Source organism: Pinus tabuliformis, chromosome 6 (assembly GCF_031772625.1).
Source record: "Pinus tabuliformis cultivar Carrire ecotype Pingquan chromosome 6, CPIR1, whole genome shotgun sequence".
Lineage (NCBI taxonomy): Eukaryota > Viridiplantae > Streptophyta > Pinopsida > Pinales > Pinaceae > Pinus > Pinus tabuliformis.
In genome coordinates, this window is record NC_142292.1 from 245767245 (window position 1) to 246343960 (window position 576716).

The 576716-nt window shown below is 39.2% G+C and overlaps 1 protein-coding gene across 1 annotated transcript; it reads right to left on the minus strand.

Moving 5' to 3' along the window:
• Positions 1 to 70442: 70442 nt before the first annotated feature.
• On the minus strand, positions 70443 to 395429 carry LOC149258308 (putative cytosolic oligopeptidase A). Its single transcript, XM_089415126.1, has 17 exons — positions 394974 to 395429; positions 382147 to 382314; positions 365797 to 365920; positions 338319 to 338395; positions 309104 to 309247; positions 308519 to 308749; positions 308347 to 308437; positions 265592 to 265713; positions 259647 to 259754; positions 259281 to 259526; positions 221178 to 221323; positions 199275 to 199392; positions 113782 to 113941; positions 113628 to 113659; positions 110867 to 110932; positions 88719 to 88790; positions 70443 to 70871 (listed from the first exon to the last, which is right to left on the minus strand). The coding sequence occupies exons 1-17, from the start codon at positions 395337 to 395339 to the stop codon at positions 70785 to 70787; spliced, it is 2358 nt and encodes a 785-aa protein (XP_089271252.1). The 5' UTR covers positions 395340 to 395429; the 3' UTR covers positions 70443 to 70784.
• Positions 395430 to 576716: the final 181287 nt, after the last annotated feature.

Here is a 576716-nt window from a genome sequence, read left to right on the forward strand (position 1 = left end):
AGCAATCGACTAGATTGCACACAAAAAACACATTTGGGTGGATTCAAGAAAATATTGTAGTGATGACATCTGATAAATATAGCTCTCAAATGTGTTGGATGGTCTTCCCATCTCAGTGAATGAGATGGAAAGTCATTTAAATAAGGTTGCATAATATGCTTGATATCGTGAAATGTGTAAGAGATAGACCGTTGGAAATTTGCACCGAAACTATTCAAACCGAATGGGAGTTTTTAATAGGCAAAATTCCCCCATTGGTAGATGAACGCAGTTTTGTGTTGATCAGCTGAGAGTATGTTGATTTGGTTGTAGCCAGAAACTCTGTCTATAAATGAAAACATTTCATTTCTGGCACATTCGTCAATAATTTGATCGATATAGGGAGTAGGATAGTTGTCCTTTGGACAAACCTTATTGATATCCCTGTAATCAACACATACTCTAATGGTTCCCTACTTCTTGTTAACAGGTACAATATTGGACACTCAATCAGTCAAGGGAACTAGGTAGATGAAACCTGTTTTGAGCAATTTCTCAATGTCCGCTTTAATCGCAACATCTTTTCGCAGATGCACCAGATGTAATCGTTGTCTGATAGATTTTGCATTCGGGTAAATATTAATCTTATTCACAATGATGCTTGGGTCAATTCTGACATTTCCTCATAGGACCAAGCAAAAATGTCACGAAATTCTTGAAATAGGGCTTTATAAGTTTGAATTTCTTTGAATGAGCATGGAGCGCCTATGTGAATATTTTCAATAATTCTTGTTTTGAATAAGACGTTAATGCTAATTGTTATACATATGTTTCCCAAGTTCCTTTCATACATAGCTTGAAAAACTAAAATGGGCCATTCTAGACTATCTACAATCTCAGGTGAAAACATAGTTGAAAAATCATTCTCGATTTTATCAAGGTTAGGTAGAAAAGATGAACGATGATGGTAATCATTCCATGGAATTTCATCTAAAGTCATGACCTCCATAATACTTTTTTCAATTGGAAACGTATGGTTGAAAGGATCAAGAAGTAAAATTGGTTCTAACCAAGGTAAAGAACAATAATCATTATTGATCACATTCACTCGATCAATATCAGAAGATGATGGATCGGAAAGCGATTGAACTGCTTGATAAGCCAATCCAAATAGGCTCAAAGGCATCTCATTTCCATAGGAGGTTAATTCAGACTCTAAAGGCACTATCCAAGGATTAGAAGATTCCATAGTGCTTGATGTAATCATGTCAACCTCGGAAAAATTAGAAGGAAATTTCAATGGAGGAAGCGAAAAGGTTCCCATCTGTGATGATTCTTTGAGTAAACTGACACCAATATCCTCATAAAGAGTGTTCATTTTTTCTGAAAAAAGGTATGCTACCCGTAGAGCTAGGGTTTGAAGTGTGGTAAGACAACTGGTCTACTTTACAATTTTCCCTTTGTGAGGAAACTGTATCATTCGAAAAAGTGATGAGACCACTACTGATATAGCGTAGGTCCAACTTCAACCAAGAAAAAGGTTGTACGAGCTGAGCATCAATAAATTCAACTTCAATCATGACTTTTTTAACCTCTAGATCTATGGGTAGATCATTTAGGATTCCATAAGGACGAAAACCTTTTCCATCAAAGGCTTTTAGAGTGGTAGGCGACTAATTGATAGTTGGAGAACCTAAATATTTCCAATAAGAAATCGAAATAATTCACATCGAATCTCCTTCGTCAACAACTATGCGAAACACTCGTCTAGTTTTGACAAAAACTAGAATTTGGAATGCCAATTGATGAAGGAGTCTAAGTTTATGACTCTTAAGATCAAAGATAATTAGATTAGAATATTGCATATCAATATCTCCAATGGCTGGAAACAATAGCTTTCGTTGTGTCGGACATGTTTGCAACACCTCAAGAGATGACATTGTGGAAGGAGACATAGCCAGGTCTTCAACAATGATGTAATTTTGTGCAGCTCTAGCGTGTTGATTGAAAGTGGATTTTCAAAGCACACCTTTGGGAGGTGGTCAAATCATCATGTCAGGTTTTGGTTTCTCAATCTGTAATGGTTCAAAAAGAGGATGAGGAATTGAACTGGAAGGTTGACTAGATGAACTAGTCTTTTTTCCATTGTCCACAAACCATTATATCTGTAAATTTTTAATCTCATAGCTAACATAACTTATTGTGAAGACATCATCATGATATATTGCGATGCAGAAGAGGAATATGTGTTATGAGAAACCATTTTTCTATCTTGATAAGGAAATGGATCCTTCAAAACAGTAGGAGTCGGAGAACCTTTAATGAATTTGGAAATGTCTGCCTGATGTGGGCATTCCTTCGTATAATGATCCTCATTGCAAATAATGTAAGGATAGCGAGGTTTTCATTTCTTTTCAGTAGGTTCAGTTTTAGCAGGTTTCTCTTTTGAAGAATTATTTTTTTTGATTTACCTTTCCATTTATTTTTACCTCCGAACGATTGACTCTTATTGGTATATGATTCTATGACATTAATTTTGGAAATAGATTCCGGAGAAAGGCTTTCAGCAAGTGAATCTTGTATGGCCAAAGTCTGAGTACTTTTAAAAAAATTCTTTTTCCCCTCAAACTGTTGGCTAAGAAAACCTATTATACCATCAGAGGCATTAGATCCTATAGGAGTTGTAACTATTGGATCATTTGAAATTGTCAGGCGTGGTAAATTTGTGATTTTCTCGTACAAGGTGTTAGATTGGGTATAGACTAGGTCTAGATATTGGGTAGGAGAAATTCTTTCGTGATGACACCTCCCATAGAAACATCCTCGGTAATAATGGGAAGTAATGATTTCGTTAACCATTCAACTAAAATATAATCTGGAATAAAACTTTAACTAACTGATGTCTATGTCTCCATTCATGTATATGATCAGAAATTTGAGTCAATTTTTATTATTTTAAGGAATTCAATAATTCGGTACCAGTATCATAACAAATAAGTAGTTGGAAATGGGTTAAAAATTTTGTTTCTAGAGAGCTAAAGTTATGGAAAGATGTTCGAGGTAGCTCAATGTACCATTTGGCTGCCGAACTAGTTAAAATTCATTGGAAAAGGCAAAGTTAGATAGAATCATCCATTAAAGAATTTGATGCACACCAAAGAAGATAAGTCATCACATCGTTGGATGGGTCTTCTCCCGATTTGCCTTTAAATTTTGATATGTCACTTGATAACTTGGTGGGAATCGTCAGCCAAAAAGGATAATATTAAATAGGATCGCTTGTTAACCAGAATAAATCAGGGAATCTAGGGTTTCAATAAATGGTAACTTTCAGTTAGGATCTTGTTGTAAAGTTTGATAACCTTACGAGTTAAGACAAACCCATAGAGGAGGATACCCAGTATATCCTGGAATGGCCTATGCAGTTGGAATTGGAATTCCACCAGGGTAACCATGGTGAACCATACTAGGTTGAGGTTGAACAGGGACTTGATAAGTATGACCAAGGTATGGTTGACTCTGGAAAGGTTTAGCTTGACCTATTTGACCTAGGTAATATTGCCCCTATACAGGTTGAGCTTGTAAAGGTTGAACTTGAACAAATTGACTTTGAACAGGCTCACTTTGGATAAATTGACCTGGAAAAGGTTGGTTTTGGAAAGTTTGACCTTGGAAAGGTGGAATTTGAAAAACTTGTCCTTGAAAAGGTGGAACCTGATAAGCTTGACCTTGAAAAGGTGTTTGCATTGTTCCTATAGTAGGTTGTCTAATAGGAATATGTGGTGTAGATTAGACCATAGGACTAGTTTGATAAGCACAAGCCTGAGGGATTGCCTGAGTAGTTTTAGGAACAGGTATTTGAGGGGTAACTAGAATGGTTGTTTGCAATGCTCTTGAGATAAGTGTCTGAGGTTTACTTGGGACCAACTACGAGATAGGTTTCTGAACAGGTGTTTGAAGTGAAATCTGGACAAGTTGTTGAACAGATTGCTGAACAGGTCGTTGAATTGGTTGTTGAATAGGTGTTTGAGGAATTCCTTGGATAGTTGTTTGTATAATTCCTCGAACAGGCTACTAGACAGGTATAATAATAATTGAAATAAGTATTTGAGGAATATCTTGTCCAGTAGGCTGATCAAGTTGATAAACTTAAACTTGTGGAGTAACTGGAGAAAATTGTTGAGAAAAAGAAGGGTTCCAAATAGTGTTTGTCCCGGGGTAAGGAGTACCAAGAAAAGGTTGGCTACAACAGGTTAACTCGGACCGGGCTGAGGTATCTGACCATAAATTCTAATAAAAGGTTGGCCTCCAACCATAGGATAAGATCCGATAATATGTTTTCCTCCAGGTGGAGGATAAGGTGGTTCCCCCTATGCAGGTAATAAACACCAGTTGGGGTTGTTCGAGGGTTACCTAGGATACCAAATACCATGTGAATTTGTTGGTATGATGTCATATATTCTTCAGGCATGGATGTCATGCCTTGAACAATAGATGTAGATAAACCATATGACCAAGTACAAGGTCGAGGAGAAGAATCAACTCCTAAAAATGTCCCAGTAAGTGACTGGTATCTAGGAGGAACTAATAGACCACTATAAAAAAATGATTAAGGGGAGTTGGTAAACATAGATAAATCAGTAGGTTGGCTCCTAATAGTAATTTCTGACATGGTTCTTTTCGGTGAATAAAAAGGAATGCGTTGAGATGGAAAACTATGACCTAAAAGGTCCATAGAGGTAGAATACTGAGAATCAAGTCAGAAATGATCGAAGTAATTCTTAGAAAAACTCTTGGGTTAAAATATTCACCGGTGGTAAATGGAGAATGAATTTTTTCTACCTCTTCGTTTCCAGTAATATCTTCGATGCTAGTTAAACTAGAAGGTAATCCAGTCGTAATTATCATCTTCCTTCGAGGTGAAGGTGGCTCAAGAGTAGGATCCATAACAACCAAAGGTGATTCAGGTTGAGAAATATCAAACTCAGGTTCTTCTACTTCTAGTTTAGTTAGTTCAGTGTCTAAAACTTCACCAGCATTAGATTTAGTTTGAACTACTTCCGTAATCTTTGGGTCAAAATGAACTAAGCCTGATTCTACTTCTTGCATCAGATTCACTTTAGTTTCTACTGTCTTAGATTGTAAAAATATAGATGTTTTAGGTTTTTTGAGGCTCTAGATCATGTTGATTTTGACCTTTCAGTTTTTATCTTTTCCAATTGACTAGGTGTAAACTCAGAGGGTTTACCTTGCATTCTACGTGACTTCCTTGGTGATTAAGCCAGGATGGAATTTTATCACAAAATCAAACAATAATCACAATCCAATCTTAAGGTATCTAAAAGGTAAAAAAAAAAATTAGCACACGCTAAAAAATCTAAGGATTCAAACCATGCAAACAAGCTTTTCACAGTGAAATCACTAATTGGTGATGACAGCCAATGTCGCAGAGATCAAAGTAAAATGTCGCTATATATATAGAAAGTGTAACTAGTTACGCTGACAACCTGCTTAATGTACACGATTCGGTGCAAGTAAAATTTGTTTATGCCATCTCGAACGAAGAATACCCTCCAGAAATTTCCAAGTGAGTCTAGTCAACGTATGTTCTAGGTATAGCAAAGACTTCCCCTTCATCATCATCTTGGGTAAAAGCCCTAAGAATATGGTCTCTAAGGTTACCATGTAAAACAATTTAACCTAGGGGGGCAGTCGCAGATTGGACGTACATGCAAGGGTAGAGTAACAAAGCTAAACCCCCGTGAAAGTTCCTCAACATGGTTAATCTGAGGTTTACTTCCAAGTGACTCCCAAGTACCTTTTGGCACCATTTTTAGTATGTGTAAATCACTCTATCATAGCCAATGAAGTGGGCTCAATCACTTCACTGGGTCTAATGTGATCTTGTGCTTGACTCATTTGTAAGGGGAGCTTCCCAGAGAAAAAATGCAGTAAATGGATTTTTCTCCTTATCACAAGATGTTATTGTTTGTCTGTAGCTTTCGAATGTTAACTCACTTTCCTATTCCAAAGCCCTACAACCTAATCTATTGTAGGTGGAAAAGATCCCCAAAAATAAAATATTTCTAGAATGATTTTATTAGTGTTGATTTTAAGAGTTGTTATATGCTGAAAGGTAACGGAGGTGAAACTGATGAAATTATGACTTGACATAAATCCTAAAGCAATAAAAAATGAAATTGTTATCTTTTCGTTTTGATGAATTTATATCTGAAGTATGGAAAGAGTCTTTCAATTTTTTTCAATGGAATGTACACAAAAACTCCAAATCCCACTATATCCCTTTTCCTAAAATGCAGATATCCAATTTCGAAGTACCCAAATATCAAAAATAACTTCAAAATTTCACTTTGCCAAATAACATAAGAAATCAAGAAAATTCTCTTTAAATATAGAATCACTCGGAAATTCACAAAATACAACAAGAAACCAATAATCACTAAAATGAATTTTCCCTAATTGAATTCTATGAATTCACTTGCAGTAAAAAGTATAGTTCATGAACTCTTCAGCAATGGTAGGAAAAAATAAATTTTCATTTCAAAACTAGCATAAGAAGTATTTTTCACAAACAATACCCAATATTGTAAATCATTGCTTTACACACAAAACAATCTTTCACAAAAGAGAAAACTAAACTCAAGACCTGATCTGACCGAAAGAAGAAAGATAGACAGTCAACAAGGCAAGACCAACTGATCTGATAGATCAACCATTCACTAGATGATACTTTACCCTAATTTGCAAAAACAAGAAAATCACAAGCAAATATTTTAACAACACTCAACCAGACGGACAAACACTCAAAGAAGGTACAAACAAGTGTAACTAAATAGGAAAAACCAAAAACCTAGACTTGATAAGGATAAAAATAGAATTTTCAAAAATTCCAGGTATATGCATAGGTCATAGAGCAAACCAGTACGCATACACTCCGTTGCAAAAAGGAAAGTGCGCAGAAGTGTGCTCTGCACATGAAGCTAAAGTGCGCACAACGGGGAAATTTGAAAAAAATAAAAAAAACTAGTCACACAAAACTAAAAATCCAGACTCTTTAAGATTTCCACACACTCAAAGAGGGATTCTATAGAAGGTTCAAAAGGTCAAACAAGAAAAATAATGGAGAGTGAGACGAATCACCAGTGGAGTCGCCAATTTTTTATGTGAACATATTCCTCTTGCAAACAAGAGCGATCTCCCTAGACACCAGAGAAATCTAGTAACAAACAACCAGGAATGGCTACCTTTCTTTAGACTATGATTGATTGAAACAAATATTATGATATAGGCCACTTACCATTTAATCGAAATGATTGATGAAGTCCACTTCAAACCTTTCAATCATCTGCTCCAGATAGATGCTTTAGAGATATTCCCATCGCTTCCCACAACTTCTCCATGTTGTCCTAACGAAGATCTACATAAACAAAAACATACATGATATCAAATCATCCAATGTCTAGCATAAGAGATAAATGAACTAATTAATCCAATCATGTATCATAAACTGGTCAATATGAAATCACAAACTATGTAGGTGATCAAGGAATCCTACAAATTGTATCAACAAAGTTGTAATTGAGAAAGAACAATTGCCTTTATATTAATAAAACGAAGAATAGTATTACAACCATGAAGCCTTGATGTTGCAAGTCCCTTCCCACAATTTCCAACCCTATCCTTGAATGAATAGTATTTCAACCTTATTCCTACAACATAAGCTTACTTCCCATAGTCCTCTTCAATCCTCAGGCCTGGGTTAGCTTTATAGACCAAGGAGGGGAAGTTTGGGATCCATTTTCCAAGGGATGAGATCCACTAATGGTGGGATAGGGATTCCACAAAGAGAGGGAGTAGCTCCATGATGGGAGGGATCAAGGTTGAATAGGGAACCATTCGAACTTGTTAGTTGGAATATATATGACTAAAAATGCTTCAAGACTTTACTTTTTATTTTTATGACATGCGTTAAGTCATGCTCGCAGGTCACAATGTAAGACAATGTGTACTTATGTGTAGTTCCTAATGGACTCTTCTGCGTATGTGCATATATTGACTACGGAACTGTACAGGAAGCCAAAAATAGGGTTTTGAACCATGGGATCCATGAAATCCACTTTCTTCGGGATAATTTGGATTCTAACTTTGCAAAGGAATGCATTGGGACACTTTTTATGGAGAGTGAAAGATCCAAACCAATGGTCATTTCCCTAATGCGACAAAATGACGTGTAACAATATGCCTTTTCTGCCATACGAAGTGATAGAGTCGGTCTTGTCGCCCTCCATCAGCGATCAAAGCTCTTTGCATTTGCATTATTAGGTGTCTCATCAGTGTCAATTTTTGCATCCTATTAGGCATGCCATAACCCTGATGGAGGAGCTGGTGTCTTTGTCCCCCTCTTGGCATTGCTGGATCAAGTCATTTCAGTCCTTAGTCACTTTCAAGCTTGTCTTGTCTTGTCTTGAGGTCAAATTCCTAGGTCTAGGGTTTTGGTCAAAATGGTTTACAAGGTCATGTCTCTGAAGGTCAATAAGTGCTCAGCAAGCCAAAGGGATGATTTTAAAGGTGTTTCTTCGCAAATTTCAATTTTGTACAGTTAATGTTCAGGTCATTTTTCAAATTTTTGTAAAAAGTGATGAAATTTCAAAAAGCTTCCAAGGACAGTATGAAACCCTGGCTCCCTTGCCAAGATCCCTCAGATGCTGTCCCTGCAAAAATTATCAAAGAAAAGCATCAAATCAACCAATTTCAGGATAAAAGGAAACCATGTGGGTTGTGACATGAAATTAATTCAAACAAGGCTATAAAAGCCCTAATCTCCCTCTATCAAGCCTCATTATGCATCCAAGTGATAGAGCAACTGATTGCAAGACAGTTTGAGTGAAATTTGTGAGCTTGACAGGCGCGCGACCCGTCAGACCAGGCGCGCGACCCGTCAGAGGCGTGCGACCCGTCAGGCACCCTCCGCCAGTGCAAAATTGTAACGGGCGCGACCCGTCAAGCGCGCGCGACCCGTTGGGTGAGGCGCGCGACCCGTCAGCGCCCTCTTTGTAAAACTGCCTACAAATTCACCAAGGAGCCATAAATCGCCAAAATTCGTAAGGTAGGCCCTCAATCTTAAACAATTCTTGCTTGCCATGGTTAAAGGAAATCATGATTGCATTCTCAAAGGCCTTCATTTGCAAATGAAAAGCTCCACTTTGCTTTGGTTTAAAGTTGTCCAAATGGCAGTCCATGTCATCATTCAGCTGAGTGTATCATGATTCAGAGGGTTGTCATCATCATATTAGGTTCCATTGGGTCATGTTACACCTTGTTCATGCTTCAGTTGTGCCTAGGCAAGGTCATTTCCCTCTCCTAGGGTTTTGAAGCCAATTTCTCTTGGACGGTCAAATCATCGGCAAAACTTGTATCCTGATGTTCATACACCTTCCCCTATCCTTAAAGTACCTTATCAAACACTTCCCATCCCTTAGATCCGCCAAATTCCTCATTTTTGCACAAACCCTAGTTTCTAGCTACAACCTGGCAATTTTCTAGGTTGGGCCTGTGTTTTGCCCTTTTGGACCCCTTCCCCTCACTCAATCTCTGAGATTCCACTTTCCCCTACTTCCTAACATACCTCCCTACTTCTGAAAATTTCCCCAAGAATTTAGAAGCCCCTATCCCCTTCCTTTCGCTCCATTTCGACAAAATTCCTTGTTTCACACATCGGGACAAGTCGCACTCAAAAGCTGTTTCAGAGCAATCAAGGAAGAATTTTGGAAAACTGAGAGAGGTTTTTGTCCAAAACGTGACAAAGAAGAAAAACCTCCTTCACTTTTTGCACAGGTGTCATGGTTTTAGAGAAATGTCAAAAGTACAATCGCCGGATCAAAGGCGGTTGACCAAGGCACTAAAACGAAGAAAGAGGCCCGATCCCCTCCACATATTGGCCGAGGCTTCACTCAAGGATCAAGGCACTAAATAGCCTTGCCACAGCACAAATCCCAAGAAATTTTGAGAATTTTGGGTGAATTTTGGCATTTTCAGGCAATTTGCAGGTTTTTCCCATTAACAGGTCTCACCCCCCGCGCGACCCTACATCAGGGAAACTCCTTTTGACCAAAACTCAGCATTTCCAGATTTTTCATGCAAATTTACATATGCTCATGGATGGACTTGAGATTTGGTGAAGTTTTAGGCCTCCAGAAAGTCAAAAAACTAGCAAAAAATGACTTTCTGCCACTTTTTTGAATTGCAGAAAGCAGTCTTGGGAGATTTGATTTTTGACAGGGCAAATGAACTCCAAATTCAAAAATTCCAGTTGGGTTGGAAAGTATACTCACAGACCTTTCCAAAAAGCCTACTCTTGCCCAATTTGGACACCTGCAAGTTCCCCAAACATGGCTCCAAAGGCGCGCAACCCGTCAGGCTGGGGCGCGCGACCCGTAAGGCAGATTTTGCCAAAATGCACTGTACAGCTCAGAAAACGCAGATTTGACCCAGTTTGACTTTTTGGGGTGAATTATGATTCTCTTTGATGTAATTATTGTACTTTTATGACACTTTTACTCTTATGTAACTCTTCTAGAAGATTCATTCATGAAAAGGGTGAAAATTAAATGAATGAATTGGTTTCCTAGCTTATAGAGGCAAGTTGTTTTGACTGCCTAGTTTGTAGTGCTTAGTTTAGAAGTGGTTGAAACAGCTCCTAGGATAGTGAGCTCGACCCATGGAGGCAGGGAAAGAGGTTAGATCATCTATATTATGTACTTTCTTGCTCATTTTCATGGTTGGACTTTTGAGGGAGAAGCTATCATTGTATTATTCACTGTATCTCTACAATTTTTGGCTAAGGAAGACCAGGGTTTTGCAGTCCTCTTTGGGATTCTTGTGGACTCATGTATTGATGGAGTGCTTCTTAATGTTCTTGTAAGTGTGTTATGTGATTCATCTCCTTTCTTTCCTTCTACATATTAAACAAATGAAGTGTTAAAGTAAGAATTCATGCTTGCCATGCTCTGCTTTTAAATTTGTTTAATTTCTATGTTTTCTACTGTTTAAGGAGAATTCAAAGTATTATTTGCTCTCCTTAGCTCCTCACCGGTCTTTTCCATCCACTCACCTCAATCAAAGGCATCAATACGGTCTCCTACCTCGCCCCAAAGAACCCCTTGCAAAAACTGTGTCAAATCCCCGCACCCAAAATTGCAATTCCTCAATTTGCCACCAAAAACCCAAAAAACCCCAAATCAACCTTTTAAATCAATTTACTAGCCTAATATCAGTGTTACCTTATTGGTCATCTCATCTATTGAAGATTTCACGAGATAGACCGGAGAGAGCCTTCTCCTGCCCCGTAGGGCTAGCTACGAGGCTAAATGGTTTGATGTTGCCTTGAGGTTTACCTTTCTCAGCCTGAGGTGAAATTTCAAGCGCTAACATATTGGCGACCATACTGGGGAGAAAAAATTGTTCGTGGGTTGATTTCATTTGTTTTATAAGCTACAGACGGAGCCTGAAGTTATGCCAGGTAGCCTTCGAAACGCTTTTGCTTTGCATTAGCGGAAGTAGATAAACGCTGCTTCAGTCAATCTCCGGTCTAGCTTGTAATCGTGACATCTAACTTGTTAATTACCCCAGTACATGTATCAAGTTCAGATCTGATTGTTGATGGTGAACAACGATCAGACACTTGAAAGGCTGAAATCATTCACTGGCGACTCCTTTCACTGACGAATCCAGCAACCTATGCTCATGGTGACTTCACTGCAGGAAGATCAATAGCTTTGCGATTTTCAAAGATGGATCGGATTGCCAGAAGATATGCTCCCTTGAGCCGAGATCACATCCCTGGTTTTCCAAATAAAATTCCGAAGGTAGATTGGTCAAGGAATTTGCCTACATTTAATGATGATGGTAAGAAGGATGCTGCTTTACATCTAGTTAGATTTCATATGCATATTCGCAAGTTGAAGGTGCTTTTTCCTGAAGATTGCTTGATGAAGATATTCCTGGCCACTTTGGAAGGTGAAGCCCAATCATGGTATGAAAGTTTGCCGCCTGCTTGTATATACTGTTTAAAGGATTTTCATGCTATGTTCATTGAACAATATAAGGACTCTTATCCATCATTAAATTTAGTTCAAGATTGTTGCAAGCATGCTTATAATTTTATTGAAAGCCTTGAGACATATTATGAAGATGATAATTTTATGGATGTTGAGATCATGGAGGCTTTGTATGAGAATCCATTTCAGCAACATGATGAGAACCTAGTGGATACCCATCAAAATGATCAGGATATTTTGCAGCAGAATCAAGATCAGCAGGTTGAAGATGGTCATATGGCTGTAATTGATGAAAGAGAAGAGCTTGTTTCAGATCTGCCCACAGAACAAAACCAGGTTGCAGAATGTGATAATGTTAGGACAGCTATTTCAGTTCTAGATTCAGATTGTGATGACCAAGCATACCTTGTGCCGAATCCTGAAAAGGAGAGTTTTGTTGTTGAGATCATAGACAAAGTTCTTGATCCAAATGTCCTTATGCCATCAGAACAGAGCCTGCATGAGGAGGTAATTCAGCCAGCTCATGAACAGCAAGATGAGATCTTTGTTCAAGTAAGTGAAAACTCTTCTTTCAATCATAATTTGGATAGTTTGATTGCCATGTCATATGAAGATGATCAACAATGTTTCCAAGTTTCAGAAGATCAGGATTGTCATTCAGATTTTTCATGTTTTGAAATGTTATTTCAAGAAGACAAGACTTGTTTGAGCAAAGGGAAACAGAAAGTCTTATCTCCTTTGTCTGAAGAGGAGATAGATCAGCTTTTGAAAGGTCATGCTACAACCCAAGCTAAAGAAAATCGGCAGTGTGCACATGGTCACGAAAGTGTTGGTGAAACTTCTTCCTCTTTTGAAAATGATGACAGTCTTGTAATTAGTTTTATAGATCAGCAAACAGATAATATTTTCTTTCATGAAGATGATGAGGCTGTCATGTTTGATGATCTTGAGGATTGTTTTCTATTTAAGAATGACCTAGACCATGAAATTGAGGAATATAAGCTTGAGAGAGACAATATGTCAAAATTTCTCACGGTCAAGGAATTTACAGCCAACACTCATATGGCAGAAGCTTATACTTCTCTATGCTTTCCTATCAATCAGCAACCCACTGTTCTTTCAGATCAGAATGAAGCGAGTACTTATATTTTTGCAGCTGGATCTCCAAACAAGGTAGTGCTTCAGGATTATCAAGATCCCTTTGGCATTCTTCTGCAAGCATTAGAAAAGATAAATGTTGCCTGGTTCATTATCATAAGCTTTGGTTTCAGTGGTTATTTTGAGTTACCTACAGGTTCATCGTTTCGCCTGCTCGAGATAAGCGAGAGCAGAAATTTGGTATGTAGCCATCTGCTGGATTGGTTACATTGGAAAGCTCATTATACATGATTGTACATATTTCATTAGTATGCAGGTGGTTGTCATCATGATTTCAAATCTTGATGGACTGCTGCCCTTCAATAAGCTTTGTAAGTTTTTGTTTTAGTTAAGTCAGTCATGAGTCATTTATGTTTGGTCTGTTGAGTGAGTTTTTTCAAGTTATTTCAGTTTGCCATTGAGTTAGTTTGTGTCAAAGTTAGTTCAAAGTCCAATCAATTGTCAAAGTCAATAAATGAGTCAAAGTCTTGTGTCATTTGCCGAAATAATGACTCCATTGCCCAATGGATGAAAGCACTGGTCTGCTCTCCCAATGGTCTGAGGTTCTTGGTACCTCCAAGGAGCTCCCATCCCCATTGGAGCCAATGTTAGAGTCGGTCTTGTCGCCCTCCATCAGTGATCAAAGGTCTTTGCATTTGCATTAGTAGGTGTCTCATCAGTGTCAATTTTTGCATCCTATTAGGCATGCCATAACCCTGATGCAGGAGCTGGTGTCTTTGTCCCCCTCTTGGCATTGCTGGATCAAGTCATTTCAGTCCTTAGTCACTTTCAAGCTTGTCTTGTCTTGTCTTGAGGTCAAATTCCTAGGTCTAGGGTTTTGGTCAAAATGGTTTACAAGGTCATGTCTCTGAAGGTCAATAAGTGCTCAGCCAGCCAAAGGGATGATTTTAAAGGTGTTTCTTCGCAAATTTCAATTTTGTACAGTTAATGTTCATGTCATTTTTCAAATTTTTGTAAAAAGTGATGAAATTTCAAAAAGCTTCCAAGGACAGTATGAAACCCTGGCTCCCTTGCCAAGATCCCTCAGATGCTGTCCCTGCAAAAATTATCAAAGAAAAGCATCAAATCAACCAATTTCAGGATAAAAGGAAACCATGTGGGTTGTGACATGAAATTAATTCAAACAATGCTATAAAAGCCCTAATCTCCCTCTATCAAGCCTCATTATGCATCCAAGTGATAGAGCAACTGATTGCAAGACAGTTTGAGTGAAATTTGTGAGCTTGAAAGGCGCGCGACCCGTCAAACCAGGCGCGCGACCCGTCAGAGGCGCGCGACCCGTCAGGCACCCTCCGCCAGTGCAAAATTGTAACGGGCGCGACCCGTCAAGCGCGCGCGACCCGTTGGGTGAGGCGCGCGACCCGTCAACGCCCTCTTTGTAAAACTGCTTGCAAATTCACCAAGGAGCCATAAATCACCAAAATTCGTAAGGTAGGCCCTCAATATTAAACAATTCTTGCTTGCCATGGTTAAAGGAAATCATGATTGCATTCTCAAAGGCCTTCATTTACAAATGAAAAGCTCCACTTTGCTTTGGTTTAAAGTTGTCCAAATGGCAGTCCATGTCATCATTCAGCTGAGTGTATCATGATTCAGAGGGTTATCATCATCATATTAGGTTCCATTGGGTCATGTTACACCTTGTTCATGCTTCAGTTGTGCCTAGGCAAGGTCATTTCCCTCTCCTAGGGTTTTGAAGCCAATTTCTCTTGGACGATCAAATCATCGGCAAAACTTGTATCCTGATGTTCATACACCTTCCCCTATCCTTAAAGTACCTTATCAAACACTTCCCATCCCTTAGATCCGCCAAATTCCTCATTTTTGCACAAACCCTAGTTTCTAGCTACAACTTGGCAATTTTCTAGGTTGGGCCTGTGTTTTGCCCTTTTGGACCCCTTCCCCTCACTCAATCTCTGAGATTCCACTTTCCCCTGCTTCCTAACATCCCTCCCTACTTCCAAAAATTTCCCCAAGAATTTAGAAGCCCCTATCCCCTTCATTTCGCTTCATTTCGACAAAATTCCTTGTTTCACACATCGGGACAAGTCGCACTCAAAAGCTGTTTCAGAGCAATCAAGGAATAATTTTAGAAAACTGAAAGAGGTTTTTGTCCAAAACATTCCAAACAAGAAAAACCTCCTTCACTTTTTGCACAGGTGTCATGGTTTTAGAGAAATGTCAAAAGTACAATCGCTGGATCAAAGGCGGTTGACCAAGGCACTAAAACGAAGAAAGAGGCCCGATCCCCTCCACATCTTGGCCGAGGCTTCACTCAAGGATCAAGGCACTAAATAGCCTTGCCACAGCACAAATCCCAAGAAATTTTGAGAATTTTGGGTGAATTTTGGCATTTTCAGGCAATTTGCAGGTTTTTCCCATTAACGGGTCTCACCCCCCGCGCGACCCTACATCAGGGAAACTCCTTTTGACCAAAACTCAGCATTTCCAGATTTTTCATGCAAAGTTACATATGCTCATGGATGGACTTGAGATTTGGTGAAGTTTTAGGCCTCCAGAAAGTCAAAAAACTAGCAAAAAATGACTTTCTGCCACTTTTTTGAATTGCAGAAAGCAGTCTTGGGAGATTTGATTTTCTGACAGGGAAAATGAACTCTAAATTCAAAAATTCTAGTTGGGTTGGAAAGTAGACTCACAGACCTTTCCAACAAGCCTACTCTTGCCCAATTTGGACACCTGAAAGTGCCCCAAACATGGCTCCAAAGGCGCGCGAACCGTAAGGCAGATTTTGCCAAAATGCACTGTACAGCTCAGAAAACGCAGATTTGACCCAGTTTGACTTTTTGGGGTGAATTATGATTCTCTTTGATGTAATTATTGTACTTTTATGACACTTTTACTCTTATGTAACTCTTCTAGAAGATTCATTCATGAAAAGGGTGAAAATTAAATGAATGAATTGGTTTCCTAGCTTATAGAGGCAAGTTGTTTTGACTGCCTAGTTTGTAGTGCTTCGTTTAGAAGTGGTTGAAACAGCTCCTAGGATAGTGAGCTCGACCCATGGAGGCAGGGAAAGAGGTTAGATCATCTATATTATGTACTTTCTTGCTCATTTTCATGGTTGGACTTTTGAGGGAGAAGATATCATTGTATTATTCACTGTATCTCTGCAATTTTTGGCTAAGGAAGACCAGGGTTTTGCAGTCCTCTTTGGGATTCTTGTGGACTCATGTATTGATGGAGTGCTTCTTAATGTTCTTGTAAGTGTGTTATGTGATTCATCTCCTTTCTTTCCTTCTGCATGTTAAACAAATGAAGTGTTAAAGTAAGAATTCATGCTTGCCATGCTCTGCTTTTAAATTTGTTTAATTTCTATGTTTTCTACTGTTTAAGGAGAATTCAAAGTATTATTTGCTCTCCTTAGCTCCTCACCGGTCTTTTCCATCCACTCACCTCAATCAAAGGCATCAATACGGTCTCCTACCTCGCCCCAAAGAACCCCCTGCAAAAACTGTGTCAAATCCCCGCACCCAAAATTGTAATTCCTCAATTTGCCACCAAAAACCCAAAAAACCCCAAATCAACCTTTTAAATCAGTTTACTAGCCTAATATCAGTGTTACCTTATTGGCCATCTCATCTATTGAAGATTTCACGAGATAGACCGGAGAGAGCCTTCTCCTGCCCCGTAGGGCTAGCTACGAGGCTAAATGGTTTGATGTTGCCTTGAGGTTTACCTTTCTCAGCCTGAGGTGAAATTTCAAGCGCTAACACGAAGATCATCAAAGAATAATTTGAGGGCTTAAACAAGTGATTTCCCTATTGTTGTGGTATGTACAAATCCGAGTTCTAAAATTCATCTGAAGTTTGTCCTAAAGCACATCAACAATTATTGAAGAATCAATGTCTTAAGATCATCTGAAGATCCTAAATGTATATCTGAAGTTTGCTAAAGAAATTTGAATTATGTTATTAAAAGTTAGAGTTATATGGAAGTCCAAATTTCTGAATTTTGTGAAGTTTGTTCAACTTCAATGATCCTAAGGAAAGGACTGAAGTCTACTATGTGGTTCTGTGGAAGTCTAAAAGTATGCATTTTGTGAAAAGGTCTAAAGCATGTGATCCTATCCTTAATATGGAACATATATGAAATTATTGAGGTATTCTTAGTTGGAATATCATAGGGATTTGAGCTTTGTCGTAAGATAATTTACAAAGAATTTAGAAGAATAGATACTTTGTGAAAAAGGAACAAAAACTTTGTAAAGAGGAGATGATATCTTAGAACTTGTTGATGGCCAATTTGAATTTGATTTCTTTTGTTGATTTGAAGAATTTTTCTAAGAATAAGGTTGTTGAATTTTTCCCTCTTGAGGGTTTTCCCATGATAAATTTGTGTCTCTCATTTCTTGTGGACTATGATCTTGCTTCATTTATTATATAATTGCTTGATGAAGAAAAAGTGAAGATAGTAAAAGAACTTAATATTCACAAGTAATTATCAAGATAAGGTATTCCTCATTAATTTGGAATTTCTAACATATGAGAGCTTTGGTGAAGGAAGGGACTGAAGAAGATCATTTTTTGAGATTGAGACTCTGTTGAAAAGAGACATACTCTAATTTGATCTATATCTATGCAATCCACAACAAAATCCGAGAATAAGTTACAAGGAGCTTTAAATTTTAGAGGTTGGAAGACAAGGATTGATCTTATCCTTGCAAGAAATGTTGGGTATGTGTTATATTCTTTCCACGACGGTGGGTGGACCTACCCATGGTTTTGTTCATGGGTTTTTCACATGGTTTTGGGAATGATGGTTTTATTCCCATGGCATTTTATAGATCTGGTCAAGGGAACTACAGTGATGTTCTAATTCAGGGTTAATGGATTGGGGCTTATGAATGTTTCATCATGTGTGTGTGTATCTATATATATATATATATATATATATACACAGAGATTTTCCCCTGGATCCCAAAACTGAGACTACCAGATTAATTTTTCATTATTTTCCTTTAAATGTTACAATATATATTGTAACATTGAAAGGAAAATAATGAAAAATTAATCTGGTAGTCTCAGTTTTGGGATCCAGGGGAAAATCTCTGTGTATATTTGTTTTCTTTTCTCACCACTATTTATTTTTCTATTTGAATAATTTGTTTTCAGGTAATTTTTGTACAATGGTTTGTGGTAAACCCTATTCAATGGGAGATCTGTAGGATCGATTCTTGCGATGAAAGAAGATGGAACATAGCGGAAAGATAAATATCAAGAAATTCAATGGACAAAGTTTTGAGTTTTGGAAGCTCAAGATAGAGGATCTGTTGGTGGATAAAGATCAGTGGATCATTGTAGATCCGGGTACTAAACCAATAGAAATGTCAGCATAAGACTGGGCAAAGTTGGATTAGAAGGCAAAGAGCACAATACGGTTGTGTATCTCAGATTCATTATTGTTGAATGTATCAGGGGAAGATATGATGAGGGTTTTGTGGGACAAGTTAGGGACTTTGTACCAATCCAAGTCTCTAGTGAACAAACTATTCCTATGGAAAAAGATGTATAGCCTGAGGATGTAGGATGAAGACTCAGTAATAGAGCGTTTGAACGACTTTAATACTATTATAAGCTAGTTTTATCTATTGATATAAAAAAATAGGTGAAGATAAGTGCATTAGTTTGCTATGTTCTCTACAAGATTCGTGGGATATTCTAGTTGTTGTTATAGATAGTAATACAACTACCTTGAAGTTTAATGAAATAGTATCATCCTTGTTGTCGAAGGATATGAGATGGAAAAATATGGAGAGTCAGAATGGAGATGACTTGTCTATAAGAGGATGGTCTCAGAACAAAAAAAAAAGGTCCTCGAGTGGGATATTTAAATCTAGAGGGAGATCTAAATCTCCAGAAAAACATGTAAAGGTACACTGGAAATGTGGAAAATAAGGGCACTACAAAAAGGATTGAAAATCTAAAACTCATGAGAAATTAAAGGGATCTGATGATGCTCCTTCTGAAGAGGCAAAAACAACCTCAGATGAAGGTGGGGATGTGTACTTAGCTTCTTCTTCGAGTACACATGTAGATCATGAGGCATGGTTGATTGACTCAAGTGCATCCTTTCATTCACTCCCCATAGGGAGTGTTTCTACGAGTATGAGAAATATGATGGTGATGATGTCTTCTTAGGGGATGATAGGAAGGCAAAAATCATCGGACATGGAAAATTCAAGCTAAAGTTGCAAGGTGGAAGGATTAGAGCACTTCTTGGTTTCTACATATTCCTGCATTGGCCAAAAATCTAATTTCTATAAGCAAGATGGATGATATAGGTGTAAAAATAGTGTTAGATAAAGATACATACAAATGGTTTGGGGAGCACTGGTATTGACATGGGGAGTTTGGATTGGAATTTTGTACAAGCTTCTGGGTAGCACTGTTATTGAGGGTAAAACAATTTTTTGGCTCCTGAAAGTGGAGCTGAAAATCTAGTGGTCTCTAGAGAAAAGACCATGCTATGGCATCAAAGGATTGGACATATTATTGATCAATGGTTGTCATTGATGTCAACCCAAGCAACACCAGGGGCTACCCTGATCTTGTAAAGGCATTTTGACTTGAAAATTTACTCTATTTTGAGTCAAGGATATTCTATATGGATTCTAATCGTCAAGATGTTTCTGTTGATATATGGCACACCAAGTAATTTTTCATGGTTTGATAGATATTCATGTTTGAAGTTAGTAACCCCAGCTAGTGGGCTAAAACCCTATGGGGTTGTGGCATGGCACTCAAAATTGGTTGTGGTAATTGAATAGTCAATAATTAATAAATCTTTTTTGCTCCTAAAATCCCTCCAACTTTCACTTGTTGAGTACACTCTCAACTCAATACATTCATATAAACAATGACCCTCATATCCTCCTCTAGTAGGGATTTTATGGCCTCAAACAAGTCATCGTGGAAGTTTCAATATAGCTTTTTTTTTCTTTTTTCTTTTTTTCTGAAAAGCTTCAAAATCTTAAATTAAAACCCATTTGAGATGAAATCTTGATGAACCTCATGACCAAATTTCAGATCTTGGTTCGCTATATTTTCAGAGATATGATATAATAAAGTTAGGGTTTTTGTAGGATAATGAATTCCATGTGTCAAACAGGTGATGTTGGAAAAATCGTCATAACTTTCTCTCTGAGAATTGGATTAAAATTTCATAAATAGTCACAGAAATAAGACGAACTGTAGTTTTTTGAGTAGCGTTTTTAGGGCCGAGGTTGCAATAGTGACACGTGGCACTTCGTACAAGTTCTCTATATTGAATGTCTATAATCAGGTCATCATGGGAGATTGGGAATAAAACTTTCATGAATAATCCAATCTTGATAAGACTTGTGGGGTTGGAAAGAGGACTCAGAGGGCTACCACATGACACAATTTCAAACCTTGGAGATCTGAAATTACATAGATGCAATAGATTCAATATCAAGCTCCTAGAAGGCAAAAAAAAGCATTCATTCAAGGATCACTGCAGTAAGGACCACACATCAACAATCAAGGGTAAGTCTCTTACAACAAGGTATATATGATTAGTGTTTACATTTTAAATATGAGTATCATCTCTGACATATGTTTTTGTAGGACAATGTAAGTACATACAGGGTCTCAGTTATATCTTTATGTCTCTATATGTCACAGTTAGTTTTGATACCACATTTAGGATGTCTTATTCTTGATACTACACATTTGATGCTACATATTCTTGATGCTACACCAAGTCTACTAAATTTATATGATGTTGTAAGTTCATGTTACTTATCTTGTCATAGTTGATAGAATGATCTTTGTTTTTGTACTTACAACTTGGTCCATCACAAGTCTAGGCTTTTTCGTCAGTTTTTATTATATATATCTTTAGTTCAGTTTTGGATATAGTATTGCATAGAGTCTAGGCCTATATCAAGAGTGGGAGTCTTTTTCTAATACTGCAACAAGTCAACAACAAAAGTGACAAGCACACTTCCGGTACGCATTGTAATTTTAATTTGTATTTATTAATTATTATTCACTTACATGTGTTTTGCAAGCAGAGGTAAGTTGAAGGGTATTTTGTTTTGTTTTGGGATTGGTTTCACCGGGCAAATTTTGCATGCAGGGAGAAGAATATTCAAGTACAACATCAAGTAATAATTCAAGAGCAGAAGAATCAAATCAAAGGAAGCATTGCAGCAGGACATCCTTGAAGACCTAACAACCATTCAGATATCGTGAAGTATTGTTAAGGCCAAGAGTCATTATTGTAAAGTTGTAAAAGAGTCATGATTGTAAAATTGTAAAAGAGTCATCATTGTCAAGATTGTAAAAGATCCATTTGTGAAAGAGCCATTCTGCCTAGAATCGAAGAGGCAGTGTTGGGAGGTATAGGAGTCACCGTTAAGATGATGTCATGGTTGGGTTGTAGGTCATAGAGTGATTGGTTATTTGGTCAAGTACACGAAAAGCATTCTACATCTTATTGTATTGTGGATTCTTGTCTTTGGTTTCAGAATCCAGAGTCTTGTCTTATTTCAGTCGTTATATGGTGGTAGGGAGGTGCTAGGTAGGTGTATGAAGTCGCCTACAGGTTGGGGCATGTGAACACTTCAGGGTGGTAGGGTGGTGCTAGGGGGAGTTGTGGCTCACTAGGGTGTTGGGCCGTCGATTCAGTGGATTACTAAAGAAACCAGGGCATTGGGGTGTCCTTCCAGTGGGAGCTAGAGAAGAATTTTTTTCTAGAATTCCAGGAAGTTGTTGCTTTCATTTCAGTTGGGGCTGAAGATTAAAGAATTTATTAGAAAAGCGTTCGGTAGTTTTTGAGTTGAAGGGGGTTTCCCACCTAAAATTCATGTGTCAATTGTGTTCTTTTATTTACTATTATTACTACATAAACATTAATAATAATTGAAGATTAACTAATGCTCTAAAAATATTTAAAAGTGCTAATTACTAAGGAATATTGATTCACCCCCCCGCTCAGTATTTCCAACAAAAACAACCTCAGATGAAGGTGGGGATGTGTACTTGGCTTCTTCTCTGAACACACATGTAGATCATGAGGCATAATGGATTGGTTCAGGTGCATCCTTTCACTTGACTCTCCATAGTGAGTGGTTCTACGAGTATGAGAAATATGATGGTGGTGATGTCTTTTTAGGGGATGATAGGAAGGAAAAAATCATCGGACATGGAAAATTCAAGTTGAAGTTGCAAGGTGGAAGGATTAGAGCACTTCTTGGTTTCTGCATATTCTTGCATTGGCTAGAAATCTGATTTATGTAAGGAAGATGGATGATGTAGGTGTAAAAATAGTGTACGAGAAAGATACCTACAAGATGGTTTGGGGATCACTGGTATTGAGGTATGGAGTTTGGATTGGAAATCTGTACAAGCTTTTGGGTAGCACTATTATTGAGGGTACAACAATTTTGTGGCTCCTGAAAGTGGAGCAGAAAATCTAGTGGTCTCTAGAGAAAATACCATGCTATGGCATCAAAGGATTGGAATTATTGGAGAGAAGGGCCTTCGAATACTACATGGTAATGTTATGGTAGAAGATGTCTAATTTCTCTATAGATTTCGATTTCTATGAACATTTTGTATATGGGAAGTAGAATTAGGTGAGTTTCCCTTTGGTGCTAAGAGGGTGAAAGGGATATTAGAGCTTGTGCAAAGTGATGTCTTTGGACCTATGTCAGTTCCATCACTGGATAAGTTTGTGTACTATGTCTCATTCATAGACAACTTCTCAAGGAATACATAGATATATTTCCTCTGGAAGAGATTTGAATTCTTTGACAGGTTTAAATAATTTAAGGCTCTAGTGGAAAATCAGACAAAGAAGAAGATCAAGGTGTTGAGAACAGATAATGGTGGAGAGTTTACAAGAAGGAATTTGAAGAGTTCTGTAACAAGTGTGGTATAGCATGGTAGGAGACTACTCCATACACACCTCAACAAAATGGAGTTTTAGAAATAATTAACAGGATTTTGATGGAAAAGGAAAGAAGCATGCTCAGTGGCACTAGATTAGGGCAGGAATTTTGGGCAGAGGTAGTGGATATTTCATGTTACCTGGTTAAAAAATCACATTCATCAACGTTGGAGGATAAGACTCCACATAAGGTATGGACTGGTAAGAAACCCTATCCTTCACATCTGAGGGTATTTGGATGTGATGCATATGTACATGTTCCAAAGGATAAAAGAACCAATTTGGATAGTGAATATGAAAGGTGCATCTTTATTGGGTATAAGGATGGTTTAAAAGGTTATAAGCTTTGGAACCCAGAAACAAGGAAGGTTGTGTATATTCGAGATCTGGTGTTTAAAGAGGTGAAAGATGTTATTAAACATGAAGTACTAACAAATGAACCTAAGAAGATAGAGTTTGAGCTAATGGAGGAAGAATCAAACTCTACAACAGAGCATGAATCAGAAAAGGAAGAGCAACAAACTCCAATTTTGAGAAGATCAGTTTGAGAAAGAAGGCAGCCAGAGAGGTATAGTCCATCTATTTTTTGTTCAATTTTTTCTTTATCTATCACTAATGATGATCCCAGAACTGTCAGGGAGGCAGTGGATTTACAGGATGGAAAACTTTGGAAAGAGGCCATGGTTGATGAAATGGCATCTTTGAACAAAAATGAGGCTTGGGATCTGGTGGAGTTATTGGCTAGAAGGAAACCCATTGGCAGTAAATGGGTGTTTAAGAAGAAGATGAATGCAAAAATAAAGGTGGATAAATATAAAGCTCGGTTGGTAGCAAAAGGTTATTCCTAGGTGTTGGGATTGATTTTGGTGATATTTTTTCTCCTATTTCCAAGTTAGCCTCTATTATATTACTTTTATCTATTTTTGTTGCTTTTGATTTTTAGGTAGAACAAATGGATGTGAAGACTTCATTTCTTCATGGGGATCTAGAAGAAGGGATCTACATGAAGTAACCAGAAGGCTTTGTCGTGGAGGGTAAGAAAGAACTGGTATTCAAGTTAAAAAAGTCTTTGTATGGGTTAAAACAGTCACCAAGGATGTGGTATCAGAAATTTGATACATATATATAGGGACTCAGCTTCACAAGAAGCAAAGGGGATCACTATGTATATTTTAAATTAATTGGTGACCGTGTTATTTATGTGGTATTGTATGTGGATGATATGTTGTTCATTGGAAATGACAAAGAATTTATCGGGGATTTGAAGACCCAATTGTCCTCCAAATTCAACGTGAAGGATCTTGGTGTTGTAAACTATATTTTGGGCATGGAAATTAAATGAGATCGGGCTAAGAGGAAGATCTGGTTAAACCAAAGGAATTATGTCAAGACAATATTGCAGAGGTTTAATATACATGATAGTAAATCAGTGAAGGTTCCTATTCCTGTAGGTGTAAATTTATCTGTTGAACAGTGTCCCAAGGCATAAGAAGAGGAAGAGGACATGTCTCGTGTTCCATATGTGAGTGCAATTGGTAGCCTAATGTGTGCAATGGTATGTACTAGACTAAACATTTCACATGCAGTGGGAGTATTGAGCAGGTTTATGTCAAAACCGAAGAAGGTGCATTGGACAACAGTGAAGTGGGTTTTCAGGTATTTGTGTGGCACTAGTGATTATGGTATGTGCTATCAAGGAAGACCATGATTGAACAAAGTTTTGGGCATCCATGGATTTGTTGATGCAGAATGGGCTGGAGATCTAGATCAGAGAAGATCTACAAGTGGGTATGTGTTTAACCTATTTGGAGGAACAATCAGTTGGATGAGCAAAAGACAGTATATAGTGGCTCTTCCAACTACAAAGGTTGAATACATGGCAGCCACTCATGCGAGCAATGAAGCAGTTTGGTTTCATATATTGCGTTCAAGTATGGGGTTGGTACAATGAGCTATAAGGATAGACTATGACATCCAATGTGCAATTTTCTTGGCAAAGAACCCTTCTTGTCATTCAAAGACAAGGCACATTGATTTTTTGTATCACTTTGTGAGGGATATGGTTGAGGAAAAAAAGTGCCATTGGTAAAGGTGGACACTTTGAATAATGTTGTAGATGCATTGATGAAGTCTATAAGCATTGAGAAGTTTTCTTGGTGTAGAGAAACAATGGACATAACAGGGATGGACCAATGAATTAGCCTTCCTATGACCCTTTGTTTGGAAAGAAAACAACAAGTGGTAGAATGTTGGGTGTGTGTTATATTCCTTCCATGACTAGCTTCATGTGTTGTACATTGCGTCGGTCATAATGGGGGGCATCACGGGGGGGTGGCAGCACCCCCTGTCGGGGGGTTTACAGGGGGGAGGTCGCTCCCCTGTACAGGGTCTGGGGTATCACCTTGGGAATTATTTTTTATGCAGACCCAAGGATGGGGGGTGAACCCAAAGATAGGGGGCAGACCTATCCATGGTTTTGTTCATGGGTTTTGGGCATGATGGTTTTCTACCCATGGTATTTTATAGATCCAATCAAGGGAACTACGGTTATGTTCTAATCAAGGGTTAATGGATTGGGTTTTAAGAATGCTTCAACATGTATATATATGTATTGTAACATTAAAAGGAAAATAATGAAAAATCAATCTAGTAGTCCCAATTTTGGGATCCAAGGGAAAATCTCTGTGTATATTTGTTTTTCGTTCTCACCATTGTTTATTTTTCTGTTTGAAGAATTGTTTGTTGGTAATTTCAGTATAGAGTTAAAACCTACAAGAAACAATTTTTTGGATATTGTGAAAGGGAAAATCAAAGAACCATCAGATGATAAAGGGAAAGAAAAGTTCAAGGAGAATGACATGATTGTCATGATCCTCATTGTGGATTCAGTCAAAGAGAATCTAATTCCTTATATTTCCAACCTAGATACCGTAAAGAAGATGTATGATTCTCTCTATAATCTATTTAGAATAAAAAAATATTGGTCAAGTAGCAAGCTTGATGAACAAAATGTCAAAATGACAAAATATGACATTGTGTCTTCATTTTTCGTAAGGATATCTCATCTAAGAGATGAAATTAAAGAAATTGATGTAATCATCCCTCATAAAGAACTTGAAATTTCAACACTTTTAGGGTTACCTAGATCCTGGAATGCTTTCGTAGTCAATATAAATAACAGGAAAGAGGATCCACCCTTTGACTTGTGCACAACTTTCTCTCAAGAAGAAACTAGACTTACACTAATGGAAGGAAACCAGGAAGAAGAAATTTCTATCTATAATTTTTATGCAGCTTGCTTCAAGAAGAAATGAGAAAATAAGAAATTTGGTTTTCAAAACAAAGGCTCAAGCAAACATCCTTCTCAAAAAAGGAAGAAATACTTGTCAAAAGTTCAATCTTTCCATTGTCACAGATTTGGTCATTATAGAAGCCAATGTCCTGAGAAACTAAATGACAGTAAGAGAGAGAAAGCGATGAGGTTGTTATTGCAAATGAATAATCAAAGAAGGAAAAAGCAGAAGGTTATGATGTTAGAGATTTATACTACTAAACAAGAGAAGGTTTAGGGCTTTTAGGGGTTTTTGAAAAAACACTAGTGTAATATATCCCATGTGTAAAAATATATTTTAGGATTTTGACTTTAGGGTTTCTAAGAAAAATTGGCTTATTCATAATTGACTTTATTTTTTTTTGGAAAAAAACAATAGATTAAGTTCTTTTATGTGCAACAAGGGTTTTGGTTTCTATGGTTTGCAATCTTAGAAAGGATTGATAAGAGAATACCTAGGGTTTTGGACAAAACCCTAGCATGAGTTGTTGAAACAACTAAAAACCCTAATGATGTCTAGATTGATGACATTGAGGAGTACCAAATCAAAAGGGAGTTGTTACTGTTCATAAAAGAAAAATTCTCTATATTCTCTCTTTTTTTACTCTTATTGATCTCTTCAGTAAAAGTAGTATCCCACTTTATTTTCATTACTTGATTGTAACTATTCTTTTGTGATCTCCCTAGAGAGGATTGAAGGTACATATTAAAGATTGTCTAGGCTAGAAGAAGTTATAATATCAATACAAAGTTTGTGCTAGATTTAGAGGGAGCTTCAGAGGGAGTTTTGAATCTTGAAAGGGTTGTTCATTCAAAGGGATATTTGGATCTAAAAATAACAATGAGTTTAAAAGAAACTTTGGATGCAAAGGGAGCAGTTTATTTCTCAAGATTTGAGGTGTGTCTTTAAGTATTATCTTCAAATTATATTTAATGGAAAGGATATGATAGGCCTTTGAAAATGCTTTTCCTAGATGAAGAACATAAAATTTAGGGACAAGATTAGACTTATTAAGGTAAGCTCTCTCAATAAGAGGGAGGATTATTGAGATAACAATATGGGAAGACATTCTCTAGAAGAATGGTCCCTAAGGCTTAGTTACTCAAAAGAGTAGGTGCCTTTTTGTGTTGGCCATGTCACTCTAGAAGATTGGGTGCCTTTCTCAGGCTCAGTTACTTGTTGAGTGAGCCTTTTGGCCAAGAGTGAGGCATGTGATGTTAGGGTTTGACTAGGATAACGACAACCCTATGATGTAAGGATCCTTTAGGGTTTCACCTTGTGGTTTGAAGATTTGAATGTCCTCTAGGGTTTGGCCAACCCTATGTAGTTGGAAAATTGTTAAAATTGGAAACTAGGGCCAAACTCCATGAGGATCACCTTATTCATGGCTGAAAATATTTTATCTAGATTCCTATCATCAAGAGGTGTAGGATTGATCTAAATATCATCCGATTCCGATAAGTATTTATGGAGATATGAATTTATTTTGATTATGGACTAATTGTCAAAGTCGTCTAGCAACTTATGTAGGCTCAGAAGCCCAACAGACACATCTATTCATCATCAACGTTTGCATATAAATACAGGATGTCTCCTCCTCATTTGGACACACACTTCTCATCTATCTCTCTCTCTCTTCTGCGTAGAAAAGAGTCTCTCTCTCTCTCTCTTGCGCAAATAGGTCTCTCTCACATGTGGGAAGGAAGGACGCAGTTTTCTAAGGGTTTACAAACTGCAGATCAGAACTTTGACCAGCGTTGACCAACATTCTCTCTCTCTTGACTTCAAGTAGGTGAAGCTGACTCTCCTTCGAAAGCCGCAATTTTTGGCACATGAATCGAGGTGATATGACCTCCGGTTTGGAAGCTATTGACTGCCCCAGTTTAGGTCTGATGCCACTGATCTAGGTTTGCTACTGCTAATATAAATCATATTTTTGTACTATTTCTCTCTGCTGAATTATTGAAGATAAAAGAATATTTGATCAAAGGGTTTGCCCATATTGGAGTTTGTCCCTGGCTAGCCGCCACATAGTGTGTCTCTTGTATAGTTGGCTTGTTTTCTGTTGATCATTTAATTTTCTATCTGCACTTTACTTATGTACATGTGATTGCTAATCTATGGATAATAATAAGAAAGAGAAGTAAATTGCTCTAAGCATAAAACATACCTAATCTTAACATGGTATCAGAGCTGAGGTGAAGACAAAGCCCAAGCAAGAGCAAGAACAATCACCGAAGAGAAGGTTGGCAAGGCTATCTAAAAGGAACTATGGGGTCCTCAACACACTTCCCTACTGAAGACAAACTCTGTGAGAAGTATGAATACCACGGATGGAAGATGTCTCTCGATCTAACATTAGAAGAACAGGAAGTGTTGGACCATGTGAGAGGTGGAGTTGTTGAGCCTCCATCAAATGCATCCGTTGCTGTCAGGAACAAATGGACCAAGGGGGGAGTAAAAGCTAAGAAGATCATTCGGGACACTATCGACAAACATTTGGTGGCCTACATCTCTGACCTAAACACCTCCAAGGAAATCTACGATAGACTGGTGAGTTTATTTAAAGTTCATGATGCAAATCAAGTTTTGTTTCTTAGAAATAAGCTGAAGGAAATTAAGAAGGGCAAAGATGAGAGTATGCAAGCATATTTCTTAAGGATCACCAAGATCAAGAACAATCTCCTATCTATTGGGGAAATAATTCCTGATAGGGAAATGGCACTCACAACTCTTGGAGGATTACCATCTGAATGGTACGTGTTCAGGGCTACTCTTCTCAACAATAACGTAATTCCTGGATTCAGGGAATTAATGGAAAGTTGCATTCAAGAAGAAGCAAGGATGGAAGAATAGGAAATGCCCACACTTAAAGGTCATCCCGCTGCCTTTTCTTCTCATGCTAAAAGAAGAAACAATTCTGAGGCTAAATCCAAAGGAAAGGCTGGACCAAAGGATGGAAGAAAAGGACGATGTTACCATTGCAATAAACCAGGTCATTATGTAAGGGAGTGTCCTGATAAAAGGAATTCACACGGGGATGATGATCAAAATCCCTCTCAAGGCAATCAAAGAAATGGCAGGTCAAATGGCCGAGGTAAAAGGAGTGATGGAAATCAAGGAAGAGGACAACCATTCAAGAAGGCAAGAAATTCTAGGTATGAATCTAACACCTTTAACAATAAGCAAGATGAATATTATCTACCAACTTCTCTTTCTACCACTGCTCCCCTAGACTCGCTGGGAAATTGGATTATTGATAGTGGTGCCTCAAGGCACTTCACTGGTTACAAAGAAGCTCTCTATAATCCGGTAGAGAAAGAAACCAACCTAGAAATTGTTCTTGGAGACAATTCAAAATATCCCATGAAAGGCGTAGGAAATGTCACTCTTCAATTGAATCAGGGCAATACCATCCACTTACAAGATGTATTATATGTACCTGATCTCAAAAAGAACCTGGTGTCCATTTCGGCAATGGAAGATAAAGGCTACAAGGTGGCTTTCAGCGATGACAAGGTACGTGTATGGAAAAAGAACTTTAAAGATGCTTTTACTCTTGGGTTTCGAGTTGATTCATTATATTAGGTCAGAGGAAGTCCGTTGGGTGCCATGTCTTGTGACACATCTCTTCAGTCTGAACTATGGCATCGGAGGTTTGCTCACCTTCATTATAAAGCTCTACCTGATGTAATAAAAATGGTAATCGGGATGCCCAAGTTTAGATTAGATCGAGAAGGTGTATGTCCAGGATGTGCTGAAGGAAAGCTCAAAAGGGGACCATTTCCCTCAAGCCAAAGAAAGACCCCCGATATAGCACAATTGGTTCATTAAAACATATCTGGTATGATGCATGTGAACTCCTTGGGAGGATATTTATATTACCTCACCTTTACAGATGATTATTCTCGCAAGACTTCGATATATTTCTTGAAAAAGAAGGATGAAGTGTTCTCTTGGTTTCAACACTTCAAAGCCTTGATCGAGAATCAAACCAAAAAGAAGATTAAGATCTTAAGGACTAATAATGGGACTGAATATGAATCTAATGAGTTTCATGATTTTTGTAAAGAGGCTAGGATTAAGAGGGAGACTACTACAACTTATACTCCTAAGTAGAATGGTGTGGTGGAAAGGAAGAATCATACGATCGTGGAAGCTGTTCATGCTATGCTTCATGACCAAAGACTTCTGAAGTTTCTATGGGCTGAAGCTGCAAACACTATCGTATATGTACAAAACCGATGCCCTCATCAAGCATTGGGTTCCAAGACTCCTGAAGAAATGTTCACCGATAAGAAACCTGACGTCTCTCATTTTAGAATTTTTGGAAGCCCTGTATATTTTCATGTGCCGAAAGAGAAAAGGAATAAATTGGGTGCACCTGGAAAGAAAGGAATCTTCGTGGGTTATAATGAAAATACTAAGGGCTATAGAATCTATGTAGTCGGTCAAAGGGAAGTCGTGATCAGTCATGATGTCACCTTTGACGAAGATATGGCCCTTAGCAAGGTGGACATCTTCCTACTTTGAGGAGCTCTCCAGATGCTGACACCAGGGAACCGAAAGAAAAAAGAAGATGAGACAATGCCCAATGTGGAAGAACCCATGGATCCCATTGATCCTCCTCCGCCTGAGCCTTCCTCTTCTAGGAAGAGGCCTTCATGGCTTCGGGGGACACTTGATGATCCTGAAGGACACACCGCACCCTGAGGAACCTTCCATGAAAGTAAGAAGCCGAATAGATGTCAGGGATACCTGACCATCATGAGCACGATCATCCAAAATGAGCCTTCATCATTCACAGATGCCGTCAAGCATAAAGTATGGAAGGATGCTATGACCGAAGAATATGAGTCTATAATGAACAACAATGTCTGGGATGTGGTCCCGAGACCCCAGGACAACACAATTGTCACTTCTAAATGGCTTTACAACATAAAGCATGCAGCTGATGGAAGTACGGAAAAGTATAAGGCTTGTTTTGTCGCTTGTGGCTTCTCCCAGAAGGAAGGTATAGACTATGATGATATATTTTCACCTGTTGCCTGATATACCACCATCTTCTCAATCATAGCCCTTGCTGCTACACAAGGATGGAACCTACATCAGATGGATGTTAAGACCGCATTCTTGCATGGTTCAATTAAAGAGGAGGTCTATGTGGAGCAACCCGAAGGATTTGAAATTTATGATCGAGAATCTCATGTGTGCAGGTTGAAAAAGGCCCTCTATGGGCTAAAGCAAGCACCCCAAGCATGGTATGAGAGAATCGATAGTTATTTGATGAAGTTGCGATTCACTAGAAGTGAAGCTGACCCTAACCTTTACTTTAAGGTTATAGATGACAAGCCTCTCATACTGGTGCTTTATGTTGACGACTTCTTTATAACAGGTGCAGACCCTCTCATTCACAAATGTAAGAGGGAGTTGGCTTCTTTGTTTGAAATGAAGGACCTAGGACTAATGCACTATTTCCTAGGACTTGAAGTATGGCAGAAGCCAGGGGAGATTTTCCTATCTCAAGGAAAATATGTGGTGAAGATATTGGAAAGATTTGGTATGGTGGACTGCAAGCCCGTAACTACCCCAATGGAGCTTGACTTCAAAAAGTTAAGCGGTAGTGCTGCTGGACCTGTCTTATGAAATGCCACCAAGTATCGTCAACTCATCGGAGCATTGATGCTCTTAGTGAACTCCCATCCAGATATATGCTTTGCAATCAACACGTTAAGTTAACATATGGTTGAACCTCACCACATAAATTGGATTGGTGCCAAGAATCTGTTGAGATACCTTCGTGGTACAATCACTCATGGGTTAAGATACATTGTCGGAGATGTGAGACTACTTGGATATACTGATGTTGATTGGTAGGCAGTGTGGTGGACCATAAGAGCACTTCCGGGTGTTGTTTCTCCTTGGGATATGCTTCAATATCATAGATGAGCAGGAAGCAGAAGTCAGTGGCTTTGAGCACCACCGAGGCAGAGTACATTGCTGCTAGCATGGCCACCTGTGAGGCAGTCTGGTTACGAAAGCTCTTCAGTGAGCTGTTTGGATTTAAATTGGATACCACCGTGATCTTGTGTGACAACCAGAGCAAGATCTATTTATCAAAAAATCTCGTATTTCATGATCGCTCCAAGCATATTGATATCAAGTACCACTATATTCGAGATATGGTGCAATGAGGAGCAATAAGGCTCCAACATATTGGTACAGATGAACAGGTCACCAACATTCTAACAAAGCCCCTAGGAAAGGTCAAATTCCTGACTTTCCGAGAACGACTTGGTGTCGTTCAAAGACCCTCTGATGAGGGTCAAGTATGATGTACTGAGCTCTGGGAGCTCCAGGGGGGCGTGGGGTACTTCTTAGAGCGACACATGACCACAGGGTGACTCACCATCCCCTTTTGGTGCACTTTGTACAGGGTAAAAGGTTCAAACTTCCCCTATGACACCCCGTGGCAACTATGGAACAGGATGATTAGTTCTCCTGTGGGCCAAGATGATTCGTTCTCCATGGCGATTATGGAATATGATGATTCGTTCTCTTGTAGACCAAGATGATTAGTTCTCCATGGCATCCACTGGATAGGATGATTCATTCTCTTGTGGATAGGATGATTAGTTCTCCTGTCGAGGCATCCTACCCATGCAGTCTGGGACTCATGGGAAGTACCTCTCATCTGATCAATGAGCAGGGAAATGAGGATAGGGACCATAGTAGTTCTATCGATGGACGCATCGTTGTATCTATCGTACTCCCTATGCTAGGATGACCTGCATTGATCTGGGATCAATGATACTGGTCTGGGACCAGTGACAGTGGTACACACTCTGAGACTGACTTCGGGTCAGTGGAGGATGGTATGATACATCCTCAATCATTTCTTCTTCTTCATAATTCAAGAAAAGTAGAGTAGAGCAAAGCAGAGTAGAACATAGCAAAGCATAGCAAGGCAGAGTAGAGCAGAGCAAAGCAGGGGTCAAGCTATATAGGGCAGTGCATTTGATGGATGAATAGTAGTGATGGTCAGACGAATTGCAGATGGAGTTCTCCCTAGTTGAGAGGGAGTGTTAAAATTGGAAACTAGGGCCAAACTCCATGAGGATCACTTTATTCATGGCTAATAATATTTTATCCAGATTCCTCTCATCGAGAGGTGTAGGATTGATCTAAAGATCATCCAATTCCGATAAGTATTTATGGAGATATGAATTTATTTTGATTATGGACTAATTGTCAAAGTCAGCCAGCAACTTATGTAGGCTCAAAAGCCCAACAGACACATCTATTCATCATCAACATTTCAATATAAATACAGGATGTCTCCTCCTCATTTGGACACACACTTCTCATCCATCTCTCTCTCTCTTCTGCGCAGAAAAGAGTCTCTCTCTCTCTCCTACGCAGATAGGTCTCTCTCACTCATGGGAAGGAAGGATGCAGTTTTCTAAGGGTTTACAAACTGCAAATTGGAACTTTGACCAACGTTGACCAGCATTCTGTCTCTCTTGACTGAATAGTAGGTGAAGCTAACTCTCCTTGGAAAGCCGCAATTTTTGGCACAGGAATCGAGGTGATCTGACCTCTGGTTTGGAAGATATTGACTGCCCTAGTTTAGGTCTGATGCCCCTGATCTAGGGTTTGCTACTATTGATATAAATAAAATTTTTGTACTATTTCTCTCTGTTGAATTATTGAAGATAAAAGAATATTTTGTCAAAGGGTTTGCCCATATTGGGGTTTGTCCCTGGCTAGCCGCCCCATCTTGTGTCTCTTGTCTTAGTTGGCTTGTTTTCTGTTGATCGTTTAATGTTCTATCTGCATTTTACTTATGTACATGTGATTGCTAATCTGTGGATAATAACAAGAAAGATAAGTAAACTGCTCTAAGCATAGAACATACCTAATCTTAACAAAAATGGATGTTTCTAGAGGTTGGACCTTGGTGATGGAAAATTTGTACTAGTTTGTATACCATGAGGTTGAGGCATCGATCGAATCATGGTGACTAGTTGTTGTAGCTTAGGCTAGGAAGCATGTATGATGGTACATAGAGTTGTGGTACCTTAGGCTGAATATGTTGATTTATGGTAGCATCAGATGTACTCTAAGTCTCAATTTTAACGGAGGCTTGGACATGTGTATTCCACAATACCCAGAAATCATTTTGGGAAATTCCACCCAGAGACAATTTTATTAAAATAATTAATTATTTTTAATGGGACTCTAAGTCTAAACTTAATAAATTAAAATAATTAAAGGGTATTAATCTAACTGTGGGTGAAACTCTTAGAAGAAGATGAAGATCGAGTCCAAATGATCTGAGCCATTTATTAGAATCTAATATGGGTCATTGGTTCTCAACTGAAGGATTATAAGAAGGACTTCGATGGCCATTTGGAAAACATGCCCAAGAAGATACTCAGTTACCCGAGTAAAATCTATTTTCTCATTGGTCGAAGTTCAGCAAAAGGAAATTGATTCAAAGGGAGAGTTGCAAGTGAGGAGGAAAGAGAGGGTAGCAACATCAGCTGGGAGTGCAAGAGAAGAAGACGCAAAGAAGAGAAGGGAAAACGCAGAGGTTATGACGCAGAAAGACAACGTAGAGGCTGACGTTGGGACTATTCATTCCTCACGCAGAAGCTGATGTAGTGAGACGCAGAGAGGACAACAAGTCCTCTCCGAGATCAGAATATTTACGAGAAGTGTGAGAGAAATTTCAGTAAATTCGTCACATAGATTCCTCTTCTATTATGTTGGTTGTATCTTGTGTATGAGATTTTTGCTGAAGATTAATAAAGAAACCCCCATCTGTTGGACCAGTTTTCTTGCATTGGGTTTTTCCGAGGACAATTATCCAAAAATAATCGTGTTATTGTGATTATACTTGTGCTAGTATTTTTCCTTGCATTTGTTTTCCACAATGTTTTAATTGTGAAGGCTGCAGTGGAATTTATTTTGATATTTGTCGTAAAAACACTGTGAATAACTTATTTCTGAATTAATAAGTAGAAGAAATAATATCAGTCACTGCAGTTGGATTTATATCTAGAAATTTTCACATGGTATCAGAGAAAATATCATAAGCAGAAGATCTCAAAAGCAGAGAGGAAAAGGATTTTGAAATTACTGCAGAGGTAGCAATTTGAAACCCCAAAGGCAATGCAGTTCGAAGGCCAAGGAGGAAGAATTTTTTAGGAGAAACCAATTTCTATGAGTGAGTCGACATAGAAATTAGATCTTCATATCGGAGCTTACTAGAGGTAGAAGGGAGCAACGTATTTTTTCTTGCAGATCAAATCTTCAGATGGAACACAGATATTTTGCAGTAGTTGCTGGGGTAGAAAATCATAAAAAATTGATAGGAAAATAACACAAAGAAGGATGGAAAATAAAGATGTCTCTCGATTATCTTTTAGATTAGAAGATGATCCAGGTGGATGTTGGTGGCCACCCACCTATCCCATTTGGACCCCCACAACTGTCTCTTTCAGTTTTTCAGTTTCCTTAATTATAGCACAGTTTACTATTTTTAGCAGTTTTTCGGGTCCTAAACTTCCGGAGCCGTTTTGAGGCCCTAAATGACGTTTTTTGGGAAATCCACCGCCAGTAATTTTTTTGATTGATAAAAAATCGTCTTTTCCGTCGTAGTCCTCGGAGAGATCTTTCCAACGGGCTATCATGCACGTCAAACAGAGATAATACGACCAATTCGCGACCCCGGGAAGTTGGCTGTCCAACTCACCCCAAAACGGGGCCCACAATTTGGCGTTTCATCTTCTAGGGTTAGGTTTTGGAATGTGAAGGGTTTTCCATTGTTTCTCAATAATAAATAGGCCTTCGAGCCTCATTGTAAAGATAGTTCGAAACAGTTCAGAGGCATGTAGCCAACACATCTCTTCTCATAGATAAGCTACCATCGCCCTAGCTAGGTTATTTCTATTTGTAAGCATATTTCAGTATTCTCCATTAATGAAATGAAGTATTATTTCCGCTGCATCTCTATTTTTATGGTTATCGCATCTCTGTATTTATGGTTATCTCTGTAATCTATTGCGTTCCTGCTTAAATTCGGATCAGTGGTATCAGAGCGGTCTGCTTTTTCTCTGTTTTTCTTTGCATGTCCCCAACGAGGTCGGGATATAAGGAGTTAGGGCTTGAATTGGTCGAACCTTTGCAAGACCAGCCTCGCAAATATCGACGACCTCCCATGGCGGATGAGAAGAAAGATGAGGGGGCAGGAGATCCTATCAGAATCTTGCTCGAAGAAGCCCTCGAGTGGCAAAGGAACGCGATGATGGATAGCTTTGCGCAGATCCTTCAGCGTCTACCCAGAGGTGACGCATCGGCTTCCAACAGCTACTCTGGAAACGCCACACCGTTTAAGGTACAAGTTAATTTTGAAATCCCCATCTTCGAGGGTCAAATAGACGCAGATGCCGTAGATAAATGGTTAAATCTGCTAGATGGGTATTTTTCTGTTCATGAATTTTCAAGTCGGGAAAAGATTGTTTTCGCTCTTCTCAAAGCAGCCCCCCACGTCAAGGACTGGTGGGAAACATACTGCGAGCAGAAGGATGAAAGTACAGGCTCACTGTTTTTAGCCGCCCCCACTTGGAATGACTTCCGGGATGCCATCAAGGAGCAGTACTACCCTGTCAAAAGCTATGAGGACAAATACATCAAATGGACCACATTGCGGCAGGGACGAGACCAAGATGTACCAGAGTTCACAAATATTTTTCATACCCTTCGCACACAGTTGGGTATCAAAGATTCTGAGCTGCATCTGGTACTCAAATACCGCGGCTGCCTACACAGATACATCCAGGAAGATATGGAGTTCTTGAACATCTCCTCACTCGGCACAGCATACCGATACGCTGTCAAAATCGAGCAAAAGTTCAAATAGAAGAAGCGAGACTTTGGATCTGCAAATCCGAAGCCCAAAGGACAAAGCCAAGGCAGGGTGACCCAAGACAACCCCTCTAAGCTGCAAGAAAAGAACAACACCACGAAGCCGAAGAAGGACACAGGAAAGTGGTGTGAGTTCCACAAGAGTCCCACTCATAACACAAGTGAGTGTCGGACCAAGCAGTCGCTGGTGGCCGAGTTGAAGGCTTCCGAATCAGATGCATGTTCTGACTCTGAGTCAGAACCCGACAAGGGGAATGACAAAGGGAAGCAGATCATTGATGCGGATCCCAGTGCCACTGTTGCTACTGCCAAGATCCAGAAAAATGAGCTCGAAGATCCAGAGGAGGGGGAACGTCTTTTCCACTCACAGATGTGGGTGAAGGGTTCGCCGCTGCAATTAATTGTCGACAGTGGCAGCCAAAAGAACCTCATTTTAGAAGAGGTCGTGAAGCGGTTGGGCCTACCAACTACACCACACCCACAGCCGTACAGTATCAGTTGGCTTCACGAAGGACGAGATCTCAAAGTTTGCCAGCAGTGCCGCCTTCCCTACAGCATCAAGCCCTTCACAGACGAGGTATTGTGTGATGTTACACCTCTGGATGTTTGTGATGTACTATTAGGCCAGCCATACTTGTGGAGGCGACATGTTGTGTATGAGTCAAGGCCTCGCACTGTCATCATTTCTTTGGATAATTCATTATACAGGATACCAGAGGTAGCCCCACCTACCGCCACCTCTTTGATCACTGCTAAGAGAGGCAGCAAGCTCATCTCACAGACTAGGAAATTTATTTTCTGTCTGGTTCGCTCCCAAAGTAAGGGGAAGATCGTTGCTACATCCATGACCCCCGCGAAGGGTTCCTCCACACAGCAGCAGCAACAGAGGGATACAGTCGTGACAGAACATAGGAACAACTTCTCCTTACCCGGAGGGGTACCACACAATTTTCAGATGGGCGAAAAAGTTTGGTTACATCTGCAGAGAGAATGCCTTACCAGAACCCATCAGAAACTCAGACTGCTTCGACATGGTCCTTACACCAGTAACAAGGCTGTGGGCAACAATGCTTTGAAGCACAACATTCCTCAATTCCTTCGCTTGCACCGATTGTTCAATGTGGACCATCGCCGACCATGCTTCCCACCATTTCTGGACACATCAGAGATTGCAGAACAGCTCACTAGAGACCCAGCTCAGCAGAAGCTTCCTCATCTCAGGGAGGAACTCAACGCAATGGGGACCATTGCTTCCTAAGGGGGAGGAATGATCCAGGTGGATGTTGGTGGCCACCCACCTATCCCATTTGGACCCCCACAACTGTCTCTTTCAGTTTTTCAGTTTCCTTAATTATAGCACAGTTTACTATTTTTAGCAGTTTTTCGGGTCCTAAACTTCCGGAGCCGTTTTGAGGCCCTAAACAACGTTTTTTGGGAAATCCACCGCCAGCAATTTTTCTGATTGATAAAAATCATCTTTTCCGTCGTAGTCCTCGGAGAGATCTTTCCAACGGGCTATCATGCACGTCAAACAGAGATAATACGACCAATTCGCGACCCCGGGAAGTTGGCTGTCCAACTCACCCCAAAACGGGGCCCACAATTTGGCGTTTCATCTTCTAGGGTTAGGTTTTGGAATGTGAAGGGTTTTCCATTGTTTCTCAATAATAAATAGGCCTTCGAGCCTCATTGTAAAGACAGTTCGAAACAGTTCAGAGGCATGTAGCCGACACATCTCTTCTCAGAGATAAGCTACCATCGCCCTAGCTGAGTTATTTCTATTTGTAAGCATATTTCAGTATTCTCCATTAATGAAATGAAGTATTATTTCCGCTGCATCTCTGTTTTTATGGTTATCGCATCTCTGTATTTATGGTTATCTCTGTAATCTATTGCGTTCCTGCTTAAATTCGGATCAGAAGAAGAATTCGCATGCTTGGCAAGTTTAGCATCAACAAATGTTTGGTACATTGATAGTGAGGCTTCAGCCCATATGACTAGAGTATGAGAATATTTCTCAAGCTATCAAGAAGAGAAAATGGACTTCCACATTACTATGGGAAATAGAATGAAGTGTACTCTAGTAGGGAGAGGCACCATAGCATTTCAGATGGAAGCGGGAACCAGCATCTTAGCCACTAATGTTTTGCATGTGCCTGGGTTAGGAATGTATCTAATTTCAGTGTCCGAGTTACAGGACAAAGGATACGATGTATACTTCATTGGAAATAAATTATATGTCAAACATCCAAGCTGGAAGAAGAAGAGACAAATTGGAGCTCGAAGAAACAGACTGTATAGGTTGCAGCTTGAGTCTCTAATGACACTAATAGGTAGCAATATTAATGGTGAAAAGGCACTGAATGAGCTATGGAACAGGTGAATGGGACACTTACACCATGGGCACTGAGAATGCTCAGAAATACTGTTACAGGAGTTCCAGTTCTTACTATTGAGCATGATGATATATGCAGAGGATGCATACTAGGGAAGTACGCTAAAGCATCTTTTTCCGAGAAAAAAAAAAGAGCAAAGGGTGTATTGGGATTGATACACTCAAATATCTGTGGTCCAATGTCTAAAGGAGCTCTTAGTGGTGGCGAATACTTCGTCACCTTTATTGATGATCACTCTAAAAAAACCTGGATCTATTTCTTAAAGACCAAGGATGAGGTCTTTGATCGGTTCATAGAGTTTAAGGCTCTTGCTGAACATGACAGGGAAAAAGATAAAGGTATTGCATTCAGATAATGGTGGAGAATATACGAACAAACACTTCACATATTTCTGTGCAAAAGAGGGCATCAAAAGATAATGGAAAACTCCATATAATCGGAAGCAGAATGGAGTAGCAGAGCATAAGAATAGAACTATTGTTGGGGTGGAAAAGGCTATGTTGTATGATCAGGATTTTCCTATATTCTTATAGGCAGAAGCTTGCAACACAATGATGTATATCCAGAAGAGAACTCCTCACAGAACTTTAGGGAAGAAAATGACCGAAGGTGTCTTCATAGGGAAGAAGTCGGAAGTCAGTCATCTCATAATATTCGGAAGTGTGGCATATTGTCACATTCCAGACGAGAAGCATAGTAAGCTGGATCACAGTGCAAAAAAGTGGTACCTAATAGGATATAGTGAGACCTCGAAGGCATACATAATCCACATTCCTAGCAACAAGAAGATTGTAGTGAGACGGGATGTGAAGTTCATGGAGATAGAGATTTCAAAAAATCCCGAGAGATGCCAGCAGAAGATCAATCAGTAGATATTCCTTTAGTCTAGTAGCAGTAGGGGCAACAAGGAGGACAAGCAGGAGGACAGACACCTAGAACTAGCACAATGACTAGCACTAGTATTTCCTCAGAAGAAGGAAATCCAAGTAGTTCTCAGCATGTGGAACGACAAGAACAAGAGGGGGATTTGATCGAGCCTCCCACTACTAGTGGAAGAACCAGTGGAGAAGTACGACATACATTGAGGGACACATACGAATTTGTCGGAGATCCTAGAACTGAGAAGAGGCAGCATTAACAGCCTGACAGGTACCAAGCCTTGTTAGCATAGGTTGAAAAACCATCTAGCTTTCAGGAAGTTGTACAACACTAAGTATGGGTGGATGCCATGGTAGAAGAGTATAGTTATATCATGAAGAATGATGTCTAGGAAGTGGTACCTAGGCCAGAGGATAGATCAGTCAAGATGGATCTACAAGATCAAGTATGTTGCAGATGGTAGTATAGAGAAGTACAAGGCTAGGTTCGTAGAAAAGGGGTACGCACAAAAAGAAGGAATAGACTATGAAGAGACCTTCACCCCAGTAGCCAGATATACCTCTATCAGATATGTTATATCCCTAACAGCTCAAATGGGATGGGAGATTCACCAAATGGATGTTAAGACAACATTCTTGAATGTGGTGATAAAAGAAGAGGTGTATGTATAACATCCTTAAGGCTTTGAAACTCATGAGAAGAGAATTCATGTATGTAGGTTAAAGAAAGCTCTATATGGGCTCAAGCAGGCACCCAAAGCATGGTATGGTTGGATTGATAGTTACTTGCAGCAGCTGGGATTCGTCAAGAGTGTATTTGATCCCAATCTCTATTATCTAATGGTGGAGAATGAGCCACTTATTTTGGTATTATATGTGGATGACTTGTATCTAACAGGGTCATATAGGCTCATAAAGGACTGCAAGAAGAATCTTGAATTTGAATTCGACATGAAGGATATGGGGTTGATGCATTATTTTCTAGGGTTGGAAGTGTGGCAGAAGGATGGGGACATCTTCCTTGGACAAGGAAGATATGCTACAGATATTCTGAAGAGATTCAAAATGCAGGATGTCAGCCCATGGCTACGCCCATGATCACCAATTGGAAGAAAATAGATCCATCAGGAGACAAGGAGGTGGACCCCACCTTGTACAAACAACTCATTGGGTCGCTCATGTATCTGGTCAACGCTAGGCCAGACATTTGTTTTGTTGTCAACACCCTTAGTCAGTTCATGGTGGAACCTAAAAGGGTGCATTGGGTAGCAAATAGGCACATTCTTAGATATGTGCATGGAACATTCGCATATGGGTTGAAATACACCCAAGAAGATGATGTCAAATTGAATGGATTCACAAATGCAGATTGGGTGGGTAGTTCAATAGACTGGAAAAGTACCTCCAGGTATTGCTTCAGTGTTGGATCAGGAATGATTTCTTGGTGCAGCAGGAAGCAAAAGTTGACAGCTCTAAGCTCAACAGAAGTAGAATATATGGCAGCCAGCACAACTACGTGCGAAGTTATATGGCTTAGAAAATTTCTTGTGAGTTTGTTTAGGAAAATGATGAAGGTGACCAATAATTTTTGTGATAATCAGAGTTGTATTAAACTCTCTGAGAATCCCGTGTTTCATGATCAGTCGAAACACATTGATATCAAATGTCACTTTATCAAAGACTGTGTTCAGCATGGGGTAGTACAATTGCAGTATGTCTCCATAAGAAATCAGGTAGCAGGCATACTCACAAAAGCTCTAGGAAGAGATAAGTTCATCCAATTTAGGGAGAAGATAGGTGTGGTAGAGAATTTATTTCTGTAGCAGAAACAAATGGTTCCTCAGTTGCAGCGGTAGAAAGTTGCAGTACAGATGCAGTGTTGGTAGTGGCAGGGTCAACAACAATACGGATGCAGCATTTGCACAATAGTTGGTGGGTAGTGATGTCAGACATCAGCAGTGCAGAGGGAGATGTTACAGTGTAGGGTGATGCTTCAGCAGGGTGCATTGCTATAGCACATTCCTCACTAAGAGGGAGTGTTGATTTATGGTAGCATCGGATGTGCTCTAAATCTCAAACTTTGCAAGGAGGGTATTCCACAATACCCAAAATTGTTTCGGGAAATTACACCTAGAGACAGTTTTATTAAAATAATTAATTATTTTTAATGGGACCCTAAGTCTAAACTTGGGAAATTAAAATAATTAAAGGGTATTATTCTCACTGTGGGTGAAACTTCTAGAAGAAGACAAAGATCGAGTCCAAATTATTTGAGCCATTGATTAGAATATAATCTGGGTCGTTGGTTCTCAACTGAAAGATTATAAGAAGGACTTCGATGGGAATTTGGAAAAAACACCCAGGCAGATACTCAATTACCCGAGTAAAATCAATTTTCTCACTAGTCGAAGTTCAACAAGAGGAAATCAGTTCAGAGGGAGAGTTGCAAGTGACAAGGAGAGAGAGGGTAGTTGCATCAGTCAGGAGTGCAAGAGCAAAGAAGGGACATCGCAGAGGCTATAACACATAGGGATAGCATAGAGGTTGACGTTGGGACTATGCAATCCTCACGCAGAAGCTAACATAGTGAGATGCAGAGGGGGCAGAAGGTCCTCTCCTGGATCAAAATCTCATAGGGTAGTGTAAGAGAACTGTTAGTAAAATTCTCACATAGATTCCTCTTCTATTTTGTTGGTTGTATCTTGTACATGAGATTTTTGCTGAAGATTAATAAAGAAATGATCATCTGTTGCACCTGTTTTCCCACATTGGGTTTTTTGGGGGACAATTATCCAAAAATAACTATGTTATTGTGATTATGCTTGTGCTAGTATTTTTCCTTACATTTAGTTTCCACAGTATTTTAATTGTGAAGGCCACGATAGAATTTATTTCAATATTTGCCATAGAAACACCGTGAATAACTTATTTCTAAATTAATAAGTAGAAGAAATAATATCAGTCACTGTAATTGGATTTCTATGTAGAATTTTGCACAGAATAGCCTATATGATGGTATGTAGGGTTGGTACCCTGGAAGTAACCTAGATGGTACCTATATCCCTGTAAGATGTTGGGTTGATACCTTGGCAGTAGCCTAGATGGTATCTAGATCCTTGGAACACTATTTAATTGGGTTGATACCTTAGCAGTAACCTAAATGGTATCTAGATCCCTGGAATAGTATTTAATTGGGTTAATATCTTGACAATAGCTTAGATGGTACCTAGATCCTTAGAAAAGCATGTCTTTTGGGTTAGCACCTTCATTATAGGAAAAGAGCTATTATCATTGTGACCTCGGTTGAAGGATAGTTCTAGAGGCATTGAAAATGAACAGGTTCCCCCAACATCTTACTTAGATCTCTTTCGAGTGATTTTGTTTGGTATCAAGCCTAGGATGAGGCCTTTAGAGTTTCACCTAGACTATGTATGGAGACAAGTTGTTTGTTGGTGAACCATGATCATGTTATAGTATCATAGGATAATGGTACTATGAAACATAACCTTATTCTTAAAGAAATATGTCAACAAAGAATATCTAGATAGTCATGAATACCTCCCGAGCTAAGAGGGAGTGTTAGAAAATGAAGTTATGTTTGGTATTCATAATTTTTACTTTTTTATGTATTTTGTAGCATGATTCCTAATGCTTGTTTTGGTCAAAATATATTTTATAAGTCATGTTCTTCATGACATAAGATGACTATTTTATTTGTAATTAAAGTAGTCTCCATAGTGCTAAGTCGGCCTCCAAAGTGTTCAGGTTGGCTTGCCCTTATGTGACACTAGTTCGAACCCCCAGATGACTATAAAAGGAGCTCCTTTCATTCTCCTTGTTGAAAAATGTAACTAGGTTTAGTCTTCATAATTGTCATTGTACTTATGTCACTGTATATTTATCGTAAAAATGAAAAAGAAGAAAAATAATATTATTTTTCAAGCATGTGTTTCACACTCAATTTGATTTTTCGACTAGGTCAAGCATGTTCTTAATGCTCCTATGGTTTATTGAGTGAGGAGAGTCTTTTTCATATGTAAAATACCCATTTGGGAAATTTGTATCAAGAAAGAAAAAAAAATTGAATCTAGAAAGTCAAGTTTGACTCCCAAGACCAAGTTAGTCCTGCTAGAGGAAGTCAACCTAGGAGAGGACTCTTCGACCCCTTGAGAAGGGTGTAAATTGGAAGAGACTTTGACCTATTTGGTACTCACTCATCTCTCATTTTATCTATGCCAAGAGAAAAATAAAAAGATAGTCAAGGTCAAGGAAGAAGAAACTAATCAAGAAGAAGAACCAAATTTAAATTTTCTACCCATTCATGCTCACACTGTTGAAAATAGCAACAAGAAATGATAAAAATAGAACTGCTATAAATAGCAGTTTGGGTACCAGTGTTGAACATAGCAACAAGGAATTAAAATGGAAGTGCTAAAAATAGCATTGCTATAAATAGCATTTCGAGATGGATTCCAATTTTAGTTAGTCCCTGAACTAAAATTGAGAAGTAAAATTCGAATTTGATCTTAACAGTTGTTTGTAAAATAATTAATTAATTCATCTTGAGTTAATTAGTTGTAGAAAATCAAACATGAAGTCTATGTGGGGACATGCAACAGTTTCTCCATTGATTGAGGAATTTATCCATAAGTTAAAGAAATAAGGATGAGTTGTAATATTGAGTTGTAATCAGTTGGCTTAGTTAACTGAGTCAAGTTCAGTTAGATTAATTCAAACAATTTGTTGAATTAATTGTGAGTTCAATCAGTTAATGCATGCATGCATGCAACTAGTGTTCTCCAGATAACTAAATATTCTCTCATAAATAACTCATGCATGTCAGTTCAGAGAAAGACCCAGTTGAGATTAAAGGAAGGGATAATGTACTATCAATTGGAGGAATTTTCCTATAAAGGAAACTCATCCATGCAGAAGGAATTATCTCCTTCATGATTGCACAATTAGATCAGAGGTTAGTGAGTGTGTGAAGAGGCCAATTCACATAGGTGGCAGCACTGGACCCCAAGGAAAACTACGCAAGGAAATATGAGGCTTGGAGGGTAGAGGAGAAGGTTTCTGAGAAGCCTTTGACTGTCTATGAGCAGCAGAGGCATTGTATTGAGAGCTGGATAGCTTCCGAGCTAAGGATTTGTGTAATCCGGACATATTTCCACTTGTATGATAATACAGAGATTAGGGTTTTAGGCTGAAGCTTTCCCCAGGTTATTCTTTTGTGTTCATGTGTATGATTCTTCTTCTCTATTATATGTGTTCTGATTGATCTAGCTCATATTCGATTAAGCTTCCGCAAAGTTTGTTGCAAAAGTAGATCTTGTATTTTTCTTTAGTATATTGCATAATCTGTTGATCTACAGTGGGAATTTCTACATGGTATCAGAGCTGGATCTATAGAAAATTCTACATGGTATCAGAGCAAAGGTGAACAAAATAGTGAACAGTATATGAAGAAGAGAATTCGAAGTATAAAAAAAAAAATTAAAAAAAAAAAAAATGGGCCAAGAGTTTTCAGAGCAGATATGAAATTTTTTGTGCAAAAAGACCCAAATTCAAAAAAAAAAATCGGATGAATCGGAGTTCGAATGAGGGAGATATCGTTAATTTAAAATCAACTCTTTTTCCAAAAAAATTTGTGATGGCGGGAAAGACGAAATAGATTGGTGTGCTAGCCAAGAACTTGTATGCACTTGAGGTACAAGATGCATGCAACACCTTGAGGAGCAAAGCAAAGGTTAGATACTTGGTGGTTGAGAGGGAGAGTACATTACCTCTCAACATGCAGGGCTAGAAGAAGTCTTAGACAATTGTGGAGGAGCCACAATTGGTGAAGCAACTTCAGGAGGTTGTGGAGCAGCCACAACTGGAGAAGCCGAGAGGAGATCGAGTGGAGACATCCACTCATGCAAAGACCTCTAGTAGGGGGAAATTTCAAGCCAAGTGGTTAGAGGGAGAACATGCATCCATACCTCTAGGTAGGAGGTGGGGCGATGTGGAGTGACAGTCCCAAGAAGGCTGCAATAGGGCTAGGATCATTGAGGTACCCAACCTCTTTGATTAGACCTTGCTACAGGTAACAGGAGCCCCGACGAGGAGTAGCAGGACTAGCTGAGTGGGTAGAGGCAAATGAAGATGGAGTAGCAGAGAGAGCTACAGTGCAAGAATCCCAAGACAGTGCAGAGCTAGCAGGCTACAACAATGCGAGAGGCATAGGAGTGTTGCACCAGTGCAGGATGGCACAGAGAGGTGTGCAATGTTGCGATATGCATGGAGTGTTGCATCATCTCAGAGGTCACAAAGGGATCACTTGTCAGCGACAAAGGAAGCTTTAGCATCAGAGGATGTTTCTAGCCCAACAAGGAGGTTAGTTGGGAGTTTTTTTGTTTCTAGAGTTGTTGGAGCAACAACACTTGGGAGAAGTGTTTCATGCAGAACATTCCAAAGGTTCAGGATCAGGTTCGAGTTGAGTGCCTTTCTTGTTGAGAGGGAGTGTTGAAAATAGCAAGAAATGCTAAAAATAGAAGTGCTAAAAATAGCACAACTGTAAATCGCAGTTCGGGTACCAGTGTTGAACATAGCAACAAGGAATGAAAAATGGAAGTGTTATAAATAGCATTTCAGGATGGATTCCAATTTTAGTTAGTCCCTAAACTAAAATTGAGAAGTAAAATTCGAATTTGATCTTAGCGGTTATTTGTAAAATAATTAATTAATTCATCTTGAGTTAATTAGTTGTAGAAAATCAAACATGAAGTCTATGTGGGGACATGCAACGGTTTCTCCATTGATTGAGGACGTTATCCATCAGTTAAAGAGATAAGGATGAGTTGTAATTAGTTGGCTCAGTTAACTGAGTCAAGTCTAGCTAGATTAACAAACAGTGTGTTCAATTAATTATGAGTTCAGTCAGTTAATGCATGCAACTAGTGTTCTCCAGATAACTGAATATTCTCTCATAAATAACTCATGCATGTCAGTTCAGAGAAAGACCCAGTTGAGATTAAAGAGAGGGATAGTGTACTATTAGTTGGAGGAATTTTCCTATAAAGGAAACTCATCCATGCAGAAGGAATTATCTCCTTCAGGATTGCATAGTTAGATCAGAGGTTAGTGAGTGTGTGAAGAGGTCAATTCACACAGGTGGCAACACTGGACCCCAAGGAAAAATGCGCAAGGAAATAGGAGGCTTGGAGGGTAGAGGAGAAGGTTTGTGAGAAGCCTTTGACTGTCTATGAGTAGCAGAGGGATTGTATTGAGAGTTGGTGTTGACACCTAATCCTTGTAATTGGGTGAATTTATGTAAATAGATAAATTAGAAATATGAACAGTCATTGGGAGATGAACTGAACAGTCTCTCCCTCATGTATATAATGAAGACCTACCTGATGGAATGAAACACACGAATCATTTTTGCCTTACGGAGTTACTGCCTGGCTTGACATGGTATCAGAGCCAGCTCCTTTTTCAGCTTTTATGCCCTTTGTAACTCCCTATTCTGCTCCTCTACTCTCCATTCAAAATAGCCTTCCATACAAAACGTTGTCTCTACATTCAAAAATGTTGCCTGTTCATAAATGTTGGTAGCTTGCTCCACGCAGTCACCTGAACGCTGCTGCCACAGTCACCTGAATGTTGTTGCCACCGTCACCAGAACGTTGCTCCAGAATGTTGCGTTGAACTGTTGATTTGTCCACTGCTCCTATTGAAAAACGCTGGTATTATAAATTTGTACGTTGCTCCTATTTTGTGAGAAACGCTGGTCTGAAGTTTTTTTTTGGCATATAACCATGCGTTGAGTTGTTATGCTGCTCAAACTTTACTATCTATTGGAATACACCTCGGCCTTCAGAACCTTATCAAAATTTTCAGATGCTTCATACAATTTAGCAAGTCCCTTGCCAAGCTCGCAGGGCTGATGGGTTGAGATCAACAGCACGGCGATACGCAGTTTGAGCGTGATCGTATTGGTTCCAGCGGCATGCCATCCATTGCCTCAGCTCTTCATCTTTTATATATACTCTCACCATCAACTCGTCTAATCCACTACCTTCCCTCGCTCACAATACGCATTTGTGTCGCCCCCATTTCATAGTTTTTCTCATCTTCACATAATTTTTTGTGACATTCATTTGTAAATCATAAAATGGCCACTGAGATTTCCACCAATGTCGCAAAGGATGTAGCAAAGGATATCGCATACAGCGTTGTGCTTTATGTAGATTTATGAGTTTGACATATAAACGAATAGGGCGAGTATGAGTTTTTGCATATGCGTTATTCCCTCTATTCATATGATCTGTTCCTTCGTGGGTTGTCATCTTATTCCATCGATGAGCCTTTCATTTAGTTCTCGCATAAACAATGAGGTGAGGGAAATATATTGCATAAAGGTGTAGTGTGTTACCTGCTGTCCAAGAATACTGTTGTTCTGGTGCATTAACTTGATGACCATGCTTGGTATATGAATATTGTGGGATATGTTATAAGGAATACAATATATATTGCATGATATATGAATATTGAGAGCTTGCAGTTGATTCCATTTTGTAAAGACATAGCAAATTACTATTAGTGTTTTGCTACGAATATTGTAATTATTTTTGGGATCTGTTCAATTTTTATGATGGAGAAGTTTGTTGAAAAAGTGAAGGATTTGGAAAAGAAGACAACTCTTCTTGCACACAGAAAGAATAATCTTGCTCAAGATTCTTCCAGAGGAAGAGGTGGTCGAAAAGGAAGAGGAAGAAATTTCAGAGGCAGGGGGGGCAGCCACTCTCAAGGAGAAAAGGCAGATTTGCACTGCATACGCTGCAAAAGAAATGGATCACATGATGCCTCTACATTCAAGCTACCATGGGACAAAATTGAGCAGAAAAGAAACCAATAGAAAGGTAAAATTGATGATACAAACAAAGGTAAAGCACCTGAATCTGCTCACTATGTTGTGGCACAATGTAACATTGGAGTAAATGAAGATTTGTTTAATGCTTCACTTGCTTCTTGGAAAAATGATTGGTTGCTTGATTTAGGAGCAACTTGCCACATGACTCATAGAAAATATTTTTTTGAAGACTTCACTGACAATGTTGATGTAGCAATATACTTTGCAGACCAATCAAAAATCAAGCCATCAGGGCTTGGTACAATCAGGCTTAAACAACCTAGTCTTCCAGACTTTCTTTTGTATCATGTTCTATATCTCCCACAACTCAAGAGAAACTTGTTGTCCTTGGTCCACTTCCGCCAGCAAGGTCACTCCATTCATATGTTCGATGGAAAGCTTGAGGTAAGAAAAGCATCTCACCACTCACTTGTCATGAGGGGAATAGAAGAAGAAAGGCTTCTCAAGCTGCAAGGAACCTCTGCTCATGCACAACATTTCTCATACAATTCTTATCATGAAGAAGGTACACTTCTGTCAAGTTTATTATGGCATGCTAGATTTGGACATTTGAACTATGACAGTCTCCACTTGTTGAAGAAAAATGGTGTTGTTGGTTTGCCTACAATTCCTAGGAAACTTAAGCAATGTGATGCTTGCATTCTAGGAAAGCATAGCAGACAATCTTTTCATGATTCACATTCAAGAGCACATAGAAAACTTGAACTCATTCATTCAGATTTATGTGGTCCAACCAATGCCTGTTCCTTCTGAAAATGGAAATAAATATATCATGACATTTATTGATGACTACACCAGAATGTGTTGGGTTTGTTTATTGAAGAAAAAATCTGATGCTTTTCAAACATTCAAGAATTTTCATAAATGGATTGAAAATGATGCACAATCTCATATTGGCTCTATTCAAACTGATAATGGAAAAGAATACACATCAAATGAATTTGAAAATTATCTTCGCCAACATGGGATCAAACATCAAACAACTATGCCTTATAATCCCCAACAGAATGGTGTAGCTGAAAGAATGAATAGGACAATCTTAAATATGGTACGATCCATGCTCTTCTTAAAAAATGTAAAGATAATGTTTTGGGCTGATGCTGTTTTATGTGCTGCATATATAAAGAATAGATGTCCATATAATGCTATAAGAAACAAGACTCCATATGAAGTGTGGTATGGACATGTTCCTTCGGTAAAGCATCTCAGGGTCTTTGGTTCCACCTGTTATGACTTGATACAAAAGGTACATAGAAACAAACTTGGTGCTAGAAGTCATAAGTGTATCTTTCTGGGGTATTCAAACACCTCCAAAGCATACCGCCTCTATGATGAAGTAAATAAGAAGTTTGTTGTATCTAGAGATGTAATTTTTCTTGAATCATCCAAAACTGACAATGTTGTTGAGCGGCAACTTGATCGCTTGGATAGATTCGCAAAAGCAAAATCATTTCAAGAATTTGATAATCAGATTCCACATCTTGAAGAGGGGATTCCTATGCTAGATCAACATGTGGAATCTTCTTTTGAGGAACATTCTCCCCCACATGAAACTCCAACAACAGATGATGCTTTAAGTGATGTGATTGATAGAATTGGGAGACTCAATCTTGATTCAGTTCCAACTCAATCAACAGAGCAGCCTGGACCATCTGAGAAAGGTCCCCCAAAGTGGCTGACAAAGACACTTGAAAGTGCTCATCCTGATGAAGTTGGAAAGACAGGAACCAGAAATTCAAACCGGCAAAATGGAGGTGATGTAGATGACTCTAATTCACCTGTTGATATGGATGTTTCTTATGATTGTGAATTGAACTTGTCTACAAATTTTGAACCAACTTCCTTCAAAGAAGCTGCTTCTCATGATGAATGGAAAGAAGCGATGCAAAGGAGTATGATGTCCTCATAAAGAATGGCACTTGGAAGCTGGTTGATCCTCCATTAAGAACCAAACCAATTGGCTACAAGTGGGTCCACAAGAACAAGTATAAATTTGATGGCTCACTTGACAAGCACAAAGCTAGGCTTGTGGCAAAAGGTTTTGCACAGAAAGAAGGGGTCGATTATGAGGAGACTTTTGCCCCCACAACAAAATGGGCTACCATTCGGACACTCTTTGCACTAGCAGTTCAGAACGGTTGGAAAGTCCATCAAATGGATGTAAAAACTGCTTTCTTGAATGGAGATATAAAAGAGAATGTTTTTATGTCCCAGCCTGAAGGATTTGTTGTGAAAGGACATGAACATAAAGTATGCAAACTTGTGAAGTCCTTATATGGCCTCAAACAAGCACCAGGAGCCTGGTATGAAAAACTAACTGAGCATCTTCTGAAACTCAACTTCAAACATTTTGATCTTGATGATGCAACTTTATTTGTCAAGGAAGTTGGAAAAACAGTTGTATATCTTTTGGTATATGTAGATGATCTTTTGATGACAGGGAACAATGAAAGCTACATTGCATCCATAAAGAAGGAATTGGGGGAAAGTTTTGAAATGACTGATTTGGGCTATGTTCATTACTATCTTGGCATTGAAGTAACCCAACATCCAAAGTCCATATTTATTTCTCAAAAGAAATACATTGGAGATTTGTTGAACATGTTTGGCATGACAGAGTGCAATCCTCTTACTACTCCAATGGAACAAAACTTAAAGCTCACATCTATTGAAGGAAAAGAATTTGAGGATGCAACAAAGTATAGACAGCTTGTAGGAAGTCTCAACTACCTAACTACTACCAGACTAGACATTTCGTTTGTTGTTGGAATCCTCTCTAGGTTTATGCAAAAGCCTTGTGAGGGACATTGGTCTGCTGCAAAAAGAATTCTAAGGTACTTGAAGGGAACTCAAAACTTTGGAATCAAGTATACACAAGTGGACGACTTCAGCTTGATTGGATACTCTTATTCAGACTTCGATGGAGACAAAGAAACTGGGGTATCAACTTCAGGATATGCTATGAGTCTTGGATCAGGAGCTGTCTCCTAGAGATCACGCAAACAATCAGTTCCAACAGATTCCACAACAGAAGCAAAATACGTGGCAGCAGCTGAAGCAACAAAAGGAATTGTGTGGCTCAGGAAAATTCTTGAAGATTTGCAGGGAAAACAAGTACAATCAACTCGACTCATGATTGATAATACCTCTACAATAAAGTTGGCCAAGAACCCAAAATTCCATGATCGAATGAAGCACATCAATACTAAATATCATCTGATTCTACATCATGTTGAGGCCAAAACAATCCATCTCTGTCATTGTTCCACAAATGAGCAAATTGCAGACATCTTCACCAAAGCGCTTGGAAGAGAAAAGCTTGAATGATTCAGAATGATGCTTGGACTCACCAGCATCCCTTCAGATTAACGGGGGGGGGATGTTGACACCTAATCCTTGTGATTGGGTGAATTTATCTAAATAGATAAATTAGAAATATGAACAGTCATCGGGAGATGAACTGAACAGTCTCTCCCTCATGTATATAATGAAGACCTACCTGATGGAATGAAACACACAAATCATTTTTGCGTTATGGAGTTACTGCCTAGCCTGACAGCTAGATAGCTTCCAAGCTAAGGCTTTTTGTAATGCAAACATATTTCTACTTGTATGATAATACAGAGATTGGGGTTTTAGGTTGAGGCTTTCCTCGGGTTATTCTTCTGTGTTTCATGTGTATGATTTCTTCTTCTCTGTTATATGTTTTCTAATTGATCTAGCTCATATTCAATTAAGCTTTCGCAAAGTTTGTTGTAGAAGTAGATCTTGTATTTTGCTTTAGTATATTGCATAATTTGTTGATCTACAGTGGGAACTTCTACACACACCTGTGAGAAAATCTAGGGCTTTTGCAGTTTTTGGGGGCGAAAATTATAGGTTCGAATTTCAAACCTAAATTAGAGGGCTAAAAATTTTTCTGGAGTAGAATTTTCATAGTTTGACCTTTGTTGAATTTGGTAGACTTTGGCTTGTTTGGAAGAGATCTTTTCGAATGACTGACTTGGTGCTTGAGGAAGTCTTTGATCTTGGTCTTTAGCTCTTGGATAACCTACTTTTATATGATTCTATAAGAATAGAAAAAATTCACTAGGTTTTCCCCTTGGAAGGGGTTTTTCCCTAACTTGGAGCATATATCTTGCGTTCTTGTGATCTTCATGCATTCTATGTTTTGATAATTTCTTGATGCAAGAAGACGTAACAAAGTAATAAAAGGCCAACAATCTCTCACAAGTTTTGTTTTTGCACGATCCTAGCATCTAGGATAGAATCTTAGATCATTGATGCTACCAACCCAAGAACCACAACGAAACTACTTTGCATAGCGGAAAATAAACAACAGTCAATCTACTTGTGCAAAAAATATACTCAACGTTTTACACAATTTTGTATAATAACTCAACTTCATAATGTTAATCAACCTGAATAATACAACAGTCTAGGGATCTTGTACCAAGGATAATGGCCCTCAAATATCCACTAGTGCAATAATAGAAAACTAGGGCTTGGTGTCAATCCATTGACAACCAATCTACCCTCAACAATATACCCTGACCATCTGGATGATGTAGCATGCTCTCTCAGATCCTCGCAGTCATACCTTGTACTTGCCCAGTTCTTCAGCTCCTGATCTACGACAATGCCTCTGTCAATGATACAAGCCCATCTGGCCACTAAACCTCGACTATCCGATCTGCTCACTAATTGTGCCTTATTCCATCAAGCGCACAACACATTGAAACTCTTGTCAATTTTTTCACAACTCCTTTTTTGAACAACTCAAAACTGCCCACTATTGATCCTTAGCTACATGGGGACTGCTTCCCACTATAGTCTTCCTACATTTCTCCAATGAAGACTAACATAGGGCAGGAGGGGTGCCACCTATCACCAGCAAATGTTTCTTCTCCAATGATGAACACGGGTTGCAACAAACTGCTCCTTTGGTTGAGCAGACCTATGAGCTCCAAAAAATGCCTCTCCTAGTAGCCCTTAGTCCGTTCAGGCACTGCACATAGGGCTCCACACTGTCCATGAAGATCATCATCATGGGAAGACCTCCAAGCCAGTGCAACACACTAACATACCATCATAATCATGAGAAGGCCTCCAAGCTAGTGCAACATACCAACATCCAACCAAGGACCATCTCTAACCTAGTCCAAGTTAGTAGACATGCCAGGGACTATCTACATCTCAACCATACACAAACCACCTCAATCATCAAACACCTCAACCATCTGCAGCCCAAGCAACCAAGTTGACATTAATGACAATCAACCACATATATGCAACACCGTAACACACATCAATTCCAACAACACACACACACACACAAATATAACATTGTTATTTTTGGATAAATGTCCCTGAAAAAAGCCAACTTAGGAAAATCGGTGCAATGGCTGAGGGTTGTTATTATTAATTAGTAGGGAAATAATCTGAGTACAATCTGGATTCCAAAAACTGGCAATCCACAACAAGAAAATTTGAACAAAATTATCTTAGGAAATTTCCCCTCCTCCACAAGCAACCCCAACACAACCAAGATTATCTGAGGCACTGAGATTGTCATCAAATGATTCAGCAAAAGAGAGTACAATGATCCATATCTTATTTTATGCAAGTAACCAACAAAACAACTACAACATCAATGAAATGAGCCCCATAGTGATTATACTCAAAACTCTGATTATGAATATTATAATGCATTGTCGTTGTCTATTGTCAACTGTCGAACACTTCAGTCACTGAGCAAAATCTTTGGAAGAATGAGATTTTATATTTTAGCTCCTAGTCACATGGAGAAGGATATATGCGAGAGGTTATAGCTTTCCCATTCGCTCCCTTAAGCTTGGAATGCAAGCGATTAGGGTCAATTTGGACTATGGAAACCCTAAACCCTTAGTCGCATGGATGGGGAGTCGTCCATGCGACTGGAACGCTCCAGTCGCACAGATGAGCTTCTGTGCAAGCGACTACAGTTGTATCCTTCCTATACTGAGCCTATCACTGAGGCCCAAAACCCTAAATTAGATATGCAAGCTTCAGACCCTACAATTTCAGCTAAGAGTAAACTTGAGCCTCCGCAGACAAACCTTAGACCTGTGTGAGCCAAAAATAAGATAGAAGAGTGTCTCGTTGTTGTGCCTAAATGAGGTAAAGGGAAATTGTAATTATAGCCTTTCAAGGTGGTCCACTTTGCTTTAGGGCCGACCTTGTCAAATATGCACATGTGGGCTTTTCTTCATAAGTACACTTTCCATTATCCGATTTGAGTGATCTTTAGGTCAATTTTGATCTCTCGAAAGGAGGAATTCAATGCAATCATTATCTCCATCAAGGGAGCTATTCAAAGTGGAATTTGACAGCAGTTGCATATTTTTAACAAAAGAGGGTCAAAATTCAATTCAAATTACCGATCCTTTGATTATAGAGATAATTCTAACCACAAAGATACCATTAGATTCTGATCTACCACGAGGATTCGATCTTTTCCCTACAGGAATCATTATATAGACTTGGCTTCAATTACAAAGGTAGAGCCATCTTCCTTTTTTACTTGATTTATGTCTTGTTCTTCAAAAGTAATGGAGACTTTGGTTATGCCATAGAGTCGAACCATACCACAAACTTTGTTCATATGAATCACAGTGATGCAATTTAGATTGCTTTAACAGGTTGATGACTTGATCATAGAGGCTCAGATCTTTTTCCACAGGAAAATTCTAACTATGCCATAGAATTATAATCAAGTACTCAGATTTGATCATTCTTCTTAAGGAAGGCATAGTCATCTTACTGTCCCACAGAGGTTCAAATTCATCACAATTTCTTAGAGGTCTAACATGGTTCCATTATAGATTACAGCTCCTCAGACATTCGACTATGCTACAAATATAAGCCACAGAGAGTTTGGATGCTCTTCAACCTTTTGGTTATCCTTTTAGTTTATGGATCTTAGTTTTCTTCAAAAAGTGATCTCAATATTTCATATGTTCTGCAAAAGCCCTTTCAACCATAAGCTCTAATACCATGTTGAAATTTGAGTTCAAACTAGAATTTTTTATCATGATAATTACTTGACTGATATATATGTTTTATTTTTAGCATTCACTTCATTTAGTGATATCATCAAGAAATTATAAATTCAATTATGCAAGTATAAAGAAAATAGAGATCAAAATGCACAAAGAAACACCAAAATTTTATGTCAATGACCAAGGAAAAACCCATAAAGGGAAAAACAAAGCAACCCTTTCCTTAATGAATGATTGTCAACAACAGAAATCCAAGTCACATCTAACTTGACCTGTAGACCAATTAACCAAGTGCCAAGTCATCCCTCCACCAAACAACAATTGTCCACATGAAGTCTATCATGAGCCTGTCCACAAGATGCCATATGTTTGTCCATAAGTTTACTTACTAGATTCAATCCACAACACTGCTCATAAAATCCCACTTGTTTATCCATAATCCAGCCTTAGTTGACAGGTGTGAAGTGCCTTAGCTCACTTATCATAGAGGTGTAGTGCCAAAAATAGCTTGCATACCATAGAGAAGTAGTGCCACAGATAGCTTTCATACCACAGAGAAGTAGTGCCACGAATACCACACATACCACAGGGAAGTAGTGCCACAAATGGAAAACATAACCACAAAAATTGTGCCTCAAGAAGCCCGTATAACCACAAAATAATGTGCCTCAAACATCCAAATTTTTCCTCTACAAATGAAGTGAGAATTGGTTTCCAAATGGTAGAGTAATGTTGCCAATATATTATTGTTTCCTCATTCTTAAAAGGGTGCATTTAATTCCAATATATAAGCCACAAAGATTTTGAATGCTCTTCAACCCTTTTCTTATCCTTCTAGTTTGTGGATCTTAGTTTTCTTCAAAAAGTGATATCAGTATTTCATATGCTCTGCAAAAGCTCTTTCAACCATAAGCTCTAATACCATGTTGAAATTTGAGTGCAAACTAGAATTTTTTATCTTGATAATTACTTGACTGATATATATGTTTTATTTTTAGCATTCACTTCATTCAATGATATCATCAAGAAATTATACATTCAATCATGCAAGTATAAAGAAAATAAAGATCAAAATGCACAGAGAGACACCAAAATTTTAGGTCAATGACCAAGGCAAAACGCACAAAGGGAAAAACCCAACAACCATTCCTTATTGAATGATTGTCAACAAGACAAATCCAAGTCACATCTAACTTGACCTGTAGACCAATTAACTAAGTGCCAAGTCATCCCTCCACCAAACAACAATTGTCCACATGAAGTCTATCATGAGTCTGTGCACAAGATACCATATGTTTGTCCATAAGTTTACTTACTAGATTCTGTCCACAACACTACTCATAAAATCCCACTTGTTTAGCCACAATCCAGCCTTAGTTGACAGGAATGAAGTGCCTTAGCTCACTTATCATAGAGATGTAGTGCCAAAAATAGCTCGCATACCAGAGAGAAGTAGTGCCACAGATAGCTTGCATACCACAGAGAAGTAGTACCACAGATACCTCACATACCACGGGGAAGTAGTGCCACAAATGGAAACATAACCACAAAAATTGTGCCTCAAGAAGCCCGTATAACCACAAAATAATGTGCCTTAGACATCCAAATTTTTCCTTTACAAATGAAGTGTGAATTGGTTTCCAAATGGTAGAGTAGTGTTGCCAATATATTATTGTTTCCTCATTCGAAAAAGGTGCATTTAATGCCAATATATAAGCCACAAAGAGTTTGAATGCTCTTCAACCTTTTTCTTATCCTTTCGATTTGTGGATCTTAGTTTTCTTCAAAAAGTGATCTCAATATTTCATATGTTCTGCAAAATCTCTTTCAACCATAAGCTCTGATACCATGTTGAAATTTGAGTGCAAACTAGATTTTTTTATCATGATAATTACTTGACTGATATATATGTTTTATTTTCAGCATTCACTTCATTTAGTGATATCATCAAGAAATTATATATTCAGTTATTCAAGTATAAAGAAAATAGAGATCAAAATGCACAAAGAGACACCAAAATTTTAGGTCAATGGCCAAGGCAAAACCCACAAAGGGAAAAACCCAGCATCCCTTTCCTTATTGAATGATTGTCAACAAGAGAAATCCAAATCACATCTAACTTGACCTGTAGACCAATTAACCAAGTTCCAAGCCATCCCTCCACCAAACAACAATTGTCCACATGAATTATATCATGAGTTTGTCGACAAGATGCCATACATTTGTCCATAAGTTTACTTACTAGATTTTGTCCACAACACTACTCATAAAATCCCACTTGTTTATCCCCAATCCAGCCTTAGTCCACAACAGTGAAGTGCCTTAGCTCACTTATCATAGAGATGTAGTGCCAAAAATAGCTCACATACAACAGAGAAGTAGTGCTACAGATAGCTTGCATACCACCACACCCATGGGGGCTTCACTCAATGAACCTATGACATATCACCTGCATACATGGCATATTAAACAATACCCTTAATTTGAGTACATATTGGAAAATTCCTCTAAAAATCACGTTATTTAACCCCCAACCAATACACCTTCCCAATTTAAAAGCCCTTACTTTCACTAGATATTTTAGGTATCCAATTTTTCATTAACATTTTTTATACCCCTTTATATTTTTTCATTAACTTTGGGCTCCATTTATTACACCTGCCAATATAAAAACCCTCTACCCCCTATATATCGCCCAATATATTATGTCATTTTTTCCTAAATAAATATCCCCCAATATGAACCCATGTGGTATGGTATTGCTCCCCCAGTGAAGCCCCTGTGCATACCACATAGAAGTAGTGCCATAGATACCTCACATACCACAAGGAAGTAATGCCACAAAAAGGCAAACATAACCACAAAAATTGTGATTCGATAAGCCCATATAACCACAAAAGAATGTGCCTTAGACATCCAAATTTTTCCTCTACAAATTAAGTGTGAATTGGTTTCCAAATGGTAGAGTAATGTTGCCAATATATTATTGTTTCCTCATTCCAAAAAGTTGCGTTTAATGCCAATATATAAGCCACTGAGAGTTTGAATTCTCTTCAAATCTTTGCTTATCCATTCAGTTTATGGATCTTAGTTTTCTTCAAAAGTGATCTCAATATTTCATATGTTCTGCAAAAGCTCTTTCAACCATAAGCTACGATACCATTTTGAAATTTGAGTGCAAACTAGAATTTTTTATCATGATAATTACTTGACTCATATATATGTTTTATTTTCAGCATTCACTTCCTTCAGTGATATCATCAAGAAATTATGCATTCAATTATGAAAGTATAAAGAAAATAGAGATCAAAATGCAAAAAGAGACACCAAAATTTTAGGTCAATAAACAAGGCAAAACCCACAAAGGGAAAAATCTAGCAATCCTTTCCTTATTGAATTATTGTCAACAAGAGAAATCCAAGTCACATCTAACCTGACCTGTAGACCAATTAACCAAGTGCCAAGTCAACCCTCCACCAAACAACAATTGTCCATATGAAGTCTATCATGAGTTTGTCCACAAGATGCCATATGTTTGTCCATAAGTTTACTTACTAGATTCTGTCCACAACACTGCGCATAAAATCCCATTTATTTTTCCCAAATCCAGTCTTAGTCCACAGGAGTGAAGTGCCTTAGCTCACTTACCATAGAGATGTAGTGCCAAAGATAGCTTGCATACCACAGAGAAGCAGTGCCACAAATAGCTTGCATACCAGAGAGAAGTAGTGCCATAGATACCTCACATACCACAGGGAAGTAGTGCCACAAATAGCAAACATAACCACAAAAATTGTGCCTCAAGAAGCCCATATAACCACAAAAGAATGTGCCTTAGACATCCAAATTTTTCCTCTACAAATGAAGTGTGAATTGGTTGCCAAATGGTAGAGTAATGATGCAAATATATAGTTGTTTCCTTGTTCGAAAAAGGTGCATTTAATGGCTTAGCCGACTTGACTTCTAGAGGGCCGACATGTTCAAATTGGAGACACAAAAACATACTTTTAAAAAGTCAAATTTTCTTTCTTTTAAATGAACAAATGGGACATGATAAGATAATTTTCTTTTGACTCAAATAAATCCCTTTTGACTCTTTCCAAAATCATAATGATAAAATATACATTTTGAAGACCGGACCTAGTCACAATTTCAACACCTTTGAGATACTGGAAAGTGTTGGAGATAATACCCTTAGAATCAACCTAACCCCATACATGCACATTTACTCAATGGTCAATGTAGAAAATTTGCAACTCTATGAGAGTCCCGTGCGAGATCAAGAGGAGGAACAAGTTATGCCTTATGTATAGGATTTGTCACCAAATGCTTAGGTCAAGTTGACAAAGGATACAACTTTGCAAAATAGGTAAATAACTACAAGACAAGGGCATCATGAACTTTGGTACATAGGGGTAAGAGGATACCTTCCATGCAAGACTAATTGGTACTCCCGAGAGAAGGTAGAAGAAAAAGTCCCTCACCTCATTCAGTGAAAGCTCTTAGGGACCAAATACCTCACAAAATGGAGAGCTATGGTCTAGATTGGATCAATATATCCATCTTGATGCTTTTAGAGTGGAAATTTGAAGGAATCAACTTGTAAGGTCATGTTTACCAGTAGTCTCAATTTAGAAAATTTCAAGTGAAAGACTTCAAGAACCATTTTGAGGCTCTAAATGCTGACTTTTTATGGTCTTGACCTTTATGTGGACCTTGATTCCATAATCAACACACCGATACCTTTCCAATGTCACATAAATCACCTCAATCAAAGCTTGTACGAGAAATATCTCTTGAAAGATGAACTATTGAAATTGACCACCATAATTTGAGAGTATGCCATGTCAACCCCATTACTTAATGGACAAGGGTCTAGCCAATGGGAACTATGAATAAGACTCTAGAAGGGTTGATTTGCAACTCATATTGAAGATTGAATGGGTTAAAGTTAACACCTAGTTGGCTATCGAAATATGTTATAACTGGGCCACTAGTAAGAGAAGGGGTTTCCTTTCTATTTGAATGCATTTTGTTTCATGGATGAGCATAACAATTAGGAGTGGATATAGAAACAATGAACAAAGAGGGATTGTGCATTGTAGCAATTCATAGGTCTCACTGCTTTGTACTTGCATCAATTTCCATTCAGAGAAAGATAGAGTATAGTGTGACCTTCCAACTAAGTTTTCTAATGCAAGGGTTTTCCAAATAATATCTTATGTTCATTGCAGTTTGTGAGTTTATTTTTCTATTCTCTATTTTCTCTATTTTATGTATTCCATGCATAACATAACACAATAATAAACGAATAAAAAATCTAATGAGAAATTGAACCTCTATGTGTTGATTTGTGTAGCTCGGGAGGTACTTCGAGCCCCAGGGTTCAAGTTTGAGGGCAAAGTGCCACAAGCGCAGCCTGTGGGCTTGAACCCAAGTATGGGGTTTTGGCACCCAACATGTTTTGGGGAAAAAACCTAATGGATTCATGGCATGTGATGGATGAGGATGATAGTGCTTGGAAAGATGATTCCAATGCATCAAAAATCGTCTGAATCCGAGTTGTCGTTAGAGAGATATGAATTTTTGAAGTTGACAGATTAATTTGGTTGTCAAGTAGGCCGACTTGATATGTCACTTGAAGTGAGACGTTGAGCCATTATATGTGTATAAATACAAGGTGTATTGAGGTCATTTAAGAATCCAATCTTGTGTAGCACATACCTTAGAAAGGGAACTCGTTGGAGAGAAGAATTATGTGCCCTAGTCGCAGCGAAAGAGGATCTGAAACATCATGGGTTAAGGTTTGTTCAGGGGTCCGCTTTTTAGGACAGAACTACTGGTGGGAGGATCGAAGCCTTGTTCTTATAGGCCACAGTGAAGGTAGGGACAACAAGTTAGTTTGGAGGTTGTTTGGTGGGTGGAAAATCCTCATAAGAGGCTGCCACAGGTCTATCTATACACCTATAGGATGACATTGTTTTTTAGGAGGGTAACTCTGTGTTTATGGGCTTGAATCTACCCTAAAAGAGCAGCATGGAGGGGCAACCTCCCATTGAAGGACAACTGCATTTCATAAGGACAATTCTGGGCCAGATTTGAGGATGGTTGTGTGCCCTAACCAGTACTAGAAATTGCAGTAGTGCAAGAGTCACAAACAACAATGTTTTGGTATGTGTTGCATCAAAGGAGTTGCCCAGTTTTGGATCAGTTTATCGAGCAACCTGTTGGTGCCATGTGGATGACATTTTGAGGTGGTGAAGTGTCATCCTAGGAGCAGAATTGACAGTGACAAGATTGGGTGTCATAGAGATGATTGGAGGGCAGCGAGTTGGCTACCCAAAGTAGCCCCAGAGCAGAAGACAAGAAGGACATTATTGGTGCGTGTTTGGGTGAATGATTGCATCCTTATGTGCAATACTTTGAAGGACGAAAATGACTGCTAGATAGGCATATTGAAGCTCAGGAATTAGGCCTACCCAAAGAGTAGTTGATGAGCCCGTGTTCATTGTAGCAGACATGACTTGCAGCAGTGATAGGAGGCAGCGCTCTTGGAGTCTTGAAGTGTAGATGACTTGATGGACTAAGGCACTACTAGTGAGCAGTACAAAAGCAAAGGACCCACAAGATAGATACGACATAGAATTGTTGCAGCCAAGTTTGTCATTGTATGTTGTAACCATAGATTGTTGTATTTATCAGATTTGGATTAATATAACGAAGATTGGTAATTGTACATTATTATACAATTTTGTTTAAAACTGTGTATATTGTGCATATATGATTTACTGCTTTAGATTCCCGCTGCGCAAAGTAGTTTATGGTTGAGATTCTTGGTTTACTAGCGTCAACGATTTTAAGACTCTAACCTACACCCAAGGTCGTGGAACTTCAACATGGTACCAGAGTGTGTCTAAGCTACTTTGAAAGTAAGTAAATCAGAGTTGTGCACAACAAAGTACAATGTGAGAGGGAGTTGGTCACATTGTGAGTGAGGGGTTCACTACAATGTCGAAGTTGCAGGCAGGTATCTGATATGAGGACAGGTTGGAGGGATTGTCCAACTATAGTCCATTGAAGGAAAGGCTCAAATTGATCTTGCAGGGCAACAAGATCTAGGATTTTGCCAAGAAAGAGATCAAGTCAACTAACCCTAAGGAGCTGGAAATATGGGAATATTTAGATGCGCAGGTGAGACCGATCATCCTAGATGGTGTGAGTGATGCCCTAATACCTCATTTGTCTTAGAAAAACACTGCACATGAGATGTGGGTGTCTCTTTAGAATTTGTTCCAGAATAAGATCGAGCATCGGGTATTGGAATTAGAGGATAAGTTGAAGTCCACCAAGATGTTAAAGGGTGAAAGCATGACCTCTTATCTGACAAGATTATCTCAGGTCAAAGATGAGCTTGCTGCCATAGGTGTGACTGTCTCAGATGGAGATATGGTAAGGATTGCCTTGAAAGGGTTCACCGAGGAATGGACGCCCTTCATTAAAGGAATCGTCGCCACAGAGAAGTTGCCAGACTGAGATAGGTTGTGGGATGACTTCATTCAGAAAGAGTTGTGAGACGAGGATATTTAGCCAAAGCAGAAAGCTTCAGATGATGACATGGCATTTGCATCACGAATGAAGGGCAAGCAAAAGAAGGACATGAGTAAAGTCAAGTGTTTCAACTGTGGTGAGATGGGTCATTTTTTGTCGAGATGTTCAATGAAGAAGAAGGGAAATGATGAGAAGAAGAAAGGAAAGCAAGCCTTTGGTGTCGCTGCTTCAGCATAGATGGGCGATCTCTCAAGAGATTGGATGAGGAGGACTTTGTTATGATTTCTCATTTCTCGCAGAGTACTATCACATAGGATGGATGGTACGTGGACAATGGTGCAACAAAGCATATGACAGGGTCACATGATATTTTTGAGACTCTCACTAGATGGGACTCGAAGTTGCACATGGTGTTGGGCGACAAGAGTTAGTGGGAAATCTGAGGATCAGGTGTTGTGTCATTCAGGATGGAGACAGGACATCTTATGAGGGTCCAAGATGTATTGTTTGTACTAGGACTCAGATATAATGTGCTCTCTGTTTCAATGATGGAGAAGAAGGGGTTTGAGGTCTTGTTCCAAGATGGAAAGGCAAGACTCAAGGTCAGAGGCTCTAAGTCTGATGGGATTGTACTCAGAGTTAGAGAGGATGGTCCCTACAAGCTGACGAGCAAGCCTGTGGATCATGGAAAGAAGCATGTACAGGTTCCAAAGAAGCAAGAGCAGCTGCAGGCTTCAGAGGAGAAGGTACAGGTTCCCGAGAAGAAGGTACACTTTCCCGAGAAGGTCCAGGTTCCAGAGACTTAGAGGGAGTCTAGTTCAAGAGGGAGCTTGCAGACTCAAAGGGAGACTCTACAACCCAAGAAGAGAGCGTGGTCAGTGGTGAGCAAGGGTTCTCCTACAACTGCTAAGAAGGAATCATGGAAAGAGTGGTCAGTGGTGAGCAAGGGTTCTCCTACAATTGCTAAGAAGGAATCATGAAAAGAGTGGAAGACATTACAGGATAAGAAGAAGAAGCGGGTTTCTTCGAGCAGTCACAATGACACTTCGAGTAGTGACAATGACACTTCCGAGAAGGGTGTAGTTCACCGTATAGGGATTGCTGCGATTGTGAGTGCCAAGAGTTGGGAAAGTGTTGCGAGCAATGATGATGATGATGAGATACTTCCTAGTCTTGGAAGTACCTCCCTCGCTAAGAGGGAGTGTTGATTTGTGTAACTTGGGAGGTACTCCAAGCCCCAGGGTTCAGGGTTTGGAGGGCAAAGTGCCACAAGGGCACTTTGTGGGCTTGGAACCCAAGTATGGGGTTTTGGCATCCATCGAGTTTTGGGGAAAAACCATGATGGATTCACAGCATGTGATGAATGAGGATGATAGTGCTTGGAAAGATGATTCCAATGCATCGAAAATCGTTTGAATCCAAGTTGTCGTTAGAGAGATATGAATTTTTGAAGTTGACAAATTAATTTGGTTGTCAAGTAGGCCAACTTGATATGTATCACTTGAAGTGAGATGTTGAGCCATTGTATGTGAATAAATACAAGGCATCTGAGGTCATTTAAGCATCCAATCTTGTGCACACATACCTTAGAAAGAGAACTCGTTGGAGAGAAGAATTTTGTGCCCTAGCCGCAGCAAAAGAGGATCTGAAACAGAGTGGGTTAAGGTTTGTTCAAGGGTCCATTTTTTAGGACAGAACTGCTGGTGGGAGGGTCGAAGCCCTATTCATGTAGGCCACAGCCAAGGCAAGGATAGCGAGTTAGTTTGGAGGTTGTTTGGTGGGTGGACAGTCCTCATAAGAGGTTACCACAAGTTTGTCTATACACCTGTAGGATGCCATTTTTTTAGGAGGATAAGTTTGTGTTTAAGGGCTTGAATCTACCATAAAAGAGCAACATGGAGGAGCAGCCTCCCATTTAAGGACAATTGCATTTCATAAGGGCAATTATGGGCCAAATTTGAGGACAGTTAGGGACTGTGTTGTGTGCCATAACCAATCTTAGAAATTGCAGCAGAGTAGGAGTCACAAACAATAGTGTTTTTGTATGTGTTGGGTCAAAGGAGTTGACCAACTTTGGATCAATTTATCGAGCAGCTTGTTGGTGCCATGTGGATGACATTCCGAGGTGGTGAAGTGTCATCCTAGGAGTAGAATTGATAGTGACGAGATTGGGTCTCATGGAGTTGATTGGAGGGCAACAAGTTGGCTACCCAAAGTAGCCCTAAAGCAACGAACAAGAAGGACGTTGTTGGTGCGTGTTTGGGTGAAGGATTGCAACCTTATGTGTAGCACTTTGATGGACGAAAGTGACTTGATAGATAAGAAGATTGGAGCTCAGGAATTAGGCCTACCTAAAGAGCAGTTAATGACCCCATGTTCATTGTAGCAAACGTGACTTGCAGCGGTGACACAGAGAGCCCTCTTGGAATCTCTAAGTGTAGATGCCTTGATGGACTAAGGCACTACTAGTGAGTAGTACAGAAGCAAAGGACCCACAAGACAGATACAACATAGAAGTGTTGCAACCAAGTTTGTCATTGTACCTTGTAAACATAGACTGTTGTATTTACCAGATTGGCTTAATATAACGAAGACTAGTGATTGTACATTATTGTACAATTTTGTTTAAAACTATGTATATTGTGCATATGTGATTTACTACTTTATATTTCCACTGTGCAAAGTAGTTTATGGTTGAAATTCTTGGTTTGATAGCGTTAGTGATTTTAAGACTCTAACCTAGACCTAAGGTCGTGGAAATTTAACACTGTGTAGATTTTCGATTTTCAAATATATTTTAATAGATTTGTTGTGACAATATGTCTAGTGGAATATCCACAACAATTTACAAGCCATTAATGTTAACATGCAATAATCCAAAATACAAGAGTATATAGAAGCGAGTGTATCATCACTAGTTAACTTTGGCCATTTTCTAGTTTCAAGCATTAGCTTTGTACCAAAAAAATTCCTTAGTAGCCAATTGTGTTCTACTATATGCCAAGAATTGTTATGTTCCAATTTTTTAGCAATATATATAATCCACATTGTTTCACTAGTGGTTTCATATGATAGATTACAAACCTCTCATTCAATGGGAAACAATGATAGATTACATAAATTTCTAAAACTAGTTTTTCATACCACAAATTTTCCTTCGTAGTCAATTGTGTTCTACTATATGCCAAGAATTGTCATATTCCAAATTTTTAGTAAGATACATAATCCACATTGTTTCACTAGTGGTTTCATATGATGGATTACAAGTCTCTCAATGAGATGATAATGAGTTTTGGACCTTCTTTAAAAACAAAACTTTCTAAAACTAAGTTTCAAATATATGCCAAAGATGAAAGCTTTCAGTTTAGTGTTATTTATTTTCTTGCTTTGGCATTTATATAACACACCCATGATGACCCTTAAAAAACTCCCCTTCCATAATTTGAATTACCTTTGGGGCATTAACAAGTTTATATTTAATACATCATAAAAGCTGTGTATAATTGTTGGCACTTCTTTATGTGACCTCATTATGTTTTTCAATAATGAACATACTCGTATCAAATTGATTACATTTTCATATAACTCTTCAACAACAATTTTCTGTTGCCTGTTGCTAGCCCATGTGAAGGTATACCAAGACTACAAAATCTAAAACACTGCAAAACAACATGCAATTTGTTTACACCCAAATGTTATCTCAAAATACTTAAAAATTGAGTAAAAGCGTGTTGGTAAATTAAATAAAATTAACAAATTTAACAAAGCATAATTGTAAATTTCATAAGAATCGTTAAATTTAATAAAAACATCTTTGTAAATAAAATAAAAACCACTTACTGTTATGAAACACATCACTTATAATACCCACCTTGGCAAAAATTAAAACATTGGCTTCTTACTTGAAAGAACATAAGGGAAATATCGTCATCACTTGTGTCTTGTCATATCTACTAGCCAAGGATCCCCTCATAAGGATTAGGATTGCACTATTTCTATATTATTAAATAAATGTTTGACAAAAGTGGGATAAGAAAATATCTACTAGCCTAGGATCCCCTCATAAGGATTAGGATTGCACTATTTCTATATTATTATATAAATATTTGACAAAAGTGGGATAAGAAAAATATGTTGATATTTAGAAGAAAGGGATCGAAGCTGAAGTATCAATTTATTTTGTAAAAATGAACTACATAACAATATTAACATTGAAAAGCACAATGGAAGAACATGACATGGTGTGGGAGTTGGTTGTTCACAAATTTTGATGTAGAAAGGGAAAGAATATGCCAATACATAGCTAACTAGCTAATAAGCTGTATATTTAATAACAAAACAAACAAACAAACAAACAAAAAAACAGAGTATTAATTAAAAAAGCAGATGAAAAGTGCCAATCTGCGCTGATTTACAAATAAGGTAAACAAAGCATTAAGCAATCCATGATTTAATTCTCAAAAAGGTTTACCCCATCCAGATGACACAAGTTTCTAAAGATATTACCCCATATGAGATCCTGTTTTATCCTTAATCAACGAATTCGATGAAATGAATTTATAAATTTGTCAATTTGTTTGATTGAGCCAAATTGTTGATTAAATTTGATTCGTCTTGTGCTCTTCTCATTCTTCATCTTTCTTTTCCTGTAAGGTCCACACAACACACCAGTGTCTAAGTGTGCACGCCCACTTATCATCAACAGTGAAATAAAATAAAAGGGTGTTGGAAAGGTGAATCTGAAATAACATATATGAGTGAACATTGCATTCAACGAACAAGGGACAGGTGACTTGAATGCTAAAGGTTATCTCGCCTAAGAAGGGCCAGCCTCGTAAGCCTGAGATCCAAGGAGCTCAGTCATGATTTGAATAAGATCGAAGGGAGAGCCAACCCCTTAACCATGAGATCCAAGAAAGTCAGGATTTGAATAAATATAGGGCCAGGACCTTTGGCTGAATTGTATCAAATACGATATGCCTATAATAAAACATTTGCGAAAGATGATGGCGTTGCATTGTGGCAGTGACAGGGGAAGTTCTATATCTGGTCTCCAATCAAATGACGAATTACTACTGAACTGCAAAGAAAATGTTTTAGGAATTCTTTTGTTTTTGGAGATTGCTTATATTGAATGTTTATGAATGAAAGCAAAATATAATATGTTTTTGAGTAATGGTAAATATTGGTAAATTTGTCTTAAAGTAATGGTAATGAATTTTTGATGAATTTTTCCGAACCGAAAAAATTTCATTTAAATTTTTTCTTTATCATATCGAATTCAAATTTGAACTTAGTAACTGTGACCATCTTGATATCCAGGATTGATATATGTAATTCTCCTTAAAAAATCTTAGGCAAATAGTATTTGAAAAAATTGAACTTGTTTTGTAAAACTAGTAAAACATGGTAGAAGTTTCCAGGATGATACAAGTTAAGTTGGATATGGTCTCAGAGATGACAATTTTTCAGAAAAAGATAGGATAAATCTCTGACACACGTGAGCGACGAAGAAACGAGAGGACAAAAATCTCAGATACCATTTATGAATTTCAAATTTGAAAATAAAGCAAAAAGCAAAGTTCTCCTTGAAAGTTCACCAAATCATCCATTTATAACTTGGTTCATAAGAAATGTGTTAGAATTTCTTTAAATGGTAAATGGTCGATACACCAACTAAAATGGCCGACACACTGGCCTAAATGGCCCATACAGCATTTCAAAAACCTGAAACGCGTTTTGTACATTCTGAAATACCGAAACGTGTTTCCAGTGACTAGGGATGGAGTTTCCAGTAACATACGATTCAAGCAACTATATTATACAGTTAATGTGCATAAACTTACAAGATAGTTGGAAATTATACGATCATAAATGAAATGCCTTTCACATTCTAATGCAACCTGTCATTTTATCCATTTATTTCTCTTCTCCTTGTAGTCCTTACCTAACAATCTCTAAAAATTATGCAAAATCCTACTCGAAAATTCAACAAAGTTGGAAGAATATGTGGAAACCTAAGGAAAATTAATTGCGAGTTACCATTTGTGCCAAAATCTGGACAACTATGCAGAGCTTTTGGCAAAGAAAACGCCATGAATTAATGGAATTATGATAATCATGTTTGTATTAGAATGAAACACCTGCCAGCCTGTCACTGAAAGAGGGATTACTATTTGACTGCCAGTTTGCGAGGAAATGCAGTGGAATTAGATTCAAATCACTGAAACTATAAAATGACCTATCCCCTTAAATACAAATAGCATTGTTTTTCGTTAGTTTCTCGTAAAGTTTACAACAATCTACATTGTATCTCTTATATGTCTAGTTTCATGCTTTATCCTCAATCCTGTTTTACAGCTTATACTTAATTGTCAGTGAAGTTTTTATCATTTTCTTTATATAAAGAGACAGCCAACTTATTCGCAAAAGAACATGTACTTTGTTTCTCCAAGACACCACTGCAGCGTTTTGTAAGACGAACTACATAACAAATGTAACAAGGACGTGCAAATGACAGTCGTAAATGGCAATGCTGCATATACAGAAAGGATACCATTCTAGTTTCATTTTTCATTCACAGATTCCTCTTTAAGCTGCTGCAGCTGTTGGCAGCAAGCCATTATGCCTGAGGAGTGGATCCGTAGATGGCTCTCTACCCCGGAAATCTATGAAAACCTGCCGTAAACACAAAGTATAAATGATGTGATTGAAGAATTGTATGCCGTATAGAACATTTAACATTTAAAAAAGTCATACAAAATTAGTGTATATGCATCTTAGTTAGAACTGTAATTATTTCCTTTACAATACCACATCTGTAGAAATGTTTGCCTGCCAAAAAAAATGGTTTGAGAAAAAGTTTTGAATAAGATAAACTGACATGAACATTGAGTGAGGCTCAGAATACTATTATTATTATCACACAACCAGCCAAGCGACTAGACCACAGAGTTTGTCTGCTTGAAATTCAAAACACTCAACCACTCAAGCTAGCCCATCTTGCTAATTCAATACTTGATCCATCTTGCTAAAACAATGCTATATATATATATATATATATATATATATATATATTAAGAAAAATATTTAAAAAATAGTTAAAATAATAAAATAAAACTTGTGAATTTTCAAAGATAAAGGGAAAAAACTACATTTTTAATTGTAATTTCAACTCATCTCCTTGTAGATTTATTCAAATTTTGAAGTGTGAGTACTTGTTGGATCCAAAATGTAATTATATAAAAATATGATTTTTAACTTATCTAACTTTCGATATATCAAAAGTATGCATAGCAGGTACTCCTTAGATGCTGAATTTACATCAAGATTATTTAAAATGCTGATGTCAACCATAAGGATAATAGTTTTGGAGGGAAAGAAAGAAAAATACTTCTTTAAATCATATTTTTGACTCATCTCCTTGTAAGTTCACTCAAATTTCAAATGTGGGTGACTCTTTCGATGCGAAATTTGATTTCACAACCAAGAAGTGCCTATCTAAATCACCCTACAAAATGACACCTGACAAAAAGGACAAGGAAATATACATATTTGACACGAGAAACGATGACCTTGGAGAACAGGAAATTATATATATTGAATTACACATACAAAAAAGAAATATAGACAGATTCAATTTTTTTTAGAATATAGAAATTAAAACTAAAACATTTACAACTTTACATGATAATGATAAAAATTCAAACATACAACTAGTACTACATCAATGATGAAAGAATAATAAAGACAATAAATTAGAACCATAAACTGCAATTTTTTCATTAAGTCATCAAAATCAAAATGTATTAGATCGATATTCAGTAACTGCTACTATATGTGGGCATGCCAATGGAAAATACAAAATAGGGTAGACACTAGAACCACAGATGGAACAATCTCATAGCTCATGACTGTCAATAGTCCTCCTTGTCATCATCATCAAAATCAGTATCTCCTTTATCCTTCTCTATATCCAATCCAATCTCTGCATCTTACTGAAGTGGAGGATGACCCTCTCCCACTAACCATCATTTACTATTGTATCCTTGACCTTTTTGGAAGAAGTTTGATCTATGTTTCTCCAAAAAGACCAGAACTCTGAAATAACCATGGACCCAAGAGTCATAGTGACCTCCTCAACCTCTTAAACATGACAAATGAGGAGGAAAACTATGTATCTCCAATTTTCAACAACGCTGGATGTTTGTACTCTTTGTAGATGGCCAGGACATTGGTATGTTTTTGTAGAAAATTGCAGATATGTGCATCTTCAACAAGACATCTGATGCATGTCAAATCAGAAGAAATAGATTGAAATGCTAAATTCAAAGAATGAACAACACAAAGTGTCAGGTTTGAGTAACTCCATGAAATTGTATTTTGCGTCAAAGGAAATCATGAATATATACAAGGAGAGGGAGACTATTGGAATTTGTATTCCAATGTCTCTTCATCTTCTCTATTTTTCTATTTACAATGTTTACAAAAGTTTCCTAATCCCAAAGATTGCGTGTCAACATTCCACCCCTTAATCTAAAGGGATGTTTGTGAGTCCAAACATCATTTTGAATCTTTCAAACTTTCTCTTCCAAACGCTTTGGTGAAGATGTTTGCAATCTGCTGATTTGTGGAACAATGGCATAGATGAATAGTCTTGTCCTCATCATGATGTCGAATCGGATGATATTTTTTATATTAATATGCTTGGTTTGATCATGGAACTTTGGGTTCTTGGCCAACATTATCGCAAAAGTGTTGCAAATCAAAAGAGTAGTAGAATGCACTTGTTTATCCTGCACTTCCAAAATTTTCCTAAGCCACACAATTGGAATTGATTGTTGGCGTGACCTCTAGGAGACAACTCATAATCTAGGACTCATGGCATAACCTGAAGTAGATACTTTTCTTTATCTCCATCAAAATCTGAATCAAAGTATTCGATCAAGCTGAAGTCATCCACCTGTGTATACTTGAGTCCCCCTTCAAGTACTTTAGAACTCTTTTTGAAGCAAACCAATGACCCTCACAAGGTTTTTGCATAAACCTAGAGAGGATTCCAATAACAAATGAAATGTTTGGTCGGGTAGTAGTCAGGTAGTTGAGACTTCCTATGAGTTGTTTGTACTTTGTTGCATCCTCAAATCTATTTCCTTTTGTGGATGTGAGCTTTAAATTTTGTTCCATTGGAGTGGCCAAAGGATTGCACTTAGCTATCTCAAATTTGTCCAATAGATCTCCAATGTACTTCTTTTGAGAGAGGAAATATAAATTTTGGATGTTGGGTTACTTCAATACCAAGATAGTAATGAGCATATCTCAAATCTGTCATTTCAAAACCTTTCCTCAGCTCTTTCTTTATGGATGCAATGTAGTTTTCATTGTTACCTGTCATAAAAAAATCACTTACATACACCACAAGATATATACACTTGTTTGCCAACCTTCTTGACAAACAAAGTTGCATCATTAAGATCATAATGTTTGAAATTTAGTTTCACAAGATGCTTAATCAATTTCTCATAGCAGGGTTGCAGTGCTTGTTTGAGGCCATACAAAGATTTGACAAGCTTACATATTGTAAAATAAGAATTTGGATTATCCATAGTGGTTTTCAAATTTTCTCGACGTTTCGAATCCCAAAGTGGATCCATCATCAAGACTATGCTTGAGGAAAGAAAAGCAAAAGTGCAGGGAAGATGAATAAATAAATACTGAAATCAAACACAAAAATTAAATGAAAATAAAAACAAAAATGGTCGCCTAAAAACCCAAAATACTAATCTTATTTCATTCAAGAAAGCAGTTTTTACATCCATTTGATGGACTTTCCAGTAGTTCTAAGTTGCCAAGACAAACAAAGCCTGAATGGTAGCCCATTTTGCTGTGGGGGTGAAAGTCTCCTCATAATCGACCCTTCCTTTTGTGCAAAACCTTTTGCCACGAGTCTAGATTTATGCTTTTCAAGTGAGCCATCTTCTTTATACTTGTTCTTGAAGACTTGCAACTTATCGGTTTGGTTCCCAATGGAGGATCAACCAGCGTCCAGGTTCCATTCTTTATCAGAGCATCATACTCTTTTTGCATTGCTTCTTTCCATTCATCATGAGAAGCAGCTTCTTTGAAGGAAGTTGGTTCGAAATTTGTAGACAAATTTAATTCACAATCATAAGAAACATCCACATCAACATGTGAATCAAATCGTTTACATCACCTCCACTCTATCTAGCAAGGCTTCTTGTTCCTGTCTTTCCAACCTCATTAGGAAGAACACTTTCAAGTGTCTTGGAGAGCCACTTTGAAGGACCTTTCTAAGATGGCCCACGTTGCTCAGTTTACTAAGATGCGGTCGAATCAAGATTTAACCTTCCAATTCTTTAAGTCACATCACTTAAAGTGTCTTCTTGATCAATGGTTGGAGCTTCATGAGGGGGAGAGAGTGCTTCAGAAGAAGATTCCACAAATTGATCCAGCATAGGGATCCCCCCTTCAAGATGTGGGATTTCATGATCAAATTCTTAGAAATACTTTGCATGCTCGAATTTGTCCAAGCGATCAAACTGTTGCTCAACACCAATATCAGTTTTGGAAGATTCAAGAAAGATCACATCTCTAGATATTATAAACTTCATATTTACTTCATCATGGAGACAGTATGCTTTGGAGGTATCCGAGTATCCCAAGAAGATACATTTTTTACTCTTTGCACCAAGTTTCCTTCTTTGTTACTTAGGGAATCAAGGCATAACAAGTGGAAACAAAAACCCTCAGATGTCTCACTGAAGGAATGTGGTCATACCACATTTCATAGGGAATTTTTTTTATGAGAGCATGAGATGGACACCTTTTCTTAATATACATTGCACATAGAACTGCATCAGCGCAAAACATCAACTTTACATTTTTGAAAAACATCATTGAATGTATCATATTTAAGATTGTCTTGTTCATTCTTTCAGCTACACTGTTTTGTTGGGGATTATAAGGCACTGTTGTTTGATGTTCGATCCCGTGCTGGCGAAGATAGTTTTCCAATTCATTTGAAGTATATTATTCTCCATTATCAATACAAATAGAACCAACATGAGATTGTGTATCATTTTCAATCCATGCATGAAAGTTTCAAAAGCTTCAGATTTGTTCTTCAATAGATATACCCAACACATTTTGGTGTAGTCATCAATAAAAGTCATCCTGTATTTATTACCATTTGCAGAAGGAACAAGCATAGGGCCACACAAGTCAAAATGATGAGTTCAAGTTATTTTTGCTCTAAAATGAGAATCATGAAAACACTATTTGTTGTGCTTTCCTAGGATACAAGCATCACATTGCCTAAGTTTCCTAGGAATGGTTGGCAAAACAATAACACCATTTCTCTTCAATAAACGCAAACTGTCATAGCTCAGATGTCGAAATCTAGCATGCCATAAGAGACTGGATGATAGTGTACCTTCATCAAATTGAAACTATATGCAAAAAATTTTGCACAAGCAAAGGTTCCTTGTAGCTTTAGGTGTCTTTCTTCTCTTATCACAGTCATGACAAGTGAGTTGTTTGATGCTTTTCTGACCTCGACCTTGCCATCAAACATATGGACAGAGTGTCCTTGCTAACGGATGTGAACCAAAGACAGCGAGTTTCTTCGCAACTCCGGGAGGTAGATTGCATCATGTAGAAGAAAGTTTGAGAGACCAAGCAATTTGAACCTGATGGTGCCAAGCCCTGATGGCTTGAGTTTTGACTTGTTTGCAAAGTAGACTACTCCATCAACCTTATCAATGAATTCTTCAAGGAAATCTCTTCAAAAATTCATGTGGCAAGTTGCTCCTAAATAAAGCAACCATGCATCTTGAAGCAAGTGAAGCATTAAACAAGTCTTCAATTACTCCAATATTGCAATGTGCCACAACATAATGAGAATTTTGATGTGATTATTGCCAAAAACCTTCTCAATAAATAATGAGAAGATTTGGGTGCTTTACCTTTCCCTTGATCTGATGATTTTCCTTTCTCTGCATCCCTTTCCTGTCTAATTTTGTCCCAAGAGAGCTTATATGTGGAATTATCATGTCCATTTCTATCGCATCGTATACAATGAAGATCAGGTCTTCGTCCTTGGTAATGTTAGCCCCCCTACCTCTATTATTCTTCCTTCCATGTCTTATTCGACCACCTCTTCCTCTAGAATAATCTTGTGCCTCATTCTTCTCCTTTTGTGAAAGGCATGACTTCTTCAGGAGCCTGAGCAGTTGTCTTCTTCTTCCCAAAGGCTTTTTCTCTTTCAACAATCTTCTCCACAAGAGAGTCAAAGGAAATCTCCTTAAGTTTGCCACTAGCTTGTAATGACTCAATATAATGAGAATAAGTGGGATACAGTGCCTTGACAAAAGTTGTGAGAGGAACATCCATTTTAACACCAATGACTTCTATATCATGCATAATGACTCTTATTTCAGAGGCTAATGCAAGGGGATCATCGTCTTTCAAGTCTAAATTAAAACGTTTGTTCATAAGTTGGACTACTCCAAGCTCAGAGTGTGAGTCATATAAATCTTTCAACTTCTGTAAGACTTAAAAAGCATTTGTAAATGGCATAATACAACGACTCACCTCTTCATTAACTAAAGTTGCAATCGGGGCATAGGCCTTGCTTTTCTTGTTCTCCCATATGGCAAGCTTGTCTAAAGTGGAATTTTTAGGAGGATTGTCAGCTTCTCCTTCCATGTTTTATCTTTTTGGACCATTCATGGTAGTTCTTTTTGCCAGAGAGAACTACTCCAACAATGGAGATGAGTGAATGTATCTAAATGGGATCTAAATGGTCACAATACTTGCAACAAAAAAATCTGATGTCTTTGCAATTGTTTTCAAAATGATGTTGGAATATGACTATCTCGAACAACAACATTTAAATATCCATGTATATGTGATCCACCTCATACTATATAAATGGTTTAAATATATATAAATGGTTCAAAAAAAGTTGTTTTATACATCACACCAAGCAACACCATATATATGAACCAAAATATAGATATATGAACTAATCATTATCACCAAATCATACGTGGCTTCCCAACATATATTGGCCCTCAAAATAAGTTAACGCAAAATACAATTCAAAGCAATTCAACACAACAACCATAATATATATCATAACATATAATACGACCATAAAAAAAAAAGCTTCAATGCATACCATTACACAGTCTCCAAAAAGGAGCTCCATGCACCATACTATCCATACCATTAACTTCACATCTTCAATTGTACCAAATGCACTAAAACGCACAACACCAATGCAAGATATTCGCAACATTCAATTTACCAATATCAAAGACAGCCCTTCAAAGACTTGTCAACGCACATTATTTAGGCTTAATGCCTTTGAACACGGCCATCTCAATGCAACATACCATACCAACAACATTTGAACACGACCATCACAAATAACTCAATGCAGCATACTGCACGAGCAACATTTGAAGACGGCCATCGCAAATAACTCAACGCAAATATTATTCAACAAAGAACGTTATGTCCAAATGCACAAAAAATAGGCACAAAGGATGTAATTAATGAAAGGACCAGAAGGTCAGAAATATGGCAGGGAATATTCCGACACATAGGAAATAGTTAAGTACAACTTGGTCTAGTATAGAGTTAGGTAAAGTGTGTTTCTTTACCACGTACATTTTGTAACTTACAATCTGACGGTCACGATATGTAATGATCCGACGGTTCATTCTCTCTTCGGTATTATCGACACTTGATCCGTGGCTTAACAATCGATTGGTCCATGATCTCTATTTAAAGAGCATGGAGGGCCATTTGTAGGTTAAACCATTCATCAGAGAAGCTTATGTAAATTTTCATTCTTTTATTAATAAATTGCTTGAAGTGGATTGTTTCCCTCTTTGAGGGTTTTAACCACGTCAAAAGTACTAGTGTATTGATCTGCGATCTATTTGTGAGCAGTGTCCTTTGGTGTTCTTTCTGAGGAACTTACCCTGTAAATTCCTACATGGTATCAGAGCTATTTGAGGGCCGCGTCCGTTGGTGATCCAAATCTGAAGCCGGTAGAACTGCATCCGACTACCATTTCCTAGATCTACTGTTTCTGACTGCTTTCGGGCCGAGAGGACTGCTCTGTTGTGTTGGGAGCATCTGTTCCAGTGAAGAACCCCTTTCGTTTCACGCGAAAAGGTTTCTGGTAGCCCTAGCTGCGTCTTTTTTAAGATCTGGAGGTATACAGTGTTTATTTGCAGTTTACAGTTATTTTCTCTCTGTTTATTTTGGTTTCGGTTTATTTAGCTTTTTTTATTACCGGATCTATACCTTTCATTTCTGCGTATGCTCTTTGCCCCGCGACTCTGTGCGATCTGGGAAAATCAGAAACAGAAAGGAAGGATTTTTCTCATGCGTATGCTCTTTTCCGCTGCAACTTAGTGTGATCTCGGAAAATCAGAAACATTGAGAAAAATATTTAGTTTCCGGCTAAAGCTAACTTCGAGCCGCAAGGTTCTTTTTTTTGTATTTCCGTGTTGGGTTTTGTGTTTTTTGTTTTGTAGGGAAAAAGAGCTTTCTCAAAGCAAGCACGCAACCCAAAGCTTCAACCCCCCCCCCCCTCTCTCTCTCTCAAACTTTTTGTATAGCTCACTTGGTCCAAAGCTAATTTATGAGAGTAGAGGTCTTGGGTTCAAGTCTCCCTTTTGTGGGGGCGGATTTTTTCATTTCCACACATTCCCGCACTTCTTCGGCGACTTCATCAAATTTTTTTCAAAAAGCCATAACTTCTTCATCCGGAAATCGTTTTCAGAACCGTTTTTTTTTAAACAGCCTAATTTTTCGAGATCTTTCCATTGAAACACTTAGTTTCAGCATCTATAGCTTCAGTTTTTTTAACATGGAAAGTCCATGCCAAGTCATTCTTGACAGCACCAACTACTTCCAATGGTGATCCTACATTGTGGATTTACTTAGAAGTAAAGGTCTTTACAGAATAGCCACAGGCCAAGGGACCAAACCGAAAGATGAAGACAAGGCAGCTAAATGGGAAAATAGGCAAGACCAAGCACGTGGGTTGATAGGGATGTCTATTTCTCCAGATCTTAGATTCCATATTGCAGAACTTGATACTCCTGATGAAGCAATGAAACAGATTACTAAAGTCTTTGCAATTAAAAATGAAAATAAAGCCCATCAACTTGAAAATGAATTGCTTACATTGAACCCCAATAATTTTTCTTGCATTGAAGATTTTTTGTCCAAGTTCAAGACCCTTAGACTTCTCTTGGAAGGTGTTAAGGTTAAGAAAGAAGATAGTAGCCTTATCTACTCCATTCTTACTAAGTTGGGACGAGCCTATTCTGTGTTTGTTTCCACCTTCCATTCTACAAGAGAAGCCTTCATTTCTCAAGGACAAGCCTACAAGTCCCCTTCCTTTGATTCCTTTTGTGATTCTTTAATAAGAGAACAAGAAAAACTCTTACACCTTGGTCTTCTTCATCTTGGAAACTCTTCTAAGAAAGCGTTAGCCGCCCAGCAGCAACCAAATTCAAAGAATCCTAAGAAGTCGTATCCTAAAAGGAATGTTCCTAAACCAAACAAGGGTCCTAAGCAATTTCCGCCTCAAAATGAAAAATCATTTCAACAAAATGATAAGACAAATAAAAACAAATGGAAGAAGACTGATAGACATTGCAACTTTTGTAATCAAGATGGCCACTTAGAATCCAAATGCTTTAAGAAGATGGAAGCCTTGGAAGCAGCAATGAAGAAGCATAACATCCATTTGGAGAAATCTTCAACTTCAACTTCATCTTCAGGAATGGCACTTTCTGCATGTGGTTGTCAAGCATCTCGGTCTGGCTATGCACTAAATGTATCTTCTTCTTCTCATTCTCATGAGTGGCTCATTGATTATGGAGCTTCTTATCACATGGCCAAAAACAAAGCCATGTTTTCTTCTTTAAATGATTGTAACACCAAAAATATATATGTTGGTGATGATAGATCTCTTAGTGTTGTAGGAACTGGAACTATTCATATAAACAATGGTAAGTTTAATGATGTATTATGTGTTCCAACCTTATCCTGCAACCTTCTATCTGTATATCAGATAACCCATTCAGGTGAAGGTAAAATCGTTGAATTTTCACCTCACGATGTTGTAATTAAGGACCTAAGAGATCCTAGACAGATTTTAGCTACTGGCATTGCTGATGATTCTACAAGGTTGTATAAGTTTCACAACTTTGGGTCATCAAATCTTCTCTCAGTATTTGTTGCTCATAATGATGAAGTGAGCAAACTTTGGCATGAGCGATTTGGTCACTTAAACTAATGCTCTCTTCAGAGTCTATGTAAGGAAAATATGGTGACAGGTCTTCCAATGGTATCTTGCAGAGATGGTGTTTGTTCCGGATGTGTACTCGGAAAACATCATCGGGACAATTTTGAAAAACGTGCCTCTTGGCACGCCTCAGCCCCTTTACAGCTCGTGCATAGTGATTTATGTGGTCCACTTCCACTTGCTTCATTCTCTGGCTACAAGTATTTCTTAACTTTCATTGATGATTTCTCAAGACACACTTGGGTATACTTCTTAAAACTCAAGATGAAGTATTTAACATGTTCTTGGCCTTTAAGGCCTTTGTTGAAAAACAATCTGGACATCAAATTCTTAAGCTAAGATCTGATAATGGCGGAGAATATGTTAAAAACACATTCATCAACTTTTGCACTGAGAATGGAATTCAAATGCAACATACTGTTCCATATACTCCACAACAAAATGGTGTCGCTGAAAGGAAGAATCGCACCTTAAAGGAAATGGCTAATTGTATGCTTCAATCTAAAGGACTTAGTCTTAATTATTGGGCAGAAGCAATTAACTGTGCAAATTACATAATAAATCCCACTCCTACTAAGGCTTTAAAGAATATCACTCCAGAAGAAGCATGGAGCTCAATCAAACCAGATGTAAGTCACTTTCGTGTTTTTGGAAGTGAAGCATGGGCCCATATTCTAGATGAGAAACATAAAGCTTTAGAACCTAAGAGTGAAAAATGTATTTTTGTTGGATATTCTGAAGATGTCAAAGGATATAGACTTATTCCACTTAAGTCCAAAAATGTTATCATTAGAAGAGATGTAAAGTTTGCTGAAAATATATCGGCCTGCGAGCCTAGTTCGGTGGATGTGCCACCTCCCCCTATCTCTTATACTTTTGAAAATATTTCTTCTTCAGATGATGAAAGCGAGGATGAAAATCCTCCCCCACCTTCTCAAGATCCTCCTTCAGCTCCTCAGCTTCCAAAATGGGTTCGTGCTACTCGGGATGCAGCAGGTGATCTTGCCGGTGATCCTACAGATCAGCGACGTACACGTTCTCAGTTCGAGACAGCCTCTTCTTTACTGGCTCAAGCTTCAGTGAATTATGATCCTGACACCTTTGCAGAAGCTTCAGGCCATCCAGATTGGGAAGCAGCTATGAATGAAGAATATCATTCATTATTGGCAAATGATACATGGGATCTTGTTCCTCTACCAAAGGGTTTGCCTCCAAATACTTCGAATTGTTGTAGATTATTTCCAGCACTTGTAAAAAAAAATTTCTAAGTTAAGTTAATCTATTAATATGTAGCAAAAAATGTACAATGAGGCTCAGGCCTCAGCAGTGCTAAACATAGTTTATCAGAGAATATCTTGACTGCCCCAACATTGGGGAAACCAATCCGCAGAGGCAAAAATACCTAGATATGGGATATCAGTCTTTAAGACCAGGCAAAACAAAACGAGAGAAATTTCACCGGGACAAAAATAAATCCAAACAAATTCCAGTAGATCAAACATATCAAAACAAGACCAGTAAGTAAAGGAGACCTCAGCTAGCGACACCTGACAGCCACGCATCATCATTTGAACTCGTCTGGGATGGGTATCTCTTCAACCAGACACGCATACTGCTCCCAGTCATCCTCCTCCTCCGACGCGCCGCCGTGTGGCCCACACACAGGTTGGATGCCACCATAGCTGCCAGCCGCCGCCTGCGGAGCTAACCCTTCAGTCCCTCTTCCACCTGGGGAGCGCGTGGCGCCAGAACTACCACCCTCAGCATGCTGACCACCACCCATGGTCTAGCCATGCAGAGCATCCTTTTCCTCGTCCAGCAAATTCTTTCCAATGTCACGGCCATTCCTGCGTCTGTGAGCCTCCTCTTGCCACATTTCAAAACTTCCCGCCTGGGTAGCTTGCAGCTCATTATCTTCAGTGAAAAGGATGGTGATTGTAGCAGTAATCACCGGTCTGTTCAGGTTGCTGCGAAATCTGAATTGGGTCGAGTGGGGAGCAGGGTGAGGGGGCAAAGGGAAATTGGCAGTGTGAACCGTGAAATCTCTGCGACCATCACCTGGAGACAGAGCACGACCCCAGCCACTGCGAGTATTGGGATACCTTCCCAAAACAGAGCTATGGGGGTGAGGAAGTTCAGGGGAAGGAGAGGAGGCGGTGGGCTCAGGATTCGGCATCATCTGAGGGCGGGCACTACCTCCCCGAGTCCCCCCTTTGCGGCTCCTCATGCGATGACGAACCATGACGGAATGCCTAGCCAAATGTTCAGTGGGAGCGATGGCAGAGGAATTGAGCAGAGGAACAAGGACCGGCTAGGCGGAGATTAACTGGCAGAACCTGGAATGGGAATGGTGATGCCCATTGCCGAAATCAACACAGCTTGCTAACCAGCAGCGACGCCCAGTGACTGTGCGAGAGCTGGGTTCAATAGCTTGGGGCGGGCAATTGTAGTGGAGCAGGGGAGAAGGAGACACAATAAGACGAGGGGAGTCCATGTCTGGGCAAATGATAGCCATTTCTTGACCCAAGCATTCATTAAATGCTACTTGCAGTCTATCATGAATTCGGCTCAAACTGGTGTGGGGTGAAGCGTCGACGACCAAGTGGCCCGTCCTCTCGCTGCCTTCCAATATGTTCTTCATTAATTGCATTGAATGTCACCCGCATCCGGGTCCAGCACCTGTAATTAGCCTCAAAACACTTGGACATATGATTGGAACAACAATATAATACAAATGGAAGGAGATTGTTTAGCTTAAGGCTTAGGGCTCCCTTAACACACAAGTTTTGTGGTGATTTTATCAAAGACGTTCCCAAAAAATGCACTATAAACCACAATTGGGTGAAGAAATTCATTATTAGCATATTTTTTATTTTTATATAATATACTTTTTGAAACTTTTGAAATAAAAATTTTAAGGCTTTTATATTTAGGGTTAATTACAAATTTACAAAACATACAAGAAAAATTGAGATAAAATTTTGTGAATAAGGCGGTTGCAAATTGTTGGAATAAGGAATTGAATCATTGATCCTTCTTCCACAAGAGACAGGGACAGGGAATTATATCCTCTCTTAACTTGGTATCTCAAGGCTCAACATTTTGGAATGCTAGGTGGAACACCAAGGATACAAACCTAGGAATAAAACAGGGCAAATACTGAAACCAAAATTCTACTAGGAGGGCCTTCAAATAAAAGAAACCTCCATCCAAGCAACTAACAATTATTGTAGATAAGGTTATTTACTTCTAAAGGGGAGAGCGAATCATGTCCCAATAGAGAACAATAGTAACTTGATGAATTAGGAAAATATTTGAGATGAACCCTAGACCTCCTCCTCCAAGATTCCTTGGATTAATAAGCTTAGCCTTGTAGTAACTTTGTGTTGCTCCAAAATTGCCTTCGAAAAATCTTCGATCAGCCAAACAAAAGAAGAGAATTCACATGTACACCATTTTGTCTCATGAAAAGAATTCACATGTACACCATTTTGTCTTATAAATACCGAGTGCTAGGTTCGCAGGAAATCTAACATGGTATCAGAGTTGAAACTCTGAAAAAAATTATCTCAGAATCGCAGAAGCCAAGTTCATATAGGATTGTTGGGGCCATGTTTGGACGCAATTGTATAAGGTAGAACTTTAGAAAAAAAAGGGGCACCAAGTGGATGAAGAGAAATTTTTTATTTTTTTCGGTAAGCAGTACCCGACTTTTTTAATTGATTTGAGAAAAAGGCGACAAAAGATGTTGGCAACTCAATGAGCCGAAAAGGGCCCAGCCACTATGGTAGCCGACAGCCTCATGGTTGTTAGACCCAGTCACCACAAACTTTGGCTGACGAGAGAGATCGCAAGCCGATAAGGCTAAAGTGAAACAAAATTGACGGGCAATCCACAAGGCGCGAAGAACAATCAGCGTACGAAAATAACAAGGGTATTGACAGAAAGAAACAAGCAGTGGGTGTAGGTCAAGGCAATTGAGTAGACGAGGAGCTACAAGGGAGACCACAACCAACAATTTAGCTTGATGGTTGTAGCCGTGGCAGAGGGGTCTACAAGCATAGTCATGGCAAAGGTGGCCGACAGGGTGGCAGGATGACGCAGTCGACTGGCAGAGGAAACAAAAGCGACTAGACTTAGTCACCAAATAGTGACGAGGACACTAGCGAGGGTAATTGGTCAACAGTTCGTAAGAGGTAAATGTGTTGAGCCACAACCATAAGTCAAATGCATAGGTGCATGGAGAATCAGCTAAGTGTGGACAACGGTCAGTAAAGCAAGGAATGGGCCATGGTAGGAACTAAGGAGATTCTCCATGCATAGGTGCATGGAGAATCGACTAAGTGTGGACAGGGGTCGGTGCAACAAGGAATGGGCCATGGTAGGAACTAAGGAGATGGGTTGGTGCAGCATGTGGAGATTTGCAACGTTGGGACATAGTCGTTGAGAAATGAGTAGAACAATCCTAGGAAAAGCCAGAGCCACAAGTCGTGTTGCAGCAAGGTCAGGGTGCCAAGGGTGCCAAGACAAGTCGTCAAAGTAAGGTCGAGACAAGTAACCTGGACATACAGCATGTGCACAAGAACCAGGGCCAAGTAATGCAAGTGTGAGGGTGGCAAGTCATGCACATAGGAGGTGGGCACGGGTAGCTAGACCTAGAGAACAATTTGCTTCTTCATCAAGTAAAATTGTTTTTGGCAGAGTTTGATCAGTTGGATGGAGATGGCTAGTGGTCTCAAGTTCCAAATCACTTGGATGGGTTGACTAACTATAACATATTGAAGGAGAGAATTGTGTTGGTGTTAGAGGAGAACAACATCTAAGAGTTTGTAGCAAAAACCCATATTCCTCCTATCGATACAATATCTAAGAGTTTGTAGCAAAAACTCATATTCCTTCTGTTGTCGCACAGAATGTCTAGGCACCGCGACAACGGCTCAGATCGGGGGTTGTCACCCTGATCCCCAATCTCTCAGTTTAAGCTGTCTCCCTACAGCAGGCTAAGGGGGGTAGACCTTATGGAAAAATGGAATGAAGAAGAACTAGTTGGGAACCAACCAGTTCAGGAGACACAGTGAAGGGATCAAGTACTTAATTAAGATTCAGCAAGACTTATAGGATTTGATTAGATTTTAAACAATTGATACCAGTGCCTTATGGAGTCAACGATCTTGCTAAAGAAATTAAGACCAAGTAATCGATTAGAAACTGCTACTTAGATGAATGACTTATCTAATATGAAATGTAATTCCTAAAACTAATGTGAGATGAAAGAATCTTGGTTAATTTTAGTTAAATGCCTATTTAAATGTGAATCCTTCAATCCTTTTTGTGTTGAGCCTGATTTCGTAGTAATTGGAAAAGAGAAGATAAGGAGAAGCACACTAAGGTGTGATTAACGATACCTCTCCTGAAATTCTAACATATTCGGTGCCTCTAGTGCTATAGAGAGTTGTGGCTCTGACGACTGCAAGGTCATCATTTTAAGTACTATTAAAACAGGTTTTTCAAGCAAAAAATTGATGGATACCTATCTTTTTATCGACCAAGCTTACGCTTGGAAGTACATTTTATTTATGCAAATGCACCAAATGATGAGAAGATGAGATGAAGCTAGATTCAAGGATGAAAAGATGCTTATGTCGCAAAAACTTCCAATACCCAAATGAAATGGTTGCTTTACTAAATGAAGACTCAAAATTAAACCCCTGAAGATATTACAATTAGAACACAAGCTTATTTCAAATCCTTCTGATACAGTTATAGCTCAAAGAGACCAAAAACTTCTTTGCTTCGACATTGTTTGGGATCTACAATGGTAAGTCAGCTAACGGTCACATCCTACACAATGTATTGTTTTTATACCACTCATTGCAACTGATATGGTCTTATTGGATTCTACGATTTTTGAAGCAAGTGGTAGTCAACCTTAGTAAAACAAAGGTCATGCTCCCTACAATCTTGAAGAAATACCCTAAGAATTTTCACATCATTTTTACAAGGGGCAAGTCATATTAATCTCCACTTTTCCACCTATCATTGTCTATCCTAATTGCATTCAACACCATTGGATACAAGACCTCAAGGTTCTTGATCAATATAAAGTTCCATGACCTGCAAACTGAAATGAACCCTTACATCAAACAGTCAAAGATGGCTTGGTAGTTGTGCCATGTCCATGACAGTTCCATTGAAGAGCAATTTATTTTCATATATGCCATATACTATGAGATACAAATGAGTTTCCACTACATGCTTTAAGAACTTGAGGGTTACTTAGTGATTTTCTTTTACTTTCTAGTCTCATTAAACTTTTTCCTTGGTCATTTTTGGACCTCAATATAATTATCTTATCTTATTTCCCACACTTCTCCATTATGTAGAACATTGCATCTTTGGTATCTTCCTTGTAACTTGAGAGTCTATCTCACAGTTTAATTCTATAGCTGTGGAAGGTCTTCTGGCTTAGTCTCTTTAGGAGCTATAACCAGGAATATCTTGTTTTGTCTCTTTAGGAGCTTACATGTGACATGCAAGGCATGCATAAGGGTTGCAATGCAACATGCAAGCCATGCATCAAGGTTGCATGAGACATGAGAAATGCATGATATGCAAGCTATTTGTAACTCCTTTATTATGTTTAGGAAACAGAAGGCCTAACAAAAGTAAGTTACATAAATGACTTATCATTAGTAACTCGACAATTTAATCTTAGTTGTCAATCTAGACCTTAATGATGTTATAAATTGAACCCAAGGAATGAGGCTAAGATACACAATCATTGTTGAGCGCTTGAGCAAGTGATTTGCCAAGTGAGAAGGCTCAACTTGACCAAGGATATTTGGAAGGATGCTAAGGAGTTTTCGAGAGAAAATCCCAAGGATAAATTTCTCACGCAGCAAGAAGTTTCTAAAGCCGAATTTCTTAGTAAGAGGCTGAGTTTCAGGTCTTCTTATCAGCTATTATTTCCTATCTATTTCTCTGTGGGTCCGATCCATATTTTCTGAGTTAATAAAATTTTCAGAAGGATTTTCTAGGTGAATTTTTCCATCGTACCAGTTATTGATTTCTCAATTATTTCTGCTGCAAATTTACCTGTTAATTATCAGCATATTTATTTTTCAACAATCCTGAAATTTATTTGATAAAATGTTTTTCTGGGTATTGTTAATTTGTTGAGTGAAATTAAATCAGGGCTGATAAGAGTTTACATTAACACACTCAACTTTGTATTTGTTCCCACTTGTTATGCATAGAAACAAACCAACATTTTCCAAAGGAGTATTATATCTATGTTTGTAAGGACATTGGTTAGAGGCCCCTTCATTTTCAAATACACTATGTACTATAAGATCCAACAACATTTTCAATCTTCGTTTAGAGACTCCCACAAATCCATGTGGACTGTTTTATAGTACAAGGACTATAGATCTCTAGCATTCTTCATTTTCTGCTTCTGATAGACTGCTCTACGTCGCAAGTCTTCTCAAATTGCTGTCTCCAAACTTGTTCCTTCATCCTTTCAATCTTTGGATAATTCCAGCCACAAGAAGCATCAACCCAAATCTCCTCTTGAGGTGAGTATGTAGCGTAGAGTTCCTAGCCTCCAACCAATGGGCTATCTCTATATAGCCTTTTTTCTTCTCTTTATAGCGCCCTTCCAACTTATTTTTTGCAGTTGCTTTGGCAACCTTGGTATGTTCAATATTTCTTTTGGAGATGCTTTAGCACTCCCTGTGCTCAGCTACCTTATATTTGTACCTTTTGCAGTCACATTGGCCAAGTTTCACCACTGGTGGACATTAATAACTAAATTAAATTAGATTCACATTATATCAAATTAAAAGGGTAATAGTTAGTCTATCAACAGAATGAACTGTTGAAGGGCATTCATCCAAAACTTTATATAAAACATTATATTGTTTGCCTGACATTTCTGCCAAAAGATCAAGGAAAAGAAATATCTCTGCAATCGAAATCTTGTAATCATCAGTATATTTCTTCACATTCTCGTCGTACAACTTCAGCATCATCAAGATTGAAGCCAAATCTCACATTGCAAGTGCTCTTCTTAGAAAATCAATAAGATGTGTTATTGCACATTTAAAAATTTACTTCATAAAAGGAAACCAACATATATAAATATATTTTCATAATTACTGAATTACCTTCAATGGGGGGCGGCCACCACCCAGAGCAAGAACAGTATCCTTAAATCTTTTTCCTGTCTCCTTGACAGCCTGACACAGCAAATCATAGTTGTAAGAATTCTACAACAAGTGGTACTAAAAAAAGAAGCAAAAGTAGAAGGGTATGAAAAATAGCTTGAAATTATTAGTGAACAAGCTCAATTAGAATAAGTTTTATTGGACTAATTCTACTATCCACCTAGACATCCATCCATTTATACATATATCAGGCATAAGAATAATTGAGCATTTATTTGGGCAGCAACTAAACTACTACTTCACCATCCCTCCGTCATCATACTCTAATTATAGATTCTGCCATCATCACGATTATGATGAGGTGTTATTACAATGTTAAGAGAATAAAATTCTGACAAGGATTCATTCAATATACCTATTTATAGCCACTCAATTCTTAAGTATTTTCGAGCATTTACTTGGGCAGTAACTTAAATTACACTTCAACATCCTTCTTCTTGGCTTTTTTTAGTCTAACATACTTCAATGATATAGGTTTTGCAATCATGACGGTTATTGCCTGAGGAAGTGTTTTGCAATTTTTGCTCCTACAAATTAGTGACATGTAATGGGAGCCCAACAGCCAGCATAAAAAGACATTTTGAGGCAAGTAAGCTAATATACTGTTGCAACATATATTAGAAAGATGGCTTGGACTAGAGGACTATTGTGGGGTAGTCTGGACACTGAACAGATTCATCCATCCCCCCTTTTTATGAGATTGGAAATTCTCTGGTCTATCTCTTGTTCATCAGTGAAAAAGTTCAAATTTCTGGCCCATTTTCAAATTTTTTCCCTTACGAGATGATGCCAAGAGGTATGACGAATGTAATATGGCTTTGTTTAGCAGATCCATTATGATCCACATGCAGTTGTTAATTGTTATTGCATGCAAACTTCTTCAACAGGGGCCAAGAAAAATTCTCTACAGTGATGCATTCACTTCAACAATTTGGCATAATGGGGTCATGCTGACATGGCCACCTAGCTGATAAAGTAGTACACCAATGCATATTTGTTTTTATTAATTACCACTGCCATAACTAGTCTAGTGCGTAGGTCTGCTTTATGACTTATCACTATTATTAAAATCCATACATAAGAGAGAAAGATACAATGGACCCACCACCAATCCCTAATGTTCAAATTCCAATGCAAGAGAGAATTTCTAGACATGATAATTACTAGTGACTATTTGCTTATATGTTTTTCTTTTATTCATTATTTCATTCATTAGGTCATCAAGCAATCATACAAATGCAATGCACAAAAGACAAGACACCAGAGATTCGGCCAAAGGCCAGGGAAAAACCCACAAGGGGAAAACCCATCAATTGTTTCCTAGTAGAGTCTTTGCCAACAAGAGAAATCCAAGTCAAACTATCCAATAATGATCTAATTGCCAAGACAGCCCTCCAAACTACTCCTTTTTGTAGATTGAATCATCTTAAATAGTAGTCTTCCTATAGTTCGCATCACCCAAAGATAATATGCCTCTTGTAACTTGCATTCACAGAGATGATATAGTTCTTGTAACTCGCATTCACAGAGCCTCCTGTAACTGACATTCACAAAGATGATATACCTCCTGTAACTCACATTCACAGAGATGATATACCTCCTGTAACTCACATTCAGAGAACCTCTTGTAACTCACATTCATAGAGATGATATACTTCCTGTAACTCGTATTCACAAAGCTTCTTGTAACTCGCATGATACATAGATATTTGCCTTCATGTAGCTCGTCTTCTCACAGAAACATAGTGTCTTATCAAGCCCGTGTACCACACAAAGATATGCCTCAAATATCCAAATTTTTCTTCCACAAATGTGCACCAAATTGCTTTCCAAATGGAGGAGACTAGGTGCCAAGATATAGTTGTTCATTATGCGAAGGGACATGTCTTTTGGGCAAGTCAACTTGTCTTTCTTGGAGGGCCGACTTGGCAACTTGGTGAGACAAATGACTTTGACAAATTTCGAATTTTATTTCTTTTGCAAGGGTCATGAAGAACATGCCCTTATAAATTTTCTTTTCACCAATATAAAGCATGAAGAACATGCTTTAGTAATAAAAATAATAATAACGATTTTTCTTCTTTTTATTTTTACATAAAATATATATTGATACAATGACATTTATGAAGAACAAATCTAGTTACAATTCCAACACTCCCTCTTAACTAGGGAGGTATTCATTATGACTTATCATGATATTCTCAAGTTGAGAACTTATATAACAAAGGATCTGAATTCATAAGCATCAATGATAATAACATCATCATAACTAGCATTGTCAAAATATGAAGGCCTTGACAAGTACGTTCAATCTCTCCACTAGATCAGAGCACAATGTTGGGAGGCATTCAATTGGACACCACCTCCTCTCAAAGCACATACCCCACCTAGGTGTTCACTAAGGTATGTCCTCACAGGACCATTTCCAAATCCCAAGGAAAAGTTTGTCCACCGAACCATTCTTTACCAAGTCCATGTACTTGACTCTTACAACTATTACTCTTGGTCACAATACATGACTCAAGAATGTTCGTCCCTCATTCTTATCCAATCTACCATTCCCCATGCCTGTGTTCATGCACTAGACTTACGACGGATAGTCCTGACCATAGTACATGACACATAGAGAACACGGTGTCTATCCTCACTCCCTCTCAATCCTGGGAGGAGATAACTACAAGCCTAAGCTTGTGTCTGAAGTAATCATATGTCACTTACATCACCTACATGTTCATCCATGGAGACCTTGTTTGTAGCTTCTCGACTCTTATCTACACCATACTCTTGAATCATCAAGCACTTTCATCTTTTATGAAAAGCTAGGTTCTTGATAATCTTTGAAGAGAATCACGATTGAATCCAGCACATCATCAAATAGTCCATCAAAGATTTCACAGAGCCAAACTACTCCACAGCTAATTGTACCAACTGCCACATTTTCTACCTCTGCAGTGCAATAGAATTTTGCTTCATACTCTTCTAGGAAACCATATTAGATCCCAACCATCAGTAATATCTCTACTCATCAATAGCACTACCAACCCAAATGATGTATCCTTAAGCGCCAAGTTGTAGTGTAAAATCCTTCATGTAAATTTCTACTTCCAGCTCCCTCTGAAGTCAATACTTCTTTCTTTGGCTCATGAATCCTTCTTTCCCAAAGTACGAGGTCTTCTTTAATCATGCGGCTTCTTTAAAATATGGGGTAACTCTTCTAACTGAGGAAATTTACTTAACATGATCTTCCCCCTCTTATTGGGAGAATATTCATGCTTCCATGCTTGTCATTTGATTTTGACTACTTTAATGCATACTTCAAAGTTCAAACTGCTCTCTTCTTTTTTCATTCACGTTCTCTACTATTCAAGAAAGTCCTTGTGCTTTGCTATGCTCTTCCAAATTTGTTATCAACTCTTATCATTGACCCGCAAGCTTTATTAGGCAGCTATGGAAGAATAAATATAAATAAGCCAAGTGTAAAGGATTATCCAATGATAATAACATCAATAGTAATGAAAGAAAGGAGATGTATAGTTCTTATCTTTTGAGAAGTGAATCAACTCCCTCTTAATCTAGTACTTCTTGTAATCATCCTAGACCTTATGTCAGCATTTTTCCATTCTCAAGAGCTAGGGCTTCTTTCAGCAGAAACAATTGGTCCTAGGGTTTTTGTTCCTAGGATTTTCAAACAAACCCTAGATGCTTCAAAAAATTTCAAGACCTATCAACTTCCAAATTACAAGATCTACATGTATACTAATGTGTTAGTTGCAAACACTAGAAATGTCATTGACACACCTTCTATACATGAGATGGAGTGCATTGACGTTTTGTTCATTGATTATCTAACCTCAATCACAAAACTTAATCTTCAAGGAAAGGATTTGAACGCTTATGAGAGCATCACATAACATATCGGTTATGTCTTTATCCTCAAGAGAGAATACAACTTCCTATACAATATGTTACCTTACATTTCATGTTAGTTCCTAAATATGATATCTTCATAACCTAAAAGACTTAGTTTTTCATGCAATATAATTGACCTAGATCATTGGTGCAAGAAAACTTTGAAATGGTCTTACAATCTATAAGAACAAAAGATTATAAGTACCTCTTGAATTTTAACCTTACTTGAGCTTCAGAGCAAACAAAATTTCTTCGAATTGCTTCAAAGAGGTATTAGGTCGAACCCTTGTAATGTCTTTTGCCTTTAATTGATCACTTTAGGATGCTCTAAAGATTTCCAAATACTTTTGTTGTAGTTGTTACTACAAACTTTGGTTTGGACTATTTCTTCCATAATTCGAACTTTGTATCCACAACTCGACCCTTATTCATCATCAAGGAGCTTGGATAAAGATTTTGGATCATAGAATTGTCTCGAACTGTCACCTAGTCACTCTTCCATAAACTCAGATTATCACATGACGTAGCTCATATTTTTCTCCTTACTATATATAGAGATAATGAACTTATTGTTTCCAACAGTAATATAGCTTGAATTCTTGGATCTAGATCCATAGAAAGCATTCCAAATGTATGGACTATACCAAAATTCTCATATTATTATGCACTAATCAATACCATGGAGTCATAGCTCGAATTACTGGTCCATTGATTGCAGAGATAATTTTAACCACAGATATACCATTGGAATTTTGGTCTTCTATAGGGATTCGACCCTTTCCACACAGGAATCATTATTTAGACATGGCTTTGATTACTAAGACAAGTCCATATTTCTTGACTTAAGTCTTCATCTTCTTCAAAAATGACAGAGACTCGAATAGACTCAGATCATGCCATGAACTTTGCTAAGAAAGGTAATTCAGAAGTTTCACATAGGTATGACATATATCTATTATGGATGCTCATTGCCTATTTACTTGCTTCCAATACTATTCCAAAAATCTGAGTTTGCCTCTTTATGTCTCCATTTTCTGTTTGTTATTTGATGAACAATTTGCCTGGATATAAATATGGAAAATATGTCAAATTGATCTGTGATGCTTATTTGCCACCACTTGGATCATCCTTCATTATTGCTTCTACATGCTGCAAAATCCAGTTTATGAGTAGCCATACCTGTTACCGCTCAAACTAGTAGGGGTCCTAGGAGGGGATCCTATAGAGCAACTACTAGGTCAAGGGCAACAATGGAGCGATAGCCCACTATCACCTCAGCTAAGGCTCCCTGCTCTTTATGAACTTTCACCGATGGGAGGAGACCCGGTATAAGAGGAATCACAAGGAAGGATGAATCTATGAAAGGATAAGAAGTGATTCCCAAGGCCTATTCACAAGAGAGGCTCAATTAGATAGCTTGCTTGCTTCAAAAGCAAGGTGGTGGGCTCTCTAGGAAGGGCTAAAGGGATTCTCGAGGCTAGGGTTTGGGAATATATTTTGTCAAGATGATTCCTAGACTGGAGAATCCTTGTGGAGAATTGGCCTTTATGTGATCTTTGTGAAATTAGAGTTATAAAGTTGCGAGACCACAAAGGACCAAGTGGACCAAAAATTAGGTCAAGGGTATGGAATTGATCAACCGAGGAGGTGCTTGACCTAATTATGGAAGATAAAATTATCAAAGGCAAAATTTTCTTTGAGGATTTGAAATGCAATGATCCAAATGAGGACGCTAACCCAAATCAGCCTAGGAAGAGAAATGATCCTCAAGCTAGGGCTTGCAATATCTCGAGATTCCATTGTTGGATTGTGCTCAAATTTGGAGGACCCCTTAAGAAGACCCCAGTATAATTCTAAACCAATTTTCAAGGTGTTTGGATAGCTATAAAAGATTCTGGTTAATGCCCTAGGTGACCCTCTAGGGTTAGGCCTAGAATTTGGAAAAATGAAAAAAAGAGAGTTAAATTTAACCACCACAAGGATACGAGGATCAATGCCTTATTGCTTGGGCTTAATGGAGTCACGATACACATGGATCGATAATTCTCCTGAGCTAAGGAGCCCTAATTGATATTTGCTAGCATCTCCAAGGGACACAACTAAGTCAATAGGGATTTATATTTCAAGTTTGCCAAAGAGATGAAGTTTCGACGCTTGAAACCTATTATGTGCCTCTAGAAACATTCACCCACCCTCTTCAAGTACAATGCATGCATTAAATAACTTATTCAAGGTTCCCAGAAGAATTTCGCATTTACTTTAAACCAAACAAGAATAATGATAACCATACCATGTAGTAAACTAGTAAAATAACAAGAATAACATCAAAATATGACTTACATGAGAGCAAGAGAGTATATTCATTCATCAACTTCGCATTAGAAAGAACCTCCAAATACAATAGTGAAAATCCAAACGTCAGAGTGCATCAAGAAAGCTCCAAAAGGTTTACCCAGTAAAAAGTGTGAAAATATCTTAAGAGATACCAATCCAATCCAAGTGATGATGAGAGAAATGAATCACCTCTCATCTATTTATACAACTCAAAAGGGGATTCGATTTGCCTAATTAGCCTAATTTAGCCCCAAATAATAAAATAATACATAAAAATGACATGACTTGGTGACAAGCCCACCAAGATAGCTCAATAATACAAAGAATAGCCTCTCAAGAGGGCAAAATAATGAATATGATGAGTCGTTGGGCCATTGAGAAGGCCTAATGAAGTCCAAAGTGTGCCATGGTGAGGGAATGGACTCCAAACATAATGGAAAGGGGTTGGCCCCTTGTTTTCCAAGCAAGTCAATTTGGTGCTCCCAAGTGGGTGTGGGGGCACTAGGACATCCTCATGGGTCTCCAAGTGGATCGATAATGCTTGTAAACCATCTGTAAGGGCTAGGATGATGACATAAGCCCTCCCTTTGTCTCCTGTAGTGAGATACATCCTCATCTGGACCTTGGAACCTCTGCCAAGTGTGTGGTACAAGTGTGGAGTTGGCTGGGCATGGTGGTCCAGGTGCATCATCTTCATCCAAAAAGGTGGAACACGAGCAACCACTAAATGGTGTTGGGGATCCATGAAGTAATATTTGCTATGGTGGAGGCGCATGGCTCTCAATGCTCACCCTACAAGTGCCAATGTGGCTCTCTAGAGGGCTTGGACCCCATATAGGGAGACCAAACGCCAAATAGAGACCCACCTACAATCCTGCATAAGATCCAATGCGTCCCCTTGCCCTCCAATACAAAAAATCATTAGAATAATCAAGTAAAAGAACTTACAAATCATGGAATCAATGGGGCACTTCATGGTGGCATGCCCTTCCATAGTGGGCTTTGGCATGTACAAGTGTCTCCAAGCTTAATAAGGGGGTTAACCAAGGACCCTATTAGGTGGTTTCAACCTTTAAAGGGGGTGACATGTCCATGGTACATCCATCAAGTGGTAGGTGGCAAGTGATGTAGTCATGGAATAGAGTGGGGATCAGGGGAATGCTCCAGGCCACATGTCATGGTACAAGGGTAACTATGATGAGGGAAGCCCACACTTGGGTATATGAGTGTAGGAGGGAGCAAATCATGGTACATGAGTTACCTCGGCCTTTGTTTTTCCACCCTTCTTCATATGCCTTTTGCCTTTGATTGATTTTTCTTCATAACTGCTCGAGGCTCCAAGGGATGAGAGCATGATGTGTAGGATATAGCAGTAGGTACCCCCTTTTAAGGTGGGGCATTTCATTGCCCACTAGGGGTTGGGACAATCATGGGTTCCTTAATGTGGAGGGGGCTCATCTAGGGCCCATAGGAACCAGGGTGATGGCCATAAATAAGGGGTAAAGCTCATGTTTAGCTCTTGCCCACATGCTAAATTTGTATGTCTCAACCATCTTTTGCATTGTGTACATTTCCTATTAAGAGTGGCTAAATTATGCTTTTTCTTTTCCTTCTAGCTACATCAACCTCCCAAGCATCATTACAGGCCTGACCCAAGGTGTAGACAAGGGGAGGGGGAGGCCAACCCTATGTGGACCCGGATGGGAAAAATGATGAATGGAGCTAGAATGAGTGGAAGGGAGTGATATATATGGTGTCAGGAAGTGGGACCACGCAACCAAAATCAAGATTTCCCTTGTAGTGCTAACCCTAACGCAAATGGCCAGTATAGGAGATCCCATTGAACTAGGGTATCCGCCAAATTGAGTGTAGGCGACAAGAGTACATACCTAGACCACTCTTTCCATTGAATTCCCCCACCAATCCATGCCCAAAAGTGTCCATGATAAGTAAGGAAAATTACTCAACTATTCCAATGAAAAGTCATACCTTCAGGGTCGGCCCTCGAGAGGTCCACCTTCAAACATACAATCATAACATATGGGCGAGGGTCCACATGGTTAGTTCAAGTAGCAGAGATAATGGTACATCGAGTTATCTGGTGGCTACAAGGGGCCGCTGGCTGTCGGCTGAGGACCATCTAGTAGAAAAAAATTCTCCTATGCATACTACCTAGAGGTGGTGGGTAACAATACCTAGATCAACCCCTATTCTTAGTCATAGTATTCTCTCTAGCCTTATAGTAAATCCATTGCTTTGTTATCTTCTTCAGAGACCATACAATAAATGTATTTTAAGGAGACCAACAATAGGAAAAAGCCTGACTTGCTCAGAAGTGATGATATATGCAGAGCTTTCATGTTCATCATAAGGCTTCTTGTGACTTCAACTAGGGAAAGTATTTGACTTCCCTATAGCCTAGCTCTGATACCATATTGAAATTCTAATGCAAGAGAGAATTTCTAGATATGATAATTACTTGTGACTATTTGTTATTTTGTTTTCTAGTTATGCATTATTTCATTCATTAGGTCACAAGCAATCATACAAATGCAATGCATAAAAGACAAGAGACCCCAGAGATTAGGCCAGAGGCCAGGGAAAAACACACAAGGGGCAAACCCATCAACCCTTTCCTTGTAGATTATTCATCAACAAGAGAAATCCAAGTCAAGCTAACTAGTAATCCAATCGCCAATTCAACCCTCCAAACTTTGCCTTCTTGTAGCCCACATCAGTTGAAATAGTAGACTTCCTGTAGTTCGCATCACCCAAAGATAATATGCCTCTTATAACTCGCATTCATAGATCCTTTGTAACTTGCATTCACAAAGATGATATAATTCTTGTAACTCGTATTCACAGAGATGATATATTTCCTATAACTCGCATTCATAGAGCCTCCAGCAACTCGCATTCACAGAGATGATATACTTCCTGCGACTCACATTCTCAGAGCCTCTTGTAACTCGCATTTACAAAGATGATATACTTCCTATAACTCGCATTCAAAGAGCCCCTTGTAACTCACATGATACACAAATATTTGCCTTCCTGTAGCTTGTCTTCTCACGAGAACATAATGTCTTATCAAGCCCGTGTACCACAGAAAGGTATGCCTCAAATATCTGACTTTTTCTTCCATAGATGTGCACCAAATTGCTTGTCAAATGGAGGAGACTAGGTGTCAATATATAGTTGTTCATTCATGTGAAGGGCTCATCTTTTGGGCAGGTTGACTTGTCTTTCTTGGAGGGCCAACTTGGCAACTTGGTGAGACAAATGACTTTGACAAATTTCAAATCTTATTTCTTTTGCAAGGGTCATGAAGAACATGCCCTTCTAAATTTTCTTTTGACAAATATAAAGCATGAAGAACATGCTTTGATAATAAAAATAATAATAATGAATTTTCTTCTTTTCATTTTTACATAAAATACATATTGCTACAATGACATTTATGAAGACCAGGCCTAATTACAATTCCAACACCTAAAACCTCCATAAGTGGAACAAATAACAGCACAAGGGCAGCGCACTCCTCAAAGTGAAGAGATGTCCTATCACAGGCGTGGTAGAGAGAGAAACCTGCAATAATAACCCCAAAACAGCAGTGCTACTGCTGAATAAAGTGTACTACAAAGACAACCACCCGACAAAAGAGAGAAATTAACCTATTACCACGCAAAATAGCAACATTTTCCAAAGTCCTTGCAAACTGCTGAGGTAGCCTATGCAAGACAAGCGCCCATTGTCGCCTCAGCAAGTGTCCCCACTCTTTAAGCCCAACGCTTTCTATAATGGCTATGGGAGGACTCCTTATGTGAGACAACTTCACCCAACAAAAGATTGACTAGTGCCTTGTATGGGGTCTTGGGTGAAGAGAGGACTTAATTATTGATGCTTTACTATTCTATAAATATAAATTATGTAGAAAATAAATGCATATAAGCAAAATGATTCATTCAAATTTGAAGATAATCAATCTATAAATAGCCCAAATTAGTGAAATTTCAATATATTTACCAAAACAATATATTATTCTTGAATTGAACTTTGGTGAAGGGGGTATCTACGTAAATTTGTTGTTCTCCTATGTCTACAGATCTAAAAATCTGTAGAAAAGCGCAGAAAACAGCAGTAAAAATGCCTTTTCAGGTCCACCAAATAGTGCCTAAGAACTTAAAATTGATAATCTAGGGGTGGGAAAGCTAGGAAAGAAAATATCATTCAATTTAGACCCTTCCTAAACTTCCAACCTACAACAAAAATGAATTTCTGGCAAGCTGGAAACTCTGTTACGGAGGTCTTGGGATTAAATCCCACTAGGTAGAAACCCACAAAATTATTCCAGCCAACAAATATGACTTTTATTTGCTGGAATATGTTTATTCTACCTCCAAACTAATTATATTAAATAAAAAAACAAATCTGGGAACTAATTGCAATGCTTATATGAAAGAAATTTACTTGGACAGGTCAATGTACCTTGAACTTTTGCAAAATCTGAATATGTATGGTTGTCGCTTACTGCGGATCTGTAAAAGTCAACTCAATACCCAGGAAACATGTGTTTGAAACTCAAAATAAATGTATATTGACCCATTCGACTATAAATAATTTTAAGCTCAAAAACTCCAAGGGTTACTAGCTAAACATTGTTAGTTTTTGTAGCAACGGACAGGTGTTGTAGTCTTGACCTTGGTCAGAGAAGCTAAGAAACACAAGATCTCCAAAACCCAAAAGTTATTTCAGGAGGAAACACTTAGAGATGGCTCAATTAAGTTAATCAATCAATAATTAAATATTTCCTATGTCTAACTTAGAAAAAGTGATTAATTAACAGAAATTAACTGAGAAAGGTGAGAATTTTATAAAACCTCACGCTGATTGAACTTGAGATGTTCTTAGTCGTTGATAGGGATCTAATCATGGCCACTGGTTCACCAACAGAGATTATAAAAGAAAATCAATGGGTAGATGGAGAACACACTGGAGAGGTTGGGTTCCTTGGCAGATTGAGCTATCTAGCTGCAAAAGTTGAGCAAGGAAGAAGAGTTCGAGCTAGAAAGGATACAGAGACACACAGGAAGCAAAGACAGTGATTTCGGAGGAGTTTCCACTTCCGGCGAAGCAGCAACAAAGAGGCCGAGTTATTCCACTAGAGGTTGTGCAAGGACTACGCAGGCAGCTACAGTGAGGCAATTCGATTTGGCTGAGAGGGAGGTCGATTCAGTCACCAGAGGTTGGGAAAATTTTCCAGAGGGCCAAAGGATCACTTCCAGTGGCAACAACAAGCAAAACGACTTGATCAGAGGCAGATTCAGGTTGTGCATGTGAGGATTTGCGCAGGGGCCTGTGCAAGGGTTCTTGAGGGCCAGTTTTTTTAGGCACGTTGTGTCAGGATTGCTCGTGGAGAGAGAGAAAATTCTCTCTAATAATTTTGGCCAGATTATTTGCTAAGGATTGCTAGTTTGGCATCCAGATTATACTCAAAAATTTCATTATTGTATAATAATAATAAAACCGTCATCTGGTGCATCAATTTTCCCACATTGGGTTTTCCAAGGACATTTGTCCAAAAATAACTGTGTCAATTTATTGTGTTTGTGTTATCGTTTTCTCAATTCCAGTATTTTATTTTCCACAGTGTGTTTATGTTGAAAATTGCAATTGTGATTTTATTCATTATTTATTGTAGCAAATAAATTACGCTTAATATTAATCAGTGAGGAGAATAATTTCCAGTTGTTGCAATAGGTTGAAAATTTCACATGGTATCAGAGTTGTTTTGAAGACAAATCACGAACTCAGAAGCGATGAGAAATTTTGTAGCTTCAGAGGGAATCTTTGTACAAAACTTTTGGGTTTGTGCAGAGGTCTAGCCAGGCAATGTAAATTGTTGGGCAGGGGTTCGATTTACAATTGCATGGGAAAGAAAAGTTCGAACAAGCTCAGTAGCAATTCCAACAAGCAGCGGTAATTCCGGGAAGCAGTTCTGATGAGTAGATCAATGATTTCGTGGAGTAGATCTGGGCACAATTGATTTGCAGCAGTATTTGCAGTGGCAGATCAGCATCGGTTGGAAGAGCAAAGCACACAGAGGGATTTTTCCCAGAGGATTTTCAAATTCTGTTTTCTAGAGGAAATCTGTAATTTCCAATTGCAAGTGGCAGTAGCAGCTAGAAAAACTGCACAATCCAGGAGGGAGTGCGAGTAGCAAAGCAAGTAACCAAGCAAGAAAGGGAGGAGATTCTTGTTTATTTCCGAATGGTGAGCTTTCTAGAATATGGGCTAGGTAGGACTTCAAGATCAGGATAGGCTGGATGGAGCCTCAAATTATTATATCTCGAAAGCCAAAATGTCTTTCCTACTAGACGAGCATGGTTTGAAGACATATGCAGAGAGAGTTGTAACCATGCCTACAGACCCACAGCAACTAGCGTACTACAATAAGGAGATGGCCAAGGCAAAGCGGTTGATCCTTGATGGCGTTTAGGATCATATAGTATCACACTTAGCGGCCAAGAAGACAATCAAAGAAATGTGGTATTCAGTTGCCACGCTTTTCCAAAATCCTTTCAAAAACCGGAAGATGTTCTTGTAGGAGAAATTGAGGACCACCAAGATGCATAAGGGTGGAAGGTTCACTCCTTATCTCACCAGAATTTAGAGTGTCCAAGATGAGCTTTTTGCAGTTGGAGAACTGTTGAAAAGTGTAACTAGGTTCGGTCTTCATAATGACATATGTAATCATGATTTTATGTATTTGATGTAAAGAAGAAATAAATTTATTATTGTCATTCTTGAGGCATGGGTTTCATGCTCATGGCTTTTTGATTTACAGGTCAAGCACCCATTGAGTGCTCCTACGACTTGTCATTGAGTCAACAAGTCAAATGAGTCATTGTCATGTATGGAAGACCCTCTTGGGCATCATGTATCAATTCAAAGAATTGTATTTTAAAGTCAAAGTGTCAAAAGACCTCCTCCAAGACAAGTCAACCTTCAAGGAAAGATATTGGCCTACAAGAAGGATAAGTTGGCTTCCAAAGAGGGTTATTTGACCACCTAAAGAAGACTGTAAATAATAAGTACTCGGCCTCACTTGAAGACACTAACTCAAGCAATCAAGTTCGATTAAGAGACAAGATAAGAAGACCTAAGAAGGGAACAAAAAACAAAGAGAAGAAAGAATATTGAAATCTGAAGTTTTTGGGCTATAATTCCTTCCTCAAGGGTCATTGGTCTTGGAATTCGTCATTTCAAGTTCTATAAGAAGAGAAGAGTTCTTGTGGGTTTTCCTCTCAAGAGGAGAGGTTTTGGCCTTGGCTGATAGCTTATATTTTGTGACCTCTTCTCTCATTGTTCTTTATTGTTTGGTAGTTGTTTGATGATAAGAACACTAATTATAATCAAGTGAAAGCAGAAGCTAATCAAGTTAAGTAAAATGCATCACAAGGAATTATCAAAGTAAGAGAAATCATTAGATTTCTCAACAAGAAGCACTTCAAGAGAGAGAGATGGAATAGCTCTCAATGGTCACCCCAAAATGGGCTAGCTTCATCCAAGGTATCACTGGAAAAGATAATCTACCGAGTTGGGATCGGTTGTGAGCAGATTTTACGTAGGAGGAGATGAGGTTTTCTCTAATTGAGAACAACATCAGTCACAATAGTAGCAAAGGACCGAAGGGTGTGAAGGAAGAGGAGGATGTAGCCCTCGCATCAAAGGGGAAGGCAAAGAAAGGTCCCAATGAGGGGAAAAGCTCATAGGGAGGAGAAAAGAAGAAGAAGGATCTGTTGAAGATTAAGTGCTTCAGATGTGGTGAATTTGGTCACTATAGTACCTAGTGTCCCAAGAGAAAGAAGGACAAGAAGGAGAAGCAGGAGCAAGCAACAACTTCAGCAGAGATCAACAATTTGTCCTCCAGATTGGAGGATGAATTTGCTTTAAATGCAGCTATACCTTCAGGAGAGAAGTGGGGTGACATTGAACTTTAGTCACCAGAGTTGCAGAGATTTGGGCAGGGTCCATAGAGGAGCAACAACAGTTGCAGTTTACTCCTCATATGGATCATTACCTTTGCTACAAGGGGCACAGTATTCAGTAGCAATTGGATCAGTGCCAGCCTGGAGCAGTCGGTTCTTGAGGGACAGTTGCAATACTAGTTGTCGTGAACTGTTGAGTAGCGCAGAGCGATTGCAGTGTAGACAGTTACAAAGTGGACAGCGTAGAGACTAGTAGCAGTCAGAGACATAGGAGACGGCTGCAGAGCCATCAGAGACACACTATGGATTCAGAGTTCTACGTTACATTAGTTGTAACTATAAACAGCATCTTTAGATCAGTTGCGGAGCCATTGGAGAGACATTATGGATTGGGAGTTCTATATTACAGTAGTTGCAGCTACAACAGCAACATGAGATCAGTTGCAATGCAAAGCAGAGTTGGCAGCAATACATGGTGTACAGTGCAATGCCAGCAACAGTGAAAATGTAGGGTCGTTTAGCTCAGAGTTGCATAGTGACTTGGTGGGCAGTGCCAAATTGTCACAGTTGTCAAAGATCAGCAGTGTGTATCAGAGGATTTTATGAGACAAATAGTAAACTTTCCTCGCTAAGAGGGAGTGTTAGTTTTTGTAGCATCGAACAAGTGTTCTAGTCTCGACTTTCGTCAAAGAGGCTAAGAAACACAAGATATACAAAACCCAAAAATTGTTTCAGGAGAAAACAACGTGAGATGGCTCAATTAAGTCAATTGATCAATAACTAAATATTTCCCAAGTCTAAGAAAAGTGATTAATTAGCAACAATTAATTGAGAAAGGTGAGAATACTCTAGAAAGTCACACAGATCGAGTTTGAGATGATCTTAGTCGTTGATGGGGATCTAATCATGGTGGTTAGTTCACCAATGAGAGATGATAAGAGCAACTCGATAGGTAGATGGAGAACATAATGGAGACATTGAGTTCCTAGGCAGATCGAGTTATCTTGCTACAAAGGTCGAGCATGGAAGAAGAGTTGAAGCCAAATGGGATGTAGAGACAGAGAAGGAGTAGGGATAGTGATTCCGAAAGAGTTTCCAATTCTAGAGAGGTAACAACAAAGAGGCCGAGTTATTCCACTAGAAGATGCGCAGGGACTGTGCGGGCAACTTCAGTGAAGCAATTCAATTTGGCTAAGCAGGAGGTCGATTCAGTTGCTAGAGGCCGGGAAAATTTTCCAGAGGGCTAGAGGATCACCTCTAGTAGCAGCAGCAGGCAAAACAACTTGATCAGAGGAAAATTCAAGCTGTGCGTCTGAGGGTCTGCGCAAGGGTTCTTGAGGGCCAATTTTCTGAGGCAAGTTGTGTCGAGATTGCTCGTGGAGAGAGAAAATTCTCTCCAATAAATTTGGCTAGATTATTTGTTGAGGATAGCCATTTTGGCGTCCAGATTGTACTCAAAAATTTCACTGTTGCATACTAATAATAAAACCCTCATTTGTTGCACCGATTTTCCCACATTGAGTTTTTCCGACGACACTTGTCCAAATATAACTATGTCAATTTTATTGTGTGCGCTATAGTTTTCTCAGTTTTAGTATTTTATTTTCCATAGTGTGTTTATGGTGAGAATTGCAGTTGTGATTTTATTTGTTATCTGTCGTAGCAAATAAACTGCACTTAATATTAATCAGTTAGGAGAATAATTTCCAGTTACTACAATAGGTTGAAAATTTGACAAACATATGATAAAAATTCACTAGCTAGAAAATGTTTAGCTCAAATAGAAAACTAAAAATTTTTTTTATTCTTAAATAACAGTGGTTGTTGAGAATGGCTTACCTTGGCCACAATTTTCCATCTTAGATGTCAGATTGTGAATCACATTTATCCTTAAGTTAGTCATGCACTTTGGGTGATGAAGTGGGTTTGGAATCAAGAAGATTCTATTTCCCCCACCCATGTCTATATCTTCCACAATGCTTTGAATCCAACTAGGAGCAGCCTCTAGCAAAACACCTCAAATCTTTGGGTTAAGTATGTAGCAAGAGAAACTTTCCCTTCATTGAAACTACCCCCAAGAAGGGTTTTTCCAACCTCCAGTTCCAATTGCTCTAGCACGCAACAAAAGTGATAGAGAATATTGGTGCCTTGTGTACTCCCTCCACATGGCTATGTCGCCCCTCAATGGATCATCCCTCCAACCTTTTTGTAATCCTTACTAATTGTGTTATCATCTTATTAAATTCCTTTTACGACATTAACCAAAAATATAGAAAATAGAAAAATCCAACCCACAATTTTGAGACAAAAGAGTTCTATTATGGCATGGGGTGATGTCATAGTTCAACAACTTGAAAAGGAGGTGAAGCTAGCCTTTTATAATTTAAATTGTAATTGCTAGATAACAGCAAGTTCAAGCTCTCTCTCCAAAATAATCTTTTACTTGTCATTCACATGTCGAACACTAAGAAAATTATAAAATAATATATTTTTAATACAATGATTTTTTCAATAAGGGAGTTTGAGCTACTAGCTCAAATGACCCTTGGAAGTCAAATGTTCCACTTGCATTGACCCTGAAAAGGCAAAAAGTAGAAAATCGTAGTTAGAAGATGTTCAATGTTCCACTTGGATGACCCAATGACCAGCTTACTTGGCTCGACTCACTTGCTTTGAGTGACTTCAATCCATGAAAAGCTTGACTTGGTCTTTGGAGACTTCGATTTGGTTGAGTTTGTGCATTTGGCCAGATCTTCAATGCCCTTGAAAATTTGGGAATTCTTTCCCCTCCAGTTTGTCCAGTCGATTTTGTAGACCACTTTTGACATATTGCATGTCTCATTCCATCAAAATTTGCCTTGGTTATGTTAGTTGCAAACCCCATAAATCAAACCACCTTTGACTACCATTTTCTTGATGATGTCTTCATATTTTGGAAAATTTTCAACGTGGAATGTCATATACATTTTTTGTATTTTTTCTTGAGCATTTTGAGACTAAATTGACATTTTGCCTTCCACGATCATATGCACTAGGAGATGTGTAATACCTCAAGCAGTGTGAACATGCTGAAAATTTTTGACACTCCCATGTTGAGAACTACCTAATGAATACACCATGACCAGAGAATGCTTTTAGATTCAATGACACAACCATGTGGGAATGACAAGTGCACCTGACATGGGCTGGACTAACCCATACATTCGAGATCACCCCTACAGTCTAATGGTTCCTCTAAACCATGAGTCCCAACGAGATCTATCCCATCACCCCAATCTTATACAAGAAAAAAGGACTAGGGACTTTAACCCAAAGGGATTGGCAATGGCGAACCATAATAGGCATAGGATACCATAATACAGGGCCTTCACATGTGTTACAGGTCTTTTGACTTGTGTTCTTCGTGCTTATAATTGTGCTACCAAAAATAAGTGCATATGCTGCTGAACTAAGGGGTAACAATTGGTTACAATTATGGGGGACACGTGCTCCACTCAAGAGGATGTGACAGCTCGAAAATCTTCCACCTATAAAATGAAACAATCTCACAAAATAGATGTAAATTATTAGGAGGGAGTACAACATGAAGTCTTGTTCTTTCCTAGAGATGGAAGCAAATCGAAATGAAAAGCATCTAAGTAACATAGAAATGTATATCGATCTAGTGAATGCAAATATCATCACATAAATGAAATGATATCACACAAGCAAAATTTGAAACAAATAACTAAGGACATTACGATAAATGAATAGAAGCTAAACTAATCTAATGTGCACGCTAAAGCGTTTACTCATCCCACCTACTCTAATCAAAGGAAATGAAGTATGTTGGGTAAAATCATATAGTCAATGCAACAAGTATATAAATTTATCATTACCTAGGGTTTTACCTTTGTGCTTGGTTACTAAGTGAAACAATGAAACATCAACCCTCTGATAAGTATACCTCAGAACTTCTCTCAAGGCTTGGACAAGCAAAACGGTGAGATGATCATCTTGAAAAAGAAGAGCTATGGAATACCACAATTCCCCTATTTATAGCATGCTTCCTCAATCCATATAATGATCCTTCTCATGTGGGCATAAACCACTCATCACCATTGTTTCTTAAATTGGTAGGCAAAGAAGGTTGTGATGGCAAATCCAACTAGAACCTACACAAAGATTGTTTGAACAGCAAGTATTTATCTTCTTACAACCATATATAATAGGTATAACAGCTCCATTTTGTCTTCTATTGTGGTAAGAAGCTATCATACTCAAATTTGTGGTGATTCAAGCTCATTTTCTTAGCATATTGAATACTTTTCCATCGCTGGTCTGCAATATTAATTTGGCATTACATCATAAATCAGATCAGAATTTGGTTATTTAACTAACTCCTACCTCTTCCATATACTTCATCTAGGCACTCATATATCATTTCATTGCTTGAGTTGTTGTGTGTAGGGATACCACCCAAGGACTTTAGCAAAAGTTGGCCTAAAGCGAGAGGAATATGTTGCGCTGACATTGGGCGTACTCCTAATAGTGCTTACTATGTACCAGTCTCAGTTAAACCTTGCCAACACTGCTAATTTGAGCAGGAACTATACCCATATGATTAATGTACTCAGAAACCATCAATATCAAATGGTGAACTCTATGACATTGAATTCAGACTCATAATTTTCATGAACCACTTATATTGAACGGTGGACTTTTGTAATTTTGAACTCACCCCATATATTATCCACGAACATATGTTGGCACTTAACATCCAATTTTGTATACGTAAATCTGGTGTTAATATTTATAATGAAGCAAGACCTCGATTTTGAATATATGTCAAGCGATACTGTATGTGAAAATTCCAATCCTCAAGGAACCCCTACTGCAGTAAAAACTTAATTTACTTCTCCTACTTGATTTTAATATACATTATCAAGTCATCTTCTGAAAAATACTAAAGTAAATTACTTATGCAGCCTACACCAATTTAATTTGATTACATGAAACAAGAAACTGAGCAAAGAACAAGATACATAGGACAGTTATTTTTGGACAAAATAGTCCCCGAAAAAACCCAATGTGACAAAATCGGTGCAGCATATCTGAGGGTTTTATATTATTAAGCAGTAGTTCTGAATAAATTGTTGGATGCCCTCTCGGCAATCCAATAACAGAGAAAAAATATAATGGCATAAAACTGAGTGAGATTACCTCACTTCACTCAGCAGTTTTCGGTTGATCCGTCAACAACTGGTTAACCTCGACTATCTTTGCGCTGGCCTTGCGTAGGCCCTGCGTCAACCTTACGGGCTCTACGTCATCTCTGCGTTGTCTCTTCTGCCTCCAAGTCTGCGTCAACCTTTCCCGGTTGTTCTGGCAGCTCCCCGGCTGAATTCTGAATTTTTGCATGAGGGCAGCCTCACTTTTGCACTGGCCATTCTAGCTCTGTGCCAAGCCTGCATGGGCCCAGACTGGCCCAGCGCCAATCCTTCTAGATGTTGCGTTGCCTCCACTAGTGGATCTCCGCCTCTCTTTCCAATATTCCCGAACTATCCCTGCCTCTCTGCTGCAGAATGATCACTCAGTTCGAATTTCTCAGCTTCCTAGCCCCAGAAATCGAACTCTAGATCAATTCGTTCTCTCCATGTGTGTTTCTAAATGAACCCCAAGCCTCCTTCTTATACTTTTTTTGTTGAGACTTCAATAGCTGAGATTAAGTCTCTAATCAACAGCTAAGATTAAAACTTGAGTTGATTCACTTTCTAGAACATTCTCACCCATATTTTGATTAATACCCATTACGGTTTCTGGGTTCTTTAGAACTCATGTGTCTTAGCCTCTCCACCAATTTTCATGGCTAGAGCACATTCGATGCTACAAAAAAATTACAGCGTAGGCACCTTTTGTTGAAAAATCATTACATGTAGATATTAGGGTTTGATTCCTCTTTTCTTGATAATTATTTGTGATTTATGTTGGCTTATTTTACTTCTTTATTATGCTATATTTCATGAAGCAATTCCCAAGTTAAATGTATGAAGATCACAAGAACAAGGAACACAGGATATAGGCACTCAACCAGGGCAAAACCCCTATCTAGGGGAAAACCCAGTCTAACTCTTCCATTAGTAGATTCAAATCAAGATGAGACAATCCAAGACCCTTTAGACCTAGAGAAAGACCCCCTCCAAGCACCAAGTTAACCCTTCCTTCAAGTAGATATATTCTGCAAAGTCTACAAGTGTCAGCTCCCTAGCTATAGCTTCAATTCAGAATTTTGGCCCCCCAACTACCGAATTTCAGACCTGCAATTACTTCAGAATTTTGGCCCCCAACAAACCATCTAGAAACCCTAGAAGACTTCGCACATGTGAGAGATAGATGCCCAAAACCTTGATTTTGCTTCTTCCTTCGATTAGGTCTTCTTCTGCAATTCGCTCTCTTTTTCATCATTTTTCTTGTGTAGATCAAACTTGTGAGTGTGTGCTTCCAAATGAGTCAAGCTCCCTCTATTTACACAGATTCTACTGGGTCGAATTCCCTCTTTCTGGGCTGACTTCTCCAGGACAGGGCCGACTTTGTGAGGAGGTGACAAATGACACTTTCGACTAAGAAATAAATTTCTTTACATGATACAAATGTCCAAGAAGGATCTAATAAATGTGACAAAGACTCTTTTGACTCGTGAAAAAACCTAGAAGCCTTCAATGGAGGCTATGACCTAGAAAATAAATAAAAGAGCATGAAACCCATGCTTTAAAAAAAATTTATTTTACAATAAATTTTTCTTTTGACAAACACAATTATGAAGACCGGCACTAGTTACATTCTTCAACACCTTTATGAATAGTCATGCCTTTTATGTCTTATCTAGTGCCTTATTATTATATTATGTCTATTATCCCTATATTTATGTATTATATATATAACAGTTGACCACTCAACTTACGAACATGGGCATTACCCTAAACAAAGACAACGCTTTGTCTACATTCGGAAGAATAAGAATCCCAATATAAGATGGATTCATGATCAAAGGCATGCTAATCATAACAAAAGACATTCAGATCGAGAACCTTATCACAGACAGTCCCAAAAAATATCAACCTAAAGCCTCAAAGATCTTTTTGTCCCATTTCTTCCAGGCGTGACTTTTAACATCCATAATTAATACTATTTATATTTAAATCATTGTGTGTGTAGGGTTGTGTCATTTAGAAATACTTTTATCTCTTATTGATTGCATATTCATCATCAATCATATCAATCCTTTTATCAAATAATGTGTTATATACCATAGGACTTTAAGGGCTGGTCCCCTTTTGCATGAATGCTCCACTAATAAACTGCTATGTTAATTACAGAAATCCATTCACTGACAGCAGAGACATCTTCAAACAAGTCGACAGAACAACGTAAGAATAGACTCAGAAAAATAATCGATCAACATGCTCATCGCAATTATTCATCAAGCACTTTCATTTTCATTGCTCATCGCTTCATTCTCTATAAGGCTTACCATAATTTATTTTGTTCGAACTTTTCATAGTCTGATTTGATTTACATTGGAAAAATATCATAAAGAACACAGTTCAATTACAGATATTAAAATTTTAAAAACAATATGTCCACTCATCATAATTGTTGAAGATATAATACTAATCAGGAAAATCCTTTCAATAACAATGACACTACAAAATTAACAGGCATTTTTCTCCTCATCACAAAATGTTACTTGTCACACTCTTTTTCAAAAGATTCAAAACCTATGGTGATAATATACTACTATATTTTAGGAACAACAGACCATATATTCATGTTAAATAAAATTGTATATCATATAAGGCTTCACAAAGCCAATACCTTCTCATTATCCAGTCCAGCCTCTTCAAATGCTGAGAATGCATCTGCGGACAGAACCTCAGCCCACTGTAGCAAATTTGCAACAAGTCAGCTTGCTCTAGAGATTGAAATTCCAGTATAAAATTACAGAGTGTGTGCAGTACAAAAAACAATACTATCCAATAAACTATTGAATATAAACCTATTGAAGAGCAATGCGTAAGATATAGGAATGATGATATTCATGTCACAGTATTTTCACTTCATGTCAAGTCAACGACTCTTACCAAGTAATAAATAGTCATTCCTTATTTTACCTATTATTATCTTCATTCAACTATTGGTTAGACACGTGATAAATCTTCCCTTTTTAAGCTATTTCCCTCTCAAAGATCGTAGTGTAGATAAGATATCTTGAGTTTATTAATGTCTGGCAAATAACAACAACATCTAGGTCAATGGGACGCAAAAAAGATAGTGGGAGTGTGAAAGAAGCTCCTATAGCTACGATCTCCAAAGCAGATAAAGGTCGAAGTAGCTAACTAAAAGAAGAGATACAAGGTACATGAAAAATGCTTTAGCATTTTTGCTGCGATATTTGAAATTGACACACTATTGTACATCTTCTATCCATCTTAGGGGATATCTGAATAAAATAGCCATTGGATTGAAAGATCATTTTGCCACCTCTGTATAAAAGAGAATTATATTTGTACTCGAAATATTGTGACCACGTATCTCACTAGGGGTTATTTTACAGGGCCTAAAATGGCTGAATCACACATAATACTCACAACTTTAACAAATACGAAGGGGAGCTGGAAACAAGCATACATCATAAACACCAGCATGTGCAAGGCCAACTTCAAATTTGACTCAGATATTCTCAACTGTTACATAAATGATACATGCCAAACAATATTCAGTTTATGCAAATGAGATCTACAACCTCCTCCCCACAGCTATGTATAAATTTATCTCTTCTTAATACTTCTCATAACATTTGGCTGTCAGAAAAATGGCAACTAACTAGTATATTCTGACAATACCTATGCCTACACTATTTTCTCAATCAATCATTACACACAGCTAATAAGCATTTTATTGATTTCATACATCAAGACTGTTTAGTGTGTATGCATCCTGTTACCAAAATCTGTCTGACCAGAATGTTGTCCTTGCCTCTCACACTCTGACTAAGCTGGAATATTTTGTCTTCTATGGTTTGAATCAAACAATGTCCTCAGTTACAACCATATCATTAGCTCACTGTATGAAATGAGATTTTTAAATTTTTTATACGAAATCAGAAATCCCTATAACTCATAGATTTTAAGAAAGGAAAATGAAAAATAGATATCCAAAACATTCTTCTAAATCTATAGGGCCCCAATATTTCAGAGTTAACATCTCTTTCTTCCCTCCTTTCCACGATAGCAGATTGTAAGGTTTTTGACACAAGTAGATCTGACAGTCAAATTGAAAGTCTCTTTCTGCCAGCTCTCCTCTAGTTCTCCCTAGTAGATCTTAGGGATCTTATGGTCCAGTAAGGTTTCCACATCTATTAGCACCAATCAAAGGGTTGAACAATTAAGGTTTAAGGCAGATCTTGAATACAAGATTACTAGGATTTTTAGGGTAATTTACAGGATGAGTTCAATGGGAAAACTTATCTGTTAAATGCAATAGACCTAACAAACCAGGTGAGACTGAGCAATTTCCACCCAACCATAGGTAGTCCACTACGACGACCACCCCCTAGCCACGCTATGATTCCACCAGGGAAAAGAACGAAAAATAAGGCTCTGAATTCAGACTAAACAGATCCAAACCAAGACAGTTTCACTCTTAGGCTTTTCATGAGGATAGAGCAGCTCTTAGGCACCCATAATACCTGCCCCACGCAACCCAAAGAGGACTTCCTTCTCTGCTCAACAGTCCCTCAAAAACTCCTCCCTCCCGTGCTCTTTAGTGTGGGCATTGAAAGGTCCAGGTTGATATCTCAAAACTTTCGCAAGTTTTCTTAGTTTCTCGGTTCCTTTAATAGGTGTAATGGCTTATTTCCATGGCTGTTCTGATCTATATGGTAGTTCTTTATTTTCTGCCTTCTGTCTCTAAAACTTCTTTTTCCCTGTATTTCTCTCATTCTTCTCCTTTCCATTCAAATTTCCCACAAGCAAGAAAGCTTCCCCCCACTACTTATTTCTTGTCCCAAGAATGTAGGGAAGAACTTGCTAATTTTTAGGAAGAGATGACCAACATTGAGGAATTTATTTCCACCACTCCTCATAACCTCCCTTTCAACTTGGCAACTAAGTTTTTGAAAATGACTGAAGATTATAGATAACATCAGATATATGTTTGTAGGCAAAAACCCCCATAGAACCCATTATCTTTCCCCTCTTGCAATATCATAGCCCTGGGTGCTCATCATCTACTGGTCATGGTCATCATTTTATTTTATTAACTGCACAAGTAAAAATACTCACAATATTCTCAACATGGTATATCAACCTCATGGTGATTAGTGCAGCAGAAATGAAACTTCCATTAAGAGTTTTGACCAGGTTTAATTATATAATACTTCAAGGAGATAATTTGAGATATTTCAACTTTCAAAGACAATAAAAGTTGAACTCAATTTTCAAGAGGAATTGGGTGAGAATACAACTGCTAGTCCATCTTTAGCTCTTTCCAATTGATAGCTGTAAAATTATTACTAATACAATTCGACATGCATAAAGCTTTAGAATGAAATATCAGCAACTAGGAAATGGACTACCTTGTAGCTATAGTAACCTGCTGCATATCCACCTGTTTAACAAATCACACAGTTCCATGGAAAAGAGCTTTTAGATATTAATATAAATGCCAAACATATCTCAATATCTCATTAACCAACAATTAAGAAAACTGAGAAGAGCCATTGCACTAACCTGCAAAGATATGAAGGAAACTGCATAAGAACCTATCTTCCTGCAATGGTGGAAGAACTTGTGTCCTCTGAGCTACCCTCTGATCAACATTGAAAATAGTCTCCGAACCACCAGGAACATACTTTGAATGCAGTTCTAGATCAATACTCGCAAATCGGATCTACATCACAAAACATCTCTATCAGATGCAGAGGAATAAACAACATAATCAAATTAACCATAAAATTCATATGGATGCTGACAATCGAATAATGCGGAGGAAATATACCTGTGTGAATCTGAAACACTGAAAATTATTTTGTTTTGCTTAATATGAATGTAAAACAGTTAACTCTGGGATACATTTAATTGGAAAGTACACATCGTGAGCACATAGTGTTCTCTAGATGTAAATATCTTAGTTCTTAATGTATAATACAAATCTTAGAAATATTTGATTCGTTCCTCCCAAAAATATTAAATACTAGACTTACAACAGGTTAGCTGGACTTTATTCCTCTAAAACGGACATGCTTCCCTCTTTTGTAATCAAGGAGTTGTACTATATTCCAAAGAAAAATACTACAAATCAATAAACAAGGCTGATAGAAGTTGGCAAACAGAACAAAATAACAAAGAAAAAATAATAATAATAATAATAATTACTCAAACAGCTGAAAAGGAGACTGGCTTGCTACAGAAAGCCTGAATATGATTGAACATCACCACAACTGATACGTTCCAAATATTCTGAAATCAATTTGAAGATTAAGGGAAAATTTGACATTAAAATGGAATGTTAAAGTTACTATCAATATGGTTCAATGATGGGATTCAATTTTCTTTCTAACAAATATAGTTTTGTATTCAGAGCAAAAGACCTGGAAACAGCAGCTCTTGCTGTGGGACCAGTTTCCCATAATTTTGGTGGCAGTGAGACGAGAGAATTTGATCCCACATCTCGCTTTAGTTTACCAACCCAACCACACTTATACAAATATGGGGCCATTAATGAACAATAGTTATTAACAGAATATCAAACAGAAAATGACAGTTGAATAATGTATAATTGAATAATGATCGAATAAAATATAATGTCTTGTGACAGTATACTCATAGACCTGTTATCAGTACACTCACAGCAATTTGTTGGTAACAACTGAGCAGGATATTGATCATCAACCTTGCGATATAGGATAATGATAATACTATAATAACATATTAGCTAAAATAAAACATAATAACCTAAATATTATGCAAGAAAAAAAAAAAACATGTAGACAATTAAAGAAGGATGCACAAACAAGTATGCAAGAGAAACAACCCTACTCTAACTACCTATTACAAGGATCATACATCAACTAAGTATAGCCATATGACCAATGAAACAAAAAAGTTATCATATCCCAATCCTGATGAGCGATATACGACCTCATCATCAAAGGGTGATAAATGTTAAATCTCAAAAACCAAGCTTGGCCTCCTGAGCTATGCACCCAAATCAAAGCATTATCGTAAAACACTAAAAGGCACACCAAAGGAATGGAAAAAGCAAGCCAAGGAAACGGGTAACCCATGCCTCCACAATTGCTCCCTCCTTGCATCTATACACTCAAGATGTTGGACCACCATTAGCCAGTGAACAGTGTGAAATTTTCTAAACAGAAATTCTATTACTGCAGCAACTGATTTATTTCACCTACTTATTCTTTCCAATAAGTTACTTATGAAATACCTTCAATAATTATTAAAATAAATTCTACTGCAGATATCACATCATTATACAAAAACAAATATATGCACAAGAATCAATCACATTAACACAGTTATTTTTGGACAATTCTCCCCGGAAAAACCCAATGCCGAAAAACCAGTGCAGCAGAGGAGGGTTTTATTAATCTTCAACAACAATCACTTTTACAGAAAAATTTACATAGACACTGGGAGAAAACACCTGAGACTTTTCTCCGAGACTTTCTAACACCCTGGAGAGCTTCCTTTCTCTACTGTGTCAACCCTGCATCATTCTGCATGGCTCTGCGCAGCTCTGGTCCCTCTCTACATCATCCCTGTGTCTCTCTGATTTGTGTCTCCCTCTGCACTGTCTCTCAAAGTCCCTGTGTCACTTCTTCTGAGCTCCCTGACTGCTGCTAATCCCCCCTCTTCCTCCACCCTGCAACTCTCCCTCTGAAATCGATCTCCTTCTCTTTGAGAATCGATTTTCCTTGAGATACTGAGTATCTGCTGGTGTGTCTCCAACTGACCCTCAAGCCTCCTCTTATACTTTTCTTGTTGAGTCTTCAACGGTCGAGATTAAGTCCCTAATCAACGGCTAAGATTAGATTTGGCTTGATCCTCGTCATTTAGAATCTTCTCACCCAGTTTTATATTAATACCCATTAATATTTTAATTTTCATAAGCTTAGACTTAGGAACTCCATTAAAAATATTAATTATTTTAATATCTCTCCAACATGATGGAATTTTGCAAAACGATTTCTAGGTTTTGGAGATCGTATGTGCCTTAGACTCTCCACCAATTTTCATGGCTAGAGCACATCCGATCCTACCACAAATCAACACTCCCTCTTAGCGAGAAATGTGCTCTAGTAATGCTCCATCGCTGAAACATCACACTGATCCTTCCGCACCAGTACCTATGTTGATGCTTGGCCTGATGCCTCACACCATCTGCATTGTTGCTTTCTGTACTGCTGCCCATGACACTGCCACTGCCACTGCTACATCTATATTGTAGCTCCCTCTCCATATGTTGCCCATGCTGCCCATAGCACTGCTAACTGCTGCACTGCAACACCTGACACTTATCCATTTCTACTACTGAAATGGATTCTTTACCATCCCCATCTTCTCCTTGAAATAAATGAACTTTGTTCTTCCTAGGGCCTTGGTGAGGATGTCCGCCACCTGTTCTCCTGTAGGAGTGTAGCTCAATTGTACTGCTCCTCGTTGGACACAGTCTCTGACAAAGTGACACCTGATATCAATGTGCTTCGACCGATCATGAAATATTGGATTCTCAGAGAGCTTGATGCAACTCTGATTATCACACATGATCCTGGTCACATCCATCCTTCTACTGAATAGGTTCACAAGAAATTTTCTAAGCCATATGGCTTCGCACGAAGCTGTGCTAGCAGCCATATATTTTGCTTCAGCTAAGCTCAGAGCTACAGATTTTTGTTTCCTACTGCACCAAGAAGTCATCCCTGATCCAATGTTGAAACAGTACCCAGTGGTACTTTTCCGATCTACTGAACTTCCAGCCCAATCTGCGTTAGTGAACCCACTCAGCCTGATGTCATTGCCTCTGGTGTACAATAGTCCATGCTCGACTGTTCCTTGTATATACCTGAGAACATGTTTGGTTGTTGCCTAATGCGCCCTCTTAGGTTCCACCATAAACTGACTGAGGGTGTTGACAGTGTAACAAATGTTTGGCCTAGTATTGACCAGATACATCAAGGATCCTATGAGTTGCCTGTACAAGGTGGGATCAACATCTTTATCTTCTGATGCATCAATTTTCTTCCAGTTGGTAATCATTGGAGTAGCCATAGGACTACAGTCCTGCATCCTGAATCTCTTCAGGATTTTTGTAGCATCTCTCCCTTGTCCAAGGAAGATCTCACCCTTCTGCTACCAAACTTCCAACCCTAGGAAATAATGTATCTGTCCCAAATTATTCATGTCGAATTTTGTGGCTAGATTCTTCTTGTAGTCCTTGATGAGCCTAGATGATCCTGTTAGGAAGAGATCATCCACATATAATACTAGGACTAGAGGCTCATTCTCTATAACTAGATAGTATAGATTGGTATCTGCATCACTCTTGACGAAGCCCGTCTTCTGCAAGTAGCAATCAATTCGACCATACCATGCTCTAGGTGCCTGTTTAAGCCATACAAGGCTTTCTTTAATCTACATACATGTGATTTCTTCTCATGTGTCTCAAAACCTTCTCGCTTTTCAATGTATACTTCCTCTTCTATTACCCCGTTCAAGAATGTCGTCTTGACATCCATCTGATGAATCTCCCACCCCATATGTGCTGCAAGAGATATCACGGTTCTAATAGATGTATATCTGGCTACTGGGGCGAAGGTCTCTTCGTAGTCTATTCCTTCCTTCTGAACATACCCCTTAGCCATAAACCTGGCTTTGTATTTCTCCACATTACCGTCTGCAACATATTTGATCTTGTTGATCCATCTTGAACCTACCATTGATCTGTCCTGAGGCATAGGCACCACTTCCCAAACATCATTCACCATTATAGAGCTATATTCCTCCACCATCGCATCCACCCATACTTGACGCTCACCTCCTGAAAACTAGAGGGTTCCCCAACCTGAGCTACTAAGGCCCGGTATCTATCTAGCTATTTTCGCTCCCTTTTATTGTTCCTGGGCGCACCAATGAATTCCTCTGCATCCCGTAGAATCTGTCGAAGTTCCTGGCTCGTTCTTCCTCTGGTAGTAGGCATATCTGCCATCTCTTCCTCTTCCTGTGATTCCTCCTGTTCTGAAGGAGAATTTTTGGTAATAGCTTCCGCTGGTTGAAGCGGTTTGACCAACGACTCATCTTTTGACTGCTCCTCGGAAGGCATTTCTAGATATCTTCTAAAAGCTCTATCCTCCATGAACTTTACATCTCGCCGAACTACTACCTTACTGCTCCCCGGAAGATAGACTCTATATGCCTTAGCATTCCCGTTATATCTCACAAGATATCCTTTCCCTACAGTTTGATCTAACTTCTTCCTCTTCTCCTCTATCTGTCTAGTTGTTTTCGCTCCCTTTTACTGTTCCTGGGTGCACCAATGAATTCCTCTACATCCCATAGAATCTGTCGGAGTTCCCGGCTCATTCTTCCTTTGGTAGTAGGCGCATCTGTCAGCTCTTCCTCTTCCTATGATTCCTCTTGTTCTGAAGGAGAATTTCTGGTATTAGCTTCCGCTGGTTGAAGTGGTTTGACCAACGACCCATCTTTTGACTGCTCCTCGGAAGGCAATTCTAGATATCTTCTGAAAGCTCTATCCTCCATGAACTTTACATCTCGCTGAACTACTACCTTCCTGCTCCCCAGAAGGTAGACTCTATATGCCTTAGGATTCCCGTTATATCCCACAAGACATCCTTTCTCTGCAGTTTGATCTAACTTCTTCCTCTTCTCCTCAGGTATACAGCAATATGATAAACTCCCAAATATCTTGAAATGACTAACTTCAGGTGTCTTCCCGGTGAAGACCTTCTCTAGAGTAATCTTGCCCAATGCCCTATGAGGAGTTCTATTCTGGACATAGATTGTCGTGCCGCATGCTTCTGCCCACAGAAATTTTGGCATATCCTGATCATACATCATTGTCCTAGTTGCTTCCACAATAGTCCTGTTCTTCCTTTCTGCTACTCCATTTTGCTCCGGATTGTAGGGAGTTGTCCACTCTCTTTTGATTCCCTCCCCAACGCAAAAATCGGTGAAGTCCTTGTCAACATACTCTCCACCATTGTCTAAGTACAACACTTTTATCTTCTTTCCTGTCAGATTCTCCTCTAGAACCTTGAAGTCTTTGAATCGATTGAAAACATCAACTTTGGTTTTCAGAAAGTAGATCCAAGTCTTCCTGGAATGGTCATCGATGAAGGTGACGAAGTATTCGGCACCACTAAGAGCTTTTGTGGACAACGGTGTGCAGATGTCTGAGTGTATCAATCCTAGTACACTCTTCCCCCTATTGTTACTTCTTGGAAACACTGCTTTGGCATACTTGCCCACAGCACACCCTCTACATACATCAACGCGTTCAATACTAAGATCTGGAACTCTGTTACAGTTTTTCTGAGAATTCTCAAACCCCATGGTGCAAATGTCCCATCCTTCTATGCCATAGTTCATTCGAATCCTTGTCTCCGTTACTGCCTATTAGTGCCATTGGTGATTCTAGCTGCAACCTATACAACCTGTTACTTCTGATTCCGATCTGGACCTTCCTTTTCCAACTCAGGTGTTTGACGTATACTTTCTCCTTAACGAAGAAAACGTCATAGCCCTTGTTTTGAAGTTGAGATACGAAAGGTAACTTCATCCCCAGTCCTGACACATGCAGCACATTGGTAGCTCGAAACCGCTCTCCTATTTATGTTTGAAAAACTATAGTACCTTTCTCTACTGGAGTATACTTTGCCTTATTCCCCATGGTGATCTGAAAATTCATTCTTTCTTCCTGATAATCTAAAAAACATTCTCAGATTCCTGTCATATGCCAAGAAGGCTCACTATCTATATACCAAACCTCTGAGGAGGCAGAGCTTGCAACTTCTTCTTCCAATCTAGAAGCCAACATAGAATAATCGTAACTTTTGTCTCTTGTGCATTCTTCTGAAAATCTGCACGAGTCTCCTTGAGTGGATGCTTTTGCATCACGCTCTTACCAATAATTGATTTTCCCTTCCTGTCGCTGAATCTTTGCTCTGATACCATGTGAAAATTTCTAAACAGAAATTCTATTACTCCAACACCTGATTTATTTCACCTACTTATTATTCCCAATAAGTTATTTATGAAATCCCTTCAGTAAATATTAAAATAAATTCTACTGCAGATATCACATCATTATACAGAAACAAATATATGCACAAGAATCAATCACATCAACACAATTATTTTTAGTCAATTGTCCCTGCAAAAACCCAATGCAGGGGTGCAACAGAGGAGGGTTTTATTAATCTTCAACAACAATCGCTTTTACAAAAAAATTTACATAGACACTGGGAGAAAACATCTAAGACTTTTCTCTGAGACTTTCTGACACCCGGAGAGCTTCCTTTCTCTACTGTGTCAGCCCTACGTCATTCTGCGTGGCTTTGCGCAGCGATGGTCCCTCTCTACATCATCCCTACGTCACTCTGATTTGCGTCTACCTCTGCGTTGTCTCTCAAAGTCCCTGTGTCACTTCATCTGAGCTCCCTGACTGTTGCTAATCCCCCCTCTTCCTCCATCCTGCAAGTCTCCCTCTGAAATCAATCTCCTTCTCTTTGAGAATCGATTTTCCTTGAGATACTAAGTATCTGTTGGTGTGTTTCCAACTGACCCTCAAGCCTCCTCTTATATTTTTCCTGTTGAGTCTTCAACGACCGAAATTAAGTCCCTAATCAACGGCTAAGATTAGATTTGGTTTGATCCTTGCCATTTAGAACCTTCTCACTCAGTTTTATATTAATACCCATTAATATTTTAAATTTACTAAGGTTAGACTTAGGAACTCCATTAAAAAAATTAATTATTTTAATATCTCTCCAACCGGATGGAATTTCCCAAAACGATTTATGCATTTTGAAGATCTTATGTGCCTTAGGCTCTCCACCAATTTTCCTGGCTAGAGCACATCCGGTCCTACCACAATTCAACAAACAGTCACATGCTTATGGAACTTTTCCCTAAAGTCATGCCCACTCCATTGTCACCATCTCCACGCACAACTATGGATTACTGGGCTAACTTGGGACCTCACTTCCCCTTGGGGACGGGAAACACTTAATAGGCTTATCCATCTAGTCATCCCTAACATAAGCAGGAACACTTATACAAAACATGGTCTAGCTAGATATTTGAAGGAAAACTTTGTGTGAAGTATTTATTACACCCTTAACATTATGTCTATGTTACCGGATCCTCAGGGGTCAACAGAAGGAAACACGGATTAGTATTATTACACCCATAACATTAAGTCTATGTTACTGGATCCACGGGGGTCAACAGAAAGAAACACGAATCCCCGCATCCGAACTGGATCCAGATTCTGATCCGCCTGGATCCATGTATGATCCACCAGGGTGTCGTTTCAATGTCAAGTAGAACCTTGCCCTATGTTTAGGGGCCGATTTAACTGGTTTGGTGGCAGATACGGTGATTTTGGAGACGCAATGGGTTGACAACGCACTGCAGGAGGTTGCCTGGTCGAGCACCATGAGACGTTGTGTGGTTAGGGTGGCAACATAGCACACGAGGTAGTGTGGTCGGGATGTCAACGGCACGTCACACCATGGGCAGCACAACGATTTCATTTCATTTCAATTGTTGGGGTCGTGGGCAACACAACACTGGTGACGCCGGTTGGAGGGGGCTTAGGCATGGGCCGCAAGTTTTTTTATTACGTATTTTTAAATTTATATTAATCTTGTCCATGCAATTTTAACTAATTTTTTATTACATTCAATATATTATTATATAGTATTTTTCCCATAGGAAAATCTGGGCAGATCAACCCCGAAGGGAATCTTTTAAAGCCCGTCGTCCAGACTAACAAGGCCTAACCCCAAGGGCGTCGAGGATAATTGACCTTATGACCCTCGATCTGTGAGGTACTTAACGGCGGTGACTCGACCAGTTGGGCTAACCCTTGGGGATAATATATCATTATATAGTGTTATTAATATTTCATTTACATTAATTTATTTATAATGTTAATTATAAATCAATATTCAATATTCAATATTAACATTATTATTTAATATAATATTAAATATTAATATATTTAATCTATATTTATAATATTAATGTATATTATAAATTAAATATTATTAATAAATTATACGCATTTAATTTATTAATGTGTAATTTATAATTTTAAAAACATATATTTAATTTATATATACTATATAGTTTAATTATAGTTTTATTAGTATTTAATTTATATTGATGTTTAATTTATAGTTTTATATATAAATTAATTAATGTGTAATTTTAGATTAAAAAACATATATTGCTACTTGTGTATGGTTTTAATTTATATCTAATTATAAAGACCCATCACTACAATGAAGGAACAAATATCAATAAAGACCCAAAATCTATTTTGTGGTAATATCTGGAACTTTTTGGCAAAAATGTTGGGGGTGGTTCATACAAATGGAGATGTAGTGAATGCAATAGCATTCCAAATGGCTCATACAATAGGTTTAAGTGAAGGAACAAATATCAATAGAGACCCAAAATCTCTTTTGTGGTAGTATGTGGAATTTTTTGGCAAAAATGTTGAGGGTGGTTCATACAAATGAAGATGTAGTGAATGCAATAGCATTCCAAATGGCCCATACAATAGGTTTAAGGCCCATCTCACTGGGCAAACTAAAATAAGTGTGCTAGTATGCACTTATTTGATACTATCATATTAGTAGAGTGACCACTCATGAGGCACTCATTTTTCCAGTGTTGATAATATCAGTGATATTCGGAAATATCGCAATATTTTCTGGGAGCCGAAATATCACCGTTAAAATATCACAATATTTCCAAGATGTCGTCGATATCTTGAGAAAATATCGCACGACGATGTGAAATATCGTCGGGCCAGCTAGGCCACTGTTAGAAAAGGCAAATCGATTTTTTTTTGCTCATTTTTATATTCTGAGTGTTGGAGAAGGAAGGGGAGAGTGTTGTGGTTGTTGTCAATGATGAATTGAGGATCGAAGAGCCATTGTCACCACCAACTACAAAATTTTTATTAATCAAAGATTGAAGAACAGTGAGACAATCTTCATTTCTTCCATTAACAAGTATGTTATAAAAAACCCCTATGTTAATGATATTTTTGATAGATTTAGGGCTATTCTTGATTGCCTCATTGCATACCAACATTTTGTTTTTTTTTCCCATTTGCTATGATTTTCATGCCCATGAGCCAATGCAAGAGTTTTCTCCATATTTGGACAGCAAACTCCTTTTCTTTTTTAAACTTTCAAATGCACCCTCTTATTGTCATTTTTCATTGAATTCACATTGCAAATAATGTAGCAAAAAAAATATTTTGTAAAATAAGGTGGTTATTACTTATTATTTTTTGTGTATGGGTGGAATAACATCAAACATTAATTCCATTTTTTTGTTTTTTCGTGCCCTAGGTTTGAATTAGCTCACTACAAATATGCCAAAAGCCTTGGAACCATTCTGGGAGTATGGGGAGCTTGATACTGCGAGAAATCGGGCATATCTATCATGCAAATTGTTGTGGGACTAGGTGTTGGGTTGTGTTATATTCTTTCCACGACTAACCTACGTAGTGAATCGGGGGGTTAGAGGGGGGCTGGAGTTCCCCCTTCGTTGTGTTGATTGCGCGGCGGGTAGGTCACAGGGGGGGGGCAGCCCCCCTTGTTCGGGGGGTCTGAGGGGGGGCGAGTAGCCCCTCTCTACGGGGTCCAGAGCAGCGCGCTGGGAAAAAAAAATTTGCACCCTATATTAGGTTGGGTGGACCTACCTATGGTTTTCGGTCCATGGTTTTGGACGCGATGGTTTTCGGTCCATGGTATTGGATGTTTCGGCATGTATAAATATGTATTGTAACACTGAAAGGAACAATAATGAAAAATCAAGCTGGTAGTTCCGGTTTTGGGATCCAAGGGAAAATCTCTGTGTATATGTGTTTTATGTGTTATGCTCTCGCATTGTTTATTTTCAGTGTTTTAGAATTCGTATTCAGGAAATTTCTGTACGGGGTTAAAACCTACATTTGGTATCAGAGTTGTTTTGGCTTCAAGGGGACGCCTTCGTTGCTAAGGGGTTTCGCTCGGACCTGTGTTAGACCCTGTTCAGTGGGAGTTCTGCGGGATCGATTCTGGTGGTGAAAGAAGATGGCGAGCAGTGGAAAGATAGAGATCGAGAAATTTAATGGTCAAAGTTTTGATTTGTGGAAACTCAAGATGGAGGATCTATTGGTGGATATATATCAAGGGATCACAGTAGATCCGGGTATTAAACCAACGGAAGTGTCCGATAAAGAATGGAAGAAGTTGGATCGGAACGCAAAGAGCACAATACGATTGAGTGTCTCAGATTCAGTATAGCTGAATGTATCAGGAGAAGCTACGGTGAAGGCTTTGTGGGACAGGTTAAGGACTTTGTACCAATCTAGGTCTCTGGTGAATAAATTGTTCCTATGGAAAAAGTTGTATAACCTGAAGATGAAAGATGGAGACTCGGTGACAGAGCCTCTGAACGCATTTAATACTGTGATAAGTCAGTTATTATCTGTTGATATTAAAATTTCAGATGAATATAAGTGCATCAGTTTGTTGTGTTCTCTACCAGATTCGTGGGACAATCTGGTTATTGCAATAGGTAGCAATGCAATTGCCTTGCAATTTGATGAAATAGTCTCATCCTTGCTGACGGAGGAGATGAGACAGCAAAATATGGAGAGCCAAAATGGTGATGCCTTGTCTATATAAGGACGGTCCCAGAACAGAAACAAAAATAAGTCATCAAGTGGGAGATCTAAATCTAGAGAGAGATCTAAATCTTCAGGAAAACCTGTAAAGGTGGTGTGCTGGAAATGCAGAAAGGAAGGGCACTACAAAAGGGACTGTAAATCTAAAACTCCTGACAAAGGAAAAGGATCTGATAACGTTTCTTTTGCAGAGGCGAAAACCACCTCAGATGAAGGTGGGGATGTGTACTTGGCTTCTTCAAGTACACATGTAGATCATGAGGCATAGTTGATTGACTCAAGTGCATCCTTTCACTTCACTCCCCATAGAGAGTGGTTCTGTGAGTATGATAAATATGATGGTGGTGATGTCTTCTTAGGAGATGATAGGAAGGCTAGAATCGTTGGTCGTGGAAAAGTAAAGTTGAGGTTGCAAGGTGGAAGGGTTAGAACATATCCGAGTGTTTTGCATATTCCTGCATTAGCCAGAAATCTGATTTCAGTAAGCAAGCTGGATGATGCAGGTATAAAAACAGTGTTCGAGAAGGATACCTGCAAGATGCTTTGAGGAGCACTGGTATTGATGCGAGGAGTTCGGACTGGAACTCTGTACAAGTTGCAAGGTAGCACTGTTGTTGATGGGTGCAACAGTTCTGTAGTTCCTGAAAGTGGAGCAGAAAATCTAGTGGTCTCTGGAGAGAAGACCATGTTGTGGCATCAAAGGCTTGGACATATTGGAGAGAAGGGTCTTCAAATACTTCATAGTAAAGGTATGGTAGAAGGAATGAGTAATAGCTCTCTGGATTTTGATTTCTGTGAAAATTGTGTATATGGGAAGCAGAATCGGGTGAGTTTCCCCTCTGGTGGTAAGAGTGTGAAACAGATATTAGAACTTGTGCACAGTGATGTGTTTGGAGCTATGAAGGTTCCATCACTGGGTAAGTCTGTGTACTACGTATCATTTGTAGATGACTTCTCAAGGAATACATGGATATATTTCCTTAAGAAGAAATCTGAAGACTTTGACAGGTTTAAAGAATTTAAGGCTCTGGTGCAAACCAAACAGAGAAGAAGATAAAGGTGTTGAGGACAAATAACGGTGGAGAGTTTTGCAGTAAGGAATTTGAAGAATTATGTAAGAAGCGTGGTATAGCACGGCATTAGACTAATCCATATACATCTCAGCAAAATGGAGTTGCAGAAAGAATGAACAAGATGTTGATGGAAAGGGCAAGAAGCATGCTCAGTGGTGCCGGGTTAGGACAAGAATTCTGGGCAAAAGCGGTGGAGACAGTATGTTACCTGGTCAACAGATCACCTTCATCAGCATTGGAGGATAAGACTCCACAAGAGGTATGGACTGGTAAGAAACCCTCTCTTTCACATCTGAGGCTATTTGGATGTCATACATATGTACATGTTCCAAAGAAGAAACGAACCAAGTTGGATAGTAAATCTGGAAAGTGCATCATTATTGGGTATAAGGATGGTTTAAAGGGTTATAAGCTTTGGAACCAAGCAACAACGAAGGTTGTGTACAGCCGAGATGTGGTGTTCAAAGAGGTGAAAGATGTTATTAAACATGAAGTCCAACCAAAGGAACCTGAGAAGATAGAGTTTGAGCTAAAGCAGGAAGAATCAAACTCTACAGTAGAAGAGGAATCATAAGATGAAGAGCCACAAACTCCGGATGTAAGAAGATCAGTTCGAAAAAGAAGGCAGCCAAAAAGGTATAGTCCATCTGCTTTCTGTTCAAATTTTGCTTTATCTATTACTAATGATGATCCCAGAACTGTGAAGGAAGCAGTAGATTCAGAGGATGGAAAACTCTGGAAAGAGGCCATGGTTGATGAAATGGCATCTTTGCACAAAAATGAGGCTTGGGATCTAGTGGAGTTGTCGGCTGGAAGCAAACCCATTGGCAGCAAATGGGTGTTCAAGAAGAAGACAAATGCAAAAGGAAAGGTGGAGAGATACAAAGCTCGGTTGGTAGCAAAAGGTTATTCCCAGGTGCCGGGAATTGATTTTGGTGATATTTTTTCTCCTGTTGCCAAGGTAACTTCTATTAGATTACTTTTATCTGTTGCTGCCGCTTTTGATTTTGAGGTAGAACAGATGGATGTGAAGACAACATTTCTTCATGAGGATCTGGAAGAAGAGATCTACATGAAGCAACCTGAAGGCTTTGCAGTGAAGGATAAGAAAGAACTGGTATGCAAGTTAAAGAAGTCTCTGTATGGGTTAAAATAGTCACCAAGGATGTGGTATCGAAATTTGATACATTTATACGGGGATTTGCCTTCACCAGAAGCAAAGCAGATCACTGTGTGTATTTTAAATTAATTGGTGACCATGTTATTTATCTGGTCTTGTATGTGGATGATATGTTGCTGGTTGGAAATGGCAACGAAATTATCCAGGATTTGAAAACCCATTTGTCCTCCAAATTTGACATGAAAGATCTTGGTGCTACAAACTATATTTTGGGCATGGAAATTAAAAGAGATTGGACAAATAGGAAGCTCTGGTTAAACCAGATGAAGTATGTCGAGACAATATTGCAGAGGTTTAATGTGCAGGACAGTAAACCGATGAAGGTTCCTATTCCTATAGGTGTAAAGTTATCTGCTGAACAGTGTCCCAAGACACAAGAAGCAGAAGAGGACATGTCCCGTGTTCCATATGCAAGTGTAGTCAGTAGCCTGATGTATGCAATGGTCTGTACTAGACCAGACATTGCACATGCAGTGGGAGTATTGAGCAGGTTTATGTCAAAACTAGGAAAGGAGCATTGGACAACAGTGAAGTGGGTTTTCGTGGCACTAGTGATTATGGTTTGTGTTACCTAGGAAGACTAGGATGGGACAAAGTTTTGGATATCCGTGGCTTTGTTGATGCAGACTGGGTTGGAGATTTGGATCAGAGAAGATCTACAAGTGGGTATGTGTGTTTAACCTATTTGGAGGTGCAGTCCGTTGGATGAGTAAGAAACAATCTGTGGTGGCACTATCAACTACAGAGGCAGAATACATCGCAGCCACTCATGCAAGCAAGGAAGCAGTTTGGTTGCAGAGATTGTGTTCAAGTATGGGGTTAGTACAGAGAGCTATAAAGATAGACTGTGACAGCCAAAGTACAATTTTATTGACAAAGAACCTTGCATATCATTCAAAGACAAAGCACATTGATGTTCAATATCACTTTATGAAGGATATGATAAAAGACAAAAAGGTGTTGCTGGTAAAGGTGGACACTTTGAAGAATACTGCAAATGCATTGACAAAATCTGTGAGCTTTGAGAAGTTCTCCTGGTGTAGAGAAACAATGGGTGTTTTAGGGCTGGAAAAATGACTAAGCTCTTGTGGCCCCCTGTGGATAGAAAACAACAAGTGGGAGAATGTTGGGTTGTGTTATATTTTTTTGGACCCTATATTAGGTTAAGCAGACCTACCTATGGTTTTCGATCCATTGTTTTGGACGCGATGGTTTTCGGTCCAAGGTATTGGATGCTTCGACATGTATAAATATGTATTGTAACATTAAAAGGAACAATAATGAAAAATCAAGCTGGTAGTCCCGATTTTTGGGATCCAGGGGAAAATCTCTGTGTATATGTGTTTTATGTGTTATGCTTTCACATTGTTTATTTTGTGTTTTAGAATTCGTATGCAGGTAATTTTTGTACGGGGTTAAAACCTAAACTAGGATGACAGGAGGAGTTACGCGATTGAAATACCATCTGGCTAAACTCCCTGGACATGATGTTGGGCCTTGTACAATTTCTAGTCCGGAGCTTATACAAAAAGCTCTTGAAGCAATTGATGAAAAAGACAAAAAGAAGGAAAAAGCAGAAAGAAACAATGCTGAACGTGCAGGTAGATCTTTCGGGATATCTTCTTCTGATTTTGAGGCTGAGGGTAGTGGGAAGGCTCCACAGCATCACCTGCTACTGCTAGTGCGAGGTCATCATTTTTTGTTCCACAAACAGGACATGGAGCTCAACCTTCCATAAAATCAATTGTTAGAAAAGGAAGAAGCAAGAAGCAGATAGAGTTATGGGGAGGTGTCTTTTCTGGAGCGACTTACCTCTCAACATCACCAAAAGCAATCCATTTGGCAGCCAATGTGTGATGCTATTGTTGTTGTGGGCCCAGGGTACAAAAGTGCTACATATGAGGAGTTGCAGGGGCCAATTCTTCAAGTAGAAAAGCAAGACATCAACTCTAGATTGGCGGAGTTGAAACAAACATGGGAAGTTTATGGATGCATAGTGATGTCTAATGGTTGGACAGATATGAAGGGTAGGACCCTTTTAAATTTGTTGGTACATTGTCCTAAAGGTACCATGTTTATTAAATCAGTGGATGCATCAACACATATCAAAGATGCAACAACGATATGTGAGTTGTTAGATGGGTTCATTCTAGAGATTGGTGTGCAAAATGTGGTGCAAGTCATAACAGACAATGCAGCTAATTATGTGTCTTTCGGTAGAATGCTTATGGAGAGGCACCGCACATTGTTCTGGACTCCGTGTGCAGCACATTGTATTGATTCACTACTTGAGGATATCGGGAAACTCTCCTTCATCAAGGAGGTGATTGATATGGCTAGGAGCGTCCCCAAGTTTATTTATAACCATTCTTTTGTTCTTAGCCTCATGAGGAGGTACACTAGAAACAAGGAATTGCAGCGTCCTGCAATCACACGTTTTGCCACAAACTTAATTACTCTTCAGTATTTGCTTCAATGCCATTTCGAGTTGAAGCAAATGTTTATTTCTGATGAGTGGCGTGATTGTAGATACAGTAGGAGACAGGATGGGAGAGCCATTGCAAAAATGGAGTACTCTCACACATTTTGGCAAGGAGTAGAAGAAGCATGCTCAGTTAGTGAACCTATAGTAAAGGTTCTGAGATAGGTAGATGGGGAGAAGCTTGCAATGGCTTATTTGTATGAGGCCATGGATAGGGCCAAGGAGGCCATTCGTTCTTATTATGCAGACAAGGGTTCTGCCAAGCTTGATAGGCATATGATGTTATGGGATGTCATTGATAGTCGGTGGACATGGATGCTTCATCGACCCATTCATGCAGCAGCACTCTTCCTCAATCCCGCATTTTCATACAAATGTGCCTTTGATTTTGATGGTGAGGTGATGGAAGGGCTTCATTCATGTATTCAGAGGATAATACATGATCCTGAGCTTCATAGCAAAATCAATCGCGAGATACAATTTTATTGGGATTCTGTTGGCCTATTTGGCTTTGATGATGCTATTAGGGAAAGGACCTTCTTCATGCCACGTAAGTGACAAGTCATCACTCATTAGAAATTAGAATTTTCAATTTAGATTTTCCTTGCTTATAATTCTAGATTTTTAAAATTCAATTATGTAACTTTTATTTGAAAGTTTAATTATGTTTTAAGTTTTTGACTTTTTTATTTCTTTATTTTATTGCAGATAATTGGTGGCGAAGCTATGGTGCAAGGGCACCAAATTTGCAAAAATTGGCCATAAGAATCTTGAGTCAAACATGTAGCTCTTCAGGGTGTGAGCACAATTGGAGTGTATTTGAGAAAATATATGCAAAAAAGCGCAACAGATATAACTTTGAGCTTCAGCCTTCAATTGAACAATTACATCTATTATAATTTTTAATTTTTAATTTATGACCCTCAAGTGTCAAGACTCAACGACTCATCTTTTCACTGCTCCTCGGAAGGCAGAGGAGATCAAGAGGACGCCTTTGTTCAGTGGGACTCATTAGTTTTTTTTGACACTCTTACAGATTGGAGTTCGCACGCCTCAATGATTTAGTATATGTGCATTACAATATCCGACCTCAAGTGAAGCAAATAGAAGCACCAATGGATCTAGATGCCATTTCCTTAGACAATATTGATGTATTGTCTCAGTAGAGGGTGGAGTCTGAGGTGCCCATCTTGGAGGAGTCACCTTCATGGTTAGAGCCAAATGAACCATTAGAACAGTGGCAGCAAGAGGAGGAGGACTCAGAAGAGGAGCAGCACGAGGAGGAGGAGCAAGAGGCAGAGGAGGAGGAGGAAATTCTGGGAGCATCAGCATCAACACCATCTGCTATAGATATAGGAGAGCACAGCTCCATACCTAGCACTCATTATTTGACATTAGGTGCAAGGGCAGGGCCAGGGCCTTCTACTATAGGGGCAAGCTTGGCAAACAGCCAATCATGTCTTCTCGTAAAAGGGGGAGAGAGCACTGATTTCAGATAGATAGCTGCTAGTTTCATTTGTTTTACTGCATATAACTCATGATGATGAGATACTTTTATATATGTGATGTTATTTTATATTGGTTCTCCACATTTGAGTCCTTGATTGGACAATTATCAGAGATTTGTAGGATTTGGTATCGCCTTTGATGTATCATTTCTATTTGACATCATATATATCAGTACTTTCTTCATATTTATGTGCCAATGTGTTTATTTCATGTTGTTATTGCTTTATATGTTTAAAAATATGGAAAAAAAAAAAAGGAATAAATTAGGCATTTTTTATGCTTGCCGATATTTGCCAATATTTTCGCCGATATTGTCGATAAGATGTTTTTTGGACCCTCGCTGATATTTTGACGATACCAATATTATCAACACTGCATTTTTGTATTACTACTATCATTTTTGAATGATGCAACATGCATCACTTCAGTGTTTAAATTCATAAATTATCTAATGATTTAATTCTAATGTTGTGACTTAGTAATGGTTTTGATTTAGAACTATGTTTTTTTAAATATAAAAAATATTATATATTTTTTTGTACTTGTTGTATCCTCACCGTATCCAGATCCTGGCTTTTCAAAAAACCAATGGATCTGTATCCATATCCATATCTTGGTAACTTAGTATTAAGTACGTTCACTATGATACATCCATGGTTTTTGTTACTTGATGATTATTGGTTTGCACTTATCTTGAGAGGGATTTGTAAGGTGGTTCCCATCAAGCAACAAAGGCTTCTTAGGGTGATTGCCCCACATCGTCAGCAAAAAGCAGAGGTTGTACCATCCATTGTAGAGAGAGCTTGACCTTGATCATGCAAGGTTGTCGATCCAAAGAAGAGCATTGGGGTATTTGATGGCCCCACATGATGCTGAGATTTGGGGCAGCTATGGGATGAATTTCCCTGAGAGAAACCCATCTTGCTGCAAAGATCATTTATTTTGGGTAAAGGAAATTACTAGTTGGCTTTCTTCTTATTATTATTTAATGTCACAAATTTACTTGGGCAACTAATCTTCATAACATGTGGAAAATATGTTTAATGTTTTCAAAGAAAATTTGAGTTTATGTTTCCCTCCAAAAATACATGTTGACCTCAGATGTGTTCAAGTCAGCCTGCCCCAAAGGTTGTGACATTCTGTATATGGAAAAAGCTATAAATTGGCACCTATCCTTCTTCATTTTGGGGCATTCAATTTGAACATCTCTTGAGGCATCTATCTATGGCCTACCAGTGGCATAACTGCAGCCTATTTGTGGCATCCTTCTGCAGCCTTTCTTATGTGATCATATGCAACTTATCTCAGCCCTAAATGCACCCCTCTGTGGAGAAATTGACGAATTTAGGCACACCTTTCTGACGTCTTAATGCGCTGAAGTCCGGGAAGATATTTTGTCAATAAACTCTCTGTGATTAGGGCCAAATCTTCTGCGCCTATTTCAGGTAGGGCAGAGCCCTAATGTGGATGTTGGAGAGGTTTTGAGATCAGGATTTGAGCACTAAATCAAGGTCGAGTTTCTTGTGAGACAACGCAGGTATAGGAAGCCTTGTTGGAGGAGGTTAGCACAGTATTTGATAGGTTGTTTGGCCATGAAAAGAGCAGTCCTGTAGCTGCCACAGGGTTCCCTAACCAGGGCCGAAATATCAGAGTATAGTGCTCAGATCGAAGTATCTTTCTTGATGTCCTAAGGTATGTTGGTTGCTCATTCAAGTTTGATGTTCTTCCTCGATTGATTAGGTCCAGTTTGGACAAAGGTTGTATGCTAGCTAGTGTACAAGGGCTAGTTAGAAGAGCTTGTGAATGACAGTGACTTGATTACAAAAGATAGTGACCTTAAGACTATGATGCATGGAAGTCTTATTACAATAGTGATGGCAGTGATATGTGTTCTTATTGACAGTGAAAATTGTGCTTACAACAGTGATGAAAGGCAGTGTTATTTGTGTTTGTGACAATGATGAATGACAGTGATACTTGTGTATATGACAATGATGTGTATGACAGCAGTGTCCCTATGACCGTAATGTATATGACTATGTTGTTTGAGCAGTGGCTCTTGTTCTTATATCAGTAATATATGGCAGTGTATTTATGACAGAGATCTGTGTCAGTGTTCTAATGGCAATGTCCTTATAACTAAGCTATGTGGCAGTATCCCTGCATGGCAGAATCTCTATGACAGTGACAGTGACAATGATGTATGCAGCATGACAGTGACAATGATGTATGTTGTGCTCTTATGATTGTGGTGTTTGATAGTATCCTTGTGACAATGATATCGGGAATACTTGACAGATACATGTGTTACTTGTGACAGTGATATGGATGATTGTATACCACTTTTAATATGCTTGTCTGCTGGCATCTCAGAAGGATCTTGTATGATCCCGGATTGCCACCGGAGGCCTAATGTATTGGATGTTGAAAGATGTATCACGTACTTATTGTACATTGTATTTCCGCTGATATTTTAATGAATATCTAAGAAGTAGAATTTTCTTGGGTTTCCCCCTTGTGGGGTTTTGCCCCAGTCTTTGACCTAAATACTGGTGTCTCTATTGTGTATGTTTTTCTTCTATTCTTCCTTAATGTCCTGCTGCATCGTTGATTTTATTGTTCTCTCTATATAGATGCTAATGTTCATATGGGGTGAATGCAATTTGAAAATTGTTGAAAAAGTTTAAAAATGAAATTATCTATATCAGAAAACAATCATGCCCTAAAATTAACATGGTATCAAAGTTGGGTTGGAGAAAAGTCATTGAGATCACCCCTATTTAGACACCTATGATGGATTTCATGATCACGCAGAAAGAAGAGATGAAGATGTTGGAGACCTTAAAGAATCCTAGGGTTTGGAGGAAACCCTAAGGAGCTCTTGTTCTTACAAACAAAGTATAGGGTTTGAGAGAAAACCTTACAAGCGGCCTTGGATATTGAAAAAACCTAGGCTTTATAGCATTGGAACTCTAGTGCGATTCAGAATTTCCTTATGATATGACATGATCAGTGAGAAGCCATTGAGTTATTTAAGTACCTATGACAGATTCAGAGTAACCCTAGAAGGGTTGTCTCCCAATACGAGATGGTATGATGAAGATCTTGTTGTCATCTTGTACATTGATAGCTAGGCTTGGAAGAATCTGGAATGAGAATACAGGTGTTGCTCAAGAGGATGCATTTCTTCTGATGATGACATTGACATATGGTTGATAGACAGAGGTGACTCATGGAGGCATGATCAAGAGGGAGCTGGTGCAAGAAAATGAAGGAGCCATTCTCATATCTAGAGAAGAAATACAGTCTTGCCTCATCATCAAGTACACTTTCATTATGTTTATTTACTTTGCTACCATTGCTCTTTCTCTTGTTTTGGGGTCAACAAGTGCATCAGATGGATGTAAGGACCAAGTCCTCAATATTGAGATTGACGAGGATGTAGAGCCATCCCAAGATTAGAGTGGTGCTTGAAAATGAACAAGAGCTCAAAACCCTTGAAGGAAGGATTGCAGTCTCCCAAGTTGATGACTATGACTATTTATAGGGAGTAGACTATCATGTAACAGTCAAATGAGATGCTTTCAGATAAGGAGATGCTAGCAGCAATATGTCCTTCACACAAGGACAATTCTAGATAACAAAGATGTTTCAGTGATATGCTCTTTGTGAAAGAGGACTATGATAAGATACTAGCTCCTATTTCCAAATGCACTACTATCAAATGTATGTGAAGTTGGCTTCCTCCACGATGTACTTAAGGAAGAAGGGTACTTGGAGCTACCTCAAGTCTTTAAGGCACATATGAAGGAGACTCATGACTACTGATTATTGAAAGCACCATATGGACTCAAGCCAGCCCCTTGGGTTTTGCGTGCCTAGATTAATGGACATATGATGCGGACTCCAACCTCTCTTCAAGATCGAAGGCGAGTCTTTGATATTTGGTATTACATAGTAATAATTTACTTGTGAGTCTGTGACAAGATCAGATTATCTCATAAGTACCAGAGAGAGTTGACCTCTGTGCCCTGGAAAATTCACTTCTAACTTCTTGAGATTAGAAGTGTACAAATAGAGATGATGAGGACTTCCATGTTAAGGGAAGTATGCTTTCATAGGAATGATGGATTACGTTGAAGTAGTTGAGAGAGACTCCTCTACTAATTTGGTGGATCCCACAATGAGCTGGTAGCCAGATAGATCCTTGCTTTCCAACGTATTCCCTGAGACAAATTGAGTCTGGTCATGCATATTAGAATGTTGCAATGTTGATATTGAGATACCTAGATGATACAAGCAATCATGGATGGAGACGGTGCTATTACTGGTGAGATATGTTGATGTCAAGCGAACTTGGAGCGTTGTGAACACGAAGAACACATTGAGGTGTTGCTTCAGTATGGGTCTTGCCTTGACTTCCTAGACGAGCATGTAGCATACTTCCAGTACACTTTGTCCAGCAGTGGTTGATCATATTATGAGCAGTGTGACTTTTGATGGAGCATTGAGGCTCCAATACAGAAGGAGCAATGAGGCTCTAGCACGGAGGTTGTAGCGAGGCTCCGATAGTGATTTGTTGCGGAATTGAAGCAGTGAGGCTTCAGCTGATGAGCAGGTTGCTGACATTCTCACCAAGCCTTTGTCGAAAAGAAAGTTCTTGGTCTTCAGAGAGGCAACCTGGAGTTGTGGAGAAAGTATCCCTTCCAGGAAGGGATCCTAGTTGATCACAAACATTGAGCTCTAGGAGCTCCTGGGGGTAGGGTACTCCTTGGAGCTATAGGGTTTAGAGGATCCTTTGATAAGTTGATCTCCCCTAGTCAGGTTCGGGACTTAACAGAGTACATAACCCAGCATGCATCATACCCACAAGTCGGGCTTGTTGGGATTTCCATTCATCTAGCCAATGAGTGAGGAGACTTAGGTATGGAGGATCTTTACCTATGGCAGACGCGTCTGGTAAATTGATCTCCCTAAGTCCGAGATGCATGGTGTTCAACCACTTGATCACTGAGGATCATGTTGGATATGACATAGGGTATGGAGGATTTTTACCACTAGTGGTAAATCGATCTCCCCTATGCTCAAAGAGGATCAGCGGATGCAAATAGGGTATGGAGGATCTTTACCAAGCAGTGGCAAATCGATCTCCCCTATTGTCATTGGATATATGGTTTGGAGGATCTTTAACCTAGTCATAAATTGATCTCTCCTATGATGATTCTTCTTCATTAGATTGGGACAACATTCTTTAGCAAAGATGAGCTAAGATGACACAAGATGGTTTTCTACTATGACAAGTCATATAAGTCTTAGATGATACACATGGTGCAGTCAGAAATTCGGCCTGGTGAAAAGGAAGTGTTGAAATTGGGGCAGCTATGGGATGAATTTCCCTAAGAGAAACCCATCTTGCCCTAAAGAGAATTTAATTCGGGTAAAGGAAATTACTAATTGTTCTCCTCTTATTATTATTTAATGTCACAAATTTACTTGGGCAACTAATCTTCAAAACATGTCGAAAATATATTTAAATGTTTTCAAAAGCAAATTTGAATTTATGTTTCCCTCCAAAACTACATGTCGGCCTCATATGTATTTAAGTCGGCTTGTCCCAAAGGTTGTGTCCTTTCGTATATAGAAACAACTATAAATTGGCACCTATCCTTCTTCATTTCGGGGCATTCAATTTGGACATTTGTTGAGGCATCTATCTGTGTCTTCTTGAGGCATATCTATCTGCAACCTAATAGTGGCATCTTTGCGCCTATTTGTGGCTACCATCTGGGGCCTCTTGGAGCATCCAAATGCAACCTATCTGTGGCATAACTATGGCTTATTTGTGGCATCCTTATGCATCCTTTCTTCTATGATCATATGTGACTTATCTCAGCCCTAAATGCACCCCTCTAAGGAGAAATTGATGAACTTAGGCACACCTTTCTAAGGTCTTAATGTGTTGTAGTCTAGGCGCTTATTTTGTGGATAAACTCATTGTGATTAGGGACGAATCTTTTTTCTCTATTTAGGTAACGTTGAGCCCTAATATGGATGTTATACAAAGGTTTTGAGATCAGGATTTGAGCAATAAATAAAGGTCGAGTTTCATGTAACACAATGCATGGATAGGAAGACTTGTTGGAGGAGGCTAGTGCAGTATTTGAAGGGTTGTTTGACCATGAAAAGAGAAGACTTGTAGCTGCCATAGGGTGTCCTAACCAGGGCCGAAATATCAGAGTATAGTGCTCAAGTCGAAGTATCTTTCATGACATCCTAGGGTATGTTGGTTGCTCATTCAAGTTTGATGTTCTTCCTAGATTGATTAGGTCCAGTTTGGACAAAGGTTGTATGTCAACTAGTGTACAAGGGCTAGTTAGAAGAGCTTGTGAATGGCAGTGATGTATGATAATGACTTGATGACAAAGGACAGTGACCTTAAGACTATAATGCATGGAAGTGTTATTACATCCGTGATGGCAGTGATATGTGTTCTAACTTCTTATTAACAGTGAAAATTGTGCTTACAACAGTGATGAAAGGTAGTGTTATTTGTTCTTGGGACAATCATGAATGACAATGGTAATTGTGTATATGACAATGATGTGTATGACAATAGTGTCCCTACGACCGTAATGTATATGACTATGTTGTTTGAGCAGTGGCTCTTTTTCTTATATCAGTATTGCAGGATTATTTATGATGGAAATGTCCTTATAACTAAGTTGTGTGGCAGTATCCCTGCATGGCAGAACCTCTATGACAATGACAATGAAGGGCTCTACGGCAGTGACAATGATGCACGCAATATGATAATGACAGTGATGTATGTTGTGTTCTTATGATTTTGGTGTGTGGCAATATCATTGTGACAATGATAGCAGGAATACTACATAGATACATGTGTTACTTGTGACAATGATATGGAGGCTTGTGTATTCCTCTTTAATATACTTGTATGTTGGCATCTCAAAAGGATCTTGTATGATCCTGGATTGGCCTAGGAGGACTTTTTACCACTCAAACTAGAAAGGGTCCTAGAAGGGGATCCTAGAGGGGCAACTGCTAGGTCAAGGGCAACAATGGAGCAATAGCCCACTGTCACCTCAGCTAAAGCTCCCTACTGTTTACGGATTTTCACCAATGGGAGGAGACCCTGTATGAAGGTTATCACCTAGATAAATGAGTCAATGAAAGGAAATGAGTGATTCCTAAAGGCCTATTCACACAAGAGAGACCCAAATTGTGGTTTTCTTGCTTAAAATGCAATGTGTAAGGCTCTCTAAGAAGGGTTGAAGGTATTTCAAGGGCTAGGGTTTTGCAATGAGACTTGTAATGGAGGGGCATTGTCCAAGAAATCTTTGTGGAAACTTGGATTCAAAGTGGTCTTTATGAAGTCGTCTTTAAGAGGTTACAGGACCACACAGGACCAAGCGGACCCACAATTAGGTCAAGGGGGTCGAGTTGATTAATCAAGGGTTTACTTGACCTAATTGAGGAGGAGAAGGAGATCATAGGAGGAATCTTCAACGATCGTAACACAATGATCTCAATGAGGACACTAACCAAGGGAATCAAAGGGCAACATTCGATCTCGGAGCTAGGGCTTGAAATATCTCAAGTTCCCACCGTCGAAAGGGCTTCAAAATTGGAGGACCCCTAGGAGACACAACAGCACAGTATAGGTTAGGAGATTGAATTCTTTTGATGGGCAGTTTGTGAGAAATGTGATGCCCTAGGTCCCTTATGGAGGCTAGGCCTAGAAGAAAGAGGGAGAGGTGATAAAGAGTATGATTTATGGTGATCACCTATGGAAGACCAGTGCCCGTTCCTTTGGGAGAAACGGCGTCAAGAAGATTCGAATGATTAGGATGGTTTCATTCAGTCAAGCAGGCCTCTAGAACAATTTTGCATGGAAATTAGGGCATGAGGAAAATTGCTTCAAGGTCTTTATACTTCAATGTACAATATGTGATGACTTGTCAAGACAGATTTCAATGAAATATATCTAGGAACATTCACTTATTCAAACATGGCCCATAACATGATTCAACACTAATAAACCACAAATTTATACCCTTTCACCCAACAGAAGCAGCAAAATTTTGGTCTAATATAGCGAAAATATCAGCATCATTTATCTGACATAGAAAAGTATGACAAAATAGCATTAAAAGCGCACTCACATGCGAGAACAAGTATATCCAATCATCATCATATCCCAATATAGAAGCTCCAAGACAAAAATGAAGAAATCCAAACATCAAAATTCATCCATCCATCCAATTTCGTCCTCCAAAGACAATAGCGAAAATCTCACAAGAGAATATGATCAATCCAAGTGATGATGAGAGAATGAATCAACTCATCATCTATTTATACAATGTTTAATGAATTCGATTTAGTTAATTTTGGCCTAATTAGCCCCTAGAATAAAATAATGTGCAAAATAACAATAACATTTGGTGGCAAGCCCACCAAATAGTTCAATAATACATGAATAAGCCTCTCAAGAGAGTCGAATGATCATCAAAGTGAGTCGTTGGGCCTTTGAGGAGGCCTCATGAAATCCAAAGGGTGCCATGATGAAGAAAAGGGCTCCAAACATAGTGGACAAGGGGTTGGCCCCTTGTTATCCAATCAAGACCCTGTGGTGATCCCAAGTGGGTGTGGGGGCACAAGGACAACCTCATGGGTCTCCAAATGGATCAAATGTGCCTATAGACCATCTGTAAGGGTTGGAGTTATGACATACACCATCCATCTGTAATGGGGGCATCTTGAAGCATCTTCCAAGTGTATGATGCAACCGTGGAGTCGGTTAGGCATCGCGGACCAAGTGCATCATCCTCATCCAAAAAGTGGAACACGAGCAATCGATGAACATTGTTGGGGATCCATGAAGTGTTATCTGCTATGGTGGAGGCCCATGGCTCTCAATTCACCCTACAAGTATTAATGTGGCCCTCTCGAGGACTAGGACCCCTTATAGGAAGACCAAGCCCTAAATGAAGACCCACCAACAATCCTGCATAAGATCTGATTCATCCCCTTGCCCTCCAATACAACAAATCATTAGAATAATCAACTAATAATGCTTACAACTTATGGAATCAATGGGGCCATTCATGGTGGCATGCCCTTCCATAGTGGACGTTGGCAAGTACAAGTGTCTCCAAGCTCAAAAGGGGGTTAACCAAAGATCTTATTAGGTGGTTTCAACCTCTAAAGGGGGCGGCATGTCCATAGTACATCCTTTAAGAGGTACATGCAAAATGATATAATGATCGAATGTTGAGGGTATCAGGGAATCATCCAGAACACATGTCAAGGTACATTGGGTAGCTATAACAAGGGAAGCCCACATCTCGGTATATGAGTGTAGGAGGGAGAAAATCGTGGTACATGAGTTACCCTGACCTTTGTTTTTCCACTCTTCTTCATATGCCTTTTGCCTTTGATTGATTTTTCTTCATAACTACTCGAGGCTCCAGGGGGATACTTGATTGATTGATTGTAATATGTAGCAATGTATACCCCCTTTGAGGTGGGGCAGTTCATTTCCCACCAGGGGTTGGAACAATCATGGGTTCCTTAATGATGGAGGGGGCTCATCTAGGGCCCATAGAAACCAGGGTGATGGCGATGAATAAGGGGGTAGATCTCATGTTCTCCTTTTGCCCACGTGCTAAATCTGTATGTCTCGGCCATCTTTTGCATTTTGTGCTACATTTCCTGTTGAGGGTGGCCAAATTATGCTTTTTACGTTCTTTTTAGCTGCATCAACCTCTGGGGCATCATTCTAGGCCCGACCCAAGATGTGGACATGGGGATGGAAAGGCTAAAACCCTATGTGGACCCAGTGGACACATGTGCACCTGGATGGGAAAAGAGATGAATGGGGTTAAGATGAGTGGATGGAGAGCAATGTGAGTGGTATCAGGAAGCAGGACCATGCAACCAAATCGGGATTTCCCATGTAGTGTCAACCCTAAAGCTAAATGCCAGTAAAGGAGATCTCACGGGACTAGGATACAACGGTAATCATGAAATTGGGCAATGGGGACAAGAATACAAACCTAAACCACTCTTTCTGTTGACTCCGCCAACCAATTCATGCCCCACAATGCCCATGACAAGTAATGAAAACTACTCAATTATACCAATGAAAATCCATATCTTTGGGGTTGGGAGGCCCACCTTCAAACATACATTCATAACAGACAGGCAAGGGTCCACATAGTTGGCTCGGGTCACGAAGAAAATGTCACATCGAGCTATCTAGGGGCTGCTTGGTTGAGGCCAATCTAGGAGGAAAAGTTCTCCCATATATACTATCCACAGGTGATGGATAACAAGCCTAAAGTATTAGATGTGGAAAGATGTATCTCATACATATTGTACTTTGTATCTCATTTGAACATTTGATGAATATCTAAGAAGAAGAATATGGTTCACTTTCCCCCTTGGGGGTTTTCCCCTGGTCTCTGACCTAAACATTGGTGCCATTATTGTGTGCCTTTCTTCTATTGTTCCTTAATGTTCTATTGCATTGTTGATGTTATTGTTTTCTCTATATAGTTGCTAATGTTGATATGGGGTGAATACAATGTGAAAATTGTTGAAAAAGTTTAAAAATGCAATTATCTATAACAGAGAACAATCTTGCCCTAAAATTGACATGCATGACACCTACAAGGACCCCCAGATGATGAAACATTAAGCCCATAGAGCTTGGTCTTGGAGATATTGATGATGTTCACAATGGACCCAAGATGCCCCCAAACCGGCCTTGACATTGTTTGATGGCCATCACGTGTTCCAAAGCCTAGATGATGTTAGTCATCCTTGTGATGACAAAGGAAGGTTTGCACATCAACTTCAACCCTTAATGCTTAAGTTAGAGAGTGCGACGTCACCCATATTGCTCCTTTGAGGGTGACGTAAGGCACCATGGACATGACGTGTTGGCAAAGAGACGCTTTGGAGGCTCACATGATTCTTGGGACGCATCTTAGAGTATGGAAAACTCATTAGCCCATATCACACATTTTGGTGGCTTAGAGAACACATTTGGAGGATGGACATGCTTTAGGAGCATTCCACACGTATGAGATTCTATGGCACTTTTGTTATGTTTTTGAGCCATGAGGTGTTGATTTTTTGTAACTATGGTCGGGCTTCATAATTATTATTTTTGGTCATTGACGTATTTTTAAAGCATGTTCTCCATGCTATGGTCAAAAGAAAAATATTAAAGGCATTTTCTTCATGTCCTTTGAAAAAAGAAGAAATTTTGAATTTTTTAAAAATGTATTTTTGGCTCCAAAATAAACCAAGACAACCCTATTAAGGATGACACCCTTTTGGCCAGGAAAGAAAGGTATATGTAAGGCACTTGATCTCCTCCAAGTGCACCAATTTGAATTTGTTCTATTTAAGCTAATTCAGACTTTCTGAGTCAAGAGAAAAGGACGACCGATTAATCTTTGATGAAGAACATGTTACCACAAAATCTAGCAGACCTTGGAGAGGGAAACCCTACAAGACAAAGAGCTAGACTAACTACTAACAATGGGGCAATGGCCCATTGTCACCACATCCAAGTTCCCCTGCTCTTTATGGACTTTCACCAATGGGAGGAGACCCAGTATGATTATGACCACCTATAACAGATATTCCAGGTTTTAAGGTACAAGGTGATGCAGCTAGAGCTCATTCAAAAGAGAGGTTCAATAAAGGTACAGGGCTTCAAAGAAGCAAATTGGTCTCCAAGAAAATCCCTAGAAAAGAAGGCAGAAGACCTAGGGTTTTGAAGTTTCTTGATGGTAATAGGTATTCACAAGGTCAAGGTTCAAGAGAAAAGGCTTCTTGAGATATACTTCAACAAGTACTAAGCTCATACAACCTTAAAAGAAGTCTACAAATTGAGGGAGAAGAAACTAGGGTTTCCCTCTTGGAGCAACACCTAAGGCAAGATATTTTATAGATGAAGCTGAAGTGGATGCCCACCAAGCTTAGAGCATAGGTAGCCTAGACCCTAAGCTAAATTTTGTTGCAAGCCCTAGATTTTTGCCCTAGCCTTAAAAGGATTGAATTTTAAGAGGAAAAATTATGGATGAAAGATAGAGATAACCACCAAGGACTTGGATTAGTGCTTTGTCCTTTAGGCATATGAAGTTTTGGGATGTTCAAGATGAGCTAAATCGTCTCTAAGGAAGCTTAGAGATGATGCCCTAAGTACCATGTTTAATCATTTACCCATTTCAAAGATAATGGAATTTCATGGAGAGTTTAAGAATTTCCTCCACTAGGAACATTCATTACGTACCATACACTGAATAACATATGCAATACTCAGCTAGAAAGCCTTACAAAAATAAATTTCAATAATTAGGGCTCAATTAGCACAGTCTAGAAACAGTAATTCCATACATCAAACAAATTCAAGAGAAAAATTCCATCAACACTAACCACTTACAAGATGACATGCAATATATCCATCCAAGAGCCAAGAAATAGCTCCAAATACGAAATATGAATTAACTCCAAATGTAAAAATGCATTCCAAAAGATTCTACAATAGCTAAATAAACAAGTGTGAGTTCTTCTCAACAGATCCAACCCAAGTGTGATGATGATGAGAAGCTTAAATGAGCTCTCACTTATCTATACATGATCTATCAAGTCTAATTTTAGCCTAGAAGCCCCTCTTAGTTTTCAAATGAACAGAAAGCTAATTGTCGTTACAAGCCAACCACATAGACAATGAAAAAGTATAAAGATAAACCCACAACAGTGTTGAAATGATGATGTCATCACTGTGTGGGCCTCTTGGAGGCATCTGTTGAGCTCTCTTGTGCCAGAATGAGTCAAAAAGGGCTTGATAAATGACCTACTAGGGATTGGCCCCTAGACATCCATGCAAATCATCAAGTGGACCTAAGTTTTGTGTTTGGGACACAAAATGGGTCTCAGTCTCCTGGTGATAGAATAACCTGAATTTGCCCCATGGTTGAGGGCTCGAAGAATGGTGTTAGCCCTCCCATGTCTCTAAGGGTGAGACAATCCTCATCTGGGTCTCGGATCAGCTGCCAAACCAGGTGTACACTACTATGTCGACCGGGGGCATGCTAGTCCAAAGTGCATCATCTCATGAATAATATGGGACAAAGTGTAGGCTATTGTGGTGTTGTAGGTGCCCATGGAATTGTTGAAATATGTAACTAGGTTCGGTCTTCATTATGACATGTGTAATCATGATTTTATGTAATTAATGTTAAGAAGAAAAATAAAATTATTTTAAGCTTGAGACATTGGTTTCATGCTCAAGGAATTTTATTTTTATAGATCAAGCTCCCATTCTGAGCTATTAGGATTCGTCATTAAGTCATAAAGACAATTGAGTCATTGTCATGTATTCAAGACCCATTTGGGCATGTTACATATTTTAAAAGAGAAATTATTTGAGTCAAAATAACACTCCAAAATCAAGTCAAGTGCTAACAATCAAGTCGGCCTTCACTAGCAACAAGTCGGCCTAAGACAGTGACAAGTCAGCCTAATATCAAGTGACTGGAAGCCTATATATAGGGCACTTGGCCTCATTCAAGGAACACACTTCACTCACTCACAAGTTCGATAAAAGGGATCAAGAAGTAGCATCAAGTCAAGCGAAGAAGAGGAGGACAAGAAGGAAGGAAGATTGAAGGAATTTTGGATCTGTTTTGGGCTATTTCAGTTCACACGTGCGAAGAGATTAGGGCTCTTCCTTCTACAGCAAATCAGAAGTACAGTCATCTCAAGGAGGCCGAAATAAGTCAAGGAAAGGACCTACATTGCAAACCAAATTGATAAAGAAGTTATCACAAGTCAAGCGAAGGAGGAAAAGGGTTAGAATTGCCCTAGTTCTGTCCACACATGCGAAGATTGCAGTCATCTTCAGGAGGCTGAGAATTGCAGGAAGAAAGGGCCAAAAGTTTCAAACTAAGGTTGCAAGAACAAGGGTTAAGAACAAAGCAGCATCAAGTTGACTTTCACTTTAGGCAAGCATTGACTTGATCTTGGACGAGTTTATTTGTCAACGGTCTACGTCTTAGAATTCGTCAATTAAACATACTATAAGAAGAAGACTTTGTTTGGGTTTTCCTCTCAAGCTTGGAGAGTTTTTGGCCCTAGCTGACAGCCTGCATCTTGTGTCCTTTTTTCTCATTGTTCTTTATCGTTTGATAGTTGTTTGATAAAGAAGAACACATAATAACAATCAAGTCAAGAAGAACCTAATTAAGAAAAGTAAAAGTATTCACAAGCAGTTATTGTTGCTAGAGAAATCATCTCATCTCTCTGCCCTAGATTTTTCAACAAGAATGAAGTAATGATGCTTTGCAAGTACAGGAGCCCCATGGCTCTCAGTGCTTCACCTAGAGAGTGTCATATGCTCCTCTATCAGACTTAGGCCCCGGTTAAGCCACCCAACCCATGATGAAACCACCTACCAATCACATATAATGTCCAATGTCGGATCCTCACCATCAGGTAAAATAATTCATTAGTGCATCTAAATGAATCAAGCTTGTTAGTCGAATCAATCTTCTTACTCAAGGGCACATTGAGACTTCATATGGGATTTCCATTCCAAATTTGGGGCTTTAATCTTGTAATAGTGTTACCTCCCTAGGTAGGAGTGGTTAATAGACAACCCTATTAGGTGTTCTCAACCCCTAAAGGAAAAGAAAGGTCCCAAGTACATCCTTCAATTAATAGGTGGCATGTGAATGATGATGAATGGATGGGGACACAGGGATCTCAAGGCCAAACGTTATGGGTACAAGGATAGCAATGATGAGGGATGTCTACATATTGGGTATATAAATGTAGGAGGGAACAATCATGGATACACGAGTTACCCAAACATTTGTTTTTCCACCCCTCTTTATTTTCCTTTTGCCTTTTCTTGACTTTTCTTTGTATTATTGCTCGGGGTTCCAGGAAATGAGAGCGTGTTGTGAATGATATAGACCAGTTATTAACCCCTTAATGTGGGCCAGTTCATCCCACTAGGGGTTGGGACATGCATGGGTTTCTTAATGATGTGGGGACACTCATGGGGCCCTAGGAACCAGGGTGATGGCCATGTAGGGGGTACAGCTCATGTTTGGCTTCTGCCCACGTGTTGTATTAAATGTCCTGGCCACCTTTTCCATTTTATGATCTTCATTTTCTTTTGTTTCTTGCTTGTGGCCATGATATGCTTTTATCTTTCTTTTAGTTGCATCAACCTTAGGGGCAACATTTCCAAGCTCAACCCAAATATGTGGACAAGGGGAGGGGGTATGCCAGTGCCTTGTGGACCCATATAAGGAAAATGATGAAATAGGGCTTATAATGTGTGGAGGAGAATGAAAAATGTGGAATAGGAAAATGGGACCACGTTACCAAAATCGAAGTTTCCCAGGTGGTGCCCTTTCTAAATCCATAGGCCAATAGAGGAGACCCTGCGAGACTAGGATTAATGATTAACCCCCCATTTTTGGTAAGGGAAGTTAGCCAATAATCCATGCCCAAAATACCCAATGAAAACAAGCATAAGCACCTAATTTCACAATGAAAAACATACCTTTTGGGTTGGATTGCCCACCTTCTAAAATATGCTCTCAACAAATGGGCGAGGAAACATATAATTGATGCAGGGAGCAGAGATAAATCAACAAATCACATTGGCTATGGGTGGCTCTCATGGGTTGTTGGTTGCAAGCTAAAGAAGATGACTAGGAGAAAAGCTCTCTTAGGGGTCCCCACTTTTGGTGGGTAACAAAATCTAGACTGAACATTTGTTGCATAATCTTTTGTTTTGCCATGCGAAGGAGACTATAGGGCTGAATTTTCTATGACGAAGAATCGATTCTTTGTGGTAGCATATGTAAACAAAATGGATAACTTTTTGGAGGTATAACTATGTTGCAGGACCGAGTTTATGGATGAAGAAGGAGGCCAAATATCTTCCCTAACAAGCAGACCAAACAAATATCATTTGGAGCGCATGGTCTGGGTTTGACCTAGCTATAGTGTTGTTCTGTTTGACTTTTTATTTGACTGATGCATCTCTGTTGAACTTGATGATTTCTCTAAGGAAAAGGTTGTTGGGTTTTTCCCCATGTGCATTTTCCTAAGGTAAACTCTTGTGTTCTTTGTTTGGTTGTCTCTTTATGATCCTAATGTCATTAATGTTATTATCAGTAATTATCAGTACAGAAGACTCAATGAAAACTCAAGGGAATAGAATACAATGTGTGATGATGAAAAAACAAAATGAGGGGAGTCTCTATTTATATGAGACCTATCCCACTAATTTTAACAATAAAACAAATAATGAAGCCCTATTGACATGTTAAAGTGTTCCACAAGGAGTTTACAAGCCAACCTCATAGCTCAAAAACATAACAAAACTGCCATAAAATTCCATACGTGTGGGAGAAAATGCTCCTCATACATGACTTCATCGTCCAAATGTGCTCTCTAAGCCACCAAAAGGTTTGATATGTGCTAATGAGTGCTCCATACTCCAAGATGCATCTCAAGAATCATGTGTAAGCCCCAAAGTGACTCGATGCCAACATGTCATGTCCACGGTTCCTTATGTCACCCTTAAAGGAGCAAGAGGGGAGCCTGAAGAAAGGGCAATCAAATAGATCCAGGCAAAAGGAGCAACAGGACACTTGTAAGGAGGCGAATAAGAAATGGAAAGGGGAAAAAGATAAAAGGCCAACAGTCACAACACACCAATGCAAAGATCCTAGTAACCACTACAACATTAACGGTCATACAGACGAGAAGTGTTGAAAATTGCATCCAAAGCTTAACCTGAAGAATAAAAGGAAAGACAATAAGAAGAAGAATATCATGGCCACTTATTCGAGTAACCAAGTTAAAAGCAACTCAAACTTGGATGAGACAATCGTATGTAGGTCAATGCAAAAGGAGGTGAATCTGAATATCCTTCAACAACAAGAAGAGAAATAATTTATGAAACTCTTCCACATAAAGATACAAGTCAAGAAGACAAAGATTAATGTTTTGTTTGACTCATGATCGCAAGTGAATCTCGTTGCAACAGAGTTGGTCAACAAATTGGGATTGGAAGGTTATAATCATCTGAGCCCACAACCATTGGGATGGGTAAATAAGGATGCAAAGTTAAAGGTAAAAAAACAGTGCAAAATTAGATTTTCCATCAGCATTGATTTTATTGTTGAAGTAGAACTAGATGTAGTTCCCCTTGATATATGTGGAATCGTGTTTGGTAGTCCCTACATGTACATGCAAGATGGAATATTCATTCGGAGAGCCAACCGACATGTACATGGAAAATTGTTCACCATCAACGCGGATAAAGGAAACTTGAAAATTTCGTTGGTAAGTGTCAACCAAGCCAAGAAATCGATAGTTCCTACAAGAAGTATGCTTTAATGTTTTCAAGAGAAAATCAATTTGTAGAAGAGTCTGTAAGAGGCAAGGCATCCTTGGAAGGGTGTATTAAGAAACAGAAACAACAACTATAAGAGTTGCTACAAGCATATAGGTATGTATTCTGTGAAATTTCCTTGAAATTGCAGCAACTAGAATTTATTCTCCTAACTAATTAGCAGTTTATTTGTTATACGACAAATAACGAATAAATCACACCACAATTCTTCACAAAATAAATATGTTGCAAAAGTAAAATCAAGAACAAAGAAATAGATACACACACATAAAAATCAACACTAATTTTCGACTAAAAATTCCTCGAAACGATGGTTTATTTTATTATTATGCAGCAAATTTGGAGTATACAATAATCTAGATGCCCAACTAACAATCCTCCAGCAAATATTTGGAAAAATATCTGGGATATAATTTTCCCCCTTTGCAAATCAACTTGGCCTCCACTGGCCAGCTCGCGCTCTTCATAGGCTATGCACACTGCTAGCCTCTAATAACTCGCACTACCTGCTAGTTGGCTACAAGTGAGCCATCCAACCTCCCTCTATCACTAGAAACCACTCGCACCTCTTCCTGTAAATAGATTCGGCCTCTAGCTATTGATTTGTGGCTCTCCCAGCAACTCGCACTGGGGTTTCTGGTGATCGCACTGGCTTCTGCGGCCCTCTCTGCAAATAATTCGACCTCCTATCTCCTACCACAATGGCACTAGAGAAATGTTGGAAAACCTCTGAAAATATCTTCCTCAAATTCTCTACAGCTCCCTTTCTCTAATGCTCTCTCTATGGCTCGATCAGCACCCTTGTTGAATCACTGCAATTGGGTAGCTCAATTTGCCTTAGTTAACTCACTCTCCCTCTAGTGTCTTTCTCCATCCCATCGAATTGCTCTTATCATCTCTCGTTGGAGCATCAACGACCAAGATCTAATCGTGATCAATGGCTAAGATCATCTTAGACTTGATGCATGTCATTTTCTAGAAGTCTCTAGTGCATAAATCGATCTCCTAAATTAATTCCCATTAATTAATCAACTTTCCTAAGTTAGACATAGGCATTTATTTAATATTGATTAATTAATTTAATTGAGTGGTCTCCAGGTGTTTTCTCCTGAAAACTTTTCTGGGTTTTGGAGATCGCATGTTCCTTAGCCTCTTAGACACAAATCAAGACTAGGACACTTGTCTGATGCTACCAAAAATCTAACATCTTATGGGAGCCTAAGGGGTTACCACCCAAGAGGGAGGTGGAGCACGAGATCCAGTTACCACCCAAGAGGGAGGTGGAGCACGAGATCCAGTTATTGCCAAACTCCCCATTGCCAAACATTGAGCTATACAGACAGTCTGTTATAGAAGCAAGGTGAAGAAACAATTACAGCAGCTACTAGAACAGGGTATCATTCAACCAAGTACATCACCATGTGGGTCACCCAACATCTTAGTACCAAAGAAGGATGGGACCTGCCAGATGTGTATTGATTACGAGGCATTGAACAAAATCACGCTCAAGAACAAGTGCCCCCTGCCTAGAATAATTGATCCGTTGGATCAGTTGCAGCAAGCAAAGTACTTCACCAAGATTGACTTGAATTTTAGATATCACCAGGTTCAAGTCAAAGAAGAAGATACCTGGAAGACCGCTTTCAGAACCAGGGAACCTTTGTATGATTGATTAATCATGCCATTTGGCCTATCTAATACACTAGTTACATTTATGAGGTTAATGAACGATATTTTACGTCCTTTCATAAATTCATATGTTATTGTCTATTTGGATGATATACTGGTATATAGTGTTACGTGGGAGGAGCACATTTCATATTTAATTCAGGTGTTGGAGACATTAAAGAAGAACCAGCTACTAGAAAATCTCAAGAAGCATGAGTTTAGACAACAGTCTTTTGTATATTTGGGGTACATGATAGGTGGAGGAGAGTTGAAGATATCTCCTGCCAAGATGGAGGCCATCATGAAATGGTAATTTCCTACTAATATTTCTGAAGTTAGGAGTTTTGTTGGGACAGCAGAGTACCTAAGGGAATTCATAGCCTTGTTTTCAGGGGTAGCAGTGCCATTCCATGCCATAGCAGTGAGTGGCAAGAGTTTCCAGTGGGGAAAGGATCAGCAGAGGGCCTTTGAGGAGTTAAAGAGGAGGATAGTCAAGCCCCATTTCTAGCATTACCGAACTTGTAGCAGCCCTTCGAACTAGAGACAAATGTGAGTGGGTATGTTGTGGGAGTAGTCTTGATGCAGGGAGGAAGGCTAGGATGCTACCATTCTGAAATACTTTATGGGGCAATTCTTAACTACCCTACCTATGACAAGGAGCTCTATGCCCTTGTGCAAGTTGAGAAGTGCAAGCACTATCTAATGGGAAAGGAGATAATAATCCACATAGATCACCAACCACAACTGTACTTGCAAGCCCAAAGTAAGCTACAACAAACCAAGATTACAAGTGGTTCGGTTATCTATAGCAGTTTCATTTAGTGATCAAGCACAAAAATGGCAACACAAACAAGTTGGCCGCCCTGATTTCAAGAACACCCATATCAAAGATCACAACTTTGGGAACTCTAATGGACATGGAACCATTCACTCATGATGCATACAGAGAGGCATATTCAAAGGATGAGGACTTCGAGGAGGTGATTCAGCAGTTGCACAATAAGAGTCATGTGCATGACGGCGACAACACCATTGACTACCATCACCAGGATGGGTTACTCTATAGGATAGATAAGTTATGCATTCCTAAAGGTGAGAAATTGTAGTTGATTAGAGAGGTTCACACCTCCAAGGTTGCAGGGCAGTTTCATGGAAGACAGTGGCCAACATGCAAAGGTATGTGTATTGACCCAAGATTCAGGAACATGTAGCTAGGTTCATAAAAGGATGCATGCTTTGTGTTACCAGCAAGCCTAGTACCATGAAATAGGGTCTATATCATCCCTTACCTATACCCACTCGTCCTTGGCATAGCATTTCAATGGACTTTGTGGGAGGTTCACCAACAATCAAGAAGGGGCATGACTAGCTTATCGCGGTAGTTCACAGGTTCAACAAAATGTGTGTTCTAATGCCCTCTAAATAAACCATATGTGGGCAAGAAGAAACAAACTTGTTCTTTAGACAATTCTAGGTGCAATTTAGGATACCAACGAGCATCACTTCAGATAGGGACATCAAATTTCTCGATGCATTTTGGATTACATTATGGGAGAAGATGGACATGAAGTTGAAAAGGTCTATAGCATTCCATCTTCAGATAGATGGGCAAACAAAAGTAGTGAAAAGGACTTTGGTGTGGCATTTGAGGGGTTATATTCAAAAGCATCTAAACACTTGGGATGAAAATTAGGTATATATACAACACTCTTATAATATAGCTATCCAAACTTCTACTGGTAAGTCCCCATTTGAAAATTATTTTGGATATTTGCCACCTTCACCCTTGGACATTGCATATGGTCAACATGGAGGAGTAAGAAAGGATCTTACAAAAGATATCTTGAGTCCTGAAAATTTTCTTAAGAAGATTAGGCAGATGTATATAGAAGTATAAGAGACACTACAGAAGTCACAAGAAAAATATAAGGCCAAGCATGATCAACACAAAACAGAGAAATCATTCAAGGTGGCAGACAGAGTATGGCTATAGTTGAACAAGGAGATGCTACATGGTCCTGGTAAGAAAATCAAGGCTTTGCGGTACGGTCCCTTTGAGATATTGAAAAAAGTGGGCGATAATGGCTACTAACTCAACCTACCACCATATATGCACATTTACTCAGTTGTGAATGTAGAGGTTTTGAAACTCAATGAGCCTTCCATGCTAGATCCAAAAGAGGAACAAGTCCTACCTTCTATGGAGGATTTGGTAACAAATGCTCAGGAAAAGTTGACAAAAGATACAGTTTTGTAGAAGAGGTCTAGAACTATAAGACAGAGGCAACATGACCTTTAGTAGATTGGTTTGAAAGGAAAACTTCTGGGAAAAGCTAAATGGTATACCCAAGAGAAGATGGAGGAAAAACTTCTTCACCTCATTCAATAAAAGATTTTGGGGACTAAAAGAATCCTAAAATGGGGAGTTGTGATCTAGATTAGATCATTATATTGCTTTTCATCCATCTTGACGCATTTACACCAAAAAAAGTGGAGGAATCAGCTCACAGGACCATTTTTACCGGTGAGACACAGTTTGGCAAATCAAGGTCTAAAACCTTCCAAGAGCATTTTGGGGCATCAAATGACGCTTTTTGAGAGTAAAACTATGTTGCTTTAGTGTTGCATCATTTTTTCATATTCTACATATAAAAACGTTTTGAATGGTGCAAGAGTCACCCCAATCAAAGTCAACATGTGAAAGTCATGCCACTCATAAGTTGACCTTCGTGTTTTCACCACCATAATTAGAGAGGATGCCACGTCAGCCCCCATTATTCATGGAAAATGGACTAGCCACATAATTATGATAAAGAAGACTATAGAAGAGTCCATATTTTAACTATGATTAAGAGTTGAGGAACTAAAACCTAACCACTAGTAGGCCATCAGGTTGTTTTCTAACCGAGCCACTAGGAGGAAAAGGGGTTCCATTCTTTCGAGTGCATTTGTTTCATAGAAGAGCAAAACTAGCCGAGAGGGATAGGAGATAGAACACATAGAGAGGATTTGTGCATTGTAGTAGCCCACGGGCCACAAGTCGTACTTCTTTGTACTCACAACCATTTTCTATTCAAATAAAGAGAGCAAAGTGGCCTCACCTTCCAATTGGTTTTTCTCTCGAAAGGGTTTCCCAGGTCATATCTTGTGTCAAATCGTGGTTTGTGAGTTTTTATTTCATTGTTCTCTATTTTCTGCATAATTTTAATTTGCATGCATATGTAATTAACAGTAATCTACAAATCCAAAAATCTAAAGAGAAAAAAAAACCATAATAGTGTAGATTTCATATTTTTAAATATAGTTCTATTAGATCTGTTGTGATGAACTATCCAGTGGAATATCCATGAGAATTTATAGATCAGATAGAAATTTTGAATGTGATCTTCCGCAGAGCAACATTTCTCTGGGTCAAATTTTGAAAGCAACTTTCCTGGATGTAGATGCAAGTCATGTAGTATATCTTAAAGGTTCAAATCCACTTGAGCCATTAATGCCAATTGATTACCGACCATATTGTCACCTAAATGTCCCTCTTCGTTCTCAAAACTAGTATGTGCTTCTTCACCTTCAGGGTTCTACCACCTTGTGACCCTTTGTCTTCTTCGTTTAGAGGAGTCAGTTGTTCAAAGTATTATGCTAAATCTACTAATCTTCCACTGAATCTATTAATACACCTAAGGAATTGTCGGGCTTCTCACTGTTGACACATCAATATGGCAGCGAGAGACAGACTTCTATTAAATAGCGTCAATCAATCCCTCGGCCCTGCAATTTGGATCTGCAACTCGACCTATAATATCTCGAACCTATTGCAACACAGAAACCCTGGACTTTTTCGCACATGTGAGCTAGAATGATCAAAAATTCTATCTTATTCTTCTTTGCTAGGGTTTGGACTTTGTTTGACTGGATTGCTTCATGATTTCTTGCTTCTTCCTTCAACTTCAAATCGAACTTGTGTACTTACGTTTCAAATGAGGTCGAAGTCCTTTTATTTATATCCTGTTCGTGGGGTTGAATTACCCCTTATTGGGCCAAGTTCTCCTGGACATCCCAACTTTTTCTTGGAGGGAAAGTTTTACATTTTTAACATAAAAATACACTTTCTTTCTTTTTACAAAATGCCCAATGGGTCTTACATACATACTAATAACTCTCTTGACTTTTGAAACATGGACAAATCCTAGAAGCACAAAGAACATGCTTGACCTATAAAAATAATTTGACCTTGAGCATGAAACCCATGCTTTATAAAAATCATAATAATAATTTTTTTCTTCTTTTTCTTTTTATGTCAAATATACAATATGAATCATTATGAAGACCGAACATAGTTACATATTTCAACACTCCCTCTTAACTAGGGAGGTCTTCATAATTGCTTAACCAGTACAAGGAAGACCTCAATTTGAAATGTTCCAAGAAGAGTACAACAGCATATACAATGCTAGATACCATCAAGGCCAAAAACTGCCAAGGTATCAATCCAACAAGGACTAAGGTGTCACCAAGGCAGCTTGCCACTATAGGTACCATCAAGCTACAATGTTGGTATCAATCCAACTGGATATGATACCATCTAGGCCTCCATGCCAAGACACCAACCCTCACAGGGATCTAAGTATCATCAAGGTCAAATCACTAAAACGAAGCTCCATATCAAAACCATGATATCGTCCCACACGAGGATCTAAACATCATCAAGGTCAAACAATAACTAAGACCTCAATATCAACCAAGCCAAGATGTCCTCCCAAGTACCATCATTCGGGCACACAGCCTAAGGTACTCATCTCTCCCTCTCAACCAAATCAATCCACGCATGCTTATCAAATATTCAAAACTTCTTAGGGAGAAATCAACACATCATCTACTTGTTCATTCATCAAAACATATTGTAGCCTCTCGGCCCCAATCATTTCCAATATATTTGTTCTTATTATCAATATGCTAGCATAAAATTCGGGTCTACAACCAATCTGATGCTACTTGGGTCATCATAATATCCAAACAGATTTCGACGGAAGCTTCCTTTTCCAACTTCTCAACCAACACCAAAGTCAGCCTCAATACTTCTCAAAACAATCGAGTCTTTGTTCACTACTCATCAAAAATAAGCATCAGTAGTGCTTCAGCTATTCTCCAATCTCATCCTTTCTTCACGGTCTATACTGTACATCATGTCCTTCCTCTCAACTATGGAGAATAAACTTTCCTTCATCCAGCGCCCTCTCAACTTGGGAGATAAGTCCATCACTGACAACTTTATTCTTCCAGCGACACATGCCTTTTCTTTTGTATCATCATATCATCAGAGAACTTTGACTTTCCAAAATTACAATCCTTTTATCTTTATATGGCAACAAAGTCAAGCTTCAATGTCATCAGGGTTCTCATTGTCCATTTTTCCATCATGCTTAGCATCATCATAAAGTCTTCATCAAGTATGAGGTAGGCATACATCTTTACAACCTCTTGAAAACTATGTACCTACAAATCTCACTAGCAAGTACAACCAAACAAAAATATATATGTACAAGAGCATGAAATTAACTTTATTAAATGAGGGTTATCATGTTATTACAAGGAGAACATCTATGGTTATGAAAACTTTGAAAATAAACCATAGATATCCAACAATAAAACCATGATAGGATTTCAATCATAGCAGAAGCATTTACAACTAGGGTTACACTATCATGCCCTGGACTTTTACATCAACCTTTGTAGGGTTTTGAAATAAACCCTAAATTCAATTATCAAACCCTAAAAATCTAGGGTTTTGTCATATGCCCTATAGACTATCAACAAACCCTAAAAATCAAAAGGCTAGGATTTTATCAAAGTGAACAAATAGCAAAGATAGTTATTACGAAAGTTGATTTAATCTAGACATCAAACACCCTAAAAATTTGTGAATCTTCATGATTCTATTACCATAAAATGATCGTACCTGGATTTCCATTGAATTTAGGAATGTCAGATGGAAGTTTGTGACGAATCGCTGGCCACCAAGGGGCGTAAGCAATCAGATCGTTGGTTAACCGGTGTAAATCGGGTAACTCTAAAGTTGCCACGAATGGTAACTGTTGATTCAGGTTAGGTGAAGCATACCCAGGGTACGATGGAATTGCTTGAGCAGTGGGCCTTTGCATACCAGCATAATGTAATTGATGTTGGTATGACTGATACGGTTGGTGGACTTGACCACTGTAAAGCGGTTGGTTTTGACCGTTTTGAATATACGGTTGTCCACTATTCACAAAGATCTGCTGCTACAAGAGCATGAAATTAACTTTATTAAATGAGGGTTATCATGTTATTACAAGGAGAACATCTATGGTTATGAAAACTTTGAAAATAAACCATAGATATCCAACAATAAAACCATGATAGGATTTCAATCATAGCAGAAGCATTTACAACTAGGGTTACACTATCATGCCCTGGACTTTTACATCAACCTTTGTAGGGTTTTGAAATAAACCCTAAATTCAATTATCAAACCCTAAAAATCTAGGGTTTTGTCATATGCCCTATAGACTATCAACAAACCCTAAAAATCAAAAGGCTAGGATTTTATCAAAGTGAACAAATAGCAAAGATAGTTATTACGAAAGTTGATTTAATCTAGACATCAAACACCCTAAAAATTTGTGAATCTTCATGATTCGAGTAACCAAGTTAAAAGCAACTCAAACTTGGATGAGACAATCGTATGTAGGTCAATGCAAAAGGAGGTGAATCTGAATATCCTTCAACAACAAGAAGAGAAATAATTTATGAAACTCTTCCACATAAAGATACAAGTCAAGAAGACAAAGATTAATGTTTTGTTTGACTCATGATCGCAAGTGAATCTCGTTGCAACAGAGTTGGTCAACAAATTGGGATTGGAAGGTTATAATCATCTGAGCCCACAACCATTGGGATGGGTAAATAAGGATGCAAAGTTAAAGGTAAAAAAACAGTGCAAAATTAGATTTTCCATCAGCATTGATTTTATTGTTGAAGTAGAACTAGATGTAGTTCCCCTTGATATATGTGGAATCGTGTTTGGTAGTCCCTACATGTACATGCAAGATGGAATATTCATTCGGAGAGCCAACCGACATGTACATGGAAAATTGTTCACCATCAACGCGGATAAAGGAAACTTGAAAATTTCGTTGGTAAGTGTCAACCAAGCCAAGAAATCGATAGTTCCTACAAGAAGTATGCTTTAATGTTTTCAAGAGAAAATCAATTTGTAGAAGAGTCTGTAAGAGGCAAGGCATCCTTGGAAGGGTGTATTAAGAAACAGAAACAACAACTATAAGAGTTGCTACAAGCATATAGGTATGTATTCTGTGAAATTTCCTTGAAATTGCAGCAACTAGAATTTATTCTCCTAACTAATTAGCAGTTTATTTGTTATACGACAAATAACGAATAAATCACACCACAATTCTTCACAAAATAAATATGTTGCAAAAGTAAAATCAAGAACAAAGAAATAGATACACACACATAAAAATCAACACTAATTTTCGACTAAAAATTCCTCGAAACGATGGTTTATTTTATTATTATGCAGCAAATTTGGAGTATACAATAATCTGGATGCCCAACTAACAATCCTCCAGCAAATATTTGGAAAAATATCTGGGATATAATTTCCCCCCTTTGCAAATCAACTTGGCCTCCACTGGCCAGCTCGCGCTCTTCATAGGCTATGCACACTGCTAGCCTCTAATAACTCGCACTACCTGCTAGTTGGCTACAAGTGAGCCATCCAACCTCCCTCTATCACTAGAAACCACTCGCACCTCTTCCTGTAAATAGATTCGGCCTCTAGCTATTGATTTGTGGCTCTCCCAGCAACTCGCACTGGGGTTTCTGGTGATCGCACTGGCTTCTGCGGCCCTCTCTGCAAATAATTCGACCTCCTATCTCCTACCACAATGGCACTAGAGAAATGTTGGAAAACCTCTGAAAATATCTTCCTCAAATTCTCTACAGCTCCCTTTCTCTAATGCTCTCTCTATGGCTCGATCAGCACCCTTGTTGAATCACTGCAATTGGGTAGCTCAATTTGCCTTAGTTAACTCACTCTCCCTCTAGTGTCTTTCTCCATCCCATCGAATTGCTCTTATCATCTCTCGTTGGAGCATCAACGACCAAGATCTAATCGTGATCAATGGCTAAGATCATCTTAGACTTGATGCATGTCATTTTCTAGAAGTCTCTAGTGCATAAATCGATCTCCTAAATTAATTCCCATTAATTAATCAACTTTCCTAAGTTAGACATAGGCATTTATTTAATATTGATTAATTAATTTAATTGAGTGGTCTCCAGGTGTTTTCTCCTGAAAACTTTTCTGGGTTTTGGAGATCGCATGTTCCTTAGCCTCTTAGACACAAATCAAGACTAGGACACTTGTCTGATGCTACCAAAAATCTAACATCTTATGGGAGCCTAAGGGGTTACCACCCAAGAGGGAGGTGGAGCACGAGATCCAGTTACCACCCAAGAGGGAGGTGGAGCACGAGATCCAGTTATTGCCAAACTCCCCATTGCCAAACATTGAGCTATACAGACAGTCTGTTATAGAAGCAAGGTGAAGAAACAATTACAGCAGCTACTAGAACAGGGTATCATTCAACCAAGTACATCACCATGTGGGTCACCCAACATCTTAGTACCAAAGAAGGATGGGACCTGCCAGATGTGTATTGATTACGAGGCATTGAACAAAATCACGCTCAAGAACAAGTGCCCCCTGCCTAGAATAATTGATCCGTTGGATCAGTTGCAGCAAGCAAAGTACTTCACCAAGATTGACTTGAATTTTAGATATCACCAGGTTCAAGTCAAAGAAGAAGATACCTGGAAGACCGCTTTCAGAACCAGGGAACCTTTGTATGATTGATTAATCATGCCATTTGGCCTATCTAATACACTAGTTACATTTATGAGGTTAATGAACGATATTTTACGTCCTTTCATAAATTCATATGTTATTGTCTATTTGGATGATATACTGGTATATAGTGTTACGTGGGAGGAGCACATTTCATATTTAATTCAGGTGTTGGAGACATTAAAGAAGAACCAGCTACTAGAAAATCTCAAGAAGCATGAGTTTAGACAACAGTCTTTTGTATATTTGGGGTACATGATAGGTGGAGGAGAGTTGAAGATATCTCCTGCCAAGATGGAGGCCATCATGAAATGGTAATTTCCTACTAATATTTCTGAAGTTAGGAGTTTTGTTGGGACAGCAGAGTACCTAAGGGAATTCATAGCCTTGTTTTCAGGGGTAGCAGTGCCATTCCATGCCATAGCAGTGAGTGGCAAGAGTTTCCAGTGGGGAAAGGATCAGCAGAGGGCCTTTGAGGAGTTAAAGAGGAGGATAGTCAAGCCCCATTTCTAGCATTACCGAACTTGTAGCAGCCCTTCGAACTAGAGACAAATGTGAGTGGGTATGTTGTGGGAGTAGTCTTGATGCAGGGAGGAAGGCTAGGATGCTACCATTCTGAAATACTTTATGGGGCAATTCTTAACTACCCTACCTATGACAAGGAGCTCTATGCCCTTGTGCAAGTTGAGAAGTGCAAGCACTATCTAATGGGAAAGGAGATAATAATCCACATAGATCACCAACCACAACTGTACTTGCAAGCCCAAAGTAAGCTACAACAAACCAAGATTACAAGTGGTTCGGTTATCTATAGCAGTTTCATTTAGTGATCAAGCACAAAAATGGCAACACAAACAAGTTGGCCGCCCTGATTTCAAGAACACCCATATCAAAGATCACAACTTTGGGAACTCTAATGGACATGGAACCATTCACTCATGATGCATACAGAGAGGCATATTCAAAGGATGAGGACTTCGAGGAGGTGATTCAGCAGTTGCACAATAAGAGTCATGTGCATGACGGCGACAACACCATTGACTACCATCACCAGGATGGGTTACTCTATAGGATAGATAAGTTATGCATTCCTAAAGGTGAGAAATTGTAGTTGATTAGAGAGGTTCACACCTCCAAGGTTGCAGGGCAGTTTCATGGAAGACAGTGGCCAACATGCAAAGGTATGTGTATTGACCCAAGATTCAGGAACATGTAGCTAGGTTCATAAAAGGATGCATGCTTTGTGTTACCAGCAAGCCTAGTACCATGAAATAGGGTCTATATCATCCCTTACCTATACCCACTCGTCCTTGGCATAGCATTTCAATGGACTTTGTGGGAGGTTCACCAACAATCAAGAAGGGGCATGACTAGCTTATCGCGGTAGTTCACAGGTTCAACAAAATGTGTGTTCTAATGCCCTCTAAATAAACCATATGTGGGCAAGAAGAAACAAACTTGTTCTTTAGACAATTCTAGGTGCAATTTAGGATACCAACGAGCATCACTTCAGATAGGGACATCAAATTTCTCGATGCATTTTGGATTACATTATGGGAGAAGATGGACATGAAGTTGAAAAGGTCTATAGCATTCCATCTTCAGATAGATGGGCAAACAAAAGTAGTGAAAAGGACTTTGGTGTGGCATTTGAGGGGTTATATTCAAAAGCATCTAAACACTTGGGATGAAAATTAGGTATATATACAACACTCTTATAATATAGCTATCCAAACTTCTACTGGTAAGTCCCCATTTGAAAATTATTTTGGATATTTGCCACCTTCACCCTTGGACATTGCATATGGTCAACATGGAGGAGTAAGAAAGGATCTTACAAAAGATATCTTGAGTCCTGAAAATTTTCTTAAGAAGATTAGGCAGATGTATATAGAAGTATAAGAGACACTACAGAAGTCACAAGAAAAATATAAGGCCAAGCATGATCAACACAAAACAGAGAAATCATTCAAGGTGGCAGACAGAGTATGGCTATAGTTGAACAAGGAGATGCTACATGGTCCTGGTAAGAAAATCAAGGCTTTGCGGTACGGTCCCTTTGAGATATTGAAAAAAGTGGGCGATAATGGCTACTAACTCAACCTACCACCATATATGCACATTTACTCAGTTGTGAATGTAGAGGTTTTGAAACTCTATGAGCCTTCCATGCTAGATCCAAAAGAGGAACAAGTCCTACCTTCTATGGAGGATTTGGTAACAAATGCTCAGGAAAAGTTGACAAAAGATACAGTTTTGTAGAAGAGGTCTAGAACTATAAGACAGAGGCAACATGACCTTTAGTAGATTGGTTTGAAAGGAAAACTTCTGGGAAAAGCTAAATGGTATACCCAAGAGAAGATGGAGGAAAAACTTCTTCACCTCATTCAATAAAAGATTTTGGGGACTAAAAGAATCCTAAAATGGGGAGTTGTGATCTAGATTAGATCATTATATTGCTTTTCATCCATCTTGACGCATTTACACCAAAAAAAGTGGAGGAATCAGCTCACAGGACCATTTTTACCGGTGAGACACAGTTTGGCAAATCAAGGTCTAAAACCTTCCAAGAGCATTTTGGGGCATCAAATGACGCTTTTTGAGAGTAAAACTATGTTGCTTTAGTGTTGCATCATTTTTTCATATTCTACATATAAAAACGTTTTGAATGGTGCAAGAGTCACCCCAATCAAAGTCAACATGTGAAAGTCATGCCACTCATAAGTTGACCTTCGTGTTTTCACCACCATAATTAGAGAGGATGCCACGTCAGCCCCCATTATTCATGGAAAATGGACTAGCCACATAATTATGATAAAGAAGACTATAGAAGAGTCCATATTTTAACTATGATTAAGAGTTGAGGAACTAAAACCTAACCACTAGTAGGCCATCAGGTTGTTTTCTAACCGAGCCACTAGGAGGAAAAGGGGTTCCATTCTTTCGAGTGCATTTGTTTCATAGAAGAGCAAAACTAGCCGAGAGGGATAGGAGATAGAACACATAGAGAGGATTTGTGCATTGTAGTAGCCCACGGGCCACAAGTCGTACTTCTTTGTACTCACAACCATTTTCTATTCAAATAAAGAGAGCAAAGTGGCCTCACCTTCCAATTGGTTTTTCTCTCGAAAGGGTTTCCCAGGTCATATCTTGTGTCAAATCGTGGTTTGTGAGTTTTTATTTCATTGTTCTCTATTTTCTGCATAATTTTAATTTGCATGCATATGTAATTAACAGTAATCTACAAATCCAAAAATCTAAAGAGAAAAAAAAACCATAATAGTGTAGATTTCATATTTTTAAATATAGTTCTATTAGATCTGTTGTGATGAACTATCCAGTGGAATATCCATGAGAATTTATAGATCAGATAGAAATTTTGAATGTGATCTTCCGCAGAGCAACATTTCTCTGGGTCAAATTTTGAAAGCAACTTTCCTGGATGTAGATGCAAGTCATGTAGTATATCTTAAAGGTTCAAATCCACTTGAGCCATTAATGCCAATTGATTACCGACCATATTGTCACCTAAATGTCCCTCTTCGTTCTCAAAACTAGTATGTGCTTCTTCACCTTCAGGGTTCTACCACCTTGTGACCCTTTGTCTTCTTCGTTTAGAGGAGTCAGTTGTTCAAAGTATTATGCTAAATCTACTAATCTTCCACTGAATCTATTAATACACCTAAGGAATTGTCGGGCTTCTCACTGTTGACACATCAATATGGCAGCGAGAGACAGACTTCTATTAAATAGCGTCAATCAATCCCTCGGCCCTGCAATTTGGATCTGCAACTCGACCTATAATATCTCGAACCTATTGCAACACAGAAACCCTGGACTTTTTCGCACATGTGAGCTAGAATGATCAAAAATTCTATCTTATTCTTCTTTGCTAGGGTTTGGACTTTGTTTGACTGGATTGCTTCATGATTTCTTGCTTCTTCCTTCAACTTCAAATCGAACTTGTGTACTTACGTTTCAAATGAGGTCGAAGTCCTTTTATTTATATCCTGTTCGTGGGGTTGAATTACCCCTTATTGGGCCAAGTTCTCCTGGACATCCCAACTTTTTCTTGGAGGGAAAGTTTTACATTTTTAACATAAAAATACACTTTCTTTCTTTTTACAAAATGCCCAATGGGGTCTTACATACATACTAATAACTCTCTTGACTTTTGAAACATGGACAAATCCTAGAAGCACAAAGAACATGCTTGACCTATAAAAATAATTTGACCTTGAGCATGAAACCCATGCTTTATAAAAATCATAATAATAATTTTTTTCTTCTTTTTCTTTTTATGTCAAATATACAATATGAATCATTATGAAGACCGAACATAGTTACATATTTCAACACTCCCTCTTAACTAGGGAGGTCTTCATAATTGCTTAACCAGTACAAGGAAGACCTCAATTTGAAATGTTCCAAGAAGAGTACAACAGCATATACAATGCTAGATACCATCAAGGCCAAAAACTGCCAAGGTATCAATCCAACAAGGACTAAGGTGTCACCAAGGCAGCTTGCCACTATAGGTACCATCAAGCTACAATGTTGGTATCAATCCAACTGGATATGATACCATCTAGGCCTCCATGCCAAGACACCAACCCTCACAGGGATCTAAGTATCATCAAGGTCAAATCACTAAAACGAAGCTCCATATCAAAACCATGATATCGTCCCACACGAGGATCTAAACATCATCAAGGTCAAACAATAACTAAGACCTCAATATCAACCAAGCCAAGATGTCCTCCCAAGTACCATCATTCGGGCACACAGCCTAAGGTACTCATCTCTCCCTCTCAACCAAATCAATCCACGCATGCTTATCAAATATTCAAAACTTCTTAGGGAGAAATCAACACATCATCTACTTGTTCATTCATCAAAACATATTGTAGCCTCTCGGCCCCAATCATTTCCAATATATTTGTTCTTATTATCAATATGCTAGCATAAAATTCGGGTCTACAACCAATCTGATGCTACTTGGGTCATCATAATATCCAAACAGATTTCGACATAAGCTTCCTTTTCCAACTTCTCAACCAACACCAAAGTCAGCCTCAATACTTCTCAAAACAATCGAGTCTTTGTTCACTACTCATCAAAAATAAGCATCAGTAGTGCTTCAGCTATTCTCCAATCTCATCCTTTCTTCACGGTCTATACTGTACATCATGTCCTTCCTCTCAACTATGGAGAATAAACTTTCCTTCATCCAGCGCCCTCTCAACTTGGGAGATAAGTCCATCACTGACAACTTTATTCTTCCAGCGACACATGCCTTTTCTTTTGTATCATCATATCATCAGAGAACTTTGACTTTCCAAAATTACAATCCTTTTATCTTTATATGGCAACAAAGTCAAGCTTCAATGTCATCAGGGTTCTCATTGTCCATTTTTCCATCATGCTTAGCATCATCATAAAGTCTTCATCAAGTATGAGGTAGGCATACATCTTTACAACCTCTTGAAAACTATGTACCTACAAATCTCACTAGCAAGTACAACCAAACAAAAATATATATGTACAAGAGCATGAAATTAACTTTATTAAATGAGGGTTATCATGTTATTACAAGGAGAACATCTATGGTTATGAAAACTTTGAAAATAAACCATAGATATCCAACAATAAAACCATGATAGGATTTCAATCATAGCAGAAGCATTTACAACTAGGGTTACACTATCATGCCCTGGACTTTTACATCAACCTTTGTAGGGTTTTGAAATAAACCCTAAATTCAATTATCAAACCCTAAAAATCTAGGGTTTTGTCATATGCCCTATAGACTATCAACAAACCCTAAAAATCAAAAGGCTAGGATTTTATCAAAGTGAACAAATAGCAAAGATAGTTATTACGAAAGTTGATTTAATCTAGACATCAAACACCCTAAAAATTTGTGAATCTTCATGATTCTATTACCATAAAATGATCGTACCTGCTCATATGATGGAGACCTGCTACAAGTCTTATAATTTTAAACATACCTTGAGTTGCTTCTTCTACAAATTTTGAAAAAGCTCCCTTTTGAAGGATTTCCTCTCATCATGATAGTAACAACGTCTTCATGATCCATCATCATATGAGTCGACTTTTATCAGTGTCCAAGGATCCAACTTAATTAACAAGTTAGCATTTTTTTTACTCATAATGCTCTTCATGATCAGCATATCATGATGTCCCTGCAACATTTACTGGCAAGTACCACCAAACAAAATATACAAGTAGCATGATTATGATTTTGACAATCTAGGGATTTTATAGAATCAATAGAGAGACAATTTCTAGGATTTCTATATCCAAACGCTAAGTTTCTTGATAAAACATCAACCTTACTAAGTTTCTTGATAAAACCCTAAGTTTCTTGAATTTCAAATCCAATTATACCCTTACTTGGATTTTCCATTTCTCCCTAGACTACCTACAAACCCTGGAGACCAAAATCTAGGGTTTCTATGAGGGAATAAAGAAGAATAGGGTTACGGTTTATCTTCCAAATGTGAACTAGGGCTTACAAGTATTTAGGTATCAACAACCTTCAACAATATGAAGGCTACAAACCCTAGAACTCAAGAGCTACGGTTTCTATGAAGGAATAATCAGATTAGGGTTAGGGTATTGACTAGGGTTCACTAATTCAATATCCATCTAGGATTTATAATCCTAGATATTCAAAAATATTTTACAAATATAAGACTACAAAGCCTATACTTGAAACATATAGCAAAAACTTATAAATGAACATGTTATATTATACATACCTTATAGCAGTCTTACCTTGTCCTTTTTTTGGCAAGTGACTGCTTCCCAAGGATGAAGTTGTACCTTCTTCAGTGTTGCTCACAAGAGCAACTTCAACGATGCCAAGTCAAGATGCTCTTTCTTAATTTGATTGACTTCTGCTTCTTTTCGTTAAGGTATGTTGCTACAGATCTTCAACTAGACTTCTATTATCCCTCTCAAAGATTGTGGATTTGGTTCCTCTTCAACTTGCCACCACTAGATGAATGATAGAATTGTTGTAAGCCTTGATAATGACGGATATAGGTCTGTGACTATGTTTCTTTGATTAGGGCTTTTGACACCCACTAAAAGAGACCTTGTACATAGCCCTAATATGCCTTTCAAATATTGATATTTCAAGGAGATATCTTCGCTAAACTGAAGTTGGCTTCTAGGCCACAGTTTGGTTTCAGCCTTCCTTACATTAATATGCACATGACCTTACACTTTTTGGATCTCTGATATAATGTCAAAACATTTATTCTTATGCTCAAAACTTCGGATTTCTTCACAGGATCGTTGATTTTATCTTTGTTATTTGGATTCTTTAGAAGTGATGACAAACGATGCCTAGAGTGCTCCCTAGCACCTTTATCCTTTTCGGCAAGGTTTGCGGCCTAATCACTATAATGTCCTTCTGCAATATCTTTCAGACGAATTGATGCCACTGTCATAATATTTTGGATGTCATAGATCTAAAGGAGATTCGAATCATAGGCTTGGTTAATGCCATAGATCAAGCTATATGATAGGACCATAAACTTTGATTTTCCTTACATAGCTTTGGATTATATATTCGGATCATATAAATAGAACTCGGATCATCATATAAATGTTTGATGTCACAGGAACAAAATTTGGGACTTGCATCACAGAGCCTTTGTATCATACATTTATCAACAGAATTTGTTTTGTGCCTAGTATCATAATGAAACTTGCCTCGCAGAATTTCGCATTTGACAGATCTTGTTAAGAGAGCCTTTAGTGGAGGAACTATTGAAGAGGTAACTTCAACTATGCCTACGATAGTGATATTCAAATTGCTTCTTTTACCGTCCTTAGCTCTCATACCATGTCGAGAAATCAATATGGCAGCTAATTAGAGTGATTTTTGTTAACTTGATAGTTGTTTGTGAGGTTATTTTACTTCTTTGATTAGATTCTTTTTCTGCTTGTTATTATTATGTTCTTTATCATAAAACAAGTACCAAAAACATGAATATCGTAAAAGACAAATGGACACAAGATGTAGGCTACAAGCCAAGGCCAAAACCTCTACAAGAGAGGAAAACGCAAAATAATCTCCTCTTCTTATAGACACAATTCAAATGAGGATTCCAAGACTCAAGACCAAACCCTCCTCCAAGCACCAAGTCATCCTTCCAACAAGTGTTCCTTCAACCAAGCCCAAGTCAACAAAGTCAACAAGAGTCAAACTTCTTCTAAATAGCTTCAATCAATCTCTTGGCCTTACAATTTGGATCTGCAACTCGACCTATAAGATCTTGGACCTGTTGGAACACAGGAACCCTAGTCTTTTTCGCACATTTGAGCTAGAATGATCAAAGATTCTATCTTGTTCTTCTTCGCTAGGACTTGGATTTTGTCTCCTTGACTTGCCTCATGATTTCTTGCCTTTCGCTTCTTCCTTTTGCTTCAGATCAAACTTGTGTACTCTCCTTTCAAATGAGGTTGAAGTCCTTCTATTTAGATCCTTTTGGTGAGGTCGAATTACCCCTTGTGTGAAGCCTATGTACAGTGATTTGAAGAAGCAAATACCACTGTGAGAGCAAAGACTTGTGGAGTATATGTTCAATTACCTTGAAGCAGCATAGTCTTTGAGAAAGGCAAATTTGTTGGAGTTCAAGTGTGCAAGGGTTTTGGAGGAACATAACTCTTGTGAGATCGCAGGTGTGCAGAGGTATTGGAGCAACATTATTCTATGTGAGTAGAGGTGGCAAAGGAACTGCTAGGTGTTCCAAACAAGTGGAATGAAAAGGGATGGTGTCAAGCACTTCTTCAGCAAGTCAAGTTTGTTCTTGTTTTTAGGCAGACTGAGAGTCAAAAGTTGTTGACCTCAAGACCTAGTTTTCTTTGTGTCAGGGCTAATTGTAAGGGCCATGGCCATGAACCCTCATACAGGAGCCCTATGTTTGTTGTATTAAAGTTGTAATATAAACAAGTTTTGGGTCTACATAAATTCTTATGTACTTAATTTGTGCACCACTATTACATTTCCCCTATGCAATGTGTTTGAAGTTGTGGGTATTTCAGTGTGTTTCTGATTTTGTTTTAGACATAGACCTTACTCTAAAGGACTTGGGTAAAAATCAACAAAATCGTCTCACGAGACTTCGTATAAATGCTCAGGACTCTTTGGAGGAGGCAAATCTTCAAGATCAAGCTCTTTGAAAGGCTCAAGTTCTGATGGAGGGGAAACAACCTTATTGCTATCTTGACTAGAAATTTCAAAATGATGTGAGGGAACCACCCAGCCATGGGGCAAAATGCATTGCTTAAAATCTAAGGGGATCTCTCCAATATGATGTCCCAATTAACTGCACATTATTTGGGATGAGTCCCATCCGGAAAGTTGCCCCTGTTGGCATATCGTGTTGGTGACAATCAGATTTTAGACAAGGTAAGCAAGGAAAGGGAAATCCAAATAAGACTCTTAGTGAGATACAAGTTAGAACAACTTATGTAAATACCTCAAATAAAAGACACAGAATATTACAGCAAATTTGTAAATGGACATTAAACTCAAAGAAAAAATGATAGCAAAATTTAATTAAGAAGCATGAATATAGAAGTGTACTAGCTATCAATTGTAAAACAATTTGCAACTAATAACCAGCATGAAAGCAATCAGCAAAAAATTCCGATGAAGATGAAGTTTCCAATTAAAGAAATAGTTCATTAACCTTCAACACATCAGCAGCAATCACATACCATTAAACAGCAACAAAGAATAGCTTTACAACTCTTAATAGCATGTTAAAGAAATGCTTGTTGTGGCCCAAAAGAGCTTCTAAGTATTGATGTTGAAATATCTGATGTACAATCACATGATATCTCCAAGAGACCCAATAGTGGGAATGCTAAACTATAACTTAATCTTCAAAGAAATTTACAAGCTTTCCCTTTCAAAGTACTCCAAGGAGTCCAAAAGCTAAAAGTCCTTATTACTAGCCTAGAAGAGATATTTATACAAGGTGAGGTGACCTTTCACCTTCCATGACGTTTCAACTACCCTCATGTCTAGTTTCTATTTTACTTTATTTATAGTTCTATTTTCTTTTCACATAATTACATTGAAATTTAAAATAATAGAAATAAACATCCTTTATGACACTAATTCCAAGATAGTGAAGCCTAGGGCTTTTACTTGTAAATCTTGAGCCAAGTAAATATGCCATGCCTTGTAATCAACTGTTATGGACAAGACTTTTTAGATACAGGTCTTTCATAGGCGATCTCACACTCGAAAGTACTAGGCTTTATTGTTTTCAAATCGGTTTGTCCTCAATGGAATAGTGTAGTGAGCATCGTGTGTAACTTTGTTGGTTCCAACATGTGTCGTTCAATAGCTTCCTTGGTATGCTTTGTGTCCTTCTGAGTCATGGCTAGCTTGCGTTCATTTATCATTTCTTGTATCTCTTGTTGGATCTCTTGTTCCAGCCTTATTTTTCCATGTGCTCAATGGGCACTGTTTTGCGGGCTTTGATCAAAACTTCCATCACGCTAAGAAGTTGTTGATAAATATTCAAACTTTTGTTAACATCCTTCCCTAGCTTTTCTTGGGCTTGGATGGTCAATCTGATCTCTTCCTTATCCTTTTCTTCTCCCATCTCAACTATTCTCGGTAAATTTCTTGGTGCAATTGGATGCTCTATGCTCCACACATACATTATGTTTGCGGCTATTAGGGCTTCCTTCAGCAGCGTACCTTTTGCTTTGATCGCATTTGGAATGGCCATAAGTGTGGAAGTTGCCTTCTGAAGTGTGGTTAATTCCTTGTACAGTTGCTTGATAATATCTTATAATAACTTGTTTGCTTCTAATGTTGTTGATTGGAAATCCTTATCATTAGAGCTTGAGGCTAACAAAGCTTGATTCTCTTTACGAAGCCTCTCATTTTCCTTTTGTGCATTGCTCAAGCTCCTTTCTAATTCCTTGACCTAATCCATCAAGTGCTCATTGTTTCTTTCGACGACATTAGAGAAAGACAATCATATTGAAGCAATGGCTAAAGGATTATCCATGGTGTTAGACACTATGTTTAGTTTCGTGATCACCAAGATTGGTTTAGCCAGTCCTCGAGCTAAATATCTACATCTTTCTTAGACAATCTTGCTAGAGTTGCAATTGAACCAGAAGCTTGCAACATCTAGGACTTGATATCCTTCACTGGCTTTAATATGCATCTCTTTGAGTGGCAGGTGGCCTCCTGTGAGAGGTACTAAAACTGGGGTTGAAGTCTCAACATCCATGTTGGGCAATATAACTTGAGCTCCCTTCTCAATATAGTCCTTTTGTCTTGTTTTCTCCTGAGCTTGTTTGTTGGATATTTCTTTCGCCAAGCTTTCCTCTTCCTGCTTCTTTCTTTCTTCTTCCTGCTTTCTTGTTTCTTCTTTTCTTCTTCCTCCCTTTGATCCTTTTCTCTTTCTTCTTTAGCCTTTTTATCTTTGGCATATTTTCCCTTTAATGACTCTCCAAAGCCAGGTTCAACACCATTCGTCGACTGAGGGTCACTGGCCCTTTTTTGCACTTCCATGGCCTCTGCAACACTGTAGTACTTCTTAATTTTCTCTTCATCTTCAACAATGCTCAATGTATATGCCCATCTATATTTTAACTAAGAGCAGTGAGCCACTATTATGCTTCTAAGATCATACCTGTGAAATTTGAGTTCTCCAAATTTAAAGTGTCCCAAGTCAGTGGCTTTGGTTTCCGCTTCTTTATAACTTTTTACGGAGTATGTGCCTATATAGAATGGGTAGGCAATACATGGTGCTTTGTTTGTTTTAGCTAACATGCCTCCAACTCCCATTGTCACATGGTATGCCACTTCCTGTAGAATTGCTTTATCTACGACGAATAGAGGGAGTTGATGTGAGTACTTGTACGCTTCGAGCACTGTAATGTGTGTGGCATCAGGTGGTGTGAACCAGTCAACTACATCCTGCAATGTTTCCTTGGCATGATCAGACATGCACAATGCTTCGTTGTCAAAGAGGATGCGGAACAATGGTAAGATGAATCCTTCTACTATTATCGAGTAAGACACTTTGTAATGATTCTCCCATAAATCCATGTTATAGATGTGAATCAACTGAATCTCGGGGGAGAAAATCCATCTCCATCCCAACATCTGAAATCCATATCTAGAGCACATACAATCGAGAAGGTACACGGCCATGTAAAATTTTGTTTGTTTTCCAGCTAGTGTAGTTTGGGCTTTTCTTACTCCGTTTTGAATAGAAGCCGCCAAAATCTCTTCCCAATTAAATACACTTCCTTCTTGGGCACACGTGTACATTCATGGCACCCATCTCTCTTCAAATGTCTTTGTGTTAGGTCTGCCATATAGTTAGGAACACATAGCCACAATACGTTGATATGTTGTTCTTAGCAACTTAGTTTTGTAGACCCCATCAATCTTGCTCCAGAACTTTACTAGGGTCCTGCCACCAAGTCTTTTGGATTTCCTTGCTACTTAGGCCAAAGTTGTTATCCCATTCTGTCGTGAGTGCCACTTGATATCTAGGCAACTTAAAGTACTCAACAATGTGGTGGTATTTGAATGTCACTATACCTTCCCCGTGGTTGTTTCGAATGGTCATATCACTAGCCTCAATGCACTTTATAATCCGTTCAATGGTCTCCCCACAACGGAAGAATGTAGGATGTGATGTGACTTTATGCAACCAAGACCGTCTGACATTCTGATATACTTCACCAACTTCCTCGTCATCAAAAATCTCCCTCCGAACAAACAACTAGTAAATTTCTAACCATGTGATTGACATAGATTTATCAATTAAACAAGTTGTATTTATATATGTCGGGATTGAGGCAATAGAGCTTCCATCTAACCCTTCTTATGCTATCTCTTTTCCCGATCACTTCTTTGGTGGTGCCATCTCCCCTAATGACGATGAGATGTTGAAACATTGTAAGTCCACTGCACTTGACATTTCAGATATATTCATATTGACAAATTAATTGACCAATAAAAGAATGATTAGTGGCGCAGCACAGACAACGATTATAGTCTATTGATCGGTGATGCACTACAGTGCAAGGGAAAGATCTAGATTACCAATGAGCAATGCACCGCTACATATGAGATAAATAGCTATCGCATCCCAAGAGGTTAGTGTAGGTAGCATGAGAGGCTTGCGAGGTTGCACGAGAGAAATGGGTGAACAATTAGGCAGAAATGTGTGTGATATAACGACATATATATGAGAAACGGTGTCACATCACAAGGAATGAGAGTAGACTAGGTAAGTGGACGGCGTTGTTGCACAAGGGTGAAAGGAAGACTAGACCTAAGTCACAGGGTTCAACGAACTTCACAGTTGAAGTTTGAAGTTTGACAAACCACAAACAAATTTAAAAGTTCGTTTTAATTCGACAAAAGGTTCAACACCACCACTTGCTACCACATGCTACAATGAGATTGAACCGAAACCTTCTCCGTGTACAATGTTACTATTCAACCATCTCCACACTATAGCATTGTTTGATTTTTCTGTGTCAAGTGATTGTTGTGTCCATAAACAAGCTTGTAGCGATAGCCAATGCGTCCCATGTTGTTGTTGGCCATGCTTACATTGTCAGGAGTCGTAACCCTAAAAATAGTAGAGGTATGTTCATACGACTCAGGTTGCATATCTCTTGGCCATGGTCATATTGTCACGACGCACAAGTCGTCACTCGAAAACCATGGTCCATGTTGAGATCATTTATAATTTTCTAAATTTTAATCTATAAACTATTTATTGTCAATGTAATTTATATTCAAAGCCATAGACATTGGAGAGAGATTTGTACTTTTCTACTTTTTGATGTTATAAACCATTTATTATTTATATACTTTATATAAATTCATATTAAATATTAATAAAATCTATTTTTTATATAATTATATATTAATATAAATATAAGTAAGGTTAATAAATTTTATATAAATATATAAAACTTAATATATATTAATTATTAATAATAATAATAATAGATAGATATATGCGTGTGTGTGTGTCTGTGTGTGTGCGTGTGTGAACCTAAAGCCGAATCTTATTCGAATCTTAATGAAAAATCCAAATTCGAATCGAATTTTATCGTTGTCAAACCCGAACTTGAAACTGAACAATGTGAAATAGGACTAGACAAATGGATTGCTTATATGAGGGTGTAAAAGGATAGTTAGTATGCAACACTACATAAGGTTGTAGCATAGTCTAAGTATGCAAGATGTGCCATTGCACACAAGGTTAGGTTATCATATAGACAAGGGTTGGGACGCGAGGAAGCGTTGATGGAGTGCATGAGGAAGAATGGGGAACAGCAATAGAATGGCTAATAAGACTGAGTGAAGGAAGGGTTTATGCGTGTGTGCATATATAAGGAATGGGAAAGTTAGGGAAAACCAGCAGACGCACACAAAGAAAGGTAATGCATGGAAAAAATGACAAGGAAATGATTGTAGGTCAGGGCAGTGCAAAGCTTACCTGGTACATGGCGCGAAGACTCCAAGATCAGGTGGCGCAACACATGCTTGGATCGCAGACAACACTATCAAGTCATGCAGTGTTGAGGAATGAGAGCACTATGCGATAAAAACTTAGGGTAAAAATGAATTAGGGTGGGGTATTATATAGTGTCTCGCAAGCGTGAAGGGTAATAATGGTGCAATAAATGCGCTTTCACGGGGAGATATGCGTCAAAAGATTGCTTTGGACGATTGTGTTGCGCTAACCTATAGAGGTGAGTTGCGATAACCTGGTAAAGTGCGATGTGCTATCCTATGAGGTTGCATTGCATTAGACTGGAAAGTATTGTTGCGCATACTAGAATTGAAGGTAGTGTTATGCCATATTGGAATGTTGCATTGTGCTCCCTTTCTTTACAAAATTCTCAAGCTAAAATCCCATTCTTTTTTTATTTGATGAATAAGAGTTTAATGTGCTTGATCATAAGATGCTTATAACAAAAACGAAAGGGGGACTCTAGAATTTTGATTCTTGGTAAGGAATTTTGGGTTGTCGTAGCTGCTACAGCAACTAGCGAGTCACTGGTAGAACCTCATCATCTCTGGACTAACCCTAATTCATGATGGAGCTTAACCTTCGAAAGTATTGACTCAAATCCATGGGTACCACTTGAATAGATATCTGGCCTTGGTTAGAAGTTTTTCTCTCTCTGTTAACTTATCTTGGTCTCCGCTCGTAACACGCCAATGTAGATAAGAGTCAAACACCAAAATCTTAGATAGGAGATGGAGATATTATGCATGTGAGTTTTAAAATATTCAAAATTAGATATGAGTCTCTGGTGTTGCTCTATCAGCGAGCGTCCATAGCCCCAACGGAGTCACTCAAGAAATCAAGAGCATTCGTTCGTTGCCAGCGTGCATACATATATCCCTAAAGAAGTTACTTGCATCACCCCTTTGTGTCGAAAGCCTTTCCCATGCCTTTACCCTTTTATTTATTTTCTTTGCATGCAATTTTTGCATATTTTTTAGGCATTTTGTGCAAAGGTGGTTGAGGGATCTCAACTTACTTTACAAGCAAAGGGATTATTCCTTACTTTTCAGAAACATTAAAGATTTTCTAAAATGGGTTTGTTCGCAATTACAATTTTCTCTCCATCCCTTCTCTAACTAATGGGTTGACATCTTTACGTACATAATTTATTGATTTGAAACCAATCAAGTTGTGGAGATCCTATTAAAGATTTGGATTTTACCAGCTTAGTAGAGTTCCACACAAAACTCGATTCTTATTTTCCATATGAATGATGTGAACTCATAAAGGTGTTTAGGGCTTTATTAGTTGATGGAGACATAATGTTAGCCAATCGATGAACAGTTTCCACAGAACTATTCACGACATCAATAGAGCATCATTTATTAATGGGATAAGTCAGTTATTTAAGTACGAAACCCACTTATTTATGTACATGGGTTTGACATTTAAAATGCAAATGAAAGCAAATTCGGAAAAACAATAGAAAGTGACAGAAAAGAAAAGCATAAATCGAAATATGTACAAAGGAGAACAGCTCGAAGCATTGTTACTAGAAATAAGCTTTGAGATCTGGGCCATTAACAAGGAGGGAATCAATCTCCCCGTGTAGAGTTTGCAATCTATAAATATTTAGGCCAAGTTTCTCATGAATGAGGAATGCACCAAACCATAGAGATTGGAAGTCAGTGGGTTTGCCCTTGTCTTGATGGGGTTTGTCCCATTTCAATACAAGGTCACCCACACAAAACTCTTTATCACTTGGATTTTCTATCGAACCATCTTTTGATCCTTTGTTGATGGGCTATAAATTTGGAACGAGCTTATTTGCTTGCCCAGCAAGAGCAAGATTCTCCTCATCCCCACCCTTACGTTGTCCACCAGATAATGACTCCTCACAAATCTCCTTTTGGGTGAAGTCAACCCATAGCTTGTTCCAATCAAGAAGCTTTTCACATGATAGGATCCCTGACACAAAGGTAGCTTATTGTTTGGAAAACCCACTCAAGTCTATCTTAACAAGCTCATCCTCTAACATAGCTTCCCCAAAAGTTGCAAGATTATCTTGAACTTGTTGAATCCTAGTGAGGTGTAATGCCACCACGTCTAATCTATTCATCTTGGTGCTTCTCAACTTTTCTCTCAAGACCATCTTCTAATTCAAGTTATCACTCCAGTACAACTTTCTCAAAGTTGTCCACATCTCACCATCAGTGTTCTTTCTTGATATGTGAAGGATCACATGATCCTTCACAACGTCAAAAATGATGTCAATATTTCACATCTTTCAAATTGTGAGCAACATGTGTTATAGGATTTGAAGGTATACATATATTAATATCAACAAATTCCCATAAGCAGTTTTCCATGAGAGTTAGTGAAATTCTCTCCTTTCATGGAATAAAATTAGATGCCCCTTCCAAATGGTCTTCAAATCTCAACCTAATAAAGGTCATTTTTCTCAAATCAAACCTTTAGCCACAAAACCCTTGTACTATTGTTCTTCCCTTCTTCAGAATTTCTTGTGCTCTAGGACCATGTTGAAATTTTAACATCCAATCTGATTTATTTATGCCCTGAAAATAAATTTTTAGCCAAATTAAAATCTAAAACTCTAAAAATATATACACTAGTGTTCTCAATTTTTAAACAGTAAATTTGCAACGGAAAAATAATTAGGAAATCACCACAAGAAAACTGAAATTTAGCCCAATGAATCTCCCTTCACTTTATATTGAAATCAAGGAAATTCATGGCCTAGACCCACAAAAAATACAACAATATTAAAACTCGGAAATGATCCTAAGATTTTTTTCCCAATGAAGAATTTGGCCCTAGAAATTTCTCAACCCCCACCAACAAAAGACCCGGCCTCCAACTATATAGTTGAGCCCTAGGAAATTTCAACTACCTTCCTCATGCGAGACCAGATAGAAATCTCAACCTCTGCTCACAGCCTCAACCTAGTCCAAAAACTCAACATGTTTCCTTCAAATCTCCACCCCCTTTAGAAACCTTGGCCCTCTCCCAAATTGTCCTTCCCAAACCTATTACACTTCTTTCTCCTCAATCACTCGAGCCTCTCACTCATGAGGAAATTTCTTACTCAATAATGTGTGTCTTCATTCTCTCCCTTAGGTTCTGCTTATAATTTCAATTTAAGACTCCCTAACCCTCAATCTCCAAAGTGATAAACAACTGGGATTAGATCCTAACCCACTTAGATCAAGGTTGAAAGCAAATCTAAGTCACTTAAATAATTAAATATTTATCTAGCCAACATTAATTATTTAAATTAATTAATGTGTTTTCCCAAAGTTAGACTTTGGAAAGAAATCATATTAGCTGCTCCTCTCAAACAACCACCTAAAGAGGACTTCTTCTCTGGCATATTTCCAACAAACCTATGTAGAACACCTTCCAATGCTATAAATCAACATCATCATCAAACATCCCTAAAAATAGGGAAACTACCATCACATAGCTACAATGCCAACTTGAAGGAGTCTTATGATCTCTGAGGTACATCTACTCTCAAGCAAAAATCCTAGCTCTAAAGGGCAGCGTCTAAGATCATCGAGATAGGTCAAGGTGTCACCAACTATGACAAGGGATCCTAAGGTTAATGCTCCTCAATAAGTGTTCAATGTCCTCTATCAAAGTTCCCTGTGTAATCATCAAGTGATGTTGGGTATCATCTCTGTTGCGTTTGAGAAGCATAATACAATCCCTTAAGGAATGGAAGTTGTACGTAGGAGCAAGGATCTAACATGTATTCACATAATCAAGTGCAATCAACATCATGGGTGCAAGAACCATAAGAGCATTAGAGTGGGCCATATGTAATGTTAAAGGCATCAAACTACTTCACACAAGCATCATCCTCAAATGTCTTCCTAGTTTATGATTTGTAAACAAGTTAGCATGCTTAGGTATGGGAGAGTTATTACAATTCTCTATTAGGCTCTTCCAACCCCAAGGGGAGGAACAGTTCCTAGCCCTACCCTTTTGAAAGATAGGTATGAAAGGCATTATACTTGGGGTTTACTTCATTAGTGTTGTTACAGAGTTATGCTAGGTTGTATCAACCCATTTTTCCATGACCACTTTTGTAGATGGAGTGCCAAGCAATGCTTGAGTTACCTTCCTTGCCTTTGTTTTCCAAGCCCCCATATTTGTCTTTTTCTTTTCTTTAGATAGCTTGTTTAACAAGCTTCATTGATTATCATGTAATAATATGATAACCCAATTTTATGATGTGTGATCTATCACTTCAACGAAACTGGGATGTTCATAGAGAAATCCTTTACTTTGACAGTCGTGATATGGATGGATACACTTGAGGACAACTTGCAATATAATAGGAGGTAAAGCTCAAGATATACTTGTAGAATTTTATAGACCCAACTTGGTTTCAAATTTCATGATGGTTTAATTCCCAACCCACATTTCATTTGTTGTTGTCACTAAATGTTTAGACATGAAAATTTCAAAACTGAAACACAAGAGTCTAATCCACTAACAACGAAGATAAACAATAAGCCAACCCACAAATTTTAGACACACAAATTTTTGGACAATAGCCACTAGAAAAAACCTGAAGAGAAAACCAGTGACAAAGAGAGGAGATTTCTTATTTCATCAAAGAAATTTTATAGTAATAGTTTCCAACAATAAATGCATAAATTATCTCTTGGAAATCATGCCTAGATATCCTAGAAAATTGTGTTGTACTTTCTCCTCAAAATTCGTGCCTAACAAACCTCAATTTCCATACCCTTCTTGCTCAAAAATGTGTGCCAAACCATTGTACGAATGGCTGCAATAAATGTTGTTGTCAATCCTCAATTTTCATACCCAACTGACCCCTAAAATTCATGTTAGACCCCCCTTGAATTTCGTGTTGTTGTAGTAGCTCTAACAATGTTGAACTTACCTTGATTTTCACATTGTTATAATGGGATAACAACTAGAAACATGCCTCGAAATTCATGCCCTAATCAGCCTTGAATTTTTTCCCTCCTTCCTTAGAAAATAAATTGTGCTTGTTGTTGTAGCTCCTCTTCTCTATCGTACAAATTCTCCTTGCTTCTCTCTTCTCCTCATCCAAAACTCATAAATGAGAATGGTGCCTTTTTCTCCCTTGAGTTGCATTTTTGTTCTCTCATAATGAAGAGTGACCTAACCCTATGATCCAGTGGTTGAGATTCGATATAAGCCAGATCAAGGGTGGGAATTTAATCTCATGTTGACTCAACTTAAGTCACTTTAACCCCTCAAATCACCTTTTCATTTAATATTCACAAAACATCACTCAGGCTTTATATCTCACAAAGTCACTTTAGCTTTATATCTCATAAAGTTACGTCAAGAGGTTATGTTTGGACACTTTTTGATAGGCAAACATAAAGCCTAAGGAAACACTTGTCCTTAGCACACTTTTCTAACACTCCCTCTTACTGAGGAAGTGTTTTTCACTACTCCCATCTTGTCTCTAAAGTAGACATGTTTGCCTCTTCGCAAGGACTTCATGAGAATGTTGCCTACCTGCTCATCAATGGATATATACTCAAGCTACATTGGCCCTCTCTAAACATAGTCACAGACGAAGTTGTATCTGATCTCTGTGTGTTTTGACCTGTTATGAAAAACTAGATTCTCTGTGAGTTTCATGCAACTCTGATTATTGCAATAAATCGGTGTAGGCCTCAAATGTTGACGAAATAAGCCCACCAAGAACTTGTTAAGCCAAATGGCCTCACAACAGGCCGGAAAAGTTGCCATTTACTCTGCCTCAACAAAACTCAGTGCTACTGATCTTTGCTTCTAGCTAAACCATGACACGACTGCGGAACCGAACCTGAAACAACACTTGAAAGTGTTTTTCCTCTCACCAACACATCCTGCCCAATCTAAGTCTGTATAGTCATTCAACCTAACTCCATCCTCTAGAACATAGTCCTGAACATGGTCCACTCTCCCCTGCGTGTTGACCTAGGTTGTCATTGATGTCAATATGGCAATATTCTAGATACTAGATGACGATATGAAGCCAAGGGGAAGCAGAGCAGATCCATGAAGAGATAGGAGCAAGGCCATCAGGATAGCTAAGCCATAAGCAAGAGGAGTTAGTAAAGGAGGCATATCAAAGCATATTACAGGATATCAGAGCAAGAGAAGCATTCATATATGCAAGGAGGTCTTTGAAAGACACTTCGAAGCCAAAGGAGCCACATTGGAGCAAGAGGAGCTATAGGAGGAGCCATATATATATGCCAAAACTGATTTCTCAGAGCTACAAAAGCAAACAGAGCGAGCAAAACAGAGCATATATATATATGTCATATATATATCTATATATATATATATATATATATATATATATATATATGCCAAAGAAGAGGAGCACACAGAGCAAACGGAGGAAACAGAGAAACAGAGCCATCGGAGAGCTTATATATGCTTTCTTTGATACTATCGGCGGAGAGAAAGCCCATATATATAGGCTTAACACTATCGGCAGGCATCTATGGCACATTACACTATCGGGAGTGGCGATATGCCTCAAACTCATGTATTTACCCATCGGCGAGCATCTATGGCACATTACACTATCGGGAGCGGCGATATGCCTCAAACTCATGTATTTACCCATCGGCAGCAAAAACCATGCATATATGTGTTTAACACTATCGGAGGCACAAACGGAGGCCAAGGCATGTACATAGGCAAATACACTATCGGAGGCAGAAAGCGGACCTGAATTTTTATGAATGGGAGCATTGAGTTGTATCGGGTCTGGTACATAATATTATATCGCATCGGCACTTTGGGAGCGGCGTTACAGTGTGTCAAGTGGACCATTGCGATTGCCGATAGCGATTATCGCATCGAGAATTCAGAGCGGAGGTAATACAGTGTTAAGCGGCCCTTTCTTTGCGATCGCCGATAGCGATACATATGTATGCGGACCCGTCGCAACATTGCAATATAAGTTAATCTATGATCGCATCCGTCGCATATCGCAAGCGGTAAAGCCTTGCCACATTGGAAGCACTGACTGCAATAAGGCTGTGGACCCGACGGGCATATTAACTATGGTTTAATACCATATCGCATCTGGTCCATCGGAGCAGTGGAGGATCGGTCGTCGGCCATCAGCGGAGTCATGGGTCCGATATATAAAGGACCCCTGGGAGTCACGAATCGCCGATTGCGATTTAAGTTGCGGACCCGATACAGTTTAGATGCGGGTGTAATATTGCTTGAAGTCCACCCCTTAGTCTTTTGACTGGTTTTTTCTCATATTCTCTGTGTAATTAAATATTTGGCTTGCGCGGGGTGTTTTAGGCTGAAAGGCTTATGATAATTGTTCCAATGGTTCAGGAGGCTGAACGTCAGTTAAATGGGGTGAATCATGGCGATAGTGATTGCGATTGAGACATGGTTGTCCGTTAAACTATGCCGACTCTGTGTATGCCTGCCATCATTAAGAAAGGAAAGCGTTGTTACAAGTTTTGGAATATGTGTTTTTTATGCATGATTTGGTCCTCACCATTGAATCAACATGTCCTGTGAGAACGAATAGACAAAGGAAACTGTAAGCCGGGAAGCTGAAGAAGCAAGCGAGCACAGAGGAAATGACAGCAAGCGTTGAGGAAGCTAAAGGGCCAGCGAAGAGAGGAAACCGACAGACAGAGGAATGAGGAATGAATAAAAGACAGAAAAGCAGAGAACAGTAAACTATTGAATGTTGTTGAAGGTTGTTAAAATGTTGTGGAAAATAAGTTGGAGGAGACAGAGGTAGCGAGAGGATCCAGCAGAACAGAAAGAGGGCCGAAGGGCCAACAGGACAACAGACAGTCGAAGGGGAGAAGGTGCCAGCAAAGAACATAAGCTTGAACAGGAAGTTGTTCTTTATGCAGAGCTTAGTGCAGCTAACAGTAGACTGACTAAAGCTATGTGAAGACATTATCAGAGAGCATGAAAGCTATTGGAGACTATGTGTGGGCAATGTGCAGAGTTGTAAAGACTTCTTCATAAGAATATTGGCTGTCATTGATGCTGTAGCTTGGAGACTGCAGTGAAGCTATAATCAGATAGAACTCAGTAGAGAAGAGTTCTGAGAGCAGAACATTATTATCAAATGAACCTTGACAAGATTGGGTCAGAACCCTTGGGGCTGGTGCCTCAGAAGTAAGAAGGATTGGAGTCCATGGGGTTGATGCCTCAGAAGTAGGAAAGATAGGAGCCCTTGGGGCTGGTGCCTCAGAAGTAAGAAGGATTGGAGTCCTTGGGGTTGATGCCTCAGAAGTAAGAAGGATAGGAGTCTTTGGGGTTAGTGTCTCAGGGAATGGAAGGATTGAAGTCCTTGGGAGTTGGTGCTCCTAAGTCCAAGATTGGTGTCTTGGCGAAATAGAGTTGGTGCTCTGGAGGTTGGAGCCTCACCAAAGTCCGAGTTGGAGCTTGGCAACTGATTGCAAACACTTATATATTGTATCTATTTTACTGCAAAGATTATATTAATAAAAGCATTGATAATTGTTGTTCATCTTGTGTTCTGAATATAAATTGTTTAACTGATAAAACAATATTCGAAAAAGAAATACTGATTCACCCCCCCCAGTATTTCCAACACTGTGAATACCGAAGCACATGTTTTGCAGCCACCCAAATCACTCTTCTACTCTCCACCATAATCTAATTGAGAGTGTTGACTGCAAAACATATATTTGGCCCGGTGTTAACCAAATAAATCAATGAGCCTATCAACTGACAATAAATCATGGGATCAACCAACTCAAACTCAGAAGCATGACGCTTGTTCCAATTGGTAATCATACGTGTGACCATGGGCCTATAGTCCTCCATGTGAAATCTCTTCAGAATTTCTACTACATACTTGCCTTGTCCCAAAAAGATATGCCCCTCCTTCTGCCACACTACTAATCCCAATAAATAATGCATCAGTCCAAGATTTATCATCTCAACCATGAAGCAACATCTCGCTTGTAGTGCCCTTAAAGTCTTTTTGTACCTGTAATAAATAAGCCATCCACATACAATACTAGAATGAGAAGATCCTCGCTAACCACAACGTAATAATGGTTTGGATCCGTATCACTCTTCCTGAAACCCAACTGTTGCAAGTAAGCATCTATTCGAGAATACCAAGCTCTCGAAGCTTGTTTCATTCCATAAAGCGCCTTCTTCAATCTGTAAAAATGGGATTCCCTCCCATGCACCTCATATCTCTATCGCTACTCAATGTAAACATCCTCTTGTATAATCCCATTCGAAATGCAGTCTTCACATCCATTTGGTGGAGATTCCAACCCATTCTGCTGCTATGGATATTACTGACCTAATAGAAGTATATTGAGCAACTGGAGCAAAGGTCTCCTCATAATCAACTCCCTCAACCTGTGAGAACCCTCGAACCACAAACTGAGCTTTGTACTTCTCATGTTGCCATCCATAGCATACTTAATCTTGTAGAGCCACCTAGAAGTCACCACTGACTTCCCTTCCAGCCTCGGCACAATCTCCCAAACATCAATCCTCATGATGGAATCATACTCTTCCACCATGGAATCCCTCTAGACTTGTTAGCTTGTTGCAGCCTGATAGCTAGAAAGCTCTAACTCAACAACACTACTTACCATAGCCAAATAGCTACAAAACCAATCTGTTGGTTTGCTCTCCGTAACAACCCTCGTGCGACTTCTCACTTCCCCCTGGGCTTCCTTCAAAGTCACATGAAGCCATCTTGGCTTCCTCTTCCCCAAAGTGGCCTCCTGTACAAGGGTGGGTATATCCTCCTATGAAAATTATGTCCCTGAAGACAATGCACCTATGGTCAATGGTGAACTTGTGCCCTATGACCCTATCACTTGTGGGCCTGTCACTCCTGAAACCTGTGATCCTCCAAATCTAGGTGATCTTGAGCCCTGTCGTCCTGAGGCTTGTGCTCCAATACACTCTGGTGAACTCCCCTACCAAGAGTCTATTGCCCTACCTGATCCAACTCAAATGACCTCCTCAAGGCTTTCTCCTTCTCAAATCTCATATCCCACCTCACAACAACCTTCCTCGAGGTAGGAATATATAGGCAGTGAGCCTTTGAGGTTTCACTATACCCCACAAAGATACCCTTTTTAGTTGTGGGTTCTAACTTTGTCCTCTTGTCTAAAGGGACATGGGAATAAATCAAACATCCAAAAATCCTAGAGTGCCCAAGCTCAAGCTTCTTCCCAAAAAAAAGCCTCCTTGGGAGCCTTTCTCCATAAAACTCTAAGTGGGCTCTTGTCCTACAAATATATTGCAGTGTTACAAGCCTCAACTTAAAGAAAGAAAGGTATCCCCAGATCATAAAGCATGGCTCTCATAGCACCTACTATGGCCTTGTCCTTCCTCTCTGCAAGCCCATTTTGTTGTGGGTTGTAAGGAACAATCAACTCCCTCTTGATGCCTGCTCTTGCCCAGAAGTCCTTGAACTCATTGGAGGTATACTCACCCCCATTGTCGGACCTCCACACCTTGATCTTCTTACCTGTTTGGTTCTCCACAGGAGCTTCAAACTCTTGGATCCTCTTAATACCTCACCCTTGGTCATCATGAAAAAAATCTATGTCTTCCTAGAGAATTCATCAATGAAGGTAACATAACACTCATATCAACTCAAGGATACAATTGACATGGGAGCACAAACATCAGAAAGAAACAAATCAAGCATACATACTACTCGACTATCAATGCTTGGAAAAGTAGTGTTGGTGTACATTCTTAGTGCACATCCCCAACACACATCTTGGTGCTCAATATTGAAATCTGCTAACCCTGTAGAAATCTCTCTCAATACCCTCAAAGCTCCTATGCCACACCTCGCATAAGTCACTATTGTTGGTGGTAGAAATTGATGCTCTAGCTAGCTTAAATATGAGCCTGTATAACTTCCCATGACGGACTCCAATCACTTTGGCCAAAGTGATATTGGATCCCTCGGAATACATGAGAACCTACCCATCACAAAAAACAACCTCATACCCCTTGTCCTCAACAATGGAAACAGATTTAAACTTCTTTTTCAGCCCAAGAACATATAAGACCTTTCTTACTATCAAGGGAGGATGTGACTCCTTCTGAAAGGATATGGTCCCAATACCAACCTCTAATTGTAGAATTATCACCAAGCGCCACCTCAAGATCTATAGCCTTCTCAGTAAGATTTGTAAAGTGCTCCCTAACAACTATCATATGGTGTGAAGCTCCACTATCAATGTACCATATACTAGAAGATGTATCACTAGTCCAAAGACTAACCACCAAAGAAAACTCCTCGAACTTTGTGGAAAACTCATCCACCTTAGCTAAAGTTGCAACATTTCTTCTTCCATTTCTTGTTAGGACACATAATTGCATAGTGTCTCGTCTTCTAACAAGCAAAGCATCTCACTTTACTCATGTCCCTCTTCTCCTTTTGCTTACCCTTTTGCTTGGTCCCACCTGTGGCAACCTTCTTGAACTTCATTTTTCCCTTTGCCGCAAGAACAACATTCTCCTCATCATCCCCACCATGCTCACTTTCACTCTTGGCATTTTGTCTTATCTCCTCCTAATGGAAATCATCCCACAATCTCCCATAATTTGGAAGATTTTCACGAGCTACAATCCCATCAATAAAGGCATCCTACTTCTTGGAAAAGCCCCTCGAGGCTATCTTAACTAACTACTCATCCGAAATGGCCTCTCCCACTGTTGCCAACTCATATCTCACTTGAGCGACTTTAGTGAGGTATGATGACACTGTGTTGGTCTTCGTCATCTTGGTACTCAATGTTTCCCACAATACCATTTTCTTGTTCTCATTGGTACTTTGGTAAAGCTTTGCTAAGGACTCCCACATCTCATAGGAAAACTTCTTCCGTGAAACATGGGCCATGAGGTGATCTTTTTGTTGAGAAATGTAACTAGTATCAATCTTCATAATTGTATTTAAGTCGTGATGTAATATATTTGTCAAATGAAAGAAAAGAAAAGTTATTGTAAAAGAAAAATTATTTATAAGCATGGGTTTCAAGCTTTATTTATTTTATTTCTAGGTTTAAGGCTTCTAGGGTTTGTGTCATGAGTCCTTGTCCACGTCATCATGCAATATACCCTTCTTGGGCTTTGTATGTCAAGAAAGAAACTTATTTTTGAGTCAAAACTCTATTTTATGCCTCCTCCACCAAGTCGGTCCGCCCTCCAATCAAGTCAACCTCATTGAAATAATTCATCCTCACATAATGACTATAAAAGCAATCCTACTCGACCTCATTTGGAGATTCAAATCAAGCAAGTTCAATCTGCAGTTGCATGAGGAAGAAAGAAAAGTAAAATACCTAGAAATGATAGAGAAAACCCTAGCGAAGAAGGAGACACTTGTCAAGCAAAAGAAGTCAAAATTCTCTTTCTTCTCTCACACGTGCAAATTAATGGGTTGCTACAAGGGAGTCGAATTTGCAGGTCTGCAGTATGGCCGAAATTCTAAAGTTGGAAAGCCGAAATTTGGATTGTTGAAGGATTCAAGCAGTTTGACTAAGGTTGACTATCGAAGTTTGTCTATTCATCTTGGGAGGTTGACTTGGTGGAGTGAGGAAGGTCTTTTGGTCTAGACTCTAGTCAAGGGTCTTGGTTATCTCATTTGATTTGGTTCTAACGAAAGAGAAGAAAAGTTTTTGGGTTTTCCCCTAAAAGAGGGTTTTAGCCCTGGTTGAGAGCCTATATCCTGTGTCTCTATTGTGTTGATCTTCATGTACTTATGTTTTTGGTAGTTGCTTGATGATAAGAAGATAAAAAAAGATAATAAGAATTCAAAGATAATCACAAGTAACTATCAAGATAAGAAAATCTTTCTGCCTTTTCATTTTCTAACATGGGATCAGAGCTAAGTTGAAGAAGAAGGTAAAAAGGAAGCTAGTAGATCAACAAGCTCTTATCATCTTAAGGAAGGATTCAAAGAGAAGTTATCAAGAAAGATCATAAAGAGATAAGGAGCCCATTTGATAAAAGCAAGGAAGTCTAGTAAGTACACCTATGGCCTCATCAATGAAATATGAGAACAAGCTTCAAAGAGCATCTAACTATAGAGCATGGAAGACAAGGATGGACCTCATCATTGCAAAGAATAAGGTATTGGATTTTTATCTAGGAAAAATCAAGGAACTCTTAGATGATGCGGGAAAGGAGAAGTACAAAGAAACTGATATTCTTGCCATGAACTTAATTGTGGATGGAGTTAAAGACAACTTGATTCCCTACATATCCACTCTAGACTCTTCAATAAAGATGTATGATGCTCTCTAAAAACTATTTGCTATCAAGAATATTGGGCAAGTGGCAAGTCTAAAGAATGAACTCCTAATAGTCAAGACGACAAAGGATGATACAATGTCCTATTTAGTAAATATTGCTTGTATTAAAGATGAACTTCAAGTAATTGATGAAGTAGTCCCTGAAAAAGAACTTGTAATTTCTACCCTTCTAGGACTACCAAAGTCTTGGAATGTCGTTGCAGCTGGAATTAGTAGTTGGAATAACTCTCCATCATTCGAAGAAATGTGGACTGCGTGTATACAAGAAGAAGCTCGTCTTTACTTGGTAGAAGGCAAGCAAGAAGTTGCAAGTATGCAGTCGCTGCAGTAGGGCCGAAATTCTGAAGCTAGAAAGTTGAAATCTGGATTGTTGCAGGATTGAAACAGTTTGACTAGGGTTGACTATCCAAATTTGTCTATTCATCTTGGGAGGCTGACTTGGTGGAGTGAGGAAGGTCTTTTGGTCTGGTCAAAGGTCTTGGTTATCTCAATTGATTTGGTTCTAAAGGAATATGTTACGAATATCAATTATATAAAATAGAATAAAAATGTAAATGTAAATATTAAATAATCAAATATTGATTATGTTAAATACTCATTAAGTTAAATAAAAAGGCATGTCTAAAATACATGCCCAGTCATGAAGGGAAACCTGCCTAGGTATATATGCGGGTCCTGATTGTAACATTCATCATCACTTGTACATTTTTATATATATTAAATTATTATTACAAATACCTTTGTGTATTTTTACATTAATGTCTACAAGCTATAAGGTTTGTTGCTTCAGTGGTATCGGAGCCATGCCACACAATATAACCATGTGAGTCCTTGAACGTTGTTCGTCGCACAATATGTCGTTAAGTTTTTGCCTTGAATATGTTGAGTATTTTAGTAAAATTCAAGAAAAGCTTCAGCAATGGGAAAAATCATATGCCGAAGTTAAAGCATCTCTAAGGGAAATTGATAATAAGGAAGATAGCGACAATGAAGAAACGAAACAAGGTGAAGCAGGAGAAGAAGATTATGATCAAAATGGTGATAATGAACATGAAGATGTGATAGATAATGATGAATATGAAAAGGATATCGATCAAGATGAGGATCTAATTGAAGCTTATCTTGATGCGGATAAGGGTGATATAGATGAAGATGTGAAGACCACTGATTTTGATTCTAATCATAAAAGGATAGTGAAAATGGTTAATTCTGATAATGGAGAGAAAGATATGAATTCACACAGTAGAAGTGGAGGAAACAATGCCATTTATGGTGAAAGGGAAGATATCAAAATTGTTGAGTTGGAGGAAAACAAAGATTCTGTGAATATAAATGATATGGACATTGATAATGAGAGTGAGGAAGCTGGAAATGATATGGAAATCGAAGTTCATGATGAAGTTCTTATGAAGATGGCTTACGATGAAAGTGAAGATGGTCCTCTACATTTAGAGGAAACAGATGAAGAGGTAGAATCTGCCAATACAGAGTTGCCTTTACTCACTGCATTTTTAGATTTTCTAAAGATAAACGGGATTGATCCTTCCATTATTCTGCTGCAACTACCAACAACATACCTCGCTATGTAAGGTTAAAACCTAAAGTCGAATCCGAGATATGTGAGATTGAGAATGAAATTGGGTTCAAACACAAGCCTGTACCATGGTTGTCTGGGTTCTTCAATATTCCTCGGCAAGCAAAATTTGCTAGTTCCAAGGCATATCAAGAGGGAAAGATTTATGGAATGGATGCAGCATCTGGATCTGCTATTTTGGCTTTGGACGTCTCTCCTAGAGAACATGTCCTCGATCTGTGTGCTACTCTGGGTGCCAAACTCTATATGCTCGCTGAACTTTTGAGGAGGTCTGGGACACTAACTGGCATTGATATTGCTAAGCATCGTCTAGTAGCATGTCGCACTATGTTACAGAAATATGGACCAGACCAATTGCCCCTGATAGAAAAATCAACGTCAGTCCCATTGTTTCTTGAGAGGGCTTGGTTAGCAGAGCGGGAGAGCACAGAGAGTTGGTCAATTCTTCCAGAGTGTTCGTGGTTGCAAAGAAATCATATATTGATTCCCTGGAAAGAAAAGTTGTATGTAGTGGATCTGAGAAATTTCGACTGACAACGTGCTAATGTCGTCCCACTACCCCGGAAGTCGTTAAAACACTGCATCCACCACGCTGCTTCCACATGCTCCATGCATCCCTGTGTTCCTATCATGCTCCCCGACCGCTACGACAACGTTGCCCCCTCGGTCTTCCGTTGCAACCTTTCCTTACCTGTCTGCCATCCCGACAAATGGATACACATTAAAACGTCGTCGTCATTGTTCTTCGAAGCCACCATCAAGCGACGGCTCCACGGTCAAACGACGGCCCGATTGGATTTTCAAATACATAACACTTTATATAGTTCATATAATTACATAATAATAATAAATTAATTATACGAACTATAAATTAATTAGATAATACAAACTATATAATTACATAATAATAATAAATTAATTATATAATTAAGTTAATTTAATTATTTAAATTAATCTATTTATTTAAATTAATTTAATTATTATTTAATAAATAAAAAATCATTATTAATGAAATAAAATTTAAAAAGAGGGGAAATAGATAAACTCTAGTTCCAAGACAGCATTAAACAAAAAAAGAGAGAAATTAGATAAACCCTAGTTTCAAGACTACATTACCAGAAAATTCTATATGCTAAGGTACCAGTGACGATTTACATATGCCAAGATGGCAAACATTGGCCAATATTGCACATTCATCGCCATATCATCAGTCAAACAGTCAACATGTCACATCATCCATTTGCCATGTCACCCACTGCCACATCAATATTACATAGTCACCCTCCATCTGCCAGCTCATTTTTCAACACTGAAAATGGATCAAGAAGAAGAACGAAAAAGGTGCTTCATATACAGGATTATTGTTTTACAAATTGCCTTGAAGAGAATATTGTGGATGGAAGACTGAATCTTGTAGACATGCATTTTCGTTTTATAAAGTAATTTTATATGATCATGTTTCTTTGGTCTTGAAGGTACAGAAGCCAACGACAACACAAACTGGAAAATTTTATGTCATGGCTCAGCCAAAGAAGATAGACAAGATTTTTAGATGCAGGAAGGGTGCAATCCTGCAATTGAGAAACCTTATGACAATCTTCATTGTTTCACCCAAATTTCAAATAAGCACAACTTTCTCATACGACATCGGATTTCGACGATTCAAGCATCGTTGGAAATATCTCGACGAGATCTACATAATGAGAAAGATATCATCAGAATTTGAAACATTTAAAGAATGAAGAAATTGTTGACAAGATATAACAGGTAAAATGAGGCACTAGTTTCAACACAGGTATAAATTCTTTCAATTTTTCTTTCATGAATTTGTTTTATTAGTACCAATTCTCAGCTTTTTTTGTAAATGTTATAAATAGAGAGATTGATCACCTCTCTCTTATGATAAACTTAGATTTTATTGCAGAAAAAGTACTAAGTTTTTGCAGGTTCCAGAAAGATAAACAAATGACCACAAGCAAACATTGTCTTTTAAAGACCCCATTTCAAGCATGAGGACATGCTTTTGGGTAAGCCAAGGGGGAGAATGTCATCATATCTATCAAATCATTGAAAAGCCTCTCAAAGACCACATTTCTTTCACAAGAAAATGATCAAAGCAACAACAAAGATGAAACATCAATGCATGAGCACATGATGTCAAATCAGATCCATCACTTGCAAGCCTTTTAGATGCCAGTGTCTCCATTGCATCCATGCTTCTTCAGTCAATAAAACATTTGCCTCATTTCCCTTTACATTCATCATTGTATTCCTCCTTTTTCAGTAAATAAAACCTTCATTGCATTCTCACTTTTTCAGTCAATAAATTTTCCTTCACAGTGATTTTCATACCTCACTCTCACTAACCTGTAACCCATCAAAAAAAACATTTAGCTCCTCTACAAAGCTGATTCATTCCATTTCTTTTTCATTTTTCCAAATAAACCTTGATCCACTGCAAAAATTTCTCATCCATAATCCTTCAAAATTATTGTTTCATGCCAGAGCTAGATGATGGAGGATTCCTTAAGGCCTCCCTTCTAACAAGTCTTGGCCTATCGACATCAACACATTATCTAGGTTCAAGGCTAGAGTCCTTAGTAGTACCTTGAGGCTTGTATGCCTTAATGACAGGCTCTCTCGCCAACAATCATGGGAATACACCAATGTCCCTTGATTGTTGGATCTTGCAAGTGGCTCGACATCAGCTCATCTATTCACCCTTCGCAAGATGTACTTAGGTACCTTGGCACTCATTGACATTAATGGTGAGTTGCCTTGCATTGGTTAACAACATGCATCAATGGTCGGTAATCTAATGACTTCTCTTCATGCTCGACATCGACACATTTATTCGCATGATTAGAATTGTACCATCGGGTGTTGTAACAATTGAAGACTATATCATTTTAACAGTTTGCAGCAGATCAATTTGTTATAGCAGCAATAAAGATTCAAACCTTGTCATCAGCAAAGAGAACACAGAAGAAGATCCAAATTCCTTTGTTTACATACTCCATGATCCAACAGCATCAGCAACCACACTCTTCAGCATCCACAACTCATGTACATTGAGGGTAAGTGAAGGTATGTGGTTTTCTAATTTTTAGTCATGCAATTCCTTAAAATGCTTAAAATTGTAACTTTGGAAAGTTCCTCACTTCCTTTTTCACATTGTCATATCTCTAGTTGGAGGGGGAATTCATGTTCATACCTCATATTCACATTTCGCGATATATATCACATTCATATTCCATTATCACCTTTCATATGTCATATATGTCCTTTATACACATGTCATCCTAACCAACATACTTTTCCAAACAACTACTATTGCATTATGATTCAAAACGTTACATGTTTTGCAAATGATGATCATAGAATGAATGGTTGATTAAATGTTTTCAAAGTCTTTTGATGCAACACAAAAATAACAAAAGTATTGTTACACAAGAACCAATACTAATAAAAGTTGGTTGCCACACAAGAACCAACCAAAGTAATATGTTGCAATCAAATATTTTTCAAAAGGACACTTTGCAAAAGGAACAAAGTTATCAAATGATTATGCGAAGATGAAAGAAGAATTAACATCAGCCAAAGTTCATATAAAAGGAAGACAATTCAAAAGATCAAATCATGATTAAAGTAAATCAATGCAATAGATTGCATGAGGACATGCAATAACTTAAGTTGGGGGGTATGTTGGGCCGCCAAATTAACATACACTTTCACTCCATTTTCACCTTTATCCTCATTTTGTCACCTCATTTCATCACATTATCATTATATTTCCATTACCATATGGGTTCATATTTTCATTTTCTAAAGTTATTTACTTTATGTATTTAAAGTAAATTTATGATTAAAAGTTAGAAAAATAACATGTATTTGCTTATACCTAAAGGTGGAATGTGTTTGGTGACATGTGTACTAGGTGATTGGAAGGTTCCAAGACACTCTTATGTGGCCTCGAAGACTCAAATTCGAATTCTCTTGCAAATTTGAAGGAGATTTGGGATAGGGGTCAAGCATATCTCATGGAGAAAAATCATGGATAAAGGAATATATGTCTCATATTGGTTGTAACCATATGAAGGATTTGTGGATGTAGGAGGGATTAGTGGATCTCCATTAACGAGTTAGTTGCTTATGTTTATGTATAAATAAGAGTACCTCCTCCATTCCAAAGGGAGGACTCTTGGAGCATGTATCCTAACTTATGATCGAATAGAATAAAGTTTTCTTTCTACAAGTTTAGATATAAATTGTCTTAATGTAGTATATGAATTTATTGAATAGTTTGCAATTTGTTCTTAAGAGAATTGAGCTCACTCTAAAAGGATCAAAGAAACATTTTATTTCATTATAGATTTTATTTCATTATAGATTTATTTCATTAAAGATTTTATTTTCATTTAATTACTTAGATGTTTGAAGATTTTTCATTATTAATGAATGAATTTTAGTTTAAATCTTATCAGCATATGAAAGGACAAACAAGGGTCTAAGTTAGGCTCTCTTCCATTTGATATGAGTAATAATTGAAATTCATTCTCTTTTTTTAGTTTCAAGTGATTTTCTGAATTTCTAGTTTTCCAACAATGGCATTAATGATAAATGAATTTGTAATGAAGAACAACAAGGACCTCCTTAGTTAGGAGCCTCTTCTATTATTTGTTTATGCATCTTAAGCTATTGTCCATTAATGGTTTTTGATTTCTGTTCATGAAGTAGTATTCTAGAAGGACAAATCTGGTTCTCCTAAGTTAGGAGCCACTTCTCCTGCTTATTACATAATGAATTAGAAATTACTTAGTTAAATTTTATATTTGTAATATGCACTTCTAATTAGTTTATAATTGCATTCCCTTCAATTTCCATAACTTATCTTCTAAAGCTGATTATAGTTGCATCTGAGGTCCCATATATTTTGGTTTGCTTCTAAGTTTTACGAAACCCCCGGGTTGACAATTAAATAATAGAGATTTAACACACAATTAAATCACCCAACAACAATCACAAGTAACTATCAAGATAAGAAAATCTTTCTGCCTTTTGATTTTCTAACACTTTTATGGCATCTAGGAGAAATCTCTTTGCCTTGAAATTACTCTTGTTGAATTCGTCCAACTATATTGGATCAATGGGAGGTGTCACTATCTTCTCAACAATGTCCCACAACTCAAATTCTTCAAGCACTAAGACAATCATCTCCTTCCATGGACTAAAATTATTAGCCCCATTCAACCTGTCCTCAACCCTCAAACTTGTAGCAATTTGGCCTGCTCAACCCAACACAAATTTCAGATCTAAACAAAGGCTAGCAACTACTAATGTCTCTCACAAATCCATGTGTATGCTTGTTAATTTTGTTTGTTGTTTGTCCCCTTTCTTAGCACTTGGGCTCTAATACCATGTAGAATTTTACACACCCAACCTAGTTTCAAATTTCATGAAATTTCATCATGGACTAATGCCCAACCCACATTTGATTCATTGTTGTCATTAAATTCTTTAGACATGAAAATTTCAAAACCAAAACACAAGAATCTACTTTACTAATTGTTGAGATAAATAGTAAGCAAACCCATAAGATTTTGACTCAATTTTTGGGCAATAGCCCTTCAAAAAACCCCAAAGGGAAAACCAGTGAAAGAAAGAGGAGATTCCTAATTTCTTCAGAGAAATTTTACAATAATAATTTCCAGTGATAAATGCACAACTTATCTCTTGGAAATGGTGCGTTGATCTCCTAGAAAATTGTGTTGTACTTGCTCCTCAAAATTTGTGCCTGTTAACCCTTTATTTATGTACCCTCCTTGCTGAGAAACTCATGCCAAACTATTGTACGAATGGCTGCAATAAATGTTATTGTAAGTCCTCAGCTTTCTTGCCCGCTAACCCTAGAATTGTGTCATACCTCCCTCAAATTAGGTGTTGTTATAGCAGCTCTGATGGTGCTAAACATGCCTTGATTTTTGCATTGTTATTGTGGGCTAACTACTAGAAATGTGCTTAGAAATTCATGCCTTACCCAACCTTGAATGTCATGCCCTCCTTTCCTTGGAAAATTCATTGTACTTCTTGTTGTAGTTACTCTTCTCTACTATATGAATTCTCTTTGTTGCTCTCTTCTCCTCATCCAGAACTCGTGAATCACAATGGTGCCTTTTTCTCCCTTGAGTTGTCCTTTTGTTCTCTCATAATGAAGAGTGATCCAACCCTATGTTCACTCTTCAATGGTTGACATTAGATCTTAGCCATTGAGATCAAGGGCATGGATTTAATCTCTTGTTGACTCAACTTAAGTCACTTTATTCCCTCAAATCACCTTTTCATTTAATATTCACAAAAATTCACTTCAACTTTATATCTCATGAGGTCATTTTAACTTCATATCTCATAAAGTTATGTCAAGGGGTTATGTTTGGACACCTTTTCCTAGGCAAGACATGAAGCCTTAGGAAACACTTGCCCTTGGCACAATTTTCTAACAATACTTCGGCTTTTACTTGCTTTACATCCCTTACCATTCTTTTTTGTTTCAACATTTAGCTCATGCTCATTCTTTTTTTCCAAACTACATCAACCTCAACTATATACAACCCCTTCTTCTCAAGGGGCACAGTTAGCAATGAACCAGCACAAGCAACCGAAAACAACCAGTCAAAAGATGGGACAACAATACAAAGGAATGATGAAAAAGGTTAAGTATGGAAATCATGGAACGCTACCATCATTGAAGCCTCCTATTTGTATCCCTCCTAAATAGCGAATGAAAAGCCTAAACGAATGCCACATAAGACTAGGGGCAGGTTATAACCACCAAGTTGAAGCAGGGAACAAGCATACATTCAATAGCGATCTATCATCTAAGTCAGTCTATGATCCATACTAAAGCACCCTTGAACATTAAATGAAAGCACTTGAATACAAAAATGGTTAATGCCCCTCATAGTAAATGGCCCACCTTCACCAAATGAGAGCACTAGATGGAAGGATGCACTAACCGAAGAGTGGATGACAGGAATATGAGGTTGGCTATTCACGGATAATGATTGGGCTACCAGCTAGCAAACTACATCATAGGAGGAAATTTTTCTCCTAGGGTTACCCAAACATATTGTCTGGTTATAGCTATGTTATTGGATATGTCATAACATGGGACTGGATCTGTGGATCCTTGGTTCAGAAAAGGATTCGGATCTAGATACGTTGGGATCTGTCCACGTCAATGAGCAATGTTTACAGGTTACAATGAATGTTCATTCAGTTTCACATGCAAGGCATTGTTTTCATCATGTCACATCTGTCGGCATTCTGAAAAAGATGAGAGCACGAAGGCGGGGAGAGTAACCACAGGACAAAACTAGGACAAAGGCGACAGGAACAGACCAAGAAAAATGCGGCCAAAATGGGGTGCTATCGAAAGATGTGACAGGTATGGTGACCGCACAAGAGCACATAGGGTACCAGTTGCCAGTGGGACTGACCCACCTAGCGTGAGAGTTAAGTCATGATCCACAAATTAATAATAATAATATATTAGAATTTAAATTATAAATTATATAGTTAAAAAATTATACATATAAATGTTACATAAGATTATTAACATATAATTTATTAATATGTTAATGAAATATATATATATATATATATATATATATATAGGTTGAATTAAATGATCAATTAAGTGGTGTGTGTGTATATATAGATAGGGGGGTTAGGTGTAATTTATTATAAGTATTGTTGATTAAAAGTAAATATTATATGCATAAATTATACATTTAAAAATTTGTATATATATTTTTTATTTTTATGTAAATTTTATTTTTTTAAATATAAAAATATATTTATATTGTTTGTACTTGTAGTCTCCTTGTAGTATGCGAATCCTGGTTTTTCAAAAAACTGAGAGATCCGTATCCGTACCAAAATCTTGATAACTTAGGGTAATAGTCATCAATAGCCAAGCAATGATATTAATCTTACAACAAAATTCTCTCTTGAGTAAAGATATATCTTTCAGCAAATAGCCATCCAATCTTCCCTCCTTGCACCTTAAGGGGGATTGAGATGTACAAAAATGAAATGAGAAAGGTACTCTTTTGCACCTCAAGGGCAGAGTACAATGATGAAACTCTCTTGCAACTTAAAGGGGAAGTACATTAATGCGTGAAAATGATTAGTGGTAAACCAAAACCACCAAATGAAGTGAAAATAGTTAGTGCTGAAACAAAAACCACCTAATATAGTGATGAATTGGTTAAGTGTAACCCACAAGAAACCGATGATGTCTCACATTTCAGTAGACAAAGGAGAGAATATTGATAATGATTTTCAAACTTCAAGTTTTGATAACAAAAAAATTGCCATGTGGGCAACAACAGTCTAGATACAGAGGACTTAAACAAACAAAATGCCAAATGGGCAACAAATAGCAACAAGGATGTTGCAAAGATTTCATCACTTACAATAAATTGCCAATTTGGACTCTTTTAGGTTGCTGCCACTTGTCGTACTTTCAAGTAAGCTGTATTGATGTGATCAGTTTTTCCGTCACAAGATTGATTCAGGTTTGAGCTATTCCAGCAGGACATTTGGTTTACTACTCAACAATTATGACAGAATTATGATTCAATATTGTGTAGTTGAATCATGCAAGGGATACAAGATTAGGATGCCAATTGACACTATTTCTGCATCATTTTCTGAGAGCAGTTTTGTGGAAAATTTGTTCACTTGGATGATCATTTAACCTAGCAGAGGACAACTGGATCAATCTGCACTGCAACTTGGCATTTCATTGGTTTGTCAAACATTTTTAGAGATGTGTCAGACTTGCAGCCAATTCACTTCTTTTGATTTTCTTTCATCATATATTGGAGTTCACAGTAGTGAACAATTACACACATTCTGGCTAACATGTTTACTAGGAATTTCCAGATTCTATGAGTTTTCAGAGTCCAGATTTGGCAGTTTTTCAAAAAGATCTTGATCAAGGATCAGCTCGAATTTCAGCATGAATATTTGGACATGCCACCAATTTATGCTACCTTGTTGGTATTCTTGTTTGGCCTTACGATTGAGGGAAGATTGTTAGCCTCTGACACCCTATATAATTATGAAGTCCTACACCAACTTATTGTATTTCACATTATGGGATATATTTTTTATCCTAGGTGTGTATTAGATCATATTTTTCCTCCTCTTTTCCTTATCTGTGAGAGAAAACCTCATTTATGAGGTGGTTCCATTCATGTATTATAAAATTGTATCATTGGAATGAATATTGATATGATGATAATATGACTTTAAACATTTTTCACCAAGCTTTTGTGTCCTACTTGTGTTCTATTTCTTAACATTGACGACTGGATTTCCTCCAGTACCTAGGATGTTTGTTCCAGGACTTGTCTCATTTGCACATACAACTCGTCCTTGGGCCTTTCATTATATCTAACTAAAAGTTCATAAATAATATGACATTTTTCTCTGGATAAATATATTAAAAATATAAAATAAATAACATATATAGAGATAGAGGGACAAATATAAAGACCTATATATGCAGTACACATGTTAAACAATCCATTGTATACCCAAATATATATCTAATGTCAAGGTGAAAGCCACCATACTATTAAAGAAACACCTATTACTCATCATTAATTCAAGAAAAATACTAATACCAATCAACAAGGTCTTTATATCAGGCATTGATTTGCTTAGCCAAAAGAATCAAGATAAAAGCACAACGCATTCCAATTGGAGGAAAATATCAAGCATGGAACTGCCAATAGAATCCACCTGTATTCCATTTGCAAGAGATTATATTGCTTGCAAATGATGATGAAAATTGGTAGCTATGATCAAGAAAACAAGGAAAACGAAATCAAAATGTTTGTCTCCTTTCTCAATAAGATGTCACTTTCATTATGAAGACTGTCAACTATATACAATGTCTAAACAATAAGGCATATGATGTTCCTAAGATATTCATGCATCCAAGCTGTCAAATTTTAGTGACTAAACACGTGAACATTTAATTTCTCACTGCACGGTAAAAAAGACTTCTATCTTCACTTTGTTATGTTCTTGTTTGAACACAAACCCATCCAATCACAATAAGAATGAGTTTGGGTTTTACAATAAGGAATAACCATCAACTCATCCATTCTATGCTATCACAAGCTTTAGTTTAATGGCATAAACAGAATTTCTTATCATACAAACTCCTAGATATATTATAATCTATTACCAATTTAATATTTCTGATATTAGACTTGAAAATAACACCTTCCTCAATTGCACTTGCAAATGTTGGCATTCAACCACATGAACAAAGAAATATGACACCTCCTAATGAGAATGAAATCAAAATATCGAACATAATGAAATTAAAATAATAATAGGAAGAATAAGAATACAAATAATAACATTCTAATTCAGCACACCTGACGTAAGTTCTGTGAAGCTGCCCTGAATGTTCTTGCTGCTACAAGCTTCAAATATATTTCTTCAGAGAGTGTCTCACCAGTTTCATAATGCTTAGCCATACCCATAAGTGTGTCTCTGTAGCCAAAATGGGTGCAGGAAATAAGCATACCATTCATTATTTACAGCTTAAAAATGAAAGCAAAAAATAAATGCATTCGTCATATCTAGATCAAACAAGTTTCAGGCACTTATACAGCCTAGTCTACCAAATAGCAATTTGTCCAATTCAAGCAAACCATTAAATTTACCTCCACCATGAACCAAGAAAAAAGATACAAATTCATGCATCAAAGGAAAATAGTTAAACTTTATTACCAATATGATTGGCTGAGTTTAATCCAGTTATCCAAAGTTATGACTTGAGCTATATTGCCACTTATGTCCTTTGCCAATTCGAACTAATACGCTAGTGGGGAATGGTAACAGGCTTCACATTCAACATATTTCCACATCTCCCACAATTGTTATTTAGAGCAGTAAATAACTAAGACGCCTATTCAGAGCTGCTCAAACAATATTATAGCTAATTTGTATTTCAAATTTCACCAAACAATCTTGGTGAAAAATTTGTGCTTAAAGATTGACTGGAACAGGAGCAATTCAAGATATTTATGCTTCTGTGCTACATAACTCCAAAATAACAGCTTGAACCTTTTCATGATATATACCATTATGTACCTGACTATTTTTCACAAGCACATTTATTCGGAAAAGTAAATTGTATTGTGTTATAATATTCTCAATCCACTCAGCTAAAAACCAAAACGGCTCTTGCCACCATCAGAGAACAATCAATGTATACAATATTGGGTATAGTTTAACAGTCACAAATGTACATAATAATTGAGAGAACTTGATGTGCATATCTGCATGAATTTCAAGTCTAATTACACATGAACACATCCATCATCAAGCACAGATACACGCATATCAAGATGTTCCAATGAATATTGTCATTGCATTCCAAGGACCAAGCACAACCACCATGAATAATGAATAATATCATAATTACTCACACAAACACTGCTCCCTCAAGCTTTGACATACATCCCTAGTAAGTGATAGAAGACCCTGTCCATAGGGAAGTCATGTAGCATAAACCACTATTGTCAATAAAATCTCCACCTTTGTTCACTGTTGCTGCCTAAATCCACACCTGAGCTAAGGTGGAGAAAATATTTAACTCCACTTGGTGTGGCCTTGGGGGCAAGTCTCGAGTTGAGCAGCTGCCACTCAATTCTCAACTCCTCCGTCTAGGCTAACTCCTAGTCAAGCCAGGGTGGGTGCACCCTCTGACACAAAAAAGACAAATGCTTGATTCAAAGTCAATTTAAACTAAATAAGTTCTACGATTTGAATGAGTTACCCAAAAATCATTCAATCATTAACAAATAACAGCATGTAGGTCAAAGTGTTGAAATTTGGGGCAGCTATGGGATGTGCATTTCCCCATAAGGAACTCAATTACCCCAAGCAAAATCCATCTTGCTCCAAAAGAGAATTTAATTTGGATAAAGGAAAACTATTATTTGGCTCTTCTCTCTATTATTTGATGTGACAAATTTAATTTGGGCAAGTGATCATCAAGGCATTTGCTAAACATATTTAAATATTATGAAAAGAAAATTTTGACTTAATGTTTTACCTCCAAAGTCAAGTCGGCCTCATAATATTTACAAGTTGGCCTGCCCCAAAGGTTGTGTCCCTTCGTATGCTGAAACAACTATAAATAGGCGTTATCATTCTCCATTTGGACATGCAACTCGGACATCTATGGCACATATTTTGCGGCCTATTGAAGGTATCTTTTGCGGCTTATCTAATGCTTCTTATGCGGCCTATCTATGGTTCACATATGTGGTTATATGCAGCCTAATGGAGGCATATGTATGCGGCCTATCTGTGGTTCATTTATGTGGTTATATGTGTTGAAATATGTAACTAGGTTCGGTCTTCATAATGACAAGTGTAATCATGATTTTATGTAATTGATGTAAAGAAGAAAAATAAAATTGTTTTTGTAATTCTTGCATCATCATGATAAACGAATTTTATTCTTAGTGGAAGCTCCCATTGTGAGCTATTAGGTAGTCATCAACTCATAAAGTCTAGTAAAGTCAATGTCAAGGATTGAAGACCCATTTGGGCATGTAATTCATTGTAAAAGAAAATTTGTTAACCCTCCAAGACCATGTCACAAGCTCTCCTTGAAGTCGGCCTATGGATGATTCTGGAAAGGCATGTCGGCCTTGTCACAAGTAGAAGTCAGCTTATTTTGATGGACAAACCACTATATATAGGGCAGATCAGCCTCACTTAGAAAACAACTCGATCAAGGATCTAAAATAGAAGAGAAGGTGCAAGAAACCTAGGAGAAGAAGCCTCACATCAAGCAAGGAGAAGGAAGTCAAGGAGCCGAAGTGTATTGATATGTTTTTGGGCAAGATATCCTTCACACGTGCGGAAAAATAGGTGTCATCTACTGCAGGAAGCCGAAGTCATCACAGTCAACTTAGAAGACCGAATTAAGGAGAAAAACAAGTCAATAATACAAGCCGAATTGCAGAAAGGGAAGACTACATCCTAGCGAAGGGAATCAAGGTGTTAATCTCTCTCTCATGCTGCAACTAGGGTTTCTGAAGAAGGGTTGAGAATCGCAGATCTGAACCAAAGGACAAAAATCTGAAGGATAGCCGAGATAGTGGGAGGAGGGAGTTTGACCATCGTTGATTCAAGGAGTCAAACTCAAAAGTCTTGTGACTTGGTCTTGGAAAAGTTGTTGTGTCAACTGTCTTCGTCTTATTATTCATCAACTGAAGTCTCTATAAGAAGAATTCATTTTGGGTTTTCTTTTCAAGTTGGAGAGGTTTTGGCCCTGGTTGATTGCCTACATTCTGTGTCTCTTGTCTCTTTATTGTTCATGCTTTGGTAGTTGTTTGACGAAGAAGAACATTATAATAATCGAAGAAAAGAAAAGATCCTAATCTAAAGCAGTAAAAATCATTCACAAGTAGTTACCATAAAAGAGAAATCTCTTAATCCTAATGCCCTAGATTTCTCAACAATATGCGGCCTAATGGAGGCATATGTATGGGGTCTATTTGTAGCTCGCATTATGTGGCATAAGACTACCTATTCTCTATGGCCTACAGTCCTCCAACAATGTGGCCTTTCTTTATGACTTTGTGGTTTCTCTGTGACAAGGTGGTTTATCAATGCGGCCTTCTTTGTGGCGCTAAAAGCAGTCTTTCTCTTGTGTTTAGAAGGTCAAGTCTGAGCAGTGCACAGGGTTGAGTTTGGGGACAATTTTGGGTTGTGTTTTATGTATGGTTTGGAGGCTACTCTGAGTTAAGACCGCAAACATTCTCTGAGTTCAAGATGTTGAGAAATCTAAGGACAGCTAGATTAGGTGATTTCTCTAACTTTGATAGCTGCTTGTGATGTTTTTTTACTTAACTTAATGTACTTGTTATTAGCTTCTTCATTGATTTATTATTATTGTGTTCTTTATCATCAAACAGCTACCAAATAATAAAGATCAATGAGACAAGAGGACACAAATTGTAGGCTACTAGCCAAGGCCAAAACCTCTCCTCTTGAGAGGTAAACCCACGAGAATTATTCTCTTCTTATAGAATGTTCAGATGATGAACTCCAAGACCTATGACCCTTGACAAAGACCCCTCCAAGACCAAGTCAACCCTTTCTTTGATAAGCTTCTCTTCCACAAAGTGAATGCCAATCAAACTTGCTCCAATATCTCAAATTTCGGTCCTTACTTCAGATTTTTCGGTCACTTTTGCAAGTTTGCAATTTTTGGCCTCCATATCAAAAACCCTAGCTCGCACGTGTGGATGAATTATGGTGAATTTGGTCTTCTTTCTCCTTCGCTCTATAAACTTCTTCCTTCTTAGAATTTTGGCTTGCAAATGTGATCTCTTTAACCCAAAACTCGGCTTCTATAGGTGATTGCAATTTGCTTCTTCTTGCAACAGAAATCAGCTCCAATTCCTTCACACGTGTGGGATATTGCAGCCCTAAAAACAAACTTTTAGAATTTGATCTCTCTTCCATTTGGTCTCCTCTTCTTTGCTTGACTTTTCTTGCCTTTCTTGTCCTTATACGAATTGCTTGGATGCTCCTTAATGAGGTCAAGTACTTCTTTATATATGGGGTTCTTATGTAGGTTGAACAGCCCTTTCATGAGGTCGACTTGTCACTGTGTAGGCCAACTTGTTTGATTGTTAGGCCGACTTGTCTTGGAGGGTGACTTTACTTAATTTTGACTCAAGTAAATTCTCTTAACTAGATATAATGCACCCAAAAGGGTCTTTAGCATATTACAATGAATCTTTTGACTTCTTGACTCAATGACAAAACCTAGAAGCACTAAATGAGTGCTAGACCTAGAAATAAAAACGATCTTGAGCATCAAACCCATGCTTCAAAATAATAATAATAAAATTTATTTTTCTCTTTACATCAAATATGAAAACATGATTACATTAGACATTATGAAGACCAAACCTAGTTACACATTTCAACACTCCCTCTTAACTAGGGAGGTATTCATAATCCATACAAGATACTCGGATATTCTCATACTGAAGAATTCTCATAAGAAGAGTCAGATTGGTAACCCATCTCATAATCTATTTATTCATCCTATATTAGCACATCTCATCATATCAACCAGCATTGTCACATAGCAAGGCCTTGACTAACAACTCTATTTCTCCACAACATTAGAGAACAATGTTGGGGACACAATGACTAATAGACATCTTCATCATTGTCTCTCAAGGCACATCCCCCATCCAAATTTTCACAAGGCATGTCCTTCTAGGACCATTCCTATCTTGGATTAACACATCCTTGTGGAATTTCCTCTTCAACTACTCTTACTTATTGGATGCCCTACTTCATCCTCGAAGAATCGGAATCAATCTCAAATGCTTACCCAATCCTCCATTCTTTCTTCATAACATGAAGACAAGAATGATGTGTCTATCTCTCCCTCTCAACTAGGGAGGATCTACTCATTCCTATAAAAGGAATATACCCAAGCTTCCTCTTAGCAAGGGACTTGTTACCAACAGCAGCTCTCTTCGGTGGAAATGATGGTATTATCAGCTGCCTGTACGGCTTCTCCCTTCCGCATTATGTCATGAACTTCAACTTCTTCATCATGGAGCCTTCTTCTTCTTTATAGGGCATCGACCATCTTCTTCCTCACTTCCCTTACACGAAACATCATGTTGAACCAATAGTCATGTGATCCTTCTCTTCATTGAAAAGTGATCTTCTAGTCAACATTTGGCTATCTTCATACAGCTACCTCTTCCAAGTCATGTTTCTTTCAGGATCTTCCATCCAATCTCATGAATGCTAGTTGTAAGTGACTTCTACAACCTTCTTCCGGTAGCCCGGTTTCAATCCCGCCAGATGTTTTCAAAAATCACAATGAACATCAAATCAAAGTTACCTCTTTATGATGGATTTTCGTCATGGCATCTTCTTCTTGTAATGTCAACGTCTTGCACATGCACAAATCCATCTCCAAGACATACATAACTAAGGTTTTCTTTTTCCAACATATCAAGGTCTTCATATCTTTCTCCATGGAGATGTCATAGCTTTATCCTTCTAGTTATCAAATGTTGATCACTTATCTTACTTGACAGTAGATGCATCTTCTCACGAACTCGTCTTTCACCTTTCTTCGCATATTGCTCCCTTGGGATCGTCTATACATAGTTCCTTCATTATAGGAACCATAGTTTCCAACCACCTCATATTCTTCATGAGGTCATATTATGTTGATTTCATCTTGTCGATATGTAGAAGAATTCTAGGCACATTGATTACATGCCTTCATGCGTTATTCTAATGGAAGAGTTTCTTCTTCATTCATCATGTCCATGACATAGAGCACTCAACCATTTGATCTGGAAATTATATAATGACATGACATTATCTAAATATATACATACTTCTTCCTTCTTTTGGCCATCTAGACTTCCTTCTAGCAGCTTCCTTTCCTTGCTTGAAGATGAAAGTACTTCAACCAACTTGACATGTTGCACTTCTTTGTCACCATACCTTCATCCTTCTAACCAGTGGATCATACACAAGGCGGAATGTAGACTTTCTGCGAGACACTTGCTTCTTCTAAGTAGAGGTGAACCTTCTAATGAAGATTCAATGGAGGACCTTGATGATCCTCATTCTGTAAATGTTTCTTCCCAATGATGATGATGCATGATGATCTCCGGATAATCCTTACCAGGCTTTTATTAGAGGATTCTGCTAGACCATTGCCTTGAGGATAATATGAAGTGGAATGAACCAACTTAATGCCCATTGAATCACACATTTGTGCCAATTCTTTTGCCCTGAAAGTTGTTGCATTGTCTGTGACTAATTTATGTGGACAACCAAATCTGGTAAAGGTATTTTCAATTAAAAGCTTCATGACCACATTATGATCAGCCTTCCTGGTAGGGATTGCTTCAATCCACTTAGTAAAATAATCAGTGGCTACTAATATCCATCTGTGCTGGCCACTAGAATGCGGATTGATTTCTCCAATGAAATCCAAGCCCCACTGCTGAAAAGGTCGCATGTATTGGTTTTAAGGGCAGGGACTTCAACTGTTGCTTTCCTTCAAATCTTCGGCACCTGTCACAAGATTTAACAAACGAAAACACATCAGAAAATAAGGTGGACCAATAGTACCCATCTCTGAGGATTTTGTGGGCAGTGGTTTTCCAATAATGGTGTCCTCCACACATGCTGGAATGAAACTGCTGCATAACTTTTATTGACTGTTCTTTGTCCAAACACTTCAAAAGCACTCCAGATGGATCCCTCCAGTAGAGCAGATTTTCATTAATGCAGTATTTAGTTGCCCTAAGCTTTATCGTTCTAGCTTGACTTGTGCTTAAGCTTGGAGGGATTTCTAGCTTCAGCAAGAATTTAACTATTGCAAAATACCAATCACAAGAAGCTAGATTCTCGGCCACTGACTGCTTTCTCTCTGGTTAGCTGCTTCCTCTTCTTCATCTGTCTAACCAATTTCTACAATTGTGCACAGGAAATCAATATCCAATGATCTGCAATTTTCTTCAGCCAATAACTTGGCAAGACCCTGACCTCTGACAAGTTTGGTGGGCTTCAGTTCTATATTAAATTCAATTAACTTTGCAATCCATCTAGCCCTTCTTCCATCAACATCAGATTGTGTTAAGACATCTTTTATTGCAGCAGAGGGTACATACGCAATTATCTTGGAATGCAGAATGTAAATTCTGAAAGCTTTCAAAGATTTGATAAGAGCATATGCTTGTTTTTCAATAATGTCATACCTTAGTTCAGCATCCCTTAAGTTTTTGCTGAAAAATGCCACCGAATGCTCTGAGCCTTCTTCATCTGCTTGCAATAAAACTGCTGCAATGGTGTCTTCAAAGGTAAATGAAAATATATGGAACTCCTTGCTGTAATTTGGACTTATTAAAGTGGGAGCCTCCATAATAGCCTTCTTAATGGACTCAAAGGATTTCCTTGCCATATCAGTCCATTTGATCTCTGACCCCTTCTTCAACATGGAGGTAATATGCTTCATAAGTTCTGCAAAATTTGGTATAAACCTCCTCACAAAATTAATCTTGCCCAGAAAGGACTGGATGTCCTTCTTTGATCTTGGAACAGTCAAAGTCTGTATTTCTTTTACTCTTTTTGGGTCAATTCGGACACCTGCAGCAGAAACAACATGTCCTAACAGCTTGCCTTCTTCTAAAGCAAATTGTGAGTTTTTAGGATAAACTGAAATCCCAAACCTTCTGCACTTCAGAAACACCTTCTTTAAATGTTGCAGATGATCTTGATGGTTGTTGGAGTATACTGTTATATCATCAAGGTAGATAAGGACAAATTTATCCTTCTCTCCCACAAATGCTATATCCATAGCTCTCTGAAAGGTAGCTCCAGCATTCATCAACCCAAAAGGCATCTTGGCATACATAAAAGTGCCCCAAGGAGTGGTGAATGCAGTCTTCTCTTGGTCATATGGATGCACAACAATCTAGTTGTAGCCCAAAAATCCATCAAGGAAAGACATTACTTTGACTCCAGAGACTTTTTGCAGCAAATGTTCCATCTTGGGTAGAGGATAGTTGTCTTTCTTTGAGCCCCAGTTTAAGTTTCTGAAATCGTCACAGAGTCTGATTTCTCCACTTTTCTTCCTCACCACCACCAAGTTAGCTACCCATTTTGAATATCTGAGAGGGACTATGATCTTGGCAGCGAGCAACTTTTTAATTTCTTTTTCAATCAGAGGAAGGAGCAAAGGATTTATTGGTCTCAGCTTCTGCTTGAAAGGGATGGTGTCTTTCTCTAAGGGGGTTTTATTCTGAATAATCTTTTTATCATAAGTTTTCAGGTCACTATATTCCCAGGCAAACACATCAGCAAATTGCTTCATTAGATTGCAGTATTCAGAACATTGATCAGCAGACAGATGGGAAGACAGCTTTATGTATCTAGGCTGACCTGGACTCCCTATGTCATGCTTACAGACTGCAGATTGGTCTTCTTTTTGGGCAGCCTTGTAAGGCACATCATTCTGGTCAAACAGTCTTTCTAGAGGAATTAAACCCTTAGGAATATGATTATTGGGAAGCTGGACAAAGCTATCTTTGCCAATTTTATTTCTAAGCTGGGATTAAGGGCTGTCTTCCAAGGCTTCATTTTCTTGGTCAATTTGCATTTCAGAAAACTCATCAATGACTTGCAGAAACCTATTTATTTCACCATCATCTTCAAAAACTTCCAATGCTGGACATTGTCTGGCAAGGATGGCCTATATTTCATTTGGACTTCATAAACTAGTTTGGGAGGCATAGGAGGGATAAACATGCTAGCAGACACAGCAAGGGAATCAACAAGCTGATTTTTGGCTCTAGGGATATATGAAATACAGAAATCATCAAAAGAATCTTTGAGTCTCCATACCTCATCTCTGTACGCTTTCAGCCTTGGGTGCTTTGCTTGAAATGTTCTGTTTACTTGCTGAATGATCAAATCAGCATCTCCAAATGCCTTTAGGTTCCTGATTCCTCTGTCTTTTGTTGCGTTAATGCCCAATATCAAAGCCTCATACTCTGTTATATTGTTTGTGACTTGAAAAGCCAGCTTGAAAGACAGATGTGTGCTTTCTTGTTCTGGAGATACCAGCACCACCCCTGCTCCTGCAGTCTCCCTGGAACATGCTCCATCAAAGAAAATTTCCCAAACCTGACTTCCTTGCTCTTCCTCAGCCTGATTCACTGGTTTCCTGATCTGCATTGAGGCCTTCTGGGATTTTTCTATTTGGAGGATGCATGCTCCAAAATCAATGTCCACGGCATATATGGGATGATTAGTAGGATTCTTCTCATCACTGATGATGTATGCCAACTGTGCTTCCCTGTACAATCTCCTGCTTTCTCCTCCAAAACCTGGGACAATGGCATAAGATAGATCATTCTGTAATGTCCCACCTAGTTTCTTAATCCATCCTCTAGACAGCAGCATGCCAAACTTATGAGGGACATCTGCTACCACAATATCCATCATCATACTCTTCATGGGCAGCTGAGTTAGAGTAATGGCTAGATCTTTAATTAATCCTAGGCATTTCACTTTCCTTGAATCAAATGAGAATAAATCATGATATGGTCTGGTGATGTCAAGGCCTAACTCTTCCATGACAGCTTTAGGCATCAGATTGTGGCTGGCCCCCGTGTCTAGAAGGCAATTGTGGAGGATTTTGTCATGAATGGTCAAGGAGACATAAAATGATGGAGAACTACTATCAGCAGGTTCAATCATGGGGCTAAGCACAACGGCTGGCTTGTCATCTTGCAAATTGAAAGAGTCAGTGGAGGTCTGTGTGGTTTCCAACTCAAGAGCTTCAAGGATAGGATTTCTAAACACTTCACTCTTTACCAACTCTACCAGAGGCACAGATATTTTTAATTTCTAGACTTCTGACTCAAATCCAAAAGAGGAAGGTAACTTGTCAGAACCTCTTACCTCTTGAACTAGAGCTTTGAGGATGAATGGATCAGCTACTAGCCTTCTCTGTCTAATATTCTGTGACTCTGTTTGGACAGCAGCTCTTTGGGCAGGATTCTCCTTGACATTTTTTGCATTTGACCTCAGATTGTATCTTTGTTGTTCACCAGTCTGTAGAACAGCTTCTCTGTCCCACTCTTGCCTTATTGGGTCTTGCAGCAGTGATTCTTCATATGCAGCCAATGTCAAAAAGGCAGCACTACCTTTATCTTCCATGCAATGAATTTCATCCTCATCTTCGAACTATTCCTCCTCCATGACTACATTTTGGAAAGGAGCTTTAACCTTCTGTTCTTCATTTGGTTCTTTTCCCCTCTAAATGATTTGCAACTGTTCATTTGCTCTTTTGAATGGATTTGGATTTCTTGGAACAAATGTGTTCTGTTGCCTTGTCTTTCCTGAATTCTGCTCAACCTTCAGCTTAGATATTTTAGCAGCCAATGACTCTATCATCTTAGTCATTTTATATAATTTAGGTTCTGAAGATGAGGCAGAGGAAGAAGAAGCCCCACCTCTCTGCCTCCTTCTATCAGCATGGCCTTTAAGCTTTTCTGCAGCCATAATATTAGATTCCACCTCTAGTGTTGCATCGTGGATGTCAGCTAGAGTGGCACATCTTCTTTCTCTCAATAATAGGCAGAAATCAGAGTCAAAAGCATTGGCATAAGTGAGTTTGGCAAAGGTGGGGGTAGGCTTTATGTCAGCTGGTATCCTTCTATACATACAATTGAATCTTTTATTAAAATCAGGCAATGATTCCCCATTTTCCCTCTTTAAGTTACCAAACTCTGTATGGTAGTAGAGCAGGTCTTTTCTATCTCCCCATTGTTATAGGAATGCATCATCCAATGCTTCAATGCCTGTTATGGACCCATGGGGTAATTCTCTGAACCACTTCCTAGCCTCACCATCAAGGCTCTGGACAAAACTCTCATCCACACATCATCTTCACTGATATCTAAGTTATCAACATAACTATAAAAAGCTTCAAGGTGTTCTTCAGCAGTTACTCCCTCTGTGCCGGTAAACTTGGGCATATGTCTCTGATATTCTCCTACAGGCATGGCATTCAAAGGAGCAGGCAAGACCAGGGGTCCATACCTAGCAGCAATAATTCCTTCCATCTTCGTGGGAGCTTGTTGACCTGCCATGACTGTGATATGTGGAAGGATACTGGCAGATTGAATAGTGAGAAGTGATGGAATAGATGACAGAAATGAGGGAAATTGATGGACTGTATGGGAGGCCTTCTTTGGACTGAGATCCAAAGGGGAACTAACTGAACAAGGAACTGTGTTAATCTCAGAAGGAATTTCCTTACTAACAATGCTGGGCTCTAAATCTTCAAACTGTATATCTTCAACTATAACCTTATCTTTCAGAGATGCATGAGTTTTCTTAGGCTTACCTAATCCTGATGCCCCTTTTTGTGATATTTTCTTCGGTTTAACAATCCTCTCAGGGTCAGGTACTGGAACAGCTGGTGATTTCTGAGGATTTCTTCGAGTGTGCCTCACAAACTGAGCCAGGACTACCCAGTGGAGTCGCCAAAGGTTGGTCTTCCTCCAGTGGAGTCGCCAAAGGTTGGTCTTCCTCCAGTGGAGTCGCCAGATAGATGATGACAATCAGAAATGTGCCTAGACCTTGTCTATCATCAAAATTTGGAACTGTGTCGTCTCCCAAGGAAGCTGAGCTTCAATCTTCTCTCCCCAGCAATGGCGCCAATTAATGGTATCACCCCAAGAAACTCTCCTAGGTTGTATCTCAGAGATTATCGGGAACATTACAAACTCAACAAAATGTTGGAAATTGATGAATGGAAGGAATGATGCATATTCAAGCCAGATAACCACTTCTACTATGCTTAACTCCAGACATGGGTGAACACCCCCAGACTACAAGGCTTTAGACCACCAATTACTCACAGTTTGAGGATTAGGTGAACATGGAGAATACTGACCACACCAGCAAATGCACAAGACCATGTGATGGCCGGCTGCAACCAGTAAAGAGGTCTGCAAATCTATTTCCTAATGCCCAGACAGGATGACAGCTCTCTGGCACTAAATAAATAGAAACCTGCATAGCACATTCAATGATACATACTAGATTCTAACACAGAGGTGGGATGACAGCCCCTCTAATGCTAAACATCAAGAGCACATGAAAAATACATAACAGGCACAGCCTAGAACAGAGTAGAAATGGAAAGTGAGCAATTAACAGCAAAAGAAGCTTGTATTAGCTGAAAATGAAGACCAGACGCTGCAAGTATCAAAGTAGTTACAGTCTCCAGAAGTTGAACCTTGCATCAAAACAACAACCATCAACCCTCATTACATCCGTGTTCTCGATATATATAGAGGTTTATTACAAAAATGCTTTGCTATCCTATGCATGGAGGGATCATAACTGACCACCAACCACCTTAACTATTTGATATGGGTCTCTGCTACGATCTGCTGCTTCAATGAATGAATTTGGCCTTTCGAGATACTCTGTTGTCCTTCTCGAGCAGGTGAAGTGTCGTATGGAAGAAGTTCCATAACTGGTAAATGTTGTAATCTGCTCGAGGCTGTCCTTTTTTCTTCTTGGCCGTTTTTCCTGTTAAATGCATTCGTTGGGGAGTAACTGCACCGGGTACATAAATGTAGGCCACCTTCATCCTTCGGGAGTCTGGAATGGCTATGGATGAGGACCATGTGGGCGAACTGAGGGGAAAAATAGGTCGTTGGATCGCGCAGATCAACGGCATGAAATAGTCGGCGGAGGATATCGGGCGGCAGCGGGGTAGACGATCATGAGCCGTCGAATCGTGGGCGGACAGATCCGACAGTGATCGGGCGGAAGACGTGCACGGGGATTAACGCGCGGGGACAAGCGAGAAGGCGGTAAGCGGTATTGCCCGCACCGCTTACGGGGGTCGGGCGGTAATCATACGCAAGTGTGCGATCACAATCAGCGCTCGACGCGTGGCAAATGTGACGGGAGGGAAACCACCTTCCCCGCGGGTTAACGAGTGAGCAGCTTGTGGGATCGGGGGGTGCGAACGTCGTCCAATCGCGGCAGAGGACGATCGGACGGCTGGGGGTTAAATGCACATGTTTATGACTGATGTGACAGGGAAGGACTTCGCGGGTAGCGCTTTTTGCAAAGCCGCGCGATTATAGGGGTTTAACACCATTAGCGCCTGGGGGCTATATTGAAATGTGGTTTTGATGGATTTCGGGGGTTTTAAACGAGAAATGGAGAGGTTTAGGAAGGAAAACAGAGATAGCGGTGGGGTATGAAAGTATAAGGGGAACGAGGGAGAAGGAGAAAACAGACTGCTGTGAACTCCCTGCTTGCTAAAAATACACGGCCATGTTAGTATTTTGGTCCTCCAAACGCACAAGTACATAGCAGAGCTAACAGGCATCAAGATCACAAACAATTGCATTCTTACCCACCTTCTATTCGTTGATGATATTCTCATCTTTATGAATGGATCATTCGGGAACACAATAGCTTTCGTCTCTGCTTTTAGATCTTTTTGTTTTGCCACTGGCATGGAATGTAACCATCACAAATCCACAATATCTACTACGAGATGCTCACCAAATGAAATTATCTTTGCACAACAGCATTTCCCTTTCACCTCTCTAGACTTTGAAGAAGGTCTCAAATATTTGGGATTTCGGTTAAAGCCTGTGAATTATAGGATTGTAGATTGGGTTTGGCTGGTGGCCAAAATCAAGAGGCCACTGAACATTTGGCACCATAGATGGCTCTCTAGGGCGGGCCGACTCGTCCTCATCAAATCGGTTTTGGAAGCTACTTCGATTTATTGGATGTCACTTGCATGGATACCAAAAGGTATTCTTAACAGAATACAACAATTGTGTTGTAGATTCATTTGGAAGGGCAAACATGAAGGGCACATTTTTTCTTGGGCTAGATGGGATAAGCTTGCTCTTCCCAAAAAATGAGGTGGATGGGGGATGAAAAATCTTGATATATTTGCAAGTGTCGTGGCAGCCAAATTGGGATGGAATGTCCTCACCTCTAGGAATCTCTGGGCAGAGGCGGTAACCCAGAAGTATATTTACCGTTCCATCCCCTTGACCGAATCAGGCTCCCCACCTGGGACAGATCAAATATATCAACGGTTTGGAGGGCGACCGTAAACTCACTTGTACATATCAAGGATGGATTGACTTGGAAGATTGCAATGGCAATCTAGTTCGCATTGGATTGGACCCATGGATTGGTTGTGGGAACGCACATCAACTTCCCTAGGACCTGATACACCATCTCACAACTGCGGGTTTCTCTACTCTAGCCGATATTGCTAATCAAGGCAACACTAATATCTTCAAACAGGCTTGGAAATCTTCTGACATTCTGAGTATTCCTCACATCTGGCAAGCAACTTGGCAATCTATACAAATTCACTCATGGAATCACATGTCAAAATAACCTATGGGGATGATGAGCTTACATGGGCACACTCATTCAATGGGAAATACTCACCAAAGTTTGGCTATCTCCATATCTTTTTAGATCACAAACCACTTGTTATTGATTGGTGGTGGTCTGCTCTCTGGAAACTAAAGGCACCTCCCCGAGCAAAGTTATCCATGTGGTGCATTCTTTGGAATAAGGTTCCTATTGGGGATAATCTACAAAAGTGATCCTTTCATGGTCCATCTTGGTGTGTTCTCTACAAACAAGAACTGGAATCTGTTGACCATCTATTCCTTACATGCCCTTTTACTATTTCTAACTGGATCAAAGTTACTACACTCCTACAAATACAGACTAGATGGCACGGGGTGGACATCTGGAGGCCGCACAATTACACGGGATCCGCAACCTACCTATACTGATATGTTGGAGTATATGGCTACAACAGAACAAAATCATTTTCACTAACACCACTCCCCGCTGGCCGCATGTCACAGCACATCTTATATCTTTATTTCAATGCATCCCGAAGGATGACTGTGTTCCCACTGTGTGCGCCATCACGGCAAAGACTATTGACCGTGACTCTCCATGGGCATACTTTGATGGCTCGGCGCAGCATCATGGTTGTGGCGGGGGAATCCTCCTTCATATCACAAATATCCACTTCTATAAGATCCAGATGGGTCTAGGGGATGGGACAAACAACTTTGCCGAACCCATTACCCTTCGTCACTTATTATTTTTTGCACTTGTGAAAGGATGTTGTCATTTACAGATTTTTGGTGACTGGTAGATTATCATAAAATGGTTTAACCAACAATATGCATGTCACACACACACACACTTCGTCATATATTGGATGATGCATTGATGTTGAGGACTCATTTTGACTATATTACTTGTCATCATATATACAGGGAGCGCAACAAAATTTATGACCAGCTATCCAAAGAAGCCTCACTCCAGCCACGGGGGATCTAGTTGATTAGGGAGCAGCGTGATCTATATTACTACAGTTACTACCATTGGCCATACATGGATGTGCAGCAGGACGGGGTCTACAGGCCCTGATTTCATGTCATTTATGGAGTTTTTTGATGTAATTAAATTTATGTTTATTGTACATGTCATGACTATATATTTCAGAACATATCATATGTATTTATCTTAATAGTCTCCCATTCTTAGGATTGACTCATTTTTGGATAGAACACGGTCTGTGGCTTATGACCAGTTTTACTGCATATGCTACCAGCATCTTCATCATGTAATTTTCAATTATCAATAAAAATTATGATTTTTCCATGGGAAAAAAAATTGAGCATCTTGTTATAAGAAGCTTGAATGATTGCAAATGCTCTAAAAGTTCTATTGATATTGCATAAGTGTCTCATCATTTCTCTTGTCTCTTTTAGAGAATCTTGCTTATTGAAGAACATTGTGTCCTAAAATAGTTCTTGCTCCTTATGTTTGTCATTTAAAGAACATTCAAATTGCTAATTGATAAGATCACTTTATATAGCTTTTGAGCATTCCTCATTGCCTCTTTTGGCTTCTAATTTGCATATGGAGTCCATTGATAAATTGGTGCTCCTTTCTTTTCATTACCATTATTTTAGAGCACTTGTCTCATTAATATTGCTATCATTCGATAAATTTTGAATTGGTTTTGAAGCACTTTAATTGGCAAATCAAGTGGTTCATTGGCACATTGCTTTAGTTGAGATTATTTTTGTAATTGTTCTTTAAGTACTTCTCTTATTCTCTTGGTTTGAACATCATAAGCATTGAATCTTAAGTAACTTAACTTGAATTACTTAGAAACCATTTAATCTCACTTAAAGCTATCACTCATATCTTGCATATCACTCTACGAATAGAAGTGCATATTTAAAAGTAACCTCCAAGCATAAGCTTGGTTGATAGAAAGATAGGACCTCCCTCTCTCTCGTCTTGCCACGCTTGATCCTCGCACTAAGGTTAAAACAAGTGACCTTGTAGTTCTCTTGTGGACATCCCTTGTAGGAATGGAGGTCGTCGGAACCTCACAGCAGGTATCGTTAATGAGGCCACAGCTTCTTTCTTATGGGATTCTTTCTACAACCTTCTTGCAAGACTCACTTCAAGATGGCTAAATTGAGGGTTCTCATCTAGAATAGGCATTCTAACTAAAATTAACCAAGAGCTTGCATTTCACTTTGGTTTAGGTGTTGCATCTCATATAGGATAGTTTCTCATCCGAGCAGTGTTTGTTCATCCAGTAACTTGGTATCTTAATTCAAATTTTGCAAGTAATTTGACTCCTAAGGCACTGGTCTCATACTTAATAAATTCTTAAATCTAATTAAGTTGTGCTAAATGATCAAACTTGCCAATTATCCTTAACCAGGTTGCTAGGCCATTCAGTTATGTCTCCAGAATTCATCATCTTATCCATAGGGACTACCCCCCTTAGCCTGTTGTAAGGAGGCAGCTTAAACGGAGAGGGTCGGGATCAAAGTGACAGCCCCTGCACTGAGCGTTGTCACAAATCTAGTGTACAATTTGAGCTACAACACAACCACAGCCACAAAACTTTACTACAAAATTTTTAGAAATAATTATGATATTGTACAAAGGAAAATTCGTTGTTGCAAACCCTCATGATATCATTACTCTCTTTCAGAGTCTTCTAGATTGCTCTGATACCATGTTAAAATTCTAATACCAAATAGATTTATTTTCTCATGGAAATTTACTTTATCCCCAGTTTATTATTTATTTATCCAAATAATAATAAAATCACCCAAAACTAAAACCATTGGTATCTTTAACTTTTAGAATTAAAAAATATGTGACGGAAATAAACCAGTGAGATCAATCACACATTGCAAAAATTAATTAACCCACAAACAATTCATCAACATTTCATTATCTAGAAAATCTGGGTTTTTCGACCCACAAAGATACAAGGAGAAATACAATCTCGAACTTGCAACCAAGCTCCCTCAGAATGAATCCGGCCCAGGTAAATCAGCCTCCAGATAAAATTGCTCTGATCAAATCGCTCTGAAGAAATCAACCTCCAGTAATCAGATCTGCACCCTCCAACAACTTGAACTATGCCCTACCACTAATACGCACTAGAAAAACCCCAGCGCTCCAACAACTCGACCTCCTCTAGACAAATTCAATCTCCTTCCAGCAACTCAGCCCTGCAATCTCCTCCAACTTGGCCCTCCTGGGTTCGCTCAAACCCACTTGCACTTCTCCTCCTTTGTACACTTGTCACTGAGCCACTCGCACTGCAGGCAAAATCAATTTTTCTATGATGACTCGCTCACACACTTGTGCTCTTCATTATGTGTTTTCACCTCCATGCTAGGCTTCCTTCATAATCTTCATTGAGTCGAAATCTCCAACCCCAATCTTCCCTCTAGAAACATCTTGAAGATCAACAGTTGAGATTATTTATCCTTAGAAAACAACCCGATAGCCCACAATAATTAATTGACTTAAATTTTTGTATTTTTCCTTGAGTTAAACTTAGGAAAGAAGACATAAATCAGTAGAAGAGGCAAATAATGTCTGCCGCATGCTAAGACACCAAGCAATTATAGAAGACCTTCCGATGCTACTCTCATCAACACTCATTACACACATGAGATCATCTTATCTGATCTACTTCCTGATGTTTATAACTTTGTAATTTCTATATGGTTGATGGTATTTGCTTCAACTCCATTTCCTACTCTACTTAACAATATTTGATTTTTAATTTTGTAACTTCTAATGGTTAACTTGTAAAGATTGTATAGCCATTCCTCATGAGCCTGTGATAGATTTCCTGAAAATTTTACAAATTTAACTAACAGAATTGATGAGAGTACCTACCTGTATTCCTGCAGTTGATGATGCCTCAAGCTGCTCCTGCTTCGGTTACCAAAAGACCGAAACCACCCAGCCAAACTGAGCAGAACCTCGCTACTCAATCCAGTAAGCTTCTCAGTTGAAGCAGACTGTTTCCCCCGTGCCCAGAAACCTCAGAACAATCAGCTCTCCTTCTGTTGGTAACTCCAGTTTATAAAGATCCTCCCTTCTTCAGTATCCCCTTCCTTCGTTCTTGTTTCTTCTTCCTCCGGATGCCCCCCCAAAACTCTTCTCTCTGGTTTATAAATTGTTTCTTGGCGGTGGCTGCCCTTCCACCAGCAGCCCACCACTTTGCCTCCTCGTGACACCCTTCCATGTCACGTAATATATATATTTCTTTTATGATTTAATAAAATATTTCTTTTTAATATAAAGATCCTAAGGTTATACTCATTGTTTTAAGAAACGGTCGTTTCGAAACCGAAACGGCCGGGTTGATCCGAGCCAATACCTTTTTCTATGACCCGGCCTTTGGAACGGTTCGACTGGCCGAGTCATGGCTGACTCGGTCAACTCGGCCGTTTCCATTATGACTCGGCTGAGTCACAAAAAAACGCCCAGCATCATGTCAAAGTACGATTTAAATAAAATTTTAATGGATTTTTAAATTGTTTTTTGGTTGGTTTGGACTCCAAGCAATTATAAATTTTCATGGTAATGTTAAATTCTTAAAGTAAAAGTGACATTCTCCTTAATCTTCATTTTCATCCTTTTACTTAAATTTTTAACATTACCAAGAAGTGACTCAGGATATTTGAGAGTGGTTTTGGCCTCATTGGATTTCATATGGAGAAAGTAGAATTTTAGATTTCATTCAAAATCCAGCAGACTTATCAGTTTTTCAGGGTTTCAGGATTGGAGGATTGCAATGTTTCCATTGAATTTTGTCATGTATTAGGGTATGGATTCTGGAACTCGTATTTAATCAAGAGCACCAATCCCTCTATGTACCTTGATGTTAGTGACATTGGTTGTCGAACTCCTCTGGGATTCACTCCCAAACCAAGAGCTTCTCAAAATGTCGCTCCCGCTCCCATTTTCGCTCTCGCTCCCCACTTTCGCTCCTGCTCCCAAGTAACACTGAGCCAAATGATGTTGGCAACTCTAGCAGTAGCCAGTAGTACTGGTCACAGAGTTTTGTTGTAGAGGCCATTTATAGCCTCCTTGGTTATGTGTTTTTGTTTTGATCTCTATATCATCATCGTGTATGTATTGGACAATGTACTGGGTGCCATTTTGATATAATGGATATATTCATGAGCCTACTTTGATCATATGTTGTCTTCTATCTATATTCTAATGCTGTGTGTTTGGAAACATGAATGAAAATCTTTAAAATTATGTGTTTTTATAAAAAATAAATATTTAATGTATTTTTTACAAGGACCGAGTCAATGAAATCGAGCCGGCCGAGTCGATACGGAGTCGGAGTCAACCCTCGGCCGAGTCGGAGTCGGAGTCGGAGTTTTAAAACATTGGTTATACTAAGTACCTTACCTTTTATTTATTTATTTATTTTAATCATTTTAGTAATTTATTAATATAATTTTATTAATAATCTAAAATATATAATTATATAACCATCTTTTAGGCTTTAGCTTAATTTTTAACATCTATCTTTTATAGTTATGTTTACGTTATACATTTTAAATTTAGTATTTACCCACTAATCAGGATGCATTAATCAATATGGGTGTTGATGGATGAATAGAACTTCTATTTGAAGAAGTGTCATGATATTTAATACTTAAAGTTAATTTAGTATATAAATACTAGTGCGGTGTATGCAACACATGCATATGTAGCGATCATATGCATGCGTCGTATGCCTTCTATTATTCTTGTGTTCTCTATATTTATAGATAGGTCGTTACATAACTGCTGGTCAAAATGTCTTGAGACTTGTACTAAATGCTTCATGCTCTAATCTACTATGAATCACAGTTTTAATTTCTTAATAACGCAGATACTGCATATTAAGAAATTAAAACTGTGATACATAGTAGATTAGAGCATGAAGCATTTAGTATAAATGATTCAAGGCATCATCTATATATATATATATATTGAACTCCTGGAAATATTTTGCTCCTGATTTTAGATAAGCACCACTCCTGAACTTTTTCTCCCATTTCCTACTTCCTGGAAATATTTTGCTCCTGATTTTTTATAAGGACCACTCCTGTACTCTTCCTCCCATTTCTTACTTAGTCCAGTGCTACAGCAGCACTGGAACTTTTGCATTATGTGTTTCATGGAGTGTGATCCCCTTTGCACGCTCATTAAGTTTGAGGAGCCTCTCCATCCCTTTGTCCTCGAAACTTGCCATGGAAAGAACAACCATCCAACATACAAAGAAAAGAGTAACACTGTCACAAGGTCACCAAGAGTATGGAAAACACAAACTGCCAGTTTTTTATTGGCATGACGATACTAAGATTGTTGAGGATATGATCCCTATCTCAGAAGGATATTTTTTAAGTGTCATAAGAAAATATTGAAAACATGACACACATAAACCAATCGAGCAATGAATTGAATGTTACAACTCTATAGTGAAGTATCCCAACATTTATCTCAGCATTGATGCAATTCCCATCTTATGTCTACAACTCGTTGAGATTTTAATGCTGCCTACAAAAAGTGGGACTGACCAACCAGGTAGAATAATGAAAGACAGACAGACCAAGCTTATTATTTGATCATCTAAACTCAATGCATTAAAGGGCAACGAAGTGTAATTAGGAACTAAAAGTACAATGGAAAATAGAACCCAGCATACACACATTAATGTAAGGATAGAACTGCACAAGATAGAGCTATATCTATTATCACTGCAAACTGTCTTCTATGTGGTACTTGAATGAGGCAAGTAACAAAACAATGAGTAACTGTGTGCAGTAAAATATACTCTTTGCTTTACATCTGAATTCATTATTCTTTACCTAATTTGCATTTTCAAGTTTTGAGTACTGCTCAACATTTATTCCTTTCATAACTGGCAATGCAAAGATCCTTCTTTCCCTCCTTCAGTAGATGTTTATAGTCAGTACCTTTAGACAGGCCTGGTTTCTCCTTCCTGTTATATAGCACTGCATACGATGGCCATGACAATAATAGATGTCTTACATGAAAATTTAACTTTTCTTAAGGAATTCCGTCCATCGTATGATTCAAATAGCATTCAAAGGCATCAGCAAGATGATGACCAAACCCCATATACTTGGCTGGAAGTTTACATAGAATAAAATGTATAACCCATACTGGGAGACTTTAAAAGTTTAAGTGCTGCCTTTCAGCCACAAACAAAGCTACTACATTCAAGAACAGCCCAAGTCTCACATACCAAAATCCTCCATGCAATAAAGATGTTAGAGCCCAATCACCTGTGGTAACACCAGTTTTCCATAAACTGAGAAGGAAGTTCGACTGCATCCCACTCCACACCACGAATGCCTGCTACTAAACCTTCATCTTGCTTGGTAAGCATATGCTGTAGTGCATGACCAAATTCATGGAATACAGTCTCAACCTAAAACCAAAGTCAACAACTTTATTAGCATTCACATACAACCCATCCCCCATGGGCCATGAGAGTCCTTTAATAATGACCAATTTCTCATGAGCTTGAATAGTCCAAATAGCAGTCACTGGATCATTATATTGCAAAGGAAGAAAATCATGTCTTTATTCTTAAAAAGTTTTATCTGTTCCTAAATCTCTCTAATGATGACCATCTTGTCAATTATATATCTCAACCAATAAATTACAGACATTGAGATGAACTAACATTGTCGAACATCTAGATAAAACATTGCACTTTTAAATAAACATACAGGTATTCTATCAGTATGCTCAATTAAAACAAAGCGTATTCAAAAGATATTTCCAAACATTTGAATGCTGCTCCTGACTATGGACGGTATCAAAAATCTGCATAAAAGCCATATACTGTTCAATATCTCAAACTCAAAGAGAGTACGTGCCAATGGAATCAGTAGTTCTACATAGAAATTTAAGATACCTAGACTCCCAACCAAAAACATCCCTCCACATTTTGAAGACGAGCTTTGAGTAGCCTTAATGCTGAGGACCATAATCTAGGCAAGTTTTTATTTTTCAGTCTATGGACGAGATCGTTCTTTATAGAACCAAAACAATCCTCGAAGACAAGTTTGATACGGTGTAGGTATTTGTCATCAAATAGGGAAACTACTTAAGTTTTATACAGTAGGGATGGCTCAAACTTCTAGTAATGAACATTAATGCATAGGCTTAGGTTTTGAACTGCACCTTCCTGACAGGAAATATGGACCTGGTCGAGGATATAGTATTTTGTTATGTAAAAATTAGTAAATTTTAAGTTTATTATTTAATTTTAGGTTTAATTAGACGAAAGGGCACGATCATAAGATCATGCCCTTTCCCAAAGGGTGCCCATGGCGGTATAGAAGCCAGGAACCCCATTGTACTCAATCATCATCTATCAATCCATCTTTTTAATAAAATATTTATACAAATAATTCTGTTTATCAAGAAGTTTCCACTTCACTTGTATCAGAGCGCGTTCGTTCCTCAAACTATATTCATCTGCTACCAATCACGATTTCCATACCCACACGCCTTTCCATCCGCTAACTCCACCTCCCTGTCTACACACCTTCCGCCATAATTTCTCTACGCATATTATAAAACCTTCGCATCAATCCGCTGCCCACCGCATCTGCCTACGTTGAATGTCAAATCCGCCGCTGCCCGTTCACTGAAATCCGCCGCTGCCCCGTCCACTGTACATCAAACGCTTTGCGGCGATATCCGCACAAGGGTCGACGGCCGTACAGTCAAACAATACGTGACCTTAATTGGCGTCATTGTTCATACATTCGGACGTGACTTTTCATACCTGACCGTTCATTAACTTGAGTAACATGATTTAATTGATTAAAAGTTATATATATATATATCTATATATCTATATATATATATATATATATATAAGTTAATTTAATTAATTAAATTTATTTTAATTAATTAAAAGTTATATATGGATTTTTTTCGAGCTCTGTCACTGTTGGAAGGCGAAAATGGCGCAAAACCAATTCCTGTTCGAATGCCCTGCAACCCAAAGCGTGGATACGATAATAAGAGATGTTGTGAGTATTCACAGTCTCCAGACGAGAATCCAGCATCTTTATTTCGAAGGAGAGCAGCTGAGCTTGTACGGGCCGGCAAAGCCCCATGACAATGGCGAAGGCCAGGCCCCAGAAGGAGAAGACGCGTCTTCGTCCATCAAGATTCGAGGGCCCTTCTTTAATGAGGACCCTTCTGGAAAGCACACTGGTGAAGCGGTTTTCATTCCCACCAATCGATCTCGGCGTGTAACTGCTAGGGAGCTATGGCCGGATTTCGACACGTCTGTTGATTTCATCAATGGCGGTGGAGTGCAGGAAACCTTCAATAAACCTGACAAGAAAACGAGTAAGCCTAGCAAGGGTTTAGTCAAGACCAAGCAGGATTTCCTGAACCGAATACGGACGCTCTCATATTTCAAATCCAAGGAGGATGCGAGACAAGTGTTTGACGAAATGCCTTGCCGAGATTTGATCTCAAAGAGGGACCTGATCTCAGTCTTTACACAGAAGGGATTTTCTGAAAAGGTTTTGAGAAACCTGTGTGAGATGCAATGGTTAGAGGACGTAGGGCCTCTGCTCGGCCCTACAGAATATAGAGCCGTGAGTTTCAGTGGGGCCTCGATTCCGTGCAAGCCAAACTTGGCAATGAAAATTGTGTGCTGCCCTGAGAAGGAAAATAAGGAACAGGCACAGTTTGGGCCCTCTGCAAGCTGTGCAAGCACCAGCGTCCTCTTATCTCAGATTTGCAGAGGAAAGCAGAAAACAGATTTCTCTGCATCATTCCAGATCCTGATTGTGCTCCTCTCTGGCAAAACCATGCTACAATGGGTGAGCTCTTTAGATCTAGTGCAGGACCTCAAGCAAATCCTGGAATACAAGATGGGGATACCCTCGGCTTCTCAACGACTCCTCTATGAAGGTAAACAACTGGAGGATATCCATCCCCTTTCTTTTTACAACATTCAAAGAAATGCTTCCATCATTTTTTCCCTTCGCTTGAGAGGGGGAGCTGTTGGACAGTCTTCTTCAGCTGCAGCTTCTTCTTACAAAGATGTTGTCCACGCTCAGAAGCCCAAGGAAAAAGCTCCACCAGCTCAGGCTCCAAAACCTTTTTTGGTGGATAAGCTGGAGGAAACCCCCTCCATTGAAATAATGCATCCTACGATGGATAGGCAATACCAACTGTTTGCAGAGCTTGGCATTATTTGCAGGTTCAATGGGCTATGGCCACGCACAGCAGATTTATACCAATGGGTTCACTCTAACTGGACCAACAATTGCAAGGTTCTTCTCTGCTCAAAAGGTTTCTTCATTGTAGTGTTTGTTTGTGATGAGGACTACCAAAAAGTTTTAACTGAAGGCCCATGGTTTTGGGACTCAGCGGGTTTATTCCTAACCCCTTGGTTCCCAGATTTCGATCCTTCTACAGCAGTTATTACCAAACTCCCCATCTAGGTCAGACTTCCTAACCTTCCGGTGCATTTATGGCACTTTGCTGTGTTTCAAGGAATCGGCAACTCTCTAGGACGCTTTCTTGATACAGACACCTCTAGAGGGGAAAAGGGGATATACACCTTCGCCAGAATTTGTGCAGAAATAGACATAAGCAAAGGGCTACCTGATCAGATTATTCTCAAGATTGGAGACTTCCATTGGACTCAGACCCTGGACTTCGAGAACACAGCTTTTCGCTGCCGTAATTGCCGTCTCACAGGGCACCTTCAGAGCTCGTGCCCTTCGATGCCTACCCAAAAAAAGAAAGCCAAGTCTAAGCCAAAATCCAAAAGCTGGAAACCTCATGATCCTCCCCCAATGGATGTTTTTTCCAGCTCAGAGGAAGAGGATGAGGATGAGGATGAGGAAGATATGGACGCAATGTCGGCACAGGATTCGCTCTCGACTAGTCCTGAGGAAGCCACTGTCCCTCCTAATTCACAGAAAAGAACTCATGAGTCATCTCCTTCGGAATCAGACAAGGAGATCTCTCCATCAGCCCAGCGCAGTTTACAAATCTTGCCAGCCCAACAGAATCATCTTGGTTGGGTCAAAGTTGGTAAAAAGAAAGGAAAAAAAGGGCGAACAAATGATTCTACCCTCGATGTGTAGAATCCTTGGTTCTGCTCTTGTTTCTTATTTCTTCTGGTTTCTTCTTGCTCAGCTCTGCTCTCTTCTCATCTTCTCTCCGGGGCCGAGGTGGATAGTCTATCCTTTCCGGCTGCCAGTTTTCTTCGGGGTTCGGAAGAAAATCCTTTTGGTGTCCAGTGTCTTCTATGACAGGTCCTCTTTTGTTTATGTCCGTCTGGTAGCTCTGGTTCTCTGTCGCCCTGCGCGGTGTGCTGTTTTTAGTTTTCAGTCTCTCTGTCTACTCATTGTAGTCTCATGAAGCTAGGCCTGCTGTTAAGCGGCCCGTAGTCTGCAGATGCAGAAGTTTTGTACTATATTTTCTTTTTTTAATATCAAAAGCTGACTTACACAAAAAAAAAAAAAGTTATATATATAACAATAAATTTAATTAATTAAATTTATTTTAAAAAAAACTACTTATGTCATATAATTAAATTAATTAATTTAATTTAAATATTTAAAAAAAAAAAAAATATTTAAGCTGGCAGATAAATACACGCCCCTGCAAACCCGCTCAATGTTGACAATGACAATGGCAGATTTCCAAAAAAAATTGTTGGATTCGGAGCATAAGATAAATAACAACCACGATGAGGTCAGTAGAAGATTAGATGAATTCCATATCAAGCTTGAGAGGCAGGCTGACAAAATCAAAAATCTTCAGGATACAACAAATCGAATAGAAGTAAAGATGGAAAATCAACATGTCCAAACAGAAGTAAAAATCAATGAGGCCTTAACAACGCTGAAACTTCTGTGTAAAAAGGCGAATTGTACACCCGAACACCTACTAAAAGAAAATGAAGAGAATCAAGAACACATCTCATCAGATTCAACAAAATCAATCAGCGACACCCCACCAAGAAATGAGTAACACAACCCTTACAAACAAGCAACTCTGGGATACCTTTACCAATCAACACCCCTTTTTCGCTCAACCATTAGCAACATACCAGCGAAGGGCAAAAGTCGAGATGCCTAAATTCGATGGAAACGAAAAAAACAATGTTGCATGGATAAATAAAGCAGAAGAATACTTTGAGATATATGACATCAATGACGATGACGAAAAGCTCAAGCATGCATCCATGAAAATGGAAGGAGAAGCATATAACTGGTATATGTGGTGGAAAAAGACAACACACGTCATTAGCTGGAGAAAATTTAAAGATGCATTCTTTAAAAGATTCCAAGGTGTAAGAGAAGAAGAGTTCTTTTCAAAACTCATCAAGTTACGACAAAAAGGAAGTGTGCACGAATACACTCAAGAATGGGAGACCTTAGTAACACGAGTACCTGGGTTATCAGAATCTCGTCTAATTCAATTATACGTTTCAGGACTCAAAACCCATTTACAAGTAGAATATGAGATGCATGACATTTCATCAATAGAAATAGCAAGACGAAAAGCAAAAACAGCCGAAAAGAAATTCGAACAAATATTTTGGTCAAAATCCGAAAAAACATATTCAAGACGAAGAACACCTCAGTATGCGGATGCAAAAAATACAAGATATGTTCCACCACATCGACGTGAAGATGAAAAATCTAATGTGGAAACACAAAGGATAAAAGAGGGTAAATGCAAACGCTGTGGTGAGAAGTGGGACCCCAAACATAGGTGTGCTAAGGGAAAAGAACCAAAGAACCTATATAATTGTGAAGCAACCAATGATTCAAACAGTGAAGATTCTGACATAGAAGAAACAGAAGATGCCCCAGAATTCTCACCAGAATTAGATGACGAAAGTATTCCGCAAGTGTCATTATCAGCTATGACAGGTATATCACAACCTCAGACTTTAAAGTTAAAAGGACACATAAAGAAGAACAACGTGGTGGTTCTCATCGACTCTGGTAGCACACACAATTTTTTAGATGCAACCGTGGCAAAGAGACTCAATATTTTTTCATTTCCCTTACCAAACATGAAGGTGATGGTAGCTGACGGTAAGAAGATTGAAAAGGTGGGGAAATGGCATAAGGTTAAATTGCAGATTCAAGACTTCAGTTTAGAGTCTCCGTTTTTCACAGTACCGTTAGGAGGAGTAGATGTAGTCTTAGGTATCCAGTGGTTACGAACTTTAGGTACTTATGCCGCCAACCACCAAGTACAATTTATAAAATTCAAATGGGGAGGTTAGAAGTACAAATTACACGGATTCCAAGCACCAGAAAATCAAATTGTATCATCATCTCAGATGATGAAGATGATTCGAAAGGGAGCACTCGCTTATGTAGTACAATGTCATCAGTTAGAAATGTTATCTGCAAATATGACCATTGAAGAGTCACCAAAGATACAAGATCTAATCCGGAAACATGAAAAAGTATTTCAAGACCTACCTATGAAGATGTCGCCTAATAGGGAAATTGAGCATGCAATAGAAGTCAAGGCAGGATCAGACCCTGTCAACATCAAGCCATACTGATATCCACATCACCAAAAAACAGAAATCGAGAGATTAATCCAAGACCTCTTAAAGTGTGGGATCATCTCGAAAAGTAAAAGTCCTTACGCTGCTCCAGTAGTGTTGGTAAGGAAGAAAGATGGTTCATTCAGGCTATGCATTGATTATAGGGGATTAAACAAAATAACAATCAAAAACAAGTTCCCAATCCCCTTTATCGACGAAATGTTGGATGAGCTACATGGCGCAAAGTATTTCTCAAAATTGGACTTAAGATCAGGCTACTATCAAATTAGAATCAAATTAGAGGACATACCAAAAACGGCATTCCGAACACACAAAGGTCACTATGAATTTAAAGTAATGCCGTTTGGATTAACCAATGCACCAGCAACGTTTCAAGCAACCATGAACGAATTATTTCGTCCACATCTTAGGAAGTTTGTATTAGTATTCTTTGACGATATTCTAATTTACAGTAAAACTTGGAAGGAGCACTTGCAACATTTGGACAAAGTTCTTACACTACTTAAAGAACACCAATTTTACGCAAAAAATCCAAATGCACCTTCGGAAAGGAAGAAGTAGAATACCTTGGACACATTATATCCCATGAAGGCGTAAAGGTGGACCCTAATAAAATCAAAGCTATAAAAGAATGGACCAAACCTGCTAATATATCCAAGCTAAGAGGGTTCTTAGGTTTGACTGGATATTACCAAAGATTTATTAAAAACTATGCACATATAACTACACCTCTAACAAATCTTTTAAAGAAGAATTCGTTTCTATGGGATGAGGAAGCGGGAAGGTGTTTTGAAAAATTAAAGGAAATTATGTTTGATGCTCCTGTATTAGCAACACCAGATTTTTCTAAACCATTTGTCATTGAGTGTGATGCTTCCGGATTCGGTATAGGTGCAGTATTAATGCAACAAGGACATCCAATAGCTTTTGAAAGTAGGAAGCTCAACAAAAGAGAACGTTTCAAATCCACATACAACAAAGAAATGCTCGCTATCATGCACGCACTAGCTAAGTGGAGGCAAATCTTTTGGGAAGTAAGTTTTCCATTCGAACAGACCACAACAGTCTCCAGCATCTCCTTCACCAAAAAAAACTTTTTGAAGAACAACAAAAATGGATTGAAAAAATTGTCGCTTTTGACTTGGAAATACTACATAAAAGAGATAAAGACAATGTGGTAATAGATGCCCTATCCAGGAAAGATGAAGAACCAACACTACTTCCAATTTCGGTTGTTGTCCCTGAATGGCTTAACGAAATTCGAAGTGTGTATGCCAAGGATCCAGAAATAACGGCAATAATCATTAACCTTCCCAACAACTCAAAATTTGAGTGGAAGAATGATATCCTATGGTATAAGGGAAGAATCTATCTAAATACAAATTCCGAGTTTAAGTTTAAGATACTCAAGGAATCACACGACTCACCGTCAGCTGGACATGTAGGATTCTTTAAGACTTACTACAATGCACGTCAATCCTTCTTTTGGAAGGGAATGAATCGTGATATTCAGAAGTATGTAGCAGAATGTGACACATGACAAAAGAATAAAAGTGAAAATATTACGACACCAGGATTACTTCACCCTTTAAACATTCCAAATTAGAAATGGGAAGAAATCTCGATGGACTTTATCGAAGGATTACCAATATCTGAAGGCAAGGACAAGATTTTTGTAGTAGTCGACAGACTCACCAAATATGCTCACTTTATGGCAATAAAGAAGTCATACTCGGCAAAAGAAATCGCTGAAATATTTTGCAAAAATATATATAAGTTACACGGTTTTCCGAAAGTCATTGTAAGTGATAGAGATGCCAAGTTCAAGGGTAATTTTTGGAAGGAATTGTTCAGCCATATAGGAACCTACTTAAATATGAGTTCCGCTTATCACCCTCAAACAGATGGCCAAACAGAGGTTGTCAATAAATGTTTGGAGGCCTACCTACGTTGCTACGCTACAGAAAAACAAAATAAGTGGGCTCAATGGTTACATTTCGCTGAGTGGTGGTATAATTTCACTTATCATACATCAGCAAAAATGATGCCATTTCAAGCTTTATATGGGTATGAACCTCTGAAATGGAAGGATCTAGCTATTGTCCAGACAAATCTACCTGTTGTTAAAGACCAACTAGAAGAAACCCAAAAAATTGTCCAAATATTAAAAGAAAATTTGAATAATGCAAGGAATCGTATGAAGCAACAAGCAGACCATAACAGAACCGAAAGAGAGTTTGAAGTTGGAGAATGGGTATTTGTTAAGCTCCAACCATACAAACAATTATCCTTAAAACAGAAAGGAAAAAACAAATTGGCACCAACATTTTATGGACGTTATCAGATCAACAAAAAGATTAGCCAAGTCGTGTATGGTTTAAACCTTCCAGAGACAAGTCATGTTCACAACGTCTTCCACGTATCTTGCCTTAAAAGGGCACTAGGTAACAATCAAACGGCGCAAACAACACTTCCATCCCTAGATGATGAGGGAAGAGTCATTCTAGAACCAAAAGGTATTTTGTCTACCAGAGAAAGGAAGCTTCGATATCGTACTATCAAGCAATATATGATCAAGTGGAAGGACTTACCCAAAGAAGACGCTTCTTGGGAGAATGAAGCATTTTGTCAACAACATCCGTCGCTACGTATGCTTTGAGGACAAAGCATTCTTTCGAAAGGAAGGCAATGTCATGTAAAAATTAATTAATTTTAGGTTTATTATTTAATTTTAGGTTTAATTAGATGAAAGGGCACAATCATAAGATCATGCCCTTTCCCAAAGGGTGCCCATGGCGGTATATAAGCCAGGAACCCCATTGTAATCAATCATCATCTGTCAATTCATCTTTTTAATAAAATATTTATACAAATAATTCTGTTTATCAAGAAGTTTCCACTTCATATTTGAATTGTTTGTTCAATACAAACTAACAACAACATAAAATAGTTAAATTGCCACACTCAAATATAAGACGTATAAGATGCCAAGTGATGCATCGAACATTATATGCCGAGAATGAAACCTGATAGCTGTCCAATCAAGAGTCAAAACTAAAAAGAGAATAAAAACAAATACATAATGAATGTATCCCGTCATCATGAATTCCCTACAATGATTAATATAACAGCTGGCCATCGATTCCTTTTGCTCCTTTCCTAGTAAAAGGTAATGGCACATCCTAAAGTCAAAGGAGTTATTGCAGTGAAAGGAAAATAACCATTGGTAGTTGTTTCACCTTGTGTAGAAGGTAGAGTCAAGGCTAGCACATCAATCTCCTCATTGCCCCCTGATGGTTGTGTCATCCTCTCCTACCCCATGCTCCTATTTTGATGCAACCAGGACCTTTTTTTCTCCTGCACTTCAACTTTCTCTCAGAATTTCTGTCAATCTGTTGCTCCTTAGTATGCTTCACAGCAGTAAAACATTTTGTTAAGCCACAAGAATAATCTCCAGCCATTGACAATTACCTATTCTTTTGTTATCGGAATGTTGGCTCACCAGGATATTAGAAACCCATGCAATTCACAATTCCCCCAGTACATTTCCATCCCAGTACATTTTTACCAAAGTCTCATACTGATCTAATACTAGAACCTTCATGGCAGAACCTTGAACTATCCAGGATCGAGAGGTCAGGATTTATCAGACAATCAGGAATGTCAAGTTTCAGGGATGTTGGGTATCAAGGATGTCGAGTATCAGGGTTATCAGGGTTTTCGAAGATCAGTAAAGCAACTTTTAATTAAAATCCTTGATATGTTTCTGTCCCGATACTGACAAAAACATTATGTAACGTACCCATTCCCCATCAATTGGCATTTCGGCTGTCAGTTGTCAGGATTCCTTCGCATTACACTTAAAACTAGTTTACAGTATGACCGAACCCAATATGGGAACATCACTCCAAAAATTTGCAATACTGGGAAACTTCATCTAGTCATAGATATGTGATACACCATGCATTTTTCTACTCTATTTCTTAACCCAAAATAGATTTATTATCACTCCACCCCTACACACGTATCATTCTCTTCCTTTCTTATTCTCTCTCCACCCATTGCAACAATCTACATATACTATTCATACAAAGAACAAATATTTTCGCTCAAGATTCTACTCTGTATTAAATCATGAAACAAACACATTAACAGTGAAAGGCATATGCTATGATGGAGGCATAAACACTCTATCGGTATTGATCCAAATTTTGTACATAGAATTTCTGAAACTCCTCTCTACCTCTACCTCATACCTCTCTACCCCCAGAATTATTTTCACTCTGTTTATGGCCCTCCTTTGTCCTGGCCACCTACTTTTGATCCATGCCCAAAGGCTTACATAAATATTAGGAAAATGAAACTTCCAAATTGTTTCAGATCCAAAATATCCTACATAAATCTATAAATAACTACCCAAAATAAAACCCCTATCTACTTGGTGGTTTCATGCCTCAAGGCCTCCAGACTTAAAGACTCTACATGAAGACATGACTAAGCCTACCTTCTCAATGCTTGTTTACATAGCTATGAGGATCTCCTCCTCCTATAAAGACTTTTCCTTCTATAGTGCTCTTAGCTTACAATATTAACTATCAAACCAACTTTTAAATAATGCTTACTTTATGGTTCTGGGAAATAAATTACTAATCTCATCCTCTAAATCTAACTAAAAGGAACCCACTCCCTTTAGTAAATGTTTGTTCGACCTTCCACAGGTCAAGAATTGACTTTGATGAGATGCACCTGCATCATATTACGACCCATGTTAGGGCCTCTAGACCTCCACTCAAGAATGGTGTCACTGTTATCTAAGGAAATAGTGTCCATATTAGTCTGTCGCTCAAGTTGCCTCACCAAACACTAGACATTGTAGAAGACATAAAACATATTGTAACGCATCAATACTCACTTACCATAGGGTAAAAATAAATTTAATTAGTCTAGAGGATCATAAAAAATGTTAGAAATCAATCCCCTACAAATATGAAAATGGTAGACAGAGATCAATCCCCATCCCATAAAAGTTTATATGATGGCAATGAAAACAGCTATTTGGCCCCCCCTAAAATCACCAATACATGATAATAAACTCCTTTGTCTCAATCTCCAACCTGTCAAGATAAAAATTACCCAAACAATTTAAATTTTGAGAATACAGAGGCATTTTTTAACATTGCATTTTTTTCTTCACATCGCAACGTCATGATTTTCACATTGCAATTTGATGGTAACATTGTGTCAACTCAGACATTGCAACAAAATGGCACATTGGTAACAAATCGCCAATGTTGCAAGATTGTTTCGAACCTAACTATTTATAACAACAATTAAGGGGATCGCATAATTTGATCAAAATAATGTTTGCAAAGTTTTCAAAGCAATGCAAAATTAGACAGAAACCAAGGTTGCCACTTATGGCATACCAAATGATCACTACACAAAGCGATCACAAATAAAAGGATATAAATCCACATATCTAAAGGACAAAAATATCAATAAACGATTAATATTGTTGAGAAATCTAGGGGGCAACAAGTGTAGGTGATTTCTTTTACTTTGATAACTGCTTGTGATGTATTTTTACTTTTTTTGATTAACTTCTGGTTTCATTTATTATTATGAGTGTTCTCTATCATCAAACAGCTACAAACTCATAAAGAACAATGAGACAATAAGACACAAGATACAGGTGATCAGCCAAGGCCAAAACCTCTCCAACTGAGAGGAAAACCCACCAAAATCCTTCTCTTCTTATAGAACTTCAATTGACGAATTCCAAGACCTATGACCATGACCAAAACCCTCCAAGACCAAGTCATCCTTCCTTCCTGATGAGCTTTCCTTACATAGCTTCCAGCAACAAACTTCGACCTTCCATCAACTTCTCTAGCACCTTCGACCCCAGCAACAGTTTCTGCAACTTCAAACAGCTTCAACCTTGATGCAGCTTCAACAACCTCGACCTAGCAGCTTCACAGCTTCAACCTTGATGCAGCTTCAACAGCTTTGAGTTAGCAACTTCATTGTTTCGATCTAGATGCAGCTTCACAACTTTGACCTTGCAGCTTCACAATTTTGACCTTGCGGCTTCACAGCTTCGCCCTTGCAACTTCACAGCTTCGACCTTGAAGCTTCGATGGAGCGCCATAATTTCGTCTAGCCAAAAAATTGTAGAAACCCTAACGACAGAGAGAGAGAGAGAGAGAGACCCAAAAACTTCAATCTTGATCTCCTTCTTCGTCCTTTTCCAACTTCTATCTTGAAGAGATCAAACTTGCTTGAGTGAGAGTACAAATGGGGTCGAATTCCTTCTTATTTATAGCCTTGTGTGGGGTACGAATTGCTATCTTGAGGTCGACTTGTCCCTTCATGTATACCAACTTGATCTTTGTGCCATGATGAGGTCTTGGAGGGTCTTTTGACTCTATTTTGACTCAATAATTTTTTCTTTATAATATGTAACATGCCCAAATGGGTCTTCAATACATGACAAAGATTCAATTGACTTTATGACAAACCTAGAAGCACTCAATGGGTGCTTTACCTAAAAATAAATTTTCCCTTGAGCATGAAACCCATGCCTCAAGAACATAAATAATAAATTTATTTTTCTCTTTTCATTAAATACATAAATTCACGATTACATATGTCATTGTGAAGACCAAACCTAGTTCCATATTTCAACACTCTCTCTTAACTAGGGAAGTATTCATAATCCATACAAGGTACTTGGACATTCTCAATCTGAAGAATCCTCATAAGAAGAGTCGGATTGATAACTCATCTGTATAGCAACATATCATCCAGCATTGTCACATAGCAAGGCATTGACTAACAACTCTATCTCTCCATAATATCAAAGCACAATGCTAGCAAGACCAATTATTTGTAGACACCCTCATCATTGTCGCTCTCGAAACATACCGATACCCCACCCGGGTTCTCTCAAAGTATGTTCCACCAGGACTATTCTTATCTTGGATTCCCAATGCTCAAAAAATATCGGTCCTCTACGACTACTCTTATCTTGGATGCCCTACCACATCCTTAAAGAGTATTGGATGCCAGATGCTTACTCAATCCTCCATTCTTTCTTCCCAAGTGAAGGCAAGAATGATGTGTGTACCTCTCCCTCTCAACTAGGGAGGATATACCCATTCCAATGAAGGAATGCACCTATTCCTATAAAAGGAATGTACCCAAGCTCCCTCTTAACCAGAGACTTGACCAATCCTCCCCTTAATCAGGGACTTATTTCTAGCAGCTTTCTAGGTTGAGATCATGGGACAACCAGCCTCTTGTAGGAATCCCTCTTTCGATGTCATGAATTTCTTCTTTGTTATGGAGCCTACAACTTTTGGGACTTCTTTGTAGGGCATCGGCCATCCATCACTTTCATTCATGAATCATGTTAGTCATACCATCCTTTCTTTCATCAGAAAGTGATACACTAATCCATATCTGGCTTTCCTTCATACAGCTACCTTCTCCACATCATGTTTTCTTCAGGATCTTATCATCCCACCACATGAGTATCAGTTGTAGATAATGTCTACAACGCTTCTTTTGGTAGGCCTGCATTAGCCCATCCAGATATTGTTCAAAAATCAAAAATGAACATCAAATTACCTTTGTGATGGTCTTACATCATGACAATTGCTTGTTGTATCAACATCCTGCATTCATATTGACACATCTCCAAAAAGATATCAAATGTCAAGGGTCATCTTCCTTTCCAGACTTCTTTGGAGTCTTCATACCTTTTCAATGGAGATGTCATAGTCATTTTTTCTAGTTATCAGATGTTGATTTCCTTTTCTATGTGACAGTAGTTGCATCTTTCACGATCTCTCCTTACTTTCTTTACATATTGCTTCTCAGGAACTTCCACTCATAGTTCCTTCATTTTTATCAACCACCTCATAGTCCATGTGAGAACTTATTATGTTGATTTCATTTAGTCAATATGTGAACCATGCCTTTATGCATCCTTCCAAAGGAAGAGATTCCTTTCTCTTGATCATGCTCATGAGGTGGAGCATTTATCCATTGTTAAAATTGCCAACTAAGGTCAAATTCTATCTTAGGACAGCTCAAATGATGGAGATGATTATTGCATTGGATTCCTCTTTTCGAGAGGTCCAATTATGATATAATGATCATCTCATTCTGACAAGCAGAAATGGAATTTTGAATTTATTCTCCCTCGTGCACAAATTGTCAAGGTCGGCCTCAGACAAATAAAGCCCCAAGATATGTGTCTCCACACCCTCAATGACTTGTATAAATAGGAGTGAACTCTCTCCTCATTTGAACATCACTTATCACATCACACATCTCTCTTTCTCCTCTCTCTTCTTTGCACGTGTGGCAGGAAGCTGAATTCTTCTAGGGTAGAACAAGTCGCATGGGGGAGGGAAGTACAAAATGACATAAAGCCAATGATGAATCCTATGAAGTTACCTTTACTCGATCAATTTCAAGAAAACAGACCAGTGTTGACCAAGGCTCATTTGACTTTCGTTGACTTCGATTTTGTGGGCAGAACTTCAATCTTTGGAGGCCACATTTATTTGCACAAAAATTGAGGTGGTTGTTGACAGTTTGACCAGTGTTGACTTCAGATTTGACTATAGAAATTACAGCCGTGTTTCTCTCTCTTTTGACTACGTTCGACCGAACTGTTTTGGGTTGACTTTGACTCTCCTGGAAGGCCGAATTGGATTGTTGTTGACCGAGCTGCTTGGAGGACATTTTGGTGCTACTTTGACCCGTGTTGACTTTATGGATAGGGCTGTAGTTGACTTTTGTTGACCACTGATTTTGACAGGACTATTTTGGGCAAGTAAATTTGATATTTGTACTCTCTCTCTCTCTCTCTGTTGAAGTATTGAATAATAATAAGAAGATTTGATCAAAGGGTTTTTCCCTAGCATCCACCAAATCTTGTGTCCTCTTGTCTTGGCTTGTCTTCTACACATGTTTTTATGTTCTATCTGCATTTACTATCAATGTGTTTAAGTTAATGTGATTGCTACTGGAAATAATTAGAAATTGTCATTAGGTTGATAAGGAACATTGAAGTAAATTGTGCTAAAGCATAGAACATACCATTGTTATCTAAAATTAATATCCATGCTATCTCCAACTCTATGACATGACTCAATTTTATCAAATACAAGCATACATACCTTATCTCTTCCTTTTGGTCATCTAGACTTCCTTCAGCAGCTTCCTTGATTGAAAGAACTTCAATCACCTTAACCTGCTTCACTTCTTTTGACATCATACCATCATTCCAAGAATCCCATAGAAGGTGGAATTCTCGACGAGACACTTGCTTCTTCCGGTACGTGAACCTTCAGATGAAGGTTCCAACGGAGGATCTTGATCATCTCATCCTGCAAATGCTCCTTTCTGAATGATGTATGATGACCTCTATAGTAGATGAATTTCTTTTTCCCATAAGTAATACTTATGCTTTTCATGAGATTACCAAGAGCTACATCCTTCTATAGGTGGCAGCCATAGACTTCTATTTCAGCTATCTTTCATGCTTCTTTATGATGATGTCACAAGTTCTTGCTCTCAATCGTATGCTTCTATGATGCCATCTCCTAACATGATGCATCCTATCATGCTTCTAATTATTCCTACCATGGTAGTTATACTTTACAGCAGAAAACTTGAAAGGAACTAGGTGAGGAAGACTATCTCAATCGTAGTAGAGATCTTTTACTTCCTCCTTGGATTTCTTCTTTTCAACTTCTTCCACTTCTTCAGTAATATGGGCTTCTTCCCTTCCTCTTTTGTTGTTGTCCTTCTAGAGCTTTGGACAATCTCTCTTGTAGTGCCCATATTCATTACAGCCATAACATTGAACCTTCGACATGTGCTTCATTTTTTGAGGACCAAGCTTCCCAAACTTCCCTTTTCTTCTAGAAATGGCAAAATATGCTTGAGCTTGCTCGCTTGATCCTACATCAAATTTTTGCCTTCAGCCTGGTTTCTTCGATTTTGCACAATGACCATACTTCATTGAATCGAGTAGCTTCATTCATAGCCCTTTATAGCAGATGAGTTAAATGTTGATATGTGATTTAATGAGTTGCTAATTTTGTTTACAGTTTGATCTCATGAGGAAACAAAGTAAATTCAGTACTTGATATTATTGACCTGTGGCTATGAGTTTGATGTACTACAGCTAGGGTTTGTTGCAACATATAGTCCACCAGCCTATGATACAATCTACAATTGGGCATCGGTCAGATTGGTGACATTTAAGGCTATGCTTGTGGCAGTATAGTATTATAGTTTGTGATCACAGAGCAGAGATAGTACAAATCATTCGGTCAGCACAGGGTTGCAGGAATCGCCCCCCCCCCCCTCGGATCCTAACCCGGAACCGCGACCCGTGCGGAAGCGTTCCGGAATCCATAGAGGAATCGCGATTCCGTTTTTAAGGTTGCGCGATTCCGCAATTTTAACACGATTCCTGCCAAATGAGGTTGCGCCACCCCGGAATCGCGCTTCGGCATGCGGTTCGGGCATGGGGTGGCGCCACGCAACCTGCCCGGAAGCGCACGCCACCCGGGCGCAACCCGCACGCAACCCGCGCATATCAAATTTTTTTTTTAATTTCATTTAAAATCTAACTTAACTAAGCATGAGGGGGTGGGTTAGGGGTGGGTTAGGGTCACTTTAGGGTGAGTTTAGAAAAGAATAAAGCCCCCATTCTCTTCTCATTTTCTCACTTTGAGTTTATGAGAGTTGGAGAAGAGAAGAGAGGAGAGGAGAAGAGAAGAGAGGAAAGGAGAGGAGAAGAGAGGAGAAGAGAGGAGAGCTTGGAGGAGTGAAGAAGGAGGAGCTAGGAGAAGGAGGAGGAGCTTGGAGCAAGAGCTTGGAGGACTTCATCTACAAGAGCTAAAGAGGTAAGTTCAAACCCCAAACTCCCTTGTTTTTTTGAAAAAAAAATTGTATTTTTCTCCTCCCTCTCCTACTCTTTCCCATTGTTTCTACTTGCTCCTTTATTTACAGGTTGTCCACCACCTATATCCATATTCCAAGATGGTGTTCTTTTGGCTTCTATGTATCATTCCACTCTTGGTTTTAATGATGGCAAGGGTGAGGAATAGAGGGGAAGAGGAAGGGGATGAACTTGGTCCTAATAGTAGTGACCCAATGTATGATGAGGAGGAAGGGTTTGAAGAGGAAGGGGATGAACTTGAAGAGGACACTGAAGCACAAGATGGGAAAGGTACATCAAATCCCTTGTGGAACTATGTGACCAAACTTGAAGGGGGAAAGGGTGGTGGATCTTACAAATGGATGTGCCCTCATGATTGTCATGGAGGAAAACCATATACGGGTTCATATACCCGTCTGAGGAGGCATTTTTGTGGGGTGCTAGAGAGTGATGAAAAAAAGGGTTCTGTGGGGGTAGCCATTTGCCCAAAAATTTCAAGTGAACAAAGACAAAAATACATCAAAATAGAGATGGCTGCACAACAAAAAAACAAGAAACAAAAAACTCATTCAGAATCAAGTGCAACCTCTAAATTTGGTAGTTGCCCATCTCCTTATGGTACTTCTGCAACCTCTGGAGGTAGAAAAACAATAGCGGATTTCCTTAATGTTACTGGGAGGGATGATGTGGATGGAAAGGTAGTCCGTTTTCTTTGTGCTTGCGGTGTACCATTCAATGTGCTTCGCTCTCCCTATTGGCATGACATGGTAAAGGCCATCAATGAAGCCCCAAAAGGATACAAGGCCCCCAACTATGAGAAAGCTAGAACAGTGTTATTAGAAAGAGAAAAAGCTAAGGTTCAAAGAGCTTTGACACGTTTTACACATGAGTGGGTGGATTATGGGGTATCCATTGTATCAGATGGGTGGACAAATATTAGAAACCAACATTTGATAAATGTTCTTGGTGTTTCTTCTAAGGGTGCAGTATTTATTGCATGTCATGACTCCTCCTCCATCAGTGCAACTGCACAAAACATTGCAGATCTCCTATTGAAATCAATCAAAGATGTTGGTCCGAATAATGTGGTTCAAGTGATCACAGATAATGCAGCAAATTGTAAGGCAGCAGGAAAAATTATTGAGCGTACTCATCCACACATCTTTTGGTCTGGGTGCCTGGTTCACACATTGAACCTTTTGATGCATGATATTGTGAAACACAAAGAATGTGGGTGGATTGCTGAGGTTTACAGGAAAGGGAAGCAGCTCATTAAATTCATCACAGGGCATACAAGGGTAAACTACTTCTATGGCACTTACTCCAAGTTGCAATTGCTTAAAATTGCAAAGACAAGATTTGCTAGTTATTACCTCACCTTTAGGCGGCTAGTGAAGGTGAGACAAGCTTTAACTAATCTGGTGTGTGCTGAAACATGGGATGAAATTAACCAGTGTACAGATGGTGCTACTGCTAATGTAGTCAAGGACACTGTTCTTGACACTTACTTTTGGTCACAGGTTAAATATGTTTTGCAATTCACCAAACCAATTTATTACATGATCAAGTTTGCAGATTCAGATCGACCAGTAATTGGGGAGGTGTATGAGCAAATGGATAGCATGTTGGGGCAGATTAAAGACATTGTTGAGCCTAGAGATACCACCTTGTACAATTATATTCGTGAAGAGGTGGAAAAGCGATGGGATATGCTAAATGTTCCATTGCATGCATTAGCATATGTTTTGACACCTAGGTACTATCATCCATCATGGCTTTCAAAACCAGCACCTGGGGGGGGAAGCAGGAAAAAACCACACCAAGATAAAGAGGTTCACGAAAAATATATGGCTGCATTGAGTAGATTAATCCCTGATAATGAGGAGGCTGCATTGGTACGGAGACAGGTGAGCAACTATACGCTCAACACTGGTCCATTTGGGAGCATGCATTCAATTGAAGATCGAGAGCATTTTTCTGCTCTTGAGTGGTGGAACATGCATGGAGGGCCTACTCCACTTCTACAGAGTTTGGCATTGCGGGTGCTATCACAGGTGGTAAACACTTCTTCTGCAGAGAGGTGTTGGAGCTCTTATTCTTTCATCCACAGTGTTAAAAGGAACAGGTTGAGTTTAGACCGGGCAGAGAGCTTGGTTTATGTTCATTACAACTTGCGATTGTTGTCCCATTACTGTGAAGATGCAAAGTCTAATAAAGACTTGGTGACTTGGGACAAGCATCCAGAGGAGCCCAATTTGGAGGATGGAGTGTTGCAACTAGAGCAATTAGAGGATGCTCTCCTGGTATGTCCATTGTGGTATGAATTTTCCAATTTTCCCTTATAAAGCATTTCTCTAATTCATGTTTTTAATTTTTTTGTTAACTAGTGTTTTTTTTTTTTTGCATGAATTTTTTGAGCGATTCTAGGATGATGATGACCGTGTTGATATGCCACCACCCCCACCCCCATCTGGTCCTAGGTTCCATGGTTCAACACCAACAGCAGGGGGTTCTTCTTCATCAGTTCCAGTGCCACGACTTACACAGGGACCATCTTCTTCATTGCCACCACGTGGAGGCACGCCATCACGTTCTATTCGTGGTGGAAGGAGGAGAGATTAGTAGATATATTCACAATCTACTTCTTTTTGTCATAGTCTATAGATTACTCATTAGACTTGTAGACTTGTGAATTTGAATTTTGAACCTTTTTGGCTTGGCGGTGACCAAGTGACATATTTTGTAAACATTATTATTTGAATTTTGGACATGACAAATGTTGACAGTTGCTCACTTGCTAGATAAATCATAATATGCTCTATGTTTTATGTTTTATAATATGCTTAAATGTTTTATGTTTTATAATATGCTTAAAAATTTGATGTATGTTTGTAATAGCTAGAATATAGATGATTGTTGTACATACTAGTAACTACAATGGAATCATGGATGCCATATCTATCTTGATTTATGCAAAAATATGCATGTTTTCATGTCTTCTACAATTAATTTGGTATTTGGGATGTTTGTTTTGAGTATAAATGCAAAAAAATATATAAAAATATATATATATATAGCAGACGCTTCCGCGGACGCTTCGCTCCCTAGATTTTTGGAAAATGACGCTTCCGCGCTTCGCGCTTCCGCTTCGCGCTTCCGCTTCGCTCCCGCTTCGTGCAACATTGGGTCAGCAGATTGAACGTAGTACGTTCAATGTACTACTGCTTGAATTGCTAATAGACATATCTATACGACGAGCAATGTTGGTCACAGTTGTGAAGCTAGGGTTTCAACAGCAAAAATTGAAGTGCAGCATTGACATTGACAACCAGGGTTCGATATCCAATTTGGACAGAGATAGAAGTGGTTGATGTTGACAGTTGGAGTTTGATTTGACTGACATAGTTTGTGTTGTAGTTCACTTATATTGCAGTTTCTTTGTATTGATTCAGAGCACGGGTGGATCCAGTCAGAAAATTGTGAAACATGGTCAATCAGTTGATTAGGGTGGCAGGGTGATGCAAGGGCAGGTCAGTGCTTGGACAGGGAGTCGATGTTGGGTGCATCCCTTCAATTGGAGCTAATAAAACGCATCCAAGTTCGAATGCTTTCCTAAAAATCAATGATCACAAAGCCAGAGCAGTAGCGTGGTTTTAAGAGACAAGTCATAGCCTGCTGTGGGGGTTGGAGCCTCCAGTGAAAATTCTATCAGTACAGCAACTGATTTACTTTTCCTACTTATTCCACAATAAGTTATTTATGAAATTACTTCAATAAACATTAAAATAAATGCTACTGTAGATATCACACTATAATACAGAAACAAACATATGCACAAGCATCAACACATTGACACAGGTATCTTGGACAGCAGTTCCCGGAAAAACCCAATGTGGGAAAACCGGTGCAGCAAGGGAGGATTTTATTATTCGGCAATTCTTTAGTACAACAGGGTGCCAAACTGGCTTACCCACAGAGAGAAAGATTCTCCATCTCTTCTCCCAGTCCCAGCATCAACCCGACTGACCTTTGCGTGGCTCTCAAACACTCTGCGTCAGCCCCTGCTTGATTGCGTCAGCCCCTGGGCTTCTTTGCGTCACCCACGCAGGCCCAGCTAGTGACTGTGCAGTCTCCTGTTGGCTCTGCGTCTGCCTGAAATGCCCTGCGCTTGCCTCTCCTACCTCAACGTTGATTTCCCGTTACTTCAATAAACATTAAAATAAATGCTACTGTAGATATCACACTGTAATACAGCAACAAACATATGCACAAGCATCAACACATTGACACAGGTATCTTGGACAACAGTCCCCGGAAAAACCCAATGTGGGAAAACCGGTGCAGCAAGGGAGGATTTTATTATTCGACAATTCTTTAGTACAACAGGGTGCCAAACTGGCTTACCCACAGAGAGAAAAGGTTCTCCATCTCTTCTCCCAGTCCCAGCATCAACCCGACTGACCTCTGTGTGGCTCTCAGACACTCTGCATCAGCCCCTGCTTGATTGCGTCAGCCCCTGGGCCTCTTTGCGTCACCCACGCAAGCCCAGCTAGTGACTGCGCAGTCTCCTGTTGGCTCTACGACTGCCTGAAATGCCCTGCGCTTGCCTCTCCTACCTCAACGTTGATTTCCCGTGGCTGATCCTGTCTCTCTGTTCCGTACTTGCTACCTCCTAACTGCTCACTAGACCACTGGTTCAATTTCTCAGCTAACCCCGCTCCAGAAATTGAACTGACTGGTCTCCCTCAGTGTGTTCTCCAAGTGACCCTCAAGCCTCGAAGAGAGAAGCTGGCACAGAAGCGAAAAAATGCAGTTGAAATTTTCAAGGCATTTATGAGCAGAGCAGTGTGGTCAGCAGTATGAGCAGAGTAGAGCAGTGTGAGCAGTGTGGGCAGTAGTGAGAGCAGTGGGCAGTGTGAGAGCAGGGAGCTTTTATGCAGCAAAAGCAAAGAGCAGCGAATGCATTCAAACATGACAAAGGAACAAGAAAGTTCAGAACATGTGGAGACAAATGATTTAGGACAAGTGAAAATTGCCTCATCCGCCAAAGCTAGGAAGTGGGTTTGGGTCAATGCCAAACAATATCGGGGCATTTTAAAACAAAGAATAGCATGCCTAAAATGGGAGCAAACAAGGAAGAAATGGTCTAAAAAGAAAAGTACTCAAGCCCTTCGCAAAAAGCACTCAAACAAGTCTCCTCTACAAGCATGTGGCAACAAGAATTCCAAAGGAAAAGTCATTGATGATTCTGCCTTATATACTCCAACATCCACACCTCTCACCTGGTCATCTGATCTTTATGTGAAAGAATTGTTAAATGCAAAACAAAGGTTGGAGGTTTTAGAAGCTAAAGGGCAGGAAAGAGATCATACAATTCATATAATAACAACTGAGAACAAAGCTTTAGCAGAAAGCAATAAAGTTTTAAAAGAACAAGTGGCATTGCTACAGGAAGCTCTTATGATAGGGAAGACAGAATGGCAACGCATGAAGGCGGATGTGCAAAACATAAAGAAATTTGTAGTGGAAAGTACAGAGGTTGTGAATGTGAAATCATCTCAGGATAAAAGGAAAATGATTGCCCAAATAAACAACCATGAAGAGAACGCAAGAGAAGAAACGAAAGGAGATTCCACCAAAGTTTCCAAAACTTGGGCTCAAGTTATTAGCAATTCTGCTAATAAGGAAGGAGAAACAAATATTCAAGTTGACAACATGCAAGATAGTGAAGGAAAGGAAAGACAAAATAGGGCAGCAAACATAACTATTAAAGGGGTGAAAGACTATGGGAAAAATGAATGTACTCTTGACCTTGCAAGAGACTTCTTGAAAGACAAATTGCTATGGCAAGGACAAATATGCCAAGCATGGAGGGTGGGTAAGTTTAATGGGGAGAGAGACAGGGCCATAAAAGTCATTTTGCCCAGCTTGCGTGATAAATATATCATTCTAAGCAAGAAACATCTCTTGAGGGGTTCTCGTTTTTTCCTAGAAGAAGATTTAACTGTAAAACAACAAGAGGAAAGAAGGGAGGAATTTTTAAAAGTTAGAACAGCAAGAGATGAAGGAAAGAGAGCATGGATTTATAAAGGCAAAGTTGTGATAGCGCGATTTGGACCTCCTTCCAGAACAGAGCAGCAAGATGGTAATAAAGAAGAGGCAACAAACTCTTCAGCAGGAAATCAGAAAGCAAGGTCAGTATGGGAAAACAGGGACAAAGACTCAAATGTGAGTCTTGCATGTCAAAATAAATAGCAATCAAGTCATACCCAGGTTTCCTTAAGATTAGTTTGTTGGAACTGCAGAGGTTACCCATAGAGACAAGGACCTGGGTTAGGGCCTATTGTGGAAGATAGAGAGATAACTTGCCTCATAGAAACACATGAGCATGAAGGGTGCAAGACACCTCTGTTTGAAGGATAATTGAAGATGGCAATGTGGAACAAGGTAGCAGGGAATGGCAAAGGGCACGGCAGTATCATGGTTTTAGTAAGGGAGAAAGAAGGCTGTCTCATTCAATTAGAGAAAGAAGACACAAATAAGCAATTAATTTGGTTAAAAATATCAGAAAATGGAAACCACATCAGAATTGCAACATGTTATTTTGCGTCGTAGGTTTCAAAAATCTACAAAGGTAGAGGGCTTGACCACAAAGATCCATTTGCAGCCTTAAAAGCAGATATTGCAACATATTCACAGCTAGGTGAAATCCTTATCGTGGGTGATTTCATTTGGAAAGAAACAATTAGAGCCAAAAATTCAGCATGTCCAACAAAATCTCCCACAAGGCAGAATTTTTTTGACCCCAAAAAATTGTAATACCTTCAAATTGACAATAGAGAGGCTCTTTGAGAAGGAGAAAATTACAATTCACAGCCTTCATAGTCATGAATTAACACATTTAATTCAATGCGCACTTGCAAAGTGCAAAAGAGCAAAAATTAAGAAGCCTGAAACAAATTGCTTTTCGGTTAATGCTTGGTTTGACAAGGAATGCAAAAAGGCAAGGAGAATGTGGAAAGAGTCAAACAAGGATAACATAAAGTTCAAAGCTTACAAGCAGTGATTAAGCAAGAAAAAGGTTGATTTCATGGTTTCAAGGAAGGAAGAACTAATCTTCCTTGGGAAAAATAATCCCAAATTATTTTGGAAAGAGCTCCAACCGAAAAAGATACAAATTGGAAATAATATTACAGCTTCTAAATGGTTTGACTATGCAAGACAACTCTATGAGTAGGTTCCCAAGGTTGACCCTCCCCCCTTAGTCAACACTGATACTGAACTCTTCACGGTACAAGAGGTAGAGATGGGTATCAAGAAGTTGGGTGTCGGAAAAGCAAAAGACTTAGCTGAACTCCAAGCAAAATATCTAAAGTGGGGCTCAAAGATTCTTGCACCTCACATTACAAAAATCTTCAACAACATCATACAACAAGGGCTCCCCAAAGATTGGACAACTAGTCTAGCAATACCTCTTTTCAAGTGCGGTGACGTCAATAATCCCTCCAATTATAGGACCATCATGATAAACCCTTTGTTTGCAAAGCTATTTGGAAGCATGCTAGAAAACAAAATTAGCAAGTGGGCAGAAGAAAGAGATAAGCGTGCTAAAGGGAAAGCAGGTTTTAGACCTAAACATTCCACAGTTGATCATTGTATAACTTTAAGGCACATCATTGAAAAAGTTTGGGAGAAAAAGGAAGAAGTCTTTTGTTGCTTTGTTGATTTCAGAAAAGCATTTGACTCGGTTCCTAGGGATAAGCTTTGGCACAGAATGGAGGAACTTGGGGTTCCTAAACATTTGAGAGCAGCTGTGCATAGGCTGTATGAAGAGGTGAAAGTCAAAATTAGAACTTCAGCAGGCATTTCTGAAAGTTTTAAAAGCGACATCGGGGTCAAGCAAGGCTGCCCACTGTCTCCTACCCTTTTTGGTTTATATATCGACAAGCTTGAGGAGTGGTTAAATTCGCAAAGGGGTGATGGTATCTATTTGGGCAAGTTTGTTATAAGGCTTCTTTTGTATGCAGATGACCTTATTCTGATTGCTAAATCGGCTCTTGGTTTGCAAGAGCACTTACTATCCCTTGAGTACTTTTTCAGAAGTGTGGGGATGCAAGTCAATATCAGCAAAACGAACGTAGTGGTCTTCTCTAAGAAAAGAAAACATAACCAGCATAAGTTCTACTTTGAAGGCAACATTATGGAAAAAGTTGTGGATTACAAATACCTCGAAATTGACTTCAACAAAAATCTAAGCTAGAATGGTTGTAGAAAGCAAAGAACTTTAGGGGATTGGAAATCATTTTATGCTTTTCAAAATAGGTGTAAAGAGGCAGAGTTATGGGACTGGAAAACCACTCCAACTCTTTTTCGGCTTCTAGTGATTCTGGTGATTCTCTATGGTTGTGAACTGTGGCCTAGAAGTACATCCGACATGCAGTGGAGACAAATTGAGAAAATTCAAAAGCGTTTAATTACAAACAAATTTAAGATTAAAAGTGCAGTTCCTTATGATATTTTGTTAAGTGAAACAATGACTGCTCCTATTGAATCAATTGCTATGGTGCGAGTCATAAGATATTTAAAAAAAATGAGCAAATGGAAGAGGGTAGATGGCCTAAGGTTGTCTTTAATGATAGATTGTGCAAGAGCAAAAAAACTTGGATGCAGCAAAATAACAAATGGTTTAGTAAAAGGGGTATTTGCTTGAACGCGTGTCCCATAAACAACAAAGAGATAAAAGCTTTTGTTATGGAAAAGTTCCACAAACGTACTTGGAATAAGGAGCTAGGAAGAAAGAAAAAGTACTATATTAAAGTGTGTAATCCCACTCATAGTCATCAACCAAAAGCATACATAAAGGCCAATATCTCTTGGAGAGCCAAAATTCTTATTGCTCAGTTAAGGACTAATTCTCATCAACTCCATTGTGAAATAGGGCGCTAGAAAAGGCCAAAGGAAGTGTGGGAGGAAAGAGTGCATTTTTTGTTCTTTCGGAAAAATGGAAATAGAAAAACATTTCATTTTAGAATGTGAGGCCTTCAAAGACAACAGGGAAAGTTATGCAGATATGTTGGTAGCTAGCTCTTGGGATAGTCTATTTAGCAAGGGGTTTGTCGAGAAGCTGGGAGCATTTATTTTGAAGCTTCACAGAAAAAGGGTCGAATACATCAAGCAGATGAAGAAGCAATCTGTCCCATACGCTATCTTTAGCCTCGTGGACGTTAAAATAATTTCTTTCTTTCTATACTTTTCTCGTTGACAAATCAACGGCCGAGATTAAGTCCCTAATCAACGGTTAAGATTAGATTTGGCTTGATCCATGACTTTTGGACCATTCTAACACAGTGTTATATTAATTCACATTAATAATTTATTTTCCCTAAGTTTAGACTTAGGGACTTCATTAAAAATATTAATTATTTTAATATCTCCCAAACTGTTTAGCATCTGCCCAAATCATTTCTGGGTATTGGAGATCTCATGTGCCTTAGCCTCTCCACCAATTTTTGTGGCTAGAGCACATTCAATGCTACCCCAAATCAACACCTCCAACTAGTTGTAGTTGGTGAATCGTGTCTCCATTCAGTTGTAATTGATAAACCATAGTAGGTCGTAGCCTACTGGGGGTCAGAGCCTCCATCCAGTTGGTGTTGGTAAAACAAATCTCCATATTTATATTCAGGGAGTTTGGGGCTTCCTTGTGCAGTTGCACTAAAGTGATGTACTGAATTAAATATAAAAAGCATTATGTGGTATTCTCCTGAATTGGATTTCCACGTAAATCTCGTGTATTGTCTTTATTATTGCGCATTATTGAAGGGTGTTGTTTACTGTTTTTGTTACCTACTGTTGATTAATGTGAACTTAGTTTACTGTTTTTGTTACCTACTGTTGATTAATGTGAACTTAGTTTACTGTTTTTGTTACCTACTGTTGATTAATGTGAACTTAGTTTACTGTTTTTGTTACCTACTGTTGATTAATGTGAACTTAATGCTCTAAAGGTTAAAATTAACTAATTGGAAAGAAATATTGATTCACCCCCCTCTCAAAGCTTCCAACAGATTTAGCATTAGCCAACATGGATTTTAATGATCTGGGGCTAGAGACAGTGACATTTGATGATGCTAACCCTTTTGAGGGGTCATCCTCCACACCGGTAGATGAACAGATTGGACTGGATATAGAAGAGAAGGAGAAGGATGGAGAAGAAAGCAATGGCAGTGATGTTGATTTTGATGATTCTGATATGCAAGACGACTACTAATGGTCACGAGCAATGAGATTATTCCATCTATAGTTCTAGTAGCTATCGTATTTTGAATTTTCTATTGGCATTCCCACCTACACTACCAATGATACATTATATATGTAATACATCTTTATTTTGATGACAAAATGAGAAAACTATAATTTATAATTTTATGGTTCTAATTTCTTGTAAGGTTGTCATTTAATCATCATTCATGTAGTACTATTTAGTAATTAGTTGTGTGATTGAATTTGTAATACATCTTTATTTTGATGACAAAATGAGAAAACTATAATTTATAATTTTATGGTTCTAATTTCTTGTAAGGTTGTCATAAAATCATCATTCATGTAGTACTATTTAGTAATTAGTTGTGTGATTGAATTTGTATCATGTCAATGTTCTAGTTTTTAACAAAATTTGAATCTTTGTCTATATTTTATTTTTGTATGTGCAATTCATAATTTTTTCAATATTTATATAAATCGTGTTCTCCATGTCTTGTTTCTGCGGTCACCATATCTATTATTTGAAACATGTACTTTTGTGTCCTTTATGTCCTGTGTCATCTAGTCATGTGACATAGGTTTGTTAAAATATGCAATTGCAGTCAAATTCCACTTTGGACAGCGCATCTGATGGAGATGATGATTGCATTGAATTCCTCTTTTCGAGAAGACCAAAATCGACCTAGAGATCACTAAAATCGGATAAGCGAACGTGTACTCATGAAGAAAAGCCTACATGTGCATATTTGATAAGGTCGGCCTTAAAGCAAAGTGGACACCCTTGGAAGGCTATAAATACAAGTGACCTTGTTAATTTTAGGTATGTTCTATGCTTAGAGCAATTTATTTCAATTTTCACAGTTAGCCCAATATCTTTTCCAAATTAGCAATCATATCAACATTAAAGTAAATTGCAGATAGAACATAAACATAGATCACAGAAGACAAGCCAAGACAAGAGGACAAAAGATGTGGCACTAGCCAGGGACAAACCCCAATGTGGGGAAACCCTTGACCAATTCTTCTTATATGTTCTTCAATAGTTTAGCAGAGAGAGAGAGAGAGAGATAGTACATTTACAACAGAAGTCAACACTTTGACTAATCTAAATTGAGCATAGATCATCTCTAAGAAGATGATACATGAGGTATTTGAACTTAGTTGAAGACATGTTGCTTCAACTGATTCTCCAAGGTGACTCCATCGCCTTGCTGCACCTATCCTTGTGCTTCCCCTCAACATCATGCTGCCCCTCACCATGTTGCACCCATCATCACTATGTTGGACCTCATTACCATGCTGCACACATCATACTGTTGCACCTTCCTGTATTGCAACATCTTGTTGTACCTTATCATCTTGTTGCACTCACCAGTGCTGCCTCATATTGTACCTCACTGTACTGCATCATGTACCATTGTTGTCCCATGTGCCATTGTTGCACCATGTTGCCACACTGTTGTCCCATGTGGCATGTTGTACCATGTTACCATACTACTATCACGTGTGCTTGCAGCATCATTCTTGCCATCATGTGCTTACTGCACCTTGCCCAATGTGCTTGCAGTACCATGCTTGCCACCATGTGCTTGATGTACCTTTCTTACCATACTGTTGTCCCAATTGGCTATTGCCACACTATGTCATTGTTGTTGTCCCATTTGTTAGCATGTTATTGCTGTTGTCCCAATTGTTAGCATGCCATTGTTGTTGTCCCATCATTGCTTCTGTCCCAATTGTTACCATGCCATTGTTGTTGTCCCATCATTGTTGTTGTCCCAATTGTTAGCATCCCATTGTTGTTGTCCCAATTGTTAGCATTGTTGTGACTGCACTTCTAGTTAGGCTATGTGCCACTGCCATTAACCCAACACACACCAAGACTAGCCTTCTAGTGCTCCGGCCAGCCTTGAAGAGGCTCCTCCCATGCCACGTTATCCTCTCAACACAGCCATGAAATAACTCCAATAGCTTGCTATGGTTTGCGGCCTAGCTTGTTGTAGCTTTCAGCCTCCGCAACGTGCCCAAACAGCGACTCAAATTCCAGTTTTTAGCTTCCCTCTACTCGGCCTAGAAGCCTGCCTTCTCAGCCCTAGATCCTTGGCCCTCCATCCATCAATTCGGTTACTTGAAGTGGCCTGCGGCTAGGGCATCATAGTAAGCCTCCTTGACTGCGGCTAGGTAGGCTTCAGGACTGCGGCTAGGGCATCTTGTTTAGCCTCCTCCATAGTTGCGTTAACACTGCTTCCATAACTGTGTTAAAGGTAAGGGCATCTCCTTTAGGTTAGCTCATAGGTCCCTTCCATAACAGTGGTTTGATCTCCATTAGGGCAGTGTAGAGACACAGTGATCTTCTCTCTAGGACTGTGGCTAGGGCAGCTAGATTAGCCTCCTTTCTTCCTACATTTAGGGCTTCCTCTCTAGATTTCTCTTGCCACTAAAACCCACAACAAGTGGAGAGAAATCAAGAGTGAAGTGTGTAGAAATGACTATCAAGTCACCTCCTTTTATACTAAAACGTTGAGCACATGTGTGTGTTATTTGGTTGTTGGCCGACCTTGACAAATTGTCTTATAACACAAATAAATTCATAACTCCATGAATACTTATCGAAATTGGATGATCTTTAGATCAATCCTACACCTCTCGATGAGAGGAGTCCAAGAAAAATATCAACTGCCATAAATAAGATGACCCACATGGAGTTTGGCCCTGGTTGCCAATTTTAACACTCCCTCTCAACTAGGGAGAACTCCATCCACTGATCCATCTGCCAGACTGTACTATCTCTGCCATCAGTGCCCTGCACTGCTCTGCTCTACTGAACCATGAAGAAGAAGAATTGATCGAGAATGTCTCATACCATTCTCTACTGACCCGAAGTCAGTCCCATATGTAGAGAGGGTGTCATACCACTCTTACTGATCGGAGATCAGTTCCAAGAGAGAGTGAGCTATATCACTCTTATTGACCCGAAGTCAGTTTCATTGATCCCAGATCAATATCACAAGAGAGTGTCTCAAACCACTCACACTGATCCCAGATCAATAGAGGTCATCCTAGCATAGGGAGTATGGTAGATACAACGATGCGTCCATCAATAGTACTACTATGGTCCTTAACCCCATTTCCCTACTCATTGGCCAGATGAGAGATACTTCCCATGAGTCCCAAACTGCATGGGTAGGATGTCTCGATAGGAGAACCACTCATCCTGTCCGTAAGTCGCCATGGGGTATCACAGGGGAAGGCTGAACCATTCACCCTGTACACAACACACCATTAAGGGAGGGTGAGTTTCCCTATGGTTGCTTGTTGCTCCAAGAAGTACCCCAAGCCCCCCGAAGTTCCCAGAGCTCAATGCATGCATCATGCAGGACCCTCATAAGAGGGTCTCTCAATGACTCCAAGTTGTTCGGGAAAGTCACAAATTTGACCTTTCCCCAGGGCTTCGACAAAATGTCTGCGACCTGTACATCAGTCTCAATGCGATGGAGCCTTCTCGCTCATCGATGTACCATATCCTACATAAGGTAGTATCTAATGTCTATATGCTGGAGCAATCATACAATGCGGGATTCCCCAACAATCGAATCCCCCCTAGTTGACACAGAAGATCACAGTGGTATCCATCATGTGTACAAATAGCTCACTGAGATCTTCCACAACTAGACAGCTTCACACGAGGTCATACTCGTAGCTATGTATTCGGTCTCAGCGGTGCTTATCACAACTATCTTCTACGTCCTGCTCATCCAGGATATTGAGCAGAACCCAAAGAGAATCAGCACCCAGAAGTGCTCATGCGATCCTCCACACTCCCTGCTCAGTAGTCATGCAGCTTCACATTTCCGGTAGTGTATCTCAATCCATGAGAGATTGTGCCCTGAAGTTATCTTGGACGATTCTTGGCACTAATCCAGTGAGGCTCAACCATATATGAGCTCATTATGCTAACTGCAAAACATATGTCCGAACGGAATTTCACCAAGAATATTAGTGTGAATGAGTTTATGAAACTCAGAGGCATTTCCCAAATCTGCTCCGGAATTACTACCACATAACTTCTAAAAGTTAAGATCTATCGAGATAGTCATGGGTTTGCAGTTTACCATTCCAAATCCAGAATCCAACTCCCTCTTACTTTTGCAAATGAGAGGGTATGCACCTGTCAGAAAGAGTTAGTCCTCAGAAGGTGTCGATATGAGAGGTCTATCATCCACAACCTTCAAGCAATGGGGATCGGCTTCACTCCTAGAGAATCTCAGCTTCATCAAACAGCTATCAATCCTCTCATACTAAGCCCAAGGTGTTTTGCTTCAAGTCGAGGGCTTTCTTCCACCTACATACATGAGATTCCCGATCATCAATCTCAAACTCCTCGAGTTGTTCCAAACTATCGACCTGTTATATGAGGGGAATGGTCCCCTTGTAAGATTTTCCTTCGGTACGTCTCAAACATGTACCTTCATGCTCTTCTTGAATTAAGGCATCTTTGTCATCATCTGACTCACTTCGGGTAGGGACACAAAGTAGACCTCCGGTACTATAAATGAGATGTGTCAACTGACATGGTCCCTAATGGACCATCCTGCAACTTGATACAAATTGCCAACCCTCAACTCAAAAGCATCTTTGAAAAATTCATTTTCAAACACATACCTTTCCATCGATGAATGCCACCCTGAAACCTTTGACTTCCAGGTTCTTCTTGCAATCAGGAACATAAAGAGATTCTTGTAAATGAATCGAGTTACCCTCATTCAGTTAAGGGGCAACATTCCCTACACCCTTTCTAGGATAGGTGGCATTGAATCCAAGTATAATCCCACGATTTTTTCCATCTCCACCAAATTAGAGAGAGCACCCTTCTATCCGATGAAGTCGCTTGAAGCACTACAATCAGTAAGCCAAATTCCCAAAGAGTTTGATGGAGAGGGCCAATACAAGATAACACTTCTTTATCTTATCAGAAACAACATTTGATTCTTCATACCTGGGGTTCCTTGCCTTCTTTAAAGAGTCGGTCATTTCCTTGATGACCTGCATTCCTTTGATCATTGAAGATGTCCCTAGAATGATTGTTATCATCATCAAGTGATGTGTCCCTACCATCCGGACACTCCTCAGCATAATGGCTGAACTTATTACAAACAAGGCATCTGCCTTTCCTTCCACCCTTAGCCCTGGACTTCCCATTGAAGTGATCTTTAAGTAGGCCATCAGAAGCTTTCATTGTGCCATTCTGATAATATTCTCTGCTTCGACTTCACCCTTGGTGAATTTGAAGAGAGATGAGGAATCCATTGATCCTTTTATCCTTTCCCACCGCCTTCGGTGATTGCTCTTTTACTCTTACTTGGGCTTTGTCTTCACCTCAGCTCTGATACCATGTTAATTTTAGGTATGTTCTATGCTTAGAGCAATTTATTTCAATTTTCACAATTAAATCAATATCTTTTCCAGATTAGCAATCACATCAGCATTAAAGTAAATTCAAAATAGAACATAAACATAGATCGCAGAAGACAAGCCAAGACAAGAGGACACAAGATGTGGCGCTAGCCAAGGGCAAACCCCAATGTGGGGAGACCCTTGATCAATTCTTCTTATATGTTCTTCAATAGTTCAGCAGAGAGAGAGAGATAGTACATTTACAACAGAAGTCAACACCTTGACTTATCTAAATAAGAGCATAGATCATCTCTAAGAAGATGATACATGGGGTAGCCGAACTCAGTTGAAGACATGCTGCTTCAACTGATTCTCCAAGATGACTCCATCGCCTTGCTGCACCTATCGTTGTGCTGCCCCTCAACATCATACTGCCCCTCACCGTGTTGCACCATGTTGCACCCATCATCACTATGTTGGACCTCATTACCATGTTGCAAACATCATACTGTTGCACCTTCTTGTACTGCAACATCTTGTTGTACCTTATCATCTTGCTATATTCACCAATGTTGCCTCATACTATACCTCACTGTACTGCATCATGTACCATTGTTGTCCCATGTGCCATTGTTGCGCCATGTTGCCACACTGTTGTCTCATGTGGCATGTTGTACCATGTTACCATACTGCTGTCCCATGTACTTGCAGCATCATGCTTGCCACCATGTGCTTACTACACCTTGCCCAATGTGCTTGCAACACCATGCTTGCCACCATGTGCTTCATGTACCTTTCTTACCGTACTGTTGTCCCAATTGGCTATTGCTACACCATGTCATTGTTGTTGTCCCATTTGTTAGCTCCATATTTATATTCAGGGAGTTTGGGGCTTCCTTGTGCAGTTGTACTAAACTGATGTACTGAATTAAATATAAAAAGCATTATGTGGTATTCTCCCGAATTGGATTTCCACGTAAATCTCATGTACTGCCTTTATTACTGCACATTGTTGAAGGGTGTTGTTTATTGTTTTTGTTATCTATTGTTGATTAATGTGAACTTAATGCTCTGAAGATTAAAATTAACTAATTGGAAAGAAATATTGATTCACCCCCCTCTCAAAATTTCCAACAGAGTTAGCATTTGCCAACTTGGATTTTAATGATCTGGTGCTAGAGACAGTCACATTTGATGATGCTGACCCTTTTGAGGGGTCATCCTCCACACCAGTGGATGAATAGATTGGACTGGATATAGAAGAGAAGGAGAAGGATGGAGAAGAAAGCAGTGGCAGTGATGTTGATTTTGATGATTCTGATATGCAAGACGACTACTAATGATCACGAGCAATGAGATTATTCCATCTATAGTTCTAGTAGCTACCCTATTTTGAATTTTCTATTGGCATTCCCACCTACACTACCAATGATACATTATATATGTAATACATCTTTATGACAAAATGAGAAAACTGTAATTTATAACTTTATGGTTCTAATTTCTTGTAAGGTTGTCATTTAATCATCATTCATGTAGTACTATTTAGTAATTAGTTGTATGATTGAATTTGTATCATGTCAACGTTCTAGTTTTTAACAAAATTTGAATCTTTGTCCATATTTTACTTTTGTATGTGCAATTCGTAATTTTTTCAATATTTATATAAAATCGTGTTCTCCATGTCCTGTTTCTACGGTCACCATATCTATTGTCTAAAACATGTACTTTTGGGTCCTTTATGTCCTATGTCATCCAGTCACATGACATAAGTCTATTAAAATATGCAATTGCGGTCAAATTCCACTTTGGACAACGCCTCTGATGGAGATGATGATTGCATTGAATTCCTCTTTTCGAGAAGACCAAAATCGACCTAGAGATCACTAAAATCGGATAAGCGAATGTGTACTCATGAAGAAAAGCCTACATGTGCATATTTGATAAGGTCGGCCTTAAAGCAAAGTGGACACCCTTGGAAGGCTATAAATACAAGTGACCTTGTTAATTTTAGGTATGTTCTATGCTTAGAGCAATTTATTTCAATTTTCACAGTTAGCTCAATATCTTTTCCAGATTAGCAATCATATCAACATTAAAGTAAATTGCAGATAGAACATAAACATAGATCATAGAAGACAAGCCAAGACAAGAGGACACAAGATGTGGCGCTAGCCAGGGACAAACCCCAATGTGGGGAACACTTGATCAATTCTTCTTATATGTTCTTCAATAGTTTAGCAAAGAGAGAGAGAGAGAGAGAGAGAGATAGTACATTTACAACAGAAGTCAACACTTTGACTTATCTAAATAAGAGCATAGATCATCTCTAAGAAGATGATACATGAGGTAGTTGAACTTAGTTGAAGACATGTTGCTTCAACTGATTCTCCAAGGTGACTCCATCGCCTTGCTGCACCTATCCTTGTGCTTCCCCTCGACGTCATGCTGTCGCTCACCGTGTTGCACCATGTTGCACCCATCATCACTATGTTGGACCTCATTACCATGTTGCACACATCATACTGTTGCACCTTCCTTTACTGCAACATCTTGTTGTACCTTATCATCTTGTTGCACTCACCAGTGCTGCCTCATATTGTACCTCACTGTATTGCATCATGTACCATTGTTGTCCCATGTGCCATTGTTGCACCATGTTGCCACACTGTTGTCCCATGTGCTTGCAGCATCATGCTTGCCACCATGTTCTTACTGCACCTTGCCCAATGTGCTTGCAACACCATGCTTGCCACCATGTGCTTGTTGTACCTTGCTTACCGTACTGTTGTCCCAATTGGCTATTGTTGCACCATGTCATGTTGTTGTCCCATTTGTTAGCATGCCATTGTTGTTGTCCCAATTGTTAGCATGCCATTGTTGTTGTCCCAATTGTTAGCATCGTTGTGACTGCACTTCTGGTTAGGGTATGTGCCACTGCCCTTAACCCAACACACAGCAAGACTAGCCTTCTAGTGTTGCGGCCAGCCTTGAAGAGGCTCCTCCCATGCCACGTTATCCTCTCAATGCAACCATGAAATAACTCCAACAGCTTGCTATGGCCTACGGCCTAGCTTGCTGTAGCTTTCAGCCTCCTCAACGTGCCCAAACAGCCACTCAAATTCCAGCGTTTAGCTTCCCTCTACTCGTCCTAGCAGCCTGCCTTCTCTGCCCTAGATCCTTGGTCCTCCATCCATCAATTCGGTCACTTGAAGTGACCTGTGGCTAGGGCATCATAGTAACCCTCCTTGATTGCGGCTAGGTATCCTTTAGGATTGCGACTAGGTAGGCTTCAAGACTGCGGCTATGGTAGCTTGTTTAGCCTCATCCATAGTTGTGTTAACACTTCTTCCATAACTGCGTTAAAGATAAGGACATCTCCTTTTGGTCAACGTGTAGGTCCCTTCCATAATAGTGGTTTGATCTCCATTAGTGCAGCGTGGAGAAGCAGTGGTCTTCTCTCTAGGACTGTGGTTAGGGCAACTAGATTAGCCTCCTTTTTTCATGAGTTTAGGGCTTCCTCTCTAGATTTCTCTTGCCACTAAAACCCACAACAAGTGGAGAGAAATCAAGAGTGAAGTGTGTAGAAATGACTATCATGTCACCTCCTTTTATACTTAAATGTTGAACACATGTGTGGGTTATTTGGTTGCTAGTTGATCTTGACGAATTGTCTTATAACGCAAATAAATTCATAACTCCATGAATACTTATCAAAATCGGATGATCTTTAGATCAATCCTACACCTCTCGATGAGAGGAGTCCAAGAAAAATATCAGCTGCCATAAATAAGATGACCCACATGGAGTTTGGCCCAAGTTGCCAATTTTAGCAGACCTCTACCTCATTTGGATATCATCGTGAGACATTCTTCTATTCTCTATCTTGGTTTTGGCTCGCACGGGTCTGAGTCAGGTCTGCGAAGGAATGGGTTCGCTCTAAGGTGAAATTGTAGGATCCGAAGCTCGCATCTCAATTTTACGGTTTTGGACCTTAGTCGTTGGCACAACACAGGAAGAAGTCAACCACAGTCGCTCGCACAGAAGCTCATTTATGCAACTGGAGCCTTCCGGTCACACGGACAACTCTCCATCCATGCGATTGGGAGTTAGTGTTTCAACAATTCAATTACAGACTATAGTCGCTCGCCTGTAGGCTCCAGAGAGCGACTAGAAGCTTCCCATTCGCACGCATGACTCCTCCTCCATGCAACTGGAACCTAAATGATGGAATTTTAGTTGTCCGAACATTTCACTCAGTGACCGCAGTGTTCGGCAGTTGACTGCAGACAATGACAGTTCATTACAGGCTTTAGTATCAAGAATTTGAGTACAAGCATTGTTGGGTTCATTTCATGGATATTGTGTAGTTGTTTTTGTTGAATAGTTGTATGGATGAAGCCATGGATCATCGTACTCTCTTTTGCTGAATCATTTGATGACGATATATTAAGAAGAAGAATTTCAAGGGTTTTCCCCAAAGTGGGTTTTGCCTTGGTCTCTGACCAACCCTGGTGTCTCTATGTGTGAATGATTTGCTTCTATTGTTCCTTTACATTCCGCTGCATTGATGATGATGATATTGCTCTTTCTATATAATTGCATATGCTGTTGACTAATGATGTAAATCTGAATAATGTTATGATGTTATGGGGTGAATGTAATGTGTTAATGAAGAAATGCAATTATCAAAGCAAAGAACAATATAGCCCTAAGAATAAATTAACAAGGTCTAGATCCTTCCATACAATTCAAAAGGCCTAATGAATTGTACAGCTAGTTTAGATGTTGGCGGTTGTTTTGACTAGGCCTTACTTGTTGGAATGGTCTACAGACATGGGCCATATTTGCTGTGATAACTCAATACTAGATGTCCGTTCCTTTTTCTCTCATTATTCTACAGTTAAATCAATTATATTACAATGATTCATATGAGCATAGTAAATATGGTATATAGCTGCTTCAATTTGGCAGGTTTTATACTAGGACAGAATGTTCTATACGTAAGGAATATGGATGGCACAATTCATGCTGGCTTAAACTGTAATACAAAGTTTTCAATTAATCTAAGTCTGTTATTTTTACAAAATCTAACAACAATTAACAATGACATAAAATATATGAAAGGGCAAACCAGGTAAAAGCAACTGTTGCTTCTCCACACTTTACCTCACGGAAAGTCATTAAGCTTGGTTTATCTCCAACCGGTGGTGTCTGGTTGCAAACCATGTGTGCTATGGGTAGCCGGACTGAAGTACCATCCTGCGCAAGCACACGACTTCGGCCAAAAACTTCATCCATCCATGCACCACCTCGCTTCTCTGAGGGCCTTGAGTATGGATCAAAATAGAAATACGCAACTGGACTTCCAGATGAGTCTTTTACTGCATAAAATCTTACATCCTTGTCCCACACCTGTGGAACAAAGTCAGGAAATGTAAAGATACCAGAACATAATCCTACAGAATACAAACCAAAACATCTTATTGCATAATAAAAATGATTTTTCAAGTCACTGCAAAACATTGCTCTTACTGGAGCGAGACCATCCGCTGATTCAATATCAATTTCAAAAAGCATTTTTGCAAGGGTGAAAAGGCTTTCCATTACTTTTGGCAATGAGAAAAATGGTCGCAACTCTTCCTGCAAAATACAGTTTATAACAATAAGTTAAAGCTATGAAGACTCCATCCAAGGCTTCCATCTGAAACAGCTTAAAAATTCTCATTTTTTTGGAAATATTCTTGAAATGAAAAAAGAAATATAGTAAGTTCTTGTGTACATAAATTTATAACTCCAAAACGATGTCATAATTTTTTCCAATATCATGAAATCATTTTCAAAATTAGAAGAAAAAGAGTACCATTTCAAAGCATTAGGCAATAAAGACTAAGCTATGATGGTCAACACCCTCTTTGATATTAAAAACCATAATTGCCATTATTTCCCTGATGAACTGCAATTCTTATGCAGTTTATGTAAATACCATAGACTTTGAGACAAATTTCAGTCAGCTCTAGTCCATAATAAATTATAATCAAGATTCGAAATGCAATGTCTTGCATTTTGCAATGACTTAAGGTTCACAAACTCTGCACAAACCAATGGAGGAGCTACAAAGAACTAAGAGCAACTACCTGCAGATAAGGGTCCTTAACCAATATGTTAGACAGGCAAACATGATTTCCATTAATTGCCTGCTGAAATGCAATGCTTATGCAGTTTATGTAACTACGATGGTCTTAAAGACAAATTTTAGTCAGAAGGCAAATAATGGCAATAACGTTTTGCCATGATTTGCCTCCTGACTAAAATAATCTTGTCCATAATCAACTACAATCAACTTTGAAGGTTCTAAATGCAATGTCTTGCATTTTTCAGTGAATCAAGGTTCACACACTCATTTGGCAAGGTGCACAAACCAGTGGAGGAGATACAAAGAACTCAAGACAAGCTACCTGAAGATATGGGTCCTCAACCAATATGTTAGACAGGCATTCGACAAGGTACCCATGTCATTGGTAGAAATTCAATCTATGGAGCTGTACGTGGAATTGTAGCGATGCATGGGTGCTGCAAGGCAGGATTAAAATTTAAATTTAAGCATCATAAGAAACCTACCCTTCAATAAAGTAATTGGGTCTAGTTCTTCCAAATTAAGAAGGACAATTGTTTGTGAAGTGAAGTCGCCAGTGCAGCACAGTGTAACATCATTGTTTAGAGTTCATGACATACAGGTATGCCTTTTGCAGAATTCTTGAAGAAACCAGCAAAGCAATATCATAAATATGCAAATGCAATTGCAGATTAGCAGAATGCAATTAGATGACAGTATAACTCAGATAGTCATCTTAGTCCAAAAGATATGAGAATCAATTACATAGCCTCAATCAGAGTGATTGTTTGTTTCAAGTTGCACAATAATATTCACTTTATCACTGCTAAGATAAAGGATTGGTTCACTGTATATGAAAGGCAAGAAAATGTTAAGATTTATTACCAATCACAGCAATACCCATGGTCTTTTCCGTAGTCACGCAAGGTTGGAGCTATTGAAGATTGCAAAGACTAAATTTCTTAGCTATTACCTCACCTTCAAGCGCTTTTTGAAGGTATGAGGAGCATTGGCTGGCATCGCATCAAGTGAATCCTGGCAAATATTAAATGAGACGGTTGCAACCAGTTACCACATCTTTCAGGGAAGATTCTCAAGAGGTGAAGGACATTGTTCTTGATGGTCAGTTTTGGGCAAGTATGAAGAATGTTTTGCAATTCACCAAGCCCATTTATAACATGATTCGTTTTATAGATACAGATGTGCCAGTGATTGGAGAGGTGTATGAGCAGATGGATAGCATGCTAGGGCAAATCAAAGATATTGTTCAGTTGAAAGATCCCATCTTGTATGATCATATTCACAAACATATGGTCAAAAGGTGGGATAATCTTAATGTTCCACTCCATGCCTTGGCGTATGTCCTTGCACCAAAATACTACTCTCCATCTTGGTTGGCCAAACCTGCACCTGGGGGTGGGGTTAGGAGAAAACCCCATACAGATCCAGAGGTACAAAATGGGTATATGTTAGCATTAGACAAGCTAGTGCTTGACAGGAGGAGTGTGCTAGACTGCGTGGAGAATTAAGCAAATACTTCAGTCAAACTGGAGTGTTTGGTTCTTTGCATGCAATTGATGATAGAGATAGAATGGATCCTGTTGAATAGTGGAACTTATATGGCGCTGGGGGACCTTTGGCAAAATTGGCAATTAGAGTGCTTTCACAGGTGGTTAAAACTTAATACTTCTTCTCCAGAGAGGTGTTGGAGCACCTATAGCTTCATCCACAATGTGAAAAGAAACTTCCTAAATGAAAACCGGGCAGAAAGCTTGGTTTATGTGTACTACAACTTGAGGTTGTCGACACATTATAGTGAGCAGGTTCAATTTGATAGAGCAAGAGCATATATCACTTGGGACAACAACTTGGAGGAGCAAAATTTGGAGGATGGAGCTTTACATTTAGAACAACTAGAAGCAGAACTTTTGAACGATGAGGATGAAGCAACAACAACAGCATCAAAAGCCATGTCACCCCCATCTTCCACTAGAAGTGCTCAAGTTGCACCATCTTTGTCGCCACCTCCATCTGCAGCCTGACATGGAGGTCATGTGCCTTCTGGTTCTAGACATGTTTGTCCGACTATGCGGGAGGAGACTCCCATTGCTAATAGACCACAAGAAAAGAAATTTGAAATTTCTTGTGGCAAGAAGAAATTTTAGTAGATAGTAGATTTACTTGTCTTTACAAGTTTCAAGTACTTTTTATAACTATTGACTCTTTCATATTTATTATGGTATTTTTTGTATACAATATATGACAATTTAAGTTTGAAGTATGAACTTGGCAATTATAACTCATTGGTAATAAATTATGAATATGACGCTTTGTGAAAGTTGAACATTTCATTTCATGTTTAACTTTGATATTCTTTGTTATAATTTGGTATGGTTACAAGTACAACTTTAGTGATGGCAAATGTTATATATTGAATTTTGAAACTTTAGGATTGATGAGAATCGAGATGTTGTAACTTGTGGACCTGTGGTTGATGAAGATTATAACTAGTAGGTGATTGATGTTATATGGTTTAATCCATGTTTTTATGCTTTTTATAACTAATTCATCATTCCACATGCTTTTGTTGACATATATGCATCAAAATATATAATATATAAAAATCACTCCTGACCCAGAAGCTTCTGAAAATTGTCGCTCCCCACTCCCAGTTCCCGCTTCCAAGCAGCCTTGTCTGGGACTCGTACCAGAATTCAACTAGTTTAATTTTTACAACTCTGTTTACCAAAAATATATAAAATGTTAAAATTTTAATGAAAATATATATTTTAAAGATTCCAAACCATTAGAGAGAATTTATGCAAAGTTTTCTCTTGCATATACCATGCAAGGGTAAAAATATCAAGATGGCCCCAACTATGATACATATCCAAAAAAATGAATAATCAATGAGGCTCTAAATGGCCTCTAGAGTCCAAAAAACAACATGCTAGAAACTACTAGCTTACTACATATCATTGATCTACATAATCAATCATCAAACTTGTCTCCACTACTAGAGATGGCATCCTTAGAACTACAGTAGTAGTAATAGTAGAAGCACGGCTAATGCCAATCCCTAGAGCTACTACTACTAATGGATCTAGATCCAAACCAACTCACCCTAAGTCATCAATATCATCATCAAACTCTTTCAAGTGAAACATCTTTACCCATTAAAAGGTTGGATCAATATCATCCAACACAAAAGGATATGTACCAAGACTTTCGTTCAATAACTAGTTGCACCTATCGGATGTTATACCACACAAAGACAATATCATTTAACCATTTATTTCCCAAACAATTTATCTTCTCTGTGTGAATCCATTCAAAAATAAAATAGTTGCAAATTAAACATACTTTTGAATGTGATTAATGAGCACAAGAATCTGATCAATAACTTGTAATAAACATAAAATACATAAGCTCTTGTTCATTTCAGAACGCATCCAAGCATGTAGATGGATTTTAGCCTCCCAGCAACCCACAAGGATTGCCAAACAAGCTCCAAGCTCATTCTAAATCACAACTCGTCAACAATGCTTCAAAAAATCCAAATGTTCACAAATTCTCAATGAGAGAGGTGTGATGCAAATAAAGGGGTGGATCTATACATAATGTGATTTTAGGGTATACATCACTAGAAACTCTAGCTTAGGTTTAATTTTATTAGAAACCAAGCAACATTGTGGGCTATAGGAGAATAAGTGGGTACAAAATCAACCGAGTAGGTACGGACTCTATTGGTTTGAACTGGTTCACTCCTTTGCCTAGTATGAAGGCTGATTCAATATCCTCAAGCATCAAAACGACAAATTCAATTGAGTTCGAGGTCAATTTGTAAAACTTGGATCCAAATATGTCTTTGCGTTATTGTGTATGTAACCATATAAAACCCAGCATCCTCTTGTTGCATCCTAAGAATGCAACACCATGCAAATGTATCCCTTTCCAAGTGCCCAACAGGGCTTAAGCTTCCACTCATGTTTCCCTCGTGTTACGCAGGTACATATACCCACACCTGAGTAAAAGTTTTGGACTCTTCTAGATTTAACCCACTGAATAGAGGATTTTTTGGCATACCCTACGTACGGGTTCTCCCCATGCTAAAAATATTAAAAATATAATTACAAAAAAAAACTTAAAGCCCTCTCACCCTCTCCTAATTGATTTATATACCCTCTACATTCTACTAAAAAGTAAAATCCATTCCAACCCTAAATCAACATATTTCCACCATTTGATATTCATTTTTTGCTAGTGTTGGGCCCCCATTTGTTGTTGGGAATTCCTTTTGACCTAAAAGCTCACAATTGTAGATGATTTTCCAAATATCTCCCTTGACTTGTGATGTAATAATATCACTGCTTCATGGTTTTCATTATTCAGGAGAATGTTCAGATTAAATTTTGAAAGTTTAATCAAACATTAATTAAATATATTTGATATCTACGGGCAGTGTCCCATATGTTCTGTATTCCCACCATAACCTGCCGTACATTGAAATTTTAACGGGCATACTCCACATGTATTGGGTCCACATCCCCATGTACCAGAAAAATAGTTTAACATAGTGTTTTTTCCAGTTCTCAGGGCACCAACTGTTGTTATCCCTGTTATGTAGCATTTTTCTGTAAGGCATAACAGCACCAATTGTTTTTCCAGTCAGACCGTTGAGTAGTTTTTTAACAAAGAATTCACCCTCAGATCAGTGTAATTCCCCTCATAATACTTATTTCTGCAATAGAGAAATATTTCATTTTCTCTACCATGAATTCCACTTCTCTCTTGTCCACAATACTTCTTCAGTTTGGGCAGAGAAAACTCCTGCTCTCAACCTTTTTCTATGAAATGTTCAATCCTCCTTTCAAGGAATAGGATACTTCCAATGAGACCCATTGTCTTCTGACCATCATTTGCTCAATTCTCTTTGTTGCCAGCTGGTAAAAATAATAACTTAAGAGTTTTCTTTTTTAGCTTCACCTTGTGCTTATCACCAAATTTCAACCATTCCCACAGCTGTCCCTCATAAGTCCCCAATATGGCAGTAAGTTGAAAGGCCATGTCAACTAATGGCACTCCAGATAAGTATGAACGAAACTTCTGTCTCATCGTATTCTTTGTTTATTAGTAGAAAATGTTAACATGATTAAAAAAATCCTCTGCCAACTAAGACATCAGTATATGTATAATATACAATTGGCCACTACTAGAACTAAGAAAACCAATACTTTACAAATATCAAATTCCTAATGCAAAAATTCAGTGTGTCACTGGAAACACAAAAAGAGTCATGCACACTGAATCCAACAACAGGAAAAAGATTATACTTCAAAGTTGATAGTAAGAAAACAGGATTAACCTCATTTATGTCGTACTTAGCCTCGCGAAGCCGCTCACTCCAAAAGGTAATATCCCAATGGCACATATCATTAGCTTCTTCAGCATGTTGCTCTTTGGCAAAGGTCTTCAAATCTTCCAAGTCTGTCATTAACACAAATAACTTTGCACCATCAGTCAGTCAAGATCACAAAAGACAATCACAGCACATATTATATCTAACATTGTAGCATTGCAAGTTAAATAAACATTAGCAGTTCCTGTTGCATAGAAAAACAACATACATTTAATGTAGAACAATCATTTAATGGTAAAACAGGCAACGATATAAACCAGTGTCTGTGAACAAGATAAGATAAAATCATTTTATTAATGTCCACAAATGACCTAAGAATGGGGCAATGAAACTAGAAGATAGTATTGAAAAATGTAACTAGTATCGGTCTTCGTAATTGTATGTGAGTCATGATGTAATATATTTGTCAAAAGAAAGAAAAGAAAATTTATTGTAAAAAAATATTATTTATAAGCATGGGTTTCATGTCACAAGTCATTGTCCATGTCATCTTGTCCTAGACCCTTCTTGGGCTCATTATATCAAAGAAGAAATTTATTTTTGAGTCAAAAATGTATTTTATGCCTCCACCAAATCGGCCTGCCCTCCAGTCAAGTCGGCCTCATCAAGTGAATCTGACCACACAAAAGGCTATATATAGAAGTGCTACTCGACCTCATTTTATCTCTCTCTCATCAAGTTCGATCTGCAGTTGCAAGAGGAAGAAAAGAAGTGTGAAGTACCTAGAAGAAGAAGGATAATCATAGCGAAGGAGACACTTATCTAGCAAAAGGAAGCCAAATTCTCTCTTTTTCTGTCACACGTGCGAGTTTCTAACTTGCAGGAAAGGGCCGAAGTTGCATGACTACAGTAAGGCCGAAATTCTGAAGCAGAAGGGTCGCAATTTTGGTTGATGCACTATTGAAGTAGTATCGATGCAGTATTGAAGAAGCTGATTGGAAGGACTATCTTGGGAGGCTGACTTGGTGGATTGGAGGAGGTCTTTGTCTTGGTCAAGGGTCTTGGTTGTCTCATTTGATTTGGTTCTAAAAGAAGAGAAGAGAATTTTTGGGCTTTCCCCTAGAAGAGGGAATTTTCCCTGGCTGAGAGCCTATATCTTGTGTCCTCGTTGTTTTTATCTTCATGCATTTATGCTTTGGTAATTGCTTGATGATAAGAAGATAAAAGAAGACATAACAGAATTTAATAAGATTGCTAAGAAATCACAAGTAATTATCAAGATAAGAAAATATTTCTACCTTTCTGATTTTCCAACATGGTATCAGAGCTAAGGTGAAGTAGAAGAAGAAAAAGGCAGCTTGAAGATCACTTAGTAAGGGTTCAAGAAAGGATTTAAGGAAAAAGAAGAAGAAGTTTTGGACTCTTGAAATGTTGAATGAAGGAAGGAAGTCTTGAAAGACCGCAGACCTGGGCTAGTAGGATGAAGAAAGTGTAGGTGCCATGAAGCACTCTTTAGACATCATTTCCCATTATTTCCAGGAATTTCAAAATCAAAGATCCTATGAAGAATATCTTGAAGGCAGCACTGAAGGAAGTATAACTTGGGAAGCAGTCCCTTTCAAGAAAGGGTAAGTAAGGCTACTACAAGGTACGTATAACATAACATGTTCATCTGTTAAGTTTTTGTTTAAAGGTATATAATATAAATACGCATTAGGGTTTTGCTTTATGCTTTTAAGTCTAGAGTTTGTCTTATATTTGAAGATTTTTGAGTATCTAGGATTATAAACCCTAGATGGATATTAAATTAGAGATCCTTATTCAAAAACCTTGAGCCCATTATATTTTGTTCCCTCATAGAAAGCCAAGCTCTTGGTCTCCAGGGTGTGTAGGTAGTCTAGGAAGAAATAGCAATCCCTAGTGAGAGTAGAACTGGATTCGAGATTCAAACCCTAGAGTTGATGTTTCGAAAGGTAACATCATGAAACTTAAGGTTTGAATCTAGAAACCCTTGGAACCTTCCTCTCTAAAGATTCCATAAAATTAATGAAATTGTCTTCATGCTTTCATACTCATATATTTTGCTTAGTGGTACTTGTCAGTAAATGTTGCAGGTACTTAATAAAATATGATGATCTTATGAAGAGTATGATGAATAAAGACTTGATAATCAAGTTAGATCCCTGGGCACTCTTACTCATATGGAGATGGATCATGAAGATGCTATCATTAGATAGATCATAGGACACTATAAGAACCAAGTCCTGAAAATCCAAAGATGTCAGTAAATGTTGTAGGTCCTTAATAAAATATGATGATATTATGAAGAGTATGATGAATAAAGACTTGGCAATCAAGTTAGATCCTCGGGCACTCTGACTCATATGGAGATGGATAATGAGGATGTTATCATTAGATAGGACACTATAAGAACCAAGTCCTGGAAATCCAAAGATTAAGAAGAGAGAAAGAGACCGAGCTATAGTTGATGAAGCCCCACCAAAGAAGACCAAACTGAGGACTTTGAAGTCAAAGACTTATTCTATTAAGTCTTTAGGGACATTATCCCTTGTATATCCTTTTTGTTTATAGTATAGGTTATTGTTTTTAGGTCTTGTAAAGTTTCTCTTATGTTTCACTCTATGATTAATCTTTCTTTTTTATTTCTAGGGTTTATACATCTAATATGTTTTGTTAGAAAGTTCTTGAGTTGTTTTGATAAGTTGAAGAAATCCCTCACAATGCTAGATTAATGCAAGATCAAGAGGGAGCTTCCACCTTTTCACAAAAAGATAAGTATTCCTTATTTCTTTCATTACTTTGTTGATTCCCTCTATGCATATTTAACTTTATTTTTTATGTTTGATTATAATCTTTTCTGTGAAAATTTCTAAACAGAAATTCTATTACTGCAGCGACTGATTTATTTCACCTACTTATTATCCCAATAAGTTATTTAAGAAATCTCTTCAGTAAATATTAAAATAAATTCTACTGCAGATATCACATCATTATACAGAAATAAACATATGCACAAGAATCAATCACATCAACACAGTTATTTTTGGACAATTGTCACCAGAAAAACCCAATGCGGGAAAACCGGTGCAGCAGAGGAGGGATTTTATTGATCTTCAACAGCAATCGCTTTTACAAAAAAAAATTACATCGACACTGGGAGAAAACACTTGAAACTTTTCACCGAGACTTTATGACACCCTGGAGAGTTTCCTTTCTCTTCTGCGTCAACCCTGCGTCACTCTGCGTGGCTCTGCACAACTCTAGTCCCTCTCTGTGTCATCCCTGCGCCTCATTGATTTGCGCTGTCTCTCAGAGTCCCTGCGTCACTCTTCTGAGCTCCCCAGACTGCTGCTAATCCCCCTCTTCCTCCACCCTGCAACTCTCCCTCTAAAATCGATCTCTTTCTCTTTGAGAATTGATTTTCCTTGAGATATTGAGTATTTGTTGGTGTGTCTCCAAATGACCCTCAAGTCTTCTCTTATACTTTTCCTATTGATGAATCAACAGTTGAGATTAAGTCCCTAATCAACGGCTAAGATTAAAACAGACTTGATCCTCATCTCTTACAAGCTTCTCATCCTTATCTTTATTAATACCCATTAATATTTTTATTTTCGTAATTTTAGACTTAGGAACCCATTAAAAATATTAAGTATTTTAATAACTCCTCATCCGGATGGAATTTCTCAAAACGATTTTTGGGTCTTGGAGATCTCATGTGCTTTAGCCTCTCCACCAATTTTCATGGCTAGAGCACATCCCATGCTACCACAAGTCAACACTCCCTCTTAGCAAGGAAGGTGCTCTAGTAATGTTCCACCACTGAACATCACAATGATCCTTCCACACCGGTACCTGTGTTGATGCTTGGCCTACTGCCCAACAGCCACTGCCCTGCCACTGCCACTGCTACATCTGTACTGCAGCTCCCTCTCAACATGTTGCCCATGCTGCCCATAACATTACCACTGCTAACTGTTGCACTGCAACTTCTGATACTTATCCATTTCTATTACTGAAATGGATTCTTTACCATCCCCATCTTCTCCCTGAAATAAACGAACTTCGTTCTTCCTAGGGCCTTGGTGAGAATGTCTGCTAGGAGTGTAGCTCAACTGTACAGCTCCTCTTTGGACACAGTCTTTGACAAAGTGACGCCTGATATCAATGTTCTTTGATCGATCATGAAACACTGGATTCTCAGAGAGTTTGATGCAACTCTGATTATCACACATGATCCTAGTCGCATTCATCATTCTATTGAATAGGTTCACAAGCAACTTTCTGAGCCACATGGCTTCGCACGAAGCTGTGCTAGCGCCCTATATTCTGCTTTAGCTAAGCTTAGAGCTACTGATTTTTGTTTCCTACTGCACCAAGAAGTCATCCCTGATCCAATGTTGAAACAGTACCGAGTGGTACTTTTCTAGTCTACTAAACTTCCAATCCCAATCTACGTCAATGAACCCACACAGCCTAATGTCATTGCCTTTGGTGTACAATAGTCCATGCTCGATTGTTCCTTGTATATACTTGAGAACATGTTTGGCTACTGCCCAATGCGCCCTCTTAGGTTCTACCATGAACTGACTAAGGGTATTGACAGCGTACCAAATGTTTGGCCTGGTATTGACCAGACACATCAAGGATCCTATGAGATGCCTGTACAAGGTGGGATCAACATCTTTGTCTTTTGATGCTTCAATCTTCTTCCAGTTGGTGATCATTGGAGTTGCCATACGCCTACAGTCCTACATCCTGAATCTCTTCAGAATTTCTGTAGCATATCTCCCTTGTCCAAGGAAGATCTCACCCTTCTGCTGCCAAACTTCCAACCCCAGGAAATAGTGCATCTGTCCCAAATCCTTCATGTCAAATTCTGTGGCTAGATTCTTCTTGCAATCCTTGATGAGCCTGGATGATCCTATCAGGAAAAAATCATCCACGTATAATACTAAGACTAGAGGCTCATTCTCTACAACCAGCTGGTAGAGACTGGGATCTGCATCACTCTTAACGAATCCCATCTTTTGCAAGTAGCCATCAATTCAACCATACCAAGCTCTAGGTCCCTGTTTGAGCCCATACAAGGCTTTCTTCAATCTACATACATGAGATTTCTTCTCATGTGTCTCAAAGCCTTCAGGTTGTTCAATGTATACTTCCTCTTCTATTACCCTGTTCAAGAATGTCGTCTTGACATCCATCTGATGAATCTCCCACCCCATCTGTGCTGCAAGAGATATCACAGTTCTAATAGATGTATACATGGCTACTGGGGCGAAGGTCTCTTCGCAGTCTATTCCTTCCTTCTGAGCATACCCCTCAGCCACAAACCTGGCTTTGTATTTCTCCACACTCTCGTTTGCAACATATTTGATCTTGTAGATTGTTGAAATTTGGTACAGGAGGACAGGTGGTTCCCTAAGGCTTTGATCTTTGGCCTAGGGAAAAGTGTCCAAAAGAATTTAATTTTTCTCCTAAAGTGACTTTATAATTTTTATAAAGTCAAATCTAATTTAAAAGTGACTTTAAGTGATAAAGTTACTAAAGTCTAATTTTAAAGTGACTTTAATAAAGTCAATGTAAAATTAGAAAGGAAAAGTGACTTTGGACATAAATGACTAAGTGGGTCTTTATTAAAGTGGGGTGAATTAAAAAATAGAAAGTGAGATTTAAATGAGCATTTAATCTCAGCCCTAGATCTCAATCTATTTCAGCCATTGGATTTAGGGATTCCCCAAAAGTCACTTAGGGTTAGATTAAAGGAGGGAAAGGAAGAAAAGGTCAATAATTCTTTCATGAGCAGATTGAGAGAAGGAGAGCAAGAGAGCAAGGGAGATTTCTGGACAGTGAGGAGAAGGAGGCAGTTGCTCGGCACACATTCCAAGGCAGGGTTTCAGCAAGTCCGTACAGCTGAGTTAGCACATAGTGAAAGGCATATTTTGGGCACGATTTTCTAGAAAGGTCGTACAGCAGTTTTGATTCAGATTCCAAGGAGGCCATACAGCAAGTTAGCACAGAAATCGAGGAGCAGAAAATCTAAAGTTTGCTGGCACGTTTTTCAAGGGAGGCCGTACAGCAAGTGGTTGTACCTTGGCACGCTTTTCTAGGCAGAAATCCGTATAGTTGTACTGTTGTTTTTCTGCACAGAAATCGAGGAAAATCGTACAGCAGCATTTATGGCAGCTTGCACGCTTTTCTAGGCAGTCCGTACAGCAGCATTTAAGGCTGAAATTTGGGCACAAAAATCAAGGAAGCCGTACAGCATTTATTACTGTTTTGTTTTGATGTTTGTAAGTTTTTTTCCCAGTTAGCTGTGAGGCACGGAAAACGAGATAAGTTGTAAAAGTTTGCTTTCTGATTTTTTGCTGAATATTTCTCTCGCTGTAAAAAGCATTTTCCAGAAATAAGAAAGAGCTTTCGAACTGGTTTTCCCCAAGAGTTGTAGGGGGTTTTTCCAAGGTCACCTTGACCAAAAATCACTGTGTTTAAATGTGTTGAATGGTTGTTTGTATGTGCTGATATTTATTTCTGCATTTTCAGCATTTTGTAATATTTCCAGAATTTGTGTTTTCAGCAAAATTTATTTTCCAGTTGTTGAATGTATGGATATGGGAAAGGGCACTTAACTATTTTGGATAAATAAGGTGAAACTGAAAACCGGGCTGGGAAATGAGAAATTTCTACATGGTATCAGAGCTTGAGTGCTGAAGTGCAGTTTGGGGCAGCAAGGAGGAAAACTACAGCCTGCTGATTTTTCACTCAGAAAATTCCAGCAAGCTGATTTTTCACAGACAGTAGTTTTATCTTTACTACAGTAGTGCTATTTTTCAGTTTTAGGACAGCAGGATGTCATTGGAATTGAGGGTGGAGGATAGGTTGGATGGGCATACCAATTACAGCGTTTGGAAGGAGAAAATGCAAAGTATCTTTGAGGACGCAGAAGTCTGGGACATTATGGTGCATACCACACAGAATCCTGTTGTTGTGCCTACTGATGCTACTCAGTTGGCTGCTTATAATAAAAAGAACAACAAGGGTAAGAGACTGATTCTAGACGGAGTCAAAGACCATTGCATTCTTCATATGAGAGGAAAGAAAAATGCCCATGAGATGTGGACAGCATTGTCCAATCTCTACCAGAGTACCAATGAGAACCGGAAAATGGTCCTAAAGGAGAAGCTAAAGACCATTAAGATGGGTAATGATAGTGCAGCTGGATATCTCACAAAGATTACTAATGTGAGAGATGAGTTGGAAGCAGTTGGAGAGGTCATTCTACCCACTGAGTTGGTGCGGATTGCAGTGAATGGCCTCCCTCGTTCATGGATGAACTTTGCTGATGGGGTTTGTGCAAGTGAGACCCTTCCCACATGGGAGAGGTTTTGGGATGATTGCATTCAGACAGAGATCAGGAAAGGTCATCTTGGGGCAGACAAGCCAGTTGAGCAGGATGAGGATGTAGCACTGTTGGCAGGAGGCAAGAAAGGCAAAGGGAAGAAGCAAGCTTCCACAAGCAATGGTGGGGGCAAAGGCAAAGGTAAAGGTAAACAGGGTAACACACAGAAAGACTATTCCAAGGTGAAGTGTTGGAATTGTCAAAAGATGGGACACTATGCAGTTGTGTGTCCGAAGAAGAAAAAGAAGAAGGGGAAGAACCAGAGATTGGCAGCTTCAGCAGAGGTTGAGGACTTTGCAGATCGTTTTGACCGGGAGTTTGGGTTCACTGCGTGTGAGTCCTCTAGTGCAAGATCACCTGCCACACAGGTTCAGAGGTAGAATGCTTTTCCCTCTATTAGCGGAGCATCTTCGGGTATCTAGTATGTGGACAGTGGGGCTTCACGTCACATGACAGGAGTCCGTGAGTACTTCTCAAAGCTTTCAGAGAGCAATGTTTTAAAACTCCGACTCCGACTCCGACTCCGACTCGGTATCGAATCGGACGGCTCGATTTCAATGACTCGGTCCTTGTAAAAAATACATTAAATATTTATTTTTTATAAAAACACATAATTTTAAAGATTTTCATTCATGTTTCCAAACACACAGCATTAGAATATAGATAGAAGACAACATATGATCAAAGTAGGCTCATGAATATATCCATTATATCAAAATGGCACCCAGTACATTGTCCAATACATACACGATGATGATATAGAGATCAAAACAAAAACACATAACCAAGGAGGCTATAAATGGCCTCTACAACAAAACTCTGTGACCAGTACTACTGGCTACTGCTAGAGTTGCCAACATCATCTGGCTCAGTGTTACTTGGGAGTAGGAGCGAAAGTGGGGAGCGAGAGCGACATTCTGAGAAGCTCTTGGTTTGGGAGCGAATCCCAGAGGAGTTCGACAACCAATGTCACTAACATCAAGGTAGATAGAGGGATTGGTGCTCTTGATTAAATACGAGTTCCAGAATCCATACCCTAATACATGACAAAATTCAATGGAAACATTGCAATCCTCCAATCCTGAAACCCTGAAAAATTGATAAGTCTGCTGGATTTTGAATGAAATCTAAAATTCTACTTTCTCCATATGAAATCCAATGATGCCGAAACCACTCTCAAACATCCTGAGTCATTTCATGGTAATGTTAAAAATTTAACTAAAAGGATGAAAATGAAGATTAAGGAGAATGTCACTTTTACTTTAAGAATTTAACATTACCATGAAAATTTATAACTGCTTGGAGTCCAAACCAACCAAAAAACAATTTAAAAATCCATTAAAATTTTATTAAATCGCAGTTTGACATGATGCTGGGCGTTTTTTTGTGACTCGGCCGAGTCATAACGGAAACGGCCGAGTTGGCCGAGTCAGCCATGACTCGGCCGAGTCATTGAATGACTCGGCCGTGTCATGGCTGACTCGGATCAACCCGGCCGTTTCGGTTTCGAAACGGGCGTTTCTTAAAACAATGTCAGAGAGTGGCACTGATATAGAGGTAGTACTCGATGATGACAGAGTTGTTAGAGCAGTCAGTGTGGGGACACTGACATTTCAGAGGGAGTCCAAACCTCCCTTGAAGGTGTCAGATGTTCTTTATGTGTCAGGGATGTGGAAGAACCTCAATCCGTCTCAGCTTTGGAGGACAGAGGATATGAGGCACTATTCAGGGGAGGACAGGTGTTGATGTATCCCAGGGGCACTCCAGCTGATTCAGCTAGAGTGATAGGTGTACGCCATGCAAAGGTGTACAAGTTTGCATTCCAGCCCCTTTTGGCATTGAGCAGTAGTACCGACAGCAGAGCTAGCAATTCTGAGCTGTGTGAGATTTGGCACCGCAGGATGGGGCATATATATCATGGAGCCTTGAGGACCTTGCGGGAGATCACTACAGGTGTGCCAGATTTCAGTACTGTTCACTTTGATACTTGCAGAGGATGTGCGATGGGCAAGTTTGCCAAATCCCCTTTTCCCAGCAGTGACAGCAGAGCGAATGGGATACTTGATTTGATTCATTCCGATGTGAGCGGTCAGATGTCTCATGTTTCCTTGAGTGGATATGAGTACTATGTTTTATTCATTGATGATCACTCCAGGAGGACCTGGATTTATTTCTTGAAGACCAAGAGTGAGGTCTTCAAGCGGTTTCAGGAGTTTAAAGCTCTTATGGAGACACAAACAGGTCGGAAGATCAAGTCCCTGAGGTCGGACAATGGGGGAGAGTACACCCTTGGAGAGTTTGTTGACTATTGTGCGGAGGCAGGCATTAGGAGGGAATTCATTTTTCCTTACAACCCCCAGTAGAATGGGGTTGCGGAGAGGAAGAACAGATCCATCGGAGGGGCTGCCAAAGCCATGTTACATGATCAGGGGTTGCCATTGTTCTTGTGGGCAGAGGCCTGCAACACAGCTGTTTATTTGCAAAACAGGAGTCTGCATCATGCCTTGAGGCACATGACTCCAGAGGAGGCTTTTTCTGGAAGAAGCCTGATATTGGTCATCTTCGTATCTTTGGGTGCATTACATACTCTTACATACCCAAGGAGAAGAGGACCAAACTAGAGCCCACTGCAGAGAAGGGTATCTTTGTGGGCTACAGTGAGACCTCAAAGGCCTTTCGGATTTACATTCCTGCACAGAGGAAAGTTGTTATTAGGCGGGATGTGAAGTTCGAGGAGGACAAGGCCTTTAGGAGGTCACGGGAGTTAGAGTATCTGGATTAGCCAGACCCTCAGCAGTAGTTGAGTCAATCGCAGGGATCTAGTGGGCAGGGATCAGGAGGATCCGAAAGTACATCTATGACGATGTGAGGTCCGTCAGTGAGCAGTGGCTCGCCGAGCCAGAGGGGTGGTGCTCCGGGCAGCATGCAGAGCAGTCCATAGAGAAGTTCACTAGGGAGTCCACTGATGGACAGTTCACATGGTACCTCAGCTTCTACAGGTTCAAGCGCAGGCAGGAGGGCAGTAGACAGACAGTCAGGAGTTCAGGCTCCTGATGATGAGGAGGAGGAGGAGTTTCATTCTCCAATGGGAGAAGTATGCTCAGGGAAGAGGAAGCCCAAGTGGCTTCAGGACACCTTGAAAGATGTCACATCTGTTGCTGAGCCTAAGAGGCCGGTCAGAGAGAGTAGACCACCTGAGAGGTTTTGTAGCTATATGGCAATGGCTACCAGCATCCTTGACTTTGAGCCTTCTAGCTATGAGGAGGCAGCTAGCCAGCGGGTTTGGAGAGAGGCCATGCAGGAGGAGTATTCTTCTATCATGAAGAATGATGTTTGGGAGGTGGTGCCGAGGCCTGAGGGCAAATCCGTGGTTACTTCCAGATGGCTTTACAAGGTAAAGCATGCTGCAGATGGTAGCATTGAGAAATTCAAAGCGAGGTTTGTGGCTAGAGGGTTCTCCCAGGTAGAGGGAGTTGGTTATGAGGAGACCTTCGCTCCCGTGGCTCGATATACTTCGATCCGCTCCATTATATCGATAGCAGCAGAGATGGGTTGGAAGATCCACCAGATGGATGTGAAGACTGCATTTCTCAATGGCTTCATACAGGAGGAGGTGTACATTGAGCAACCATAGGGCTTTGAGGTGCATGGGAAGGAGTCCCATGTGTGCAGACTGAAGAAGGCCTTTATGGCCTGAAGCAAGCTCCCAAAGCTTGGTACTCCAGGATAGATACATACTTGCAGGGGATGGGTTTCACAAAGACTGAAGCAGATCCGAACCTTTACTATATTGTGATAGGTGAGGAGCCTCTCATTCTGGTGCTATATGTGGATGACTTGGTCATTACAGGTGCAGAGAGACTCATAGAGCACTGCAAGAGAGATCTTGCGGCGGAGTTTGAGTTGAAGGACATTGGCTTGATGCATTACTTTCTGGGTTTGGAGGTGTGGCAGGAGGAGGGGCATTTCTTCCTGGGGTAAGGGAAGTATATTGTGGACATCCTTGGCAGATTCCACATGGAGGATAGTAAACCCATGTCGACACTGATGATCACCAACTGGAAGAAGCTTCATGCTTCGGATTCCGAGTTGGTGGATCCCACATTGTACTGGCAGCTGATCGGTTCCTTGATGTATTTGGTCAACACTAGAGCAGATATTTGTTTTGCAGTCAACACGATGAGTCAGTTTATTGGTGAGCCTAGGAAGGTTCCCTGGCTGGCTGCAAAACACATTTTGCAGTACTTGCAGGGGACAGTGGATTATGGTCTGGACTACAGGCAGGGGGATGGAGTGAGATTGGTAGGTTATACTGATTCTGATTGGGCAGGTTGTGCTTCTGATAGGAAGAGCACTTCAGGGTGCTGTTTTGGGTTGGGTTCAGCAGTAGTGTCATGGTTCAGCCGAAAGCAGCAGTCATAGCATTGAGTTCAGCGAAAGCAGAGTATATGGCAGCCAGTCTAGCTAGTTGTGAGGCCATCTAGCTTCGCAAGATGTTGTTTGGTTATTTGGTCAGCCGTTGAGACCTTCAGTGATTTACTATGATAATCAGAGTTGCATTAAACTCACGGAGAATCCAATATTTCATGACAGGTCAAAGCATATCGGGATCAAATATCATTTCATCAGAGACTATGTTCAGAAGGGAGTTGTGAAGCTTGAGTATATTCCCACTGATGAGCAGGTTGCAGATATTCTTACCAAAGCCTTACCACGGGGCAAGCATGTCTACTTCAGAGACAAGATGGGTGTGGTGAGGAACACCTTCCTCGGTAAGAGGGAGTGTTGAAATTTGGTACCGGAAGACAAGTGGTTCCCTAAGGCTTTGATCTTTGGCCTAGGGAAAAGTGTCCAAAAGAATTTAATTTTTCTCCTAAAGTGACTTTATAATTTTTATAAAGTCAAATCTAATTTAAAAGTGACTTTAAGTGATAAAGTTACTAAAGTCTAATTTTAAAGTGACTTTAATAAAGTCAATGTAAAATTAGAAAGGAAAAGTGACTTTGGACATAAATGACTAAGTGGGTCTTTATTAAAGTGGGGTGAATTAAAAAATAAAAAGTGAGATTTAAATGAGCATTTAATCTCAGCCCTAGATCTCAATCTATCTCAGCCATTGGATTTAGGGATTCCACAAAAGTCACTTAGGGTTAGATTAAAGGAGGGAAAGGAGGAAAAGGTCATTAATTCTTTCATGAGCAGATTGAGAGAAGGAGAGCAAGAGAGCAAGGGAGATTTCTAGACAGTGAGGAGGAGGCAGCAGCTTGGCACACATTCCAAGGCAACGTTTCAGCAAGTCCGTACAGCTGAGTTAGCACACAGTGAAAGGCAAATTTTGGGCACGATTTTCTAGAAAGGCCGTATAGCAGTTTTGGTTCAAATTCCAACGAGGTTGTACAGCAAGTTAGCACAGAAATCGAGGAGCAAAAAATTTGAAATTTGCTGGCAAATTTTTCAAGGGAGGCCGTACAAGTGGTTGTACCTTGGCACGCTTTTCTAGGTAGAAATCCGTACAGCGATACTGATTTTTTTCTGCACATAAATCGAGGAAAACCGTACAGCAGCATTTATGGTAGCTTGCATGCTTTTCTAGGCAGTCCGTACAGCAGCATTTAAGGATGAAATTTGGGCACAGAAATCGAGGAGGTCGTACAGCATTTATTGTTGTTATGTTTTGCTGTTTGTAAGTTTTTTTTCCAGTTGGCTGTGAAGCACGGAAAACGAGATAAGTTGTAAAAGTTTTTTTGCTAATTTTTTGCTGAATATTTCTCTCACTGTAAAAAGCATTTTCCAGAAATAAGAAAGAGCTTTCGAACTGGTTTTCCCCAAGAGTTGTAGGGGGTTTTTCCAAGGTCACCTTGACCAAAAATCACTGTGTTTAAATGTGTTGAATAGCTGTTTGTATGTGCTGATATTTGTTTCTGCATTTTCAGCATTCTATAATATTTCCAGAGTTTGTGTTTTCAGCAAAATTTATTTTCCAGTTGTTGAATGTATGGATATGGGAAAGGGCATTTAACTATTTTGGAGAAATAAGGTGAAACTGAAAACCGGGCTGGGAAATGAGAAATTTCTACATAGATCCATCTTGAACCTACCATTGATCTGTCTTGAGGGCTGGGCACCACTTCCCAGATATCATTCACCATTATAGAGCTATATTCCTCCACCATCGCATCCACCCATACTTGATGCTGACCTCCTGAAAACTGGAGGGTTCCCCAACCTGAGCTACTAAGGCCCGGTATCTGTCTAGTTGTTTTCGCTCACTTTTACTGTTCCTAGGTGCACTAATGAATTCCTCTACATCCTGTAGAATCTGTTGGAGTTCCCAGCTCGTTCTTCCTCTGGTAGTAGGCTCATCTGTCAGCGCTTCCTCTTCTTGTGATTCGTCTTGTTCTGAAGGATAATTTCTAGTATTAGTTTCCGCTGGTTGAAGTGGTTTGACCAACGGCTCATCTTTTAACTACTCTTCAGAAGGCATTTCTAGAGATTTTCTGAAAGCTCTATCCTCCATGAACTTTACGTCTCGCCGAACTACTACCTTCCTGCTCCCCGGCAGATAGACTCTATATGCCTTAGCATTCTCGCTATATCCCACAAGATATCTTTTCTCTACAGTTTGATCTAACTTCTTCCTCTTCTCCTTCGGTATATGCCAATATGCTAAACTCCCAAATATCTTGAAATGACTGACTTCAGGTGTCTTCCCAGTGAAGACATTCTCTAGAGTAATCTTGCCCAATGCCCTATGAGGATATCTATTCTGGACATAGATTGTTGTGTTGCATGCTTCTGCCCACAGGAATTTTGGCATACCCTAATCATACATCATTGCCCTAGCTGCTTCCACAATAGTCTTGTTCTTCCTTTCTGCTACTCCATTCTGCTCCGCATTGTAGGGAGTTGTCCACTCTCTTCTGATGCCTTCCCTAGCGCAAAAATCAGTGAAGTATTTGTCAACATAGTCTCCACCATTGTCTGAGCGCAGCACTTTTATCTTCTTTCATGTCAAATTCTCCACTAGAGCCTTCAATCTTTGAATCGACCGAAAACCTCATCTTTGGTTTTCAGAAAGTAAATCCACGTCTTCCTGGAATGGTCATCGATGAAGGTGACGAAGTATTCGACACCACTAAGAGCCTTTGTGGACATCGGTCCACAGATGTCTAAGTGTATCAATCCTGGTACACTCTTGGCCCTATTTTTACTTCTTGGAAACACTGCTTTGGTATACTTGCCCAGAGCACACCCTTTGCATACATCATCTCGTTTAGTACTAAGATCTGGAACTCCTATTACAGTTTTTCTGAGAATTCTCAGAGCCCCATGGTGCAAGTGTCCCATCCTTTTGTGCCATAGTTCATTTGAAACCTTATCTCCATTATTGCCTATCAGTGCCATTGGTGATTCTAGCTGCAACCTGTACAACCTATTACTTCTGATTCCGATCTGGACCTTTTTCCAACTCGGGTGTTTGACATATACTTTCTCCTTGATGAAGAAAATGTCATAGCCCTTGCTTTGAAGTTGAGATACGGAAAGTAAGTTCATCCCCAATCCTAGCACATGCAGCACATTGGTAGTTCAGAACCGCTCTCTTGTTTCTGTTTGAAAAACTATAGTACCTTTCCCTACTAGGGTACACTTTGCCTTATTCCCCATGGTGATCCGAAAATTCATTCTTTCTTCCTGACGTATGCCAGGAAGCTCCACTATCTATATACCAAACCCCCGAGGAGGCAGAGCTTGCTACGCAAGCAACTTCTTCTTCCAATCTGGAAGCCAACATAGAATAATCGTAATTTCTGTCTCTTGTGCATTCTTCTGAAAATCTACACAAGTTTCCTTGAGTGGATGCCTCTGCATCTTGCTCTTGACCCATAATCGATTTTCCCTTCCTCTCGCCGAATATTTGCTCCTGACCCATAATCCATTTTCCCTTCCTCTCGCTGAATCTTTGCTCCTGACCCATAATCCATTTTCCCTTCCTCTCGCCGAATCTTTGCTCTAATACCATGTGAAAATTTCTAAACAGAAATTATATTACTACAGCAACTGATTTATTTCACCTACTTATTATTCCCAATAAGTTATTTACAAAATCTCTTCAGTAAATATTAAAATAAATTCTACTGCAGATATCACATCATTATACAAAAATAAACATATGCACAAGAATCAATCACATCAACACAATTATTTTTGGACAATTGTCCCCGGAAAAACCCAATGCGGGAAAACCGGTGCAGCAGAGGAGGGATTTTACCGATCTTTAGCAGCAATCGCTTTTACAGAAAAATTTACACAGCCATTGGGAGAAAACACCTGAGACTTTTCTCCGAGACTTTTTGACACCCTGGAGAGTTTCCTTTCTCTACTGCGTCAACCCTGCATCACTCTGCATGGCTTTGCACAACTCTGGTCCCTCTCTGCGTCATCCCTGCGTCTCACTGATCTGTGTCTCCCTCTGCGTTGTCTCTCAGAGTCCCTGCGTCACTCTTTTGGGCTCCCAGACTGCTGCTAATCCCCCTCTTCCTCCACCCTACAACACTCCCTCTGAAATCGATCTCTTTCTCTTTGAGAATCGATTTTCCTTGAGATATTGAATATCTGCTTGTGTGTCTCCAAATGACCCTCAAGTCTTCTCTTATACTTTTCCTGTTGATGAATCAACGGTCGAGATTAAGTCCCTAATCAACGGCTAAGATTAAAACAAACTTGATCCTCGTCTCTTAAAAGCTTCTCATCCTTATCTTTATTAATACCCATTAATATTTTTATTTTCCTAAGTTTAAACTTACAAACCCATTAAAAATATTATTTATTTTAATAACTCTCCATCCTGATGGAATTTCTCAAAACGATTCCTTGGTCTTGGAGATCTCATGTGCTTTAGCCTCTCAACCAATTTTCATGGCAAGAGCACATTCGATGCTACCACAAATCAACACTTTACTTGTGTTTTCTTTGGAAAAAGGATTGCAGGTATATTCTAAAGAAGGATTGTGATTAGATTCAGAGGGGGGCTCAAAAGGAAAATTTGAAAGAATTTTTTGTTGCAGAGGGAACCCTTCAAGAATCCCTACAAGGTTTGTTAAAGTAGCAACTCAAGTTATGTTTAAGTCTACAAGATTTGTAGCAAGCAGTGTTGCGAGAGAGCCCCTCCCCCCTCGATCCCACTCCCAATTCGTGCTCCGGGCATGAGCGACTCAGGAGCGCGCTCCCTAAAAAAAAAATTGCTCCCAGCCTTTTGCGAAATCGAATTAGGGAGCGTCGCTCCGAGAGCGATTTTTCCAACCCGAGAGCGGTCGGGGAAAAAAGGGAGGGAAGGAGGGAGGGAGGGGAGGGGGGTAATATAAATAAACCCTCTCCCTCATTATTCATTTCATTCTACATTTGAGAGAGTGAGAGAGAGCAAGAGAGAGCAAAGATCAAGGAGAGGCATCCAAGGGGAGATTGAAGAGCTTCCAAGATCTTGCAAGGAGAGATTGGAGGCCAAAGAGGTAGGATCTACACTCTATTCTAGCAAAATTTTTTATGTTCATTCCTAAATAAATAAATAAATTTTTTTTATCTATTTCCCATTCCCATTCCCATTCCATTTTTTGCAGATTCAAAACTTCAAATTTCATACATCATGGTTATATTTCTTGGCATTTTCTTCTTCTTGGTTCCTTTTTTGGTTATTATGGTGTTGGAGAGTAGAAAAAGGAGGGTTGAAAATGAAGAAGGGATGAAGAAGTGGGTTATAGTGGATTTGATGAAAAACCCGGAGAGGAGTACCTTAGTGAGGAGGAGTTGGAGGAGATTGAACATGAGTCAGCTCAAAAAACTAAACAAAACCAAACCCCATTGTGCAAATATGTTAATAAGCCTGAAGCAGGGAAAGGGGGTGGAACCACTAAATTTCATTGCCCCCATTGCAACAATAATTATACAGGTTCATACACCCGTGCCAGAAAGCACCTCTGCGGGAAAAGGCCATGGGATGGAGATAAACAAATAGGAATCAAAACTTGTACAGGTGTGTCAGCAGTAGATAGAGCCAAATACATAAGGGAAGAGGAGGAAGCCCAATACAAATCTAAAAAATCAAAGGGTTTCTTTGAACCAAGCTCACAATCACATGCACAAAGAAATCCTTCAGCATCCTCCCATGGCAGTGGATACGGAGGCACAGGGTCACCAAATTTAAGGCGTAGAACCATATCAGATTTCCTTCATGAAGGGTTTAGGAATGATGTGCATTCAAAAGTTTACAGGTTTCTCTACGCATGTGGGATACCATTCAATGTTCTTCGTTCACCTTATTGGCATGAAATGGTTTCTGCCATAAATGATGCCCCTAAAGGATACAAGAGCCCTGGGTATGACAAGGCTAGAACCATTGGACTTGATCATGAAAAAGCAAAAATATCACATTCTTTGAGTAGAATGACAAATTCTTGGACTGACCATGGGGTGTCCATTGTATCTAATGGATGGACAAATGTAAAGGGCAAGCCATTGATAAGTGTTCTTGTTGTGTCTGTTAGTGGTGCCAGCTTTCTTTCAGCATATGATTACTCAGGCAAGTTCAAGACCGGCATCAACAATGCAGAACCATTACTTGAAACAATTGACCGTATTCGGCCATACAATGTAATCCAAGTCATCACTGATAATGCTCTTAATTGTAAGGCAGCGGGAGCAATTATTGAGGATAAATACCCCAACATATTTTGGTCTGGTTGTTTGGTTCACACAATGAACCTTTTGATGCATGACAAGAGAGGCAGAGAAATGATAAAATTTATTACAAATCATAGCAATACCCATGGCCTTTTCCGCAGTCACTCAAGATTGGAGTTGTTGAAGATTGTGAAGACTAGATTTGGTAGCTATTACCTCACCATAAGGCGCCTTTTGAAGGTAAGAGAGTCATTGGCTAGCATGGTATCAAGTCCACACTGGCAGGTATTAAAGGAAAGGGCTAAAAATGCAGCTGACATACAAGGTTTTGAACAGGTGGAGGAGACCGCTCTTGATGGTATGTTTTGGGCACGTGTGAGGCAAGTATTGGAATTCACCAAGCCCATTTATCACATGATTCAGTTTGCGGATACAGATAAACCAGTGATTGGGGAGGTGTATGAGCAGATGGATACCATGTTGAGGCAAATAAAAGATATTGTTCAGAAAGATGATCCCAACTTGTATACACTGATTCACAATTGTGTGTGTACACGGTGGGATACACTTAATGTTCCACTACATGCCTTGGCGTTTATCCTTACACCAAAATACTACTCTGCATCTTGGTTGGGCCAACCTGCACCAGGGGGTGAGGTTAGGGTCAAACCCCATATAGATGAAGAGGTATCTACAGGATATTTGCAAGCATTAGACAAGTTGATACCTGACAAGAAGGAATGTGCTAGTCTGCATCTTGAATTAGGCAAATACTTCAGTTGCACTGGTTTGTTTGGTTCCTTCCATGCAATAGAAAATAGAGACAGATTTGATGCTCTCACATGATGGGAAGCATATGGCGGCCAAGGACATTTGCCAAAATTGGCAAAAAAAAGTTCTCTCATGGGTTGTAAATACTTCTTCTGCAAAGAGGTGTTGGAGCACCTACAGCTTCATACATAATGTGAGAAGAAGCAGACTCAATGAAAACAGGGCAGAAAGCTTTGGTTTATGTGCACTACAACTTGAGGTTGTTGAGTCATTACTGTGATCGGGCTTATGAGGATCCAACATACAAAATTTGGGACAACCACCCAGAGGATGATAATTTGGAGGATGGTATTATACATCTTGAAGAACTAGAAGCGGAACTTATGAGAGAGGAAGATGAAGCAACAACCATGCCACCTCCACCATCCAGTGGCTGTGCTCGAGTTCCGAGTCTTGTTCCTTTGTTGTCTCGCCTCCATGTACATCCTCACGTGGAGGGCATGTGCCTTCTGGTTCTGGTCGTGGGTTTGTGCGAGAGGAGACTCCTAGAAGACCATCACGACCTGCTCAGATATTATACATTTCTCATGGCAAGGGCCACATGAAGTAGTAGATAATAGATTTACTTGTCTAGTTTCTAGTAGTTTTCATAACTGTTGACTCTTTCATATTTATTATGATCTTTTTTGTGAACAATATATGACAATTTAAGTTTGAACTTTGAAGTTTGAAGTTGGCAATTATAACTCATTGGTAATGAATTATGAATATGATGCTTCATGAAAGTTGTTTCATTTCATTTCATTTTGTAACATTTCATTTCATGTTAGATATTATTTGTTGTAATGCTTAAACTTAGCTTACCAATACAACTTTGGTGATCAATGATGATAAATGTTATATATTGAATTTTCAATTTTGAAAGCTTCAAGTTGAAACTTTAAGATTGATGAATCATGATTCATGAGACTCAATATGTTGTAGGTTACTAACTTGTGGATATGGTTGATGAAGATTATAACTTCTAGATGATTTTTGTTATATGGTTCAATGATCAACCTATGTTTTTTTATGTTTTTTATATCTAATTCATCATCTACATGCTTTTGTTGACATATAGGTATCAAAATATAAAAAAATATATATATTATATCAAAAACACTCCAAGGGTTCGCTCCCAAACCGGGAGCTTTTGAAAATGTCACTCCCGCACCCGTTTTCGCTCACGCTCCCTGCTTTCGCTCCCGCTCACAAGTAACACTGGTAGCAAGTCTTCTTTATATAAGAAGGTACAACAATTTTGTCTTTAAAGTTTGCTTTATATGTTTAAGGTTTTGCTATAGAATCATGAAAGATTCTCATAGTGTTAGGGTGATTGATCTATAGATCAACCCTTATAATACTATCTTTTGTTATTTTGGTAAAAACCCTAACCTTTAGGGTTCGCTATAAAAACCTTAGTCTTTTAGGGTTTGTTGATAATATCTAGAACATACGACAAAACCCTAGCTCTTTGAGGCTTGATGAATTAGGGTTTATCTCCAAACCCTTACAATAGATAATGTAATATCCTAGGAATAAAACCCTAGGTGCATATGCTTCTGTATGATTCTTGATTTAGTTGTTGGTATCTAAGGTTTAGTTTTGAAAATGGCATCTAGGGTTTATGACAAAAACCCAGGCAAAAATTGTTGTGAAAGTATAAGGCACGAAAAAATGTAACCCTTGTTAATTGTAAACCTAACTAGGTTTATGTTTTGAATACCTAAGTTTTGATTACCCTAGATGTCCCTTTATTAAAATGACTTCATGCTCATGTACATATATATTTGTGCTTGATTGTACTTGTTGTTGAAGTTTTGCAGGTACATAATCCTCAAGATGTTGAAGATGCTTACTTGCCTCATACTTGATAATGACTTGATGATATTCAACACGATGGAAAGAGGGAGTTGTAAGAATCTTGATAGCATTGATGTGTACATTACTGATTTATAGATGACCTTGTCGCCCTGTGAAGGAATAAAATTTTGGAAGGACGAAGTTCTCTGATGATATAATAATGTGAAAAGAAAGAGCCTATGTGACTGAATTATTAATGCAGTTGTCCCCTTGTAGAGAAGTTTGATAAAGAAAGTGTGTATCTCCCTAGTTACGAGGAAGGGCATATTGTGACAGCAATAATAAAGACCTTGAAGAAAATTGGGCATAGGCTAAAGCACTACAAATGGTTATTCATGATTGATGAACAAGAATTGGATGTTTTGAAAAGTGTTGAGGCTGAGTTTGATCCTGTTGGAAAAGTTGACGTAGGAAGCTTTCGTAAAAAAGTGTTTGGATATTATGATAGCCTAAGCAGCATTAGAATAGTTGAACCCTAAGTAGCATTAGAATAGTTGAAAACCTCGAAGATTGTGCTAGCATACAAGTTAGAAAATTGGATGGGGTCGTGAAGCTACAGTACGTGCCAATAGATAAACAAGTAGCTGATGTGTTGACGAAATCTCTTCCCAACAATAAGTTAGTTTTACGAGCAAACTCAAATTGGTGGATGTGTTGAAATCTTCCTGAAAAGTTGGTGTCTTTGATTTGGTTGAGAAGGAGAGATGAAGTACCATAAAGTTGCCTGTAAGATGGTACTTGGGAGGACATCATGGCTTGGTTAGTATTAAGATCTTAGTTGATGTCTAGATCCCAAAGGGAGGGTATCGGATGGAGCTTCGGTTTAGTGTTGATACCTAGAACCCTGTAAGGGTTGGTGTCAAGGCATCAAGGCCTAAATGGTATCTATATTGGATGGATACCGGGGTTGTAACCTGATGGTACCTATAGAAGCATTTGCCTAGATGACACCTTAGTCCCTGTTGGGAGGATACCTTGGCAGTGAGGGTATCCCAAGCATTGTGTATGTTGTTGTTCTCTTCTTAAGAAACATTTCAAATTGAGGTCAACCTTGTACCAGTTGAACTATTATGAATACCTCCCTAGTTAAGAGAGTTTTGAAAAATGTAACTAGTATCAGTCTTCATAATCATATGTGAGTCATGATGTAATATATTTGTCAAAAGAAAGAAAAGAAAATTTATTGTAAAAAAAAATTATAAGCATGGGTTTCATGCTTTATTTATTTTATTTCTAGGTCAAAGCCTCCATTGAAGGCTTCTAGGGTTTGTGTCATAAGTCATTGTCCATGTTATCTTGTCCTAGACCCTTCTTGGGCTCATTGTAACAAAGAAGAAATTTATTTTTAAGTCAAAAATGTATTTTGTGCCTCCTCCACCAAATCAGCTTGCCCTCTAGCCAAGTCGGCCTCATCAAGGAAATTCAACCACACAAAAGGCTATATATAGAAATGCTACTCAACCTCATTTGATCTCTCTCTCATCAAGTTCGATCTGTAGTTGTTGTTGGACACCTAATCCTCAATGGGTTAGTGTGGAAGTCGAATGGACAAAAGCAGTCCAAGAGACCTTGGGATCTGAAACCCAAGAGTCACATAATGTACTATAAATGTATATCTCATGTTAATAAAAAAAAATGTATTGCATGTTTTATCTTTCATATTGCCTTTGCTGTCCATGTGTGTTTAACATGGTATCAGAGCAGGCGTATTCCTGCCCTGCATAATTAATGTGAGCCATTTGTCTTATGGCCTTTCTGTGCAGTTTATTTCTGCCATATTCCTTTATACAGACCTGCACCCTGTCTGACATATTCACCTGACCTCTGCCTCTGCCTTATTCTCCTCAGACCTGAAATAACCTACCTCTACCAGCACTGCACATCTGTCCATACTGTCATTTCCTGTTTTAGCGCTGAAGCTGATACGCCACCATCGACGAAGGTCCAGCTCCTTGTATGCGTTGTTGAATGAGATACCTGTGTTCTTTCTGCCACACATGCGCTGCCCTGACATATTCTATTTATGATTCTGCGCCTTCTTCAGTTGAATACGCTCAAACTCCATAAACGTTTCATATTCTGTGACCACTGACAACTATGACTGTGCATAAACGTTTCTGTCCATAACGCGCTGGTCCGACCTGCCGGATTGATGAGCAGCTGCCCCCGCCTGTTTGTCAGTCGCACCATTATTGAACGTTGTTTTGACAAACCCTAAACATTTGAACGCCTGAATGATCCACGCAGTGCCTGTACGCCTGAATGACCTGCTCCACAGCGAATTATAGTTTGTAGGAGAAGATATATGTCTGCTCTGGGAAGTGGAGATACATTTAACAGGTGAAGGTGACTTAACCCTTAAAGGAGAAGGCGACCTGTCTCTCGCAAGTGATTGCCCCAGAGAAGATTTCCAAGGTGAATCAAACATCCTGCCAGGACAATCCCCTGTCTGATCTTTACGACGGTAGGAAGCCACCCTTCTTCCTTCAGACATGTTCTGTATCGTAACAGTTCTTATTTTCAGGCAAGAATAAGTAGCGAAAATTTAAATCAAATGGTGTTATGGCATAACTCCGAGAGCCCAGGAACCGTTGTCTTCTCTGCGTAAAGCAATTTTGTGATAGAATCTATGGTCCCAAGCATCAATTATGCTTGTCGAGCTGAGATCTGTATCACAATCTCTGCGTTGTCCAGTTGCACAATACCTTCTGCGTAATGGTGTAGCTGCTCTGCGCAGCGGCAGCATAATATTCGAGTTTGTTGTGAAAGGGACCACCCGGCGCTAAGAACAGCCATTCATCCGTGAAGGCATCTTGTTTAGCAGCATCGAATGCGCTCAAGACCTGATCTTTGGACGGGCGCTCATGAGAAACCTTCGCACTTATGAAACAATTTAGAACTGCAGCGACAACTGCAACTTCGTCATCTCCAGAAGGCGAACTGAGAGGAGCACCTTCACCGGGGACAGCTAGAGCAAGCGGTGCAGGATACCAAGACACTAGGTTTATTTATAAATCTGTTGTTGAGAGCCATACTCCCGAGACAATTCTTTGTTGCTGTTGATCGAACTGACCTGCAATGTGGCATTTATAAGTACCAATGAGGATATTATTGATTCTTTTACTTGTTCCAAGTCTTGCGACGGCTCGAAGTTTCCGTGTGTTGCTGGAGTAAATACCAAGACAGCCCACTTTTAACATGAAACGGCCATGGACGGTTCGTCCGATATAATAGTTCGCAGTCAGCCCAGGTATATGGTTTCAGCAGGGGCTTGCACGAAACTTGTACTGGCAAGTTTTACTGCTGGTGTTATTGTGCATTTATGTTGAATAAAAGTTTTCGACGTCTAGTCCTGAGGTTGCTGAAGAAATTAGATCATTGAAGTTCAGATATATTGCATTTGCAGAGTGTATTTAAGTAATAGGGTTCATGCAGTTATTCCTCGTACAATCTTTTGGCATTGCCTTTTTGTGGTTCTGTTTTCATCACGAGATATTGTTTGAAATGAAAGAAACTGCGCCTGTCTCACTACTTTGGAGAGTGTAATTGATTGCTAAAATATCTCCGCTAACCAATACATGAAAAGAAGATTGCATCCTGGCAAAATAGGCAATTACAAGGTAATTTGCCTCCTCGTCGAGTTGAAGGTTGTATTCATTTCTATGCCATTCAATGCATATGAACGCTTTCTACTGGATCGCGGTGCTGGACGGAAAGACCGTGTAATCGATTGCGTTACTCCTGTTTTGAGTTGAAGGCTGTAAACATGAATCTACTATGTACAATGGACGATTTTTGGTAATTGAAAATAGTTTACGAAGGACAGTGGTTGATTTTAGTGGGGACAGATTGATGTTTCTTGGATAGAGTCAAGTTAGCTGTTAAGGTGGATTGATCTATATTAAATGTATCTGTTTTGTACCAGTCTAGCATCAAATTGTTGTCAAGCATAAGATGCTTCCGTGTTTATGAGTTTCTAGAGTGAACCTTCTTCCAACTGTCCAACAATAGTGTGCAGGTGCTTTTTGGCAAAGGCTTTTTAATGATAGAGTTGAAAGCGGAAGCAGTATGGATGAGTCCAACTATCTTTGATGAACATTTTGACTTTCAACTTGAGGATGGCAACGGTATAAAATTTTAGAAGTAGTTTGTATCAATTCAATAGATCCGTTAAAGGTCTGTAAGTTTTCCACGCTCAGCAGGGTAGCCTGTTATTGGCTGATGATTTGGTTGCTTTACATCAATCGCTGGGATTTAGTGTAATTCTAAAAGTGTCCATACAAATATTTTGAAAGGGAAAAATAAAGAAGGTTCCCTGTTCGTCAGATACGAGTCACTACTCGTTAATTAGAAAGTTTATGTTTCCATGTTGTGGATTCACTGCTTTCTTTTGTGTGGCTGAAGTGAAGTCGAGAGCACTCTTGCACAAGAAGCAGAGTATGCTATTTTTTACAGGCTACTGAATTCATTTCTTGCAGCCAGAATAAAAATGCAGTAAGGTTTGGGTTCGTGTTTTTGCTTGCTCGGCGTTCTTCAAAGCTTCTATTATTGTGTATTTGAAAATTGGATTTGAAGGATATTTTCAGTTCAATAGAGTCAAGGGTTCAAATCTTTATTTGCTGCAAGGTGCTGGTGTAAAATTCAAATGTGAATTCTCTCATTGAAATAGAGTCCAAACTTTTATACTTGAGATTAATTTGTATAAGGTATTTTCTGTGGTTGTTTGGGAAAGGTTCCAGTTAAAAGAGGTCGTGTTTCCACCTGTGTAAATTGTTGAGAATCTTTCTAGTTCAATCTAATCAATAGTGCAGAAAGGGGCTAATTCCCTTTAGTCTCTTTGTTGTACGAATCACCCTTGTTGTGCATCGAAGGTTCCAACTGTTGTGTTCACACCAATATTCAATCCAAGTTCCAAGCAAGTTTGCAATTGCTGCTGCCCCAATTGTGGCATTGTATTTAAAACTCATTATAGTGCATTAATTCCTTGATTCTACTGCTGCATAAAGTTTTTGGTGAGCTGATTGTAATCTTTTATATTGCACACTGATCATTTGCTGACATTTATAAAGGATATTGCTGTGTACTGTGAGAAGATATTACTTTTCTGCATAAAGTAATAATTGTGATCAGTTTTTAGGGTGTAAATCTGACATTGAAGAAAAATGACCAGAATCAGTGAAGTATTAGAGTTCATGAAAACTCTTATACAATCTACTGTTGATGACACATTACAAATCAGCATAGGATCTCTCTCAAAAATTTAGACATGTCTACAATATGCACAAGAGAAAATTGATTTTTTGCAGCTTGAAACACAGCTACAGCAAGAAGAATTAAAACGAAGGAGTCATTCTGAACCTGTTTCTGTTCAGAACAATGAAGCAGACTCCCATAAACAGCAAGTCAATATTGTTCAAGTTCATTCAGATCCAGTACCCAATAAAGCAGCAAGTGTACATGCAGATGCAGAAACTCAGTCTGCACTTCCCAAGCCCATCATCAGACCTTGGGAACAGCTTGTCCACAACAAGCACAGAACTGGTCTTGGATATGACAAGGACTTGTCCTTTCATATTCCAGACTACTCAAAGCCCATTCAGTTTCAGAGTGCTGGATTCATTCATGACAGTTCACTTGCTCCTCATGACAGTTCACCTCCAGCTGTTCCAGATTCTTCCCCTCTTCCACAGCAACAAAAACAACAACAACATCAGATTGAGAAATGCCAACACTGTGATCGAGTTGGCCATCTGAAAGATCACTGTTTTGATCTTCATCCATGTAAGCACTGTCATAAAACCAGCCATTCTTCACACAGATGCTTCAAAAACAAACATCCTGCAAGAACAAAGATTCATCTTGGATGGATCGCTTCTTGGCAATGGGCATCAACAGCCAAGAAGATATTCCAAACACATGTCAGAACTTGTTCCAGAGTATTGAACAGTCTTGCAGTTGGGTTTTCTCCATCATCTCACATTGTATCTGACAGGGGGGAAAATGATGGTCATCTACAAGCTTCAAAGCCACATCAAGCGAGCCTGAGCCACAACCTGCCACACCAGTTTCAGAGTTGTAGCCAAAGACAAAGATGCCCGTGAACATGCCTTCAGTTGGCAATCTGGGACACTTCCTCTAGCAGAAGACTTCAGCTTCTTGCCAGTTTCGGAAGCATTCCAGGAACACAATTGGGAACACTTCCTCTAGCAGAAGACTCCAGCTTCTTGCCAGTTTTGGAAGAGTTCCAGGAATTGCATTAAGCATTCCAGAGTTGTTGGTTATCCTTAAACCATCACAGGTTGAGACTTCCCTTTTCAGGTTGAAGTTTTACCTTTTATGCGGGGTGAGACCTCCCTTTTATGGTTGAAGGTTTCCCTCTTTAAAACAATAGGATCACTTCCTCTAGCAGAAAACTTCAGTTTCTTGCCAGTTTTGGAAGAGTTCCGGGAACTGCACTAAGCGTTCCAGTGTTGGTGGTCATCCTTAAACCACTGCCCTTTATACCAACATTTCATAGAGCACATTCAGCCTAGTGTTGCCATGCATTTTTTGCACATTTTGTATTACAGCTCTCTTCTTGGACTCATACATAACCCTTCGGATTAAGGGAGGGAATGTTGGACACCTAATCCTCAATGGGTTAGTGTGGAAGTCGAATGAACAAAAGCAGTCCAAGAGACCTTGGGATCTGAAACCCAAGAGTCACATAATGTACCATAAATGTATATCTCATGTTAATAAAAAAAATGTATTGCATGTTTTATCTTTCATATTGCCTTTGCTGTCCATGTGTGTTTAACAGTTGTAAGAGAAAGAAAAGAAGTCAAAAGTACCTAGAATAAGAATGATAATCATAGCGAAGAAGGAAACACGTATCTAGCAAAAGGAAGCCAAATTTTCTCTTTTTTTGTCACATGTGGGAGTTTCTAGGTTGCAAGAAGGGGTCGAAGTTGCAAGACTATAGTAAGGCCGAAATTTTGATGCAGAAGAGCGGAAATTTTGGTTGATGCAGTGTTGATGCAGTATTAATGCAATATTGGAGAATTTGATTGGAAGGACTAATCTTGGGAGGCTGACTTGGTGGATTTGAGGAGATTTTTACCTTGGTCAAGGGTCTTGGTTGTCTCATTTGATTTGGTTCTAAAAGAAGAGGAGAATTTTTGGGTTTTCCCCTACAAGAGGGGTTTTGCCCTGGCTGATAGCCTATATCCTGTGTCCTTGTTGTTTTGATCTCCATGCATTTATGTTTTGGTAATTGCTTGATGACAAGAAGATAAAGGAATTTAATAAGATTGCTAAGAAATCACAAGTAGTTATCAAGATAAGAAAAACTTTCTGTCTTTCTAATTTTCCAACAGACAGAGGGAATTAACAATGGACTGTGAGAGTGTCAGACCACTCTTATATGCTAAAAGATGAAAAGATACACATGAAGGCACAAAAAAGGGTGAATTGAGATGGTAAACCCTACCAAGAGATGAAACCTTACTAGCAGGAAACATCTGCCTCTCTCCATTTCTAGCATTGAAACTTTTCAAAACGTGAAACTGGATCTCAAGACGTTCTGAAATGTTCAGGCAGCATTTCTTCCCAAAAAAGGTGCTCAGACCCACATTCTCTTTTAAAGGCTCACAAAAAAAAACTTAAAAATAGTTCTCCTTATTGGGATTGTCACTAACTTTTGATCTTGATTCTTAAAGTTAAAATTCATATATACCATTGTTTATATTTTATTCATGTAGGAATGGACTGCAATCTATATTTATGTAGGAATTATCTTTATAATATAAATAAGGGTAAGCTTTAACTTTAATTTTTTTTTTTAATCAAAACTAAAAGTTATTGGGACCCACATTTTATGTTTGGTGATTGAATAAGGCTCATTGGACCTAACACGAAAAAGGTAGATTTTGTGACACTTTTCGTTTTTCGACACATTTAACAATTTTCCCAGCATTTCAACATATATTCAAAACAGGACCACATACCCCTTCATCCTGCACCCTTTGAGGTATGGAGTGGTTGAATCTAATATTGAAATTTACAAGGGGAATAAGGTGCTAACAAGCATTGAATAACTCCGGGCTTAATTGAATTTTATTAATGTGAGCCACATATAGCTACATTGAAATATGACCTTTGCTTTCATCCTCCAAGAGATCTCATCATTATTCCTATTCACCGACGACTCTTAATATTTCTCCTAAATGAAAATAATAATATTTACAATACACCACAATCCCTAGGATTAGGTATCTAACATACCCCCTTGACGCAATCCGAGGGGGTGTTTGTGTGTCCAAGCATCATTTTGAACTTTTCAAAGTTTTCTTTTCCAAGTGCTATGGAGAAGACATCTGCAATTTGCTCACTTGTGGAACACTATATCAAATGAATGACCTTGGCCCCGACATGATGTAGAATCAAATGGTGCTTTGTGTTGATGTAATTTATTCTATCTTGGAATCTAGGATTCTTAGCCAACTTGATTGCAAAAGTGTTGTCAATCAAAAGTGTAGTATTCACCTATTTCTTCTGCAAATCCTCTAGCATCTTCTTGAGCCATAAAATCTCTTTTGTTTCCATTGCAGCAACCACATACTCTTCCTCTATAATGGAATCTACTGGAACAAACTATTAGCATGATCTTCAAGAGATAGTTCTCTGTCCAAGATACATGATGTATCCTAAAGTAGACACTCTATTTCCCTTATCACCATCAAAATCTAAATCTACATATCCAACGAGTTTGAAGTCTTCCACATTAGTGTATTTTAGCCCAAAGTCTGGAAATCCCTTCAAGTACCTTATAACTCTCTTTGCAGCATGAACTTGGAAAGAATCTCAAGTTTCAACTACAAATGAAATATCTAGTCTAGTAGTAGTAATGAAAATAAGAATCCCCACCAGTTGTCCATATTTAGTTGCCTCTGTTCAGAAGTCAATGCTAGTAGGATTAGGGTTAGATTTCTTCTTGATAATTACTTGTGAATTATGTTGGCTTCTTTTACTTATTAGTTATATTATCTTTCATCAAGCAATTACAAAATTATGTGTGCATGAAGATCACAAAAACTCAAGACACAAGATGTAGGCACTCTGCCAGGGTAAAACCCCTATTTAGGGGAAAACCTAGTCAAAATCTCTTCCTTCAATAGTTTTCCTTGAGACTCTTCAACCTAGACAAAGACCTCCTCCACACCAAGCCAGCCCCTCCTTCTTCAATCCAACCCTCGACCTAGTAGCAATAGCACTTCGACCCTAGCAACTTCGACTCTGCAGCTTCCGACATCAATAGCAACTTTGACTTGACAGCTTTGGACTTCGACCCTAGCAACTTCGACTTGGCAGCTTCATGCATAAGTAGCAACTTCGACTTGGCAGCTTCCGGCATCTGCTTTTGGCATCAGCAACAGCGTCGACCTTGACAAGGAGACTTCAATCTCCTAAACCATCCCACACGAGAGAGAGAGAGAGAGAGAGACCAAAACTTCGATTTTCTTCTTCCCTTCCTCCTTGACCAAACTCGCACTCCTTTTAGCCCCTTCCTTCAACTTCGCACTTTTCCCAGGTTCCTAGGTTCCAGCTTCAGATATCGAACTATGCTTGAGAGAGATGAGATGCTACAAATGAATTCGAACTGCCTTGTATATATAGCCTTCCAATGAGGTTGAATTACCTTCCTTGAGGCCAACTTGATCTTCTTGAGGCCGACTTGTTGTGGAGGTTACATAATTCATTTTTTACTCTAAAATAATTATGTTTACATCATTTGAAAGCCCAAGAAGGGTCTCCTAAAATATGCAATGACTCTAATGACTCTTTATTAATCCTAGAAGTACACAATGGGGACTTTGACTAATAAAATGATGACCCAAGCATGAAAACCATGCTTTAATAAGTCATTGTAACAATAATAAAAATTATTTTGAAGATTCCCTTGATTATAATAATTGTTGAGGAGCTCTGAAGGATGGCGAAAATGGTGGCCTTGAGTCGGTGTAGTGATGCACCTAACGGTTTTGACTAACCTTCACGAATGCACTGCCAACGCCCTACCTGTCTTCTACCCACGGGCTCCCTAGCATTCAGCTTTTGCAGTCAACCCGACTCTTTCACAAACCGTAACCACCTCTGACCTGCTCCTTGTCGATAGTCATGGACCTGGACATCGTTGATTACTTCGAGGACCCCAATCCCCATGAAGAAATTTGGACTCACCCACGCGTGGTGTCGGGGTTCGGTGCTTTTGGTTCATCCTTGCACCCTTTATCTGCTTCGAACCCTACCCTGAACCGCCCTAGGCCATCTGTTTCCCACCTGCCACCCTCTGTCGATCTTGATGATGCATCCATTCTAGATTACCCTCCGCTTTCCCCGGCTACCCTGAACCTTATCGGCACCTGCCTCCACCCATCCCCTACCTTCGACTCGTCGCTGCCTCACACACCTCATATTTTCGTCCTGTCCTGCACCCCTACATTCTCTGGCATCCCACATCCTGGGTCTGCTACCCTCCCATTCCCCACCTAGGTTGGAAGCTCTGTACCTAACCCTATCAACCCGACACCCAACACTCCCATTCGCTCTGGCTGCTTCAGCACACCGATCCCAAACCCTAAATCCACTCCTACTCTGCAGACAGTTAACCAAGGCATCAGGGGACTCCTCCAAGAATATCTGACGGCACGCAGGTCTGAAAAAGTCAAGAAAGGAAGGTGTTTGAAGGCCATTGACAGGGATATCAACCTCTCTTTGGGGGAAGACCTCTCAATGGGAGAAGTGGCTGAAACGGCCAAGAAGGTCCTGGTGGGCCGAGTTCGTGGGCGGAATTACACAGTGGAGAGACTACATCTCTAGACCAAGGAGATTTGGGGCACTCTACTCAAAGAATTGCCCACCATTCGGGTTCTCACGCGAGGGTGGTTCACCCTTAGATTTCACAGGGAGGAGTACACAAACTAGATACTCTCTAGGTTTTGGCACATTGAATTTGCCCCGGTCTTGCTGAAAAGATGGGATCCGTTATTTGATCCTAAAAGGGAACAGCTAGGAGCTGGGCCGATATGGGTACGTTTACCAGGGCTTCCTATGCAATATTGGTCTCCAGATGTCTTCAAGTGCATCGGCAATGCACTGGGAACCTATTTGGAGCATGACCAATCCTATGAAACAACCGGAAATATGACCATGGCTCGTATACTAGTTCATTTGGATACCAAAGAAGGCCTGGAGGAGAAGATAACCCTACATTGGAGGCACTACGCACGCAGACAAAACCTGGATTATGAAGGTGTCCCATTCAGATGCAGAAGATGCCACAAGGTTGGGCATCTTTACAAAGATTGTCCACTCATCTCGCCATCTTCTCCTCCAGCATCCAAAGGAAAGAAGCATCGCCAGACAGAAGACCCGATTGTGGATGAGCAGCCCTCAAGTCTGGATAGTCCAAAGGTTGCGGCTGGGGACATTGTTCAGCCATCCTGTGCTACCCAAATTCCGCCTATCTCCCCACCTATGACTAGATCCTGGTTTGCTGCAGTGGCTTCTCCATCAACTGGGAGCGCAACCAACCTGCAGATCAACTTTCTAAATAGGCAACGCACCATCCCAGAGGGGAATGGTTGATCTGTGAGCATAGGCAGTAGCAGATCTACCAGTACTACCACAGACCATACATTGATCAGGATTTGCAGAGGGCTGACAAGCCCTAACTTATTTTCAACTTATTAACTATTGACTACAGAACAGTAAATCACCAGGGGTGAAATTTTGACAAAATTTTTGAATTTTTGTATATATTTGTATATGCTTATAGATACAGGAAAGAATACCCTCCTCAGGTTTTTTTGTGCAGACTTTTACAGATCTTAACAGATTTCGGATGACTATGATCACTCGTTCTGCATATGCCTACGGCATCTACAACATGTAATTTTCCTTATAAATGAAAATTACCAGTGAATAATAAATATTCTTTTGACAAATACATTTTATGAAGACGGAACCTAGTTACATTTTTCAACAGCATCCTCAAATTTGTCTATATAAGTTGCCATTTTGCTATATCCACCCTTACAATCATATCATATATACATGAGAAAACAATCATATCATATATACATGAGAAAAATGTGTATATATGGTATGTAATGGTTTGTATGTATATGGATCTTCTTTAAGATATGCTTTTTCCCCAAAATTTGAATATTTTATGTATTTTTTGGTTGGTCAGCTTTAATTCCAACTTTTTTGACCTATTTTTTGAATTGATCAGCTTAGTGACTAAATCAATCCTGATAGTATTAGTTTATTATTGCAGCCTCAAAGCATTTGGGTTTGGTCCAACCTTGTTATATAGGGTTGATTATATTGGTTTGTCTAATTGTATGTATCCTTGTGAGTGGTGTTCATAGCATTAATTTAATTTTAGTTGGCTTAGTATAGGTAACATCACCCATAGTTGTTGATGAGGACTTCTGGAGAACTATGTGTTACGATCATTATTGTGCCCGATGTTTCGGGTGAACCCTTCACCCATCTTCAGGGACTAGAAGCTTCTAGTCCCTGAAGATGGGTGAAGGGTTCACCCGAAACATTAGGCATAATAATGATCGTAACACATAGTTCTCCAGAAGTCCTCATCAACAACAATTTATTAACTGTGGAATAATAAATTGTTGTTGATGAGGACTTCTGGAGAAATGTGTGTTACAACCATTATTGTGCCCGATGTTTCGGGTGAACCCTTCACCCATCTTCAGGGGTGAAGGGTTCACCCGAAACATCGGGCACAATAATGGTCATAACACACAGTGCATCATAAGTCCTCATCAACAACAATTTATTAACTGTGGAAGGGCACTACTGGCTTATAGCTTCAGGAAGGGCACTACTTGGCAAACACTAATTTTGGTAGCCCAATCTTGTTTTCCCATTTCACATTTTTCACTTTCATTTACACATTACAAGCCCTATTTCATCATCTTCCCTCTTTGGGTCCACATGACCACTCGGTCCACAAGGCACTAGTACCCCCCTCCCCTTGTCCACTTTAGGTCGGGCATAGAAATGTTACCCCAGAGGTTGATGTAGCTAAAAAAAAATTAAAAGCATATCACGGCCACAAGCAAGAAACAAAAGAAAAGAATATTATAAAATGCAAAAGGCGGTCGGACATTATATTAGCACGTGGGCAAAAGACAACCATGAGCTCTAACCCTTCATTATGGCCATCACCCTAGTTCCTAGGGCCCCATGAGTACCCTTTGCATCATTAAGAAACCTACACACGTCCCAACCCCTGGTGGGCAATGAACTTCCCCACCTTAAGGGGGTAATAATTGTTTATGTCATACACAACATACTCTCATCTCTTGGATCCCCGAGCAGTAATACAAAGAAAAATCAAGAAAAGGCAAAAGGCAAATGTAGAAAGGTGGAAAAACAAAGCTTGGGGTAACTCATGTATCCACGATTGCTTCGTCCTACATCTATACACATAACTATGTGGACATCCCTCATCATTTCACGAACTTCTTCTACTGCGTAATGAACAATTCTGAACCTAGTTCTATTCATAAGACACAGAAATTCTCCACTAGAGTGCAACGAAATAGGAACAAGGAATAAAACACAGTCACACAATTCAAGACAGTTTTTTTTATTAGGGAACCCAACTAGGAAAACCCTTTGTTTAATGAGAATTTTATTGATAGCAAAAACTAAGCAATTGATCTCTTACAAAATACAATTGTTTCAATCTGAAAGACAAACTTGTCTTTCCTGCTTGTTCTAAGCTTGAAACCCTTGCAAGACTATTGATCTTTTTGGCCCTCTACCAACCATGCACAAGCTTCTCTTGCACACTCTTCCTCTCACAAGCTCCACACACAAACTTGTGCTTCCTATTGCTTGGTCTCACCAACTCGTGCTCACCAAAACAATGATTAATCTTGTGCCTTTGCTCCTTTTAAATCAATTTGAATGGCTAAAATCAGTGAGTTTTGTTGGAATTTCTAAGTTTAACCCGTTAAAAATTCTTCCTGTACTATATGGTTTATTTCTTCCTACTTATTTAATTACTTAACAAGTTATTTACCATGTAAATACTAAAAATAAACACAAGTACAGTATCAACATCTACAGATCAACTTAAAGAAAACAAGCGCACCAGTGAGACCGTTATTTTTGGACCAATGTCCCCAGAAAAACCCAATGCGGGAAAACCGATGCAGTGATTTAGAGGGTTTTATTATTATGCAGTTTTCATAATACAACCAGGGTGCCAAAAATGGCTCACCCAACAGAGAATGCCCTCGGCAGTAGTACCTCTCCTCGGAGACAGATATTTCAGTTGATTAATCGTTGGATGAACGATCCCACAGCAACAAATGCAGCTTCTACTGCTCAGCGTCACTTTGACAGGGACTGCGTCACCCTTCCCGGCTCACTAGCACCCAATCTGTCCCACGAAAACCTCCCAGCGCTGCCTCTTGGCCCTGTGTCAGCTCTACTAGCCTCTATGTCAGCTTTCGGAGCTACTGCGTCAACCCTTAGACCCTCTACGTCACACACACTAGCCTCTCCTGGCTCTGCGCAGCTCTTAGCTGCCTCTGCGTAGCACCCAACTGCCTCTGCGTCAACCTCTCCCGACTCTGCACTGTCTCTCTGGTACCAACTCTGCCTCTTTGTTATGTATTCACTGCCCCTCGTTGTTGATCATTGATTCTATATCTCTTCGCAAACCCCACTCTAGAGAATAGAATGATTGATCACTCTGGTGTATCCTCCAACTGACCCTCAAGCCTCCCCTTATACTTTTCTCATTGGTCCATCAACGGCCGAGATTAAATCTCTAATCAATGGCTAAGATTAGATTTGACTTGATCCATGACTTTTGGAACATTCTAACCTAGTTTTATATTAATACCCATTAATATTTTATTTTTCCTAAGTTTAGACTTAGGAACTCTATTAAAAATATTAATTATTTTAATATCTCCCAAACCGGTTAGAATCTACCCAAACCATTTCTAGGTCCTGGAGATCTCATGTGCTTTAGCCTCTCCACCAATTTTCATGGCTAGAGCACATCCGATGCTACCCCAAATCAACAAGTTTCTAATTAAGGAAAGTGCTTTTATCATTGGTGAATTAGCATGAGTTAACTTCTCATGCAACTCGTCCTATCTCAAGTCAACCACTTGAAACTCAATCACTCATGCTTTTCCTTAATCAACTCACACTAGAAGATCAAAACTCGACCTTCAACTTCAACACATCAGTTAACTGCCTCATGCACTCCTAATTTTTAGGGAAACTCCTAAATTTTAGGAACTCGACCATGCACAAAAAGGAACTCGACTTTGACTCCTTGAATTAAGGCACAAATCAAGGAATCACTTTTCTCGCTAATTTTCAACACTCCCTCTTAGTGAGGAAGGTGTTCCTGGAAGAACCTTGTCCACCTGGATCTATCTTCAACTCTACCAAGTTCTCCACTGCTGCAATTGCTCCCTCTAAACTAGAAGACTTCCGTGCTTTCTCTTGCGGAACCTGCTTTGAAGACCTATTCTTTCCCACCAATCTGTGAGTCCACCACTTTATTCATAAGTGCCATGTACCTTGTGTACCTCTGTGTCTGCTTCTTGATGTTGGGAGACTCAACCCTCTTTTGATCTCCCTTAACCAAATCCTCTGCCCGCTTGGCTTGAACTCTCCCTGTACTGGAATTCTTTGACTGAGTGGCTACCTCCACTCGCCCTAGGTTATGGTCCTCATGATCATCATCCCACTGGTCAACCCAACTACCAACTAGCTTAGACTGAAACTGAGATACTAGCTGAGACTCCATCTTGAGAGCTTTATCCTGCTCTCGCTCAACCACCACTTCTCTACTCTGACTATTCCCTTCCTTGTTGCTCAAGGTTGCACCTGTCTCTACCTACAACTTGTAGATATTTTTCGCCCTCACACCTATTTGCTTCTTACATCCAGAAGCTAAGTGTTGGAGGTACGCCTTACCTCTGTTGAAGATGATATCATATCCCTTGCCCTCAAGAGTAGCTACCGAAACAAGATTTTGTATCAATCCTGGAACATAGAAAACATCTCTGAGATGAAGAGGATTACCTGACTCCCTCTGAAAGCTGACAATACCAACTTCTCTAGTTGAGTATTGACCATCATCTCCTAGCTCAATTTGAAATGGCATGTCCTTCTCCTTCAGGTGGTTGAAATTCTTCATGTTCTTGGTCATGTGGAAGGAAGCTCCTAAATTAATATACCACATATTGTTCTCTGTTGAGCTTTCCATGCAAGCAATCAATGAGAAATCTTTCTTGAACTAGGCAGAAAAGTCATCTACCTCCATTGATGCAACAACATAATCCTTCTCGGCCCCCTTCTTCTTACCAGGACACTTAGAAGCACAGTGTCCAAACTCATGGCAATGGAAGCAATTATTCTTACTTAGATCCTTCTTTTTTCCCTTCTCATTGGACTCGGCCTCTCCTTGGCCCTTCTTGCCCTTAGCCTTGCTACCCTTGCTTGCCAGGGCACATTTCTCCTCGTCTTGTCATAACTAATCTTCCTTCTACGGTTCCTCTCCAGATCTCTTCTTATATGGAGTCAGACCAAAACCATTCCCAATTTGGGAAGTTCTCTCTCCCACTAACTTGGAACCCTTTTCACGACTTGTGAAGTCCAAGTAAGGCAAAACTCACAAGATCATGATCAGATACAACCTCGCCCACCCCACTATAGTTCATCTCGTACCTAAGTGAACCTTGACAAATATGGGACGATGGGCTCATTCGAATACTCCTCAACTTCTTCTTAAGAGCAAGCTTCCTGGTATCATTGGTACTCTGATACAACTTCGGGATTGTATCGTACATACATCTCATACGTTGGCTTCTTCTCATGGATATGAGACACTATATGATCTTTGAAGTTTCACCTCTTCTAGAATGATCATCTTTGCCTTGATATCATTCTTATTATGTTGGGCCAATTGATGGGAATATTGTGGTGGTGGGATAGCCTGCTTCACAAATTCTCCCACACCATTATCTTCCAACACTACCATAATCCTCCCTTTCCAAGTTATGAAGTTCGATGCTCCCTCTATACAGTGATATGCTCTCAACCCTTGGTAAGTGATCCTGCTTCCTCTGAGAGCTCTCAAAAAAAACTTGCCCACTGACAGTCTTGTAGTCCTTCACAAGAACTGTACTTAGGGCCTCTAAAACTACCTCTTCTAGTAGACATAATAGTCCTTCACAGGTATGCATTTAGGGCTCTTACTAGCAGCGTTCCTCACTACTCTTAAGGTGCCAAACAACTTGTCCAACCTGGACTCAACACCTAGCATCCATTAATCACAAGACGGACAAACACATACCTTTTCTAAGACGTTATTAGCTACCTTGAAAACTCCACGAATCGGTGCATGTACTTGCTCAATGGTTAGGGCTTTTGTACCTGCTCTAACTCAGGCTCTTCAACCTCCTCCACAACCTGGTATAACCTTCTCCAATCCTTTGCGCAGGTACCTTGACTAATGTTGCTTCCCTCCAACAACTTCCCTGAACCTTCGACCCTACAAAAAAGGTGCCTTTGACCCTCTACACTTTGTTGTGATTGAGGTTCGGCCTCCTACAAGGAACCAGACTTCTGCAACCTTGAATTTCAGAGAGACATGTACCAAAACATGCTTAGATTTTCTCCTTCTAGTCTCAACTAGCCTCCCTCCTACCTTGGCAAATCAAAACGAGAAAGAGACACAAACTTGACCCTTTTCTCTACTTCAGATGCTCCTGTAGAATGCAATTTCCTTGATGAGATGCACTTGTGACGATCTTAATTATGTTCCAAGTGCTCTAACACCATGTAGAATTTCCACGAATTTATGTTGTTGCTTAATGAACAATTTTGAACCTAGTTCTATTCATAAGATGCATAAATTCTCTACTAGTGTGCAACGGAATAGCAACGGAGAATAAAACATAGTCACACAATTCAAGACACAATTTATTTATCTTTACTAGGGAACCCAACTTGGAAAAACCTCTATTTGATGAGAATTTTATTGATAGAAAAAATTGAGCAATTGATCTCTTACAAAATACAATTGTTTCAATCTGAAAGACACACTTGTCTTTCCTGCTTGTTCTAAGCTTGAAACCCTTGCAAGACTATTGATCTTTGTTTCCCTCTACCAACCTGTGCACAAGCTTCTCTTGCACACTCTTCCTCTCACAAGCTCCACGCACAAACTTGTGCTTCCTATTGCTTGTCTCACCAACTTGTGCTCACCAAAACAATGATTAATCTTGTGCCTCCGCTCCTTTTAAAGCAATTTGAATGGCTAAAATTAGTGAGTTTCTAATTAAGGAAAGTGCTTTTGTGATTGATGAGTTAGAATGAGTTAACTACTCATGCAACTCGTCCTATTTCAAGTCAACCACTTGAAACTCAATCACTCATGCTTTTCCTCAATCAACTCACACTAGAAGATCAAAACTTGACCTTGAACTTCAACACGTCAGTTAATTGCCTCATGCGCTTCTAATTTTTAGGGAAACTCCTAAATTTTAGGAACTCAACCATGCACAAAAAGGAACTTGACTTTGACTCCTTGAATTAAGGCACAAATCAAGGAATCGCTTTTCTCGCTATTTTTTAACAGTCACTTAGACATTCCCCTCGATGAGCCTTGGCTCAAAGATGTCCTACCTAGAGCATTTTTTGGAGTTGTAGGATGGCCTCATCATCTACTTCCCTTGTACTCACAAGCACTAAATGCACTCACTCAAGATCTCACTATGGCAACTTCAAGTTAGGTCCCATCGACTTTAGGTGGAGATAGATCACCATATACCACAATCTGACAAGGTCGACTACTTATGCCACCTAAAGGAGGCGAAGACCAAGATGCACCTCACTTTTGATGCCCCATATACTATGAGCTTAGAGGATGATATCATTGTCTATATAGAGAGTTTGAAGGATCCCTCTCTACCTTCTTATGATACCCTAACCACAGATGCTTGACCCTCTTCATCAGGGAAATATTTAGACACAAATATGAGATCCTACATACCCCACCTCACTTAAGGATGATTTGGACAATCACATCCTAATTCAGGTTGATCCAGCTAATCAGACCAACAAGCGACAATCTAAGTTCCAAGGTATTTCACATAGTAGAGTTGTGAGACCTCGAGTCTCCCCCCAGTGCCCCCCATCCTTTAGGAGGCCAACGAGTACTTTCAAGACCGTTGAAAAGGTGCCAAACAGCACATCAATTCACTCACACCCGAAGCATCAAAGGGTTTAGTGCCAGATGGTTCCCGAACAGCTCCCCCCCTCAATGGGTTCCTCCCCAAAGCAGCCAGAGACTTATCTAGAGCTTCCTTCCTTTGGCCTTCAATGTCAAGAGTATCCCTCACTCCACATCCCCCCCAAGATCTTGCAACCAAACTTTTCGTTGGATCTAAAAGACTTCGCTAGCGAGCCAACGCCACTATTGGCCCCCTCACTGTTAGCATCAAACTTGGGCATTCTTGACATCATCAACCTCCAACCCTGGACTTATTCGCATAGCCTTTTACACGATCCGATTATATACATGTTTATGAGGCTAACCTATTATTTTATCCTTATTTACTTCATTTTATCCTAGAGTTAGCTTTGGCATTTTCTAGGAGTTGTGCTTGCACTTCCATATTGTACTCGTATTGGTTGTATCCTTTAGTCTCATTGACCTATTTATGGTCATTTGTTGGACATTAATAAAATTATCTTATTTATTTATATGTCCCTCATGTCTAAACAAACCTAGCATAATTTCTCCTCTTGAGATATTTGGTGCTCAGCTTCCACCCGAAGTTGACGCAAGCCCACTCTGAATTGGCCTAGGGGGATCATGAGCCCATGCATCCAATGTTGTTGCATGTAAGGGGCGTATGCCATGAGACAGTCCCTAATCTTTAACAAGCGCTCCACAAAAAGGCCATATTGGGTCTCAAATCCCCAATCCAAGTGACCAAGATAAATTGTCTATAAAACAGTAAACATTGGCATGGGCAAAAAATCGGCAAGGTTCCAAAAGACATCTTCTCAAAAATTGCCGATTTGAGAAAAATCGCAATTTTTTCAGGCCAAAAATCGGCAATGTTATTATCAACACTATTATAAACATCCTTCATAATGATCCCATTCATCTCCAGTTGATCAAGCAAGAGGTCACCAAGAGTAGCCAAAGAGTCCCAGAATACGGGAAGGCAATCTATCAGTATACCAACAAACTAGAGGGAGGAAGAAATACTAGCACTTCAATCTCCTAGAGAGGGAAGCGCACTAAGCAATGGCCTCGGAAGATATTATTCAGCCAATGGGGCTCTCCATTCTACCATAAGTAGATAGGAAAAGAAGGGAAAATTGTTGGAATCACGATTTCTGTTGCGAACTTGCTGGAATCACGATTGTTGTTACACCAAAACCCACAGGTGTTAGTAAACAAACGCATCCCCAAAGTTAATGGATCCACGAGAGGCGGTTAAGCATATGTCGCGAAACACACAAGGAGCATCGGTTTATCCAATGTCCAATAATCTCCCCCCCCAATACGAGTCGGGTGTGATTCAAACTCAGGACCTTTGGCTCTGATACCACTTGTCAGAATCACAAGTGTTGTTACACCAAAACCCACAAGTGTTAGTAGTTAGTAAACAGACGCATTGCCAGAGTTAATGGATCCACGAGAGGTGTTTAAGTACATGTCACGAAACACACAGAAAGAGCCGGTTTATCCAACGTCCAACAAAAACTATGTTACATAACTAATAATGACAGACTCCCCATGCTATGTTGGCTTATCGTATGAATACCATCACATGTATACGGAAGCTTCAACCTGTCAACCCCAAGGATGTCCAACCTGTTAGTTGTTAGTAAACAAACGCATTGCTAGAGTTAATGGATCCACGAGACGCGCTTAAGAATATGTCGCGAAACACACAGCAAGAGCTGGTTCATCCAACGTCCAACAAAAACTCACGAGACGCGCTTAAGAATATGTCGCGAAACACACAGCAAGAGCTGGTTCATCCAACGTCCAACAAAAACTATGTTACATAACTAATAATGACAAGACTCTCCATGCTATGTTGGCTTATCGTATGAATAGCATCGCATGTATATGGAAGCTTCAACCTGTCAACCCCCACTTGGAAAAATAATCGATTAGGATATGAGGGTATTTCCAAGAGATTTTTTTACTCTAATTGGATACTGGCAGAAGCAACTAAAAAACAGATCTTGGGCGAGTCCGTCAGAAATATCTTACTATTCACCAATTTTTGGCAATGTTGAATTCTGACTTTGCCATTTGAAATCTAAAACTTTGAGGAACCTCCTAAGTTGGACACTGATGGGTGGGACCCAGTTATCATGGAAGTCGAGCCTCGTAGGGATAGTTGAGGCCAAACCCCAACTAGTGTGATGATCCACAACATGATGTTCGGAAAGACATCTTACAAGTCTATGTTTTTGCTTGGGCCTACCACCATTATGTATTTGTGTCATACAATGTGTCTATTATGTTTTTATGTATAACCTTCATGGTTGCAGACAAAACTTGCAGGGATATTTGTAGTTAGCCAGCTGATTTTGAAATTATGATAGCCCTCTGTGGTAGCTCTGTTTGCAACATAATTTTTGCATAAAAAGCACTGAATGCACATACTTTCAAAATATTAATAGTTAAAGGAAACTTTTAATTCAAAAAAATGTCCAAACTGATCAGGTATGCCTTACCTGCTATGAGAGTTCAATCACCGCCTCAAGTAATTATTTCATAAAGCTTATGATGGCCTACATTCTGGGGAGATAGGTAGTTCTAAAAGGGAAGTTCTACAGTATTATTCATCTTTGATGGATATTGATATTAAACCACTATTTTATAACAAATGCAACCTCTTACCTTGCACAGCTGAATCCCATGAAGCACTTCGAATATTTTCTAAGAGTTCTTCAGCTTTCTCAACAGTTGCCATTTTCATGGCCATACTTACCTAGAGACAGGACAAGTTCATTAAAGAATCAATCAGCCTTAGTCAGCATAGCAGGGAAAAATTTTAAAGGGTATAATATACCTCTGCATAATTATTGTATCCGAGCAATTTAGCTCTCTCTAATCGAAGTCTCAAAATCTGATCAATAACTGGAGTGTTATCTAACTTTCCAGTAGAGGCACGAGTAACATAAGCACGATAGAGCTCCTCACGAAGACTGCGATCACGTGCATGCTGTTGAACTGGTAGGTAGCTTGGAATATCTAATGTAATAATCCACGGCCCATTCTCGGCAGTTGCACCTTCATAACCCTGGAAATCAATGCAGGTTTAGAATGAATCCCTGCAAATGCAGAATTAGACCCTTCTGTTTTTCTTAAATGCTGATACAAGCTTATAATAGGATAGAGTAATTCATCTCTTCATTTAGACACAGACAAAGCACTCATGGCAGAGATATGAATGACCTTGAGCCCTTGACAGCATAAATACAGAACAGTATGAAATATCTATAACGTAAAACAGAAAAATAAATTACTCCTGAACAATAAAGAAAGCAATAGACAAACCAAAATCAAGAATAACACAAATATGACGGTCTCAACTCTCAGCAATGCAGGACTTGCATTGATAGAAGTTTGTGTTGGCCTATGGGCTAAGAGATACCTTAGATGCTGCTGTTTGAGCAGCGAGACCAAGAGCAGTCAGTGGTAATCCCTCAATATCCTTCTTGTCAGTTATTAGCTTCTCAAAGCTTTTTGTTGCATCCAAAACGTTCTCATTAAATTTTAATGAAAGCTTTTCTAACTCCTGCAAAGACAAGTCAGTAAGAAATTAAAACCCACACGAAAAGAAAGATATTAAAGCTGCAATTCAAATATGTGAAGATACACTCGAGATAAATGAAGAAACGAAAATATAGGTGCCAGGGACTCCATTTCAAATTGAATTAATCATAAAAACTGAAGGAAAGCAATCAAAAAGCACATTGGACTTGCTGAATATCTCCATAATTAAATCAGATCTCTGAGCTATTTACAATTTCATGGTTGCAGAAAGTCATAGTCCTTCTATACACTTGTAGTCCCTGTATGGAAGGTTATACTTGACAATGATATGGCAATCTTACAAAAAAACTGTTAATTTCATTAGAATTGGGAAACTTCTGCTCGAATATCTCCAAGGATTTGACTTGCACTGGAAATTATTTACAACAGGATGCTATTCAATATAGAAGTAAGGGTTCTGCTTGCCTAGGTGCTAACACTAGCAAAGGGACACACAACACAGCCACTTTAACAGAATATTAATTTCTTTAACAATTTCCTAAAGTTAGGTAAAATTTAAAATACCTAAGCTGACTTAGGATCTAATCTTAGCCCTTCATCATGATTTGATCTCAGTCGTCGACAGAGATGTTAGGGTTAAGATTGAAATTATAAGAGGAAACAGAGTAAGTGGCAGGACAGTTGAGCACAACCAGTGTGTCAGATCAGTGAGAGGAAAATACTATGGTTCAACAGATCGCACGGGTTCAGCGTCCAGGAGGAATAGATCGAGTTAGGGTCAAACTGCCTCAGCTCAGACAACATTTGCACTCTCCAGTTCGCACATGTGCGCAGGGAGGAGAGATTTGCAGTCACACGTGTTCATAGATAGGCAGATATGTATGGCCTTTCAGCAGATCACGTATGCAGAAGGAAGATCAACTTATCTTGGAGGTTGATCAGTTGTCTTTCTGTGGTGAAAAAGGAGTTCTCCCTTGCTGTAAATTTCTGAAGAAAACCATTTTTGCAGAAGATAATAAGAATACACACAAAGGAGCAAGTTTTCCCCGAAGTTGGAATTTCTTAGGTATATCTTGTGTTCTATGTGTTGAATGTGTTTGTCTTCAGATTTATTATTTATTTTCCGTTGTACGTGCTAAGTTAGAAAAATCAGTGTATTTGCAATTTAAGTTTCCAGTGCAGCAGTTGTTTGTATTTCTGGTTTTTACACTTACAAAATTGTGAATCAGTTACTAGGTTTTAAGGAAATCTAACATGGTATCAGAGCATAGCCTCTGATTGAAAACTGAACACAGTTTTTATCTTCAGAAGCACGTTCTGTGATTCAGAGGGAGTGAGTTTATCAGATCGATTCAGCCGCTAGGGCTTCTGGGCAGTGCGCATTGTTTCTGGGCAGTGTGATTTGTTTTCAGCAGTGCAAATTGGCAGTATGGCGTATCAGAGTCTCAGATTTGAAGACAGATTGGATGGTTTGTCTAACTTCTATTCATGGCATGAAAGGCTAGCAGTGGCACTGGAGGAGCAAGGGATATGGGAGATTGTTGATAATATCCCAGCTGCACCCACTAAACCTCAGCAGTTAGCTAAGCATAACAAGAACAATGCCAAGGCAAGAAGAATCATCTTGAAGAGAGAGTCAAAGACCACATTATTCCTCACCTGACTGGGAAGAAGACAGCCAAAGCCATGTGAGCAGCGATTATTGGTCTCTATCAACGTTCGTGCAAGGCCAAAAAGTTGGTATTGAAGGAAAAGCTCAAGAATGTTAAAATGGCCAAGTCAGATTCTATGGTGTCTTACCTCACCAAATTTTCCCAAGTAAAGGAAGAGTTAGCTGGTGTCAACGAGACATTTCCAAATAGAGATATGGTGAATTTTTCTCTGTTGGGTTTCACCAAATCATGGCAAGCCTTCACGGATGGGATTTGTGCTAGAGAAAAGCTTCCAGATTGGCAATGATTATGGGGTGACTATGTCCAAGAAGAGATTCGCAGACAAGTTGGGTCTTGGGTTAAGATTGAAGAACATGCAGAGAACTTTGCCCTAGCCAGCAAAGGGGGCAGATACAAGGGAAAAAAGGGTAATGGTGGTGGAGAGCCAAGTTCCAAGGGCGAGAAGAAGAAAAAGGATCTCGGCAAGATCAAATGCTTTTCATGCCACCAATTTGGGCATTATGCTACTAAATTCCCTAATTAAAAGAAAGGGTCCACGAAGGACCAAGTAGCAGCCTCTATAGAGATAGATGAGTTATCTTCTCATTTTGCAAATGAGTTTTCTCTCATCGCTTGCATGGCAAGCTGAATGGCTACCAGTTTATGGAATGTGGACAGTGGGTGCGTCTTGTCATATGATGGGAAATCAGAAGTATTTCAGCAAACTGTCAAAAGGGGACATGCAGTTTGACATTGAGAGGGGAGATGATGGTAAGTGTCGGGTCCAGGGTAGTAGTACAGTTCGATTTGAGAGGGAGTCTAGAAATCCTCTATATCTCAAAGATGTCCTTTACGTAACTGGCCTCAAGAAGAACCTTGTTTCAGTTTTAGCATTGGACGATAAGGGGTATGAGGTGACCTTCAGACAAGGTAGGGGTTTTAGAAAACCTTCAGACTCCAAGGTTGCTAAGCAAATCAGAGTTAGCCACAAGAGCTTGTACATATTGCAGTTTGAGACAGCCGCAACATTAACCAATAGAGGGAATCGTGCCTCAAACAGCGAACTTGGGGAATTGTAGCATAGGTTCATGGGGCATCTACACCATAGTGCGCCAAAGATTCTCAAGGAGATGTCAACAGGGCTGCCACAATACAGTGTGGATCAGCATGAGGTGGCGTGTAAGGGCTCCACACTTGGCAAGTATGCCAAAACCTCTTTTCCTAGCAAAAATAACAGGGCCAAGGGTATCTTGGACCTTGTTCATTCAGATGTTTGGGGCCCTTTCTCTACAGTGTCCCTCAGCGGGTACAAGCATTATGTCACCTTCATAAATGGTCACTCGAGGAAGACCTGGAAACTTTCATGAAGAAGAAGGATGACGTCTTCTCAAAGTTTATGGAGTACAAGGCCTTGGTTGAAAACCAAACTGGCAAAAAAATCAAGGCATTAAGGTCTAGCAATGGTGGAGAGTACACTTCAAATGCATTCAAGGAGTTATGTGCCAAGGAGGGCATCGGGAGAGAGTTGATTACACCATATAACCCTAAGCAAAATGGGGTGGTAGAGTGCAAGAACAGGACCATAGTTGGAGCAGCCAAAGCCATGTTGCATTACCATGGGTTGCCCAAGTTTCTTTCGACTAAGGCATGCAATACAACAATTTTCTTGTAGAATTGAAGCCCACACAGAATGTTGGGGCAAGTTACACCAGAGGAGGCTTTTACCAGGATGAAACTAGATGTGTCAAATTTCTGGATATTTGGCAGTCTGGTGTACTACCATGTACCAGCAGAGAAAAGGAAGAAGTTGGAGCCCACAGTAGAAAAGGGCATCTTCATGGGCTATACTGAGATATACAAGGCATAAAGGATACATATACCAGAACTCAAAAAGACAATCATCAGGAGATATGTGAAGTTGGAGGAGAGAAGGGATTTGAGTAAGTCCTTAGAGCATGTGCAGGAGGAGGAGCAACAGGTTCCCAAGCAGGAAGTTCAACCATCACTTCAGACTATAATTATAAATGTTGATGGGTAAGCCAAGCAGCATAAGGACAAGAGGCACACGCAGTTGGAGTAGAGAGTAGATCCCACTCAGGCGACTTCCTATACAGGGAGAAAGAGAGCGAGATGGGCAAATCAGTTGATCTAGGAGGCACAAGAGCAAGTTGGTGCTCCTACTACATCATTTCGATAGCCACAGAGGTAAAAAGGATATATGGCAATTATGACCAAGTTGTTGGATGTTGAGTCTTCTAGCTACCACGAGGCAGCCACTCAGCAGGTGTGGAGAGATGCCATGGTGGACGAGTGTAGGAAATACTAAGGGGGGGTGAATCAACATTTCACTTTTTCTTCCAATTTAGTATCATAAAGCATTAACCAATAACATCACATCAAAGGAACACAAGATATATATAAACAATTTATTTATTTCTTGATGGAAGCTACAACTTCCAATTTACCAGCTTCAATTGGAAGGGCTACAACCCCAGGTTTACCAATTCCCACTAGAAGGAGGTGACAACCTCCCAAAGGAAGCTACAACCTCCTTGCCTAGCACCACCCTGCCACCCTTAAAAATAAAAGATAAAACAAAACTCTTGGGCTCTTGTACCAAAGACAATGACCCAATTACAATACACTTCAAACACTGCTTTTCTTCTAAGCCATTTACAACTTCAAATTTGCTCCTTTGTCATGTCCAATTTGCAAGTTGCCACATCCCTGACTTATAATATGCAATCTATAATGATCTTCAACAATACAGAGTCTAATAACAAAAGAAGAAATATATTTCATACCTTAGAACATCAATACTAGAGTGCCTCCTTACTCTTTGATATGCCCTTACATTTGTTCTTAGCCTTGTATTCAAAGGAGCCCTTAATATGCTTGTTGATTCTGCTTCAAGGAATGTGATTTAACCTCCTTTAAACATCCTTCCAATCTCCACTTCAAGGACTGCTTTAATGGGCTCAAAACAAACTTCAACAAGGCCTTAGAACAGACCTGTATCTTCCTCAAGGTGTCTCAAGTTCAAATCTGCCTTAGGGTGTCTCAGGTTGGATCTTCCTCAAGGTGTCTTAGGTTCGAACTGCTTCATGTTCGGGTCTGCTTCAAAGGGCACTTGAGAAATTCGGCCTAACAAGCCTTCTGTCCTGCAGCCTACAAGAACTCAGATCTAGCCTCAAACTACCTCGAATCTGTCCAAAAACTAACTCGGATCTTGCCTCAAACGTTAAACAAACGATGTGAGCAGAACTCAAAAGAATTACTTTAACAGAGATCTCAGTCTCCTATTTCAGATCAGCAAAATACTCATTCCATTGTCCTTGATCCTTGCTTTTCATACCTCAAACTATTCCAACAAATTCGAGATCCCTGATTGAGGAATAGATGCCACAATTGTTGTGCTTCAATACTCCACGGCTAGGTAATATATAGTGTTGGAGGAAGGCCCAATTTGGGGCTAACCTACCCATGAAAACATGAACTTTTTCCATTCAATAAACCCCTTTAACAGGCCAACCTGAACAAGGAGACTTAGGCCACTTTAAAAAAAAATGTCTTTCATTATGTCCTCTTTCAAAGCTGACTTGGACAAATGGACTTAGGCTAATTCAAATCACAATTTTGACCTCCTTCTAGGGCAACAATAAATATTAAGGCTATGGATATAATGGGGCAAAAGTTGATGCTCCACCCATCTATTTGGGGCATCAATCTTCAAACTTGAATATCTCTTCAACCAAGAGGACCCACAAAGCGTGCCACCTATCAAACAAAATGGCGTGACAAGGGATACCAATCTAGAGTGTTCTTGCATCCAAATTCACTATCTTGTGCACGCATATCACCAAACAAATGTCAGCCCATTCACCCTTTGACATCAATGACACTTTTTTCCAACAAGGAGTACACCTCCATCATGAAGAATGATGTCTGGGAGGTGGTGTTGAGGCCAGAGGACAAATCTACCATGGGTTGCACTAGGTCTACAAGATCAGGCATGGGGTTGATGACAACATCGAGAAATATAAGGGAAGATTTGTGGCTAAATGGTTCTCGCAGATAGAGGGGATTGATTATGACGACACCTTTGCCCCAGTGGCCAAATATTCGTCTGTCAGGGCTATGACAACACAGATGGGGTGGAGGATCTACCAGATGGACCTTAAAACCGCGTTCCTCAATGGGGTTGAGGAGGAGGAGATTTATATTGAGCAGCCAAAGGGATTTGAGACACGCAACAAGGATGCTCACGTTCGCAGACTCAATAGATCCTTGTAAGGGCGTAAACAAGCTCCACATGCATGGTATGTTCGGATAGACAGTTACCTTCAAGGACTGGGCTTCACCAAGAGTGAAGTAGACCCCAACCTCTACTAAATTATTGTTGGAGGTGAGTCACTTATTCTGGTGCTATATGTGGACGATCTAATATTGACAAGCGCATTAAGCACATCCAAGAGTGGAAGAGAAATCTTGCAAGTGAGTTTGAGATGAAGGATATGGGGTTGATCCATTATTTCTTGTTGAACAATGTAACTAGGTTCGATCTTCATAACTGTATTTGAGTTATAATGAAATGCATTTATCAAACAAAAGAAAAAGGAATTTTTATTTATTATTATGACTTATTAAAGCATGGGTTTCATGCTTGCGTCATCATATTTTCGGTCAAAGTCCCCATTGAGGACTTCTAAGTTTTATACTAAGTCATTAGAGTCATTGTCCATTTAATGAGACCCTTATTGGGCTTTTGAATCATGTAAAAAGAATTATTAACGAGTAAAATAAGTCATTTGTCACCTCCACACCAAGTCGGCCCTTACCTAATCAAGTCGACTTGCATGAGGGTTATTCGAACTCCAGAAAAGGGTATCTATAAAGTGCAATTCGATTCATTTGGAATACATGCTCACAGAAGTTCAATATAGAAGGAGGAGGAGCAAAAAAAATGTGAAATTCCAAGAGAAGGAGAATTGTTGGAGAAGGATAAAAGTCAAAGTTTCTCGGTTGTCTCTCTCTCACACATGTGAATTTGCTAGAAGGTCGAAGTTTTAGGGTCGAAGTTTTGTTGCTACTACTAGGTTGATGTTTCTGGGTCGAAGTTCTGTTGCTTCTACTAGGTCGAAGTTTTTGTTGCGCTGAAGATCTATTGCTGCATCAAGATCGAAGTTGTTGCCAAAAGGTTATCATCAACAGAAGAAGCGAAAGAGCTGACTTGGTGATTGGAGGAAGTCTATGTCTAGGTCAAGGAATCTTGGATCATCTCGTGAAACAAATAAAGAAATAGTTGTTAACCGGGTTTTCCCCTAGATAGGGGTTTTGCCCTGGTTATCCGCCTACATCTGGTGTATTTGATCTTCATGTGTTTTGCCCCGGTTGTCCGCCTACATCTGGTGTCTTTGATCTTCATGTTATGGTTATTGATAATTGCTTGATGAACTCGATTAAAAGAAGAACGCAAGAAAGTTAATAAGAACATGAGAATATCGCAAGTAATTATCAACAAAAATAAAATATTTCTACTTTTCTGGATTTCTAACATGGTTTCAAAGCTAAGGTAAAGAAGAAGGAAAAAGGCGCCCTGAAGATCTACTGAAAGGAGAATAAGAAGTTTTAAGAAGTTTGAATAAGGGTCATGAAGGAAAAGGATCATATAAGAAGTCAAGCCTACCATCTTCAAGAACAATATCCAACTCAATGAAGGGAGAAAACAAATTAGAAGGAGCATCCAATTACAGGGCATGGAAAAAGAGGATAGATCTCATCCTCGAGAAGAATAAAGTCTTGGATCTAGTCAAAGGAAAAGTAAAGAAGCCTACAAATGAATCAAGTGATGCAGAAAAGGCAAAGTTCAAAGAAACAAATATATTGGCCATGACCCTAATGGTGGATGGAATAAAGGATAACCTCAGCCCATTTATATCCAACATAGATTTCGCTCAAGAGATGTATGAGGCCTTATCCAAATTATTCACAATCAAGAATCTTGGTCAAATTGCACGTCTTAAGAACGAACTAAGAACTATAAAGATGACAAAGGAAGACACTGTGGCATCCTTCTTTGTAAGAATAGCTAGTCAGGGATGAACTCCAGGCAATAGATGAGATAGTACCCGAAAAGAAGCTTGTAATCACTGCACTTCTAGGATTACCAACATCTTGGAGTGTCTTTTCATCAGGTCTCAACATTTGGAAGGAAACTCCTACATTTGAACAATTATGGAATGCATGTAGTCAAGAAGAAGTCAGAATTTCATCAGTAAGCAACAAAGAAAATGAAGAGGAGAAAGTTTCAATTGCCTATTCCGCTCATCACAAGAACAAAGGAACCTTCAAGAAGTCTAAAGGGCCTAGAAGGAAGGTAGACCTATCCAAGATTGAATGCTACAATTATCACAAGATGGGTCACTATAGAAGCGATTATCCTAAGAATCCGAGAAACATAAAGAGAAATAGGGATCAAGCAAATGTTGCCAAAGAAGGATCTCCAAAGAAGAACAAGGCCAAAGAATCGGAAATAAAGGACTTATACTACTAAGTCCCTCTATTCTATGTTTTTGAATTGTTTTGTATTTTGATTTTAGTACTTATAGGTTTAACATGCTTTGGAAAAAAAAAATTGTTGAATTGTTTTGTTAAAGTTATAGGTATCCCTCGAGATTGGATTAAGAGGGAGCCCTCACCATTTTTCCGAAGCTAAGTATCTTACTCCTTGTATTATCTTTTATATTTGTTTTTCCTTTTCTTATCTAAATGTGTTTGTATTGGATGCTAATAATATTTCTGTTAATTTTAGGCAACAATGGTATGTTATATGCTTTAGAGCAATTTTACTTCAATTTCTTTATTAGCCCAACATCAATATTCATATTAGCAATCACATCAACATGATAATAAAATGCAGATAGAACATAAACATAAACAGTAGAAGACAAGCCAAGACGAGGACACAAGATGTGGCACCAGCCAGGCACAAACCCCAATTTGGGGAAACCCTTGACCAAATCTTCTTTTAGTCTTCAATAGTTCAGCAGAGAGAGATAGTACAATTTATAAATCTGATAATTTATAACGGAAGCAAAAGAGCCCTAACCAGAAAAGTCAACGATGGTCAACAGGGTAGATTTGACCCTCAGCAAATCGATCAATTTCAATCAACTTCGGCCTCCAAACAACAAGAAAAAACAGCCCTCAAAACAGCCAAATTCAGCTCAATCAAAGTCTGGTCAAACAGCGCACCTACGGTCAGCCCTAGTTGCAGTCAACGTTGGTCAACAGTCAACATTTAGCCTCGATTTTTGTGCCCAGAAATGCGGCCTACCCAAACAGAGATAGCCTTCACAAGAACACAGTCAAAGGAGGTCAATGCATGTTGGTCAACGCTTAGTCAAACTGTCCAGAAATTTGGTCTCCTGAAATTTCCCTCTCCTGAAATTTCAACCTTCTGAAATTTCGTTATCCTAAAATTTTGGCCCCTTGAAATTTCGCTTTCTTGAAATTTTGGATGTGTGGAGAGAGAGGCCCAGAAATCTGTACCCAATCAATGAGGAGAGAGAGAGGCCCAGAAATTCGTACCCAATCAATGAGGAGAGAGAGAGAGAAGTGCGAAGATGATTGTGTCCAAATGAAGCTAAGTCACCTCCTATTTATATGCAACGTTGAGGATGAATAGACGTGATTGTTGGGCTTATGAACCTACATAAGTTTGATAGCCGACCTTGACAATTTGACCACAATCAAAATAAATTCATAACTTCATTTGTACATGTTAGAATCGGATGGTATTTAGATCAATCCTACACCTCACGGAAAGAGGAATCCAAGAAAAATATCAATTGTCATAAATAAGTTGACCCATGTGGAGTTTGGCCCTAGTGAGAACTCCTGCTAATCCATCTGCCAATCTGTACTATCGCTGCCATCAATGCACTGCTCTGCTCTGCTAAACTATGAAGAAGAAGAAGTGATCGAGAATGTATCATACCATTCTCTACTAACCCGAAGTCAGTTCAATCAAAGGAGGGTGTGTCATACCACTCTTACTCGCCCGAAGTTAGATCCAATCAAAAGAGAGTGTCTCATACCACTCTTACTGACCCGAAGTCAATTCTAATTGATCCCAGATCAATATCGGTCATCCTAGCATCCGGAGTACAGTAGTACACGATGCGTCCATCGATAGTACTATGGTCCCTATTCTCATTTCCCTATTGATTGCCTAGATGAGAGGTAATTCCCATGAGTCCCAGACTGCATGGGTAGGATGTCTCAACGGGAGAAGGATGAACCACTCATCTTGCCTACATGTCGCCAAGGGGTATAGCAGGGGAAGGCTGAACCACTCACCATGTACACAGCAAACCACTAAGGGAAGGTTGAACCACTCACCCTATGGTTGCTCATCACTCCAAAAAGTACCCCAAGCCCCCCGGAGCTCAATGTCCATCTCAAACAGGACCCTCATAAGAGGGTTTCTCCACGACTCCAAGTCATTCTTGGAAGGCCAAGAACTTGACCTTCCCCAGGGGCTTTGTCAGAGTATCGGCGACCTGCTCATCAGTCCCAATGTGGCGGAGCCTTATTGCTCCTCGTTGTACCATATCCCAGATAAAGTGGTACCTGATATCTATATGCTTGAAGCGATCATGAAACACGGGATTCTATGATAATTAGATCCCACTGTGGTTGTCGCAGAAGATCACAGTGGTATCCAGCACATGTCCAAACGGCTCACTGAAGAGCTTCCTCAACCAGACAGCTTCACAAGAGGCCATACAAGTAGCTATGTATTCGGCCTTGGCGGTGCTCAAGGCAGTGGATTTCTGCTTACTGCTCATTCAGGAAATCGAAGCAGAACCCAACGAAAAACAGCGTCCAAAAGTGCTCTTGCGATCCACCACACGGCCAGCTCAATCAGCATCATAATAACCATGCAGCCTCACATCTCCTGCTCAATCGATGAGTGATTGTGCCCCGAAGATATCTCAGAAGATTCTTGGCACCAATCCAATGTATATGATGAGGCTCAACCATATATTGGCTCAACGTGTTAACTACAAAACATATGTCCGGACGAGAGTTCACTAAGAACATTATTGCTCCTACGAGTTGACGATACTCCGAAGCATTTCCCAATTCAGGTCTACCAGCACTACCACATAGCTTCTTAAAGTTAAGTTCCATCAAAGTAGTCACAGGCTTGGAGTCCACCATCCCAAATCTTTCCAATATCTTCACAACATATTTTCCTCGAGAGGGGAAAATTTCACCAAGCTTTTGTCAGACCTCCAACCCTAGGAAATAGTGCATCGGTCCTAGGTCCTTCATCTCAAATTCAGAAGACAACTCCATCTTACATTTGTGAATGAGAGGGTTTGCACTTCCATCGGCTCCATGCTTGATTTTGTAGAGCCCCTTTGAGGTGACAACTGATTTGTCCTGGGGTCTAGGGACCACATTCCAAACATCATTCTTCATAATTGACTCGTATTCTTCATTCATAGCATCCTTCCATACTTGATGCTTCGTGGCTTCTTCGAATGATGAAGGCTCATTTTAAATGATAGTGTTCATGGCGGTCAAATATACTTGATACCTGTTCGACTTCTTTCTTTCACGGAAAGTCCCCCTTGGTGCAATGTGTCTCTCGGCATCTTCGAGAGTCTCCGTAAGCCATGAGGGTCACCTTTTGGAGGAAGAGAGCTCATGAGGAGGAGGATCAATAAGATCCATAGGTTCAACAACATCAACCATTGTTTCGTCTTCTTTTGCACAGTGATTTCCGGTGTCAGATTCTTTGTCCTTCCTTAGGATAGGAAGGTTGTTGATCTTCCTGAGGGCCATATCTTCGTCGAAGGTGACATCATGACTTATCTCAACTTCCTTTTGACCAGCCACATAAATTCTATATCCTTTAGAATTTGCACTATAAGCCACAAAGATTCCTTTCTTCCCAGATGCAACCAATTTGCTTCTTTTCTCTTTCGGCACATGAAAATATACGGCACTTCCAAAAATTCTGAAATTAGAGACATTGGGTTTCTTACCAATGAACATTTCTTCAGGAGTCTTGCAGTCCAATGCTTGATGAGGGCATCGATTTTGAACATACACAGTGGTAGTTGAAGCTTCAGCCCATAGGAACTTCGAAAGGCCTTGATCATGCAACATGGTACAAACTGCTTCTACAATAGAGCGGTTCTTCCTTTTAGCCACACCATTCTGCTCAGTAGTGTATGGCGTTGTAGTCTCCCTCTTAATGCCAGCGTCTCTACAATAATCTTGGAATTTATTGGATTCGTACTCAGTCCCATTATCAGTCCTCAATATCTTGATTTTCTTCTCGGATTGGTTTTCGATCAAGGCTTTGAAGTGTCGGAACCAGGTGAACACTTCATCCTTCTTCTTCAAGAAGTAGATCCAAGCCTTGCGAGAATAATCATCCATAAAGGTGAGATGATATAAGTATCCTCCCAAAGAGTTTACGAGCATCATACTAGATATGTCGGAGTGGATCAATTGCAATATATTTGTGGTCTTGCTATTACTTGAGGGGAATGGTCCCCTTGTAAGTTTTCCTTCAGCAGATCCCGGACATACACTTTCATGCTCTACTTTGAACTCAAGCATACCTATCACCATCTGCCTCACATCGAGTAGGGCCTTATAATGAAGATGGGCAAAACCTTCGATGTTGTAGTTCAGATTGTAGAGATGTGTCACAAGATATGGCTCCCAATGGACTTCCTCCAACTTGATACAAAGTGTCAACCCTAAACCCAAGAGTAAAAGCATCTTTAAAATTTATTTTCCAAACACATACCTTTCCATCAATGAATGCTACCTTGAATCCTTTGTCCTCCATCGCTGAAATGGACCCCAGGTCCTTCTTGAGATCAGGTACATATAGTACTTCTGGCAAATGAAGAGTGTTACCTTGATTCAATTGAAAGGTAACATTCCCTACTCCCTTCACATGATAGGTGGCATCGTCTCCAAGGATGATCTCCAAGTTTGTCTCCTTTTCTATCAGATTAGAGAGGGCTTCCTTGTATCTGGTGAAGTGCCTTGAGGCACCACAATCAATCAGCGAATTTCCCAAAGTGTTCGGAGGAGAGGCAGTGGAAAGGGTCGATATAAGATAGTATTCTTTTTTCTTATTGTTAACAACATTTGATTCTTCATACCTAGAGTTCCTTGATTTCTTGGAGGGTCGGCCATTTCCTTGATGTCCCATATTCATTTTTCCTTTGCCATTGGACTTGACATTCCTTTGATTGTTGTTGTTGAATTTTCCCCTGGAATGATTGTGATCATCACCATGCAATGTGTCCCTTCTATTTGGACACTCCCTTGCATAGTGGCCAAACTTATTGCAAACAAAGCACCTGCCCTTCCTTCCTCCCTTAGATCTAGGCTTTCCATGGAAATGACCTTTAGACCCTGCATTATTTCTCCTTTTGGCATGAGCGGAGAATGCAGTGGGGTTGCTTCTATTAGAAGGCATTTCTTGCTCCACCATTCTTGTTTCTTCTTGAATGAATCTCAACGTCAATTCTTCAAACCCTGGAATTCGATCATTGTTGAGGAGAGTGATTCTAATTATATACCACTCAGGTGGGAGTCCTCCAAGGGTCGTGAGAATAAGTTCCCTGTCAAGAATGACTTCTCCAATCGAGAGTAAATCATTCTTAATCTCAGTAATCCTCAAGAAATAGGATTGAATATCCTCGTCCTTGCCCTTCTTAATATCCTTCAACTTATTCTTGAGAAATAGAATTTGATTAGCATTACTAACCTTGAACATGCCGACCAACCTGTCGTAGATCTCCTTGGAGGTCTTCAATTCGGAGATGTAGGCCACCAGATGCTTGTCAATGGAATCCCTGATAATCTTCTTTGCTTTGACTTCAACCCTATTATACTTGGTCTTCGCAACAGCCGGTGCATTTGAAGGAGGTTCAGGGATTTTACCCTGCACATAGTCCATCACTTCTTTTTCTTCCAAGGTCAAATCAAGAGACATCTTCCATCCATGATAGTCAAATTTATCATGGAGCTTGTCTTTAGTCGATAAGTAGGATGAGGAACCCATTGAACCTTTTGTCCTTGTCCAACTATCTTTGGTGATTTCTCTTTCACTCTTGCTTGGGCTTTGTCTTCACCTTAGCTCTGATACCATGTTAATTTTAGGCAACAATGGTATGTTCTATGCTTTAGAGCAATTTTACTTCAATTTCTTTATTAGCCCAGTATCAATATTCAGATTAGCAATCACATCAACATGATAGTAAAATGCAGATAGAACATAAACATAAACAATAGAAGACAAGCCAAGACAAGAGGACACAAGATGTGGCACCAGCTAGGGACAAACCCCAATGTGGGGAAATCCATACCCAATCAATGAGGAGAGAGAGAGAAGTGTGAAGATGAGTGTGTCCAAATGAAGCTAAGTCATCATGTATTTATAGCAAAAGTTGAGGATGAGTAGACGTGACTGTTGGGCTTATGAGCCTTCATAAGTTTCCTGGCCGACCTTGACAATTTGTCTATAATCAAAATAAATTCATAACTTCATTTGTAAATGTCGGAATCGAATGATCTTTAGATCAATCCTACACCTCTCAGAGAGAGGAATCCAAGAAAAATATCAGTTGTCATAAATAAGATGACACGTGTGCAGTTTGGCCCTAGTTGACAATTTTAACACTCCCTCTCAACTAGGGAGAACTCCATCTACTAATCCATCTACCAATCTGTACCATCTCTGCTATCAATGCACTGTTATGCTCTACTCTTCACTTTTCATATTTTCCTTGTTTAAGAAAAAACTTGTTGATATGCTCAAGGGCTATGGAGAATATCTAACAAGACAAAGCATGATAGAAGTTATATTGATGTCCTATAAGGTTTGTCTAGAAAACAACTTAAAGGTATGTTTTAGACCATAAGCCTTGTTCTCTTCGTGATAAAGGTATATTCATTCATTCAAATAAATCTACTTTACATTACTAACAAGTGTTATGTCTAGGACTTTTGAATCTTAAATATTCTTATTTGGGAGATTAATCATTAGATTGAATCTACCCTCATTAAAATCATCATGTTTATGGAACCCTAAAAGGTTCTCTGTAAAACCCTAACCTAAGGGTATGTCAATGCTAATGTGAAAAACCCTAGTCTACTTAGGTTACTGATGAAATCTAGAAAAATATTATTCTTTTGATGTTTAGGGTTTTGATGGTAATGTCATGTTTGGAGTTTTAGAATTTCTATGGAAACCCTAGTCCTTTAGGGTTGGATGATAATGCTTATGTATTGAAACCCTAGGGTTTGGTAGGGTTTATAAGCAAGACCTTTATTTTAGCTAAGATGATGTCCTAGGAATGAAACCATAGGTGTATGTTTGCCCATCTGATCAAAACCCTAGCCTAATCAAGATCATGATATGTCTGACTTTAATTGTATTGATATTTGTGTCTTGAACTTACCTAATGGATATTGATATGTTTGTGCATGATTATGAAATCCTAGATATGTACATGTACTAACTTAATTGTTGATGTTTATACTGTGCAAATTCTAGGGTTTGTAACTAAGTAGAAGTTTGATATTCTAGGATATGGCGATATTGTTTCCATTCTGATGTTAAAATCTAGGGTTTACAACAAACCCTAGTAGAAGTTGGTCATTTAGATGAAACCTTAGATTGTGTTGTGATTGGTTTTGATTGTTGACATCTAAGGCTTAGTGTCTCAAAGATGGAATCAAGGGTTTGCATTAAATCCAAGTAGAAGTCTAACATATGAATTCTAAAGTTGTTATATGCATTGTAAGTGTACTTATTTGAATCGATTCTAGGGTTTGCAATATATTATAGTAGAGTATGCCATATCTCTAGAAGAAATATTGAGGCCCTAGATATAACCTAACCCGAGCAAAAGTTAAAGTTTAAAAGTATGTGTCTGTTGCTGACTATGAAACTAACTAAGTTTAGGTATTTGACATCTAAAGTCTAATACTTCCATGATTGTGATATAGTTAAGTTCATGCTTCTATATATATATTTGGTTTTACTTGTTGTCTAAGTGGTACAGGTACATAATCTTCAAGATGCTGAAGATATTCGTAAGTAAAGTTGATTTGACTGATAAAGCATGATGAAGGAAGTTATATGAATGATGATGATCAAATATGACTTTGATAAGAAGGTTGGAAGCCATGAAAGATTCTCCGATGTTATGGAAAAAAAAGTTGATCACCCTAACTTAAGAGGGAGCATAGATAAAATAAAGGGTATATCTCCCAAGTTGAGAGGGAGGGCATACTATAGTCATGATGGATACCTTGAAAAAATTGGAGAATGCATATTGAGGTGTTGCTAAAAGAAGGAAAGCAAGATCAAGTTGTAGAATATGTTGTTGCATGTGAAGTAGGAAAGAAAGTTGTATGATTGTGGAATCTTCTGTCAAGATCTATTTGGGAAGCCTGTAAGTCCTACTATGATAAGTTGTGAAGTAGCAACAAGATGTTTGAAGACCCCGAAGGTTTGTGTTTACTTGTTAAAGTTGTTACTGATTGGGGTTGTGATTGTTCAGGTAAATCTCTCGAATTTTTGGAAGCATGCTTGATGTTACCGATTTCATTGATCGGAAGAGATTTGATGTGTTGAGGCATTGTGTATGCTTGCGAGGACATCTGATCAACCTATGTGTTGATGTCTAGTTCCTAAAGTAGGGAGGGTGGCGTTGGTCATAGAGCTTTGACCTTACATTACGCACCTAGTTCCCTGGGTTGATGGTTAGCAAGTAAGCCTAATGGTACCTAGAGAGGTTGAAAGCTTTAGTCCATCTTAGTCCCACCCAAATGGATTGCCCTGGTCAAGAATCTAATATGTGGCGCCGTGAGTGTCTAAACTCTTCATGGTTCATGTGTTTTGAGATCTTCCATGTACTATGTATGTATGAATACCTCCCTCGTTAAGAGGGAATGTTGAAGAATGTAACTAGGTTCGGTATTCATAATTGTATTTGAGTTATAATGAAATGTATTTATCAAAAGAAAGAAAAAGGAATTTTTATTATTATTATTATGACTTATTAAAGCATGGGTTTCATGCTTGGGTCATCATGTTTTAGGTCAAAGTCCCCATTGAGGACTTCTAGGTTTTATACTAAGTCATTAGAGTCATTTTCCATTTAATGAGACCCTTATTGGGCTTTTGAATCTTGTAAAATAAATTATTATTGAGTAAAATAAATCATTTGTCACCTCCACACCAAGTCGGCCCTTACCTAATCAAGTCAGCCTACATGAGGGTTATTCGAACTCCATAAAAGGGTATATATACAGTGCAATTCGATTCATTTGGAAGACACACTCACACAAGTTCGATATAGAATAAGGAGGAGCAAAAAAAGTGTGAAATTCCAAGAGAAGAAGAAGAATTGTTGGAGAAGGATAAAAGTCAAACTTTTTGGGTTTTCTCTCTCTCACACGTGTGAATTTACTAGAAGGTCAAAGTTCTATTCCTGCTACTAGGTCAAAGTTTTGCTGCTACTACTAGGTCGAAGTTTCTGGGTCGAAGTTTTGTTGCTTCTACTAGGCCGAAGTTTTTGTTGGGCTGAAAATTTGTTGTTGCATCAAGGTTGAAGTTTCTGTTGCTGGAAGAATATCATCTCCAAAAGAAGGGAAAGCACTGGCTTGGTGATTGGAGGAAGTTTGTGTCTAGCTCAAGGAGTCTTGGATCATCTCGTGAAACTAATAAAGGAAGAGTTGTTGACTGGGTTTTCCCCTAGATATGGGTTTTTCCCTGGTTGTCTACCTACATCTGGTGTCTTTGATCTTCATGTTATGGTTATTAATAATTGCTTGATGAAGTTAAAAGAAGAACACAAGAAAGTTAATAAGAACATAGGAATATCACAAGTAATTATCAACATAAAGAAAATATGTATGCCTTTCTGATTTTCTAACATTTCCTTGGGCTTGAGGTTTCGCAAGGTGATGGTGAGATCATCTTGGAGCAAGGAAAATACGCCATGAAGATTCTGAGGAGGTTTCACATGCAGGATTGCAAGCCCATGACCACGCCTCTAGTCACAAACAGGAGGAAGCTAGATACATCTAGATAAGAGCGGGTAGATCCCTCACTTTACCAGCAATTAATAAGGTTGTTGACGTATTTGGTAAATATGGGGCCAGATATGTTTTGTAGTTAACTCTTTGAGCCAGTTTATGGTCAAGCCCACTAAAGCGCATTGGATTACTGCCAAGCATGTATTGAGATATCTTAGGGGGGTAGTAGAGTACGAATTGTGGTATAAACAAGATGATGGGATGAGACTTGAGGGCTTCACGAATGCAAATTGAGCAAGGAGCTCCATAGATATGAAGAGCACATCAATATGAATATTTAGTGTGGACTAGCGGTCGTTCCCTCGTTTAGCCAGAAGAAGAGATCAATTGCATTGAACTTCGTCGAGGCCGAGTACATGGATGTCAGTTTGGCAAGGTGTGAAGCTATTTGGTTGAGCAAGCTTCTCGTGAGCTTGTTTGGGATAGAGTTGGAACCCACCGTGATCCACTGTGACAATCAGAGTTGCATCAAGCTCTCTAAGAATCCAATGTTTCATGATCGCTCGAAGCACATCAACATACATTATCATCACAACAGGGATATTGTTGAAAGAGGTATCATTACACTCTAGTACGTACCAACAAAGGAGCAGATAGCAGACATTCTGACCAAGGCTTTGCTAGAGAGCATATTTGTTTACCTTAGAGAGAAGTTGGGTGTAGTCCAAAACCCCTTCCTCTTTAAGAGGGAGTGTTGAATGGAGTAGAGAAGTAAGGGTTTTGCTTGCCTAGGTGCTAAGGCTAGCAGAGGGACCCACAATATAGCCACTTTAGCATAATATTAATTTATTTAATTATTTCCTAAAGTTAGACATAGAAAAAATTTAAAAATCCTAAGCTAACTTATGATTTAATCTTAGCCCTTCATCACGATTTAATATGTCATTGAGATATATGTTAGGGTGGAGGTTGAAATTATAATAGGAGATAGAGCGAATAAGTGGCAAGTCAGTTGAGCACAAGCAGTGTGTCAGATCCGCGAGAGGAAAAGACTAGGGTTCAGCGAATCGCATTGGTTCAGTGTCCAAGAGGAAGAGATTGAGATAAGGTCCAATTACCTCATGTCAAATAGTGTTTACACAGTCTCCAATTCACACAAAACAAGGTTGCAATCGCACATGTGCACAAATAGGCAAATCTGGTGATCTTTCAGCAAATCAAATGTGCAGAAGGAAGATCAAGTCATCTTGGAGATTGATCAATTGTTTTCCTGTGGTGAACAGGAAGTTCTCCCTTGCTGTAATTTTCCAAAGAAACCCCTTTGGTTGAAGATAATAAAAAGACACACAAAGGAGCAGGCTTTCCTAGGAGCTGAGGTTTCTTGGGTATATCTTGTGACCTATGTGTTGAATGTGTTTGTCTTGAGATTTATTATTTATTTTCTATTGTGCATGCTAAGTGAGAAAACTCGGTGTATTTGCAATTTAAGTTTCTAATGCAACAGTTGTTTGTATTTATGGTTTTTACACTTAGATTATTGCATATCAATTGTGGGTTTAAGGAAATCTAACAATCAACTGCTCATCTACATACACTACAAGATATATAATAGTTTTTCCAAATTTCTTGATAGACAAAGTTTCATCGTCAAGATTAAAGTGCTTGAAATTCAATTCGAAAAGATGCTCAATTAATGTTTCATACCAAAACCACAGTACTTGTTTCAAGCCATATAGGGATTTGATGAGTTTACATAGTTTTTGTACTTGTCCCTTCACAACAAAACCCTCTGTTTGAGACATAACGAGCTTATCTTTCAAGTCTCCATTCGAAAAAGCAATCTTCACATCTATTTGATAAATTTTCCATACATTATGTGTTGCAAACGAAAATAGAGAATGGATGGTGGCCCATTTTTCTGTGGTGGCAAAAGTCTCCTCATAATCAATGCCTTCTTTCTATGCAAATCCTTTTGCCACAAACCTTGCTTTATGCTTCTCAATTGAGCCATATAATTTGTACTTGTTATTGTAGACCCATGTGCAGCCAATTGGTTTGGTTCCAAATGGAGGGTACACCAACCTCCATGTCCCATTCTTGATGAAAGCATCATACCTTTTGCATTGCTTCTTCCCCACTCATCATGAGAAGCAGTTTCTTCAAAGGAAGTTGATTCAAAATTAGTAGATAAAATCAAATCACAATCATATGAAACATCCACATCATCTACATCACATGAATCAAAATTATCTACGTCACCTCCATCTTGTTTGATGGAACCTTCAACTCTTGTCTTTCTGACCTCATCGGCATGAACACTTTCAAGTGTTTTGATGAGCCATTTTGGCAAACGTTTCTAAGTTCGTCCAAGTTGCTACACCAATTGAGATGATGTTGCATAAGATTCAGCCCTTTAATCTTGTCAATCACATCATTCAAAAGGATATTCCTAATCTGATGAAGTGGCCAAAACTTCATAAGGGACAGATGGTGCTTCAAAAGGAGATTCCAAGGATTGTTCCAAGATAGGGACCCCCCCTTCAAGATGTGGAATCACATTATCAAATTCATGATATGTCATTATGTGAGTGAATCTATCTAGATGATTAAGATGTCACTTAAGATTTTATCATTCTTGGAAGATTCAAGAAAAATTACATATTTGGAAAGGATATACTTCTTACCTCACTGTAGCGATAATATGCCTTGGTCATGTTTGAGTACCCCAAGAAGATGCACTTTTGACTCCTTGCAACAAGCTTGTTTCTTTGCTCGTTAGGAATCAAGGCATAGCAGTTGAAACCAAGACCCTGAGATGCCTCACCAAAGAAATGTGCCCATACCACATTTCATAAGGAGTCTTATTTGTAAAGGCATGAGATGGACACCTATTTTTCACATATACAACACAAAATTGCATCAAACCAAAACATCAACTTTAAATTTTTGAAAAATATCATGGGACAAACCATATTAAAGATAGGCTTGTTCATTCTTTCAGCTACACCATTATCTTGAGGATTGTATGCAACCATCGTTTGGAATTGAATCCCATGTTGGAGAAGATAGTTTTCAAATTCATTAGATGTATATTCTCCTCCACTATGAATACAAAGGGAGCCAATATGTGATTATGCTTCATTTTGAAACCATACATGAAAATTTCTAAAAGTTTCAAAAGCTTGAGATTTATCTTTGAACAAGCACACCCAACACATCTTGGTGTAATCATCAATAAAAGACATGATATATTTATTTCCATTAGCAAATGGGACCACATAAATCAAAGTGTATCAATCCAAGTTTTCTACATGCTCTAGAAGTGGAATAATGTAAGGGTTGTTTGCTATATTTTCCAAGGGTACAAGCATCATATTGTTTGAGTTTCCTATGAATAGTAGGCAAACTAAAAACGGCATTTTTTTCAACAAAGGAAGGTTATCATAGCTAATATGTCCAAATCTAGCATGCTATAGAAGACTATGATAGCAATGTACCTTCATTGTGATGAGAGAGGTATGCAGAATTATATGCATAAACAAATTTCTCTTTCAACTTTAGCATTCTTTCATCCTCCACTCCAGTCATGACAACCATGTTGTCAAAACCCACCCTTATCTCAACTTCACCATCAAATATATGAAGGGAGTGGCCTTGCTATCAAATGTGCACAAGGGACAACAAGTTTCTTTGCATCTCCAGAAGATAAGCACATTAGGCATAAGAAAATCTAGTAATCCAAGCAATTTAAGCCTAATGGTGTCAATTCCCGAAGGTTTCAGACTTGATCTATCTGCAAAGTACACTATACCATCTACATTGTCACTGAAAATTTCAAAGAAATCTCTCCACAAGGTCATGTGGCATGTTGCACAATGTGTCAAGCAGCCATGCATCTCTCCAAGAAGCAAATGAAGTGAAAGAAACCTTCAATTACTCCAATATTGCAATGGGAAACGATGTAATGAGCAAATTCATATGCTTTACCTTTCACTAGATTTGATGTTTATTTATTTAATTTTTTTTTTTTTTTTTTTTTTTTTTTTTTTTTTGTTTGTCTTTGGTCTTCTCCCACAGGATTTTGCATGTCATTGCATCATGTCCATTTCTGCCACAACAAATACAATGAAGATCATGTCTCTCACCTTGATTATGTCTTCCCCACCTACCTCCACAATTCTTTCTTCCATGTCACCTTTACTACCATTTCCTCAAAAAAATCATGTGATTGATTTTTTCCTTTCTAAGCAAGGTACACAATCTCTCCAATGGGTTGATTTGTTGTCTTCCTCTTTCCAAAGTCTTTCTCACATTCTACAACTTTCTCCACCAGAGATTCAAATGTAATAGGCTTCAGTTGGTCACTAGCTTGCAGGGATTCAAGGTAGTAAGAATATGTAGCGTAGAGAGCGTTGATGAATGTTATGAGAGGAATATCTATCTTCACTCCAATGGCATCGATGTCATGCATGATGGTTTTCATCTCAGAGGCTAAGGCCATGGGATCATCATCCTTCAATTCCTGGTTGAAGAGCTCCATCAGCGATTGCACGGGCTTCAATTCTGAGTGTGTGTCCTTTAACTTCTTAAAAGCACCATGAAAATATATAATGGAAACAATATGACAGCTCACCTCTTCACTTACTAATGCAATAATAAAGGCATATGCTTTATTGACTTTGTTCTTCCATATGGCTAGCTCTTTATCTGATGTAAGCTCATTAGGTCTTCTGTCCTGCTCTCCTTAACTAGTGACATCTTCTCCTTCACATACAATTCATTAAAGATCAGAGTGCGTTTGATTTTTCTCGACCACTCTCAGTGGTTCTCCTTCATGTGAACATCACCTCTACAAAGGATATTGAGAGAATGCATCTTCCAAAACTGGCCATAAGAATATGGAAAATCTTGTGCCTTCTACACAGGGTTTCTAAGACTAAATAATGTATGCTAGATTGTACAATGTTCAGTGTTTATTCCATGCCTCTATAATCAAATACAAAAATCATATTCTCATTCCATCTTCATCAATGCACATTGTCACCGCTACTATTTCTTTTTGACAAATTAAAACAGTTTAGTTCAATATAGTGTTCTATGAAAAGGCTCTTAAAATATGCAAATCCATTACCTTCAAGTAATATGAAGACTTCAAAAGAACTCCAAGTGATAATTAACCTAAACAGTCATTGAATCAAACCCTATAAATGAACACGGGGATCACATCGTCAGTAGATGGCACACCAATGTTAACTACATGATGTGGGTTAACAAGTAGACATTTGTCCTCCTCAAGAGCCAGTGAACCTACGATAATCGTACCAATGTTGGAATTCCATGCACCCTAGGTCAAGTCTATGCCCTAGCCAGGAACATAAACACACTAAAGATGCCCCACTATAAAGCACTTTGCACAACGAAATATAATAGCAAATTGATCAATAACAGTCCACAAGATTATGGCCCAAAAATATGTTTCTTATTAGTCCATCAATAAGAAAACCATAGGGCTCTCGTACTAGGGATCATGGCCCTTTACAAACCCTAATACAATGCTAAGATACACAGTCAGTCCTTTGACTGATAACCTAGGGTGCCTAGTCCATCAGGCTCTCATCTGCCCAACAAATACAAGCAATTGTCCTTTGCCTACAAAACATAACCAACAAGAACCTTGACTCACCTAGGCTTGTTCCTTTAACCCACAATCCTCGTATCAGCGTTCTTGTAACTTGTTGTAGCCTTCAATCCTTTGTTGCTATAGTCTTCTTTTTAACCCTTGGTTTGTCTACTGCAAGCTCTACAAACCCTCAACTCTCTTGTAATTCCTTAGCCACTATTTTGGCCTCTTCTAGGCCTTAACTACCCAACTGTAGATCTTGACATACCTCCTTAGCATCTGATCTGCCTAGGCCTGCCCTAACCAGGGCTCCTAAGACTATTGTCCAACCTTGGTCTTCTTGCACAAACCTTGGCCATATCAATTTTTTGCGACAGACCTGCAACCCTTAGCCGTCTAATAGACATCAGTTGCCTTGTTCTAGCTCACAAAACATACCTCAACTCGACCTTCTTCTAGCCATAGAACTCGACTTGTCTTCTTCCTTGGTTGTGGCTCCTTTGGCATACCAAAACACATAAAACTTACCTCTTTCAGTTGTCCTTTGCTTCTGCAGTTATCCTTCTTCCTTAGATTTGCGGCTAGGTCCCCTTTAGCCTCACTCCATAAGATGAATGTACTTCTCCACTTGTGATGATATCTTAGCCTCTCCTTTGGCTTGTATTTATAGTTTTCCTTTAGGTGACTTAGGAGACCTTTTGGTCCTTCAAGAAACCCCACTTCACCATTCAACAATTAATTAGAATATAAAATTCATTATCTTAGTTTCCAAGCCCACTCTTTTGGGTCAAAACCGCAAACCTTGGGTGACTTGCCCACAAGCTCTATTTTTGTGGGTTTTCTGCACTCAGAATACCTTCCGAGCCACCCAAATTTCAACAAGCAATATAGAAATAAAAGTATGTAGTCGACTTGACATCCAACTAGCAAAGCCCTTAAAAACTCCACTAGCTCCTTGAATCAAATCTGGAGTTCTATCAAGAACCCCAGTGCCAATAACGTTGGTCACTACCCCAAATGATGGTTAATTCTTTGACAAATAGCATGTACCTATTATGGAATGCACTAGCCAAAATATCTTGGTTTTCCCCATCTATGAGAACTAAATCACGGAGAGTGAGAGGGAACACAAGGAAAAACTAGACAAGCAGAATGTATTAAGGAATGCCACGGTTCAAAGAAAAAATGGAGAAGTTCCAAGTCTCAGAGAATAGGATTTCGAAGTCGATGTCGCAGAGAGGAAAGTTGATGGATCCAAGAAGTTTTCAATACTGGAGAACAGGCAGCAAATGAAACAATTAGGGTTTCTCAGGCATAGATATTCCTAACACAGAGACAGATAGACAAGCAAGAAGGCAAGAAGGAGCAAAAAACCTAACGTTTGAGTGTCATGGAATTAAGAGAAAAATCCTCAACTCTGATACCATGTCGAAGTAAGGATTAACTCCACAAGATATGATTGATTTCAATTAGTGTGAATCATTTTTTAATACATAGGACAATCACTCCTTTCTTCATCTTCTATATGGCGTTTCTAATGCTTCAAATTCCTAATTATTTACATAGTATTGACAATTACACAAAATCTTAGAGGATTATATGTCCAGCACTAGGTGATTCTAAATACCAATGTTGCACGACTCGTCATGCTATTGACTCGTCGACTCATATAAGACTCGGGAACAACCCTCATAAGACTCGTCAAAATATAAAAAAAACTTTAAAATATGGTAAATTTTAAGCACAAAAAAGAAACTAATGACAATTCCAATCCTTATAAGTTATAAAAAACACAATATATGCGATACTTCATTACATCATCTCATATCTATGAAAGTACAACATAACATATTCGATTTTTGTAAGCAAAACGTTTAGATATTGAATAAGAAAAGGACTCATGATTCCATAATTAAAATAAAAGATGTCAGCAAGTTCAAAATTCAAATACATATGTCATAAATGATAAATGGTTGTCTCATAACAATCTTGAGTCTCATCACTCATAGACGACTATGCCTACAATAAGCCCTCGTGGAGCTAGTGCTAACATCGGAGGGTTGAAGCAACTATGAGGCAGGTGTATTTGGAGTTTCCATTTGAGATGGCAAACTAGAGAGATCCTCAGTCTCTTCATCAAGCCAACTCAAATCAGGGGACTCCTCCTCCACAACCCAATCAGACTCTAAATCAATAGTATCCAATAAAATTGGATCTGTATCATTTGATTGCACTTATTTTGTGAGCATTCGAAGGTTGTAGTAGATGAAAACCAGCTTCTCCAACCTCTCATGCTCCAACATGTGTCTCTTTTTGCTGTGGATGTGCTCAAACACTGACCAATTGCGCTCACACGAAGAAGCATTGCAGGGTTGACTCAAAACTCTGATGGCAAATTCTTGTAATTATGGTGCCTCAGTGCCACAATCTATCCACCAATGAGATGTAAAAAAAAACAACAACAAAGATTATCTGTTTGCAATGCCAAACATATAAAAGAGAACTAGCAAAATTACAAGTTGGGTCTAATCCGATGAAGCCTCCTTTAGCCTCCTCCAAGAGCTCCTTCACTATGCAATGAAGTGACTCAACACTCATAGAAATTAGCCAAACACTCAAAAGACAAGTGAATGACAAATGGAAGCGAGAGAGGTGCTTATAAAGCATTTTCTTCCTTCCAATTTCCCTTTCCCTCCACCTCATTTCCAAAAAAAAAATCAAAAAAAATTTGCCTTTTGAGGGTCGATGAGTCTTATAAGGGTTTGATGCGGGTCTTATGGCATACTCGCGGGTCTTCTACGAATAGTTGGGTTTAATAGAATACCCGCCGAGTCCAGGTCTTAAGAGCGGGTTCTATGCGAGTGACCCGGCTCGCTATAGAACCCACCAAGACCCGCGGGTACTTGCGGGTCTTATACGGGTGGTGATTCACTGCTAAATACTTGTTCATTTAAATTTTAAACTAAATTTAGATGCCCGTGGGCCTATAAGGAAGGAAAGAAAATGTTTTTATGGGAAACCATTGTGCATTATCATACAAATGAACTCCAAAATAAGATTTTTGACCAATAATTTAAATATTGAAATTTGATGACTAAAATGTTTCCTGCAATCCCAACCCAGTTTTAGTTTCACCTTATCACTCCCATTCAGTTAAATTCCCTTTCCCATAAACATACATTCAACATATAGAATTCTAGAAATGAAATTTTCAGATTAAAAAACATGGGACTATCAACACATGCTGAAAATAAATATGGAAATAAACAGAGCAGCAACACATAAAATACAAACAGATTTTCGGTCAACTTAGACCCAGGCAAAACCCTTCAATCTTCTCTGGGGAAAACTTGTTAGAGAGCTCTTCAAATTTATTTATCTTTCAAGTTCAGGAAAAATACATTTGTAGACAAAACAAAACAACAAAATAAAATTTATCTCTTCAACCCAAAACTCCTTGAAAACCATGCCCACTTTGCCTCGATTTTCATGCCCACTTGAAGCTAAAAATATGTACTGTACGAACTACACTATACAGATTCTGTACGGACTATACAAATTTCCATACCACTATATCGACTGTAGGGATTTTTTTCAAAAAAAATCAAAAACTTCTCTCGAACAGCATCCAGCTCACAGCATTAAATGATGTTCATACTATACCTTATGTTGTCTTCTATGCCTCGATTTTCGTGCCCATATTTGCCTAGAAATCACTCCTTCGGCTTACTACAACAAATTTCTCCTTCAAAACTTTTCTCTAGCTCTCAGCCTCCTTTCTCCAATCTGCTTATGAAAAATGAATGCAGTCCCTCTTTTTTCCCCCTTTTGTTTCCCTAAATGACTTTTGGGCAACCCTAAGATCTAATGGCTTAGATTCATTTAGATCAAAGGATGAGAATAAATATGCATTTAATTCTCACTTTCTATTTTTTAACTCACCCATTAAATAAAGTACCCACATTGTATTTTGTCTAAAGTCACTTTTCACTTTATAGTTTAACATTGACTTTACCACTTATAAAGTCACTTTCACTTTATAAAGTCACACTTAGGAAAAGAATTATTTTGGACACTTTTCCCTAGGTAGAGACTAATCCATGGGAAACCACTTGTCCAAGTTACATTAAAAATCAACATTCAATTTCACATTGCCTAAATAAGAAGTGCAATGTCCATGATCATAAAATAAGGCGGATAAAGAGGTGTCAAGTCACAAGGAGTTCACACTCTTCTTTTAACACTAGAGTATTAGGTATTCATCTTATAACATTTTAGTGATCCACAATTAACTACAGAGTTTTGGGCTTGCAGACAAATGTTATGTTGTCTACCACAGCCCAAATTTGTTAAGCATGTGATGTGGAAGTGCAAAGTGTTTGATTCAATTATTGTCGAGTATAATATTGTATTATTCTCCCCTTAACTAGGAGAATAACTGGAAGGGAGTGGATGATTCAACAATTTGCCTAGCAAGAGTATGCAGCATGTAATCAGGCTCACAGGCAGCTATTTCTTGCAGAAAATTTGTGATGCAACTTTTGAAGAAATGAATATTATGTTCAACTTGGAAGAACCTTCAACACTATGCTGCATAAGTTTCTAAATCCTAATGATCTGGCCAGAGAAAGCAGGGCAAGTATCTGGAAGCTCCTTCCAAATTTCCAAAGAAAGGCAAGTTGGGAATGGCAAACATGTATATTAGGAAAAAGAGATGTGGCCAAATAAATTTTTGAACTTGACTTCACCATGATACAAGACCAATACCGGCATACTAATATAGTACATGGCTCCATAAACAATATGAATAAATAAAAAACAAAAGAGTTCATAAAAGTTAAAACAATAATGCATTTATCTAGCCTGTCAGGGGTTGGGGTTAACTACATTAATACAGCCCACCTTAGTTTGAATCCTAGCTAAATTGTCCACTATGGTTTGCGGGCTATTATATAAGGCCAAGGGGTTATAATGGCAGCAGCGCAACACGATCTCGTGGCATGGATGATAGTGTGTTCTAATTACCAATTCCCCTTCTACAAAAACTAATAATAATAACAATGCATTTATCTAATTATAAAGGTGAGTAGTTTCCAATTGCTTGGTCCAAAATGAAAAAATGCCAAAACAATGTGGAAGTGTGAATCTATAGTTTGTAGTGATAAAATGCAAATTATTTACAAGTCATTACAAATGAACAAAAATTAAGTGTTAGTTTAACAGTGGATAAAACAAGTTGCACATTTTTGCCACCACCTTTAAGTAAAATCTTCTTCCAGTCGTGTCATTTCACTCGAAAATAAGCATATAGAGGACCAAATATTAACACTGGATTTCATTTATGAAACTGCAAATTTAGGAAAATACCAAACTAGCTCCATCTATGGTCTCCACAAAGATTCACTTCCTTCCATTTCAACATACTAATGTAGGTGTCATATATTTTCAAACCACTTTACATTAAGTCACCCATCCTAGAAGTTCTAAAGAACAACATTTTTTTAATATATATTACCAAGCGGAGCATCTTAGAAATAAAAAATTTACTTTCGTGTCATCCAGAAATTAGTAAGAACACACAACTAAACCACAATCTTTATTCATACGCAAATGCCTGCAAGCAAGTTTTTTTCTGAAAATTAACTCAAACAAGGAAATGCTGCAATCAATCTAGATGATATTAAAATAATTTAATAAAGTATAATATGGATAGGAAACAATCCCACCTGTTGGATTTCATTGAAGCGCACTTTAGCATCCCCTTCCAAAGCAACACCATTAAGAGTGGCTTCCTTAATCTCAACTGCAATTGAGAGGAAATTTGTTGAATTTAAGAACTAAGGAATCAACATGCAAACTGCATTATAAATCAAAGGTAGAAACATGTAGCTCTTATTGCCCAAAACATAAGACATCATAATATTACGGCAATTGAAACCAAACTATAATATCATACTCTAACATCAGCAGATAAAATGAAACGATGCAAATTCGGAAACAACATGTTTGATATCTGTTGTCCTGGTTAATGGAGAAATGTTCCAGGAAAACAAGTTAATGTTAGGATATTCAAATGCCCATTTTCATAGATTTCGTCAAAAAAATAGATGCTATTTATATGCTTTAAAGGTAGTAGGGAAAGGTATAAAAGCTAAAGGCTAAGTTTAAACAAAACCTTATATTTTAGCAAATACAATGGATACATTTTTATCTTCAGTAACCAAATTTGAAACAATTCCATATTTATGAATGAGCATCATATTCATGGAGTTGGATTCTTCCTTCAATCCTCTGCCTTGTCACATGCATGTGTGATCTGATAGATCTGGATGTTGTCATTGCATGTGGCATGTTAAAATACTAGGGTCTGCTTCTGCATTAGAGAGGATTCGTTTTAAATTAGAGGGTTATCATGCTATATTACAGTAAACTGATTTTGTATAGCTGAACTTCAATTACATCATAAACTATGTTCTAAACAACTTGTTGACAGGGAAAAATGTACCGCCAACAGTAAGGGGATCTCCTTGGTGTGAAGTCTAAATTAAACCTCACACTATTTGGGATAGTAGTCCTGTTGAATTTTCTAGCTATAGTCGGTCTTCATAATTTATATTTTAGCCCTTGTAATGTATAAAGAATTTGTAAGACATGTTCTTCATGTCATTTTAATTATTTAGTCCTTGAAAGAATTATTGTAAAACATGTTCTTAATGTCGGATTTAAAAGAGAAAATTTTGAAATCTGAAATTTGAATTTTTGGCTCCAAATAGTCAAGTCGGCCCCGGTGAAGAGACACACCCATTCGTGAAGGCAGAACACTGTATAAAGAGATTTGCCCTCCTCAAAGGTGCCATTCGACCTCACACAAGAAAGAAGTTTCTGGCCTTCCAAGCGAAGGACAAGAAGAACAAGAAGGACGAAGATCCCTCTCTCTCTCACACATTTCTCTCTCTAGACATCGCACGTGTGAATTATGGGCAACAGTTTCTAGGCAGGACAAAATTTTGAAGGGCAGAAGTTTGATTTGGCTTTACTTGAGGGTTGTAGACCAGGTTTGACCATAGCTTGTTGATTAGTTTGATTTCATAGTTGAATAGCAGCTTTAGATGTATCTCTTGTTGAACTAAAGAATTTCTCTAAGAAAAAGGTTGTTGGGTTTTTCCCCCAAGTGGGTTTTCCCAGAATAAAACTTGTGTTCTCTTTGTGCGTTGTGATCTCTATTGTCCTCATGCTTTTATGGTAGAATTTCTGAAGTGTAATTACTTAATGATAAACTGGAATTGTTAAAAGAAGATTTATATCATTCGAAGAAATTATCAGTGTTTCGGAGATATTGTGCTAGTATCTATTGCACTTGAAAAATCAACATGGTATCAGAGCTTTGATGACGAAAAGGACATTGAGATCACTCTTGAAGAAGATTTAGTAAGAGATCTCTCTTGAAGAAGACTTATATCTATAATCTACTTGTTTATCTGTGATCATGGGTTCCTCTATGAAGTCTGAGAACAAATTGGAAGGAGCTAAAAATTTCAAAGCTTGGAAGACAAGGATTGATCTTCTCCTTGCAAAAGGTTTGTTGGGTATTGTAAAAGTCAAGGTCATCGAACTCGAAAAAGATGAAGAGAAAGCAAAGTTTGAGAAGGATGATATCACAACTATGAGCATCATTTTGGACTCTATCAAAGATCACTTGATTCCTTATGTTTCAAGTCTTCAATCTTCAAAGTAGATGTATGATGCCCTAACCGGTTTGTTCACTATCAACAATATTGGTCAAGCCATGAGTTTGAAGAATGAACTTCGTGATGTTAGAATGACAAGGAATGATACTATAGCCTCATATTTCATGAGGATATCTCAACTAAGAGATCAACTTCAAGTAATTGATGAAGTCATTTATGAGAAGGAATTAGTAACTACAACACTTAATGGTCCACTGGATTCATGGGACTCATTTGCAACAGGTATATATGCTACAAAAGGAAGTTCCAAAGTTTGAAGAGCTATGGACTATTTGTACTCAACAAAAATCAAGACTCGTACCAAAAGGAAAAATTCAAAGGCCGGATGAAGGCAACCCTCAAGCATATGCAATATGTTTCAAGAAGGGTGGAGGAAGAAAAAAGTTTGGTTTCCAAAGAAGAAATGAAGGAAGAAGTCCTAATGACAAAGTCACCGGATTCGTTCCCCCCCCCCCCCAACGTGTCGCAAATTCAGCATATCGAACACTATTCTCTCCTAATTGTTAATTTTAGATAACAATGGTATGTTATATACTTAAGAGCAATTTACTTCAATTTCTCTTATTAGCCCAAGATCAATTTCCAAATTAGCAATCACATTGACATGAAAGTAAATGCACATAGAACATAAATAAAAATAGTAGAAGACAAGTCAACACAAGAGGACACAAGATGTGGCACGTGCCAGGGACAAACCCCAATGTGGGGAAACCCTTTGATCAATTCTTCTTATTATTCTTCAAAAGTTCAGCAGAGAGAGAGAGTACAATATACAAAATTCACTTGCCCAATCAAAGTCAAAATCTGTCCAGTCAAATAGCAGTCAACAGGAAGCCCTAACCAGAAAGTCAACGCTGGTCAACGTGGCAGAATTTCTCCTCCAAATCAGCTCGGTCAAACCCAGTCAACTCGGCCTCCAACAGCAATCCAAATCAGCCCAAAATAGTCTGGAAAATATCAGTCAAACTTGGTCAACACAAAGGTCAAACATGTGGTCAACGCTGGTCAAACAGCGTTGAATGCCTCGATTTTTGTGCCCATAAATGTGCCCTGCTCAAACAGAAAATTCTCCACGAAAAACATAGTCAAACTCAGTCAACTGCAGCTCGGTCAACGTTGGTCAAACCCTCCTGCAATTCGGTCAACGCCCAAAACAGAAAATTGTAGTCTTGTCCTTTGCACATGTGAAGAGAGAGGTTGCCCATAAATGTGTACTCTCCAATCAGATGAGAGAGATGTGTGAGTGATGAGTGTCCAAATGAGGTAGATACTCCTATTTATATGAAACGTTGAGGATGAATAGACGTGTCTTTTGGGCTTTTGAGCCTACATTAGATTGTTGGTCGACCTTGACAATTTGTCCATAAACAAAATAAATTCATAATTCCATTTGTACATGTCAGAATGAGATGATTTTTAGATCAATCCTACAGCGTTCGGAAAGAGGAATCCAATAAAAGTATCAGCTGCATCATATGAGTTGTCCATGTTGGACACCTAATCCTCTAAGGGTTGGTGTAGAAGTTGACCAGCGAAAGGGAGTCAAAGGGACCACTTGGAATATGAAACCAAGGGCCATTCCTATGTATTATAAATATGTATCATTGCGAATAAGAAAAGTAATCTAATGTTTATCCTTCATATTGCCTCCGCCATGTATGTTCTTAACATGGTATTAGAGCGGGCGATATCCATCCCTGCTCATATTTGAGACACTTGTTTTATGGGCTTTTTGTGCATGTCAGTTCTACCATCAGTTCTGCATTTCATGAATGTTTTCTCAGCTAAATTCTAGCTATGATCTCTGCCCTGTAACTGTCATTTTCTCTGCTCCTGCAAACCAATGGAAGTTATTTGGAAGAGCATTTCTGAGCGAGTGGGCATAGTCTCGAACTACTTTTTGTGATTGCTGGTTACGGATTTCTCTAGATGCGTTGAGCATGTCTGTCTCTATTGGCATTCTCGATGTGCAGCGGAATTGGTAATACCATTGCTCCCATAGCAAGTTGGCTCCGATCCACTACCTCCTTGAAGAGATGTTCCTAATGTTTGAAGTCCTGAGAAATGCGTTGCTATGGGAGCTTTGTTATTCTGTCAGTAGGGAACTGTTATTTGCCTATCTAAGTAAGCAGAAATTCTTCGCAGTCTCCCGAGGTATCTGCTACTATTACATGCTCTAATATTTTGCTAGTTCTTTTGTGGTATTCTTCTTTGATATTACTCAGGAGAGTCTCAGCACGAGTCACCACCACTCTTATAAGGGCTTCTTCATCCATCCCAAGTTTATGTCCAGAAAAAAACGGCAAAATAAAAAAAAGTATAACAGGGAAAAAACCTTCCTCGCACACTCAGCCAGCAAAGAAAGAGATTTGCATAGTTCAAAAATTATAAAGGGATTATAGCCCAACCTTGATCTACACATCTTAAATTCATTTCCTGCAACTGATAATTAAAATTCCAACTATCCATATGCAGAATACTACTTATAGACATTGGAATAGCTTCATTGCCTCAATTGTTTAAGGTATCCAACACATCAAAGTAGTGAATTGTATGGCATTTCACTAAATTCTAGTTACTGCTAGTTTTATAACAAAGCCAACTTATTGCTAGCTATTGTTGCTTTCTTACCAGAGCATCGATACCTAAAACGTCAAGCATATTCCTTAATAGGTAATGGCATTTTCATAGAAGTCTATTGCCAACCTCAAAACCTTTACAAAATATCTTTTAGGAAAGCAAATGCATTTGATAACAATTCATAGTGACTCTAGGAAGTCTTCCGGTCATATATGATATGCTTGTCTGACCGACCACAACTCAGTTGAAAATCGAGCACAAGAGATTTCCAGAAGTGACCTGTTCTGTGGACTCCACTTCTTTATCGATTCATGGGCTAAAACAACATTTTGTTCTAGGGGATCCAGTGACCAAAGGAGCAAAGCTCTCTCAAAATCTCGTGTGAGTTCTGATTGCAATTGCTTCAGGCAATCTTCCTCATACAACTGAGTGTACGTTTGCCTCATTGCTCTGCGCTGCGCTGCAGTTCTGTGTCCCTAAATTTTGTTAAAATTGGCAACTAGGGCCAAGCTCCATGTGGATCATTTTATTCATGGCTAATAATATTTTTATTAGACTCCTCTCATCGAGAGGTGTAGGATTGATCTAAAGATCATCTAATTCTGATAAGTATTTATGGAGATATGAATTTATTTTGATTATGGAATTATTATCAAGCCTACCAACAACTCATGTAGGCTCAGAAACCCAATAGTCACACCTATTCGATTATCATCAGATGTGTATAAATACAGGAGGACTTTTCCTCATTTGGACTCACTTAACTCATCACATCTCTCTCTCTCTCCAACGCAAAAAAAGAATCTCATCTCTCCTGCGGAGTAGGTGACTCTTCTCTCACACGTGTGGAAGGAAGTTGCTAAACCTCAAGCTACAACTGCAAATCCAAAGTTTGACCAGCGTTGACCATCAGATCTCCTCCTCTGAACTGCGTTGTAGGTCCATCTGGACCTCCTCTGAAGGTTGCATTTTTTGGTGGTGGAATCAAGCCGATCCGACGGTCGGTTTGTGAGATATCGATTGCCCTAGTTTTGATGATGAAGCTGCTAATGTTGATGTTGCTGATCTAGGGTTTGCTACTGTTGATATAAATCAGATTTATTGTACTATTTCTCTCTGTTGAATTATTGAAGATAAAAGAAGATTTGATCAAAGGGTTCCCCCACATTGTGGGGTTTGTCCCTGGCTAGCCGCCACATCTTGTGTCTCTTGTCTTGGCTTGTTTTCTGTTGATCGTTTAATGTTCTATCTGCACTTTACTTATGCATATGTGATTGGTAATCTGTGAATAATAATAAGAAAGAGAAGTAAATTGCTCTAAGCATAGAACATACCATAAACTAACATGGTATCGAAGCAGAGGTGAAGACAAAGCCCGAGCAACAGCAAGAGCAATCACCGAAGAGAAGATTGGCAAGGCTATCCTAAAAGAACTATGGAGTCCTCATCACTCTTTCCTGTTGAAGACAAGCTCCATGAGAAAGTTGACTATCACGGATGGAAGATGTCTATCGATCTAACCTTAGGAAATCAAAGGAATGGCAAATTCAATAGCAATGGTAAAAGGAGTGCTGGTAATCAAGGAAGAGGACAACCATTCAAGAAGGCTAGAAATTCCAAGTATGAATCCAACATTGTTGATTCATTATATCAGGTCGATGAAGTCCGCTAGGTGTCATGTCTTGTGACACATCTCTTCAGTCCGAACTTTGGCATCGGAGGTTTGCCCACCTTCATTATAAAGCTCTACCCGATGTAAGACAAATGGTAACAGGGATGCCCGAATTCCGAGTAGAGAAAAAAGGTGTACGTCCGAGATGTGCCGAAGGAAAGCTCAAAAGGGGACCATTCCCCTCAAGCCAAAGCAAGACCTCCGACATATTATAATTGGTTCACTCATACATATCTGGTATGATGTCTGTGAACTCCTTGGGAGGATATTTATATTACCTTACTTTTACAAATGACTATTCTCGAAAGACTTGGATATACTTCTTGAAGAAGAAGGATGAAGTGTTCTCCTGGTTTCAACAATTCAAAGCCTTGGTCGAGAATCAAACCAAAAAGAAGATCAAGATCTTAAGGACTGATAACGAGACTGAATATGAATCTAACAAGTTTCATGACTTTTGTAAAGAGGCTGGCATCAAGAGGGAGACTACTACACCATATACTCCTGAACAGAATGGTGTGTCAAAAAGGAAGAACCGTACGATTGTGGAAGTTGTCCATGCCATGCTCCATGATCAAAGACTTCCGAAGTTTCTATGGGCCGAAGCTGCAAACACCGCCGTATGTATACAAAACTGATGCCCTCATCAAGCACTGGGTTCCAAGACTCCTAAAGAAATATTCACCGGTAAGAAACTTGACGTATCTCATTTTAGAATCTTTGGAAGCCCTGTATATTTTCATGTGCCGAAAGAGAAAAGGAATAAATTGGGTGCATCTGGAAAGAAAGGAATCTTCATGGGCTATGGTGAAAATACTAAGGATTATAGAATCTATGTTGTCGGTCAAAGGGAAGTCGTGATTAGTCATGATGTCACCTTTGACGAAAATATGGCTCTCAGCAAGGTGGACAATCTTCCAACTTTGAGGAGCTCTCAAGAAGTTGGCACCAGGGAACCGAAAGAAAAGGATGATGAATCAATACCTGATGTGGAAGAACCCATGGATCCTATTGATCCACCTGAGCCTTCCTCTAGGAAGAGGCCCTCTTGGCTTAGGGGGCTACTCGATGATGCTAAAGGACACACTGCACCCCGAGGAACCTTCCGTGAAAGTAAGAAAGCCAACAGGTATCAGGGATACCTAACCATCATGAGCACGATCATACAAACTGAGCCTTCATCATTCTCAAATGTCGTCAAGCATCAAGTATGGAAGGATGCTATGACCGAAGAATATGAATCTATTATGAAGAATGATGTCTGGGAAGTAGTTCCCAGACCCCTGGACAAGACAGTTGTCACTTCTAAATGGCTTTACAAGATAAAGCATGCAGCAGATGGAAGTACATAAAAGTATAAGGCTTGTTTTGTCGCTCGTGGCTTCTCCCAGAAGGAAGGTATAGACTATGACAAGATATTTGCACCTATTGCCAGATATACCACCATCCACTCAATCATAGCCCTTGCGGCTTCACAAGGATGGAACCTACATCAGATGGATGTCAAGAGCGCGTACTTGCATAGTTCGATCAAAGAAGAGGTCTACGTGGAGCAAGCCGAAGGATTTGAGATTTATGATCGAAAATCTCATGTATGCAGGTTGAAGAAAGCCCTCTATGGGCTGAAGCAAGCACCCCGAGCATGGTATGAGAGGATCAATACCTACTTGATGAAGCTGGAATTCACTAGGAGTGAAGCCAATCCTAACCTTTACTTTAAGGTTGAAGATGACAAACCTCTCATACTTGTGCTGTATGTGGATGACCTCTTCCTAATAGGTGCAGACCCTCTCATTCACAAATGTAAGAGGGAGTTGGCTTCTGAATTTGAAATGAAGGACCTAGGATTGATGCACTATTTCCTAGGACTTGAAGTTTGGCAAAAGCCAGGGGAAATTTTCCTATCTCAAGGAAAATATGTGGTTAAGATTCTGGAAAGATTCAGTATGGTGGATTGCAAGCCCGTAACTATCCCGATGGAGCTTGACTTCAAAAAGTTAAGCGGTAGTGCTGCTGGACTTGTTTTACGAAATGCCACCGAGTATCGTTAACTCGTCAGAGCATTAATGTTTTTAATGAACTCCTGTCCAAACATATGTTTTGCAGTCAACACATTGAGTCAACACATGGTTGAACCTCACCACATACATTGGATTGGTGCCAAGAATCTGTTGAGATATCTTCATGGCACAATCACTTATGAGTTAAGATACACCACCGGAGATGTGAGACTACTTGGATATGTTGATGTTGATTGGGCAGGCAGTGTGGTGGACCGTAAGAGCACTTCCGAGTGTTGTTTCACCTTGGGATCTGCTTCGATATCCTAGATGAGCAGGAAGCAGAAGTCGGTGGCTTTGAGCACCGCCGAGGCAGAGTATATTGCTGCTAGCATGGCCTCCTATGAGGCAGTCTGGTTGCGAAAGCTCTTCAGTGAGCTGTTTGGATTTACATTGGATACCACCGTGATCCTATGTGACAACCAGAGTGGGATTCATTTGTCAGAGAATCCCGTATTTCATGATCGCTCCAAGCGTATAGATATCAAGTACCACTATATTCAAGATATGGTGCAGCGGGGAGCTATAAGGCTCCAACATATCGGTACAGATGAACAGGTCGTTGACATTCTGACAAAGCCCCTAGGGAAAGTCAAATTCCTGACTTTCCGAGAACAACTTGGTGTTGTTCAAAGACCCTCTGATGAGGGTCCTGTATGATGCATTGAGCTCTGGGAGCTCCAGGGGGGTGCGGGGTACTTCTTGGAGCGACATATGACCACAAGGTGATTCACTATCCCCTGGTGGTGTACATATACACCCCATGGCGACAATGTAGCAGGATGGTTGGTTCTCCTGTGAGGTCTGGATGATGTGTTCTCCATGACAATTATGTAGCAGGATGATTAGTTCTCCAGTAAGGCCTGGATGATGTGTTCTCCATGGCAATTGTGTAGCAGGATGATTAGTTCTCCTGTGAAGACGGGATTGATTAAGTTCTCTTGTCAAGGCATCCTATCCATGTAGTCTGGGACTCATAGGAAGTACCTCGCATCTGATCAATGAGCAAGGAAATGAAGTTAGGGACCATAGTAGTACATATGGACGCATTGTTGTATCTACTGTACTCCCTATGCTAGGATGACCTTCCTTGATCTGGGATCAATGATACTGGTCTGGGACCAGTGTTAGGAGTTGTACCCACTATGACGCTGACTTCGGGTCGGTTGAGACTGGTCTGGGACCAATGGTACATACTTTGAGACTGACTTCGGGTCAGTGAAGGACTAGTCTGGGACCAGTGGTACCTACTATGATGTTGACTTTGGGTCGGTTGAGACTGGTCTGGGACCAGTGGTACGCACTCTGAGACTAACTTCAAGTCAGTGGAGGATGACACTGGTCTGGGACCAGTGGTAGGAGTTGTACTCATTATGACGCTGACTTCAGGTTGGTTGAGACTGAGCTGGGGCCAGTGGTACATACTCTGAGACTGACTTTGAGTCAGTATGATGCATCCTCGATCATTTCTTCTTCATCATAATTCGAACAAAAGCAGAGCAGAACAGAACAAAGCAGAGCAGAGCAAAACAGAGCAGAACAGTACAGATCAGTACATGGCACAACAAGACAAAGCAGAACAGGCAGAATAGAGCAGAGAAGGGCAAGGGTCAAGCTGTACAGGGCAGTGCATTTGATGGATGAATAGTAGCGATCGGCAGACAAATTGCGGATGGAGTTCTCTCTAGTTGAGAGGGAGTGTTAAAATTGGCAACTAGGGCCAAACTCCACGTGGGTCATCTTATTCATGGCTGATAATATTCTTATTAGACTCCTCTCGTCGAGAGGTGTAGGATTGATCTAAAGATCATCCGATTCCGATAAGTATTTATGGAGATATGAATTTATTTTGATTATGGAATTATCATCAAGCCTACCAACAACTCATGTAGGCTCAGAAGCCCAACAGTCGCACCTATTCAATTATCATCAGATGTGTTAAATACAGGAGGATTTTTCCTCATTTGGACTCACTTAACTCATCACATCCCTCTCTCTCTCCAGCGCAAAAAAGAATCTCCTCTCCTGCGTAGTAGGTGACTCTTCTCTCACACGTGTGGAAGGAACCTGCTAAACCTAAAGCTGCAACTGCAGATCCAAAGTTTGATCAGCGTTGACCATCAAATCTCCTCCTCTGAACTGCGTTATAGGTCCATCTGGACCTCCTCTGAAGGCTGCATTTTTTGGTGGTGGAATCAATGTAAAAATTTCTCATTTCCCACCCCGGTTTTCAGTTTCACCTTATTTCTTCCATATAGTTAAATGCCCTTTCCCATATCCATACATTCAACAAGCTGGAAAAAATAAATTTTGCTGAAAACACAAATTCTGGAAATTTTACAGAATGCTGAAAAATACAGAAATAAAAAATCAGCAGGTACAAACAGCCATTTAAACACATTTGAACACAGTGATTTTCTGAAAAAAATGCTTTTTACAGTGAGAAATATTCAGCAAAAAATTCAGCAAGCAAACTTTACAACTTATCTCGTTTTTTGTGCCTCACAGCAAACTGAAAACACTAGCAGACAGCAAAACAGGACAACAATAAATGTTGTACGGCCTCCTTGATTTTCGTGCCCACTTTCAGCCTTAAATGCTGTTGTACAGTCTGCAATAAATGCATTGTACGGACCCCGATTTGCGTGCAAAAAACAGCAATACGCTGTACGGATTTCCTTGGAAAAGGTGCCAACAAACTACTCGATTTCTGTGCAAACTTCTCCTTTATTTCTGTGCAAACAACTGTACGGATTTCTAGAAAATCGTGCCAAAATCTGCCTTTCACTGTGTGCTAACTCAGTTGTACGGATTTGCTAAACTACTGCCTTGCAATGTGTGCCAAGCTGTTGTCTCCTTCTCCTCCCTGTCCAGAAATCTCCCTTGCTCTCTTGCTCTCTTTCTCTCAATTTACTCATGAAAGAATGAATAACCTTTTTCCTCCTTTTCCTCCTTTAATCTAACCCTAAGTGACTTTTGAGTGATCCCTAAATCCAATGGCTGAAATAGATTGAGCTCTAGGGCTGAGATTAAATGCTCATTTAAATCTCACTTTTTCTTTTTTAATTTACCCCACTTTAATAAAGACCCACTTAGTCATTTATTTCCAAAGTCACTTTTCCTTTCTAATTTTACATTGACTTTAATAAAGTCACTTTAAAATTAGAATTTAGTAACTTTATCACTTAAAGTCACTTTTAAATTAGATTTGACTTTATAAAAATTATAAAGTCACTTTAGGAGAAAAATTAAATTCTTTTGGACACTTTTCCCTAGGCCAAAGATCAAAGCCTTAGGGAACCACCTGTCCTCCGGTACCAAATTTCAACAATCAAGCCGATCCGACAGTTAGTTTGCGAGATATCGACTGCCCTAGTTTTGATGATGAAGCTGCTAATGCTGATGTCGCTGATCTAGGGTTCGCTACTGTTGATATAAATCAGATTTATTGTACTATTTCTCTCTGCTGAATTATTGAAGATAAAAGAAGATTTTATCAAAGGGTTTCCCCACATTGTGGGGTTTGTCCCTGGCTAGCCACCACATCTTGTGTCTCTTGTCTTGGCTTGTTTTCTGTTGATCGTTTAATGTTCTATCTGCACTTTACTTATGCACATGTAATTGCTAATCTGTGAATAATAATAAGAAAGAGAAGTAAATTGCTCTAAGCATAGAACATTCCATAAACTAACAAATTTCCATAATCAACTTCTCATTGTGCCCCTATAGTTGAATGCAAATTGTTGGTTCTATGGTGTGAAATTGCTGCAGTGTTGAACATTGGTTCTGAACTATGGTTCGTCGCTGACTTGTAAAGCCGACTTGGGAACACAATTGAAGCAGTCCTGGTAACACAGTTTGGAAGACCGTATAAGGTGATTTGTTGGCTCTTTAACATCAGTGGTGTTGTTGGTTCATCACTGTGTGTTGGCAGGAAGGTATCCCATTTTTTGTGGTCGCATAAAACTCCAGTAGCCACACTCCAAGCCCGCGGAGTAGCCACACTGCCTTTGTTGTTGTCATTACTTGTGGTGTGCGTTAACACTCCTGGTTTATAAGTGTGTTGAAATTTTCTATGCATTGAATGGTGCAATCAAAACTGGTATATATGTGTTGAAGCTCTGTGAGAGGAGGGCGCAAGTTCGATTCATGATCATGAGGCATTACAGTTATGGTTGGAGTTTGGCTCTAGTAAACTGAAGGCAGAAGATTTGCATTCCTAAAAAAAAAAATTGCAATCACAAGATTGGAAGAAGCAGCCACCAAGTAGAATTGCCTTGCATGTAAATTATAGTTTTTGGATACAACATTTGATCAAATCTCTACAAAACCATACGAAGTCGATCACTCACCACTTCTCTGTGAGCACATATGTTACAATTGGTGGTTGAACCATGTATAAACAAATGAATCTTTGTCTCTGCGCCCATGTCTTTGCGTCATTTCCACAAGTGATGGTAAAGCTTGCTCACAACTTATTGTTTTGAGAATGCTTGAATTTGGTTTTGTTCATATATAGCACTAGACGTGGTCAAGAGTCCAACAGAAGCTTTCTATTCATCCTATAGTTACATCTATTTAGCAGTGGGAACTATTTTTATGTGTGCAAGCCAACACCATTTTTCTGCTTCAATTATTGTGAAATGGATCAACTTGATGATGGATTGGAGCTGTTAAAAACCTTAATTCATTCCACTGTTGATGGGATGGTAAACATCAATAGGGACACTCTTGCTGACATTAGAACCTATCTACAATATGCACAAGAAAACATTGAATTTTTGCAGCTTGAATCACACTTATAGCGAGATGAGCTACAACAGCGTAATCATCATTCTGAACTTTTTCTGTTCGGAACAATTCTCTTTTTGGGTCAGAAATTCACTCCCATCAACATGCAAAAACTAATCAAGAAATTAAAGTTGAGGCAAATTCAAGAGCAAATGTGCATGCAGATTTAGAAGTCCAGCCTACACTTCCCAAGCCAATCATCAAACCTTGGTAAGAGCATGTCCATAACAAGCACAGAACAGGTCTTGGATATGATAAGGAGGTTTCCTTTCACATTCCAGATTACTCAAAACCCATCCAGTTTCAAAGTGTTGGATTCCTTCATGACAGTTCACCTTCACATATTCCAGATTCTGCTCCTCCACATTCGCAACCAAAAGTTGTTAAATGCCAACACTGTGACCGAGTTGGCCATATGAAAGATCATTGTTTTGATCTTCATCCATGTAAGCACTGTCATAAAACCAGTCATTCTTCAAACAGATGCTTCAAAAACAAGTCTCCTGCAATAATAAAGATTCATCTTGGATGGATCGCTTCTTGGCAATGGGCTTCAACAGCCAAGAAGATATTTCAGTCATATGTTAGAACTTGTTCTAGAGTATTGAACAATCTTGCAGTTGAGTTTTCTCCATCATCTCACCTTGTATCTGACAGGGAGGGAAGTGATGGTCATCTACAAGCTTCAAAGCCACATCAAGCAAGCTTGAGTCACAACCTGCCATACCAGATTCAGAGTTGTAGCCAGAGACAAAGATGCCCCTGAGCATCCCTTCGGTTAGTGATGCCTCTTCAAAGAATTGGGGACACTTCCTCTAGTAGAAGACTTCATCTTCTTGCCAGTTTTGGAAGAGTTCCAAAAATTGCATTAAGCATTCCAGAGTTGTTGGTCATCCTTAAACCATCACAAGTTGAGACCTCCCTATTCAGGTTGAAGTTCTCCCTTTTCATGTGGGGTGAGACCTCCCTTTTAAGGTTGAAGGTTTCCCTCTTCAAAACATCACGAGCACTTCCTCTAGCAGAAGACCTTAGCTTCTTGCTAGACCTAGAAGAGTTCTGGGAACTGCACTAAGCGTTCCAGTGTTGTTGGTCATCCTTAAACCACCTCCCTTTATACCAACATTTCAGAGAGCACATTTAGCCTAGTGTTGCCATGCATTTTTGCACGTTTTGTATTACAGCTCTCTTCTTGGACTCATACATAACCCTTCGGATTAAGGGAGGGAATGTTGGACACCTAATCCTCTAAAGGTTGGTGTAGAAGTTGAACAGCCAACGGGAGTCCAAGGGACCACTTGGAATATGAAACCAAGGGTCATTCCTATGTATTATAAATATGTATCATTGTGAATAAGAAAAGTAATCTAATGTTTATCTTTCATATTACCTTCGCCATGCATGTTTTTAACAGTCCAAGGTGGAGTTTGGCCCTAGTTGCCAGATATAACATAACATGTGTCCAATTCGTTGTTCGTGAGTGTCCGAAGTTTGGGATATATGTCAAGAAGGAGTCTAATTCGTGCCTAGAGAGAATCGTAATTTTTGGACACGTGTCCGCCGAAATTGGGTTGCATTTGTCCATTTGCATTCGTTATTTGGGTGTTGTGGGATTGTGGGAATGACCGGCAAAGGAGATAAGTGTTTTGTATGATGGTGATACGCTTAACTTTCAGGGGTCATCCTCCACACCAACAGATGCATAGATTACATTGGATACAGAGGAAGAGGATACAAAAGAAAGCAGTTGTGGTATTGATGCAAAGTTTGATGTTGATGAGCTATAGGCATAGCCTATGGTCTGCTGGCAACAGCCTATGGTCTGCTGGCAATAGCGTATGAGATTCTTGCTTCTTGTTCTATGGTTCTAGGTTCTAGTGTCTACAATGTTTTGTATTTGCTATTTGCCACTGGCATTCCTAATCAAGAGTCCTTAGGACTCAATATCTATGCAATACATTTTCATTTTGATGACTTAATTAGAAAACTACAATTTATGGTTGATTTCTTATGTTTGTCCAAATGTCAATTTATCGTATTCGTCATTGATGTAGTAGTAAGTGCTAGTTGTAAACTTGTATCATTCTTAAATGATGATTGTATCCATAATGTTACAATGTACATGTATGATCGAATTTGTATCATCATGAGAATTTGTGTTTATATGACATTTCTTACGTGTCACGTTCTGGGGGATCTCTGCGTCCCGTGTCAGACTCTCGTATTTGAGTGTTTCATGCCACCTTGTCATGTGATTTAGCCTAAAGGTAGAAGACCTACTCCTCAAGGGAAGAGAGACATATCAAAAGTTCAATGTTATCATTGTCATAAATTTGGTCATTATAGAAGTGATTGTCCTGAAAGATCAAATGATAGAAAGAGAAAAGGAAAGCATCATGCTACCACGGCAAATAATGATGAACTTCTAGACAAACCTAAGAATGAAGATCCAGGTAAAAAAGATTTTTCTATTTCTCTGCTCTTATTGGTTCTACTGCAGATAGTGAAGATTTGTGGATAGCTGATAGTGGTGTCTCAAGGCACATGACTAGAGATCGAGACAACCTCACAAATCTAGTGGAAAGAAGATTATCACAAAAGGTGGAACTTGGAGACAATAACAGTTATGCAGTCATAGGCATTGGGAAGACATCCAATGCGCTGGAATCAAGTGACAATGTTCATCTTAGCAACATATTGTATGTACCAAGTTTGAAGAAGAATTTGGTTTCTATTTCTTGCTTGGAAGATAAGCGAGATAGAGTAGCATTTGTTGATCACAAAGTTCTTGTTTGGCCCAAAGGCTCTAGCATAGATTCCGCAGAATAATTGGAGTTCATGAAGAAAGGTTGTATAAACTTTTGAGATAACCTACTCAAGCACTTGCACATAATGATATTAATCCGTGTGAACATTGGCATAGAAGATATGCTCATCTCCACTATAAAGCTTTGCCTTCCTTAAAACAAATTGTTTTAGGTATTCCAAATTTGCAGGAAGAACATGAAGATGTATGTAAAGGATGTGCGCTTGGGAAAAACGTAAAGAAGCCTTTTCTAAGCAACGATAGTAGATCTAAGGAAATTCTAGATCTAGTCCATTTTGATGTATGTGGTTCGATGTCGGTAAAATCTCTTGGAGGATCTTTATATTATGTAACGTTTATTGATGATTTCTCTCACAAGACTTGGATGTACTTCATGAAGATGAAAGATGAAGTCTTTGACAAGTTCCAAGAATTCAAAGTTGAAGTAGAAAAGTTGAAGGGAAAGGAGATCAAGATCTTGAGATCTGATAATGGAGGAGAATACAACTCCACTAAGCTTGCTTCCTTTTGCAAAGAAGCTAAGATTAAGAGGGAGTTTATAGTCCCATATAATCCACAACGAAATGGAGTTGTTGAAAGAAATAATGGAACTAACAAAGAATCCCAAGGCAATGATGCATGATGAAGACCTACCTATGTTTCTATGGAATGAAGCATCCATTACAGTTAGCTACATTTAAAAGAGAAGTCCTCATCGAATTTTGGAAGACAAGACCCCTAAAGAAGTGTTCACTCGACAGAAACCACAAGTTGGTCATTTAAGAATAGTTGGTTGTCCTGTCTATATTCATCTACTTAAAGATAAGAAAAGAAAGTTTGAGCCCTTTGGAAAGAAAGGGATATTCGTTGTCATCAAAGGCCTATAGAATATATATTCCAAGACAAAAACAAGTTGAAGTTAGGAAGGATATGACATTTGATGAGAATGTGGCTTATTGGAAATGTAAGGAAGTTTCCATGAATTTTGATGAGGGTGAAGGACATGAAGCTCCCAAGGAGAAGGATCTAGGCCATCAAATCCTTCAGAGCATCTTGTTGATGATCAAGGGCAGCCAGAAGGGTCAAGCGAACCTGTGGACTCGGTCGTTGTTTCTGAAATCAAGAAAAGGCCAACTTGGTTGAGATCCACTTTGCAGGAAGTCGAAGGACATGCAGCACCACATGGCACCTTCAAGGAAAGCAAGAGACCAAAGAGTTATTCTGGTTATGCAGCATTAATGACTAATCTTATTGATTTTGAACCTTCCACCTTTGAAGAAGTAACTAGCCAGCAAGTTTGGAAGGATGTGTTAAAATTTGGGTACCAGAGGACAAGTGGTTCCCTAAGGCTTTGATGTTTGGCCTAGGGAAAAGTGTCCAAATTTATTTTTTTTACTTTTCTCCTAAAGTGACTTTATAAGTGGTAAAGTCAACTTAATTTAAAAGTGACTTTATAAGTGGTAAAGTTACATTCGAATTTAAAAGTGACTTTATAAGTGGTAAAGTTACATTCTAATTTAAAGGTGACTTTATTAAAGTCAATGAAGAATTAGAAAGTGAAAAAGTGACTATGGAAATAAAAGGCTAAGTGGGTCTTTATTTAAGTGGGTGAGTTAAAACAATAGAAAGTGAAAATTAAATGCACATTTATTTTCATCCCTAGATCTAAATGAATCTCAACCACTAGATAACCCAAAAAGTCAATTAGAGAATAAAAGGAAAAGAGAAGAGGAAAAGCTCAATTCATTCTTTCATGAGCATTTGAGAGAAAGAGAAGAGAGAGCAAGGAGAAAATTTCCGAGCAATGAGGAAATGAAGGAGAGTAGCAAGAAGACATTTTAGCAAATCTAGGCAGCAACATTTATTGGCAAGCATCCCAAGGAAAAACCATACAGTAGGAGAAAGGCACAGAAATCGAGGAAGAGGGACAGCAAGTTTTGGGCACGTTTTTCAAGGTTGGCCATACAACATTTAATGTTGTTTTATTGCTGTAAAAAAATTATGTTTTGGCTGTTTGCTAATTGGCACAATTTTCGAGGTGGAGTTCAAGCACGGAAATCGAGATAAGTTGTATTTTGTGGTTGCTGGAATTTTTACTATGTATTTCAGTTTCTCTATAAAAGCATTTTCAGAAATAAAGAAGAGCTCTCAAAAATCAGTGTTATTTTCTGTGTGTGGCTGTCATAATTTCGCTGTGTTTTATTTCTGCAATTTCAGCAGTTGTGAAATCTCTAAATTTGTGTTTTCAGAAAATTATTGTCATTTCTAGATTTTAGAATTTTTATCATGCTTGGATTTAAAACTAAATGCATGGAGTGATAAGGAAAACTGATAACCGGAGTGGGGGTTGAAATTTCTTCATGGTATCGGAGCTTGGTTGGCTGAAAAGTGTAGTTTGGGACAGCAAAGTGAAAATTACAGCAAGCTGATTTTTACACAGAAAACAGAAACCTTTACCACAGATTTGAAATTTTCAGTTTGGTAGGACAGTGAAACATGTCTTTGGGTTTGAGAGTTGAAGACGAGTTGCTAGGGCAGAACAACTACAGCGCATGGAAGGGGAGAATCCAGAGCATCTTTGAGGAAACAGAACTCTGGGGCATTATGGTAAATACCACACAAAACCAAGTAGTAATACCTACTGACCCTGTACAGTTGACAGAGTTTAACAAAAAGAATGCTAAGGCCAAGAGATTGATTCTGGAAGGAATCAAAGATCATGTCATTCCTCATGTGAGAGGAAAGACTTATGCACATGAGATGTAGACAGCCTTGACCAGTGTTTACCAGAGCTCAAATGAAAACAGAAAAATGGCACTAAAGGAGAAACTGAAGGCCATTAAAATTGCTAAGACTGACAATGCTACAGCATACCTCACAAAGGTCACTTCAGTGAGAGATGAGTTGGCAGCCGTAGGTGAGATCATTGCACCCACTGATTTGGTGAGAATTGCTTTGAATGGTCTTCCTAAGACTTGGGAAAATTTTTTGGATGGCATTGTTGCACGGGAAAACCTTCCCGATGGGGAGAGGTTGTGAGATGATTGCATTCAAAATGAGATCATAAATAACCATCTTGGGACAGCCAAACAGGTGGAGGAGGATGACAATGTGGCATTGTTAGCAAGAGGCAAGAAGGGCAGACCAAATAAGCAAGCTTCCAACAGTGGAGGCAAAAGCAAAGGTAAAGGCAAGCAGCAGAACAAGGAGGAGGACTATTCCAAAGTCAAATGTTGGAATTGTCAAAAGTTGGGACACTATGATGTTGTGCGTCTGGAGAAGAAGAACAAAAAAGGGAAAGACAAACCCATGGCAGCTTCTGCAAAGATAGAGAGATTTGATCGGGAGTTTGGGTTCATAGCTTGTGAGGCCACTAGTGCAGGATCACCAACCATACAGGTTTAGAGGGAGTGTGCATTCCCCACTACTAGCAAAGCATCTTCTAGCATTTGGTATGTTGACAGCGGCGCTTCCCTCCCTTGCCTTCTACGAGCTGTCCTAAAGTGAAGGAGAATTGTATTGAGGTGACAGTGGTGCATTTCCCATCTTGCTGCCCCAAGTTAGCACCTATGTTGGGACTTGTCACAAGGGTGCTAGTTCAAGAGGGTAACACTCCTGAAAGGATATCATCTACAAGTGCATTGGCCCTTTCACAGTGCTCAATTACACTGATGGCAAGCCCACATCTTAGTTTTCTCATTCATCCTTGGTTGCTAGCTCTAGTAGGCCTTGACATCCCCTATTTTGCCCAGTATCAAGATTTTCGAAGCCTCACCATCTTCAACACTTCCATTAGATAAACTTTTTAGCTTTCTTTAGCTAGACACCTAGTGGCTAATCTCTTGCCAACTCTTTGACCATAGTTCTTATTGTCTTTCTACTTTTAGTATTGTTGTAGGAGATGCCTTGGCACTACCACTTTGTACCAAGATGGGATGTATTTTGCCCAATATTGAGATTTCTAAAGCCTCACAATTGTCAACACTTCCATTAGATGAATTTTTTAGCTTTCTTTAGCTAGACACCTAGTGGCTAGTCTCCAGTCAACTCTTTGATCATAGTTCTTATTGTCTTTCTGCTTTTAGCATTGTTGTTGGAGATGCCTTGGCACTACCACTTTGTACCAAGATGGGATGTACCCTTTAGTTCCTTTGATATAATTTTGTGGTCTTGTCTTATCTTAACTCCAAATGATCAAAAAGATGTTCAAGAGCATAGCATAATGGATGGCAAAGATATACATGATAATAAATTTGGAATTATTTGAATCAAAACTATAACTCAATTTAAAATAGGACGTATGTAATGGTGTCTCTTCAAATCTTGACACAAGGGATTCCCAATTTCTCTAAAGATGGGTTTACCATATGAATATCTCTAGTAACCAATTTTTAGTATTCTCCGTATTAGTTATATGAAGAATCCCAACATCTCCATGAGACAAGGGAAGTTTATAGCTTGATACAAGTCAAATATGCAAGCACAACTTGTTAAAATTTGAGTTAACATGTTCTCTTCTTTATTTATTTACTTCATTATCAATATCTCACCGAGACAAAGGAAGTTTATAGCTTGATACAAGTCAAATATGCAAGCACAACTTGTTAAAATTTGAGTTAGCATGTTCTCTGCTTTATTTAGTTACTTCATTATCAGTTCTATTAGACCATAAACCATCAGTAACTAACAAAAGAACATTAAAAGTAAGAGCAGAAGACAAGCCAAACCAAAAGAACACAAAGATATGGCACAAGCTAGGGAAAACCCCCAAGATGGGGAAAACCCTTGATCAATTCTTCTTATTATTATTATCAAATGTTTAGCAGAGGAAGAGAGAGTACAATCATAGATTTGCCAATATGAGGATCAGTACCACTATCCAAGCTTCAAGGAAACTACCTCTTCAAGACTAAGTTCTGGTTAGGTTTTACTTCATGCTAATGTAACTTACTTACTCACCCTTAGTTCTCATTTCAAGGCAACGGCTTTCCTTCACAAGATTTTGTGCACTTCAGTTAGAAGATCTGGGCTAATGTATAAGCCTTTCAGTCCACCTGATCATGGAGACTAGGCCCACGGCCTAGCTATGATGACAACCAAACTCTCAGCCTTCTATGACAAGTACTGTGGTTTATCTAAACCATGTTAATAGGAGTGTGGCTTACTATTGGAGAAGAAACCCATACAAATATATACCAAAAACACCATCCAATAACCCTTGCCAAGTGCGGCTCCCTTTCTGCTCTAACTTGGTCCTAAAAAAGATGATAAATGAGCCCAAAATTATTCATAGATAAACCCAGACTTCCTCCATACTGACCTCAGCCTCCTGCCTGAGGAACTCGGCTCATGAAGAAGACTAAACAAATCCCAATCTTGCCCTTGATAACTTCACTAGAGATCTTCCTCTTCTGCGGCCATTTCGGAGAGAATAAAGAGAAAATGGATGTCTCAAATGAGAATGGAGGACACCTATATATATAACAATTTGTCCTTATGGAGGTGAAGCCAACCTTAGCATTTTGGAGCAAATTTGAATTTCAAATTTTCATTTTCCTGCCTTAATAAGGTCATGACTTGTAGAATTTCTTTTAAGTAAATAAATATTTTTCCTTATCCAAAATTTGTGATCTTAGGGTCGATTTTGGTCATCTCGAAAAGAGGAATTCAATGCCACAATAATATTCCTCAAATGAGCAGATCAAAGTGGAATTTGGCCCTAGTTTCCAATTTTAACACTACCTCTCAACTAGGAAGAATTCCACCTATCAAACCATTAGCCATTGTCACTGATCATAAAGCCATCCAGACACAATGAACCATCTTTGAATCTTGTCTCTACTTTGCTCTGCTCTGTTGAACACTAATGTAATAATGAAGAAGAATTTATCAAGAGTGAGTCACAAGACTTTACCACTCTCTACTGACAAAAGTCAGTCCAGAGGTAAAACCTCAATCAGACTTGATCCCAAATCAAGTTGAAGAACACCATGCATCCTAGCCATAGGGAGTACGGCAGTACCCAACGTGTCCATCAGTAGTGCTAAGGTCCCTAACCACTTTTCCCAACTCATTGGCCAGATGATAGGTACTTCCCATGTGTCCCAGACTACATGGGTAGGATGATACTAAACCAATAGCAGGGAAAGAATGTATCATATCTTGCTCACAACCATACATAGGGAAAGGACGAACCACATCCTACAATCACACATCACAATCACAAGTAGGGAAAGGACGAACCACATCCTACAATCACACATCACAATCACACGTAGGAAAAGGATGTACCGCTTCCTACATGCATGCCAACCAATCAAATGTAGTAAGGATCCTACACGTGGGGAAAGCATGAACCATGTCCCACTGACATGTCAACCATCGATCGTAGGGAATGAGCATCCTACATGTGGGGAAAGGATGAACCACGTCCCACCGACATGTCCACAACCAGATGCCTGAATGCATCTCTCATGGGGTATCCACAAGAGAAAGTTAACCACTCATCCTATGCATTTGTCATCAACAGTAGGGGAAGGTGAACCACTCACCCTACACACATGTAATCTGTCACAGAGGTAGGTGAACCACTCACCCTGTACACCGTGCACCTATAGGGGAAGGTGAACCACTCACCCTATGGTCATTCATAGCTCAATAAGTACCCCAAGTCTTTAGGAGCTCCCAGAGCTCAATGTTCCATCTTAACCAAAGATCCTTTCATAAAGGGAATAGTGCCAGGCTGCTTTCTGGAAATCAAGACTAGATCTTGAAGATGATACTGATGATCAGATCGTCAAATGAAAGCCTCATAGCTCCCAGCAGCATATAGATGTATACACAGCTTATTGATTTACATCAGAGATCTTAGCAGCACTTGGCTATCCTCTGCTTCTTGCATATCTTGATGAAGGAAATATTTAATTGTTCTTACTCCCTCTTACTCAGGGAGACCACAAGCCTAAGCTTGTCTTTCCAGAGTGCAAAGTGTCCATCTGGCAGCCTGCTTATCATAAGATCCATCCACTTTGTAATTAAACATGCCATAATCCTGGTAGTGTTCTTCCATAAACAGGAATGTCCCTTGCTGTACCATATAAAGTGGTATCTGTTGTTAATATGTAAGATACAGGATTTTCTGAATCCTACTCTGAAATATACAACAATGTGTGCATAAATGGCTGCTGTGGAGTTTACTTAGATGTCCATGTTGGCTGCTTTATTCATTCAGCCTCAATGGAGTTCGTAGAGTCACAGACTTCAGTCTAGCAATGATTGATAGTGCACTAGAGTCACAGGGATATCTCAGCAAACAACTGTCCAATATATGAGGCTTATCCATAGGCATAAACAGGGATCCACAAGATATATGAATGCAGACCAGCAGCTTTTAAGTGCAGGGAACAATGCAACATGGTAAGGTCTTTCCATCTTGACTTTAAGAGACAACAACATCATCTTACTATATATTTATACTCTAATTGACATATTTCTTCCATGCATAAACTTCGAGCAACCTATCCTTCTGAGGTGACAGAGATCATCGGAGTCATCAAACCCAACTGCCATAACTTAAAAAAAAAAAGTTATTGGGTAGGAAAAGTCATCAGGGATTTTGTCGCTCCCTCTGAAGCCTTGCTTCACGTGATCTTGAATCATCAAATTACTTAATTCATGATTTCTTATTCAGGCATCTATATCTTTCTTCAAGCTACCTCTGATTTCTTGCACATAAGGGTTGTTATAAGAAACTGCTTCAAGGTGCTATGCACTTTTCTTAACGGCCAGACTTCCAAGATGCTACTAACACGGTTCCATCAAGTGCTAGGCTTCTTCATACTGCCCCTTTTTAATAGTCTTTGAACTTTGATTAGAACCTCAGACTTTGATTTGAAGAAAGCTCAGATTAGAGTTGTAGACTTTACTGAAAAAGATCCTTTCCAGAGGTATTATCCTTCAACAGTTGTTATTTCTTCTATCTTAGTTACAATACTTCAAGAGAACCAGACTTATTTGAAGATGAGACAATCATAGAGCACCCTTAGATTTGTTCCTTTCCTCCAGAGGATTTACACTTCTTCATTGGTTGTCAGGCGCCTTATGTGAATGCATCTGACCTTTCCAATACTGGGAAGTATGATTACAAAGATTGCTTTTGATCTTTGATTATGATGCACTGAAATATAATAAAATGCTCAGAAAAATTTATGTTGGACTGAAATCACCACCAGGCTATAGGCTTTGATCAGACTATAGATTTGTTCCAGGTTTATGCACAGATACAAGGTGTGATCCTCCTTTCGCTGTGACTATCCTCTCGTACTCAAATTATAATTTTATGCTATTGTTCAAAACTGGAGATCCATCGTCATAGGTTCTCTTTTCGTATAGGAGACTCAGCTCCCTCTTCTTTATGATAGAGGTTTGAATGTCATAGATTGGAGTAATGGAACAGTGCTTCTTCTTTTCTGAATGATGAGAAAAGAGAAATTCAAACTACCTACAGCCAGTCTTGACATCAGAATTTCAATATGATACTGTCGTCAGTAATTTATCAAAATATCATAATTGTCTCGGACTGCAAGTATGTCATACCAATACTTCTCTTAATGTTGACTGTAAGTATGTATGTGAGATGATGCCAATGTTAACCTGACTATAAATAAAATGCCAAAATATTGTATACTGAAGACGTAATGTCAATATGGCTTCTTATAACTATACAATGTGAATCAACTTACTCGTTTGGGATGATAATACATAAATCTGAACCTGAATGCCATGTCTTGCGTATGATTCAGTCATACCAAAGACAATATCTGCTTGAAGTCTGTAGCTTTTCAAGCTGCCTTCCAAAAGTTGAAGTGTTACAAGATGTACCGGACCTTTACAAAGCACCAATAAGTGTGCTTAGATTTCATAGTTCAGAAAACAAAACTTAAGTGCCGAAGACTGAGGATGGATGATGTCCAGTGTATGACCAAGCTCGGAACATCCTTCTTCTGATCAAACTTATTAAATAGATCAAATAATGTTGGAGAAAATTTCAGAAGTTGATACTTGGCTTCTTGTTTGTCCTTCAATTTGCAGAGGTAAGGGTTCCTTCTCAATCAAGGATGAAGACTTAGAAATCCTTAAGTATTATACTTTCTTCACTCAGGTCGAGAGCTCATAATTGTTGAATAGTTGCTTTCTATACGAATCGAAGGAATATTTCCAAACAGAAATTCGGGCTTCTGAGAAAATATTGTTGATTTGATTTGATCCCCTTAAATTGTGATATGTTGAACCCAGAATTCTGATTTGATTGAAAGATAACTGGGCTTGGTGAGGGCTATTAGATTAGGCCCACAGACCTCCAGATCAGGGAATATATATGCCCTTTAAAAATCTTCACTTTCTTTAGATAAGATTTAAGCCTAGTCACAGATACTATGACTAGAAATCATGTCCATAATGAGACCTTGATATAGGTCCGAGAACAACCCTTAATGGTAGCTTTTAAAGCAGTCTCAATTTATTAGGAAAAGAGATCTGAGCCTCAGGAAACCTCCTCAAAAGACATCAGAGCAACAGCTTTAAGAAAACAGGTTCGAGCTTCAGGCAGACATCAAGGATTAACCCTTTGAGCTGTGCGAGATAAATCACAGAATTGCAGTGTTTATCCAATGAAGAGCCTTCCGAAAAGATGAAAGATTAAACCTCAAAACTCAGAGTAACATACCTCAGAATAGACTCAAATCAACACAGAAGAGAAAGACAATTTAGCCCAGGTATGCCTTTTGATCTGTCCATCATAGGAGATTGTTCATGCCTCAGAATAAAATAGGATCGACACAGTAGAAGCTTGCAACTGAGCCCAGAAATGATCTCCGAGATTCAGCCTCCAACATAAGAGTAGTCATTCTGCACCTGGCCTCAGAAGATAACTTCATAAGATCTGCATGACAGAGTGATTGCTTTCTTCCATTCTCTTGCTTGGGCTTGTCCTCATCCCAGCTCTGATACCATGTTAAAATTTGAGTTAACATGTTCTCTGCTTTATTTAGTCACTTCATTATCAATTCTATTAGACCATAAACCATCAGTAACTAACGAAAGAACATTAAATGTAAGAGCAGAAGACAAGCCAAGCCAAAAGAACACAAAGATATGGCACAAACTAGGGAAAAAACCCTTGATCAATTCTTCTTATCATTATTATCAAATGTTCAGCCAGGAAGAGAGAGTACAATCATAGATTTGCCAATATGAGGATCAGTACCATTGTCCAAGCTTCAAGGAAAGTGCCTCTTCAACACTAAGTTCTGGTTAGGTTTTACTTCATGCTGATGTAACTTACTCACCTTTAGTTCTCATCAGCGGCTTTCCTTCACAATTCTTTGCACTTCAATTAGAAGAACCCAGTCCACCTGATCATGGAGACTAGGACCACGGCCTAGCTGTGATGACAACCAAACTTTCGGCCTTCTGTGACAAGTACTGCGGTTTATCTGAACCATGTTAATAGGAGTGCGGCTTACTGTTGGAGAGGAGACCCATACAAATATATACCAAAAACACCATCCAATAACCCTTGCCAAGTGTGGCTCCCTCTCTGCTCTAACTTGGTCCTGAAAAAGATCATAAATGGGCCCAGAATTATTCATAGATAAACCGACACTTCCTCCATACTGACCTTGGCCTCCTGCCTGAGGAACTCAGCTCATGAAGAAGACTAAACAAATCCCAATCTTGCCCTTGATACCTTCGCTAGAGATCTTCCTCTTCTGCGGCCATTTCAGAGAGAATAAAGAGAAAATGGATGTGTCAAATGAAAATGGAGGACACCTATATATATATATATATAACAATTTGCCCTTATGGAGGTGAAGCCAGCCTAAGCATTTTGGAGGCAAATTTGAATTTCAAATTTTCATTTTTCCACCTTAATAAGGGCATGACTTGTAGAATTTCTTTTAAGTAAATAAATATTTTTCCTTATCCAAAATTGGTGATCTTAGGGTCGATTTTGGTCCTCTCAAAAAGAGGAATTCAATGCCACAATAATATTCCTCAAAGGAGCAGATTGAAGTGGAATTTGGCCCTGGTTGCCAATTTTAACACAACTCAATAGCATACTTCCACCAATTTTTATAAGAAACATAATTCCTAGAAGCATTCCAAACTTTCAAGAGAACAACTAAAACAAGCACAAGAGAACAACTGATAAATGATTGTCAACTAGAAAGAGTAAACTTTAATGAGATTTTACCCCTTCCTGAGAATCAGTTTGTCAATGGGAAAGAAAAATTCATCACTAAAATTATGTCATGAAGTCAAACCATAAACATTCAGATTTCATGCTAGAAAGTCAACGACATATTTCAACTAACTTAATTTTTTAATTAAAAAAGAGTTACTTCCATCTTGAAAAGGAATAATAATTTATAATATGCCACCTAAATAAGGAAAAACGTTCCATATTACAAGAATAACATGTGTTACTAAGAATTTAAGAAAAATCACAAGCAACACATTTGAACCAGCAAGTTCAGTTCAGATAAGTACCTTCAACTATCCGCTTTTGGGCTTCAGTCAGCGTTTCCCAAATAGAACCTTCCTGAATAGATTTGAATGCGTTGAAGATAGGTTTGCTTTGTCCTAGTCTCAGTTGAAATGTCACTTTTTCAGGCTGCATATTATAATAAAAGAGATCAGTATGTGCTTCTGACCGAAATTCAAATATAAGGATATAGATAACAGAAATCAACCACTTTATTCAGGGTTGTCGGAAACAGTTTCTAGTTCATATAATATGATACATCCAAAATTTTCAAAATCATGATATGATAAGATCATATTAAGAAAAGTATAGCTGTAAGTTTCACAACCAAAACAGTTTTGCAACAAACATTTCAAGTAATAGATGACAATGGTAGTTCAAATCTTCTTTTGATGAGAAATTGTATTTGGAATAGTAACACACTTTTCTGGTGCTGCTAAGTAAAGAAAGAAACAATAAAGCATTATAGAAGTTAGGGATTAAAAGTGGAAGTAATATCTCTCTATCCCACCTTTTGTTTGTAGAAGATATATTACTCCTGTGATGGATCAAGGAGGTGTACCCTTGCTCAATGAGCTAAAGCTACAGGTTGCTGATTAATGTAAAGAAGTCATCTTCACATTTTCAAGATTGGAAGATGAGGACGTTCTTTATTTCTCTCACATATTTCCTTTCCAGCAGATTGATATAGAGAATGGTTTGAAATATTTAGAGTTTCATCTCAAGGCAAATACTTATGGGAAGAAGGTTTGGTTTTAGTCATTGCAAAGGTGGAGAAGCAACTATCTATATGGTATGACTGTTGGCTTTCCCATGGACATAGGTTGATTTTAGTCAAATCTGTTTTCGAGGCTATTCCTGTATTCTGGATGTCTTTAGCCTTCATCCCTAAGGGGGTTTTAGAAAAAAGTTAGGTGATTGTGCTTCAGCTTCCTGTCATCTGCAAGGAGAAAAGAGGTATAGGGTGGGTAAGACAGAATCAGATTACCACGCCAAAAGATCACGTTGGCTGGTGGATCAAAAATATTTATATTTTCAGTAAGGCTCTGAGTGCAAAATGCATCTGGAGGTTGATTGAAGGTAAGGGTCTTTGGTGTCAAGTCATTCATCAAAAATTTATAATGCCCGACTCAATGGAAGACTGGATAAAGGTTCCTGTGAAAAATGGAATAATATTTCTCTTAGTGGAAAGCAATGGTGTTAGCCTTTCCTTTAGTGGGGCATAGTCTTGTGTTGAAGCCTGAAGGTGAGAATTGGTTCAGATCCTTGGGTTGCAAGTGCTGAAGGTCTTAGACTGTCTCAAGGGTGAAATTTGGTTCACATACCCATCTGATAGACTCACTGAGAAGCTTCACTGAGGCGGTTATTTTTTCTTAGACAGGTAGCTCATCTAGAAATGACTATTATTTAGAGACAACAGTGGAAATCAGCTATAAATATGGGTTTGGATGATAGGGATGCAATTGAATGGGAGAGATTCACTTCTGCTTTACAGGCTAGTCATGCGAGGATCAAGGATGAGGATGGCAAACTTATTTGAGGGATAAACCCAGCCAGTTGAATAGACATACCAAAAGATGGATATCAAACCTTAAAATGTTACAGTTAAGAAGCAGCATGTCATATGATCGTGGAAGCTCCTCTGGAAATCCAAATGTCCCTCAAAATCATGCATTTTTGTTTTGTTAGCTTTAAGGAATAAGATTCTCACTTGGGATATGCTTCAAAAAAGAGGTTTTAATGGTCCAAGGAGATGTATTTTGTGCAAGGAACATGATGTGTCTATTGAGCATCTGCTTATGTTCTGCCGCTTTACAATACAAGCATGCAAGTGTTGATTTGGGATAGCATCAGATGTGCTCTAGCCACGAAATTTGGTGGAGAGGTTGGGGCACATGAGATCTCCAATACCTAGGAAGGGTTTGGGCAGATTCTAAACAGATTAGGAGATATTAAAATAATTAATATTTTTAATGGAATCCCTAAGTCTAAACTTAGGGAAAACAAAATATTAATGTGTATTAATATGAATCTGTGTTAGAATGTTCCAAAAGACATGGATCAAGCCAGATCTAATTTTAGTCGTTGATTAGGGACTTAATCTCGGCCGTTGATATGTCAACAGGAAAAGTATACGAGGAGGCTTGAGGGTCACTTGGAGAATACACCAGAGTGATCAGTCATTCTATTCTCTAGAGCGGGGTTTGTTAAGAGAGATAGAATCAGTGATTGGAGAGCAGCTGAGGGGCATTGAGTACAAAGAGACAAAGAGGTAGAGATAATGTTGGGAGAGCAACAGAGTAGCGAGAGAGAGTGACGCAGGAGCAACCAGTGCTCACGCAGGGCCACGCAGAGGCAGCTAAGTGTTGCGCAGAGCGCTAGAGGGGCCAGCGTAGCTGACACAGAGGGTCAAAGAGCTGACGCAGGGCCTCTTGGGACTGACGCAGGCCAAGATAGGCTGATGCAGGGCCAGCACTGGGCTAGGAGAGGCTGACGCAGTCCAGATTGGGTAGACGCTGGGGTTTCTGGGGCAGATTGGTGCTGAGTAGCTGCCGGAAGGATTATCCGGGGTTTCAGCCAGTAGATTTGTCAGAAACTGAGAGGTATTACTGCCAAGGAAATTCTCTGTTGGGTAGGACAGTTTCGGTACCCAGATTGTACTCTGATATTGCTTAATAAGAAAACCCTCAGATAGCTGCACCGGTTTTCCCACATTGGGTTTTTCCATGGACATTAGTCCAAAAATAATGGGGTCATATGGTGTGTTTGTTTATGTTTCTTTTAGTTGTTGATCTGTAATATGATGAGCATGCGCTAGTGTTTATATTCAGTATTTACATTGTAAATAACTTGTTAAGGAAAATAACAAGTAGGTAGGAATAAATCAGATAAAGTGCATGGAGGGTTTCTAACTAAGTAAACTTAGAAACTTCAACATGGTATCAGAGCGTGATTGCAGATCACAGGAGGACTAAAGGGCATCAGCTGAGCAGAGCAATAACAGCAGAAAAAAGATGTCCAGAGGTGACAAAAGTTGTTTCTAGCAGTGTAGCAGCCAAGAAGAGTGACGCAGAGCCAGCAAGGGCTCACACAGGGCAACGCAAAGGCAGCCGCGAGCTGCGCAGAGCCTCAAAGAGGCCAGCATTGCTGATGCATAGGGCCAGAGGGCTGATGCAGGGCTTCCCAGGGCTGACGCAGACCCATCCAGGGTGACGCAGACCCATCCGGGGTGACGCAGGGCTAGCATGATGCAGAGAGGGGCTAACGCAGTCCACAGATAGGCAGTTGATGGGGTTTAGGAGGCTGTAGGAATATTGCATAGTGGATTTGATGCGGTACTGTAGTCAGAACAATCCCTGACAGAGCAGGGCCAGAGGAGTTGCTACCGAGAGTTTCTAGCTGAGGAACCCGGATCAGTGGTGGGGTTGCACAAGACGATCAGAGTAGGGGGCATCTCGACAAGCGGCAGAAGGATTTCCAGGAGGGAAATCAGGACTCGGAGGGAGTCCAGAAAAGAACTTCCAAACGAGATGTAGAGACTCAGAGAAGTAGAATAGAGAACTTCTAGGAGGGAAGTAGAGAAGCATCATGGCACTACATGGAGTAAGAGACCAAGATAGACTGGACGGAGCATCGAACTTCGCAGTCTGGAAGGCCAGAATCTTATCCGTACTTGACAGGAATCGTGTCAAGAACTTCGCCTTGAAGGTAATAGTTGTCCCAGTTGACCCCAATGATAATGGCAAGTACGAGGAGGCGATGGCAAGAGCCAAGAGCATTATCCTTAACGGGGTCAAGGATCATGTAGTACGATACATAGCCGAGAAGGAAACAACATTTGAGATGTGGGAGGCTCTCAAGAAGCTGTACCAGCATACTTTTGTGCAAAGAAGAATGCTACTTGAGAATCAGATGAGGTCGTATCAGATGAAGAAGGGACAATCGATTGACACCTTCCTCGTAGGACTGAATGAGATCCGAGACCAGTTGATTGCTATAGGGGCGACACCAGATCGGGAGCTAATGATGAGGACAGCCCTGAATGTTGTCTCAGAAGACTGGGAAGTATTTGTCCAGAGTATATTGGGCATAGGGACACTTCCACCTTACGATGAGATGTGGACAACCCTTCGCCAGGAAGAGATTAGACGACAGTCGAAGACAGGTAGCAGCAGCGAGTGGATCAAAGTCAAGCAGGAAGAGGAAGATGTGGCCCTAACATCTGAGGGAAAGTAAGAGAGGCGGAAGAAGAAAGGTCTCTCCAAGATCAAGTGCTTCCACTGTGGGGAGTTGGGTCATTATGCGACCCAGTGTCCAAGGAAGAAGAGTAAGGGAGAGTCTTTCGAGACTAAGACAGGCCAGCACGGGCAAAGAAGGAAGTTTGAACAAACGATGATTATGCCATGAGTGCACACCCGCCACTTGAGAAGAAGTGGGGAGACATCGAGTTGTAGTCATGAGGACTACAGGTGATGAGGGGCAAGATCCTCGAGGTACCCAGCCTCTTGGATTAGACCTTGCTACGGGAGCCCCGAAGAGGAGTAGCAAGACTGGCTGAGTCTGGTATAGACGGATGCGGATGGAGCGGCAGAGAGAGCTACAGTGCAGGAGAACCGAGACAACGCAACGCTGGCAGGCTGCAGCAATGCGAGAGGCACAGGAATGTTGCACCAGTGCAGGATGACACAGAGAGGTGTGCAACGATGCAAGATGCGGGGAGTTGTTGCAGCAGCGCAGAGGTCAGAGAGGGAACACTTGTCAGCGGCAGAGGGAGCTTTAGCATCAGTGGTTGTCTCTAGTCCAACAAGGAGGTCAGATTGGAGATCAGTTACTTACTTCTCAGTAACTGAGTTGCAGTGCAGCAGTGGGCAACACGATGCAACATGATGAGAGGAGGTGCAGTGCGGATGCAATGCTGGGAGAAAGGACCAGCAGCAGCACGGATGCAGAGGGAGTTGTTGTACAGATGCAGCAGTTACAGTGGTAGAACCATGGGCAGCAATACAGGATACAGCAATGCAGAGGATGTTGGGCAGGAAGGCCTAGCATCAGCACATGTACCGATGTCGAATGATCAAAGTAATACTCAGTAAGGAGTATTGCTAGAGCACAGTCCTCGTTAAGAGGGAGTGTTCATTTGGGGTAGCATCAAATGTGCTCTAGTCCTCAGAGGATGTTGGGCAGGAAGGCCTAGCATCAGCACATGTACCGATGTCGAATGATCAAAGTAATACTCAGTAAGGAGTATTGCTAGAGCACAGTCCTCGTTAAGAGGGAGTGTTCATTTGGGGTAGCATCAAATGTGCTCTAGCCACAAAATTTGGTGAAGAGGTTGGGGCACATGATATCTTTGATACCCAGAAAGGGTTTGGGCAGATTCTAAACAGATCAGGAGATATTAAAATAATTAATATTTTTAATGGAGTCCCTAAGTCTAAACTTAGGGAAAATAAAATATTAATGTGTATTAATATGAATCTGTGTTAGAATGGTCCAAGAGACATGGATCAAGCCAGATCTAATCTTAGTCGTTGATTAGGGACTTAATCTCGGCCGTTGATATGTCAACAGGAAAAGTATAAGAGGAGGCTTGAGGTTCACTTGGAGAATACACCTGAGTGATCAGTCATTCTATTCTCTAGAGCGGGGTTTGCTAAAAGAGATAGAATCAGTGATTGGAGAGCAGCTGAGGGGCATTGAGTACAGAGAGACAGAGAGGCAGAGATAGTGCCGGGAGAGCAGTAGAGCAGCCAGAGAGAGTGACGCATGAGCAACCAGTGCTCACACAGGGCCACGCAGAGGCAGCTAAGTGTTGCGCAAAGCATTAGAGGGGCCAGCGTAGCTGACGCAGAGGGTCAGAGAGTTGACGCGGGGCCTCCAGGGGCTGACACAGGCCAAGATAGGTTGACGCATGTCCAGCACTGGGCTAGGAGAGGCTGACGCAGTCCAGATTTGGGCAGACGCTGGGGTTTCTGGGACATATTGGTGCTAGGTAGATGACGGAAGGATTATCCGGGGTTTCAGCCAGTAGATTTGTCAGAAACTGAGAGGTATTACTGCCAAGGAAATTCTCTGTTGGGTAGGCCAGTTTCGGCACCCAGATTGTACTCTGATATTGCTTAATAAGAAAACCCTCAGATAGCTGCACCGGTTTTCCCACATTGGGTTTTTCCGGGGACATTAGTCCAAAAATAATGGTGTCATATGGTGTGTTTGTTTCTGTTTCTTTTAGTTGCTGATCTGTAATATGTTGAGCATGCACTAGTGTTTATTTTCAGTGTTTACATTGTAAATAACTTGTTAAGAAAAATAACAAGTAGGTAGGAATAAATCAGATAAAGTGCATGGAGGGTTTCTAACTAAGTAAACTTAGAAACTTCAACAGCAAGGAATTGGAAAGGAGTGTATAGATTTAAGCGGGATTTGACAAAGGTTTGCAAAAGTAGTGCAGAAATACTTTTGTTGAAAATTTCAAGTCTTTGCCATCGTCAGCTGTCTGACGAATATGGCTGGCACGTAATGCTAAGATCTTAGATGAAAGAAATATTTCTCCCCTACAGTGTGTCGTTCAGAGTCTGTCTATTCTAGAAGTTTTTGATCAGTCAGTAAAGGAAGAACCTCCTAGAATGACTCGAGAGAAGTAGATTGATAAGATTGGTGCATTTGCTTTCTTGGATGGTGCAAGTCAAGGGAATCTGCCTTCCAGTGGAGCACGTGGTGTAGCAGGTCATATACTTATCTGATGACCAGGATCTAAAGTTTAGCAGGATTGGGAAGAGGTTCAAACAATATTGTTGAGCTTAAATATTGTTGACCTCATAGCATTAAACTTGTTAATAACTTAATTATACTCACAACTGAAAGAAGTGCACCAGCTTTCAAATCTTTAGCAATTCTCTGGTTCTTGAGAACTGGAAGAAGGGGATCTACAATTTAGAAAATTATATTTTGAGGCCGATCTTTGAAGAGATCAAGCTGGCTTGTTCTGTTTTTAACAGCGTCTCTTTCTTTCATGTTTTAAGAGAAAGGAATAAGGATGCACATGCACTCTCCAAGGCTGGATTGCTATTGGATGCAGGGGTCTGGGACTTTGGCACAACAAGGAGGAGTCAATTGCTGGCCATAATTCCGAATATTTTCATCCTTCTTTTTATTTGTTTCTTTTCTGATGGGCAGTCAGACCTTACTGACATTTAGAGTTTTGTCTAGATGGGTTCATATGATGAATACGGAATATATTATATATCACGGATATACTGGTTTTTATGGTTGACTGTTTTGGACTAGTCTGAAGGATATGATGGAGAAGGGTACTATACGAACTTCTCTTTGAAAGTCCTGGGGGGGATTCTTTTCTGAAGCGTGGAAACACAACTACAGAATTTAGTTTTGTTGAACATAATTAAAGTATGATTTTTTCTGAGGTAAAAAACATTGCAGAAGTTACAACATAAAAATAATTAAATCCCATTTTCTATACTTCTAGTTGATTCAGACAACCTCTATTTCCTTCCAAAATCATTGATTGGAAAGGCAAACACCCCTCAGGCCTATTAGTGGTTTCCTAAACATATTGCAATAGAGGTTTGAACTTGTGAGATCAACTTTTTATGTCCGAAGCCAATCAGACATAGTCAGTACCATGTCAGCTATCAAAGCTCATGTCGCAGTTCTTTTTAATGTGATCCACTTCAAAGAATCAAGAAATATATTCACAGAGGCACCTTCAAGTTCCAATTATATCCCCAAAAAGTGAAAATGTGTACATTCTTCCAGTTGGTTTGCATACAGCTTAATAGAAAGATCTGACCAAAACGGAAATGGGATTTATGGCAGAAAGTCTATTTCAAGATGTAACTGCGTCAACTCACAATAGGGTTATCAACGATCACGCATGCAAGACTAACCACTTATTAAATATTATTCATGGCAAATAACAAGATAAAACACACCAAAAGACATGCGTACTTATCATGACACAAGCATACATGATGGTTAAGAGCATGGAGGTCACAGGTTCAAAACCAGAGGGGTAGAGTATGTATGCCTTTGTAGACTTAGTATTCAAATAACTACACGGAGATGGGTCCCTTGTCTCACAAACAAGGGGGTCTCATACACCAATTTGTGTGCTGATTTGGCCGTGACCTTAAAATTAAATAATAATAATAATATGTCATTGGTCATTAATCCATCATCTATTAGACTATTACCATCATGAAACACAAGTTTCACATCAGAACATTTCAGGCCCTGCTCACAGCTTTCAGCAACTCCCACGTCACTGTTAGTTTTGTTGATCTCTTATGAGTAATACGTAACTCACATTGACCGGTCACATTTAGATCCAAATGACATTCACATGAATTCAGACGCTATGTAAAACACTAGTCTACTAAATACGTCATATTTTAGCTAATCATCTCATAGCATCACGAGATGCAGGTGAGTAACAGAACCAATCATTACTAATGTAATTCTTCTCATAAAAACTTTCTAATTTTCTTGGTGCTTGCTAGAATCGGAAATCTTTCAAATATTATTTGATAAGGATCCCATGATTTAAGGGGGAAATTTAGTGCCTCAAAACAATAAATGCTTGCCATATTACAGTATAGTTGTCTAGATAAAATGGTCACAGGCCAGGAATTATGGACTGAAATGAATGCGGAAGCCGAAGTATAATGGGAATAAACAAGAAGCAGTAATGTTTATCAAGTGGTCAGTTATCAAGGAAATGCTACCAGAGGTACAAGTACAAGATGATGCGTTCAAAATCTGGCAACAATTAAAGAATATGCGTGATAGGGCTCTCTTCTTAAAGAGTTTATTATTTTCACTGAAGTTGGAAGAACGTGATTCCCTTCAGGAGCATATGTTAAATATGAAAGATATGAGCGATCAACTGAAAGTGATAGATAGGGCGGTTGAAAGAGAATATTTGGTCATAATTATTTTAAAATCATACAACCATCATATGGGACTTTTTGAAACCCTATATATCGTTTCTGAAGATACTGACATAACATTTGAATTTTGAACAGTTGAGGACCAAACTGTTGCGGAAAGATTGGTGGAAAAAACAGTTTCACAATAGTAGTGGGAAAGGAGCATCAAATATGGTGCTTACAGCAAAATTTGAAGGCGAGAGAAAAATGAGAAGCGGAAAGAAGGAATGATGGCAGCAAATCTTCAGCCTTGGGTACTCAAAGACCTGGAAATTTTACCAGATCTTTTTATTGTGGTCAGATAGTCCATAAGAGTAAGTTTTGTAGGAAATAGTCACAGGATGAAAAACACAACCAACGGTCTTATTTCAAAAATCAATCTAGAAAGAAACGGGCCAATGTAATCGAGCGGTAGGAGGAGCAAGGATTCTATGCTTTCATAGCAGGAAATAAGGGGGAAAACGAGGTAATCCTGATAGTTACATTGATTCAAGTGCCCTTAGAATTCTCCTCTTTTACTTTACCTTTAAATATAGGTTCAAATCCAGTTGTCCTTCTTGGAGTGGGCCAAATTGGTTTCAAGGGTCAGGTGTTCTTGTTTCTTTTGGGATTTTGGGACAACTTAACAAGCTAGGAAAACACCTCTAGGTGGGACTCTAGACCTCAAGTTTGTTGTAGTATTCCCGTGTTAATTATGTTTGACACGCAGGAGTAACCAAAAGTGCAACGAGGATGTGAGGGAGGAACTCAAACCCGACAATTACATAAATCTTAGAATCTATCCACTATTCTAGCAGCTTCAAGGCATTAAAGATAGTTATTGTGTGATTGTGCTCTTAATCCGAGTTGCGCAGTCATGTTTAAACTTTAAACTTTAGCTACTTGGTATGAGAGAGATAGAGATCAACACATGCCATTGACACGTGGAGCTAGGCCATCATCAAAAAGACTTGGGAGTTGGCTATCACACCTTCCTTGATAACGTGACCATCCATTACCCCTGCATTGACTTGATTGAGTAGGGTTGTATTGCATGCTAACACAAACACAACATTTTTATTGTCAATGAATTACAATTAAATGAAAACCTGGTCAACTAAATACATGTCATGAGAATGACCTAAGAGAAATTGAAATTGATTTTTATTACTATCCATTAAAGACCAAAATAGTTCAATAATAGCAAAACCAAAACATAGGGGTGCCAAATGGCAAAAACCCCCTAAAATAAGACAAAATGAAATGAAAAATGAGCATCAGGACACAAAATGACGAGCATGAGTGTACAACTCAGTTCTCCCAAAAGTCAATTGGATCTAGCCAAGCTGGTTGAGAGGAGTGTTATTCTGCCCACCCAGATTCAATTCTCACAAGTTACCTGTTGAGCTCTTAATAGGTATATTGTCGTGACAGCCTTGAGCACCATGTTGACAAACCCTCAAGCTTCTGCAGAATCTGGGTTACCCTGGGTACCATACCTAGAATGAGGGGAAGTCCCACATGGGATGTGTATTTCAAAAACTAGGTTATCCCAAAAAGAAATCCCCTATAAACCAAGTTTTGTTACAGCAAACATTAAAAAGTAAAGACAGCTAACCAGTGTTGCGGGGGAGCCCCCCCCCCCCTTCGAACCCGCTCCCGAAGCGCGCTCCGGGCGGGAGCGGTTCGGGAGCGCGCTCCCGTAAAAAAATTTACGCTCCCTGGTCTGTTAGGGAGCGACTCCGATCCCTCCCGCGCTCCCGGAGCATTTTTTAATGCCCGGGAGCGATCGGGGAGCGATCGCTCCCGGGCATTAAAAAACGCTCCGGGAGCGGTTCGGCGGAAAAAAAATCCGCCGGACCCGAAATTTCAAAAAAATTTAGAAAATTTTTTTTATTTTATAAGCCCAATGGGCCAAAAAAATTTCATTTCAACTTCATTGAGCAAGAGATTGAGAGCTGGAGCAAGAGCAAAGCAAGAGCTGAGGAGCAAGGAGCCAAAGCTGAGGAGCGAGGAGCAAGTGCCAAGGAGCGAGGAGCAAGCCTGCAGAGGTAAGTAACTTAATCATTTAGTTAGTTTAGCTGGTTAGGTAGTTAATTTGGTTAGTTTAATTTAGCTGTTTGAGTTTAAAGATCATGTATTTAAATTAAATTAATAAATTAAATGAATTAATCCCAATAAACTAAATTAATTTGCAGATTCAAGACTCAAACCCTACAAACATCAAACACCATGGACCTGGGGATATTTATTGGCATTTTCCTCTTCCTGGTCCCTTTTATGGTTATTATGGTGGTGGAGAGTAGGAAACAGAGGGGGCCTGAAACTGAAGAGGTGGATGAAGAAGCCGGAGGAAGTCAAATGGGTGAAAACCCCAGTGAGGAGGAGGTGGAGGAGGGTGAACATGACCCTCAAAAAACTAAACAAGACCAAACTCCATTGTGGAAATATGTTCACAGGGCTGAAACAGGGAGAGGGGGTGGAACTACTAAATTTCATTGCCCCCATTGCAACACTGATTACACAGGCACATACACCCGTGCTAGAAGACACCTCTGCGGGAAAAGGCCATGGGATGGAGAGAAACCAGTGTTGCGGGGGAGCGCCCCCCCCCTTCGAACCCGCTCCCGAAGCGCGCTCCGGGCGGGAGCGGCTCGGGAGCGATTCGGGAGCGCGCTCCCAAAATCGCTCCCGGACGGGAGCGATTTTCGGGAGCGCGCTCCTGTAAAAAAATTTACGCTCCCTGGTCTGTTAGGGAGCGACTCAGGGAGCGATCGCTCCCGCGCTCCCAGAGCGTTTTTTAATGCCCGGGAGCGATTTCAGCCGGGCCGGGAGCGGTTCGGCGGAAAAAAATCCGCCGGACCCGAAATTTCAAAAAAATTTAGAAAATTTTTTTTATTTTATAAGCCCAATGGGCCAAAAAAATTTCATTTCAACTTCATTGAGCAAGAGATTGAGAGCTGGAGCAAGAGCAAAGGAGCAAGGAGCAAGAGCTGAGGAGCAAGGAGCCAGAGCTGAGGAGCGAGGAGCAAGTGCCAAGGAGCGAGGAGCAAGCCTGCAGAGGTAAGTAACTTAATCATTTAGTTAGCTTAGCTGGTTAGGTAGTTAATTTGGTTAGTTTAATTTAGTTGTTTGAGTTTAAAGATCATGTATTTAAATTAAATTAATTTAAATGAATTAATCCCAATAAACTAAATTAATTTGCAGATTCAAGACTCAAACCCTACAAACATCAAACACCATGGACCTGGGGATATTTATTGGCATTTTCCTCTTCCTGGTCCCTTTTATGGTTATTATGGTGGTGGAGAGTAGGAAACAGAGGGGGCCTGAAACTGAAGAGGTGGATGAAGAAGCCGGAGGAAGTCAAATGGGTGAAAACCCAGTGAGGAGGAGGTGGAGGAGGGTGAACATGACCCTCAAAAAACTAAACAAGACCAAACTCCATTGTGGAAATATGTTCACAGGGCTGAAACAGGGAGAGGGGGTGGAACCACTAAATTTCATTGCCCCCATTGCAACACTGATTACACAGGCTCATACACCCGTGCTAGAAGATACCTCTGCGGGAAAAGGCCATGGGATGGAGAGAAACAAATAGGAATCAAAACTTGTGCAGCGGTGTCAACAACAGATAGAGCCAAATACATAAAGGAAGAGGAGGACGCCCAATACAGAACAAAAAGATCAAGGGGTTTCTTTGAACCAAGCTCACAATCACAAAGAACTCCTTCAGCATCCTCCCAAGGCAGTGGATATGGACATGGAGGCACAGGGTCATCATCTTTAAGGCGTAGAACCATATCAGATTTCCTTGATGAGGGGTGTAGGAATGATGTGGATTCAAAAGTTTACAGGTTCCTCTATGCATGTGGGATACCATTCAATGTTCTACGCTCACCTTATTGGCACGAAATGGTTTCTGCCATAAATGATGCCCCTAAAGGATACAAGAGCCCTGGGTATGACAAGGCAAGAACTGTTGGCCTTGATCATGAAAAAGCAAAAATATCACATTCTTTGAATAAAATGACAAGTTCTTGGACTGACAATGGGGTGTCCATTGTATCTGATGGATGGACAAATGTAAAAGGCAAGCCATTGATAAGTGTTCTTGCTGTGTCTGTTAGTGGTCCCATCTTTCTAGCTGCACATGATTACTCAGACAAGTTCAAGACCGCTATCAACATTGCAGAAGCATTACTTGAAACAATTGAGCGTATTGGCCCATACAATGTCATCCAAGTCATCACTGATAATGCTCCTAATTGTAAGGCAGCGGGAGCAATTATTGAGGATAAATACCCGAACATATTTTGGTCTGGATGTTTGGTTCACACATTGAACCTTCTGTTGCATGATATTGTCAAAAACAAAAATGAACAATACCAATGGATTGGTGATTTGTACAAGAAAGGAAAAAAAATGATAAAATTTATTACAAATCATAGCAATACCCATGGCCTTTTCCGCAGTCACTCGAGATTGGAGTTGCTGAAGATTGCGAGGACTAGATTTGGTAGCTATTACCTCACCTTCAGGCGCCTTTTGAAGGTAAGAGAGGCATTAGCTAGCATGGTATCAAGTCCACATTGGCAGGTGTTAAAGGAAAGGGCTACAAATGTAGCTGACATGGCAGGTTTTGAAACGGTGGAGGAGGCCGCTCTTGATGGGCAGTTTTGGTCAACTGTGAGGCAGGTATTGGATTTCACCAAGCCAATTTATAACATGATTCGGTTTGCAAATACAGACAAACCAGTGATTGGCGAGGTGTATGAGCAAATGGATACCATGTTGGGGGAAATAAAAGACATTGTTCATAATAAAGATCCCAACTTGTACAAACTGATTCATGATTGTGTGTGTGAACGGTGGAATAGGCTTAACCTTCCACTACATTGCTTGGCGTATATCCTTACGCCAAAATACTACTCAGAATCTTGGTTGGGCAAACCTGCAGCAGGGGGTGGTGTTAGGACCAAACCCCATTTAGATCAAGAGGTAACTAGAGGATATCTGGAAGCATTAGAAAAGTTGATGCCTGACAGGGAGGAATGTGCAGCTGTGCGCCTTGAAATAGGCAGATACTTCAGTGGCAGTGGTTTGTATGGTAACTTCCATGCAATGGACGACAAAGATAAATTTGATTCTCTCACATGGTGGGAAACATATGGCGGCCACGGACTTTTGCCAAAATTGGCAAAAAAAGTTCTTTCACAGGTTGTAAATTCTTCTTCTGCAGAGAGGTGTTGGAGCACCTACAGTTATATACATAATGTGAAAAGAAACAGACTCAACGAAAACCGAGCAGAAAGCTTGGTTTATGTGCACCACAACTTGAGGTTGTTGAGCCATTACTGTGATCGGGCTAATGAAGATCCCACATATAAAATTTGGGACAATCACCCTGAGGACGACAATTTGGAGGATGGCATTGTACATATTGAAGAACTAGAAGAGGAGCTTGTACGGGATGAAAATGAAGCAACTGCAGCAGCCATGCCACCTCCACCTCCACCATCCAGTAGCAGTGCTCGAGGCCCGAGTCTTGTTCCATTGCTGTCGCCACCTCCATCGACACCCTCGCGTGGAGGTTCTAGTTCTGGTCGTCGGTCTGTGCGGGAGACTCCTAGAAGACCACCACGACCTGCTTATACTCCTGGAGACTCTCGTGGCAAGGGCCACTTGTAGATTTACAGTTTACTTGTCTTTTTTAGTTTCTATTAGACTTTAGTTTTCATAACTGTTGAGTTTTGAGTCCTTGACTCTTGACTCTTGACTCTTTCATATCATTATGACATTATGATATTTTTTGTAAACATTATATCACTGTGACAATGAAAATTTGAAGTTTGAAGTTGGGCCTTGGCAATTATAACTCATTGGTAATGATTGTGAATTATGAATATGATGCTTTGTGAAAGACTAAAGTTGTTTCATTTCATCTCATTATTCATGTTTCATTTTATAAACTTTTAACATTTCATATCATGTTAACAGTTAGAAGTTAGGACTTAGAAATATCTTCGATTCTTCAATGATGATAAATGTTATTGAATTTTCAATTCTGAAAGCTTGAAGTTGAAACTTTAATATTGAATTTGATGAATCATGATTTATAAGACTCAATATGTTGCAGTTGTAATATGTATTTTACTAACTTGTGGACATGGTTGATGACGATTATAATTTCTAGATGATTGATGTGATATGGTTCAATGATCAATTTATGTTTTTTTATGTTTTTTATGTCTATTTCATCATTCTACATGTTTTTGTTGACATATATGTATCAAAAATTAAAAAATATAAAAAATATATATATTTTTAATAAATCGCTCCCGGATTCGCTCCCAAACCGGGAGCTTCTGAAAATGGTCGCTCCCGCTCCCGCTTCCGCTCCCGCTCCCGCTTCCGCTCCCGCTCCCGCTCCCAAGTAACATTGCAGCTAACACAGGGTACCTAAGATAATTATAAACCAACCACATTCTTTAATAAAAGTTCCCAGTCCCTGCTCAAGCACTTTTTACTAATCTATATTCTATACACACTAACATATGTTCTTTCCTTTTTCAAGAAAATATACTAGGGTACTTCAGTATATCTCAGAACTAGCTAGCACCAAGGGTTAGCTCAAGTGGTCTAGAGCTAAACGTGAAGTTCTTTGACATTGTTGCTAGTTGTTGCTGATCATGGGTTCGAGTCTCTTCGATTCCCTTGGGACGAGGCCCCGTAATCAGGGCCAATGCTTTTACCATCCACGAAATGTGGGGAACTACTTCAGAGTTTCCTGTGCTTTCATTCCAAGTAAAAAAAATCTTTAAACCAACACTCTAAACAAATATTTTTGACAACATTTACCACAATGCAAGACCAGCATTCCCTATATTCTCAACTCATACTTGAAAACTTATACTAGAAACTTCTTTTGTATAATTCAAATGTACATTTTAACATAGTAGGACTCTTAGTCGATATTTTTCATGCATAGTTTTACTTTTACTTTTGGGCTCATTTGGCCTCTCTGGTAATTCAATTTTTGAAACTTCAAGTATAATAGTATATAAGTAAGAGCTTTCATCATTTTACTTTCTTGGACACTCCAAACAGTTAAAGGAAATAGATGCCATATCACTGCACCAATTCTTTCATGCTTTCCATTATTAGCCTTAATGTTTGACAATCACAATTTTAGACAAAATAAAGTTAAATGGGTAATGGGCTCATAAAATCTTGAAGTGATATTATCTAGAGATCCAAATTTGCATTCTATTATCAGCAACGAGTTGATCATAAAGTACAATAGTTCACAATCTTTACCTTGAGATTTCAAGAGTTAACACTTCGAGTATATTGCTCAAGAAATTTTCAACTGAGTAATACCAATCATAATATTTCATGCCCAACACATCTTGAGTAAAACCATACCTGCACTTCCTCAATAGCTGAACGAATATCTTCAGAATCTTTGACAGATTTAAGATGGTTTACAACTCCCCATACAACGGAGAGACGATCCACAATTTTCTCTAAAGGCTCAACTAGTCCTGACCAAGTTGGTTGTACTGTTCTTTCCAATTCAGCTAAATCACTTTCCTGCACAATAAGACTTGCTCTGTCATGAGAATGTTTTTGAAATTAATCATAGAACATATTATTCACATAATAAGGCAGAATACTTAGTACCATTGTCGAGACAAGGTTTCAAATTTTAAACCTTCTTCCAGAAATAATTGAATACATATGAAGCTTCGGTGTGATGGAACAGTGTGAAGACTAACAAAAACGATGAACATTGACAAAAGAAATAAGTATACCAACTCACCTTTACATTTTTTTAAAGGAACAAACATTTGGGTTCCTGTAATTATATTTGATTTAAAGTCTTCATCAAATATTATGCACCAGCATACATCCATCTTAGCCAATGTTACATTTTATCGTTACTGGCAATTTATCGCCGGTTCCAAAATTTAGATTATTGGTAAATATCGGGGAAAATATCAGAAATTATCAGGAAATTTAGAAAAATACAAAAAAAAATCATTTTAATTTCTAAAACTGCATCAACATCAAACAAACACATTGCTACATAAGTATGAAAATAAGATCGATATATAAGATGTATAATATGTCAAGTGATACGTCAGTATCGATATTGAAATATGATATTTGTCCTTAATCATAATATCTAATGATACAAAATCATATCAAAACAAAAATAAATGTATCTCATGAGATGAATCATGGCAATGAAAACAACGGATTTCCCCTTGTTTGCTCGATGGAAAATGGTCCACAGCATCCTTAGCAATGTTACCAGAACCGATCCAAAAGATTGGTCAACCAAAAAATATATAAAATATTCAAATTTTGAAAAGAATATATAATTCATGTGCATCTATATCAATCCAAATTATTATACACAAATATGCAAAATTTCTCATGTATATAGCAATGGTGCATATAACCAAAATATCACCAAGTGCAATCCATCTTGAAATCAAATAGATCAATGGAGAGGTTCTAAATGGCCTGCGAAATCCAAAGAAAATCATGCTACAATAAATAGCTACATAACATCAAAATCATTGCCTATATTGAGATCTTCCTCAACAATATCACTGTCTTAAGCACTAAAATAAGATAGAAAAAGCTTAACATCCTAATCAACAATTTCGCTTGAGTGAAGTGTACATTTTTATTAGGGTAATGAAGGAGGACCTCAACAGTGAAACATAAAGGTATATAGAGGGTTTGGTATCTCGAGTAAATGTTAATTCCATACCCTCGTACATCATAGAATATAGTAGAAACATTGCCATCCCGCTAATCATGAAATCCTAAAAGCTGTTAAGTCTGACGGATTTTGACTTGGAACAAAAATTCTACTTTCTCCATATGAAATCCAATGAGGTACGAACCACTCTCAAACATCTCGAGTCATTTAATGGCAATGTTAAAAATTTAAGTAAAAGCATGAAAATGAAAGATAAAAGAAAATGAAAACGATAGATTCCCCTTGTTTGCTTGATGGAAATAGTCAGGGTACCCTCACAGCTCAATCCCCTAACTCACTTTTACAAAATTAGGTTTAAAAGAAAAAAATCTGTTGATAAGTTGAAATTGAGAGAGAGGTTGCTAATTTCGAAATTATCACGATAAATTGAAATTATTGCAATAATTTCAAAAAGGCAAATTATCACGATAATTACTGCCGATATTATTGCCGAAGTTGGTTTTGGCGATATTATCACAATAATTCTGATAATATCACGATAAGTGTAACACTGATCTTAATCCCAGATATATTAAATACCCAAAAGGATCAAAAATAAATAAAATAGTAAATTTTCATGTGCTTAAAAGATCAAAAATAACATAGATCTATCCTAGTTTATTTTATGCCATGTCTTTTTGGTATTCTTTTTTATTATCATTGTCAGTTTCTCCCACTTCTACATTACGAAGATCAAATTTTCTTTTGTTGTAGTTTATTAGGATCACTTTATTTTACATATCTCAACCATATCAGGTTGTAAAGTGCACTTTCATTTTGCAATTAAGATATTATCTCAGCTATTATTTATTATTTTATTTTTTCACTGACCATACTGGCTGTAGAATAATTTTGCCTGACAGTTTTTTCCTGTAAAAATTAAAGGAAAATGAGTAGTGAGAAATGAAATAGATTCAGCTGTTAATAAAGGATGAATTCCATGAAGCAGTTAAAATAATCCCTATGTTGCGCAAGTTTCCAGAATGTGGGTACAAGGGTACAAGTATCCAGTATGGCTAAAAGCTTTGCCTGGAATTGCAATAAATAATAAATTCCATGCATCGTTTAGAATAATACCTATGTTGCACAAGTTTCCAGAACATGGGTATAACTATCCAGTATAGCTAAAAAGCTTAGCCCAGATTTGCAAGAAACAAGTTGGGAATAGCAATAGTATATATTCAAAAATACAGAAGATTAAACTGCAAAATGAAAAATAAAAACTAGAGGAAATTATCAAAAATTGAAATACAATATAATTAATTAATTTTTTAAACTTAAAATATTTTATCCCTTAAACCCCTAGAAGGCTATAAGTGATCATGCATTCAATCCTTCTAAATTTGCTTACACCCCTAGGTCCATGTTCAGATATGCATAGATTATGTTTACGTGACATTAAAATAACCCTTGGCTAACTATACATGAATATATCTAGTGCCCTAGTATGTTTCACAAATTTGACTTGCAACTTCATTCCACTGTATGAGTTTGTTAAAGCAATTTGCATATCTATAAATGCACAACCCAACAGCAGTTTCATAAACTCTGAGATTCAATCTCCTTTTTTAACTCCATGTTTCAACTCAGTGTCTACTATTGCCCCCAAAATTGGGTACTACTTAGGTGCCTCTGCATTTTTTAAGATGGTCACCACTACTTATTTTACATGTGAATGAACTGGATTGTTTCAACTAACATCAACCTTCCGAGTCTTTGGTATTTTGAGTTTGATGTAGTTTATAATCCTAAATTGCTATATTAATCAGCAAGAATAGTGTAACCTAGCTATAAACGTTCAAGACGTGAACTAAAGTTATTCAATACTACCGATGTACAAATATCCATGTTTATTCACTAAGTACACTCGCAGCTTATATTTTGAGTGTGAACCGATCTAAATAGCTAAGAGGGATGAACACTCTCAATTCATATAACCCTGAAAATTTAAGAATGACACCATCTATAATTTCAATTGATTTTTTATTTTTTTGCAACTTTTCAGCATGAGAAACAGCGATGATTCAATTGATTTTTGGCAATTTCAGGCCCTTTATGGTCAGGAGCTCCCTACCTGTCAAGGAGGTTCTGCAACATCCTAGATAGAAAAAAGAGAGAACAGAGCAATGGCATACTCCTACAGATGAAGAAAAGAAACTACGTGGCATGAATAAAGCAGGTTTGGTTGGTGGCGAAAATTTGATAATTTTTCAAAAACTGTGGCCACGCAGCAATAGACATTGGTGACTTAAAAGTCATGACGGGCATAATATCTTTGTTTGAATCTCAGACGCTGGTTATTGAACACATTGTTTAGAGGTTCTTGCACAAGGCTCTTTTATGATTATGAGAACCGATACAGGAATGAACTGAGAAGACTTGGAAACTCGAAGGTGAATGCTAGCATTTCACTGTGATGACCGAAGGAGGAAGAAAGAAGGGCACAGGGAAACCATGTCCAGAGACGAGAACATCATTCCACAGGTTTGAACTCATAAGGTCTATCATGGCTCTTATATGTTTGGAATGTATCTGTTTTATGTGTGGACATATGTTGGTTTGACACGCACTACCCTTTTGCTCTGATTCTTGGCACTGTTATTCGGGTATGCATCTTAGGTTCTGTTTCAGTTTTATATGGTCAGAATTGTTTCATATTCTGATGTTAATTGTCATAGCCATTTACATCCTTTAACGTATATTCGCTGCTCATTTTACTCCACCGTCTAGGCGCTCGAAAGCATTCAGGTACTGAAGCTTACATTCATAGCTGTCAGCCAACCACTTTCAGGGAGCACTCTTGTCTGTATTCATATAGTTTTCCCTTGCTCTGTCGCAAGTGGTTTAACTCTTTCATCATCTCCAGGCCTTGTAAATATTTTGGTTTTTGTAAATGCAATATCTGGCTGCCATGTATGGGATGCTATTGCTGTTGCTGCTGTGACAGTTTTTAGTCCCCTTTCTTCCTTCTATTTGATGTTTGAGCAAAACTTCAGCTTTTCCACCTGTTACACCATATCCATTATTTTCTCTGGAACTCAGGTCTGGTTTTTCAACGTTTTTCCGGTGCCGGATTCCAGTATATCCTGGTGATATTATTATCTCCCGGGGTGGTAGGTGGCAGTATCACCTGCATCCAATCTCAGATCATGCCATATTAATACACCTGCTATCCGGACTACACTCCATGTGATTTGGGGTTCTCGTTATCCACCCCATATCTGACACTATATTATTTTATTTTGCCTACCACCTGTTTACCTGATTTGGAAGTTGTTATGCTGGCGGTTCCTTTAAGTGGGTTTTATTCCTTGTACGCTTTATTATCTCGAGGTCCGGGATTTTGACATTCTCAATATTGTTCGGGTATTTCTGGTACTTTCCACTTTAATGTGTCTATCTACCCGCTGTCATTCTCCACTATCTCTAACAAAGATAATTCTTCCCTGTCATATCATTGTGGTTTTATTCCTGTTCGGGGGATATGGACGTACTCAACTCGGACGCATCGGCCCAGGAGGCTTTCATTAAGGCCACCATGGACACTGAGTCACGCGTGCATCTACTTACTGGTGAGGGGCATTGGTGCGGCACTCAGTCACTGGATGCTTGGCACAGTATTCTAGGCGATGGTTCCATACCAGATGAAGATCATGCGTCCCTTGATCTGCAGGGTGGCACACATGCAGGTTATGATCGGCGATCCAGGCATAGAGTTCGATCTATTAAGGCCACCTCCCCGCCACCCGCTCTGGTTTTCGACATTGAGAAATTGAATGACCATATTACCAGTTTGCAGAAACGCGCCCTTGTTGGTCAGTGGCATTTTTCGGAGCGGAGTGATTCTGAGATGAGAATTTGGGTGGATAAGAAGTGGAAATCTCTATTGGGGTATATGCCGACTGTTGTGCGGCTGCTTCGGGGATGGTATAGTTTTCATTTTCTTAGTCAAGATGATTTGCAGAAAATCAAAGCAATTTCGTGGATTGATGGTCGCAGTTTCTTGGAACTGCATTCCTGGTTTATTGGTTTTAACTCTCTTAATAATACACCGCAGAATAAGCTCATTTGGGTGAAATGCCTAGATTGCCAATTGAGCTCTGGACAAAGCAGGCCCTGATGGACATTGGAAATGCTATCGGGAAATTTGTTTATGTGGATCCTCGGTGTTTGGGGGCCCTTGATAAACGCGTCGCTTGGATCTTAATTGAGAAGGAGTATCGGGGAGGCTTTCCTGATCACATTGCATTACATTGGGGGGAGACTCAATTAACTCAGCGACTGGATTACTAGGGGGTACCATTTCGATGTTCTAATTGTCATCAAACTGGCCATCTTCTGGCACACTGTCCTCGCCGCCCGGGTGGAAGAAATAATGGTTGGAATTATATGGGTACGTTGGTGAAGCCTCAATATGGTGCGGCTCACTATCATGGAGGGGTCAATCGACGTAAATCAGGTATTTTTCAAGGTTCTCATCCTTTCCATCAACATGTTCATGATTCCTCGAAATATAGCTCCTCGCCCATCACCATTCCGTCATCTCCTTTGTCTTCTGTAAAGTCTGACTTACCTGTCACCAACTGTCCAAGCCAGAACATTCGATCCCCCCTCCGGGAATCTCTCCGCCCTGTCATGACATCCCCAACCTTTTTTCGCCTCATGACATACCTTCTACATCTCATATCACTTACGTACCTGCTCTGTCACCCCCGCATATTTCTATTCGCTCACAGGGGCCCAGGAATAGTAATACTCCACCAAACTCGCCACTGGCCTCCCCAACAAATTTCGTGGGCAATGACTTGGATTTTCTCCTTCAGAGGAAAACTCTAGACCTGCGCACACTCACTATTCATAAACCGTCTAGATCATCTTCACCCCACATCAGTCCCACCTCAGCTGGTAATATTACAGTCCGTCGTAAGCATAACCATGGCAGTCGTCATTTTCAGGGTCGGCCCAGACAGAATCCATTTAGCTCCCCCATTGACCGTTTTTTAGTTAATGTTCCTATTGCTGATGTACCTACTTCTCGGGCCCTTGGAGCACGAATGCCCGCTTAGGGTCTATCATGACTTCCATCTTATCTCTCAACATTCAGGGATTGGGGACCCCCTCTAAGTTCCTGGCTCTCAAACACCTTTTTCTCTTTGTACATCCTTGCATTATTCTCCTTCAGGAAACTATGCATTCTGTCCCACATGTTATTATATACTTCCGAAAAATGTTTCCAAATTGGCATATAATCACCACGGCTGCTGCTGGTCTATCTGGAGGCCTTGTGGCCTTATGGGATCCTCAATGGGTTCAGACCAAGGCTTTCTCTTGTTTTGCTATTATCTTGCTTGAAGGACATACCCGTGGACTTAATGATCGTATACACATCTTGAATTTATATGGACCCTATAGGAATAGGGTTGTTTTTTGGGAGAAGTTGATTTCGTCTGGGATTATGGAGCTGGCTTCTCTTATCATAGCAGGGGACTTTAATTGCACTGTTGGTTTGGATGAAGTATGGGGCGGTTCCAGGAAAATCAACCCACCAGCAGGTTTGATTCGTGAAGCGATTATAGACCACAATTTAGTTGATATATGTCCACAGAAGATGGTTCCCACTTGGGATAATGGCAAAGTGGGTATGGCTTATGTCAATGTTGTGAAAATCGTGATCGGGATTAAATCGGCGCGGGGAAGAAATCGGAAAAAATCGGAATTATCGGGAAAAAATCGGAAAAAAATTGGGAAAAAATCGTTTGGTACAAAAATATTCATTTTTTTCATTTTTTTTCAATTTTTTTAATATCTAAACCATCTACAACATAAAATAAATACATTGACACATAACTATGATAAATAAATAAATAAATAAATAAATAAATAAAAAAAAAAAAAAAAAAAAAAAAAAAAAAAAAAAAAAAACTAATATATAAGATGTTTAATATCATTTCTAGCGCTAAAATCATACATAACATTGAATCATGTCCTGAATGGTAAGTCCTGACTCCTGAGTCCCAATTCAACCTCAAAATATCAACAAAAAATATGATAATGTATCTCATCATGTCATAATGTCATATACAATAAAATGAAAGTCTAATCCTATTGATTTCCTCTGCCCCTCTTGCGAGAAAATGCCACAGCTTTCCCTTTCCCTCTAGATGTAGATGTTGGTGCCTGTGCTGGTGGAGATGGCAGTGGAGTCTGATGTGCTCTAGAAGCTGAAGAACTAGAAGTAGGAGCTATAGGAGGTAGATCACGTCCTCTACTGGTGGCAAGGGTAGCCCGGGCAGGTGTTGTCACCTGGAAACATTACAATCTCCCAATCCTGAAACCCTGAAAAACTGATAAGTCTACTGGATTTTAAATGAAATCTAAAATTCTATTTTCTCCATATGAAATCCAATGAGGCTGAAACCACTCTCAAACATCCTGAGTCATTTCATGGTAATGTTAAAAATTTAAGTAAAATGATGAAAATGAAGATTAAGGAGAATGTCACTTTTACTTTAAGAATTTAACATTACCATGAATAGCATATCCATACTAGGGCCTAGACTTGATCATTAAGCTGCCCCACTCAAAAATTATTTGTTTCTTTAAAAAAAATTGCATGAAAAAACCCAAAAAAACGTTATAAAACTATGATGTCGTGACCCCCGACAATTTTTTAAGAAAAAATCGCGATTTTTTTGTTTTTATCGCGATTTTTTCAGTAAAAATCGGCAAAAAAAAATACTGGCGATTTTTTCATATAAAAATCACGATTTGATCGGCAGAAGGAAAAAATCGCGATTTTTTCATTAAATCGCGATTTGATCGGCATAAGGAAAAAATCGCAATTTTCACAACACTAGCTTATGTTGCAAAGCGGCTAGACCAGTTTGTATTACATGAGCATTTGGTGGAGCGTCTTGGTGATGTACATGCAGGAGTCATTAATAACCATCTCTCTGATCATCGTCCCATTACTTTACAATGGAGAAGGGCAGATTTTAGACATGGGTTGCCTTTTAAATTCAACCGAACATGGTTGGATGACCAGGATTTTAATTCATTAGTGCACAAGGTATGGACCCAGGATCATGTGTTAGGGACTTCCTCTATGGTTCACATATTGGATAAGCTGGATATCCTTCGAGGGGAAGTTAAATCATGGTAGAAATAGAAGGCTAAAGACCTGCATAAAGAATTATTCGACATACAACAGGAACTGGATGCATTACGTCCCTAGATGACTTCTCATTGTCTACCTATCGATATCAGGACTCATATCCAGGAATTAGAGCTCAAAAAGAAGAGGATACTATCTGTAAATGAATCTACCTAGCGCCTGAAGAGCAGGGCTCTATGGATTAAAGAGGGTGACAAAAACACAAAATTCTTTCATCGTTATGCAAATCACAGGCGCAAAATAAATTCCTTACATGAAATTTATGACGATGATGGTCAATGCTTTCAGTCGCAGGAGGATATAAGTAGTGTTGTTGTATCACATTTTCAAAAGGCATATGGACGCAATGAGGGGGCTGATGTGGGGGCATTTTATGGGCGGTGGACCCACTATGTTTGATGATGATGCTAATGAAACACTATTTAAAGAGGTCTCTGAAGGGGAGATCCTGGAGGTTTTAAAATTCTTTAAGGGGGACAAGAACCCGAGTCTGAACGGATGGTCTGTTGAAATCTTCACACACTTTTTTGACATTTTAAAAAAGATCTCCTGAACATGGTGGAGGGGTTGAGGATCATGGGGAACATCCACCCGCATATAAACTCTATGTTTATTGCTCTCATCCTGAAGCGACACCCTTCTACAGTTTTCTCTGATTTCAAGCCCATATCTTTGTGCAATCTTATTTATAAGATCATCTCAAAATTATTGCCAAACGGATGAGGTCTACATTGTCTCACTACATTTCACCTGAACAATATGGTTTTCTTCAGGATCGGCAAATCCATGATGTTGTTTCCATTGCACAAGAATGTATGCATTCGATTCATACCAAGCACCTAAATGTTGCCATTATGAAGGTGGATTTACAGAAGGCCTATGACTGTCTAGACTAGGGATACCTTAGACTGGTTTTGCATAAGATTGGTTTGCAGCCCAGATGCGTGTCTTGGATTATGGCTTGTGTCACAAATGTGAATTATGCGGTGATCATCAATGGATATCCTACACGTTTCTTCAAAGCTGGTCGGGGATTGAGACAGGGCTGCTCACTATCTCCTCTCTTATTTATCCTGGCTATGGATGGATTGAGCCTGCACATCAAAAAAGCGGTGGTGGAAGAACAGTTTCAGGCACTAATCATAGGGAACAACATCAATATATCACACGGATTTTTCATTGATGAGGTGCTCATCATGGGTATGTTGAATCGCCTTGCATGGCTGACTCTTTTTCATATTTTTAAAAATTTTGCTAAAGCTACTGGTTTATATATGAATTTGCAAAAATCAATTGTATATCATGATATGTGCAATATGGAGGTTATTGACTATATAAAAAGCCTATTTGGAACTGAGGCAGAGTTGTTGAAATCTAGTATGAAGTACCTTGGATATCACATCAAGCCAAGTTTCTACAGAAATATCGACTGGCAGTGGTTGATTGACCGTTTCTATAAAAGAATTTCAGGGTGGGAATATAGATGCTTGTCCCTGGGTGCACACACTATCCTTACACAGGTTGTCCTTACCCAATTGGGGGTATACTGGGCTCACAATTTTCATATCCCACAAGCCACCATTAACAGCATAAATCGCATTATAGCAAATTTTATTTGGGCAGGTTGCAATGGACAGCATAAGTATCACTTGGAAAAAATGTCCCACATTTCTTGCCCTAAGCGATTAGGGGGCTGGGGTATTATGAACCTTCAGCATTTTGGTCGATACTTAAAGGATCATGAATTCCTGTTCTGGTACCAGAAGGACTGTATTGGCATCCCACATGGTTCGGCTATATGGCATAGCTTTCAAAAGATTGCTAAAATATTCATACAGTATCTGGCTTAGACTATGGGGTCGGGCCACAAGATTCTCATTGGGGCGGATCATATTCTGGGAGCTCACAGGGAGTGCAGCATATCAGAGGTACTCACCCGGTGCTTTTATGGGAACGGTATATATTTCTGGAATCAATTAATCTCCGCATGGAGGGACCATTCCCCTGTTTGGAAATCGGCACTAGAGTTGGGTCTGGATGGACAATTGGCAATGGAATGGAACCAAATCTATGTCGGCATGAAAGCTTTGGGTATATGTCGGGAGGAACATCGTGACAAATTGGTTTGTTCGGGGAAGATGAATGTGGGGAATATTATGGTTGCTAACATATATTATTCTCTTTGTGGAAAGGAGGCATGTTGTGTGGAAAATCCAATATTATACGCCTTCTGGAAGTCTAATATTCCTATAAAAATCATCATGTTCTCCTGGTTAGTATATCACAACAAAAATCTCACTTGGGAGAACTTGCAGAAGCATAATTGGCACGGACCCAGTTTATGTACAATTTGCAAAAAGGAGGAGGAAAGCAATTGTCATATGTTTCTCAAATGTCACCTCACGATCCAGGTATGGGATAAACTGGCCCTTCACTTTGGTTTTCCTAATAATCAATTTCACAATATTGCAGATTGTATGGAGTGGTGGAGCAAACAGAAGATCACATGGAGGATTATTCCCCCTCTACTTTTTTGGGCCATATGGAAATGGCGGAATAAACATATATTTGAGAATTCTATTGAAGATTTCATACAGGTATATGAGAATATCATATCACTCCACTCAATGTTACCTGTACATGAGATCAAATGCAAAAAACAACATCAGAAGAGAACAAATCCTCAAATGGAGTACCCGATTGGTTTTTTCGACGGTGCGGCGCAAAGGAATGTTTGTGGATGTGGCTTCTGGATAGCCATATCCAATGATTTACAATACATAATTCACTAGAATGCGGGAATTGGCACAAACAATAGGGCAAAAGCAATGGCCTTATGGGGTATATTATGGTTCACAATTTTCCTCAATATCCCTCATATTCATATATATGGGGATTCCAAGATTATCACGGATCATGTAAATGGGTATGCAATTATCAATCAATCAACACTCCTTGGATGGTTAAGGAGAATTGATAATCTCTGGACACAGCTCAGGAACCCATCCATCATGCATATAGGCAGAGAATACAACCAGCTAGCGGATGATCTCTCAAAGAAAGGGCTACAAGGAAAATTGGGAGAAATGCACATTGATATAATATTGGATGGCAATGTTCTAAATGTTGGGGAATTCCCATTCCCTAGCTAAATCTAAAGATTAACTCTCTGCTCTATATTTTTGTATAATTTTGTTACAACTTTTTTTCTGTATCAGGTAGACACATCGACAACCTGCTGGTGACTTGGTTTTTTCAAAGATATTCATAGCAATGGGGATGATCACTGTTTCTCCTCTTATGGCCAATATGATGGGTGTATTTGCCTCGCACCCCCACCTATTTCTGCTACTTGATGCACGCTGATCTTTTGTGTTTATATTTTGTCTATATGTATATCTGGATATTCTGATGGGGTATGCAAGAACATGCTATCCCAGATGGTTTTCTATGATGATATGGTTGCATGATGTAGATATAATGTACATGATCCATTTTGATAATATATATATATATATATATATATATATCTTTTTTCGTACTGAAAGAAAGAATAAAGCAGGTTTGGCTGCCTCGAAATTAAAGTAGAGAGAGGTTTCATTGTTTTAAAGATGCCGTCCCATTAAAGGACAGAACTTTGGCACACAAAACAGCCAGCTGACTTGGAGTCCTACCCTAAAGGGACGGCAAAATCAATGTCCGAGTGTGGCCAATTTATAGTAATATCAGCGATATTTAGCGAGACTTTCGCATCGCCAATATAGTCGCCCTATATAATAGCAATTTTTTGAACAGTTTGAATATATCGCAATAGTTTGAAATTATCCCGCTATATGGGTAATATATCACGACCTAATCCTCAAAGGCGCGATGATTTGTCTTTCAACATTTTTATTGCCCGGATAGACGGGGGATTGAGTACAAAAAGGTTACTCGCCATCTTCCATCGAGTGCAGGAGGGGAAATTGGATGTTTTCATCACCATTACGGGACTCATTGTGGGTTGGGGACAGATTCCCATCTTCTGCTACTATTATATTTCCAACTATGTGCTTGAAAATCCCAACCATATTCACAGAAGGTGCACGTGTTACGAATTGATCCAATATTGATTAATATGCTTAAGAACCAACCGTCCAAATATTGGATAAGACCGCCATTGAGGGTACCGGTTGCGCATTGCCTTGTTTTCTTTTTAACTGATTCTGCAAATCAGTGTTCTTATCTTATCCATTCAATGCAAAAATTTAAGTCGTAGTCCAACCAGGTAAGCACATTAAATCATGAAGGTTTCAAGGTTACCAGTTGTTGCAAGACAGCCCTGATGCCAGGGCAGACGTGCTTCGGCTCCACCGCATCGAAACGAGGAAAGGGTCCCTCTTGTAGCAGTGGGTTTCCCTCCAATATCTCCACTCCTCCGGCCATTCTTTGCACCTCGTTCAGACTCGTACTCGCGCAACGGAGATTTGAAGAAACTGTTCTTTTATATATGATGCCTGCTGAAGATCGAGCAGCAGTGAAAATAGAGGTGGAAGACTTCACAGAGCAGGAACATGAAGGTAGCAGCCTCCGAGAGTTGAAGAGAATGGAGGAACGGGTCGAGGGTTGCCAATAAATGCAGCTGGGAACGACGCGATATATGCGAATAGGAGAGATGAGTGACGCCATTGCATCATATACTTTATAAAACCCGCTTTCAGTTCCCTTTCATTCCCAAAAAAAAGGGCAGAAAGCTAGGATGCCAGCATGCATGCAGAAAGGTATGTATATACCCGGCGATGTTGGTATTTTAGATAAGTGAATCTTTGGTTGTGTGGTTTGGAAATCATGTTAATGGCGCCACTTAAGGGAAGGAATATCAATTGTATTATAAGTTAATTACGAATCAAGGTTATACTACACCGTTAATATAAAAGGTGTCGGAAGGGGTTGGATTTCATGGTGAGACAAATAAGAGGATTTTATTATGAATTAAAGTTTAATTTTAATAATGTTTTGTTTTCATTATTTATTTATGTGATCGGGTGTTTGTTAAGGCATTCCTTGATGTGAATTCATTAGTTCAATTCTTTGTGTCATTCATGATGATATATTGGACATGTTAAAGATGTAGTCTTGCCAAGTGTAAAAAAAAACAAGGTTTTTATTTATCTCTTAAGGTTGTCATTAGATAGATACTTGAAGATAATTCTTAATATGTGTTATTCATTTATTAAAAAGAATAATGTTTTTCAAGAATGCGTGAATTTCAATTTCAATATTCGTATAAGAGATAAGTTATTTTTGTTCTAATTTATTGTTGGGATATTAGATATCAAGAGGTTATCTCAAGCATACTTGATCTAATACACTATAGTCATGTGTCTTTCTAGTTTGCTCCTTTAATGTGCTTTATTCAACTATCATTGTTTAATCCTATGATTAGGTGATTCTATGGCACTTGCCTTATTAAGATTCGCAACATTCAATATGTCTTGCCATCTAATTAGTTCATGACATCTATTCGAAGAGCGTGGGGAATCGCTTATTTGCCATACAGAGACAAAGTATTGTATTGGATGTAGTATTTATTTTGTTGAGCAACAATATTATGTTTTTGTTGCCTTGCAGATGTTTCCCTTTTGAAGGTTTTATCCATAAATCTTATTTTATATATCTTTGATTTACGTGAGTTATTTCTCTATTGTGTTTATTCTTGTGAGTTGCCCACTTGTAATTTGCAGATGGTAATTTTCCCTACAATTTGGCTTCAACAAATCTTTCTTGAATTTGGTTTCTAATATGATTAATCCAATCACTATTTGGCATGATAAATCAAAGTGTCATCTATCTTGACCAACATCCAATGTATCATCAATGTAATAAGCACATCGAGATACACATGAATTGTGTTCAACAACTTGTTCATGATCAAGTTGTTGACTTGAAATTTTTTCATACAAATCTCTTGTATTCCTTATAAATACAATGTGCATTTTGGTGACAAGGTGGTGGGGGATCTACTTTTGTACTTTTATTCAACCAATGGTTTTGAACCAATGTAATATAATCCCAATAAAGGGATTAGAATTGTCATATAATCTTAGTTAGCAAACTATGGTTAATCGATGTTGTGAAATAGTTAAACATTCTAGTGTCAATGGGAAGGTGAATATAATTATAAAGAGAGAGGTGTGGCTCTAAGTTTTATGGTTTTTCCAAATAAGGGTTTATGAGATAAACCTCTTATGTGGTGTGTATGTATGTGCATGTATGCACCGTTGTTTGCTTATGTTTTGAGATTTTGCTATCTATCCTCTCTTGCAAATGTTTCTCAAACTCTTCATTTTGCATCAAAACAGAGTTATTGGCTTCAAATGTATACCTTTATTGATAGGGTTTAGCCCATTCTATGAAGAGTAAGGGTATCTTGGGTCTTTGATAAACATCACCTTAAGTGGAACCTCTGTGCAAGTGATTAATGTGTGAGATAAAATGGGGAGCACTTTAGAAATGGAGATAGATAAATTTAACGGCTTGATCTTCAAGTTATGGAAGTTGAATATGTAATATTTTCTTGTGGACTAAGATCAATGGGTGGTTAGCTTACGAAACAACCCATGGTTATGGTGAATGAAGACTAGGAAAAGTTACTTGGAAGGTGAAGAGTATTATCTAACCGTTTCTTTCAAGTTTAGTGTTGTTGAATGTCTTAAGAGAAGTTAATGTTGAGGATATACAGGAGAAGTTAGAGGCTTTATGCCAATCAAAATCCATGGTAGACAAATTGGTTATTTGGAAGAAGTTGCACCATCTCAGGATGAACGATAGTAGTTCCATGGTAAAACATCTTAATGCTTTTAACAATTTAGTAAGTTAGTTAACCTTTATTGATGTTATGATGGATGAAGAAGATAAGTATATTATTGTTATGCTCTTTGCTATATTTACAAGGCAAACAAGTTATAACCATCAGTAGTAGTGCTAAATATACATTAAGGTTTGAGCACGTAATTGCCTCTGCCATACTATAAGAAATGAGGAAAAGATCCATGGGTAATCTATCAAAAGATGACTTGTTTATGATAAATCATCCATACGATAGAAAAAAAAAAGTAGGTGGGATAGATCAAAATCTAGAGGTAATCCTAAATCCCCTAAGAAAAAAAAATATATAAGTAAAACCTCAAAACTTAGTCAAGTTGGGCATTCAAAGTAGGATTGTAGATATAAAAACATTAATAAAAGCAAGGAATCTAATGATGCACCTTCCACATAAGCAAAATCCTCCAAGAAAAAGAAGGTCATGTGTACTTAGCATATTCAAGTACACTCCAAGATCATGATGCATGTTTGATCGATGATATTATGCGAAACTAGTAATAAAAGAAAATTCCATTCCCTAAAGAGGGAGAAAGAGAAGGAAAGCACCCTTGTTGGGAAGGATATCCATCTATTTATCTATCTATGAGGGATGGGAGATCTAGACTAAACTTTCTCAATATGTTTTCATTAACCAAGCACCTCATTTCACTTACTTTTGGAGCTTCCTTTCATATGCCCCCCCACAAGAGCAGTCTTGTTAATATGAAAAATAATAATGGAAGTGATGTCCTCTTCAGATATGATTTGAGAGCCAAAATCACAAGACGTGGAAAGGTATGGTTGTTTCTCAAAGATGGAAAGGTTGGAACCATCCATGGAGTTTTACATGTCCTAGGGTTGGCTATAAACTTTATATTTGTGAGTAAGATAAGTAATACATGTGTGCAAGTGACATTTGAAAAGGACAACTACGAAATGGTTCGAGAAGCAATGGTTTTGGAAAGAGGAGCTAGAATTTGAACATTGTATAAGCTTGAGGCAACCACAGTGAATGGATGTGGCAATTTTTTTGTACCTAAGGTGGCAAAGGAAACATAAAATATGCCTATTTTCCCTAGAGAAAAGACCATGCATCGGCATTGAATATCAAGATGTAATGGAGAGAAGGACCCTCAAAGTTTGCATAATAAATGAGTGAATGAAGAAATTTCTTACTACTCTTTATATTTTTATTTTTATGAATAATATGTGTAGAAATTTGATAGAAATTGCAACTGCTCAAGATTTAAAACTGAAAAACAAGAGACACAATTCTACTCTATTGATCTGTGAAATGGAAATCACAATTTAGAACAACATGCATAGACATGCAATAAGAAAAACCACAAATACACAGTGATTTCTAGGGAACCCAATTGGGAAAAACCCCTCAAGCCTCTTTGCATTAATCAGTTGAATAGAGAAACTATTACAATTTCTAGCTCCAACTTTGAGCTCAACTTGCAAAAGAATAATTGTTCTCTATGTTCAATGAGAAAATTTGGCCAACACTTAGCCAATTATTTGCTCACCGAGCCTCATATTTCCTTGCGCAAATCCTGAAGAAATTGGCCCCTGAAAGATAGGAATTTCCTCCAAATTGATCACGTAATTCTCAAGGATTGATCTCCTGACTTCATGCAACACATGTACACTCATACTAGTATACAAATTATTGTACACTGCCTTGTCATCTCCACTCCAGCTAAGGAATTCGAATTCCTTGCATGCATTAGTTATTTTGGGTTGAGTAATCAATTAACTAATAGATCTTTGAGTTAGACTGTTGTCCCATTGCACAACTAACCTTCCACTGACTCCGTCCATAGTTAAAGGTCAGTTAACTGAATGCAACTAAAAATAATTGAACTAGATTGCTAAAATTTAGCAATCATGCATGCATAATTGAACTCCAAGCCCTCTAACTCGAATTTATTAAGCTAACTAAGTGACAAGAGCCATGCCACACTAGTTAACTACCTCCAAGTTGTCCTGCTGATGTGGAAATTCAATTAACTCAATTGGACTAAGGCTAAAGTTAATTTGAGCCTTTCTTGCTACTTTTTCAACACTCCCTCTTAGTAAGAAAGGGATTTTTCACCACACCTATCATGCACATGTGAAATTTGAATTTACCTCTTGACAATGCCTTTATCAAGATGTCATCATCTTGCTCCTCAATTGGAATTTATTGTAGAAGTATAATTCTCCTCTGCACATAGTCCCGCAAATGATGATACTGAATATCAATGTGCTTGGACTCGTCATTAAATATCGGATTCTCAGAGAGCTTAATGCAACTATGATTATCACAATATCATTTTTCATATCCATCTCTTGAATGAAAAGTCCCACAAGTATTTTCCTCATCCTTATGGCCTCACATGTTGCTTGACTTGTAGCCATGTATTCAGCCTCTGACGAGTTGAGCACCACAGACCTCTACTTCCTGTTGTACCAGGAAATAGTTGCAGACCCAACAATGAAGATAACACTTGAAGTACTTTTCCTATTTGATGGACTCCCTTCCCACTCTGCATCGATGAAGCCTTGGAGCTTCACTCCCACTGTCCTCTTGTACTATATTCCATACTCGACAATGCCTTTGAGGTACCATAACACAAGTGTTGCTGCCTTCCAATACAGCTTGGTAGGCCTCACCATAACTTGACTCAACTTCTTTATAACATAGCACATGTCAAGTCTTATGTTCACAAGATACATCAAAGACACCACAAGCTGCCTGTAAATGGTAGCATCAACCTCTTCACTGAAGTCGCATTCTCCTTCCTCCAATTTGTAGCTATAGGTGCGTCCATGGGCTTACAATTCTCCATGTGAAATCTCTGAAGTATTTCAAAGGCATACTTCCCCTGAGACATAAAAAATTCACCATCACCGTGCCATACTTCAAGCCCATGTCTTTCATCTCAAATTCCCTTGCAAGATCCTCTTTGCAAGAGCAGATAAACTGCTCATCACATGTCAATATTAAATCATCAACATACAAAACAAAAATAAGAAACTTACCATCTACCATAATGTGATTGAGGTTTACATTTGCTTCACTTTTGGTGAAGCCCAATCTACTGAGATAATTGTCAATCTGAACGTACCATGCTTAGGGTGCTTGTTTGAGACCATACAATGCTCTCTTGAGTCTACACACATGTGAATCTCGATTATATGTCTCAAATCCTTCTGGTTGCACTATGTCATTTTCCTCCTCAACAACATCGTTGAGAAAGGCAGTCTTCACATCCATCTAGTGGATTTTCCACCCTATCTACGCAGCCAATGCTAGAATGGATCTAATTGAGGAATATCTTGCAACTGGTGCAAAATTTTCCTAATAATCCACTCCCTCTACTTAAGAGTATCCTTTGGCCACAAATATGGCCTTGTACTTTGTAAGAGCCCAGGTTAAAAGTCCATGTAATAAAGTTAACAGAGGCAAAATAAGACCAAGGTCATGGGACATGTATTCCAAGTTGAATGTTGGGCAAAGCATCCTAGTGGGCATCACTTGTTGTGTATTATGGTTAAAGTGAAATTGGCAAAGGCTTTGAAAAGGCAAAAATACATTTTTGGTATTTTATTTATGAAAATAATGGAAAATAGGAGAAAAGGAAGGTGAAAGGTCACGGGTTGCAGGTGAGGAGGAAATTGAAGGAAAATAGAGGAAAAATGAAGAAATTAGAGGCATCAATAATAAAAAGACATCATAGCATCATTTTGGGGCCTTTTGTCGGTTCAATTTTGGAATTAGTCTAAAAGAAGAGAAGAGAACCAAGAGGGGAAGTAAAGAAAACAAGCAAAGGAAAGGAAAGCAAGGATCAAGCAAGGAAAGGTTGGATCAAGTGGCTTCAATGGGAATACTTGTAGGTAATAGGTTGCATATATTATTTCCTATCTAGTTTTGGCATGCATGGTATATGCATGTGTGTATTTGGTTCATTTGTTGTCATTGACATGGGTTTTGTTGGGTTTCGACAGTGGTTTTAGCCTTGCCTTTCAATTTCTAGATGGTCATGGTGTGATGGGATTCATTCTTGGTTGAGCTTTAGATTCCCATAAGGTTTTGGATCTGAGTGAGATGGTCTCAAGAAAATCCCCAAGGGTTGGGGGTGGAGATAGTTTTCTCTGGGAAGCCTTCAACATTTGGGTGGAGACAAGGAAATTCCTCAAGGGATGGTGAAGGAATTCTGAGGAATCCAAGCTTGGTTTGGTTTTGTGATATCGGGACCGGTTTATGTGAGATCATGGTAGTGTGGGGGTGGAGGTGATTTAACCTATGGATTCCCTTGGTTGTTTACAGATTGGTTTATCCCATGAGATCCCACATTCATGCTTGGACTATGGCACGGGGGTGATTGGCTAAAAGAAAGATTTGGTTAATCCCAATCTATGGTCAGGTGGTATGTGGAAGTCCCTGACTTGGTTGCCTTTTGCATATGTCAATAAGAGCTAAGTTCCTCATTGTATCTTATGAGTAAATGTACTTATTATTATGTGGCTTTAATGGTCGTTCTATCATTGTTATTTATTTGATTATATACTGGTTATAAGCATGGTTTTAAGACATATCCAAGTTAAGGCTCTTATCATGTTTGATTGATAAATTAATGGTTAATGAATGCATGACCTAATAGATGTTATTGCAGTTATTGTGAGAGGGCATTAGTCCTTCTTGGTAAACCTCGGATAAGTTTCAGATCCATATGTTCATATATGCATTCATGACCTGTAGATCTTATGTTCTCAATGTGTTTGACAGAATGATTATCATGGTTAGACTGGGCTAGGTCAAGTCTTGATTAAGTTTTGTGCTAGAGGCTTTGAATCTTTGTTATTTATAATTTTTGGGAGTTTCATTAAGTTATGGGCAGAGGTATGGATCCTAGCCCTAAAAAAATGGATCAGATCTTAGGGTCGTTGGCACAAAACTGAGTGTAAAAGACTGCAGTCACTGGGAAGCAAGCCTGTGGGAGCGACTTGAGGGTTCCAGTTGCATAGAGGCCTTGTCATGGGAGTGATTGAGGCTCTAGGTCAGTGAAAAAGAAAGTTAACTTGAGGGTTGGGCACCTGGAGTGGTTGGTTAGCTTCTGCTAGTCCTGTAGCACCTGAGGGAAGTCACTAAGGTCTTGTTTTGTCGACTCCATTTCCTTAAGGTTATCTAGTAGATTGAGTCTTGTCATAGTAGCCCTCAGCTCATGTTTACCCCAAACAGACCGATGAAAGTGGGTAGATATGAGAGGTGGTGTTAAAGAGTGGTATTAGAGCATGGTTCAAACACTTAGACAGGATGGGCTAGATGCATGTGGTTATAGATGCATTATCATGTTTATGGTTGTGTTGTAGCGTCTACGACCACCCTCCAAAATTTTGGCTCGCATGCAAATTTCGGAGCCTACCTCAGATCTTGCGATCGATTATCCTTGGTCGCTTGTTGGTACGCTGATGATTTTAAGCTCCCCTCCTCGATCTTAAGAGTTGTCCGCATTCTCATATTTATGCAGCACGTGTCATCTTTGGGCATAGGGGTTGTTGTTTGTCATGCAAAGGGAACGTTGTCTTGTTTCAAGGGAATTGTGTGCGAATGAGTGGTTGTCATCACATATACATGTTTCACACTCACCTCACGCACTCTTGTCACGAGGTTGTTGCATCAAGCAAAGTATGTCTTATGCATTCTGGATGGTCTACGTTGTGTCACTAAGTGTTCGTGTGCGATCACAATCAAGTCCTATCAATGTTCACATATGTTTCACTGATCTCACACTTAGCCATTTTTCCAAGCAGCCTAGCCTCATCCAGCTTCTTGGAACTGTACACTTTGCTTCTGCAACCATCAAGCTTCCTCCCTTGCTTGTTGAGGCCCCGTAGTGCGCAAAGACAACAATCTCCCTTGCCTGTTGAAACCCCACAGCCTGCCTAGCCCCTATCCAACACTTCTCTCCAGAAATGCGCAGAGCAGTCCAGCTGCACTGTACTCAAAAATTGCGCAGAGGTATCCTTCCAGGACCCCTATCCTGTAGCAGTGCCTTGAGCCTCAAAACTGTGCAGTGTTGTCCAAGCTGTCTTGTTTGTATTGCATGTAGAAACTACGCAGACGGGCCTCTCAGGGCCTCATTCTAGCAACAGTCATTGTCCGCTGAAATTGTGCAGGTCTACCTCTTAGTGACTACAAGAAAAGGTGACATGTTGAAATCACTTCTAAAGAGTTGAGGAGAAGGACCAAGGAACCAAGTAACGAAAAAGATCAGGACCGCATGCAAACTTTGTCGGATGCATGATCATCTTGAGGGTAAGTATGGTAAGTAAGGAACATCTTTCGAAGTACACCTCTTAGTTGAGTTTGCAGGATTGTTTGTCAATGTTATATCACCATGTCCTCAATAACATGCATGTGCATAAACGCGAAAAGTCATCTTATGTGTTTCTTCTACATGTCTTGCTTCTTTTTCACTTGTTCAACCAACTATCGTCTTTCGTATGTCGATTACTATGTCATGCTTGCGACCTCATTTTGGTGATGTTGAAGGTTGTGTTTGAGTTGTGTTCGCCATGTACACATCTATCGCACTCACACACGATGTTGTATGCACTATCGCGCAAGCGTCGTCGTGGTCATTCAATGATCTATCACAAGTGTCATGCTTGTCGCTCGCACCGTTGGTCAGTCACATTGAGTATATGTTGCCTTGATGGTTTGAGGTGTCTTGTCATCAAGTCATGTTAAGTGTGTGTTCGCAAGGTTGTGTATGCACAAGTTCACTCGCCCACACACTTAGTCATTTTGCTGTAATTCTGACGACCTGATCACCCTCCAACACACGGACCTTCGTTGAGTTGTATTACGCAGTTTCAATCCTCAATGATCATGTACTACTGCCCAGAATTGCACAGAGCTTGAGGCTGTCTCCCAAGTAGCTTGCGCTGCGCAATCTTGGAATTGACCGAACTGACTGTCACCTAGAACAACGCAGAAGTTGCTCAACAAGCCATTTCAATCTGCGCTTCTCGCAAGCACATCAACCAAGCCTCTAGTTGGTCAACCAAAGAGTTTGACCGGGTAGTAACCCCGAGACTCACTCCCCCCAAAAAATGTGCAAAAGTTGCAAAGCATGCCCACTTCATTGACTGAATAAATTGCGCAGACATGTCAGACAGACACCCTGTGTCTGTCACTGTCTCTGTTACAGGGAAAAGTGTCTATGTAGAACTGCTAATCCCACTAAGGCGTGGTAGCTACCTTAGAAACAAACAAAGTAAAACTACTTTCGTTTTCCTTTATGAAAGATAGATGAGAGAAGAATAAAGGAGACCAACCTCTGTCTTGCGCTTGGTTCCTTGCTCGATTCCTCTCTCTTCTGATAGTCCTTTGCTACTTGCTTCCTTGTATACCTAGCTTTACAGAGTACCTGTAGAATCAAAGCAGCATAACACTATACGAGAACATGGATCTATTATCATAAACAATCTAGGATCAGATGTAAATTGACCATACAAATGCACAAAACATAGATTACACAAGAGTATGGAGGAAAACTTGAATAGCTTTATTGATAATGAAGAAAGAGGCAAGAGAGTTACAACCAGTTGTTCTGACCCAGCATCATCCTCTCAGCAAGTAAGCCCTTCTTCACCTCATGCAAAGCTTAGATCACCCAACAATATGATGTTGCCTCAAGAAACCAACAACAATTCCTTACAAGATGCAAAATTCCAGCCTCCGGATCTTTGGGATGAGGGATCCATATATAGATATCTGTAAGGGAGATGAGTCAGCTTGTGATTTGATTAGTGCCTTCCCTCTGATAGTTCTTGCTTCCACTTGGAGATTGATGATCTCTTACTCATCCCTGCTTGAATTCAGAAAGGCAAGTGTCACAGGAGAAGTTTCTAGAAGATTCCATGCTTCTCCACCTCGCGGATTGACACTGCCATTTGTCTCTTCTCGTCCATCGCACCCCATAGAAGGGCTTTTTGAAATTCAACGCACCCACTGAGTGTACTTAGGTGAGATGCAACGCACTTTGCCTATGGAGCAGGTGAAATGATCCTGTTTTGACCAGTTCTGAGTAGTTTTTCATGGAGAACTTCTGGGAGAAGCTGTAATCAGTTGACCTTGTTCCTTTAGGGGTTGGAACAACACTTTTAGGGACATAGGAGCCCTTGGTTTATGGACATTTTATGCTTGGGGCTGCAGTGCCCAAAAATGTCTATAATAGTTGCCCCCTAAAGCATGAGGTCGTTAATCTTTTTTGATGTCAGGTGAAATGCTTTATCATGAGGATCCAAAGTTCTTTCAAGTTGGGAGGAGACCTGTAATAAGATACAATACAATACATTATCTTCATAATATTTTCATGATCTAGCTGAGGCGGGCATTCCCATGCTCAGCTTTATAAATTCATTTTCATGTACATAGGACAGACAATCGTCTGAGTGTAGACTGATGATTCTGGAGGAGCCATCATCCCATAGATTGGATGATTATCTGTGTAGCAATGATGTACATTTGATGTCTTTATTTTCCTAAATATATATCGCAGCCCGGATGGATGAAACTAGATCCGGGGTCTTCAATCTCGTTCGATCTTCACTCAAAGTACAAGTTGATCCATGTGAGAGATGTTCTGGAGTCGAACATGGAAAGACATCGCCTGATTACCAGCCAATGATGTAAGCTGTTAACAGGCGCGAGAGGAATCACCGATAATGATAATGATCCTCAAGGTACTACAGTACAATTCACGTGGTGTGAATAAGGGACTTGGCGTCGAACACCACGCAAAATCTTTCGGTCGAAGGCCATTGATGTAAACCTGTCGCCGGAAGTGAGAAACTTGCCATTGAGGCATGCAAGTTTCAAAGTACTGAAATGGGTGTTCCTAGATCGACTTCTTGGATAATGAGCTGATGTCGACAAGAAGCGATCCGTCATAGGAGGGCCTTAATGAGTCCCACATCAATGACACAGAACGGAGCAAATGATTTTAATGGAGGTGAAAACGATCTGGTGATATAAGGTTCAGGGTGGCGGTCATGAAAGAATGGAGCGTAAATGTATTTCAGCGGGTGAGATACAGGTGAATTCTCTGAGTGACTTCTCTTGAACATATCGGCGACACAGACATGATGGATTGGTAGCATTAACCCCAAATGTGGACGGCGTGATGTGACCATGGTGATGTGACCGGTGAATGAAACAACCCAACCCGACTTGGATGGAGAGTGAAAGTGTCATGTTCAAGAGCGACTTGCTACCAACAAAGTTTCTTCAAGTTTTCTTCCCAATTTTTCCCCAGTCATTGCTGACCAGTACCTCTTTATTTTTGTCAAGCTTGAGGAGGATAACATATGCTTGTTCTATAATTTGCCCTTTGGGCAAACCCATCGCTATGTTTTAACGAGCCTAGCGATAGTGAAACTCGTTCTTGTCTGCTATGGACAAGTTTGTCGCTATTAGGTTTTAACGAGTTTATCGACAAAGATAACTCGGTCCTTTTCAATTTTAGAGAGTCTGAAAAGGGACGTAAAGGAAACTCCAAAGAATATTTTTTCGTCATCTAATCCCTTAAGTCCGAAAAAAGTATAAAACAATACAGAAGGGATGGATTTTTGATACTTTTAACGAGCCGAACAAAACAAGCGCTCGATCTTTTTGTGTAATAATCCCTCAGTTCCAAAAAGATTAAAATCTAAAGGAGGGATAGCACTTCCGGTCCCTTTAACGAGCTGGAGAGGCCAATGGCTCGGCAATCTTTTCATATTTTACGAGTCAGTTGAAAAGAGCTTAAAGGAGACTCGTCTTTGAGGAACGAGTGATAAAATTGGGTAGCAGCTGATTCCAGGTAAGGTTTGGAATTTTCCAATCACGGCAGTGTTACAAGGATGGCTAATAGGATCACTCTTCACAACTGTTCCTCAAAAGGGGTAAACAATCAAATGGAGCTGAATGATCGGCCAATACAGAGTGGAGGTGATGATGGGAACACGACTAAGGCTTTAAAGGCTGAAGTACTACATTCACAATGGTTATTTACCGGGAATTGGTTCATTTTTTATTGAGCTTAAACGCTAGGGGAAACATTTGCTCATTGCTTATGTTTATTTTTTAACGAGCATGAAGTCCGCGTTAAAACTGCTCGATTAATCCAGTCGTATAATAAGGATGTCTCATCTAAAATGCCATTTTTCAGAAGTTTAAACCTCGCTCCTGATCCTTTCTTTATGCAAGTTAGGAAACGACCAATCCTATGAGTTTAAAGGGTTAGAGGACCTACAAATTTAAAAAATAAATGGTCGCTCTTCGCTTGCACGCCAAAAGGTTTGCATGCCCCCAGGTATAAAATAGAGTTTCAAGGTCACCTCTTATTCTACCGACAAAACATTTGTTTTATCGAGAAAGGTCTACCCCTTTCAGGTTACCAAAGATTGTTTTATCTGCAGCGCAAACAAAACACTTCTTCGGCGATGCCTACCGAAATAGACAAAGGCGAGTGGCACAGACGCCTCCACCCACATAACTTTGACAAGGGAATCTTATTCCAGTCCAACCCCCTTTTCCAATCACGGACGGGAGTGTCACACTAGTCATATATCTCTCGCGGAAACCTATCCTATACCTGAAGTTTTCCTTCCGAAGCAGACCAGGGTGCATGCCCCCTGGGTTTCAGTCATGTCCCCCGAATTACTCGCGCTCATCAGGTGGACAGACTGGAGATTGATGAGACATTCCTTGCGTGAAAAGACCATTTAGGGATGGTATATGACTATTTGCTATGCGTGAACCGGGGAATGAAAGCTGGTCTACGAGCTTGACCACTGTTCCTTCGTGCGGAAAACACATTACTCTAAAGAGTGATGGGACAATGGCTCCCATGCAATAAATATAGTCTCGTCCAAGGAGTATATTATAATCCAGGGGTCCTTGGACTACCATTACGTTCATGTGAACGGTTTTCCCTCTCAATGTTATGGGCACATTGGGAAGGATCCCTAACGGTCGACTGGTTCCTTTGTCAAATCCTGTTAGATTTCTAATCTCAGGCAAAAGCGATGGCGAACCAAGCGCTTTCCAAGCAGTCGAGGAAAGGATACTCACAGAAGCCCCTTCATCTATGATGGTACCGGCCATAACCATTCTATATACTTGAGTAATGATTTGGAATGATACACTAGCCGGTAAACGTGGTCTGCCTAGCTTATTCCAGTCGAAGGAAACAACTAGGTTGCTTGGAGGTGGGACCGAATAGACGGCCGGGTACGACTTTGACGAACTTCCTTCCTGCGGTAAAGGAATGGGTAAATTGCCCCCATGTTCATCGGAGTCTGTGCTTATGAAAAGAATTTGGACGGTATCATCCTTGTTCTCTTCGGTGACTGTATCATCTGAAGATGGAACCTCTGAAGGCAAAACCGGGTCAACTGTCGCCTCGACCTTTTGACTTTCGTCTGGTATGGGTTCAGATGGTTTATCTTCAATGATAGACGCTTCGGCCGACCACCTGGGCGGGTCAGCCGGATTTTCAACTAGTGACAGACTCGGCAAGAGTTTCTTATATCCAGGATGAAGTCGTAACGGTGAAACCAGACGATCGTCCAAAACTCTTTTAGCCTCGTCTAAGAAGGGACAACGGTGGACGGCATGATCGCCTTCACTCAGTTTACAAGGAAATCTGCACTTTCCTTTTTGTCCAGGGACTTCACTTTCACTAGTCGACGGTGTGCTTTCAACATGATCATTAGAGGTTGACGACACCGGGTTGTGCAAACGAGGAGACCAGTCCCTTAAGATCCGAGGGATGCAGGGACAATCTCTATGATAGTGGTCTCCTTTGCAAATGACACATGGAAATTTAGGCCTGGTCGGTGCAGTGTGCGGATTTTTGCTAGACGACGCTTGGTTGCCCCTTTTCGCCTTTGGCTCCTTCTTCTTCTTCTCTTTCTTCTTCTTTTCCTTCTTCTTCTCTGGTACTTGATTTTTAGCTTTATCAGCCTCATCAAGCAAAGAGGAAGCAGGAGAGGAAGAATTGGATGAAGTAGAGGGTTGGGGGGTAACTCTGGAATTGTCTAGTTGCTGACTCGATTGTTCAGGAATTGCGGTGTTCTGAACGACGGAGGTTGAGAAAAGCCATACGGGCAAGCCAATTGTCAATCCTGGAAGTGAAAATGTGGCCATATGGGGTGCACCAACATCTCCCCAAGAGGAGAAGGGACTAGGATTTCCTCCAAGGGGAACTCCTTGGTTGGTGGACTCCATTTTCTCAACCTAAGACCAACGTAGGAAAGGTGATGATTATTCCGTTTAAAATAAATTTTAGACGCTTTGACACAACTTGTTTTTTCAATTTTAAAGAGTCGAGAAAAAACAAAAGATGACTCTAGTCGCCTTCGATTTTTAATGAGCCTGAAGTGACAAGTGCTCAGATGGACCTTTTCCGTTAAGGAGTCTGAAAAGGAACGAAAGGGACTGCTCTGGAAATCTAGACAAAGGGATTACCAAACCAATCGCAAAACTGCAGAATACTTTTTACGGTACGACAGTCAATCTTCCCGAATGCTGTGTTCAGTGCATTGCGATCGATAGGGCGGCAGACACGGCTTCCTATGGATAAAGGATTAAGCCTATTGTGGTCTCCCAAAATATACTCGACGGTACGTGGGAGCATAAGTCCGTACTGGCGCTTATCGTCTCAAAGTGGAGGAATCACCCAACCAACAGTGAGAACAACAATTACCAGGCTTTACGACGCCGGAATACGTCTCTAGCCTAGACTTCTAGATGTTGTGCGTTAGGTTCCAAAGCGTTGTTAGATTCAATAAATTTATTTTATAGTTGATCTTGCTTAAGAAATTTGCCTTTCAGGTTCACCGCGTGATGTAGATGTAAAATTCCTAAAATGTAATCTAAGATGATAAACAGTCATTTTATCTTCTTTGTGCAATGAAAATCCTAGCTACTAAGGAAAGAAAGACAAAATTCTTTCAACAAAGAGCAAAGAGCACACACTATATGCACTGTCCTAAATCAAACCAATCAAACAGTCTAAATGCAAATGCACATGCATGTATTTGTTTTTCAGCCTTCTTAATATGTGAATGATAAAAATAAAGCTAATGCTCAAATCTGAATTATTTTTCAAAGTGACAACTACTAACAAGTTTCTTTTCAAAATCAAAATGGAGACAATGACAACACTTTGCGATTTGGAAATGAAAACTTGGTTTCGACACTAGAAAAACTACTAATCGAGATCAAATACAATAGTAACAGGGCAATCGACTATCAAGAGCAATCAGACTCTCTTCTATGACTGAAAACGACACTTGCGACAGTTTCAAATCAAGAAACGACAGTACAATTACGTTACTTTTTTGCAAAGGAGAACTGAAAATGACTCAACAAATACACAAAAACATTTATAGTTCTTTGCACAATGGAGGCGGAATAACAGCAAGGAAAGGGGTTTCAAACAGAGGTGTACTGACTACAGGTAGCAAAATTCTTGAATAGATCTGAAAAGAGTGAACACAGAAACCAAAATTTAGGAACAATGCCTAGTCTGATTAGCGCACCTGTAACATAGTGAACTTGAAATGCAGCGCACCTACTACACTCGGGAAGTGCGCTGAATTTGAGATTCACAGAATAGACAGTGCGCTGGACCAGAAACGAGACTTTGCTTGGGTTCCGGGTCACAGTTTGCAGTTCAGTTCAGGGATTTTGGCCGAGCAAGTGGTAATTAGTAAATCAACAACAAGGGTAGATCTAAGGAGGTTACTAGAGCCACCACAAGGGCAATTAGAGAGTTTGTAAATCAGTTGTTTAATTCATAAACAAAACCCGGAGATTGACTGAAGCGGCATTTATCTACTTTGCATTTGCATAGCAAATGCAGTTCGAAAGCTACCTGGCTCGACTTCAGGCTCCGTCAGTAAGTTTATAAAGTAAACAAATGTAGATAGACAAACAACCTGGTCGCTCCCCAGTGGAGTCGCCATTTTGTTATAGGGAAAAGTGTCTATGCAGAACTGCTAATCCCACTAAGGCGTGGTAGCTACCTTAGAAACAAACAAAGTAAAACTACTTTCGTTTTCCTTTATTAAAGATAGATGAGAGAAGAATAAAGGAGACCAACCTCTGTCTTGCGCTTGGTTCCTTGCTCGATTCCTCTCTCTTCTGATAGTCCTTTGCTACTTGCTTCCTTGTATACCCAGCTTTACAGAGTACCTGTAGAATCAAAGCAGCATAACACTATACGAGAACATGGATCTATTATCATAAACAATCTAGGATCAGATGTAAATTGACCATACAAATGCACAAAACATAGATTACACAAGAGTATGGAGGAAAACTTGAATAGCTTTATTGATAATGAAGAAAGAGGCAAGAGAGTTACAACCAGTTGTTCTGACCCAGCATCATCCTCTCAGCAAGTAAGCCCTTCTTCACCTCATGCAAAGCTTAGATCACCCAACACTATGACGTTGCCTCAAGAAACCAACAACAATTCCTTACAAGATGCAAAAATCTAGCCTTGGATCTCTGGGATGAGGGATCCATATATAGATATCTGTAAGGGAGATGAGTCAGCTTGTCATTTGATTAGTGTCTTCCCTCTTATAGTTCTTGCTTCCACTTGGAGATTGATGATCTCTTACTCATCCCTACTCGAATTCAGAAAGGCAAGTGTCACAGGAGAAGTTTCTAGAAGATTCCATGCTTCTCCACCTCGCGGATTGACACTGCCATTTGTCTCTTCTCGCCCATCGCACCCCATAGAAGGGCTTTTTGAAATGCAACGCACCCATTGAGTGTACTTAGGTGAGATGCAACACACTTTGCCTATGGAGCAGGTGAAATGATCCTGTTTTGACGAGTTTTGAGTAGTTTTTCATGGAGAACTTCTGGGAGAAGCTGTAATCAGTTGACCTTGTTCCTTTAGGGGTTGGAACAACACTTTTAGGGACTTAGGAGCCCTTGGTTTATGGACATTTTATGCTTGGGGCTGCAGTGCCCAAAAATGTCTATAACAGTCTCCCTCAAAAAATTGCACATTTTTTCAAGCTAGTCACCCAGTTAGCCAGACTACTACTCACCCAAAAAATTGTGCAGCTTTTATGAGAAGTCTCCCAGCTGCCCATCATCCCACTCAGCTCAGAAATTGCGATGGGATCTTTAGCAAGTCAGCCTCCCAGCAATTGCATAGTTTTTTCTAGGAGGCTCCCACAGCCCGCTGCTAACTCCCCAAAAAAATTGCGCAATTTTTCCAGGCAAGCCTCCTGCAACCTGTTGCCAGCTCCCCGGAGAAATTGCGTAATTTTTGCTGCCAGTCCCCCCTTTGCTTCCCGCACTGCCTCATTGAAAAAATTGCGCAGATTTGCCCTGCAGCCGAGCCAGATTTCGCAGACAGTCATTGCTAATTCAGATTTTCCATCTCAATCTCCCATTGACCTCTGCGCAATTTCACTAGCAGTACCCCGAGCCCGCATCCTAACGCGAAATCTTCCTTACGCAGTTTTAGAGCCTCATCATCTCTCCCAGTCACCTACATCCGAAAGTGAACGATAATGCATCATGGTAGACTAGGAGATTTATGGATTTGATGTCGTCTCATCATAAGTGATTGCAGATACATGTACATGGATGAGACATGACGCGATGACGAACAGGGTGAACAAGGAGAGAACATATGAGGAGACTTGTTCACGAACGGACGAACAAGGAATGCATGCGAGGAGATTGTTTCACGAACAAACGAACAAGGAATACATGCAAGGAGATTTGTTCGCGAACGGACGAACACATGAAGCATGTCAAAGTATAAGCGAATGACGAACATGCACGTGAAAACATCAAGCGAACACCAAGACCATCGAATACTTTGCACACCTTTCCATGCAGAGATGAAGCTATGATACACCAAGAGCACATCCACCACTCACCAGCACTACAGCGCGACATGGACACCACTAGCAGCATGAACATACCAGCACAGTCGTGTTGATTCGTGTCACAAGTCATCTCGACCACATCACTGTTGTGGGCCATATTGTAGTAATCAATGTAATGTAATGTAGAAGTCCAAGAGACCCACATGTAAAGTTGAAGAGTCATGTAAGTCAAGCAATCATGAGGGAAGTTGAAGAGTCATGTAAGTCAAACAATCATGAGCGAAGTTGAACAATCACAAGGGTCAGTTTTACCCTTGGCTATAAATACCCCTCATTTTTACATGCAAAAGACTTTTTCACCTTGGCTCCTCCCACATAGCCTTGAGAGTCTGTAATCTTTTCTTTGAGGAGCAAGCAGTGGCTCCAACGCCCCGCTTACGGGGTTAGTGATGTATGGTGTACCGATGTGTCTTGGAACTTTCGTTTAATTCAAAAGCCTATTAACAGGCCAACACGTTTTCACACATGTATTATAATTGTTTGTAAGACTATTCTTTTAACACTTGTAATGCATGTTGCTTTAACCTGTGTTTATACAATTGAACTATTTCGGTTGTTCTAATACATATGCTTATGAAAATGTGTTGTATAAGTTGTTAATGTTGTCTTGCCCGTGTGGGCTACCTTGCCGGACATTAGACATAACCATTCCCATAAACTTTTTATAACGACCGTCGCACTCACGTGGACTACTATGCTAGGTGTTGTACATGCTATCCGTTCATTATTTGTTTGTGACTGCTGCATCCATGTGGACTACTCTTCCGGAAGCTGCACATGTCCTGTTGTGTTGTGTGTCTCTGATAGAGTTGGGACTCTTCCCTTTCGGCTAGAGACTCACTTCCACCCTATCCCTCTGCGGTGAAGGAACCTTGACACAAGTAAAACTAGCACTCACCAGGAACGCGAACCTCGACGTTCGTAGACAAAGCATACCACTCTCACATGCTGATAAGCAAGAGCTAAGACATATCTTTAAGATAATGGAAACTAGGCCATCGTACTAGATGGGACTCCTACACCAAACAGTGTGAGGTATAGTTGGGACTTCATACCGGGGAGATCCCCTGAATGTTGGTGGGTCCAGTACATCAACATTTCTGGCGCTAGAAGGAGGGCTAGATGACAAACTGATTCCTCAAACTATTTTGAATCTTCACATACTTATCATGAGTAAACACAAAATTTCTCTTCCGGAGTGTATGTCTTATGGAAATGACTTTGAAATCTCGGAAGACCTCTAGAATAACTTGTTGCATAAAACATACGATGGTGGAGGTCGAGTAGCCTTGGTTAGGCACGCGGTTGGCGTTGTAGGCTCCTGTGAAAGGCATGAAATATTTGAATATTACATGACATGCGTGCTATTCACATACACGCTTCAAGGGCACTTAATGATCTAGGAGGATCTCGAGACACCAAGGGGATGGATAAAGGCTCGAAATTCAAAATGACAGAAAGGAGTAGTTGATGGCATCAAATGAAAGGGCTCGTCTTCTTGATCGCAATGGCGCGAACGGTTCGTCAATTTGAGCTCGTATGCAAAAGACAGAGCCCCTTAAAGATTGGTACGGCAAAGGAAAAATGGGGCCCACAGTGCACCACATGGCATCCCAGTAAGCACGTAAGACCCACATGGCAGCTTGACACTTGGCATCCATCCAATGGCCTTCTAAAACTGGATAAGAGAACAAAAAAATCATTTTTGAATTATTAATAACTATATGACAAAATTTGTATTATAGTTATTAAAATAAAATAACTATATATAAGTCAAAAACCCAAAATATATATATGTAAAAACCATATAATAATATGGTTATACCCACACCAAAACATATATATCCCATATAACCAAAAAAACCAACGTATTACAAATACGTGGCAAGGATCAAGTCATATACGATATAAAACACATGGTATGGTTATATGAAACAAACGGAGGGAAATATGGTTACATATATGGTTAAACCAAAACCATAATGTATATATTAATCCACCCCCATTCACGTGGACATAACAAACCAACGCATATGGTAAAGTTGGGATACGGTATGGAACGTTGACCGCGGTGGGCCTTGGGTAAGGCGGCCACGTATGTGGTCCCGCCACCCAAAGCCACCACGCATTCCCATAATAAAAAAACGAACTGCCACCGGATTTAATGCGTATCAGCTGGGAAGGGATTGGTGTGGTCCCGTGAGGTACGGGCCCGTCCCCAACAACAATAAAAAAATAATATATGTTATATGTTGAGTAAAGTTTAGTTGAGTTGGTAAATGATTTGTAAAATATGGATTTTATAAAAATAACCCATAGCAATATTATGAATTAATCCGTCATAAAACTTTATATCCATTTATTTTTTTACCATTGGTCAAGGAGGAGATTAGTGGCACGAATTTTGAGACAGGGTGGTGGAATCTTGAGCATTCAAAAAAATTGGTGGAACCTTGCTTGAGCAGAATTTTTGCAGGAGGGTGATTTTGGTCCAGACTCAGAATTGGGCAAGTTTTATATGGATTTTACACTTCTCAGCGACAGGAATCCATTGATAGTGTCAGTTTCTGCAACAGAGCTCTCTAATTTTCGGGCACTTTTCAGCATGGAGGTATAATGCTCCATTTTGTAAATTTGACGAATGTAACTTCTTTTGATGCCATTTTTAATGAATGAAGGCCTCCCCATTGATCAAGCAGGGCCCGGAGACGTAGTCTAGGAGGGACGAACTCCGTTATCAAGCTTCTTGTCTTCTTGTCATGCTTATGTGTTTCTTCTTCTTCTTCTCACATGTGCACATTTAAGTTTCTCTTTGGTTAAGCTACAAACTGTTTATGTAATTCTTTTCATGCATCTATAAACAAAAGATAACCTGGATCACCTAATGCATTGGTGTGCCATGCTGCCTGGAAAGTCTATTCAGTCTCTCCCTCATCCAGTTGCAGAGATAGACTGTGCTTTCAATCATTTTGACCATAAAGCACTCAACAAAGAAATTATGAAATTACGGAAAGCACCTAATGAATCAATTGAACAGTTTCACACACGCTTTTGTAATCTCGCATGGCGATTTCCTGAAGATGAAATTGATTGGGAATTTCTCAATGGAAGATTTAAGTATCTTCTTTATATATCTGAAAATTCGCAATTCTTAGAATCATTCGAACCCCTCTCAACATCCTTTGGTGATGGAGCTGCGGAATCACAAGCGGACACAGTTGTTGTCACAAGTGACTGTTTGCCTCCCCCTCGTCAAACAACTCCACCACCGCAGAGTGATGATGGAGAACATGCACACACATTGGTTGAATTGTAACATCCTCCTACCCCACCTACTCTTGATATCTGCATAGGTTTGCCTTGTAAGCCCGCTGGTTGTCATGTGGACTTATTACCTCAACCTTCGTCCCCGCGTTCTGCTAATCCTCCAAATTATATTGTCTTGTGTTCTTTCGTTCAGGACTCCACACTTCTTGTGAATGAGGATCAAGTTGTCGACAGAGTTGCTCTTGTGCAGCCAACTTGCGCTATCATGCATGATGAGCGTGTGCAGGAATCTAAAGAGGAACCCACGGTGAAGGATGACTCCCTTCCATCTGCGCTTCATTGGCTATATCCTGACATCCCTTGTGATTCTACCACTTTTGATTATCCCTGTGAAAACTCATTTCCAGATGTTTCTACTTCCGATTGTTCACAGGACACACTAGATGTTAGTCTGTCATTACATTGCGGAGAGGACACATATTCCTCTGAAAATATGTCCCATCTGTCATCTATCATTTATGAAAACACAAAGGGTGAACATCCTTGCTTTTCATATACCCCTTTGCATGATTCATCAAATCATGAGGATACCGACGAACATCCCGAATTTTCTAATCATGGTTGTCGTGATCTCTATACTTCTTCATTTGATCACGATGTTGATTCACACATCGTTAATCTGTTTAAGCCACTTGTCTCAGATGATTTACCTATTAACGGAGTGGAAACCCCACAAGCTCTCGAGGCATTTCAGCCTAGGCTTATGGTTATGTCAGGCCCTCACTATCCTGCGGTTAGTTCCACTTCCGATAAAAAAAAAATTGAAACACCCAAGGCTCCTCATCACTCTCTACTTCGTAGTCAAGATTAATCAAACACCCATATTTCGCTTCCTCCACTCAAATCACATGATCCCGTCGCTCAAGCTTTGGAGGAATCTTACACAATGAGTGCGCTTGCAAATCATAAGCCGTTGGTATTTCTCATGTTCACTCGTATGTCACAGTAGAAAGAGTGTGTACATTTACTGTCTGCACGCAGTGAGTCGCAACACCATGGTACGTCTGCAGAATGTTTGATTTGTGCATTTGCTCTTTCTGTGGATGTTTTATAACTCAGAGTGTGTTAGTCTTCGTTGATCTATCTTTCTTGTTCGTTGGTTTACATGCATATATTTCTTGTTAACCATGCCTTCGCCAACATGGGCCAGCCAATGCGCCGATGGCTGCATTGGAAATATCACTTCACGTGAGTAGGCCCATGCGTTGTTTTGCATAGGAGTAGGAGTAGTGTCTGCTTCTTTGCTTTGCCTTCTTGTTTGCATGTTTTCTTGCTTGCTTTCTTGGTTTGGTTTGCTTGCTTGCTTGCTTTGCTTACTTGTTTTTCTCTCACTTTACTTCTTCTTTTTTCTTTTTACTTTCTTTGCTTGCTTGTGCTCATAGGTTAGCCTCTTGTGAAACAGTGTTTGGCTCTCGAGACAAGCTAGGCGAATCTAAGAGGATATGTACGACTATCAACATCTGGTTATCTATTGTCCTCTCTCTTTATGACGAACTTGTTGTCTTCAGTTGATGATGCCTTGGTGGAAAATACGTTATGTTCAAAGTGAGTCTTGGTGAAAACATAATGCTTGCGCTCTAACTAGTACCACCTACTCTAATCGGTTCTTCTGGGTTAACCCTTGTCAGCTCAGTCAAGTAGAGTAAGGTGAGGGGGAAGACCTTAACAAGTATGTCAGAGGTATAAATAACATACTTCTTTGAAGGAATAACCTCTCCTGCTCTCAATAAGTCGGGATCCCTCTTCCACCTCTGAAATAAATAAGTGCCTATGCACAGTTCTTGAAAAAGAATGAAAAATGAATAAGGAGAAAGAAGAGAAAGGCTTCTTGCACAGAGAGGTGATGCAAGTAACTCCGCCAGGGTACTAACCAAGCTCGCTGGCAGTAGAGCGATGCTTGTGTTCCTACGTGACTTTGTCGGGGTACTGTCCATGCTTGTTAGTAGCAGAGCAACAACAAAGATGAAACTTAAACTCTGACAGTTATATTTCTTGTGCACCAATATACCCCTCATCCCTAATCGAAATAACTAAGTTGACTTGGCTTGGAATGAGTGCTGATCGATCAACAGAATGGTAGGGACGATATCTTTCACACAAGCTAGTGCGGAAGCCATCACGATCAATGAATCTTAAAATACTTCCGAAAAGGTTAGACTCGCTTTTCACGAAACAAGGTCCATTCAGAGAGCTAGAGTTCTACCAGTGTGTCACCAAGTCTTGTAGCGGCTACAACAATGTTGGCATTATGATTCAAGTGTTGTCCTTGATGGCAACTCACTCAGAGGTTGGTACAGGTGCTCAGAGGTTGGTACAGGTGCTCAGAGGTTGGTACAGGTGATGGCAACTTAATCAGAGGACAGATCTTAGTACAGCATGCCAAGAAAGTTCATACATGCAGGTTCATTAAGCCCAAGTCGCGTATACAAGCAGGTTCACTATATACCAAGTCGCGTATACGCAGGTTCTCTATATATCAAGTCGCGTGTACACACAGGTTGGCTTTAGTAAAAGAACGTGTATGTGGAAAAGTACCTTTGGTCCGTGGCGGTTAGTCCTTGGAAGTTGTGCCTATGGTTTCGGACCATGGTGTCTCGACGGGCGTGTCGATCCCTCGTTTTGAGGTTGATGGTATTGTGTTACTATGGTTTTGGACCGTGGTATTGTGAAGTACCTAAGGCTATATAAGGAGAAGATCATTAGGCAAAGGAGCAAGCATTGGGTGTCTGACAAAGTGAGAAGATCTGGTATTGCTGGTTATCTGTTCGGGACGCTTGGCAAGGGTCGGATCTAACAGCGAAGGTATAAGTAATTATTTCTAGATCTGCACGCGGGTTGCCTTTGGTGAAAGCACGTATACACGCGGTTTTGGTACAGTGAAGTAGCGTATGCATAATAAGATTTGATATTTCAGATTGCTGCTGATTCTGGTGGTTGTTGCAGAGTTCTGGGCTCTGGTTTGGGTTTTGTGTTCTTGATGACAGGGTTTCAGTGATTCAGTATTGGGTTGTTTAATGAATTATGATGCAAGTATAAGTTGATGATTGTATTGCAGTAATGTTTGTTTTGTACTCTTGGATCCAGTCTGAAAATTGATGAAACGTGGTCCCTGAAGGAAAGAAGGTTGTAGGGTCAGCACCTACGTACTAGTAAATGGATCGGCTAGTACAAGAGCTGAGGGGGTTGTAGCTCCCTTCCAGAAGTAGTTGGAAAATGAGAGAGGGTTGTAGCCCTCTGCAGGTTGTAGCCTGCGTACTGGTAAAGGACTGCACCAGTACATTGTAAAAGAAGTTTCTTATTAAAGAAGAAAGAGACGAATTGCAGCAGGTGGTTTTCACCCACATTGGGTTTCCACCTTATATCATGGTGTTCATGTGTGTGGCTCTTGTGTGATGTTCTGTTCTGTTATTCTGCACCTGTTTACTGTTAATATGCTTAATAATGTTCTGATGCATTTACTGAAGATTAAGCTAAACTGAATTATAAGATCTCTGGATATACGCGAGTTTCATTAGACACAGTAGCGTGTACACGCGGGTTCACTTAATTGAAGTAGCGTATATGTTTCTGAGTATGAAATTGGAAAGTTTTTACTGATCTGATAATACTGATTCACCCCCCCCCCCTCTCAGTATTATTTCCAACAAACAACCCTCCAAAATTTGGCTCGTATGCAAATTTCAAAGCCTACCTCGGATCCTGTGATCGATTATCCTTGGTCACTTGTTGGTAAGATAATGATTTCAAGCTCCCCTCCTCGATCTTAATAGTTGTCCACATTCTCATTTTTATGCAGCATGTGTCATCTTTGGGAATAAGGGTTGTTGTTTGTAATGCAAAGGGAATGTTGTCTTGCTTCTAGGGAATTGTGTGCGTATGAGTGGTTGTCATCACATAGACATGTTTCACACTCACCTCACACACTCTTATCATGAAGGTTGGTGCATCAAGCAAAGTATGTCTTATGCATTTTGGATGGTCTACGTTGTGTCACTAAGTGTCTGTGTGCGATCACAATTAAGTCCTATCAATGTTTACATATGTTTCATTGATCTCACACTTAGCCATTTTTCCAAGCAACCTAGCCTCATCCGGCTTCCCGAAATTGTGCAATTTACTTCTTCAACCATCAATCTTCCTCCCTTGCCTGTTGAAGCCTTGTAGTGCACAGAGACACCAACCTCCCTTGCCTGCTGAAACCCTGCAGCCCGCAGAGGCCCCAGCCAGCACTGCTCTGCAGTGCGTAGAGAAGTTCAGCAGCACTGCACTAAGAAATTGCACAGAGATGTCCTCCCAAGACCGTTGTCCCACAGCAGTGACCTGAGCCTCAAAACTGCGCAGTGTTGTCCAAGTTTGTCTTGTCTATCTTGCATGCAGAAACTGTGCAAACGGACCTCTCAAGGCCTCATTCCGACAGCAGTCATTGTCCTCTGAAATTGCGTAGATCTACCTATCAGTGACTACAGGAAAAAGTGAAATGTTGAAATCGCTTCCAAGGAGTTGAGGAGAAGGACCAAGGAACCGAGCAACAAAAAATATCAGGACCGCATGCAAACTCCGTCAGATGCATGATCATCTTGAGGGTAAGTATGGTAAGTAAGAAACATCTTTCGAAGTACACCTCTTAGTTGAGTTTGCAGGATTGATTTTCATTGTTATATCACCCTATCCTTAGTAACATGCATGCGTGCAAATGCAAAAAGTCATCTTATGTGTTTCTTCTACATGTCTTGCTTCTTTTTCACTTGTTCGACCAATTGTCGTCTTCCGCATGTTGATTGTTATGTCATGCTTGCGACCTCGTTTTGGTGATGTTGAAGGTTGTGTTTGAGTTGTGTTCGCCATGGACACATCTATCGCACTTACACACAATGTTGTATGCACTGTCGCACAAGCATCACCACCTTTGTTCAACGATCTATCACAAGTGTCGTGCTTATCGCTCAAACCATCGGTCAGTGACACCAAGTATATGTTGTCTTTATGGTTTGAGGTGTCTTGTCGTCAAGTCATGTTGAGTGTGCGTTCGCAAGGTCGTGTATGCACAAGTTCATTCACCCACACACTTAGTCATTTTGCTTTAATTCTGATGACCAGATCACCCTCCAACAGTTGGACCTTCGCTGAGCTGCATTGCGCAGTTTCGGTCCTCAGTGATCATGTACTGTTTCCTAGAATTGCGAAGAGCTTGAGGCTGTCTCCCAAGCAGCCTGCGCTGCGCAATCCTGGAATCGACCGGACTGACTGTCACCCAGAATAGCACAGAAGTTGCTCAGTAATCCATTTCAATCTGCGTTGCCCGCAAGCACATCAACCAAGCCTCTAGCTGGTCAACCGGAGAGTTTGATCGGGAAGTAACCTTAGACTCACTCCCCCAAAAAATTGTGCAAAAGATGCAAAGCATACCCGCTTTGTTGACTAAAGAAACTGCGTAGACATGCCAGATAGAAACCCTGTGTCTGCCAATGTCTCACTCAAAAAATTGCGCATTTTTTCGAGTCAGTCAGCCGGCCTGCCGCTCACCCGGAAAATTACGCAGTTTTCATGAGCAATTTCCCAACTACCCAACATCTCGCTTAACTCTAAAACTGCGATGGGATGTTCAATCAGCCATCCTCCCAGTAATTGCATAGTTTTTTCCAGCAGACTCCCATAGCCCACTGCTAGCTCCCAAAAAAAAAAAATGCGCAATTTTTCCAAGCAAGCCTCCTACAGCCCGCTGCCAACTCCTCGAAGAAATAACACAGTTTTTGCTGTCACTCCCCCCTTTGCTGCCCACATTGCCTCCTTGAAAAAATTGCGCAAATTTTCCCTCCAATCGAGCCAAATCACACGGACAGCAACTACTGATTCGGATTGTCCATCTCAGTTTCCTAGTGACCTCTGTGCAATTTTCACTGGCAGTGCCCATAGCCCGCATCCTGGCTCGAAATCTGCCTTGCGCAGTTTTAGAACCTTTTCCTCTCTCCCGGTCACTTGCATCCGAAAGTGAATGATAATGCATCATGGTAGACTAGGAGATTTCTGGACTTTATGTCGCATCATCATGAGTGATTGCAGATATAGGTACATGGACGAGACATGACGCGATGACGAACAAGATGAATAAGGAGAGCACATGCGAGGAGATTTGTTCGCGAATAGATGAAAAAGGAATGCATGCGAGGAGATTGTTTCGTGAACGGATGGACGAGGAATGCATGCAAGGAGATTTGTTCGTGAATGGAGGAATACATGAAGCATGCCAAAGTACAAGCGAAGGAGGAACATGCACGTGCAAACATCAAGTGAACCCCAATACCATCAAAGACTTCGCACACCTTGTCATGCAGAGATGAAGTTATGATACACCAAGAGCACATCCATCACTCAACAGCACTGCAGCTCGACATGGACACCACTAGTAGCATGAACATACCAACAAGGTCGTGTCAAGTCGTGTTATGAGTCATCTTGGCCACATCACTATTGTGGGCCATACTGTTGTAATCAGTGTAATGTAACATGGAAGTCCAAGAGACCCACATGTAAAGTTGAAGGGTCATGTAAGTCAAACAGTCATGAGGGATGTTGAACAGTCACAAGGCTCAGTTTCACCCTTGGCTATAAGTACCCCTCATTTGTACATGCGAAAGACTTTTTCATCTTGTCTCCTCCCACAAATCCTTGAGAGTATGTAATCTTTTCTTTGAGAAGCAAGCAATGGCTCCAACGCCCCGCTTACTGGGTTAGTGATGTATGGTGTACCGATGTGTCTTGGAACTTTCTCTTAATTCAAAAGCCTATTAACAAGCCAACACGTTTTCACACATGTATCGTAATTGTTTGTAAAACTATTCTTTGAACATTTGTAATGCATGTTGCTTTAACCCGTGTTAAGACAATTGAACTATTTCGATTGTTCTAATACATATGCTTATGAAAATTTGTTGTATAAGTTGTTAACATTGTCTTGCCCGTGCGGGCTACCTCGTTGGACACCAGACAACCATTCCCATAAACTTGTTATAAAGATCGTCGCACTCGCATGGACTATTCCGCTGGGTGTTGTACATGCTATTGTGGTTGTCGGATTCGTGTGGACTACTCTGCCGGAAGTTGCGCATGCCTTGTGTTGGGAAAAATACTAAGGGGGGGGGGAGTGAATCAGTATTTAAACTTTGAGAATAATAATTTCTCCTTTTCAAACTATATAAGCTATTTACAAAAACCAGGCAACGTATGTCTGCGACTATAATGAATGGAACCAACATATATATAATAAACTTGTAAAACAACTAATTCATTATATGTTGAACTTAAATCAAAGTGTGATGTATTTACTAGGGAGTAGACAGATGCAGTAAAAACATAATAAATCAACACACATAAGCAGCACACATGAACACCAAGATTTTTCAGGTGGAAACCCAATGTGGGAAAAAGCCATCGTTGTTGTCGTCTCAGTCTTCAATCTTCTTATTATAAAAGATGTTTACAAGTTTTGTATTGGTGAAGACTTTTTCCAATACACAGGTATCTACCTGCTGAAGGCTGCAACATTCACTTGTTTTCCAAATTCTGCTGGAAGGGAGCTCCAACCCCCTAGCTCTTGTACTGGCTAATAAGTTTAACAGTACATAGGCGCCAACCTACAAAAGGCTACTACCTTCACTCTTCCTCCAAGGACCATGTTTCATAAATTTTCAAATTGGATACTCCTAATACACATCAACACAATAAGTAGGCCACGTTTCATCAAATTTTCATACTAGACCCATCAATAACTTAAAGCTCAGAATCAATCACCACTACAATACAACCATCAAATACATTTGCATCAACCAATCACTGAAACCCAATCATCAATCTATGATATAACTGAAACTCAATCATCAATCACTGAAACCTCTGACATAACTGAATCACCCAATCATCAATTTCTGAATCAACCACAACTGAATCAATCAATCACTGAAAACTCAATCAACAGACACTTAATCAAAATTCAACCAATCAATGTGGAATAGATAGATCATTGTAACCAGTACACAAATCTAAACCCAGAATACTGCATCAAGAACCAGAACCAACTGCAACCTCAAAAATCATATGTCAGAATGCATACACTACAAAGAAGCCAACCTACATGTATACACTACTTTTTGTAACCCAACCTGCGTATACCTCTAAATCATAAAACTTTTGAACCATAAACTGTACTGCCCAAAGACATTCTAAAGATCTATTGTAATATTACAAAGTTCTAAATAGATAGCAAAAAAGACCAGCCTTCTAACTCAATCAATCAATCAACTAGACTCAATCTCCTTATACAATCAGTTTTACTTTCAGATCTAATGAAGACATCATTGACAAACAATAGTAAAATAGTAGCACTGATAAGATAGATCAGTCATCTTTGAACAACAAACTTTTCCTTTAAATACGCTACTTGGAAGAGCCAAACTAGCATGTATACGCGCCTTCACCAAGGCGAACCAACGTATAGATTTTCAAATAATAACTTATAACTTCACAGCTATTCCAGACTTCAGATATACCCAGATCGTAGCATATAAACAATAAAACATGAATTAGCAATTAGATCTATACTATCCATTTTCAGGTCATACAATGATAAGTCATTTCAGGTCTCATGATCCTAATCCAACGTTGTATCCAAGGATGCACAAGATATTTCAGATCTATATCATAACCATAGCCCTTACAACCCAAAATATGCTTCAGATAGAAGTATTCATGAAAAACCCTTTCACTTGCACTCTTACCCCTTTGATCTTCTCCTCCTTATATAATTAGAGCTTTTTTAATACCTCGGACCAAAACAACACTTAGAACCTATGGTATTCTTAGACGAAATCAAGTAACGTTATCCCGCTCAACATTGTAAGCTAATACCATGGTATGGACCCTTGGTATTCTATAACCTTAATTTTCCATCCCATATGCGCTTTTCTTTCTGTGAAATTGCGTGCAAATGTATACGCTCCTTTTATGCTGTGTACTCGCGTGTATACGCTACTTGGACTAGGGTAAACAAAGTATATAACTTAAACCATTCTATTTCCTTAATTTATTGATTCTGATATGTAATCTTTTGTCCCACCATCCTGTTCTTTTGTACCATTACTCTGTTGCCTCTAAATAGATCTATTACAATGTGAGTTGCCCTTTATCAATTCTGAACCGACCTGTATGTGGGTTTCCATCAAGGACAACACATGTACCATAATGCCAACAATCTCCCCCTTTGGACTTGATGGCAACCATATTGGTGTTGATCACTTCAAGCTGCAGAACTTGTTAGATATATCAAGCAACACTAAGATACTCTCCCCCTTTGACATCAAGGGAAAAGGGCGAACCAAATATTCTCCCCCTTAGTACATGCTGAGATGCACTATACTGTCCATGCTCCCCCTGAGCACATGCAGAGTCTGCAGAAATATTTTTCAAAAGAATATTATGGCTCTATAGCTCAACCATGTGAGTATCACCTTCCTATCACCAATGACTCATACATACATCAATCACCCAACCAAGTGGGGATATACCAAATTTTCATACATGACTGAAAATTGCAATTATTACATCATCCTGCCCATGCATAGTGGGGGTACAAATTACATCATATGTCCAAAAAGACTCATTCATAATAGAATCTGAAAGAAAGAGACACCATAGGTCTTTACATGACATTTTCAAGAAATGATATTAATAACTGAGACCATAGCTAAATTCAAAAACCATGATGCCGACAACGCATAATGTCTTGAAGGCCAATGCTCCCCGTGAACCTGTGCTACTTGTGCATTGTCAACAATTCACTCGTCAAGGCATCTTCATCAATCAAAATAAACATCAATAAGAAAAGCATATCAGCAGACAATAACCATCGATATCAGACTGAACACCCATGTCAGAATCTGATTTTGATTCTCACCCACTATTTTTCTATCAAAAAAACACATACGCCACTGCAGGCACAAAAACTCGTGTATATACACGAATCTGCTTCATGAAATCCGCGTATAGGACACATTCATCTGAAAACTGGTTTTAACAGCAGGATGAAGCAAAAACAACTCCCAACTTTTGTCTGAGATATTCAAATGCTTCTTTGGGAAGAGGCTTGGTAAATATCAGCAACCTGTTCTTTGGAGGGAACATACTCCAATTTAACCTTTTGTTCAAGCACTTGTTCTCTTAGAAAGTGGTACTTAATGGGTATGTGCTTGATCTTGGAGTGCATGAATGGATTTTTCGAAATACTAATAGCACTTGTATTATCACATAGAATGGAGATGGGTGGAGAAATGTGATTTGAATATCTTGTAATGTTTTTATCATCTAGAGTAGTTGTGTGCAGCAATATGCAACAACCACGTATTCTGCTTCAGCTGTAGATAAGGCAATCGAAATTTGTTTCTTGCTAAACCAAGATACTAATCGTGATCCCATATAGAGCGCACCTCCACTAGTGCTTTTTCAGTCATCAACATTTCCAGCCCAATTCGCATCTGTATATGCATGAAGAGTGAGATTTGTATTTGTAGGATACCATAGACCGAATTCCTGAGTTCCTTAGAGATATTTGAATATTATTTTTACTGCATGAAGATGTGATTCCTTTGGATTGGCTTGGAATCTTCCAACAATTCCTACCGCGTGCATGATATCTGGTCTTGTACCTGTTAGATAAAGCAGACTCCCAACCATAGATTTGTACTTTGGTTGACTCACTGTTGGAGATTCATCATTAGAACTGAGACTACATCCTGTTATCATTGGAGTGCGTACTGGTTTGGAATCTTCCATTCCGTACTTCTTCAGAATCTGCTCGAGATATTTAGTCTGTGAAAGAAAGATGCCAACTTTTGTTTGCTGCACTTGTAGACCAAGAAAATAGGTTAGTTCTCCAAGTAAATACATTTCAAATTCTTGTTGCATAACAGAAGCAAAGTTTTGACTCGTAGATTCTTCATTACCACCAAAGATGATATCATCAACATAAACAACAATAATTAGCAGTTTATCATTCTCAATTTTTGTATATAAGATGTTGTCTGCAGATCTGTTTGTGAAACCTTATTGTTGAAGATATTTGTCAAGATGATATTGCGCAGTTTCAATCCTCAATGATCATGTACTACTGCCCAGAATTGCATAGAGCTTGAGGCTGTCTCCCAAGTAGCTTGCGCTGCGCAATCTTGGAATTGACCGAACTGACTGTCACCTAGAACAACGCAGAAGTTGCTCAACAAGCCATTTCAATCTGCGCTTCTCGCAAGCACATCAACCAAGCCTCTAGTTGGTCAACCAAAGAGTTTGACCGGGTAGTAACCCCGAGACTCACTCCCCCAAAAAAATGTGCAAAAGTTGCAAAGCATGCCCACTTCATTGACTGAATAAATTGCGCAGACATGTTAGACAGACACCCTGTGTCTGTCACTGTCTCTGTTACAGGGAAAAGTGTCTATGCAGAACTGCTAATCCCACTAAGGCGTGGTAGCTACCTTAGAAACAAACAAAGTAAAACTACTTTCGTTTTCCTTTATGAAAGAAAGATGAGAGAAGAATAAAGGAGACCAACCTCTGTCTTGCGCTTGGTTCCTTGCTCGATTCCTCTCTCTTCTGATAGTCCTTTGCTACTTGCTTCCTTGTATACCTAGCTTTACAGAGTACCTGTAGAATCAAAGCAGCATAACACTATACGAGAACATGGATCTATTATCATAAACAATCTAGGATCAGATGTAAATTGACCATACAAATGCACAAAACATAGATTACACAAGAGTATGGAGGAAAACTTGAATAGCTTTATTGATAATCAAGAAAGAGGCAAGAGAGTTACAACCAGTTGTTCTGACCCAGCATCATCCTCTCAGCAAGTAAGCCCTTCTTCACCTCATGCAAAGCTTAGATCACCCAACAATATGATGTTGCCTCAAGAAACCAACAACAATTCCTTACAAGATGCAAAATTCCAGCCTCCGGATCTCTGGGATGAGGGATCCATATATAGATATCTGTAAGGGAGATGAGTCAGCTTGTGATTTGATTAGTGTCTTCCCTCTGATAGTTCTTGCTTCCACTTGGAGATTGATGATCTCTTACTCATCCCTGCTCGAATTCAGAAAGGCAAGTGTCACAGGAGAAGTTTCTAGAAGATTCCATGCTTCTCCACCTCGCGGATTGACACTGCCATTTGTCTCTTCTCGTCCATCGCACCCCATAGAAGGGCTTTTTGAAATTCAACGCACCCACTGAGTGTACTTAGGTGAGATGCAACGCACTTTGCCTATGGAGCAGGTGAAATGATCCTGTTTTGACGAGTTCTGAGTAGTTTTTCATGGAGAACTTCTGGGAGAAGCTGTAATCAGTTGACCTTGTTCCTTTAGGGGTTGGAACAACACTTTTAGGGACTTAGGAGCCCTTGGTTTATGGACATTTTATTCTTGGGGCTGCAGTGCCCAAAAATGTCTATAATAGTTGCCCCCTAAAGCATGAGGTCGTTAATCTTTTTTGATGTCGGGTGAAATGCTTTATCATGAGGATCCGAAGTTCTTTCAAGTTGGGAGGAGACCTGTAATAAGATACAATACAATACATTATCTTCATAATATTTTCATGATCTAGCTGAGGCGGGCATTCCCATGCTCAGCTTTATAAATTCATTTTCATGTACATAGGACAGACAATCGTCTGAGTGTAGATTGATGATTCTGGGGGAGCCATCATCCCATAGATCGGATGATTATCTGTGCAGCAATGATGTACATTTGATGTCTTTCTTTTCCTAAATATATATCGCAGCCCGGATGGATGAAACTAGATCCGGGATCTTCAATCTCGTTCGATCTTCACTCAAAGTACAAGTTGATCCATGTGAGAGATGTTCTGGAGTCGAACATGGAAAGACATCGCCTGATTACCAGCCAATGATGTAAGCTGTTAACAGGCGCGAGAGGAATCACCGATAATGATAATGATCCTCAAGGTACTACAGTACAATTCACGTGGTGTGAATAAGGGACTTGGCGTCGAACACCACGCAAAATCTTTCGGTCGAAGGCCATTGATGTAAACCTGTCGCCGGAAGTGAGAAACTTGCCATTGAGGCATGCAAGTTTCAAAGTACTGAAATGGGTGTTCCTAGATCGACTTCTTGGATAATGAGCTGATGTCGACAAGAAGCGATCCGTCATAGGAGGGCCTTAATGAGTCCCACATCAATGACACAGAACGGAGCAAATGATTTTAATGGAGGTGAAAACGATCTGGTGATATAAGGTTCAGGGTGGCGGTCATGAAAGAATGGAGCGTAAATGTATTTCAGCGGGTGAGATACAGGTGAATTCTCTGAGTGACTTCTCTTGAACATATCAGCGACACAGACATGATGGATTGGTAGCATTAACCCCAAATGTGGACGGCGTGATGTGACCATGGTGATGTGACCGGTGAATGAAACAACCCAACCCGACTTGGATGGAGAGTGAAAGTGTCATGTTCAAGAGCGACTTGCTACCAACAAAGTTTCTTCAAGTTTTCTTCCCAATTTTTCCCCAGTCATTGCTGACCAGTACCTCTTTATTTTTGTCAAGCTTGAGGAGGATAACATATGCTTGTTCTATAATTTGCCCTTTGGGCAAACCCATCGCTATGTTTTAACGAGCCTAGCGATAGTGAAACTCGTTCTTGTCTGCTATGGACAAGTTTGTCGCTATTAGGTTTTAACGAGTTTAACGACAAAGATAACTCGGTCCTTTTCAATTTTAGAGAGTCTGAAAAGGGACGTAAAGGAAACTCCAAAGAATATTTTTTCGTCATCTAATCCCTTAAGTCCGAAAAAAGTATAAAACAATACAGAAGGGATGGATTTTTGATACTTTTAATGAGCCGAACAAAACAAGCGCTCGATCTTTTTGTGTAATAATCCCTCAGTTCCAAAAAGATTAAAATCTAAAGGAGGGATAGCACTTCCGGTCCCTTTAACGAGCTGGAGAGGCCAATGGCTCGGCAATCTTTTCATATTTTACGAGTCAGTTGAAAAGAGCTTAAAGGAGACTCGTCTTTGAGGAACGAGTGATAAAATTGGGTAGCAGCTGATTCCAGGTAAGGTTTGGAATTTTCCAATCACGGCAGTGTTACAAGGATGGCTAATAGGATCACTCTTCACAACTGTTCCTCAAAAGGGGTAAACAATCAAATGGAGCTGAATGATCGGCCAATACAGAGTGGAGGTGATGATGGGAACACGACCAAGGCTTTAAAGGCTGAAGTACTACATTCACGATGGTTATTTACCGGGAATTGGTTCATTTTTTATTGAGCTTAAACGCTTGGGGAAACATTTGCTCATTGCTTATGTTTATTTTTTAACGATCATGAAGTCCGCGTTAAAACTGCTCGATTAATCCAGTCGTATAATAGGGATGTCTCATCTAAAATGCCATTTTTCAGAAGTTTAAACCTCGCTCCTGATCCTTTCTTTATGCAAGTTAGGAAACGACCAATCCTACGAGTTTAAAGGGTTAGAGGACCTAAAAATTTAAAAAATAAATGGTCGCTCTTCGCTTGCACGCCAAAAGGTTTGCATGCCCCCAGGTATAAAATAGAGTTTCAAGGTCACCTCTTATTCTACCGACAAAACATTTGTTTTATCGGGAAAGGTCTACCTCTTTCAGGTTACCAAAGATTGTTTTATCTGCAGCGCAAACAAAACACTTCTTCGGCGATGCCTACCGAAATAGACAAAGGCGAGTGGCACAGACGCCTCCACCCACATAACTTTGACAAGGGAATCTTATTCCAGTCCAACCCCCTTTTCCAATCACGGACGGGAGTGTCAGACTAGTCATATATCTCTTGCGGAAACCTATCCTATACCTGAAGTTTTCCTGCCGAAGCAGACCAGGGTGCATGCCCCCTGGGTTTCAGTCATGTCCCCCGAATTACTCGCGCTCATCAGGTGGACAGACTGGAGATTGATGAGACATTCCTTGCGTGAAAAGACCATTTAGGGATGGTATATGACTATTTGCTATGCGTGAACCGGGGAATGAAAGCTGGTCTACGAGCTTGACCACTGTTCCTTCGTGCGGAAAACACATTACTCTAAAGAGTGATGGGACAATGGCTCCCATGCAATAAATATAGTCTCGTCCAAGGAGTATATTATAATCCAGGGGTCCTTGGACTACCATTACGTTCATGTGAACGGTTTTCCCTCTCAACGTTATGGGCACATTGGGAAGGATCCCTAACGGTCGACTGGTTCCTTTGTCAAATCCTGTTAGATTTCTCATCTCAGGCAAAAGCGATGGCGAACCAAGCGTTTTCCAAGCAGTCGAGAAAAGGATACTCACAGAAGCCCCTTCATCTATGATGGTACCGGCCATAACCATTCTATATACTTGAGTAATGATTCGGAATGGTACACTTGCCGGTAAACGGGGTCTGCCTAGCTTATTCCAGTCGAAGGAAACAACTAGGTTGCTTGGAGGTGGGACTGAATAGACGGCCGCGTACGACTCTGACGAACTTCCTTCCTGCGGTAAAGGAATGGGTAAATTGCCCCCATGTTCATCGGAGTCTGTGCTTATGAAAAGAATTTGGACGGTGTCATCCTTGTTCTCTTCGGTGACTGTATCATCTGAAGATGGAACCTCTGAAGGCAAAACCGGGTCAACTGCCGCCTCGACCTTTTGACTTTCGTCTGGTATGGGTTCAGATGGTTTATCTTCAATGATAGACGCTTCGGCCGACCACCTGGGCGGGTCAGCCGGATTTTCAACTAGTGACAGACTCGGCAAGAGTTTCTTATATCCAGGAGGAAGTCGTAACGGTGAAACTGGACGATCGTCCAAAACTCTTTTAGCCTCGTCTAAGAAGGGACAATGGTGGACGGCATGATCGCCTTCACTCAGTTTACAAGGAAATCTGCACTTTCCTTTTTGTCCAGGGACTTCACTTTCACTAGTCGACGGTGTGCTTTCAACATGATCATCAGAGGTTGACGACACCGGGTTGTGCAAACGAGGAGACCAGTCCCTTAAGATCCGAGGGATGCAGGGACAATCTCTATGATAGTGGTCTCCTTTGCAAATGACACATGGAAATTTAGGCCTGGTCGGTGCAGTGTGCGGATTTTCGCTAGACGACGCTTGGTTACCCCTTTTCGCCTTTGGCTCCTTCTTCTTCTTCTCTTTCTTCTTCTTTTCCTTCTTCTTCTCTGGTACTTGATTTTTAGCTTTATCAACCTCATCAAGCAAAGAGGAAGGAGGAGAGGAAGAATTGGATGAAGTAGAGGGTTGGGGGGTAACTCTGGAATTGTCTAGTTGCTGACTCGATTGTTCAGGAATTGTGGTGTTCTGAACGACGGAGGTTGAGAAAAGCCATACGGGCAAGCCAATTGTCAATCCTGGAAGTGAAAATGTGGCCATATGGGGTGCACCAACATCTCCCCAAGAGGAGAAGGGACTAGGATTTCCTCGAAGGGGAACTCCTTGGTTGGTGGACTCCATTTTCTCAACCTAAGACCAACATAGGAAAGGTGATGATTATTCCGTTTAAAATAAATTTTAGACGCTTTGACACAACTTGTTTTTTCAATTTTAAAGAGTCGAGAAAAAAAAAAGGATGTCTCTAGTCGCCTTCGATTTTTAATGAGCCTGAAGTGACAAATGCTCAGATGGACCTTTTCCGTTAAGGAGTCTGAAAAGGAACGAAAGGGACTGCTCTGGAAATCTAGACAAAGGGATTACCAAACCAATCGCAAAACTACAGAATACTTTTTACGGTACGACAGTCAATCTTCCCGAATGCTGTGTTCAGTGCATTGCGATCGATAGGGCGGCAGACACGGCTTCCTATGGATAAAGGATTAAGCCTATTGTGGTCTCCCAAAATATACTCGACGGTACGTGGGAGCATAAGTCCGTACTGGCGCTTATCGTCTCAAAGTGGAGGAATCACCCAACCAACAGTGAGAACAACAATTACCAGGCTTTACGACGCCAGAATACGTCTCTAGCCTAGACTTCTAGATGTTGTGCGTTAGGTTCCAAAGCGTTGTTAGATTCAATAAATTTATTTTATAGTTGATCTTGCTTAAGAAATTTGCCTTTCAGGTTCACCGCGTGATGTAGATGTACAATTCCTAAAATGTAATCTAAGATGATAAACATTCATTTTATCTTCTTTGTGCAATGAAAATCCTAGCTACTAAGGAAAGAAAGACAAAATTCTTTCAACAAAGAGCAAAGAGCACACACTATATGCACTGTCCTAAATCAAACCAATCAAACAGTCTAAATGCAAATGCACATGCATGTATTTGTTTTTCAGCCTTCTTAATATGTGAATGATAAAAAGAAAGCTAATGCTCAAATATGAATTATTTTTCAAAGTGACAACTACTAACAAGTTTCTTTTCAAAATCAAAATGGAGACAATGACAACACTTTGCGATTTGGAAATGAAAACTTGGTTTCGACACTAGAAAAACTACTAATCCAAATCAAATACAATAGTAACAGGGCAATCGACTATCAAGAGCAATCAGACTCTCTTCTATGACTGAAAACGACACTTGCGACAGTTTCAAATCAAGAAATGACAGTACAATTACGTTACTTTTTTGCAAAGGAGAACTGAAAATGACTCAACAAATACACAAAAACATTTATAGTTCTTTGCACAATGTAGGCGGAATAACAGCAAGGAAAGGGGTTTCAAACAGAGGTGTACTGACTACAGGTAGCAAAATTCTTGAATAGATCTGAAAAGAGTGAACACAGAAACCAAAATTTAGGAACAATGCCTAGTCTGATCAGCGCACCTATAACATAGTGAACTTGAAATGCAACGCACCTACTACACTCGGGAAGTGCGCTGAATTTGAGATTCAAAGAACAGACAGTGCGCTGGACCAGAAACGAGACTTTGCTTGGGTTCCAGGTCACAGTTTCCAGTTCAGTTCAGGGATTTTGGCCGAGCAAGTGGTAATTAGTAAATCAACAACAAGGGTAGATCTAAGGAGGTTACTAGAGCCACCACAAGGGCAATTAGAGAGTTTGTAAATCAGTTGTTTAATTCATAAACAAAACCCGGAGATTGACTGAAGCGGCATTTATCTACTTTGCATTTGCATAGCAAATGCAGTTCGAAAGCTACCTGGCTCGACTTCAGGCTCCGTCTGTAAGTTTATAAAGTAAACAAATGTAGATAGACAAACAACCTGGTCGCTCCCCAGTGGAATCGCCATTTTGTTATAGGGAAAAGTGTCTATGCAGAACTGCTAATCCCACTAAGGCGTGGTAGCTACCTTAGAAACAAACAAAGTAAAACTACTTTCGTTTTCCTTTATGAAAGATAGATGATAGAAGAATAAAGGAGACCAACCTCTGTCTTGCGCTTGGTTCCTTGCTCGATTCCTCTCTCTTCTGATAGTCCTTTGCTACTTGCTTCCTTGTATACCCAGCTTTACAGAGTACCTGTAGAATCAAAGCAGCATAACACTATACGAGAACATGGATCTATTATCATAAACAATCTAGGATCAGATGTAAATTGACCATACAAATGCACAAAACATAGATTACACAAGAGTATGGAGGAAAACTTGAATAACTTTATTGATAATGAAGAAAGAGGCAAGAGAGTTACAACCAGTTGTTCTGACCCAGCATCATCCTCTCAGCAAGTAAGCCCTTCTTCACCTCATGCAAAGCTTAGATCACCCAACACTATGACGTTGCCTCAAGAAACCAACAACAATTCCTTACAAGATGCAAAAATCCAGCCTTGGATCTCTGGGATGAGGGATCCATATATAGATATCTGTAAGGGAGATGAGTCAGCTTGTCATTTGATTAGTGTCTTCCCTCTGATAGTTCTTGCTTCCACTTGGAGATTGATGATCTCTTACTCATCCCTACTCGAATTCAGAAAGGCAAGTGTCACAGGAGAAGTTTCTAGAAGATTCCATGCTTCTCCACCTCGCGGATTGACACTGCCATTTGTCTCTTCTCGCCCATCGCACCCCATAGAAGGGCTTTTTGAAATGCAACGCACCCATTGAGTGTACTTAGGTGAGATGCAACACACTTTGCCTATGGAGCAGGTGAAATGATCCTGTTTTGACGAGTTTTGAGTAGTTTTTCATGGAGAACTTCTGGGAGAAGCTGTAATCAGTTGACCTTGTTCCTTTAGGGGTTGGAACAACACTTTTAGGGACTTAGGAGCCCTTGGTTTATGGACATTTTATGCTTGGGGCTGCAGTGCCCAAAAATGTCTATAACAGTCTCCCTCAAAAAATTGCACATTTTTTCAAGCTAGTCACCCAGTTAGCCAGACTGCTACTCACCCAAAAAATTGTGCAGCTTTTATGAGAAGTCTCCCAGCTGCCCATCATCCCACTCAGCTCAGAAATTGCAATGGGATCTTTAGCAAGTCAGCCTCCCAACAATTGCATAGTTTTTTCTAGGAGGCTCCCACAGCCCGCTGCTAACTCCCCAAAAAAATTGCGCAATTTTTCCAGGCAAGCCTCCTGCAACCTGTTGCCAACTCCCCGAAGAAATTGCGTAATTTTTGCTGCCAGTCCCCCCTTTGCTTCCCGCACTGCCTCATTGAAAAAATTGCGCAGATTTGCCCTGCAGCCGAGCCAGATTTCGCAGACAGTCATTGCTAATTCAGATTTTCCATCTCAATCTCCCATTGACCTCTGCGCAATTTCACTAGCAGTACCCCGAGCCCGCATCCTAACGCGAAATCTTCCTTACGCAGTTTTAGAGCCTCATCATCTCTCCCAGTCACCTACATCCGAAAGTGAACGATAATGCATCATGGTAGACTAGGAGATTTATGGATTTGATGTCGTCTCATCATAAGTGATTGCAGATACATGTACATGGATGAGACATGACGCGATGACGAACAGGGTGAACAAGGAGAGAACATATGAGGAGACTTGTTCACGAACGGACGAACAAGGAATGCATGCGAGGAGATTGTTTCACGAACAAACGAACAAGGAATACATGCAAGGAGATTTGTTCGCGAACGGACGAACACATGAAGCATGTCAAAGTATAAGCGAATGACGAACATGCACGTGAAAACATCAAGCGAACACCAAGACCATCGAATACTTTGCACACCTTTCCATGCAGAGATGAAGCTATGATACACCAAGAGCACATCCACCACTCACCAGCACTACAGCGCGACATGGACACCACTAGCAGCATGAACATACCAGCACAGTCGTGTTGATTCGTGTCACAAGTCATCTCGACCACATCACTGCTGTGGGCCATATTGTAGTAATCAATGTAATGTAATGTAGAAGTCCAAGAGACCCACATGTAAAGTTGAAGAGTCATGTAAGTCAAGCAATCATGAGGGAAGTTGAAGAGTCATGTAAGTCAAACAATCATGAGCGAAGTTGAACAATCACAAGGGTCAGTTTTACCCTTGGCTATAAATACCCCTCATTTTTACATGCAAAAGACTTTTTCACCTTGGCTCCTCCCACATAGCCTTGAGAGTCTGTAATCTTTTCTTTGAGGAGCAAGCAGTGGCTCCAACGCCCCGCTTACGGGGTTAGTGATGTATGGTGTACCGATGTGTCTTGGAACTTTCGTTTAATTCAAAAGCCTATTAACAGGCCAACACGTTTTCACACATGTATTATAATTGTTTGTAAGACTATTCTTTTAACACTTGTAATGCATGTTGCTTTAACCTGTGTTTATACAATTGAACTATTTCGGTTGTTCTAATACATATGCTTATGAAAATGTGTTGTATAAGTTGTTAATGTTGTCTTGCCCGTGTGGGCTACCTTGCCGGACATTAGACATAACCATTCCCATAAACTTTTTATAACGACCGTCGCACTCACGTGGACTACTATGCTAGGTGTTGTACATGCTATCCGTTCATTATTTGTTTGTGACTGCTGCATCCATGTGGACTACTCTTCCGGAAGCTGCACATGTCCTGTTGTGTTGTGTGTCTCTGATAGAGTTGGGACTCTTCCCTTTCGGCTAGAGACTCACTTCCACCCTATCCCTCTGCGGTGAAGGAACCTTGACACAAGTAAAACTAGCACTCACCAGGAACGCGAACCTCGACGTTCGTAGACAAAGCAGACCACTCTCACATGCTGATAAGCAAGAGCTAAGGCATATCTTTAAGATAATGGAAACTAGGCCATCGTACTAGATGGGACTCCTACACCAAACAGTGTGAGGTATAGTTGGGACTTCATACCGGGGAGATCCCCTGAATGTTGGTGGGTCCAGTACATCAACATTTCTGGTGCTAGAAGGAGGGCTAGATGACAAACTGATTCCTCAAACTATTTTGAATCTTCACATACTTATCATGAGTAAACACAAAATTTCTCTTCCGGAGTGTATGTCTTATGGAAATGACTTTGAAATCTCGGAAGACCTCTAGAATAACTTGTTGCATAAAACATACGATGGTGGAGGTCGAGTAGCCTTGGTTAGGCACGCGGTTGGCGTTGTAGGCTCCTGTGAAAGGCATGAAATATTTGAATATTACATGACATGCGTGCTATTCACATACACGCTTCAAGGGCACTTAATGATCTAGGAGGATCTCGAGACACCAAGGGGATGGATAAAGGCTCGAAATTCAAAATGACAGAAAGGAGTAGTTGATGGCATCAGATGAAAGGGCTCGTCTTCTTGATCGCGATGGCGCGAACGGTTCGTCAATTTAAGCTCGTATGCAAAAGACAGAGCCCCTTAAAGATTGGTACGGCAAAGGAAAAATGGGGCCCACAGTGCACCACATGGCATCTCAGTGAGCACGTAAGACCCACATGGCAGCTTGACACTTGGCATCCATCCAATGGCCTTCTAGAGCTGCATAAGAGAACAAAAAAATCATTTTTGAATTATTAATAACTATATGACAAAATTTGTATTATAGTTATTAAAATAAAATAACTATATATAAGTCAAAAACCCAAAATATATATATGTAAAAACCATATAATAATATGGTTATACCCACACCAAAACATATATATCCCATATAACCAAAAAAACCAACGTATTACAAATACGTGGCAAGGATCAAGTCATATACGATATAAAACACATGGTATGGTTATATGAAACAAACGGAGGGAAATATGGTTACATATATGGTTAAACCAAAACCATAATGTATATATTAATCCACCCCCATTCACGTGGACATAACAAACCAACGCATATGGTAAAGTTGGGATACGGTATGGAACGTTGACCGCGGTGGGCCTTGGGTAAGGCGGCCACGTATGTGGTCCCGCCACCCAAAGCCACCACGCATTCCCATAATAAAAAAACGAACTGCCACCGGATTTAATGCGTATCAGCTGGGAAGGGATTGGTGTGGTCCCGTGAGGTACGGGCCCGTCCCCAACAACAATAAAAAAATAATATATGTTATATGTTGAGTAAAGTTTAGTTGAGTTGGTAAATGATTTGTAAAATATGGATTTTATAAAAATAACCCATAGCAATATTATGAATTAATCCGTCATAAAACTTTATATCCATTTATTTTTTTACCATTGGTCAAGGAGGAGATTAGTGGCACGAATTTTGAGACAGGGTGGTGGAATCTTGAGCATTCAAAAAAATTGGTGGAACCTTGCTTGAGCAGAATTTTTGCAGGAGGGTGATTTTGGTCCAGACTCAGAATTGGGCAAGTTTTATATGGATTTTACACTTCTTAGCGACAGGAATCCATTGATAGTGTCAGTTTCTGCAACAGAGCTCTCTAATTTTCGGGCACTTTTCAGCATGGAGGTATAATGCTCCATTTTGTAAATTTGACGAATGTAACTTCTTTTGATGCCATTTTTAATGAATGAAGGCCTCCCCATTGATCAAGCAGGGCCCGGAGACGTAGTCTAGGAGGGACGAACTCCGTTATCAAGCTTCTTGTCTTCTTGTCATGCTTATGTGTTTCTTCTTCTTCTTCTCACATGTGCACATTTAAGTTTCTCTTTGGTTAAGCTACAAACTGTTTATGTAATTCTTTTCATGCATCTATAAACAAAAGATAACCTGGATCACCTAATGCATTGGTGTGCCATGCTGCCTGAAAAGTCTATTCAGTCTCTCCCTCATCCAGTTGCAGAGATAGACTGTGCTTTCAATAATTTTGACCATAAAGCACTCAACAAAGAAATTATGAAATTACGGAAAGCACCTAATGAATCAATTGAACAGTTTCACACACGCTTTTGTAATCTCGCATGGCGATTTCCTGAAGATGAAATTGATTGGGAATTTCTCAATGGAAGATTTAAGTATCTTCTTTATATATCTGAAAATTCGCAATTCTTAGAATCATTCGAACCCCTCTCAACATCCTTTGGTGATGGAGCTGCGGAATCACAAGCGGACACAGTTGTTGTCACAAGTGACTGTTTGCCTCCCCCTCATCAAACAACTCCACCACCGCAGAGTGATGATGGAGAACATGCACACACATTGGTTGAATTGTAACATCCTCCTACCCCACCTACTCTTGATATCTGCATAGGTTTGCCTTGTAAGCCTGCTGGTTGTCATGTGGACTTATTACCTCAACCTTCATCCCCGCGTTCTGCTAATCCTCCAAATTATATTGTCTTGTGTTCTTTCGTTCAGGACTCCACACTTCTTGTGAATGAGGATCAAGTTGTCGACGGAGTTGTTCTTGTGCAGCCAACTTGCGCTATCATGCATGATGAGTGTGTGCAGGAATCTAAAGAAGAACCCACGGTGAAGGATGACTCCCTTCCATCTGCGCTTCATTGGCTATATCCTGACATCCCTTGTGATTCTACCACTTTTGATTATCCCTGTGAAAACTCATTTCCAGATGTTTCTACTTCCGATTGTTCATAGGACACACTAGATGTCAGTCTGTCATTACATTGCGGAGAGGACACATATTCCTCTGAAAATATGTCCCATCTGTCATCTATCATTTATGAAAACACAAAGGGTGAACATCCTTGCTTTTCATATACCCCTTTGCATGATTCATCAAATCATGAGGATACCGACGAACATCCCGAATTTTCTAATCATGGTTGTCGTGATCTCTATACTTCTTCATTTGATCACGATGTTGATTCACACATCGTTAATCTGTTTAAGCCACTTGTCTCAGATGATTTACCTATTAACGGAGTGGAAACCCCACAAGCTCTCGAGGCACTTCAGCCTAGGCTTATGGTTATGTCAGGCCCTCACTATCCTGCGGTTAGTTCCACTTCCGATAAAAAAAAAAATTGAAACACCCAAGGCTCCTCATCACTCTCTACTTCGCAGTCAAGATTAATCAAACACCCATATTTCGCTTCCTCCACTCGAATCACATGATCCCGTCGCTCAAGCTTTGGAGGAATCTTACACAATGAGCGCGCGTGCAAATCATAAGCTGTTGGTATTTCTCATGTTCACTCGTATGTCACAGTAGAAAGAGTGTGTACATTTACTGTCTGCACGCAGTGAGTCGCAACACCATGGTACGTCTGCAGAATGTTTGATTTGTGCATTTGCTCTTTCTGTGGATGTTTTATAACTCGGAGTGTGTTAGTCTTCGTTGATCTATCTTTCTTGTTCGTTGGTTTACATGCATATATTTCTTGTTAACCATGCCTTCGCCAACATGGGCCAGCCAATGCGCCGATGGCTGCATTGGAAATATCACTTCACGTGAGTAGGCCCATGCGCTGTTTTGCATAGGAGTAGGAGTAGTGTCTGCTTCTTTGCTTTGCCTTCTAGTTTGCATGTTTTCTTGCTTGCTTTCTTGGTTTGGTTTGCTTGCTTGCTTGCTTTGCTTACTTGTTTTTCTCTCACTTTACTTCTTCTTTTTTCTTTTTACTTTCTTTGCTTGCTTGTGCTCATAGGTTAGCCTCTTGTGAAACCGTGTTTGGCTCTCGAGACAAGCTAGGCGAATCTAAGAGGATTTGTACAACTATCAACATCTGGTTATCTATTGTCCTCTCTCTTTATGACGAACTTGTTGTCTTCAGTTGATGATGCCTTGATGGAAAATACGTTATGTTCAAAGTGAGTCTTGGTGAAAACACAATGCTTGCGCTCTAACTAGTACCACCTACTCTAATCGGTTCTTTTGGGTTAACCCTTGTCAGCTCAGTCAAGTAGAGTAAGGTGAGGGGGAAAACCTTAACAAGTATGTCAGAGGTATACATAACATACTTCTTTGAAGGAACAACCTCTCCTGCTCTCAATAAGTCGGGATCCCTCTTCCACCTCTGAAATAAATAAGTGCCTATGCACAGTTCTTGAAAAAAAATGAAAAATGAATAAGGAGAAAGAAGAGAAAGGCTTCTTGCACAGAGAGGTGATGCAAGTAACTCCGCTAGGGTACTAACCAAGCTCGCTAGCAGTAGAGCGATGCTTGTGTTCCTACGTGACTTTGTCGGGGTACTGTCCATGCTTGTTAGTAGCAGAGCAACAACAGAGATGAAACTTAAACTCTGACAGTTATATTTCTTGTGCACCAATATACCCCTCATCCCTAATCGAAATAACTAAGTTGACTTGGCTTGGAATGTGTGCTGATCGATCAAGAGAATGGTAGGGATGATATCTTTCACACAAGCTAGTGCGGAAGCCATCACGATCAATGAATCTAAAAATACTTTCGAAAAGGTTAGACTCGCTTTTCACGAAACAAGGTCCATTCAGAGAGCTAGAGTTCTACCAGTGTGTCACCAAGTCTTGTAGCGGCTACAACAACCCTCCAAAATTTGGCTCGCATGCAAATTTCAAAGCCTACCTCGGATCCTGTGATCGATTATCCTTGGTCGCTTGTTGGTAAGATAATGATTTCAAGCTCCCCTCCTCGATCTTAATAGTTGTCCGCATTCTCATTTTTATGCAGCATGTGTCATCTTTGGGAATAAGGGTTGTTGTTTGTAATGCAAAGGGAATGTTGTCTTGCTTCTAGGGAATTGTGTGCGTATGAGTGGTTGTCATCACATAGACATGTTTCACACTCACCTCACACACTCTTATCATGAAGGTTGGTGCATCAAGCAAAGTATGTCTTATGCATTTTGGATGGTCTACGTTGTGTCACTAAGTGTCTGTGTGCGATCACAATTAAGTCCTATCAATGTTTACATATGTTTCATTGATCTCACACTTAGCCATTTTTCCAAGCAACCTAGCCTCATCCGGCTTCCCGAAATTGTGCAATTTACTTCTTCAACCATCAATCTTCCTCCCTTGCCTGTTGAAGCCTTGTAGTGCACAGAGACACCAACCTCCCTTGCCTGCTGAAACCCTGCAGCCCGCAGAGGCCCCAGCCAGCACTGCTCTGCAATGCGTAGAGCAGTCCAGCAGCACTGCACTAAGAAATTGCACAGAGATGTCCTCCCAAGACCGTTGTCCCACAGCAGTGACCTGAGCCTCAAAACTGCACAGTGCTGTCCAAGTTTGTCTTGTCTATCTTGCATGCAGAAACTGTGCAAACGGACCTCTCAAGGCCTCATTCCGACAGCAGTCATTGTCCTCTGAAATTGCGTAGATCTACCTATTAGTGACTACAGGAAAAAGTGAAATGTTGAAATCGCTTCCAAGGAGTTGAGGAGAAGGACCATGGAACCGAGCAACAAAAAATATCAGGACTGCATGCAAACTCCGTCAGATGCATGATCATCTTGAGGGTAAGTATGGTAAGTGAGAAACATCTTTCGAAGTACGCCTCTTAGTTGAGTTTGCAGGATTGATTTTCATTGTTATATCACCCTATCCTTAGTAACATGCATGCGTGCAAATGCAAAAAGTCATCTTATGTGTTTCTTCTACATGTCTTGCTTCTTTTTCACTTGTTCGACCAATTGTCGTCTTCCGCATGTTGATTGTTATGTCATGCTTGCGATCTCGTTTTGGTGATGTTGAAGGTTGTGTTTGAGTTGTGTTCGCCATGGACACATCTATCGCACTTACACACAATGTTGTATGCACTGTCGCACAAGCAACGCCACCTTTGTTCAACGATCTATCACAAGTGTCGTGCTTATCGCTCAAACCATCGGTCAGTGACACCAAGTATATGTTGTCTTTATGGTTTGAGGTGTCTTGTCGTCAAGTCATGTTGAGTGTGCGTTCGCAAGGTCGTGTATGCACAAGTTCATTCACCCACACACTTAGTCATTTTTCTTTAATTCTGATGACCATATCACCCTCCAACAGCTGGACCTTCGCTGAGCTGCATTGCGCAGTTTCGGTCCTCAGTGATCATGTACTGTTTCCTAGAATTGCGAAGAGCTTGAGGCTGTCTCCCAAGCAACCTGCGCTGCGCAATCCTGGAATCGACCGGACTGATTGTCACCCAGAATAGCACAGAAGTTGCTCAGTAATCCATTTCAATCTGCGTTGCCCGCAAGCACATCAACCAAGCCTCTAGCTGGTCAACCAGAGAGTTTGATCGGGCAGTAACCTCAGACTCACTCCCCCAAAAAATTGTGCAAAAGATGCAAAGCATACCCGCTTTGTTGACTAAAGAAACTGCGTAGACATGCCAGACAGAAACCCTGTGTCTGCCAATGTCTCCCTCAAAAAATTGCGCATTTTTTCGAGTCAGCCGGCCTGCCGCTCACTCGGAAAATTACGCAGTTTTCATGAGCAATTTCCCAACTGCCCAACATCTCGCTTAACTCTAAAACTGCGATGGGATGTTCAATCAACCATCCTCCCAGTAATTGCATAGTTTTTTCCAGTAGACTCCCATAGCCCACTGCTAGCTCCCAAAAAAAAAAATGCGCAATTTTTCCAAGCAAGCCTCCTACAGCCCGCTCCCAACTCCTCGAAGAAATAACACAGTTTTTGCTGTCACTCCCCCCTTTGCTGCCCACACTGCCTCCTTGAAAAAATTGCGCAAATTTTCCCTCCAATCGAGCCAAATCACACGGACAGCAACTACTGATTCGGATTGTCCATCTCAGTTTCCTAGTGACCTCTGTGCAATTTTCACTGGCAGTGCCCATAGCCCGCATCTTGGCTCGAAATCTGCCTTGCGCAATTTTAGAGCCTTTTCCTCTCTCCCGGTCACTTGCATCCGAAAGTGAATGATAATGCATCATGGTAGACTAGGAGATTTCTGGACTTTATGTCGTATCATCATGAGTGATTGCAGATATAGGTACATGGATGAGACATGACGCGATGACGAACAAGATGAATAAGGAGAGCACATGCAAGGAGATTTGTTCGCGAATAGATGAAAAAGGAATGCATGCGAGGAGATTGTTTCGTGAACGGATGGACGAGGAATGCATGCAAGGAGATTTGTTCGTGAATGGAGGAATACATGAAGCATGCCAAAGTACAAGCGAAGGAGGAACATGCACGTGCAAACATCAAGTGAACCCCAATATCATCAAAGACTTCGCACACCTTGTCATGCAGAGATGAAGTTATGATACAGCAAGAGCACATCCATCACTCAGCAGCACTGCAGCTCGACATGGACACCACTAGTAGCATGAACATACCAACAAGGTCGTGTCAAGTCGTGTTATGAGTCATCTTGGCCACATCACTATTGTGGGCCATACTGTTGTAATCAGTGTAATGTAACATGGAAGTCCAAGAGACCCACATGTAAAGTTGAAGGGTCATGTAAGTCAAACAGTCATGAGGGATGTTGAACAGTCACAAGGCTCAGTTTCACCCTTGGCTATAAGTACCCCTCATTTGTACATGCGAAAGACTTTTTCATCTTGTCTCCTCCCACAAATCCTTGAGAGTATGTAATCTTTTCTTTGAGAAGCAAGCAATGGCTCCAACGCCCCGCTTACTGGGTTAGTGATGTATGGTGTACCGATGTGTCTTGGAACTTTCTCTTAATTCAAAAGCCTATTAACAAGCCAACACGTTTTCACACATGTATCGTAATTGTTTGTAAGACTATTCTTTGAACATTTGTAATGCATGTTGCTTTAACCCGTGTTAAGACAATTGAACTATTTCGATTGTTCTAATACATATGCTTATGAAAATTTGTTGTATAAGTTGTTAACATTGTCTTGCCCGTGCGGGCTACCTCGTTGGACACCAGACAACCATTCCCATAAACTTGTTATAAAGATCGTCGCACTCGCATGGACTATTCCGCTGGGTGTTGTACATGCTATTGTGGTTGTCGGATTCGTGTGGACTACTCTGCCGGAAGTTGCGCATGCCTTGTGTTGGGAAAAATACTAAGGGGGGGGGGGAGTGAATCAGTATTTAAACTTTGAGAATAATAATTTCTCCTTTTCAAACTATATAAGCTATTTACAAAAACCAGGCAACGTATTTTTGCGACTATAATGAATGGAACCAACATATATATAATAAACTTGTAAAACAACTAATTCATTATATGTTGAACTTAAATCAAAGTGTGATGTATTTACTAGGGAGTAGACAGATGCAGTAAAAACATAATAAATCAACACACATAAGCAGCACACATGAACACCAAGATTTTTCAGGTGGAAACCCAATGTGGGAAAAAGCCATCGTTGTTGTCGTCTCAGTCTTCAATCTTCTTATTATAAAAGATGTTTACAAGTTTTGTATTGGTGAAGACTTTTTCCAATACACAGGTATCTACCTGCTGAAGGCTGCAACATTCACTTGTTTTCCAAATTCTGCTGGAAGGGAGCTCCAACCCCCTAGCTCTTGTACTGGCTAATAAGTTTAACAGTACATAGGCGCCAACCTATAGAAGGCTACTACCTTCACTCTTCCTCCAAGGACCATGTTTCATAAATTTTCAAATTGGATACTCCTAATACACATCAACACAATAAGTAGGCCACGTTTCATCAAATTTTCATACTAGACCCATCAATAACTTAAAGCTCAGAATCAATCACCACTACAATACAACCATCAAATACATTTGCATCAACCAATCACTGAAACCCAATCATCAATCTATGATATAACTGAAACTCAATCATCAATATATGAATCAATCAATCACTGAAACCTCTGATATAACTGAATCACCCAATCATCAATTTCTGAATCAACCACAACTGAATCAATCAATCACTGAAAACTCAATCAACAGACACTTAATCAAAATTCAACCAATCAATGTGGAATAGATAGATCATTGTAACCAGTACACAAATCTGAACCCAGAATACTGCATCAAGAACCAGAACCAACTGCAACCTCAAAAATCATATGTCAGAATGCATACACTACAAAGAAGCCAACCTACATGTATACACTACTTTTTGTAACCCAACCTGCGTATACCTCTAAATCATAAAACTTTTGAACCATAAACTGTACTGCCCAAAGACATTCTAAAGATCTATTGTAATATTACAAAGTTCTAAATAGATAGCAAAAAAGACCAGCCTTCTAACTCAATCAATCAATCAACTAGACTCAATCTCCTTATACAATCAGTTTTACTTTCAGATCTAATGAAGACATCATTGACAAACAATAGTAAAATAGTAGCAATGATAAGATAGATCAGTCATCTTTGAACAACAAACTTTTCCTTTGAATACGCTACTTGGAAGAGCCAAACTAGCATGTATACGCGCCTTCACCAAGGCGAACCAACGTATAGATTTTCAAATAATAACTTATAACTTCACAGCTATTCCAGACTTCAGATATACCCAGATCGTAGCATATAAACAATAAAACATGAATTAGCAATTAGATCTATACTATCCATTTTCAGGTCATACAATGATAAGTCATTTCAGGTCTCATGATCCTAATCCAACGTTGTATCCAAGGATGCACAAGATATTTCAGATCTATATCATAACCATAGCCCTTACAACCCAAAATATACTTCAGATAGAAGTATTCATGAAAAACCCTTTCACTTGCACTCTTACCCCTTTGATCTTCTCCTCCTTATATAATTAGAGCTTTTTTAATACCTCGGACCAAAACAACACTTAGAACCTATGGTATTCTTAGACGAAATCAAGTAACGTTATCCCGCTCAACATTGTAAGCTAATACCATGGTATGGACCCTTGGTATTCTATAACCTTAATTTTCCATCCCATATGCGCTTTTCTTTCTGTGAAATTGCGTGCATATGTATACGCTCCTTTTATGCTGTGTACTCGCGTGTATACGCTACTTGGACTAGGGTAAACAATGTATACAACTTAAACCATTCTTTTTCCTTAATTTATTGATTCTGATATGTAATCCTTTGTCCCACCATCCTGTTCTTTTGTACCATTACTCTGTTACCTCTAAATAGATCTATTACAATGTGAGTTGCCCTTTATCAATTCTGAACTGACCTGTATGTGGGTTTCCATCAAGGACAACACATGTACCATAATGCCAACAATCTCCCCCTTTGGACTTGATGGCAACCATATTGGTGTTGATCACTTCAAGCTGTAGAACTTGTTAGATATATCAAGCAACACTAAGATACTCTCCCCCTTTGACATCAAGGGAAAAGGGCGAACCAAGATATTCTCCCCCTTAGTACATGCTGAGATGCACTATACTGTCCATGCTCCCCTGAGCACATGCAGAGTCTGCAGAAATATTTTTCAAAAGAATAACATGACTCTATAACTCAACAATGTGAGTATGACCTTCCTATCACCAATGACTCATACATACATCAATCACCCAACCAAGTGGGGATATACCAAATGTTCATACATGACTGAAAATTGCAATTATTACATCATCCTGCCCATGCATAGTGGGGGTACAAATTACATCATATGTCCAAAAGGACTCATTCATAATAGACTATGATAGAAAGAGACACCATAGGTCTTTACATGACCTTTTCAACAAATGATATTAATAACTGAGACCATAGCTAAATTCAAAAACCATGATGCCAACAATGCATAATGTTTTGAAGGCCAATGCTCCCCCTGAACCTGTGCTACCTGTGCATTGTCAACAATTCACTCATCAAGGCATCTTCATCAATCAAAATAAACATCAATGAGAAAAGCATATCAGCAGACTATAACCATCAATATCAGACTGAACACCCATGTCAGAATCTGATTTTGAGTCTCACCCACTATTTTTCTATCAAAAAAACACATACGCCACTGCAGGCACAAAAACTCGCGTATATACACGAATCTGCTTCATGAAATCCGCGTATAGGACACATTCATCTGAAAACTGGTTTTAACAGCAGGATGAAGCAAAAACAACTCCCAACTTTTGTCTGAGATATTCAAATGCTTCTTTGGGAAGAGGCTTGGTAAATATATCAGCAACCTGTTCTTTGGAGGGAACATACTCCAATTTAACCTTTTGTTCAAGCACTTGTTCTCGTAGAAAGTGGTACTTAATGGGTATGTGCTTGGTCTTGGAGTGCATGACTGGATTTTTCGAAATACTAATAGCACTTGTATTATCACATAGAATGGAGATGGGTGGAGAAATGTGATTTGAATATCTTGTAATGTTTTTATCATCCAGAGTAGTTGTGTGCAGCAATATGCAACAACCACGTATTCTGCTTCAGCTGTAGATAAGGCAATCGAAATTTGTTTCTTGCTAAACCAAGATACTAATCGTGATCCCATATAGAGCGCACCTCCACTAGTGCTTTTTCAGTCATCAACATTTCCAGCCCAATTCGCATCTGTATATGCATGAAGAGTGAGATTTGTATTTGTAGGATACCATAGACCGAATTCCTGAGTTCCTTAGAGATATTTGAATATTATTTTTACTGCATGAAGATGTGATTCCTTTGGATTGGCTTGGAATCTTCCAACAATTCCTACCGCGTGCATGATATCTGGTCTTGTACCTGTTAGATAAAGCAGACTCCCAACCATAGATTTGTACTTTGGTTGACTTACTGTTGGAGATTCATCATTAGAACTGAGACTACATCCTATTATCATTGGAGTGCGTACTGGTTTGGAATCTTCCATTCCGTACTTCTTCAGAATCTGCTCGAGATATTTAGTCTGTGAAAGAAAGATGCCAACTTTTGTTTGCTGCACTTGTAGACCAAGAAAATAGGTTAGTTCTCCAAGTAAATACATTTCAAATTCTTGTTGCATAACAGAAGCAAAGTTTTGACTCATAGATTCTTCATTACCACCAAAGATGATATCATCAACATAAACAACAATAATTAGCAGTTTATCATTCTCAATTTTTGTATATAAGATGTTGTCTGCAGATCTGTTTGTGAAACCTTATTGTTGAAGATATTTGTCAAGACGATAATGCCATGTCTTCAGAGCTTGTTTTAGTCCATATAAAGCCTTTTTGAGTTTGCATACAAGCTTTGCATCATTTCCCAAAATGAATCCTTCTGGTTGTTCAACGTATACTTCTTCTAAATCTCCATTAAGAAATGCAGATTTTACATCCATTTGATAAACTTTGAATTTTCGAAAACTTGAAAGAGCAAGAAACATTCTTATGGCTTCAAATCTAGCAACAGGTGCAAAAGTTTCTTCAAAGTCTATACCTTCTTGTTGAGTATACCCTTTACAAACAAGCATTTCTTTATACCTAATTACCTCTCCATTTTCATTTAACTTATTCTTGAATATCCATTTTGTTCCTATAACATTTTTATCATGAGGTCTAGGAACTAATTCCCAAGTATCATTCTTTTCAATTTGGTCAAGTTCTTCATCCATGGCCTTAATCCAACCTTCATCTTTGCTAGCTTCATTTAAATTTTGTGGTTCTATGGAGGATAATAATGCTAGATAACTCAAAGATCCTACAAGAGTTCTTCTTGTCTGTACTCCAGACCCTTTTTCTTCAAGAATTTGAGATTATGGATGATTCTTTTGAACATACCTAGATGGAGCTTTTTCCCTGTCAGATGTATCTTATTCTAATGCTTCATTAGTTTCTTCCTCTATATCATTTTGATTTGATATGGGAAAGCATTCATCGTCTTCATTATTATCATCTTCCTTTGTTGATGTCTCTTGTTTCATATTTCTGCATGCTTCATCAATTACAACATTATTGCACTCAACAATTTTTCGAAGTCTCTTATTATAACATTTGTATCCTTGGCTTCTTGATGAATAACCGAGAAATATTCCTTTGTCTGCTCTGGGTTCAAAGTTTCCAAGTTTTTCATGAGTCTTTTTGATGAAACATTTGCTTCCAAAAACTCTAAAGTGTTTTATAATGGGAGGCTTACCATACCAAAGTTTATATCGAGTTTGATCACTATTTACACGTACACGAGCTTTACTGAGAATATTTATTGTAGTATGTGCAACTTCAACCTAGAAGGTATCAAGAGTTCTAGACTCATCAAGCATAGCTCGAGCCATTTGTTGAATTGTTCTATTCATTCTTTCCACCACGCCATTTTGTTGAGGAGTTATGGCAATAGAGAATTGTCTCTTTATTCCATGTTGTTCACAAAATTCAAAAAATTCATCTGATATGAATTCTCCTCCCCGATCAGATCTGAGACATTTTATTTTTAGATCTAATTCATTTTCAACTAAAGCTTTGAAGACTTTAAACTTTTCAAATGCTTCATCTTTATGTTTTAGTAAACCAATCCAGCACATTCTAGAAAAATCATCAATGAATAAAATGTAGTATTCTTCTCCACGAGGTGACTTTTTCTCTGTTGGCCCACACAAATTAGTATGAATGAGATCAAGAGGCTTACTTAACGATCCTTCTTTGGCATTGAATTGAACTCTAGTTTGCTTACCGAATTGACATGGTTTGCATATGGTGTATTTGGGATGATGATATCTAGAAGATCACAAACCGCCTTGAGCCTGCATGATTTTATTATTTGAGAAAAGATTAGATGTCCCAATGTTCTGTGCCATAACCATTTCTCTTCTATTTTGATTAGATAACATTGTTCTTTACCTCCTTTTAGTATATATAGATTGCTTGGAGTTCTTGTACCTTTGATTATGGTCTTTCCTATGTCAAGCTCATGAACTTCACATTCTCTTGATTGAAACAAAACTTCATTTCCTTGAACACACATTTGACTAACACTTAATAATTTATGCTTTAAACCATCAAAATACATAACATTTCCATCTTTAACCTTTTCTTTTAGATAAACAGAACCTTTACCTTTAATGACAGCTAGTGTGTCATTTCCAAAAGAGACATTCTTTTCTTTTTCTAAAGCATTATATGAAATGAGTTATCTTTATCACCTGTCATGTGTTTTGAGCATCCGCTATCAATGGACCACTGATTTTCTTGTCCTTTTGCAAAAAAAGCCATGCGACATCTTTCTGACTGTAGTTCCTTCTTTTTCCATACCTTGGAGTTGGATGATGTTTTCTCCTTTTGATATGTTGGCTGAAATTTGCTCCTGCATTCAGATTCTTCATGACCAAAGTTATTGCAAAATGAACATTCAATTTCATCTTCAAGAGGAGAAAAGTTATTATAAGAGCTCTTCTTGATTCTGGTCATGCTCCTTTGTTTTCTTGCTTCTCTAGTCATGATAGTTTTGTAAGCAACACATTGAGCAGCCTTATGACCAAAGTTATGGCATGAAAAACATTGTCCATTAAAGAAGAAGTTTATGTGATCATAAAATATTTTGGTATTGTTCACATTTTGGTTAGTGCTTCTATTGATGTTCACCTTTGGAGTAAAATGAGCATGATTTACCTGGGGAGTACCTTTAGGCTTTTGCTGAGGATTGACGCATTGTTCACTGGTTTTTGCTGCATCAAGATAGCTTCTGGTGATGGCTAAAGGCTTTTATGGTTGGGATGTTTCTCCAGTGTATCCAAGACCAGTCTTTAAAAGAGGAGAATGTTGAACCTTGATGATTTCATCTAGGGTTTCCGATCCTTTAGCAAATCTAAGATGCAAAGATTTTGTCTTCTCAAGTTCTTTTTGTAGACCCGCTACTTCACATTATAATTTCTCATTGTGCTTTTCTCTTTCAGTGAGTTGATGTGTCAAAGTGTTTATGATCATATTCTTTTCTTCCAAACAGCTTTTAAGATGGGTGATTTCTTCAAGAAAATATTCTTCTTCTAAGGCATCCATAAACTCATCATTTTCATAAGCCATGAGTAGTTTAATATATTGTTCAGATTCACCTTCATCACTATTAGATAAGCCATCACTATCTTCATGAGTATAATAACTTCTTTTATTAATAAATTGTTTCCTATTACCTTTTGCAGAATCCTTTCCTTTGTCATGGTTATCTTTATGAGGACATTTGGCAGCATAATGACCAACTCTAGCACAAGCAAAACATTTGAAGGGAAGCTTACCTTTGAATCCTTGGTACCGAGTTGAAGTTTCTTCACAAGGTTTACCTCGTCTTCTTTTGATATATATCCTGATTCCTTTAGTTATTCCTTTTCGTTTCCCTTTACAGAGGATTTGAAAGCGACTTCTTTGATTTCTGATGGACCTCCTTTCCTCATTTGAAAGGCAGTTAAAATTCCATGAAGTTGAACAACAGTGACAGATTGGATCTTGCTTCTCTTCAATGGCAGATACTTTTGACTCAAATTTAGAAGATGGAGATATTAAAAATTTCTCTACTATAGTAGCCTCCTTTATTTTTTCACCTAGATTACTCATACGATTTACAATCTCATCTACTCGTAAAAAATAACTAGCAATACTTTCATCACTATGCATCTTGAGAGTTTCATATTGAATTTTTTGAGTTTGGAGCTTAGCACGTTTAACCTTGGAGTCTCCTTCGTAGCTTTGAATGATTTTGTCGCATATTTATTTGGTTGTGTTGAGCTGCATGACTTTTACGAATTTTGATTCTGATAGACTTCCCATTAATGCATTGACGGCTTTGGCATTGTTTTCATATGCTTTCTTTTCTGTTGGATCTGTGGGGACTGCTGTTGGATATTGGTACCCTCCTTCCACAATTGCCCAACCATCAACTTCAAGTGATTGAAGATAGGCTCTAGTTATTGTCTTCCAAAATGATAAGTTATTTCCATTGAAGATTGGTGATCTGATAGATCCCATTCCTTCGTGATTGCTCATCTTGAGAGATCTTCCTTCAAGTGATCAAGATTCTTTTGAAGGACCTACTCTGATTCCAATTGTTGGGAAAAATGCTAAGAGGGGGGGGGTGCGAATCAGTATTTAAACTTTCAGAATAATAATTTTTCATTTTCAAACTGTATACGCTATTTTACAGAAACAAAACAGCGTATGTCCGCAACTATAATGAATGGAATCAGTGTATATATAATAAACTTGTAAAACAACTAATTCATTATCTGTTTAACTTAAATCAGAGTGTGATGTATTTACTAGGCAGTAGATAGATGAAGTAAAAACATAATAAATCAACACACATGAACACCAAGATTTTTCAGGTGGAAACCCAATGTGGGAAAAAACCACCATTGTTGTCGTCTCAGTCTTCAATCTTCTTATTATAAAAGATGTTTACAAGTTTTATACTGGTGTAGACTTTTTCCAGTATGCATGCATCTACCTGTTGAAGGCTGCAACCTTCACTCATTTTCCAGCTTCTACTGTAAGGGAGATCCAACCCCTTAGTTCTTGTACTGGCTGATAAATTTACCAGTACATAGGCGCTGGCCTACAAAAGGCTACTACCTTCACTCTTCCTCCAGGGACCACGTTCATAAATTTTCAGACTGGATACTCCTAGGCCACATTTCATCAAATTTTCATATTGGACCCATCAGTAACTTGAAGATCAAAATCAATCACCACTGCAATACAACCATCAAATACATCTGCATCAACCAATCACTGAAATCCAATCATAAATCTCTGATATAACTGAAACCCAGTCATCAATCTCTGAATCAATCAATCACTGAAACCTCTGACATAACTGAATCACCCAATTATCAATTTCTGAATCAACCATAACTGAATTAATCAATCATTGAAAACTTAATCAACAAACACTTAATCAAAATTCAACCAATAAATTGGAACAGATAAATCACTGTAACCAGTACACACATCTGAACCCAGAATACTACATCAACAACGAGAACCAACTGCAACCTCAAAAATCATATGTCAGTATGCATGCGCTACTTCAAAGAAGCCAACCTGCATGTATACGCTACTTTCTGTAACCCAACCTGTGTATACCTCTAAAGACAATGAACCATAAAACTTTTGAACCATAAATTGTACTGCCCAAAGAAATTCTAAAGATCTATTGTCATATTATAGAGTTCTAAACAGATATCAACAAAGATCACCCTTCTAACTCAATCATTCAATCAATCAGACTCAATCTCCTTATACAATCAGTTTCACTTTCAGACCTAATGAAGACATCATTGACAAACAATAGTAAAACAACATCATTGATCAGATAGATTAGTAATCTCTTATCAACAAACTTTTCTTCTGAATACACTACTTGGAAGATCCAAACTAGCATGTATACGTACCTTCACCAAGGCAAACTAGCCTAAAGATCTACAAATAGTAACTTATAACTTCGCAGCTATTTTTCTAGACTTTAGATATACCCAGATCATAGCATCTAAAGGATAAAACATGAATTAACAATTAGATATAGACTATCCATTATCAGATCATACAATGATAAGTCATTTCAAGTCTCATAATCACGATCCAACATTGTATCCAAGGGTGCACAAGATATTTTAGATCTACATCGTAACCATAGCCCTTACAACCCAAAATATACTTCAGATAGAAGTATTCATGAAAAACCCTTTCACTTGCACTCTTTAGCCCTTTGACCTTCTCCTCCTTATATACTTAGAGCCTTTTTCAATACCTCGGACCAAAACAACACTTAGAATTTGTGGTATTCTTATATAGAATCATGTAACCGTTATTCTGCTCAATATTGTGGGCTAATACCATGGTATGGACCCTTGGTATTCTATAACCTTAATTTTCCATCCCACTGTTAGGACCTCATATTGTCTCTTTTTGACCATACATTTTGCTATGATATCATCATTTTTCAACTTATATTTAAAGTCCTTGTTATTGTTTTAATCCAATTATTCCAAAGGTATTTCTTCTCATCACTATACGTTTAATTATTTTACATATAATTACGCTATCTTCATAGTTAATCAATGAATTGATAGTTGCTGAGCAGTTAAAGAACGACGTTCAGTCCACGTTGCTGAAACTGCCGGGAGATTGCAAGATTACTTCTACAGTTGCTGAAACAGTAGGAACGACGCGCAAATCTCGTGGTTGAACAGTTGTGATTTACAGTCTAGATTTGACAGCAACAGAAGAAGATCATCGAAGGAGCTGCTACACTGGATGTAACGACCATGATCTAAAGACAACATTACCGTAACAACATTTTGTTAATGGGAAAACTGATTTCCCTATTTTTGTATAAAGGGTTAAAATAGGACTTACAATGTAATCTGTTGTAATAGATGTCTCCTCTTTAAAAAGAGGAGACATCTACATTAGAGGGGATGAACAGACTGCGGGGAAAGGTTTAGTTGAAGGAACAGAACTAGAATCTTTTTGTAACATGACATATTGATGGATGAATACAATTTTGTTGTATTGAGGCTTCTGTGATCCATATCAAGTTTATGAGATTCTTCGCGTAAATCACATGATATTTCATTTGTCGATGCGTTTCGAACCAACCAATGTGGTTCATCGTCAGGACAAGTTGAATGAACAAATGAGGCAAAACAAGTTAAATAGATAAAGTAGACCTCCAACGGTTATATTCTGACAACGGCTAGATTTGACCAGTTAGTTAGGACAGGAAAATAACCATTATTAATAAGATAAGTTACCCCTGTTAGTTATAAAATGGACCCCTTTATTTTTATTTTTATTATTTATTTATTTTTTACCATGTATTAAAATAAATTAACTTAATTTAATAGCTAGTTAATAAAGATTTTATATCTAAAAATTAGAGTACTAGTTATGAAAGTAATTAAATATATAAAAAATATAAGTCAAAAGGGTTGTTTCATACCCTTATTTATAAATAAATATTAAAATAAATCAATTATAAACTAGTTTAATTTTAGAATAATAATTAATTTATAAAAGTTAAAAAATATAGAGTAATTTAAGGGTATTATAATAATGATATTATAAATATATATAAAATAAAATAATTCAAATCAATGGTAAGTGATCCAAGTTATCCCGGTTAGTTATAAAATGGACCCCTTATAAATATGTATTAAAAATAAAATAATTTAATTCAATTTAATACTTAGTTAATAAAGATTTTATATCTAAAAAATAGAGTATTAGTTATAAAAGTAATTAAATATATAAAAAATACAAGTCAAAGGGCTATTTCATACCCTTATTTATAAATAAATATTAAAATAAATCAATTATAAACTAGTTTAATTTTAGAATAATAATTAATTTATAAAAGTTAAATAAATATAGAGTAATTTAAGGGTATTATAATAGCGATATTATAAATATATATAAAATAATTCAAAATAATGGTAAGTGATCCAAGTTATTAAATCTGAATATTAGAGTCGTTAGTTAAAAAAGTTATAAATATGAATAATTAATTATATTTCTATTGAAAAGGGATTGTTTTAAACACTTATAAACAAATTTAAAATAAATTAATAAATTAATTTCCAAATTAATATTTACAAAAGTTAATATATAAATATTAAAGTAATTTAAGGGAAGAAAAAATATTTTAATATTTAACATAAAAGTTAATTTAAGGGTTAAGATTATCATAGATTCATTACCAGACTATTATCTTTATTAACATAAAAAATGCCACCAAAGGCCACAAGAAACAGGGGAAATCTACAAACAACTAAACAAGAGGAGGGGAAGACAGGAAGACAACGACTAGGAGGAGAGGGCTGGGACCCAGCAACTACTTATCTTCTAGCCATCCTCCCTATTGAGATTGTTCGGTCTTTTTTCAATCTCAAGCGCTTCCCTAAATTTCCGGTGATGGAATTGGGACACTCTAGCAATAACACTAGCCTCTTCGATACAGACATGATGATTAGTTTGCTCCACATGCTCCGCTAAAGAAAAAGACTTGGCCCTCCTATGTCTAAGGTCAGCTACGTGCTCACTAATCCTTTGATTAATGGAGCGTGCTAACTAACGACTCTAATATTCAGATTTAATAACTTGGATCACTTACCATTAATTTGAATTATTTTTTATATATTTATAATATCATTATTATAATACCCTTAAATTACTCTATATTAATTTAACTTATATAAATTAATTATTATTCTAAAATTAAACTAGTTTATAATTGATTTATTTTAATATTTATTTATAAATAAGGGTATGAAACAACCCTTTGACTTGTATTTTTTTTTATATATTTAATTACTTTTATAACTAATACTCTATTTTTTAGATATAAAATCTTTATTAACTAAGTATTAAATTGAGTTAATTTATTTTATTTTTAATACATATTTATAAGGGGTCCATTTTATAACTAACCGGGGTAACTTGGATCACTTACCATTAATTTGGATTATTTTATTTTATATGTATTTATAATATCATTATTATAATACTCTTAAATTACTCTATATTTTTTAACTTTTATAAATTAATTATTATTCTAAAATTAAACTAGTTTATAATTGATTTATTTTAATATTTATTTATAAATAAGGGTATGAAACAACCCTTTTAACTTATATTTTTTTATATATTTAATTACTTTCATAACTAGTACTCTAATTTTTAGATATAAATTTTTTATTAACTAGCTATTAAATTAAGTTAATTTATTTTAATACATATTTAAAATGGTAATAAATAAATAAATAACAAATAAAACTAAAAATAAAGGGGTCCATTTTATAACTAACAGGGGTAACTTATCTTATTAATAATGGTTATTTTCCTGTCCTAACTAACTGGTCAAATCTGGCCGTTGTCAGAATATAACCGTTGGAGGTCTGCTCTATCTATTTAACTTGCTTTTCCTGATCTATTCATTCAACTTGTCCTGACAATGAACCACACTGGTTGGTTCGAAACGCGTCGACAAATGAAATATCATGTGATTTACGTCGAAGAATAAAATCTTGTTCTGAACATTTCTTTCTAGTTCTTGTCTCCTGGGGAATCTTGTGAGAAGGACAGGGCCCACCTTTATCACAAGATTCACCCATTATATTTCTGCAGTGTGTTAAGTGTGTCTTTTATCCATGCCTTGTTAACAGTACTGTTTCCTGAATATTGTTTTTGCATTATTGCTGAAACTCTGTTTTCTTTCCAGTTGATTGCTGCATTATTTAGTTTATCCACAGTTTATTCATGAGTGTTTCTTTAGCAATTGAGTTTACAGAGTGAGTTGGCAGCGTGGTAATCAGAAACAGATGCTGAAGATTCTCGCTCTTGGAATAGGGTCTTGTTCTCTGTTACAGCATATCTAGTGCTTTCCTTTGCAGATTGATTTTTTTCCATTAGATTACTCCTTTAATGAAATTAAGCATTCTTTGGTAGCTGTCTGCAATAGATTGTTTTTGCTATAACTCAGAGTGGAGCTTCAATTTGCTTAAGCAAGGTGTGACTAGTTTTTATTACAACTTTTATTGCTTTTAAGATTGAGTACATATAGCACGTAGTTGCCTTTGAAATAAACAAACTTTCCTAGGTTGACAATTTATGTAGCACTTGGTTGTTTGAATTAATAAGCAATTAAAGTGACCAACATTTTGGCGTCGTTGTCGGGGAAGGCAATCATAGATCTTAAAAGCATTAATGATTTTTTTTTAGATATGCAGGATGCATGAGAGGATGCAAGAAAACTAATCCTACAGGTGGCAAGGGCAAAGGAAGAGGAGGAAGAAAAACTTTTATTAATGAGATTATTTCAAAAGTTGAAACTTCTTAGAGGCTAAGCTCTCGGAGGCCACAGACTCAACACTCTCTCCAAACGGACTACGAAACAGAGGAAGTAGTGGGACCTGAAAGGGTTGAAGAGGTAGTAGAATATACTGAGGAACCAATAGAGGACATTGAAGAACCAATAGAAGATATTGAGGGACCAATAGAAGTTGAGGAACCAGTTCAGGACATTGAGAGTCCAATAGAAAGCCTTGAAGACCAATGGATGGAAACAATGAAGGACTCTTTGGTGGGGGACATGGAGGAGGAGAAGGAAGAGACGAAAATTCTCTCTCCACCTTGGAATTCCCTATTGGGGATCTTCCCATAGGAGAAACTCCTATGAAGAACATCCCACTCTCAACCTTACCTAACTTCCATGGTTTATCCTCTAAAGACCCCGATGAGTTTCTTTTTGAGCTTGATATATTGTGTAGAAGTTATGATTATGTTACTAATGCTCAAAAGTTGAAGTTATTTCCAACAACATTAAAAGGAAATGCACTAAGATGGTTTATGAGCCTGGGAGGTCATGTGATCACAACATGGGAACAGATGAAGGAGAAGTTTCTGGCCAAATATCAAGACTATTGCCGGACGAGAGAGAAAAGGGAGGAACTATTCAAGATGGTTCAGAAGGAGGATGAAAATTTGGAGGATTTTGTGGAAAGATTACAATACAATCTGCAGAGATCTGATCACCCCAATGTAAGTAAAGATATTCTTAAGACAATATTATTGAAAGGGGTAAGGGATGATTGTTTAGACATGCTAAATATGCTTGGTAAAGGGGACATATCTAAAGAATTGTATGATGAAATTGTCAACCTCTGCAAGAGATGTTAAAGAGGAGCTGCAAATAGATCAAAAAGCAGGGACAATACATATTCAAGAGTCCAAAAATCAGCGAGTGGGGGAGCAACAAGAGCTGAAATAGGTAATCTACTTGAAGAATTTAAAACTGAAATGTTAAGCTCTTTTGCTTCACAGATTGATACGTTGCAGGTTAAGATAAAACAAGCAGAGGCAGAAGTTGCTTTAGCTGTCTTCTTTCCTAAATGCAGAGAAAAACATCCACTAAGGGAATGCCCATTGGACAAGGTACCAATATGCACCATTTGTGAGAAGGACCATGAAACTCAACAATGCCCTTCTTTACCAAGGATAAAAGCAGCGTTGCAACCAACTGAGGAGGAAGCTGAAGCAGTTTATCTGCTGACACAAAGGAGGCAATGGCAACCACGAGGACAAGGTACGAACTCTAGTATGCCATTTAATCGTTGGAATAATTATCCTTCTTTTAATCAAGCAAACTACCTGCCCTTCAACCAAATGCAATACCCACCCTTTAATCAAATGAATTTCCCACCCATGCAACAAACAAACCCTCCCTTTGTAGACCCTGCAATGTGGACTCCTTGGCCTCCACAACAATCTTATTTTAATCAATGGAACCCAAACTGGAGAGCTCAACAAATTCCGTTCCCAAACCAATTTCCTCAGTTTCAGCAACCACTCTCTCTCCCATCAGGTGCTCCACCGAACAATCAGACAATGAGACCCCAGCTACCTGTACAACCGAACCCTAACCCTAATAATAATAAATCTGTGCAAGTCATCGATATTCAAAACCTGCCTACATCTCCTGTGCAATGTAATGATATTCATTTACGATCCGGGAGAGTAGTTGAGCCGATTATTGATGATATTACCTCTTCTGACTCTGACAAAGAAGAGACAGAAAAGAATAATTTACCTAATAAGGGTGCTGAAACAGTTGAGCCACCCTCTAATAAAATTGCTGAAACAGTAGAGCCACCATTCCCTGAGCGGCTAGCTCTCACTAAGACACCTGAGCCGCCTGCTTTTAATCTTCTAGGGGAATTGCAGAATCTTTATGTTAAAATTCCACTTTTACAAGCACTCAGGGATGTACCAATTTATGCCAGAACTGTCAGAGACATTTGCATCAAGAAACCTGGCAGGAAAGCTAAAGACCCCCTTACAGTTCATGTGATGGGTGATCTAGCTGCTTTAATGTCGGGAAAAACTCCTCCTGTAAAATATGGTGATCCAGGCCATCCTACGGTCACAGTACAGGTTGGAAAAACTATTGTTTCGCGAGTTCTGGTAGACTTAGGTGCTGCTATAAATATTATGACCCTTGAAACTGCACAACTGTTACAGCTGAAAAATGTAATCAGAGAGACACCAACCATCCTGGAATTAGCTGACCGTTCCACAATCAAACCAGAAGGGGTTATTGAAGACCTGATCATTTCAGTTGAATCCTGGAATTACCCAGCTGACTTTGTTGTATTACAGACTAAAACAAAGTTGGGGGGACATCCTCTGATTTTGGGGAGACCCTGGCTGGCTACAACAGATGCCTTTATTAGCTATAGATCAGGTTCAATGACAATTTCTAGTGGATGTGAAACCAATCAGCTTACTCTTTACCCTCATGCTACACCTATGATTAACAGTGATGATTCTGTATGGTTAGACTATGAGGATAATGAAACTCAACTCATTTTGACCATTGGACAAGCCTTAACTCTTAAAGACACCACGGAAGATGAAGTAATTAGTAATTTTATTTCTGAACCTTCCTCGGTCACTTCTGAAACATATAATCAGTTAACTGCAATTTTGGAACCTAAAACCCAGGAAAATCTTAAATCCGAAAAGTTACCTCAAACATCAACTGCTATCTCCTCTAAAAGCATAACAATAGAAATCGAACCTGGCAAAACATTGAATATAAACCCCAATTTATCAGATGCTGAAACACAATAGCTAATGAAGTTACTTCGTGAAAACAAGGAAGCATTCGCATGGGACTACACAGACATGAAGGGGATCTCTCCTGAATTATGTACTCATCGTATCTATATTAAGGAGGGGTGTCGACCAGTCTATCAACCCCAGCGGCGAATGAACCCCAATTTGAGGGAAATTGTTAAGGAAGAACTTCAAAAATTGCTTAATGCAGGGTTTATATACCCCATATCTGACAGTGAATGGTTTCTCCATTGGTGATAGTACCTAAGAAAAACAAGAAATGGAGAGTATGTGTAGATTATAGAGCCTTAAACAAAGCCACTCAAAAATATCATTTCCCCTTGCCATTTATTGATCAGGTCCTAGATAGCTTGTCAGAAAGAGATTCTTTTCCTTTTTAGATGGTTTTAGCGGATATAACCAAATCAAAATTGCACCCCAGGACCAAGACAAGACCACTTTTACTAGTCCTTGGGGAACTTTTGCCTATAGAGTCCTCCCCGTTGGACTGTGTAATGCTCCAGCAACATTTCAAAGAGCAGTGATAGGAATCTTTTCTGATATGCTTAATGACTCTATGGAGATATTTATGGATGACTTTACTCCTTATGGTGTGACTTTTGAAGATGCATTATAAAACCTTGAGAAAGTACTTAAACGATGTATATAAGCTCATCTTTCCTTGAGTACTGAAAAATGTCATATGATAATGAACGAAGGAATTGTACTAGGGCACTTCATTTCATTCCTAGGGATTCAGGTAGACCCATCCAAAGTACAGGTAATTCAGACCCTTCCTATCCCTAAAACACAAACTGATGTAAGAAGTTTTTTAGGACATGCAGGAGATTTATCAAAGATTTTTCTAAAATAGCTTCTCCTTTGTTTGTGTTACTTATGAAAAATGCTGAATTTAAGTGGACTAATGCCTGTCAGAAAGCATTTGATGAACTTAAGCATCAGTTGTCTACAAATCCTATTTTAAGGGGACCTGATTGGGCACTTCCCTTTCATATATCCTCTGATGCTTCAGACACTGCAATTGGAGCTGTCTTGGGGCAAGAAGAAAATAATCTTCCTTATGCTATCTATTTCATTAGTAAGAATATGACCCCTGCTGAGATTAATTACACAGTTACGGAAAAGAAATTTTTAGCAGTTAATTATGCTATTAATAAATTTCGACATTACATTACTGGTTACCCTACTTTTGTTCATATTGATCACTCGGCCATTAAGTATTTAATGAACAAATCTGTTACAAATTCCCGAGTTACCAGATGGTTATTATTATTACAAGAATTTGATATTACAATTGTAGATCGACCAGGTAAAGAAAATGTAGTTGCTGACTTCCTTTCTCAGATAAAAACTGATGATAATACTCCAGTAGATGATTCCTTTCCTGATGAATACTTATTTGCAGTATCTGCTCACTCACCTTGGTATGCAAACATTGCCAATTATTTGGTTGCAGGAAAGTTACCATCACACCTATCACACCGGGAGAAAAGAAAGATCATTCAACAAAGTGCTCGGTATAGCTGGATAAGTGGGTGTCTTTTTCATACAAGACTTGATCAGGAAATTCGAAGATGCATTAGAGAAGATGAGGTTTATGATATATTGGAGGCTTTTCATGATGGCCCTTGTGGAGGGCATTTTGCGGATAAGAGAACAACACATAAAATTCTTAGGATGGGTTATTATTGGCCCTCACTTTTCAAGGATGCAAAGAAATATGCCAGGGCCTGTGATAGCTGTCAAAGAATGGGTCATCCTAATCATAGAGATGAAATGCCACTGAATCCCTAGGTAATACTTGAACCCTTTGAAATATGGGCTCTAGACTTTATAGGACCCATCAATCCTCCATCCAGTCAAAGAGTTTATATATTGGTTTGTACAGATTATATGACTAAATGGGTGGAAGCTAAGGCACTTACTAGAGCTAATGAGGAATCTGTTTTAACCTTTTTATTTGAAGAAATCTTTGTTAGGTTTGGAGTGCCTAGAGAACTAGTCACAGATGGAGGACCTCCTTTCAATTCTCATGGTTTTAAAGCTATGCTTCAAAAATATCATATTAATCATAAAATGACTACACCTTACCACCCCCAAGCTAATGGTCAGGTGGAAAGTACAAATAAAGTCATAGAGGCCATTTTAACAAAAACAGTGAAGGAGAATAGGAAGGATTGGTCTCAAAGGCTGCCTGAGGCATTATGGGCTTACAGAACTACCTGGAGGAACACTACAGGTTTTTCACCCTACGAATTGGTTTATGGAAAAAGTGTTGTTTTTCTTGTGGAATTTGAAATTAAAACCTTAAGAACTGCTTTAGTTGTTAACCTTGATTTGACTGATGCACAGACAGCTAGGTTGCAGCAGCTTCAGGAATTGGATGAAAAGAGGTTGGATGCCATCCATCAAACAACTATGATTCAACAACAAAGAACCAGGTGGCATGATAAAACTATTAAGCATAAGCAGTTCCAAAAAGGTAATTGGGCTCTATTGTATGATTCCCGGTTTGAAAATTTTCAAGGAAAATTACAAACAAGGTGGCTGGGACCTTACGAGATAGATACTGTTTTTCCCAATGGAACAGTAAGGCTCCTAACAATTGATGATTCTAGAACACCATTGTTAGTGAATGGGTATCGGCTCCGTCTGTACCAACAACCTATTTCTAAGGAGGATTTTAAGGCCACTTGCATGGCAGATTCACATTATATCTTTTTGGGGGAGCTTGTTGCCCCTCATTGCATTTAATCCCTGCATTATATATATTTTTTATTATTAGATTAGATTTCTTAACTAATAATCCCTGTCAAGGGTTGCCATGTTACAACTTATTATTTTGCAGGTCTCAGATTGGGAGGCTGGTTGAAAAGAACAATTGTATTGCAAGCAGGATCAAGTTTCATTTTGGGAAACATTCTCATCTCACCTCAATTCACAACTCATTCCCCCACATTACCTCTCAGCAACATTTTCCTATTTTTCTTTACAACAACATCTCTCTCAATTTTTCCGTGGCTGAAACACCAATTTTCCCCATTTTCCCCGTTGCTGAAACACCAACTTTTCCCATTTTCCCTAAAACACCAATTTCTTTCCCATTTTTCCGTAATTGAAACATCAATTCTTCTCAAAAGGATGAATGCATATTATTTTCCATTGTGAGAACCATCTATTGATCCTTATAACTTTGTTCTTTCACTACCTCCTCCTATGTTTATAAAAGCCTTTCATATAAATACCCTCATATTTCAAAACCCTTTTCCATAACCATTGGTGATCTATTAGCAATGACATTATATCTTCAGAATATCAATCAAAGGTAAACATGAGGTATGCGTTTGTTATGTGTAAATATTATTAAACTATAGTTAATGAGAAGATCGTGACATGATTACCACAATCTCCGTATGTTCAAACTCATCATTTTAGCCGCAGTTGGGGGGGGGAATACCAAAATTATGCAATCATTTCACGATACGCCAATCACCGTCGTTTTTTTACCACGATCATATCTTGTCACCCCATCTCTGTCCTATTATGTCACAACTTTATTTGCAAAATTTACTCTGTTTCAGGTGCGGTAACTCGGCTTTGCACTGTGCATTTTACTAAAGCTAGTAACTATGGGAGGTTCTGCTATCCGAAATGAACCTGGCTCAATAGCTCTATTGGAATTACACCCAGAAGTATATCAGATTTTTCAGCAGGCAGGTTGGGTAGATTATTTTCGGAGGCTCCAGGGATTTGATCCTTAGCAAGTCCTTGAATTTGCACGTAATTTACGGGAAGGCTACTCTACTGTTCAAGGAGTCCGAATTCCAGTTTCAGAAGATGATATAGCACAGGTTTCAGGCCTACCAGCCATTGGCATTCGATGGTTCAGTCGTAAACACATCATTTTGAACGCACAACAGGACTTCCTTCTACCAGGAGAGTGGGTCGAGCCTAAAGGCAGGGGTGTGGCACTTCATTCATTACCACTTCCATGGCCGACGGTTGCCGAATTTGTCAAGCACTATCTCACCTGCGAAGGACGTTACCAGGTAGTTTATCAGCATGATTTTGTCCTGTTGAATCATTTGAGACATGGTCGACTGTTAAATATGCCGTATTATCTACTTGGGTGTCTAAAGAATATGTCACATTATTGTTTGAATGCAAAGTACCCACACCTTTCCCTCACCCATCATCGTCTTGTCCAGCTTTTAATTCAGAGGGGTTTTGCCCAACAGAATCCCCCTCCCCTTAACAACCCACCCCCGGAACCCCATGAAGCTGCTGAAATTCCTCAAGCAGCAGCCGAAAATCCCCAAGAAACTGTTGAAATTCCTCAAGCAGCAGCCGAAAATCCTCAAGAAACTGCTGAAATTCCTCAAACAACAGCCGAAACTCCCCAATTAAATGCTGAAAATCCTCAACAGACCCCTGGAATCCCTCAGCAAATTGAAAATCCTTCTGCACAACAACTAGGGAGCATCTTTGATTCCCCACCACCCGCAGTAGTTAATCCAATTGACCCCTCCACTGCATTGACCCCACCCCATAGTTTAGCTGAATCATCCATTCTCACTATCCATATACCTAGTGATGATTCTGATGACAACATTCCCATTGCTAAGCTAAAAAGAAAAAGGCAAGAAAAGGCTGTGCCCCTACCAAAAAGACGAACAAGGGCCTCAACCAAAGAAGCTATCACTCCTAATGACCCTCCTACCCCAGAGAAAGCTACTCATAAAAGAAAAACCACTGTTCTTCCTACCTTTTTACCTCGAAGACAAACGAGGACGTCTTCTGAAGCAGCAACTGAGACCACCACCCTAAATTCCCCACCTATTATCCTAAAACCCCATACCCCACCACAGCCCCAAGGCCCTGAATCTTTACCTACCTCACCCTCGGGTACTGAAATGAAAAATGCCCAGGATTTTGTGACATCATTCCTTTCAGAAAACGTAGCTGTCACACAAGAACCAACTACCGATCCAGCAGCTGCCACACAAGAACCAGCTGCTGATCCATCAAATTTAGATACCCAAGATGATGAACGACATGTAGCTGCCCCACAAGAACCAGCTACTGACTCAACAGTTGCCACACAAGAACCACCTGTTGATGTCCATAAAACAAATGACTAGGATGTAGCTGCCCCACAAGAACGAGCTACTGACTCAGCAGTTGCCACACAAGAACCACCTACTGATGTCCATAAAACAGATGACCAGGACGTAGCTGCCCCACAAGAACCAGCTACTGACTCAGCAGTTGCCACACAAGAACCACCTGCTGATGTCCATAAAACAGATGACCAGGACGTAGCTGCTCCACAAGAACTAGCTACTGACTCAGCAGTTGCCACACAAGAACCACCTGCTGATGTCCATAAAACTGATGACCAAGATGTAGCTGCCCCACAAGAACCAGCTACTGATTCAGCAGTTGGTACACAAGAACCACCTGCTGATGAACAAAATATAGATAATCAGGAACCAGCTACGCAGTCAGCAGCTGCCACACAAGAACCATCTGCTGATATGCAAAATTTGGATGCTCAGGATGATATAGCTGTTACAGAACCAGCTGATGATTCAACAGATGTCACACAAAAACCACCTGCTGAGGCTGCAAATAATGAAGCTGCTACGGAACAACAGCCCTTCCATCCACTGGAATCAGCTACTGAGACTGTGACTGCTACACAAAGCCCAGTCACCTTGGCTTCCCTTCTACAGGAAAATGAGTTTCTTAAATCAGAGCTCGAGGTTTATAAGCAGGAATTAATAATGGCGAGGGAAGCCTATGAGAGAGAGCTTAATTTGTATACTTTAGCTCATGCAGCATCCGCAGCTGAGAAAAGTGTAGACAAAGATCGATATAATGAATACATGTGTAGCCAATGTGGTAATATTTATCATCAAGCTGGTTATAAGATAGTTGAAGTTCCATTGCCTGGAGCCACTCCTGCACCTACTTCTGTTACAATTAAAAAGGAACGCCCTGTTGTTACACAAGAACTAGCAGGGCCTTCAAAGATTTTTGAAAAAGAAATTAAACCACAAATATCTTGGCCTACTCTGGTTGTTAAAACTGAAAGTCCTGCATCAAGGCCTACAAAGACTGCGTTTACTCAGACTGAACCTCGGCATTCAAAGACTGTCTTCACTCAGACCACAAGCACTCAAGCACAAATGGATATATGGAAGAAGGAATATGTTATGTCACAAGAAAGGATCTTGCAGGAACACAAATTATCATGGAAAAATCATATATATGCAAATTGGGAAGTTTTGGAACAGTCTCGTGCGCAGAACAAGGAAAATAAACAGTTAAAAACTAGATTGTCTCTCATGTTTGATCTGGTTCAAAGACTACTGGCCACCAGGAAACCATCCTTTAATTATTCTATGTTTCTTGCAGAACGCTTAGCGTTCTTCCAAGTAAAGGCAATCAGAGATGGACGACCTCATGAGGTATCTACACCTCAACAGTTTGTCAAAACATTCACAGAGGCATCAGTCAGTGAACAAAATTTACTCTGTGAACTATACCTCCATAATGAAGCCATGCCTGAGGATAGGAAGCTTAATCTGATCCCTCTGGTTGGGGACATTCAGATTAGAGCCTTTGTCTCTTTCCTGGCCAATCAGCTCACGTGGAAAAATTCCTTCCTTTCAGAAAAACACAATGAAGATAATCGCCTTCTGTGGATTCGATCCGAACCACAGAATGCTGTTGTTTTCGTCGCTGAATATCATCAGTTTTTAAGGGAACCAGGTGTTGAGCCTCGAACCTGCACTTTCCTATACACCCTCTCAACCTTCTTCTTCCACTAATTTCATCCACCTAGCTGATTAAATCATTGTATTTTAGTTTAAAAAGGAGCTTTTGACATGATTTCCTAACTACGTTAATGACTGTTGTTTGGTTTAGAATTTTGTTCAGACAGCTGCGGAAGCTTCTCAGTTTCCGCAGCCGACACAGGTTTCCGCAGCTGACCCAGGATTCTGCAGCCAGCACAGGATTCCACAGCCGTTTTGTCAAACACCATGCTACAGGTGTCCTCTGAAGGGATGAGCCACATGGGCAAGTTCCAGGAGTCAAGGACATGGATCGTGTCCCTCCAGATCATCCAGCACAGCCATGAAAGCCCGCGGTCAAACAGGGGGCAAAGGATAGTCAACGGAAGTGTCCAGCGGTGGCACGGCTCTGCGTAGCTCTGTTTTTGAGCACGTGAAGCTACGTGGCACAATCCTTAGCCACGAAGACATCCTGGCAGCGCAAATCCAACAACCATACCTCTCGGATTTAATAAACATGATGACAGTTACCTAGATCCGGGCTGAGGAGGATTCACGTGTCTCTGGCAGCGTGGTTAATAGCGTAGATTTAGTTAAACTGTTTAGCTCTCTTTCCTTATAAATAACGCGTCCATGAACGCTGTAAAGTTAATCGTTGTTAATGTAATTTGAAGACTGTTGTATTTCCCCACTGCACTTTTACGTTGTTGTTTAATATATGAGAAGACTGGTTTAAACTTCCGCGTGTAGCTGTTCGTTGAATTGGTTGAAGTGGCAGAGGGCCCCTGTTTACTGAAACCTTGTACAGTTGTCTTTTAACTTTTGCATTACTTTATTTCTGTTCATGTATATTAGCTGTACAGTTGTCATTTCATTGCTGCATTTTATTTCATCTTGTATATTAGCTGTACATAACAAAGCTTTTGATTTCTGTTGATTTACATTTTCATTGCTGCTCTTTCATGGTTACAACTGATCAGTGTTTTTGCAGGTTTTCTTAGGCAGCTCGGGGCAATTTTTCACCTTTTATTTTTATCACTATTGGCATACGAGATCATCTTGTCTTTGTCGCTGACTTTTGTTTTCTGAAGTTTGATTTTCAAGTACTGTCATTTCCTTGAGGAGTACATTTATTTTCTGTTCTTAGATATCATGCTATTCATCTGTTAATGGTTCCTTTCTATAATCAAATCACTGTATTAGGGATCAGAATATCACTCATTATAGCTTGATTTAGTTTGCTTTAGATCTCACATTGCTTGACTTGTTCACGACTGTTTCTCACAGGGTAAATTAAGCTGAAAGGCAAAAGGTCAAGAGAGTTAAAGTAGTGTGATTATCTTCTTTTATGCAGTTTAACTTCTTTTAGATTTCACATTGCTTAACATTTCATGATATCTTTTCACAAGGAAGATTGAGTTGAAGAGTTGAAATAGTGTGGATTAGTTGTTCTTATTTTTAATTGAATTTAGTGTAGATTTCACTTTCATTTTCATTCAGCAACAAAGATACTGGGCCGATGTCATTAGTTCATTGTTTGATGTCTTTATTTCTTTTTAAGAATTGATTTCATTTCAGTCACTTTAAAGCTTGCTTTCTTTTAAGTTTTGAAAAACCACTTAGAAATCACCATAATCATCCATATTCCACTTGCTTTATTACATTTTCATCATCTCACATTAGGGAAAGATAAATCCAAAAACAAACTTAAAAAAAAAAGTGAAAAACGACAAAAGATTAAGGAAATGGTTATCTAGTACATATAGTACACTTCACTTCGTCAGTTTACGGACCCCGGGTTGACATTATAAATAGCAATTTAGATCACACTAAAGTGACCAAACATTTTGGCGCCGTTGCCGGGGAAGTGAAATTAGGTAGCCAATTAAAAAAAAAAGGAAGAAAATTTCAAGAAAGGAAAATTGATAACCTCTCAAAGTATGCTCTCCTCTTGCACTTAGTGTGATATGGAGGATCAGAAAAGAGAAAGTTATTGGTTTAATAGTTTCTTGAGTATGCTCTCTTCTTGCACCTAGAGTGACCTGGAAGATCAGAAAGAGAATTATTAGCCCGACTTGAAGAGAAAAAATAAAATAAAAAATGACATGCATAGAGCAAGAGATTCTAGGGGAAGGTTTTTAGCTAGAGCCAAAAGTTCGATTTTTACAACTCCATCTACTTCAAGGAATAGACAAGAGACACTTCCATCATCTCCAACTTACACTCCTAGCCCTAGGATTCCTGGAATTCAAGAGGCAGGAGTTGACTCTCCCACACCTTCCATCGAATCTGAACTAGAAAGAGATCCTTTCCTTCATTCTACAGAGAGACAAATTGTAATTGAAGAAGTAGAATCATCTGAAGAAGAGGAGGGAGAAATTCCTTCTCATACACCCTTAGTAGAAGAACCAGAAGACTCTGAAGTCTCCAGGGAAACTATCATGACAGAGGAAGGAGCAACTGGATTTGGTAGAGGTAGAGGTAGAGGAGGAGGAGGAAACAATGGAGGAGGTAGAGGTAACATTGGGGGAAATAGGGATGGGGATAACTCATTCGGATTTCCTATAGTCGATGAGGACTCCCGAGCCACAATGAAAAACATCTCACCATCTGTCCTCCCAAACTTCCATGGGTTCAGGAATGAGGACCCTGAAACATTTCTATTTGAGTTTGAGGTCGTGTGTCGAACTTATGATTATTTGGAAGACTCGAGACAAAAACTCAAATTGTTTCCTTCAACATTGAAAGGAGCAGCCTTGAAATGGTTCATGGGATTACTCACTCAATCCATTAGGTCTTGGAATGATATGAAACAAGCATTTTTGGATAGGTACCTGGACTATTGTATGCCCACCAATCACAAGGATGAGGTATTCAAAATGATGCAAAAAGAAGATGAAAACTTGGGGGAGTTACTTGAAAGATTTCAATATAACCTGAAAAGAGAAAAAATGAGTAACTTGGATGAGGAGACCTTGAAAGCCCTTCTATTAAAAGCCATTAGAGATGAATGGATAGATATTTTGAACATGATGGGAAAGGGAGATATATCTCAACTTCCACTTTCTGATATAGCAGAATTATGTGTCCATCTCTCAAGGGGGAAACCTAAAACTCAAAAAGGGCCTAGAGATCCTTCTCTCATCAGAGCAAATAAATCTGCAACTGGATCGGTAAGTAGGGCTGAGATTGGCAACATACTTGATGAATTCAAAACTGACATCTTAGGGAGTCTTAGTGAGCAACTAAACACCCTTAAGATTCACAATAAGCAGAAAGCAGAAGCTGAGGCTTTGGCCATCTTTTGCCCAAAGTGTAGGAAGAAACATGCTCTAAGGGAATGTCCCTTGGATGCAAAAGTTGTAGAAACATGTGTAATTTGTTCAGAGAATCATGAGACCAAGGATTGTCCTTCAATTCTTGGGCTCAAAGCTGTCTTTCAAGAAGATCCAAATACAATCGAATCTCTCTGTTTTGTTGCAAGGAGACTGATCCAAGTGGATATTGGTGGCCACCTGCCAAGTCCACCTGGACCCCCACCATTGTCTTTCTCAGCATTTTCAGTTTCCTTAATTGTAGCACAACTTACTATTTTTAGCAGTTTTTCGGGTCCTGAACTTCCGGAGCCGTTTTGAGGCCCTAAACGACGTTTTTTGGAGAATCCGGGGGCAACACCAGTCCATTCCATGGGGCAACAATGATAGTGCTCGGATAGATCTTTCTAATGAGCTATTGTACGCGTCAAACGGAGATCATATGCCAAAGTTACGACCCCGGGAAGTTGATGTACCAACTTACCCCCAAACGGGGCCCACAGTTTGGCGTTTCATCTCCTAGGGTTAGGTTTTGGAATGTTAAGGGTTTTTCCATTGTTTCTCAACAATAAATAGGCCTTCGAGCCTCATTGTAACACAGTTCAGAGGCATGTAGCCATCACATCTCTTCTCAGAGATAAGCTACCATCGCCCTAGCTAGTTTATTTCCATTTCTGTTTGTAAGCATATTTCAGTGTTTTCCATTAATGAAATGAAGTATTATTTCCGCTGCATCTTTGTGTATATGGTTATCTCTGTAATTTGTTGCGTTCCTGTTTAAATCCGGATCAGTGGTATCAGAACGGTCTGCTTTTTCTCTGTTTTTCTTTGCATGTCCCCAACAAGGTCGGGATATAAGGAGTTAGGACTTGAACTGGTTGAACCTTTGCAAGACCAGCCTCGCAAATCCCGACGGCCTCCCATGGCGGACGAGAAGAAAGACGAGGGGGCAGGAGATCCCATCAAAATCTTGCTCGAAGAAGCGCTCGAGCGACAACGGAACGCGATGATGGACAGCGTTGCGCAGATCCTTCAGCGGCTACCCAGAAGCGGCGCATCGGCTTCCAGCAGCTCCTCTGGAAACGCCACACCCTTTAAGGTACAAGTTAATTTTGAAATCCCCATATTCGAGGGTCAGATAGACGCCGATGCCGTAGATAAATGGTTAAATCTGCTAGAGGGTTATTTTTCTGTTCATGAATTTTTGAGTCGGGAAAAGATTGTTTTTGCTCTTCTCAAAGCAGCCCCCCACGTCAAGGACTGGTGGGAAACCTACTGCGAGCAGAAGGATGAAAGTACTGGCTCACTATTTTCAGCCGCACCCACCTGGGATTCGTTTCGGGATGCCATCAAGGAGCAGTACTACCCTGTCGGAAGCTATGAGGATGAATACATAAAGTGGACCATGCTGCGGCAGGGAAGGGACCAAGATGTGCCGGAGTTCACCAATCTTTTCCATACCCTTCGCACAAAGTTGGGTATCAAGGATTCGGAGCAACATTTGATACTCAAATACCGTGGCTGCCTGCACAAGTACATCCAGGAAGAAATACAGTTCCTAAACATCCCCTCGCTTGGCGCAGCATACCGGTATGCCGTCAAGGTCGAGCAGAAGTTTAAACAAAAAAAGCGAGACTTTGGATCTGCGAATCCAAAGCAGGGGAAAGGTGCCCCTAAACCACAGAACAAAGGACAAAGCCAAGGCGGGACAGCCCAAGACAACCAGCCGAAGCTGCAAGCAAAGAGCAACGCCGCGAAGCCGAGAAAGGACACTGGAAAATGGTGCGAGTTCCATAAGAGCTCCACTCACAACACAAGTGAGTGTCGGGCCAAGCAGTCACTGGTGGCTGAGCTAAAGGTTTCAGAATCAGATGCATGTTCCGACTCTGAGTCAGAACCCGATAAGGGGTATGAAAAAGGGAAGCAGATCATTGATGCGGATCCCAGCGCCACTGTTGCTACCGCAAAGATCCAGAAAAATGAACCCGAAGATCCAGAGGAGGAGGAGCGTCTCTTCCACTCCCAGATGTGGGTAAAGGGCTCCCCGATACAGTTCATTGTTGATAGCGGGAGTCAAAAGAACCTCATTTCGGCAGAGGTCGTGAAGCGGTTGGGCTTACCGACCATAGCACATCCACAACCATACACCATTGGGTGGCTTCACCAAGGGCGAGATCTTCGCGTGAGCCAGCAGTGTCGCCTTCCATACAACATCAAGCCCTTCACGGATGAGGTATTGTGTGACATTGCTCCCCTTGAAGTTTGTGATGTATTACTAGGACACCCATACTTGTGGAAGCGACATGCTGTGTATGAATCAAGGCCCCGTGCTGTTATTATTACATTGGGAAATAAGTTGTTCAGGATACCAGAGGTAGCACCACCTGCCGCCATCTCTTTGATTACTGCAAAACAATGCAGTAAGATCATTTCCAAAACCAGGAAATTTGTTTTCCTGATGATACGCCCTCAAGGGAAGAAGAAGACAGTGGCCGCGACCTCCAAACGGGGTCCCTCTGCACGACAGCTACAGATGGACAAGATTGTGGAGGAGTACGAAGACATCTTCACCTCCCCGGCAGGGGTTCCTCTGCACTGTCAAGTCAAGCACTCCATCGATCTGACCCCAGGTGCGCCGCTACCCAATGGACCAATTTATCGGCGCTCCGTTCTGGAGAACAATGAAATCAAGAGGCAGATTCAGGAGCTCCTGCAGAAAGGTCACATTCGTCCGAGTTCTTCGCCCTGTGGGAGCCCGATAGTGTTGGTACAGAAGAAGGATGGGACGTGGAGACTCTGTGTTGACTATCGGGCGCTGAACAAGATCACTGTCCGTAATAGGTACCCGATCCCACGGATTGATGACCTCCTAGACCAACTAAAGGGGGCGAAATATTTCAGCAAGATCGATCTGAAGTCAGGATATCACCAGGTACCAATTGAACCCTCAGATGTGTGGAAGACTGCCTTCAAATCCAAGGAGGGCCTCTTCGAATGGTTGGTCATGCCTTTCGGATTGACGAATGCTCCTGCAACCTTTATGAGGCTAATGGATGACATCTTGCGGCCATTCACCAACTCCTTTGTAGTAGTATACTTGGATGACATTTTGATCTTCAGCCAGAGTTGGGAAGAGCACCTCCAACACATCCGACAGGTTCTCCAAACACTGCGGCAACACAAGCTATGTGCCAATTTGGAGAAATGCACTTTTGGCATGACCGAGGTTCAGTATCTGGGATACATCATTGATGAACAGGGGGTGCATGTCGATCCAGTCAAGGTCCAAGTCATTCGGTATTGGCCCTCTCCAACCACTCTAACAGAGCTCCGCAGCTTTCTAGGTCTTGCCAACTTCTACCGCAGGTTTGTGTTGGGATTTTCTCATATTTCTTGGCCCTTGAGTCAAGTCACCAAGGGCGGGGCGAAAGCAAAATTCTTTTGGTCTGAATCTCAACAGAAGGCATTCAGGGAGTTGAAGGATCGCCTCTGCACGGCACCAGTGCTCGCGTTACCAGATTTACAACAACCATTTGAGGTCGAGACAGATGCCTCTGACTATGCTATTGGGGCAGTCCTTACTCAACATGGACATCCAGTGGCATATCACAGTGAAACACTTTCAGACACAGTCCGAAAGTACCCCACTTATGATAAAGAGATGTATTCCATTGTACAGGCCTGCCGACAATGGAAGCATTACATTTTGGGGAAGGAAACGGTCATCCACACAGACCACCGACCTCTGCAGTTCATACAGACCCAAGGGAAATTGCAGAATGATCGCCATCAGAAGTGGTCTACATACCTGCAACAGTTTCACTTGAATATCAAGTATAAAAAGGGCAGCACCAATAATGTTGCAGATTGCCTCAGTCGACCACCGATCATGGCGCTAACCACCGTGCTCAACTCTTGCGGGCACGAGACTTCTGATTGGCCACTTCTCTACAAAAGCGACCCAGAATTCGGCCACACATACCAGACACTCTTGGAGGGTCGGCAGGTTGCAGATTTTCACCTCCAAGATGCCCTATTATGCCACCTCGGTCACGTTTGTGTTCCTTCAAGCGAGCGTGCCAAGATGATTTGGGAAGCACACTACAGTCGGGCTGCTGGGCATTTCGGGGTCGAGAAAACAGTGGCAGTACTGCAAAACTATTTCTATTGGCCGAATCTTCGACAGGATGTTGGGAAGTACATCCGATCATGTACTGCCTGTGCCATTGCCAAACCGACCATTAAGAAGCAAGGCCTCTATACCCCGTTGCCTACCCCTAGTCGACCTTGGGAATCCATCTCCATGGATTACATGTCAGGCCTTCCTTCCACTAAGCATGGAAATGACTGTGTTTTTGTGGTCGTCGACAGGTTCTCAAAGATGGCCATTATGATGGCTTGCAAGAAGAAGATCACAGCAGAAGCCACTGCTAAACTCTTCTTTGAACGAGTGTGGGTGCACTTTGGGATCCCACAGTCTATCATCTCAGATCGGGACAGTCGGTTTCTCAGCACCTTTTGGTCCAGTCTCTGGTCAATGCTGGACACCAAACTCACGAAGTCCACAGCCTTCCATCCTCAAACTGATGGCCAGACAGAGGTTGTCAATAGGATGATTGTGCACATTCTGCGCATGTATAACTCAAAGCATCCACGCACATGGGACGAGAGCCTCCCCTACGTTCAGCACAGCTACAACCGAGCTCTTCACAGCTCCACTGGCCATAGCCCTTTTCAGGTGGGTTTGGGATTCCAGCCACTATGCCCCATTGATGTGGCCATGCCACTTACAGCTACTCACATGAATTCAGCTCATGTCCAGTCCGAAACAGATAAGGCCACCAGCTTCATTGAGCGCATCCAACATATTCGCCAGCAGGTCCATGACATTCTTGAGAAATCAAATGCCAAGTACAAGCAGCGACATGATCAACATCGGGTGCCACACAAGTTTCAGGTGGGCGACAAAGTCTGGTTGCATTTGCAAAAGGAACGCCTTACTGGAGCCTATCGGAAATTGAGACCACTCCGATATGGTCCTTACACCATTACTAAGGCTATGGGAGACAATGCATTTGAGCTCAGCATTCCCCCATTCCTTGGCCTGCACCCAGTATTCAATGTGGACCGCCTTCGACCATACTTTCCACCATTGCTAGACACATCTGACATTGCAGAACAGCTCAAACCCACAGAATTAAATCCAGATTGCATGGAACAAGCTGCAACTGATCGGATCATGGACACACAGATCAAGAACACTCGCCAACAGAATATCCAACTGTATCGAGTTGTCAAAGCGGGCCAACTCCTTCAGCAGGGCAAGTGGCTCACCAGGGAACAAGTTCAGCAGAAGTTTCCTCATCTCATGGAGGAGCTCAACGCAATGGGGACCATTGCTTCCTAAGGGGGGAGGAATGATCCAAGTGGATATTGGTGGCCACCTGCCAAGTCCACCTGGACCCCCACCATTGTCTTTCTCAGCATTTTCAGTTTCCTTAATTGTAGCACAACTTACTATTTTTAGCAGTTTTTCGGGTCCTGAACTTCCGGAGCCGTTTTGAGGCCCTAAACGACGTTTTTTGGAGAATCCGGGGGCAACACGAGTGTTGCCCGTTCCAACAATGATAGTGCTCGGATAGATCTTTCTAATGAGCTATTGTACGCGTCAAACGGAGATCATATGCCAAAGTTACGACCCCGAGAAGTTGATGTACCAACTTACCCCCAAACGGGGCCCACAGTTTGGCGTTTCATCTCCTAGGGTTAGGTTTTGGAATGTTAAGGGTTTTTCCATTGTTTCTCAACAATAAATAGGCCTTCGAGCCTCATTGTAACACAGTTCAGAGGCATGTAGCCATCACATCTCTTCTCAGAGATAAGCTACCATCGCCCTAGCTAGTTTATTTCCATTTCTGTTTGTAAGCATATTTCAGTATTTTCCATTAATGAAATGAAGTATTATTTCCGCTGCATCTTTGTGTATATGGTTATCTCTGTAATTTGTTGCGTTCCTGTTTAAATCCGGATTAGAGACCTTGGCAGGGGCAACAAAATCAAGGGTTTAGCAACTCTATGAATTTTCAACCCCCACCAAATTGGAATCCTTGGCAACAACCTTGGTCCCAACCTCAAAATCCTTTTCAATCATGGGTACAAGGTATGAAAAATCCTTATGGGAGATTTTCTCAATTTTACCAATATCCTCCATCTTTTCAAAACCAACAAGCTCCACAACTTCCAAATCAAAATCCACAACTACCATTGCCATTTCCACAACAACCTTCTCAACAGAATCCAAATTCTCAACTCTTGCTTCCATTCCAACAAAAGTCAAATCAACTTCCCTCTCAGCCATTGCCAAACCCCAATAATAAAAACCCTCAAAATGCTTACATGATGGAATGTCAACAATTTCCAACCTATATGATTGTTCCTCTCAATGATGTACAACTCAGATTAGGTAGAGTCCTAGATAAGCCTTCTATAAATGCTCAAAAGCAAAGCATTTTTGAGGAAGATTCTCTTGAAGCCAATAAGGGTTCTGAAGCATCTCTTCAAAACCCAAGTACTCAAAAAGAAAAAGAAAAAGAATTAACCCCCACAACTCCCATAGTTGAGCAACCTGCATCTTTATCCACACCTCCTTTTCCTGAAAGATTTAAATTGACAAAGGAGTGGAAAAACAAATTTGGTTGCCTGACTATAATTTTCTAGATGAATTGAAGAATGTCTGTATCAAGATTCCCTTGTTACAAACCATTAAAGAGATTCCTATTTGAGCAAAAACGATAAAGGAGTTGAGCCTTAAAAGACCAGGAAGGAAACCAAGAGATACCAGAAGAATCCACCTGGTAGGGAAAATTGCAGATATCATGATGGGAAAAATTACTATGCATAAATATGTAGATCCCGGTAGTCCAATTGTCAAAACACATATCAATGGGGTAGAAATACCAAATACTTTGATTGATTTAGGGGCTGCTATCAACATCATGAGTAGACAGACTATGGAACAGTTAAAACTTCCTAATCTTCTTTTTACACCTACTTTATTGCAACTTGCAGATCGATCAATTATTAAACCAGATGGTGTATTAGAAGACATTCCAGTCTCCTTAGACTCTTGGGAATATCCAGTGGATTTCATGATTTTAACTCCCAAGAGTAATCTAGGAGGACATCCTCTTATTTTAGGAAGACCTTGGCTAGCCACAGCTGATGCTTTCATAAGTTGTAGGTCTGGGGATATGTATATTTCTGATGGTAATTTGACAAAGAAGTTCAATCTGTATCCTCCAGCAAAAGCAATTACAGAAATAGGAGATAATGAGTGGGTTGATGATGAAGATACTATACAACCCGTCTTTACCATTTCTGAGATCAGTGAAGATAGTCAAATTCTGAACACTTTAGAAAACTTTGAACCATCTTCAGAATATGACCACACACAATTTCAGTTGGATTCTGACATCGAGTGTCTATCATCTAGACAAATGTCTCTTTTCTCTATGGAAGAATTTGGTAGTTCTGCCATTGAGATTTTTCCAGGAAAAACATTGAATATCAACAAAAACTTGGAAAAATCACAACAGGAAGAGCTAACCAAAATCTTGCAAAAACATTCTACTGCATTTGCATGGGAGTATACCGATATGAAAGGTATTGACCCTAAGACTTGCATTCATCACATCTACATTGAGGAAAACAGTAGGCCAATCAGACAACCTCAAAGAAGGATGAATCCAAACCTTAGGGAGATAGTGAAAGAAGAGCTCCAAAAGTTACTTAATGTAAACTTCATTTATCCAATTTCAGATAGCCGATGGGTTTCTCCCTTGGTTATAGTACCTAAAAAGAATGGTAAATGGAGGGTTTGCATTGATTACAGGGAATTAAACAAAGCAACTTTGAAGGATCACTTTCCTTTACCCTTTATTGATCAGGTATTAGATACTTTAGCAGGCAAAAAGTATTTCTCATTTTTGGATGGTTTTAGTGGTTACAATCAGATTCAGGTAGCACCTGAAGATCAGGACAAAACCACATTTACTTGTCCATGGGGAACTTTTGCTTACCGAGTACTTCCTTTTGGATTATGTAATGCACCCGCAACATTTCAAAGGGCAGTACTAGGAATCTTTTCTGATCTAATTCATGATTGTGTAGAGGTCTATATGGATGATTTTACAGTTTATGGTAATTCATTTGAAGAGGCATTAGAGAATTTGGAAAAAGTCCTTATAAGATGTAAAGAAACAAATCTTTCATTAAGTCATGAGAAATGCTTTATGATGTTTACTGAAGGGATTGTTTTAGGACATCATATTTCAGGAGATGGAATTAAAGTTGATAGATCAAAAGTTGAAGTCATCTCCAAGTTGCCTATTCCAAATTGTCAAAGAGATGTTAGAAGTTTTCTTGGATTTACTGGATATTATAGAAGATTTATTGAAAACTTCACTAAGATAGCATCTCCGCTTTTCAAATTACTTACAAAAGACTGTGAATTCAATTGGGATCCTGATTGTCAATCTGCATTTGAAACTTTAAAAACAAGAATATCTGAAGCACCCATTTTGAGAGGGCCAAATTGGAAACTTCCTTTCCATATTTCTACAGATGCTTTAGATACAGCTCTAGGAGCTGTGTTGGGTCAAAAGGATTTAGTTCCTTATGCCATTTACTACACCAGTAAAAATTTGACTCCCACTGAGTTAAATTATACTGTGACTGAAAAAAGAGTTCTTAGCTGTTGTGCATGCAATCAACAAGTTTAGACATTATATAACAGGCTATGAAACTTTTGTCCATACTGATCATTCTGCAATTAGATATCTCATGAACAAACTTGTTACTAATGGCAGAGTTACAAGATGGCTTTTACTTTTACAAGAATTCAATATTACTGTATTAGATAGACCAGGGAAACAAAATACAGTAGCTGATTTCTTGTATAGAATTCAAAATACTAACGAAGATTCTCCTGTAGAGGATAAGTTTCCAGATGAATATTTGTTTGCAGTAACTACTAAAACTCTTTGGTATGCAGATATTGCTAACTATTTGGTTACAGGGAAGCTACCTCCACATTTATTTCCTAATGAGAAGAGTAAAATTATTCAGGAGAGTTCAAATTATTCATGGATTTCTAATGAATTGTTTAAGACAGGGCTAGATTGTGTGATCAGAAGATGTGTTCGGGAAGATGAAATGCCTGACATCCTCAGGGCATGTCATGATGAGCCATGCGGTGGGCACTTCGTTGACAAAAGGACAGCTTATAAAATCCTTTCTTTAGGATATTATTGGCCTTCTCTCTTCAAAGATGCAAAACAATATGTCAGGAGGTGTGACAGCTGCCAAAGAATTGGGAGACCAACTCTTTCAAATGAAATGCCATTACAGTCACAGGTACTCATCGAACCCTTTGAAAAATGGGCTTTAGATTTCATTGGACCTTTTAATCCACCATCTAAACAAAAGAAGTATATATTGGTTTGCACTGATTATGTCACTAAATGGGTGGAAGCCAAGGCATTGCCTTCTGCCACTGAAAATTTAGTTGTTCAATTTCTTTTTGAGGACATTTTTACTCGTTTTGGTGTCCCAAGAGAAATTGTGACAGATCAGGGAAGTTAATTTACATCTAACTTGATGGAGAAGCTAATGGAAGAATACAAAATCAAGCACAGAAAATCTACTCTGTACCATCCGCAAGCAAATGATCAAGTGGAATCCACAAACAAAGTTCTTGAGAACATCATCACCAAAACTGTTCATCTCCACAGAAGAGATTGGGCAGAAAGGCTTCCTGAAGCCTTATGGGCCTATAGAACTACATGGAGGAATACAACAGGACATTCTCCCTATGAACTTGTTTATGGGAAAGAAGTCCTGCTCCCCATTGAGTTTCAAGTCAAGACCTTCAAGATGGCAGTTCAGTTGGGGATGAATCTATCAGAAGCCCAAAAGCATAGAATGGAGCAGCTGAATGAGCTAGATGAAATAAGACAAGATGCAATTTTAAGGACTGATCTAGTTCAGCACCAAAGAACTAAGTGGCATGACAAATATATCAAAGAGAAAAAGTTTCAAAAGGGAGATTGGGCGTTACTGTTTGATTCCAAGTTTAAAGACTTCAAAGGAAAATTTCAAACTCATTGGCTTGGACCATATGAGATTGACGAAGTCTTTAGCAATGGAGCAGTTCGAGTCAAGACCATTGATGAGTTTCAAACTCCTCTTATTGTGAATGGCCACCGATTGAAAATTTATCATAAGCCACTCTCAAAAGAGGACTTTGTCAAAATGTTTCAAGAAAATTCTGCAATGAGGCTGGTGGAGAGGAATCCTTCTCCTCCATCAGCCTAGTCTTTGTTTCTTTCAATTGAAAAAAAAAAAAAAAAAAAAAAAAAAATCTTTTGTATAAGCCTGAAAACCAGTCATAGATTGACAGTCTTATACAGAAAATGTAGAGTGAAAATCAGGGACACCTGACACTCTATATTTTCCAAAAAAAAAAAATCTCTCTTCCTTCCCATTTTCACTCCAACTCACTTGTCATTTCACTTCACCTCCATCTCATTTTCATCTCCATTCCACTTCACTCCACTTCATTTCCATCTCATTCCACTCATTTCATTTCATTCCATCAATAAAAGTCCCTCTCAGGACTATTTTATTTAGTTAGTTCTTCTCTAACTATCTTTGTGCAGTAAAAAGGGGTGTTGTCTTAGTTTCTGCAGCTGGAAACCGTTTCCGCAGCCAGAACCAGTTTCCGCAGCTCGAAACGATTTCCGCAGCCAGCATCACTCTGTCTTTACAGCCGGCATCACTCTGTTTTCAAAAAAATCACAGTCAAAGGTTAGTGTCATCATCACCAAGTGCAGCAAAGGCATGGGGCATCCTCAAGATCAGAGAACAACAATGGGTCAGAAACCTTAATCAAGAAATGATCAACTTCCAAAGGTATGATCAAAAATCTCTACCAAATAACAATTTAATGTCATTATTTGCATAGTTATTAAACCATGGCAAGTTCCACTAAATGCAATGATTTGATACGGCAAGCCCCATACCACTCCTCTTCCACGATGTCATTCCATATACACCCTATTCATTTCTAACGGTCCCATAATCATTCTAAATTTATGGACTGCTCTCCCATTTATTGGCCGTACTTTGGAGACGTGACCGACTGCACTACGACTCTCCTTCACCATAATTCCCGCAGCCGTCTGCTGAGACGTGTACGCAAGCCAGCCAATCCAAAAGGACTCAGTCGTTATTCTGCCCATTTATCACTTCACTCCCGCATGCATTCGATGCTAAACTCGTGACTGTTGCTTACCTCGGTGCTCATACCATTCCCTGTTCTCCATTTCCGCTGCGTCCACTACAACCTGCTCCAAACCCTAGCCACAGTCACCACATACATTCCGAACTTTGATTACGGCCACTCCAGTTACCCTAAGAATCCCGTAATCAGCCGTTTTTTTTCCTGAACCGTCATACGCAGTAGAATTTCCAGTCGGAATTTGAAGCCGAGAATGGGAAAACTGCTAAGAGCTGAACCGGAAGGCCCGAAATATCTGGAGGGTTATCCTCAAACGAAGGAGTCGTTGAAGAAAGCAAGGTGGCTGAAATTCATTCAAAAGTTCAGGGGCTATAACAAAGAAGTGACTAAATCTTTTGCAAGGTCTTTTAATGGACAAACAGTGGAGGTTGGAGACCTGAAATTTACAGTGACCGAGGCCACAATAGCAGCTGCAACAAGTCTTCCGCAAGAAGGTGAAAGGTGGTTCAAGAACAGAGGTGTGGAAGATCAAATATGGAAAACAATGCTACAAAACCCAGGTATGGATACCTCTATATTTACCAAAGGAATCCCTGTGCATACAATAAAAGAAGAATGGTCCCCTCTGCTATTACTTATTCAGAAATTTATCACATGCGAGGGTCGTTTTGGCTCCATGTACATGTATCATGCCAGGCTAATGATGAATTTTATGGAAGGTTATACCCTTAATTTGCCTTACTTTCTGTTATCAAGCTTGAAGAAAATGAGTTTTACTGTTCAAAAACACGTAGGTAATATTGAACCCCATCTTTACCATCACGGGTTCATAAAAATCCTTATTGAAGAACAGTTGAAAAACACTAAGGATACTTGGGAAAAGTTTTTGACAAGAAACCACTTCCAAGAACTGACTGAAGCCTCTGGAAGCAGTCCCCCAAAAATTCCCAAGAGAAGTAGGAGGAAAGAAAAGAATATTACAGCCCAAGACTCTCCTACAATAGACATTCAGGAAGAAGAAGAGGGAGCTAAAAACAAGAAACAGAAGAAGGACAAGGGCAAAGTAATCATTCAAGAAACCTATCCATCCACTGAACCATCCATAGATGAAGAATCTCAAACTTTGGCAGAAAGATTAGCACATCTTCAAGCTGCTGCCTTAGCAAAGAAACAAAAAGAAAAACAGAGTGCACAGAAAAAGAGCACTAGTCCACATGTGAGGAGGAGCAGTAGGCTAAAAGGAAAGAAAAGTGTAACCCAAGAAAAACAATCACACTTTATTGATTTAGGTGAAGGAACACCTGAAAAAGGTCCAGCTCAGCCAGGCATTGAGTCAAGTCCTCCACGTGAGGAAAGCCCTTTTCAGCTGGAAAGAGAAAACAGTCCTCCTTTACCAGAATTTGAGTTCAGGCCGAGAAAAACACCTGAGGTAGATTCCAACCAGCAAGAAGCATATAACTACCTAGAGTCCTTGGAACAATCAGCTGCAGGACCAAGCACTACCTTGCCACTTGATGCACAAGTACAGTCTTTAAAACAGGAAGTGTTCGAATTGGAAGTCCTAAATAGGCACATTAAACAAGAAAACGAAGCACTCAAAGAGCAGAGTAAGGTAGACAAGATTGTCCATGATAACACTATGCTCCATTTAGGACTGTGGCAAAAGAAGAACAGGAAGCTGAAGAGAAAGTGTAAAAAGTTGAGCAGGGCATTGATTAATCTTAAGTTCAAATGTCTAGTCAGGAAACCAAGGACTGTTTTAGCATCAAAGAGGAAAAGAAGAGGGCTAGATGTTCTTGCAGAAGCCTCAGAGCACATGGATTAAAGAAAAAAACTAAGTTTTGGTTGCATGAGGACATGCAACACCTTCACAGTGGGGGTATGTTGAGCCTCGAACCTGCACTTTCCTATACACCCTCTCAGCCTTCTTCTTCCACTCATTTCATCCACCTAGCTGATTAAATCATTGTATTTTAGTTTAAAAAGGAGCTTTTGACATGATTTTCTAACTACGCTGATGATTGTTGTTTGGTTTAGAATTTTGTTCAGACAGCTGCGGAAGCTTCTCAGTTTCCGCAGCCGACACAGGTTTCCGCAGCTGACCCAGGATTCTGCAGCTAGCACAAGATTCCGCAGCCGTTTAGTCAAACACCATGCTATAGGTGTCCTCTGAAGGGATGAGCCACATGGGCAAGTTCCAGGAGTCAAGGACATGGATCGTGTCCCTCCAGATCATCCAGCACAACCATGAAAACCCGCGGTCAAACAGGGGGCAAAGGATAGTCAACGGAAGTGTCCAGCGGTGGCACGGCTCTGCGTAGCTTTGTTTTTGAGCACGTGAAGCTACGTGGCACAATCCTTAGCCACGAAGACATCCTGGCAGCGCAAATCCAACAGCCATACCTCTCGGATTTAATAAGCATGATGACAGTTACCTAGATTCGGGCTGAGGAGGATTCACGTGTCTCTGGCAGCGTGGTTAATAGCGTAGATTTAGTTAAACTGTTTAGCTCTCTTTCCTTATAAATAACGTGTCCATGAACGCTGTAAAGTTAATCGTTGTTAATGTAATTTGAAGACTGTTGTATTTCCCCACTGCACTTTTACGTTGCTGTTTAATATATGAGAAGACTGGTTTAAACTTCCGCGTGTAGCTGTTCGTTGAATTGGTTGAAGTGGCAGAGGGCCCCTGCTTACTGAAACCTTGTACAGTTGTCTTTTAACTTTTGCATTACTTTATTTCTGTTCATGTATATTAGCTGTACAGTTGTCATTTCATTGCTGCGTTTTATTTCATCATGTATATTAGCTGTACATAACAAAGCTTTTGATTTCTGTTGATTTACATTTTCATTGCTGCTCTTTCATGGTTACAACTGATCAGTGTTTTTGCAGGTTTTCTTAGGCAGCCCGGGGCAATTTTTCACCTTTTCTTTTTATCACTATTGGCATACGAGATCATCTTGTCTTTGTCGCTGACTTTTGTTTTCTGAAGTTTGATTTTCAAGTACTGTCATTTCCTTGAGGAGTACATTTATTTTCTGTTCTGAGATATCATGCTATTCATCTGTTAATGGTTCCTTTCTATAATCAAATAACTGTATTAGGGATCAGAATATCACTCATTATAGCTTGATTTAGTTTGCTTTAGATCTCACATTGCTTGACTTGTTCATGACTGTTTCTCACAGGGTAAATTAAGCTGAAAGGCAAAAGGTCAAGAGAGTTAAAGTAGTGTGATTATCTTCTTTCATGCAGCTTAACTTCTTTTAGATTTCATATTGCTTAACATTTCATGATATCTTTTCACAAGGAAGATTGAGTTGAAGAGTTGAAATAGTGTGGATTAGTTGTTCTTATTTTTAATTGAATTTAGTGTAGATTTCACTTTCATTTTCATTCAGCAACAAAGATACTGGGCCGATGTCATTAGTTCATTGTTTGATGTCTTTATTTCTTTTTAAGAATTGATTTCATTTCAGTCACTTTAAAGCTTGCTTTCTTTTAAGTTTTAGGGAAAGATAAATCCAAAAACAAACTTAAAAAAAAGTGAAAAACGACAAAAGATTAAGGAAATGGTTATCTAGTACATATAGTGCACTTCACTTCGTCAGTTTACGAACCCCGGGTTGACATTATAAATAGCAATTTAGATCACACTAAATTGACCAAACACCAGGATTGACCGAGCAAACAATCTATTTTGGGATCACTGCCCTGAGGAGAGAAAGGAGTATCATCCCTTTAACCCTCTTAATCTTCAAACAAAAATTTCATGGCTACCTAACTATGTCAAATGCATTCAACAATGTGCCGAAAAATGGTTAGGATATCATTTTCACTTCCCTCTTCTATGGCTTCCAGCACAACAATATAAGGCTTATTTCAGGTTGTCCAAAAAGGAGGAGCTCGCAGCATGGCAGAGATTACAGAATGGCTAGGGTTTCAGAGATTTGATTGATAGCACCTTCTATACTTACTGTCTAAGTAATTTGCAATGTACAATTCAATACTCGGACTCAGACTCAGAGTAAAAGTTGCATGAGGACATGCAACCCTTTCAGTTGGGGTGGATGTTAGGACCTCATATTGTCTCTTTTTTACCATACATTTTGCTATGATGTCATCCTTTTTCAACTTATATTTAAAGTCCTTGTTATTGTTTTAATCCAATTATTCCAAAGGTACACAATACTTCTTCTCATCACTATACGTTTAATTATTTTACATATAATTACATTATCTTCATAGTTAATCATTGAATTGATAGTTGCTGAGCAATTAAAGAACGATGTTCAGTCCACGTTGCTGAAACTGTTGGGAGGTTGCAAGATTACTTCTACAGTTGCTGAAACAGTAGGAACAATGCGCAAATCTCGTGGCTGAACAGTTGTGATTTGCAGTCTAGATTTGACAGCAACAGAAGAAGATCACCGAAGGAGCTGCTACACTGGATGTAACGACCATGATCTAAAGACAACATTACTGTAACAACATTTTGTTGATGGGAAAACTGATTTCCCTATTTTTGTATAAAGGGTTAAAATAGGACTTACAATGTAATCTGTTGTAATAGATGTCTCCTCTTTAAAAAGAGGAGACATCTACATTAGAGGAGATGAACAAACTGCGGGGAAAGGTTTAGTTGAAGGAACAGAACTGGAATCTTTTTGTAACATGACATATTGATGGATGAATAAAATCTTGTTCTGAACATTTCTTTCTAGTTCTTGTCTCCTGGGGAATCTTGTGAGAAGGACAGGGCCCACCTTCATCACAAGATTCACCCATTATATTTCTGCAGTGTGTTAAGTGTGTCTTTTATCCATGCCTTGTTAACAATACTGTTTACTGAATATTGTTTTCACATTATTGTTGAAACTCTGTTTTCTTTCCAGTTGATTGCTGCATTATTTAGTTTATCCACAGTTAATTCATGAGTGTTTCATTGGAAATTAAGTTTACAGAGTGAGTTGGCAGCGTGGTAATCAGAAACAGGTGTTGAAGATTCCCGCTCTGGGAATAGGGTCCTGTTCTCTGTTACAGCATAGCTAGTGCTTTCCTTTGCAGATTGATTCTTTTTCATTAGATTACTCCTTTAATGAAATTAAGCATTCTTTGGTAGCTGTCTGCAATAGATTGTTTTTGCTGTAACTCAGAGTGGAGCTTCAGTTTGCTTAAGCAAGGTGTGACTAGTTTTTACTACAACTTTTATTGCTTTTAAGATTGAGTACATATAGTACATAGTTGCCTTTGAAATAAACATACTTCCCTGGGTTGACAATTTATGTAGCACTTGGTTGTTTGAATTAATAAGAAATTAAAGTGACCAACACCCATACACACTTTTCTTTCTGTGAAACTGCATGCATACGTATACACTCATTTTATGTTGTGTACCCACGTGTATACGCTACTTGGACTAGGGTAAACAACGTATACAACTTAAACCAATCTCTTTCCTTAATTTCTTGATTCTGATATGTAATCCTTTGTCCCACCATCCTGTTCTTATGTACCATTACTCTGTTTCCTCTTAATAGACCTGTTACAATGTGAGTTGCCCTTTATCAATTCTAAACTAACCTGTATGTGGGTTGCCATCAAGGAAAACACATGTACCATAATGCCAACATCATGTTGTGTTGTGTGTCTCTGGTAGAGTTGGGACTCTTCCCTTTTGACTAGAGACTCACTTCCACCCTCTCCTGTGCGGTGAAGGAACCTTGACACAAGTAACACTAGCACTCATCAGGCACACTAACCTCGTTGTTTGAAGACAAAGAAGACCACTGTCACGTGATGACAAGCAAGATTTAAGGCATATCTTTAAGATAGTGGCAACCTGTCCATCATACCAAATGGGACTCCTACACCAAACGTGTGAGGTCTAATTGGGACTTCATACCGGGGAGATCCCCTGAATGTTACCGGGTCCAACACTATCAACAGGTTATCATGTATGAGGTCATGGTATGTAGTTGGTATTGTCATGCATGATGTTGACATATTGATATGATTATGATTATACATGTATCATGCTAATGTGGACTGATTTTGCAGATGAGATAAGCCTCCCTTGAACGTCATTGAGGTATGATTTTGGTTATGGTATCTATTTGGTTTATCTGACATGGTATACTTGCAGGAATAAGGTAATCAAGGATGACAAGAAAAATGGTAGATTATAGTTCATGTGACTCTCCCTACAGATTAATTTGGCAACATGGAGATGGGTATTCTCCTGATATAGCAGACACATTGAGGAGTTTGAGGGAAAATATTAGAAGTTGCAAGGCTGACAATGACAGGTTGGTTGAGGCTTAGGAAATACTTTCAAGGGCTCAGGAAAAATAGGTAGAGGTCAATGAAGTCATCCTTCAGAGTTTGTCAAACTCATAGATACAAAGACAACTGAGGACTGGTCAAGAGCAGGAAGAGAAGACTAATGGAGCCTATGGTAGCAAGTCTCAGTTAGGATACAGGTTGGATAGAGGGGACACAATCAAAGGTGGAATATCATTGGATATACCTAACAAGAGGATTGGTATGTATGTGTATCACTCTATTTCCTCATCAAGAGAGATCATCATAGTCGTCACCACCACCAACCTTATAGGAGGAGTGAGTACTTGCTTGAGGAGTTCAAGAAGGTAAAGGTGCCTACATTTGATGGAGATATGAAGAAGTTAGAAGATGCAGAGGCATGGTTGCTTGGGATGAAGAAATTCTTCAAATTGCATAACTATTAAGAAAACATGAAAGCCAAAATAGCCACCTTAAATCTGAAAAGGAAAGAATATATATGGTGGGAAGATGTGAATAATGTCAAGGGCATTTGAGAAGAAGAGTTGATTTGGGAGGAATTTGAGAGACTTTTTAAGAAGAAGTACCTATCTGAGAGATATTATGATGACAAAGCTAAGGAATTTTATGAGTTGCAGATGGGTTCCATGATAGATGATGAGTATACTAGTAGGTTCCTAGAGTTGTTGAGGTATGTGCCTTACCTCAAGGATGAGAAAGAAAAGATTCAAAGGTTCATCAGTGGGTTGCCAACAACATATAGAGACTAGATTGAGTTTGATGAGCCATGGTCACTAGAGGAAGCCATTAGGAAACTGAAGCATTGTTATGAGCAGTCAAAGTGTAAAGTTGATCCTAAGCGTGATTTGAAGGGGAATGAGAAAGTTAAAGGGAAGTGGCCACCAAAGCGGGGAATACCTTAAGATGCAAGTGAGAAAGAGAATGTGGTTATTTACAAGAAGTTTAATGCAGTTGAGAAGGGACATGGATCGCAACCTAGAGAGCAGCAGAATAGAGGTGATGGTAAGGGATCATTGCAGTGTTGGATATGTGGCAAAGATCATCACAAGAAGGATTGTCCATTGTACTAGGGTGACAGGCCTCATATCTAGAGTTCTTAGGAGGAGAAAACAATGATGTGAGCCATAATATTCCTCGAATTTATGCAATTGTGGATAACAAGCATGCAGATCACCAAGCATCCATTATTGAGATGGAAGGTAAGCTTTGTGGTCAAGTTGTTTCTATTTTAATTGACCTTGGATCTAATTATAGTTATGTTAATCCTAACCTGGTGGATAAGTGTGGTTTGAGGAAATAAGTGCATGTAGAGCCTTGGTTGGTGTAGTTGGCTACATGTACTAAGAAGAGAGTTCATTACTGGGTAAGAGATTGTGTATTTGAGTTGAATGGTATGCCTACAATAATGCATGTAAATGTGCTTCCATTGGGATCGTACAATATTCTTTTGGACATGGATTGGTTGTATCTCCACAGGACCAAAGTAGATTGCTATGACAATGTTATTGAGTGCCTGGATGACAATGGGGAAAAGAGAAAATTGCAAGGAAAGACGAAGCCTACATCAGTGAGGATGATTACCGTTATGCAAGCCAAGCACAATCATAGAAAGGGGTGCGTACTATTTGCAGTCCATATTTCCAATGACAAGGGTAAGGATATAGAGGATGCAAAAATCTTTGAGAGGTACAATATATTGCATCATTTTCAAGATGTGTTTCCAACAAATATTTCAGATTTTCCTCCTCATAGGGAAGTGGAATTTTCTATTGAGTTGGTACAAGGGGAAACACCACCATCGAAGACATCTGATGAGTACTCCAAATCTAGTGGAATTGAAGTTGTAGTTGAAGGAAATGCTTGACAAGGGATACATTAGGCAAAGTGTGTCGCCTTTGGGTGCACCAGTGTTGTTTGTGAAGAAGAAGGAATCATGGTACTCTCAGGTTGTGAATTGCCTACAGGCAGCTGAACAAGGTGATCATCAAGAACATGTATCCGTTATCGAGGATTGATGATTTATTTGACCAGTTGAAGGGAGTAGTGGTGTTCTCAAAGATTGATTTGAGATCAGGATACCATTAGGTACACATCAAAGAAGAAGACATCTATAAGACCACTTTTAGACTAGGTATGGGCATTATGAGTTTGTTGTAGTTCCTTTTGGTTTGACTAATGCTCCAACTACTCTTATGTGCTTGATGAATAGTGTGTTACGTCCTTATATGGACAAGTTTGTTATCATATTCATTGATGATATATTGATATATTCTGAAAATGAGGAAGAGCATGTCGAACATTTAGCAGAAGTATTGAAATTGCTAAGAGAGCATCAGTTGTATGCCAAGCATAACAAATGCAGTTTCTTTCAGACAAAGGTGCATTACTTGGGGCATGTGGTTTCCAAGGAATGCATAACAGTAGATACATAAAAGAGAAGAGTTATCATGGAATGGGAAACTCCTAGAAATGTGGATGATGTCAGATCATTCATGGGGTTAACAGGTTATTATAGGAGGTTCATAATGGACTTCTCATGGATCACATATCCTTTTACATCCTTGCAAAGGAAAGGAAAGAAATTTGAATGGGCAAAAGAATGTGTAGTAAGTTTTAAGTAGTTGAAGCGGTTGTTGACAAATGCCCAAGTTCTCAAGATTGCAGATCTAGATAAAGAGTGTGTGGTGTGCACAAATGCTTGCAAGAGAGGACTTGGTGGAGTCCTGACGTAGGAGGGACATGTGGTGTGTTATGAGTCAAGGAAACTTAATGAGCACGAGCAAAACTATGTGACTCATGATATTGAGTTGGCACATCTTATTCACACCTTGAAGATGTCGAGGCACTATCTTCTTAGTAGAAGGTTTGTATTGATGAGCTATCACAGTGGGTTGAGGTACCTATTTGACCAACCGAATTTGACTGCCAAACAAGTTATATGGTTGGCCATGCTCAGTGAGTTTGGATTTGAAATCAGGTAAATTAAGGGGAAGGAGAACAAGGTTGTAGATGCTCCCAGTAGGAGAGTGCAGGTAAATCATGTTGAAACTATGAGTTCTTATGGGACATATTTACAGGACTAGATCCTACAGGAAGGACAATAGGATGATAGGTACAAACAACTTAAGCACATGTTACATCAAGGTACAGGTGATCAGGATGTCAACTATCGTCTCACAACAGATGGCTTGGTCAGATTCAAGGAAAAAATTTATGTGTCGGATGACAGGGAGATCAAGAAGCTTATCTTGAGGGAGTTTGATGTCAATCCATATTCAGGTAACCCAAGATATCAAAAGACATTGACAACGGTGAAGAATTTATACTATTGGTCGAATCTAAAGAAGGAAGTGGCATATTTTGTTGCTAAATGCTTGGATTGTTAGCAGGTGAAAGTTGAGTGTAAGCAATTAGCTGGTTTGTTACATCCTATTCTAATTGCAAAATGGAAATGGGAGGTCTTTTCCATGGATTTCATTACAGGTTTGTCGGGAACATCAAAGCAACATGATTCCATCATGGTTGTGGTTGATAGGTTGAGCAAGGTAACTCACTTCATTCTTGTGAAAACTACTTATTCAACTAGTGAGGTAGCACCAGTCTTCATCAAGGAGATAGTGAGGTTGCATGGTGTTCCGAAGAAGACTGTGTCAGACATAGATGCTAAGTTCACTTCCAAGTTTTGGAAGGATTTATTTGCAGGTTTGGGTATATAGTTTTCTTTTAGTACAACTTATCATCCACAAACAGATGGGTAGATAGAGAGGGTCAACAGGATCCTGGAGGATATGCTGAGGATGTATGTCATGCATCGACAACGGAAGTGGGAGTAGTATCTTCCACTAGTTGAGTTTACTTACAATAATGGGTATCAGGAGTCACTGAGGATGAGTTCGTTTGAGGCGCTTTATGCGTGGAGTTGTAATACTCCCATTAGCTGGAGTGATCCAGTGAACAGGGTATTGATAGGACTGGACATGTTGGTAGAAATGGAACAGGAAATGCAAGTTACAAAGAAGAATCTAAAGGCATCACAAGACAAGCATAAGAGTTATGTAGACCTTCACAGGGCATTTAAGGAGTTTCAGGTTGGAGAGCATGTGTATTTGCGCATCAAGACCAAGAAGAAATCCTTGAGGATTGGACTAGTGGCCTACAGACTTGCACTGCCTCTGACAGTGAAAGTCCATGATGTTTTCCATGTTTCATTACTTAAAATATATGTAAACGATGTTGATCATGTTATTGATTGGTATTTATTGCAAGTGGAGTCAGAAGGAGAATTCTAGTGAGAACCTCAGTGCATATTGTAGTGGAAACCTCTCATGCTCCAGAACAGAGAAATCAAGCAAGTTAAAGTGCAGTGGAAGCACTTTGGGCCCGATGAAGCTACATGGGAGATCACTGATCAGATGTGGGCTACACATCCTTCATTATTTACGAGTGGAGGCAAATGAGTTTTTGGTATATGTACATATTTATGTATGGTTGATATTTTAAATATTGCAATGACTTGTGTTGTAAAGCTCCAATAAGCAATATGTTTGTCATGTTGTCATGTTTGTCATGATGGTTGTTCCTTTAAGCAAGTTGTTCATTGTAAATACTACAACAATATGGGTTATAAAGCTCCATGGGTAGTATGTTTTGGTTTTTCAGCAGTTTTGTTGGTTGTAGGTGTCATTGAACACCAAGGACGGTGTTCCCCTAAGGGGAAGGGGTTTGTAAAACCCATGTTTAAAGTTCATGTAATAAAATTAATAAAGGAAAAATAAGACCAAGGTCATGGGATGCGTATTCCAAGTTGAATGTTGGGCAAAGAATCCTAGTTGGCATCACTTGTTCTTTATTATGGTTAAAGGGAAATTGGCAAGGGCAATGACAAAGGATTTGAAAAGAAAAACGACATTTTTGGTATTTTATTTATGAAAATAATGGAAAATAGGAGAAAAGGAAGGTGAAAGGTCATAGGTTGCAAGTGAGGAGCAAAATTGAAGGAAAATAGAGGGAAAATGAAGAAATTAGAGTCATTAATAATAAAAAGACATCAAAACATCATTTTGGGGCCTTTTGTTAGTTTAGTTTTGGAATTAGTCTCGGAGAGGAGAAGAAAAGCAAGCAAGCAAAGGAAGGAAAAGGAAATAAATGATCAAGCAAGGGAAGGTTGGATCAAGCGGCTTCAGCGAGAATACTTGCAGGTAAAAAGTTGCATGTATGGTTTCCTAGCTAGTTTTGGCATGCATGTGTCTATTTGGTTCATTTGTTGTCAATGCATGAGTTTTGTCGGGTTTCGACAATGGTTTTAGCCTTGCCTTGCCATTTACGGATAACCATGGTGTGATGGGATTAATTCTTGGTTGAGCCTTGGATTGCTGGAAGGTTTTGGATCTAGGTGAGGTGTTCTCAGGAAAATCCCAAGGGTTTGGGGTGGAGATGGTTTTCTTCGAGAAGCCCTCAATAGGTGGATGGAGACATGAAAATTCCTCAAGGGATGGTGAAGGAATTATGAGGCATTCAAGCTCGGTTTGGTTTTGTGATCTCGGGACCGGTTTAGTTGAGATCACGATAGTGTGAGGTGGACGTGGTTTAATCTCTAGATTCCCTTGCTTGTTTATGGATGGGTTTATCCCATGAAATCCCACATTCATGCTTGGAATATGGAACAGGGGCGATTGGCTAAAATAAATATTTGGTTCAGCCTAATCTATAGTCGGGTGGTACGTGGAAGTCATTGACTTGGTTAGCTTTTGCATATGTCAATAAGAGCTAAGTTCCTTATTGTATCTTATGAGTAAATGTACTTGTTATTATGTGGTTTTAATGGTTGTTTTATCATTGTTATTTATCTTGTTATAATCATGGTTTTATGACAGATCCGAGTTAGTGATATTATCATGTTTGATTGATAAATGAATGGTTAATGAATGCATAGCCTAATATATGTTATTGCAGTTATCGTGATAGGGAATTAGTCCTTCTTGGTAAACCTCAGATAAGTTTCAGATCCCTATGTTCAGATATGCATTCATGGCCTGTAGATCTTATGTTCTCAATGTATTTGACTAAATGATTGTCATGGTTAGACTGGGCTAGGTCAAGTCCTTGATTAAGTTTTGTGCTAGAGGCTTTGTCTCCGTGTTATTATCATTTCTGGAAGTTTCATTAAGTTCTAGGCAAAGGTATGGATCCCAACCCTAAAAAAGTGGCTTAGATCTCGGGGTCGCTAGCACAAAACTACATGTAAAAGACTAGAGTTGCTGGGAAGCAGGCTCGTGGGAGCAATTGGAGGGTTCCAGTCATATGGAGGCCTTGTCATGGGAGATCGAGGCACTAGGTATGTGAAAAAGAAATTTAACTTAGGGGTTGGCACCTGGAGTGCTTGGTTAGCTCTTTGTGATGTTATAACACCCGAGGGAAGTCAGTAAGGTCTTGTTTTCTCGGCTCCATTTCCTTAAGGTTATCTAGGAGGTTGAGTCTTGTCATAGTAGCCCTCAACTCATGTTTACCCTTGACAAGGCGGTGAAAGTGGGTAGATATGAGAGGTGGTGTTGCATATTTCTCGATGCTCCCATTAGTTGCATGTTTCACTTTGTAGATACATCTAGAACCAACCATTGATTTCACTCCTGGTCTTGGAACCACCTCCCATACGTTGTTCTTCATGATGGATTCGTATTCTTTCACCATGGCATCAACCCAAATAGGTTGAAAACTACTTCCTCAAATGAAGAAGGCTTTGTCTCAATTATATATGTCATGAGATCCATGTAACTAGTGTGCCTATCAAGTCACTTCCTCTGCCTGTGTTCTGATGTAGGGCTATGACATCCTCCCTAGCATCCTATAATAATCTATCAGCTTCTCTGGTTCTCTTTCTCCCCTCTTTGGAAGATTATGGTTGAGTGGATTCCTCCACTTTGCCTCCTATATACTCTAGTGCATGTGGCTACTCCACAACCTCCCAAAGCTTATTATTAGGCTCCTCCTTTAGAGCTAGAGGATCATGATCTAGTGCAATACTCAACTCTCGTTCTAGAGAACATGTCATAATTTTCTCCTCATTGAACTTGACATCTCTCCTCACAACTATAATCCTCAGTGAAGGAAAATACACCTAGTAATTGTGTGGAGTTTCGGCATATCCTACATAAACTCGCAACTATGCTATAGGCTCAAGTTTCTTCCTCGAATCATTGGAGACGTGGAAATAAACTAAAGCTCCAAGTTTTTTTGAAATGAGACACATTAAGCTTTCTCCCAGAGAAATCTTCCTCCGGTGTGATCACGCAAAGTATTCTACGAGGACTCCGCTTCTGCAAGTAAACTGTTGCGTTGCATGCTCTTACCCATAGATGTAATGGCATCCATTGAGCATGCAACATGTCCCTTGTTGCTCCCACTATACTCATGTTCTTCCTCTCGTATACCCCATTCTGTAGTGGGTTATGTGGTGCTATCAGTTCTCTTCGAATACTTTCTTTCACACAAAAATCCCTGAAGGCATCCAAAACAAATTCAGCTCCATTGTCGCTCCTCAGAGCCTTCACCTTCTTCCTAATCTCCTTCTCAACTAATGCCTTGAATTTAACAAATTTTGAGAAAGTTTCATCCTTCTTTTGCATGAATAAGATCTAACATTTTCTAGAGAAATCATGAATAAAAATAACATAGTACTTATGTTTAGCTATGGAGGCTATAGAAAAGGGTCCACAAACAACAGGGTGGACTCACTCCAAGATTTCATATGCTCTGTTATCTCATCCATTGAAAGTGGATTTGACGTATTTCCCAAAAGCGCAACCCTTGCAAACATCCTACTAGTCAAGGGATCCTTTAAGGAGACCAATGTTAATTTGTTGCATGATTTTTAAGGCACCATGGTGTAGATGACACAATCTCATGTGTTATATTTCTCCCACATCTCGACTTTGCACTTTTTTCAGCCTTACTTCTCAATGCATTGCAATCTCCCACCTCAAGTTTGTATAGGTTCTTCACACGAACCCTAATCTTCTTCACTAGCCCGGTAGCTATGTGTCTCAGAAAGGCTTTCCCTTTACTGAAAATAACATCATAGCTTCTATCCTACAATAATGTTACAAAGATCAGGTTATTCTTCAGCCTAGCTAAAAACATAACATCTTTGATGCTAAGAGGAGAGGCTTTCTTACTCTCAAAGGCAACATTACCAATTCATGTAGCATTGTACCTCCCATCATCCCCCATTTCGATATGCATATGGAGATCCTTTTCCTCCACGCTACTAAAAAAATCCTTGCACCCTGTCATATGGAACAAGGCACCGAAATCAAGGTACCACACACTCCCCATAACAGCGTTGACCATGCATGTTATTAGGGCGAAATGTAATTTGAATTGTAAAGCCATTGCTTCACCTCCTGCTCTTCCTAAAGGCTTCTTGGTAGACTTCTTGTGCATACATTTTGTTGCATAGTGCCTGAATTCGTGGTAGTGGTAGAATTTTATCTTGGTCAAGTCTTACTTCTTGCCATTATTTTGGCTAGATTCAGGTTTGCTTTGGGTCTTATTTCCTTTTCTCTTCTTCCCCTTTCCAACCAAGGAAAAATTCTCTTCATCCTCAGCTTTGGATGATGTTCCTCCTCTGTTATTTCTACTGAAATCTTCTTGAACCAAATCAAACCACAACCTTTTCCAATTTGGTAAGTTTTTCCTCCCATTTACAAAGTCTTAGTAGTTGTGCCAGTATTTTGGAAGGCCTAGAAGAGCTAAGCTCACCAAGTCATCTTCTGCAACATTCACCCCAACCCCTCCAAGCTCATCACATACTTGTGTAAATCTAGAGAGGTATTTTGAAATTGTATCATTCTTCTACATTCTAATGTTTTGAAGTTTGTCTTTCAGGGCCAAGTTTTTATGGTCACTGTTATTTTCGAATAGCCTAGTCAGTGTCTTCCACGTAAAAAATGGTGTATCTTTGCAATGGAGATTTGAGACCACATGGTCTCTCACACCTTCCAAAATAATTCTCATGGCCTTTGCAACATCCTTCTTCCATTGGGATAATTGTTGTGCATCGGACTATTGGAGTTTTTCAATATCAGTTTTAACATATTCTAACACACCATTGTCATCGAGCATTACTTCCATTCGATCCTTTGAAGCTATGAAATTTGAGCTACCCTCTAGGGCATACTCCATTCTCAATTCGTTGAAAGACATTCTGCCGATCCTGAAGAAAAATTGTTGCACTGAAGTTTCCAAACTGAAATTATTGAGAGACAAGTTCGAAATACTGGTTCTAATGTGATTTTAGGGCTCCGATACCATGTATAAATTTGACAAAAATTGCAACTGCTCAAGATTTAAAATTGAAAAACAAGAGACACAATTATACTCTACTGATCTGCGAAATGGGTCTCACTATTTAGAACAACATGCAATAAGAAAAACCACAAATACATAATGATTTCTAGGGGAACCCAACTGGGAAAAACCCCTTAAGCCTCTTTGCATTAATCAATTAAATAGAGAAACTATTAGAATTTCTAGCTCCAACTTTGAGCTAAACCTGCAAAAGAATAATTCTTCTCTCTGCTCAATGAGAAACTCTGGCCAACACTTAGTCAATTATTTGCTCACCAAGCCTCCTATTTCGTTGTTCAAATCCTGAGGAAATTAGCCCCTAAAAGATAGGAATTTCCTTCAAATTGATTGCACAATCGCCAAAGATTGATCTCCTGACTTCATGCAACACATGTACACTCAAACTAGTATACAACTCATGTTACACTACCTTGTTATCTCTACTTCAGCTGAGGAATTCAACTTCCTTGGATGCATTATCTGTTTTGGGCCCATTGATCAGTTAAATGAAAGATCTCTAAGTTAGACTGTTGTCCCACTGCACAACTGAACTTCAACTGTCTTTATCATTAGTTAGAGGGCAGTTAACTGAATACAACTGAAAATAACCGAACTAGATTGTTAAATTTAGCAATCACACATGCATAAATGAACTCCAAGCCCTCTAACTCAAATTTATTGAGCTAACTAAATGACAAGAGCCATGTCACACTAGTTAACTGCCTCCAAGTTGTCCAGCTAATGTGGAAATTCGATTTACTCAATTTGACTAAGGCTAAAGTCAAATTGAGCCTTTCTTGCTACATTTTTCAACAATATGTTTATTGTAAACTTAATTAGGTTAGATTTCCATTTGGTGCCACAAGAGTAAAAGGGATTGTGGAGCTAACACACAATGATGTGTTTGGACCAATGCTTCTTCCGTCACATTATGCTTAGTTCATGGAAGATTTCTCTAGGAATGTATGAATATGTTTCCATTGGGAGAAGTATGGAGTCTTCAGTTAAATTCAAAGAGTTTGAGGCCCTAATGGGAAATTACATAGAGAAAAAGGTAAAGGTGTTGAAAAAAATTAATGGTGGAGAGTTTTGTTGAAATGAATTCAAATAGTTAAGTAAGTATTGCAATATAGCAAGGAAAAAATCTACTCCATATTCAATAAAATGGAGTTATAGAAAGAATGAATAGAATATTGATGGGCAATTCAGGAAGTGTGCTCAATGATGTGGGATTACCACAAGAAATTTGGGTAAAGGCAATAGTCAATATACGTTTGCTCGCATATAGATCACATCAACAATGGTTCATAAAATTCCACATGATGCATAGACTAGTTAAAAACCCCGTCTTACACATCTCAAAATTTTTGGTTGTGATGCTTATATTCACATTTCAAAGAAAAAGAAGTAAGTGGGACAATAAATGTAGAAAAATGTATGTTTGTTTATTGTAAATATGGTGTGAAAGCCTATGAGTTCTGAAACTCGTAAATAGGGAAGATTATATATAGTCAAGATGTAACTTTCAAACAAAGTAAAGTTGCTTCAAAGCATATATGGCAAGAGAAGAAGATATAGAAAAAGTGTATTTTGATTGAAGGATGGGGAATACGACAATGGATGAAGATGAACTAGATGAGGAAGAACTTTAGACCTTGATCTCAAGGAAATCAATTTGGGAATGAAGACAAAGGGAAATGTATAGTCCCCCTTGATTTTTGTTCTTCCTTTGTTTTATATACTACCAATGATGATCATATAACTACCAGGGAAACAATTGATTCATATGACAAAAAATTATATAAGATGGCTATTGTTGGAGAAATGGAGGCGTGAGACAAAAATGAGGCATGGGATTTGATCGAGTTGTCTATTGAAAGAAAAAATGTTGGTAGACAATGGGTGTTTAAGAAGAAGTTGAATGTAGAAGGTAAATCAATTAAGTGCAAAGCTCACTTGATAGAAAAGGAATATTCTTGATTGGAGGGCATTGATTTTGGTGAGATATGTTTTCATGTTGCAAAGTTAACTTGTATTGATTTTTTTTCTTTTCATCATTGTTATGTTTGATCTCAAAATAGAGTGAATGAATGTTAAAACAACATTTATGCATGGGGAACTTGAAGAAGAAATCTACATGAAATAACCATAAGGTTTTGTACTGAAAAGAAATATTGAATTACTTTGCATGTTGAAAATTTCCCTTTTTACAACAATTTCCAAGAATGTGGTATTGAAAGTTCAATACTTATATATTGAGATTTGCATTTTCAAGAAACAAATTTGATCATTGTGTTTATTCCAAGTTTGTAGTGACAATTTTGTTTATGTATCGATGATGTAGTGCTAATTGGGAATATCAAGGAAATCATCGTGGATGTATAATTTTGATTGTCCTTTAAATTTGATGTGAAGGATATTGGTGCCATAAATTTTATTTTGGGCATGGAAAATAATAGAGATGATGTAAATAGGAAACTCTAGTTGATTAGAGGAAATGTGTTGAGATGATATTGCAAAGGTTTAATATGTAATAATGTAAATCAATGAGAGTTCATATGCCTATAGGTGTAAATTTATCTCGAGTATAGTCTCTCAAGACATAAGAATAGTTAGAGGACATGTCTTGTGTTTCCTACATCAATGTTATTGGAAGATTGATGTATGTTATTGTTTGTACTAGACTAGACATTGCATATGTAATGGGAGTTTTCAACATAAATATGTCAAAGCTAAGAAGGAACATTAGACAATTGTAAAGCAAGTCTTTTGATATTTGTGTGGCACTGCAAATTATGTAATCTACTACCAAGGAAGACTTGGATCAATGATAGATGTACATGATTTTGTTGTTGTAGATTATGTTGGATATCTTAATCAAATAAGATGTACAAGTGGTTATGTGTTCAACCTATTTGGTAGAGCAATCAACTGGATACAATGATAGTAGGTTGTAGTTTCACTTTCAACTACAAAAGCTAAGTACATGGTGGCTACCGATGCTAATAACGAAATTGCATGTATACAAAGATTATGTTTGGGTATTATTTTTGTGCAAAAAAGTTGTAAGGATATATTGACAGAGTAAATTTTTATTGGCAAAGGAACTTACTTATCATGTGAAGATGATATGCATTGATGTGTAGTAAATTTTGTTAAAGACGTGGTTGAAGACAATGAGGTGTTGTTAGAGAAGGTTGATGCCTTAGAGAAGGTTGTAGACTCACTAATAAAGTTTATCAACAATAAGAAATTATCTTCGTGCCAAAAATCAATGGGTATAAATGTCCTGAACAATTGGTTATACAGATGCCCAACCACCTTTATTGCAAAGTATTCAACTAGTGAGGGATTGTTGGATATGTGTTGCATTCTTTACAAGTAGATTATGCGTCAAAGGAATGAGGGAGACAGGGTTTTCTTTTGTGCTTTTTTAGCCTATGGTTTTGGCTCATTGTAAACTAATCTATATTAAAGGATCAATGTTATCATATAATGTTAATTCATTAGGGTTAATTGAAGTTGTGGAATACCTAAATACATTGTTGTGAATATTTTAGTGAATAAAATTATAAAGGAGAGGGAGTTGTGGCCCTGAGTCTTTTGGTTTTCCTAATCAAGGATTTCCAAGATAAATCTCTCGTATATTGTGTATGGATTGATTTCCTTTATTTTGAGACTCCATTAGTGCATATTCTCATGCACAAGATTATCAGTCTCTTCCATTCAATCTTATGAGTTTCCCACCTATATTATTTTCGCATTTTTATAAACATATTCTCTTATATTTACTCTTTAAAGTGCCTCATGAATCACCTAATATGCACATACTAGTAAACAATTACGTAGACTTTAAATTGACTTCTTCTTTTGTACCATTTTATGAGGACTTGACAATGGGTCAACCTTGTATTTGCTATATCTACGTGATTTATGTTATGTTTCTAGTAAATTGTAAACTTGCAATAATTTTAAACTCATTCTCCCCAATGTAAGTAGTATTGATTGATCCAAATTAGCCAACTAGAGTTATGCCCAATTTATCAAACCATGTTATTTTTAGTATATCCTTAAAAAAATAAAATAAAATAAAAAATAAAACTTGTGCATATTACATCTCGTTTTTTGTCTCAATCAATACAAATTTTAACAAGCAACACCATTTAATGTATTATTTTAAATGAATTAGATTGAGTTGGTTTTGGACACATGCAACAATAGATATGTTCAACGTATTGCACATAAGTCACATGACACAACAACACAAGACACAAAGGACATGGAAATGTGAGTGTGTAACATGAGACACAAAACATGACAAACACAATGAGTTACACATACAAAAATGAAATATAGGCAAAGATTCATTTTTTTTTAGAATTTAGAAACTAAAATCCACTTGCTTGACACTTGGAATCCCTTTCAACACTACAAAATAACCCTTAGTTGCACTCCAAAATGCCTCACACCTCTAACCTGTTGAGTGAAATGAGCTCAAATGAAAGGGAAAACATATTTTTATGGGCCACATGCCTCTTTTACATGGGACATGGTGAGGGTATGTGCTTGACATGTATTGAACATGTGCCCTCACACATATATGTCTAGCACATAGGATAGGGGAAATAAGCCCTATTTGGATGTGTCGAACAGGTGCCCTCACGCATATGTGTCTAACACGTAGGATAGAGGACACAAGCCTTGTTTGGATGTGTCATGTTACTTAGAATTCACCCTACTAGTTTAGTAAGATTTCAAGAGAACCCTAACTTTCATAGCCATGTGCCCTAGACATTAAAATATATTCATACTTTTTTTTGTAACTTACCACTTTACGTAGCCCCGCAAGATTAGATTTAAAGCATGACTTGTACATTTTACACCTCTTATACTTGCGTCCCGATGTTGCTAAAATTATGATCGAAGGTGTTATTATATGTCATATATATAAAGAATTAAGCAATACTCGACTTGTGATCCAAGAAAGGTTATAACTTTGAGATTTAAGGGTACACTTCAAAGGTGTTATGAGGAGAATCACACACTCTAATACCATTTGTTATAAACCAAATCATCCAAAAGAACATGATAAAATATTGAATATATCAAATATAAACCTCAAGCACATCTCTAAAAAACAATGATAACCTCGAGTTACAAAATATTAATAACTCGTGAATATGAAGAGAAGAACTCCCATTAAATCCACATATGTCTAATACATAATGAAAGTTTTTAGGTTTGCTTAATAGCTACTTATTGGTTTTAAATAATGAATCCATACAGGTGAGGATAATTTTAGGTAGAGGAAGAATGACCTGTTGTAGAGTTTTATGAACCCAACGTTTCGGACTACCAAGTGAGTCCATCATCAGGGGAGAATGCGTCAATAGATATTCTTAAAATCATAATGATGTATCCAAGAGCTAAAATTAGGGATGAATAACTACTTATTGGTTATATAATCTAACCATAATGATGTATCCAAGAGATTATATAACTACTTATTGGTTATATAATCTAAATAAAAAGTTAGTGTCATTCACAACATCCTCCATGTGTAATCAACAATCTTATCCACTTATACCTAACAAACTTTGTGTCATGTCACCAACAATATAGTCTAACAAAAAGATTTATATTTCAACAAAAATATATAAACATACTCTCCTTTTGTATATTGTTCAAGTAAATAAGATCAAGATTAGAATTAAAGAATACGAATAAGCCAACCAACTCTACTATAAAAACTATAACCAATAAACTTAAACATATGTAAATAAAAAAACATAATAAAATTAATCTATAAATTAACTCAATCTATGTAGATAAACCATTTCAAAAAAAATTAACCCTAAAACCTTTTATTGTGATGACCAAAATTCAAATTTAAAATTATATTAAATTAATAGAAAAAAATCAACTAATATTAATATAATTAAATTATATCTAATAATGAGTTGGAAATTCAAAATTAAAATTCGCGTAGGTAATTTCATCCACGTAAAAATGATTTGAAAGAAAATGGATTTTAACATTATACTCTAAACCTTATTATAATAATTACATGAAATGTATAAAATATGTTTATATTTTTTCTTCATTAATTATAATACATATTAAAGATAACAAATAATTTGAAGATAAACCCATACTAAAGATGTGTTAAACCTTTAACACAGGTATGATAATAAAGATGTGTTAAACCTTTAATTAGTCGCAAGAATCGAGTGAGTAGATATATATATATATATATCATGGAAATTGAAATAGAGCTTCTATTATACCAAGGAGGTGTTGTTCCCATAATGCGTATTTACTGCCAAACATTTGGCACAAGAACATACTCTTAAATTGATCTCTTATTATTAAATTATTTGGAGCTAGTGTTTTAACACAATGATGCGACAAACCTTTGGATTGAGAATAATGTGGTGGGGAATTTTGTAATAGGGAAAGGCTTGTATCTATTATATTAATCAATCATGTATATGCTTATCATAAATTCAAACGGACAAGTTTAAATACATTTTTTTTTTGATATTTTTTAAATTATTATTGGAATTTTGTTATAAAATTAGTGATGAAATTATATGAATAAGTTTAAATAGTTTAGAAGTGATGTTTAGTTCAATAGGTTTTAGGTTTAAATTTGGTTTATTTATTTATTTAAATTTGGCTATGAAATGGTTGGTGAAATAACCATTCAAATTGTAATTATGAATATATAAATAATTTCAATACTTCAAAAAAACTTATTATATTTAGAAATTTGTAATATCAACAATTAATATTTTCTAATAATTTTTTTAAATATTTCGTTAAATGTTAGTCAAAATTGGTTGGAAAACATTCCCAAAAAAGTTCAAAAATAGAATTTTTAAACTAGTGGAATTGGATAGGAAGAAGAAACTACAACATATGCTTATTGGTGTAATTGTTTAATTTTGCAGTAATTATTTTCCGTGCTATTCAAAAAAGCAACTATAAGAAGTGAAAATTTAGATTAATATGTAATTTTCATTCTTTTTTTAAGATTTTGAGTTTATTTGGAATTGAGAAAAACTAAGTCGGTTAGATTACATATAATTTGTGAATGCATTATTACAATGGTAGGAATCAAGCCATGTGAACTTAAAAAAATAATACCCATTTACATGAGAGCTTCATGTGCGCTTTGACTAGTGCAAAGGCATATTGCTGAATAACATCTTTGGTCACTTCCAAGCCTTCTTGTTTTGTTACCTACTTGATTTGTTCAATGTAATCTCTGATCTCTTGAAAGACAACCTCCCTACCAACCTCCCCTCCCGATCCGATGGCGGGCATCTTGTGCTTCTGTGTAAGAGACTCAAACCCATTATGCAGCCAGTTATATGCAACCATAGTGTTAATCGTCTGTGCACCCAAATGTGAGTAATTTTGTAGGTGGAGTCTTAATTTCACTCTATCTATCTCTGCGGAGAGCTTATCCTTCTTTTCCAAATGTTCCTGGGCATTTAGATATTTGGTAGTCCACTCCTACATCTGGTCAATTGCTCTAATTTCTATCATCAGGAGCTTCAACACTTCCTGTGTATTCTTCTGAATGCCAATGAGAGGAGCCATGAATTATTGTATAAGTATCATCTCACTGTATAATCATTCCATGGTATCTTCCATTGGTTCCAATTCATCTAGCATGGATGACTGCCATTATGCGGTACTGGAGTTCTATGATAACAACTGCTGGTTCTTTGCTACAAGATGCTCTACCTGTTGCTTCGTCACAACAAGTTCTCTTCTTAGCCTCATATTCTCATTTAGCAAATATTATGAGTTATCCTGTGTCACTATAACGAATGCAACATTCACTTCCATAACCGCCCTCAGATTTCTTCTAGTGTTGGAGGTGATCACATTTTCTGTTGCTACTGAGACTGGGTTATGAGGACCATTAAGAAAGTACATATGCCTTTGTTGCACGATCCTCTTCTTTAGTTGATCAAATGTTACACTGCAAACATCTGTGACTCTGTCTTCTAGTGGAGGTGTAATTCCCATCTCTCTGAATGGAAGATGTCCTCACGTGAATGGTTGTTCACCTGGAGTACTAGGCTCATCATCCATGGGCCAGATGGTGTCTTCTTCCTTATACTGCTCCTCCTCTAGTTCATGAGTCAATTGTTCTTCTTCCAACCTCTGCGATGCTTCCTCCTCTTGAGACTGCCTCAATTGTTCTTCCTCTATCTATTTCATTTCTTCTTCTTCTACTAGTTTCTTCTCAAGCAACTCATCCTGCTTCCTGCTCTCCTATTCTTTTCCTTATTCTCCTTCTCCTTCTCTCGTCTTTGGTTCTGTTTGTATAGCTCTTGGGTTTAAAGGATTGACTTTCCATTTTCTGTTTCTCTCGCCCGATGAGTACTTGATCCTTTTCCTAGGAGCTAACTTCTTTACTTCAGGTGTTGTTTCCTCCTCCTGCAACTCTTGAGCTGGTGCATCGTGAGGTGAACTGGTGTTCATAAAGGACTGTGTCTTCATTTTGGCATTGTACCAGTTCTTTATCTTTTCATCCTTTGGTCGACGTATTGATGAATACCTTGTATTATGCATGATCCTTTCATAATGCTTGCTGACAATTCACCTAGGATCATATGCATGGAAATCTTTGGTGGCAAAGTGTAGGAGGCTTAGCTCTTTAGTTTCAGCTGCCAATGTCCTGTGACTCTTTAATTCATATAATTTGATCCTTAATGGAAATATGGGCCAAGGGGATTTCTTCCTCTTGTGAAGGGTTCCTGACAGTCCCTTGTCTAGCTAATTTTCCACCTCCTGCATGACCACCTTGTTTGTCACATATTGCGGCATAAGATGAGGGGTTGTTTGACATTTGAAGCATATGATGTAAGTTCCCTCGAGAGCTGCAAACTAGTTCGCAATATCTTGAAGAGACTCCTTCACTTGATCTGTCATGCATGGCGGACCGGTCTCAAATATCAGGCGAAATATGGCTGCAAAGAAGTGTTCAGCCAATCTGTCGTATGCACCTCTAAAGCTTCCTTCTATTAACAACCTGCAGTGGATGTAGTTGGGAACTTCTCTTTAGGAGTCCAGTTCCAATACAACTTTGGGAATGCATATCGTGCATAGATACTGTCCAACAGATATGCAAACATGTAAAATTATGGAGCTTGATTTGCTTGCAAAGATGCTTTGACCCACCCCACTTGTTGCTGCAACTCAAATGATAATATATCCACCCAATTAAAATATTTTCCATGGTTCACCACTAAATTGAGCATATATATCTAGTTCTCTTGGAATATGTCAGTGCTCTTGTGCCCAAATGTCCGAAAATACATAGCTATCAAATATTGATATAAGTCTCTCAAGATTTGTCACTCAAACTATAGTTGGGCGATGATCGAACTTGGCGGGTTCTCAACACCATTGCTTGATAACATCGGTCATGTCGAGGTTAGCCCATCTTGTGTAAAAGGCATCATTTTCATATTCATTGGGCTTGAGCATCTTATAATATGTCTGCATATCCTCACCATAATAGGTGGCGAGGTGTCTGCCACTTTCACTGTGTAGCACAAGGTGTGAGTCATCCATATGTGTAATTATCCATTCAATAGCTTCAACACATGGCATGACTGGGTATCTGCACGCCATCCTGTGTATCTTGGACTTCTTAATGTTTATATATATATATGCACATCTTCTAAGTCCTTAGGAAATGTATCTTGCTGAACATGTCGTAGATCTTTCTCTAGGCAACCTTTGTTGTCTTGTCGATAAAACACTGAGTGTCCACATATATAGGAATATTGGACTTTGTAACATCAAGCGGCTCATCAGTGCTTGCTCTTTGTTATGAAATCAGCTCACAAAAAGATAGAAAAGATAGACCAACGCCTTAGAATTCAGCCTCTTTGAGGGGGAAACCTCCTTTAATTACACAAATGAACAATTCTTGGATGATACAAATGCCAAGACCTCCTTTCTATATATAGGAGTCTAAGGGGTCATAATATAATCAGAGCCGACATAACAATAACAATGTAAGGGCACAATAATAACAATAGTGGGCTTCTATGGGGCACAATAATAACAATATGGGGACTACATGGGCACAACAATATAATAAGGGGGTTGTACTAATAACAATAAGGGGTTACACTAGTAGTATAGGGACTTAACATGCCCCTCTCCTTCAAAAAGTGTTGCCCTCAACGCTTGAGTAGTTCTTGATGCTTCTGTATAAATTCTTGTCCTCCCATGTGGAATCTTCAGCGGGTAAGTTCTTCCACTTGATGAGATACTCTGAAATTGATCGATTTTGTAGATGTCGGGTTCTTGTTTATGTGAATTCTCCAGGTTCCAATATGTTTTTTCGCTCCTCGTAAAGTTCTAGCAATATTGATTGAACTGGGGTCTTCTACAACTTTTGAATGAGTGGCCACACTTCTTCGTCCTTTTTTCATTCATCCCTTGCTTCGTGTATCCAATCTGGTTGGATAATAGAAATAGCACAAAACAATGCTTCCACATCCTCATCCTTTCTTGAAAGTGCATTCGCAACAACATTTTGCTTCCCTTTTTTGTAGATGATTTCAAAGTCATAACCCAACATATTTGTGACCCATTTTTTTTGTTCTTCTAAAGATAATCTTTGTTCTAAAAAGTATTTAAGAATATCATGATCCATTTTTACCTTGAAGTGTCTTCCCATTAGGTAAGGTCGCCATTTCTTAAGTGCATGTAGTATTGCCAACATTTCCTTCTCATAAATAGCTTGTTTGCTATGTAGTCGTAAAAATACCCAGTCGCCTACTTCAAAACTTCTTTCACTGTGATGTTGATCTGCCTATTGTTTCATTCGATTCTGCACCAAAGTGGCGTTATCCTTTAAAATTTGGAGAACTTGTTGTTGATGCTCGATGTGATCTTTCACTGCTTGAATATTTTTCTTCTTGATATGTCCTTCTACCTTGAGAGTTTGAGGAGTGGTAATTTATTCCAATGCATTACAATATATGGTCAGACTCATTTCTTGATGCTTGATGTGATCTTTCACTTCTTGAACTTTTTTCTTCTTGATTTGTCCTTCTATCTTGGTAGTTTGAGGAGTGGTAATTCCGGCCAATGCATTACAAGATATGGTCAGATTCATTTCTTCTTTCTTGATGTGATCTTTCACTTCTTGAACCTTTTTCTTCTTGATATGTCCTTCTATCTTGAGAGTTTGAGGAGTGATAATTCTTCCCAATGCTTTACAAGATATGGTCAGATTCATTTCTTCTTTATCTGGGGTTGGTTCCTGGTGTATATCCTCTTCTTTTGATGCTTCTTGGTCCTTTTCTTCCTCCTCTTCCTAATCAATGTAAAATAATTTCTTCTCAGCACATTTATGACCTTTAATGTATTTATTTATCACAATTGTAACAAAGTCCGTTTGCTCTTTTTTCTTCCAATTGTTGTGGTGTCAACCTTGTAGGTTGTGGAAGGCTAGGAGAAAAAACACTTCCATCTTTATAGCTGTGAGGGGTAGACTCCCTTGTTTCCATAATATTTCCTTCCACTTTTCTTGCCAACCTGAATGCCTTCTCCAATGAATCAGGTTTCCAAAGATGAACCTCATGTTGAATGCTATCCTTTAAAGTCCTTATGGAGACATCAATCCTCTGCTTCTCTGGAATATCATTTTCTCTTATATTCAATTTTTGAAAGTCCTCAATGTGCTCTGCCATTACAAACTTTTGTTTGAGATTTATCAATTGGCTAAAGAAGGTGCTTCTCTTTGTATCCTCATAATGTGCTATCATTTCCTTCGTGAAAATTGACCATGTAACAAGTGGTTTACGAGAACAAAGCCCTTTATACCATGAAAATTTATCCGGTTCTAAATATGAAGATGCAATACATAACTTTTGTAACAGTTGCACCTCATCTAGATCAAAATATTGCTCCATCTGTAGTATCCAATTTACCGGATCCTTGCCATCAAACTTCCTCATATCGCTTTTTCTTGATTTTAGCAGCTCGATCTTGAAACGAATGTCACTTTGTAATTTCAGATCTTCCAGTTCTTAAATTGCGACTTGCAATAGCCCTCTGCATCCTCTTTCTAATGCCACCAGTCTGATCGAAATTGGATTGTCCAAGAAATAGTTATGCACAATCTCCCACGATGACCTGATTATATACCTTTTTAGAAGAGTGCATTTGTATGAAGTGCCACGTGTCACTGTTTTGACCTTTAGATATGAAAAATATACCCAGAAAACTACAATCCTTCCTCTTTCTGTAACTTCTGATGAAATTGCAATATGATGCTGAGAGAGACAGCTATGATGATTTTCCCCAGCTCACTTGTTTGGGATGTAATTCTGGATCCTGCAGAAACCCTAAATGTCTTGGACTGTATCTCCGAAAATATAGCGAAACAAGATCTCAAATTCGGGCCCGATCTTCCCCACGATTTCAATGCAAATGGGTTTTAATTTCATAGTTTGAAACTTTGTAGAAAACAAATTATAGTGAAAATTCTACGATGACCTATTTGAGATGAAATTATGGAGCTTGCAAAAACCCTAACTTCCTCAGATCATATCTCCGACAATATAGCGAGACAAGATCTCAAATTTGGATTCGAGGTTCAGACCGATATCTTCTCAAATGTTTTTTTTTAGCTTCTGAAACTTCGTAGCGAAAAGGTTATAGCGCAAATACCACGATGACCTGTTTGAAGCAGCGAAACCCTAGAATCCACAACTCTGATACCAAATGTTATGAGACCAACTCACAAAAAGATAGAAAAGATAGATCAACGCCTTAGAATTCGGCCTCTTTGAGAGGGCAACCTCCTTTACATTACACAAATGAACAATTCTTGGATGATATAAATGAAAAAACCTCCTTTCTATATATAGGAGTCTAAGGGGTCATAATATAATCAGAGCCGACATAAAAATAATAATGTAAGGGCACAACAATAACAATAGTGGGCTTCTATGGGGCACAATAATAATAATATGGGGACTACATAGGCACAACAATATAATAAGGGGGTTGTACTAATAACAATAAGGGGTTACACTAGTAGTATAGGGACTTAACACTCTTGAGATGTATTTAGAGGCTACTTTGCGCGGCGGCATATCTCCAATAAATGATGACACAATAGTAACACTTGTAGTACAAACACCTATTTGTGGAATCACACTCGTAGCGACAAGATCAGCTTAAAACAACTAACTATGGAGAAATTTTTGTAAATCACATTCAAGGAGTCACTATGAATCAGAGAGCATAAAATTATTTGAATGACAGCCAAAAATAACTTGCATGCAAGCAAAAATACACATGCAAACTAGGAGGGCACACTCTTGAAGCATGAAGAGACATGCATGGTCATTTGAGACTTTGTAGTGCACCAATGTGCTCAAGAAAGAGACAAAAAATTATCCAACATGCATTGTAGCACCCTAAAGGGTCGAAGGAATGAGAAATATGGCTTTAGGTCTTCCCTGTGCGCCCATGCACCCTGGGAGACAAGGAGGGTGCACTGTCACACTCCGAACTGACGAAGGATGAGGAAAAGGGAGCTTTAGGTCTTTAAAGTGAGCCTATGGGCTCAAGACAAAGAAGGGCACATTGTCACATGTTTAATTGATGAATTATGAGGTTTATGCCTTCATGATGCGCTCATGTGCCCTAAGGAAAAGAGGGCGCATTGTAGCATTCCGAAGGGTCGAAGGGAATGTTGAGAAATGGAAACAAGAAATTTTAGTTTAATTTATCCTTGAATTAAACTGTGAATTAAAATCAAATTGTATTCTCATAGAAACTTGTAAATAGTTAATTAAGTTTAATTTAATTAATTAGCGTAGGAATTTCGAGTTCGAAGTCTTTCTGTAGTCATGTATATGTTCTCCCTAAATTTTATGGGTTCAAGATGAGTTTATTTGAGTTGTATCTAGATAACTTAGTTTAACTGAGTTATGGTCGGTTAAACTAGTTCTAACTATTTGTGGAACTACTAGAGGTCTAGTAGTGAGTTGGTGCATTGGTGAATCCTTAGTGTTACTCCAACTAACTTAAGATTCCCTCAAGAGAAACTCATGCATGTTAGTTCAGAGAAAGACCCAGTTGAGACTAGAGTGCAGGGACAGTGTACTATCAGTGATAGAATGATCCGAGTTGTACAGATCATGCATGCAGTCATAAGAAAACCTAGATTAGTATTGTGCAGTTATGGAAGAAGGAATTCCCAATTAAATATGGGCTATTCCTCACAGGAATTGCGAAAAGAAATAGGGGCTCAGCAGGCAGCAAAAATTGGCTAAGTGTTGGTTAGTGCGGGATTGTGAGGTAGAGAGTTGATCATACTTGTGCGAAATTGTTCTTGTGAGAGCTTTGTATTATCACTTAGATTTTTTATTAATGCAATAGATAGTCAAGGTTTTGAGCAATGGATTTCCCCAGAGAAACAATTATGTTATGTGTCTTTGATTATCTTCCTCTTATCGATTATTGTTTTCATTGATTCTTGGTTTCCGCTATTTAAAGAGTAGAGTAGATTCTTGTATTGTGTTTTATTACATTACATGCGATGTGAATCTATAGGAAAATATACATGGTATCATAGCTGAAGACAATATACTAGAGGAGATTTCGAAGTTTTGAGTCTTGGGTTATAGGTGCAATTTGAATTTGCAATACATACTTCATAATCAACATATGGCGTTTTAGAATTTGCGTCTCGAGTATGCCTTGGAAGGCGACTCAAATTATATAGCCTGGAAGAAAGGAATGGAGGATGTGCTAGAGGATAATGGCTTGAAGGAATTCATTGATTAAGACATTCCTAAGCCAACAACATCAGATGCACAGAATCTAGCCGAATGGAAGAAGTGTGTGGCAAAGGTGAGGCAGATAATCCTTGAGGGAGTTTGAGACCACATTGTCTTGAGTCTCCATGGGAAGGAAACTTTGTTTGCTATGTGGAAAGCATTGACGAACCTATTCCATAACAACAATGACCATAGGAAGTTGGCACTAAAAGACAAACTTCGAAAAATCAAGATGGAGAAATGCAAGACCATTCCAAAATACTTGACCAAGTTCACTCATTGTCGTGATGAGCTTGGAAGTGTTGGAATAAAAATTGTCGAGGATGATATGGTGAGCTTAGCTCTCCGAGGCCTTCCCAAGAGTTAGAATAGCTATAAAGACTCTATCAATGGGAGGGAGAAGCAGTTAGATTGGGAACAACTATTGTCAGATTTGGTGAGGAGGAGATTAGAAGGAACACCAGAGATGGTTCCTCATCCAAGGCTGATGATGAGGAAAACTGTGCCTTAGTGAGTAAGGCAAGGAAAGGGAAAGGGAAGGCATCCCATTTGATATCGGATTCTTGCCATGGTGGTAAGAAGAAAGACATGACAAAAGTTAAGTGCTTTCATTGTCATGAGTTGGGCCATTTTGCTACAAATTGTCCGCTCAATTAGTCCAAGAAGAAGTCGTCAGGAGTAGCGGGGGGTGATGCTTTAGCCTCTCAATCCGAATTGGAGTTTACTCTCATTGCATGCATGGTGTCATCAATGATAGGTAGTGTATGGTACCTTGACAGTGGAGCTTCATTCCACATGACTGGTGACAAGGAGTTGTTCAGTGACTTGGAGGAGAAAGATCTCCAGATGCATATCAAGATGGGTGATGACGGGAGGTATAATGCTATTGTATATGGCATAATTACTTTTTAGAGGGAGCAGGGTGCTCATCTCACATTGAGGGATTTTATGTATGTTCCCAAGTTGAAGAAGAACTTAGTATCGGTCTCCATGCTTGAGGATAGAGGCTATGATGTGATTTTCTCAAAAGGAAAGGTGTTCCTTCAACACATAGCCATGGGTCAAGTAAAGAAGATAGGGATTTGAGTTAAGAATCTCTATAAATTGGAGGTAGAGGATTGTACTGCTTTGAGTATGAAAGTAGAGAAGGTGTAGAGTCGAGACGTTGGTGAGTTGTGGCACAGGCGATTGGGCCACTTGCATCATGGGGATTTGAAAATCATGCAACAGATCTCTACTGGTCTTCCCAAAGGTACACTAGAGCAAGTTGATACATGCAAAGGGTGTAATTTGGGAAAATACACCAAGGATTCCTTTCATGAAAGAGATAGTTGAGCAGAGGTGATTCTAGAGCGAGTTCATTTAGTTGTTTGTGGACCATTCTCGACAGCATCCATGCCAAAACATAGGTATTATGTTATATGTGTTGACGACTTTTCTTGTAAATGTTGGATATTTTTCATGCAGAAGAAGGATCAAACTTTCACAAAGTTTTGTGAATTTAAAGCATTGGTTGAGAAAGAGTCTGGAAAGAGGGTTAAAGCTTTGAGGAGTGATAACAGTGGTGAGTATGTCTCAAATGAGTTTAAGAACTTTTGTGCATCAAACGTGATTAAATGGGAGTGGAAGTCACCCCATAACCCACAACAGAATGGGGTGGCCGAGAGGAAGAACAAAAGCATTGTAGGGGCAACACGTGCGATATTGCATGATCACTGCCTACCACTACACTTGTGGCCTAAGGCATGCAACACAATGGTTTATTTGTAGAACCATAGCTACATCTGATACTTGGGATGAAGACACCAAAGGAGACTTATTCCGGTAATAGACTAGATGTTGGTCACTTCAGGATTTTTGGGTCATTGATATATTTCCACGTGACCAAAGATGCATAAAAGAAGCTTGAGTTGACACCAGAGTTGGGATATTGGTGGGGCACACTGATACACCTCATAACTATTGGGTGTACTTACCGACTGTAGAAATTTTGAATAATATGACACTTATTCACAGAGATTATCCTGATTATACACTATTTGCAGAATGCATGCATAATACATAACCTCCTCTACATTTGATCATCAATTTGCAGTATTCAGAAACAATCGCATGCGCACATTGAAGCATCAATCACACATATCAACACAGTTTATCACGGGGAAAGCATACAGCTGAAAACCCCCAACTATCTGTATATTATATTGATTGAGAACATGTAACAATACATAGTACAATACTCCTTACAAGTACTCAGTACTATCTCGACCTGTTACACACAAACTAGCTCAGATATGAATCAATCACAGGTTCAAATCTCCTCCGCTGCTTGCCTGCCTCCACTGCGCAATCCTGCATGAGAATAGATGAGAATGGTTGATCCAAACTCGTATTTCCCTTGGCTGATCCACGCAATCCTCATTGGCAATACTCAATCCATTGATTGTGCAAATATCATGCACAGCTATAGTCACAACTGATAGCAGTTTCACTCTTTCACCCACCTCTAACACTTGTCTCCACTGAACTGTCCATGCACTGAGTTAACTGATGTATTATTTAGTTGCTTTATGAGTTAATAATTAGTGAATTAATTAATAATTAATTCACATCACTCATCATTAGTGTATTTGGCAGTTAGACTAAATACAACTAGTTCAACCAAGTCAAACTGAACACAACTCCATCAACTCCTCAATCAACTCCACCAAACTCAATCACTTGAGTTCTAACTGAAGTCCATCATGCAATAGCTCAACTGACCCATAAGAAAAGCGTATTTCCTTCTGGCAGTTGCATGTGCCACATCCGTAGCTCGAACTGAAGTGCTCCAAGAGGATAAGATAATGTTTATAGTCCAAATATTATTAAGAGCTAATAATATTCGACTGTTCTATTTTTAGCTTGGCAGTCTAAAAATAGAAACTGCCCATATGTCTAAAAATATAAGTCCATCTATTTTTACCAACATGACCAATCATCCACAAATAGCATCCTGCAACTCATAGACCATGATCCATATGTCTAAAAATAGACATAGTCTAAAAATAGACTTTGCGCCAAAAATAACCTGCGAGCCCACTTAGTGAAGGCGACTCCTTTCCACTAGGCTCCATCATCTTGTTGCATTTTCAACACCGACCAACAGGATGACAGTGGTTCGCAGGGATGTCAGATTCGATGAGGAGAAGGCCATGTGAGTTTCCCTTGAGAGGGAGCTTAAAGAGATTTTATCTACTAAGGTTGATGAGCCTCAGATTGATTTGGAGCAGCCACATGCAGAGGATCTGGGAGTGGAGACATCCACTTAGGCAGAGTCTTCTAGAGATGGGATAAAGCGGGCCATAGAGGCTGACAAGTTATTGCATGATGCACAGGAGAATGTGGGAGGACCCACATCACAGCGCAGGAAGAGGAGGTCACCTAAGAGGTACACTGGATACGTGGCTCTTATGAGCAGATGTGTTGAGACAGAGCCATCTTCCTTTGAGGAGGCAGTGCAACAACCGGTTTGGGTTGATGCCATGGTGGAGCAGTATGACTCCACAGTTCGTAACAACATTTGGGATGTGGTCCCGAGACCAGACGACAAGTCAGTGGTGAGCTTCCGATGGCTTTACAAGGTAAATCAAGCTGCATATTGTAGTGTGGAGAAGCATAAGGCCAGGTTTATGGCTCGTGGCTTTTCACAAGTAGAGGGGATTGAGTATGATGATACCTTTGCTCCTGTTGCAAGGTACTCATCGATCAGATCTATATTGGCACTATCAGTGCATATGAGTTGGAAGACACATCAAATGGATGTAAAGACAACCTTCCTTAATGGCACGATTGAGGAAGAGGTGTACGTAGAGAAGCCTGAAGGTTTTGAGACCTTCGACTGTGAGTCGCATGTGTGCCATCTCAAGAGGGCGTTGTATGGGATGAAGCAAGCACCCTATGCTTGGTACACCAAGATCGATAGCTACTTCACTGGGTTGGGCTTCACCAACAGTGAAGCAGATGCGAACCTATACCACATAGTGGTGGAAGGTAAATTGTTGATCATTGTGTTATATGTCGACGATTTGATTTTGACAGGTGATGATCAACTAATCAAGTCTTGCAAGGAGGACCTTGCAAGAGAGTTTGAGATGAAGGACATGGGGCTCATGCATTATTTTTGGGCATGGAAGTATGACAGGGTGATGGGGAACTGTTTGTGTCTTAGGGCAAGTATGCCAACGAGATACTCAGGAGGTTTCGCATGGAGAGAAACAAACCCATGGAGACTCCTCTAGCAGGTAACTGGAGGAAAGAGGATGCTACTTCAGGGGAAGTAGTGGAAGCTACTGTTTACAAGTAACTTGTGGGTTCACTCATGTATTTGGTGAACACACGACTGGATATGTGCTATGCAGTTAACCAACTTAGTCAAGCGATGGTTAGGCCTACCAAGTTGTATTGGAAGGCGACAAAGCATGTGTTGAGATACCTCAAGGGCACTACTCAGTATGGATTATGGTACAAACGGACAAAGGGAGTGAAGCTTTAAGGCTTCACTGATGCAGATTGGGTAGGGAGTTCATTCGATAGGAAGAGCACATCAGGAGGGATCTTTAGTATTGGGTCAGTGACAGTTTCTTGGTACAACAAGAAACAAAGATCGGTTGCACTCAGTTCAGCAGAGGCTGAGTACATGGCTGGAAGTTAGGTAGCATGTGAGGCCATCTGGATGAGGAATATTCTGGTTGGTTTGTTTGGTCAGAAGATGGATCCAACTGTGATTTACCGCGATAATTAGAGTTGTATCAAACTCTTTGAAAATCTAGTTTTCCATGATTGGTCCAAGCATATTGATATCCGATATCATCATCTTAGAGATTGTGTATTGAGGCAGATTATGTTGTTGGAGTACATTCCCACAAAGGAGCAAGATGCTGACATTTTGACAAAGGAATTGTCAAGATGTAAATTCAAGTTTCACAGAGACAGGATCAGGGTAGCTGATAATCCCTTTCTTTTTGAGAGGGAGTGTTGAGAAATGAAAACGAGAAATTCCAGTTTAATTTGTCCTTGAATTAAACTGTGAATTAAAATCAAATTCTATTCTCATAGCAGCTTGTATATAGTTAATAAAGTTTAATTGACTTAATTATCTTAGGAATTTCGAGTTGGAAGTATTTCTATAATCATGTATATGTTCTACCTAAATTTTATGGGTCTAGGATGAGTTTATTTGAGTTGTAACTAGATAACTCAGTTTGACTGATTTGTGGTCGGTTAAACTAGTTCTAGTTGTTTGTGGAACTAGTAGAGGTCTAGTAGTGAGTTGGTGCGTTGGTGCATCCTCAGTGCTACTCCAGCTAACTGAATATTCCCTCAAGAGAAAATCATGCATGTCAGTTCATAGAAAGACCTAGTTGATACTAGAGTGTAGGGACAATGTACTATCAGTCGTAGAATGATCCGAGTTATACAGATCATGCATGCAATCATAAGAGGACATAGATTTGGATTGTGCAGTTATGGAAGAAGGAATTTTCAATTAAATATGGGTTATTCCTCACAAGAATTGTGCAAGGAAATAGGGGTTCAACAGACAACATAAATTGGCTAAGTGTTGGTTAGTGCGAGCTTGTGAGGTAAAGAGTTGATCATACTTGTGCGGAATTGTTCTTGTGAGAACAAGCTTTGTAAAATCACTCAGATTTCTAATTAATGCGATAGATAGTCGAGGTTTTGAGCAGTGGATTTCCCCAGAGAAAAAATTATGTTATGTGTCTTTGATTATCTTCCTCTCGTCAATTATTGTTTTCATCAACTCTTGGTTCCATTGTTTAAAGAGTAGAGTAGATTCTTGTCTTGTGTTTTAGTACATTACATGAGTTGCGAATCTACATGAAAATCTACAGGGAAAAGATTTGTGCCTTCCTGATGCGCCCATGTGCCTAGGAAGAAAACTGGGTTGAACATGGCACAATTTTCGAGACTAAAGGAGTTTTGAGCTCACAGAGTGTGCTCTGCCTGAAAAGAGCCTAGAAACAAGTACAAAAAGCAGAATTCGATGTTAATATAAGAGAGGAATGATCTGCAAGGCTATATAAGTTGTTGTTGCATGCATGGTGGAAGATGAAGAGTTTCAGGAATGTGAAAGGTTTCTTGCATGCGACAGTAAATGAACACTTGCAAGATGAAGATCCAGCTAAAACATCAAAAAACACACTGTAAACAAGAAATCGACAACAAACAAAGCAAGATTTGACAGTGAAATGATAAAAATCAATAAATATTTGAGCATGCAAACTTACTTGCTGCACTGGTTGATGAAGGGCTTGATGATTTCCAATTGTGCGCTCATATGAAATGATGATGAAGGAATGATTAACTGAGTTTATTTAAAGAGATCAACATGAAAAACTAACTCATGCATCAGTTCCACTTGTCATCAGATGAAAGGATCAGTTAAGAAGGAGTTAAGGCGGTTCCTATTTTCTAGGATTGCGCCCTCATGCAACAAGTTGGACCATGCATGTAACAGGATAGGTCGCAAATCTTCATCATGGAGGAGTGCACCTAGGTAGGCTGCACTCGCTCAGCCTGAAGGGGTGTACCCTAGTAGGGCGCACTTTCAAAGCACAAAGACAGTGCGCTCACATTAAGTGCAAGCCTTCATCAACTCAAAGTGCACTTTTTCTTTTGTGAGAGATTTTCTTGGGTTTTGCTTGATTTTTCCTCTTTTGTGTTCTTTTTTGAGTGTGCCCATGGTTATCAAGACTGATAGTTCACCTAACCACAACTTATTAACTCAAACGCTTCTAATGGTTATGTGACGACGCTTGAGACACATTAACTTAGGAGGATGTGACACTAGGATAAACACTCAGTTAGCGTAGGCACCGAAATTGGCATAGACAAAAAAATTGGAGGTTCGTTGTTGTAGTGACAACAAGCTCATATGCAAAAGTTATACCTCCCATAGGTTGACCTATTATGTTGACCACCATGATACAAGTGGATGCTAGGTCAATTCTCGTTACTCATGTATATGGGGCTAGCCATGTGTGGATTTTCAAGAAGTATCTAGAAGGTCCAAGGGGTCAAGGGAGTCAAATCTCACCCATAGTTGGCTATCGAGCTATGTTAAATATCGAGACACTAAGAGGAGTAGGGGTTTGATTCTATGTTGTATTTTGTTCCATAGTTGAGTAGAACAGCTAGGAATGGGAAGTTAAAGAGAAGAAAAGAGGGTCTTTAAGTTCTATAAAAATCTTATAGGACATAGGTCCCAAGTAACTCCATATAGAGTACCTCTTCATTTGCAATTTCATATTTCCATACCAGAGAAAAAAAGAGAAAAGCAACCTCACCTTTTAGTTGGGTTTTCTCCTATAAGGGTTTCCCAATGCAAAATTGTGTCTATTGTGGATGGTGTGTACTTATTTCTATTATATATTTATGATATTTCATCTAATTTATTTAAATATAAATACAACAAATAAAGAATATGAGATCTAAAAGGAGCTAACATTCATAGTGAAGATTTCAATAGTTTTATTATATCTATTGTAAATAATTGTTCTAGTAGAATATCCACCACAATTTACGAATCATATTGGTAGCAAAGAAGGTTTATTTGAGGTATTTTGTGGGAATTCATAAGGATCTAGGAATTGATTTAAACAAAAAATAATAGAACCATAACCATGGCCAATGAGTTTGTTCACAACAACCCTCGTGATCTTGCAAAAGAAAGATTTGTGAGGTTGGAAGTGCAATTGTCGACATTAGTTGCAATATGAACCTCTTCATGGTGGATTTAGCAAGCAAGATTAGAATTTTCAAAGAGGATGAAGGTTCTAACTCAGAGGTCTTATTAGAGGGGAAATTGGGAGATCATGAAGACCCAGAAAAGGAGTCAAGGAAAGATCCTGAGAAAGAGCAATCAAGTTTGAGTGGCATCAACCATTCACAATCCTTATTAAAGATAGAAGCAAATGTGGACATAAACCCATACTAAAGTGAGATCGATGCATTAAAACTAATTCATTACTTGTAGCAATTAGAATTTTTTTTTAGCATTCACCATATAGATGAAGAATAAAAAATATCATTTGCTAGACTAAAGTAGATGACCGTGCTCTTATATGGTGGGAAATCCATACATAAACAATTAGGTTGGAGAGTGATCCATTACTAACTAGGTGGGAGGATTTCAAAACTCTCATTAGGTCCCAACTTTACTCGATTGGGTATGTATAGAAACAATGGATTCAATGGCACTACTTTAGGCAAATTCACGTGTAAAATGTACAATTGTACACCATTAAGTTTAGTAAGATGGCCATTGTATTGGGTATCTCTCCTAGGAACCTAGATGTACTCCTTAAGTAAATGGGGGTTCTACATAGCCATCTAAGAAAGAAAGTGATTTATTTAAAGACAAATATAATGGATGAGGCATGTGTACATACATGGTACTTAGAAAGCATATGTCAAAAGAAAGAGAAACTAAGTGGTTCAGACAAGAGAGATCATTGGGAAACCTCCAAGGAGGAGAAGAACAAATGTAAAGGGGGAAAGGATAAGATGATAACAACCATTGTGCATCAATGCAAGGATCATAGAAACCATTGTAACCATTGAAACATTGATGGTTACATTAAGGATAAGTACCAGAAATTGCATCCAAGGTAGTCCCGAAGAACCACAAGAAGGATACAAAGAAAAATAATCTTCTAGTCATGCATTCTAGCAATTAGGTTGAAAGTAGCTCCAACGTGGAACATATTACTTGCACATAAGTGCTAAAGGAGGTGAATTTGAGTATCCTTCATCACGAAGAAGAGGAGATGACCAAAATCTTCCACATTAAGATTGAAGTCAAGAAGAGCAAGATAGACACTCTGCTTGAGTCAATGTCATAGGTTAATATTACAGAGCCAAATATGGTTAATGGAATTGGATTGGAGGTTCATGATTATCCTAGGCCATGTCCATTGGGATAGGTAAAAAAATATGCAAATATCAAGGTCACACAATAGTGCATGATATAATTTATTGTAAGTGTTGATTATATTGATGAAATGGTATTGGACATAGTACCACTTAATGTATGTTGAGTCATGTTTGGGAGTCCCTTAATGTATATGAGGGTTGTAATTTTCATGCAAAGAGTTAACCAATATTGCCTCATCAATGATGGGAAATCCTTCATCATCAACACGCACAAAGGCAAGTCCAAGGTTTCACTAATAAGTGCCACCTAAGCTAATAAGTTGATTAGTTTTAATGAGAAATATGTTTTACTTTTCTTAAGAGAGAATTAGTTTAATGGTGAGTCAATAAGAGCAAAGGCATCCTTGGAGTGGTGTACTAAAGAATATAAACATCAACTCGAAGGGTTGTTATAGGCATAGAAGGGGTCATTCTAGGAGCCTAAAGGGATACCACCCAAGAGATAAGTGGAGCACAAATTATGATTATTGATAGACTCTCCATTATTGAATAATGGCTTATAAAATCATTCTGTCCTGGAAGCAAATGAAGTGAAGAAGCAACTGTTGTTGGGAAAAGTATCTACTCAGAATGCCCCTATCCCACTCTAAGGTGTGACAGTGCCTTAGCAACAAACAAGGAAAACTACTTTCGTATTCTTCTTTATGAAATGTAAACGAAGAGGAAGGATGTAACTAACCTGTGTCTTGCGCTAGTTTGTTGATCCAATCGCTCTCCTCTTTGCTTGCTTCCCGCTTCCTACTCCCTTACTTTCTCAGCTTCACCAAGTTCCTGCAAGATCACAGAAGAGGAAAACTACACAAAGACATAGATTTACACTCACAAATAGCTTAGGATCAGATTTAAGCTAAACATGCATATATAACAAACATCATTGATACACAAACATGTAGGAGAAACTCAAATAGTTTTATTGATATGATAAGAAGATCCAAGAGGAGATACAACCAAGTGAGTCCCGATCCAGCATCTACCTCCCAGCAAAAGAATCCCTTCCTCACCTCCAACAAAGCATAAATCACCCAATGCACTAATCTCAATCTCAAAACCAACAACAATTCTCTGCAAAGTACAAAATTCCAGCCTCTGGATCTCTGGGATGAGGGATCCATATATAGATGTAAGCAGAGAAGATGAGTCAGCTTATTTTTTGACTTGTGGCTTCTCTCTGTCAGTTCTTGCTTCCACTTGGAGACTGAGAGCCTCTTACTCATCACTGGTCGAATTCAGTGAGGCAAGTGTCATTGGAGAAGATTCTGGAAGCTTCCATTGTCTTTCCACCTCGTTGAATGAATTTTCCATTTGTCATTTCTCGCTCAACGCACCCTGGTAGTGCATTCACCTACGTTGCAACGCACCTAGCCAGTGTATTTGGGTGCTTTGCAACGCAGGCAGCTAGTGGAGCATCTGAATTGATCCTGATTTGACTAGTTTTGAGCAGTTTCTGGTGGAGAACTTCTGGGAGAAGCTGTAATTTGTTGACCTTGTTTCTTTAGGAGCTGGAACAACATCTTTAGGGACTTAGGATCCCTTGGTTTATGGACATTTCATGCTTATAGCTGTAAGGCACAAAAATGTCTATAACAGTTGCCCCCTAAAGTATGAGGCCGTTTATCGGGTGAAATGCTTTATTAGGAGGATCCGAAGTTTTTTCAATGATGGGAGGAGACCTGTAATAAGATACAATACAATACATTATTTTCATACTGTTTTCATGATCTAGCTGAGGCGGGCATTCCCATGCTCAGCTTTATAAATTCATTTTCATGTACATAGGACAGACAATCGTCTGATGGTAGACTGATGATTCTGGTGAAGTCATCATCCTTTTGGTAGGATGATTATCTGTGCTGCAATGCTGTACATTTCAATGTCTTTATTTTTTCTGAATATATATCGCAGCCCGGATGGATGAAACTAGATCCGGGGTCTTCAATCTCGTACGATCTTCACTCTAAGTACAAGTCTATCCATGTGAGAAATGTTTTGAAGTCGAACATGGAAAGACATCGCTTGATTACCAGTCAATGACGCAAACTGTTAACAAGCGCGAGAGGAATCACCGATAATGATAATGACCCTCAAGGTACTGCAGTACAATTCACGTGGTGTGAATAAAGGACTTGGCGTCGAACACCACGCAAAATCTTTCGGTCGAAGGTCATTGATGTATACCTGTCGCCGGAAGTGAGAAACTTGCCATTGAGGCATGCAAGCTTCAAAGTACTGAAGGGGTGTTCCTAGATCAACTTCTTGGATAATGAGCTGATGTCGACAAGAAGTGATCCGTCAAAGGAGGGCCTTGATGTATCCCACATCAATGACACGGAACGGAGCAAATGATTTTGATGGAGGTGAAAACGATCTGATGATATATGGTTCAGGGTGGCGGTCATGAAAGAATGAAGTATAATGTATGGTAGTGGATGGGACACGGGTGACTTCTCTGGATGACTTCTCTTGAACATGTCGGCGACACTTATATGATGGATTGGTAGCATTTACCCCAAAAGTGGATGGTATGGCAAGACCATGGTGATGTGACCGGTGAATGAAACAACCCAACCCGACTCAGGCACGGAGTGGAAGTGTCATGTTCAAGAGCGACTTGCTACCAATAAAGATTCTTTGAGTTTCTTCCCAATTTTTCCCCAGTCATTGCTGACCAGTACCTCTTTATTTTTGTCAAGCTTGAGGAGGATAACATATGCTTGTTCTATAATTTGCCCTTCGGGCAAACCCATCGCTATGTTTTAACGAGCCTAGCGATAGTGAAACTCGTTCTCGTCTAAAGACAAGTTTGTCGCTATTAATGTTTTTAACGAGTTTAACGACAAAGATAACTCGATCCTTTTCATTTTTAGAGAGTCTGAAAAGGGACGTAAAGGTAACTCCGGAATTCCTTTTTCGTCATCTAATCCCTTAAGTCCAAAAAAGTATAAAACAATACAAAAGGGATGAATTTTCGATAGTTTTAACGAGCCGAACAAAACAAGCGCTCGATCTTTTTGTGCAATAATCCCTCAGGTCCAAAAAGATTAAAATCTAGAGGAGGGATAGCACTTCCGGTCGTTTTAACGAGCTGGAAGGCCAAAACTCGGCAATCTTTTCATATTTTACGAGTCAAATGAAAAGAGCTTAAAGAAGACTCGTCTTTTGAGGAACGAGTGATAAAATGGGTAGCAGATGATTCCAGGTAAGGTTTGGAATTCTCCAATCACGGCAGTGTCACAAGGATGGCTAGTGAAATCACTCTTCGCAGCTGTTCCTCAAAATGGGTAAACAATCAAATGGAGGTGAATGATCGGCCAATGGAAAAGTGGAGGTGACGGTGCAAACACGACCAAGGCTTTAATGGCTGAAAATGTTACATTCACGGTGGTTATTTACCGGAGGATATTTCATTTTTTAACGAGCTTAAACACGGGTTGAAACACTTGCTCGGTCTTATGTTTATTTTTTAACGAGCATGAACTATGTGCTAAAACTGCTCGATTAATCCAGTCATATGATAAGAATGTCTCATATAAAACGACAACTTTTAGATTTTTGCCCCACATCCTTTCTTTATGCAAGTTAGATGACGACTAATCCTACGAGTTTAAAGGGTTAGCCTACGGGTTTAAAGGGAGGACCTAAAAATTTAAAAAATAAATAGTCGCCCTTTGCTTGCACTCCGAAAGGTTTGCATGCCCCCAAGTATAAAACAGAGTTTCGAGGTCTCCCTCTATTCGAGCTGACAAAACATTCATTTTATCAGGAAGGGTCACCCTTTATTCGAGCTGACAAAACATTTGTTTTATCAGGAAGGGAACTACCTCTTACAGGTCACCCAAAGATTGTTCTATTCACACAGCAAACAAAACACTTCTTTGGCGATGTCTACCGAGATAAACAAAGGTGAGTGGCGAGATCAACCAACTCTCATAACTTTGACAAGAGAATCTTATTCTAGAACAACCCCTCTTCCAATCACGGACGGGGTACGGACTAGTCATATTCTCCCGCGGAAACCTACTCTATACCTGAAGTTTTCCTGCCGAAGCAGACCAGGACGCATGCCCCCTGGGTTTCAGTCATATCCTTCCGGATTACTCGCGCTCATCGGGAGGACGGACTGGGACTTGAGGCATTTCTTGCGTGAAGAGACCATTTAGGGATGGTATATGACTATTTGTGATGCGTGATCCGGGAAATGAAAGCTGGTTCATGAGCTTGACCACTCTTCCTTCGTGCGGAAAACACATTACTCTAAAGAGTGAGGAGACGATGGCTCCCATGCAATAAATATAGTCTCGTCCAAGGAGTAGGTTATAATCCAAGGGTCCTTGAACGACCATTACGTTCATTTGAACTGTCTTCCCTTTCAATGTTATGGGCACATTGGGGAGGATCCCTAAAGGTCGACTGGTTCCTTTATCAAAGCCTGTCAGATTTCTCATTTCAGGCAATAGCGATGGCGAACCAAGCGCTTTCCAAGCAATAGAGGAAAGGATACTCACAGACGCCCCCTCATCAATGATGGTACCAGCCATGACCATTCTGTATATTTGGACGATAATTCTGAATGGTATGCTTGCTGGCAAACGGGGTCTGCCTAGTTGGTTCCAGTCGAAGGATACAACTAGGTTGCTTGGAGGTGGGACCGAGTAGACGACCGGGTATGGCTCTGACGAACTTCCTTCCTGCAATAAAGGAATGGGTGGATTGCCCCCGTGTTCGTGGAGTCTGTGTTGATGAAGAGAATTTGGACGGTGTCATCCTTATCCTCTTCAGTGACTGTATCATTCGAAGATAAAACCTCTGAAGGTAAGACCGGGTCAACTGCCGCCTCGACCTTTTGACTTTCGTCTGGTATGGATTCAGTTGGTTTATCTTCAATGATAGACGCTTCAGCCGACCACTTGAGCGAGCCAGCTGGATTCTCAACTAGTGATGGACTTGGCAAGAGTTTTTTGTATCCAGGAGGAAGTCGTAACGGTGAAACTGGACGATCATCCAAAACTCTTTTAGCTTCGTCTAAGAAGGGACAACGGTGGAGGGCATGGTCGCCTTCGCACAGTCTACAGGGAAATCTAGCTTTCCCTTTTTGTCCTGGGACTTCACTTTCGCTAGTTGACGGTGTGCTTTCAACATGGCCATCAGAGGTTGACGACACCGGATTGTGCAAACGGGGAGACCAGTCCCTTAGTATCCGAGGGATGCAAGGACAATCTCTGTGAAAGTGGTCTCCCTTGCAAATGACACATGGCGATTTAGGCCTGGTCGGTGCTGTGTGTGGATTTTCATTAGACGACACTTGTTTTCCCTTATTTGCCTTTGGCTCCTTCTTCTTTTTCTCTTTCTTCTTCTTTTCCTTCTTCTCCTTAGGAACTTGGTTTTTAGTTTTACCAGTCCCGTCAAGCGAAGAGGAAGGAAGAGAAGAAGAATTAGAGGAAGTAGAAGGTTGGTGGGAAACTCTGGACTCGTCTAACTGCTGATTCGACTATTCAGGAATAGTGGTGTTCTGAACGACATTGGTTGAGAAGAGCCAAACTGGCAAGCCAATTGTCAGTCCTGGAAGCGACAATGTGGCCATATGGGGCACACCAACATCTCCCCAAGAGGAGAAGGGACTAGGATTTCCACCAAGGGGAATTCCTTGGTTGGTAGGCTCCATTTTTCTCAACCAAAAGATCAACGCAGGAAAAAGGGGTATGTATATTCCGTTTAAAATAAATTTTAACACGCTTTGACACAACTTTGTTTTTTCAGTTTTAAAGAGTCGAGAAAAAACAAAAGATGACTCTAGTCTCCTTCGATTTTTAATGAGCCTGAAGTGACAAGTGCTCAGATGGACCTTTTCTGTTAAGGAGTCTGAAAAGGAACGAAAGGGACTGCTCTGGAGATCTAGGTAGAGGGTGTGCCAAACCAATCGCAAAACCGCAGAATACTTTTTAGGGTACGGGCGGTCAATCTTCCCGAATGCTGTGTTCAGTGCATTGCGATCAGTAGGGCGGCCGACACGGCTTCCTATGGATAAAGGTTTTATGCCTATAGGGGTCTCCCAATATATACTCGACGGTACGTGGGAGCACAATCCGTACTGGCACTTATCGTCTCGCAGTGGAGGAATCACCCAACCAACAGTGAGGACAACAGTTACCAGGCTTTACGACGCCGGAACACGTCTCTAGCCTAGACCTCTATGTTGTGCGTTAAGTTACAAAGCGTTGTTAAGTTCATTCAGTTTATTTTAAGTTGATCTTTCTTAGAAGTTTGCCTTTTTGGATCACCACGAGATGTAGATGTAATTCCTAAATGCAGTCTAAAGATGATAAGCAAGCTTTTATCTCTTTTCAACAATGAAAATCCTAGCTACAAGGGGAAAAGAAAGACACAATCTTTTCTCAAAGAGCAACGAGCACACTGTAAATGCACTTTTCCTAAATCAAACCATACAAACTGTCAAAATGCAAATGCACTTGTGCATGTATTTGTTTTTCACTTTCTTAATATTGATGCCTAAAAAGAAAGTTGTTGTACAAATTTGAATTCGATTTCAAGTGAAAAACACAAAGAAGCTTATTTTCGAAATCAAAAAGTAGAGACGATTACGACACTTTATGATTTTGAAGTAAACACTTGTTTCGACACTAGAAATTCACAAATTCAAACCAGAGGCAAAAGTAAAAGCGCAATCAACTGTCAACAGCAAATAAACTTTCTCCTAAGATCAAAACGACACTTACGACAAATCTAGATCTAAGGGCGACAATATGATCAGTTTACTTTTGCAATGGGAAACTGTAAATGACGTAACAAATACACAAAAACAAATACAGTTTCTTTTATACAACTGAGGCGGAATTAAGGCAAAGAAAATGGGTTTTCAGATAGGTACACACACTGATAACAGGCTGCAAAAATCAGAGGCAAAACTGGAAAAAATGAGCAAGGAACCTCAGCTAGGTAGGGCTAGGCTGATCAACGCACTTGCTACACAGAGAAACTGAATTGCAACGCAGGTAGCCCTCTCGGGAACTGCGCTGAAATGCAGAGTCTCTTCACAGAGCCTGCGTTGAGGCAGAAACGAGAATTTCTTCTGGGTTCTAGGTCACGGTTTGCAGTTTAATCTATGGTTTTTGGCCGGATAAAAGCTATCAGTAAGGTACAATCAGAGGGATGATTTAAAGGAGGAATAAGAGCTATCACGAAGGGCTGTCAGATCATTTGTGAGTCAACTGTTCAGACCATAAACAGGCCCAGTAAATGGACTAGAGTAGCAGATCCCTACTTTGCATTTGTAAATGGCAAATGCAGTTCGATTCGCCACTCCTTAGTTTATGAGATGAACAGCAATAGAAGCACAAATAAACTAACTAGACACGCTCCCCAGCGGAGTCGCCATTTTGTTGTTGGGAAAAGTATCTACTCAAAACGCCCCTATCCCACTCTAAGGTGTGACAGTGCCTTAGCAACAAACAAGGAAAACTACTTTCGTATTCTTCTTTATGAAATGTAAACGAAGAGGAAGGATGTAACTAACCTGTGTCTTGCGCTAGTTTGTTGATCCAATCGCTCTCCTCTTTGCTTGCTTCCCGCTTCCTGCTCCCTTACTTTCTCAGCTTCACCAAGTTCCTGCAAGATCACAGAAGAGGAAAACTACACAAAGACATAGATTTACACTCACAAATAGCTTAGGATCAGATTTAAGCTAAACATGCATATATAACAAACATCATTGATACACAAACATGTAGGAGACACTCAAATAGTTTCATTGATATGATAAGAAGATCCAAGAGGAGATACAACCAAGTGAGTCCCGATCCAGCATCTACCTCCCAGAAAAGGAATCCCTTCCTCACCTCCAACAAAGCATAAATCATCCAATGCACTAATCTCAATCTCAAAACCAACAACAATTCTCTGCAAAGTACAAAATTCCAGCCTCTGGATCTCTGGGATGAGGGATCCATATATAGATGTAAGCAGAGAAGATGAGTCAGCTTATGTTTTGACTTGTGGCTTCTTTCTGTCAGTTCTTGCTTCCACTTGGAGACTGAGAGCCTCTTACTCATCACTGGTCGAATTCAGTGAGGCAAGTGTCATTGGAGAAGATTCTGGAAGCTTCCATTGTCTTTCCACCTCGTTGAATGACTTTGCCATTTGTCATTTCTCGCTCAACGCACCCTGGTAGTGCATTCACCTACGTTGCAACACACCTAGCCAGTGTATTTGGGTGCTTTGCAACGCAGGCAGCTAGTGGAGCATCTGAATTGATCCTGATTTGACTAGTTTTGAGCAGTTTCTGGTGGAGAACTTCTGGGAGAAGCTGTAATTTTTTGACCTTGTTTCTTTAGGAGCTGGAACAACATCTTTAGGGACTTAGGATCCCTTGGTTTATGGACATTTCATGCTTATAGCTGTAAGGCACAAAAATGTCTATAACAGCAACCATTGGAGTTGTTGTAGTAGGGTATGATTCAACTAAGCACCTCACCTTGTGTGGCACTCATTATAATTACATGAAAGAAGGATGGGACTTGGCGGATGTGTATCATTTTCACAACATTAAACATAATTAGGCTCAAGAACTAGTACCCTCTACCCAATACCCTCATTAAGTTGGATTCAAAATCAGGTTACCACCAGGTTCAAGTTAAAGAATAAGACACCTAGAAAACTTCCTTCAAAACCTAACAAGGTTTGCATGAATGGTTGGTCATGCCATTTGGTTTGTGCAATGGAATATCTACCTATATGAGAATAATGAATTGTGTACTACGCCCCTATCTAGATTTATTTGTTATGGTTTATTTAAATAATATATTGGCTTACAATTCTACTTGGGAGGAGAACATCTCACACTTGATGCAATTTTTAGAGACTTTGAAGTGCAAATCGCTAGAAAACCTCTAGAAATGTGAGTTTGCACATTAATATTTGGTGTATTTTGGATATGTTATTGGTTTAGGGGAGCTTAACATAGATCTCGTAAAGATGGAGGCCATCATAAAGTGGTTAATTCATATAAATGTCTATAAAGTTAGGAGTTTTGCTATGTTGACACAATACCTGTGGAAGTTCATAGCTTCATTTTCAACAGTAAATGCATCACATCACTCCATAACAATTATTCAAAATAATTTCCAGTAGGGAAGAATCAACAAAAGCATTTTGATGAGCTAGAAAGAAAAATCATTCAAGCACCAGTTCTCGCATTACCAAACTTACATAAGCCATTCCAAGTGGAGAAAAATTCAAGTGGGTATTCAATGGGAGCGATTTTGATACAAGGAGGAAGACTTTAATAATATAATTCCAAAGCATTTCATGGGGCAGTTCTCAACTACCCTACCTATGATAAGGATCACTATGCCTAGGTACAAGTTTTCAAAAAGTGGAAACACTATCTGATGGGAAAGGAGACAATCATCCACATAAATTTCCAATCGCTACATTATTTGCAGGCCTAGAGTAAGCTACAAGAAACCAAACATTATAACTGGATAGGGTCTTATAACAATTTCATTTATTCTCCAAGTATAAGAATGACAAAAAAAATAGGTTGGTAGACATTCTTTACGCCACCCTCATTAAAAATTATAGCTTTGTAGACTTTGATGCACATGGATCCTTTCACCCATGATGCATGCAACAAGGTATGCATAGAAGATGATGAATTAAAGGAGGTGTTTCAACAACTACAGGGCTAGAGTCATGAAGAAGATGGTGAAAAAAATATGACTATCACCTATAGAATGGGTTTTTCTACAAGCTTTGTGTTCCTAAGGGTGAGTGGTTGTAGCTTATGAAAGAGGCTCACACCTCCAATATTATAGGGAATTTTGGTGTTAGAAAGACAATTTTCAACTTACATAGGCATGTGTACTAGTCCATAATGCAAGAAGATGTGGAACAATACATTAGAGGATGTATACTTTGTTGTACCAATAAGCACAATAATAGGAAGCAAGGTCTGTACCATCCTTACCTATACCTGGTCATCCTTCGAAAAGAATTTCCATGGATTTTGTTGGAGATTTACCAACGACCAAGAAGGGACATTGTTACTTGTTTGTGGTAGTTGAGAGGTTCGGTAATATGTGCATTCTCATGCCCTGTTAAAAGGCCATTAAAGGGGAAGAAGTAGTAAACCTGTTCTTTGAATATGTTTAGGTGCACTTTGGGATACCGAGGAGTATCATTTCAAAAATGGACATTAGATTTCTCAATGAATTTTGGACTACATTGTGGGAGAAGATGGACACGCAATTGAAAATATCTACAACATATTCCATCCATGGACAAATGGGTAGACATAAGTAGTGAACATGACTTTGGTACAGCTTTTGAGGGATTACAATTAGAAGCATCTGAAGACCTAGGATGAAAACCACACACAGACATATCACACTCTTGTAACAAAGCATCCACACTTCTATTAGTAAGCCACCTTTTGAAACTTGATTTGGATATTTTCCACCTTCACCCTTGGATGTTATATATGGAAAACAAGGAGGAGAAAAGGAGGATCGCACAATAGAATCATGCAGAGTAGAAAAAATTATTGAGAAGATTAGGTAGATCCATTTGCAAGTACAAGAGATGTTGAAGAAGTCACAAGAAAAATATAAGTTTATGCATGATCAAATAGAACAAAGAGGTCATTCAGAGTGGGAGATATAGTATGGTTATAGTTGAACAAGGAAAGACTACAAGGTCTTGGTAAGGTGATCTAGGCTTTGTGGTATGACCCTTTCGAGATATTGGAAAAGGTTAGAGATAATGCTTACAAACTTTGTCTACCCCAATACATGCACATTTACTTAGTAGTGAATCTAGAGAATCTCAAAATCTATGAGTCTTCCATGTTAGAATAGGAGGAGGGGTAGGTCCTACCTTCCATATAACACCTAGATCTAGATGCCCAAACATAGTTGATAGAAAACATACTTTTGTAGAAGAGGTCCAAAACTACAAGATAAGGGTAGCATGAACTTTGACCGATTGGGTTGAAATAACAACTTATGGGCAATGCAAAATGGTACTCTACAGAGGAGGTATAGGAAATTTCTCCTCTTCTCATTCCGTAAGGCTTTTGTGAACCAAAATCCTCCTTAAATGGGTAGGTATGATCCAATTTGTATCATTATATTATTTTTCTTCCATCTTGATGCTTTCAAATTGGAAAAAAATAGAGGAATCAGGTTGTAGGGTCATTTTAATGGTGGGCGCCTATTTGGAGAATTGGGGTTTGAAACCTTCCAAAGCCACTTTGAGCCATCAAATGGAACTTTTCGGGTCAAAAATTTCAAATGGTGTAAGAATCACATCAATAAGAGTTCATCTGCAAAAGTTATGCCTCTTGCAAGTTTACCTACTGTGTTGACCACCGTGGTATGAGTGGATGCTAGGTCAACCCTCACTACTCTTGCATATGGGGCAAGCCACATGTAGATTTTCAAGAATACTTTAGAAGGTCCAAAATCATAATTCTAGTTGAGGGTTGAGGGAGTCGAATCTCACCCCTAGTTAGCTATTAAGCTATGTTAGATATTGAGTCACTAGGAGGAGTAGGGGTTCCATTCTATGTTGTTGTATTTTGTTCCATAATTGAGTAGAGCAACTAGGAGTGGGAATTTAAAGAGCATAACAAGGACGTTAAAGTTTTTGTAGAAACATGACAAGCCACATAGCTCAAATAAATGCATAGAGAGTACAATTCCTTTGTACTTGCATATTTCCTTAGTAGAGAAAAAGAGAGAAACATCACCTTCTAGTTGTATTTTCTCTCATAAAGGTTTCCCAAGGCAAAATTTGTGTCTATTGTGGATGGTGTATGTATTAATTTATGTTCTATCTTTCTCGTATTTTAGCTAATTTATTTAGGCATAAAAACAATAAATAAAGAATATGACATCTAAAAGGAATTGACATTCATAGTGAATATTTCAATAATTTAATTCGGTCTATTGTCACGAACTGTTCTAGTGGAATGTCCATGGTAGTGTACAAATCAACTGAGATGAGAGACAGATGGTTCCATGCAAGCATATAGGCTGGGTAAGTTAGGAAGGCACAACCCACTAGTTTTTATAGCTCATTTATCGATTGGGAGCCAAGTTTTATTCTTTTGGGTTATTCCTAAAAAGCATTCAACAGATGAAACTCTTTTTTCCTACACTCGAGAGCATTAAAAGTGAAGAACCTCCCTTAGAGATTATTGAGTAGAGAAAGGAGATATATTATTCGTGTTGTGTAAGGAGTTAGAAGAGATTAACATGATTGTTTAATGGATGGATGTGTTGCCTAAAGTGCTCAATACTAAGTAGATTAGTTGAGCCATCAGATAAAATGGGTTGGGATGAGTGAATAGAAGATCATAGCTTGGTTCCTTCAGCTTGGTGGAATGATATCCACATTTGGGGGTGGCACCTACACATGCCTAAATTTGCGTGGAAAATAACTTGTACTCGTCTAGTTTCTTAGAATATAACATGTTAAAAGATAATAGCTCATCTTGGTTTATGAATATGCAATTGAATATTATTTATCATCATGGAAACATATGCATTTTACATGTTGTGCATGTGGTTATGTTTAATGTTGACCAAGGGTAATTAGCTATAACGAATTCCTATATACTTGTATCTTTTACTACATTTTACTATATTACATCTTTGTTATCACTATTTTTCAGTCACCCATGAAAATTAAGTGGTCATAATTGGAACCATCATAATTCACATAAAACTCACATAATGCAACCCATCATATAATTTCATGGCTATTTTCACCCACTAAGTCAAGTCAAACCTTTAGTGGACCATTTGTGGGGTTGTGTGAAATATATCCTAAGACATTCACCAATTGCGCTTATAAATATTTGATAGTCATGTAATTCGCATGAATCCATAAATTGAGATACTTTGTAGCCCATAAATGGCTAAAGACCTACTAAAAACAACGTGGTGGATGCATATGAACCAAGTTGAAACTCCTATCTCATGAAGTCTTAATGCTTTCATCTTCTTGGAGGTCTCATCAATCACATGGTTCTGATGATTAAAAGAGCAACATTCACATGGGATTCATTTTGCCTATAAAAAGGAGTTATGCGGATGCATTAAGAAGGAGGATTGCAAAGCAAAGTTATGTTGCAGGAATGAGATTAGAAAGTGAGGAATCTATCATCCATATTCATCCATTTATGGTTTATGTTCCCTCTTGCTATTAGTCTTCCCTTTAAGATGGTCATCCATAAAGGGACATGCCATCCAAATACACCAGATATTAAGATTGAGTGTATGAGGAGGAAAAATGACCCTGCCATTGAGAGAATTGGAACCCACATGCTACAATATATTCTCCTAAGGTGACATACTAGATTTTTTATTTTTGTTCCTTTGGAATTAAATCAAGCATTGCTTCCTCCTCATAAAATATGTTATTTGAATGTCATTTGATAACTGAATTCATAGTTTATTTCTTTCATTGCTTTCAAATATGCTTGTGGATTGAAGTGACTACCTATATATTTGTCCCATGCCCTTTATTTATCCAGTTTGGTTTTAAAATTAGTTAAGAATGTCATTTTGTATAACAATGCAACCAAATCCCCATACTATACTGACAACTCCACTACAAAGTTAAATCCATTTATCTTATTCTTAATTGCTTTTATGCTCAATTTCTAATCTCTCATAGTTTGTAGGTTTAGTATAACCTTGACATGTTCATTAGCCATCTATTGGAAGGGTCCATATTTTCAAAAATTAAACTGTTTGAATTCCCAATTTTTAATGCATGCGTGCATTCCCTTTCTATGTCGCTTGCAATGGTTTTCTTGTTCAAAGTACGTGTGACAAGGTTGCACTCCTGGTATAATGTCATGTTGTGTGAATCACACAATGAATATGATATGCCAAGCACACAATTGTCAAAATCATCCTACTATCATAACTAGAACTTGTGTGATCAATAAAAATTAAATATTTAACATAAATTGATTCATTTGTAAAGTTTTTTAGGCAATTATAGATTTTCCACGAATTATTATTTTTTGTGGATCTTTATTTTTGTATGTACTTACATTTACAACACTATACTTTAACTTTTGTCATGTTTGTTATCATTTCACTTGTGCACACATTGAAGCACCTAAAGGATACCTTAATAAAGTATGATCCTTGTCTTGGGCTTCTTAAACTATCTAGGTGATTCAAAATGGTTATGGTAGTAGAATACCTTCTTTGGCACTTCCGATTCATAAAATTGCTTGGTATATTACACCAACCTTGACCCTTTAAAAACAAAGAAAACTAAAATGTAACCAAATAACTCCCCGTGATTATTTTCGTACAAACACGAATATTTTCCTAGCAACTATTAAACATGTTTTCTAATACAAGGGATGCACTCTTGTTTGAGGGTATATACTTAAGTTGAGGTCACTAGGTTGATAAAGCCACTTGACTAATTCAAGTTACATGTCACACCTTGACAATTGAAAGTCCATAACCCCTTGTTTTTTTTTTCTAAGTTATACTAATTCTATTAATGAAAAAAGATATCATACATTGAGGCTGAAGCTTGTACTTAGCCATGCCATAAGAATAGCATCAACCAGCAAAAGTCTAGATTTGAATTGCCCATAAGGGAAACCAATTCGAAATCAAAAAATTTGCTTGCTGCCCACAAAGGGGAAACCAAAAAAACATCCAGTTTTGTATCATTGTATCTAATGAGACCAAAAATGAAAAACCCAATAGAAGATCCAAAAATCCTATGGTTTTTTCCCCAAAATCCCATTGAAAACATAAAATTAAAAAACATAGTCCCATGAACCTGAGACACATGGCATGCTGGGTGGAAAACTGAATGGCGGACGCGTGGCACGCTGAGTGGCAGCAAGGTGGCAGTCCAAGAGGCTGACACACGACAGCGAGGTAGCAGGCTAGGGACGTGGCGGCAACGGAGTGTTCTCCACCACGATGAAACATCGATACTCGTCCATGTCGCCACTTGCCAGCAGGGAAGTCTACTTGTCGCCCGCCTGCATATCTGGTTGTTCTTCCTCGATGAGGCAGCAACATTCGTCGATAACCCTGTTTGTTTGCAGAGCCTTTCCCATTTCCTTCCCTGCTCGTCTGGTCTGCTGCTCCTAGCTCCGTTCCCCTGCGCCTTGAATGCTTGTCTGTGCCTATTCTTGATTAGTTTTGGTGTGGCTGCACCCTACTATGGTGTGCTCTATTGCCTTGGTACCTTGCTCCTCTGTGGCCTTGTTGCTTCCACTGGCCTTGGTTGCTTGGGCCTCATAGCTATGCTCTTCCTTGTGAAAGCTTATGGTGATGGTAGCTGTGATGAGGGGCTTGTTCAGGGCGGAACTGAAGGTGAATTGGGAATTCTGGGAATGCAGTGGAGGAGTGGGTGGAGAGCTTCTGGGAGATGGGGCAGAAGTGGAGGGGAAGCTGCTGAGAGGTGAGGCAGAGGCCACCGAGTGGTGACGACCTTGTCCACTGCGCATATTAGGATAACAACCTGAGATTTGCTCCGCCAGAGAGGAAGTGGTATCCGAGGCAGGAGAGCGCTAGGTGCGACTGAGGCTACCACAGTTCCCACCTCTACGGCTTCACATCCTGTGTCACACCATGCTGCTTGCAGGAGGGAAAATTTTGATTGGAATTGGGCACAAGGTAATGCAGTGTCATAATGAAGCTAACGGATAATTCAACAGAGGGAAGAGCAACCAGGGCTAAAGGAATGGGAAACTGTCAATCCAGGCTATGGGTGAAATGGATGCCCAGGTCAACAACAATACAACAAAAGAGATTGCAGCGTCTCCCTGTGGTTGTGCAGGAGTTGGGTACAGTCACTGCATGAGAGCAGAGGCGTTGCAGGGGTCGAGGCTGCAGGGGTGGATAAGCAGTAGTAGAGGTGATATTCTCCCGAGGATAGATTTTTGAGCCGAGGTTGAAGGTGGTTATGAGAATGAAGTCTGCACTCACACAAGGTGAATTTATGGTGGATGTTAATGCAGTTTTTAGACCACTGTGCTGGCCTGCGTGAGGCATGTGATCACGCCACACGCCAGCCCAGTTGGCGTCCACTTCATAGTCCTGAGTTGTCATCCGCATCCGGGAGTCCATAACCCCTTGTTAATGATCTATAAATAGGTACTTTAGTTTTCCAAAACTTAGATTTACCACCAAGTGACTTTTGTGGGATTATGGAAGCACCTAAGTTAGACAATTATTTCGCTCTTGAACCCTTGACATGAGAGTGCTTCACTATTATTATATATGTCATTCCGTAGCTTGTTTTCTTTGATGGGATTCATCACCATCGATTGAAGCAATCAGAAATCCCAATTTCTATTTGGGGTTTGAGTGAAGATCCCTAGTCTTGGTATTATATTTTACTTTGTAAAGACATTGTGTGGAACTCTTACATCAAATCCATACACCGTGACCTATTAAAACAAACTTATCAAATATTTGTTGCACCACCTAGGCACATGGTTTAATTTATGCACATTGCTTTTAATATTTCATTTTCCAGATAACATTATTCCCTTTGCCTATCATCTTATAGTTCATGAATATTTAAACAACATAGAACTATAGAAAATTCCCTGTCTCCTAGGCATTCACTTAGGCTTTCTAACCTCGATTCTTTCTCATGAGGGGTTCCTATTCTTTCATTCTTTCCCACAAAAAGTGTAACATCTTCTTCTAACTATAATCCACATTTAGCTCATCCTTTTGATGAATGTTCTTTACTTGTTTGTCTACGTTGAGATCTACCCATTCTAGCTCATCAATCACCTACCCATCATTAATGTTTAGACCCAAGCTACCATCTGTGGCTAACATGAATCTTCTAGACTTAATGAAGATCATTAATGATCTTATCCAACATAATCATACTTGTTGTCCACAAATTTACCCTCTGACATTCCCAAGCTGGAGGGCTAGCCTAGAGAGGATGGGGATCTATGAAACCATGTTTATGACCTTTCATCTATGGTGCTCTTCCAACATCATTATATATGATTTTATATGGCATATGTTGTTGCAATGTAGCCTAAATTTGGTGTTTGCAAAATGATCCATTAAAGAAATAGTTGCCACCTATTACTTTGTAGGCAACACTTTTCTTTATTTTCTTTCAATTGCCAATCTATCATGATACTAGAGTTGAAAGTTTCACTAGTTGTCAACAAAGCCCTGCTACACACATCATAGTTCACATCCATGAATTGTATACAAGAAGGATCTTGTGTAATATCATGCTCTAAGTCCCTCTATTATTGGAGTTGTGTTTGACATCTATCCTCCCCATTGCAATTAAAGATGTCATCACAACCATGCCTCAGTTAGAAGACAAGCCATCTTAGAGGCAAAAAATTTCAGCTTTATTTGTGCCTAGTTAGGGTATTGTTGGCTTTTTGGGGCTTAACCCAGGTTCAGAGTTAATTAGCCAAACAAATCCTTGTACTACTAGCCCTTTCGGCAACAGTTCGCAGAGCGCGGACTGAGGTCTCACCCGAAGTAGTATGGGAGGGTGCTAGAACCAAGTTTCCGCACCCTTGAGATTTCTGAGAGGTTCAATTGGTCCACTTTTTGTTCCTGCACACACTTTTTCGTTCCTCGCGGTCTGATACACTGCCTTCGTGCAACCTTAACCAGGGGCTATGGAGCTCCCGTGCCATGCTCTGCGCTTTTACCCAAGATCTTACTTATCTTACAATACTAGTTAATTACCTTCGCTTACTTGAATGTCTTAAGTTATAATTAGTTATACAAAACATTCATACATGTTTGCGCAGTAAATAAACAATATACTTGCAAATTATATCCAATCATGCATTAAACCAGGAAAAGATACACAGAAATATAGTAAAACTTCTCTTTATTGATTCTCCCAACGGTTACAGACTCGACCTGCCTTGTGCACTCAGCTGCAGGGGTCTACGCACTCAATTGCGGACTACTAGGCCTCTGTGCACTCAGCTATAGAGCCTTCTCGTACTGTATGACCCACATACACACTTTACACTTCGAATCAATCACTTGACTTCTCTTCTTCTATTCATTATCTTATACACTTAGAGCCTCACTCTATTTATACAATCCCATGGTCCGCAGACCATGGGTAGGTCTATCCAGTCGACATTACATTACAAAAACTAGGGTGGACAACCCTGTGACTCTATTATAATTTCGCACCCCGCGCCCACAATTTGCAGAGCTTTTACAAGAAGATTCGGTCAAAACTTGGGCTTTAAGCCCCAAAACATGCCTTGGGGGGATTCCATGCCCAACAGGCCCCCAACACAAACATCGTGACTCACCCTCGAGTCACTCTGTCGGCATGGAGATCTTTGCGCAGAGTCCCTCCAACTATGCTCGAACTGCAGCAAGGTCAGCAACGCATTGAGATGCTGCCTCCTAGATTTGCCACATGCGTTGTTCCGAGATCGCTATGTCAGAATTGCTTCTTTGCATTAGTGCGTGTATCCCCTGCGTGTGTGTGAGCTTTCCTTCAGTTTCTGCTGTGATGGTGAAGGCCTCATCGATCCAAGGCTGAATGCACGCCTTCAGGACTGCTTCCTTGTGTCGTGCTGCATCCACCTTTTCTTTCAGCGCTTTGGCCTGTTGCATCCGCGCGAGCCTTCGAGTGAGGGCCATCGTCTGTGTAGTTCCTTTGACGTTGTCATACTGCTGTTGGAGTTCTCGTGCCTCTGACTCTAAGCGCTGGATGTTGGGGTCCTCTTGCAGATTTGTGAGGACCTCAAATGATTCTTCCAACATGATGGTGCAGTCTCGCACTGCATTGTCAATCTCATCCAGTCCCACTGTAATAGCGCTAACACACTAGTCTCTGACTTCCGGAGGGGTGGATAGCTGCGCCTTTAATCACAACTCGGCGATCTGAAGGTTCAACTCTAGCTGAACCATTTTCATTTCCTCCTGCGCCTTAAGCACCCCTGTTGCTAACCTGTGGATGCGCACCTCTGCTGGTATGTCTGTTGTGATGGCCAGCTCCGGGACGCTTTGGAAAGCTTCATCTATTACTTGGACCAACTGTCGATTCTGCGACACCACTTCGTCGCACTGCAAGCTCAATTGTTCCATATTGATTTTCTGCTCACTGAGGACTTGTAGTGCGCGACTCTCCCTAGCTCGCAGCTCTGCAGTTATCCCATCCTACAAAACATATAAGGTCTCTCATAGGAGTGCAACCATATTGATACCGAGACCCTTTAGTGTGCTAACCGTAGGCCTGTCGGCCTCATTTGTTGTCACTAGTGCCCCTTCTAGCAGCACTATGGTATTCGTCACCCGAGCGCGCAACATCTATTCTACTGCCATTGTTCCGACTGTGAGGCTGGTCAAAAGGGTACCAGCCTGAGGAGGGCGCACCTGCAACTCCTGCAGCTGTGCTCTGAGGGCCCCCAACACAATTTGGTTCTCCTGCATGAAATTTTGGAGGGCCTTGGAGGTGACATCGCATACTGTCTCATCGATGTCGTGCAGATCACCCTCGGTTAGGGTGATCGGGTCAATAGACAACTTCGATGCCTTGACCTTCTTACGTGACCCTGTTTGCTCGGTTGGGTGCTGGCGCTTCAAATGTGTTGATGTGGTTTGTGGGTCCACGCCTCCCTCTTCTTCCTCTGCTTCCTGCCCATGCGAAGGCGACGTTTGGCCCTCATGCGCCTTTGCAACTGCCTTCTGTGCTACTGCTGCTACAGCCTTTTCTTGCTCAGTTTCTATCTATGTAGCGTCCTGCGCCGCCTGCACTTCTGCTGTCATTGTCTCCTTCCTTCTCTTCTTTGCCAACTGTGCGATGTGAAGCTTGGCCTCGTCTTTCGTCCTCTGTGCCGGTATTTCATCCGCGATTTTTGGAGCACGCCACTCCGGTGGCCATGTCTCTAAGACGTTAAAGATGACATCGTCTGTGGCTACAAAGGGTAGCTTCCTCCATTGTTTGGCCGGGTCCTTCCGCGCTTTGACGTAAATGCTATGGATGGCTGCTTTAAACTCTGCAAAACTCTGAAGGCTGTTGTAGACAGTGGGCGACGACCGCGGCTTGCGGTTGATCCCCATCCTGAGGTTCATCTCCATGAACACCCAGAATATTTTACTATTGCAGATCCTAGTGGCATCCTTTGTGGCCTAGAGAGAAGCGTACTTCACAGCCTCTGACAGATCCTTATCAATAGTGGGGAATTCACTATCCTCTGGTAATTCCCCTGCCACGAGCACTATCGACAGCAGAAGCCATGCATAGTGGAACGTTTTGCCCTGTTCCTGAGCTTCGCGACCATTCTCCAAAAACTCCTTACAGAGGAACTCGGACCAGTTAAACTGGACCCCCTCTGTGCACTGCTTAGCCAGTGCGCCCATTGGTGCGGGTACCTCATCTGCGCAACACTTCTGCATAACCTTATCAGCAAGTATTTTGGTTGCCACTTTCATTGCTTTGTCATTGATGTTGGATATGGCGTAGCCCCTTTTCTTCTTTGCTAGCTTTTACTTCTTCTTCATGGCCTCCATGATGGCCAAGTCACTGCTCTTCCCTTCCGAGATGTCTGCGGGGTCCTCTCCTTAGCATGGAAGCCAAGAAATGTGGTGAATCAAGTCTGTCGTGATGGGGATGGGCTCCTCCAGCCATAAACACTCATCATGCACCAGGGAGAGCAACTGCATGATGACGAAAATGGTTATTGGGGCGCGGTGGAAATACGGCACCCAGAGCAAGTTAAGTAGCCCGACCTTTTCCACTTCACACAATCCCTTTCGCGGATCTAATTTTGTAACCCCCACCACGGTGTTCTGCTTGGGCTTCATGAGGTGCGAGGTCTCAGGGTGAGGGAACTTCTCGTGGTCAGCGAGGTCCTAATCTTTGAATTTTAAGCTCGGTAATGGTCCTAGGTGCGTGCCCTAAAAAATAATGTTGTCTGGGAGGAGCGGGGTTTGGAGTGAGCTCTTGGTCTCGTCAAGGTGCTTGGGCACTTTAGCCTTCCCTTTCCGCTGGGGAACATAGGCAGGCAGCTTTGTCAGGGGGTGCGTAGGCTCAGTTTCCTCCTCCATGCCTTTGTCCTCGTCTTCTGCGATGATTAGGTCCTCCAGGTCTTCTTCTTCTTCATCGGTCTCTATGGTGATAGCTTTCCCCTTCTCCTCGATTGACAACTTGGTACGAGAACCATCGCTTGTTTGTCCTTCTTGGGTCTTGGCGTGCGTGGTGATTTCAGGATTTCTGCCACAATCCCGGCACCTTCCGGAGCATCCCCCACAATCAGGGCCTGCGCAGCCTCTTCGGCGGTCATTTATGTTATCTCCATAACTTCCTCAGTTTTTGCCATTGTGTCCGTCCAGAAATCTAGCACTCTCGAATTCAGGGGCTCAATCAACGCTTGACACACAACAATCAGGGCTCTATTCAATAGCTCAATTTGCAAATGACCAAGTGTTGTTTGTTGGGTAGCCCCTTGTAATTTATAGTGCTTTTTGAATTTGAATTCGACTGTTCCCCCTAAATTCAGTTCATTAATTCTCCCTTGGTGGCAGATTTTCCCAAATCTTTCCCAATAAATCACGTCTTAAATTCCTGCCGCTTGCTCCATTTGGTCTTAAGTCGAGCATTCCATCATGAATAGTGACTACAATGGTCACTTTCTGGCCAACCCGTGCGGTAGCGCAGCCCCTTGTGCGTGGTCGCGGACCTTGAGACTCTTTGCTTCTATGCGTAGCTCCTGGGAAGAACTGTTTATAGTCCCGCGCTTCCTTTCAAATGTCTGGAGCGCTAAGACTATACTTCCTTCAGCTAGTTAGGTGGTCGCACCACCCGTGTAAAGTTTCATCCTGTCATCCATCATGTTTCCTGAAAAATACCCACCTTTTATTGTTATGGTCAGCATCACGCACTTTACCATCTGCAACGCGCTACCCTGGTCAATTCACTTAGTAATGTGCTATCCAAGCCAAGGCATTAGACTGATCAATTTGCGACGATAAGCCTTAAACTTGTCATCGTGATCGTACGCATCTTGCCTTATCACCCTGGTCTTTTTGCCGAGAAAATCTTCGTTTATCTCGTCTCCATCTTCTTGACTTCTGCATCCACCAGAGCACTTTTCTTCCTTAATCGTACCCTTTCTTCTTCAAGTTCTTGGAGCCTGAAATTTCCTTGTTGGATTTTTGCTTCCAAGGTTCCACAAACCGTTGTATCTACTGGTGATATCATGCATAGTCTAAGCTCTCTAGGTACTATAGGGCTTACAGTGGTTGCTTCATACTCTAGCCTTGGCGGTGCGTATGCAGTTAGGTTCTTGCACGTGGTCCTATAAGCCCATAGAACCACTGGTACGCGCAGGTCCCAGTTAGTCTGCTTCGCATTTTGGACCTTGTTCAGCGCTTCGCGTAATTTGTTAAAAGCTTCTACGTGGATAATCTTCTGTGCACTAGGTTTTTCCATACTTCATGGCCCTAACCGGAGGGGTCGTTTGCGCCATTGCCTTACCCGCACCTGCTTACTGATCGTGTCTCCTACCGTGAGGACGGTGTGCATTCATGCAGGTTTCGCACCATATGCATGTATCCACTTGGATAGGTGGGTGCACGGGCTGGTTCATCCGACAATCTTGTTTGTTAAGCACATCAGAGGCTTCCTAAATTGCATGCGCATCATCCTTCTGCATTCATGCCAGTCCTCAAAACTTCTCTGGTGCGTCCCCCACCATCTTGCGGGCGTAGCTCACAGTACCCATTTTAGAGCGTCGAAACGCTACTATTCCGGTACTTCCCCTTCAAATTTGTTCAAGAAGTCATCTAGCTCGCTTAACCCATCATACGTAGGCATATCTCTTACCTCTGTTGATATGCAGTGTGGTGATCTTGTCATCATGTTACAGTTGAGCATGGTTACCTCGTGTAACCGGTTCTGCCATCGTTCTATCTCCTCGTCAGAATCTGATGTGCAGGAGCTTTCATGCTCCCATGAGATTCGGCCATCCGCAGTTGGATTTACCCAGTCTTGCTCCCACGCAGTTATCTTGTAGATGCAGTCCAAGTCATCGTTGTTGCTGTCGTAGTCGTGCATTGGCTCCGTGTAGCGCGATCCTTCTGCAAGGTCTAAAGGTACCACTACGTGCAGAGACTTTTTCTCAAAGATCATCTTGTGCTTCTTCAGATTTATCACTCCATTCATGTCAGTGGCCCAATCTATTCCCAATAGCGCGGGGTAGGGATTGTTGTCATCAACAATCTCTATTACTTCAAAATCTACTAGCGCGCTTTCTCCTTCAATATCTACTGTGATTCCCTGTAATATCCCCATAGGTAGGATCTTTTGCTGGTTCGCCATTCACATTTGGATAGGAGACCATTGCAACGCATGCCCACCCATGCGCTCCCATGTCTATTTTGGTAGGACGTTCGCGTCTGACCCTAGATCCAGAATCACTTGGTCCATCTCATATTCCCCAATCTGTGCGATCAATCTCATTTCCCTTCCTATTTGTGTCCTGTTCTCACCGAGCTTCTAGACTACGCGCAATTCTCTAGGCATGGTCCTAGTGCATCTAGTTATGAGTTCTTGCAGCCCTTTTATAGCCTTGCTGTCACGCAACAGCTTCATGCATGTCTCCAAGAACGTAGTGAGAATCGATGGGTCTATTTCCGGCTCCAGCCTATCTTTACTTCCTGATGTGGAGGCATTAGCGAAGCTCCTCTTAGCTTCCATGAAGGTCTCCTTAGCGCGCTCCAAATCAAATTTTGGTTCCTTCGTTGGAGCCTTGCGAACCCTGGTACTTTCTTCAGGTTGATTGCCTTTGTCATCTCCCGTCGTTATTCCACTTCGAAGCATGATATTTACATTAAGGTCTTCCTTGCATGGCTCATACCTCATCATTTACAGGTTCTGAGTTGGGGGAGGTTGGAGTGCTGCTTTATCGCATAACCTTGCTATCAATGTGGGACAATCCTCCATCTCATGATCAAACAATGTACAATACAAGCATGATGGTCACGTTGGATTCATACAATTGCGGGCATAATTCCCTGGACCTCCGCAATTGTAACATATCAGCTGTTCGCCACCTTTTCCTTTTCCCCCTCCACCTTGGTCTCATCCGCGCCCCTGAAATCTAGTGCGCGCCATTCCTGTGTTTTGATCGCTGGGCCGTGTTTTGGCATAAACTCTGTAGGTAGGAGTTCAATCCATCATCAACTCATAACTTCTACAAGTGCGCTCATCATGTTCTACTGACCTGCAGAAATTACATAACAACTGATACGAATTTTGCATATACTTCTGTAATAGATGGCAGTTATCTGTAACATATTTTCCTCCTATTTGACAAATCGCGCACCACAATGCAGGCGCCGTGCTTGGTCCTACTTGTGCTTCCAGTCTTAGTGGCATTGGCCCTCCCCCCTCAAGGTAATTCACAAACACCGGGCAGTGGTACTTGTCGTGCCCCTGGCCCTTGCATTTTACACACCATACCTCATGACACATCTCTAGGCTGGTTGTCCTGTCTTGTTTCAAACTCTGCATCTCTAGGCACAAGTTTTTCAACTGCGCATGAATCTGCTGAACTTCCAGGTTAGGATCTTGTATCAGAGTCTCGTGCAATCTCATCACGACCTCCAAAGCCTCAGCCTGAGTGGTTAGCCTTTGTTGCAACAACGCGTTCCGTAGATGCGATGTTAATGATGCTACAAACCATTCACGGTGTTACCCATCTGTTAATGTCATGTTCGCTTCGCTTGGACCTATCATGAAATACTGGATTCTCAGAGAGTTTGATACAACTCTAATTATCACAATATATCACAGTTGGATCCATCCTCTGATCAAACAAACCAACTAGAATTTTCCGCATCGTGATGGCCTCACATGCTACCTGACTAGCAGCCATGTATTCAGCCTCTATCGAGCTGAGTGCAACCGACCTCTGTTTCCTGTTGTACCAAGAAACTGCAGCTGACCCAAGGTTGAAAATTCCTCCTGATGTGCTCTTCCGTTCTGATGGACTTGCTGCCCAATCTGCATTAGTGAAGCCCTATAACTCATTCCCTCTGTCCGTCTATACCATAATCCATACTGACATGTGATTTTGAGGTATCTCAATACATGCTTTGTTGCCTTCCAAAACATCTTGGTAGGCTGAACCATAGCTTTACTCAGCTGGTTCACAGCATAGCAAAATCTAGTCATGTGTTCACTAAGTACATCAGTGAACCCACAAGCTGCTTGTACATAGTAGCCTCTACTGCTTCTCCTGAAGTAGCATCCTCCTTCCTCTAGTTACTTGCTAGAGGAGTCTGCATGGGCTTGCACTTCTCCATGTGGAATCTCCTGAGTATCTCGTTGGCATACTTGCCCTGAGACACAAAAAACTCCCCATCCTTCTGCCACACTTCCATTCCAAGGAAGTAATGCATGAGACCCGTGTCTTTCATCTCAAATTCTCTTGCAAGGTCCTCCTTGCAAGACATGATCAACTGATCATCACCTGTTAAAATGAGATCATCAACATAAACTACAATGATCAACTGCTTACCTTTCACCATGATGTGGTATAGGTTCGCATCCGCTTCACTCTTTGTGAAGCCCAACCCGGTGAAGTAGTTGTCTATCCTGGTGTACCAAGCACGAGGTGCTTGCTTCAGCGTGTACAAAGCTCTATTGAGTCGGCACACATGCGACTCATGATCAAAGGTCTCAAAACCTTCCGGCTGCTCTATGTACACCTCTTCCTCAATCTTGCCATTGAGGAATGCAGTCTTCACATCCATCTGATGGATCTTCCAACCCATCTGTGCTGATAGTGCCAACATCGATATGATAGATGAGTACCTTGCGACAGGAACAAAAGTCTCATCATAGTCAATCCCCTCGACTTGTGAGAAACCACGGGCAACAAATCTTGCCTTATGCTTCTCCACACTACCATCAGCAGCTTTCTTTACCTTGTAAAGCCAACGGGAACTCACAACTAACTTATTCTCCGGTCTTGGAACCACATCCCAAACATTGTTACTAACTATGGAGTCATACTCCTCCACCATAGCATCAACCCAAATCGATTGCTGCACTGCTTCCTCAAAGGAAGATGGCTTGGTATCAACACATTACCCAACAAGGGCCATGTATCAAGTGTACCTCTCAGGTGACCTCCTTTGTTTGCGCTGAGAAGATGGTTCTCCCACATTCTCTCTCGCATCTAACAACAATCTGTCAGCTTTTCTTGTGTGCTTTTGTCCATCTTTGGAAGACTCTACTTGAGTGGATGTCTCCACTCCTGGAACCTCTGCATGCGGCTTCTCCGCATTAGTCTGAGGCTCCTTCTCCTTAGGAATCAACAGTTCCTCCACAGCATGTAGTTGGAGCTCCCTCTCAAGGGAAACTCGCATGGCCTTCTGCTCATCAAACATGAGATCTCTGCGAACCACTATCCTTCGACTGGTAGGCAAGTACACCCGATAGTTATGGGCTGTATCAATGTAGCCAACAAGTATCCCCAACTCAACTGTCGGCTCAAGCCTCTTCCGTGCATCCTTTGTCACATGGCAATATACCGATGAGCCAAAGATCCTGAAGTGACCCACATTTGGTCTCTTACTGGAGAAATCTTCCTCTGGTGTCTTCATCCCAAGTATGCGATGCGGGCTTCTATTCTGCAAATAGACCGCTGTGTTGCATGCCTGAGCCCACAAATGAAGTGGTAGGCCTTGGTCATGCAGCATCGCCTGAATCGCCCCTATAATCATTCTATTCTTCCTTTCGGCCACCCCATTCTACTGTGGGTTATGAGGTGCTGTCAACTCTCGTTTAATTCCTTCCGTTGCATAGAAGTCCTTAAACTCTTGAGAGACATATTCTCCATTGTTGTCGCTTCTCAAGGCCTTGATCTTCTTCCCTGACTCTTTCTTGACCAAATTTTTGAACTCACAAAACTTTGAGAAGGTTTGGTCTTTCTTTTGCATGAAATAGATGTAGCATTTACGACAAAAATCATCAATGAAAATCACATAATACCTTTGCTTTGCAATGGATGCTGTCGAGAATGGTCCACACAAATCAGTATGAACTCGCTCTAAGATCACTTCTGCTTGACTGTCTCGATCATGAAAGGAAGACTTGGCGTACTTTCCCAACGTACAACCATTGCATGTGTCAACTTGCTCAAGTTTACCTTTGGGAAGTCTTGTAGATATCTGCTGCATTATCTTCAAGGCCCCATGATGCAAATGACCCAACCACCTGTGCCATAACTCGCCAATGTCTTGGCTTTGCACCAATTCAGCTTTCGAACTCAATGCTGCACAATCATCTACCTCTAGTTTATAGAGATTCTTCACCCGAATCCCAATCCTCTTGGTCTAACCCATGGCTATGTGTCTTAAGAACGCCTTTCCTTTACTGAAGACAACATCATAGCCTTTTTCCTCCCAACATCGTGACCGATACCAAGTTCTTCTTCAGTCGAGGCACATACTTCACATCTGTCAAGGTGAAAGGAGCTCCATGCTCCCTCTGAAAAGCAATCTTGCCCACTCCTGAAACACTGTAATTTCCATCGTCACCCATCTCTATGCGCATATTGAGGTCTTTCTCCTCCAAGGTACTGAATAAACTTTTATTGCCGTTCATGTGGAATGAGGCTCCATTGTCAAGAAACCATAGAAAACCCACTATCGATGACACCATGCATGCGATGAGGGTAAAGTCCATTTCGAACTGAGAGGCTAATGCCTCACCTTCCGATCATTTCAAGGATCCCTTCTTGGACTTCTTTGATGGGAAATCAGTTGCATAATGTCCCATCTTGTGACAATTAAAGCATCTCACTTTAGACTTGTCAACCTTCTTCCCTCGATGAGAATAATTCGATTTGGAATGGGAAGCCTTCCCCTTCCCTTTCCTTGCCTTACATGCTAAAGCCAGATTTTCTTCATCATCATTCTTGGATGAAGAACCATCTCGTGCACTCCTCCTGATCTCCTCCTGCATCAGATATGACCACAGTCGTTCCCATCTGGCAGTTTCTCCCTTCCATTCACAGAGTCCTGGTAGCTATTCCAGCTCTTTGGAAGGCCGAGGAGAGCGAGGCTCACCATATCATCATTGGCAATAATTATTCCCACACTACCAAGTTCATCTCTGTAGGTGGTGAGCTTGTTCAGATATGTGGAAATAGTATTGATTTTCCGAAGCTTATCCTTGAGCGCCAATTTCCTTTGGTCACTACTGTTCTGGTAGACGTCCTTCAATGTCTTCCACATTGAAAACAGAGTATGCTTCCCATGGAGACTCGAGACAATATGGTCTCGAACTCCCTCCAGGATGATCCGTCTCGCCTTCGCCACACACTTCTTCCACTCAGCCAATTCTTGTGCATTAGCTGTAGCTGGCTTTGGGATTTCTTGATCAATGAAATCCTTCAAGCCATTGTCTTCTAATACAACTTCCATTATATCTTTCCATGCTAGGTAATTCAAGCTGCCTTCTAAGGCATACTCGAGTCTCAAGCCATAGAACGCCATTGACAAACCTAAAGTATGAGATGAATTCAATTTGTACCTGCAACCCCGAACTTTAAACTTCAAATTCTCTTCTCAGTATACTGTTCACAGCTCCGATAACCTTTGCTCCGATACCATGTAGAAATTCTGATTGTAGATTAACCTGATACTGCAATATAACTAAAGAAAAATACTTTAATATAATTCTACAATCAAACTTGCGGAAGCTTAGTAGATTTGAGCAAGATCAAGTGGAACACATATAACCAAAAGAAGAATCAATGCACATGAAACACAAAAGAATACTCTGCGGAAAGCCTCAGTTAAAAACCCCGCTATCTATATTATCATACAAGTGGAAATATATCAGGATTACACAAAGCTTTAGCTTTCACAGCTAGCCAGCTCTCAGTATGATCCCTCATAGATGCTCACAAACAAAATAGACTGCTCATATGCCTTCTCCTCTATCCTCCAAGCTCCTATTTCCTTGTGTTGTTTCTCCTGGGTGATCCAACTATTACCAAGTGTAACACTGATCACTCACACTGATCTCACACCCTGTAAAACTACACAATACTCAAGGAATGAATTCCTTCTGCGTGCAAGAGTTTTGTTTATAGGAAAAATCATGCCACTGATAGTATACTGTCCCTGTCTTTAATCTCAACTGGGTCTTTCTCTGAATAGATATGCATGAGTTACTGATGAGAAAATCTTCAGTTATCTGGAATACACTAGTTGGATGCATGCATGCATTAACTAAATGAACTCACAATTAGTTCCTCAAACAATTTGGAACTAATTTAACTAGACTTAACTCAGTTAACTGAGCTAACTAAGTACAACTCAAATATAACTCATCCTTATCTCCTTAATTAAGGGATAATCTCCTTAATTTAAGGGATAATTGTTGCATGACTTCACAAAGACTTCTAGCTGGAATTTCTCCAACTAATTAACTCAAGATGAATTAATTAATTATTTTTCAAGCAGCTGGTGAGACTAAATTCGAATTTTAATTCTCAATTTTAGTTCAAGGACAAATTAAAATTGGAATATTATTGTTGCCACATTTCAACACCCACCTCTAAGTCTCCTATCACCTATGACCTAGGAGCCACCTCATAACCTATCACATCAACTAAGCCATGTTCCAAAAGATAGATTAATGCATTTCTACCCCCAAAACGATCTTTATTACACCCTTTTCTTCAATCATAACTTAAACTTGGACTCCACCTTGTTTTTCCCTCTATGGTGTTCATGGTCACATCAAACTCCCATTTCCTTGTGATCCTTCAATTGTGGAACCTTCTTCACCCACTTATGGTGGCCTTGATTATGCTAACCCCTTAGGATGGGGCACCACTCTCCCTCTCCAGACAAAAATTGCATGGATGTACAATCTACCATTGCGCACTAACCACCATTATGCCTTATGTAAGACCTTCTTTGGGAATTATACTTACAATCATCCGAAATTCACTCAATTTTAGACTACCCTTGTTGTTTCTCACTAGTAGCATGCACTATCATTTAACAAGCTAATCTAAGTTAACATTTTTTGTCTCCACCTCACATGGATACCATGGATTTAACCAAAATTTAAGATATCTCCAATTCCATTGGTTCTATGTTGGCTTAGATGACCCTTAATTTTCCTTAGGTATACACATTGGTCCATTACCCTTTGGTTCTCCCTCAACCACATTGTGTAAAGAGTCTGTCCATGTATAACATTTCCGTTTCCATTGAATCCATATATGTTAGTTACCCTTCACTCACATATGGAGTTGAAAATGGTCACAACACTAAATCTCATGCCTTGATACCCATCATAATGGTACTACACCATACTATTATCTTTAGTGCCTACATATTCCACTCCGATGAAGACATCCTATAAACATCATCTACTCTTAACTATTCCTTGGATAATTTACATCATTGTTTCTCTACCTAAGGCTGGTTTCACCCCTTTTTGACATAATATAATTGAGGCCAAGGACCATGGACACATATATTGATTCAAAATCCCATTCCTATGCTAGATTCCTTTGAGGAAGGAAATATGGCCAACATTTCACCAACCATCAAGGTGGATAATTCTATTACCCTTGATGTGACGAAGCATATACTTCTTGGAGCTTTCAATTCCCTTAAAGAGATTTCAACTTAGAAAGTGTTATTCCAATATTTTTGTGACATTTTTGATGCTTTGTCATACTGCGAAATACCTACTTTTGATCCTAACATTATCATGCATCACTTTGAAACATGGATAGATGTGTGACCCATTAAAAAAAAACATGTAACCATCTTGCTAAATCCCAAACCATCAAAGCCAAAATTGATAAACTCCAAGCAACAAGGTATATCTACCCAATCACCTATACTTAATGTGTACCTAATCCTATTCTTATTAACAAAAGGTAGGGTACTATCCATGCTTACATTGACATCCACAATCTACACTAAATCTGTGCCAAAGACAACTTCCCTATCCCATTCATTGATCAAGTGATGGATGCATCAACCATAAAGTTCGCTCCTCCATGGACAACTTCATTGGGTATAATTAGATCCAAACCCATCCACAAGTTCATTACAAGACCAATTTTCCCACCCCTTGGGGGATTCTCACACACCACATCATGCCACTAGGACATAAGAACGTTGGAGCCACTTTGCAACATGCCATATTCCATGTGATCGATGACTTCTTCCATATCATCTTGGCTTACCCTCAACAATCTTACCACTACAAAGTTAAAGCAATGGTTGAAATATATTAATATTTTTATGTTGTTTTTCCTCGATGTTAATAATATAACATTTTCTTGAGTTGATCCATATTTATGAAGGAATGAAATGAAATACATATTTAAAACAGAAACATAGAGATACAGTGAAACTGAACTTCAATTAATAAATAGCAAACACTGAAAACTGTTTACATGTAGAATGAAAGCAAACTAGCTCGGGCGATGGTAGCTTATCTATGAGGAGAGATGTGACAAATACATGCCTTCTGAACTATGTTACAATGAGGTTCAAAGGCTTTTTTATCATGAACAAATGTCAATGAGAAACATTAAACATCCAAAACTTGAACCTAAGAGATGAAGCGCTAGAAGGTATGGGCCCCGATGGGGTTAGTTGGAACATCTACTTCCCAGTGTCGCAACTTTAGCATAGAATCACTATTTGGTGTGTATTATAGCCCATTAGAAAGGTTTGTCCAAGGACAACAAATTTCAATTGCAACAAACTTCATTTACAACCTCAAAATGACTCTAGAAAATTAGGACCTGAAATCTGCAAGAAATAGAAAATTGCAAAAATAGGAAACTGTGTGCTGAAAGATAGGAAACTAATAAAAAACAATGTTGGGGGTCCAAATGGAATAGGCAGGTGGCCACTAATATGCACCTAGATCATGAGCTCTCTTAATTGCATCTTTTGTGTCATAACTAGACACCTACTGGGATTCATTGTTTCAAAGGATAGAATTATTCATTTTCCCTTAAAATTCCAAGTTGTGATCAATTTTTTGTAGCCATAGACTTTGGACCAATTGTGGAGTCTTCAAGGTAAAGCCAACTTCTTACAATGCATTATTCATAATTACACCATGTGTTCTCAGGGGTTTTTGTGTCTCTTGTGCCAATATCTCATGTTTCCAAGTCCAATAGTTATTTGGTGCATTGAAACATGTGCCTACCATTACCACCCCTTATTAATCCCCATGAATTTATTGAGGATTTTATCTTTTTGCATTTAAGAATCAATTTTTACCTCCACTAGAGTTTTAGTTCAACAATGGGATGACCACTATGAGGATGTCATATACTATGCTAGATTTTTTTTATCAATACCATCATTAAACAAAAACCACAATGAGAAGTTGGCCTTGATTGTGGTCCATTCCAACTTGAAACTCACCATTACATTCTACTCCCTCAAACCATGGTTGTAGCCAATTCAAACCCCATGTTTTACATTTAACTCGTAAACTCTAATTTTTCCCATTGGATCATTACCCTCCAACAGTATAATATTAAATTTGCTACGCCCAAGAGAAAGAAGGCCTTAGTACTCATGCCTTTTACCACTGGTGTATAATATCTAATTCTTTTGAAAACCCTCCCCGATGATAATGTTTTCCTCATTTCATTGATGGAATCTCAGTATGGTGAATATTACTTTATCTTTGCACGCATAAATTTATTATGTATCTTTCACACGATGACTATCAACAATTCCATCTCTGAGCTCATTGGTGTCTCCTCATTAGAAACATCTTTTGTCAACAAGGAGTCAATACCATTTTACATTGGCATGTAACTCACAAAGAGACAACACAATAAATCTAAGTATAATAGGTGCGAGAACCATTAGAGAATTTCTACGTCATCTTATACTTCTCTTTATCGGATGATATGCACAATTGCTTGCTTATCTCTACTTATGTCTCCCTCACGCTACTAGTTCTTAAGCTGGAATTTCCAAGAATAGATTGGAAGTTAGAATTCATCTATACTAATGATATGAAATCACGTTGTCACATGTATCATGATAATGTTAATTTTCCACAGTGTTTTATTATGTTATAATCACTTTTAAAATTTCTTCCAATTTCAATCACCCCACTAACAAATAAGCAATTATTGATAGAAAGATAAATAATAAAAGCACAATAGAATATAGAAAAGCATAGTAAGACACAAAGATTTGGTCAAATACCAGGGAAAAATCCCACAAGGGGGAAACACTTTGATGAATTCCTCTTCTTCTATTAGTCAATCAATGTTTAGCATGAGATAGATAGTCCAAATAGTACATCCAACAATGAGACAAATTCAAAGCCTTGACTTGCCAAATCAACTAATCTAATATAAGTCAACAATGAGAGATAAATTCAAATCTAGACAAAGGTACCAGTCTGCAATATTTCGGCCCGTGGAGGAATAGTCAACAAAGTTCAACGAACTTCCAAAAATAGTCAAAGTCAACAATCCAACTGCTAAAAAATGTTTGGTCAAATAAACCTTGAATTCGACTTTCCTTCCTTAGTCAAACTCAGTCAAAACAATCTAAGAATTTTTCCTGCAATTCAGTCAACTTACAGTCAAGCCTAACCAAAGTTCCCAGAATATTTCAGTTAAAGCCCCTCTAAATTAGGCCTCCCATAATAGATTAGAAATTCGGTCAAAACAAGTTAAATCAGCGCAAGTCAATGCTAGTCAACATAAGTTCCTCTCTCCTCCTTCGCATGTTTGAATGTCTCCTACGATTTTCATAACAAATTCAACTCCCTTGATGTGATGGATGGTCTCCAAGTGAGGTCAATGAATGTTTATCTATATGTGAGTTAGGAGGAGCAATTACCCTTGGTGGGGCCGACTTGTCAAACTCAAAGAAGAAATTTTCCTTTGACCATTTTGAAAATTCTTTTGAAGAAGAGAGGTTCCTCCTTGGGGTTGCTAGGCATCTCCTTGGGGAAATTCATCCTATAGCCACCAATTTTAACACTCCCTTGCAACTAGGGAGGAATTTCCATCTACACCATAAGTCTCATCGCAGATGTACATCTCTCAACATAGAAGAACCTCATATCATCCCATCTCATATCAACTAAACAATTGATGAATCAATCAATGAAAGAAAAATAATGATCCACATGACAATAGGGGAGATCTATTTACCATAACCAAGTCCATGGTAATCATAAATGACCTTGGTAAAGATCATCCAAACCCTATGTCCACTGGCTGACCCTCTCCAACTTGATCCTCAATGATGAAGTGGTAGAACACCTGCATCCAATACTTAGGGGAGATCAATTTACCACAACCAAGTCCATGGTAGGCGCGTTCATCCTTGGTAAAGATCATTCAAATCCTAAGTATCGTCTCCCATGTGGTCAAGATGGGAGGCAACCCCAACAATCTTAACTGAGTCCATGACCCCTTTGTAAGGGTTACTTATGGGTAGTATGGATACTGGGGTATGAACTCAACCAATTGCATGGACTTTAAGGAGTACCCTCACCCAAGAGTCTAGCCACACAACACCTTCACCAAGTCCATGGTTAGTCATAAAGACGGGGGAAGGCATATGTTCAGTGTTCTCGATCACTAGTGTTCCCTATTGGGGAGGGATACATTCTCCTTCACTCCAAGCTTCTCTCTAAAGAATATGAACTTCACTTTTGGAAATGGCTTGGTGAGAATATATGCAACCTACTCATTAGTCGAGATGTGTTGAGAGCCTCGCTGCTCCTCACAGTACCATGTCTCTAATAAAGCAGTACTTGATCTCGACGTGCTTTGACTTGTCACGAAATACTAGATTTTCTGAAATTCTAATCTCACTTTGATTTTCACAGTGTATTATGGTTGTATCAAGCACATGCTCAAACAAATCTGCAAATAGATTCTACAACCACACTGCCTCACAACTAGCCATACTAGCTGCAATGTACTTGACCTCCACTATATTGAGAGTGACAAATTTCTACTTCCTACTCATCCGGGAAATCATGATAGATCCCAAGCTAAAAAAAATCTAGATGTGCTCTTCTTGTCAATAATGCTCCTAGCCTAATCTGCATCTGTATACCCACGCAGTCTCAACTCATTGTCAAAGGTATATCTCAGTCCATAATTGATTGTCCCATGTAGATATCTCAATACATGTTTTATGGCCACCTAATGAGCATGCAAAGGTTCCACCATGAATTGTCTGAGGGTGTTAATGAAAAAACATATGTATGGTCTTATGATGGCCAAAATCGTTAGAGCCCCAATAAGTTGCTGATATAAAGAAGGATCCAAAAGATTTGGCCCCACAACTTCACCACATAACTTCTCAAAGTTTTCCTCCATCAGTGTGGCTATAGATTTTCAATCTACCATCCTAAGTATTTCCAAAATTTTGACAACATATTTTACTTCAGTAAGGAAAATATCACTAGGCCTCTGTGAGACTTCAAATCCCAGGAAATAGTGCATCAAGTCAAGGTCTTTCATCTCAAATTCGGAGGCAATTTCCCTTTTACATTGAATGATCATAGGCGCTAGTCCTGTCAAGAATAAGTAATCAACATATAAAACCAAAATCAAAGGCATACCTTGGACAACCTTGAAGTAGAGGTTTGGATCAACATTGATTTTTTTGAATCCCAACTTCATCAAGTATCCATCGATCAAATCATACCAAGCCTTGTGGGCTTTCTTCAATACATATAGGGATCTGTTCAATTTGTAAACATGAGTTTCGCTATCATGTTCCTCAAATCCTTAAGGTTGTTACTCATATACCTCTTCCTTTAGTAGTCCATGAAGAAAGGGTGTCTTCTCATACATCTGGTGAAGAATCCAACCCTGATTAGTAGCAGGAGAAATGATGGACCAGATGGTAGTGCATCGGGAAACTAGTGCAAATATCTTGTCATAATCTTCTCCCTCTTTCTGGGAGAATCCTCTAGCCACAAATCTCGCCTTGAACTTCTCAATGCTACCATCAGTTACATTTTTGATTTTATAAAACCACTTGGAAGTCAGTATAGACTTCCCCTCAGGTCTTAGAACAACCTCCCATACATCATTTTTCATGATGGACTCATATTCCTCGGCCATGGCATCTCTCCAAACTTGTTCCTCCAACAATTCTTCGTAACTTCTAGGTTCGTATTGTATAATGTCACTCATCAAAGCTACATATCCCTGATATCTACAAGGTTTCTTGCTTTCTCTGAAAGTGCCTCTCAGGGCTAAGTGTCTCTCAGCATCCTATAATGTATCACGAAGCCATAAAGGCCTCTTCCTCGTCAGAGGATCACATGGTAGAGGATCCAAAGGATCCATGGGTGCCATAGGTTAATTTGCAAGGTCACACTTGGGCATGGATGGCTCACCATTAACATCATCCCATCTCTTAGTGTTGGAAGGGACAAGGGAGTCCCTTACTTTTGCAAGGGTAGCATCCTCATCAAATGTCACATCATGACTGAAATCAATGTTTCTCTGGCCTGGCATATATATCCTATAAGCTTTAGAATTTTCACGATAACCAAAAAACATACCTTTATTTCATGAAGCATCAAGCTTTGACCTCTTCTCCTTCAACACATGAAAGTAGATAGGGCAGCCAAAGATTCTCAAGTGTCCAACTTCTGGTCTCGTACCTGTATGCACTTCTTCAGGAGTCTTGTTTCCCAAGGCATGAAGAGGACTCCTCTTTTGGACATATAAAACAACCTTTGTAACTTCTCCCCACATAAACATAGGAAACTTTTGATCATGAATCAAGGCTTTGGCTGTTTCCAAGATAGTCATGTTCTTCCTCTCAACAACTCCATTTTGTTGAGGGCTATATGGAACAATTACCTCCTTTGTAATCCTGACTTCTCTGCAAAAGTATTTGAATTCATTTGAAGTATATTCTCCTCCATTATTTTTCCTCGGGATCTTGATCTTCTTTCCTGTTTGATTTTCCATAAGATTCTTGAAATCCATGAATACATCAAAAACCTGATCCTTAGTCTTCAAGTAGAAGATCTTGGGCTTATGAGAGTAGTCATAAAAACAAATCACATAGTATAAAGATCCTCCAAGAGATTTCACTGGGATGGGCCCATAAAGATCATAATGAATAAGATGAAAGATCTCCTTACACTAGTATAAATGGGGCCAAAACCTGACGGCTATTAGTCATATATGCGACTTATTGGCGTCGTCTATCTGCCACATTGGTGCTTATCAAATTGTCACTGGAATTCTGTCGAATAATCGATAGTTTAGTTACCATCGGATGTGTGACAGTAGAAATGTTGATTATCCAACACATAAAAGGGCTGAAATGGTAATTAAAAACACGATGTTTATAAGTCGGTTTTGCAACACTAGTCGTGCACCAGTTCACATTGCGATATTCGACACATAGGTTGTTTTGTCCGACAGAACAAACCGACGTTGAGGCGTCAGGTTATCAATGACATAAGTAAATTGTGTGACAGATGTGTTGTTACTCCGATGCTTTCGAGCCAATGGTGAAGCGTCGAAAATTCAACACATAGGTCATTTTTTCCGATGGAACAAACCGATGTTGAGGTGTTGGGTCAACGATGACATAAGTAAATTGTGTGACAAAAGTGTTGTCACTCTGACGCTTTTAAGCCGATGGTGAAGCGTCAGATATGTGAAAGATGAGAGTTCTGTTCGATGAGAGTTTTAAGGTACCAACACTTCCTTCTTTCGATTGTGTCATCGAGTATCCGACGAGTACTTCGACCGATAGTCAGCAAATATTCGATGACTTGCCTCTTCCATTGAATATTCGACGAAGGTATGCATTTAAAAAAAATATAATACACAATACTATTTTGAAGAAGCAAGATCCAGGGTTGACTACACTCATAGATGAACCAAGATGAATTTCTCATGAGAAACCTAGACATCTAAATTTCTAAGGTATGAAATTAATGGTGAAGTTTATATGGTTAATGCACTAACTAGTGGAGTAATTGTTGTTGGTTTATGTAAAAGGTGTGTTGTTGGAAAGAATCAATAGGCTACATTTGAGACTAGAAATGTTTGGAGAGAAAAGACCCAACTAGAGATTATCTATACTGACCTTTATATAGTGAGAAAACCATGATTAACATACACAAGATATGTTTTGAAATTTACTAATTATTTTTCTAGGTATATTTGGAAATAATTCTTAAAGAATAAGGATCATATCTTTGAAAATTTTAAGGAGCCTAAGGCATTGGTTGAAGAGTAAAGTGACCAATATATAAAATGTCTAAGATCTAACAATGAGCATAATATTTGACTAAGGTATTTGAGAACTCCTTGTATAAAAATAGTATTACTTGGGAAATATATGCACCTTACACACCTCATCATATTGGTGTTTTTGAAATAGAAAATTAGATTCTAATTGGAATAACATAGTGTTTTCTTCATGCCAGAGTTATGCCAATTTGATTTTAAATATAGGCTATCTAGTAATCGAACTATCATTAAACATGATTTTAACCAATTTTGTATGGGATATGATGTCACTTGAGAAATGTATCAAAGGAAACCCTAGGCGAAACATCTCAAAAAATTTTGATGTATAGTTTAGAATCTTATTCTAAACGATAAGAGAAAGAAACTAGATATAAGAAGTCATTCTTATAATATAGTAGGACCTTCCAATGATTCAAAATCCTATAGGTTGTGTTGTGATCTACATGTTTTTTCAAGTTTGTTAATTGGTAGGGCTTTTGGTCTATGAGCCAATACGACAATGTCAGTTTCTAAAGTGGAGCGTCGACAAAGGACAAAAAAAATTGGGTAGAAGAAAAATAAATAGAAACGAAAAAATAATGCCCCCCATTCTCTTTTCCATTTTGTACGAGACTAATTAATTAACAAGAAAGCGGTGGGGTGGATCACCATCTATTGTCGAACAGCTGGGCCCTAAAATCATTTCAGCGGGGCAACTAGCACGACGAATAAGCCGACGCTAGCCCTCGGAAGGTTAAGGTCAAAGGGGAGGGAACAATTAATCTATGACTAGGATTAACTCCGGGGGGTCTAGCCCCACTCCCAAGCCCTGATCATTCACCCTACTGAGAGTGGGGACCATGCCTACCACTACGCGCGCCAGCACATCTTTGACATTGGCAAGTGAGCGCAGTGCCCACATAACCAATCTCTCCTCTCTCTCTCATGTCCCATCCAACCTTATGGTGCCACATGTCCTTCCCACAACGTGTCCCCTCACATATTTCCCTACATGTAACATGACCGTTTCCTCCGCTTATAAGGCCATGACCTATTATCCATTTGAATTCAAATTTGTTTTATACAACTGAGTTTCTTTACCTCTCTTCCTTCTTACCATGACATTTGACTGTCAACCAACACAAATCCATTCCAGCGCTACTCCATCCAATTGTGCCTGATCACCAAGTAATCGATAGTCCTTTGGCACTTAATCGTTCTCCTTATGCTTAAAATGAAGAAACCTACGCCTAAAACCCCCAAATCCTGGGAGACGAAAACCTCTAGTAATGGTGAGTCCCTCATAGATAAATAAGTTGAGATTCATGATCCTCCCTGATCCTACCACTTATCAGACCTACGTTTTGACATATATGACCAACATCTCAAGGGCGAAGATACCTTTAGGGTCATATAGTCAGGCTTATACTACTCAGTCGCTCCCACAATCTATTACTTTCCAAAATCTGTTTCTTGGCTTGCAGGATTATACGTTCAGGAGAAGAATTTTTTCATATCCTCCTCTTGGGTGAAACATCTTGAAATAAATACAGAATTGATTAAAAATGATTTCATATACCCAAAATTCCCCAATCTAGAGAAATTTACAGAGACCACCCTGTTTTATAGCTATAACGCACTCTCAGCCGGAGAACAACATGCCTTCCTTCAGTTGATTCTAGCCCCTGGTTATCAAACCCTCCCTATTGCAGACACATTCCCCATGCCTATGTTTTTTGAAGTTGTACAACCCATCCTGATTTCCATTTCCCTACTCTTTGGGGAAGATGAAACCGCCAACATCACTAAAGCCGCCATAGGGTTCTTGTGCACAATGATGCAACCAGACATCATCTTTGACATACCCTCATACCTTGTTGAATCCATAAAATTCCAGTTGCATCATTTTCCCATTACTGCTTATTTAAGATATTATTCTATTATGTTCTACCTTTTCTTGTACACCCATATAGAAGAATTTAAGTACTTGGGCCTTAACATTATAGATTCCTGCAAATAGAGAAAAGCCATGTTTGATTGGTACAGTGTTGTAAAGAAGAAGCCTGACAATGGGGGTTTTTTTCAGTTCATTTCCACTTATATGTCTAATGCCTATAAAATTATAAATAACATCTCACCTCCTAGAATCCTAGCCCGACAAAATAAAATCCTTAAGCTCAATGAAGATACCAGGGCGGGTGATTGATACTTGTTTGAAAACTATACTAAAATCAGAGTCGATGGGTTATAACTTTCCCCATACTGCTTTCCTGTCTTTATGCTCATGCGAATATTTGCCCTAGAATTTATTAGGCAGAGCCTAGATGCTAATCAAATCCACTTTGTTCCTTCCAAAAAGTGATACATGTTTAAGCTGAGAAGGATGGTGGGTCCATTCATTATTAACACCAAACAAGCCCTTCAACAAGCAAAAGACATGTTGAAATAATTTAATTTTGAAACGGGAGAGGTGTGGCGCTATGTACCCCATGGTGTCATATCAAAGAGGAGAAGGGAGATTAATGTCTCTCTTTATGAGCATGACAATAGACCTGAACTTGAGTGGAAGGCTAATTTGGATTTTTGTCCTGTTAATATAGAAATGGAGATTAAAACACCAACTTCAAGCGAAAAGACTCAAAAGAGGAGCATGGATGAAGATGAAGACACAAAGATGGAAGATGCATCATACAGAAATAAGTCCAAGCTCCAGGAGTAGGTTGAGGAGGATATTGAGACCAAGTTGACCGAGAGGAACCTAGATCATCCAGGCTTCCAAGTAATCCTAGAAGACCCTCAACAATATGACAGTTCTACTTCTACAAAGATAGCGATATTGGGCTCTTTGGGAAGTGCATCAACAACAAGACTGAAATGGGAAGAAGGGAAACTGACAGAGGATAAAAACAAAAGGGTTAGGGATGAAATGCTACAGTAGATGGCATCACATTTAGTTCCTTATCAAACTAGGTCCATAGCTACTATTTACCTAGAAAGGGATCAGATGAAATTCACTTTATACCACCCCTCAGCATAGTTCCTACCATTAGGGTCACAATTGAGGACTATGGACCTATCACTAGATATGCATAGTATCCCATTGCAGGAAAAAATCAATTGGCACAAGTAGGCTGGAGAAATGCTCTATAGTGAGATAAGTAGGAGTGCCTTGATTGTCAATAAGGTTGAGAAGTTATTAGAAAAAGCTACCACTAGGGTAAAGCAAGAAAATTCCAACTCTATAACCCTTCACCTGTAGAATGAAAGCTTCAAAGAATTAATTTTCAAACTGGGGGTGAACCCAAATGATAAAGTTGTTGTGGAAGCCATCATTTAGGGCTCACAAGCTGAAATCCAAGAGTTGAGGCACAAACTGAAAATGCCTACATATGAACATGTGCAGTCCAAAGAGTTACCCTAGGTAGAGAGTGAAAATGAAATCATGGCTAAGGAGTTAATATACATAAACAATGAGGTGGTAGTCCTTAAACTACAGGTGGCCAAACTCTAGCAAAAAAAATATTTTCACATATATGCAGTCATTGTGCCAGAAGATCCACATAATCCCACTAAACAATTGACCAAGGCCCTCACTGAGTTACAACTGTCTGGGAGAAAACTCTAGAAGGTGCAAAGTGATCTGGATAATACCAAACATACTCTCACACAAAAGGAGAAGCAACTAGAGACAACCAGAGGGAATGTGGAACAAATCAACAACAACTTGAAGACTGCAAATAATGAGATCAAAGAACTGAAGAACATGTTAAAATTTAATATGTCCCTCATTCAGGCTAGGAAACTAATTTGGTATCAAATTGTTTTTTATTTATTTTTAAGTTAAGAACATATGAGTGCATAATAGAATATTACTGTCAAGGACACCGAATTCTTTATCTTGTCAGCCAATGAGGAAGATGGAAAAAATGACAAGACAATAAAGAAGTTTATCAAATACCTCAATGAAAAGCCAACTAATGACTTGAGGACAATGGATATTGTTGACAGGACAGGGGCAATTATTGATATTTCTAAGATGATTAAGAAAGAAGCATCCAGGGCCAAAGTTGAGGAGTGTTTAGGTGATGAATTGAAATATGTGGCTGCATTTGATTTGAATTTTGTTAGAAGGACTATAGTTAGGTTGCCTAGCTATTGGGACACCCTAGGGAACCTTTTGCCATGGGAGCATCATCATCAATTGATAATGGAATCAAAGATCAAATCAAACTCTTCTCATGAGAATACTTCTACCCTCAAAGGGAAGAATCTAGTCAACTATCTAAGGAGGGACTTCCAATTACTCTCGTTGGTAAAATCTTTGTTTGTTGACGCGCCAAATTACACTGAGCTCAACAACTTGAAGATATCTTATCATAACTTATTTCACTCTCCCTTTCTAAACCCAACACTTTGGAAAAAGTGTGATCAGTTTGTTAATCCACCTCAACTTTGAATCATTGATTTGGTGTCCCTTCCAAAGGAACTGACAGGCCAACAATGAAGATCTTCTGTTGTGTTGATGTTTTTGTAAATATTTTATTTCAAGAGGAGAATCAAGACTGCTATGTGATAATTAGGACAATTGTGCTAGTAGCACGCTTGAGCTGTTAAGTGGATAGACAGTTACGTGATTCTCAAGAAGGAATATTTTGTAATCAGTCCTCGTCTATGGGGCCCTATAATATGGTTTGAGAGAAGAATGTTGTAATTTATTATAGGGATTTCGGTGCTTCTTTATCAAACTTCCCTTCTATATGGTTAAGTAGTGGTCCATTTGAAATTTGTAAACAATTTTGGATTTGAATAAATATTTCACAACATTGATCAACATGTCAATCATCTTGTCAAATTGATAGTCAAATATCCTAATAGAATTGTCTTACAATTTACCTTCAACAACATAGTTGACTAGAAGAAATGAATCTCCTAAATATTTGACTATGGACCCTCAGAGATGTAGGTGATCCTTCTACAAGGGATTCTAACCATTTCCAAAGAGTGACTAATACAATTGAAACTAGTGATGTTCATGCAAGTAATTACATAACTTAAGGAAGAGTAGATGAATGAAATAATGTGGTATTGTTTCCTTAAAGGCATGTGGATTAGAGGCATGTGATACTCATATATATGTAGATGCACATGATTAACTTGAATGAGAAAATGTTATGGATAAAAAGTATAAAGCTTTGATGGATTATAAAATTTAGGATTTGGCTCCCTCACTATAAGGAAATGATGCATTGAATTTTCAATGAATCTATACAACTAAGTTCATATATTAATGTGTTGTTAATAGGTGATGCATGAGCATCATTTAAATTTAATTGCCTTGTGTAATAGGACCTAGAGTTTTATAGATTGATCTACAAAGGAATGATCTTGTTTCTTTCATATCATGTACTGTAACCAATGTAATAAGAAAACATAGTTGGAGGAGTTTAGTAGTTTTAGGGATAGTTAGAGATATTTAAGGGATTGGATTTGATATTTTCTAGGAGTGGAGGATTTTTATTTTAATTTACACAAAATCAAAGGAACTATTGCCAAATTGATCCTACCTCAAGATCTGCTATGGGATGGGCGAAATATAATGACTAATTTCCTACTCACAATGTAAGAACAAGTAATGCAATCAATTGATGAAAGCATGTAAATTTCGACACCTTATAACCTTCATAGACTAGCGTAAATTGAAAACCCACCATGACAGTTGGAAGCCATATTGCAACCCATAGATCTCATTCCAAATCCTTGATCTGAACCCCTACACACATGCACAAACAAATAAGGACAAAGTTTACCTCCATAGAAGGGAAGTTAGATTTCACTATGAACTATTACAACAAGTAAACCATAATATCACATACTCAAATATGAAATGGAAAAGTAAATAGATTTTCCATTCATACAATAACAATGGTACATAAAGACATTATGCCTTGATCATAGTGTATACTCTCCTATTATCTCTTAGTTCTCCTCTTCCCTCGACTTGTATAAAAAATAGGCTCATTTGAGATGCAAGAGAAAAGTTTTATGGTGATATTTTACTAGAATTACTGGGCCATCTTTCTATGATTCTTCCTCTCACCCTTGAGAGAGTCTCATTAAATAGGCCTTTCCTAGATTTGGGAGAATGTATCTAGATATGTGACTGTTGTTAAGGGGCTTGAAATTTTTGTGACTAAAGGAATTATTATTAAGGTATCTAGGATGAGGTAGCATATCATATTTTTAAAATACATCTCCTATGAAGGAAGGCTAAGTATAGTTTATGTTTATCAATTCAGACTCCTATACTTACTAGACACCAACCACACATAACTTGTAGAGACCATAAATGTTCCATACTTCGTCCTACAATATATAAATGGAAAGATTTCTAAGGTGAAAAAGGGGGTAAACATGAGTTGTTATCCTATCATGGGCTCATTCAAGTACTAGTTTGCCATATTTGGATAATTTGGAGCACATATTATTTTCGATTGATTTTGGGCTTATACACTTTTCCTCTCTCTTTCCTATCAACGTCAAGGGACTAACCAATGACCCATTTCTATGTAAAGTCCAATAGGCTCTATGTCTATAGCTATCCATAGATTTTACCCTGCATCGCCCCTAGGAGCATGCGCTTATTCCAGAGACCAAGTTTGAGATCATTACTTCACATTTCATTCATGGTACCCCAAGGGTGGTTCCGGTCAATCCAATAATCATTCATTCATGCAAAGGAATTCCACATGATAACATTCTACAACATATGTGGTCGTCATCTAAATCTCTATATTTCTTTACAACTTTCCAATCTTTTGTTTCATCTTTAAGTTCATTATGATTTTTTCTATAACATTGATTACAAGTTTAAAGAATAAATCTTTTGGAACCTCTCCATAAGTAAGAAATGCGATCAAACATCTTGAAAGGGATGTTTTTATCGACTTATAGCCCGTTCCATAGATTTCCAAGGAGTTGATACTTGGGTAACAAACATAATTTTCATCTCTTTCAACTTTTATCATTGACTCTCAAAAATGGATCATTTTACATGGAAATATTATGTTAACAAGAAATGTTCCTTTGACTACATAGCCATTATAGAAAAGACAACACTGAATGAGAAAGGGGCAGGCCTCTGAAATCTAATTGCTTAAATGTTTGCCTTAAAATACATTTTTTGGGCATTGTGAAGCCAAATTTTTGTTGAGTCAAAGTCAAAGTCATTTTTGTAAGAGACCCTTCTTGGGGTACTTAAGGTCAAGAAAGGGAAAAAAAATTGTGTCTAAATATCTCCTCCACCAAATTAGTTCCTTCTTTGAAAAGTATTACCATTCATCCTTCAAAGCTGGCCTCCAAACAAAATATAATTAAGTCGACCTTCATTACAAGACTACAAGTCGGGTTCAAGTCTAATTGTTCATGCCAACTCAAATGCATAATGACCAATAAGTGTAAATTGGTTATTATTTCACCATTTTAAGGAGAGAAGTGAAGCATTTGTTCAAGAAGAAAGATAAACTATTACAGGACCGAGAAATGGAGAGGAAGCATAAAATCTTAGAAGACTATTATAGAGAGGAAGCAGAAAATGTGAATTGTAGAAACAATTATAGGGAGGCTGAAGTTACTTGTTGCAAAGATGATTACAAAAAGGGTTGTGACTAGTGCAGAAGGAAGGCAAAGATTTATGAAGTAGGAGGGTCAAGGCTATTGCAGGAGGGTCAAAATTTTGAAGTTGAAATAGAAGGAGCCAAGAACGATGATTGCTGAGACAATTGTAGGAGGAAATGGTCTGGTGGTTGTAGTAAGTCTATTTCTTTAGTCAAAGGGTCAAGTGTGTCTCAACCTCATTTAATCTACTAGAGAAAGAGTTGACAGGGTTTTCTCCTTCATACAGGATTTTCGCTCACTGTGTGCTTACATCTTGTGTTCTTTCCTTTGTGATCTTCATGTTGGCATTTATTTGATGAAAGGAACACTAATACAATAAACATATAATTTCACAAGTAAATTTCAAGATAAGAGAAATCAAATTGAAGAATCTAACTCATATAATGCCCTAGATTTCTCAATAAAGGAGAGGTATTTGACCTCATTTGAGACACACAAGTAATTAGGTCTCTTCAATAAGTATAAGGAAAATTCAAAGTGAGAAAGAGGTGAAGGATAGCAAGGAAATAAATAAGGTCTATTTGTTTGGCAAGCTCACATGTATGTGAAGAAAGCTATCTCTATTAAAATTTTGAGCTAGAGAAGAGCAACATATAGAGTTATAGAGAGAATCATTGTTGTTTGGGTGGCTGGACTATCACTTGGTGAGTTGTATTGAATAAAGGTATTGGAAGTATTCCTTGAGTTTCTATAAAAATAGAAGCTTTTGGGTTTTTCTCCCGTGGAGGGGTTTTTCCCTGGCCTGAAGCCTATTTCTAGTTTTCTTGTTTGCATTGTGATCTTCTTTATTGACGTTGTCTTGATGATGAACAAAAAATAGTAATGATGATGATGAACTAACATTATATCACAAGAATTTTCAATATAACAAGAGAAAACATTATAAAAGAAACCCTAACTCTGTTTACCCTAGTTTTCTGAACATCTATGGTCTTTGAAGATTTGCAATGTAGAAATAAAAATTTGCTTGAAATCAAATGCAATGAAAAACCAAATCACGCACCTGGTAGCCAAGCGCTTGGTGGGCTAAAATTGAGCAGTACTTCGACGAGTTTTTTTTTTTCTGTATATATGACTCCAACCGTAGTTAATCTTTCAAATCCAGATACACCAATGAAAGTACCTTCAAAACAAAGGAAGGAGGAGAGGTTAGATGTGATAAATAATTAATAAAATAGAAGAAAAATCATACCAATGCCTTATGCCCAATTAATAGAGTAAGAGTTTCTCCTACTTCCCTGAATGAAAAATGACGGTTTATGGTCTTTCACTCAAATAAAAACACAATTGTCAGAAAAAGACAAATACTACATGATTTTTTTCATGGAAAAGTTTGTTATTTCTTATAAAACTTTATGTAACTCCAACTTGGCTAAGACATACAAGACAAATGTCAAACACTTTTTGTTGTCTCACCTAAACCCTTACCGTTTTGAGCTATTTGTTTCAGATAATTATTCAACTTCAACATCCGAATTGAAACTAGTTGTCCTACACATATTCATGAGACCAATGAGGCAAACTTAGATTAAGTTTGACCAAATATTAAATTTAATCACATGAATAAATAATAATAAAAAAGATTTGCGTGCATGAATACCTGAACGGGATCCTCTTGGTATCAAGAATAAAATGTTGGAGTAGTTTAATCTTGGAGAAAAACTCCCTCCACTCGATGAAGCAATAACAAAGTCAACATTGACTTTGTTGTTGCTTTGTTGGATTGAGGGTGTTTTGCTCCAAGATTATCCAAATCCTAATTTATTCTATACTAAATAGAGCCAACTACGTGAAGGTGGAAGCTCTCATGCCCCCCCCCGCATCCCCTCACATCACTCTCAGTTCCCTAGTACCCAATCTATCTAGTATATAGGAAATAGTTGAAAGCAAGACATTAAGATACATAAAAAAAAAGATCTGTCAATTGTCCTTTATTCACTTGTTGTCACAATCAATCATAGGATAGGTATAGGGGGTGACCTTCCATAAATTCATGCATATAATCTGTAGAAAGGGTCATTCATGAGATGGTGTGAAGTGATGATGACAGGAATTGTAAATTTTCATCTGCTGGATCATTTTGAGAGGATGAGATAGACTAGTGCTAACACATTTAAGGTTATAATCATTGACAAACAATTTGGGGATGACAATTAATACGTCCCACCATGGGAATTACACACATATGTACTTAATTTGTCATCATAATCACAAATTGTTGTGATTAAGCATTGAATTAGGAGTAACTAGAACCTAAATTAGGAGTGTGGTAGTGTATGTGAGTGGGATAGGTATACAAATTAGTAGATGGTTGACTTTTCATGGGCACAGATTGTGTAAAGAATTATTTTAACAAGAGAATTTGATTATATGCTCTTGGTGTTTGTAATGGAGTTAATTGACTTATACCACAAATTTGCAATGGGAAAATCAAAACTTTTTATTAAGATAGTCTAAATTTACATGTGCACATGCCATGAGGCATTCAACGTCTCAGTCAGAAATGTGGTACTCGAAAAAACAAGCTCTAAATAAACAAGTTCAGTCATTTTTTATCAACTTTCTTTCTCTTTTTAACATGTAATTAGCCAAGATGTCTTGATCTTGGGCCCCTTCGATTGTTGTGGTACCTAGTGTAATATGTCTTGTTGCTAACCTAGTCCTATGACTATGCTGTTGCAAGTGGGGCTGAGCATCAACTGCAATAAGAAAGAAATGTTAAATTCATATTTATAGTTATTATTATTACAAATGTTTATTAATAAAAAGAGTAGTATAATGTTCTTTACCTGCTTCAGTAGTGGAGGGAAGAATAATACTTTCAGATGTGGCCATATGTTCCTCCGCTTGTCTGGCCACATACTATACAGGCTCTGGTGTAGAAACAAGAAAGGTTATAATTAATAAACCATTTGCATTTAAATATTTTTAATTGTATTTCATACTACAATTTTTTTATAACACATGAAATACCTCCAATACTGAGCTGAACATCAATCTCAATATCAAGCACTCCATCGTCAGTAGGCTCATGTGTTGTATCTACATTGCTTGCCTGCTTTTTACAATCAAGCACATTACTTTATGGCCAAAAATAATAACCAATAGATTGTACAAGTAATGATTTATAAATTCTATTTGTTGCTTTTATTTGCCTGAGTGTGGAAGACTGTGAAGACGCCAAGCTTGTCTTCTGTTCTATCACGACTTGGTAGCCATACTTGAAAGCAAGTTATTTTTTTTTAATACTTACAATTTTTGTGGCCAGTTTCGAGTAACAACCCGAACCAAGATGATGCTGCCCATGTTGGGCTACTCTAGCCTATGTGGCTATGGAAGTATCTGGGAGCCTATATTTAAAACATTGAACGACTTAACTAGATGTCATAATGATGATAAAGCATCATAATTACATTATTAAAAGTGCTACCTTCCTAGTCCGGATGGAGTTTTCCCTACTTTTCGAAGTGCCTTCACATGTGAATCTGCCACAAGCGCTCTCCACTCCATCTCTGGAATGGATGGAGGGTGCTCATGTGCTGACCCTTTCCAATTGAGACCTCTACTGGTCCCAAAAATATTTTAAATGTAGGAATGCCTTTGAGGTAACTCCATATTTGTTGAAGGTATTGTCACTGAAAAGGCGAACCATCTTGTTAATAAGTTCATCTTTTAACTTGGAACTTTGGGATTTCCAGTTTGTGCGAATGGTCAGCCCAAATATTTCCAAAGTTTTGTCATACAAATGCCTATAAAATACATCATTTCTTGCAAAACGATATTATCATTAGTTTAAAATAATAAAAAACTATACGTTAATTTCATTTAGGTTGTACTTACTATTTAAAACATTTCTTAAATACCTGGAAGTTTCTCTATTTTCATAGGAACATTATCATCATCTACCAAAAACATGATTGGTAGTGATCTCATGCTAGTAACACGGGAAGATCTAGGAAAGCTCATTTCAAATTGTGTAATTGTATCATGCTTTGCATCCAAACCATCATGTGTAGATCCCGACGTACATTATTCAAGGGGTACAGATCCTGCTGTGGCTGTTTGAGCGGTTGTACTGGTCTCAATGACTAGTCAATCACTCACAGGTGGACCACCGACGTTGATACCAACACCAATCCGACCCATAGTCATAGCATGAGGATAAAACTCTACCAAAAATTCCTGTAAAATAATTTTTTTTTTATAGAAAGGATGAGATAACTAAATCATAAACAAATAAATGGGATAATTATATGAATTTCTCACACCATATCGATGAACTTGTTGTAGCAAGGTTCCGATTTCACCTTTTATCTCATATGTCTGAGGCTCCATCAGAGCTAAAGAATTAAGTTTCTTGTTTGCTTTGATTTTAAGCTTCCTTATTTCTTGCATTGGATTGGAGGGCATAAAAATTACATCATCAATAACATCTTCCTCATGAGCATCTGTGGACTTCTCTAAGGCTGGTGCCTTCTCCTTATCACCTTGTTTATCAAATAAGTGTAATTTGCAATTTATCCACAATTAATCATCATTATATTAATAAGAAAACCACTATTGACATATGTCTAAATTTATTTAGAAACTTCATGAAGTAAATGACAATCATAACATACAATAGACAATACTTACAAGTTTGGTAAAATTGAATACATACCGCCACCATACTATCAATATTTGTATTTATTCTATTCAAATTGTAATAAATGAGAAACTCTTCCCCTACAACTATTGATTTAATGGAACATACAAATACATAGTTTCTTTCACGTCCCTCGAATATGCAATTGGGTTGCTTATTTGTGGTGAAAGGTTGTGTACTATTTATAAACCCTGCAATATTCTGCGCTGCTTTTGGCCTTCTGTTATCACAAAACCTAGCCCTAATAAGCTGCTGATTAGGTAGACCTTGAGTAACTATTTCAAACCAACTTTTGGCTGAGGCTTAGCCTCCTCAACCTGAGAGGGCTCTCTCACTAGGTTAAAGATTTTGATAAAGATTAGATGGCTAACTCTATGAAACAAGTGAAGAAATATGAATGGTTGAACATGATCAATAAACATCCATTGGGCTTATGGAGTCAAGAAATGCTTCAATATGACAATAATATTAACTTTGCATGGAAGTTAGGGCATCTGGAGTTCAACTTATCAGTAACACATCATAAATATGTAGGAAGACACAGTCTACAAATACATGAAGGAAGTTAGAGCATAGCCAATGAGTTCTAAGTAATCATGCATTCATACTACTGCAAGAAATAAAATGAAGACAACCATAGGACAATTTAAACATTGAACTCCTTCTGAATCCTGAGGAGCAAAGCCAAATCACTGTATTACAGTAAAACACAGTCTTCTACAAAAGCACAATATGAGTGTTCTTTGAAAAATTTCCAACCCTTGGTGCATTACATCTTCTCCAATATATAGAGTTCATTACATGACTTAGATTCCTCCTCTAGCATGAGGGGAATTCAAATTCTTCCTACTATGACACCTATTGATACTTAAAACTAACTATTAAATGTAACTGACTGTTAACTGGCAGTTCTAGAGACCTAAAATAATTAGGAGTGTAACTCCTCATTATGATTAAAAAAACCTTATCTAGGAATTAAACATTGCTTTTGACACCTATAACTCTATGAATTCGAATTTTATGGTGCTCATAACCCTCCAGCTGGCCCTTGATGCCTCATCCTTTTACTGTTCCTGGAAACTAGGAGGCTGTTCCTTGCTCTGTTCTGGCTGAAAAATAGGTGTTGGGACAGAGCTCATATCTTCTCATAAAAAATGTATTTTGAAAAACTAAAGGAGGCTTTTGTGAACCAATCCATTCTGAACAAAAAAATCTCTTGTTTTTTTGAAATACCTTTCCTACTGCCCAAAATATGTCTTTGAAAAACAGGTGTAAAACAGGGGAAATATGTTTGTGAAAAACTGCACCTACAGCAGTTTCGTAGTGCAAGTTTGGTCATCCATTTCTCCCAAATCATAATGAATTTGAAGAAACTGAAAGAGTTTTTTGTAGCTCATGATGTTATAAATAAAAACCTCTTTCACGTTTCAGAGAAGAGTTTTCAATTGTTCAGGAATCCCCTTGGAAGTTGACTGCTAAAAACAAGGAGACAAAGTTCCTCCTTTTTAGAGTTTCATTCTTATGCTTGTCTTTGAATCCTTCTGCTGACCATGTTGTCTCTTTTAATCACATGAAATACATTAAATTAACCATAGACCCTACTCAAATACTTGTGCTAAGACAAAACCCCTTAGGTGCTGCCTGAAGCAGGACAAACTGTCTGAGCTACGAAATGATGACCATGTTCATAACATAAAGTTTGGAGTTCATAAATGTATTTCCTTTCCTTGTTTTTCCCTTGCTGGATGTTTACACTTTGTAAATGATCCTTTTCAGAGACTCCTCTTCAAAAAGATTTCCCTTTGTCTCTCAAAATTGGTCCACCAAATCATAATATGCAACTACAACAATTTCATAGCGTGCTACGAAACTGCTGAGCATTAGGCATCACCTACAATAGTTTCATAGAGCGCTACGAAACTACTGTGTAATTTCAAAAACACAGTTTAAGGCCAAAATTTAGCTTTCTTGAGCTTTATTTTCCTTGAAATGGCTTTTCCATCTGTCATGAAGCTGTTCAACACTGGATACATAGACACCATTCTTCAAGGTAAACTTCTTAAGGTAATCTATCAAAATTTCAGACTCAGCCTTACTTGCTATGTGATTTTTCTTAGCTAAAGATGTCCTTCATGCTGGCTCAGTTGTATCTTCAGATCTTCGGTTTGCCTCTTCATATTTCTGATTCCAGCTCTCAGTTTTGCATTGACCCTTCTGATGTGTCTTGCATCTTTTATTGCAGGGACTGTCCAGGCGTAGTATTGATCATGAGTACTCACTACTTCATATCTTGGAACTTTCCCATCTTCTCAACTAGCTTTTACTCTTTTGAAATTTGCCTTTTCAATTGCATGTTTTCTTGCCCTTTCCTTGAGTTGGGAAATCTCAAGATTGGCAGACATCAATTTCTTTTTTTGACTTCTTCAAAGCTACATTCTTCTTCTTGAGTGCTAACTGTCTTGCTTGAGTTGAAATGGAGAACTGCCTCGCTTGAGCCTTCAAAGAACTCTGATGTATGCTGACCCTGAGCTTGCTAAGTGCTTGTTATGCATGAAAGGAACACGAAAATGACCAAGACCAATTCTTCCTTACCTTACCCTTTTTCTTTGAAATTTTTTAGTGATAACACCTTCCATCAATA

What these genes read in the sequence shown, in the direction of transcription:
- LOC149258308 (XM_089415126.1), bottom strand. Translation starts at nt 395,339, where the DNA reads ATGGCGTCACTCATCTCTCCTATTCGCATATATCGCGTCGTTCCCAGC. An exon ending in ATGGGATTCAGCTGTGCAAG is followed by an intron (nt 265,714 to 308,346) that starts GTAAGAGGTTGC and finishes TGTTAATGACAG; the next exon opens with ACTTGGAAGATTTGAAGACC. An exon ending in TTTCCTTCATATCTTTGCAG is followed by an intron (nt 113,660 to 113,781) that starts GTTAGTGCAATG and finishes TTTGTTAAACAG; the next exon opens with GTGGATATGCAGCAGGTTAC.